The sequence below is a fragment of the Larus michahellis genome, chromosome 1, assembly GCF_964199755.1.
Source record: "Larus michahellis chromosome 1, bLarMic1.1, whole genome shotgun sequence".
NCBI classification, from domain to species: Eukaryota; Metazoa; Chordata; class Aves; order Charadriiformes; family Laridae; genus Larus; species Larus michahellis.
The window spans coordinates 32253279-32796552 of record NC_133896.1 but is presented as its reverse complement, the minus strand read 5'-3'; the positions used below and the strand labels follow the sequence as shown (position 1 = coordinate 32796552).

The window sequence follows — 543274 nt, the reverse complement described above, 5'->3', positions numbered from 1 at the left end:
CTGTGGGTCCACCTGCCATCCCTGGGTCCTGCTCTGTATTAGCCGATGTGATAGTGCCGTAGGCTGAAGGGCTGCGGGTCATGGCCCAGCAAAGCACTGAGCCTGACTTTTGAACACCTTGCACCCGATCAAAATATTCATAGACTCATAGAATAATTGACGTTGGAAAAAACCTTTAAGATCATCGAGTCCAACCATCAACTTAACACTGCCAAAACCATCACTAACCCATGTCCCTCAGCACCACATCTACCCGTCTTTTAAATACCTCCAGGGATGGTGACTCAACCACTTCCCTGGACAGCCTGTTCCAATGTTTGACAACCCTTTCAGTGAAGAAATTTTTCCTAATATCCAGTCTAAACCTCCCCTGGCGCAACTTGAGGCCATTTCCTCTTGTCCTATCACTTGTTACTTGAGACAAGAGACTGACTCCCACCTGGCTACAACCTCCTTTCAGGTAGTTGTAGAGAGCAATAAGGTCTCCCCTCAGCCTCCTCTTCTCCAGGCTAAACGTGCCCAGCTCCCTCAGCCACTCCTCATAAGACTTATTCTCTAGACTCTTCACCAGTTTCATGGCTCTTCTTTGGACACACTGCAGCATGTCTTTCTTGTACTGAGGGGCCCGAAACTGAACACAGTATTGCAGCTACATGATACAAAATGCTGATGGGGTATAAAGTCACTCCAAAAGGTGAAGTGTTTCCAAAAGGAGTGAGTGTTTGCTGACAGGTCTTACGACAGATCACATATTTTCTTTTGTTGCTAGGGTTTTACTGCACCTCCCATATCTATCCTCAAGTCTTTTCTTGGTCAGTTCTTTGCCTACTTATAACTGTTTTGCCCAAGAGCAAAGGTGAATCCTCGAAGCACCCATTCTCAGCCCTGTCCTTCCTTTCCCTGCAGGTACTGCAGCTGGGTCTCTACAGCCTTTACTTTGGACCTGGCCTTACACTAGAGGTCTCCACTGCTATAGTAGCCAGCAGTGGCACTGTCACTCATCAAAGGCTGTAGAAATGTCATTTGTTTTTAGTGTGTGTTTTCATTTTATTGGCTGTGATCCAATGTGGATCTGGAAAGAGACCTGCTGAGGAGCTGGAAAGGAGCTGCCGGGCAGCTGTCCCTCTCCGGCAAAATGGGCAGGGATAAGGAATATGGTGCCATTGTCTCATGTGTTCTGAAGGAGAGGCATCAAAAGGACTTAGACCAGCGAAGGATCTAATCAAGGCTCTGAAGTGGGCCTATAAAAAGTCTAAGAACACTAATATATGGTCCAGCGCTGGGGGATGTCTTGTTTGTAGCAGAATGAACTTGGCTGCAGTTGACGTGGGAGCGGGGCTGCAGTTCCTGAGTGCAGCAGGAGTTTGGTGGCACAGCCCCAGCCTCCCTTCTGTAGGAGCCACTTCACCTCCTCGGAAGAAGGGCATCCATCTACAGTGATCGGGGTATTGTGAGAGCAGCGACAGGAGGGACAGGGGATATACATGACTTCCTCAGTTCCCAGGTACCCTTGAAAAGGTACCCGACTAAAAGGGGGGCAAAATGAGGGACAACCCCATTTATGGGTGCTTTCCTTCCTTTTCATGGCAAGTCTTATCTTCTGGGCTCACTGCCAAGCAGCAGGGTTTTCCAGCAGGGTTATCCAGTCTTCTCAGTTATCCTGCACCCCAACCTTTCCGCAGCAGAGATGCTCCCTTCTCTGTACCGTCCCACCTCAGAAGCTTTGATCAAGACCGTGTCGCATCCCCATCCCTCTGTGGTTGGGCAACTACTTCTGAGCACTTAGTTCTTGCTTGCTCTCTCTGTCTCAAAACCTTTCCTAATCAACAGGCATAGACACAATTTTTAAAGTGATGGCAGACACATTCACACATCTCACGCAAACCCAGAGCTGTTTATTACCACCAGAAAGCGTTTTGGCAATGGACGGACATAGAACCAACCCAGCTGTCCACCCTTTGCCAGCTTTCAATGATCCTGTGTATTTGACTGAAGTGATACCAGAAATTAGATGATTGGGTTTTGGTGAAAACTAGGCAGACTGAGGCACCTTTGTGACCAAGATGTTTTCTTGCGAATTACTTCTTTTATTTATGTGTTTACTCCCACCCAGAACATAGTTTAGTTACCTAATAGGTTTGATTATTTAAGTTTAGGCTTAGGTCTGATTATTAACTCAAAAGTAAGAACTGCACAGTTTACTTCTTACAGAGCTACCAAGCTCCTTACAGAGCTACCAGTTCCTTTTAATTTCACAGTAGGAAACATTTTATTTTCCAAATATTGACCTCAGTTTAGAATCAGCCAGGCCTTTTCAAGATACTAAGTGAGTACACCCAGACAAAGCAGATAGATAGATAGAATAATTGCCCACAGGAAGATCAGGGCAATCGAGGCAAAAATGCTGCCTCCCAGGTCATGTTGCTCTTCTCCCTAACCTCCTAGGAGAGAGCGAGAGAGATGAAGAGATACTGCAATTTCGCCCACATATCCTGCTCCACACCTGATATTACCCATGACAACAAAAAATACCAGGGGGAAAACGCTGAATATGCACTTCTAAGAGACGGATGCCCTGGAGCAACAGAAACACAAAGCAGCTCCCACAGGAGAAGAGTAGGATTAACGATCTTGATTGTTTTATAATGGCCGCTGGTATGTTTTTCCTGTTATGAGGCAAAAAAGCTATTTGCTACACAAAAAAAAAATATGTAGAGCTTACCTGGTGCTAAAAGGCAAGGGCGTGAAGTATAAATAACTTAGAAAGTGAGAGAATGAGTATGGAAAGAGTCCTGCATGGATTCATCCAGGCATGTGTTTGTGATAGTTTAAGAGAAAAAAAAAATTTAGTTTGAAGGAATTTTTACATGTATCTCGTTTCTGAAGTGCATAAGCTGTGACTCCAGCTTCAGAGAGGGGCAAGCCAACGAAAGCCAGACTGAAAAAGCCCAAAGAAGTGGGACGTAGCTTATGTTGCTTATAATATTGTATTTTCCCCAGTAGAGAGATTGTGGTCAACGTGTTCCTCTCTGAGAGTGGTCCCCGCTGCACTTAATCTGGTACAACTGTGGGCTGCCACCAAAGATGGCAGTCTTTCTGTCTTCATGTCCCCACGCCCACGTGTGTCCCTGTTCTCTTCCTTGCATCACATCGAGGGATTATGCAACTTCAGGGTGAATCAGTTCCCCTGATCCAACAGAAAATAAACAGGTTTTTGGTGGGGTAGTTTGCTTTGGGCTGACTCAAGAGAAATGAGCTGGAGGTGGATGGGAGAAGGATGAAGAAGAAACTGGTGAGTGTGTGGGGCAGTGACCTCTCTACCTCCATCAGCTTTAGCCAGGGCAACGTTTCTGACTGCAGCCTTAGGCAGCTTCAAAACTGGAAAAGCACACAGGGAGAGCCGTTCTCTGTCAATATGCTGCTGGACCAACAGCAAAGATCTGGGGGAGGAGGAGGTGGCAATAAATGTGATGGAAAAGACAGAATTCTGAGGGGTTTGAATGCTAAAGCATATGGGGTATTTGGAGAATGGGAAACCACCATCTCAGCTCATTTTGGAGAAGAGAAGGAGCCGGACTCATGCATCTTCCATAACCTAGTGACTGAGGAGATTTTTTTACTGAGGAAGTTAAAATCTCACTTAGCTTCAACCAAGAAATACTATTTGTGTTCTCATTTGGTGTTGTTCAGATATTTGCTGCTGATCACAACCTAGCAGATGATGTGCTGTGAAAGGTGGAGGCAGCATAAAACGCCTTGCTGAATAATTGATCACCACCCCTCCAGGCTACGTCCATGGATGAATGCATATGCCAGTTAGGATGACTGTGTCCCCAGTTAATGCTCTTAATTGACAAACACTTGATCTGAATTAAAATAGTATCTTTAAAGATGTCTTATTTATGTCAGAAGGGTTTTCATATTTTACAATTTTTCTTTTTTTGTGTGTTTTTCTGATTAAATGCAGTCACCTTTTGGCCTTTTTATTGCATGGACATTTAGAAATTAATGTATTTTTAAAAAACAGTGTTGTAAATCTTGATCACACCAAATCAATAGGAAACCTCCTGTTCACCTTCCTGCTGTACTTTTTCATCCAATGTGTGTTGCTACCAACATGTTATAATTCCCCTGTTTTCTTAATAGGAGTTAGGGGGCCAAATAAAAGCCAATATATCAGGTCCCTGTATCTGATCCACAAAGGCAACACAAAGCAGTAAAGGGCCAGAGGGCTGGACAACAGGGTTGCTGAACTCAGTAAATGGCAGAGATTTCCCACCTTTAAGGCCATTCTACAGATTTCTTGGCCCTTCACAAGAATCACAGGAGGATAAGAAATTTTACCCCAAAATAGCCCTGATTCCTAAGCATCTAAAATTTTTAACGTTACTGGTGTTGTGCACGTATTGTATTCTGCAGTTTACTTCAGACTCCGGAAGGAGGAAAGAAAAAAAAAAAGGAAAATTATAAAAAAAGCTGAAGGAATTAAGAGAGATGGAAAAAAGGCAGCATTAGTACCAAATGGTGCTACTGTGCCAGTGCTGTCCTCTCAGCTCTCTGCTTCATCCCAGCTTCCTCAGTGTTCCTTCTCCTGAAATGCATGGAGTCTGGCTCTTAGAGGCCCTAGGCCATTCTCTTGTCTGTTTGCCTTTGGGAGGATTAATGGTTTTTTGGAGGCAGCTGCCTGGATTTTCTCCCCATGTGACTGTTCACACGGTCGCATCCAGACACGGTCATACTTGGTTTACATTTGCTGTGATAAGCTGATTTACTATTTCCTATATACATGGTTCAACATGATGTTGTAAGTCCAAAGTTAACACGAATTATAAAGGAGATAAAATCAAACTTCATCATTAATAATTTTATTTTTCAGTCTTTTTCAGGGCATTTTTACTCTTCTTTCAGGTGAGAACCTGGTCCAAAGTATGTACAGGTGTGTCTATGCACATCATGCATACTGTATGGAACCCTCTACATTACAGGAATATTAATTGGGATATGAGGTCCAAGGTGAAGCTTTTGAACGTTAGGAAGTGGCAAGTTTAAGATCCCCTTATTGCTCCTTTTTCATCTGTATTCTGCACTGAACCAGACAGAGATCCCATGGAGGAACACTACGTGCTGATACTGCATAATGCACTTTGCGCAGGGCACCAAGTTGAGGTCGTACAGTCAGCTGGCATCTTCTGACTTTTGGGTAGCTGACTTTGCTACCCACAGAACTTTCTTCTTAAGTAGCTTCCTTGCTTCTTTTTTACGAAAAACCTCAAGTTTATTTTAAAGAAGAAAATACAGCTGTGTCACGTGTGTCCTAGGCTATGGGCAGATGCCCTTTCCCAGATCCAGCTGTGCCGGGCTGAAGAGTTATCCTCCCTGCAGTTCGTAGTGACTCACCCCTTTCCCCAGGAAAAGGTCCTGTGCCCTGGTACCCGCTGGCTGAGTCCGCCATCCCCCTCCAAGGTTGGAATGAAACCACTCCGGGTTAAACAGGGGGAGTAGGAGGCTTCACTCATGTGCCTCATTCGGACTGAAATGGTTAGCGGAAAGTCATGGGTCCCAGGGTGGGCCTAAGGAATGGTACCCCAGACCTGGTGCCTCCCGCCAGACGAAGGTCTGAGCGTGCCAGCGCGCTGTTTGCACGGAGACATTTGCAGAGTCGTCTTCTGCCTACACCTGAGCAGGCCAAACAGGAGAAGGACATTTGGTGTTTTTTATAGTTTTGTTCTCTGCTAAAGCTGCAGAGGTGTTTGTGTGACAGAGGAAAGGCATTTCCCCTGGAAAATATCACAAACTTTATATAAACCGTGCAACTTCTCAAATAAAGAGAATGATTGTTCAAGGCAAGAAAGGACAAAGCCCTGAGCAACCCAGCCTGACTTCAAAGCTGACCCTGCTTTGAGCAGGAGATTGGACTAGAAACCTCCTGAGATCCCTTCCAACCTGAATTACCCTGTGATCCTTTGATTCTTTAAAGTGAAAAATAACAAGCTACAGGTTTGCTGTTGCTAGTGCTACAAACCGGGGAGGGTTCCCATTACAGCTGAGACAATGAGATGCCTGGCTGTCCCCAGAAGGATGGTTTCATAGAATCATAGAATGGTTCAGGTTAGAAGGGACTTCTAGTTCCACCCCCCTGCCATGGGCAGGGACACCTCCCACCAGACCAAGCTGCTCAAAGCCCCATCCAGCCTGGTCTTGAACACCTCCAGGGATGGGGCATCCACAGCTTCTCTGGGCAACCTGTTCCAGTGCCTCACCACCCTCACAGTAAAGAATTTCTTCCAGGTATCTAATCTAAATCTACCCTCTTCCAGTTTAAAACTGTTACCCCTCATTCTATTGCTCCACTCCCTGATAAAGAGTCCCTCCCCATCTTTCCTGTAGGCCCCCTTTAGGCACTGGAAGGCCGCTGTAAGGTCTCCCTGGAGCCCAACTCCCTCAGCCTGTCCTCACAGGAGAGATGCTCCAGCTCTTTTATCATCTTTGTGGCCCTCCACTGGACCCGTTCCAACAGGTCCGTGTCCTTCTTGTGTTGAGGACTCCAGAGCTGGATGCAGTACTCCAGGTGGGGCCTCACTCTGCCGGTCTTTCTGCTTTCTTGTTGCTGCTCACACAGCCCCACAGTTTGTCGGATCCCCTGGCTGAGCTGGCAGAGAGCTAGTTTAGTGAGCTGACCTGGCTCACCCATGGGTCAGACAGTGCCAGAGGGAAGAAAATGGGAAAAGGTGGGGCCACATGGCCAGGATTAACCCTGGGAAAGCAGGGCCTGAGCTGCTCACGTCAGCAAGCTGCGAGATAGTACAGTTTTATTCTTGTAAACGTGAACGTGTCTAGTCACTGTCTGGGTCAGTTCTCCCACTGTCGTGTTTAATTATTTAATATAGGGCCTGATCGGTCAGGACCGCAACCCCAGATGCGGGCTGGTCTCTGTGCCTCCCTCTTGCAATGCATGTTTAGACCGTGAGTGCCAGGAAACAAGTCCTGTATCTGTGAAGTACCACTTACACGTCTGCTGTTAAATAAGTGATCATCTACAAAGAGCTTTTTGCTTCCCAGTAAGCCGCCTGTTTGGTGGCTTTTCTGTCTTTTGATCGTAGGTCAGATTCATGTCCTTTTTGACGTTAGGACAATTTCTTTTTTGAGTGATTGTCGGTGCAGCCTTATTGCTCGGGTTACCTATTTTTCCATTGCTGCCTTGTGATGTGTACAATGAAGCCCGGCTCGCCGCAGCCGCGGAAAGAACGGTCCAGCTCTCTCCTCCTCGCCTCTGGTTACAGGCTCCCGCTGCTCCCAATCAAACAGCCGTGGGCTGAGCCGGACTTGCTCACAGATCGGAGCAGAGAAAACCAACTCTGCAGAAAACCCAGCAGAGCGGTTGCTATCAGCCTGGCAAGCTGATGCAGCCCCCCCGTGCCCTGCTCTGCCCCAACAGCAGCCGAGGCGGGGGGAGGCCGGGATGCAGCCCTGGGCAGAGAAGGGGAGCGCTCCCCCGGGGGTGCAGCCTACAATTAGCGTGTATAAAGTGATGGTGAAGCCGCAAGCTCAGTCATCTTTTGCTCTTCAGAAGCATTCAAGTTTTTCTTCAGGTGATTTTTACGCTGGGAGTTCCAGGAGAAATTCCCTGTGAGGCTGCAGAATCAGTAAAAGGCACCCAACCGTATTTTTTTTCCTTTTCCTCAAACGAATGTAGCAGAAAAGAATGATTGTGTAAAAATTATTATTTCTTCTGCCATAGAACAAGGGCAAGCTGGAGAATATTTCGTACTTCATGAGTTAAATATTTACAACAGTAAAGCAAAGTGGTGGTTTTCTTTTTAGCTTTCGGCAACAAATGCAAAACTGCGATGATTAGCTTTACATGAAGTCAGTGTGAAAGAACAACAGTATTTTTAAGAAGCTGACAGTGGCTTATCTCACAGCTGGCACCTATTAATACAGTGAGTAATTTCTGCAAACCCAGATAGGCTCCAAAATTAACACTATCCATTAAGAAAGACCATGGAGTGCTATAATTATGTCAGAATACTTTGGCTGGCAATAAACAAATCATTCTTAATGTCGTATTCACATCCATTAACACAGGTTTCTAACCGGCAAAGCTGTAAATTTATTCATTTTTAATACAACTTAATCCATAAATAGTTTAGCATCATCACGAAAAATAACAATTTTTCTATTATTTCCACATCAGCAATTTTTGTGGGAACTAGCCAGTTTGACATCACACTTTTTTCCAGTAACGTTCCCATGTTAATGTGTGCTTTCACCCAGCCTTCTCCGGCTGCTCAGAAGTGACACAATTACTTCAGACTCAGCAGCGCAGCAATAAATTACAAATTGTCCTCTAGCTTGTTTTTGCACACCCACGGAAAAATTCTTCCCTGCGGTTGCTCTCAAAAGACTTGAGATTCCATCTGCTTATTTTATTTCCCAGGTGGAAAAGAAAGGGGAAAAAAAAGCCCAAACAAGATAAAACTGAAGAGTCTGCGTCCATTTAAACCTGTTCAAAATCCAGAGTGAATGCTTGGATTTAAGCAGAGTCACTGAAGATTTACAGTGACAGACAGACAAGAACTCAAAACCTTAGTCCAAGGCTGAGTTAGGAACACATGTAAACAACCTGGAAGCAGGTTTAAACAAGAAAGCACTTGTGCCCGTTGTTTATTTCTGTGTAAACACATAATGCTATCTTGAAATAAAGTCTGCAAGTCAATTCAGGCAGTAAATTTGACCCTCTTAACTACCAAAAGAGGGTTCCTCAGCTGGGACACTGGAGGAGTATTGAATACTAAGCTCCAGTGCTCAGCTGCTTGTTAAGCGGGAAGCCAGGCTGGAGTAAAGGAGAATATTGCCATGATTCTGGGGATTTAGGTGTTGCAAGGGCAGCCTCGGAAAAGAAAAAAAAAAAAAAAAAAGCTCGAAGAACTTATCGAACTTAGCTCATTTGCTGAAAGCACCAAGAGGCTACTACAACTGCAAGTTACTGGACACATAAAAGCTGGTAGCAATAACTTTTTCTGAAAACATAATTTAATCTTTCTATGGGGACCTTAATGCAAGCATTTGCGGAGGTTACTGGTCTCCTGGAGTAACGTATCTGAGCTTTCCAGATGAATAATGTTGGGTTTTTTTTTTTCCAATACAGCAATGCAGTTATCCTAATACTGCTGAAAAACTTGGTGTATCACTAGTTTTTACAAATGCTGTGACTCTTCCCATCTCTATTTGATTTCAAACACAAAGAAAGTGACCATGTAGTCACATTTGCCTGTGCAAAACATTTCATGTGCAGTAGAAAAAAAAAGAAAAAGCAAACAGCTATTGCATAGTTGTTATCCTCTGTATAACGTTCAGTTGCCTCTTAAAATAAATGTGCATGTAATAAAGCAGATTAGTAGCTGATATTTTTTCCAAGAAAATAAAAAAAAACCACTCTGATGACTTACTTTTGTATATGACATTTCTTGACTTTTGGAAGACTCCTGGTATCAGGATATGACCCCTCTTCCTCGCCAATTAAAAATGAAATAAACCAGCAGACAGTAAAAGAAAAAATTCTCCCAGACCATCTTCTGGAACTGACTGTCTCTTTCTTTTTAACTCCCTGGCTTTCCCACCGTCCAGGTACAGCTGCAGCACACTCATATGATCACTGATGTTCCTGCTGTTCAGCTTTATATGGGTAACGTTAGCCTTACAATACTTCCCATCTTTGATAGCACTGGAAACAGACATTTCAAGGTTGCTTCTGAACTTGGAGGTTTTGTATAGCAACACCATTCATCGGCACATCTAAGACACTATGATTGGACCGGCCAGAAATAATTCTTCCAAGCTTTTTACTGAGGACTTCAAACTGAAGTGGCAGCATGCTGTGAGAGATCATCCTGACCATGCCTACTACGCCAACCCTTTCTACACCCTCTGAACATCAGAGAAAGCTTATATAATCTGTAATATCATCACTGTAGGTGATTTTTTGTTGTTGTTGTTGCATTTCCAGAGCTTGAATATACTGTAAGGAACACAGAGTACTGACGTGTTTGCGGTATGTGTCTTCTTCTAGAGATCTGAGTCAGTGGTTCAATACTCAAAACTTCTTTGCTTTGTACACATCAAAGTTCAAGATCCTTTCAAGTGGATTGTAGAATGCATCACCGAGGACATGGATTTCATAGGATGCATCACCTATGCATTGGATATAGCACCTTTTGTGACAATTTACAGATAAAATGTTTCAATTCATTTTTAGCTTAAAAATTAAAACAAAAACCCAAAACCCCAGCCACTTTGGAAATTTGCCACTTGCCAGTCTTTTATCCCACATCTCTGTGCAATAATGCGAAAACATCGCAGCATTCAAACTTTCTGTAGAGTCAAAGCTCCTGAAATCTCCCGTGCAGGCTTCAGCTGGAGGACATACATGGACAGTGTGTTATTAACGACTGGTATAGAAACTGCTGTAGGCGATAAGCAGGTGCAGATCTATACCTCGACGTATAACACTGGAGATAACAAAGCCAAGCATCATCCTTCCTCACTCCCTGATTTGCATGATTCGGTTTAATTGGGCAAAATCAGTCGGGGACACCGGCCTCATCTGTTAGTAGCTCTCCCTGACAGCGCGCACAATTACCGCCCAGTCCCCAGTGTCACTCTTGTAAAGGATCTCTGTGCCTGACTGCTAGTCAATTAATGATCAGGCTTATGAGGTCTCTTTGGCTGGTGTTAGTTCCCCCAGTCACACAAAGCAGCTGTAGACCTGGCCTGGCTTATGGCTATATTTTGTTTGCTTTGCGTTGCCATGTAGCAGCACAAAGCAACTAGTGCCTACTGATGAATCTGTCTCTAAACTTCAGATAACGTTTTCAGCTGAGCCAAGATTCCTCTATGTATCTCTAATTTGTGGCAGGTATCACGCTACCATTCTTGTGTCTTCTTATTGGGTTTCTTCCTGAGTTTTCTTGTTAAATGTTTGTATGCAAAAACCTTTTAAAGGAATTCTCAGACAAAGATCAACATTAAATTGGAGTCGATGCTGAGAATGTGTATCAATTTATCTGAAAGTACTCCCAGAAAAGATATTAACTGCATCTAGTGATGGCTACTCACGTCAAAATCTAGATCCTTTTTTCACAGGTTTGGTCATATCTGCAACTGATGAACTGAAAATCAGGTCCTGAATGGACACTACCAAAGAGACTAAAAGTAAATACATATTCTTGCACAGACGTCTGCTAGCTATTTTACTGTTGTAAGTTGATATCTCAAATGTAAGAATGCTTTGAATTATAAATTAAATGGTCTGTTTTATTTCTATATATTTTATCCTTTGATCCATGGATTACAACACTTGTTAAGAGAGACAAATCTGCTGTACATCTAGGCACAGAGAGAAAAAACTCTTAGATTGCATTAGTCTTTTTTATTGGTGTTGATAAAGCAGGCAGTTTGCTGTCAGTTACAAAGCATTTAGTTTACCTAACCTATGTTCAGATGACCAATTAGTCATGCATATCAAGGTAATCTGATGATTGAAGAGTTCTGTATGTCCATCCCGTGTCCCAGACAAGCCAACTAAAAAATCCCAGTGGTTGGTCCATTACCAGCATGATAAATTGAACTTCAAACTACGTCGTATTACTCTTTGAAGCTGTATCATCGTTTGACTGCTACAGCGTCTAAAATGAAAATTGGAAGGATGATACTTACTATGGTACCTAACCAATTCTATAGCTTCAAAGATAATAGATTAAGTAGATTTGTTTTGGAAGATTAGCCTATCAAAAATGCTAGCATTAATGAAAATAATGCCCTTCTACCCTATCATAGGCTTTCTTCCAGGTCTAGTCTGCCTGCCTTCTTCCTCATATCTAAGAAAAAGGTTTCAAACATCAAGAATTCCATATTCCAAATGCCATTTAAATCATTCATTATCAATGCTATTTTGAAGGCTTGGTTTTGAAGCATTCCACATTTTCCCTGCCTTGTAAGAGAGTTACAATGTCCTTTATTCTTTTAGACTAATCCAAAGAGCTCGCTCGATATACTTGAGCGTTCTGCTCTGTCAGAATGATATCTTATCCTGGCAAATGTCCAGCTGGTATTTCATTTACATTTAAACAATAGAAACCATGATGATTTTGAACTCCCTTCACTCAGTTCTCATCACACAAACCCAAGTTTGTACCCCACCGCAAATACACAACCTTCCCACAACACTGTTTGAAATTAAGGGGTAGTTAGCTTTTGGACATGCCATCAAATTATAAACTGTAATCTATCTTAAAGCTACAAGTTGAATAAGGCTCAGTTTGGCAGACCAGAGAGATTATGATTCATGCTTTAATTTTATCTGTCAGGTGCTCTTGCAGTGCTATTCTGGCTAACATCCCAGGCAAACTCCTAAGCAGACAGAACGCAGCTCTTAGAATATGTGCACTTTTTAGACTTTGAAGCTCTACGACCTCTCTTGCATTTGACCTCCTGAGGTTACCAAAGGAACACAAAGTCAATCAATCATTTCCCACCGCTGTCGTCTTGAGGTGTTTTTTTTCCCTATGTCTGCTATACAGTTTGTTATCTTCTACTTTTGATTACACAGAGACAGATTCTTATCTGGAGTTAAGTGTACAGGTCAAACAGCTTGCATAAAGGCATGCTGGTTATCCCAAGCAGAGTATCTAGCTCATTTTACTGCACATTAATGGGAGATGTGGTTAAAGAGTTTCTGCTACGTCTCCCTTCTTAACTGCGAAACAGCTTTTTTTTCAACAAATAAATCCAATTATAGGATTTCTTTTTCTTTCCAAGAATTGAACTACAGATAGAACTACAGAACTTATTTGAAATCTTCTTACATGTGCAGCTAACAAATATTCTGTTGTTACTATGTAAGCTAGGAACTCACATTATTAATTACTTTATCTGCTTAAGTACTTCCCCAAGGATAAGGGAAATGGTAAAGCCTTTACTGTATGTTCTACTAGTGTCATAAAAAAGACATTCAACACTTCATTCTTAGCATTATTTATCAATGTTTATATGAAAAGGGTAGCAGTTAAATAGACTTAGTGAGGACAAATTTGGATATTAAAGTTGTCTAGAATGCTACAGAATTTGCAATTAATTAAAAATAGAAGCTTCTAGATAGTCTTTTCATAAATCCAGTCTTCAGGAAAATGTAATTCTTCTCCGAACCATCTAATTTAATAGAGCATGTATAAAGATCTTTATTCTTCTGGGAGAGGTATATTAAGGGACTGCATGCCCTTATGTATTTTGCGAGTGGTAACTAACAAACTGAGGCAGAGATCTGTGGGTACGTTTGAAAGCATAAATCAGAAGCTGTCACGCAAAGCTGACTTAAAGCTTGTGCTTACACTGCCTTGATCCCAGGGTGTCTTTGAAGATTTCTTTGTGCGGCTGCACGAGAGCATCCTGAGGGTTAGTCAAACGTACCTGATGGCTACAGATGATGATAACTGCAATTCAGAATTAAGTAGCAAAATTTGTCATTTTTTCAAACTCCCTCGTGTGTAACTGCGTTTCCTTTTCCTTTTTAGCAGGCAGAGAGCGGCAGTTTAGCTCGAGAGCAGCGCTTTTGCATCCGCGGTGTGCTTTGGCAGCGTTAGCCCTGCAGCCTCCCCGGTTGTTTGCAGGCGAGACCCCGGTGAGACCCTGCGGTGCAGCTGCTTCGTAAAGAAGTCGCCTGACCTCAATGTTTAGCTTCCAGTGATGGTGTTTCTCATGACCATCTTGATAACGGCAATATTTTTTCCCAGGGCGCTATTTTTTTTTAAGGTTTAAATCATTGTAAAAATAGCAGCCCTGCAAGATTAGACAGCCTTTTATTTGATCAGTTCTTCTTGAAGCCTGAACAATTTGGAGAGCCTTCTACTTGAGCAATTACCTAGCAGGAGGAATCAACACCGATCCATGTTGACTGACAGGTTCCTCTGGGAGATTCCGGCTTCTCCCAGCCCCAGACCACCTGTCAGTGCGACGGGCTCGCAACAGACAGTGCTCTGAACCTACAGGCAAAGCCTGAGGGTACACTCCATGTTAATTAGAGGACTTCGTTACTCTTTCTCTCTCTCATTTATATATTTAGCTGTTCTGAAAAAAAAAAAAAGCAGCACTGTAAAGAGCTCCTACCAAACATTTTGTCTCTGCAGCTACACAAGTCCAGCCAAAAGGACGGGGAGAGAGACGGAGGGCTGGTAAGAGGCAGTGCCTGGTTATTCAGGGATGCTGGCACTGCAATAACCTGAGCACAGCAGCAGGGAAATGGTCCTCTCCTCAGGGGAGAGGCTTCCTCGCCTGGCCTTGATTCTGAACCCACAGGGTGATGTGTTCTATTAGCTGGATCAGATCCCTGTGCTTTTTTTGTTCCTTTTTGTTGTTTAGGTGCTATATTTTATATTCATTTCATTAAAAGGAGAAAAAAAAAGGGGGGGAAATGGAAAGCATAACACTGGGGCTGGAGGCGGAGGATACTGACATGGATTATGTCACGAAGGATACAATCTGTTGCCAAACTGAGACAAAGCCAGTGATTCCAAGCCAAAAAAAAATTGTGAGATCTCTTACCAGCACTCCTGCATGCTGCACCTTTATTAAATCCATCTTTCTCTCCCTTACCTAGAATAGCGTGGAAATTGGGAAAAGGGGACACGAGAGGTTTCTCATGGAGATTTCTTACCTCAGAGTATTGAAAATGTAGTGAGCTGATGGTAGAATACCCTTTAAGACAAATTTGCAAATGTTTTGAATATTTATGTACCCATGTCTCTGTGTGTGTGTGTATGTGTGTATATATAGCTATGAGCAGTGAAATATACTTTTTATCATACACAGAGAAGGCATTCTTCTTAAGGACTCATCATCTTTGTGTGGTTTTTTTCTGACAGAAGGTTGGTTTGTTCATTCCCTACTCCTACTACATCTGAAAAAAAAGCAGTACATCTGCAATATCCTTTTTTTTTCCTCCTGATGCCACGGTGCTACACATTCACCCTTTCCCCTTCGTTCGTCAGAGATAATGCCTGTAAGTCAAATTCTGATCTCAAAGCAAATCTGGAGGAATTTATAAAAGAGATTTGCAGTGAGGGGAAAAAAAAAAAAGAATGGCACTTTTGATCCAAAGGTGGCTTATGGCACTTGTGAATCCAGCTGCTGCAGTAGGTGTTTGCGTGCTGACTGACACGGCGTTGGAGCACTGAACTGAAGCTGGAACTTGCTTAGGGGCTTTAGTTCCAGTATTTCATTTTTTGCTCTGACAGCTTTTAAAAAATGCCATGTAGGACCAGGAAGCTATGTGACTTTCAGCCATATCCCCTAATCAGATTCAGAATGCTTTAAATATTGCTGTAAAGTGTGAAATCTCCTCTGGGCTGCTGTTCCTCCTTTGGCACTGTTTCCACTGGAAGCCTGCCACCTGCACGACACAAAAATAGGAAACTCAACCTCTGGCCAGATTTTAATGCTTTAAAACAACTCCTAAAAGAGAGAGCATCAGTGAAGGTGAAAAGCAAGCAAGAGAAGAGGGAAACATGACAGAAACTGGAGGATGAAGCGGGCAGAATGAGCAGTACAAAAGACCAACTAGAAAGATACATCTCAGATGTAAAGAGAAGGAGGAAAAGAAAAGAGGAAGCAGGGTGAAGGAACACATCCAGAGAAACAAGAAAAGGGAAAGAAAAGCAACAAGGAAGACGTCAATAGCAGAGAGGGAAAGAGGGAGCAAAGTAGGAGGGATAAAGGCAGATGATGAAATTGAGGAGCAGACCTGAGCAGATAGCATTGAGAGTGGGATTTTTTTTTCTCTCCTGTAGCCCCGAGGGAGCTTGGCTTGCTAATCAAGGTACGTATGTGCTCACCCCTGTAACCAGCTAGATTTTATGCTGATGTCAGCAAGAGCTGGCAGCTGAAGACAGAGATTGTTTCTGTTTAAAGGAGCCTCTGCAATGCATACCCATTCGTCCTCGGGGGACTCTGGCTTTGCCTGAATGAATCCCCCTTGGCAGAGGATGTACTGGATGCTACCTCCATTCACCTTGACGGGAGCAGCCAGGGAAAGATTTAGCCCCAAATTTAAATAGTTGCTAATGGCAGCTTCCCTCCTGTTCCTTTAACCCCAGAGATCCAAATTCCCGGAAACCAGTGAGCCCTGCCTCCCTCTGCTCCCTTTATAGATGCTTCAAAGCAAGACCCCAGCTTTGCCACTTTGAACCATTTGCCCTGGAGAAGCCAATCTTTCACCATTTGGTAGGAGGGAAACTTCCAGTGGCTCCTCAAGTCCAGACACAGGGTGTGTGAACACCTTTCCAGCGTCTGAAGCCATTGCCTGGCATACCTTCAATCAAGCATTCACAGGCAGTTTTTAGCAGACCTCTCCTGGGGGAGGTGTGATAGAAGAATTAAGTACCAGTATTATTTATTAACATTCTTTAGTGACCTACCCAAAATGAATTATCATCTTCAGTCTAAAAGACTGTCATCTGTGCCACTGTGCCTGGGAATCTCAGCAAAAGGACCAGAAATATTTAATGAGTGTTGAGAATGTTCTTTTATTCCTGGCAGTGATCCTTCACACCTCAGATTACCTCCGAGAAAGGCTGAATGGGAAAAGTAGGGAAGCTTCTACTTTAAGAGTTTTCTGTGATGAAGCAGAGGATGTACAGAGACTTTAGAGTTGAACATTTGTCATCTTTTAAATTCACTGCAAAATCTGCAAGGATAAAGGCTGGGCCGAAACCAGGAGAGCGAATGAGAAGTAGGCAGTAACTGAAATGATTATTCGATAATTACCAAGCGTCTGAAATTTAGTGGTTTGGTAATTTCATTCCAGTCCATAGAGGCCAAATATAAAAAATGACCACTGTGCTCAAATTTTTTTTTGATCCTACACACAAAACTACTGCTGCTGCACTATAACCTGTGAGTGTTCTGTGTACAATCCTCTGTCTTACGTGTTTGGAGCCAAATTCGCACAAACATACAGTCAAATTACGGCCCAAGAAAGACTCCTGGATTTATTCACCGTTGTGTTACTCCAGGTTCACGGCAGCATATCTCTGCTGATGTCAGGGACATTCTACCTGTGTGAAACCTGAAGGATACGATGGTGAACCAATCTCATGAATGCAGTAGTTCCCTAAAAAGTATATAACATGTTTAGGTGAGGCTTGTACACTCAAGTTAAGTGCAAACTCTCTGATGTTATGATGTACCAGCTTTTTCAGTGGTGCCCAGTGACAGGACAAGAGGTAACGGGTACAGACTTGAGCATAGGAAGTTCCACCTAAACATAAGGAGGAACTTCTTTACTTTGAGGGTTGCAGAGCACTGGCACAGGCTGCCCAGAGAGGTGGTGGAGTTTCCGTCTCTGGAGACATTCAAAACCCGCCTGGACACGTTCCCGTACAACCTGCTCTAGGTGACCCTGCGCTGGCAGGGGGTTGGACTAGATGATCTCCAGAGGTCCCTTCCAACCCCTACCATTCTCTGATTCTGTGTGATTCTGTAGTCTAGGTGTGATCCCTCTCTGCCCCAGCCCTTTCTAAAGCAGAGTTTCACTCTCCAGCCTCCACACACCAAAAAGAGCAGCGTGGATGGCGAGGAGCCGCCGATACTTTTTTGATAGCTTGGGCTGACCCCGAGGCCGAGCAAACACATGCTGGAGGGGCAGTTCTCACTGTCACCGCTCATACTGCCTTTATTATAGGGTCTGCAAGTGTCTTTCACTCTTCAAAAGCTCTGTGCAGTAGCATATAGAAGCCCAGACAGGATTCGGGCCTCATTACACCACACATGTTAAAAAACCTCACCAGACAAATTCCCATGAATTGACTTAATTGTGTTGATTTTATTAAATCAGTGCAACCCAAGCAAAACAGATACACTGTGCTAGAATAACCTGCATTTGTTCCAGTGCAATTTTATACTTAAGTAGTTTTCCTTTTTATAAATAGGTATTAAAAGGTGGTTTATCTACAATGTAATGATAATAGTCTTTATGGAGAGTTTTTTACACTCAAGCAGTGACAAAGTGCTTACTTAATTGCTCAAGATGCTGGTAATGCAGCAACTGGCATAGGTTTGATGTGTGCAACAATGGTTCAAGTATTGACTAAATGGCAAGTCTTCACATGGATTTACAAAGCAACAGCCTATTGTTAAATAACCTCATATGTGAACACTTTTTTTCAGGAACAACTGTAATTTTCTCTGCAGCAAGAATTTTCACACAAAAAGATCCTTAGAAATTGCTACCATCCCCTTTCTCATCCTCTTTAATATGAATAAACTTTTAACTGGGAAGTCATGCATGCCAGAACATTTATACTGTAAGATATTGAAAATATTATTAGATCTTTAACTTCCACAAAGCTATCAGCATATCATCTTCAATACCATAATCATTCTGTGAGCATTTCCCTAGTACAATGCCATAAAAAAGTCAATTTTAAGATAAGAGACCAAACACTAGCTAGAGAGTGACTGCTTGATGTACAAAGAGACAATTGTATTGCCTAGCCCTTGTGTCTTAAAGATGTGTTTACTTTAGCTCAATTAAAATAGGGTGCAAATAACTATTCCAGAATAATTGTACTTCTAGAGGAAATCAAACTTAAGACTAGGGGAATTCAAAATGAAGGTTCATTCATCCCCTTTCTTTCTCTGAAACATTTTTTTAAATTTTGCTGTTTTTTAAATGTAGCAAATACTGCTAATACTGATGCCATCAATTTTGTTATTCAAACTATCTAGATCATGTGCCATACAAATATTTAACAGACAGATGAGTTTTCTGGGTTCACATGGGTATCACTGGATAACAAAATGTCTGGCTATGGAATTCTTAATTTTGTCAGTTTGTAGCAAAGTCCTCCTAAATCTCTCCATTAAGCATTTGGCTATTATGCATAGGCTTTCCTGCATTGCTGCTAGAAGATGCTTTCCACCACCGTTTCAGTTGCAGAGGTGACATGGGATAGCTCAGTGCTTTCACTGGTGCTCTCTTGTGCTCCTATCTGAGGGCACAATAAGGTGTGAGGAAAACGGCCTTTTTTTCCTCTCCAGTGTTACTTAAGACTGAAACGCATCCTTGCACAGACCCCTAGGTAGCACCATGTGACGGGCACCACGACCCATACACCTGAACTTTTAAATGCACCATCCCAATCACCTTTCAGCTCCCAAAATAGGGATTAGTTGGGAGTTCAGTGGGAAAAAGTCCCAATGCTGCTGGGAAAACATCACGATCTTTAAGCGCAGTGGTTTGGGTGATGGCCATACAGCAGAAGGTCTGGAACACAACAACCAGAAAGATTACTCGGCTGTTAGGGATAACATTTGTGGCTGGCAGTTGCAATTCCCCCTGCTGATTAGAAACAGTTCTCTCCAAAAGCGGTTCCTGGGGGATTACAACATATCCCAGCGTTTTGTAACCATCAGTGGAAGTTCTGTTTTGTTTCTCACAATTGGTATGGAAAAAGAAGTAAGCTGCGACAGAGGAAAGGTCAAGAGAAAGAGGTTGTTTCAAAATAATTGCTTTCTGAAAGTGGAGAAAGAATATATTTATTTATACAGCAGAGAGAGCGCACTGTGGAAAAGGGCACATGAGGGACAGGTTTCTCCACTGCTTCCTGTCCAGAGATTTCTACGTAGCGTGAGGTTCAAGCACAAGTGAGTCACCTCATGTAATTCTGTAAGTTTAAAGAGTAGAAGTCCAGTTCTGGACTACTGGTGCAAAGCTCTCTTTATAGTCAATGGAGAGAAACGGCCCCTGCAGGACAGAAAATCATATGCCTGTCTTAGCATTGGATCAACCACCTTCAGCAGGAGCTTGTTCCTCCCCACTGGGGGTTGGGTCTGGGCACCTCCTTCATGTAGATGTCTAACTAAATACCAGCAAACCCAGGTCAGCTGTCTCTGCCTGGCATGGCCTATACTCAGATGTGCAATCCATACATTTTATCCGTCATTTACAGAGGCTCTATGAGAAGCATAAGAGGAGAAGAAAAAGAAATTGCAATAGAGGAAGAAAGGAAAAGGCAAGGCAAATATGGAAAAAAAAACCAGGAGGCAGGGAAAATTACAATGCTAGAAGCAGGATGTGACTGCAGAAGGAAATTAGGATAAATGGCCAATCACAAGTAGGAAATACTACACAGGCTTCAAATTGCTGGTGTACAAGATTGCTAGAGAGACACAGAAAACTGTGAATCTTTTAAAAGTATTAGTGCTTTTACATAAATGTAACATCCCAGCTAATGAGTCTTTCATTGCTTCCCTAAGACAACACCAAGCACTTTACCTACATTTTCCTTTTCTTTCTCATACCCCAGAATTTCTATCTGAAATTCTTTTTGACAACCTTGCCTTCAGAGTCAGAAAGTTTCTCCTTTGTTCACTTGTTTAATTTTCAAAGAAGTCTACATCTTCAGTTATGCTTTTTCACACCCTTGTGTAAAGCTCCCCTTGTGCATATTTCTTTCTGGAAATCCCACCATTTCTTGACAAAGACAGCGCAGCAAAAATAGCTGTGACCACTACAATGCTGACCGGTATCATCTCACTGTCTGCTTGCACTCTGCCATCTACCTGCCTCTAACCGCCGCCTTTTGTTACGGACCTGGGACATGTGCTCTTTGTTCTGTTTGCACAGCATCTTGCAAAATGGCATCCTGGCCTGTGACCGGGGCTCCGGTGCACTGAGATGATACAGGTAATAAAACACCGGCGTTTTGCTTCACGTTGCTATGCTGTATGTGAACCACGGTGTAGCTGTAAGCGTTTAAGCACAAAAGCACATGAGTACTGGGTAACACCGCTCCCCCCTGGTTCTCTAGGGGTACCCATCATCTTCTCCACCCGCCTCAGGACAACGGGCTGGTTTAGAACAAGGTTTTCCTCATGTTTAGTTACCCCCACCCGTTTCTTACTGTAAAGCAAGGCCTGGAGCACTTTCTTTGGGAGAGAGAACAAGGCAATCTAGACGCTATACAAGCCATACCCCGTTACACAGAAAAGCCAGGGGAGAGCCGTGCAGGCCGCTTTAAATCGCTGCATCTTCCGCTCAGCCCGTTTTGCCCAGCACCCCCTCACCCTTCCAGCCCCTCTGCCGCTTCCCCGGCTCCAACATCACCCCGCCGGCTCCCCGCGGCCTTCCCTCGGCCGCGGCCTCCGAGAGACGGGTCCCAGAGAGCCGCGAGGCAGCTCCTCCCCGCCAGGCCCGGCGCAACCCCCACCTCCCCCGGCCGCTCAGCCTACCCCGGCGGGGGGAAGGCCGCCGTGTCCCCCCCGCTCCGGGGCGGCTCGTCCCCGCTCCCCGGTGGGACAATGGCCGCGGGGCTCCCACAGGCCAAACCTCCGCCGGGGCCGCCCCTCGCCGCCGGCCCCCTCCCTCCCTTCCTTCCTTCCCCCGCCCCCAGCAGCCCCCGCGGCGCCCCGGCCCCGCCGCCGCCAGCGCCGCCGCCGCCCGGCTCGCAGCGCCCGAGCCGCCGCCGGCGGTTGCGAACCTGCCGCCGTGCGCGGCCCGCCGGGCGCCGCGGCCTGCGGGCGGCCGCTGGTTGGCGGCGGGGGGACACGTGAGGGAGGAGGGGGCAGCGGCGGCGGCAGGAGTTTCCCCGACAGCTGGAGGTTGCGGCGGCGGCTCCTCCTCCCCGGGTCCCCGTTAGAGCCCAGAGAGACCCCCCGCGCTCCTCCTTATTGACAAACACACAAAGGGCCGCGCCGGGGCCGCGTCTGGAGCCGGCATGGGAGACAAGAAGAGCCCGACCAGGTAGGGGCAGGCGGCGGCGGCGCCTCCTCCTTCTCCTTTCCCCGGGCCCTCTCGGGTGCGCGGAGCCGGCGGCGATGGCGGCCGCCGGGGGGGGGTGGTGGGGGATGGAGGGGAGGCGGTGGCGTGAGGGCGTTCGCGCCCGGTGTTGCCCCTTGTGTGTCTCCCCCGCAGGCCGAAGCGGCAGCCGAAACCCTCCTCGGACGAGGGCTACTGGGACTGCAGCGTCTGCACCTTCCGCAACAGCGCCGAGGCCTTCAAGTGCATGATGTGCGACGTGAGGAAGGGCACCTCCACACGGTGGGTCGCCCGGCGGCGGCTGAGGGAAGGCGGCGGGGGTGGGGGGAAGGAGCCGTTGGGCGGCCTCCCGCCGCCCCGGGGTGTGAGGGAAGGCGGCTGTGACAGGAATCGGGTCACGTTTCCCCCGGGAGCCCCTGGCCGGGGGGGTGTGGGGGTGTCCCCTGGAGCGATTCCTGTCACAGCCGCCTTCCCTCACCACATCGGGGCGGCGGGAGGCCGCCCAACGGGTCCCCGGCTTGGGGCACGTCTACTTGGGGCTCCCCGGTAGACGTGCCCCAAGCTGGGGAGCGATGTGTGTGTGCTGCTAATTTTTCTTTTAAACTCATTTTTTTTTTTCCTACGAGTTTAACTTTACCTCATAAATACCACCCCCCCCCTTTTCTTTTTAAAATATTATTATTATGTTTTCCTAATTTGCTTTTCGTCACAGAGCATCGCCGTGCAGGTTTCTGGGGGCTGTAGAGGGCGGCTAATTCCTCCCCTGGCCGTTTAGGGGAGGAATTTGTTGATGAGCTGAATGGTGTGGAAGTGCCACCCTGCGCATCCGTGACTTCCCAGGAGGACCTTGTCTCTCCTGCGCCCAGCGGAAAGCTTGCGGTGGATTACCTGGTTCCTGCCTCTGCCGGGTTTTTTTTTCAGTATCGTGGCCTAAATGTACGTGCTTGGGAGATGGAGGCTTTTTATAGAACCAACAGGAGTGCACTTGTAGCCGCGGCATGCTAACCAAAGAGAATATTGCTGAAGCATCCTTTGTTATGGTTGTCATACCTATGGGTTAGTCCCCTCAGCAAGAGAAGTTTTGAAGTGGTGATAAAAGTTGCAGTCCTATCAAAAGCAGCAATTACATTTGAGATATCCACCAAAGCAGTGCTGAATGTGACTTGCAACAAATGTTACATGCGTGAAATCCGAAGTGCAAGGTTGGGTCCAATTACTTGACAAAAAAGATTTCATCTTTATTTCTACAGTTTATTTCCTAGACTTCTGAAAATCAGAATGAATGTTGAAAAGACTTCTTATTCAGTTTTGAATACTAGTTGATTTATATATATTTTTTTTTATCTATTTATTTATTTATTTATTTATTTTTACCCAAAAAAATCAGTGACGTAAATGCGCATAGAGGAATTGTATCTGTCACATATAGTGTGACTTCCAGTTATAAGAATGGGATTGTGTTTATATCACAGATAGATGCGTACACATTGGTAACGTTGAGCAAAATAAGACTGCTGAAATAATGAATGCAAAAATCTTTAAAACAGCGTGAGTAAAGCCCCTTTAACCTCCAGTCAGTTTGATAAGCAAAGTCAGTTGAAAATTATGTTTTGCTGCACAGGAAACTCAGTTGGATAAAAGCACTAAACTTTAAAAAAAAAAAGTATGAAAAAAAAAAATAGTCTTGAGAAACCAGTATTATTATTGCCTTCTTTTTTTCCCTGCTTGAATATTTCATAATTTCTTAATATTTTAGCAACAAAATGTCTTTTTTCGTGGTGGTTTTTTTTTGTTTCCTCTTTCTCCCCTGCAGTGATCTAGTATGCAGAGCTTTAGTTGATACATTGATTTTTGTTTCTCTGTTTAAACTCAGAAACAGTGTGTAGCTCAGTAGGTTTATGGGTTTCTTTTTCCCATGAGGTTTAAATGGGCTGCATTTTCACATGTTTGCAAAGTCCAGGATTTACACATGGTATGAGATAATCACAGGTTGAGGTTTTAGGCCAGGCCGTTTTGGGCCCCAATTCTGAAATTAGGTTTGAGCTAGTAAGTAGACTTTTGTGTCTATGGAGAGAATCATTAGGGTGCCAAAGAGACACAAAAGGCCATTTGGGTGGATTTTTTTTTTTTTTTTTAAAGGAGCTGGAGTCCAAAAGACCAAAGTGGGGCCTTGTTAAAACATTTGCTGGTGCTGCCTATACAACAGCATGTTTTTCATCAGTGTTCATCAGAATAATGATACTATGGTGTTTCAATGACATTCTGAATGCATTATTTATTTATTTATTTATTAGTCTTCCATTTTGAAGCTTCATGTTGGATTACGTTGATGCCTCATCACGGTTCTTAGCATGTAATGCTTAGCTAAAATTTGTACTGCGTTATTTAACTGATGAGAGTTTTGTCTACAAGACACTGTAAAGCACTGGTTTTTTTAGTTCAGAGAAATGTGCTTCTTTGTGGTGAATGGTTTAATGTCTGCTTCTGCATGTTAAAATTCACTAAATGCAACCAGATTTGCAGATGGAAAAACAGGCAATCATAGTCAAGAAGGCCACTGGAAATTAGGTGCAAAGTTGATTAAAACAGTTGTATTTTTTTTTATACTAATCATGTATAATTAACTTTACAGATATATTTTCAGGTGTGGGGTAGGGGTTGTGGATGTTTTCACTGTTGAATAATTTCTTCTGTCTGAAAGAATTATCTTTTATGCCAGAGGCTAGACATGGATTATGATCTTTAACAACTGGTGAAATTGTTAAGATTAGTGGAAGTAATTCTTACGTCTTCTTGATTATATTTTAATATGCTTATAGACTGAATTTTCAAAGCATATTGTATCATGGAGTTAAGTTAACTTTGTCCATGGCAGTATCACCGTGAATGGTGGGCTATGCTTGGGTGGTGGATGCCCAAGAGAAATCCTGAACGCTGCTGGAAGTGCTGTAGCTGATTCCCAAGGTAGCACTCTTCTCTTTGGGTTAGTATTAAAGCAGTGCCCCAGTGTGGTACCAGTTAGATGTACCATGAGTCAGAAGTAAAACTAAGCTCCTATCTGCCAGTTGGAAATCCCTGTACCTTTTACTGTAGAACCGTTGCCAGACTTCAATTTGGTTAACGTTGCTGAGGATCTAAATTCCCCCTGTAGACATGGCTTTCTTATTTACTTTCTAACCTAAATTGTTCTGTATTGTTGCTTGGGTACTGAGAAATTACTATGTTCCTCTTGATAGGAGACTGTACTGAATATAGTAATTTTCTATATGTGACCTTTAAAACATTTTTAAATCTTTCTAGATGAAAGATGTTGTATAAATGTAAGGAACCTAGAGCTGTAATAATCATTCCTTACTTGGACAAATCTGCTGAAGTTCATTAGATGCATAAGTAAGAAATGCTGAATAGAACCCTAATGTACTGTGTTATAGAGGGTACTGGTAACGAACTCTATATTTAGGTTGCCTAATAGTTTCCATTATAAAGAATTTGTATGATCTCTTTGAGAAGCTCTATTGTTTGCAAAAGCCATTGAAGTTTGGCAAGAGGAAGAGTCCTTAGGCTAAATAAGTGGTTTGATTTCCTTGCCCCATGAAATTGTTTTAAGTTTTGCTGAGACGTAAACACTTGAAAATCATCTTTCCCCCTCTGTCACTCATGTTGTATGGAAATGTAAAGTAATTGCTAGAACACTGAAAAAACCCAGGCTGGCATCATTGTAAAAGGAACAGTGGCAATTATAATAATATTGAAAACCCAGAACAGAATTGGTTGGCTCCTGGGGAGGTTATAGTCGGGTTGCTGAATTTGGTCTGACTCACAATTACTGCTTTGCCAAAAGACAGTTGCCTCCATGGGCGCGCTACCATTTCTTTTCTTTCTTTCCTTCTGCTCTTCATGGTACTGTCGGAATCAGCAGTACACACACCAATACTAGTTGACCTTCAATAATTGGGATGGATCCTTGGGCAGACCTTGTTGCAGCATGTATTTCCTCACCGTTTGTCTGTCCTTCAGTAGGTGTTTGGTTTGGTGTTTTTTTCCTTGCCAACTAACACAGTTAGTCGGTGTAGTTTAGACGTGTTGTAAAGCTGCAGTTTCAGAGTCACAGTCTTGCTGGGAAGAAATACGTAAGAGGACTGGCATTCTCTATAAAGGGATGCACATTTGCTACTCTCTTCTGTCTTCTAGGAGGCTGCATTACTGCTCCATCACTTCTCTGCTCCATCTTCCCCAGATCATATTAATGCTCTTGTTATTTGGTTGGTGACGGCATCCAGATTTGAAATTACCTGTCGCTTTGCTTTTCTTAATGTGGTTTTTATGCATGCATATTGTAGTCTGGTCTCTAGTTGCAGGATCCCATTCTTTTTCCCATGCTATGACAAACCACTTCTCCATTTGGTGCGAAGGATGAGCATCCAGGGGAGTGTAGTGAGAGCTACAGGAGGAACTGCAAATCCAGCTTTTTAAACTTAATGCTTGGTGTGATACTCTGCTGTGTAAATAAAAGGGAAAAAAGGGGGGCAGGGGTACGTGATCAATTTCCCCTTTCCAGAGTACAGAGCATTCTGTGATTTTTCACATTAGGAAAGAAGGGCAGAATTCCAAAGGATATTTTCACTAATAATATTCTCTTAGCTAATAATAGGAGAAGGATTGTGGTACAAAGATGTAACTACTTCATGCTTGTTATGGTTTTATTTTTTAGAACTACTTTTATTGCTTTCTTTGAATTCAGTAAAAACTTAATCTTACCTATGAATCTGTGAGACTTAGACTATTCAAGCCTAAATTATTTTTTTTTTTTTCAGGGGGGGAAGAAGGAGGGAAAATAAGGAGGTAAAACTAGTACAAGTGACTTCTATGAAGTTATTGTTTGTTTGGTTGGGTTTTTTTTTAGATATTTGTCTCTGATACACATGTTGGCGAGCTGCTATGTACAGTATCATTTACATAAAATAGCCCCTGACATTTGTAGGCAGAGTGAGAAAGTCATCTCAAGTCAGGATTAATTTCTGTGGATTTGGGATGTATACCTCTGAACATCCTGTACTGCTGAAGTAGAGACATATATAACCAGCTGAATGGGGGCATGGCTTCTGTGTCCTATGCTCTATTGATCTCCATTACTGAATCATTCCTTTTCTCCCAGCCTAAGGTATGAAAAGCCAATTTTAAATCATACCAGATTGAAGAGTCTGAGGTATAAGGAACCGGGAAGCCATCTTCCTGTGTTTACTTGATATTTGGTCTGTGCTCCTTGATTGTGACTGAGAGTGTGGCCATTCAATATGTGCATGTATTTTATAAGCATGTCTGACAATCTCCTAAATATGAGATACAGGTCTCTACTTGAAGCTGTCATGAGTTTGTTTTATGCTTTGAGAGGCATAAATAAAATGTTTAATTTTTTAACTTGGATATCAAGGTCATTTCTCTTCAGAAAATATGTGCAATTTGTTTAGTCATGTACCATCTGGATGTTTATAAGCACAAATCAGTTACATTTAACCAAATCTGCTATTTGTATTTCTGTTGAAATGCAGTACTGCTCAGGACAGAGAGAGTTGGTACTTATCTTGTATATCTGGTTTAACATGTCTGGTTTACAACTGCTTGTTAAGGACTCTCTCTTCTGCTTTCCAGTATGCAGCCTCTGTGTGCGCACATGCGCATGTGTGTGTCAGGGGGAAGGTTGTGAAGGAGAAAAAGAGGAAGAACGGCCTGTCATGCTGATTTTACAAACACATGACTGAATCAAGCTTAACAGACTGAAGAGCTGTTCATAACTTGTGGTAGTTTGGAGAAGGCAATATTTGCAGGAATGAAGTGAGTGGAAAAGTCATATATAATCCATATTTTATCAAGCTCTCTGTGACAAATTTTATGCTTTAGCTTAAATATTAAATTATGAAGAGGAGCATGAATAAATAGTTCTCTTCTGCTCTGTAGATAGCCATTAGGTAACCTAGTCATTCTGGACTTGTTTTAAAAGAGTTTTTAAAAGTAACCTCTGGAATTATTTAGGAATTTATTTAGGAATTATTTTCCCTGAAAAATATCGTGAAACTTAAGAATTTTGCACGTGTCAAGTTAAATGAGGTTTTGTTTTTCCATATAAAACAAGGAAGTAATTTTTATTGCTTGGGGCAGCTCTGTTGAATGCTGTTGATAGGTGTAGCTTCTGTAGGCAATAGAGAATGCAATGGTCAGCCAATCAAGACAAGATAAAGATTATATTTCAGAAAGACTACATAAGTAGTTGGGTTTGTTTTGTTTTTTTTTTTGCAGGGGGGGTGGGGTGGGTGGGTGTTGTTTGGTTGGTTTTTTTGTCCTGTTTTTAACCTGACAGATATTATAATCCATTACTCTAAGCAGCTCATGAAAAAATGTGCTTTTTTGTTTTAAGCATGTGCTTGGTATTTTTGGTTTGATGTTTATTTGGGTGTTTTTCTGTAACTCTTTGCTGATGTCTGTTATAGCTTGGGCTTTTTTTTTTTTTTCCTTTCTCTTTTTTAATGAGGTCTTCCCAGAACAAAATGAACCGCATTTCATTCGATACTGGGCTAAGACCCAGTAGGGCCTGTTTGATCTAACTTCGATAGCTGATTTAAACCTAGCTTAGTTTTTCTTTTTGCATCATATTGAAAATAGTAGTTATATCAGCAGTCATCTTTGGCCAGAAATTTAGGTAGTTGTCATTGTGACTTGGCCTTCTATTTGTATATACCTTATGTAGTCAAAGAAACAAACATGGAGCAGAAAGAAACCTATTGCTTTCTATAAACTTTCTCTCTTCCCCTCCTGTGATAACTAATGATGTCTGAGCTGCTGAACAGGAAGAAAAACTTCTTACCCTTCTCTTTCCAAGATCTCGAATCTGATCATGGATTTAGGAGATTTGCTCTCTAGAAGGCCAACTTTGTTAATGGGCACTGCAAGGGTCAGAGGTAGGTTCTGCCAGTTAAAAATGCCTTGTTTAACTGAATTGTAGCAAATCCACGCAAAATAGCTTGGCGTTTGTTTTCCACAATTACTAAAGTAGTAAAAGCTTTGAATACATTTGGGTTCATTACAGGGATGGTTCTACGAAGGCTAATGTGTCTCATTTGGCTTATCCGTGTTGCCCTAGGAACTCAGGATGGAATAGGTCTTCCAGTGGGTTAGACCCTCTCTGTATTGAAAGAGGATCAGTAAACCTGAGTAACTTCTAATATCATCTTTGTCCTGACAAGTTTCCAGTGAAGGAGACTCTAAGTCCTTTAGACAGTTTATTTATAGTGCTTTTTGCCCTTGATGTTTTTCGAGATATCCAGCCTTTCTGGTTGGTAAGATAAGTTGGTTTATACTCCCCTATCCTCAGTGAATTGCCCACTATATTTGTAGTTCTTTGGTTATTGGATTATGGTTTCCATGTTCACCCATTTTCTCTCTCTAAGTCTTTTTTACAGAAACAAAACTGCATCATCCCTTTCTTATATGTGACAGTTTTCTTTGGTTTATGTCATGATTCTTTATTCTTTACCCTTCAGTTGACACTCCTGTTTCTTACAGTAGTAGCCCAGAATGAGGACAGACCTTCATCTGAGTCACTTCTAGTGTAAGGTGTAGTGGGACTGTGCCTTTCCAGAATCCTGCTAAATTATGATATATGATGTTGGTACTTCCCAGAATGAGGATTTTTCTTTTGTTCAATAGTATCCTGATGTTGGCTTCTCTGTGCCTTGCGATCTACTTGATCCAGTACAGTCTGGTGTCCTTTTGTGTCCCATTGTTACTTAAGTAGGATTTTTCTTTATGCAGTCATGGGGCCTGTGGTGCTTTATGCTGTCTTTCTTGGATTTCATCGTTTTGATTTTTGAGTCGTCTTAACTCAGGATGGTCTTTGCAGATAGCTCTCACCGCCTTTCAGCTTGGTGCTGTTTGCTTGTTCTATTCCTTATTCCTTTGTCGAAAGCATGATTAAAAATATTAAATAGTATACCTGTAGAACCTCACTATAAATGCTATCATACATCTACAGCCGGTGGTTGAGAACTTTAAAAAACAAACAAGCAAACAAACTGACCCTAATTTTGAACTTCATTCCACACAACTTTGTCCCAGTCATAGTCTAGCTTGAGTGGGAGAATGTATTTTTTTTATTGTGTCCCAAGTCTTGTATTGCTTTTCTCCTAGTCACTAGGACAATTAGCCCATTAAAGAGAGAAACTAGACTCTGTCAAGCCAATTGGCTTTATCCTTTAATGCTCCCAATTGTTAAATAATTTTGTTCTAGTATCTTGCTGAAACTTGAGTCAGGCTGAGTCATCTACTACTTCCTGCATTTTTATTTACCCATCTTGTGATTTCTCTTTTACTTTTCTTTTTTCTTTTTCTCTTCTGCAGTACTTGATGACTTCTTCCATCTTCCTGTAGTTCTCTAAACAATTTGTTTCCAAGGGTGAATTTCATTAGATGCTCTTAACTGCCAAATATAACATTCAGTAGCCCAGTCTGTTTTTTATTCTAACTTGTACTCGTATCCCCTTGTTTAATTTGGTTGTATGGAATTAAACTTTTGTGTGGAGACTGAAGCAAAGAAGCCTTTATGCCATCTGGTATTTGCTTTCTTTCTATGTCTGATAACGGATATACTTCTTTCTTTCTGTTTCCATGATTAAGTGCTTTCCTTTGGGGCATAAGTAGTACATGTTTCAATGTGTTTAGGGTTTTTTTTCTTCTTTTTTTTTTCTTCTTTCTGTAGTAGAAATGTCATCTTTGTTTTTAGTGCCACCAGTAGTATTGTTGCTCACTGAATCTTTTCTAGGGAAAAGGATTAGCTCTCCTGGTCTAAAAGCTACTGGGATTTGAATAAACACCTACAATAAGATTGAGTATGTTAAAAGAGAAGTCTAGCTGGGAAGAAGAAAGCTCTTGTATCACCTGTAAAGTGATGAGAAGTTGCATTTTCTTCCCTGTGACTTTTTATAACAATTTTTCCTTTACTGTTGTGACAGCCCACTATGCCTGTTCCTGTTTAAAACTTGATACAAGTATCTGTACTTTTCATCTTGAAAATCAGGTTAGGACAGTATGCTTTGCAGAAAATTTTCTCAGAGTATCAAATGATGCCTTGTCTTGTTGGATGATGCAGTCAGCTACAAAATACTTTCAAAGTAGGCTAGTGGAACAAAATATTAAGTGTTCATTTTTTATGCTTTCATGCAGTAGCTTACCCTGGTTTAAGTAGGACAGAGAGATCCTGAGGATTGTCTGTTCTCTCTGAAGTGCATTCCACTGGTATGTGGTACGTTGATGTAGAGCAGGCTTGAACTTGGAGAGTTCAGCTGCAGAATGTTGTTGGTAGGCTTTTGGCTGGCAAACCTTCCATCAGAAGTCAGATTGAAAAGCACAAGATACGACCTTGACATCTGCTACAAGTTTTTTCTTGTTTTCTTAGGAGTTGGGGGGTGGTAAGGAAATTAATGATTGAAAAAAAAAAAAAATAAAATTCCCATTCTAGTTTACTGGAAGTTTGGGACTTATCTTTAAACATTTCCATAATGCCTGAATATACTTTATCTGAACTGCACAGTTCAAATGACAGTAGGAAAAAATGTGTGAATGAGTGGGGGTTTTAAAATTTACTTTAAAAATAGAGTTCCTAAATCGAAAAGCTGAAAAAAGTTGGTTTGACGCATTCAGTGAAAGGAAAGTTGTTCCTTACAGATAACACTGAATTCTGTGATTAGGGTCATAAGCTAGAAGTTCTGTAATTGACTAAGAAGGGAAAAATAAAAGGTGAGGGCTGATGATTATGTGGCATCCTTTTCTATTAATACACATTTTCTCTGGAGAGCATTATGGAGACTTGATTTTTTAGGGAAAGAGTGTAGTCTTTTCCCCTACTCAAGGTGGACGTCTTTGTGGGGCCGGCTCTGAATGGAGGAAGTTTCTGGAATGCTGCAACCTTCTGGGAAGATCACACCTGCAGTGTAGAACAAATAAGATGGGTCAGAAGCAAGCTCCTTCCTGTTTGGTTGCAAAACTAGCTGTGCCAAGCGTTCACCCTGTTTTGTGCAACAATACCTGTGCTCCTGCATCAGTATGAACCTCATGTTTTGCGTGTGTTTTTTTGCATAGGTGCAAGAAGCATCCCAGCTTCTACAGGAAGGGGACAGAGGAGCAGCCTGGAGGATCCAATCCTTTGTGGGATTGGAAGTTGGGAGAGGTCACTTCCCCATGAATCCCAAGGATCTAGGGGTCTAAAAGACTGTAACCACTGCCTTCTCTGCAGACTCCCAAATACTGCCTCTTCAGGGGATGTTGTTAAGGAAATTGAGCTTCCTGACCCCTGCTCATGTGTAGCACATTGTCATCTAGGAAACATAAATTTGTTGATAGCCATATGTTTCTCAAATAGGATATTTTCAATATAGCTGTTATGCTGCGCGTCAGTGAACCATAGTTTGTGGCATATGAGGAAGAATTTCTAACAACAGTGTGTCAGAGGTTGAAGCCTTAAAACTGGTTGTTGGAAAAATAACATTTGATGGCTGCTTTAAAAACTATCCGTGGAGATGAATTTGGGCTTCCTAAAGGTCCTGATAAGAATATTTCTTCTTAGGGCAGGCTGTTGTGCAGTGTACCAGTTGTCTTCAGGAGACTTGCTGGCCTCATCTGTTAAATGTCATTTGGAAAATAGGGCATTCCCTTTAAGGGAATGATTAAATAGGGACACTGCCTCAAGGGGTAGTTTTCTGCACATTTATACAGTGACTGATAAAACCATATGGGTCTTGTAAGTCTATTCTATTTGAATCAGCTTTTATTGAAAGACAGAATTGCTAGAAATGCACTGAATGGGTGAATTCCAAATAAGTGATTCACGCTGTAAAACAGCTAGGAATATGAAAGCACTGGAAATCAGAGCTGAGTGAAAGTTAGAATTCAAATATACATAGGATGTGTAAAAATTGCATTGTTACTCTGCAATATGCATATGGACTATGTTATGTTTTCCCATACAGACCACTAGCTCCATTGTTTGCACTGTCATAATTATTCAGTTGTATTATTTGCAGAGGCAGTGTAATATACTGTTGACACTCTAGGATATGACAGAAGTGATGGTGATGAGAAAAAATAATTTTGGATAACAACGTAAATTATCAATGCTGAAGATGCATTTATTTAATCATGAACTGCTTCAGTGTAGAAATAAAGACTAGTTTCTCACAAGATGGCTTTGTGTGGTGATTAGCAGGAGCATATTCATGTGACACGGCAAGCTAAACGTAGTTTAATCTGATAGTTTTTATTCTATGAATAGCTTAATAGAGTACTGATGACTGAGGGAGGGTGAGCTGATCTGTGTCAGAATCTAAAGACTGCTTCTCCTGCTAGTGATTTAATTTAATTGCTAGCAGCTATTGTACTTGTATAACAAGATCTGGTAATAGGAAATGTTTTTTTGCTTTTCATAATGTGACTTTAACTGCTAAAAATCAGGAGTGGCCTTGTAACGTGAACTGCCAGCTTCTGTGTAGACCACAGTTCTCAAGATCTAATTGGCCACAATGTTTGCAATACTACTTGGTATACACAGTGTTTCTGATGATTTCCCGTTTGCTTTAAATAATGTCACTGATGTACTTATGCAGAAATCAATCTTTTTTTTTTTTTTTTTCTTTTTCTTCCTTTGGTATTAGGAGGTAAGTCGTGGTTTGGTTGTGCTTGATCTCAAAAATCAGTGATGGTAATGGAGCAAATGTTTGTGCTGGGTTTTTAGTGAAGTTGACAAAGCAGTTTCCTTTGTTCTGGAATATTGTTTCCTTGGCATTCTGGCAGAACCTAGAAGCTCTTGTTGCACAAGGTGCTGCACAAAGCTTGTGGAGTAGATGTGATAGTCCATTTAAAGATAAATGTGATTAAAAAAAGTAAATTTAGCTTATGTATCGAATCTAGACAAAATAAAATGTTGTTAGTTGAAAAATTGCCTGATGGAAGAAATCAAGTCTCAAAACATATGTAGCTACTAATCTGCAAATATGTGGAAGGATGTATTAAAAGCTGGTGTGTGTTTTCTGTATAGAAATGCATGACAATTCTCTCTAATTATTTGGGAATGGGTGTTTTGCATTTGACAAAAATAGTCCTCCTGTTGAACTTTGAAAAATACTTCATGCTTTAAGTGTTTACTGCTAAACTAGCACTTGAAAAATTCATTGTCTTCTTGAGGCACAAGGAAAGATCAGTAAAAAGATAGGGAAATTGACAGGGTAAAGATAGGGAATTTTTTTCTTTGCTTTTGTACAGCCAGATTGCACTAATTTACACTTCGGTGATACGGATTTGTGCAGAAACTGGAATGAATGGCCTAAAATGTAAGACCTGAACTTTTGCCTTCTCACTTGAAGTTTATTAAGATTCTGTCATTCACTATGTGTCAAACTGACTGTTGACTGTCTACATTATTACATGAGGACAGTTACTGCAATGATTTAAATCACGCATGTGTGTCTTGGTTCTATTGATTTCTCTATATATTATAAATAATTTAAGTAAAAATTTCCTGAATCTTTGGAAATTATTCACCTGTGCATTTGTAAGATATGATAACAAGATTATGATGCTAAATTTAATTTGGTCCCATTTATTTTATTTAAAGCTGTCAACACCATTGCAATGTCTGTATAAATATAGGACTCGGCCCTCCAAAGTTTTTCATGGATTCCTAGTCTTAAAAAAAAAAAAAAAATCTCTTTGAAGTTAAGCTCTTTGTAGGCAGAGGTCAGGTCAAAACGAGGAAGACTGGGGAAGCTGTGATACGTTTAATTTTTCCCTCTGCTTAGGTGAAGTTGCTTACATTTGCTATTATTAAAACGAGTTTCGGGGTGGGGGGGAGACTCTGGGGCATAGATGCAAAAATCACTAGCTTTATTGTAACCTGTTTTGCAGAAAGACTTTTGAAAAAGAGAAAAAACATGCCCGAGGAAGTGGAAATGTTAATTACTTGATATTTGTAAAGTAACTCATTATCAGTGTATGGGGTGTGTGGGGGGCTATAATTGTGTTAAAAAGAATTAATGGGGGAACTTTATTTGCTTCTTAGTATCTTCTACTTCAAAGTACTGTATTACTTGTTACAGAAACTGAATTTTGAAAAAAAAAATTGTATTTCATTCTGGAGCCATTTAGACCTTCTGGCGTCTAAATCTACATCATCAGTCCATCATGAAAAAGTCACATTCCAAAGCTGCTGGTTGTAACCTGTCCTGTGATATGCAGGGTAAAAAATCTGCCTAAGCTCTATTACAAAGTTACAGTTAGAACTTTGCATAATGAATGTATTTTTGAAAACATGCAGGAAGAATACTGTACTATAATATTGCTACAATATTTAACTATAGCTGTACCCTGTAAAAGTTACTGAAATAAATGCCATAAGAATCGCTCAAAACATTTCATACCTAAGTGAAGATATTCTCCTAATAATCTCTGTTACAGATGTAGTCTTTCGCTTACAAAATCTTCTACCTAAAGCCACCTTTTCAAATCCTTCTTTTTGTCTATTTCTTTAAAAAGCTATTTACTGTAAAATCACACATCTTTCCGCTGACTCCCTGTATGCATTTACTTGCTTTGGAGATTAGGAACAACTTTTTATTTTTAAATTAATTGCTCTAGTTACTGTGTTAAGGTATATTTGAGAATGTGGACCTTAGTAGTTAGAGAAATGAGGACATGAGTTGAAGGAGATTTGAGCAGGGACTAGCAAGAATATGATGATTAAGTAGAAAGTATGCAAAGATAAGCTTTTCTTGAGATTTCAGTAATGACTGTGAACGAGAAGAATGGAGATTAGAGTATTACTATGGATATCAGATTTCTATTAGCTTCTTGAGACATTAATATTTAGGATAGACCTGAGTGGAAAAGGATCCTCAAATAAATTATGAGATATTTAAAGCCTGTACATTTGTATTGGGAAATGGTCCGGTCTAGTAATGAAAGAACAGAGTGGGGTGTGAATGATTTGACTTTGTTCTCAGTAAGATTTTAATGCATTTAATTGTATCCTGTTTAGACTTTTAAAAGACGTGTATGATATAAACATCAGCAAAACAAGATTTTTATTAGGGTTTGGTTAAACCTAATCTTATTTCTTCCAATAGTTTTGTTTAGTTCACAATGACGTATTGTTAATTGAGTTACTTAAAGTGGAAAAAACAATACATTTGAGTTTTCTTTCTTCCTCAAGGAGATTAATTATTTAAGAAAAAACTAACAAGTACTTACTGTAATATTAGCTTTACAGGAGTTTGTCTTTTTGGTTTTAGTGACAGTTCCAAGAAGTGTTGAGCAGGGTGGTCCGTAGGCTTATTAGATGCATGGCTCTGTAGAATGAGCATGTGTGGTTTTTCTTGGTGAGACGATAGACCAGGTCTTGTACTGTCTTGCAAATGCTTTCTGAAAACTCTTAGTGGAAGTGTTTTAAACTGTGTCAATTGTTTTTTATGTAGTTTTGCAGAATTTTAGGCTAGCCAATATATGAGAGTCTTTAACAGCTTTGTGAAATTATCCAGTCAAGTGATATTTATGAAAGGATAGTTACAAAATTATTTGATTAGGTATCTAAGGGTAAGATTTGATATGATTTAGATGAAGAGACAGTCATAATCATCATGAGGTTGGCTTTGTGTTGTCTGGAGATGAGGAATATATGATAAGATGTAAAAATAAAGAAGCAACAGTGTGATACAGAATATTGAGTAACACAACAGTGTGCATTTCTATGTACAAATACCTGAAATACAGCCCTGTATTCAAGATGCAGTACTAAAATTATGCTATGAATTTTCCAAGAATGTATTGACTTGTCTGAAGTAAAATACATGTTTGCTGCTAGCAAATGGGTTCCACACTTTAAAAAATGGTCATTGGAAATGGCCCCCATCCTGTTATTTTCTGCATAAAGGCTGCAGCTATAAGGAGGAGATGACTAAATTTAATTAATTCCAAGGTCTGTCCTCCTTTATCAGGGCTTACTCTTATTTTCAATGGCAATGCACTACAAAATACAGACAACTAAAGATTTTCAGTCTACCTCCTGTCACAAGAATTAAATTTACTACCAAATTCTAAAAAAATTGAAGGTTGGAAAAGTGCAGGCATGTTAACAAGGCATTTCTGAAATCCTCGCTAGATGAGGAAATAGCAAAAGCTGGTGGTGGAGAAGTACTATTGAAAAAATACTGAGTATCTTAACGAAGTCTGCTCAGTCCGACAGCTCAGAAACACAGAAGCCCCACAGTAGCAGATGGAAAGGAGATAGGCAAGTCTGCAGGGCACTAGAGAAAGAGAGAGGGGAATACCATTTTTTTCATTTGATGTAAATCTATGGTAATTTAACCTCTAGGTGAATAAAATACACACAACTTCTGTAGGTTTGCTATGAAGTGAGAAAGTTTAAAATTTGGTGCAGAGTAAGCTTAGAAGAGTTTGATAGCAGCTTCTAAAAGCTTGCATTTCAAAAGAAGACGGACTCCCCAAAAAGAGGTAAATTGGAGGGAGGACAACAAGCTACAATTAATGTAGAAATTAATTGTCATGGTAACGGTGTTTTTATAACATGATATATATTACTGTAAGTTATACGTTGTTTTCAGATATCCAACAATTTGATCAGTCTTGCAGGCAGTGTAAATGTAGATTTGATGTGTCTGAACCTTTTAGCATTGTTGAATACCTTGAAAATCAGATGTTTAACATATTGGGGATAGCATAGAAGAGTGTATCACTTTGGGCAAAACTAACAAGATTTTAAGTGTGAATACTGGTGGATATCATGGGTTCCTGAAAAACATAGGAAGGGTGATTTATCTTTGAAGTATCATATAATTACTTGATTAGCAGGTCAACCTTTGGGGAAGGTGCTAGTTTTGAGTTTGAGAAGGATGTCTTAAATGCTTTCCTTGCATTTGGCAGCAACTTTGAAAAGTGTTTTGAAATTTTAATGCTGTTTGAATTGTTACAATAGCATAACATTTCCTGTGCCTCACCTTGTTGTCAGAACTACCTGCAGGAAGGTTCCATAGTAAAGTTGTTTTTTGTCCAAGGTAACTGAGCATTTGCAGTGGCTTAAGATTGCACGTAGTTAGCCATGATACTTTATTTATATTTCTATAGATCCATGGGACACATTTTATATGGAAGTCAGGGGACAACAGAGCTGTCAAACGAAGAAGCAAGCAGAGTAATTGTAGGTAAATGAAAGAAAAAATTCTGTAATTAAAGTAAGGATGGGTGCTTGAACAAAAATGTCTAACTTTCAAAATAGAAACAAGATGAATTTCAGCATAACTTAAAGGAGAAGTTGCATGAGCTTGTATATAGGGTAAGATGGAAGGAAAAATCAAAGGGGTATTGTATTAATTAGACAAAAAGCAGAGGCATTGTCATGATGATACTGTAGTATCATATTTCTTTGTGACTGTCAGAAATGCGTGACTTTGGGAAGGTTGCTTTTTAAGCAGTTGTCCTTCATAAGTAGTAAACAAAGAAGAAGGTGGGATACAGGAAATCTTGCAATGGTTTGCAGACTTGACTGTCTCTGGTGCCTAGTGATTAGTTCTACGTGGTTTTTCCTGGAAGCTGACTGAGCTTGTTCTGTTATGCTTTGCCTGAAGATACTTAATTTGGAACATCTGACTTTGATTTTAGAGTTTCTACTACCTTAGTCAGAAGTGTGACAAGCATATATATTCTGGGTTTAGTCCATAGTGCAGCACCATACCCTGCGTTTATAATGCAGCTTTTGGAATAAACTCCAAGCCTTTCCCAAGAAGACATCATAAAAAAACCTGTGTGTGGAGTTTGTAAAGGCCAAAGCATTTTTTTTTTTTTTTTGGTACTGATCCTATTCTTTAGCAATCAGCTTCACAAGTTTGACAAAAGATGACTTGTATAAATGGATTAGTTACTGCTTGTAAGGCCTTTTGGCAATAGTGAGTTTGGTAATTTTTGAAAAACACCAGAGACTGAAATTCAGGGCACTGATTGACTAGATTACTGGTTTCAAACGAATGAGTTGTGCCATGCCTTGCTGGTGGGACAGAACAGATTGCAGAAGTATCAATGAAGCTGGTCTTCAAAAATATGCTGGACTCATTACTTGAGTGCTGTGCAGTGAGGGCCTTAAAGCAATGTGAAGTAGAGTAGAAGATTGGGAACTTCCATTAACTTGAAAGCATTTTTTCAGTCCTCCTGAATCACATAAAAGTGAAGTATACTTTGTATTTAAAGAATGATGCGGATTTTTCATTTTTGAGGAAAGTATTCCATGACAAGGGCAAGACAAAATCAGTGAGGTTTCTGTTTCAGATATTTCTAACCTCTCTTTCTTGAGGGATGAATCTGCTGTCTTGAACAAAAGGTCAGTGTCTCCCTGCAGGGAAGAGAAGTTCAGATAAATGGTGCTTCTTAAGGATTAGGGGTGCCTTTGAATAAAACCTCTTTAAGTCTCTGAAACCTGTGGGTTGTTTTGTTTGGTTTGTTTTTTGTTTTTTTTTTTTTTAAGAAGTGATGATCTTTTACAGTGGAGGAAAGGAAAAAAATTGTGTGCAAAGTTGAAATCATCGAATGTATGGGATATGGTGTAGAGACTCTACATAAAAGCAGGTGAAGAATTTTGAAGAAATGCCATAGGCTTATTTGCTTAGGAGCTGGACTTTTCTGGGAATGAACATATGATAGGAGATAAGATATTGCTGATCAACCTGAAAGCTCAAACTGTTCTGATAAATAAATGATTCCTGGTATACTATAGTTACCTGTTCTGTTTGATAGTGTGAATGTCTTATCTGTTTCATTGAATCCTTCTGTCATTCAAAGGGTAGTATCTGGAAGAAAAACTTGAGTCCCTGAACCAAAAATAGATCAATACCACATTGGACAGCTATGACGTAGCATCCTTCTGTAGGAATAGTGTTTCACAGGCAATTTCTTCCTGATTTCTAGGATGGGGCAAGATGTGTATAATTTCATAGGAAATCAGGGAATAAGATGAATTTGGAAACAGAATTGTATCGGCTCATTGATAGGTAAGTAAAACTGGACTAGAACATTGCTCTAGTTATTGGAGGAAAAGTGTGGCAAATAAAGTCACTAGAGCTCAATAGCTGACATAAATATCTGGCTTAACATGTAGTATTCTAAAAGTCTTTAGGTATGCTGCATGTGGCACTTGCTTTACAAAATATATAATTTGCCACTCCAGGCAGGATAAGCCTCCAGCAAGGGTTTTTTGTCTGAATTTGAAGCCAGGAGGTGGATGGACTTGAGAAGAAGGAAGGGAAAGAAAGGATCGTGTTTGAATGAAAGATCTGATTGGCAGATACTATTCTGGATCCAGGTCATCTGTTGAAGAGCATCTTTCAGCCTGATTGAAAGCTGAGGTGACAGCATTTCCTTAATTTAGATCCATTCTGTTAAGACTGGGAAATTGCAATTTTAGTACTTTATCTGTAGGAAAATACACAAAGCAGAGGAGATTTAGCTTCAAGGAAAAGTGTGCCTTTGAGTATGTCTCCTATTCTTCAGAATATCTGAACTCTGTCATCTATAACGTGCAGTTTACAATACACTTTTCCCGCAACAGGCTGAAAAGGTGTATGTATTCAACACTGAGATTTAATTATACCATTTAGCTTTCTGTATAGAAAAGCATAAGATATGGTCTGAGATCTATGGATACTGGGAGGATATAGACACTGGTTCTGTGTGGACCAGTCCAAGTCCAGCATGGCTCACGCTGAATCAAAGCTAAGGTGTTGGCTGCTCTGTTGGACTGTTGATGTCTCTGTGCTGTGCTTCTCAGCACTCATCTTTGCTTGGCTGCACTGTGCCGCTTGGCAGTCTCACTTGGTTGGCTCTGTGTGTTCAGGATATGCAGCACCAAATGGATTCATCTTCCTTGAACCCTGCACACAGGGGTGCATCATGCTGACGCAGGACTCACTTGAGATGTAGGTAGATTTGGGGCTGGTTCATGGAAAAACCGTCACAGTTGTCCACATTATGCTCTTTGTTTCCAGACTGTAGCAGATGGACCTTAGAGCTGGTTTGACAGATAAGTGGCTCAGGTCTGTCAGAATTTGAGCTTATGATCTGAGTAGTGCAGGAGACATTAGATTGCTCTATGGACTCATGATGGCTGTAGAAGCAGCGCTGTGCAAGTGTAGTTGTGCTCTGTATAAATTAAATTCAGCCAGACCCCAAGCTGCCTCTGCATTAAGCCAGTTCAGTTGTCTGCATGTTAGATGCACAACTTGGGCAACTGAGAATTTACTGTACTTCTGCTGCATATGTTGATTATTAGTATTGTACAAAGATTTTTGTTTGTTTATTCCTGTTTTCAAAATGGCCCCACTTTGTTGTAATGAGACCAAGTTATTCACCATATCAAATTGGTCAAAATTCTTTTTATGTATATTGTTGGTGAATACCAGGTGAGAGAAACTAAGGAAGCATGCACTACTGTGAGATGTTCAAAATGACTTTTGAGCAGGAAGGTATTGTGTTGAGCTCTGGGAGAGGGAAATGACTTGGGGCAAAAGTTCCAGATATCATTTGGTCTAGTGCACTGCGTTGTATTCTTGAATGAGTATTTTTCATCTCTATGCATGTAAATTGCTATGTTATAAGGCTTTTTTTTTTTTTTTTAAGAATGCCAACAACGAAAACTAGTCCATTCTCAGTATTAAATATTTGTTCCCTTTGAGAGTATCAGTGTTGAATGAGTTTCTGCACACAAAACCTAAATAGACAAGTCTCTGCAGCCTCTGTAAATATACCCTCTAAACCAGCAGCTAGATCAAATCCTGTAAGATAAAATGTAGTCACATCCTCTAACAACAAGAATAGAGTTAAAATGATGGCATCCTTGTTGTTTAGCATTAATGGGAATTGTAGCAAAGACAAAAAATGTATCCTTGAGTGTTTATATGAGTTTCTGTTGGCTTTTTTAAAAACCAAAAATGTTAGTTTTCCATATTTTTTTAAAGGAGATTATGAAGGGTGTGAGTATTGATATGCAGAACCTTGAAAGCAATATTGGAATTAGATAATTAATAAAACTATAAAGGATCAGGTTGGAAAAAAAATGTAGGTAAAAGTATGGCTGATGTAAACTTAGAGGAAAAATAACACTGGCTGAAAAGGAAAACTAAGTGATAGAGAAGGAGAGACATAATATTTGGAGCTGTGATGTTTCGTGGTCTCTTAGAAGCTCAATGAATCAGTCTGTTGGTACAGCTGCAGTGCTTAGGGCCTAAACCATAAAGTTCGCCTCTGTTGGAAAGAATTGATAGCTCCTATCTTTTGTAACAGTGTATGCCTCTCTTGATTAGTGTTCCACTTAAAATGACTAAAGTGAAATTATTAGATAAAAATGCAAAGTTTTGAGGCTGACTAAGCAACATGTATCATATTTATGAACGTTTCTGCCTGTAGTTCTGGATTGTTCAGTTGTAAAGTCACTCCCAGTGGTAGAGGCAAAAATGCTTGTAATCATCATGAAGAAGTTTATAGAATTTCTTTCTAAACGCCAGTTAGCTCAGATGCTCTTGGATATGCTCAAAAAGCAAATTACCGTAAATATATTGATGAAATAAAAGGTGGTGTTAACATTGTCTGTCTCTACTTAATCTGTAGCAGCCTATTACAAGAAATCTTTAACTAACTGGTTTTGAAAACCTGTAATTTAAAATGTCATATTTTGGCAAATCATCAAAATCAATTTCCTGTTACAGGAATAGTTTTTCTTACATTTATCTTTTCTGTGAGAAAGCCTTCTCTGTATGAATTCCTTCATGCTTGAATGACATGATTCAGCTACCGCTAAATCATGAACAATTCTATCAGGTTAAAGCTTCATGAGTGGTAAAGTTATCTGCTGAAGCCTGCATGGCTTGCAAAGTGCTTGGTTGCAGTTCAGTAGCCCCTTTTGAGTACCTGGGGAAAAAAAAAAATTGAACGCTTGGAAGACACTCTTGAGTGCTGAGAGATGTGAATTTATTTTTTTTCCTCAATTTTTTAAATATAAAAACGTTGAATGCCTCATTTAAGAAATCTCGAAGTGACAAAGCAGGTAATAAATTTCAGAACATAGATATAACTGATAGACAGCTATAGAAATAATTGAGAACAAAAAGATGGATGTTTAATTGGGAAGAATGAAATAACTGAGTGGAATTCCTTGTCACAGAAAAACCACATAGAACCTCTTGATTAATTTTTAGTGTGTCTTCCCAAATATGATTTTCTCTGTGTTTTTTTGGTCTTAACTGACTTCTGTTCCGTGTAGTGAAGATCTTTTTGTCAGTCTCATTTGTTTTATGGTACTAGAAAAAGAAGTTACAAACCTAGGACTTAGTTCTAAACTTAATTTCCCATCAGTACTCTGATAGAAATTATCCATTTTGCCCTCAGGAACTGAAATTGTTGGAAATTGAGAACTCCTAATATAGTTGGCTAAGAATTCTTTTTTTCCCGCTCTATCCCTTTTTAACAAATTTCCATGATCGTGGTGTTGTCCACGGCCCTAGGCAATAATTAATTCTGTGTCGAGAAGTTCACTGCTGTCTTACTTTATAAGTAACATGTCAGATTATTCTCTCAGGTCACTATGTAGTAATGACGGGATTGTCACTTGTCCGTCACTAGGAATATGAACTCCCTGTATCTCATGAAGCGATCTTCAATTCCAGACAGATGATCAGTTTTGTTTATATATATAGTCAGAGGTGTTTTCCACCTGAAATAATAAGCTTGTGCATCAATTACACCTCGGTTCTTCTTGCTATTATGACAAATGGTTGAAACAGTTCTGAGGCAAGTTTTCTTAAAAATGTCCTAATATAATCCATTGAGTCACTTCAGTGTTTTTTGGACTCTACTGTGTGTTTTCCAAGGTCTCAGTATGAATGCTCTCCTGAAAAGCATGTAGTCATACATTTGCCAGTTGATACAAGCTGGGAAGTGTTCGCTAATTGCTGATCTTCATCTCTCCATGAGTTAGCATGAGTCCATGAGTCCAGTTTTTACCCCAAAGTTGTATCGTGTTGACATTTTTAATAGTCTTTATTTTTAGTCTTTAATTCATTAAGAATTTGCTGTGAAGACTCATGAAGTATCAGCTGTTTTATATTAACTGCCTTTCCCACACTTCATCGATCCTTGTAACTTGGCTTTCACTCTGTAACATGGACTATTGCAATCATTACTGAAAATATAACTTGCTAATGGGAGCTGCCTTGATTTTCTGCTTTTGTTATTTTACTTGTCACTTCACCTAAGCAAGAAGTGCCAGTAGTGTGATCCTGTGGGTTGGGATAAATAAATATGCGTAAGAGCTGATAGATTCTATTGCTTTAATAACGGCTTTATATTTTCAGAGTATCACGGTGCATATAATTTGTGCTTTTTCTGTTTAAAAAGCCCCAACAGCATAACCCAACTAACAAAACCCAAGAGCTTGGCAGGGTAAACATTCTTTTGGAGAAGAAATTTGCATCCTCAAAGTCGTAATAGAATCAGAGAACCTTCCTCTTTATATGTCATGATTTGAAACTTCTTAATTCCAAAATCTCAAAATAAAGAAATACCCTTGCATTGGAAAGAGTGAAATGTTTTATTTCACGTCAGAATCCTTGTATTCCAATATAAAATAAAATTAAAGTGATGCAATTTCAAAATAATATTTCACAAAATGTGAAAATAATAAACTGTTGAAATTCTTTTGCCTGCTGTGCCTCTTCTCATCCCGATTTTTAGTTTGGATCAACTGATGGAATGTGGTCGGAAGTTTCTGTGGCCAGCTTTTAAAATGTATATATGTTCTGACAGCTATATTCTACTGTTATTAATGCAGTGTATTTTTTTCCAGTGAACAACTTGGTAGATACACAACAGGATTTGTCATTGCTTTCAATTAACCTGTTTGAGCTGAAAACACTTAAGTTTTACTCCATAAGGCCAGCAGTGGCTTTAACTCTGATACCTAAATGGTCAGCTTTTTCCCTTTTGTGATATACATTGTATACTTCAGTATTGCAGTACACTCAGAACAGACCCCTTCATCATTTGAGGGCGCTGGGATTGGGTGGTGAAGTATTCCCTCTGGAAGCTTCATTCTTCTGGAGTTCACTCCGTGTGAGTCTCTGACTGGACATGGCAACTGGGAGAAGAGAGGACATGGCAGTCTTGTCTCTAAATCCTTAAGAAAAAAAAAAATCTCATGTTGATAATGTCGATAATGCAAGTAAGTGAAACAAAAGGCTGTAACGGGTTTAAATTTGATATGCTATTTTAATGAAGTATTAGCAGCAAGATAAGTTTTAGCAGGACTTCTTTTTATAGTGGTTGTTGTTGTTAATAACTGAAGTAAAGAGAGTTTGAGAGTTGTTGTAAAGTCTAAGCATTATGCGTGTCTATATATATGTGCACACAGGAAACCTCGACCTGTCTCTCAGCTGGTTGCACAACAGGTTCCTCAGCAATTCGTGCCCCCTACACAATCAAAGAAAGAGAAAAAAGACAAAGTAGAAAAGGAAAAAAGTGAAAAGGAAACAACAAGCAAAAAGAACAGTCATAAGAAAACCAGGTAAAAATTTTAGAAACTTCTGTGGTATTGGTAAAACATAATTTAAAAAAGAAAATAAGAAAACGTTCTGTGATTTTTACTGCTTTATAAGTGGAGTGGCTAACTCTTTCAACAACAAGGCTAAATATTTGTGTGTGAAGTTTTATTGGTTTAGGATGCCTATTAAATGTGAAGAAAACCTGCAGTTTGTAATTTTGACCAGAAGATGGAGACCAGCTGAATACAGAGAGAAAGACTTGGGTATTTTTGTTAAGGGTTACAGATATATTTCTCACACCATACAAAACTATAGATAGGCAAACGGATGATACTAATCTCTGGAAAAGAGAGGGGACAGGAGTAACTAGTTTTCATGCAAAATAATAACGAGAGAGAGAACCAATACCAGTCTGCAGAAGAGTGGGAAAGTAACATGGTTATTGCCATCCTTGCAGAACTGCAACAACCTTTGCAGGGCTGGACTAGGGTATAAATTAATGTGACAGGATAAGGTATGTGTATTACCTAGCAATAAAAATCTCTATGCTACATCTGGGATGCTGAAGGAAACCTTGGACTCTTAGAACTGAGAACATGAAATATTACAGGACAGACAAGTAGTTGTAAAAGCCTTGATCTTTCTGTAAGACCAGGTGGAAGGAAGGCGCAAACTGCAAAACTAAAGCAGCAAGTTTAACCCCTAAATCATCGCAGTCTAGCAAAAAGTTATTGTGGCAAGAATGCTGTGCAAAAAGCCCAGAATATACAAGACGTAGTCTAATCAAACGTGGGAGGAACTATTGATATTTGTTTTTTGCTTCTCTTGTGCCTGGAGTAAGATTGTGAGGATCAGAACCAGGGAGCGACTGAGTCAAGAGATAACAGTTGTTAAGAAAGTCATGGTTAGGATTAAGGACACTGAGATGTTTCTTCGTTTTCTTTTTTTCTAGTACTCAAATTTATTAGCTTACCTCATGCAGCTGAAGTACTTCAGTTATGAAGCATTTGACGTTAAAGGGGGTTGGAACTAGATGATCTTTAAGGTTCCTTCCAACTCTAACCATTGTACGATTCTATGAACATAGTGAGTTTTAATTAAGCTAATTAAATATTTATAAATTGAAATATTGATGGTTGAATTGCAATAGTACATTAAAAATGCAAAAGCGAGGTAGGGAAAAAGGGAGAACGTTTTAAAAATAAATAAAATAAAAGTGTTGGACTGAAATACCTGTATGGAGATTTGCATTAAGAATTGCTATTTGAAATAACCAGGCTACTTTTTTTTTTTTTTTTAAATGCTTCAAACAGTTCAATTTTTCACAGGATTGAGTCACTGGGTCGGGAAGCAAGTTAAGAATGCTTGATTAATTTAAGCAGACTTCTTCAGTCCTCTGGGAAAAGGATATCCTTTTCTCTCTGCCTGAAAACTTGTATATTATTGCTGGAAACGATCATAAAAATCTGCATACGCACTCAATATGATTAATAAGCTCCAGGCACAGCACTTACGCGGGTTGATAATGCTGAATTTTTCTCTTCATTCCTATGTTACAAAGCAGCAGATTTTCAGTTTTCTCTTAAATTCTTCAGTCACGCTCCTTTAGCCTCAGGGGAACGAGATGTCAAAGCCTATCTCTATTCTAGCAGAGGAAAGGCATGAGGTGTTTCAGCTGAAGTGACTGGGAAGCAATTCCCAATTCTACTTCAAACAAAGTCAGATGATAGGGTAAAGGTTAGGGCTTTGCTGTTAGCGCACCTGCTAACATGTGATGTCATATTAATTTATTTTATTGCAGCTGAGCTAGTGAAAGCTGGGGAGTCAGTTAAATGCATAAAGCTCTGCTTTTCATAGTCGATTGTATAAATTCGGCTGTCTGGTGACAGTTTTTCATGGTAGTCAAAGGAAACTAGTAAATAGAAAGTACTTCACGCTTGTCACTAGGAAAAATATGATGGCAGAATATAAGTCAAAGTATTCTTCTCTGGTCTGAATGTTGTGAAAATCAAGCAGTTGAAAAATTAGATGAAGAGACTTACCCTCTCAACACTGTGTGTAATACTTGGCTCTGTGCGTAATTTAAATCCCAGCATATGCCAGGAATACCAGAGGTATACTGCGAACACAAAGTCCAATTCAAATAGCGTACTAGTAGTCCTAGTGAGGTTTGGAAATGAAGTAATACCTACTGCAAGTTAATGCTGTCTGTGCTGTTAAATTCAAAAGACAGACACCAGTATCTTCGTTATGGAATATCATTCTCTACTTAAAATTGTTGCTTAAGGCTGCTGCAGAGATGGGTGCTTCTCTGGATCAAATTCATAACTTTCTATAGCCACAGTAAAGAAAGACTTAATTTTTAAAAGTAAAGATCTTCACATGTGCGACACATCCATATTCCTGAGGTTACACTATTCATAAGGTTAACTTTTAAATAATCTTAGGAGAAGGTAATGTGTTATGTTGAGCTACTCTAGCGTAAAACATACTAGCAAACACTCTACCATAAATATTTGCAGTATGTTGTTTTCCTGTGTATTACACGTTGCACATAGCAGTCTTATGTACACACGTATGTTCTCCGGAGATCCTAAAAAGTAGGAGGAAGACAATAAGATGGTGTGTGTGCTTTTAATATGATTATTTGCTTTATTTAGGCCAAGGTTGAAAAATGTGGATCGAAGTAGCGCTCAGCATTTGGAAGTTACCGTTGGAGATCTGACAGTCATAATTACAGACTTTAAGGAGAAAACTAAGTCACCACCTGCTTCCAGTGCTGCTTCTGCAGATCAACACAGTCAGAGCGGTTCTAGCTCTGACAACACAGAGAGGGGAATGTCCAGGTCATCCTCACCCAGAGGAGAAGCGTCATCACTGAATGGGGAATCTCATTAAAGTTTATTTCCTCCGGTTTCTTTAGTCTCTTCTCTTCAAAACATGCAAATACATAACTTCTGTCACCCGTTACCACATTTTCATGACAGATTATCCATGCACAATTGGTATGTTGACTGGAACTTAATTTATGCAGTTTTAAAAAAAGAAAAAAGTGCAGTGGTAGAAACAATAATTTAAATGCAATCTACAAATGCTTACAAAGCATTTTCCGACCAACTTTTTAATCTTCATGTGTAAAGGTGCCATGAAAATGTGGTTTGAATGTTCATTATGCAGTGTTATTGGTAAGTCCATTTTCACTTTTAGTTTAGTGAATTCTAACACAACTCTTGGAGTCTCTACTATTGGCATGTACTGAATTTAAATTTTTATAACATAGTTCAAGCTGCCTAAATATGTATTATTTGAGAATTGTGAAACATAGTTATATGTATGCAAGTCAGAGATCAACTTAATCAACTATTGCTGCAACAGAATTTTCATAATAATTATCTTCTTAAAAACACCTGCTGGTACTTGGTGTGGTTAAATAGGAAAAATGTTATTAAATAAAACATTTGTATGAATTTTTGCCAATGTTTGACACATTTTACTAGATTACTGTTACTGAATTATGTTTTACCAATATTTTTTCACACTTAAAACACTTATTGTAATGTTTACAAGCAAAATAGAAAATACATTTTAAGCATTGATTGGTTAACCTTACAATTCAGGTAAAGTACTACATTGTCACTGTACACTGGTATTCTATGTTGTGTAACAAATATGGAACCTCAGACGACTATGCATTTGGCAAAACCTAACATTTGGAGATATGAAAATTTGGAAAAGCTTTAAAAATTACAGAAGTGCAGTTCTCATTTCTGCTTAGTGCTGTTTCCTTGCCCCAGATTCATCTAGTGTCATATAGCCACTTATCATTTCATTACAGGAATATCAGATGTTGCACAAGAATAAGGAAATAACAGTACTACTAATTTTTTGTTCCTGAATCAATTTCTTTAATTTTGATTTGGCTATTAGAATATATTATGTCATAAATCATATCAAAAAAGCTAGTACCCTACTTTATGGCATAAACTGTCAACATTTATGCACTTAGCAATATACTGATACAGAGCAGAACTATTTACAATCCCATCTGGTATTGTGTAAAATTACCAATAAAATATTTTTGTGAATACAGATTTTGCATTTTTGTTTACAACCAATAAGTGTTTTGATGCACACATACAATCCATGTATAGATTTTAAATTATAGATTCAGGTTCAGTACAAAAGTCCATTTAGCTCTTTTTAGTGAGGTAGTCCACTTACACTCTTGCGATTCTTTTCTCTTTCATTCAAAAGAAATATATTTTTAAGCCCATGTAAAAGTTGGATGGACCTTCCTGGTAGTGAATCCAGCCCCAAATTATTACCAACATATGATAGGTCTTCTTAACAGCTAAAGCAATGGATTTTTGTAGCCCCTGACAATTGTGATGTTTGGTGGTTTCTTGTAGTAATGTATTTTTTCTGTTTTTAATGCAGTACTTCTACAGGCACAATGGTACTGTTCTATTTTGTAAGATGCTAGTTGTGAAATACAGTTAGTTGCATAAAATGAAAGTCTGATGTGATATCTGAAACCATACATACCTCATTCCTTGGTGTTGCTGTTTAAACTTTTTAGGCATCAAATGTTAATTATAGGCTATTTCAGATGGGTAACTACTGACCTGTTTATTATGTATTCTACTTTATCTTACTAAATAGGATGTCTGTTCATTGCCGTTACCTGGCCAAATCTTACTATCTGTAAAACAATGCATTTTAAGGTTCTTAAATGTTTTTGGGGCTGGGCTGGTGTTCAGAATAACATACACTAGTTTTTAAAAGAGAAATACATGCTTCTCAACTTTATTTTTTTATATTTTATTTTTAGGTGGGACTATTTGCAGAATATACTGATGTAATGGATTACAAGAGAGCCGAAACTGTTTAAAGTAAGCAGTTTAATGATAGCAAATCTCATCGCAAGATGTTTTATGAAATGTGTTTCTAATTTAAAATGTAATGAATGCCAACACATTTCAGAATTCCTTGCAAACAAATAATAATCTATTACCAGTAGCTCACTAAATGGGAAACGTATTTTCATTTAACTTTATGTGAATAAAACACCCAGCACTGCCAACAAGAGGTCTCTTTGTATCTTCAGAAATAAGTAGTGATTTGGTTTGAAAGGAAGGGAGGATGGAGTGGATTTTACTATGATTCAACTGTCTCTAGAGAATAATCTCAAAAATGTGGTACAAGTATGGTTATAATCAAAAGGAATGCAGAAAAGTCTCACTGTTCTTTGTGGAATAAGACATAGAAAAGCAATTTCTAACCACAGATACAACAAAAATCAGCTAGGATCTAAAAACTGAGCTGTGGTGGTTTTAGCTGAACTATTATGTTGCCAGTGTTTACATTGCAATGATGCCTGTTTTGGCATTAAACAAAGTTAAGAATTTTTGCCTGTTTGTTATTAAAGGGATGTGACAATACTGACAGCAGAGTAGACAAATTCTAAGTAGAATATTGGATTTGACTCTGTTCATGATGTTATAATTTAAATGAACTTCACTTTCATAATTTCTAAATAATTTTGGCTTGTAGTAATCCTAAGTCCTTTTTCTAACTGTAAATATATTTAAAAGCATCTTTACTCCCATTTATAAAGAGTGAAAATTTAATGTTGTAATGTGTTTTGATTAGCTATTTTTCTCTGTGACTGCTTTCAGCATAAGAACTGTTATTTGGTAAATTCTATATATGCACCAGTCTTCAACAGCCATAGATCCTGGGTTGTTCATGAAACGGTGACCCGACAAAGACAAGCGTAATAGTGTTCCATATAAATGAGTTCCTTTATGTGCTGATTGATTGTCTGGTTTCAGAAAGGAAAAGGGGGGAGAAATGTGGAAAAATGAAGTATAATTAGTTCATTGATAAAGACTACAATAACTCAGTCTCTTATTTTCCTAAATTTGCCAATAATTATAGGTGGTATAAGGAAAAGAACAAATATACAGCTGTAGACTATGATCCTCTTTTTTTTAAACCTGAAATTAAGTATGTATATTGGAAATCAAAACGGTTGTTCTACTTAGTAGCAGGATAAATTATGCCATATAAAATCTTGATTCTAACAGATGTGTTAGTAAAAATAAAATAAATAAAACCATAAAAATTATTGATATTAAAAGTCTTGAAATTAAGACTACGACTGAATTTTTAACCTATTACGTGTTTCTCTAGATATTTGATGGTTTGGGGCATAGATTGTAAAATCTAAAATTTTTTTTAGATTTTATAATTTGTGCGCTTTACTTTTTTTTTTTTTTTAATATTATGGATAGCACGTTTTTAGGTAGCCATGTAAGATAGAATACTTTTTATAATTTGTTTTCACCAGTTCACTGTAGTGTTCAGGCAGGTCTTCTAAACTTGACACAAATGTATGACTCTGCCTCTGAAATTCTTTAATTTTTCTCTCTCCTGGCTCAAAAGCCTGACACTTTCCCACATTATGCTAATTGATTATACTTTGTCATACAGGATGGATTTGGCACGGAGCAGTCTATTCTGTATTTCTTATATACATGCAGGGTTCTGTATCTGCTTGGTTTTTCCTGTCACATGCCTTTATTTCATTCTGCTCCCTACTACGGAGTCTGGGTGTGCTTCCTTTCAAATATCAGAAACTATATGGAAATAGAAATGCAATTAAATTTAACTTCTCCAAAGGCAACAGCAAGTGCTATACTTGTAGTAAATTTTGCCTGTGCTTACTCAGGAATAGGATAGGTAAGATAAAAAGTTAATGCTGGTTTTGGCTATGATAATTTGCAAATGCATACTTCTGTGAATGTTAAGATTTGGGTGTGCTGGAAACACTGTTTGAGCTTTCAAAGGTTTTTCTTACCTGAAATTATCCCCCGACTTATGTCAAAGCAGACTCAATTTGAAAGGGTGTAACACCACAAACTAGCAAAAGCTGTACACTAAAATCAGTCAAACTGAGGAAGGTCAGTTGGTTTTCTTTTGTACTGTCAACGTTTTAACAAGAGGAGAAACTTTCTCCTCTTGTTAAACTTAAGGGGTTTGCCTAAGACAACATCAGATACTGAGCTTAGTTTGACATCTAAAGAAGAACCCACATTTTAATAAGAATTAACAGGATTTAACTACCAAATTAAAATTGGAGAAGTACTCCACAAGTTAATTACAAATCAATGTGTTAAAGAAATTATTGTAACTTCCTGTCTAGATGGATATGAATGGAGTAAATGGAGCAACAGCAGTGGATAGCTGTACACTTGCTAGTAAATGGTATTATCCAACAGCAAGTGATGTTTAAGTAACTTTCCTAAGACATTACACAAGACGACTGTGATATGTGTGTGAACAAGGCCTAGGAGTCCCGGTGTCCCCCCTGCCCGCCCCTGCCTAAACTATGCCATTGGATTCAAGCACCGAAGGAAAAGGCAGCGAACAAAAATTCATTTCAGATCGTAGAGTCTTAGTAATGCAGGAGCTGCTTACAGCTTCTGTTTGACTGTATTGGTGAAAATTAATTAAAATGAACCACCACTGTATATTTAATCCCTCAGAAGATGTTTTCGGTCCGAATCGTGCCCCTTTTATTATGGAAAACAGATAAAAATCACATGAAAGAACTTGCTCTGTCCACTGACAGGGGATTTTAAGAGAAGGCATTTTGAGGTGCACAGGAAGTTTTAGCTGTACTTTTAAGGAGTTAAACATGGAAGATGAAGGGCAAAAGCATATTCCATAGCTCAAATGACTATTAATAAAAAAGATCACAAGAGATTGCTGTACCATTGGGGCATTGTAAAAGACAAGATGGTAACGCTCTCTAATCATTCCTTGTGCCATATGTTTATAAAGAAAATTACTACCTGAAAAAATATTGTTCCTGTAACAATAATTTAAAGAATAGTCCCAAAATGTTAATTATTTTGGGGAAAGTATGGCATATCTTGACAGAGGTAGGGATACCTGAGCAAAAAGCCCTTCAGGACTAAATTTTCAGGACCTACGCAGCATGGAAAAGTGTAATCTTTAATTACGCTGTTGTCTGTGTATAAATATTGATCTTACTCAAAGTGCTTGCAAAGTGAACAAGCTCCCTTAAACATTAAGATTTTAAGAAATGTAGCTTTAGACCAATGGAGCTGTAACTTACAATGGAGTTCTTGAGAAGACAACTGAGGGAAAAAGACTTAATCTGTTTTTTGATAACCTGCTAATCATGTGCTCATGATTTTCCTTTTCTGTATGAAGACGCAAAAGTATACAGAAGAAGGAAATATATGTAACCAGGGCTAATGGAATTTGGCTCTTTACCCCCTTCCCAAGCTCGCTAGATTCTACAAATTCTGTTTGTTCAAAGGCAGTTGCGGGTACTGTGTCACTAGAAAAGGATGGAGTTGTTCAGTCACTTAGCATCTGCTAGTTAAGGCGAGTTGTCAGGCCCATTCTACTTTCTGAATACCCACTTTGGGAATACAGAGATCTAATTTGCTATTTATATGCATCTAATATATAACTACCATCCATGAATAATCTATTTCAAGCTGATCCTTCTTTGCACAGAATAAATCCACATGCTTCAATGCCAAGCCCAGTTCCTGCCTGCACAGGTCTCTGAGCAAGGAAATCTGCCATCTGACTGATCATCTCTTACTGTAACAGCCTTCAGCTATGAATTAATCTCAGCAAGGGAAATCTCTTAAGATTACGTGTATTTGTTGAGTATTGCTACTCCCACCTCTGAAGGAAACACATTTTGATTCCTCCTTCTCTCTTTTCCGCCTTTTTTTTTTAAAAAAAAATTACATCTCTAGTATAAGTGGATGCAGTGAGTTTGAAATAATTTATTGTGCCTGCTTTTGCAAGTGGGGAATTTGACTGCTATTCCTGGTTCTTCAACTATATCTTGGCTTCTGTAAGACCAACAACAGTTTGTGGAGCTTAGAGGTCATCTATCAGTTTTGTCACCATTGTCCTTGTTTCTATATAATTGACTTACTGAACGGATTCTTGCTGAGCAAACTTATTTACACCAGTCCTGTACCATTCCAGCATTCTGGCTGCGGTAGCTGGCATTCTGGGATGACAGCTATTACTGGCAGATGCCGGCTATTACTGGTCTTCATATCTGCATTTCTGCAAATGGTCTGATTCTATTGCTGGGAGGCTTCCAAACATGGAAAAATAAGCAAAATGCTTTCCAACTGATGGAGGTGTAATGTTGCCAAGTAACTCGCAGTACCTGGAGGCTTTTTGAAAGGTGCAAGAAAACACTTTTGGTGCCAGCTGGAGAAAGAGATCTGAGGAGCATGCACAGATAGCGAGCGCTTTCTCAGTTTTCCCACAGAAATTCTGAGTAGCTTCTGTTTCTAAAATGTCAAGCACCTTCAAAAACTGTCAGTCCAACAAAAAGACAGAGGATAAGGGGGTAAAAGAACAAAGAAAATATTTTTTCTGAATAATACCTAGAAAAGCCACTATACAATGGCTTCTTTGTGTGTTTAGTATTCCTTTCTCTGTGTACTGTATTGGAAATAGGCAGCATCCCACACTTGAAGGTGTGTGTTGCTTTATAATTCTTGATATGTCTTGGTTCAGTGACTTTTAGCCTAAAGATAGATGTAGTTTTTTGTGAGTTTCATAGTAAATATCATTAACGTTTCTCTCTTGGGTACAGGTCATTTATTGAAAGGGCAGTAGTTTTGATTAAAGAGCTAGTCAGAAACAAAGTAGATTCCTCTTGTCCATTTAGACACTACCCAATTTTAAAGATCCTGATTCCTGGACTACTAGAAAGAGGGTAACTTTATGTTGAAAGGCTAATAAGAACCAGACTGGAACGGATGTGGCTTCTGAAGAGTTTTGTGGCCAGTAGTTCGTATGGCTGTTTTCAGTGATTATTCCACACCTTAGCCCATTAATCTTGAAGCGTTGGTAGAGCATCCTCACAGACAAATCACAACTACCAACAGCACCGTCAGATGCTCTTAAAATTTACTAAGTGCCTTATACAGAGCATCACTGAGGCAACGGTTCGATTGAAAGGAAGTTGGATAAAAGATTTACTCCTCTGGATGGAGTCACAGGTTATCAGTTGTAACCAAGGTGATGTTCCTGGTTATAACACGCTAGAATCTTATATTTTATTGCTGATACAAGTACCTAATAAGAAACAGTCCAGAAATTACTGTGGCTTTCAGTTTATAAAACATACATGCTTTGGAGGAGACTTTTTCTTCTAGTCGGCTGTGATAGCCTACTGGAATATCACAGAAGCAAATAAAACTTCAGAGTATTTCTGGATGCTTTCACACTTCTTGGTTTCTCAATCAAGGACAGTATTACCTTTCTTGGGAAGAGATACGTAAGTTGGTTTTATTCGTAGGGTTTTATGTTTATCCAACAGTAACTTTTAAGGATTTTATTGTCAGAAAAAGGGCTTGTTATTTTGAAAATAAAAATCTTACCTGCCAGGTGTCTTCCCCAAAATGAGTAAGTGCCTTTTCTGTTCTGACTCTTAGAAGTATTTACTTTGCCAGATTGAATCTGAATGTCCTGGATAAACCAACTATTAAGTACTGAGTGTTACCAATGGCTTTGGAAATCCTTTCACTGAGAGAACAAGAGACAGAATGTAAGCCACTTGAATTATTTTGAGACCTGACATTATCAGAAGTTTTATAACTGCTATGAGTAGTATACTTCTAAGAACAATGTAACTTTTCAGGAACTTGATATTGATAGGAAATAAATATTTATTGAAAGAAGTATATTAAATAAATATTTATTTACCAGTTTAAGTAAGAGAAAATGTTACACCGTGGGGGCAACAGTCTTGCTGTTAGCAGTCCTGACGACTTAATGGAAAGTAAAAGGGAGGCCCTGAACTCTGGCTGTAAAAGAATGCATGGTATTTGAGGAGAGATTGGGACTGTGAATCTTAGGTCCACGTTCTAATGAAGTAATTCTTCCTACCTAAGTTTTTACCAATTCTCAAGCAGAAAAGCAAGCGTGAGGTATCAGTAAGAGGCCCTCTGGTTTTATTGGTGCTGCTTCCTATCTCTAGAGGATTTTTTTTTATTTTTTTTCAAACTTTGCTCAGGACTGGTACAGCTGAAAGTATATTTTCCCTTCATTCTTAAGCCTGGACTTTGAATGGAGTTTCTCTGAGACACTTTTGTAGTGAAATCGTATTCCCTACAAACATTGAAGAGAAAAATAAACATCTCCGTGAACAAAAGATTGTGTGTGGTTGTAATTTTTTAATATATGCAATTTTGTTATAAAAATTCTAAAGGTACTCTAAAAAACCCGTAACCAGTATATTGGCCTACACTTAAAAGGTCTCATAGTAGCAGTCAGAAAATACAGTTTGCTTCATGACATGCTACAAATTTTCTGTCTGATAAACTATATTCAATTCCAATTAAGCACTCCTTTAAAGAAAGATGACAATACATTGCATTTAGCCAAGTGTATAGTAGTAACTCATTAGGACACTGCCTTAAACTGAGCTCTTCCTGACCTCAATTCAAAGACATTATTAAGCAATTTAATCACAGTGCAAAGGTATTTTTTCCAGAATAAATGCCACACAATTAACGATAATGGAATTGTTTTAAAATTATCAACTCTAGTTATTTCACATTGTTTGATAAACATACAGTTGATTTCAGATGAACGTAAATAAAGGTGTTTGAAGCCCAGAATAGTGACGTGTATTGAAATGCTTTCTCCAGGAATAAATTAATACTTCTTGCCTGTGAAGAATCGACAAGAAAGTATTTTTGGTGAAAACTGTTGTTGGTGTACTATATTCAATCTTGACTGGCAGTGGTGATGCTTAGGGTGTTTTATGATAAATGAAATGGTAAATAAAATTATTAAATTGTTCAGAACCATTCTCTGAATGTGTTATTTGTACTGGCTAGGAAAAAGTGCAAGAACTTGAGTGATTTGGGCATAAACAGCAGACTTAGGGAATTTGATCTCAAAATGCCAACAGGCCTCTGCTAATTTACTGGCACAGGTGATTCATTACTCCTTTTGGCTATGATGTAAGTTGAGTTACTCCTGAGAGTACTGCTTCCGAGGCAAGAAACTTGCATCTGTGCAAGTTTCCATGCTTGCAAATTAAAGTAACAACTGAGGTAAGAAGCTTGAGAAGAAGGCTTAGTCTAAGGCTTCATCTCATTGTATATGCAACTATTTTTTGTCACTAAGGCAGGTTCTAAAAAATGGTCTATGTGGGTTGTCTCAGGTGTTATCTTCAAGTTACATGCAGTTCCAGTGTTCAGTTCTCTCTGAATTGTTTGTGTTGCTTTGCAGTGTGAGGCTGAAATCCTACAAGGCATTCTTGAAAGAAGCTGGTTCCCTTGCAAAGACAAGAGTTCCCCAGCTGTGTAGAAGGTGGCTGAAGTGTTGGCCATGAGTACGTAACTCATCCTCTCTCCAAGGTGGCAATGTGTGAGCCTCAAACATCCTTGGGCACAGAATGCTTTTAATGCCACCCTGTAAGTGTTGGGCATACATCCCAAAGTGCAGGCAGCAAGTGGTAGCAAACTGTTGACATAACTATCAGGCTTGGTACTAGCAGAAACACTGACTTGTACAAGACTAAATTGGCATCAGAGACCAGAATGGGACTATTGTCACTAATTAAGGGAGTCTACTTTAGTCTACTTACTCATCTATTTTAGAAGAACAGAAGGAATTCAAGAGAGGAGAGCAAGCTGTAAAGCCCTTCTATCACCCTTCTGTTGATTTCTTTCCTCTGCTGACTGTTTGGTAAGTCTGCTACACAATTATGGGTCTGAAGATCAAAACAAATTTCTGAAATTCCACACAAATATTTTGGCAGCCATGGGAGATCACAGCATTCCACTATGTGCCTGGTGCCTGGAGATAGTTTAGGACAGTGTCCAATTTTATTTTACCCTTTCTTTACCTGAAAGAAAATAAAAGTGAAAAAAAAAATATCTAAAGTTACAGATAAAGGACGGGTGAAGGAAAGCTGAGTCATGTATTAGTGCCATCATGAAACAGCAGCACTGGGAGGTATCTTAGATGTTTCAGGCTTTAAGTTCCATGCAACACAATATCCCAACTACTCACCAACTCTGCGGCCACTTGGGCAATGAAATAGTTTGAGAACACAATTTAATGACAAATCAGATAAATCAGTATAATGTCTGCACACCAGGGAGTGGCACAGGACTGCAAGCTGAGCTGACTGATCACCATAACTACCTCTGTGACCTTCAGATGTGATTAAGACTCGCCTGAATATGAGGACACTGGGTACCTAAGCCTGTTAGGTACCTTGGGCATTTGTCTGTTATGTGGCCGTTCTGTTCAGTTTTTAAAGGGGCAGTCAGTACTAAAGAAAGTATTAATGCCTTACCTCTTCTTCCTGATAATTCAAGCACTAAATGCTTTAAACAGCTACCGCTTCTGACTGCTCTAATCTAATTTTTGAATTAGTAATTATGGAAATAAAGCAACCCCTAGAGAAAAGGATGTGGAGAGATGAACGTTAGGGCTTCCTTTCTGTATCCTTGACGTGTCTCTACATTGGTTTACAACGTTAAACCCTACTTGAGGAGGATCAGGGAGTGACCACAGGGTACAGATAAACAAAATAAAAAGGTAAAATAGCTAGAAGTTGATAAAGTAAATCAACTCTTTGCCTGGTTTGACTGACTGACTGCTTTCCAAAGCCTCTCCTTACTGAATGACAGTCTGTCATCTTTTCCGTTCCAGGCTATGCTAGTGTTTTGAAATAGGGGCAACTGGCTCCCTGGCTCGCTGCCTGCAGTGCATCATCTGGCTCTGGCTTGCACTGCTGAATGGCTCTCACAGCCCCTGACAACGCTCCTAAACCTCTGTTTCCTCTTGTAAGGGCAGCTGGCAGTTGTCGCCTAACATTTTGGGGTTTTCATTTTAGCTGTTTGCTAGATGCAGTTTCACTCTCCTAGCCATGCAGCCTTTTTGCACTTGGAAACAATAAATACAGAATATGTATAAAATTTTAAATCAAATATGAAAAAATAAACTAAAAAAAAAAGCAGTAGCTTTCAGTCTGTGGTCTGAGGGTCTCATGAGCTAATGCATTCCTTGTAAGAGTCTTCACAAAAGTGACTGGGATGAGCATACTTATTACGAGGAGCATTAAATTCACTGCGTAGAGTCTGCACTGTTACCGTGAAGTGGAAAAGGTAGAAAATACCTTACAGGATTAGTTTCAGATTAGTTAATGTCCTTCATCTTAAAAATCAAACTTTCAAGCCATAATGCAAAGTCGCTACTGTGTATGATTACTGTTAGTAAATATTTATTCTATTCAAAGAAAAAAATTATGTTGTATTGTAGAAACTTAAGAGACCCTGACCTGGGTGTCAAGAGGACTCAGAGCAGACAACAGCAGGACAAGACAAGGACTTTTATACCTGAGTATAGTTATATATGAACAAACAAACAAACAAAAAGCCAGGCCTGTTTGCTTTATTTCTGTATTTTTGTACATGGTACATATTTGCGTAAAGTTGTTTTCACTCCTTCCAGGAGTACTTTAAACACAAATAGCTGTGCCAAACACGGTCCTTGGAGAGTTTTACATGAGGCCAAGAAACAGAAGCCCAACACTGAGAACCCCTTTGGACTGACATTGTGGAGCTCCATATTTAGAAATCTTTACAGAGAAAAATAAAAAGGAAAAGATTTTGATGCAAAAATACAGAAAAAGAGATAAAAAGAAAATTCTCTTTGTGCTTCTAAAAAGTATTCTTTTTGCTTTTTTAATGTAGTAAAGCACTAAAAATTGTGCAAGTCTACATATATAGATGCCTATTTATTTATTTAGGACACAGAAGTTGAACTTTCTTGAACAATAGAAATATTTTGACTCTCTACTGTTTAATAATTGTTCCCAGAGGATCCATTAAATAAATCTTGAAGTAAATTGTACTATTGATGAAGAAATAATTCAAATTAGAAAAAAACAGGAATTTTGCAAAGCATCACACCACTTCCTGAACTACTGAGAATGCAACTTATTGACTGCTGTTGTCCTTGGGTGTGTATATTGCTGATGTATTGTTTCCTCGGGTGTGTATATTGCTGATACCAAGAGTAATTGCAAAATATTGTAAGCTCTTGCTTATAGTCTAAATGGATTAAACGCACACTACAGTGCAAAACAATGAGAGCTAAAAGGGGAAAAAATGGGGGAAGGCAATAATATTTTGGTCATCGATAAAAATCGGTTTTGAGAATTTTCATCAACAGTTCTAACATTGGGGGCTGGTGTAGGGTGATTTGAAGAGTAGATGCCGTAAGAGTAGAAAGCAGCTGTAACAAACTAAATGCTTGTCTTAAAAATGAATTGGAAGGAATGAAAAATGATGTCTGGCAGCAACAGAAAAGGGACGTTGCACCAAGAAGTCTGACGATACCATATGCACAACACATGGTAGCAGAGCAGTCTCCCCTGCTTCCCCAGCCTTGCCATCTATCATAGCAAAGTGTTGACACCCCAGGTTGTACGAAAGGGCACGAGAACATCAAAGAAAGTGTCTTTGCCTTTGAAAAAGCCTTAAGTGGCCTGCACACGGGGGCAACATTGACACAAATCTGTCAGCGCAAAATCTTATTGCTTTGCCAACTTAACTAATGGCTTAACTTCCTGAAAGAACAAAACCAGAAGGAATCATACAAACACATCTGATTGGGACTGGGGCTTTTAATTAGCAGAAAGCTGAAGTGGAAATTGATTTCCCTCTTTGTTCTCTCTGTTGCATCAGATAATCCCCTTCCATAAATGTGAGTAATTTTTTTTTTTTATCTGAGTCATCTCTTGATTTAATGAGTTGTTGTACTTTGGTTTCATTTTCTGGCATACAGTAACTGCATTTATGACCCTTGAACACACTTGCAGAAGTATAAAATGCTGATTCTCTTAAATAATCAGTTGTCCCAGCTACTTATTTAACATCTGCAGTTCACTAAGGTTACTGTTTTCTGGATTTCAGCTATTTTCTGGACATAGTAAATAGAACTGAATCCTAAAGATACAAAAGTTACCATGACTAAGTAACTAATTTTCAGCCAAGACAAAGATTTCAAGATTTAAAATTGGTAATAAATGGAGAGAGCCTTGCATCTAATTGTACCTCTTTGTGTTTTAAGTTTACTAAAGACTAGCAAACCTTATAGCATAAAATGTTGTATATTGATCATTAACTGTTTAGGGTGAGTAATAAAGATACATAATTATTTCTCTTTAAAGAATTTTAAAAGCTGAATTAGCTAATTGCATACTGTCCAATAGTGTTTTTTCCTCAGTGATAGGACCTAGGTATGACATTTCAGTCACTTTTGCTTATCTTTGTTATTCACAAGGCCAAGTTTCTAGTGAGAAGCATTTTATCTTTTATCAGACCAACTGATAGTTAGATTAAGTGGACAGATTTTGCAGTCTGAAAAAAGGCTCATGTGTGTGTAAGTTTATCTGTTGTTTTTTTTTTCTCCCCAGTAGCATCAGATATCTTAACAAAAGATACTAACTTTCTCTCTGACCTTGCCTCAGTCATATTTTTAGATCATTGCAGGTACATTCTCACTCCAGGCATTATTGAACAGCGCTGAAAGAAGAGAACCCTGTAAATTCCTATTTGGGAAATGGTATGATTGATAATAATAATAATAATAAAAAAAATTCTCCCTATGTCATCTCTCTTTAGCACTCCTGATTTCTTCTTTTCTCATCTAAGAATATACTTTCTTCTTCTAAAGCATGAAAGCATTACTGCTGCCCAGCTGCCACATTCATTCGTGGTCCCTCTACAACACCCTTCAGACCTCGTTTGCCCTGACTGGAACAATCTTCAATACAAAAGACAAGCGTCACACCTCAGTAGGGACTAACTGGTCTGCGCTTTTATGCTCCCTGTCAGAAAATACCAGAAAATACAAAAATGTCTCTCCACTCCGACTCTCATATTGCTATGTTACTTATTCCCTGCCATATGGACTTGATAGTGTACGTCAGGAGCTGTGAAATGGGACAGTGAGCAAATCCATGACACAGGTCTGCAGGCAGATAGGCAACGAGAGCAATAAACCGGGTTCTGAATGCAAACACAAGTTCAGGAAAGCTGGCAGGATGGCGGGTTCATCCGTTGTGGCAGAAAGCATGGAGGGACGGGAAACAGAGGGGCAGGAAGCCCAGCTAAGACTTGGAGTGGCATTTTCGGCGCTGTTTCTTTCAGTGGTGCGTGCCAGTGATGATCATGCCAGTGATGCGTGCACGTGGATCTCGCTAACATAAATTTCCCTTACCTCATTAAGCAAATCCTTTCTAGAGAGTCCTTTTTACAAATCTCCCCCATTTTATCTATGAATCATCCCATCATCACCCTGCCATCATTGGCCCTGAATTCATTGCTCCTTATCCTCTTTAGTTCCTTACTTGTCTTGGATTCTACTACTTCTTATCTCAGTCCAAATTTCCCTGCTTGTATCTCTTAGTAATCATCTTGGGATGTGCACTGCAAACGTAGCTGAGTATCCAGTATTTCGGAGGGCCACCTTTTTTCCCTCACTTCTACTTTTGTTTTGAGGAAGAGCCGATGAACGATTTTGGCAGGACAATTTTGTCATTACTTCTCTTCCAGCCACTAGAGTTGCCAGCTGGCGTTGTGCTTTCCCCCTTCTTTTAAACACAGCCAAGAGCAGCAGTAAGCTACGGCTCAGGTTTTATGGGCATTCACATATGACATATACCCTCAGGCCCCAGAATCTACGATAGAACTATTTTTTTAAGCTCTATTGTAAATCCTGTTGGCGTTTCTCTTAAAATGCAGGGGCCTGAATTCATGTGATTAAGTGGGGATGTCACCGCTTGTTTTAAAAAAGAGAAAAGTCTGTAGGGAAAAAAAGTCCAGCCTGTAGAGAAAATGCGAGCCAAATGCACCGTAAGGATGAAAAAGCAAGCAGAATTATTTAAAAAAATGGTTTTTTTAAACCAATGTCAGGAGCTGAGGGAGAAGCACTGATTGATGGCTTTAAAACACTTGCCTTGGCAACAGCGGGGTAGGCTGTTAGGCTTTTGCTCAGCAGACCCGGATGGGGAGAGGGGATGCGATACTGTACTGGATTCAGCTGAAACACAACCAGCATTCCCCCTGTCTAGCAAGACCCACACCTATTCCTTCTTCTCCCCAGTGCCCAGACCTACTTCTTGTTCTCCAGAAGCATGACTTGGTGAGCCAAGAGAACCCTCACTTTGCTACTGACCACAAACGAATCCTTCAGGCACGTTTCACCAAGCTTCTCCGGCTCCCCGGGCCAGGGTGGGCCAAGGCCGGAGGAGGGAAGGGGACTGGAGTCCACAGCAAGTGGCACACTCAGGTTGCGTCTCCACAAGGAGAAAGGACACCAGTGTAACCCCAGCTGCCTAACAAATGTGAGGGAATATCCTTGTGAAGAAGAGACAGTTATAAGCTTTTACACAAGGAAGTCGAAGATGCCACAACAGAAACCTTGAGTAAGGGGACTCAAGGTTTCTGGGGACTTTTCAGGGGACTTTAACCTCACTTCTACCCTTAACAAAGATGGGAGCCCATGCGCTGAGCCTGTGGACTTCTAGTTTGTAAAGACTGGTCAGTGCCTCTGCCTGGGACATTTCTTCTCTCAACTTCTTCCCAGGGACGCATTTTCCAGAGGTCTGAGCAGGTAGCGAGACCAGGCTGACCCCGGTGGAGGCAAGCAGCTTCTCCGGGGCCCTTCTGTCATGGATGGAGTGACACACTTCACTCATAGAGAGAAGCGGCGATACATTTATTGATATAAAACAGGGATTTAACAAAGTTTGATAGTAAATGTGATAGTAAATGTGACAGTGTTTTAACAAGATTCAATGGCGAGGCACACTTGGTTAATTACTGCATAGATGACAGGGTCAGAGCTGTCAGGGAGACCCTCCCATTGAGTCAAGAGGTTCAGAAAGGACGCCCTTGCTTTCTAAACTTCTCAGAGAGGAGTCTAGGTTTGGATGGGTCTAATCCTAGTCCCAGATTTGGTCATTTATAGAATCATAGAATAGTTTAGGGTGGAAGAGACCTTAAAGATCATCTAGTTCTGACCCCTCTGCCATGGGCAGGGACACCTCCCACTCGACCAGGCTGCTCAAAGCCCCATCCAGCCTGGCCTTGAACACTTCCAGGGACAGGACATCCACAACTTCTCTGGGCAACCTGTTCCAGTGCCTCACCACCCTCACAGTAAAGAACTTCTTCCTGATATTCAATCTAAATCTCCCCTCTACTAGTTTGAAGCCATTACCCCTTGTCCTATCACTACATGCCCTTGTGAAAAGTCCCTCTCCAGCTTTCTTGAAGGCCCCTTTCAGATACTGGAAGCCTGCTATTAGGTCTTCCTAGAGCCTACCCTTCACCAGGCTGAACAACCCCAACTCTCTTAGCCCGTCTTCATAGGAGAGGTGTCCCATCCCTCTGATCATTTTTTTGGCCTTCCTCTGGACCCACTCCAGCAGGTCCCTGTCCTTCTTATGCTGAGGACTCCAAAACTGGACGCACTACTCCAGGCGGGGTCTCACAAGAGCAGAGTAGAGGGGCAGAATCATGTCCCTTGACCTGCTGTCCACGCTTCTTTAGATGCAGCACAGGATATGGTTGGCCTTCTGGGCTGCAAGTGCGCATTGCCAGCTCATGTTGAGCTTCTTACCCCCTAACACACCCAAGTCCTTTTCCTTGGAGCTGCTCTCAATCCATTCTCTGCCCAGCCTCTATTTGTGCTTCGGATTGCCGTGACCCTGGTGCACTTGGCCTAGTTGAACTTCATGAGGTTTGCACTGGCTTATCATGCCACTTACTGAGGATCCGTTGTGGCGAGGAATCTCTGAATCTCGAGAGGTAACCTTGAGCAGGCGTCCCTGCTCAAAGGGAGATCCTGGCCAGTAGCCCGCTGCCATGCAGGAGAGCTCGTAGGGCTCTTGTGCTGTTCAGTATTTGTGGGGATCAGATGACTGACCTGTAGTCAGATTTGCATATCAACCATGGCACTGTGGTGAGGCGGGCGCATTGCTCAAGGTAGCCCTTGGCTATTGGGGCTACAGGATTGGGGCAGAGTGGCTCGAAAGCAGCCTGGCAGAAAAGGACCTGGGGGTGTTGGTTGACAGCCGGCTGAATATGAGCCAGCAGTGTGCCCAGGTGGCCAAGAAGGCCAACAGCATCCTAGCCTGTATCAGGAACAGTGTGGTGAGCCGGACTGGGGAAGTGATCATCCCCCTGTACTCGGCCCTGGTGAGGCCCCACCTCGAGTACTGCGTTCAGTTTTGGGCCCCTCGCTACAAGAGGGACATTGAGGTGTTGGAGCGTGTCCAGAGAAGGGCTACAAAGCTGGTGAGGGGTCTGGAGGACAAACCTTATGAAGAACGACTGAGGGAGCTGGGGTTGTTTAGCCTGGAGAAGAGGAGGCTGAGGGGAGACCTTATCACCCTCTACAACTACCTGAAAGGAGGTTGTAGAGAGATGGGGGCTGACCTCTTCTCCCTGGTGACAAGTGATAGGACGAGAGGAAACAGGCTCAAGTTACGTCAGGGGAGGTTTAGATTGGATATTAGGAAACATTTTTTCACTGAAAGGGTTATTAAACATTGGAATAGGCTGCCCAGGGAGGTGGTGGATTCACCATCCCTGGAGGTGTTTAAAAAAAGGGTAGACGGGGCACTTAGGGACATGGTTTAGAAGTGGCTTTTGTCAGGGTAGGTTAAAGGTTGGACTGGATGATCTTAAAGGTCCCTTCCAACCTCAGCAATTCTATGATTCTATGATTCTATTGTGTCCTTATTGGTCTCCCTGAAACCACATTGAGGCCCGGATGGAGCCATCACGACCAGATGTACCCATTGTGACCACCACGGGCAGTCATCGCTTGGGCCGGGCTATGAGATGAAGGTCAGGTTGGTGGTGGAGCACACTGTCACACCTCCCCGGGGAACTGGGACCGGGACCGGGACCAGCCCCAGCCGGCGTCCCCCGGGCTCCCTGCCTACCGTCCCCCGGGCTGGCTGGCTGGCTGCCCGCCCGGCCGGCCTCCCCCGGCCTGCCTCCCCCGGCCTATTTGCAGCCGTGAAAGGAGAATTTCCAGCATTTTTTCACGTTCCGGGCACTGAAAGGGCGATTTGTAGCCGCCCCGCCGCTGTCTCCCCGCCCCTGAGGCCCGCCCCGCCGCCGGCACCTGCCTCCCCCGGCCCGCCTCAGGGCTCGCCCCGCCCCCCCCCCGCCCGACCCCGCCCCTCGCATGCCGGGGCTCGCGCTGCCGCCGCCGCCCCGTCCGTTAGTGCTCGCGCTGCCGGTTGGGCCCCGGCCGCCGCCTGGCGCCGCTGCCGGGGCCAGGGCGGGAGGATGCGGCGGTTCGCGCGGGTGGCGCTGCTGTGCTTGGGCTGCGGCCTCTGCTCGCTGCTCTACGGCTTCAGCCAGCTGGCCCTCTCCCTGGAGCAGCAGCCCGGCGGCGGCCGGGAGCGGCAGGCCCCAGATCCCGGCGCCCGGCAGCAGGCAGGCGGCGGCCGGGCGGGCGCTAGGAGCGCGGGCCGAGGCGAGGCGGGGGCCGGCAGGTACGAGGCCGCGGGGGCCGGGGCAGGGCCTCAAGGCGGGGGGAGGCGGGCGGTGGTTCCCCCCACCCCGCATTCCTGCGGGGAGGGCCGGGAGCGCGCTGGCCGCTCTCCCGCGGGCGGAGCGGGGCCCGGAGCCCGCCCTCGCCCCCCGCGGCGGCCGCGGTCGCCCCCGGATGGTGGGTGCCGGGGCCGGGGCGAGGCGGCCGGTGGGAAGGCGGTTTTGGGGGTCGGGGGGAGCGGCGGTGTCGCGGCGCGCTCACTCCCGCGGGCCGGTTGCTGGGGAACAGAGGTTGAAAAAGCCTTAAAAACAAACAAAGGAAACTTTAAAAAAAGTGGGTGTTGCGGGGCAGCCGGTGGCCGGAGCCGGTCCCCGCCGCGGGAGAGGCTGCGCTGCCCGCAGGCTGGGGCGGTGTCGGGACGTGGCGGGGGGGGGACCGGGCTGCTGCCTGGGGAACGGGGCTCTGTGGTACGGGCGTCCCGTCCCAAAATCAGCCAGGCTGCTTCTTAATTGCAACCCGGGTAGATGAAGCGAGGAGGGCGCGTTTACTTCTTTCAGGCTAAGGAACTTTCAGGGTGTTACTCGGTTCTGAAACTCCGTAACTTTATGGTTATCAAATCTAACTTTATTCAAGCCAAAATGCTTATTATGGGATACTTTGGTAAAGACAGTCTTCTCACAGGGAACTGCGAGTTTAGGTCTGCAGTTAAAAGTGGTGTAAATCTGGGCGGCTCGCACTCTGCATTGGCTGCATATTTATGTTGCCTGCCTCCTGCCAGCAGAAGCTTTTAATTGGCCAAGTGGTGAGTGATATTATGGGATGAAAAAATGCTAGTTTTCCTCTAGATTAGTTTCATGGTCCCGTTCACCTGTGTTTACCAGAACTCTAATGTCAGGAAAAAAAGTAGTGACAAGAAATCTGTTACTAAAGCAGGAGGAGAAATCAGGACCAGGCCTTTCAGGGCCAGCCAACCTCCAACTCGCCTTAGATTCCACAGCAGTTTAAAGCAACGTAAGTTTGATGTTTAGTGACTATCCCTCCTTCCCAGTGCTGCACACGCTCTGGCACCCCCCCACCTTACACTGCTTGTGCTCCTCTGATCACACAAGTTGATCTCGCACGATGACCTGCCTAAAAACTACCTCGGTTTTGGGCCAGCTCAGCACTCCGAATTGCCTCATTGTGTAATTACAAAAGTGTTGGTGCTTGTGCAAAGGAGTTATGGAGGATGGCACGATGACAAGCTCTGACTTAATCATCTTAAAACATCATGAAACAGCATTCTGAGTTGCTAGGGGCGGAGTCAGCTGAAATGTGAAACCCAGTTTTTGACTGGTTTAACTACTTCAGAGAATGTTTTTTCTCATGCTTGTGCTTTAGTTCGGATTAATACAGATTAGGACTTGAAAAAATGTGAGGATGCTTGTTTTTCACTTCTAGTTCATGATTAAAAACTCCTGAGAAGTTGAAATCTTCTAGTTCTAAAGAACATGGTAACTGGAATAAAAGTTAACTTTAACAGTTTTATGTAAGATTTCATTGGTTTAATATATCAGTTTTAAATAGAAATGTGAGGAAAAAAATTATGTATGATACTTCTTTACTAAAGACAATATGCACTTTACATGAAGAAAACTTTAGTTGAGTAAAAGATGATAATGTAAATAATTTGTATTAGTAAACATTGAAATTACTTTCAGGTGCATCATGCTCCTGGTTAGCAAAAGAAGAACCAAGTTTATTTTAAAAGCTGTATTTTTTTCTTTTTTAGTGTTTGTACTAAAGTGTAGTTTTAAAATCAACTGGTGGGGGAGAACCCCAACAAGGTGCAAGAGGCTTCTTGCTTGCTGCACTGAGGTGAAATGGGATATAAATCTGCCCTGTGTTGCAATGTGGAAAAGCTTTACAAACTGAGAAAGTTATTTTTCCAAAGGTCTTAACTGCTGCAAATAATTCATGTGCATACAGTTTCATGGGAGCATATCTCCTTGCAAAATCCGTGTCCGTTGACACTTGTGTGGCACTTCTTTACCTATAAACTACTGTCAAATTGGAGGCTCAGGATGAATGTCATCCTCTTGTAAATTACTAAAGTTTTATATGCTGTTTGTGCAAAGAACGTATGCAAAAATCATGTGTGTCAGTCCCTTAGAACAGTCCCTAAAAGGCTTTTGTTTAGGGAAAAAAGCTGGCAGTTAAGAAATGCCCTACTGAATGTTCCTTTAGACGTATGTTTCAATTATTCTCAAGTATTAAATCATGTTGCATTATTTTGTGTAATTGATACATACATCTTGGTGAGTGTATTGGTGTTTTCCAGTTTTTATGCTTCAGCTGTTTCTTTAGTGGAGACTGAGCATGACAGCCACATGGCTGTTTTATGCCTGCTTCTATCTATCTTGTGATCATGTAGTATCCTACAGCGTTCATAACCTTATAGAGTAAACTGTGTTCAGATAACCTTCTAATCCTTTTTGAAGTTTAACATTTCGTATGCATTGATAGTAACTTTCAGTAATGGTTTGCTTCAGCTGTTTTAATGGGTAGCTTTAAAATACAGTTTGGCAAAGCAAATGTAGCTGCCATCTGAAGGCATTTACGCACTCAGCAGTGATTTCCTCTTCTCTTTAGCCAAGAAGCTTCTTCCTTGCCTGGATAATCTAGTTTAGTATATGATATAAGGGCAGACAGAGCTCAATCATACTTGTGTGATGGGGGGAGGGAAGGGGGGAAGTTGGAGATTTTTGGTAGTTTTCAGAAGCATATGAATGTGAAAACTGCAAGCTTTGGATAAAGCTTAAGTATACCACACCTGGAGGAATTTTGCAATAGTGATGATGCTTTTAAATAGAAAATCTTTAATTAAAAAGGAAGTACCATATTGAAACTAGAATTACAGGTTGAGGCAAGATTCTCCAATAAACATAATAATTTAGGGCAGCTTGTTGGGTAATCACTTTGCTAAGGAGTTGTTTGTTTCAAAGGCTACAGTAGCCTGAGGAACAAGGTGACTAGAAACTAAAGGCTTGCATCTTGAAACTTGATATAAATAGCTGAAAAACATTTCAAGAATTTATTAGCTAAATCTTAAGGTTGAGTTCTAGCTGTGAAGAAAGATTAATGTTGAAGGTAAATTGTCCTCCTGATTATTCATTCCAGAGGCAGGTAGTAATGAATAGTCAGTACTGTCACATATGAGCTAAATGAACAATAGATCTGAACTTGAAAAAAAGAAAATATTGACATGTCTACTTCCAGAAGATACAAAATCAGTCAAAAGCCAGTATATATAGTCAGTCTTTTTTCCTTTGCTAGTATGATTTATGGATGAGTAAGAAGTCTGTGAAAAAATGTAAAAAAAACCCAGAGTGAATAAATGCATATTTGCTGTGTGTATGTCATTTAATAGTACTATAATCTACTGTCTGGGGGGTAGCCTTTCAAGTCAGTCTTTCTCCACATGCTTTCAGACCAGTTAATTAGCAGACTGTGCGTATGAGAAGTGAATCTTCAGTTAATTTTCTCAATATTGCCACTTCAATTATAGTGGCAGATATCAGGCAAGTCAAGTTTTAACGATAATGCAGATAGTGTTCATCTTTCTATTCAGGTCCAAAAAAGTGCTGTCCTAATAACAAGTTTGAGAAGTAGAGCATGAATCAGTCTGTCCTCAGTTCTGTGAATTCATTGAGGCCAATGAATTTGACCCTATTAAAATTAAGCATTTTTCCATTATGTTGTAGTTCATCATTTTCATGCAGCCAGCCATACTGTTTTGTTATATGTGACACTGGTATCTGACTGATATCTGTCTCTTGCTCTTGAACTATCCTGGCAAAGGGAGAGAGTTCAGTGGATTTATAGTGCATGGAAAAGTGTAGGAAGTACACCCTCAAGCTTAGATGGCAGAGGAGGGTTGTTGTGATAGGTAGTTCATTCTTTCCTTGCACTGTACACAGCTGTTTCTGTCTGTGTCAGAACTTAATCAGCAGTTTCACAAGAATGCTTCTCGGCTACTCTCATGCCTTAAATAATTGGTCTAGAAACTGTTTGCACATTTCAAAAGATGAGTAAAACTTTTTAAAGGATGCAATATTGAACAATTTGAAGTTGAAACTTCATTTAAAAATAAATATGCTGATTTTGTCAAGCAGTTAAGTTGACTAGCAAATGTTATTTTACATGGAAATATAAATTAATGAAACATGAAGATTTTTTACAGTTAAAATGCTTGTCCCATGTCAGATGTTTAACATTACATCTGCTGTCTCCTATCTAATAAAGCCATTGCTTCTCTGACAAAAAATTTGTGATGCTGCTGCGAGTGTTCAGGAAAAGCTATTCAGAAGAACCAGAAATTCTCAGTGCATTTGGGAGTTTAACTGAGCATCTTTTTATCTTCCTAAATTTTTACTCCTGTGATTAGGAGCAGGAAGGAACTGAAGAGTGCATCCTTCCTGTTTTGCCACATGTTGTGGGTTGTGCTGTAAGGAGAGAGACTAGTCTGGCTCTGTTAGTTGATTCTTGCAGTTGGTTAGACTTAGGTTGTCAGTGCAGTACTGACAGGCAGGCAATAGCCGAGCCTCAAGCTAGTTGACTGCAACCCTCACCATTTGGACATACTGCTGAATTTCCTGTGAAGTTACAGTAGTATAAAAGATGCTATGTGGACTGAAAAGTGTACTTGAACTTGAAAGCTATGATCTCCATTAACAGTAAGTCCACCAGTGCGCTTAACAAAAGGACTTTTCTTTTTTTTTTTTTTTTTTTTTTACAACTGATTGTTGGGGGATTCCTTATTGTTAAAACTTGACTTGCCTGAGCACAGGGCCTCAGTCTTTGTGAATGTGACTTGTACATTGCTATGTATTTTGCACACAAATTTAAAATTGTCCTTTAATTCTGAAAATAATTCTTCTTTTCAGGTCACAATATAGGCACTTTTGCTATGTCTGCAAGACTAAAGTTTTTACTATCCAGTTGCGTTGAAGCTAAATTACCTGGTAAATGTAATTATTAAATGGCTGGTTGCCTAAGGGAGAGATACCTTGAACTGGCAAACAGACCTTTGAGAATGCTCGTCTCTATGATTTTTAAAACTTTCTATTTCTTTGTTTTTTTTTATTTTTGACAGTGGTTGGTGTTAGTAGTTTTCCAACCCGGTAGTGTTATGGAGGCTGCTGCAGCTCCATGTCCCTGGGTGTCCAGCCAGTAGCAAAGCTAAGCATTTATTCCCAATGGACACACATGCCCACAGTGCATATGTATGTGGCTGGCCACAGAGAAAACAGCGCTTGCACAACCACAGACAAGACGAGCGGCCTGATCCTGTTCCCTTGTCTGGCTGGTGAAAGACTTTTCGTGAAAAATATATGAAAGTATACAGCGTGGATCCTTTCAGTAACTGGCCTTAGACGCTTAGTCTGTCCATGGCTCCTGATCCTCTGGTCTCCCCTGTTGCTGGCCTGGGCCTGCAAGCCCACAAGGCTTGCAGCCCCACTTCAGTTGCTGGTACTCAGACCATCTTAGACATGCACACACGTGCACAGATGGATCCTTCCAGCCTTGCATCCTTCCAGCCTGTGTGGCAGCTGGCCACAGGATTGCCTCATGCAAATGGGTCTTTTGGCTAGCACGTCCAGACCTATGGACTTAACATTAGCCAAACCTCAAACCCCAGGGGCATCTCTGGTGGCTGGCTTTGACCTCTGGCCCCTCCAGCAGCCGTCCCGCAGACCCTAGTCTCTTGTGGCTAGGATAAGAGGGAGGTTCTTTCAGTAGTTCAGACCCTCTGGTCTCTGCAGAGTTTGTCCCAGCCTTACGGCCTCTCTGATACCTGGCTCCCAAGTGACTTGCTCTGCTTGCAAGCTAGTCTGGCTTGATACTTGCTAGTGATAATGTGCACCAATGTGCACACCCACACAGTGTGTGCACACACATATCTCCGGTTTCTGGCACTGCAGGCTCATGGGCCTCTATGATCTGTGGCCACCTTTTCATTTGCTGGCACTTGGACCTCTGTGCATACATTTGCACACAGAATGGAGTCCCCCTTCACTCAGGAAAATAGAAACTGAGTTTAATAAGGAGATTGGTGATCTGGCACACAACATGGCCAGTCATACTGACTGGTAATCTATTTACATGTGACTGGACCCTCTTATCATGTCTCCGTTTTCACATTCTCATTCCTCACCAGTCCGCCTTGATCCCACAGTGAGCTCCACGCCCCTGCAGGCAGTAGCCCCTGTAGTCAGTCAGTAAGGTGATCTGGAGAACCTCTCCTGTTGTCTCATCTGGTGGATCTTCTGCCTGGCCCATGAGCAGACAGCTGTTCTGCATTGGGGCTGGGTCAGGGTGCTCCATGTCCCTGGGTTAGATTGCTGCTGTGTTTCCTTCACCTGACATTATTTTCTGCTTTCTATTTATGGAGACTGGCCTTTAATCACATAACCTATAATAGTTGTGAGCAAAATACCCCTCCCTAATGTTGAAGGTGACTATTCCTGTCTGACTAGTAACCTCACTCAGGTAATAATGACTGTGCCTGTTTGATGAACAGATACAGTGCATCTCCCTAGCTTTGTAAAGCACTTGTGGCACTTAGTTGTAGTCTAAGCTTTTCTCAAGTTTTATTTCAAGTAAAAAAAGAAAGTATCTTAATGAGTGGCATTTTGAATGGTGTAATTTTGAATAATAAGAAACAAATAATGTCCAATGATTTCAGTCTCTTAAACCTTTGTATGCAAAAGCTTTATGGATATATGGTGGCATATGGTCAGTTGAGAGAGACTTCTTTTGGCAAGAAAAAAGTCTTAGTCTAATACTAGGTAAATTACATACGTATGTATCCTAGTAACATTTTTGTTTCAGACATGAAATTTATGAATCAAATCTGTGGCTGACAACCTTGTCATCATGCTAAATGGGATGTTGGAAAGGCTAATGTGTCAGAGAGATTACTTAGGCATGAATTCAAGCTTGCCTTTTGCCTTGGTAGTCTGGATGGGATAGTAGCTCAAGGCAGCTAAGAGAAACACAGCTCTTGACAGCTGGAAGAGGAATCCCCTGTAATAATAATAATGAGATAATAATATTCCAAACCAGAAAACTGTTTTAGAGAGATAGCTTATTAATTTATCCTAAAAGTAATGGAAGACAGTTACTTCAAAAACGTACACAGTGGATATTGTAAAGATTGTTCTTCAGATAAGCTCAAGGTCTTAGAAACTTCAAAAGCCACAAAGGCTAACGTAAGAAAGAATCTGGCAGAGAGAACTTGTGGTTTTATGGCATTTAGTTCCCCCAGAGGAGTGCAGATATCCCAGTCACAATCTACATTATCCTTTTTTTTTTGTACCTGAATATTTATTTGTGGAAACCATTCCTAAGTCATGAGACAGAATTACTTGACTAATTCTTGCAAACACACGTATCTACAGGATACGAGGATTTCCTGCAATCTTTACCAAAGAACTGCTCCACCCGACCAACACTTAATGAGGCTTTGTGAAAACAAGGTGTGTTTGTCAGGTCACTTTTCTCAAATGTTGAAAAAAGAAGAAATTTTACAGGTTGCCATTTAATCTATTAAATCTGGGATTTGCAAAACGTTGGCCTTTCCAGATATCTGATAACCCTACCAAGATGATGCTGATTAATTTCAAACTTGCAAAGCCAACTTCAAGTAGAGTTCTGAGCCGTAGTCCTTAAATACCTTTTCATCATCAAGCTTTTGTGTGGCTTTTCTTTTTGCACGTCTTTCATTCACAGATACCAACTTTCAAAGGAGGATAAATACTATTCACATTGCATCACCAGGGCAGGAAGAGGGAACACAGGAAGTCACTCAAGAGTTTACCCCTTGCTTTGCAATATTCTATTTGCTGATTTAAGATTTTAAGTCTTGATGTTGATTTCCTTACCAGAACCTTTGAAAATATACTTCTGTTGCACTTCTTAAGTATTTCCTATATTACTGTTGCATAAAATGTAGTGGTGGACTAGTAGAACCTGTTTTTTTAGTTGTTAGTGTAGCACAAGTCAATAAATTATTAGTCTTGTCATTAGCATGGAGAAGGAAAACTTGCCAGATGTGGTGGTTATTTCTGTATTGCATTAACCTTTTGTTATGAAACAATGGAATTTGCTGGTGCTGAAAAGCCCTGTTTTTTGTTAAAAATCAGCCTTGCAGGTGGATGAATAGGGATGGTGTTTAAATGGACAATGTAACTTTGAAAGCGAAATGTTCTAATCGTTCCTCTGCTTCAAGTAGACAAAGGCATTGCAAAGATGGAGTTCTTCCCAGCAATAAGTGTTGCCATTCACTTTATTACCTATGGACTTACATTAAGCCAAGAACATAGAATGATCCTCAAAAATCCCAGCCCCTCTGTTTTTCTCAGTCTGAAAATATATGGAGAGGAAAGGCTCAAGGGTGGGGACCATTCTTCCTTATAAAGAATCCTGCTGGTTAGCACCTAGTACCTTCTCTTTTGTATTATCCAAGTTCCATTATATACCCAGTGTTCTGCCAGGTAATTAACTATTCAAGTTATGTTTGAGTTAGAAAGTGTAATCCATTTAACTTTGCCATAAAATCAGTAACATTTATATAGGCTATTTTTGTCTTATCCTGTTAGGTGTAAGAATTTGTCTGTATCTTTCTGGAATTCCTATTGGATGCTGCCCTCTGATGTTTGTGGAATGAACTGCTTTTGGGAAGCTGCTTTTAGGTAGGATCTATTATTAAATAGTACTTTATTATTTGATTGCAGACAGGTGTAGCTGATGAGTATTTTTTGCTATTTAGCAAGGTGAAAAAGCAAAATATTTTGATTACTTCACATGCATTTCACCTGCTTATATTATGGTTGCCTTTAGCTGGGCTTTCTCCTGTTCTATGACGATTTTAAAATTATAGACTCAAATGTTATTACAAAGTGTAGAGTTTTTTCAGTTACGTTGCTTCATTAAATAGAGACTTGCTAACATTGGTATAAAGTTTAACTGAATATAGTCTGAAAAGTTACTGATTAATTAATTATTTTTGATAAATAAAACTTGCTGCACGGTAATGCCTATAATGCAACTTGTAATAAAAACTGGCAGATATGCTTAGTAGTTAAGCTTGAATGTTTTTTTTATTCAAGTTACATGTTTTATAGAATTTGAGGTGGATACTTCATCCAAAAGCACTGAAACAGTGTTTAGAATGTGCTTTAAAATACAGTACATTAAAGCATAGACTGTGTCCTTGAAGTCGCATCTTTAACAATAAGTTTAAATGTTTTGATGTGGTAGTTCAGATGCTTTAGGCTGTCTGATTATGGAAGTAGCTTGAAAAGAAATGGAAGTAGCCTTAGGCTACTTGCCAGATACGTTCTCTAACCTACATAGTTCTCTTCAGTATACAACTAAGGTTGTAATTTAATTTTTCTTATATTTAAAATTTTACTGATCATCCTCTGATATGGTCATCTCTTAATCTGAAACTTGAATATTTCTAGGGAAGCAAAGGAAAAAAAATAAAGTTTAGCTTCACAATACACTTCATATATTTTTGGAAATTATGCTTGCGGGAAAGATTTTTGATCTGTCCCATATTCCCCTCTGCTTTTTTGCTGTCAGTGCCTTTTAAGCTCGTCAGTTGCCAAGGAGTTAACTTGAAGAGATGGCTTAGATTGATTCTTAGTCTGTTAGTGAACCAAATCTGTAATTTGAGACTGCTGCATCTTTCTCCCTGCTCCTGGTAGCTGATGTGTCATCCTCTTCTGGCACAGGGATTCATCTGACTTTCCCTTTGGCAGATCTAGCTGTCTGAATGGACTCAATTCACTTTTTTTCCTTAAAGGTTAGCTTTTGGAAGTTCAGCTTTATGAAGTTTATCCCAGGGGGGTAAACCAAATGTCAGTGCTGTTGTGGTGGGGGGCACTGGTGCTTAGCCTATGTTTAGTGGAGGGGCAGGATGTGGTTGTAAGCTCCGTTTACCCATGGACGTTTGAGCCAGTCTAATGGTAGTGTAGTGCTGACAGAGGGTCTCACAGTCTTCTGACCCCATTGCCTGTGATGGTGTCCATGAACTCTCCACAATATGATGTAATGCACTGAAATAGCAGAAAACTTCCTCTCTGGATTTTCTGCCAGGCTTAAGGCAAGTGGGAACTTGGAACCAGAAGTAGAGAAACCCCATGCAGTTCCTTCGTGCATAATTTAAGCTCTAACTGGTATTATTCTATTAAGAATGCTGTATGTGGCTGTGAAGACGAGTCTGTTAAGTACGCATTGATAATGGCATTACTGGGCGAAAGTGCAGTTTCTTTCACGGTGAAACAATTGTCATGGTGAACCCCTAATACTTGCGAAATTTCTTGTTTATACATTTTGAAACTAGAAGAAAAAGGCTCCTTAAATGCGTAAAGGGAATGTGGTATTCCGATTAATAATTTCCTATTGAGCTTGATTATTTCATCAGTATGCTACTATAAATTAATCCTTGTATGTTGTGCTGACTCTGGTGCTTGTTGAATTCCTCAGTGAGCTTCTTTAACTTCAGAGGGGGCGTCCTTGTCTCCCCCAAACTTTATGTATTTCTTGCTGTGTTCAGTTGGTTACAGAGAGGTGCAGTGAGTTTGTGTAAGAGAAGAGGTGGGGAAGATGGCAGAGAGGAGGAGAAAGTGCACCCTCTTTGGATAGCAGCAAGCAATTACAGCGGCTCAGCATCTGAACCTGCTTCCAAAGCCTTATTTCCTTGTATGTGCTGGAGTAACAGGAAAAGATAGTTGCAGTTTGGTTTCAGCTTTGGATATGAGTTATAATTTTATTTAACTCTCTCTCAAAAAAAAAAAAAGGTGCATTGTACTAGGGACACTGAGAAGTTGAAGGATTTAAACCTTTGATCTCATCTTATGCTTTGAACGTGATGCTTAGTAGTTGTTCTGAAGTCTGCAAGTCAGATTTTTTGGAGGAAGAGGAATGGACTTAGTCCCATGCAAATTTATTAACCACAGGAAATGAAGTCTAGCATTCTTGTTTTCTGAGATTGTATGTGTAGGGCTACTTCAATATTCTTCATGAAAATAAATGCTCTTGAAAGCTTTTTATGTAAAAAAGCAACATTGTGATTCTAAATTGGGTATCTTTTGAAATAGAAAGTAGTGAGACTTCTATCGTAGTGTCTTATTCCGAATAATTTGATCCCAGGTTGACTAAGCCTTTGTGTTCTTGGTAAGTGCAGTTGTTGTAATGAGGTGGGGAATGAAGCTGGACTCTGAAGAGACTGGGATAGCGAGAGGAATGTGAGAAAAACCCAGGAGCTACATATCTAATTGAAGTCTTAGCATAGCTAACTCCTCTGCCTATAGATGGGCCAACAAAATAACAGGCATTCCAGTGGGTTTGCTTTTAGTAGAATTGTCAGTCTGGTCATTGAACTGCACTAATGCTTATCTTGAGTCTTCTATTTGGCCTGGTTTAATGAATAAAACAAAAGAACAACAGTATTTATCCGGATCATAAATCAGTTTTTGAATGGATATTCTGGTGTTCTTTTCTTGCTGTTTCAATAAACTAAACATATGAGTTTGTTCAGAGGAGCAGATAATATAGCCGAAGTTTTTTTGTGAATAGTAGATTAATAAAATTTATTTCAATGTTAGAATGTCTCCTTTTTCTTTACCAGTGAAGTTTTCCAAACATTGGAAGTTACTCCTCCAGCTTTTGGATTTTTAAGTCTTTTCTTTGAAAAAACTTAGCTTGTTTTCTATCTGTTTCTAACTTGAAATTCCAGTTGGCTTTTTTTTTCCTCCTGAGTATCAGAATCACAGGGATTTGTTTATCCATGAGAGGAAGAAAGGCATTTTTGAAATGCAGCTTGCTACGTCATTTCCTCTGAGTAGCTGTAAGTGTATAAAGCATGAAGTGACAACTAATGTTCTGTGGATTTGTAAGACTCAAGTTAGCATAACAGAAGTGTTGGAGACACATAGAGGAATGTGGAAACTTTTTAGGAGAGAGGTGTTTTATATAGACTTCAGTATGACTCATGTGATAGCTAATTCAACATCATTCGAAATTGATGAGCTCTATTCTGGTAATGGATAATAAGAAACTTGTCTCTTCAAGTAAATTGGTGGAAGATCTCTATCCTGTGCTGTTGTAGGAAGGATTTTTGAGCTATTCTGCCCCCATATTTTTTATCACCATTCTGATATCAGTATTATCGAGACAGAATGTCTTGTGTTGTGCTTTTGGTACAGAATATTTTTTGTTAGCTTTCACAGTGATAGAGGAAGCATGAGATTTTACTGCTATATTTACATACAGTGGTATAGATTTTATCAAAAATTTAAAAAATGTTGCTAAAGATAACATGAGGCTCAGGTTTCATGTGATCTAGATGATGTGTTTCTTTTCTGGTACATCTTTCAAGGTGCCCAGTGTCATCTAGCTGGTATGGCTGCTTATGACCTCTTGAGACTGATTAGGAAGAAATTCGTAGGGATCATTACTGTGGCTATCTGACCTGCCTGACTTCAGTTGTTGGATGTTTCTTCTAAGTGGGTTTTAACTTGTGTTTCCTATTAAAGAATTAAATGGCACTATTTTTTTTTTATTATGTTGAGGTCCTGGTGGTGTGGATATATTGAGATAAATTGTGATAGTCCTGAAAAACAGGACTTCGCCTCTAAATTAGTTAGTTCCTTGGAGGGTAGGGCTTTTATAGCAGATTTTAAAATGACTAATATATTGTAACTTCATACCTAACCTACTAATTGAGTTTGTAGTTGAATAGATGACATTTGGTCATCATATGCACTGGTATCATTAGCATACTTTTACAAGATAAGCTCTGATTATGAACTATTTTTTAATTCAGTGTCATAGTAGAAAGTTAAAAAGCTGAGTAAAAACTAGAATTTTCATCACTTTCAAATCCAGATAAATTATTCCCACATTTATAAGAAATAGAATCAAGGCAGATAGAGAAAGTAACAGTTGTGTTTGAATCAGTATCAGCTTTGCCTTCTCACTCTGCCTATTTGCTTTTCTTTTGCTGATGACAGAAGGCTGCTGGGTTAATCTCCTTAACGATCGATTGATTTAGATCAAACACTAAGTATTAAAATAAAAAAGGATGCGATAAGTAAGCATGTATTTACATATCTACCATTTGTTTTTCTGAGGCATATCATGGTGCCAGGTTTGAAATAATACAGGTTGATTGTATGAAAATATTTTCCCTGCCTGTTCTATGCTAATTGTCAGACAACTTGTATGGGTAAAATATTTGCACTGATAATGTAGTTAGCTTTTTATACTGAAGAAGAAAACACATTTGCAAGAGGCTTCTGTTTGTTCTTTTTGTAAGTGTAAACAACTTTAACAACGCTGAAGCTGGAAACCTAGTCCATTTGGTTATAATATCAAAGAAAGTTAGTTTAATGATGTTGTGGAAGGACTGAAAGACTTTATTAAGTAACCTTGTTTAGGAAGCTGAATGTTGCATGCTTTGTGTGCATTACAGACCATATAGAGAAAAGATCAAAGGCTGTAGCTCTGTCAGAACCAGGGTAGGAAAACTTGTTTTGACGTAGAATAATTTTTAAATGTTTTTCTTGTAACCTACAAAATAATTCTTACATCCTTGTATTATTACCACTATGTAATATAGTGGTGACTGTACATTAAAACTAGCAGTGCAAGTTAGGATGATGGCAATTTTCTCAGAAAATGACAAATATTTTTACATTGTTCAAAACTCATGCAATTATATTAAAAATGGCAAATCCCCAATGGGCCAGAGGAGTTTAAATTTGACAGGACTAATGAGGTGAATTAATTGTCTCAGTTATTCATACCACTTTGCTCTCAGTACCTGGATGCTAATCTTTCCTTCCTTGGCTTCACCAGCTGTGTTAAGTGAACAGGAGAGGACAGCTTGATTGCCAGTGAAGTAGGGCAGGGAACTTCCTGGTGATCCGTAGGCATGTTCTTAGTAGTACATCAATGGATGGGAAAAAGGAGCTCTGGTGCGCAAAGTCTGTGACACAGAATTGAAGCTGACTGTGGTTCTTTTGTGGCTTTCTGTAGTAAGTGCCACTATACTTGAATGTGCTTTAAAAACAGGAGAAAAATAAAATTGCCCTCAGTCACATTGACAGGTCTTTGAGCGGTACCCAGGTCACATTAGATGCTGCAACACTGCCGCTGCTCTGGAAGATTTGGAGCTTGGAAGGCGGCAGTGTGTGCGTATAGCAGAAGAAGCTGTTGTACTGTGACCTCAGTAAAGCAGGCTAGGATTGGGACAGGCTTAATGATCACAAATTAGATGGAACTGTATACAGGATTCCTTATGTCTGCCTGGGTGTTCTTGAGGGTTTGGTACCCTCACCTGTGCTCTTAATGTGTTACGATGCAAGAATAAGGAGAACCCTACCTTAAATGTATGCAGGAGACCCCCCCCACTGTGGTACATTTTGTCAAGTCTAGAGGGCAGAGCTAAGATCTTCACTGGTGAGTATTTTAGCAAGATGCCATTTGGTGTTTGGGTTTCTTCCAAGAAGTTCAACTGGGATGCAGTGAAGGCTCTAGAAGAGTACAACCCATCAAAACATACCTCTGTAGCTTACTAGCAAATTATTACTCATAATTTTAAATGACCTAGAAATGCTAATATAATATACAGTGTGTCATGATATACATGTTTAAACATGAGGCAGTGTCTCGATAGACAGGCTCTGGAAAATCTTGTTTCTTGAATCATTGCGGATTCATTGAGTATATCCAGCTCAGTTCCTCTGTTGGAGGTTATTAACCCCACAGCAGAAGTAATCAGTACAGAATGAAGGTCTGCACTTGAATACAGGAATACTTCAGGGCAAGGCTTGTACCTGGCCTTACACTGCTGCTGAGCAGCATGTTTTAAAGTATATGTTTTTGTTCTCTCAGTGTGAAAGTGGATTGTTTTTTAATGTGTTTTCTAAACTCATGGGAGTATGCATGGTGCTCTTGTTCAAGGGATTGATTTCATTTATTTGTAATTTTATGTGTAATTAGTATCCACGCACAAATTGAGTTCTCTTATTTGTCCCTAAACACTCAAATCCTGTCATGGCTTCTTGTTCAGTATCTTCTGTTGGACTACAGGTGCATTCTTTGCTCTTCCATTTTAATTACCAGAGGGTTTTTTACCTCCTGCAGGAGCTAGGACTCCCATGTTTTGGAGATTTTTTTTCTTTAGAAATTAGGCTTTCAAGTTTTCCTTATTAGTCTTATCTAAAAGCCTTACTATAAAATACACTGTTTGTATTTCGCTCTATTCTTGCTTTTCACAGCTTCTCCACTAAGTACCAAAACATCAGGCTACTTGTAATTAGAAAAGTGAGTATAAAAATCTGCATTTTTATTTTTTCCACGTTGCCTCTGAACATTTTTTTGAAAGTATCTACTCGCTTTTGAAAGTGTCTTAACACTTTCAAACCCTGGATTTGAAGTTCAGTAAGGGTTATTGCTCCGATTCCAGGGCTGTGATACTCTGATACCAAGCTTGCACGCATTCAGACAAGTTACAGGTCTTGTAAAATACATTTTATTTTACTCATGCTCAACTCGGCTACTGAACTGCTAAAAAACATCTATATTGCTGAAAAAGTTTGTGTCATTAAGTCATACCAGACCCAGGGCTGTCTAAATGAACAAGGTTTTCCTTCCACCATCTTCTGGTGAGGTAGTTGCATGACTAACTGCAGTGGAGAGCAATGGAGGGAAGATGTGGAAAAGGGTTACAAGAGGATGGAAAATTCAGGAAGTAGAGAAGAGAGAGGTTGGGAGCAGATAATTTTGAAAGGCCTGAAACCCAAATGGTATCGTTGCTAAAATACTCACCAGCTCCATGAAGGACCAAAGTCAATGTAGACATAATACTGAAGAAGGGAGCGAGATGAGAGTCACAGTGTAGATAACTGGCTCTATGCATGGCAGCATGTTAATATTGAAGGTGAGACTGCTCAAGCTGATAAGCTCAGCTGGACAATTTAAACTTTATGCTGCTTCTAGTGGTGGGAGGAAGAAGTGATGAAAGGTGCTGGCAGCGGAGGATTAGCTCAAGAGGTATAAGTAGGTATATTAGCTCAAGAGGTATAAGCCCCTGGATGAAGATGGGTCAATGATTTCCCACTGCAAGTGGGGAGCGATGTGAGTATACAGAGAAGAGCAACACTGAGGCCTGGTTATTAAAAAGGAGGCTGTGATTGCCAGTGGTCTCTATGCAGGGAAGTCAAATGCAGCTTACAGTCACTGAAGGATGTCTCTTCACAGAGCCTGGAGTAAGGACCACGATTCTGGAGTCTCATAACTTCTCCTACCTAGTGTGTCTTATCCGTCCCCTTCTTAGCAGATAGTCCCCAGAGGGAACGGTGGCCAGTTCTTTCCGATAGCTTCTTGCTCCATCTGCTTCAGGGATAAAGCTTTCTGTTGTGCACTTAAGGATTTGAGTCCAGCTGTTCCCCATATCGTGCAAGCTGAAATTCAGTTGTTACTAGTTTTTTCTAAATACTTTTTTAAAAATTTTTTTTAAGCACAGATTTAAAAAAAATTGAACTCATGAAGTCAGAAACTCATAGAACAGAGATTGTGTGAACAAAGTGACTAAAAGCATTATAATATCAGTCTGGTTTTTCATGTGTGGCTTGAAGTGTTCTTTTATTCATGGATGTCTCTAAATGTAGAAATAATACAGTCTTTGAATCTTAATGCATTTTAGAGTTGCTTTGGCGTAATTTTTATCATAGTTTATTCATGGAAAGCTGTGTGCTACGGCTTTCCGTATGGTTCAGGAACTTGGCTTTCAGCTATGCAGTTTGTGTAGGTTTTGCTGTTATTTATCACATGACCTTGCAATATCACTGTAGGCTCTCATGACTTCAGGGCTTAATTATTGTAATTCCCTTTTCAGTGGATTAGTGATGAGTCTAATCTCCTGCTTGCAGCTTGTTCAGACGGCAGCAGTGCACTTATTTGTGGGTTTCGGCTACCCTCATCATATTCAGCTTGCTTTGTTTTTTTTACATTAGCTACTTACTACATGGTGTAATGTTAAATTAGCTTTATGTATAAAGGTTTAATGGGCATGCCTTGGTTACACTTTAAGATTGCATTTTACTCCCCTCCCCCCATTAAGCTGAACTGATTTTTCAGCTTTTGCTGCAAGATTTATAAAAGGTTTCAGTCTGTGGATTAAATCATCTGAATATAGATGTCTGCATATAGGTATCTACGTCAAGTAGGTCTTAAGCAGTCATTAAAATTGAAAGAGCATAGAGAATGATCCAGGTGACCAGTCATTAAGTTGCTGAGAAGTAAATGGCCGGTGTTAATTGAGAAGCACTTAGGTATCCTAGATGTCTCCTTAGGACTAGATGATGTTTGAGACACCCTGTCCTTTTGGACTGGCACCTGGAGGTCAGGCGGGATATTCTAGAGCATGTTAAATGTCATGTTATACGTACGTTAAAAAATTGAATTAAGCCCTAGGTATTTACTTTGAAATAAGGTGAATCGCTGTCTGTGTTCCATGTCCTGCTCGCTAGATCTCCATTGGCTTTAGTGAGACTTTGGACACAATCTCATATGTCAGCATCTTCACTTAGGTGTCCTATTTTGCATCTGAACCCTACCTATGAGGTTTTTCCCTTATGATTTTTAATAACGCCCCAAACCTTGACTTAAGACTGACTGCATGTTCTAATTAGGATTTTATTAATCTTAAATCCCTGGGATGCTGGAGTTTTTTAGTTCAGGGCATTAAACTCTCCCAAAATTCCGAATATCTTTTTAAATATAGCCATTGTTTATGGCATCAAACTTCAGCAGTCTTACAGTGATATCTTTGCTTGTATTTTGCTCATGAAACTCAAAATAATGTGTGTTGCTCTTCTGTGCCTTAAAGAAAAAAAGGCATATTTGCATAGTATCTTTTGTCAATTTAAAGGAAAACATATGCACCTAAATATGTTTTAGTTACATAAATTGGGTGGAGATTATGTGCTAAGAGTCGTGTCTGTTAATTTCTGTTTTGAAATGTCTCTCTCTTTGGCAAGTTTCTAAGAATGGGTGGTATGTTTGCCAAGCGTTTTTCTACTGTAACTAGTTTGGGAAAGTCTTTTCCAATTTCAGAATTGTTTTTTGGTCTGCGTTACTTGGAATTAAACTTGTAATTTATACCTTCAGATACTCTTAGTTGTGTTAGCCGCCCCCCCCCAGTCTGTGCAAATAGCTCAAGCACGGAATATTGTTTTGAAGATTGTCTTTGAGTTGACATATATTTAAAACCCATGAAAGCTTTTCTGACTAATTAAAAATATGAAATCCAGGAGAACATGGTTCTAGGTTTAGTATGCCCACTGTGTTTGCTACCAAGCTAATGGTATTTATCTGAGAATAATTTTAGCTTATGGTATTAAAATGATGAAATTACTTTTAAATGCACCCTGTATAATGCATACCAGGCACTTCTCACTGTAACTGTGAGAGGACTGTCTTCAGGGTGGAATGAAGTCCCAGTCCCCACACCTTGCGGTGATTTAGCCCCAAGGACACAGGCAATGCATGTGGTCACCGTACCTGAGGGATTTTCCAGAACCACTGGGAGCACCAGGACATCCCACAGAGCCATTTAAGCTGTTGGTTTGCCCTCCTTCCAAGACAAGTCCTATTCCTGCGGGATGGAAGGAGAGGAGAAATCTTTTTGTGTTTTGCCAGTGCTTAGGAGAAGCCCTGAAACATGGGTTTGATAAAATAACTTAACTGGAGCACAAAATGGACAAAACACCTAGATCACTCAAGAATAACAGAACGTCTTGAAAGTAGGGGTTATCTCACTTTTACTGTTGAGTTTAACTCTGCTATTTATATCATGTTTATCTATCTCTGTACTGAGTCCAGGGAAAGAGGACTCATGCAGAGACTTCATGGCCTGTGTGTCAGCCTTTTGCATTTCAATGTAACTTCATGTGATCTTTCTCTTAATGAAGCAGTTTTGATGGAATTCCTTGCTAGTAATGGATAGTAAGATTACTAAGAAAGTAAATGTTTATTTGTTTAGTTTCTGTATGGCTCTTACATACCTTGTTTCTCCCTCATAGGCTGGGATGGTGGGAGAGAATATGAGAATTGTTCAAGTTAAATGTAAACCTACGTATGAGGTATAATGCTGTAGTTTGTTCTGTTTGAGTTATCCTGGTTTAAATACGATAAAGGATATTTTGTTAAATTACATGTTGCAGTAAATAGTAAGCTTTTCTTTAAGCCTGTGCTAGAAATAATGTCAAATGAAAAAATATTTTTTTTATCAGGTATGATTACATGAAAACACGTCCTTCTGAGAAAATGCATCTTGCAGTGGTTGCCTGTGGTGAAAGACTGGAGGAGACTGTTACTATGTTGAGATCAGCTGTTATTTTCAGCATCAAACCTCTCCAGTTTCATATTTTTGCTGAGGACCAATTGCATGAGAGTTTCAAAGACATAGTAAGTACCCAAATTATTTAATCAATTTGTAGTACAATTTGAGTAATATGTAGCAATTTCTCTGTTTCTTGGGTAGTAGTTGTTGGATATAGTGGCGGAAAGGCAGGGGTCTAAAAATAAGGCAATATGCAAGTCTTTTGTAATGTTGGGTGGAGATTTTTGATTTGTTTTTTTCTTCACTGTGGAAAAAATGCCAGTTGCTGATATCAAAGCTTTTCATAGAGGCAGACCAAAGCTTTCTGATTTGTCACCTTGAATCTGTTAAATGCAAACGTGATATTCTAAACACAAAACAGTTATCTTGCGTGATCTTATTTAAAGTCGGTTTTACAAGAGAGATCTGTCCTTTTTTGTCCCTGTGCTTATGGTGTGAGTCAGCCTTACATTGTCTAACAAAAGTGAAACATCAATCTTTGAAATGGTAGATACGGTTATGTCTAATTTTAGTAAATTCCAGTTAATGAATATAACATTATGACTAGAGTGGCAGTATTAGAAGCTGACTAGTATATAGCTGTGGAGGGCCATACTATTTTTGTAATTAAAATGTCATACTAATTATGACATTGGTATGTTACACATACTGATATATATATATATATACACACACACTAATGTCATGCAAAGAGTAATTGTGGCAAAAATTGGGTAAGGTTATTTTAAACTGAGAAAGACTTTATTGGTATTTCTTCTGTGGAAACTAGTGAAGAAGGGAAAAAGTTTTATTTGATATATTTACTTTTTGTAAATTTATTTTACTTGCTCTTACTTTTGTATATGATCAGATACGACATGTTTTCTTCATAGTGGCCTTCAGGTGCCACTTTTTCTTCAAGTATTTTGAATAGCTGACAGATTCTTGTCGTTACAGAAGCATTTCTGTTATGGAAGAGAGGTGTTGCCATTGTGTTCAATTATCAATTTGAATTGGGGATTAATTTCTTTTTTGTAATAGAATTGAACTGAAGTAATTTTTGTGGTCTTTTCTTTTCACATAGCTTGATGACTTGCCCTATGAAGGAAAAGTTAATTACACATTATATCCAATAACATTTCCAACTGAGAGTGCAGCAGAATGGAAGAAATTGTTTAAACCGTGTGCTTCACAAAGGCTGTTCTTGCCAGTAAGTTATTCTGTAACAAGACAATACAGAAGTCTGTTTTTTGAAGCATCAAGCTGTCCTTGTTAATCTAATTTGTAATTAGTTTTAAATTAAGAACTATTACTACTCCTAAAATCTACTTTTGCGACATCCTAGAAAACCCTCTGAATTTAACCTTCTTCTGTGGCACTAATGAATTATGGAATAAAAGTCCTTTTCTCACTTGCTGCATTTTCACACAGTATCCTCAGAGGTACAGGTCATGTCATCCTCTCAGACGTAAGAAGGATTTATCACACCTTATCTCTTTTAGTTGAAAAGTTTGCTGCATGCGTGAGTCTGAGAAGTGTTAGAGAAAATGAAACAAGAAATGAGCTATTGTGGCCAGAGTGTTTTGTGCAGCCTTTCCATTGCCTATCTAAGACACTGATAGAATCATAGAATGGTTTGGGTTGGAAGGGACCTTAAAGATCATCTTGTTCTAAGCCCCCTGCCCTGGGCAGGGACACCTCCCACCAGACCAAGCTGCTCAAAGGCCCATCCAGCCTGGCCTTGAACACTTCCAGGGATGGGGCATCCGCAGCCTCCCTGGGCAACCTGTTCCAGTGCCTCGCCATCCTCACAGTAAAGAGGATCCTAGTATCTAATCTAAATCTACCCTCTTTCAGTTTAAAACTGTTAACCCCTTGTCCTATTGCTCCACTCCCTGATAAAGAGTCCCTCCCCATCTTTCCTGTAGGTCCCCTTTAGATACTGGAAGGCTGCTATAAGGTCTCCCTGGAGCCTTCTCTTCTCCAGGCTGAAAAACCCCAACTCTCTCAGCCTGTCCTCATAGCAGAGGTGCTCCATCCCTCTGATCATTTTTGTGGCCCTCCTCTGGACCCGCTGCAACGGGTCCATGTCCCTCCTGTGCTGCAGTCATACTTTGGGCTTGGTGAATTACAGCAGTGGCAGCTATCTCCCAAACGCTGTCCCTTCTGGGGCTCCTTTACACGTCTTCCTTGTTTGATTAGATGCATAGGAAAGTAAGGGAAGAGGAGGAAGACAGGAGCTCCTGTTACAGGAATGTTTCACCTGGCCTGCAACCTACTCTTGAGCAGCCCAGGGATATAAAATGTAAACTGAGTGCCTTTGTATTACTATTCTATAGAAAAGCTCGGTTTTGCTCTACAAAAATTCTCGAAATGAGAGAAGAGGGAACAACGACAAAGTTATTGTCTGCAAACTGTCAGTCTGAAGTGAATTTATTTGCATATGACAAATATAGATATGATATATAATAGATTTATTATAAAAATAAATATATTGTAAAATTATTGTATCTTATATATTATAATATATAATAAATATAGTATATTTATTATGTAATGGCACCAACTTCCGTTTTGTGAAGAGAAGCTCAATAAAACTTAATGGTTTGGTTTTAAATTTCTTTCCCTCACAGTTAATCCTCAAAGATGTGGATTCGCTACTGTATGTCGATACTGACATCCTGTTTTTGAGACCTGTTGATGATATTTGGTCTTTTCTGGGAAAGTTCAACTCCACACAAATTGCTGCAATGGCACCAGAACATGAAGAGCCTCGTATCGGGTGGTATAATCGCTTTGCTAGACATCCCTATTATGGAGTAACTGGAATAAATTCTGGAGTCATGTTAATGAATATGACACGTATCAGAAGAAAGTATTTCAAGGTATGTGTGTTGTCTTTATTGCATTTTCTGTGGCTTTACGTATTTTAATTCTAATCCTGTTTCAAATTCATGGGGGACAGTTATTTTTCAAAATATTTTTATTGTAAATGGAATAGTGCTGTAAAAATACGCTGTGTTTAAAATGGTATCCAACTTGGTTTTTTAAATGTCATTCACTGTAAGACTTGGAATTCCTGAATTTCAAGCATGCTTATTTGTTTTAATTTTTCTTAGTTCTGAGAGCTCCTGTGACATGATACAGTCTGCTGTATGTTAGTAGATATTCTGGTATTTTTTTCTTCATTGTAGAGATCCCTGAAAAAAGTTAGTGTATGCTGTAAACTAACTTTAAAAATGTGTGTAGTGGTTTGACCAGGAGGTGGTGCTAAAACATTTAGTAAGTTTTTTTTAACTGTAGTGTTTTCAAATTTTGATCTTTTAAATTGTAACCAAGTGATTATCACCTTAATTATCTTTTGATTTACTTCAAAGTCATAGTTTTTGTAGAAAAATGAGTTTGTGATGAAAGTACTTACTAAAGCACTGCATTCAGCAGCATAAATGGTTATTGCTTCATGGATGGGAAGTTTTTCTTATGTACTTGAAGCACAAGTACAAAAGCAGTGCTATGTGGTTTATGCTAAGGGAAAAAGTACTTCTCTGTTTAAGAGAAGTTCAATTAGCGAAAAATAATCATGCAGTCAAAAAGTATTGGAAGATGCACCCATAAGAGGAGCAGTATAAACTTGAAATAGACATTACTACTTCTCCCCTGTTTCCAATTTAAGAAAGATGTAGTTTTCATCTTAACATTCTTGCTATGTATTTTTGTGATGGCAATACAGAGAATTTAAGAAAAACAGAGAATGGATTATCTTGGTTGTAGTTAAATTAGAAAATTATAGTAGTTATAGTATATAGCCATAATTCCCCCAAGAAGAAAACTTCTGTATATATATCATCAGTGGACTCTTGCATTGTCTACTTTGTTATTTTTTTATTTTTCCCCGATTACAGCATCTGGAAAAATGAAAATATTGAAAAGTATAACAAGAAAAATATGTGACTGAAAACTGCATGTTTCTTAACCTCTGACAATGCATTTCTGTGTAGTGAATTATTTTTAGTGTGTAAACTCTGAGATAAAGTTGGTCTTTTAGTCATACTGTGACAGAATTCTGGTTGGGCTTCTCAGTACAACTTAGATTATCAATTTATTGAAAACTTTATGCATTTTTACTAAAATCGGAGTTAAGATTTTCAAAAGTACACAGGTTATGTAGGATACTAAAACTATTTTTCAAATTAACTGTGGTTTTCTAGAGGACAATATAAAGTCCTTTCTCCTTGACACCTAAAACTGGTGGTTTCTTGAAATTTAAGTCTATATATACAGATTTAAGTAGGTGAAATCATTAATGAATATTTTGAAATTCAAAATGGAATATTGCCATTTTCCCTTGGTACTAGAGGGCTGGAGTATTTTCCAGGTCCTGAAAATGTCTGCTGCGTATTCCTGCTGTGGCCATGTTGTATATTTATTATGCAATGAAACATGTCAGATTGCTAAACCAAACCAGCCTTGGAGGAAGTGATTTTTTTTTTTTTTGTAATTGCTCTTATGATGGGGGTGAATACCTGTGATTTATAAGACCTCAGCTGTAAGGCAAGGCACAAATCCATATGCTTTTCTCATGATCCTGCTGACAAACTTCAGTATATCTAACCTGATGTACAGTTTCTGGCTAAGTGGGCCACTGAACTTCTTTCTGCAGTGAGGAAGATTGTGTGTCATAACTGTTATGGGAAATCAGAACAAAAAAAGAGTCTTGAATTGTGCTGTAAACATTCATCTTAATGCTTTTTCTCAAATTGTTAGTATGTACTGTACTAAGCAGATCTGCTTGATGAGTTGCAGGCTTAGCATTCATAAAATTAAGGGAAAGGAACTGAGGCTGGAGTGAGCTACTCAGTGCTGTGCAAATATACCAAATATTCAGAATTATGAAAGGGGACTTGAGAAAGGGAGGCAGAAACAGAGAAAACCTTCCCAATAGCAAAGCACACGATTCAAAGCCCTTTTTTATGGCTTTAGTTAACAAAAAATTGAAAAAAAAAGCAATTAACCCATTCCTTTACTCCAGTTGTTTTAAATTTTTTAAATTTTCTGCCCTTAATCATTAGTCATCATTCTTTGGCATCCTTCCCAGAGCTATACTGTCACTTCAAACTTAAGCTTCCCCTTCCGTGTCTGGTGCATATATACTTCTGGCCCTTGCTTTCACATGTCTTCTGAACTTCATACTTGTGCAGGAATGCTTGTGTGTGCACTGTGGCTCTTCCTCAAATATTTGAGACTGGTGGTGCACATAAAGAAATATTCTTTCGCTGTTGCTTGATAGTAAGAATTAATAAAGAAATAAGATAGATGGTGTATTCTGTATACGGGGGGTTTTGGTGTTGGATTTTGTCTGTTTTTGATTTTGCATGCAGCTTTTAACATGGTTGCTGAGAACTTTTTTGCATGAAATTCATCTTTTTCCTTCCACTGCTATATCCTTTTCCCCTCCTTGCTTTCATCATTCTGTACATCGTTCCTGGAGTCTTAGTCTAGATTACCTTGAGCAAGAAACACAGATAAAATGTTTGGATGCATGGTGTTTTGACATATGGATTTTCTGGTTCAGCTGAAGCATTTTGAAATGCCCTATTTGGATACTCTTCTTGATTTTTAAAATCTTTCCCCAGTATCTCTCAGGTTCTTGTATAACAAATGCTGAGTATGTAGCTGTGGGCATTCATTCCACCTCATTTTGCTTTTGTCTTTGTATGTTTCTGGCAAGTGTAATGTTTGCTATTTGTTCAAACTTTGAATTTGTAGAGAGAGATACTTTCTCCAGCGTGACTGGTTTGCTAAGACTCTGCGTCAGGCCTTATTGTCAGTGACCAACATACTTACCAGTGGAGACTTTCTGGTATTGGAAGGCTCAGAATTGTTTCTGACCTCATAATTTCTAACCCATGCTGCTGACTTAGTCCTTCCGCCAGTTGGACACACTGGAGAAATGTCCTATAGTATCAGGCTTTGTGGTAACATGCTCAGCCCCGTCAGAATAGTATGAGGATGTCTAACCAGAGATCTACTAGGTTAGTACTGGGACTGGTGCTGTTTAACGTTTTTGTTGGTGACATGGACAGTGGGATTGAGTGCACCCTTAGCAAGTTTGCTGACGACACCAAGCTGTGTGGTGTGGTCAACACGCTCGAGGGAAGGGATGCCATCCAGAGGGACCTTGACAGGCTTGAGAGGTAGGCCTATGTGAACCTCATGAAATTCAACAAGGCCAAGTGCAAGGTCCTGCACATGGGTCGGAGAAATCCCAAGCACAAATACAGGCTGGGCAGAGAATGTATTGAGAGCAGCCCTTAGGAGAAGGACTTGGGGGTGCTGGTGGACAAGAAACTCAACATGAGCCGGCAATGCACACTTGCAGCCCAGAAAACCAACTGCATCCTGGGCCGCATCAAAAGAAGCATGGCCAGCAGGTCGAGGGAGGTGATTCTGCCCCTCTACTTTGCTCTGGTGAGACCCCACCTGGAGTACTGTGTCCAGCTCTGGGGCCCCTAACATAAGGAGGATATGGACCTGCTGGAGTGAGTCCAGAGAAGGGCCACAAAAAAGATCAGAGGGCTGGAGCACCTCTTCTGTAAGGACAGGCAGAGAGAGTTGGAGTTTGTTCATCTTGGAGAAGGGAAGGCTCTGGGGACACCTTATAGCAGCCTTCCAGTACCTAAAGGGGGCCTACAGGAGAGATGTCGATGGACTCTTTTATCAGGGGGCGTAGTGATAGGATGAGGGGTAAGGGGTTTATACTGAAAGAGGGGAGATTCAGATTATATACTAGGAAGAAATTCTTTACTGTGAGGGTGGTGAGACATTGGACCAGGGTGTTCAGAGAAGTTGCGGATGCTCCATCCCTGGAAGTGTTCGAGGCCATGTTGGCTGGGGCTTTTAAAAACCAGGTCTAGAGGAAGGTGTCCCTGCCCATAGCAGGGGGGTTGGAACAAGGTGGTCCTTAAGGTCCCTTCCAACCCACACCATTCTATGACCTGAAACTTAGCAATACTAGTGCTTGGTCATTTTCCTCTCATATCATAGCTAGATAGTTCAGCCTGGGTAGTGATTAAGCAGGAACTGAGTTTCTCTTACCAAATATTGATTATTGAGGTGTTGGCTTAGAGAGCACTCAGCAGGGGTGCCATTTAGTTTATGTTCTCCTAGTGCCTTGAGTGTGGTCCCACAAGCTTGTGGGGCATGACGGGCCCCTAAGATGCACAAGCTTTAGTACAAAAATGCTGCTGTTCTTGGAGACTTGCGGAGACTTTGTTTTCATCTTCAGGTTCCTGGAGTATCTTAAAGGGAGGATTGGTCGATACAAAAAATTGTAAGCCTCACAGCAACACTTCAAAAGGGCTTAGTGTAGTTGAGACTATATGTGGTAGGCCTGAGAGTGTGTTGCTTCCCTTCTTACTGGTAGCAAAGAAGCTACTAGTCTCAAGCCTTTAGAAGAGAAGTAAACCAAATTCAGGGTAGGGTCTCTCCTCGTACCCCTTGCCAGCAACACTGCAGATGATTTTGGACCTTACAGTACTGCCCCATGTCGTGTCCCATTAACTATTCCAGTCAGATCTAGTAGAACTAGAAAATACCTCATTGTCTTATAGGAAGGTCCGAATTTGTTTATATTCATTCAGGAGACTCAACAAATTCCTCAAGGAGTATATAAGTTATGGGAATTTTTGTATCTTTAAAAAGCTGCCTATAGACCTTTGCATATGGCTGTCTAGTGGCCAGAGCACTTGTCTAAACAGTGGAAGTTTTGGATCAGTATCATTATATTCCTCCAATACAATGGATTTAAAACTGTGGATTATTTGTCAGATTCTTTGTCTATTGTAGTTTCTTCAGCCCGAAATTCCAGACTGAGCTGCTTGAGGCCTTTAAGCACCTTCCCTCTGTTGTCACATTGGGTTGTAAGAGTCAGGAGGAATCAGAAGACAAATAAATAAAAAGAACGGGAGGCTTTAGCCAGTGGTTGTAGTGCACACCTGGGTAGCAGAAAACCTGTAGTTCCGTGTATTGCTCCAGGATTAAGTCATCTTTTATCCACTTATTCATTCAAGCGTCAGTCTCCTCAGGACTGTCAGGTCTATTCATTTCAGTCAGACATCTTAGCTACTTGGCTATCTGTGGTGCCTAATGGAAGTTGTCGCTCCTGATCCTACCTACCTTATTTGTCTTGTGTGTTTTGAGACTCCATGTATATATACAGTACAAATATGTGCACTGTATAGATGCATATATATGCACACATTTGTATACATATATATAGATATGCATGTACATATATGTTATTGAATATAGTGTGGTCAAACAGTGCATAATTGCATGTAGGACTAGAATTGGTAATGAAGCTTCTGATGGATGGTGCCTGCCTCTTGTCTTTGCTAAGCAGCAATTAGAAAACGGGAATGTAAAACACACGAGAGTATTTAGAAGATAGAAGAAGTAATAGTGGGTGACTTTTTTTATATTTGTATACATATAGGTACTTTCAAACTCGAAAAGATGTAGAAAATACTGCAGATATGGTGTTTTAGCAAAAAGTCCTAGACCAGTGAGGCTTGTGAATAAAGAACAAAGACTTTTATCAAACTTATTGAGAAACTTAGTTGTTGCGATGCTGGAGATGTGGGCAGTTGTGGAAAGGAATGAACTCTTGAAAATCAAACAAGCCCCAAACAAAATAACTCTGGATAGCGTGTGCAAAGGAGAGGTTCATGAGTATGCTTTAGACAAAAAAAAAAAAAAGAATGTTCAGAGAGTTTCTGTGACTTAAGCCATTATACACTTTTACCATTGAGTATTGCTTAAGGCTATAGTTCCAAGGAGTATGGTAAGCCTGTGCAAAAGCTAATTGCTTCTAAAAGGAAGGTTCCCATCTCTTACCAGCTGCTTTTCTTATTTACTTTGTCCTAGCCTCTGGTGTTTGTTGGTCCCTTCTATGATTCAATTACATTTGGTAACAGTAGAAAAAAGAAATCCTGCTGAATTAATGAAGTAAATCAGCTCACAAAAACATCTAGTGTTAGCACTACACTGTTAATGCAAGAGCAGGATAGAGTCATATACCCAGAAGGAAGAGGGCTTGCTCTCATCTGGCATTTAGGAAATTTCAGTTGGTCAACTGTTTGTGGGACACAGCTGCAGTTTGTTTAGATACTGCTGTATGATTTGACTATTTATCCTCAACTTTATATTTTCTTACTAGAATTAGGAGAAAGGTAATACTAGGTTGCTACAGGATAAATGTGACAGCTCTTTTAAGTCTGACTTCAGCCTTGTCCAGGGAGAAGTCTTCTGTGACAGAAATCAGTAATGCCCAAACTAATTAAAGCACAGCATCTGAAACAAAACAAAAAAAACACGTGTAGGAGAACATCTTAACATCCTTATGTATATTTGGTTCTTACACATTTTCTTCCGTTCAAAAAAACACTAGAATTTTGGGCGTTCGTAAGAGCCTGTCTGTATCAGCTTGATGGTATCACAGAAATTCCCACTACTGTTGGGTTGTTTTGTGGTTTTGGTGTTTGTTTTTTTTTTTTTTTTTCCTTGAACCTCTTTAACCTTCTTTGCAACTTGTTGAATGCTGGAGAGGAGGTTTATATTTTGTAAATACTTATGTTATCATAGAGTTATTTTTCTCGTATTTACATGAGTAAATTTTGAAAAGCAATTCTATCATCAATTTTGATTGAATGTGAGCATTCTACTTCTCAAGCTGCTTGACCTCATTACAAGTTACGGTAGTAGAAGGAGGTTGTATAGCTGTGCAAATAGTTTCTCTTGCTCGGTGATACCTATACTGGTTTTGTTATGCATCGATGTTAATAAATTAATATATCTCTTTTCTATTCATGCAAATGTTGTTGAAATATTACAATTTCCAATTCTTAAATTTGATAGCACTATTTGTCAAGTGGTATTGCTTCTAGACATCTGGCAACATGATATATGCTGTTGTTACCAAAGACAGGCCTCTGCTTTGTTTCTAAAATAGTTGTTTCTTACTAACCTTCTTATTGTGTGAGAAAATAGCTAATTACTGGCTTTCTTACTGTGTAAAAATAGTTAGTCACTGAGTTGATGTTACAGATGGTAATAATGAGGAGACAACCAGAAGAAGTTAATCACTTCAGGGTTCTTGTATATGTCAAGTATGTACTCCTATATCAATTAGGATGGAGTTATGGCTACTTCAAAGAACGTCCTTATTATCTTCAAGAAGTTGGCAAACTTACAGCGGACTTTTACTGTCCTGAGATGACTCGGTACCTTAAAAGGATAATGTGAGAAAGGGTCTCCTTACCCAAAAGACCACTGCAGCAAAATTTGATATGCATGGGCAAAAAGACTATTCAGTCATCCTAATGAATATGTAAGCCTTGGTGAAGTTATGTATTAGGTAGGCAGAATAATGAGAATATTTTGTGTATAAATAATGGGTGAATATCCCCGGTAAGGTGTGCTAGATTTGTGGGTTTTTTCCCCCTAACACCTGACGTCAAATAAAGCAATATCTCCTCTCTAAACTACTTTTGGTTTTGAGGGCTTTTATTTCAGGTAACACTGTTACCTGCTTTCCATCTCCTTGGGATATACTCTAGATTTCATTGCTATTAAAACCATACAAGTTAAATGAAAATTATATGAAACAATGACCTTAAAAATTTAATATTTCTATGGGATGTTCTAAAACTTTATTTACTACTGTGTACTCTCTTATAATTATCCTGGTATCAGTGAGCTAATTTCATTGTGTTTATAATTCTTAGCATTGCATCTAAATTTAAACCTTTGGTCAGTATTATATGGATAGCAGAGGTCAGGTGAGGGAGTAATCTTTACTCTGCATGATTCTGTCCTATTGATTTGGTTTTTGGAAGGTTTTGGTGTTAAGCCTTTGTTTTCTTTTGTTTAATCACATTGCCCTGAGCCTAATGATAGCTCTTGCTAGAGAAGAATTCTCTTGTGCATTTCTTATGGCTGCTTTCATCTAATACTTGCACGCAATCACAGTCATAAATTTTTTAGGACAGAAGGGACTGTAATATGCCGTTTGGCTTCTTACATAATATAAGCTATAGATCTTTTTTGTATTAATTCTCGTCTGAAATCTGATAGTATTTCTTTTTGTAGTCTTCAATTCTGAAAGCCCTTCATGTTTGATGGCTGAAATGATTTGAGGAAAGACTGAAAAATGAACTGCTAATTTCTGCGCTTTCTAGTTTGTCACTGGAAAGTTTGGAGAAAAAAGTATTTGACACTATAATTCTAAAACTGAATATTCTGCTGCTGGCAGTGTTTTCTGTTTCTTAACATGGTGTTTCTGTATACAGATCCCAAACCATACTGGAGTTCTAATTTTATTTTTTTTTTGGCAATTTGGTTAAAAAGAATTAAGGTTAAAAAGAATCCTGTACTTGTTCAGGAATTTTCTCTCTTTGGGACTTACTGTTACTCCACCCTCACTCTCCCAACTGAGGCAGAAGCTATAGAGTGAGCAGCCTTGTTCCTTTTCTGTTCCAGCTGAGCTTAAATGTGGTGTAAAGATAAGAAATTAGCTTTAGAATATGTAACCTATTACACTGCAGATGGTAACCGCTTTGGTAATGTGAAGTTCAGCGTAGGCCAGATTACTCCAAATAGCATCTCCTCCACCAAAACCTTAGAAGAACTCTTCCTCCTTTTCCTTTGAAGTGATTTTGCTAAATCAATAATTTGGGAATTAAGTAACAGCTGTTGGTGTAGAGTCTTACTGCCTTTTGCTAGTGAGAAGTTGTGCCTTTGCTGTGGAAGTTCAAGTTCAGTAACAGAAAAAGTTAGTTCAACTCAATGAAAATTCTTTTGAAAACCTTTAAGGATTTCTATATTTTTGTACACTGCTTTGTAGCCAATATTTTTTAGCTGTATGTGTTTGGAACTATTTAATAATTAATTTTATATTGATCTGTTTTGAATTTTTGAAGTTAACTTTAAAACCTATGCATGTTGTCACTCTGTGATAAAGGCAGAGAAATTGCATGAAGTGTAGTTTAGCGAAGTGTAGCGTGTGTAGTGAAGAGTAGTAGTATAGTGCCCATCTACTTGCATGCATCGCTTCAATGCAGTTTTTATGTTGGATTCTATTGCTGTATAAAGGAACCTTGCTATTTTTTAGAACTCTTGCTTAAGATATTTGAGGGAAATCTTGAAGACAAAAATTTAATGTGGCAGTTAAATAGATGAGATGCATATAATTTCCTTATAAGATAATAATTGAGAAATAAAGCGTATTGAAAATGTCCATAACTGTTTTCCTTAGATGTGCTCATTTGTTTAAAGGAAGAAATCATCTATGCGTTTGAGATTTGTAACTTTGAATAGCAAATTACTGTGATTCTGTAGGGCATTTCCTTCGTTATAGGTATAATTGTTCTGAATGTGTGGGTTTTTTGCTTTGTTTTGCTTAATAGAATGATATGACACCCGTCCGATTACAGTGGGGAGAAATTCTTATGCCGCTGCTGAAGAAGTACAAGTTGAACATAACATGGGGTGATCAGGATCTATTGAACATTATGTTTTTTCATAATCCAGGTAAATCCATGTTGATTCTAAGGCTAGCATGACAAAGTTTATCTTTTCTATGATGTTCAAAAATCGAGGAAAATACTCTTTTAGCAGGCTTTTCAGTGAAAATATTCAAGGGACTTTTCGCTTTCACTTCTTTCATTTTCTGAAAGTGTTTACTTTGAGAGACAGCATTGGGTCTTCCTAGAGTGTAATTAGCTGTTAAGTTTCAAAACAACTGTACGGCAATTTATGAAGCAGTGTTAAGAAAAAAAGATAAGATTAGTGTATTTCCTGAAACAGTTTTGATACTTAATCCAGAGTTCTCATTTTTCTGCACAGAAAGTCTTTATGTCTTTCCATGCCAATGGAATTATCGTCCTGACCACTGCATCTATGGAAGTAATTGTAAGGAAGCTGAAGAAGAAGGTATATTTATTCTTCATGGAAACAGAGGTGTTTACCATGATGATAAACAACCAACTTTTAGGGCTGTCTATGAAGCAATAAAAAATGTAAGTGTTTTCAACATTGTACTTCTGTAAAAAAAAAAAAAAAATACCTTTGCATATAATTATCTACAGTGCTGCAAGTATTTTGTAGGTTTTGTTGATGCTTACCGTGATTGCAGCAAAGTAATTCTTTTCCCTTTTAGGTGATGTTAAGTGTTTCACCAATTTTTCATTTACTGCTTGAATAGAATTCCAGTGTATTCCTCTTGTGATGAGCATCTTTTGAAACATGGTGTTGACTGTGTCTAGGTTAGGATTCTAAAACATTGCCTGTAGTTGTCAGTGTGTATTTAAAAGGCTTTATTCCCATTCCTTTAATAAATCATCTAGTAAACTGTATGAGCATTTGGAGATCACCAGAAGCTTCATTTTTCTGGAGATTTTAAAATGCAGAAAAAAATGTTCTTCACAAAGTTTGTGTTGTATTTCCTGCAACATTTTAACATTTAATTGTAGCTAATTTGGATTGTAGAATATCTTTTTTTATGCTGTGTTTTGACCTTTTCTAGAGAGTCAGTGTGTTAATATGTTGCTGTTCCTTTAAATACTAAGCACAGTGACTTTTCATTCTGCAAATAAGTCATCTAATAAACTATTTATCACTACATCAGTATACTCACTGAAGAGCTGTAAAATTTAGCACTGATGCACATTTTAATGTGGCAGGCTATTGTGTGTGTATAACCTTCAAAAATCAATAGTATATTTTAATGGTGCTTTATTACATGTTGTCATATGGATATAAAAATGAAGAAAAGTACTTTTGGGGGTCTGAGAATACATTGCAGGGAAAGTGAATGTGTTTCCATAAAAATACGCTTTCTTTGTTTCCTTTGAGCATTGTCAAAAACAGAAGGAAAAAGTTCTTTCTTTTTATTTATGATCCCATTTGGTTTATGAATGTGTCAGAGAAAGTATGTAAAACACTGCTGTTTCAGTGGTAATAAGATGAACAAAATTATGTTACTTTGAAATGCTGTTTTAGCTTATCATTTGTTTATAAAAATTATTGCACTGTTGAATTAATGACTGCTTTATTTCATGTCCGTGCTAAACGTAGCATGTATTTGACCATCATTCAGTTTAATGAAACTTCAGTAGTAACACTTTTCATACTGTTGTTTCATTATAATTTGATAAGAATTGTATTCCTTGAAAGTTATATGTCATTCAAGAAAGTTACTGTTCAACAAACAACCAGAAATAATTTTAGATCTGTAAATTTTTAATTTAATAAGGTAATTTTAAATTTCCTCCTTGCTTGTCTGGATATGTTAATTTGCTTACCTTTTTTTTTTTTTAAATCTTGCTTGGTAGGCTTATTTATTTCTGTAAAATAGAGATGTTTTTCAATACTGCATTCAGAAGCTCTCAGAGTTCTTGAAAACATTTAATAAACTTATAGAAAGCAAATACAACGTTCAAAGGTAAAACTCTTTAATAACTCTGAATAATGACTCTTTTCCATATTGGTCTTAAATTTTCTTTTCTTAACCTCTTTCCAGTATTCATTTGGAGACGATCTGGTTCATTCCCTGTTGCAGCCCCTGGAGCTGGAATTACGGAAAACCATGCATACATACTGTGGCAAAGTATACAAAGTGTTCATAAAGCAGCTAACAAAAAGCATAAGAGACTTGTACGCCAGAAGATCAAAGGGAAGGTGATTTTTACTCTAAGCTGTTAAATCAAGAGACTGAATTAACATACTGGTCAAAAGATGCAAAAATTCTAATATGGCTTGAATTGGCTCTTAATGTGCCCAGATAAAAGTTTACTAGCATACATAAAAATGAAGAAAATATACATGTAATGAAGAACGGGAACTTTTTTCTGCAAAGGTGACTTTTTACTCTTTTGAAGTTTAATCACTGCTAATGTTCATCTTGGATCCGATGATTTGGGTATTACTGGCTTCTATGGTCAGTACTTCTAGTCTGCACAATTCAGTTATCCAATGATCAAATGAACAAGGAAGAAATGAAGATGTTTCTATTTGGGAGTGTACCTCATATATTGTCTAAAATTCTGATAAACTGTGAATGTAGCAATAACTGAGTCAGCAGCACTAACCTCACTTTAAAGGTGTGAGCCTTTATGTAAACAAAGTTGTTTACAACTGCAGAAAAAACTGTTTTCAAAGAAATGTGATATAATCATTGACAATCTGTATGTGCCTTTATATGTTCATCTCTTACATGTTGAAGTACTGTTTTGACAATCTTGTTTCGCTCATCTTGGATGTAAACTGCACACTATAAATACGATTTTCTGAGAAATTAATAACTAGTATGTGATACTAGTTTTCTCTGTAGATACAGAGACTTTTTAATATACAGCATTTGTTTCAACATCGTTGAGCCATCATGGCCAAAAGATAGCACAGAGTTGAGGTGTTTTTTAGCAAAAATTCAGTCTGGAGTTGTCTGTCTTACAATAATTCTTTTAAAAATTACATGGTTTTGCAGCTTTATAGGGCATTTTGGAAGTAGAAAAAAAAAAAACCCAACAGTGTAAAGATGTTGCTGTTGTATTTCCTTACTAAGAATAATTACCTAATGATTATTATAGAGTATTTAGTACCGAAAAGTGAAGAGCTGTAATAAGAGTTCTGATGCTTCATCAGACTGTATATTTGATGGGTTTCTTAGAGAATATATCCTGTTACCGTATTTTTTTAATAACATGGCTTTAAAGTAGTTTTGGGGCAGACCCTCAACTACATGAATGCATTACTGTCAGTAGGGTGGTAGTGATTTACAACAGGTAAGGATTAGCATTTCTTTAGTTATCTTAGTAAAAAAAAATGTTGTGTTTATGTAATACAAACTTTTTTTCAGAGAAAAACATGAAGAAAAAGGTTGAGTTCTAGTGTTACAGTAAAATGTTATTTAAACTTGCATGGTATGAAATGTATTTGTAGAGTATATTTGAACTCGGATAACCTGTGTAACTGAGATGAAGTCTTCATAAAGTGAGTTGTTGGATTCCAGAAAAGTTCATGTGTGTTGAACATGGAGGATCCACTCACTGACTTGCACCTTCATCCCAACCCCATTTTAGAAGCTTAATTTCTGTGGCTGTTTCTTTGTCAAAGGCAGGCTGGCTCTGACTCCCACATCCATGTGAGCTGGATGAATGGTTTAGCAATAGAAAAACACACTCCACTGTAAGCAGAGTTTATATTCTGTCCTTAATCTCCCTGCTGGCTCAGGGTGTAAATTTCTGGGATGGAAATTAGAATGCAGTCTGCCTCACATGTATTTACAGTCTGTTTTCCTTGCTACGTAACCATTTGAAGTCTGAAAATCTAGAAATCTGTGTGAAGGTGATTACTGTTATTGACTGATTTTTACAATATGCAATGTGTTATTTTTTTACATAAATACTGATTTTTATATCAATTTGTCGTCAGCTTTTTTTTTACTTGTACTCTGTGTTTGTATTTAAAAATTCTTTTTTTTGGCCTGTTTTTTGTGTTTGTCTTTGCAGAAACTCTCAGTTTTGAATTGATTTTTAGTATGCTGTATGCACGCGAAGATACTGCTAAAAACCCAATGAGCCATTTTAGAAAAAGTGGAATGTGAACATTAGCAGCAACCTTTCCACTTAAATTTCAGGTTTTGTGGGGGATTAGAACAAAAAGGGTTAATATTGAAGCTTATCATAGGATAAAATCTATTTTAAGAGATGTTTACTTAGCATATTGCAAATAGCAGAATATACTGCCTTATCCTATTTTTCTTCTTTAATTTTTATGGATATAGACTTAAACTGCTCACTTCAACTATCCATTCCAATGTAACACTCATGAGCACTTTAGAAAACTTAAAAACCAGCAGGTGCTTAGTAGCTTCCATTAAGTAACTCTCCAAAGTATGTCTGTTTTGAATAAATTTTTTCTTCTGCAATCTCTACGTCTTTAAATTTAGAAAGATGACCTACCTTTAAAGAAATCTGACTTACAAAGAAAACATTTGGAGGCAGTAAGAAGACTGTTAAACCAAGTAGCGTGATAGAAACCAGTTATACTCCCAAACATTTCAATACTTGATTTGTAAGGTTGTATGCGTATAAGTGCAGAAACTTATATCTACCCTATATATATCTATCTATACATTTGAGAAGAATAACTTAAATTCCTACCAAGTTTTGCACAAATAACAGCCAAGTTATTTGCTCAAGTTGCCCAAGTGGGCAAAGCATGAACTGAGAAAGTAAAATTTTAAAAAATTAAACAGTGGTGTGCTGAAACTTAAACCTTAAGGTGCCTTAGAAAAAAGAAAAATGTTGTTTGGTCCCAGTTAATCTCTACAGAGAAACACTTCGAACTTGCTTTCTGTATTTAACTGCCAATCTTAAATAATGCTGGATAATTTTCTATAGAAATGCAGATTGCCTCACAGGTGCTTTGTAGTCCTAGTAGACTACTAGAAGGTGTTACTCAGGTTTAAAAACAGAAGACGTTTGCAGAGGTAATAGTGAATTTTCCACTTCAGGAAGCGAGGAGAAAAATCTCATTTTAAAGTAGTTCTCAAAATATCTCTCCTGTAACCACTTTAGTGGATCTATATAAGAACAGCTTGTCCTCCAAGGTTGTCATAATACTTAAGATTTGTGGTTCTCCCATGCATTTTTAAGCCTTTGTGGGCCTATTAAAATTTTAAGTTTCTTGAAGGAATATTAAGTAATTGGAAATTCTTGTGTTAAAGAAGTTCAGTTGTGTCTCTTCAGTTTTGCAGTTGCTTTATGCGCAGCTGCATTCAGTTCTTTAGAGAGTCCTCGTTTAAACTTATGAATGTGCATCTTCCTGTATATTTGCTAGCAAATTTCTACAAGGCTTCTCTCTTCTCCCCTCGCCCTTTTCCCTGCACTGCTTTTAAAAGGTAATCACTGAGCTCTTCTTTCATTTGAATGCTTATAAAAATTATGGGAGATATTACAGGTCTCTTTGCAGAGACCTGTAATTAAAGGAGGACCTGTAGTCCTACTGTGGTTGGATTTCTTTTTTTATTTTTTTTTTCCCTTCAGATTGCTATTTGAGGATGTTCAGGTAGGAGGAATTTTTGAGCATTTAGTAAAGTCATTATGTTCCTTCAGTGATCATCTGGTAGTTTCTTCCCTGAATCAGTTAATATTATCCCTGTCCTCTCTTATGATGGATGCTTGGCTGCTGTCTGGCTGCTTGATCTATATGATTGCAAGTTCCTTTAATCAAAGCAGTGACTGTCCTTTCTAGATCTGGATTTTAAATGCTCATTCCATATCTGGGTGCCACTTGAGTTGGACCAGCCAGGCACCTAGTCTGTTTCTACTTTTAGATGTCCATCCTTGATTTCATTTCCCTGTTTTAGTTTCAGGGACTGGACCTCTAGAGGTAAAATACTGATATAACAAGGAACACAGAATTTTTCACAACAGCTTAGAGAATGTTAGAGCTTAGAGAACCTGCAGATTTCTGAAAAATAATTAAGAATTTTGAAATAGTATGCTGTCCTTGAGCCTAATTTCTGATTTGGTAGATGTAAGGGTTAGCATCCTTGGTTCAGTCAAATCACTTGACTATTCCTGTGTCAGCCCCTTTTGTGGAGGGACGGCCAGGTATCTCTTAAAAGACTGGTTCCTTGATTCCTTTGAACTCCAAGGAAAGGAACAGCTCTTTAACTGTAAGTTATTGCTGTAGATCCTGTCTCTCCCATTAGCTAAACTCTTTGAAACCAGTAATAAATAACTGCCCCCTTGCTACTATTTAGTGATACTGTTTTTAATGGGTTTTTTAATGGTCATGCTGGAAGGGGAGGAGAAAAGATGCAGTTATTCAGATCTCCTTGGTAGTTCCTGCCCTGGTGTCTCTAGAATTCCACATGATGCTTAAAAAAACCCCCAGCCAACCAAAACACAACTTTCTGCATCTGGGTCAAAGCCAGAGAAGAATAAATTTGATGGCTTCTCCTGATGCATTAACAACTTCATTTGGGAACGTGCCTTCGCTGGTCATGGACCTTACTCATAGATTGAAAGTCAAGACAGTTTCCTTGTACTTTTTATCAAAACAGGTCTGCAAGAGCAGGACTCACCGAGTTTGGTATAGTTTATTGCTGCTTTAAGAGTGCCAAACTAACTCTGTTAGAAGCCTGTAAGGATATAATCAGTCTTGAGTCTACAGTCTTTAAGACTTGTGACTACTTTTCAAGGTACCTGTTGAACTAATATTCTCACTCAAAATTCCCCTTTCTTCCCTCTGTGTATTTTCCACAGATAACTTGTTGATTTGTTTCTCTTTTTAGAGCAAAGAAAAAATTTGGGAGTTTGCTTTAATAAATGTCCCCTTGAAACAAAACAGAATTTTGCTAGGGAAGGAAAGGAACTGTGAAGTTTGTTTGCTAGCGATCGTTTCTGTGCTTCAGACTTTATAAGGTCATGGAGCGTAAACATGGAGCTTAGCTGTGGCTTCCTCATCACTTGGAGAAGTGATGCTTGATTGTGCTGTCTTTTAATTTCCTCACTTATTCCTAGCATTAAACACTGATTTTTAAAAATGCTTTTTGTGTATTCCTTTTTGTCTTATCTCGTTCATGTTAAATTATTAAGCCAACTGAGATGAACAATTTATTAGAATAGCCTTATGCGTTTTCTACTACCTTCATATTCTGGGAGGTCACTTTCTCTCCTATTCTCCCCTTGGGTCATTTAATATATCCTCATTCTCAGAATTATAATCTGGGTACAACAGGTTCAGTTTTTTGTTTATGTCTATGTCTTAACGAATCTTAAGGTTCTGCCAGTCATTTGTGTAGACACTTTACTAGAGCAATTCACATTAAATCAGTCTGTAATATTTATATGTATGAAATATGAAAGTAGATGTAGAAGTTATCCTGAACTGCACATCTTTGTGGTTGAATTAATAAGTATTTAGGGCATGTTTTCTTAAGGCTTCGAAGAAAATGAAAGCAATATAATCAGTTTTAACTTCTGATTTAAGACTAGGAATTTAAATTTAATTAAAGCTGATGTTTCAGCCATATAATGCTAATCTGCTGTGTCTCGCTGAGCAGCTGGTGCCTAGGAGAAGCTCTGCTTGCCTGTTGGATAGCCTAGAACAGTTTAGGTTGGAAGGGATCTTGAAGATCATCCAGTTCCACCCCCCCTGCCATGGGCAGGGACACCTCCCACTAGACCAGGCTGCTCAAAGCCCCATCCAGCCTGGCCTGGAACACTTCCAGGGATGGGGCATCCACAGCTTCTCTGGGCAACTTGTTCCAGTGCTTCAGCACCCCCACAGTAAAGAATTTCTTCCTAATATCAAATCTAAATCTCCCCTCCTTCAGTTTGAATCCGTTACCGCTCATCCTATGCCTTTGTAAAAAGTCCCTCTCCAGCTTTCTTGTAGGCTCCCTTCAGATACTGGAAGGCTGCTATAAGGTCTCCTCTGGAGCCTACCTTTCACCAGGCTGAACAACCCCAACGCTCTCAGCCTGTCCTTGTAGGAGAGGTGCCCCAGCCCTCTCATTGTTTTTATGGCCCTTCTCTGGACTCGTGCCAACAGGTCCATGTCCTTCTTATGTTGGGGGTTCCAGGGCTGGACACAGTACTCCAGGTGGGGTCTCATGAGAGCAGAGGGGGAGAACATTGTGAAACTTCAGGCGTATGATGTCGTGCGGTTTCTGACTAGTCACTGGTACTCTTTTTTTTTTTTTTTTTCATTTTATAACATTCCACTATGTTTTATTTTATTGTTTTGTTTTACATTTTTATGCCATGGATAGTGTTAGCTGAAGTGAATCGGGATTGCAGATATAAAGCCAAGAAATAAAACCCACTTTTGCTACGCAGCGTGTGTTTTATTTGTCTTTTGATTGGATATTTTTTACTAGTCTAGTAGGCAGTATTGGGGGTTTACTGCCGTCATGGGCACTCATCCTTCCTGCTTGCTGTTCCTGGATTGCCTCTGGTCTCTACTACCCCTCCAGTCTCCTTGCTGCCAGTCTCTTCCAGGAGTTGGTGTCACTCCATCAGTTCTCATGATGCTCTTTCTGGATCTCCTTGGCTGGTACGCCCATTAGCCAGTATTGCTTCTGCCACCAGGTGCCTGCTTTCAGAACTGGTCTGTTTGCTGTGATAAGGTAACTTGAAGACCATTTGAAGCCAAAAGGGTACCCTGGAGTGGGCATGCTGCTTTCTCCACAGTGCTAATGGATCAGCACAGGTTTGGGCACGTAAGCATGTTATTGACCCAAAGTAGATCTTTAGGAGTGCCGTGTGTTTCTTGGTTGTAGCTCAGGGAGTAACTTAGTTTTCCTTTCAGCTTTGTGTAGACTATTACAAAATTTTAATCTTCTTTATCTTTCTGTAGAGATAAAGGCTTTTTGATAGTGGTGTGCTTTCAGGAAGAAGGCTTGGGCGATGAAGCCGTTAAAATTAAACAGAGGTGATCTGAGGCGTTCTGCTTGCCTGAGGCAGACGGGCTCAGCGGTGCTTTGGAGAACGGCGTGAACAGAAGACAAATGCCAGGGCACCTGGTGTGCAGTGAAGGGCTTGGTCTCTGCCCTCTTCCTGTAGGTGCTGCACAACCTCCGAGGGAAAAGCCATCTTCAGTTGACTCTTCTGTGCATGTACAAAGAGCAGAAATTGACTTAGGACTTCAAAAAGCCCAAAAAAAGTTTTAGAGGGATTACCGAATGCAATAGAGAGCGCACAGTCCGTAAAATTGTTCTAGCTGAAAAATTAACAGCAGCAAATAGCCTATTGAAACACAGGGTTTTGAGAAGTACCTTCTTCACTCGTCCATAAAAACAATGAATAAAACAGCAAAAATAAGTAATGGTAGGATATTGCTTAAAAAAATAGATCAATATCTTATTTTTGCAGTAATCCTGTTTGCCTAGCTTGATCTTTCTTTGGCCAGAAGGATAGAATGTAATTAATGAAAATTGATGTAGCTTGAAGAATAAAATTTAACAGTTTGCAATTGTAAGGAAAGTGAAACATCTAGAGAATTTGCTCTATTTTTGGTATTTTAGACATCAAGCATTGTCTGAATTAATTAGAAGTTGCTTTGTTAATGTACATTTGCCAAATAGTACATTGGGAAGAACTTTTGTACAAAAAATACTTTTGCATTTTTTTCATTTTTAGAGTTGAAGATTGGATTAATACCTTTTTGCAAAATACATGTATTTTGAAGGCACCACATCCTATAAGTCTATAATAACTGTTCAACAGAAAAATCCAATTACTTTGGAATGAGAATTGTTGTAGAACAGACACATATTATCCTCTTAGTGGTATGTTGTCTTTGAAAATACGTAATTTTTAAGGACGAGATTATATGGCGCATTGGGCCTGTACTACTCTTCCTTTTCATCTAAATTATGATATTTTGAGGATGCAAACGTTTTTTCTTGTTATCAGCAAAGCAAGTGTTCATTATTCTAAACAACACTGAAAAGCTGAGCTCTCAGGCAGTTCTGTTGTGATACCCATTGGCATGTTTGCAAATGTTAGAGGAGACAAACATAACTGGGGTAACAGTTTCAAACTGAAGGAGGGGAGATTTAGATTTGATATTAGGAAGAAATTCTTTACTGTGAGGGTGCTGAAGCACTGGAACAAGTTGCCCGGAGAAGCTGTGGATGCCCCATCCCTGGAAGTGTTCCAGGCCAGGCTGGATGGGGCTTTGAGCAGCCTGGTCTAGTGGGAGGTGTCCCTGCCCATGGCAGGGGGTTGGAACTGGATGATCTTTAAGGTCCCTTCCAACCCAAACCATTCTGTGATTCTATGAACTGTGTTTCTTAAACAGAACCATTTAGCAGTACTGAAATCACTAGCTCACTGCTTCAAAATACTATAGAAGCATAAATGAAATATAGTAATATACAGTCTATTGCGAGAAGGATAAATACAGACCTTCTGACCTCCTCTAGAAAACCTCAAAAATCCTCCCCTAATTAGTTTTACTCCTAAAAACAAAAGTTCCAGAAGCTCCTTGAAGTCCAGGAGGGATTTCGCTATTGCTATTGATTTAATATGAAAGTGCTCAGACACTGTAGCAATGGATGGCAGCATAAAACACCAATAAATCGATTAATAGAGTTTAGCCTTGGGGTGTGTGTTAGTTCATCTAGTCTCATCTGTCATATATCACAAGCCATTAAATTTATTCCTGTTACCTCTGTGCTGAACCCAATAATTTGTTTGACTAGAGCATAACTTGTGTCCGGCTAAATCATACTTTTCAGAAAAATGCCCAGTCCTGGTTTGAAGGCACGAAGAGAGAAAATACTTCCCTCTGCCAGTTTGTTGTGATGGTTCATCGTTCTCATGGTGTTGAGTGTGTGCCTCGCGTCTCATTTGAATTTTTCTGGCCTTAGCTTTCAGCCACTGATTCTTTTTATGCCTCTTTCCACTACGGTAAAAACCTCCTTAATATCCTGCAGTTTCTCCTCATGGAAGTACTTAGATGTTGTAATCAAATCACTTCTCAGTTTCCTTTTGGGTAAGCCAAACAAATAGAGCTCATGAACTAACTCTCTCTCTCTCTCTCTCTCTCACGTAAAACATGTGTGTCATTCAAGTTTTGTGGCTCTTTTTTTTTCTGCCTTCGTCAATTTTCCAGACTCCTCCTTGAAATGTGGGCACCAGGCCCGTATACAAGATTTCATTATAGTTAAGGAGTTGCTAATTTTAATACACAGGTAAAATTTTCCTACTCCTTTCTGAGTTCGTAAGTTGAATGCTCGTGTTAGCTTACTTTCCATTTCTAGGATAAGATCTACATTCCTCAATGTGGTGACATTTGTCTTTGTTAAAATGAGCTCCGACTGGTGCCATTTCACCACAGTAACGCAGAGTCGTCTGTGCAACTGATGCTATCACTTTTTATCATCTTGCCAGGTATTGTCATCTGCGAACTTCATCAGCCATGATTTTTGTATTTACTTCCAGATCACCAAGGAAAGCTTTTAATAATATTGTGTCTTTTATAACATCACTGGAAACAGCTCTTTGATAACACTTTGCTATAAAAGCTTATTTGCTGAAAATGGCCAGTTAATCTTGGAAGATTTTGATGTTTCTGTTTTTTTCTCCGCGTAGCATAATTTCAGCTTCACGGAACAAAAAAATATATTCAGGAATTTTTCAGCAGATTTGTTTGACAACCTTTATTCTGGGAATCGCATTGGTTACTTCTGAATGTAGTATTTTCTTGTAATTCTCTTCCAGTTACTTGTGTTGCCACTTCTGTAGTTAGTTTTATGGGGAATAGTCTTGTCGTAGTTTGACTACAAGTAACTTAGTATTTTGAATGATGCTAAAATGATTTAGGTTATCTTCTGGAATTTTCTGGGAATGCTCAGATTTATTGGAACTAGTAACAGCAGCATTCTTCAGGAAATTCTTTCATGGTTTCCTACTGTAAATTGTCTAGATCTGCTCATTTTGAAATATTTATACGTGGTCGGTCAATGTTTGTATAACTTTCTTCTGGTTTGCTAATGGACGAGAAAGTATTTGAACATCCTCATGTGACGCAAATGTGTATTTCTGAATGCAGAAGACTTAATTGAATGAATGTTTTTGCATTATCAACAACATTACCATGAGTAGTGAAACCAGTTTTGTTTCTTTTGTTCTTAATTTGTTCCAAAAATTAGTGTTGTATTCTTAGTCCTTCATTCTGTCAGCTGCAGAGATTCCCCCCCCCCAGATGTAATACTTCTCAATTTTGCAACATGAATGTTATGATAATTCCTAGATAATTTATTAATTTCTAATTTTTACCTTTTGTTGTTTTTATCATGCTGAAACTTCACTCGGCACCATCTTCTTTGTGTCACTCTGTGAGATGCTTGTCTGCCAGAGGGAGTATGGGACAAAGCTGGCCTATCTGCAGTTACTCTCTGCATCTTTTCACCTCCAGGTTTGGCAAAACTTTCATGAACTGTTCCAGAAGATAAAGCCTTTGCTTCCAGTCTTTGACCTTGTGTGTTCACACTGAGAATATGAAGCAGGCTAACCAGCTCGGTATAGGAGATTTCCTCCAGGAAAATCCACAGATTTCAGGCCTGCTACAGTCAGTGGGCAGGAGGAAGGGAGATGTGAAGGGGGGTTTGGAAAGAAGCTTGCCTGGTAGATGGTCCTTTCAAGTCAGCTCACGTTGGTAAGTGCGGATGCCATAGTATCATTTTAGTGTTGGAGTCTGACATGTTGTCAAAAAGAAGAGGTACCCCAGTCCTTTGTTCTCTTTCGGTTCATGCAACAAGGTTGAGAGAGGCTGTGATATAGTATTAGATCAGACAAAAAATGAACACCCCCTACTGTCTTCATTTTGTGCAAAAAGTTGCCTGTACATGTGTAGGATGATCAGTACAAAACCACGAGGAAGAACACCACTCCCTCCCCCAGCTTCCATTTTAATATCCTGATTGAACATAGGCGTGACAGAGTAACTTCTGAAACTTGAATGACTGATCTTGGCAAACGCTACACCCACTTTTCATGGATGTAAAATGACTGGTAATCCGAATAAGAAGAAATACATCTTCGAGCCTAAGCAGCAGAGTTAGGAATAATAACAAGCAAAGCAGCTCCTACAACTTCTTAAAATTCACAGAATCGCAGAAGAGCTGAGGTTGGAAGGGACCTCTGGAGGTCATCTGGTCCAACCCCTGTGCTCAGGCAGGGCCACCTAGAGCTGGTTGCCCAGGACCATGTCCAGATGGCTTTTGAATATCTCCAAAGGATGGAGACACCACAACCTCCATGGGCAGCCTGTGCCAGTGCTCAGACACCCTCACAGTAAAAAAAGTGTTTCCTGATGTTCAGAGGGAACCGCCTGAGTTTCAGTTTGTGCCTGTTGTCTCTTATTAAAGTTGTTGAAAACCAAACCGTCAGAGAGTGTATGTGCTGCCTATTCCCTTCAGACTGCAACAAGGAGAAACCTTGCTGGCCAGGCTACTACCTGCTTCAGAACACAGTCTGTGTCTTGCAGTTTATTTTCTCTTTAAAGTTAACAGTCTAATTATGGTATCTCGGGAAATTACTAGGAAATAAACAGATGATAAACTTTGGAGGAATAGACATGTTCTTTCCATGCAAAGATTATTAGGAAAAAATCCTAATAATGGTACAAAGTTATTTCCATCAGAGTGCCTTAGCTTTTGTCTGATGTCCTTGAACTGGCCTCTAGAAGATTACATTTTACATGGCAATCCGTTAAGTTACAACCTTGTATTGATACAGAAATATATTAATTATTCCTAATGGTCTTATGTGTAGTTATATTGGAAAACCTGTTCTGAAGTAGCCTGTAGTTATTTCTTTTCTTTCCGTGTAAAATTCAGCTATCGCTCCATTCTTTTTTTCTCACTTCAGTAATATTGACACTCATAACTTTGTAATGGAAGAGAAGTTTTTTTGGCTGTTATTTCTACAATATTCTGGGTACTGCTTTTCAAATATTCTTTGGTGCTACATAACAAAGGAGTCCATGCATGAGGAAATGTTACAGTTCCTTTACTGGAGACATACGTTGGATTCATAGCATCAAACTTCTCTGAACTAAGGATGGCAGACCACCATTTATTAAATGAAAGGAGGAAAATAGGGATTTCCAGAATTCTGCAGCACGGTTCATCTCATCCTAAGGTAGACATATAAAGTAAATCAAATAAATTGTACTCTAAAAGTAGTTATTCTTTCCCCCTACTGATAGACACTGTAAAGTTAACATAGAAGCACGTGCCATAATGCAGACTCTTAATGTGAGATGAAGTGAATCCCAACCAAAGCTAGATCCATTTACGATTTATTCCTTGCAATTCCAACTACTTGTGAATAGGTCCAGGAAAGCATATTGGTTTTTCTGAAATGTACTACTTCACTTTGAAATTACGGCTTGAATAATTTAATCGCTAAGTGTTGGTCTGTAGTTAGTCTAAGAGAAATCACTCGATAGTGAGTGATACGTGTTCTGTTTCCTGACTGAGCAGGCAAACATCCTGTAATAGGGTTTCTGATGCAAATAAAAATGTAATTCTAAATATTTATTTTTTTTTCCTGGCTAATTTATCTTAAAAATCCAGTCTTGTGTTAGTTACTCTTGTTAGATGATGTAACAACGATCAAAGAAATTCAAATTGGACATTAGGAAAAGGTTCTTCACTGAGAGGGTGGTCGGTCACTGCAACAGGCTCCCAGGGAAGTGGTCACAGCACCAAACCTGGCAGACTTCAAGGAGCCTCTGGACAACGCTCTTAGGCATATGGTTTAGCATTAGATAGTCCCGTGAGGAGCAGGGAGTCGGACTCGATGATACTTATTGGGTCCTGTCCAACTCAAGATATTCTACGATTTTAAAGCAAATTAACTTCAGTCAGCTGACTGTTACAGATCTGCACATTGCATGTGTAGGGTATTGTTGATCTGAAAGTTTTGGCTGATAAGTGAATTATGGTTACCTCTACTTCTGCTCCTCGGTCAGTGTTTCTAATTCTGGCTGCCAGTTTCAGTTTGCCAATATTCTTTTGATCAGAAAAGAAGGCCTTTATGTAGGTATTGCACGATTAAAACAGAAAGTTTGAACTTCAAAGACTGGTATATGGCTCTTCTGTCTTTCATTTCTGGGAAGGAATCCATCTAGCCCCACAAAACTGATTAGGAAGTTTCCAAAAGTTACTTTCTTTTCGTGTGTGCTCTGTGGGTGCTCGTAAATACTGTCAGACAGCAGCTTGAACAACTCTCTGCCAAATTGTCGTATTCAAGATCTGCATTCGTTGTCAGCATTGTGGAAAGAGTATTCACTGCTTCCCACCTACTGTCTTGTGATCCAGGGCTGAGTAGAAGCTTGTGTCAATAAGCTGAGGAAATAAACGTTGTCTCTCTTTCTCAGCTTGTTGAAAGAGAGTAAATGTCAAGACCATGTAAGGGATTTATTGAGTAAGTGCTTGAAAGAACTTTAAAAGAAAAACAGGAAGACAACAATGAAGTTAATGACTTGAAGTCATCCTTATCCTGAAAATTCTTGATGATGCAATAATCAGTAAAAATAGTGCCATTTCACTTATTAGTCATGCTCTTCTGATCAACCGAGCTGTTTAAAATTAACCCTAAAAGCCCAGCATGTTTGATTGCTCATACATCAATGTTTGCGTATAAATGTCCTCGCACAAGCAGAGTGGAATATTGTCCCTTGTGCTTATGGCAAATCCAACTCAGCTGTGACTCTCTGGGGCAGTGAACCTCTGGACGCCACGTGGCTGGATCCAAGCCCTCCTGTCAGTCATTACCTTCTGGGCAGCCTTATGTGTTACGCTGTCAGATCATCAAGGGGTAATGACACAATAGTCTAAAGATGATTTCCCACACGGGGATAGCCTCGTATCAATTTCTCTGCAAGCTAGGAGGTTCGGGTCTTCTTGCCTGCGCTTATCTTTGAGGCCTCTCAGACACTTTCCTGATTTCCCGGAAAGACTACCTGGCAGGAGCCTCCACCCCGTTCCTCTCAGCCTGAGGGCACTGCAGAAGGTGAGGAATTAATCATCCTAATTACCTACAACATTCTCTTTCCTCTACCTCCTTCATTCCTGCACACAGTCACCACAATTTCTGGCTTTTGACAGCGATCTCTAAGGTCTTGTCCCTGAAACTCAAACATCTTCATATTGCAGAAAGGTAACAGGATGGTCCAGGTAATTAGAGTGGGTTTGTTCGCTCACAGTGAGAAATATCTATGTCAATAGCAAGAAAGACACTGTTGGGTGTACATATGTAAAAAAAAAAAGTGGTGTAAGTTTTGGGGATAGTGTGTGGGCAGGGATCTATTGTCCCCGGGGAAACCTTCATGGTGTCAATTTAGGATATATGGAAAATATAAAAAATGGTAATATTTTCATTTACTTTGTAAAACAGTCATTTTTGTCTTTATGCCTGCTAGTAGAAACAGTTTTGGTTTTCTTCTGTGCTTCTGTAGTACATTTGCTTAAAGGCATCTGCTCTTGTACTTAAAAATCCGGTACCACTGATTTTGGAGTCAGAGTTAAAAAGCTTAAAGGGAGTCCTGTGGCTAATCTCTTGTATGCCAGATTTTTCTAGGATAAGGTTTCAGGATAAAGTCTCCACCCGTGATTGTGTGAGTACTGCTTGTCCTGAAGGATGATCCTTCTGTGTTTCCTCCCAAACCCTATTAATCCCCAGCAAAGGACGCTACATGCACTAAATATTAGAAGTCTTTTGGTTAGGACTCTTCTCCTGTAAGGTGAGTTGTCATTGCTTCTGCCACAGAGAAAGGGCTTTGAGTTTAGCAGGTTGTGTCTAAGGCCATCCTCCTAAATCACTCATGGCATGAAGACTTGCAGTGATACAGAAGAGGTGGAACCTGCTTGTGTAGTTCATGTTTATAACCTGGAACAGGCTCTGTACATATAATTACTTCCAGATTTGTAAAGCTGCTAGATGCAGTGCTGTTTGGGCACAGTCTTTCAGCTGAAATTTTTTAGAAAGGAGCTTGGTCCATTCTCGCTTTCCCATTTTCTGGGAGAGGGCTCTCTTGGCCACAGGGCCACCATTCTCAGCATGAACCTGCATGTGGACAGTCCTTGTAGGGCAGGAGGAAGATTTCTTAGAAGCAACTGTATAATCTTCATAGCACACTTTGCATAATTACCTTCAACATCTGCCCACTCCCTTCTCTGACCTTGCTGTCAGCGTTGTTTATGTTTGGGCCAATGTTGACGGGTTCTCCCAGTTCGTACCGCGTGGGAGAGAATTACGCCTCGTGTGGGGAGAATGAGGTGTTTAAAGGTCTCTGAGTTTAAGCACGGCTGTACTCTTGGCACAGTGTGAATGTGAATGGAAACAGCAAATAGACTGGGAAGAACATCCATTTAGGGATAAGCTACCTTCCTTTTCCATCATTTAAAGGACTTTACTGAAATAGATGGAAATGCCTGTGAGGTTGCTGTACTTGAATGAAAGCACTTTTTGACAAGAGATTGCTGCTCTACCACTGCCTGCTTTTCTTCTGGTCATTTTTCTTCTCATCACAGATTCCCTTTGCGGCTGACATCCGGAACTTCTTCCTCACGTCAGAATGTGCATAAAGAAGGAAAATGTTGACAAAAGCAAGACTTGCTAATACCGAACGAGCAGATGCCTGTGTTAAAGGGTAACACAAGGTCTGGTTATGGTAGCCCTCCCTCACTATTCCCAGTCCTGAGTTTTATAAGGCGATTGTGTAAGTAGTTTATGGGTGGATTAAATGTTGTTTTCCCTTTGGTACCGTCAGGGATTTTGTTTTCCCCGGGGCTGGCTCTGGCGAGCGCAGAGCCCTGTGCCGGCCCCCGGTGCCTGCCCCAGCAGAGCGGCTGCCTGCTGGCCGTCCCCTGCCATGTTGCCACGCGTCCCTGTGTGGCTCCGCACACCCAACACGCCTCGTACCCCCGCTTCTCTCTCCCTCACGCGTGGGATGACCCCACAGCATCCCTCAGCCAGCCCGGCTCTGTCGGCTGGGCCAGCGTGGGCCAGCGGTGCCAGGCAGGGTACCAGCACCAGCCCGGGATTTAGGGGCTTGGTGTGGAACCCCAGCAAATGCCGGCTGTGGGCACTGAGGGTCCCTGACTCCTAGCGACTGTGGGAGGAGGCAGTGGTGCCCGCCAGATTGCAGCCTCTTGGTCCTATATTTATCTGGTGTATCATACGCCTGAAGACATCCTTGTGGGATCTCACGTCACGACAAAGTTTTATTCTGTGCCGCTCCTTTTTCATCTGGAGGTGACAATAAAACACTGTTGGGATTTTTTTTTTGACATTGGAAGGTGTATCGTTTATATGGAATCGCTAAAACAGCTGCCAGCAATACCTGTTTGGGTCTCTTTCTATTGGTCTGTTGTGTGCCACATTGACTTGCTTTGGAACAGCTTCTGCATTGGTTTCTTGCTGCTTTGGATAGCAGGGTTTATTTGCTTTGCATTTTTCAATAATGAAGGAGCCAAAAGTCACCTTTAGTACTTTCCTTAAAAGTAACTAATCTTTCGATACCCTAGGGCTTTGAATCAATGGTTTTAAATCAATATTTTCTATATAAAGTTATTGTTTATCTTCACCCTGCGCTCTGCAGACTGAAAATCAATGGGGTACGTTTGTGAATTGTACAGAACGTGGGATAGGCAAAGAATTAGATGTTATGCTCTTTTGGGAAATGCACAAAATTAAGGAAATTAAGCAGCACTCTTCTCAATAAAACCTCTCATAACTATCGCTGTTTTCATGCAGTTTTGTTCTTAAATCTCTCTTGGGCACTAATTGAAAAGGAAACAGGATTTTACTTTTCAGGACGCAGTGAAATCTTGAACAGCAATTAAAATACTGACTGTTTTGGCAGTCTTTAATAATGTAATTGGTTTCGCGGACAGGAAGAGTTCATGAACTGCTTTGCATTTCTTTCCCATTTAGTCTTAATTTTAAGAGACCATTACTGCTTACAGTCACCCAGGAGCCCCAGATTCAGCAGAATCTCAGGGGAAAGAGAGCGCAACAGTGCAACTTTAATAGCGTCGGTTGTGTGTTTACCTAAGGCTTTTTGTTTTGCTTTCTAAATTTGTTGTATTAAGAGTACTACTACAAGCTGTGTTCTCTGAACTCTTTTTCCATCAGAGAGGGTACTTGGTCCGAAACTGAGTTTTCTAAGAAAACACGTAGTAATTTTACATAACATCAGTTTCTTTTATTTCACGAAATTAACACATTCCTGTAGTCTGGAGTAAAACAGAAGCAGCATGGGCATGTTTTTGATGCCCATAGCCTTCATTTTGTTTAAGAAGATTTTCACAGTGGGTTTTTTTTTTTCTGAAAACATTTGGTAAAATGGTGTGCAGTTTCAGCTGGTCAGTCACACCAGTGAAGTGATACCAGCAAAGAAAAATGAAAACAATGGCAATTCAACAGCTATAAGAAATGAGAAGTTGCACGCCCTCTACAGCTTCTGTAGCTGCAGAGTGAACTGAATGGTAATCTTTTGTTTTCGTTACCTGAACGAAAGAAAAAAGAAGTTTTCATCCAGATGTTTTTATCCCAGACTGGTGTGAAGGGCCACAAGGCTGCACTTCCCGAGGGAAGGAGAGTATTCCCTCTTGGACTTAACGCATGCCGTGAAGGTGCCCTATGGCGGGGGAGAGACAGAAGGGTGCTGAAATGTTATACTTCCTTCGTATGTTGGGGTTTCAGTTTTGGGGTGAAATCTGCCTGCTTTTGGTGGTTTTCTTTTTGTCTACCTTCGCTATAACCTTGTCTACCTTTTGTGTACCTTCGCTACAACCACCGACAGCTTAACTCGTAAAGTAAAATCCAGCTGCCAGTCTCCCCTTGGCTGTGTATTGGAGGCTGCTGTTCTTTTTAATCTCCCCTCTGGATTTAACTGCGTGTTCCCTTGTCCCCACTGACCGACCTGGGCTACTGCTGACCGGGCACTTCCATGGGGGTGCTGCTCCTCTTGGGACTTCCAGAGGTTGTCCCCCCGCTGTCGGCATGCTCAGTGCTCTCCGCCTGCCTGACCCCTTCGCCCCACACCCGTGGCTTCCCCAGTGTGGTCTGTGTGTGGCTGCAGCCCCAGCAGGACCCCCAGGCTCTCTGTCCCATCCCTTGGGTTGCCCTGATGGGAACATTTCTGCTGTGACCCAACCTGCTCGCTCAGAGGGTGGGAGGCTGCGATGGAAGCTGCAAACCCTCCTGGCCGCTGCCATCCCCTCTACTCCTCATTTGTTTCAGCCTCTCCTCGTGCGTTGCTGTCAGCCTCGCTTGCCAATTCTTCATGGCAAAAGAAAGTTCTTTAACGCTTTATGTAAATTCATCTGCTGGGCACCAACTCTGAGTAAAACCAACCATCATTTAAATAGTATCTTGACAGAGCAGCAGCCCACGCAGTCCAAATGAAGCGGCAGTGACACAAAAGCAGCTCCATCCAAACTGGGATGGTGATGGCAGCTCCATCCTGTGAAGGGTTCCCTCCAGACCAGACTGCGGCTACCTTTTCATTCTGGGGCCTTATCCAGATGCTTTTGTAAACTGGACCAAACGGTGGGTTGTAGATCTCTCTGGTCTATTACTGGAGCTGCCTGACTTGGTAATGATTGATATGAAATAAGTTATGTGAGGAACTCTAATTTCTTATTTAGAGAGGCCTGTAGAAGGACACAGGCAGTGACAAAGTACAGCTTTTCCCTCTGAGAGAAGGAGTCCGAAATGCCTTGTATTTCTTCTGGCTGGTCAATGCAATAAACTACCCTTACCCATCAAGGATGTGATTTAGTACTCAGTGAAAACAATCTACTGCTCTTAAGAGTTGGGACAGGTTGAATCAGCCTTTCTCATAGGATCACTGAAACCTCGCTAAGTGAGCTGCAGGGCTGAAGTGAGCAGAACATTGCCCGTCTTTTCCACCAGGTCACGGAGATGTGGAAAAAAGCGGAGGAGTGCTGCTATGAAACTTATATACGAGCTTGTGTATTGGCTTGTATGTAAAAGCTCCCGCGTTCACCGGTCCTGCAACCCGGGTGAAAACGGGGTGAAAACGGGCAGCACGTCTGGCTGCCGGCAGCCTGGCGGCATGTTTGTTGCAGCTCTGGGAAGCAGAGGGCTGGAAATTTCCCACCGCCATGAAATTTAGTACAAGGCAGAATGTTTGCAATGGGTTTCTTCAGCTTTTTGCAGGCAATTTCATTTTTTTAATCCTAACAGCAAAATAGTAATAGTTAGGCAAATTGACTTGGTGTAGGCTGTCTTTTCAGGGAGGTTCTGCGTCTGCCCTTGGTGTTGCACTTTCTGCTCTGCCGGATGATGAAGACAGGCAAGTGCAGGGCTGGATGATGCCAGGGGTGCTGGACATCAGTCCAGATGTATTGTACATCAGCTTCTTGTACAGGGTGGGTAAACAAATGTCATTTCATATCAGGTCTGTAGTGCTGGTTCTGGAGCTTTCTTCACTCCAATTGATGGGTCACTGATTGCTCAGAGCTAATACTCTAGATGCACATCTGATTAGCTTGTGCATTCATGATTTATCTCTGCATTCATCTGCTAATAAAGGACTTGTAACTTTTGGCCTTACTGTTTCTTTATCTTTCTAGAAGTGTAACGCTCTTCTGGCTCATTTTTTGAAAGTGTGACGTGCCTGGTCCAGCCACAAGCTGTGGGTACCACTACGGCAGTGTTGCTCTTCTAGCCAGAAGGTCCTGAGCTGCTGCCAGCAAGTAAGACTCATCTGAAGTTCCCTGGTGAAACTAAAGTTCCTGCCTGTGCACTAGTAGCAAGACCTTCCCCTGCTTCAGGCAGAAGAAATGAACCACTGCTGGCTACTGTCTTCTCTTTAAAGCTTCATAAGCTCCCTCCCATGGTCCCCAAGGGAATTTCAGCTCAGTGTTCTAAGAGCTCCGACAATGTGCTCTGATAATTTTGCATGCATCTGTGCTAATGTCAGCCCTACCCAGTATCACTGGTACTGTTGTGTACGGTTTTTTTGGTGGACCAGTGCTAAATTAGAAAGCAGTTAGACAAGCGTGTATGAGAGACTGAGATTCACTGTAATAATTCCCCAGGAAATCGGAATTTAAAATCTGATCCCAAACTGTAAAAGTCTTGGACTGGAGTCTGCGCCCCTCTGGCTGCAGCTGTACTGGCTGTACATCTACACAAATTAAAGAGGATTTGATTAGCGAGCCTGTGAACACCCACACAGGCTCGCTGTCAGCATCCCCCTGCTTGTTTTGAGCTGGTTCCCACAGCGCGTCCCTGGGTGGCACGCAGCGGAGCGGGCTTCGCCTGTGCCATTGCAGTTACTCCCAGGAACAGAGGAAGGGTCTGGTCCTTTTCATTTTTTAGTACAGATGTAAACTCTGATGGAGTTAACTGACTTGCTGCAATTAAGCTTTCCCTTAAGGCCAGGATCCCAAAGGTTCAGTCAACTAAAAGGCAAAATGGTAAAATGATGAGTCATTAAGAAAAGACAGAACATTTTGTGCCGTGTTGTGAGTACTGGTTATTTACAGTTTTATGCTCGACTTTACAAGTAGAGTTGTTCTTGGCTTGTGCTGGGATAAAACAGAGGAGTCCGGTCTCTGGTACCTGTTAGAGCACCAGGAGAACCAGCTCACTAACCCGGACGGAGGGACGGCTGTGCAGACACCCATTGTCACCCCCCGTGCACACCACCAATAACCCTTGCCACGGTGAGAGAGAAAAGGGGTTTATTTCTTTTGTTTTAAACCAGAAGGATCGTGTTCAGCTGCCCTGGTACAGTTTTGAGCCATAATTGTGTGAGAACAAGTTGGCTGTGAGTTTGGCAGCTGAACTCGACCTGCGAGCTCTTTGGCACTCGTGTTAGTTGTGTCACCTGGGTGACCTTTTATGTGAAGAGTGAAGCAAAAAGAAGTGCTAGATATTCATCCTTTCTCAGCACCGCCTATTAGCCTTTCTTCTTCCCTTCTGGCTGAGGTATTTGTATAGACAGCTTTCTTGTTTATAATCCTTCTTGTTTTGTGACTGTATCATTTTCTAATTCAGTTGTTACATTTCTGTTGTTTTCTTTCACATTCTTTTATTCCTAATAATTTGACCTGGTTTCCACTGTCTGTGAATTTATTTGTGTTTGAGATCATTGAGGAAGGCATGATTTGTCCAAAATGACTCTTATGCTTCATGTCTTTACTTTACATCAGGATATTTCGTACTTGTGTGTAATATCCTGACCTTCTTCTGCAATTTATTTCCCAAGTGACCTTCTTGGTTGGTCACTGACTTTTTTCTGTGCCTTCTCAAAATTCACTCAATTTATTGTGGGCTGCCTAACACAGAACCATGGAGAAAAAAGTCCATTTCCCCTTTTGCTGTCTGGAGAGAGTGACCAGGGCAGAAGGGGGAGTGTGTGTGGCAAAATCAGGATGTGTGGTTGCTCTGCTTTCAGCTTCTGCTTACGCTACTTATTTAATTCATTAGTATCCGTACACCTGAGAGGCTCCTCAGATTGTCCTCTTCTCTTCATTCTTGCTCCTCTTGTGATGCTATGATGAATAATTAGTCCCCATTTATTCAAATCACACTGCCGGGTTGGTTTATTTTTGCGCAGATCATTGCAACAGCCCCTGATAATCCCAGTCCTGTTCCCTAAGCAAGCCTTCACTCATAGTTGTCTCATCTTTGTAGTAGCCTTCTCCTCCCACAAGAAAGAACCAAAGCCCCTTTGGTAATACTGAGTGCTCAACCGTGTGCTGATCCCCGGGATGCTCCTGTTCCCATAAGGGCCTTTTCTTGCCCATGTGAGAGCTGCAACACCTGCTAAGCTCATGACTCAGTTCCATTACCAATTCTTGGTCCTGGAGCTGTTGTGGATAGCATCATTAGTGCTCATTTGGATCATCCGATATTTAGTGGATGAGCATCAGTGGCTCTCCTGAGTGACAGATAAAGGAAGATGGTGCGTGTCTTGAGATGCCAGGCTTACGGACAGTCCCTCATCCTCTTCTGGACCGAGAAGGTGCTACTCCACTCCTTATCTGCTCTTTGGATTCGTGGCTTTGAACTCTGCAGTCCTTAGAAGGAGTAGCTTTTTCTCATCCACTAGGGGTGATGGTCTTGATTTTGATTTGGGCAGCTGGTAGTCTGAAAAGTGGATTTTCTTTTCTACTCATAGGAGAGAAATCAATCACTTTCCATCACTCTTGTGCTCATCAACGGCTTGTGTTGGATGTGTTGGATGGCAGGTTACCCTCAGGCTTGCTGGGTGTTTCTGGAGTCACTGTCATCCCTTTTCCTAACTCTTGCATCCTCTGCAGAGCGTGACGGGCATGCCCAAGCCTGATCTGCTTTTTGAGATCCCCGCAAAGAACTTCAAGTTTCCCAAATAAAAGCCCCCCAGAAGGCTCATCTTTAAATGGCTACCAGCCCCTTATAAATGATGAGAAACTGGACAAAGGTGCTGGCAGTCGTCCCTGAGCACAGTAATTTTCCTTCTTCCTGAGGTGTAGGCATACTAACACAACTTCTGGGCATTTTTCCCCAACAGTGCTTTAGCCCCAGCAAGTGAGTCTGCCAAACGGGGTGTCAGTATAGTAGCATGTATATAGGTATAGGCAGTCAAATTCTGTACTTTTAAAAATCACAGCCATGCCTATCCCTCCAAAGAGACAACGCTCCCTACTTTGCCGAACCCTGGCTCTTCATGTCTTTCTCTACTTTTAGTCTGTGTCCATCTCGAGGTCATGGTCATGCAAGGTTGGCTGATGATGGTCTTCCATATGTCTGAACTATTTGTAAAGCTTAAGGTAAGACTGGTGTTTTTGCAGTTTTTTTTCTGAAACGTTTGCGTGGATGTACAGCAGATGGTGCTCTGCTTCCCTTTCTTCTCGCGCAGACTACTGTCATTAACCAAACTTTTCAAACCAAGACTAGGAATTATTAATAATCTTTTCTGCACTGGCTGAGCAATTGGAGCTACATATTTTCAGAGATGGTTTACTTAGCCATGCACTGATTTTGTTTTAAGGAGCAAGAAAGCATAAAGTCTGTTTGTGGGTTAATTTACAACACTAAACTGTCTTCCCTGTGCAGTTAGAGCAGAACAGTGACTTACGTTTATTAAAGGATTCTTTTCATGTGTGCAAAACCGGTATTTGTTTCAAATGGGTAATTCTTTACTAAAATGAATGAATCACAAAAGAAAGTACAGGTCGAGTTTAAGGAATGAACTCAGTGAAAACTATCATAACCTCTAAATCAAGGAAACAGTTTCACAGCTTAATTAACTGAAATGTTTACCCAGCTACCTGGAGCTGGATGAAACAAAAAAAGTGTTCTCTGTTTCTATACTGGGTAGTTGAAGTTCTGCTTTAGCTCTTTTGGGAGGCTAAATGGTGTTTTCTGACACTTAGCACAGTTAGCCCCAGCTTTTAGGGGCTTGTTTCACAAGTGGTAGCTCTTAGACAACTAGAAGTGGTGTTGAAAAAGTCAAATCCATTTCAAGGATTTGGTGAGAAACAGTGCTGTAAGCCTTGAAATATTGCAGACTGCAGTAATACCGTAGTAATCTTCAACAGTATTAACAGCTTAAACAGACAGGCCTATATAAATTGGCTTAAAACCAACCAGGTAGGAGAACTTCACTAATTCAAACTAATAACTCTGTGGGCTGTATTGTGGATTATCAGCTGTTGCAAATTAGGAAGTAAAAGCATGATGCAAAGCTCATGGAAATCAAAGTAAAGACTTCCATTGACGTTACTGTGCTTGCATTATCCCCTTACACGGATTTCCGTAACAAAGATACCAAGGATAATGAAGCACAATAGGTAACTTATTTATTTGGGCAATTTTACCCTGTTTGCTGTCATTTATGATACTACCCATTTCACTCTGTGGCATTGTGATTGGTAAAAATATATTGCTATTTGTGTGATAGTAGATCTAAGAACGTCAGCCATTGATCTGAGGCCATGGTAGATGCTGTACAAACACAAACCGAAAGGACAGTCCCTGACCTTAGTGCTCGGCATTTTGCCAGTGTGAGGCTGTTTTATGAACAGTCTGTCGATGGTGAGTTTTTCTCTGAAGTGCTCTGAGACTATGTTTAGTATTTCAGATAGGTATCTCCACGTTTGTAATTCAAACTGAAAAAAGCCCTACAAAATTAATTAACGGCTTTCTTCATTCTGAATCATGGAGTCAGTCTACCTATGAAAAGGTGAAGGAAAATACTGTTTCTGTGAGTTGATATCTTCTCTTTAGCAGACTACATATGTCTTTTAAATAGACACAAAGTGACTATTTCCCATAGAAGATTTTATTTTCAAAAAATAAATGGATGCTTTTTGTTCTTTTAAGGTGGGGGCATTATGAAGATCATCAGTGAGAAAGGGATCAAAATCTATTTTATATTTTCAAGACTATGAAAAAAATTAATACATTTGTTTTTCTGGCCTGGAAAGCATTTTTCCCAAGCTATTACCTAAGGAATGTATCTTCGGATTGATGGAAAGTGAACAATTAAATATCATAGAATAGTTGGGATTGGAAGGGAACTTTAAAGGTCATCTAGTCCAACCCCCCTGCAATGAGCAGGGACATCTCCAACTAGATCAGGTTGCTCAGAGCCCCGTCCAACCTGACCTTGAATGTTTCCAGGGATGAGGCACCTACACATATATATGTATGGGGCGTAAATACATTTTGCACCATGTGTTTTGTCCCTGAATTAAAGCTACAAGGAGAAAACCATATGGAACAAAAAAAAAAAAAAAAAAAAAGGGAAAAAAATCTCTTCTGAATTTTCTCATGGTTTCATGTGTAGACTAATGACGAGGTGGCGTGTTACACCAGTGTATAATTTCCATGCTCTGGGGAGTCTGAACAGCTGACTTGGGCAACTCGGGTTAAGGTAAAATCAATCTGGATTGGCAACAGAGGGAACATGGGGAAAGAAATGTTGCATTTCAGAGTGAGGGAGGTGGCAGAAATGAATCAGGCATCGGGTTCACTGCATGGGGTTCAAAACTGGGACTGCAGGGGCCCGGGCTCTCCCTGCTGCTTGGCCTTCAGTGAAACCGGCTGAAATACAGTAAATGTTACATATCGCATATACAAGGTGTACCGTTGCCCTCGAAGAAAATCCTAAATGGATGGATTGCCTCTGTCACACACAAAAGTAATTTTCAGGACACGGGGAAGAGAAGTCTGACTCCCTTTGAGGCCCCACTGAATCCAGTGCCGATACATTTTAATCCAGTGCAAAGTGCTGATAACTCTATTCCTCCTTCCTCAGTTGATTTGATGAAAATTAACTTTCAACATTCACATCTGATCAAATCACAAGCTAGAATTATGTGCAAGCATGAAAAAAATGACACCTTATTCTATAAATACACACTTGGTAGTAACTTTCAAATTACGTTAACAGAGTTCACACAGTATTAGTCAAATCCCTGTCATTAAGAAATGGTATTTCATAAGAAAGCTGATAATAGGATACAAAGATCCTAATATGATTAGATGATGACTTGTTAATGGGAATTCCTTTTTGTCATAACCAGTGATTTTCAGTTTACTCTAACAAAGATGATCTCTCTGATGGGAGATGGTAATACAACAAAAATCTGTGAATGTGGTGTAAAAAAATCAAACTGAAGATTCAACTGTACGGTCAATAATTTTGTAGATCCAGGATGATTAAATTTTAAACACATTGTTGGGGAAAAAAAGGCAATTCTAGGGCAGAGCCAATACCAGTGTGCACCGCCTACGTGCTAAAGCCCCACTCCTATGCTCCTATGGGCATATAATGCCTCTCCTTCAAAGCACAGCTAAAATCAAAACAGGGCTTTATATGGGAAGCTTTCTGCCCCCTGGAGCAAGAGCTGTGGCTGGTGGTCTGACCACACTTCAGGCAAAGACGAAGTTCTCAGAAACTTAACAGGTGGGAGTTTTACAATTGATAAGAAAAATACTGAACTCTTAAGATTTTTTTCTGGTGATTGGAAGACCATTTTTCACCAAATTCAATTATTTGAGCTGACCAATGTATCAGCATACCCCTCTCATCAACATTTTCACCTTAACTTTGTGAGAGTAGCTCAAAATAAGGCCAATAAGCCAGACATCGTGGTGGGAGTTTGTTACAGACCCCCCAACTAGGATGTAGAGGCCAATGAAATATTCTATAAGCAGCTGGCAGAGGTTTCATGATCGCTCGCCCTTGTTCTTGTGGGGGACATTAAATTCCCGGATGCCTGGTGGTAATATAACACAGCAGAGAGGGAACAGTCCCAGAGGTTCCTGGAGTGTGTGGAAGACAACTTCCTAACACAGCTGGTGATGGAGCCAACTAGGGAAAGTGCCCTACTGGACCTGCTGCTTGTTAACAGAGAAGGTCTTGTAGGGGTTGTAAAGATTGGAGGTCATCTTGGGCAGAGTGATCATGAAATGATAGAATTTTCAATTCTTGGTGAAGCAAGGCGGGGAGCCAGCAGAACTGCCACCTTGGATTTCCGAAGGGCGAACTTTGGCCTGCTTAGGAGCATGGTCGAGAGTGTCCCTTGGGGGACAGTCCTGAAAGGCAAAGATGCCCAGGAAGGCTGGTCTTAATTCAAGGGGGAACTCCTAAAAGCACAGGAGAAGGTCATCCCCAAGTCCCAAAAAACGAGCAGACAGGGAAGAAGACCAGCTTGTCTAAATAGAGAGCTTTGGCTGGAACTCAAGAAAAAAAGGAAAGTTTATGATCTTTGGAAAAGGGGGTTGGCTACTTGTGAAAAATACCAAGATGTAGTGAAGCTATGCAGGGTGAAAATTAGAAGGGCCAAAGCTCAAGCAGAACTTTTCTTGTCCACCACGGTTAAAGATAACAAGAAGAGGTTATTTCAGTATATCAAAAGGAAAAGGAAGACTAGGGAAAATGTAGGCCCACTAACGAATGAGATGGGCGCCCTAGCGGTGGAAGACACAGAGAAGGCAGAACTACTGAATGCCGCTTTTGTTTCAGTCATCACTGCTAAAGCTGTCCCTTATGAATCCCAGGCCCTGGAGGCAAGGAGAAAGTTCTGGAGAGAGGAAGAGTTTTCCCCAGTGGAGGAAGATCAGGTTAGAGACCACTTGGCCAAACTGGACATCCATAAGTCCATGGGCCCTGACAAGATGCACCCGCGATGCTGAGAGACCTGGCAGATGTTATTGCTTGGCCACTCTCCATCATCTTTGAAAGGTCATGGAGAACAGGAGAGGTGCCTGAGGACTGGAGGAAGGCCAATATCACTCCAGTCTTCAAATAGGGCAAGAAGGAGGACCCAAGGAACTACAGACCGGTTAGTCTCACCTCCGTCCCTGGGAAGGTAATGGAGCGACTCATTATGGATGTCATATCCAAGCACGTTCAGGAGCAGGAAATTATTGGAAGTGGTCAACATGGATTTACCATGGTGTTATAACTGGTTGGCTGGATGAGGGCAGAACAGCAGATGTCATCTATCTTGACTTCATCAAGGCTTTTGACACTGTCTCTCATAACATCCTCCTTAGGAAACTGAGGAGGTGTGGACTAGACGAGGGGACAGTGAGGTGGATTGAGAGCTGGCTGTGTGACAGGACTCAGAGGGTTGTGATTAATCGAGCAGGGTCGAGTTGGGGGCCTGTAACCAGTGGTGTCCCTCAGGGGTCAATACTTGGACCAGTATTGTTTAACATATTCATCAATGACCTGGATGAGGGGACAGAGTGTATCCTCAGCAAGTTCACTGATGATACCAAACTGGGTGGGGTGGCTGACACCCCAGAGGGCCGTGCTGCCATCCAGTGTGACCTGGACAGGTTGGAGAGCTGGGCAGAGAAGAACCTAATGAGGTTCAACAAGGACAAGTGTAGGGTCCTGCACCTGGGGAGGAAGAGTGTCAGGCACAAATATAGGTTAGGGGTGGACCTGCTGGAAAGCAGCTCTGAAGAAAAGGATCTGGGGGTCTTGGTAGACAGTAAATTATCCATGAGCAAGCAATGTGCCCTCATTGCCAAGAAGGCCAATGGAATTCTGGGCTGCATAGGGAAGAGTGTGGCCAGCAGGTAAAGGGAGGTCATTCTCTCCCTCTACTCTGCACTGGTGAGGCCACAACTGGAATACTGTGTCCAGTTCTGGGCTCCCCAGTTCAAGAGAGACAGGGAACTACTGGAGAGAGTCCAGTGGAGGGCAACAAAGATGATTGAGGGATTGGAGCGTCTCCCTTATGAGGAAAGGCTGAGAGAGCTGGGACTCTTTAGCCTGGAGAAGAGAACGCTGAGGGGAGACCTTAGTAATGTTTACAAATATCTAAAGGGTGGGTTTAAGGAGGATGGAGGATGGACTCTTTTCAGTGGTTCCCAGTAACAGGACGAGGGGTAATGGGCACAAGCTGGAACGTATGAAGTTCTGTTCAAATAGACGGAAAAACTTCTTTACAGTGAGGGTGACAGAGCACTGGAACAGGCTGCCCAGGGAGGTTGTGGAGTCCCCTTCTCTGGAGATTTTCAAGACCCGCCTGGATGCAGCCCTGAGGGATGTGCTCTAGGCAATCCTGCTCTAGCAGGGGAGTTGGACTAGATGATCTCTAGAGGTCCCTTCCAACTCTGAAAATTCCGTGATTCTGTGAAAATTTCTGGGTCTTGCCTATCTTTTGTTTTGCTAGCAATTTTCATGTATATTTGTGCACTGGTAGTATAACATAATGTTTGTGAGAGTGAAGGAAACGTACCTTCAAATTGCCATAGGAATGCTTAGCAGTCTCTCTCAAGTCCCTTTGCAGCACCAACTAGGGCTCAAGCTATGTGTTAAAAAGGGACTTTTTCTTTACAGACTGCACACACAAATAATCTTGGTACATCAGCCTTCATCAATGGATGTTAGCTGTGCTAAGGATCCTCCTTTCATTAATTGATTTTAATGTAGCAGAAGGAATGTCACCTAAATAATTTGGGCTCCTGAGGAAAGACCTATAAGATTTTTAAAAGAAAAACACTGTAGTCACTGAATGTCAAAGCTGTGATTAAAAAGCAAAAAGCTGACATGGATACCACTGTAATAGGGTATGTCTCAGTGGGAACCCACTGCCACCATCAGCTTTTTACGGTTTTTGTATTGCTAATATGATGCGAAATGCACCACTAGGAATACTGTTGCATATCAGGCTCTCTTATTTCATAAATTATTACTATATTACCCTCTAAATATCCCAATGAGTATAACAGCATCAAAACACGATGTAAAAACAATAAAACCATGCAAACAGCAATTATTGAACTGTTAGATGTGTACAACAATTTTTCCTTCCTTTTTCCTCATTTTTATCCTGAATAAATAAACAGTTTGCAACTGCTAGGGTCATTCAGCCACCTCTGAGATGCCGTTGCTTCTGAATTGGAACAGGGTAGCTAATTAGTGCTGTGAATGTGATGTGACAGGTTTTAAGAGTGGGTAAACCGGAGAATGACTTTTGATATTCAAATTTGCTCTCATCTTGTTTCCATATTCTGCTGCTGGCACTAACGAAGGAAGATGTGAAATGTGTCTCATCGTGCACTTGGAAGGGCTGAGAACTCACACATCTCCTTCCTTCTCAGCGCTCCACCTATGAGCCAGTTGGAACAAACAGAATTTTGCCCAAGAAAGATGGAAAAAATATATGCGGGAGGTCGTATTCTCTCGGGTTTTCAGGAAATCGTGGAGGACAGCACTAGAGAAGCCATCACCTCTATGGGTGAGAGAAGGTTCGTCAGTCAATGCTTGTGTCCTTAGCCTGCCTGGCTGAGCCTGTGGCCTCATAAAAACTGCCTATCCTGTTTCATGGGAAACTCTGCTATTTAAAACAAATTCCTATTCTGAGCGAATATATCAAGAAGTGAAGGGTTTTCAGATTTCAGTAATGTGAAATGAAATTAAAACAAAAATTCTGGATAATGTGTTTTGGAATTGTTTTTCCCATAGTTTTCCTTTATGTTGTGTTAATAATTCGCTTTCAATATTTTGAAAGAAATTCTTTTTAAAAAAAAATTTAAATAGTCCCCTCAAAAAATTTAAAGTGTTCTGTTGTTCCTTATCAGAAAATATTTGTCAAGGGAAATTAGAGTGAGGTATTGTTGAAATAAGCAATTTCACTATTGGCCAACCAGCATTTTCCAAGGGAGAAATAATTTATAGTAAAATTTATGACTGTATCATTCATTCAGAATAATTTTAATAAAAACAGGAAGGTTAAGATTTATATGATTTGTCTGAAGGTGAGAAGTTCTACTTAAAACTGTGTCAAAGTTCATTTGGGAGATACTGACTCATCTTTACAGATAGCCCAGAATATAAATAATGTCCTGGCAAACAGTATTAATAATGTCTTTCACAGAGATAACATTAATAATTATAGTTTATATGGCGACAACTCCAAAAAAAGGTTCTCATGGTGCAATAAACCAGAGAAGTAAGCTCAACTAGTTTATGACTTCATTAAAATGGTGAGCTATAATTGCAACCTTGCAATCAGCAAATGCAAATGCTCTATTTGTAGTGCTGCCTTTTTTTTTCTTTTTTAATGTGTAGCTTTCTCTTCAGAGAAGGAGAGCTTATCCCATTTTTCTTGGATTTCTGTGCATTGAAAGTGTATTCTTTGGAAATACATTAATAGCACAGAAATGGAATTGGGATTATGAAGTATCTGATGCCCTTTTCGCACATTTATGATGTGCCTTAAGCAATAGCACTGGTTGTAAAATACAAAAGGGCTAAAAAGAATGTAGTTGTCATGAGAGTATATGTGTCCAGATTGCAAGCCAGAAAACTGTCACTGATAGTTGGGGTATAATTGACCACAGTGTATGATAAGCACATTATTGATTGATTAATATGACCTAGTTGTATTTGAAATGTCAAAGAGGAAAATTGAGTTGTCATTTTATATCATGTTCCTTTTCAAGTAACAGATAAATATTATAATTAATGACTTTTCACTAAGGTTATCTAAAAAATTTAGGGAATATTAAACATCACATTATTCACAGTCATCATAGGTGAATATATTATTGATGAATATTGATAAATCTTTGCTTATATGAAACAGGCCCCAAAAGAAGTTTATATGCTTAAATAATGCTTTTTAATATGATATCTCTTCTGATTACATTTTTTTTTATCATTTAACTTAGGTGAATTGACCAAATTAACTAAATTCCTTTTACAATTTAGTAAGGTTTTATTTGTACTCAGTCCATGGCAAACTGGGATATTGATTTAGAAGGTTTAAATTTGCTTCTGTTGAAGTCGATCATAAAATTCCTGTTGACTAGAAGAGGATTGAGAATTGACCCATGCAATGCTTTGCTACTGTTTTCCGTTCTATACACAAAAGAACCTTGAATTTTCTTTGGTAGTTGACAAAATGTGCTTTAGCAAATGAATTTCCAAAAAATGCTTTCAACCTTGGAGTAAATCTCAAAGAATCCTCCAAGCTATTATGGATAAAACAAAGCCAAGAAGCATCTGCTGCAAGATACTGAAATGTTATCACTCACCCTTTCTCTGCAGTGTACCTGCGAAGGGGGCTGCCTGTCAGCAGACTTTTCCACCAGAAAATGCAGCTTCATCTAAGTCTCTAGCATTTTGTAGGAAAAAGAAATGTTCTGGCAAAATTTTCAATAGTAAAAAAGTTTAACTAAAATGTTTGGACTTGCGTATTTAATTTTGGCAAATTTTGAACTTGTGTCATGTCCTTCAGATCAGGCACCATTTGGGCTTCATTAAGTTGATGGCAATATCTTACAATGTCCTATGAAGTCCCTGAACGTCCAAAGTTATTTCAACGTTTTGATCTCTTGAGGTCAATTTATCTGCATGAATGCAGGATTCTCATGCTACTTAAAGTGCCCCAGACATGGACATGGGGTTACAGTTGTGATACATGGCCCCTGGGAGGCACGCACCCACCAGGATCAACACCCAAAAGCCATTTGGGATCCCTCAGAGCCACTCAGATAGCAGCGAGTGCCCACCTTTGGGTACAGGGCTGAGCCCTAAAGCATTTATGTTAGAGTGGGCTGAATCCTCCTTATGCACATTTGAGAGTATTGATCAAAACTGCAGGGATGTGGTGGCAGCTTGGCCACCTAGTTCATGGGTGCATACGTATACATAGGCATCCAGGTTCTCATGTTTTAATCTGGGGCCGAATCCTACCCTTTGTTACATGACCAACATTTTTCAGACTTGTATGAATCAGTGGAAGAATATTCTGATTTACCTGTGATCATTTAAAAAATACGGTTGAATTTTTAGCATCGTCCCTTGTGAAAAACTATGCATAGGCTGCCTTTCCTGAAGAGAAAAGTACCCCAGAAGAAAGATGCGGAGAGCTTGAGTGGTTGGAAAAAAAAACCACAAAAAATGCTGGTAATCAGATCCACCTGCTCTCTCAGGTGCTCATTTTTTGAGTGGAAGGCAAAACCTGCATGTGATAATATCCATTTTGCATGGGAAGTGGTTCCAGCAACAGAGCAGAATGTGACTGGGAGCAAATGTCTTCCTGAAAGCTAACAAAAGACAGTGCAAATGATGAGATCAGATGCTCTCACAGTTCTGCCTTTAATTTAGTCCAGGAAAATTATTGCCATTTCAAGCAACCACATTTGTGCTGAAGCTGACCAGCTCCGCTTTCCCAGCAGAGCAGGGGCTCGTCTCCCTCAGCACTAGCCTTTGGAGAGGGATGGGATTCTCCAGAGGGTGGGGCCTTCAGACAACGAGGTAAATTTACCACAATACCTTTTAAACGTTCATAGATTATCCATTTTCCAAAGTGAAAAATACCAAGTAGAGACTCACTCGCTTGCTCTCTAAAAAACAAAGCCCAAGCAGTCTGCCTGCTCAAATCCTTCATAAGTTTTCACATGCTAGGTCACACTCCAGCCTCAAAGCCCAATATTAGGCAATTAGCATAGTCTTGAGTCTGGGAGAAACTTCTTTTTTTTTCCCTAAGACTAAGCGAGGAAGGACTGAGCACAACTTCGTGCTCTCTCAACCAGTCAGTGCAGCAACCATGGGATGCAGGGGACAGTCAGCAGGCAGGAGTCAGTGGTCAATTGATTAATGGCTCTTCTTATCCCCCTGTCCCCCACTGGGCCAGGGGGTAAGTAAGGACGGCATCATTATGGTCCAGGAATTATGTTGTCTGGTAGGATAAGGCAACACACCTTTCCTTAATCAAAGTGATGCCTAGAATACAGCCTAGCCCACAGGGCATGGTGAAGATTGCCAGGATCACAGATACTGCTGCGCTGGAGTAGTGGTGCCACCGACAGAAAACGGGGAAAAGCACAAAGGCCTGGACTCTTAACCCTGAATCAGCTCATTGTCACCCTTTAATCATTTTCGGCAAAGTCAAAGGAGCTGCCCCAGGATATTCTCCAAAATACCTGACTGCATTTTTACTTCTCTGTTTTTCCTGGGAATGGGATGTTTGCAAGCAAGCACACGTGCGCAGGGGTGGTCAACAAATGGAGCATTGGATCCCTCAGGTGGGAGGGGGCATCAGGAGGACACCTCACACAGCCTCCTCCCGCTTGGGCTGGTGAAATGACCGGTGGGAGCAAAGAGACGCTGACCCTGCCTCTGAACTCGGTCACCAGGAGCCCACCTTCCATAAAGCTTCTTCATCTTCCGAAGAGCTGGAAAACAAAATCGTATCTTTCTAAATAAAGGGCAACCAGTTGTTTGACACAGTTGTGCACTCTGGGTAATGTTTTGAGCAAATGTTTAATTACAAAAGGATGGTGCCTAAATTGTCATAATTAATCTGAACCTGTGCTAGAGTTCACAGCAGCCAAGACTTTTTACACTGGTGAATCACTCTCATTGAAATACTCTGTGCTTAAATAGCAGGAAAAGCTGCTATTAGAAATCTCTGTAATAGCTTTCATGAAAGCTCTGGCTAATTTAGAGCCCAATTAAACCCAGAAATCCAATTATTTCTGAATAACATAATTGCAAGAAAGTAACTAGCATTGTAAGTATGCACTAGCCATTATGGAAGATGCTTTAATAAAAGAAAATCAGTTCTGAGCTGCTGAAAAGATGTGTTCCTAGTTATCATAAGGATGGTCTGCAAATTTCAGAATTTTTCTGTTTTCACTGCTCTGCATCAGGAGAGAGTAAATCCTCTTCTTGGTGCTCTGTAACTGTTATTACATGCATTTCATGGGTCCAACTGCAGAGCAGGTAAAAGATGTTAGAGCAGAGCCATTTATAGAGGTGCTTGAATAATCTCCGTTGAATGAGACCCCTACCAGGCAGTAAACCCCAAATCCCTCTGGTCTCCTTCCCTTTCCACCACAAAAAAGCTCCACCAAAATAAGATTGCTACAAGAAAGCTGGTCAGGGACTTTTTGGGACGTCGGGTAATGGTAGGACTAGAGGGAATGGATTAAAACTAGAGATGGGATGATTCAGACTGGACGTTAGGAAGAAGTTCTTCACCATGAGGGTGGTGAGACACTGGAACAGGTTGCCCAGAGGAGCTGTGGATGCCCCATCCCTGGAAGTGTTCAAGGCCAGGCTGGATGGGGCTTTGAGCAGCCCGGTCTAGTGGGAGGTGTCGCTGCTCATGGCAGGGGGGTTGGAACTACATGGCTTTAAGGTCCCTTCCAACCCTAACAATTCTATGATTCTATGATTCTGTGACTTTAACATTAAAAAAGATGAACTACGATAGAAAACTGACCTGATAGTTTTGGATGTAAACTAACAATCAAGATGATGCTGGAAATGGAAAACATCAATGTGAATAAGCAGCAGTTTGATAATATGAGTTTGAGCAGTCAGGGATGGGGAACCACATTCAGCTGGTAGCTACAAAGACTGGTGTTCAGTAATTATTAATTAACTGTGGGTGTAATTGTGAGCTTGGCTACCTAGCTGCACAAAAAGGTTAGATAAAATAAGGCAGACCAGGCTCCTACTACAGAGTGACAATTTTGCCGCTGGTGGGAAGGGGAATCACTTCTAAGCTGCCCATGGCTTCGCTCTTGTCCTGGTGGAAACCCAGCAGCAAACGGCTGCCCCTGGAGCTCAGTGGCTGCAGTCAGTGAACTCAAGGGACCAATAACCTCGTAGCACGTTTGCCTCAGCTCTGCAGTGCCTTAGCGAGGGCAGCACTGTAACAGCCTGCTGCTGGAAAACTGTCTTCTAAAACACTGGTAGTAAGGCAGAACGGAGAATTTCTGCTCATCTTTCTCAACGTTGCAGGAGACACAACCTACAGTTTTGTGCATTAGGGGCTTTGCATGGCTGTAAGTATGGCTGAGTGAGGAGGAATTATGGTGGTGGTGTAAAATACTTCATCATCGAAAACATCATCATTCCCACAGAAGGAAGTGAAGTGGAGCTAGAAACTTCACTTAACCCAGTTATTTGCTGCAACTGTACACTTTTTTACCCACAAACCCACAGTTCAATTTCAATTCCTATTTAGCATAAATTTCCCTCTTGCATCAAACAGAGTTTTGCTTGAGTGAAGATTTGCTGTGTTAAAATTTAGCTTAGTGATTTTGTCACAATCTGTGTCCCGGAAGAAAGGATGAGTAAAGCACTGACCCTAAGGGAAGGTGAGAGGATGAGAAAGAATGCCCAACTGAAGGGGTAAGGATTTTTAATTTGTTATATATGTTAATCATCTCATCTGCTCACCCATATGCAAATCAAAAAATATTTCGTAGAATAGTTGGTTTCCACTACATGAATACTTGCTAAACAAACAAATCCCTTCAAACTGGTGGGGTGCTGGTGCTATAAGGTTATCAGCTCAACACATCTCTACTGCATATACAGCTTTGCGCACAGTATCTCCCAATTTTATGAAGGCCGAGGTCATTCAAGCAAAAGACTCTGTGTTTTGGGGTTTTTTGTTGTTTTTTTTTAAAGGCATCTGAATTATGAGCACTTAAAAAGCTATCCGTACAGAGTTGACAGAAGGAATTTATTATTTCAATTCTGGAAACTTGATAAAAGAAAGGAAATAAAGGCTAACTCCGAAGTGTAAATTGAGAAAAGAAAGTGCTCATCTTCTGGTAGCATATAAGCTCCTGTCTATTTGGCATGCTTAGACACAGTAACTTTGTTTAATATCTGTTGGGACATAATTGCCCTGAAGGGAATCAGATACATAAAATGCAAGGCACTAATTTTACATTTTTATTCGAGAAGGTTAGTAGACCTTTAGGATTTGCAAGAATTCCTTACTATGTACTGTTTAGGAACAGAACTCATGATCCCCATTCGAGACCATGTCAGTGCTAGAAAAAAATTTGTTAATGATGCTTTTAGCATGAGCAAATCTTTGAAAACTGCATCTGCAGATATCAAGGCTGGATGAAGGATTTCTCCAAGGATGATCAAATCAATGATCAGGAAAAGGTTACACAAATAGAGTGCATTAGCATTGTCTCCTCGGTAAAACAAACGAAAGAAATTATCTCAGAGAAATCGAATGATTTTACTAGTGCAAAGCATAATGCTTTGTGTGGTCGGAGGAACTCAGCCAGAATCCAGTTTCAGTGAATTATAGGTCTTTATAACCAAGTACTTTGTTGAATTTTTTTTTTAAATATGATGTTGGCATCACGTCAAATTTACATGTTTGAGGTATAATTAACCAGTCTGATTACAAAAAAAAATCCGACTATAATTTAAAAATATAAATTAACATAAAATGACAAGCATTAAAAGTTAATATCAACTCAATGTTCATTCTTTTGCATTCAAATGAATCTTATTAAGTTATTAAGTCCATCTAAATATCGGTATAATTTTCAACTAATACACAATGAGTTCCATAATCTGCCTCTCTCCCTAACCCTCCATTAGCTCTATTGTGTCTCTACAATTTGTTACTCCAATAAACCATTTTAGAATTGCATTATTTCATTTTTCATGTAAAGCGCATAACTTGAGTTTAGAAATAAAATTTTGATGCAAACTAGACCTTTGGTGACCATGTGCTGTGTTGATTCTAAATACGCTGTTACAGCTCATGGCCTTTCTTTGAAATGCACAGGAAGAAGCAATATCTGAATTTAAACAAGCAAATCAAGCCAATTGGCTTAGAATTATGATGCTTGGTTTTCTAATGCATATTCAGAGTGGTAGAAAAGAAAGTATGAAATTTAATTGTACCATAAAGCTGTCAGGAGAAAATATATACTGAATATCAAGCAGGATCACATTTCCTCAGTAGTGATAATCTGTGGAAAACTTTTTATTTAAAGAACTGCTACATTTTTTACTGCTGTGTTTCTGGACAGAGAGCAGTTCTAAGAACCTCATCACTGAAAAAAAGTGACAAAATATGATACATTTTGTTCATTCTCTAGAGTAGGACGCAGACTGTTTCTGCACGCGCTCTGTGTTACTGATGTCTGTTTGGTACAAAAGACGAAATATCGAAAAGGGTAAAGCGGCTCATGTAGTGTTTTCTGTTTTTACAACAGTAGGGCGAAACCAATAGCAGCTTGCAAGCCACAAAAACACAGAAGTATCAGCTGATATCTGCAAGGGCCCTTTGGAGAATTTGTATTATTTATGTGCCAGAGAGCATAATCATAAAATTTACACTATACCCCATTACACGTGGAAACACACCTTATCATAATTTCTATTACACTGCCAGCAATTCGTTTTATGCACACACATGAACTCAGCCACTGAAACTATTTTTTATCTTCATACCCCTTTAAGAAAGTAAAATTAATGGCTGATACATACAAAATATAATTCTTGTGTATATGCTATGGCACGTGTACACAGATGTATCCACAAAGACACCTCTGAGAAATGAGTTTTCATTTTTTAGTAAAATGTTTTTACATCTGAGAATGGACACGCTACATGGATCTGACTCAATTTTCTCGCAGACCAAGGAAACAATCCTGAGCTGACTTCGATGGGCTTTGAACCGGGTCCTGCCTGTTACTACTGATTTCATCAAGCTGAAGACATAAATGAACCCATCAGGGAATCAGTAAGTTAAATTTACTGATCATGCTTCCAGTCACATATATTTAAGTGCATAGCTAGTTACTGTAATCAACTGTGATGACAACTAATGATCCAAAACCATTAAAGGGAAATAATATTAATGATATTGTATCTTGTCACTGCACCAGCACTAAGTTTAAAGGAAAGACACTGTAGTCCTCACTGTTTCCTTAGGCATTTTTTTCCAAACAAGAGACCTTCTTGTGGAGTCAATATTTATATATTACTTGCATTTTTTTTCTTAAGAGACAGGCATCACTCCTGTACCATTTTTGTGGATGGTGGTGTTGAGAAGAGGTTCTTTACTGCCAGTGCCTTAGTCTCAAAAGCACAGGATTCAGTTTGAATATCTCGGTTGTCATTATGTGACACGTTCCTCCTCTTTCTGATACAGAGATGGGGCTATGGAGAAGTTGCGTTCGTTATGTTCGTATCTGCTTCCAGGGCTGATTGAAAATGGGAGCTGCAGAAGTGCATGAAAGCATCCTCCGTGCTGTGGTCACAAAGTGAAAAAACCTGAGTGGAAGTCTTTGGTCCAGGTGGTGGGGACATGGTGCAGTTTTCCTCAAGTGTAAACAAAAATCCCTCATGAAAAATTCGGTGCCTGAATTTGGAGGAATAGACTTATGAGGAACTCTGGCATCTGTCTCCAGCTGCCTTTCTCCTGGATGAGAAGTCTTCCCCGTCACCTGCCAGTGACCTTGTGGATGTCAGCTGTGGGAGATGTAGTGAATATACCTGAAGAAGCAAAACCTGCTGACAAAACAAAAAGAACAACTTAATCAGTGCTGATGCTGATGTGGAACTGCCTGACAGAGATCGTTATCTTCATAATAAGAGACTTACTAGTTTGCATAACTTTCTCCTTGCAATGTTTTGTATTATTCAAGCTCACTTGCAAGCCCTACCTAATCAAGTGCCTTGGGTCTTTAGACCCCTGTGGGATGCATTCAAGGGTTAAACTTTCAGCGCAGTCTTTGCTTTTCAGTATGCCAGCATAGAGAGTGGTCTCCCTGTCAAATCAGTGAGAAATAATACCTAATACTAGGTCGCAGAGGTTCTTCTACCCTCAGGCCACTGGTTAATATCCATCACAGCATCCAGCCCTACTCTGCTCCGAAGGCTCTTACTGAGTGACAGGTGTCTGGTGGCCTGGATTTAACGAGCCAGTTGTATCATCCCTTTTCTAGTGGAAAGGTGCTCACGTGTCTGCTAACTGATCCCCGTCTCATAGCAGAAATACAGAGTACCTAAATGCCTCTGGAGGGTAAATTGCCATTTCAACCCCAAAGGAAGTCCTTCCATAGTACCATTTCTTCGAGGCACAGCTCTTTTTGCCCAAACCTTGGTTTGGATTCTCAACTGTTGAGACCACTGTTTATATTTTGAAAGCAAATATTTGCATTTTTCCAAAACATACTAAGGAAATAACACCTTATTTTCTTTATGCAGCTCATCTTTTATGTTTGTGATATCTTTTTGCTGATAAGCAGTCTCGGGGGTTTTGAGAGGACCTATGGTCATATGTTTGTCCACTAAAGCCACTTACTCCTCCAAGGAGGTGAGAATCTGAGAGAAGCAAAAGGCACCGTGAGAGAGATGAGGAGAGACAAGAGCTGAGGCAAGACCAAAGTGAAATAATAAAGTCATGGTGAATTCTCTTTTGATCATATATCGTGTTTCCTATTGCACGCATGACTTTGAGGGATTATTCCTAAAATACACAGACCATTAGCCAAAGTGTCCCTCATCTGACAGGTGGAGGCCGAAGCAAGGAGATCAGGGAAAGGTGTATATATAGATGAAAAGCTGCCATTGCGTTGTGTGATGTACGAACCACAGAGCATTTGTGCTAATGGGGGAGTTTGAGAACCTGCTTAGTACCTCCCCAAAGAAATCCATTCTTGCACACTGTTTCCAGACAGTCCTCTACTACCCCCATCTGTGAGAGTGGACACACAAGTACTGGTTTTCCTTCCCGTGGTTGGAGCCGGATGCACTGTTTCAGAGCTAACCTGCCCCACGAGTTTCCGCAGACCCGGGACAATGTGATACACTAGTGAACCAACAGCCTTGTTAGCTGGGAAAAGACTCCCCTTAGCTTCCTTAAGAGCAAACCACAGATCATTCCCAGCACAATAGAGATACAGAAACTGCCTTATTTATTAAAAGTGTGGTAGCGTGCTTGATTACATTTACATTCATAGTTAATTCCTGGCACTGCTGAACATATGAAAAGATAATTATGACAATGGTGCCAGTTATTTTTAAATGGCTATATGAATATACATTTTTTAAATGACAACGTTAAGTGCATGTCTTTATCAAATGAAAAATGTATGTCTGCTATTCATTCATTAGCAAAAAATCTGCATCCCCAGTAAAATATTTGGCTTTGAATAAAAGAAGGTTCATTACACCTCCAAAGCAAAAGTGCAGAATGAAGTGGAAATATTCTCTGAGTTTTTGTTGGCAGTGTGCTAAAGCTGTGAGTAACGCAGCTGGGAGTGCTGAGGACTCTGAAGATTCCTAATACCTACGTCCCAGATGTTGTTCATGCCTCCGCTACTCCCATTAGCAGAAGGTAAACGTGTTTGTGTAAGGAAAGGGCAAACAGACCACTCCATGTGTATTGAATTTTTAAAAATATATAATTGAAAATGTACGCTGAGATCCGTTTCAAAGCATACTAGCAGGGCACGGAAAGTTATGGTCTGAGACTCTAGTTAAGCTTCTTACTTCTTAATCTGCTGTCAAAAAGATTGCTGACTGTCCTTTTGATGCAATGCAAGAGTTAGAGGGATGAGTGATAAGATTTCTGACCTCTCTGTAACACGTGAGGACACTCACCCAGAGGGAAAAGGCTTGTGTGTACTTAACTTAGGAAGAGCGCTTCACAGTCCAGCAAGAAGAAATGAAGAAATCTGAATATGGAAATGTTTCAAAAGAGCATAACTGAAATTTTTTGACTCTCCGGCTGGCAGCCAAATTAGCAAAAGAGAAGAGATGAGCCGTGTGGAGGGTGGGGGAACATCATGCTGAAAGGCATGGTGGAAAGGATCTCCATCAGTGTAGTCTCTATTTGCAATGCTGGTTTCCTACTCTGGAGCCTCTGAGCAGCAGTAACTTAAAAAATGTTCTTCAAAAATCTCTTTCTTCATGCACACTGAACTGACACGGGGCAGGGGGAGTCACAAAACAGTCGCCCTGACATACTGGCTGCCAGCATGCAATGCACCGGCACCATTGCCCAAGAACACGTGCCTTCAAACCTTCAGTAATTTATTGGTTTTGAGTGATTCTATAAAAGATTTTAATGCTGGGAGATTTTTTTGCAAGTTCCAATTGAACATTTTTCTTTACAATTTCCCCCCCCCACCCCAGACAGTCCTATGATGTACTTGGTGCTGCAGCAAGACCCTAAGATTGCAAATGTAAGTTCAATTAGTAAGGGTGAACTTCTCCTACATGCTGTCACTAAGCTGTCTTTGTGGTGTTTTATTGGCGTAGGACTGCTTTTATCACCAGAAGGGTACGCACAAAGCACACTGAAGTCAGGGAGTATTAATAGGTGCACTGAAGGCAAAAATGATGTCCGTTAAAACGGGAGCTAGTAAGACACTTCTGAAGCTGTCTTTCTGTGTTTTGCTGAAAGCCGGACCTTCTTCAGGTTAGGTGACAGTACAGGGAGAACACATGTTTTTCAAGAAGTTCTTCAGAATTCATTTCTATATAGTGTAATAGTAACAATAATAACCTTCCAGTGTATTCTGGCTTACAAGTCACTCGCAGTTTTGCTAACGATACTCAATGGCAGTTGGATCAGCCTCACACTGAAGGAAACCTTTACAACAGCAGCTAAGGAAAACGAGAGGAATGAACCATTCTGGTCCCTAAAGACTTTAAATCCTCCAAACATTTGCTTTATCCTTGTTCTCTTTTGGGGGTGAGTGGAATTCATCCTTGTTCCTGGACTTGCAGTAGAGCTCGGCTGCCTGGGTGATTGCACAAGGGATTTGGAGATCAATCAGGATGCAAACCCAAGCCTCAGCATCTCAGTCCCTCTCTGCAGTAAGTGATTCTTTTATATGAAAAGGCAGAAAGCTATACCATTGAAATCAATGAAAAAACTCCTGCTGCCTTCAGAGAGGCTGAATTTCATTCTAAAAAGAGCTGGTATGTTTAAAGCTGCTGAAACGAAGAGTTTCAGTAGGAATCTCCTAGTAAACTGCATTTTGACTGATCCTGCACAGCACCTCGAATAAAAACTGATTTCTTGATTGAGGCCACAGAGAAAATGAGATGGGCTTAAAAATTCCAGGAGCTATAAAAGTAAAGAAATACATGCCTTAAAAGCAGTCACCTTCTGGCACTGGAGCTGCTCAGACCCACGTGGTTGGTGACCTGCTCAGAATCACCCCCTTCATCCAAGAGCACTATAAACTTGCTTATCATACAGAAGTAACAAGTTGTTTTGGTCAGTGGCTTGAAGAATTAGGATTTTAAACCTAGTGATAAAGTCACGATGGCTGGCAGGTCACGGATCTATAAATAAACCACTTAATATGTCCTTTCAGTTGTGTTCCTGGGCAGAGGAAGGGGAGCAGGAGCATTGCCTCTCTGCACCCAGTGCTGATGCTCGGCTTTGGGGAGGAAAAGGACTATGAGAAAAGGACTACGGGGTAGGACGGTGTGAACCAGGTCCTGGGGCCAGGCACCTGGGCACGCAGGGCATGCATATGAGATCCTGAGGGGTGATTAGGAAGAAGGGCAAGGAAAACAGTGAACAAGGATAAGCTAGGGCACGTAGATGATAGTAGGGCGATCACATGCTTGTCAGGGTTTGGGGAAGCAGGGGCTGGAAGTAGTTAAGTGGCCCATGACCCTGCTCCGGGTACTACAGGACAATGAACACATAGATGCCAAACTCACCAGTTAAATGTGTGCATCAGTAAACACAAGGGTGGGTGGGTGATGAAGGTGGCAATCTAGCTGTTAAAGCAAGTACAAGTCTGGGCTGATGATGGCAGATTCAAACCAACCCGGAGTGTGAGAAATAAGGTTACTGACACAAGCTGTGTTGCCCCCGTCAGCACACTGCCTGCGCACACCTGGTATGAGTTGTGGGCTGACCCTGGCCAGCAGCGAAGCACCCCCACAGCTGGTCTCTCACCACCCTCTCCCAGCAGGGCAGGGGACAGGATAGGAAGAGCAAAAGCAAGAAAACTCAAGGGTCAAGATAAACACAGCTTAATAAGTGAAAAGAAGAGGAAAAGCCAAGTGATGCAAAGGCAATCACTCATCACCTCCCACCAGCAGATGGATGCCCAGCCAGCCTTCTGGGCAACATCTGCCTTGGAAGCCAAAGCCGCTCCACCTCCTTCTCCCTCTAACCCAACTTTATTGCTGAGCTTGACACTACATGGTATGGAGTATCCCTTTGGCCAGTTTGGGTCAGCTGTCCCAGCTGTGTCCCCTCTCAGCTTCTTGCCCATCCCTAGCCTACTTTCTGCGGGATGACAGGAGGGCAGAGGGGGAAAGAGAGAAAGCCTTGATGCTGTGCTAGCACAGCTCAGCAATAACCAAACCATCGGTGCGTTATGGACACTTTTTTAGCCACAAATCCAAAATGCAGCACCATACGGGCTGCTATGAAGACAGTTAACTTCATTCAGGGGAGACCTATTACAGTATGACATGACGTTGAATTCTATTATGCTGGGAGTAAGCAAAAACTCACTGAAAACTTATTAATTCAGAATAAATAGAAAAATTGATCCTGTTTCTTTGTGGAATAAACAGAGGAGACAATATTTTTGTACCAAATAGCCCAACACTACCTTCAAACCTGGCACAGACATTGAGCCATGGGATCTCGGGTGAGGCTGCTGTATGTCTGTGGGATTTCATGGACTAAATCTGGGCATAGCTCCTCTGACACTTCCAGTTCACATCATGCCTACTGCATGTGCCTGAACCATCTGTGTACCGCACGTGTCGTTCGTTAATCTGGCAGACCCCGGGGTTGCCAGATTTCTGGCTAGTCAGATGAAACTACCGTGTAGGTGTTCCTATAAGTTGCCACGTGTCTGGAAGTCCAGCAATTGTAACAATTTCTTTCCTCCCTCAAATTCTTCCCAGATAAAATTTCCAGAAAATAACCACCATCTACAGCAGACAGTCTGATGTACGATGGCTGTACTTTCAAGAGCATTTTCAGTTTTAGTTTATGGTGTCAGGGAGATGGGTGTATGAGAGAAGGGGAAAAAAACATGTATGGTTTATACATGGAAACAGTGGTTACTCCAGTGTTTTCTAGTTGATGTGCCTAGTTTTCTCAACAGAAAATTTTGTAGCAGACGTCTGTGAATGTGTCTGTGCGTGTAACGAAGGCTTGAGAGAACAATACAAGAACAGTACAGATTACTCATTGCAAAGATAATACTAAGAAGATGAGACTATTTAGTTGTTGTATGTTCAAAAACAGAACAAACGTCCATTACGTTGTAAAAAGCCTTCCAATTTTCTGTTGTGTGCTGCTTTGCAGGTTCTCTATGGCGATCTCTGTGAGCTTAGGTAGCTACCGAAACCTCCCCTGGGGTATACTGCACAGACACGCAAGTGCACAACGGCCCTGTAACACATTTACTTAACTTGTTGATCGATGTGAAAGAGCTGCTTCTTTCAGCTTTATCGTGGTGGGAGGGTGGGAGCACACAATGGCACAACGAATTCCCACCGCTCGCTTCACCGGCACAAGCACAGGGCAGCCAAGGCTTTGGGACTTTCTCATTTTCTCCCAGGCACTGCTTTTCCTGCCTGAGTTGCCTCACGCATAAGTAACTCTGTGAACAGCAGGAAAGTCCTGCTGGAGACTGATATGGACATACCATGTATTTCCAGCTCCCGTGGGCTGCGGCGAGGGCTGTCCCTGCTCAGTGCAAGGGCAAGTGAGTCACAGAAAGAGTTTACAAACATTTGCAAGGCTGTGGCAAGGATGGATGGACTCCACTATACCCAACGTAAGAAATGCGGCTGCGTAGAAAAAAAATACAAGTTAGAGCCGGCTGGTAAAACACTACATGACCCTGGTACAAAAGTAACAGTGATATTTAGGGGACACATTGCAGAGTGGAAAGAGAGCTGGAACAGATATTTGATCCTGCGTGCTTTCACAGAAACAGGACAATGTTATTGTTTTTTCCCGCTAAAGAGATTTAGACCAGACAAATAGCTGTTTCCTGCTTTAATTTCTTCCCATTCTAACAGAAACAAACCCCCAAACCCTTGAAAAATGGCTAACTGCTTAGGGTAACAATGACACAGTCAGAGGCAGATTTTTTTCCAGAGGACTCTGGGTCCATGCGGTGCAGAGAATAATAGTGAATCAAGGCAAGAAAGAATGTACAGCTTGCCTTACAGGGATGTAGTTCATTTGTTAGTCCGGGCATGCGAGACATCCTGTGATGCAGGTATGATCCTTGCCATCAGGTTCAACACCTCGTCTGCACCCACAGGTTGATTGGTCTGTAAAACCCCTTCCTCTTGGCTGCCAGAAGTTGTAGTGGTTTTGTGAAGAATTGAAGTGGGGTCTTGCAATGGAAGCCTGTGTCACGAGGCACAGGCAGGACTGAGGAGAAACTGAGTTTGCACAGAAGTACCATAAATCTCCTATTTTCTAATTTTTAAAATTATTTTTTTCAGCATTTTTGTAATGTTTTCATAGAATCATAGAATCGTAGGGTTGGAAGGGACCTCTGGAGATCATCTAGTCCAACCGCCCTGCCAGAGCAGGCTCACCTAGAGCAGGTTGCACAGGAACGTGTCCAGGCGGGTTTTGAATGTCTCCAGAGACGGAGACTCCACCACCTCTCTGGGCAGCCTGTGCCAGTGCTCTGCCACCCTCAAAGTAAAGAAGTTCCTCCTCATGTTTAGGTGGAACTTCCTATGCTCAAGTTTGTGCCCGTCACCTCTTGTCCTGTCACTGGGCACCACTGAAAAGAGCCTGTCCCCATCCTCCTGACACCCGCCCTTTAAGTATTTGTAAGTGTTGATAAGGTCCCCCCTCAGCCGTCTTTTTTCCAGACTGAAGAGACCCAAATCCCCCAGCCTTTCTTCATAAGAGACATGTTCCAATTCCCTAATCATCTTGATAGCCCTTTGCTGCACCCTCCTCAGCAGTTCCCTGTCCTTCTTGAACTGGGGAGCCCAGATGGTGTTTTAACACCATTAAGGGGATGGCAGAGAAAGGGAGAAATGGTAGGCTAAGAGGATCCGAAAGTTTGGAAAGGCCAGTTAGGAAAACTTTTCCAAACAGAGTTTAACATCTTTGGGAGTGGGTTGAGGAGCAGCAGGAGATAGCATTTTTCCTTGTGGGTGGAAGTGAATAAATACTGCTCATGCAGAAACCCAGTGCTTTAGTAGCTGCGCTGTACCTTCGTTTGTTTGCATGTATTTTTCATACTGCTCATGAAAGTCCCATCTGAAAGCACTTTTCAAAAGGATTAAAGCTCATGGCCATGGATTACTACTGTTTCATACCCAGAGAGAGCGAGTTATTGATTCAGAAAAATAGAGCTTTTGATTTCATTGAATCTGGATGTGTGTTTATTAATATTTATACACTCCTCTGGAGGTGCACGGTGCTGTGCAGACCACTGAGATGACAAGGTCCCTGCCCTAGGACGCTTACAAGACAGACAACACAACTGAATTACGACATCGGCTAAGAAGGGTCACAGAGGGGGTGAAAGAGGAAAGGAAACAACAGAAAGCAAAAGAAAGGGAATTTGTGTCATGAAAGAGCTGTTATTTACAAAGCATGGACATCAGGTAATTTGATTCCCTTTGGCTTTTATTTTGGATTTGTTTTTCACTTTGTTTTATTATGTTTAATAATCAGGCATGGGTGAGATAGTGCATAACACTAGAGCTGAGATTAATGATGAAAGGCTAAGAGAAAGCTGTGGCTCTCGAGGAGGGATTTGAGGAAGAAAAGCATTTGGTTTTTCACTCATTAGAAGCAGGCAGGCTCAGGCACAGAAGAGTTTCACACTTGCGTTAAACTTTAAATTAACCACATGTGTAAGTCTTTATGGGAATAGGGGACTAATTGGGTAGATTAGAATACAATTAACTGTGAAGTCTGGCTAGCACTAACTGACAATGTTTAAAGAGTGGAAAAGCTGATAAAATCCTGCCTAGTTAAAAAAATAGCTATGAAGACATGTGGGGAGGGAAGGGACCCTTTGCCATCACAGGGTGAATGCCAGCAAAAGAAGTACGGGTGAACTTGGTGCTCTGTATTGTTGCTATACCCTCAGCTATGCTGATTTTTCTTCCAAGATCCATTTCAAGTATCTTCTCTCAACTAAGCCCATTGCTGACCCGCAGAAACCTTCATCATCCGCAGACTTCACAAACAGGACGATGCTGTGCTGCCCCAGAGATGGTAGGGCAGGGTCAGCGAACGAGCACCTTCTCCAAAATTTAGGACTGCTTCGTCACAATGTCTCCTGAAAGGTCCTAAATGCTTTTAACTACTTTGGGGAATGACCACAGTTATTCAAGCATCAGAGCTTTACGGGCATATTTCCTGAGCGCTCAGCCATCTAATGAAACGTAGCTAAAAAGTTATGCCAGAACTTTCTAAGAGATACCAACAGTTTATTCTATACATACATAAAATTTAATAATACTTTAAAAAGCAGCCTCTTGCCGAGGTGCATTATCTTCCACCTGTCAGAGATGTAAAAAACCCTCTTCTTCGTATTTTTGGAGTTGTCTCAAATTTTATGAATTTTTAAAAGAATGCTTGGCTTTCCTAAGAATACCACCAGAGAAGGCAATTTATAAAAAGAGGTTTTATGCCTGCTATCTGCAGAAAGGGGAACTTGGTGTTGCTAAATCTTACACCATTTGCAAAACAGTTAATGGTGAAAAGCGTCTAACCATTTTCTATTTTGGAGGGATGACATGGAAGAGTCGGACTCCCTGTTTGAATCTGTTTGACCTTCGTCGGTTCACTGCCCTTCACAATGCAGTGTGGAAAGCCCTCTGTGTCTAAAGAAGATCTCTGACTGAAGGAGGAAAAGCATATGCTGAAACGTCTCCAATGATAGGACTGCTTGGAATAAGAAACTCATTAATAGTGTGTGTGTAAGCTACTTTGAGGACTGTATATAAATGTCAATTTTGGTTTTATTCCCAAGATAATAAAAAGAAAGTAGCGCATTTAAGTGCTCAAGCAATACAACTCGTGCTCTTCTTATAGAAAAATAATTATGCCTGATCTCTGTTTTGCCTTTTTTCATAAACATGCATTCGGTTGCATATATGACTATACAGATAGTCACATACACAGGTGTGTATATAGGCATAATCAAAGACCATCATCTTCCCTTCTTACACCCCAAGTTAAGGTCATAACTACCATGAACCTGAAGAGAGGATGATATTCACCTGCACAGAATACAAATAATGTTGAAAACAATACTTACATCATGCCCTATGTAACGGAGAGAAGACTTCACTGAGAGGTTCAAATTAACAATTTATTCGGACTTCACTCACAGGTCCGATAGGCCACTATTACAAGTTCTTATGGATACAATGGAAGAGTGCACTATTGCAATTTAAGGGGGAAAGAACAAAACAATTCACAGAATATGCTATTGCCACCTAACAAGCTACCCCGAAAAGTAACAACACAAACCACCAGCGGGCTAGATATGAATACCTTAAAGGAGTGCACAAGTCACGATCTTAAAGCATGCTAGACATCATACGTACGTTACGTACGTTATTAAATCACTTACCCTCTTTCTCTCAGGAAAGGCCACTCAATCCCGGGAAGTTACCTTGCACAGCGTCCTGGACAAGGGGGGGCAGAATCTCCTACAGGCCAGCTGTATCTTTGGAAGATTCCCCCTCTTTTCTCCCCAAAACTTTGGACTTAAATATCCTTCTTTGGGACTGCGCTTGAATGGATTACACTATCTGGGATGGTTATCTCCGGTGGTTTGATGGCCCCTCAGATAGCAATGTTTATTTTGTGATGTCTAGTCTCACACTCAGTGAACATTGGTGGGACTTGACTCAGGGCATTTTTTTTGTTAAAGGCACCATTCGGGTTTCAATCCTGGTTTCGGTTCTCATTGTAATGCACTGTTGAGACCACCCCGGGCTGAGCCATCTCCACAGCTCCCCCCAAGTTATCTTTGCATAGATAGGGATCGATAAGCGTCTGCCGAGGCGAGATGGAGCTGAGTTGAATGGCAACTCCCTGCATCTCACCTTTTGTGTTCTGAAACCGGTTTAGCCAGATGCTCCGATTCACTCTAATAAAGCACAAATATTACATAACCTGAGTGAAAGAGTCAAAATTGCTTCTGTTTTCTCCTCTGCCCTCACGGACGTGCCTTGTCACTGGAAAACTGACCAATCTGAACAGGCTATTAGCCACTGAAGTTTCATGGTGATTTTAGGAAAATTAATTTAAAAAAAAAAAGGTATTTCCAACAGAGTTTCCATTGTTTTTGCAGATTTTTGACAGGCTGTTAAAAATTTGGCTTTGTCAAACTCCCCATTTGACAATATAATCTTTTGTAAAAGTGGAGCCCTGAGAGACGTGTGTTAATGGTGCTCCACACTTACTTTACTGCATATTGTCAGATGAGGAGCCATTTTCAAGAACATCTTTGCCCTGTCAAGTACTCACCCATCTAAGATGTACCAGTGAAACCAAGGCGTCTCCTGCTTCAGTACAGGCTGAGCAATAAAGGTGAGGGCTCCACTGCCTCCTCCTGAGGTCCAGTTAATAAACGGAGAGGAAGTAAAGTCTCCAGTTATATTTTTCTTATGTATTATCTGGATTTTATGATAGCTAAAATTCATTTAAGAAAAGTCACCTCTGATTTTTATCTACAAGATACAAAGAAATCCAGCAGCATGATTATGTTAGTACAACACGATCTCAACACGTTCCTGAACACAATGTCCATAAATGTAAGCTGTTATTGCAGTGAATGCTCTGATTTTAGTGTACTTGGGTTGCTGAGTGCATCGTGTTCTATTACTCCCATTTGTGCTTGCCAGTCTCAACCCTCTATACTTTCCAAATTAACATAACTTCTCCCTCTTGCCAGAATCTCTATTAACTACTTTCATTAGTCTCCTTTGTATTGTATTGCTTTAAAAAATCTCATGCAAAAGATTAATCTGATATGACTTTGAATTATACTAATGGCAACGAAAGGCCTGAACATAACAAATTGTGTATGCTATAGAATATAAATGCCTATGTGCCAAGTGCTGCATCACTGGATTCAGCTATAGTAGGTGAAGTCTTGTTATACACAACCTGGATGTGTTCTCATTTTGAGCAGGGCATTTCCATTGCTGTCAACAAAGGACAAGACATTTACAGATAAAGCAAGAGTAAAATTATGGTCCCTCAATTTTTCAGTGATTTGAAGTACAGTGAAATCTTTTCTAAAAAGATGCCTCTTCACAATAGGCATTAAAGAAAACCCCAACCTCTGGCAGTCTTAAGTAGGACTTTTTTTTGCTGACATAAACATCAGTTCTTAATGTGGATTCAAGCATTTGGCTAATTTAAAATTTATTTTTAAACTGCTGAGAGGTTTATATTTGGAAACAGCTGCTGAGCATGGCCCTGTAGCTACCTTTAGCAATGTTTTATTATCTTGACTAAGCTCATAATGGTGATTCTCTGCTCTACCACTGACATCTTAATGGCTGCCTCACCAATACTGATGTTGTAGGAAGTATATGGGACTGACTTTTACATCTATAATGATATGGTAATGTGAGCCATTACAATGTCAGTGGTGGTTTATTGGCATTATGGTTTAAGATTATGAGGGTATTACAATGCCATTGCAAACAAATACTGCTGTTTTTAAAATAAGCGGATGAAACACAGAGAAATGCCAAAATAGTTGTAATATTAAACTCACAATAGCAAGATAGTGTTTGCTTAAGGCAGCTACTACCCTAAAATTCATCTGTTATCTGCATAATTCAGCAACGCATACTGTGCAGTCATCTGCTGGAGATTCCACAGCATCAGGCAGAAATAACAAATGACCCAGGGTAAATACATTTGCCCGTTCTGCGCTTTATAGGATTCAGCCTAATTTTAGACCCTATCAGCTGGAGGATCAGAGCCTGCAGTCAGAAACTGTCTGATATTGGGGAGGATATCTCGGAATTTCCAAAGCCAACAGTATATAAAACAGAATGGTCTTTTTTTTTTTTTTTTCTTTCTCTCCTGGTTTTCCAGTTCCAAGAGGAGGACAGTTACAAGCAGAAATAGGAAACAGCAGAAATCAGACAACATTTTCTGGTAAGAGCTTTCGTAGATCAAACCAGCAGATCTGGGAATGGGAACTCAGGGTAGACTGCAAACTGACCTGAAATTCACATGCGACCTTGAGGTTTCCAGAGGAGGATTTGCAAAAGCATTGGAGGAAAGTCTGTTCCCATGCAGTCCCTCTTTACGTGCTGCATCGGTCTTTCTTATCTAAACTCTTCCCAGGAAAAAAAAACGAAAAAGAACAATTTTCAATTGTCTTGATACTAAGTACTTTGATTAACACTTCGCAGGAAATTTGGAGCAGGTATAGAGCAGAGCTCCTAAGAAAAGACCAAAGAAATAAGCTTTATATTGATTCCATGTGTTTTGAGGGACATGGTCATTTCTGTCTCATAAGAATATAGCGGCTTCATCTACATAAGCAAGTACTATGGCACAACAAGAATCAATCTATAAATCAGTTGGTGCTGCAGAACCAGCATCCACACTATTCATGTTTTGGAGCTTTTCTGCAGATTAGTTGGGATCAGACTCTTTTGGTCTCGAGGACTGAACACTGGTTAGTGGTTGGAGAGCATCACGCGTACTTCTGGAGTGCATCCTCCGGTTTAGTTTTGTCTGAAATAAATCCAGTTCATGCTTGTGCGTGTGTGGTAGCTCTGCACAAAGTCAAGCACATTTAAGTGGAGACAATTGGGGGATTCACCTAAAAAATATGTTTCTGATCTGAGCTGTATATTAAGAGAGATGCACCGAGTGAGTTCCATGCTCCTGATCCAGTCCTACAAAAGCTCATTTTTTTGGTGGCTCTGACTCTTCTCTCTCAGTGGCTTCATATCTCTGGTGGAACATAGCTGTTGTGGGAAATCAGAGATGAGGAAACTATCTCAGCCCTGAATTTGAGGACAGGTTAGTTCTGCAGAGTGCTCCCACTGCAACAGGAGTGAAGGCAGCAGGACACAATCATTATCAAGTACCGTGATGTATAGAACAAGGGGCAGAAGATTCAGGTGAATATTTGGTGTTGAGCCTAACCACCTGTTACTGACCTTACAAAGCTCTGAATAATCCTGCTGCAGAAAATCCTTTACTTTTAGTCAGAGATGATAACAGAGATCCACTCCTCTCGTACTTAGAAGCCTTTTAGTTTCTGTATGAAGTTTATTCAGGCCAGCATACACCCATTGTCCCTGGGTCAGCCTTGCATCCGTGGACGTAATCTTGTTTCTCTCAGAAGGATTTACAGAGAAGAGTCATATCACCGTGACTGCCATGGCCAGGCTTCTTCACAACCTATCAGAAGATGGGCTTTCTGTCCTTCGATCACCTCTGCCCTGGTGAGCCCATCAGGATGAATTTCCCTTCCTGGAACTTGACCCTGCTGGAAATACTGATATATCCTCAGATTCCTCCAGTGTCTTTTTATTGCCATAATATACTGGCACTTCACAGTCACCATGCCTAGTATAGCCAGGTCTTTCTCCTTCTCTCTGATTTCTAATAGGGTTGCTCCCAGCTTTTAACAGAAACTTTTTCTGTAATAGAATATCTTTACAGGCATGACCTTTCATGTCTGTTATTAAATTCCCTCTATTACTTAAGTCTTCAAGGTTACACAGCCCCTGCAGTATGGCACTGCACTCTGGACCTTTTCTGCAAAGGATGCCTCAGCAAATTTTAGCAGTCTCCACTTCTTTTTTTCTGTGCCTTGCTCATGCATAAAATTCCCTCCAGCTCAGGAGTTCATTTTCCTTTACAAACATTATAATCTCTCCTTCAGCTAGTTAGGTATGCGATATAGAGATCTCTTATTAACGTCTGTCTTTTACTCTTTAATAAATAATTTTCCCTTTGACATTGTAGCTTATACCTTTCTGAAGACTTTGTTAACTGTGTCTAATCTGTCTGGAAAATAACATACAATATCTCAGAGTTTAACATGTAAACTGCTAAGCAGATGATATTAACAAGTTGAACTATTTTCAGCCAAGCAAAGGGAAGTGCCATATGGAAACGCGAGGCCCATGCATGGATCACCAGCTCTAGCCATGTATCTCTTAGGAAATACATAGTCTTCTAGTTAATCAAGGCAGCAGTGAACATTTTACCACTGAAATGTTTTGGGTATCCAGAAAGTTTGAAGAATCTGGAGGCCCCAAAAATCAGAAGCACTTTGTAGGTAACCTGGTCTGAGGATGAAGAAGGTGGTGAAGAAGCTTTTTGTGTCATTCACCTGTGCTGTCAGGGTCATCTCAGGTTCTGCTTATCTTTTAAATTTGATATGCTTTTTCCAGTTTTTGGTTTGGGATATTGAAGGTATTTCCAAAGGACTTATTATAGGGAAAGTAACACCACTACCAACAAAACCCCCAAAGAATACATACTTTTATAGTAAGCTCACCCTGATTATATTAAAAGTGTAACTGTTCCTCCAAGGTCCAGTATGGCAAATAACCACAGAATTAATAACCTATTCTGTTTCAGGCTGAACAGGTCAGCAGCTGTTCGTTGATCGCTGTTAATGCACTCAGCTGTTGACTATTTGCAGGTAACAGTCTTCATAAGTAGTTTACTACCATCAGAAAGGTTTTGTTAGTAGCAAAGAAACAGTAGCGTTCGTTGCAGGCTTTGCCCAAAGGAGAGTTAACTGTGTGTATTGACTGAATCCCGGCAGAGAAGACTGACCTGGGCAAAAGGATGTTCCACCCAAAGCACACAGTGGCTTGAGTGAGATCTGAGGGTGGTGGCTGCAGGATTGCTCTGGAGATTTTCTGCTTGGGTCTTTGCAGTCTTGTTTAAAAAGGAGTTAAATCCTAGGTGGGAGTTTGCGAGATGGCACCGAGTAGTTAATTTTCATTATTAAATCCTGGATGGACTATGGTATGATTGGAAATTAATCCTCAGCACAGGAGATATCGAAAATATCTGTGAGCAGGCATCGCTCTTCCTTTCTGTGTCATGTTTTTCTCTTTGTCTCTTGCAGTGGTTTTCAGTTCTTTAGAGGAGTGGATCTTTGTAGACATTTCACATATACAGTTCCTTCTACAGCCTGTAGAAATTAGTTTTTCTTGATCACCTTTTGCAAACTCCTCAGAAGCTGTGCACAGAATCCTAGGGGGTCTTTTAGTCACCGGTTGAGCTGTGATTGGTAATGCAGGCCATTTAAATTATGGGATGCTGTTTTTATGTGTTGATGGACACCATCCCATCACAGGCTGCATATTTCTGTAATGCAAATAAGAATGAGGACTGTGGTAGGAAAGGAAGACTCTTCATTTATACCTCCCCAAAAATTGGACCTGATACCTGCTTTCTGAGGACGTACAAGCTTTTTTCAGACCGATAGGGGCAGAAGTGCTGTTACTGTTGCCACAAATCTAAGAAAGAAAGTTCAGGACAACAATTTCTGAAAAATGGAAATTGTAGTTATTGGGAGGAATTAGGCTAAAGGAGCACGGTGGAGAGGAGCAAAAGGAGAATGTGCATCCTTGTTCAGAATCTGAGGGTCTTTGCGGTCAAGAGGTGGAAAATACACATTCAACAAAATGCCCGTTGCCGCTTTGTAGTGTTAGATTAGCAATTGTAACGTTTCTAACAACACATTTGTGAAAACAAAAAACATCTATGCAAAAAACCTCCAGGCAAGATGTACGGAAAAGACAGAGGGGGATGCCAGCAAAACCGAAAAAAGAGGCTCAGAGGCTAGAAGAGGAAACCTACTGAGTGGCATAATATGCCTGGCATGTAGATACATATGCATAGCTCCTCATCAGAACTCTCTCCTTTCCTCCATCTCAGCAAGGGGTAGGTAGTTATCTCACCCACTGACCTGTGTCTGTCAGCAGGCTGCTCGGCACAGGCAGCTGGGAAACTAATTCTTCTCTGCAATGGGAGAGGTGGAAACGCTGTGAGGGACTGCATGACACAATCAAATAAAATGCAAGAGCAGAGGTAAGAGCCTGCCTGCAATGCCTAGAAAAAGCTTCACTGGTTTCTTCAGTCCTTGCATCCAGCTGAGAGCTAACAGCCTGAGCTCTGTCAGCTCAGCCGGGGGCAGCAATCAACAGAAATTGCCAAACAAAGAGTGAGGGGCATGATGGAGGGCACCAGCGGGCCCTAACGTGGCATGTGCTTCTGGGGTGCCAGAACCCTGCCATCCTACTCGTTTCTCAGTGAAATAAAACTCTGAGCTTGGGTGCTTACAATCTCCTTTCAAATCCCCAAGCTGTCACTAGCACGCAACCGCATTTTCACAAGCATCATTTACATTTGGAAGAGTTGCTAGATTGCTCTGCAAACCCATTGACGAGATATTGCAGCTAGCTTTTTCAAGAAAACTAAATTTCCTCGCAAGAGCCAGCCAGCATGTCTCTCTTTCCAGACTGAGCTGGAGAGGGAGAAGTTCGGTCATTTCAAACCTCTACTGTTTTAGCAGGTCTGCTCAGACTGCCGACGGCAAAGCTACTTCCAGGGCTCCACAAGCCCTGCCAACTGGGAAACCATCAGCTCATACATATCACATACCAGCAGGCCACAGGAAAGCCATTGGATACTAATAATTTTCAGTAACTACCAGATTGGATTAAATTCCAACTAGAGGTCAAATGCCTCAGCACTCCTCAGGAGCACTCTTGTTCTTATTACTCCAGTGGAGACCGTGTGCTTAACCGTATTCTCACATGGATAAGCATGCACAAATGAATCAAGAGCTACAAGTACAGGGTCAGCATCCTGCTTCATCCATGAGGGGTGGGATGACCTGAGTTAGCCCACTGGTGCAGCAGACAAAGCCAGAGGTATGCCTCCAGCACCTGCGCAACTCAAACAGAGTCTGTTATTGCCACTGAAAGAAAAAAAATTGTCCTCTGGGACTTGGTAAGTTCAAATAGAAGATTATTCCACCAACAAAAAGGGTCTTTTTATTCAGAAATATTGTATTAATTGAAATGAAAAATCCTCCAGATTCTGTAAAATGTGGAGGACTACATAAAGAATATGAAGTGTGTTGTTTGCTTTTGTTGTTAGTATTGTTTAGAAAATAATGGTTTTGACAAAACAAAACTGAGGGTGGTGGCATTTTCCAAAGTGCCTGAATGATTACGCTGGGGTATTTCTGAAAGATTGCAGTCAGAAAATGTAATATAAGAGAGGCAAGAAACTTTCCGTTAAAGTTACTGCCTCTGTCCTATCTGCTTCTTCTGAGAGATGGTTTCAGAAAGAAGTATAGACAAACCACAAGATTTCCGAAGAGAAACCTGGAGCCAGGTCCAAAAGAGAACTGGTGGTATTCAGACGTCTGACGGTGTCACCTAGGGTGAGCTTGGCAGTTAGCACGGCGTCTTAGGAAGGGCAACGAGCAATTCGGGCAGCCTGCTACATGGGGCTGCCAGACTCTAACCCAACCAAAGGAGAGACGCAGAGGTCAGGCTGTGTCTGTAGGTACTTGGCTTGGGCACAGAAGTTATCTCTCTCCATTGACTTAATGGGGAGCTGAGGATTTTCAGTGTGGGCCTTTCAAAGCCTTCCAGAGGGTAGGATACCTAATTCCATATAATTCTAATATGGGTTGACTTTCCAAATCCCTCAGGATTAGCAGTGCTGCTAATCTTCAAAGGAAAATCCCTTTATATTTGACTCCCGAAAGATTTTCAGAGTATTTTCAGGTGGAGTTGTTGTTATATTTGGAGTATTAATAAAAAACTTATCAGCTTGATTGAGATAGCTAAGCATTTTGTCTCGCTTCTGTTTTGCATGCTCTTCTACTCATCAGCTGCAGTCTACTTCATAGGATTATTAGCGACCTTCATTTGGGACTTCAGATATTTCTTGTATCAGTGATCTCTCCTTGTATTTACCTTTGGTGCATTCAGACACCTCTTGTCTTTTAGTCTTTAGTTTGATACAGAGTGCTGAAAATAATTTGTTGTCACTGGTGAGCAGGGCTTTGGGCGACAGATGTTCCAGGAACAGCAGACCTAGAAGGACCCAAGCTTTCTATAGTCCTATGCATTTTTTAAGGATCATACAGTTATTCCATATTGTCTTTGATTGCTGGGGACTTGACTCAATAGTCTGTGTGATCCCTTGCAGACCTATCCTCCAATATTCACAGAAACGCACAACGCTTTTAAATATCTGCTTCATGCCTGAAACAGCAAGTACTTCCTGTCCCTCTCATTTTAACCTATTAATTATGAGTTTATCAAATACACCAGTCCCATAAGTCAAATGGCTAAAAATTCAAGTTCCGCATTTCAGTAACAATATTAACCATGAAGCTGGTGGTTACTCTGGATAATGGCTGGATAGCGAGAGCATTAACAGGCTGTGGCAAATCTTGTTAGCTCTAAATACCTTGAGAAAAGACACTAGACTGCTGATAATGACTGCTTTGTCAAGAATTATTGATAAAAGGATTTTTAAGGAATAAGAAAATCACTCATGTGAAGGAAGAAGGTTGTTTTATTTTTCTCCTTAGGGCTTTCAGGATGGTTGGAGATGATACTGAAAACTCAGGAAGTGGGAAACTGACACTGACAACCGTTTAGTTGTAAGGATACTGAGTAGGGCAGCTGGTGTGTAATCGGGATGGAAGGTGGTCTGCGCTGTGTCAAAATTCGTAGCTACGTGATCCTCATCCTTTCTTCCAAGAGAAGAATAAGTACGACAAATTATTGAAATGAGAAGTTCAAATATTGCATGTGTTGAATTGCTTGAAGGGTTATGTTTCTCTTCATTGTGGTTACATATATCAAGAAGATGTGTTAGCAGGGACCATCCATGCTGACACCCAAGGAAGTCTGGTTGCTGATACACAGCAATGTTTCTGTTCCCTGGAAATTTCAGGAAGAATAATTATCCCAGTAAACCTCTGTACCTAGAATACAGCTGAAGGGAGCAGATTAGGCAGCGGGTCCAGACCTTTATCTTACAGGTGCTTTCCAACACTTTCTATGTATTTCACTCTTTTAGACAGCTATAATGAAGTGGTTTTCACACAGAAACAAATAAGATGCTGTCAGGAACAGCACCACACTGTGCCCCAGAACCCATATGAATCCTTTATCCCTCAAGCTGGAGGTGGTGGGAGCTTTTGACAGAAACTTTCTGGAGAGGGAAAAGGAGAAGAAGAGCAAAACTCCTTCATTTGAAAGCTGCTTTTGATGACCCAAGGATTACATGGACAGACAGTTGCAGGAAGCCGTAAGCAGCCCTCTGCTGCCAGCACAGTGGCCCAACACACCACAGAGCAGGGAAATGCTAGGGTTTGGCAAAATACTTTTTCCAAGGAATCAAAGCAGAGAGACCTCTTCTGTTTGATCTCTGTAGTTTTTCTCCACCATTGAGTTTTCACATAGGCTGTGGGTCAGGTTGCATTGCAGAAAAATCAGATTATGTTGCAAAAATCGAGGTTGCCTAAATCCATAGTTAGGTTTTGTATTGAGGTGAAATTGTTAAAGATTGTTTAAACCTATCAAAGGCCTAAGAAGTGGAGTTTTGCAGCTGCTATTCACCGTGGCAAGTTCTTGCCACTTGAGAAATTAAGTTTGCATCCCTAATTTTATTTCTCCTTTGATGAGACACTCTCACTGACTGGACAGCAGTACCGGTAGAGATGCTTCTGTCAAGACATTTGTTCCAGATCTGGCAGCTGTAACAAGCAAGTCCAGTGATTGAGTGGGGCAGGGGAGCTGTGCTAAATGGTTAAACCTTTTTCATGTCTGAATGACACTTGGCAAACACTGCCACATTCTCTTACTGATGAGCTTACTAACTTCCTTGGATGTTATTGGAAAAGATACGGGCTCACTGAGGAATAAAAGGAGACATATCTCATTTAAAGTAGATCTCTTGTTCTTGCTGCATGTGTTGTAATGTTTCTTCTTGCAGCCAAGAGCCACAGGCTGGACCATGACTTCTGTACCATTGACTGTGACAGGGTTTCTCAAGTAATACGATGCTTAAAGTTGTATCTTACTGTTTTTCCTTGCTTTTTCTTTTCCTGCACCATAGTTTAAACATTATAACTTTTGCTTGGCTTCAGTGCTATTTCTTTTCATGAGGGGGGCAGGAATTTCTGTGTAATGTTCTTTAGCAGTATGCATGAGCAGGGACTGACTGGACTGGCTATGTAGCACAGAGGAATTGGAAGGGAAACGGGAAGGCTTTCTTTGCTTTCAAAATGTTTAATTGTAGCCATGCTCTTTTAAATTAACTTTAATTTTGCTGCTAATGGCTTTCTATGCTGAGACACCAGGCTATGTTATAAAATGACAACTCATTCATGGGAGGCCCACCTTTGCCCACCATCACATAGTCCCTGTTTTCTCATAGACAGCCTGTGAGCTCTCTCCCACTCTCTGATAAGCCAAATGGCCGTGTCCATTGATACCATGGTTTGTGGAGCATCTATGATTTGTGAGCCCAGTCGGCTCAGGTAAGTTGCGGGATGTGAAATGAGCCTCCTCTCTGGCAGTGGTGGTGCCTGTGGTCCTGGGGTCTGCCCTCTCACCTCCCACAGCTGGCAGGCAGGAGGAAAGCATCTGCAGCTTCAACTCTGCTGCCTGAGGTGGCAGGGGGATGCGAGGACTGCCATCATTTGCTGCCATTGCCACATAGACAAGGGACAGAGGGGTGGAGAGGTTGGGCAAGCTGGTGTCATGCTGGGGGTTGTGGTGTCTCCCCAGGTAGGGCAGCTTTGGGAACCAAAGCTTGCTCCAAGCTGTGCAGAGATCTCAGTTTATCCTCGGAGGTTGTGTGCAGCATGGAAGAGGCACATTCCCAAGCTCTAAGTGCTTGAATGCAAATTTTCATCCTAGAAATGGTCTCAAATGAGGTTGATAGAAATAAAGAGAATGAGTACACAGGTGAGCATGGTGTTAGACTATCATTGGGAACCTGTGTTCCTGCAGAGCTAATTCCTTTTTCTAATATTAAGGGTCCCAAATCTTGTCCGTATATTGACTTATTCATTAATAGTTTGTGTGTATGAATAATTCACCATCTACGTACTATATCTCTACTTTAAATGCATTACAAAGCATATATTAGACAGAGATTGACCTCCACTGTGGTTAACATCAAGATTTATTGTTCCAGGAAGCTCCAGATATATTGACTTGAATCAAAGCCTGGAGGTTCAATTAAAGTTGATACTGTATTAACAAAAGGCCACAAGTCACATTTCTTCTGTACTCTTGCTTTGTGAAGGATGTCAATTCTCTTTCTTTAATTTTTTTTCCACTGAGGCTGGAGTGTAACTGTAATCATAAGCCGCTTGCCTAGCTCAGTCTAGCCTTCCTGTTTTATTTAGGTGCCTCTGGGATCCTTGTTAAATCATTATTAATGGGATGCCTCGCTCTAGCCTGAAAATAATATTCGTGTTTTCACCTACACTAATAAATGTTTTTTCTTTTAAAATCCATTATTTTGGTGTAATGTGGCAGATTCTTTGCCTTTTTCCCTTTAACTCAGGAGCAAGCAAACCTACTATGAAAAAAAACCAAACCAGATCCTATTCCAGTGTGCTAAAATGGAACGGGATTGCTAACAGTAAGGCAGGAGTGGGGACAAAACCACTTTGAATTTGCCTCCTCTTTTGTCCCTCAGTGTTTAAAATAAATGAGGAAAGAAGATTTCACAGACAGGCTGGGGGAGTACAACCTCCTCTTTAGCTGCTGCATCTGATAATGTTCCCATTTCTCCAGTGATTATTAGTGTGACCTTCTTATCTTTTTTCTTTTTCCTTAAAAAAAAAAAAAAAGCTCTGGTATCTTTGCACCATCGCCATGTGCTGCACATTTCATTGCTAAGCAACAATCAGCAGTGCACAGCCTGGGCACCACGTACAGACTTTCACTTTCATCTCCAAAGCAGAACAACTTTCACTCCCTATCGCTGAAGCTGTTCCTTGAAGGATGCGGCCCTGAAGTGGGGGAGTGTGTGTGTGTGCACTCCAGCTCCGCAGTGGTGCTTTCACGAGGAAGCCTTCCTTAATTACACACACACGCACACGCCCCCACCCATGCACCAACGTGGAAGGAACATTAAGGACTAGAATCGTACCCAAAGAACCAAGACAATCCTGGTTTGAGGTTGGGAACTGTCATGGAAAGAGTAATTATGAAAACTAAGGAAGAGAGGAAAGTAAAGGCTGCTCCATTTCTTTCAATCCAAAGCCCTCCTAAATATACCAACTTGGAGTTCCCATGAGACCTTCCTGTACTTCCAGCAGCACACAGCTGAAACAGGAAGTAAAACCAAGGAATGTTCAATAGGAAATGGACTGAGCAGGATCTTTTAATTCTGGCTGGTAGCAGGGAGTTTATCACGAAATTTACAGTTGCTAAGGAAAACAGATGTTTCTTAGTGCATGAATATAAATCTCATCAGAGAGAATTTAGTCCTAGCCATGAATCACAGACAAGCTGGTGTAAGGAGTAGTATTTTCATCGCAAGTAGATGTTTTTCTTCTTGAAGAATCTACAGAAAAAGCCCCCAAACTACAGGTCACTCAATATCTTGAACCTTCACAAGTTTAGTCTTGGTACAATAGTATTTCCTCTGATTTAGATTCTGAATCTTTACACTTATTACAACACAGAAAAGTCACAGAGAAGAAAATCAGACTAACTCTCCAGAAAGATTGTCACCACCTCAAAATCCGCCACGTGATTTCGGTCAGAGACTCCGACATAAAGGTGGAGAGAGTGCTGCATCAGAGGCAGTGCGGGAGACCAAAGTAAAGCAAAACATGATACAAATATCTCTTTGACCACACTGGTGGCTTCTTATACTGCTTTGAAGCCAAAGATATGCTGTTAACAATATTGCCTGGGTAAAAGGTAACCAGAAGTTAATACTAGCTAACAGAAATGGGAGAGTTGCTGTAAGCAGTAGTTCATTATCCCCATGAGGTCACTCACCGTTACACTTAGCTAGAGTGCCTGAACCTATATTCATCTTACTCAAAGTTCAGATTCTGGTCTCTCGACACATGCTTATGACTCTCAGTGGGAACTGGTGTAAGATCCTTTGTATGGGACTACAGGGAAAAATTCAGCGTCTTGCCCAATATAAAGCAAGCGGGGGAGATTCCAGTACTGCGGGACAGATTCCTGATAATGAAGGGTGTCTGATATATTGCTTGTTGTAATGGATGGCTCTAAGCAAAATATACTCAGACTGCTTTTAAGGATCTGGTTTAATTGCTTCATCTTGCACTCAGCTTGTGGTATATGTGGCATTCCCCTGGTTGTAAAGAACTAGGAGTAGATAACTGCAAACCACAGGCCATTATCTATAGCTTTTCTTCACGATCAGACTCTGCTGGGCAGATGGGGACTTTCAAACCCATTCCTTCTCTTCTGGCCATGACGAGTCCTCGGGGAGCATGTGCTTGCCCTGTCTCAGCTAAGATTTAAAGGTGCGCTATGGTTCTTGCTAACTACACCTAACTAACGTGTTCTAAAAACCTGCCCTTCAGAAGGCAACGTCGCTTAACACAGGTGAAACTGGTGCATAATAGAAGAGGCTGCACAGTAACTGTCCTGCTCCTGTCCTTCTCTTGAAAAATGTGGACGCTTTAGTATTTGGCTCATCCTTTAAAATATGGGTTCCCATAATTTAATTGGATGCGACAGTGCTTTAGATCTGATCATAAATATCCCAGAAAGCATGTCTTTTGAGCAGCATGATGCTGGATCTGCAGGAACAGTGTATCTGGTTTTACTTTTAAGGCAAGAGTCCATTTTACAAACCACTGTTCCATTAGTAGAACGATGATATTGTTTCTATTTCTAGTAATATTTTGGGTTAAGGTTTCAGGGGAAAGCAGGAAGGTCAATAATAAAATCCTGATTAGCTCCTTCAAACACGCAGATGCCACAGCAGTTTCAAAGTCATCACCACAGTCATGTCGGGTAGAACTGCACTGTGAGGCTCTTCTGTGTTCAGTTTTTAGACAAAAATAACAGTTTACCCCTGCTGAAATCAAAACACAAGTATAATCTCAAGTACCTGTTACCTTTGGTGCGAGAAGCACACACCAAAAATCATTCTTTTATCATGAACGAATACTTGTGCTTTATGAATCCTTCTTCAAACAGGCCTTTGTCGCAGCACACAGCAGAGGCTGTCTAACAAGTTGCTGCCATCGCTCCGCACTGCCATACAGATCTCCAGCTGGGTTGCTGACCCCAGCGCAGGGTCTGATGTCCTGGGGTGGGTCTGAGGCCATGGTGGCTCACGCAGGGCGTGCTGTTTTTATTAGAAGCACCCAAGGACATTAATATTCATTTGCCCATGGCTGGGTGGACTTGCTATGGCGCTCGACAATCTCAGTTTAAAATGAGGTTGATCGGGAGGTGGCTTGCTGACCTGTGAAGGCAAAATAATGTTTGTCTAGCAGGATGGGTCTAGCAGGTGTATTAACCTTTGCCAGTCCCTTTACAGAAAGCATGAGCCATAACCCCCTGCTCTAAGTGTGCTGCTGTGCTTTGTGATTCCTGCATAGGAAGAGAACCCCAAGGGCAGAGATCGTAATGATGCCTCAACCGTGCATGGGTCAAATCCACAGATGAAAAAAAAAGTGCACTACCTCCAGAACTGCTGGCAAACTAAAAGCTTTAAAAAACAATATTACAGGCTATTTTTTTTCCCAGGCTCTGGAAAAATTGGGGTTGGAAGATCTCTGAACTAAAATTGTCTGATAGCATTTTTCGTCAGACTTTTCTCTACACATTTTTTTTGCAATTCTTTACTGAGACTTTTGAAACATGCAAGCTATTAGAGCCTTAACTTCTTTGTTTATAATGGAAATGCTCACTGACCCTTGACTATAGAGGTGCTCTTGCACCATTGTAATAAATGCCAGGCACATCTAACATATGTGTGATCCAGGAATGCTCTGGCTCCTTGCCAGCACACTACTTTATGCCTGGTATCTAATCCTGCTGTGGCAAAAACAGTTGGGGAATTAGATATATTGTGAGCCGTTTTTCTTTTTAGTACCTATGCGTGTATCTGAAACGTTACTTGTCTCTATATTTTAATTGTTCCAAAGAACGGAGAGTAGTATTGTTACTTAGCTCTTTTTTTTCTATTTGTCTTTCTAAAGCTTTTTAGTACTCTTCAGTTCCCCACCAGAAATTAGCAGGAAATCTTGTGCAAGACGTGGCAAAGAACGTCTGTGAGCTCTTGTCTCCAGTGACACCGGTGGAAATTTTGCCACTGTCTTTCAGACAAGCCAGACTTCTCTGTGGGATACTTCTGCCCTGTTTGATAAGCTTTTCAAATCACCGTAGCTTAGTACTTCTTTCTGGCTGTGGGAAATGGCGTATCACTTAGGGTAAACCAATCTAAATGGCTGGTGTCCCTCCATCCCCATTTCTTTGTTGCAGGCCGTGCTCTCCCACTCACTCCCAAACAAACAGACAAGAAAAGGGACAAACCCCCTGCCCTCCAGGTTTCTGCCAGTTTATGGAGCCGGATGGGCTTACCGAGGTGTCAAGAAGGGCCAGGGCCCATGAAGACAGAAGGTGGAGGAAAAGCAAGTGGGGGAGCAGGGCCACTCTCTGAGAGGCATCTAGCCATTACAGCAGCTCCATTGCTATGTGAAACAGCATCCTTGGGTACTTCCTACAAGTCAAGGCATTTTCACCTCCCTTAACTCCTTTATTGGTGTAAGGAGTATCTGGTGCTTTAGCTCTGTGGCCTTTTTGCACTGGGTGCTCAGGGTGCCCCGCTCCCCTCGTGTCTCCTCTGAGCTGTAACACCCCATGAGTTGGGCAACCCAACCCCCAGGATGGTGTCACTGCTGCCCCACGGCAGCACACCGAGTCCTGGTCTTTTCTCTGACATGTGTGGCAAAGCTGCGCACCGCCAGAAATGCGGAGACTGTGTAAACTAGGTATCTGTGCAGAAGCTGAGAGGAGGCCTGTGGATTCAGTGCCATCAAGGTTCACCTGGGACTTCAAGAGGAGCCATATCTTGGATCTGGGTGAATTTCACGCTTATTGCTGTCTATATCCATCTCAACTTCCTTCCCCCACCTTGTACCTGGGCTTATACGTATCAGGGTCTGTGGCCCTAAGGGAACCCCCTAAGGATTCTCAGGGGGTTATTTTATGAAATTTTTCGGAACTACCTGGCTGCTTCTGTGAATGTTTTACAAATGCTGAAAATGTTTCCGACCTGGCTGGGAATTTTCTGATGTGTTGGTATTTATGGTCTTTTCCATTGAGATGAAGAAGTGTTGACAGTTGTTACCACCATCTAGAGATCTATAGTTTCTTTAGCCTATCTGTAGCTTTGATCTACAACGGTACAGACGAAATAGCGTTAAATCAACACATATAAATATACCTTCCCCCCTAGAATTCATAACTGTCATAATGACCTCAGCCTTGGACCTCTCCTGAAGTTTAATGGCCAGTTGGGGTTAATGGCCCGAAGTTCCACCTCAGGCTATTAACACTCTCAGGGAGTCATTAATTCTCACAAAATGCTCAGGGTCTTTATTGCTGTTGCTTAAGTGATGCTCTAATGCCTGTGAATATTTACACCCCTGCTGTGGATGTAAGAAATGGGACCAGTGCACAGCATTTCAGATGTCTCACTGTTCAAAAAGCTCTGAGTACCTGGTAGTAATCACTTCCACGTCTGAGGTTAATAAAGTAACTTCAACTGGCCGCCACCAGCAGTAATCTAAAATTGTGGTTACTTGTATAGATGTGTACTTTGCTTTAAAAATAATGAGTGTAGAGGCAGACTCCCTGCCCTGAGAAGCTTACAGCCTGAAGTCCTTGTAAGCATATGCTTATCTTTATTTAGAATAGTTGCTAATAGTTTAGGCATGTGCTTGCTGTTATACAGATAATTCTAAGTAGAAGTAAATGTTGCTTACAAACTTTTTTCATCATAACACCTGTTTAATGCTTTCTGTGAGATGCATTGCAGGACTGAGCTACTCAAGCTCCCCGCCAGAGCATATCCTCTTCCAACAAGACATCATAGTGTTGGTTGATAGGTTACTTAAGCAGTCTGGTTTTGAAGAGACAATGTTGTTTAATTACTAGGTATTATTATTTAGGAAGGAACACAGGACTGGGACTGGCCTTGTGGGGCACTGAGTCAAGTTTCTGTTCTCTTGAGCAGTGTCGTTAGATCAACGTTAATAAACCAACCAATCTCAGCTTGAAGAGACTTAAGAGGTTTTCATCCCAACAGCCTTCGCAGTGGTTGTTTCAGAACCTCACTGCCCCGGGGACTGGAAACCTTCTTCTAATTCTCAGTGTAAATGTATTCATGGTCAGTTTGGGTATATTTGTACTTGTGCCAGCATTGGCTTTTAGACTAAATAGCTCTTCCTTTCTCTGGTGCTTGCTCATTGGACATGTTTACAGAGAGGTATGATATCCTCTCTCAGCTTTTATTTCCCTAGGCTTACCAGACACACTCTTGGCTCTCTGTTCTCCTGATTATGATCTGCACCTGCTCCTGCCTGAGAGCCCCAAAACAGCACACCACACGCTGGGTAGTGAAGCTCACTCTGCTTTGTCTCTACTGAGATATTCACCTGGTCTATCTAGAACTGCATTTCTTTTCCCACAGTGTCAGCTCTTTCTCATTCTCTGATAAACTTGGACTTTCTTCTGAGTTGTTTCTGGCTTGTATGTTCATGTTATTACTGTAATTCATCTTATTAGCCATTATATACATCAGTTATACGCGCTATCTTGAACTTAATGCTATGAGGCATCATCCCATTTCCATTACCCTGCAAGGTCCTTTAATTCTTAGAACAAAACTGTATGCTGCATACTGCAGATGGGATGGGTGCTACTGAACGTCCCCTCGACAAAACATGAGAAGCTGGAGAGATGTTTAAACTGGCACATATCTAGGCCAGGGCCTTTCTCCTGTTATCCTGCGTATCCCCTCTGCTGCTCACAGGGGCCTTTGTTTGCCATTCTGCTTCCACAAGGAAGCATGTGGTTACACATCATGTTTGGAGATGGCATCTGGGTGTGTATCTGTGTTCCTTCGTTCTTTCCTTTTTGTTCTGTTCATACTCTTGAATTAATAATCTGTAGTAAGTCATGTTTCTTCTCGGTTTTGTTCTTTACAGGTATCATTAATAGTGTCATCAAGAATGACACATATTTTAGGCCCAGATCACTCGATTCTGGTTCTGAATCTACTACAGAGGCTTTCTTGTGACTCAGTCAAGTCACTTAAACAATACATTTAAGAGGAGGATAGTATTTCTTTACCTTCAATGGCCACTAGACACTAAGATCTATTAACATTTTTAACAGTTCAGAAACCAAGTGACCCTAAGGTATGCCTTCATGCTGAAAAGCTGGATTAATTTTCCCAACTGTACTAGTTGGCGTAATAAAAATATTATCTCAACCTGCAAACTTCTCCTGCCTGTGTCCCCAGCTACAGCAAAGTACCTGTATCTATAGTGTAACTGAAACAGGCATTTATTATGGGAAATATAGAGACATACACCATAAAGAAATCACACAGAAAATGCACTTTATCTTTTTGTGAGATGAGGGCCATGTAGAAAAGCATTTTGGAGTGCTATTAATGTTCTAATAAAACATTCTAGTTGCCTAAATAAAGCCAGATCCTAAGGTGATGAGCATGGTATAAATACTTAGCTAGAAAGATGAGAAAGAAAAAATAGAGTTTTTAATGTACTATCAAAGTTTTGGAGGAAAAAACCCACCCCAAGATAGAAAAGAGAACAATAGTAGCAGAAACAGTAATCTACTGCCAAGGAGCAAAATGAATATTACAGAAAAGGGCCTTCCAATGAAGAAGGGTATTTTCTAGGGATTTGTTCCTTCTGAATCCTTGGATCATGGCTCTCCTAGGACAAAGTCAGCCATGATAGATAGGAAGGGCTTTAAATTGCAGAAGACAGTGCATGGGAAGAAGGGAAATGGGGGAGATGGCTATACCACCATCACCTTCTATTAATACAAAGGAAGTGAAATCAAGTCAGTGAGGATATACCAAAGATAAAGGAATATCAGATAGCAGGAAACACAGGGGGAAAAACACCCCTCAAACCCCAATGACTGGATAGGCAATAAATCAGTGCAAATACTGTACTTAACCTAGCTAGGAAACCAGGTGAAGTGAGGTGTCAATAACAGATGCAACAAAGCAACCTGCACACGAAGATGGAAGAATTAGGCTTATTGGTGCATGACGCGAAACAAGATATTAGAGGGATAACAGAAACATGATAGAATACTAATTGCAACTGGAGTGCAAGTACTGCAGGGTGCACACTGTGAAAGGAATGCAGAAAGAATTGTTAAGAAAGAATTGTGGTAGCTTTATATATTAAGAATGTGGCTGGCTGTAAAAAATGTTAATTAATAGTATGGATAAGAGAGGATCAGTTTGTGTCAGAATGTGTTAGGAAAGAACTCTAGCGGGAAAGGGATTGGGGTCTACAATGAACATTGGACTTGAGATTGCTTTAGTATCATGAGAAAGAGAAGCTAACCAGGTGATTTTATCATTATGGGAGACTAAATCTCACAGTCTTAGACTAGAGAACAGATGCTACATCCACAGTTCAATCCAGTAATTTTTCAGAGTGCAAGTTGGAAAAACCTCCTTTCCCAAGGAGCTGTGTAACTGCTAAGAGATTATAGTATTTTAGTTGGTGATGGACAAGTAGCAAAGATATTATAGAGAAAGTAGTAGAGAAAATATCATGCTATCAAGTGATGACAGTACTGACCAAATTGCAATTTAAATGAAATGGCAGTATATACAAAGACAAGTTGGTAGTTAAGGCTTTTATCTGTAAAAGGGCAGACTAGATGATAACGAATCAGTCTGAAGAGCAAAGGCACTGAATCGTGGTAGAGCGTTGGTCTGAAATTCCTATTCTTAGGCAAGAGAACTCCAGGCCTCACTGGACAAATAATTCTACTAAGCTGTTGAGATTTGCCAAAGAGTCTTCAACAATCAGAACAGATTTGCTCAGAAAAAGAAACCAGAACTTGGAGGATTGAAAGTGAAAGATCAGAATATGAATTGTGAACACTTGGGATGATTTAGACCTTGAGAAATCAGAAGAGTGAAAGATTCTCCAGCCATGATGAATAAAGAATTAAAATAAAAGGAGGGATGCTATGTAAAGGTACTTAAGGGATGACCTCGAAAATAATTAATACTTTGTCTCTGCCTGTGAAGACAAGCAGGTGGAATACAAATGTGATAGCAGGACTGTTTACGGGGAACAGGATAATGGAAAGTGGAAATGGCCCCGCAAATGTTGGATCAGAACTTATCAAGATGATATGCCCATCTTAATGGAGGCTAGTAAATGTCGGTTACAGAAAGGTGTTAAAGGGCAAAGCTAGCAACCACGGACCAGCTATTCTGATGTGCAAGATTTTTGGGAAAATGAAAGACATGGGGAGTAATAGTTGTCCTAAAATACATTATCAACTTACTAAAGAGGACCAAGTTTCAGGCTTCTTCAATAACTGATTTTATTTTTATCCAAGGAAAACATAGTAACACAGTAACTGTAGCCTCTCCGTTCTTTAGTAATATATTTCACATAATTGTTAGGTATTCTGTGAGATGAGAATTAGTACAAGGAACCGTCCAAAGGGCAGACAGTGATGGATTATGCTGAAAGGGAAACTAGCACTCTAGAGCGAGATTCCAAATTATGTTCCTTAAATACTTTTATTAGTGATCAAGAAGTGGATGTGCACTAATTAAATTTGTCGAAGGTACAAAATTGGGAAGCACGCACCCATATCAACAGGGTAAATTCAGTAGGAATCCGGTTAACTTGATGCCTGCAATAATAGGGCGGGATAAGATGAACTAGAACAAAATCCAAGGTGATGCTTTTAAAGAACCAAGAACAAGAATGGTTGCTACCCATCGAAAAAAAGAAAAAAGGGGAAAAAAAAGATGTATTTGTATTTGTCAGTCACAGGATGTCTCTGAGCCATTGGTGTGAAAAAAAAAGAAAAAAAAGAAATCACATACTAGGCAGTAGCAAGAGAAGTATTTCCAGTAGAGAGGGGGAAGCACTGACACACTGTAATATGTTACTTGGAATCACTATGCACATTTTTGGTCACCTACATTCAAGAAAGAGAAATTCGTACAAAGAAGTGCAGAAAAGTGCTGCATCACAACACAACAGGAAAAGAGAGCTTACCATACAGGAGCAAGGGGGCTTTGCTGGGTTTGGTTAGTCAAACAAAACACAGACTTAGAGGAGAGAGGATTACTGCCAAGAAATGCATTGAGGTGGTAAAACCAAAGAGGAAAAACCTGCTTAGCTGAAAGGACAATGTTGACACACACACAAAAGCCCAGGAATAAATTTACGCTAGAAATTAAAAGAGGGCTACTATTTACCAGTGCAGTTTGTAGTGGACAAAATCCTGTCTTTTTTGAAGATGGAGCTTGATAAATGTAAGAAGAGGATTATGTAGGTGGCCAGAAATATGAAAGGACTCTGCACGTATGACACAGGAAGTCCCCCCATCTTATCCCTGGCTTTCCTAAATTTCTAAAATGAGTAAATTCCACACTTGGAACACGGTCATTGAACCTGGGGGGAAAAAAAAGTTATTAAAAGCTCAGTTTAGCTGAGCTTAGTTTAAGCCACAATATATGCACATAGGAGTAAAACTTGCTTATGCTTTGCTGGAGAAGCCACGCGCTGAAATTTCTCTGTGCAGGGTTGAAGTCAGAAGAATTACTCCATTAGAAACCACACTTTCTGGCTGCACATCCCCTCGTGTGCAGATGGAGTGCAGAGCACTGTTTCCTAGCAACTACTAAGGACCACTGGCTTTATAAATCAATCTCTGCCAGGATATCACAGAAACCACGATAAATGGGAAACATTTAATAGTCAGAAGGCTTTCTACTTCCTCCACTTTCTGGTCTGCACAGAAAAGTCTTTTCAAGAAGTAGATAATATCAGCATTGCTTCATAAGTGAACTGAATTCAAATCCTTGTTCAGGTGGCTTGTTTTTCAGCTCCCCTGGGGTACATGTCCTCATGTCCATGAATAGTCCTTCTTTAAGATGTCAGTTACCGGGCTTTCTCAAAGACAAAATTATTTGGAACTTCATTCAAAAAAAAAAGAGGAACATTAAATGCAGATAAAGAACAAATGAATAGCACGTGAAAAAACTCCAAAGAGCCCTGGGAAAAAAGGGGGTGATAACAGTCAGTCAAAGCTTAGAGATGCAACTCTTTCCTTGTATGCAGTAAATTAGCTTCCAGTGTCATGTTCACCTATAAAATTTGAATAATATCTGATTGACAGCAACTTTCAGAGTTTTTTTTTTCTCCCCTTTCAAAATTTCTTCTCATTTCTCTGTATGTTCATCCTCCCCATTTTGAAAGCTTCCAGCATCTTCTGATGCAACTAACAGGCTGAACTGGGAGCTTCCATGTTGTTAGTGTGCTGGAAAATCCCATTTTCCTCTTGTGTAAAACACAGAATAGCCACTCTCCTTGTCCAGCAGTGTTTTCATCAGGGTTTTGTTTCAGAAATACACCAGAGGTTTTGTCACTCTTGTAACACCAGGGCTACAAAATGAAAGTGCTAAGAAGCTGCCAGTAATGTCTGAGGGGAGCAAAAGGCTCTCCTAGTGCATTTAACAATAAATATTACTGGAGGGCTCATTAAATAAGCAATTAATATTTTAGCCTATATTGTGACTGTTACATGTTTCAACAGCCTGGTGGGACAATCTAACTTCTGTCTTTGGGAACAGTATTGATTATTTGATTTCTGGCGCCGAGTGGTGTCTGTCGTGAAATCACAGCACCAGTCTGAGAATGCGCCGTGTGGCATTTTTTTCATGACCACTAGCAGAACAGGAGCAGTAGGTGAGTTAAAGGTTAGTTTCAGAAAGGGAGTACTCAGGATACTAAACTTTGTGACTGATGGTAGCATTGGAGAGATCTGATGCGTAGACTGTGAGCTCTTCAAAGCGGGAAGTTGCTTATATATCACAGAAAAGAAGCCATGCACGTTTGTGGTGCCATATAAATAGTAAGCAGTCATTCTGCTTCTGAGCTGGAAGTAAAATTAGGAAGGGCTAACATTTTGCTTTTCAATTTTTTCCTCTCATTTTAGAAACGCTTTAGAAGGTTCTTTTTCATGGAACTAATTCTGTTTTGTTGTAATTAGTAATGCATTGTTGTAGACTCACAAGATATTTCCTCTTTTACTTGTACTGTTTATAATTTCAGCTGAATCAGTCTATTCAGAGATGGGTTTGTGCTACGCTGGCATCTCAGATTATTCTTTGCCTTTTTTGTTGTTGAGTTGTTTTGAAGAAGATGTGTTTATATCCCCATTGTTCAATCAACAAAGTATGCAATTACAAATCTTTGGTCTTCTGGTGTGTTTAGCAAATCTTTTCAGTGTATGATTTACCACCTGTAGCTTTTCTTCATCTCCAAAAACTGCTATTATCTTAAATAGCCTATTTCTAATTGCAGTGGGTTTAATTGCTTGGATTACACAGGGGTCTGTGTTGGCTACTGTTGTTTTCTGGACATATTCAGAAAAAATGGGTATCTGTGTACAGATGTCTCTAGAAGGGGCAGGAATTTTACTGCATGTTTCTCCTTAATAGCTATGAATGCCAGCAGGTTTACGATAACGTTCCTGGAATTATTGTCCTCCTGAGAAGAATTTCCATTCCAGACCATCTCTATGGGAGATGTCTATAAAGATGCTGCCCTGCCACATCTCTCCTGCTTGGTACTCAGTTTGAAATGTGTGGTGTCACTGGAAAACTCTGTCTTGAGCCAAGTGTGCTGCCGCTGGTTTCAGAAAAGTGTTTGACAGTGGCGTATGTGCCAATATTTCTTTATTTTAAGAAGGGAGATGAAAAAATCATTCAAAGGGGAGGAGGTCTTGTAAACAGAATGCACCTGGAAGCAAGCTCAGTTGAACGCTCTGTTTATATATTCTAATTTTTTTCCAGCAAATGTATAGTGTCACTGTTATTTGTAGAGTCATGTTACTAATTTGCAAACATTTGGAGAACTGTCAAATGTTTGCGTGAATATTTATGAGTCCTCAGTGTTCCACCGCTTTTAGCACAGGTGGTCATTTGCCCAAAAATTCCTCTAGGAAATGTACTATTTACTGTTCACCATTCATCTTTCAATTGCTTAAAAAGTTTGTCATCTAGTTAGGGAATAAAATAAGTAGGCTGTGATGCAGGACACAGAGCAACCCTTGCAGTGGAGAGCTGAAATGAACAGCTTCAAATAAGCCACGTGCAGAAAATTATTTCTCTAAGCAACTAAGCAAATATTTATCAACTGTAAGGCCTCCAGGGCACACATTATCTTTTTTTCTATTTATTCGTCATCTAGTACAATGGACTGTAAACCTTGTAAAAGTCTTTAGGCATTAGTATAATAAAAATATACAACAACAGAGAATAATACTGTTTAAGAAATCTTTGCAGGATAGCAGACGACTCACAAATAGAAATAAAGCTACATTAGAAACAAATTTCCCACAAGTAGTTTTACTTCAAAATAAAAACATTGCCAAATCCTTCTTGCTTTACTCACATGAGTCCTCGAGCTGAAGAAAAGCTTCTAAGGCAGATTATAAGATTTCACTCCATAGACTGGGAATTTGTATTTTAACAAAACAGAATGGAGTCTGTAGAACTGTGAGCTGTGTGAAATGAGCTCCAGGAAGTATTTTTAATGATCATGAAGAAGAGAAAATATTTCAGAGCTCAGACCTAAAACCTTTGATATGTATTTTGGTTTTAGATTTTAATTCTAAGTTTTGATTTTCACACAGCCATTAATGATCAATGATTGTAAAGTTAAAGAGGAGCAGAAAACTATTTTAAAATATTTTTTTCTGGATAAATCTCCTAACACACTATGCCTGCTGCATAATTTGGGCTTGCATTGTAGCTACTCACATACCGTATGTTGACCGCCAGAGATTACATATGCATGCATGTTACATCCTGCGGTTACAAATGTTAATAGTTAGCAATATTTAATGAATTGGGTATCTCCTATAGTTTATGAGCTGTCATAGTTCTATTAGATTTATTCACATGTCTTTGCAGCAAGGTAAAAAATTAATTTTATTTTACGGTTTTCTAGTAAACTTCCAAGCCCTTGTTACCCCAGGTTGATTTAAAACTGTGGAGAGATTTGTAATCAGAGATGGCAAGAGCAATCAATCAGGCTTTTATGAGTCTTCTAGAGAGCCAGAACCCCCAAACAAAGACATTTAAATATAATCACTTAAAAGATGATTAAGTTCAACCTTTGCCTTGGCAATCCCCCATCCATCCAAAGGAACCTATGGTATGTCAGCCTTGTCCTAACTCCATTCTGTGGAGCTAATGTCCAGGGATCTTTGTTTCCATTCTTTCAGATGTTTGACTGGAAGACAGATAGCACCTGTGGTAGGGAACATTAAGGTCAAGATCTTGAGGCCTCCTGGGTCTGGCAGATGTCTGGTTTTCAGGCTTTCCCCACTCCATCCAATTGTGAGGTGAAGTCCCAAGGGATTTCATTGAGACAGTTTTTGTAAATGACCTGGGTTTGTGCTCTTACTGCTGCTGCTCCTACAGACAATGTTAGCTGCACAAGGTCCTTTTCTGGTACGTACCTATACAAAATGCTTCTTCTGTGTCTTTTTTTTTTTTTTTTCCCCAGGAGTTCAGTTTCTAAAACATGAGTCAATCGAATTGCCTAATCACAGACAGCTACATGAGATGCCCCGGGGCTACCACAGGCATCAGGCAGGGTGGCATCTGTGACACAGTGCCTACTAAGGGGACCCACACTTCTGGAGAGCAGGGACAACCCAGGGCATCTCAGGCGCCACCAGACATCATGTAGAGGTAACTGAGAGAGTCCTGGTCAACACAAGGACGGGTCTTAGAGAGGCTCTGTTGGGTTGGGTTCCTGTCATGTGGCCCAGGAACCAAGCTTGGGATGTCTGCCTTGGGGCAGACTGAATTGCTCTTTTGGGCTCCCAGGCTCTCCTGGCTAGATCTCCAGGGACCTCAAAGGGAGTTTACATGCCCAGGGCACAACCAAACTCTGCTTTGGCTCTCTCTGGCTTTTCCCTGGAACCTGTTCTTTGTTCATTTGGCTTAGGGTACTTGTAGGATACTTTTCTGAGATACTTAGAAAGGGCACAGTGTTCCCCCAGAAGTATGTTATTTCTGCATTCAGTTTAGGTGTACACATCAGCCCATCAATATCTGCTTTGGGTGCAAATGTTCCGTAAGACAATTTGTCCTGCCCTGTGGCTTCGGTTCTTCCACATCCAGTCCACTGTACAGTGACACCGAGACATTCGTATGAGCATCAACACCAGCGGTAACCTCACTATTATTTGAGTTGCTTAACTCTGTTCTCCCCCCTGTTCCAGCACCCAGAAGGTGAAGTCTGTCTTAGGCTGAGGACAATTGCAGAGGCTGTGGGAGCACATTGGGTACGAGGAATATGCACATGGAACGTGTAGGTTCCTCACACGACAATGCTGTTGTTTACTATGAGAAAAGGCATTGTCTGACGGTGGGGCAGCTCAGTGATGGCATCCTTAGGTGTGCTGATCTAACTGCGCTGTACGCTGTCAGGAGATGCACATCAGCTGTGAGAGATACTGCGTCACTCCCAGAATAGCTGCTGCTTCTGTACAGCCTGGGGAAAAATGTCACCTTTCTCACTAGCTTCCTCACACTTCAACATACAGAGCCAGCATGAGTTATTTTCGTAGGAGCTTCTAAATCCCGCTTTGGTTTCAAGCAGCCAGACGGAGAGTAGGACCCGTTCCTGTTTTACCCACACTTCTTAACAGCTTCAGAGACATCTTTTTTACTGCATACCGCTTCTCGTTTTTTACATAGAAGTGGTAAAATTCAAATCTATCCCTTTTTTGAGGGCAAGGGGTGAAAAAACAAATAAAAGAACGGTTTGGAGCAGACTTCAAATTCACTCGAATGCTGCAGAAAGGCGGGGCTGGAAAGAGGAAAGATGTAGGGTTTTTCTCACATCTCCAGTGCAATCTCAATCCCACTGAAACGGATGGAAATCTGACTGGCTTCAAGACTGGTTGAACCTGGGCATACTGAAGAGCAATTAAAACTCAGTATGTTTTGCAGAAGATGATCCTGCCCTGAAGCCAGCAAACAAACCAAACGGAGGCTAGTAAATCCTCTCCTGGATAACAATGGCTCTCTGCTTATCAGCCCTTCAGAATTCCTGTTTATCAGCACCAGGTTGCTGCTGAACTCTTTTGATTCTGCTTGTTAGTGTCTGATCAGAAGCTGCCTTTGTCCAGCTTTAATTATGCATGAAACCTGAACAAGCAGACAATAATGGATAGAATTTCTTCCATTGTTTTAAAAAAAGGTTGTATAATTTCATGGGAGAACAAGGGAAAGCACAATTACTGCCTTACTGCCAAACATAAGAAATACAACCAGGTTTGGCCATAAAAATAGGTCTCTCTCCATCTTTTTTTACTTTTTTTCTTGTTGCTGCAGCTTCTGTTTTTAACAATCTCCTGGTGAGGCAGATAAGCTGCTAATTCTATTAATGTTGTTATCAAAATCTGTAAGGTAACTGAAGCTTCCAATTTAGTGATTTATTATCCTGAGCAAGGTAAGTAGAGTGTGTCTTTCATGTTCCGTAATCAGCACCAGACTCCCGAGGAGGAAACTTTCTGCTTACCATTTCTACTTTCGTAAAACTCTTGATCGAAAAAAGGTCTTTTTCTTTGACTGAGACCACTTTTAAATAATAAAGAATCCGAATAACAAATTTATATAAGGATGGACTCTGCTGATGTCTGCTTGTGTTGATGCAAGAGCCTATATATTTCAAAATACATTAGATCTGGAAAATACTGCTAACTCTTAAAAATGGATCACATCACTTTCTCAGGCTCCCCAGTCTGAAGCAGGATTAGCAGAACCAAATCTCCTTTGTACATACTATTCAATCCTCTCACATCAGGCAAGGCATTTGCTAATATAACACCACTGATTTTACAAATGTACATCAGTATTATCATAGGAAACAAGGGAGCGTACTTAACCGATAGCTCCACTGGGCACATCCTGAGGGAAGACACAAACTCCAAGAGCTTTGAAAATCTTTTTTTTAAACTTCGGTTCTATGGAGAGAATGTGCACAGGTCTAAAGATTCTGCCAGATCTTGCTGTATATGCATCACAGTCTACAAGAAAGGCCTTTGGTTTGAATATTTCAGTTATGCGTGGACAGGCATGTGATCGCGTCAGAACTACTTCAGCACAGTCATGTGGAGATTAGTCAGATACAACTGTTATTTGTAAATGATATGCGGTGCCCACCAGATTGCAGGAAACAAACACTGATGGCAAATGCTAAAGTCATAAATTGGATGTTATCGATGCTTGGCATTTCCTCTGGGATTGGGGAAAAGTTTAGGAATATTTGTTGAGATCCTCGTGCAATTGCAAATACAATCACTGACATCCCCCCAGATATTGATTAGCTGCAGAACCATCCTTTTTTTGTGCTTTTATTGTATGATGAAACTGCACAAAATCCAGCCAAACTTGTGCTGGTACTCCCCGTGCTTGTTGGTACACATGTTGGTTGACCAACCAAGTTGCTTAAAATGCACACGGGCACACGAAATCTTTCTTTGTCAGCAAGGAGTAGATTAAAAAGTCAGATTTTATAGGGTTAATTCTCCGGATAGAAGGATGTTATTGACTGATTTTATTTATGTCTATAATTCATACAAGGGATGCCTCAGGCTTTGGATATTCTGTATATACATGAATCCAATCTATGTCAATTGGAGGCGATGTAAAATATGATCCCCACTATTTGTGGTCACTAAAGGACCACTTTTTATAAATCTGCTGACGTATGTTTCTCCTTGGCTTTACAAGTGGCCTGCCTAAACACTACCTTTCATAATCACAATTTCCTAAATTTGTTCCCAATATTCTCTTTAAAAAGACTCTGTGGCAGTATTTTGCAAATATAGTAATATAGTAATCACAGCTGTATTTTAATACTGGGGAAATTATTTCTGTACATGTACTAGCTTGGGACCTGTCAGATGGGAGGGACTCTGATAATGGAAGGCGGTATTTTTACTCCTGGTAATGTTTTTTAGAGGGTGTTATTACCATTTCATGAAGTTTTGATTTTTGACATGTAATGTGACCATCTTCTGTTGGCATCTTACATTAAATAAAAACACTTTCAAATCTATAATGCATTCTCTTTTAAATGTGATCCACATCAAAATAGAAAATGAACACTTTAAGAACTGAGAGGAGGTAATAGTATGGATGAAATTGTTTTCATAATTCTTAAGGTATTTTTTTCTCAAGTCTCAGTGAGGTGAATGCAAAGATGAAATTATCTTTTACAATCAGCATTACTTAGAATCTTAAGTTCTGTGCTGTATTTATCCCACTGTATCACCAATATATGATGATTTAGACATTTGTTTTGGCTTTTAATCTTTGCTCGTATATATACACCTCCAAAATAAAAACCAGTGGAGTATGCACACCCATAAATCTGCCCAGACTTCCACTCTTCTGAGATATTTCAGAAAAGGCTTGACGCTTGTAATCAGAACTAGGTTTGGATGCTACCTGCAATTCATTCAAGAAACACCCTTCCCCCACACACCTCCTCCCCTTCCCTTCTTCCTCTTTAGTTAATTTTTAAGCGTGAAGGTTGCAGGGAGAGGAGAACTTGTTTGAAGGTGCCTCTGGAAGAAGCCTGGCAGCAGTAGAAGGTGCATTGTTAGATTAAATATGTTATTTTCTTTTGAACCAAAAGCACGCCGATTTAATATATTTAATGTACTTGTGCTGTAGCGAAGATTGCATATTTTCCAATCCTCAGACCTTCCCATCTCCAAACCCTAAGAGGCACTTACTCCACCTTTTCAGCTACTGCCATCTCATGGTGCCTTCTTAGCTCTGTCCTGGGGAGGCTTTGCTGGGCTTATCGTCTGGTGAGAAGAGGCCTTGGGACAACCCAACAGCTGCCTGCAACTACTGAACGCCAGTTTCAGAGATGATGGATCCAAACTTTCCTCATGACAAAGCTAATGATATAACACGGGGCAGTGGCCACAAATCACAGCGCACAAGGTTCAGTCTGGCCATTAGAAAAACCATCAGAAGGACATTGCAGCACAGAACACGTTACTCAGAGAGGCTGTGAAATTTCTACAATTTGCCCCTTAATCCTGTGAGAGCAGGAGAAGTATGAAACAGTACCTTAGCATAGCACCCATCACCGTAGGCAGGAGGAGACCACCACCAACACCTAGGTCAGCTGGAAGCACGTTTCCATGCCAGGACGGCATGGTTGGTGGTAGAAATGGTGGCGGTGGACTTATGGTGATCATTCAGATCAGGTGGGGTTTTGAAGGCTATTGGATGATTCAGAGATTTATCTGCCGGGGAAGGATGGGATCTCTTGCACAGAGTTTGTCTTTTCACAGGATTCTTCCTTGCAGTCTCACGTCTTTGTATTTAAACAGCATTGAAACCAAAGAAAGGAAAAAAAATATCTGTCTGCTACACGAAGAACGGCAGCATTTAAAACAGTATTGCAATAGGTCTGGCTAGGCAAATTCTCAGCTAAGTCAATGTTATGTGGTGCATTCAGTATAGAGAGTTCATGCTTTGAAACACAAAAATTACCTCTGTGTAATCTATTTGTGCAGTTCCATTGGTCAATAAGTCCTATTTAACCCAGAGAAAATGTCCCACTTGAAAGGAATGATTTCAGTTTAGTTACTCTGGATTTGAACAGTGTATCTGAGATCAGAACCTGGCCCAGAGGCTATAGGAATAAATGGGACTGGGAAAATATATTGTTTTGAAAAGGAAAAGGTAATTTGATATACTGGGCAGCAGGAGAACTATTACTGTGATTGAAGACTTTTTTTCTTCTAAGTTTGTGTTTGCTGGATGTATTATTTATTGCTGGGAGATGGTAGATTATTAGATTTTTCAAAATCATTTTGATATTTGATTATGAAGCCAAGTTGCCCTTTTGAGACTTTCCTGGATATAGTGCCTTTTTGTTCAGCACAGAAATTTCATTGGTTTGTGTTCTGTAGAAACATAAACACATTGTTATTATTACCAATACTGAAAAATGGAAGTTATATTGTATTAGGAAATGTTTTCTTCTTCTACAATGACGTGTTCTTACTCTTTGAAAGGTAAAGGTGAAAAGTATGCACAGATGCTGTTTTTTCTAATTTGGGAAAATTTGAAGCTCTAATTAAATAACTGACTAAGTATTCAGAGCTTTCTTCCTGTTCTGGGCTTTTCAAAGTCGTAATTTTCTTGCCACCTGGCTATTTTTTCAGGGTGCTTATTCCAAATCTGGTATTTTTCTTTGTATTTGGTCATATGGCAAGAGGTTCTGCTGTAATGGCCTAATTTTAAATGACAACTTAAGAATATCACTAGGTATTATTTGCGATCACACAATAAGCTTTTTAAGTTCTTGCCAGATGGAGCAAACAAATCATTAGAAGTTATCCAGCAGACACCGGTGTCAGAGCGCCATAGATTTATCTCTTTCATTTGCCTTTGGGTAAAAAAACCACAGAACGTTTTCTGTCAAAACCTGTTTTGACAGAACTGGCCAAAACCATGTTGATGAACAGTCTTCTCTCACAGACCAGTTTCATTTCCACCGAAAGAGTATGTGATATCCCATACATTTCTCGAGTTTCTTTTTCCGTGGGAAAATTTTGAAATGATGAGGTTTGACTTTCCCATTTCATTATGTGGTGATTTTAAGTTTGTGCTTTTTACTTTGCAGCTGAAGTGACCGACCTAAGAGTGTGCATCTAGTCGTATATCATTGCTCAGCGGACATGCAGCATCTGGCTAAGCCATAGGAACTTGATTGTGTGTAATGAGCTCAGAGCCTTTGTCCATGGTTTTGGAGGACAAGGGCTTGAACTGGTCTCTTCACAGCTAGCCAGTACTGACTGCCCATTGGCGTTCAGGACTTGAAATGCTCTCATTTCAAAGAGGTGAGATGAGCAGGTCCTGCTTGCTTGGGAAAGGGACATGGCCCTTCGCATTGCTTTCCATCGTACTACTGCTTGGTGTTGGAGCCAACCTCTTCCCTGCTTTGAGGTAAGTCTTACCCATGTGTGTTCCTCAGTTTTAGGTGAAATTGCCAGGAGGCAATTGGGAACTTGCAATTGGGAACTTGCCGCTCCAGCCTTATTTGGGAGGTTACACACCACGCCTTCAGTGAAAATCAAACAGTTCTCCAAAGCCAGTAAATGAAACAGTTCCCCTAACATGAGATTGCATTCAGATGAGGGTCTGGAAACTTTACATTTCTTTCTACTTAACAGAAAAACTGCTAAACCCCGCTGTTCGAAGGGGAGAGGTAAAAGCTGATTCTGAATTAGTCACACTAGCCCCGAGCAGTCTGCCTGCACCGGGGGAGGCAGGAGAGTGATGCTGGCAAGCTGTCCTGAGCAGCGAGACGGCGGCAGAGTGAGACCACGGGGACAGCTGGCAACAAGCGGGCCTGAAGGCATGCCGCATGTTGGACTCTGGAGAGCCCTCATGGTGCTCCTGTCACTAGATGCAATGGGCTGAGGTGCTCCTGTGGGCAGGCACAGCCCTGAGCAAAGTCCCTAAGTACCTCTCAAGGCCAGGGGGCCTCTAACTAGACTGTTTTCTCCCCAAAAGCAGACTTTGCAATCTGTTCCATCTTCTGTGCGCGCGTGTTTGGAGAGGAATCAGAGTGACCATAATTAAAAAAAGGCAATTAGAATGGGCTAAGGTGCTACTTGCATACAATATTAAAGAGTCCTGCCACCTCTTTATCCATTTCTAACCACACGTGAATTCATTTAATATTTAAAGAAGAACTCCTAACCTTTGACACTGACAATGATTTAATTTTTCAAATATATTTATAATGAAAGTTTCAACTGCTAATAAATCTTTTCCAAGAGGCAGAAGGCACAGGAGAGAAAAGGAGAGATAAAGGCATTGGTGAAAGATCAAAGGGTCGATAACGGAAAGACCTGCAGTCAAACTTACGTGTTTACACACTAAGAAAAGCAGGAGTGGCATTTGTTCCCAAAGCTTCACAAATCTTCATCGGTTCTTTGTCATTTCAGAAAAGAAGTCTGTGCTGCTTCTCCCAAGGCATGTCTGCAATCAGCCATTTCACTGCAGAACGTGAAATCGCACCATCACAGAGCAAAAGAGAGAAAGGAAGGTGAAAACTTGGGAAGAAAACGTGGGAGGGGTGAACTGAGAGAACAGCAGCTTCGGTCTTTCTGTGTCTCTCTCTGATCTGCTGTCATCTGCTCATCCAACCCCCAAAACAGGCCTAACCCCAATTAACTTATGGTGCTTAAACACATTTTGCCTTTTTTTTTTTTAATTTATTTAATTTATTGCTCCCAGAAGGCTACCCTCTTGGGTGCTAATCTAGTTGCTATTGCTAATGGTGTGTCAGGGTGCTGCCTGGGGAGGCAGGGCAGGGCTGTGTCTGTATCTGTGTCTGTATCAGTATCACCTGTATCTGTGTCTGTGTCTGTATCTCTGTCTATGTACACCTGTTCCTATACCTATACCTGTATCTGTATTCATGTCTATGTCTATATCACCTATATCTATATCTATATCTATATCTATATCTATATCTATATCTATATCTATATCTATATCATCTATATCTACACCTGTATCTATATCCATATGAGATTAACCCTGCCCGTAAGTAAAATAACAAAAAGAGATATTTGTGGCTGACGTGGAGAGCAAATGATGAAGGCAGGATCTGCTTTTGGTCACCTACTAGGCAGAAGGTTTTCCATTCTCCTCTCTCAGTACCTGGTGGTGGTCCTGCACTCGCTACGGCTTCCCTAACCCAGGGCTCAGTTCTCATCTGAGTGTGGCACCAGTATGGAACTAATTAGACTCATTGCCTTTCATGCACACAGATTAATTGCTTTGCCTTCCTCTCCCACCCTTGCCTCCCCTAGTTACGATCGCCTGTACCACTCCTACCTTCTTATTCTGCTGATCCCACTGATAGTGACAGAAATTCATTAAAGTGACTTCCCATTTAATTCCACCTTCCCGGCTGTCAAGCCAAAACTGGGGCGCAGTTGAGTGACCCCTTCCTGATTTTGCCTTGGAGTCAGAATAATATGTGACAAAACGATTTCTGGTAATAGATAATCTGTCTGTCTAGAGTTACAACATATTGCCTGGTGACACATCCTTAGGCCTGGATGTCTGTGCAAAAGAGGCTTCTTTAGGCGTTGGGTACCCATTTTACTTGTCTTTTCTCTCAGGTGTTGATTGACTGGCTGAGTTACCACTCTCTGTCACTATGCAAGGACTGGTGGTTTCTTACAGTGCAACTAAGAATTGTCCATTTGTTTAGATCCATGTGTCTGAGGCCCACCACAATGGACATTTACTATTCCAGACCATGCAAGATGACCGACTGCTTTGCAGAAATATCCCTGCTTTCTGTGGGGGACAGATGTGGGGTCTATAAAATCATAGGCAGGGGAGTCCATACCAAAAACAACTTGGGAGAAACTGAGGTAGTTACGGCTACGTGGTTACAGCCCCCAAATCTACAGAACACTCAGTAAAGTAAATGTTGAACATCTCTTTCTTGTTAAAGAGAATGATGCGGAGTGATTTTCCAGAACTGTATTCATTAAGAATGAGGAGCAAACTGTGAGGATGTGAGGATTAGGGGCTTCAGTTTATCTTTGCACTTGGAGTGACACGTGTCAGGTGCAAGAACTATTTGCTGAGGCGGGGAGCAAACCTCCTCGCCGTGGAAGTGGCGAGCACCTCAGCCTGACACGTTAGCCAAAGGCAGGCACAGATTTACTGGACCTGCACAGAGGATGAGCATGAGACGAGCGGCCTTCCACAGGGTTGGTGCTATGACCAGGAGGCTGGACAATCCACCCCATTGCAAACACAAGTTGTTTTTTAGGTAAGAGAAATAAAGCACTCCTCCAGCCCCTCTTTGGAGAAGCAAATACTCATCCGCTATTACTGGCAGGGTTAATGAAGCCAGGATACTGTCACTGCAAATGATTTTTTCACGTGTGTCAGCACTGCCACACAAAAACATAAATGTCTGTGACACCGTGTCTGCCTCTGAGATAGGTTTTTTGCCTCTGGCAAGGCAGCCTTTGCCTTCGCCGTGCCACCAGCCGCAGAGAGGGTGTTTGCTGGCAACAGCAGATCCCGATGGCGTGCATTCCCTACCGCAGGAGCTCCTCTCTAGCCCCTCCGGAGCTGGATCAGTCAGAGTTTAAAAGCATTTCCAGGGGGTGGAACTAGAGAGAAGACACAGGCATTAAGTTCAACTTGCCTTAAAATTATGCATTATGTTTTTCTCCTCTAACTCTGAGTATGTTTTGGATTAAACTTCGGAGGATGACATGAATTCTGGAGTGGCAGTCACTCCCCCTCCCAACTCCGCATGTGTCAGGGAGGACACAGTGGCTCTTCAAATTTAATTATCCAGTATTGTTCCAGGCTTTTTGTAAATTAAATTATTGTTCTGGAAAGCTGGAGTGTGACAGAGACATTGCAGCCTGAAATATATGGGGGGAAAAAAGAAAATCAAACTGATTTCTCTATCTTCCTCCCAGCTCTGAGTCCTGTGCAGCGTCTAACTAAATGTTGGAGTCAAGGATGGAACACCAACACCGTTTTAAATCCTTTAAAGCCTTCTTCTGAAGCAAGTGTAGAGTTATATGTAGCACACGTTCCAAGAGCTTCCACTGTACAGGAGAGCATTACTGTTTCCCTCAGTATGTTCACTCAGTGTTCTACCTCAGCGTAGAAACACTCTGCGCTGGTACCAGATGTATGTACATGGGGAGGCATGGGCTTTCTGGTGGGCAGTGAGGAGATCTGGTGGTTGAGCGGTAGTTGATCTGGAGATCTGGAAAGGAAAGTGCTGGTCTGTGGTGTCAGTTTTTAATTTCATAATTATACAAACAAAGCTTTCTTAATTCGACTTCTCTTACCATTGCACAAGGGCAAGAGATTCAACCCCTTCCCAAATAGCAGATGCGTCAAAAGAAACTTACAGCAGAGTCAGACAGCCAATGTATCCAGGAGAGTGAGGGGAGGATTTGTTGTATTGGCACAACATTACATTAAGCCCTTATTTTACCCTATATGGAAAAAAAATATTCCACATAGACGAGACCATGGTTATTGACCTGCAAAAGCACATTTTTATAGAATATTCCACTACACATCTCCACAGAAACAAGTGTTTCCCTTTCCCATGATTAGGCTTTTCTCCACATTGAAAGAAGACCCAGATGGAAATGTTATTCTTTATTACTTTTATTTTGCATTAAATAAGTATAGTAGTGCCCAGAAACTCTCCTGGTAGTATCAGTGCAGTATCAGTGATTTTGTATTGAGTAGTATTGACTAACCTGTGACCTGTTTTGCACCTGGTGTTCTGGAACAGGATAGGATTTGCAAATTATGTTTACCAACAAGCACATTTCATAACCATACGATAACCTAAAGTGCTTCAAAATGGTAATATCACCACTTCCATGACTACACAGGCAAAGCTACAATATCTGCTTTGCAGTGATCCATAGGTAGCCAAAGGAATTGAAAAATTGATTGAGACGATGGTTAGCGGATTAACCCCTGCGAGTACATTCACTCTTTTCCAAAAAATGCTGAGTACTTTTTAATTAAAGCGTGTAGAGTTTAAAGATTCCTACATGAGTTCTGCATTCAAGGAAGAAGTGGGATCTTCACTGTAGAAGAGCAATGCCGGTGTCAAAGCAGCCTCTGCTTGCTTTTGAACTGTGGGCGCTGGGTGAGACCTCTCCTTCGTGTACGGGCGATCTGTACAGCAACTGCTCCCAAAGCATCAAAATCCTCTGATGAAAGGCCAGGTAATGGATGAATAATTCAGGTGTACATGATGTACAGGATTGAGTACTTCTGTCTAGGCTGTGAAGACTACATTTCTTATAAGTCTTATACCATTTATATGACATTAGTAATTTCATATTTAATTTTTAGAAGGAAAATCACTTACATAAAAAGCAACCAAATTGTGCATTTTTCCCCCAGTGAAAACATTTCGTGCCTCTGTATACTTTCAGTTACATGGGTCAGCACTGCAGAAAAAACTGTAGCTGTTCAGGAAAATATTGCCGACTCTTTTACAAACACCTTTTTTGACTTGAGTTTTATCTCTGTGGTCCTGTGTCTGTGTCCTATTGACCATACTCTTAACACACGGAAAGATTTCTTCAGAAAAAACACATTTTTGCAAAGAATGTATTGTATCAATCAGTCCTGCTTTTTACAGTTTTTAAAGCTCCATACCAATCCATGCAGGGAGAGAGGAAGAGGGAAGGGAAGGCAAGGCAAGGCAAGGCAAGGCAAGGCAAGGCAAGGCAAGGCAAGGCAAGGCAGAAGGAACCTTCCAGAAAGCCAGAGCTCTTTTGAAATCGTGTTTCCTGCTTCGGACAAGCGCTTCCTCCACTCTCCTGGACCAGAACAAAGCAGCTGGTTTTTGGGAAAAAAAACACAACAGTTTTGTATTTCCCCAATCCCTAGAGCCTGATAAAACTTTTATATCTAAAATTAGCTGAACAGAGGAGGAAAAACACCCTCCTCTTCTTTCTGCCAGTCCGTAGATCTATTAACAATAAAGCGCTTTGGTACAATATTACATTCTGACCCACACTGGCCTGAGAAGTGGTACGTTGCTTCATGAATCATTTGACTTACATAAATATTAGCCAACTTTATTCCATATATAAAAGAAGACCGATGACAAAGACTGTGTATTATGCAAACAGTGCACTACATTTGATCACTTTTAAACTCCATTAAAACAAGCTGTGTTTTTCCAGTATATAGAATAATTCTCTCAGAAGACTCTATTTTATTCATTGTTTTTGGCAGTCACAGCCACATAGTAAATGATTACAGTATATGCAGCATCCTAAAGTGCAGAATATAAATGCTGAGGAGGATAATGAATAGGGCAATTGGAGAACAAAATACATTTCCTACTCGAAGCTCTGATCAGCCCTAGTTAGCACGGTCATGAGTAAAGGCTTAGTTATGGGAAGGTAGTTGGTGATTAAGTGAGTGAAGAAACAGATTCGTTTTGACCAGCAGAAGACTGGTAAATAGATGGGTTTGTTAGAGCTCCCAGGGGGTGGGATGCACAGGTGAACGCCATGTAGAAAGGGAGCTGTGTTTTTAATAGAGCGTATCGAATAGATGTAGTTCACTGAAAGGTCTTTCCTGTTGTCAGAGCAGTTTCTGCATGCCCCTTAGTATCTTTCTTCCTATGCGTCTCCAACAGAACTAAAATCTCCCACTCGACATCCACACAAATTTGCCTTAAGAGTCTTCATTTGATCAGATTTTCTTGAGATATTTAACTTCTGAGGCAATGTGGAGAATCAAGAAGTGCCAATGCTGTTCAGGGAGACAAAACTAAACTGACTCCGTGCTATTTTGGTATCGTTATCTCCAAAATGACCCTCCCACTTGTCATTAAGAAACAGCTACTGACTTGTACCTGCAACGCCTTTTCCATGCTTTTTTTTTTTCTTTTTTAATAAAATATTAGATCTCAGTACATCATCTTTGCAAGTTCTTCCACACTTCTGAGTTCTCTCTCTTCACATTTTTGGCCAAGAACTAACAACTGCATGACTCAGACAGAAGGTAAAGCTTTGAAAGGGGATGAGAGGCATAATTCCTGAGTCAGCTTCATGTACTCCTTAACAGCTACTGTGCTGCTACAGCAACAAATTGCCCATCCTCTCAGATGTGAGGGACTTTGGACAACCAGAAGTTGCCTTTGGGTGGGTGGGACGAGGGGAGGGAATTGAAAAAACAACTGAAGATGTCACTGGTTTTCATCCCCGCTCCAGCAACCACAGATAGCTGTGGCACTGTGATGAGCGTGACAGCAGGCTTTTACTACGTGGTAACCTCCTGCATCAATTTATTCCTCTCAGATACAAAAGAACTGCTTTGGAGATGCAATGAAATATGTATTGTAGCTGTGTAACGCTGGAGCAGCTGCATGTGCACTACTCCCCTGAACAGTTTTGTACTTAGTCACCCCCCCTATGCCTGCCCTGGTGGCATTGAGTCTAAACCCTGTTTTCATGACGTAGTGTTTCCTGAGAGCTCTGCTGTGTGGGAACAGCTAGAAAAGTACATCTGAATGAACTAATAGTGTTGGTTAAAATGGATTTGTTAAACTGCATTGATCCCCATTATAGACATTCTTATTGAGCATTAGAACAGCCCTAATTCAATTCAGTTGGATTCATTTTGGCAGTGGAGTAGAGAGAACTGACTTGCATTGGTTAAGAGCCCAGACCCTGCTGAATTCAGGCCCTGAGCCTGTGCAGACCTCTTAGACCATACTGCACAGATCTAAACACCTGAATATCCCTTAGATCACCTCGGGCCATTCCTATATTTGGCATGTCTACTGGGATTTTACCTGAGAATGTCTTTGATGATTGCATGTTTACATCAAAAAAGATTAACTGTTGAACTGCTATGGCTGTTATTTTTCTTAAAGACCTTGTTTTGCCACTGTGTATTCGTCCTGTGAAATATGCAGCATTGCTAATGGACACATACAACAAATATTTTCTTCATTATTATAAGGACATTAGAGTATTCCTATAGATGTTGATACTTAAATGAATATAAAATAAGCAGATGATTCTGGCAGAATTTGAGAAATGGACAGACATCAAGAAGGACCATGAAGCCTTCAATTATCTTAACCCTGTTAGGACACTTTGGACCGCTGTGGGGTATTTCTACCCCTTTACAAACACACTTATGTGAAAGAGCTTGTCTCATGGAGTGGAGGATGCTGTGCCAGGACATTCAGATCACCCCTCCTGGGATCACCACTTGTCCCAGCACTGGTTGTTCTCATCCATTTTTCTTAGACCTGTAGCTCACATGGATCACATCTGGGTGGTAGTGCTGCTCTTCTCCCTATATTCTTGGAAAGGAAAAAGAGTTCCCTTGGCTGGAGGAAATAACCGCAGAAAATCAGGCACAATCTGCTTTCAGCCCCTTCCTTTCCCCAGTGGTGGAGTGCAGAAATGTAACATCCGTACAACTGAAAGAGGTTCTGGGATAGAATAGAGGCAAAGTCACAGGTAAAGGAAGGCCAAGAGAAGTGGAGTGCGATGGATTAGGTTATAGAAAATAATGTAGAATGGGGTATGAAACTAACAGTTTTGATGCTGCAGTGGTATTGATGTTCATTAGTTCAGGTATTGTTGGGATTCTAGAGATTCAGAACAGCTGCTACTACAGAAATGCTATATAACCGTAGGAATAAAAATACCTAGTTTCTCTTTCTGAAATATGTAAACAAAAAAAATCCAACTCCAACAAGCATGAAGAGATGGTACATTTCAACTGAAACTAACAGCTCTGAAGCAAGTTGCTTTTACTGTTAAATTAGTAGTTGCTAATGTGAAAATTCTTACAGTCTCCAATCCTTTTAATGTTTTGTAACAATAATTGCACTGCAGATGACAGCTAATGCCAAGATGTTAGCCACTTGTTCCTTCTTCTTCCGATTTGGGTAAATTAAATTAGGCACATAGATTTATATTAGTATTTCTGCAAAAATCTTTCCTCTTTCTAAAGTGCAGAGGCTGTACTAATTTTTATTACTGAGACCTGACAGCTACCCCTTGCACGGTGCCTTTGGATTAATGTTTCATGGAGACGAATATATTCTCCAGTGAGTGTGGGGTGCTACCATTAGATTGTCCAGACTAATAGAGACTGCACTCGCGCTTCAACAGAGAATTTTCTGTATTATCATAATTTCTCAGCTAACCAAATAAGAAATGGGAGATAATCTAATGAACTGCAAAAATAGTTGCACATTTCATACAACATTCCCTTAAAGGAACACAAGAAGATTAAACATCACAGGCCTGATCCTGCCTCCAGTAAAGTCAACAGAGAGTTCCTGGTGATTTTGAATGTAAATTGACTCAAACTCCCGATCTTTGTTTCATCTATCCTTTCTCCCTGTGACACATTGAGATGTAAGAACTCATTTCACTATAGTTATGCTCCTCTTCTGACTGGAAAGAGACACTATCAGGCTTTCAAACCTCCTGTGTCTGCAACAGCTCCCTTCAGGCTGAGTCCTGTCAGAGAGCATCCAAAAATCACCTTTCAGGCTTCCCTCTTAAACTTGCTGATGAGACTTTAAATCACTAAAGGGACAAGGGCAAGGAAACGATTAACAGTACCATTTTTATATTTCTCTGTCTTTGTAAACACAACATTGTCCCATTTTCCAAGTAATTTTCAAGTGAGTGTGTATGCCTTCTCTTTTAGGGTTTCTTGTACTAAAGTGATGAAGTAAATAATCTTGGAAACCATTTCTGAATGTATGAAGGACAAGAAGGTGATTTGGAATAATCAGCATGAATTTATGAAGGGGAAGTCATGCCTGACCAACCTGATAGCTTTCTGTGATGAGGTGACTGGCTTGGTGGATGAGTGGAGAGCAGCGCGTGTTGTTTATCTTGACTTTAGTAAAGCTTTCAGCACTGTCTGCCATAACATCCTCATAGACAATCTGAAGAAGTACTGACAGGATGAGTGGACAGTGAGGTGGGCTGAAATCTGGCTGAGCTGCCATGCTCAAAGAGTTGTGATCAGCTGCGTGTTTCCAGTTGGAGGCCAGTCATTAGTTGTGAAATCCTAGGGTGGGTATTGGAGTCAGTACTGTTCGACGTATTCATTAATGCCGGGCAGAGCGCACCTGCAGCAATACAAAGCTGAGAGGAGTGGCTGATAGACCAGATGATTGTACTGTCATTCAGAGAGACATAGATGGGTTGGAGAAATGGGCCAACAGGAATGACCTGAAGTTCAGAAAAGAGAAATGCAAAGTCCTGCACCTGGGGAGGAATAATCCCAGTCATCAGTACAGAGTGAGGGCAGACTGGCTGGAAAGTAGCTTGACCAAAAAGCACCTGGGGGGTCTGGTAGACACCAAATTGGACATAAGCCAGCAATATACTCTTGCAGCAAGGAAGGATGAGGGTATCCTGGGCTGCATGAGGAGGAGTGTGGCCAACAGATCGAGGAAGGTGATCCTTCCCCTCTACTCAACACTGGTGAGGCCACACCCACAGTGCTGGGTCCAGTTCTAAGTTCTCCAGTGCAAGAGAGACATGGACTTATTGGAGAGAGTCAAGCAAAGGACCATGAAGAAGATTAAGGGACTGGAACATCTCTTCTACGAGGAAAGACTGTGAGAGTTGGGACTGTTCGGCCTGGAGAAGAGAGGGGTGAGGGGGAATTCTATTTAGTGAATAATTTGCATGATGGAAGTGTGTAAATACATGAAGCCAGACTTCTCGGTTGTGCTCAGTTAATGGACAAGGGGCAACGGGCACAAATTGAAATACAAGAAATTACATTTCAACATAAGAAGGAGCTTTTTTACAGTGAGCGTGGTCGAAAACTGGAAGAGGTTGCCTACAGAGGTTATGGAGGTACATCATCTTTGGAGGCACAGAACACTGGTTAGACTAGATGATCTCCAGAAATCCCTTCCAACCTCAACTGTTCTGTGATGCTGTGATTCTGTAATGATGGAAATTTCTTCATCTATCTTCAGTGTATTTCACTTGAAGAAGTATTTCTTGTGATATAAATTTTTGTGCTGTCCAGGTCTGATAATCCTAAATTGCCCATGGTAATCATATGACAAGATATTTTTTTTTCCCAGACAGCAATATAACCATTGTTGCCTAGTCATTAGACATATGGTGAATTATTTTGAATAAAAATGACTAAATGAACATATGAATCATGGCACCAAATACCTAATTTACATCATGATCAATACCATAAAACTTCATTTTCTAGTATTGCATGAGTCTCTGATAGAATGCAGAATGTTTTACAGAAACGTGAGATGAATATTACATATGCTTGTGATAGGCTGGCTATAGAAGACAGCAGTATATTTACCAGTATTATTCCATTTTAAATAAGTACCTTCCTATATCTGAATGTTAGGATTCTCAGCTCACAAGTTGGACAATCTCAGCTCTCAGTGATTAGTCTTTCATCTTCTCACTGTATAACCGAATTTCTTCTGAAGATTTTCTCCATTCAGTCCAGGAAATATCTCTTACTCATTCATGCTTTAGCATCCTTTGTCTACACATGGAGACCTTCTAGATGTGCCAAAGACATCCTGCCTGCAGTCATCCTTTGCTGACTCTCCTAGAATATCCTGTGACAGCTCAGAGGGAAAGCTGTTTCTTAGTTCAGCATCTCTTGCTTGACTTACTGAAGGTTACTCTCCCTGATCAGGGAGCTCTGAAACCTGATGAGAACAACTTGCTCCACTGAGCCAAGTTACTGCACCATTAAGATTTGAACGATTATTTGTGGGGGACTCCCAAAGATGAGCTGGAGAGGAGCTGTTGTGTTGGAGTTGACTAAGCTGATAGCCAGGAATGAAATAAGGTTGAATAAGTAACTGTCAGTAAAGACTCCTTCTCACTACACTAACTGAATTAAATTATATTGTCAATTTATTTGTCTGCTGGTTGCTCGTCTGATCCAATTAAAGCTCTTCTCATGAATTAAAAAGACAGGATCAGCTTATTGAATTGTGGGAGACATGTTGTTTTACCTGAGTTATTAATAACAGCTTATATTATTAAACCTGGATAAATTTTTGTAAGCTTATTCACTATCACCACGGATGCTGCAGTTCGTCAGCTTTAGCAGTAAATGAAAACAACTAATTTTTTCTTGAGCTTCATTCTCTCTTGAACTGCTCTTTTTGGGTCCAATCCTTTTGATATAGAAATCAGAGTAAAAATTCTATTGTTCTGAATGAGATCTGGATCAGGTGTATGGGACTATTTGAGCCAATATGTAGTTGCAGGATTAGGCCCTTTCTGGTTCACATCCATTAGTGCAACACTGCTGTTTCTTCAGCAAATGCTGAAGTACATCCTCATGCCCCTATTTTCTGTGTAATTTATTTTTCTTCCCAAGAAACTGAGAAAAGGTTTCATAAAAATTTATTTTTCCCCAAACTAAATTTCCAGAAGTAAATAGCGCTGTCAAAATCCTTTTAGCTGTGGTTTTAACAATATCTTTTGCCTTCTTCCGAACTGTTTTTTTCCTTTTCCTGTATCTCCATTTGGTTTTAAAGGACAACACAGGCAATTTTTAAAAGATGTGTGAAATGTATATGAGCTTAAGGTTATTCAAAGAAAATCTGAAATTAAAAAAGGAACTTTAAAGAATAACCCCAATAAACCAGGCATTAATCTAGGGGAAAAAACATTAATAAGCCTTTATGAAGAATTTAGTCCTTTTGTTTCCAAGCTAAATCACAGGTCTACCTAGTTGAAAGGTGAAGGTGGCTCATCTGTTAAATAGCTATTGGAGCTAGATGATATATGATGATTAATTGTAATATGCAAAGTCTGTCCCAGGCGTACAGACCTCATAAAGCCGAAGATGACACAAGTGGGTTATTAGCTCCCATCATAGTGGTAAAATAAGCCAACTTGTGATCTAATTATAATTTTTCATATATATATATATGATTATATTGAGTGTTCTGACAGTATGTAAAGACAAAATTTAAGTATTCATGTTTTTACCTGTAGTCTTTCATTTAGTTTAATTTGAAATGTAATGCTTGATTTGCCAGCAAATCTAGAAAATATGGTTCCAGACGCTGTACAATTTTTACTGTATTACATGCCGAAGCTGCCCCTGGGAAGGTATTTATTTCTCTCCTCCTTGTCAATAATGAATGACCCTACATAGCAGAAACCTTATTAGAGTCTATGTTTAATGATTGCCCTAGTGATATGAGTGGCCTGATAACAAATTGAAATGTCAGACACTCTATGACCCTCAAATAATATTGAAATCTGCCAGCCCCTATTAAAATGCCTTCAAACTATATTATCCTGTGGTAATAGATCAGTTACTTACCCCAACTAATATAGTTATCACGTGGGACACTGCAGCATGATCCTTTTAATCAAAGGAGTCAAAAAAGCAGTGGAACAGCGGGTAAAAATGAGGTATTGTCATAGCAAGTCATGATGAACCCGCTTCATTAAGGTGGAAAACTGCCCGGGAAGAAAGAAGGCTGTGATTGATATTCATTCTATGTGTCATATAGTAAAAAGAAAGAAGTAACTTTCAAATTTGAATGAACAGGATTTTCTCGCCCTCTCTCACCCGGTCCCTTCCGCTGTCTCTGTTTTAATGGATTATCTTGTTGCATAAGCCATAAGATACTTTTATAGGTCCAAGTGCCATCCAATGTGTTCTAGTGTTGCTAGAGGAAAAATACCGCCCAAGAAACAAAAAGGCTTTTTTCATCAGTATTTCCAACAGCCCCTCTGTCTGTTTTACATGGAGACCATGGCAGGAATTTTTTCCTGCTTCCAAATATACAAAAAAGGAGTATCAATTAAAAAAAGTAGTATTCATCATTATAATTATAACAAGGAAAGCAAAAGTAACAGCAGTTATAATAGTTGAAAAAACAGTATTATGTCCTGCTTCCTTAGGACTTGCCTCTCACTGAGTTATGTTAATGTGTAGAGGTCATATTTGCATGGCATCAATAATTGCACTTGAATTGGAGCATTGTGCATAGATATACCCACAAGATTAGAACGATAAAGAGAACTCGTGGTAATCTCAAACTATCTCAAAGCACTTGATCCTCTTGAAACTAATGGGAACCTGTCTTTCTGCTGTGGAAGATGCTGAATTGTGCTTGCCTGTGGGGTTGCTTTCCTTACTATGGAAAAGAAGATGGGGTTAGGTAGAGAGTCAGCCAAGTTATAGCTTCCAGGTCCTCCACTTTTTAAAGGGACGCCAAGGAAATTGTGACCCTCTGAGCCAGGGCATAGCTCTGGACTAGCACTTAGTATTTTTACATATATACATTGAGAATCCCAAGGCCAGACTTCAGACCTTATGACTTTCCAGCTGAAATACCTCTGGAATGCACTCTACAGCTACCTTGCTGAAATGCCTAGGAGCATCTAAAGGTTGTACTTCATAGGATTTCCAAGGGCACACTTTCTTGACAAGTGGACTGCTCCTGGGACCTTGAGCCTTTCTCCTCCTCACTTTCAAATACCATATCAGCCCTTCTGGTAAAGGACTTGTTGCTGATGTCAGGCAAAGCAACTAGTTCAGTGTCCTTCGTAGGTGAGTCCTGGGCAGAGTAACGTGTAGGAGGTCTGTGCTGAGCCTGAGTCCAGGTTTGCACACAGCTCAGTATGGGGGCCCTCTGGGCTTCAATAGTGTAGGATTTGAGCTTAAGGTCCCTATACCATAACCCCCTAGATGAAAAATCAAGATGGTAGTATCTACTAAGGATATATTCATGAACACGTACCACTGGTGTGGAGAGGAACATCAGCCTGCTTCTATGCTTTCTTCCCTGCCCTGCAGCAACCTCCTCTAGCAGGGCCTTCTCCTACATGCTTTACACCCTGCCCCAGTGCCTCATCATATACCTCTATGCTAATTTTTTGTATGACTCCCTAATCAAACTACTGAATCATAACTCCCAGTTATCTTTTCTCCATAAACCATTTAAAACTACATCCCAGTGCAGGAGCAGTGGGGTCTCTAAAGCCCACACAGTTATAACTGACCCTGACTTATGGCTATAAGCAGAAGGATGAAAGTTACAACCTGGCTTTAGAAGGATCTTCTGCAGGAGCTGAAAACTGTGAGAAGATTTTGGCAGGAGTTTTGTATGAGGTGTAGTTAAATTCAGCTCTGCTTTGAAAAAAAAAAAGACTTTGTGAAAATAGATCCATATTTATTGTCTTTTTATCAAACTGACCTAGCTTACAAATAAAAAGATAGAAAAGATCATATCTGGCATTCCTACAAACTCACTGTGGATTTTTACTGTCAGCCTTAGCTTCTCTTCATTTCACCTATCATCAGCAGCAACGAAGACCTGCAGGCCAAATTAGCCCCCTTGAGATGACTGTGTAACGCACTGGCTTCAAATTGTGCTCTCATTGACACCCCTGCAGCCTCCTTCATGTTTTCCACAGGTAAAGTCGGCTGAGCTTAGCGAATATTTCACTCAGGATGTGCAGAAGGCATCAGGCCCTGTAGCTTACAGCTCTTTGCTGCCTTACTCTGTAGAAAGAATGATAGGGAAAAATAAGTAAGCTCTAGAAATCAGTTATATCTTCATTGTCATATATTGTATTCATATTTGATGAATTCTACAGAAATTCTTTCAGTTGTTTAACAGGCTTGAATTGCTTCTGACTATCTGAAGAATACATAAAAGCTTGATTTGTCTTCCCCCAGGGTCAGCTTTTGATTGTGAGCTGCATTTGGAAGGGCCCTACCCTACAGTGAAATCTGCCTGAGGACAGACAGCGCGAGTGCCGTCTCACTGCCAGGCTGGCACCTACGCTGATCCCACAGAGGTGCATCCCTCAGCTCAGTTTCACACACCTCCAGGAGCTCCAGGAGCCTTTGGAGCTGAAAGCAATGGGACCACTTGCTGGGCGTAAAGTTAAGCACGTGCATAATATAGAGTAGGCCTTGAGATTTCTGTATTTATTCCACTGAGTCCATAAATAATAATGGTTTGGTTTTTCAAATTAAAATTTCAATTCTACTATACAAGAATATTTGACCCAAAATACTCATGATAAATTTTTCCATCTGAGATTTTCTTGGGGACAATTTTCTGCAACATGGGATATATTTCTATGTACTTCTGAATGCAGAAATAGTTACAGAAGGCATAAATAGTGTCAGACAAATCAAGAACACGCTCATTCATGAATGCAATTTTTTTCACACAATTTGTCTATCTTCACTCAAACTCTTGACTTGAGTATATTTGAAAGTCCAGGAAAAAATGTCTTGCTCTCTTGTTGACATGTACCCGATTAGCTTGGTTGAAACCAAAGGATGTTCATAAACATTCCTGTCTATTTTTCTATTCAACATTCTGTATTAACCCATGTTGTTGACCTGAACATTTATTATGTATCCTCTAGATCTGGTCATGTACTTCTTTATATAGGCTAAATTATACTTCCAAATGGCCTCCTGTTTTGGTAATTTTCTTTTCATCCCTGGTGGCCATTCTCATTCTTGCCATATCTACTGTGAGATGGCGTATGTAACCTTTGGGCATGTAGAATATTAATCCATCTTTGATCACATTCCCTTGTGCAACCTTCCCCACAGCTTTCTGATTTTCCTTCAAAATAAACTCTGAAGCAATTCAACTTATTTATTTTTATTATAGTGATCAGTTCACCGTAGTTTTAGTTAACACTGGCTTTATTATGTTTTTGGGGGGTTGTTTTTTTTTTTCCCCAGTGTTTCTCCTGTGCCTGGTTGCTGATCCTTTAGAAGTTTATTTTTTTACTGCTTTTTGTTTTTATTTCCCTGAATCCCTGTTTGCTGCACAGAAGTAAATACCCGAATACACAGCTGTAACACAGATCTTCTAAACTTAGTATAACACATATCAAGGGAAGAAAAGGCTTTTTCCATCATCGCTTCCCTGTCAGTGCAGGACTGCTTCTCCTGAGTGATTTTGCTAGCCATCTCTACTCAAAAAGCATCCCACAAGTAAGATCTTCCACTCTTTCAGAGGCTACTACTACTGTACTGTAGTAAATAATGGTATTTTATTCCTGCATCTTAATCAAGACAACAACAGGACTTCTGTGATTCCTTTTGCAGGATGCAATTTCTCCGGTTCCAGGCATTTGTAGGACTTTCCTTCACTGTATCATACGGTGTTAGCTCACGTAACTGTCCTTTGTTTGTCACTTTCTACCATCCTTGAATCGCTGTTGTTCTCTGAGCTCGCTCCTTCTTGCCAGCTTTTGGATTCTGTATCCCAAACACCAGAGACAATTTACACACCAGAAGCTATTTGTAGAAATTTCCCCTCACAAATACATCTGAGTTAGGGGAATGTCACGTATATTTGTCTTGAAGCTAAATTGGTATCCTGAATAAAACCCGATGGCTTGAATCTCTCTGTCCATGAGCCAGTGCCTCTGCGTACGCAGCCCACAATTGTGTTACCCTTTTGCACCCATCGTGTAGGGAATGCTCCTGTGTAATTTGTTGCCCACTGTCGCCTTGAGGTTTTTGCCTTCTATTGAATTTGTGGCTTCCCCCAGCCCAAGTTATTCTTCCCCTGTGGCATGCATTAGCTTGCATTTTTACAAGCCGAATCTCATTTTGCTCTTCCTAGCCTGTATTTCTCTGAGCTGCTTTATATTGCATTTCTTGATCCTGACTCGTGTAATATCTCCCAATTTAGCATCATCTGCAAATTTAATGAATGTGGTTTTATTCTGCCATCTTCATGATTATTAATAAAGGTGGTAAGTAAATATCAGTCCGACTGTAGGGCTCCGTGGCTCTGCACATCCCCCTTCACATCCATACCCCATTCCCCTGCACCCCAAGCTCTCGGCATTGCACTGGCTGGCAGTACTTGCTCCCTCCTTTCAGGAGCTCCAGTTCCATCCTTCGTGTGCTTCTACGTAAATCTAGTATGCTTGTTAACTTGCTATATAACTGGTTTACCAAAATCCACATCTGTGATGTAGACCCTACCTCAAACACCCAGAAGTTAAGGAAATACGGCAAAATGTAGTGATGAGTTAAATCTCGTAGGTCTGTTACCCAGCTCTAATGTAATGCTTGCCTTAGGTCACAGCACTGCAGCTCTGGTCTGGAAGTCAGTGACAGTTTAGCAGTTTAATGGGTTTTATCCCCTCATTGGTTTTGTTATGTGTGTGATTCCCCAACTCTCCCTCAGAGGACATTTTTTGGTGTGGATTCAGTCAGACTGTGTTGAGGGTACCTTACACCCTCTGTACACTAATTTTTCCAGAATGAGCATCTTAATACTGCTCCACAGCAGGAGGTGATCAGCGTGGCACAAATTCTTAGTCTGTGTGTGACTTTGCTTATATTTACAAGTTTTGCTAGTGTGGCAACACGTGGCTGAAAAGTCACTTCACTAAATGGCACCGAATCCAAGCATCCATGGGTCTTTCTTTACCGGCAGAACAAACTTTTCCTGCTGATATTCTCCTTAGAGAGTTCTTAGAGGCTGTGGCAAAAAAACGTGTCTTTTTTTTGCATAAGATATGTTTTTCCGAGAAGGCTTTATGCAAGGTTAATAGGTACTTAGCAACCTCTTCTTTCAAAAAATGTACCACCACATATTTAGGCCAATAATTGATAGGAAGAAAGAGTAAATAATAATTATAAAATAACATAAGGATAAGAAGATGAGTGCTGTTTCTGCTCCAGCATTAGGATCAGGAGATTTCAAAGCTGTGGAAACAACAAAAGAAGGAAGAAAGTGGGATGGAAACAACAAAAAGGCCAGGTGATCTGGTAGATGGATCATTAGTTCACATTTTTAGCAAAATGCATTCATTTTTTCTGTTAAGGCCCAGCCTACTCACATGCCCTCAGCAAATTACATAATCTCTCTATAAAATGGATCTATGTCATAAAATGTAGAGAATTATTTCAGGCCTGTAGATAGTGTCATGGACAGGCAGTGATTTTAACATGAAACAATCTGCTAGCTCTTGCAAAGTAAACATAGCTCAAGTTCCTCTTGAGTAAGTAATCTCTTCCCTTTTTTAGTAAGGGAAGTTTTTACAAAAGGCAATTTAGTTACAGATTACATTCAAATCATGTTCAAGCAGAACATGATTTCTAGGTACCGTCTCCAAAATATTCAGTCCCACAGTCACCCTCCAGCTGTGGTGCAGACTGCCACATCAACCAGATGCTCATGACTGATGGAAAGTGTAACAAGTCTGCATAGTCTTATGCCTACGTAGCTCTTCAGGTTTCCTATCTGTTATTCTGTTGTGAAAAATAGATTAAAACCCAACAGTATATTTCAGTCTCTCAGGAAATTTTTGTGCCTGGTTATTTTTAAGACATCTTTTTCTTGCTTGCTTTCTTCCCTAATTTTTTTTTTCATTGATATATTTATAAGCGTGCTTCTTTTTTTCTCTATACATGTAGCTGGCATTTACCCTTACTTTTTCCTCTCTCAGCTGTGGTTGAATATTCTTGCTTCATTGCCTCCTTCCTTTTTCATTTCCAGTTGACAGCATCATTGTAAAGGTGAACTAAAAAGAAAATTGGAAATCCTGTTTACTTCACCACTATGCACTGAATGCCCCACCTATGCAGTCTAACAGAGAAACTCATAATGAGAATACACTGCACCAACAGACATGTCTTTTCTCTGCAGATCTCAACACATCTTGCAGGGACGGTTGGTGTTTAGCATTGCTGTTGTGTTGCTGCGCAAAGATGGCCTTGGGCAGATTGGTGTAGGACAAGATTCGTTGGTGCTACTATGTCATGTATGCATTTCAAATCTTATTTCCTATTTATCCTTACTTATCACCCTTTTTATTCTTGAGGTGAATCCTGATCCCTTCCCATCAAGTGTGTAATGCTTTTTCTGACTAAACTTAATGTATATGGTGAGGTGAAAAAGACTTCCCAAGGCTAGACTTCAGAGTGGGTTGCAAATATCTGTTCTAGAGTTATGTCCTGTTTCCAGGGATCTGTGCATGGGAGGAAGCAAATTTAGGTGCATGTCTGATAGAGCTCAGGTGTGAATCATAACAAAATATCTTCCTTTTTGAAGTCCCGCTTCTGTTTTGGGAGTATTTCTGAAGGGGGTAAACAATAGAAGGAATGACTTCATTTTTGCCCGATCTATAAGATCTATATCTTTCTGAGCCAGTGAGAGTTATTTTTAGTGAGTTGCATCACTGGTTCCTGGCAGCCATGGCAACTAAGATCTTCTTCTACACAGCAAAAACAGAGAAAGGAGAGAAGCCAAACTTCACTGTTACCCTGGCCTCTCTTTCTGTCCCCCCATGGAAGCAAGTTTAGGTTTAGTACAATCACTTTCGGAGCCTCACTCGTTTTCCCCTCCATGTTCCTAACTCCAGCATAACACAAAGGATCAAACTTTAGCAGTGAGACTCCCCCATCCTGAATTTCATTACGTTTGCTGAATTGCCACCTGTATTTCCTCTTTATGACGATGGCGCTCTCAGTCTCGGATGAGAATATCAATGAGACGTACACAGGACCACGGAGTGAAACCACGGACAGTCCTATGACAAATGCCAAGAACAGCCTTCTGCTTATTGACCCAGAACCCATAGCTCCTTCTTCTTCAGTTTCTAGGAACCCTGAAAACAAGGGTTTTTTTTCCCATAAATTAGTTCCTTTTTGTAAAGCAGAAACCCAGATGCACACGAATGAGATGAGCTTTGGTATTTCCTAGCAGAAAAGCAAAGAATGAAGAAATTATTCTGTGTTTCTTCCACTTCTAAATGTGTAAGTCTGTCACTGACTTTGTCTGTCAACACTTTAGCACAAACCACCAAACAGCTTGTCTAATCAGGGAAAAGGTAATGTCCTTTGGTCACCATTGACTTGGCAGAAAATTGTAACTAATGGTTTAGAAGCGAGATTCCTTGTCATATTCCCGGTCTCTTAAATCACCCTTTTCCCCCATTGTAATAACTGCTGGATAGCTGTACTGACTGTTATCTGTTAATTTATAAACCTCTCATACATCGTCTGTTACCTATGAATGTGCTGATTTGTTTCTGCATGAAAATGCAGCTATTACCTTTGCAAAAAAAAAGCTTAAAAAGGACAGCTGGAGAAGAACACTATGATCATTGGGATTAAGGAACAAATGGGGAGAAGCGGGGAACAGACTTGGGTTACTGTGGTGCCTTTAGGAAGAAGTGAAGCATCAAAGACTGAACACAATGAATAAAGTTGTGGATTTTCTGGATATTACCTGGGCTTCTGAGGAAGCATGAAAAGGATGAGTAGGGATATTTGCATTGTTTGTGTTAATTGTCAATTCTATTTCAAAAGATCCAATATACCGGTTAATTCATACTTTTTTTCTTGGAAAGTACATTCATAATGCAGAAAACCAGTTTTTTGGGGAACAGATTATGCCAATTTATTGTATATTCAATATTTGTGGAAGAGACCACATGCATTCTCACATTTTTGAGTGAAATTACCCACTATGAGATGCTGAAGTGACTGAGACTACTCAACTGACTCCTCAGCAGAGTCCCACCCATGGTGCTGTTGGGTTGTATTTGGCAGCAATTCCACCCTCAGAAATTGTCAGGCCCAACACATGAGACATCTTGTATTAAAATATTGTGGGATTGGGCCTCGATAGAAAACCTGCCGACCAAAAGACTTATTGCTCTTGACAAAACAAAGTAACTGTCACATCTGAAAGGTGGCATTGTTGTATGTCTCTAGAAATGGAAGATTAAGAAGATGGAAGTTAATTCTTGCTATGAAGACTTAACTCCTGTAAATATATTTGGGAAAATGTCCTTTTAAAAATACAGAGTATAATTTGACCAGGGTGAGGAAATGAAAATATGAAAACCTGAGAAAATCTGATACACTTTGCCACGATACTATCTGCCTACTCCTGGTTCTGCCTTCTGGACAGTGTTGGACCCTGTTCCTCTGGCCTACAATACAATTACAGGTACTGAGGTCAGGATTTTGTCTGTTGCCTTTCTGATGTATTTATTGAGTCAAGGGAAGGGTTGACAACTTAAAAAGTTAGATTTCCAGTAGGGGCTTAGAGGTGGGAATTCTGGAGTGTCATAAAACAGATACCATTACCTTCCTGGCTAGCCTGATAGGATCAAAGTTAGGAAATACTGCGTCTCCTGAGGAAAAGTGATCTCTGCTTTCCAGAGGGGTAAGAGGCTCTTTATGTCTTATCTTTCTTATCTGTCTTTCCTATCTCTAGCTATATTCACGTGAACACGATATAGGCCTGGGACTATTCTCATGAAATATACATTTTTGTGTCAACTTATTTCTCCTGAGTCGTATGATTTAACCTTGTTGGGGATATATCTGTAAAATAAATTCCAGTATTTTAATAGATATAGAGGGACAGAGTCTAAATATTAGGCTTACTCAGTGTACAGGCACAAAAATAATATTGCCTGGACTAAACCATATCTCTCTGCCCCTCAGAACCTCATCTGAGAGTAATTGTACATACCTAGCTAAATCAAAAGAGAGCCACAGCTTGATGCAAGAGATGGGATTAGAGGCTATGACTGAAGTATCTCAGGTCTCCCCGATCAAGGCAAGCTATAGAGCAGTCATCAGAAAAGAAAGAAGGCTGATGAGAGAAGCCATGACTGAGAATCAACATCACAGATATAATAATACAGGCAGGGGAGACCTTTTGCCATACGCCTTGAGAGAAAATTCCATGCAAGATTGTGTTGTGTACTTGTATTTCTGTGTAAATAGAAATAGCTCTTCTTGCAGAGACATTCCAAAGGATCAAAATTTGAAGTTAAAACAGACCGAGTTTTCAGAAGTTTTAAAATAATAAAAAATAGTTTATTCAAGCAATAATCCCCTTAGAATTTGCTATTGCCACTATTAATGACTTGCTAGTTAAAATACTAATGGCCCATAACCAAAAACTGCTGGTAATGACTGATTTCAAAGGGTATTATTGCTTAATTAATGACACTTCACCTATCTGCAGTCAGTTTTGTAGGTATCCATTTTACTGTCTGTTTCAGGATAGTAAAACCAGTTATTAAATGTGAAGGAAACCTCACAAAGAGAGAAAAAATAGATGCTTATTTTCTGGTTGTTTTGCATTTTGTGGCCTGTCAGCTAACTTGTATCTGAATTAGCTTGTCTCCTATTAGTATATTGCCTCTTATTAGGAATTTTATGTGCACTGAAATTGCATGTTGAAACTGCGTATTGAAAAGCAATGCGTGCTTTTTGGAGAGACTGGTAGATGGAAATTTAAAATATGTATTTTAAATTCATTGTTTTATAGATCACCTCTTTTCCATCTCTTTGATCTGAATGACAAATTCTTTCACAATATCCCATTTTCATGCATTGGTTTGTCATGTCCTGTTTAGGGACCTTTTTGGCTTGTCGTTACCATGATTGTGTTAGCTTGTAATTTACACGTCGTGCTGATTACAAAGGGTACGTTGTAGGAAGGCAACTGGTGAAAGCGAAGTAAGCTGAAATTCTAGGTGGCAGGATGAGTACGAAGTGTGAGGGGAGTGATAAAAATTGGATATACTTACTAAAAAGTCTCAGGCTTTGATTTCCTATGAAGTGCTGGTTTTCCACTGTTCCCTGTGCTCGTAGCTGTTGTGCTCAGGAATAGGACATAATGCAAACCCTCTGTAACAGGCACTTTTAACATCAGTAGCCTAATTCCTGCTTGTCCCTGTACTGCCTCACACATTGAATAACAAAAGTGAGAAAAACCACTTTCATACAGGGACTTTCCATGAGCATAAACTGACTGTGTTTGCATGGTGAGGTCTGGACACCTTCAGTCCTTCTATGACTATGGTTTCTCAGGAGCCAGTCCTACAAACCCTTACAAGATTAATCTTATTCTCCCAAATGCTCCAAGGTCACAGTAGCAGAACAGTTCTGGGGACTGTAAAGATGATCATTCCCTTGACCATGAATCTGACTCTGAGCTTTTAGGTACCCAGTAATGCTTTCAGTGAGCCATATTCTTCTTTAAAAACTGTAGCAACTCATGGAATTATTGACAAAGTATTTCTGGTATTCATTCGTCTTTAGTGGAATATGTCAGAAAATACAAAACTTGAGTGTATACAACTTCACACTGAATAGCTCTTTAACTTTCCAGTTATTAAAATTTTGTTTTAAAGTCCATTTTGATTGATTGGTTCTGTTGAACATCTCTCCAGCCTGTCATATTTCTAGATCCCAAGTTGAGAGACTAAGAGCCCAGGGAGGAGGAGTTCAGTGCACACACAGATGGTAAAACCTCATATGAAATTAAAATAAAAAAAAATATTTAAATTAAAGATAATCTTTCATTGTCTAAGAAAATAGGGTAGCCATACAACAATACAGTTGTTCCTTGCACTCCTGTGGGCTTTATTGCTTTCATTTAAACAAATTTTGGACTACCAAAAGATGATAATTTTAATTTGAGATGAAGGCCTACCATCTGTGTACATAGTGGACTCCTCTCCCTTATGTATTATCTACACAAATAACACCCATTTTATTGTATGGGGAATGTGATGAAGATAATAAAAGTGAATAGAGGCAGGTGCTGATCAAACAGATGTTATTTTAGTCTGACTTCCTCTACCTGGCTTATCAGCGTTCTTCAATGTAGACATACATCACTCCTAATATTGTAAGTCTGAACTAACCCTACTGACTTGCATTGTGTTTTACTGGATGAACACAAAGGAATAAACGGATGTTATCAAACTCCAGTGTTTTTTCTTGCAGATGGAGGTGAAAAGCTACCACAGATTTCCAGTGGGCCACTTCACCTTTGTCTCTTGCAACAGTCAGCCTTCCACGAATCTCATCCTTTAATTTTTTGTCTATACCGACATTTTCAAATGGGTCAAGTGAGAGGAACAGCATACAGATATTGAGGAACATTTATACAAGTAACTCGGCTCTATAAAACCAGCAGAACTGCATAATCTATATCTGAACTTCTTCAGATATAGAATAAATTATCTCAATGTAACCCATGTGGAATGTAGGCTAAAGCTGATTTTAATGCTAAACTAAACCTATTTTGAATCCATTTCAGTGAGATGGTTTAATTAACTAGACCACTTCTCCTAGCCCCGTGTACTCAATGCAAATTAATGGCACTCGGAATACACACTCTCTCAGTGTCTTGCTGCTGTTTGCTGCCTGTGAATCCTATCTCCCGTCCCACACCTTGCACTTGCACAAATGATTAACTACCTCCAGAACTCATTTCCTCCTAAGTGGCTTCACAGTATTTTCCTTCCATGGAAGGAAAATACGGTGGGTGAGCCAGCACAAAACCATTTTCAAAGGTGTCTTTACTATTGTGCCAGAGCCATTGTTTCTGATAACTTATGCTATAATATAGAATACAAAAGATTTGCTATATTACCTATTTACTTCATACTCTATCACTTACCCAAAGGCAAAGATGAGGGGTCTATTGTGTATTAAAAGGATGCTGTTTGTGCTAGAAGGTGGGGGTAGGAGTTTTAGGCAGACTCAGAACTGAACATTTTTTAAAATAGCATCTAGATAAAGACAGCCCAAGAAATGACACGGTGTTTTTGCAGGACAGCAAGCAGCCCCTCTCCTAAATGTGACTGGTGTTGAGGCCATGACATGGACCGTGCCACCCTTGTGCCCTTTGTTGCCAAGAGGGAATGCAGTGTAAAAGCTGGATTTTCTGCTTCATGAGATTCCCACATGTAAACTTTTTTTTTTTTTCTTTTCTTGCCAGGGGGGAATAAGAAACAGAACAGTTAAAAATCCTTTCAAGTCAAGTTCTGACAAAATCCAGTCTTCTCAGTTCTTACCTGAAGAGCACTGCCAAAATGTCAAGTTGAGATGAAACCCTGACAGGTCACTTTGGTGCAGGCTGGAGAGAGAGACCTTTGAAAAGCTGTCTTTGTTTCCACATGAGCATCAGACACAAAATCCTATTCTTGCTTTTAAGCTCTTAGTATTCATTGAGGTCCCTAGCAGAGAGTGCACCTCTGTCAACTGGGTGCTCTATTAAATCTCTGTAACAGAGAGTTGCCACCCAACAGGACTTGACATTAGAAGGCCAGCAGGACACAGGAGGTGATGTGGGAAAATGCTGCTGTACTTACTGGGACTGAAACAAGAGCCATCCAGATCCTTTCTTCCACCATCGGCAAAGGCAGCGGCTCTGATACAAGCACATGAGGCCTCAGCAGGTTGAAAAGTGACAAGGTCTGATGCCAAAGATCTGCAAGTGCTCGGCAAGCCGAAGGCAGCCATACTTCTGGAAGGTGATAGCAAAGAGTCAGGAAAGCCACCGCATGGCTGCGCAGAGAGGTAGCATGCAGGTTCCTGCTAGAAGGAACCTCAGCCTGGCAGACACATGAGCACAAATGGGGAACTGCTGTTTCCATTGCCCTAAAAACAGGGGGAAATTCCTAAAAATAGGAGCTGCAGGTTGCTTTCCCTATGCTTCACCTCTAATGTCAGATCTGAAACATCAGAGGGGCTGGTGAAGAATGGGCAACAGTTGCTTACACAGGGAAGATGACATGAAGGGAAATACGAACCCCACTGAGCACCCATAGGGGTATTGTTTTCTGGTAATCCTGCTTGGAATTCACTACTGGAATCGGTCACTCAGTGTGGTTTGCATTTCGTAATATCTGGGTTTCTCAAATGTTTATGCCATATTAAAAAGTTACTATACAACTACAGAATTTTTCAGAAAAGTTTGGTTGACAATGTAGGAATGCTTTTTTTGTCCTTTTTTGTAGCATTTTCCAGATGTGAGCCTTGTGGAATTATTTGCCAACAAACGCAGTGTTTTGTCTTTAGGTTTGGAAATTTCCTTCTCACATATGTCACAAGTAGTCAGTACTCCTTATATCTTTGAGGCATTTATACGCAGTGTTATGTAAACTGTCTGCTACAAAGAAAAACGGTGTTTCCAACGTGGGAGTGAATCCCACGCTTGCAAAAATTAACTCCTCCAGGGTCCGGCTCATTCTAGACCCAGGCCATGGCCACCTGGGCACTTCCTCTGCCCATCTGGCTGCACTGTGGATGATGGGGCTGGTTTCGGTTCTTTCAGGAGGGGACTTGGTGCTGCTGCCTGCAAGGATGTGGTTTTGACCGAGTAGCCCCCTTTGGACCCTCATCCTAATGCCATGGGTGGGGACAAAGGCTGGGGCAGCTTTGTGAGACTCTTTTGCTTCTTCCTGACTCCTCCTCCTGCAAAAAGGTATAGCAATTTATACTGTTAGAGCTGTGAAACAGGGGAAAAAATGGGCTTTATGTGTTATAGAGCTCTACCCATTGCGCAGCCGATACACAGTCCTGTACAATACTGCTAAGCACAGAACAATCCAAGACTCATTTGCATCTGACATTTTCAAAGTACCTACTGCTGTGCATTTCACTTAAGCCCATATGGGCATACTTTTTATTATTGCTAGTTATGGCAACAAATTCAATGGTGTTTTATATATTGCCAACATAGCTGATTGGCATGAAATAAAAAACAGCCAGTGAAGACAAAGCTAGTTGAACAAAGTAGAGTTTATTAATTTTTTAATGTCTTTTCTTGAATAGGAGGGTGCGTTAACTATCTGTTGGGAAGGCAGCGTAAATCAGTTCACATCACACCTTGTAGAAGAAGAGAAAAGATGTGTCTCTAGAAGGAAAAGCAATCAACAGAAGGGGTGGAGAAAAAGTATAAATCAGGATGGTTTATGCTTTCTTCCACCTTGTTGTAGATTGCTTTTCCTTCTGTAACCTCCCTCCCTCCTTCTCCCCCTTCCTCTGTCCTTCACTACCATCTCAGCTTACCTCCGCATATACCTTCTCACAACATTTGAACGTGTTATAAAAGTAAAAGCATAGTTTATCGAATGGGCTGAGTGTTGTGTTACCTCTCTTTTCATTCTAGATGGGGGAGTGTCCAACCCACAGGAAGTTTTTGATTACTCATATTTGATCACTCACATTTTGAACAGCTCACATTGAATTTATACTTCGCTGCTGAGCTATGGACTGGAGCTAGCTGAACTTTGTTTTTAAACTGCCTGAATCCCAGTGAGTCTGTAATGCTCTGCAAGTGCAAGGCCATCTTGATGGTGTCTCATGAAGAACATTTGCTTATGAAGAACATTTGCAGTCCTTGACATGGACATCATCCTAGCCCAAGCCATAACCAGTGGGAGATCGCATTCTTGATGTAACTGCTGATGTGACTTGTTGTAGGGCCAAGAGAAAAAGTGGGGTCTTACACAAGGACAGCTTCTGCTTTTCTTGATTGTATGATTATTTGTGTGTCTGTTAGATTTAGGTGCCAAATTCCTGTTGTTTGTCTTTTTACGAAGTTTTAAAACACCTCTTTCAAAGAGACCTGCCTCTGAGATTGTACTCTCTCCTTTTCTGCAGCCTTGGTTTGAAAGGATAATCTTAGTAGGATTCCAAGTCTTAGGCTCTGTCTCTGAATGATCTTGTAACAACTTGTGACAGTTGCAATCCTTCAGTTCTAGGAACTAATTCCATTTAAATTTTGAGGAGAGAAATGCAGCATTCACCCATGCTCCTTGTGATCAAACCACAACAGAAAACTTCAGCTCTGTCTTCATAATCCTCTTAGGAAAAGTAGTGTATGATAGTGCTCATCCAGATATACCATTATCAGTCAGAAACGCATGTTGGTGTTTCTGAGAGATCACTCTGATCAAGAGTTGCATTACAATGCAAAGGTAAGGCACATGATGATGGACGTACTTGTGCTAACACGTCTGTTAGAAACAGACTTGTTTCAGAGGGATGAATGCAGTCAATGAAAATAGAAAATGCAGTGCATGAATAATTAGGAAGATGATCTCAGCTAGACTTTTCCTTTCTTGCAAATCTTGCTTAGGTGCCTTGCTTAAAGAATGCAATCAAATTTTCAATAAAATCTTATAAATTTGCAGGTGTCAGCCTAACAGATACAATATATTGCACAATAAGGTCTGAAAAGGGAATCTAAGTTTCCTTAAGACTGTTTTGTTCTTTAATTCAGATAGCAACTTTACTTTTCAGTCCTGTTTATTGAGAACATATTTCACAAAGCTGCTTAGGTGGTATCACAGTTTCATGTTGAAATGTGAACATAGCTGCTGTAATGTGGCCTGATTTACTGAACGTCCACAAGGACAAGCAAAAACAACATCACATTTCATGGATTTTTTTTTTCCTGTGGGGAAACAAATACTTTAAAGAAAATGATGTATAGTGAAGCCACACATGGGACTGGAGAGTTTGGTCTTTTGTTATAAATCCTACAGTGGCTCCTTTACTCCAAGACGAAGAGGTCTGGGTGGCTGGTGATATTGCTCCAGAATGATGTATTCATCCACGCTTTTAAAATAAGCTTCAAGAGCTCCATCACAGGAAAATCTGTTAACTGGTTGCTAGCAGCGGCAGTTATTTGTATTTCCTTTGGAGCTCAGCTTTTGGCATTGTCATCCTAATCATGTGGGATAAATCTCTGAATTTGTATAAATCAGAACCATACCATTTGTGCAACTATTTCTTCTTCCCTCCAAGTTCTTAAAACACTTGCAAGCAAGGCTGAATTTAACTAGGAAGGAGGCCAGTGTTTCTGTTCTCATTCTACAGATGGGCAAATTAGGGCATGGATAAGTTTTCTGATATATGTAATGATGGCACAAGAGGTTTTGGCAAAAACAGGGAAAGAATCCAGATGAACAGGCAAAGTTTTTCTGTTACACACACCTGGAATATTCATTTTTTGGTTCCTTTTTCACAAAAGGGCAAGATGATTAAGAGGAAAAATGGAGAAATGTGACACAAATGTCTTTTTTCCTTATGGCATCCAAAATATGCATACCATTCAACTTCTGTGTTACTTTTTAAAATTTGCTTTGAAAAAAACCACATTACTAAGATGCACTAGAAGGTAATGTTTCCTGTTAGGTATTTTTATTCTTAAAAATAAAAATTTTAATGATTCATCGTGTGTTTTTTTGAAATATTTAACCCTTCCTATCACAAGAACTATGCAGCTAAGCACAGAGAAGGAGACAATAGAGAGGAAAGGAATATTTCTTTTCTTTCTCTTTACATGCTTTCAGAGATAAGACATAAATTACAGTGAAGTTAACAAACACCGAGACCCTTTGGCATTTGACACAAGAGCCTTTTCTCTTTAATTTGGCATCCTAATAATGCTCAGAGTCCCTTCATTCGAGCAAGTCACTGGCAGATGCTTTATTGTGTCTGTTGTTTCTCCTCTGGGGCTGTACATTAGGTTAAAATATCACAAATAGCTGCTATTAAAGTGTGAGTCACAGTAGCTATAATTTTTCATGACAGCCAAAGAAAATGTGACATGTTTAGGAAACTCTGTCATTGATGCTAACACTCAGATCTTCAGGCAAATGTTTAACGACATACTCAGCATGCTGTGCAAACTCCTCTATCTACCAAACAAAAGGTTACTACTAGAGAACTATAAATATCCGGAAATGTCAGTAAACAATAGGAGCTCTTTTCTTCCTGATCACTGAAGGCAAGATAGAAATCGGACTGATATGAACTGCAAAAAAGGAGAGGCTTTTTACATATGCAGCTATTTTTGTTTGGCTCCTGTAAATACTCTGTTTTAGCATATCTACCGTCTGCGCTTAGTGCAGAACCACGGCTTTCCTCTTTTGTTTTGATTTAAGCTTTTGTCTGGCAGTGAGCATCCGGGCTTACTACCGTTCAACTTCTTTTATTCTACTATACGGGAGATAACTGACACACACATGCATACACCCTCTGAGACAGCACAGCACAAAGCAAAAAATCCTTTCTGTGAGCAGGTCCTGTCCTACCCGTAACATTCCTAGTGAGCTTTCATGGTCTCGTGGCTCCCCACCATTTACCTTCTTCAAATAGACACTACGGATTTATTAAATCTTTATGATTACTGTTAGAAATGGGGCTATTTTAAGAATACCCAAATGACAAATAATGTATCGGGAAGACCCATGACTTAGGGATTTTAACAGGAGTAATGCAAAATGCTGCATTGTGATCAAAAAGTCGTAAGGACCTGTGTAATAATGCAATGTAAGTTTATGGTCATTTAAAGTCGCTCCAAGTTATCAGCAGTATGAAGGAGAAAAAGGAAATTATTCTATTTTATCCACAAAGACCAGCAAGGCTGTGAACAGCAGAACTAGGAGGGCAGAATAAACACGGCCAGGGAGCTGGGCTATAATGCTGTAAAATGCCATGGAAACTGCCCACTTGGCTTCCTGCTGTTTCACGTGGGGGGCAATTGATTTTGCCTTCCACTTAGCGAGAGAGAGTGTCCGGTGGTGAAGCAGAGATGGGCTTCCAAACCATTCAAATGTGTGATGGGTCTTAATCACAGTATTATGACAGGTTAAGAGTTTAAGCCTGCACAGCTTGGAGATGATGAAGCTGCCTGGGGATGGGAACTCACTACAGCATATTAGCACCTAAATCAGGGTTATGAGATCATGGGCAAGGAGACAACTGAACAACAACAAAAAAAAGCAGGAGCAGAATGTACAGATATCCCTGTAGATTAAAGCAAAGGAAACAGTTTCATACATTTCTGTTCTTGCAGGGCAAGGATTGCTGATTGATTTCTTCATCTCCAGAGAAAGTGACGGAGGTTTCCACATTTTAATTTAGAGGGGAATAATATCACCTGTGCAGAATTCTGTCTTTTAGGCTGTCTCTACTGTTCCATTGATGGGGAGCGTGGGAGCTGTAGGATTCATTGCAGAACTGTTGTAAACCCAAGCTGAGAGGAAAGCAAAGGCTTTTGCAGCAAAAAACACCAGGGCTGGCATGAAACACACAGTATTTTGACCAGGGCAAAATGGGCTGCTACAGCAGACACGACTTAGATAGTTGTTTGCTTTTCTGTGTTCCTGAAGTGCGCCGTTGAGCCACCAAACCATCCAAAAAGCCATGTGAGCTGGGGCTTGAGTGTGAGTTTGGGCTCTCACTCAAAGCACGGCATGGGGTGCTCCTGAAGTTATGAGCTTCTCTGCCCTACATGGGAGCCCTCCTGGGATTTTTGCCCTTGGTGTCAGTATTGCTTCAGGACAAGAGGTAGCATTCACCAAAGGGCAAATTTATAGCAGATGACAACTGTGATGTTTTTTAGCACAGTTTCAAAAACAAGCTCTGTGGTGGGCTCTTGGAGACTGAATATCTACCTCCAGATGGGTGTTTTGGGAAGTTAATCCCCTGTGAGCTTCATGTAGTTCACAAAGGGACATGCAAAACTCAGAGGGAGATGAGATTTAGGATTTGCCTGTCTGCTTGGAATTTCCTAATTACACATTTTACATCATGTTCCCTGGGCACTGCAACACTGGATAACTACATATGTACTTTTTCAGTCTAGCCAGGGAAAACACATCAGGCGGCCTCAGCACTGGATGGGATACTTGCATTCAGTCCGGGCAGATACTGACTGTAAAAGACGCTGAGGAGAGAACAATTTCAGATTGAGTACAACTGCTTCAAGGAGCTAACGAATACTTTTGCAGTGGTAGTTAGAAGGCAGTGAAGAAAGGGCAGGGGAGGAAAAAGAAGGCATTTCCTCTACTCTGTATTAGAAACATGAGAACTAGGAGGAATGATGAAGGCACAAACCATCTTCAAAATAATGCAGAATGCAGGGCTAGGCATTTTCCATATTTATATGGCAGGAAAGGCATAAATGAGAAATAAGCTTAATTACTTTTTTGGAAAAGGAGAAGCTTAAGCCTGTAGACCTGGGACTGGGTGACCACTTTTACATGGTAAGTGGGGTTAGGACTGGTGATGCACGTTCCTCAGTAATTCTATATTATCTGCATGTAGAAGTGCCATGAAGGTGCACCCACGAGTCATGTGTCCCAAACTGGACCAGAGAGGCTGAAGTCACCCGATTAAAGCCTGAAAAGTTCAGAAATCTAAAAGAAAAAATGGATAGGAGAAGCTATTCAGAGTAACAGGTATGTCTTGAAGGCTGTAGTAGTTTTCCAAAGCAACCATTGGTATGCCATTTTTAATGATTTTTAGAGAATGCAGACCATCCCAAAGCCTCACCTAAAAATATTTGGTCATGCACGCTTGCACAAAGGTGCATTTCTGATATTACCAATGCCTTTGCAAGCGGCCAGAGAGAAGCGCTGGGACCCCAGGAGGTCCCGGAGGCCTAACGTTGTGCTGCAAACAAAGTACAACAGAGGAAGATTGGCAGACATTAGAGAATTACTGTCTGAGCTAACATCAATGGAAGCTTTGATGCAAGCCTCTTTCAGGGAATTACAATAAAAGGTAGAGTGACTGAAGTTGAGGCAGGCTTAAACAAGCATTCAGATACAGTTACTGATACAGATAAGAGACTTCAGGAGCTTGAAAGCAAGGACCTGAAAAATAGATAATTTGGAGAACTGAGAAAGAAGAAATAACACTGGATTGAAAGAAATCCCAGACCAGACTGACATAAAGAAAGAGGAACTCTTCAAAAATGTTAAATTCCTGCAAAAGGAACTCTTGAGGGAAGGAGAGAGAATTTCCTGGGCATGTGTAGGTGGGGCACCTCGTACACACTGCAGCCCTGGCTTTGCACTACGCTGTGTACCACACTGTAGTAGGGAAAAAAAAACCGAGCACTTAGCAGGAATCATTACACTGTGAAAAAGGATATATCCCATTTATTTATTTCCTATGAGAAATGAGCATGGAGTTCAGCAGAATAAGAGGGGAAATGCTGATCAGAGAGAAGGGATGCCCAGAAACGGAACCCTAAATAAGCCTAGCATTCAGCACATGGGGACTTAGGTACTCCAAAATGTCAAGCCCAAACAGCCAAGACACTGAGCTAGAAGCTTTCTCCTGAAGGTAAGGGAGCTGAGCACCATGCTGCCACACTGGGACATGTGTTCGCTACCTCTGTGCTACCTGGGAACCTGTAGCCAGCTCTTCATGACAGATTTGCACAAATTTTTTTCAATAGCACCAAGCATGGTTCATTTCTGAGCTGAGAATAGAGGAAGAGGAGGTGATCATGTCCAACTGTATCTGCCCACAAAATGAGGAGCCCTGAGGCATTTCAACCCCACTTTTCCCAATCCGGAAGCACTGTTCCAGCACTGCTTTTCAATTTTCTATTCAAAAGCCACGGTCCCAGGAGCAGTGATTAAAATGCTGTCCCCTTCGCTCCTGAAGAAGTGCAGGTGCTTTTAAGGTACAGGTGCATTCCTCCTTTCTCCTTTTCTCTAGCCCTATAAATCCTGAGATTCGAAGGAGATCTGAATCCCCTTGTGCAGGAGGAGGAGTTGGGCAGGTTTCCCTTTTCCAGTGAGAATGTGCCAGCCATTAGGTCAATACACACAAAGATCTCCTATTGCCTGTTGCTGATATAAAAGAAAGCTTGGAACATCTCTTTATTTTGTGAGACATGTAATTCTGTTAGTATGTTAGGCATGTTCTGAGAATATCTACCAAGTCATGCCTCTGAGGAGCCGGGCAGTGGGCCATGTGGCTTTTGTTCCAGCTAGTCAGTCCTGTTAGAGAAGGAAGAAGCTAAAAACTAATATAAATAAGAAAAAAAGAGTTTAGTTAATCCAAGCAACAGTAACACAGAGACTTTTAGAATTTAGGCTTTAGAATTTAATTTAGAAATTAAAGAATTTTTAGACTTTGCATTGTTTTGAACAAGTTCTCCCAAAATCTAGGAAGAACTTAGATTTTAGGAGCTTAACATCCTTTCTTGACCCTAACGGTTCCATTACCACCACTTGACTTTAGCAAAACAGAAGGAAACACCATTTCCTACATTTAGAGGGGTATTTTGAGGTGTGTTAAACTTCAGATGCGTAATCACAAAGTGTGTTTCGTTTGTAAGTGGTCAGTCCCATTTAGGCAAAACTGATAGGATGAATAAAGAGGTTTTAAAAGCTCAGACTGCACACCAAGATTAACAGCTGACATTGCAATAATTCAGATCCTGGGTGAAAAACAGCTAGCAATGCTTAACAGAAATAAATGTGAAGGAATATGTGAGAAAGTGGTAGAAGATTAAAAAGAGCAGGAAGAAAAGCCTTACCAAGGCATTAAATAGCATAAGGGTTTGGCTCACAATCCTGTTAAGTCGGTTTCCTGGAATCCCAGCAAATTTCAAAATCAATAGAACCCCTTCTTTAATTGACTTGAAACCTAACAAAGACAAATTTGATTTTGCATCTCATAGGGCTGTCTACTTGTTCTATATTGACGTTGAGATATTCACCAACTTGCTGGCTAATAGGTTGGCCTCTCTGCTGCCTGATTAGTTAGCGGACATCAGAGAAACTGTTTTCAAGGGCGCTCATTAGCACATAATATATGAAGAGATGTAAGCGTATGAAAGGCATGCCATTATTCTGTGGTGCGAAGGAAGTCTTAAAAGGAGCTGAATTAAGTGATTTAGAGAGGAGTCCTGGATTGCGTAGATAATGGGAAAATATCCCATGTATTAGATCAATAGTCATGGTTCCACTACAAAACCCCTTTGGCTGAAGTCAAAGTTAACCACAGTTCTTTATATCTTCAGCATATACCTCCTTTTTGCAATGGTCCTGTCACTTTTGCAGAAATTATCACAAAAATTCCATCTTACAGGTATAAAACATACGAGGTTGGAGAATAAAATCACACAGAATATAGATTACATTTAGTGATTATTGCTGATCCACTTCTTGCGCAGGCCATTGTAATGAAAGAAATTAGGAAAGAATTTGTGAAGTTTATAGAAGATCCAGGGCTTAGTCAATTAAACCAAACTTCCGGCATTAGTATTTCAAACAAGTCAGGCTACTCACAAATCATTACAAGACAAATGTGAACTCAGTGAGAAAAATCTTAAGCAGCTTCTGAGGAGTTTCTAGCATCTCCCTCCTGGGAGAAAGACATGATGCAAATTCGATTTCTATGGCAGAAAAAATGGGAAAAGATTCAATACAAAGAAACAAGCCAATAATACTGTGAACTGCTAGAATGGCAAAAGTGAATCTTCTCACCTTGACTGTTACTTCAGACATTTCCACTATATCTCCTTATTCACTTGGAGAGGAGCTGTATTCCTCCATTTTAGATGTCATTTAAGCAGAGGAGTAAGTCATCCTCAATTCAAAGATTTTATGTTGGACAGAACTGAAGGGAAGAACAAAAGGCGTTTGGAGTGTTAATTCTCACTGACGGTGAGTGCAGCCGGATCATAATGCATCCCTTTGGAAAAGCCCCCTGTACATGGGTACGCAGCCCAGGTGATTTATACATCTGTTCCTGGATCAGCTAATGCTCCAACAGCATAAGAGTGCTAGAAGACAGTCTGAAACAAAACAATTCTTTTTTCTATTTATGTAGTCAATGCCAGTAGAGTGTAATTAAGCTATGGATGTAGCTGGGTTCCAGATATCTCCCCAGTGGGTCCTGGAGGGCAGGCCAAAAACCAGAATGTAAATGTCTGAAGTATTTTGCATGTAATCAAGACAAAAAAGAGTGAGAGGGAGAAAAAAAAAAGCCAAATGTTTAAGATTCTTAGTAGAAGCAAAAGATCTTTAGTGCTTTATTTTGGAAACAGAGGAATGTTTTTCAAGCAGGGACATTGCGGTATCTCCAAAATGCAACATGCTCTTCTGCAATCTGCCAGGCAGACGGACACGGTGCCAAGCTGTCCAGGGAGCCAGCTTGCTGCCAGGATGGGGGCCAGCAAGGAGCCAGCCGTCTGCGAAATGGGGGTGACAGCCAGCCAGGGGTAGCCTAACATGAGACATCTGCCATGAGGTTTCTCAGGGATTCTTGTTGCCCACCAGACTTTTTGCTGGGGAACACAGTCTGCCAGGAATATGGGAGTCCACCAGCCTTCCTGGAAAACTCTAGAGACCTGGAGGGTCTGCAACCCACTTTCAGAGCAGCCTGTCAAAACACTTGTTGAGAGGCAGTACGTGGAAATGCACGTGGACTCCTATACTGGTCTGTCTTTTCAAGTGATAGTTGAGAAACTGGGGAAGTGACACACCAGTTGGGGTGAAATTCAGTGGCCTTGATATCCTCCCAACACAGGGGAAAAAAATCAACTTGAAAATGTCTAACCTGCTTTAAATTGCAAAGAGATACATGTGTTCAGAGAACTGTGCCATCTTCATGTCTGGAAGTTGTGAAATGCTCTTCTCACCTATGGATGCTATGTCTGCCACATCGTTTGAGGGATGCCCGACAGACAGTCATAGTGACAGGTCTATAAAACTTTCATTTTCAAGCTAGAACCTTATCATTGCTCTGGATCTTCGTAGTGGTACAAAAAAGCAACGAAGTCTGTCCTGTGCATCCCAGTCCCACCCAGCTCCCCTGGAGTAGAGGGCAAAGGGGAGAAGTGGTCGGGAACAGCTCGCTCTGCAGACACCAGTGAGTCACAGAGGACGTACCATGGCTGACGCTGTCATATCACAACCTTTTACCACCCGTACCAGAATAACCTGCACTTCACATAATAAATCAATAGTTTAATATCTACATCCCTGGCATTCTGTACTGCAAAATCACACTCCAGTGGCCAAATTTGTTTTCATTCAATAAACAAATTAATGCGCTCCCTCTTGCCCAGTTAAAACTGGATTGAGACACTGCTAGCCACTAGTCTGTACAGGCACAGGTTAGGATTAAAGTCAAGGTCTGAGAGAGAAACCCACAATGGGATGCCCTGAAGGCTTTTAAAGTTTCAGTCTTCAAAAATCTCAGGTGATCTGCCACCTAGCGGAAATTTTCCTCAATAAGGCAGCAAACTGCCTGGAGGGTGCTCAACAGCAAGGGACTCATCTCGTGTTCCTTTGCCCATCTGGATCCCCAAAATAAGTGCGTGTGGAGGACAGTATGTCTCACGCCTGCATTTTGACTCAGTGGGCTCATGAGCTCACCAATTAGATGGGACCCCCCAACAGAAGCAGAAAATGAAGCAGTATTGCCTTCGATTAAGAGCTCTGTAGTAGACACATTCCCTGGGCACTGCTGTTCCTATTTTCAAGCGGATCCTGGAGCAACAGCTCTCACGTGGCTCCAGAAACATTTTAGTCACCGGGGTATGCAGCCTTCTGTGCTGCTGGGGCTGATGGGCTGCACATGTGCCTGTCCTTAGCCCTCAACTAAATGAATCGAGTATTTATGGTGGGAAGAGGACAGCTGAAGCACAAGAAGCATTTCACATCATCTGGCAGCAAGGGTGTTGGGCTGCCAGTTTGAGCTACCGCTTTTCTTGATGTGGATTGAAAACAGGGAACCTCCCAGTTTCGTGATGGGAGTTGGGAGCATGTCTCCTTCGGCTACCAAGTGTTGCTACTTCGCACCAGGCACAATATTTCTTTCTTCCCCTTGCCCTGGGGCTGCCACCAGCCTGGTGACAGGAGCAGTGACTTTGGCAGAGCAGTTGAGGTGGGAACCGAAGTTCTCCAGGCAAAGGCAATCAGCTGGCCCTGGGAGTCCCACGGCTCGGGAAACATCTTGGCCCATCTCAATCCTTGTGCCAGTTTAAGAAGAAAGATCAGCTTTAAGACATACCCTCTGTTTAGTTTTGCCTCTTGACTACTTGAGACGCACCCTTCCATCCGAAAATATAGGCAGTGCAACATTTAAGGTCCTTGTACGGATCTAGCCATAAAACTGTTGCTTTCTGGCTAGCGATATTCTGCCATATATTCTTTAGCACAGCTGCAAGCAGCTCGGCACTGTTTTCCCATGTGCACACAGACTGAAATCGCACTTCTCTCATGCCATTTAACATGTTAACCAGATAGGCTTTTTACAGGCTTGTCGTTTAAGCAGAAACATTCATGCTGAGTTCTGAATCCTGAGTCTCAAATCATTTCCCAAGGCTCCTTTAGTGCCCCAAATCCCAAATGATCTTGTAGCCAGTGTAACTGCTGTTAGTTGCCCCTGATAATTTTTTGCCCTTCAGTTCTTCATTTCATGTACATTTTGGAAGCAGAGGAGAAATACAGGTGTAGGGTAAAACAAGTTTAATTTACTGTGACAAATTACGCAAGGAATTTCTTTCATGGATTATTCATTTTATATTGAATGCAATAATAATCTCTATTTTTAAAATTTACCTGAAGCTGCAGTATTTCCAGTTTGCTGCATTAGAAAGTCAGAATCCAGGGGCACTTACTGCATAATTTAGGCCCCGTTTGTCACAGATTGCGCAGGGTCTTATCCATTGGAATTATGGGGAAACAGATAATTAGCAAGATCTATGGTAACTTCAAGGTGGTTACTGGATGGGAGCTGCCTTCTAGCAGACACTAAAGACAGGGGCAGTGAAAACCTAATTAGCATTCAAAAATACTTTAAATAAGGGATGTCACAGACAGTCTGGGCAAGAAGGGGGATAGTTACACTTCCATCTAACTGTATAGCTACATAAAATACCCATATAAATGATAATGTGCTATATTCCACACAAAAGAAGTCTGCCATTGAATAAAGCAGACACTTAATTGTACAAGCATCTTTCAGCGTTAGCAAATATCTCTTGAACTAATCTGCATCCCACAAGCCTGGTTTGGGGACTGAAATTACGATGAGTTAATGGCTCAGTTTTATTCAGTGCTGGCTATTTCCAGAAGCTAGCAGACAATTAAATTTCATCCATACATGGATATAGGATAAAGCTCATGGTTAAAGAGGTAATTAATGCAACATGGTAATTAATGCAGTACCTAAAGATTACAAAGGTGAATGCTACTGATAGAGATGAGAGGACTTTTGAGGTTACCATGTGAAGAGAGAGCAGAAAAAATCCTGCAAGAATCAGCAGTAGAGACCTGGATCACTCCCTTCTTTGCTCACGGCTACCACAAAATACCATCTTTTATTTGCTTTGGTATAATATCATTATGTGAGATAGATTTAGCTGTGGTAACAATTATAGATTATTGCTCAATTTAAGACAATAATCTTCTGACATTTTGCCACAGGTAGAAAAGGGATGAAAGGTTTGACTCAAACAGTTTCACCATATGATTGACCTAAAGCTGCTGAGATTTACCGAAATATTTTCATTAATACTGTTGTATCAGCAGCTCGTTCAAGTCATACAAAAACCATGCCTGCTCTCCGCTTGTTGTAATCAGGGTCTAGTATCTATGAACAGCTGCTAAAACTACAAAGGCTGAATGGTTTTTGTTTTCCTGTTCTACAGGAATGGGATCCTGATCTCTATGCTTCCAAAGGAAGCTGTTTCTAACAACGAGCAGCACTTAAAAATGCAGGACAGGATTAAATCCAATACTGTAGCCAGATGAATCTGGAATATTTTTTTAAGCCACGGGGCTATAGGGAAAAATGGATGCACGATGTTCCCATGCCCCTACCAATACTGTCACATGCTGATTTTAACTTACATTTTATGATTTGTTTACTCACTATCATCCAAATTCTCATCCGGATGACAGTAATGCAATTTTGGACTTCAAGATCATCATGTTCCCCTGCTTCAGGCCAAAGACAAAGAAGAACATTTGGTTCCAAATCACTAATAGCTTTTGCTCAAAGGTCTGGTATAAAACAAATACATATGCCAGACTGGCATTTATTTCCTAATTATATGCAGCAAATAAACCCTCACCTGTTTCAAAGGAAACTTTATATTATCTTGACATTCGCAAGCCTTCTAAAGCTTTCTCGTGAGGCTACACAAAATGACCTCATCTAAAGGTGGACCAACCATAGATAATTGAGTTCACAGCTCTTGCAATAGATAAGGCCTCTTAATTTTTAAATGCTTTTAGGCTAATTGCATTATTTACTAATTAGGAGAGCTTGATATTTACAGAGATCATTCTGTGTGAACACATACTCACAGGGAATAATGAAGTTCCCTTCCTGGCTCCCTTCTCCAATGGTCCCTCAGAGGTGGCTCCACATCCCACTCCCCTCTCAGGACCGTGGCTGGGCAGGGAAAGGGGGCAGAGGAAAGGACACTGCATTCCTGATACAGTGGCGTTTCTCATTCCTCCATCCACACCACAGGTTTGCCACCACTGCCTGAGATTAATGTAATAATCTGAATCCTACACCTGTAGGGGAATCACTTTTTTGTGTAAAGACTAGATGGTGTAGCCAGTAGTACAAGATCATTAAAATTCCTAGAAAAATCAAAATAAAAAACATTCTAATTCAGAAGCCATTGCAAAACGAATTTATTTTCAGATTTATTATGGAAGATGAAGGTGAATTAATCACTGGACTGGAAGACTGTGCTTGCATAGGAGCCAAAATTGTGACCATTACATTTATTGTGGCCAGAAAGTAGGCCAGATCCAATCTGGAACATACACATTGAATGTTTTGGAAGGAATCAAAGAGAGCAGAACTGGAAGAAAAAACATTGCTGTAAAATGCAATTTAGGTTTCTTCAAGAAGGTTTGTTATAAGGCAAGAAAGCTGTGAGTCCACAGTCGAAAGAGAAGAAACTTTGGCCCTAGATCCTTCTATTGCAGGAGTGAAGTAAAAGAAGTTATCACAAATGGGGGGAATCCAACAAAATGTAACACAAGAGAAAAGAAAGAAATGGATAATAATCAATATAATTTGCAAAGTGAACATAATTGATATGAGAGCCTAATAACAACACAGATTTGTCTCTGGGCAACATGAAATAAGGAGCTTTGTAAAAGTATATTAGGTACAAACGAAATCCCAGCAATAATACAGAGACGATAATGCCATTAATAATGAGACAGGAAATGCAGGAGTGTACAATAGATAAATCCCTGTTCTGTTTTCAAAATGAAACTAGAGGAAGTGCTTCTTTCACATGAAGATGATGAAGTACTCAGTTAAGAGCTGAGAAAGATATTAAAAAAACCCAACCTTTGTACGGGGGATAAATCGTTTCAAATAAGCAGGCCTGGATAACTTATACCTAAAAATCCCAAAGAATTACTCCAAGAGATTTCTGCCCAGAGCACCAGCAAAATCCTGGGAAGCTGGAAGCAAGCTCATCTTAAAAGGGTTGCGAGGTTATCCAGGTGTCTCTGGCACAAATAGTCTCTAGGCAATCCATCTCAGACAAAACAGTACTAAACCAAGATGGGGTTCTGATAATTATGACAATAAATATGATTCCAAAATAATCTCAATTACATGTGTGGTAATTATCAATTTGGTTGCTACATCTATTCTGGTGAAATAGGCTTTTGTAAGGCACTTGCCTTATTACTGCCAGGCAGAACTAATGCCACTACTCGGCATAGGTGAAGTATGTATTAAACGGATTACAGTCGGGCTGATAGACAGATCTCTGAAAGTTGGCACTAATAATTGTCTGCAAAGGTAGGTGTTTCCTGAGGTGTTTTACAGAGATCAGTACAGAACCTTGTGGTATTCAATGGCACAGAAGTAAACAAAAATACCAATGCTGACAAAATGGTGACTAACATAACGATTGGGTTGACCCCCAAAACAAATTGAGGTGTAATACAACAAATATGAAGTTATGAACAAAGTATGCAAGGCAGATTTAAAGAGAGTCAGAGGTAGCTCAATAACTGTGACTTAATTCTTGAATTTAGTGTCTCCTTGATTTTCTCACATCCCAAAGTCATGTCTTCTAAGGTGTCCTGGGACCAGCACAGGTCAAAGCAGTACTCAGAATATGAGATCCTCCATCCTGTCTCCTGAAAGCATCAAACAGAGAAATCATAGAAGTGCTTACTGTGTACACCACCCCCGCCAGGTTGGACACAACAAAAAATGAAAAGGCAGCAACCTTTTTTTCTAAGGGACTTCTGCTGTGGGAGGGTACAGTGCTGCTCTTTAAACCATGCCCAGGATTCATCCTGGCAATGGAGATGAGGGATTCAGTTGTGCCATCTTCCAGCTAGGGACCCATTGACATCATTTCTCATTCAGTTTCTGAGGTACTACCCGAATGCTTATCAACAAGCTAACGTGGGTGTCCTGGTTTGAGGTAAAACAGAACCAACTTTCTGTTCAGTAATTTTACTTCTTAGCTAGGCCTCTTCTAACTCCCTGAAATTAACAGCATGTTGTGTCTGAAACGGTTTGTTCAGAGTGATAAGACAGTTTGTGCCAAGGAATGGTACGCAGAGAGGCTCTTGATTATACTCCTTGCTACAACAACCAAGCTCAGCTAATTTCGTTATTTGCCCCATTAGAGGGTCAGAAGCGGAAAAGCGTAGAGGGGTCCCACCTGTGGGGAGGAGAGGACAGGACAGGTGACCCAAAACTGACCAACAGGGGTATTCCACCCCATCTGCCCCGTGCTCAGTATAAAAGCTGAGGGATCAAAGGGTCAGCTCTCTTCCTTCAATGGCTGATGTCCGAGGAGGACCCTGTCTGTTCATCTGCCTTTGATCCCGATCCATGTGTTCCTGACTCCAACTCTGGAACCCGGTTCCCACCCGTCGCTGAGTCCAGCCTGGGACTTCCCCAGTGCCTGCTGGTGACATCATCCTGGGAGCTTAATACGCTTTTGTGTATACTGTATCTATTTCATTGTTTTCCTTTTTATTTTATTATTAATATTTCATTTAAGTAGTTCAGTTTCTTCTAAACTCGTAAATCTCTCTTTATCTCCCCTCCTCCTCTCCGTGCACGAGAGGCTGGGGGGGAGCATCTGTCGCTGGCTATTGGCCAATTTGGCCAAAACCACGACAGTGGGTTATGCAAAAGGTATATTCAAACTTTCTTGATAAAACTGTCCCATCATTCAGCAAAGAGTGCAAAAATCCCTGGGTCTGAAAGTCAGGATAGCCGCACTGTGGGGAGGCCCTTCACTTACTTGAGTGGTGAGAAGTGCAAGCTATGACCCCGCTCCAGCCATTAGAAAAAATGAATGGGCAGAAAAGACCGAGGACTGGAGCCCAGGGCTGACTGACAGATAACATATCTTGAGTCATCTTGGGTTTTTTGTCTCTCCTTTCCTTTCATATTTTGAAGTCTTCTGTTTGCAAATGGAGAAGTTTCATAAGGACTGCAGAGCAGGTCCCTACAGAGAGGGGACGTCTGTAGGCATACAGGAGCAGGGAGATGTAGGTCTAAATCAGAAACAATAGGAAGGAGTTTAACCCTGTCTCCCACATCCCGGGTTGTGCTGATTGGCAGATTGCCATGGGAAAGGGAAGGTGCGGTTGGAGGACGTGTTGTCTTTGCAGCTGTGCTGGAAGAGAAAGACAAATCTCCTGTTCGTGACGCCTACCTTCAGGAGACTATACTGGGTGATGGAATGAAATGTGGTCCTCTTCATATGTATGTGGTGTCTGAACCTCAGAGAGAGATGAAATGTAAGAGGCAGCCTGTTCTCCATGAACTAATTTAAAAGAGTGTCACCCTACCAAACTGCACATTAATTACCAACTCACTTGACTGTGCATGGGCTCTCCAGTTACCTGTGTGTGCTCTGCTCCCTTGTCACAGGCAAGACATAGTAAACAGCAACTGGTGTTGGATCTGAACAGTGGGGTTTATTTAAGAACCAGCAAGATTCATGCTTTGGTTTTACTGGTCTGTCTGACCCTTACTCGCTCCTCCCAGTGTTATGCTTACTTGGTCTCAACTTCCCTTCCCTGCAGGGCAATTACTGCCGGCCTGGGAAAGTTAGGCGGAAAGTCATCTCAGTCCCTGTTGTGCCACTGGTCATGGTTGCCAGTCTTGGGCATCACCCAGCAAGGTCTCTGGGTGCCCCTGGCATTCATCTCCATTCATCTCCCTGATCTCCAGGACCCTCACCCATGTCCAGGATCTTTCCTACAGCCAGGGTCTTCATCCCCATTCTGGGGTCGCTTCTTCTTTCCCGGAGCCAGTACAGTCTGTGTATTGCAGGATCACACAGCCCCTAGCTGGTGGTCCTGTCTCTTGTCTCTTTATGAATAGCGGTGTTCAAGACAAGCCATGTCTGTTTAATCCGGGTGTTATTAAAATATATGACTAGCCCTTACTAGTTGCAGCCAGCAAGTAGCAGGCTTCTCCTTTAGAGTTAAGAAGTTCAGTTTTGGGCATTCACTCACATGCACATATGCATGTGTTGCCTGTCCACATTCACCACTTAAGCTATTTTTTTTGCCTACAACACTACCTAGTGCAAAAGTCAAATTCTGCCCTGCATTGCTTTCAGCATTTTTCTACTGGCTGGCTCTAGGCAGCTCTGTGGACAAAAGTAACTCCTCTCGGTACTTAACCTGAGTCCACTCCATCACCTCATGGCCTAAATCAGGGGATGTTGCTATGGGACTGTAGCAAGAAAAACTCTCCTTTGGAACTTCTGCTAAACTCAAAGAAGCAGCTCTGCAGTTAGCACAGTCTGATCTAATCTTCAGACAGTACATACTCATGGGGACAGATGAAGAAGTAGGAAGTAGCTTTCCTGTTTCAGTTCCGTTATCAGCAGTTTCCTGGGGAGAAATGAACTATAATTTTGACTTTCTCAGTGTGTTGCTGTAATCCCCTTATTTCCTTTCATTATTTGTCAGTCCATCATTCAGAACATTTTTCATGATTGTATTTTTGACTCCAGTGGGATCTTTGACTAGGCTGTATGAAACATGTGCATCTATAAAATTTAGATGAGAGGTTTAATGACTACAACACTTTTGCAAGCTTCTAGTATTAAAAGTATGTTGAACAAAGATATCAGAAATTCAGAAAAGTATAGGTGATAGAATAGTGTTTCAACAAGCTTAACTTCTGTTAACAGAATAGAGTTTGTACAATAACTTTTAAAGAAACCATCTTCCACTAACTCTCTCTCTCCACTAATACATAGGACTCATCAATGGAATTAAAGTTTGGAAACTGGCCAACATGAAGGAATGTTTCACATGCAGTTACATGTATTAGACGTTTGCACAATTTTAGTCACGAACAAGCTTTAATTAAAAAGAAAAATAAAGGCGTAAGTAACACCTTCCCTAAATGTCTTCAGTGCAGATTAGCACATGTTATTGAATCAACAGGTCTCACTAACAAATGTTAGGAAAATAACTGGTAAAATGACTCATGCCAGTGAGACAGATGAGTAAGTATCAGCATCCAAATTTTGAAGAAGCGGAAAACAAAATCACAGGAAACCTAAGGATCCAATCCAGAAAAGTTTGAGTTTTCTGTAAGTTTGCAGTCATTAAAGGGAACTGAAGATGCTCATTTCTTTGCTAAAATTAATTGCCACAAAACGTAGCAGATGCCAAAATATCAATGGGTTCTAAAAGTAAATGAAGACATTAATGAAAGAAAGACTAGTAATTAACCACAGAGATGTGGTTGAGGCTCTGGAAATCTAAGAACGTGAAGAAGCATAGCTGTATTCTTTCCCTGCTCTTATATTTCCCCACTTATCCAGGATATTGGGGAATATGAACACTTGGTCTGACCCAATAGAAAGCATTCTTAAGCTATGTTCTGTGCCTCCTCAGAGAATCTATGTGATATTTCAGTGAATTTTACTTCCGGAAAAAAAAGAGAAGAAAATATGCAGATCAAGTGTCAACTGAGTTACCACGAGCTGTTTTCTGCTTTGCAAAGGGAGAGGGCTTTCTCTACAAATAATTGCACACCAAGCATGCAACAAAGTAAGCTTCTTGGGAAGTAAATGATCCAAGAACAGTTTAACTATATCAGGTTTACATACTCCAGGGATTTAGCTGAAGCAGAAGGATTTGCATGGTATGAAGCTCCTGAGAAACCTCTCAACAGAAACACGGTGTTCTTTCTTTCACATGGTGTGTGGTCCAGCAGCTGCTACTCAGTGCTTGTATTTTTTCAAGAATCCAGATTATTGAAAGACACTAAGTAGTCGAAGGACAACTACATTTTTAATAAGCTCTGAATATGTTTTTTTAAAAGTCCGATCTTGGAGGAAATGGTTATTCAGAAGGTTTAGGCAGTGCTGCTATTCTCTTGCTGAAAAGCCAGGGATTTGTAGTGCAAAGATGAGGACAAAGGTTCCGTTTTCAAAAAGTGATGAGATTTGCTGCAAATCTCGGTGCAGGATAAAATAGTGGGAGCTTTTGAAGCACACCTTTGATTCCATTTTGTTACCTATTCTGGAAACTATAGGCATGGCAAAGTTGGTCAACAGTGCTTGATGTATTGGCACTTCTTTGACAGGTCTGGATAACCAGTATAATGTGGGCATCATTCACCTCCATTTGCTTTAGGTCATGCATTATTCTCCAGTTCATGGCTTCATAAAGCTGTGCAATAGCCTTTCTCTAGGAGAACTCGTGAAAAAAGAACATAGTAAAAAGGGTTAGATGCAGCCATAAATATGATAAATGGCTTGCTGGAAACTACATTAAATAGCAGCAATATCAGCCCAGAGATGAGTTCTGCAACATTCTTATTGCAAGCCTGTGTGGATGGATGATTCACTATGTGCTTGCTTTTCATGGACATCATTTAATGGAATGTCCTATGTCACTAGTCATTTGCACTCCAAATACAGAAGACTTGTGTGTTGCTGTTTAACATTTCATCACACTTTCCTCATTCTCCAGACCTCTATTAAATGATGGGAAAGGAAATCAGATACGGTACAAATTGTGCCTCCCACTCCTTTCTGTAGTCCTTTATCCAGAATCTTTTGACTGCACCTGTCGGTTTGTTTGGTTTAGTTTTTGTTTTTTTTTTTAATTTTCTAGTCTTTGCCCGATGAAGAGGTTTTTTTCCTACTGTGCTTCTCTGCACTGAAATCCCCCAGACAGCAAGTTTGGCTACTCAGCTTAGGGCTGACTCCTGCAGCAAGACCCTGAGTACTCGAGCACAAACTGTGCCCACGTTTTGTACAGCGGGTCTGTTTTCACACTACTCTGAGAAGCCTCACTGAAAACCTACCTGTCAGGTAGGCTCATGGACAAACTGTTCCCTGAGTTATCCTGTACAGACCCAGTCCTTGTCTGGGTCAGTACAGAACTCAGCCTACCACTGCATTTAAAATGCAAAGTAAAGCGACATATAAAACTTAAAGTCAAGTTCCCATCAGGAACGCCTCCTGCTCTATTTTTCCAGAGGATGGGTTTTCTAAATAGAAAATTTAAATATTGGTATACTATAGATAAACTCACATATTTTGTTAAAGAACATTCACTTGACAGTAAAAATTTCAGAGAAGAAAGAATAAAATAGGAGAGTAAGTCTCAGTGATGAAACCATCAAATATGACTAATTCTAGACTTTTGTGGGAAAAAAAAGTTATATAGCACTTCCTTCGAGAATGACAGCAAAGATTTGAAAACGGTAACAGAAAGTCTACTGTCGGGATGACTTTATTACCATAAATGATAAGTCTGCTCTATGAGATCATAGCCTATTTGGGGATTTTTGTCTCAGAGTTGCTTGCAGCAATGCATCTCATTGAGCCCCTCAGCCTCGTGGATGCACCAAGCTTGACCCTGCGTCTTGGAAATGTACTCACTATCAGTCAAGCTTGTTCGCATTAATGTAGACCACTTTTATTTATCATAGTAATATACTCCATTTATATTTATTGCGTGCTGCCTCCTTTAGTTGAGCTTTGACCTCGGATTGACCCAGATGTTTGTATACTGTACAGGGAGGTACTGTTACTTTTGTGGCTAACATGGACTGAAGAGCAGACCTGAAAAGACACTTGGGGCCAGGCTACATGGAAAAAACCAGAACAGACATATCAAATTGCTGTTAAATCCAGCCGCATTATTTACAACCTCTCAAACAATTTTTTTTTTACGCCTCAGGGCATTTATAGCAATTATTCAATACAGAGTGTATATTATTTTAACCCCTGATTATAAAGGATTTGACAGCTTGTATTATAGCTTGGTAATCACCACTAAAGCTATCCTGGGACCTGCCTCAGTGTGTAGAGGTGACATGAGAAAGCTTCAGCCAGTAATCCCAATTTGTAAAACCAGCAGGTTTTATTTGGCTCCAATTACTCACTTAGCATACCTTCACTGATGTATAAGTGAATAACCCAGACGTGCCTCAGTGTTCATGGTGTAAAGCTACAAGAGAACCAGCCTTGTAGGTGTTGGCTGACCCCTCCTGCTTGGGGTGTGATGCAGGTCCTCACGTGAGAGCGCTGTGCTGGGAAGATGCGTCAGAGGAAAGAGAAAGAGGAAGAAATGCTCCATGCCCTCTTTTTCGGAAAGTTTCATAGCACTCAGTCTGCGGGAAGCCAGCCTCCTGCTCCTTCCAAACTATGGATATAAGAGGACAGTTGCTAGCAACCAAATTACTGAGGCGTACGGTGTTACCAGCTGGCAGATAAGCTATGCTACTTAATAGGATGAATGCTCCTTGTCTGTTACAAATGAGAATTAAAATATGTTAGCTGAAATTATGAAGGTGGTTTGTATTAGAAATAAATATTTTATTTTACTGAGCCTCATCTCAATGCTACTTACACAAAATGGCAAATGTGACCTTTGCAATGATTTAAGCTAATGCTCTTTTGTTCCACCTATGTATGAGGTGACATACATAGACACGGCCAGCCACCGCAGCTCAATGACAAATGGCAAACTATGGAAACTAGCTATGGAAACTCAATTGCCTGTCGTCATCTGCCCATGTCTAGTATTCAGTTCAGCTTGTGTCCAAAACCATAAGAAAGAGGTACACTTTCTTTAGAAGAGTTGAAGGCTCTGATAAGTTTGAATAGGATGTCCATATCCACAACCTGAATTCTGTAGGGATTCAGGGACATGGGCAATGTAGCAGACACTGGAGAACACAGACATGATACCATTTATTGAGCTCAATGCACTCAGCATATGGGCTACATTGTTAAGCATCAGCCTTTTTTGGGTTTTTTTTTGAGGTTTTATCTTGGCCATCACAGGAGGATTGCTACTCTAGGCCAGGAGATGGCTATTAATAGATCTAAAGTGGTTTTTCTATTTGAGTTTCCACTCCAGTATGTTTATAGCTTTTATTTATCAGTTTGCAAAGTCATTGAAGAAATCAGTGCTATGCCCTTGGAAATACCTTAGTCTACTCAGGCTCAAGTCCTTTCTCCCTTTGCACAATGGCCAATGTGAAGCATGACAACAGCTCCTGCAAGGGCTTTAGACTTCACAGATGGGCAAGAGCTACAACAGAAGTAAAAAAAATCAAAAAATGGAGACATTTAACTATTAGAGCACTTTTCTTAAGTGAAACCCTAGGGGCCAGATTCTATGTCACACTGCATAGTGTCCACTTAAAGTTACACCAGTGGAAATTGTAAAACAGAGGTAATTTGCTTCCTGCTCTCAGTACAACAGCGCTTTACATTACCAGACTCTGCTGTTAGGGACTATTGAAGAATTGTGCAAGAGGGTTTCCCCCCCACCCCGCCTTAAAGATGAGAAAAGGTCTCCTGAAAGAAATGGTGCAAGTGTCATTGCCTGGACTTTCTCTCATTATGTGAGCACTGGGAAAAGCTTGAAAATGTGTAGCAGTTTGGTGACCTAGGAGTCTTCTCGAGCTCTAATTTCTGTGATCAAGGAGACGAGGGATATAGATGGTATTGAATTATGCCCGAGGCACAAGCATTCCTGGAGCTGATCGCCTCTCCCAGGAAAATGTCAGTCTAAAAGGTTTTCCAATACTTCTCACTAGCAATTTTGACATGTGAAATTCAGGTCTTTCCCTGAACTCTAGCTGATGTTGTTGATAATATTTATTATCACAAATGTCAAGGTACTGTCCCAGTTGCTTTATTATTGAACTTTTCTTACATGACCTTCCACAAGATTGTTAGTCTGCAGTGGTTTGTGATACTTCAGAAGGTCCAGCATGAGCTTCCTGTGGTGACAGGACAGTAAATGATTAGAAATCCTCTATCTCCACAAGCCATATGGTAGGCAATACGAGGACCCTTAATATGACTCCTTTCTGGAGTTGCTTTTGCCCTGCTTTTTCTCTTTAATCTTTGACCTAAGCAGCTCAGGCTGAATGCTTGGGATGCCTTTCTGATAGGTTTTTAGGAGTTATATTCAAGCGCTTGCAACCTGGGGAGCTCAGGTACAAAAGGTTATAAACCTGCTTCTGGAAATATTGGACACATTCAGACAGTCCTTTCAAATCAAATGAGAAATAGGATCTCTTTCGTTGCCCACTTGTCTCCAGACAATGTTGCTGATTTACTGGTTGATTCTGCTTTACAAAGATTCAGATACCCCTTGAACGCAGCAAAGGGGGAAGCAAAATGCTTCTTTGACACGCATGTCTTAAAATACTATTTACCAGTGTGGTGAAGAACTTGAGAATCTGCTACCTTTCGGCTTTTCTCTGAGGTGGCCACGTACACCTCTGCAAAGCTGGTGCTGAACCCACTGTCCACCTTGGCAGTATTTTAACTTAGATTTGCTTCACTTGGGTTTCCATAACAAGGCAAAGCAGCAGTCTTGGGGGACAAGCATACATATTTTTGAAAAACAGCCTCAGTAACTGGGAAATTTTGTCATCTAGATTTGCTTTCCTCATGACCCAGCAACAGGGCAGCCTGCTCTCCCACTGCTGACACCGACTGGCTATAACAGATGGCTTCACCTGCCTTTTATGGGGCCTTCTCAGATCCGACAAATATCTTAGAATCAGGAAAAGCACAAGAGACATCTATTAATTTATAATGCTTCCTTAATTCTAACCGTTATCAAAGCTTCAGCAACTGTGTCTATACCTTTTTTGACAAGCTAATACAATCCACCCCGTTCCTTCAGCTCACCTACTATCAGTATTCTATGGGAATATTATGTTCCGATGAAATTGTTGAACACACTAATAAGCACAGTGTTGAAATATTAACCCATTTTTTCTCCCTAGGGCATTATAATCAACAGATCGAGTAGGACTTAAAATGTACGTGTGGAGATTGCCACCGTACATAGCACACCAAACTAGGACTTAAAACACTCTGAAGAGACCTGGTCTTTTCATATACAATATGTAATTGGAATGAGAATTAGAGACAGAGTGTTTAGCTATCTTTCACAGGAAGATGTAAAAAAGATATCTACTGCTGCACCAATTGTTTTATCCTGCTATCCTGCAAGAGGATACCATAATGAACTTCCCACGTACATGAGCTAATTTGGAAAAGATCTCCCACCAGTGTGCATTATGCAAATCTGCTTATTCACATCTCTCGTACGCTTCTACACAAAGACCAATCTTCTTGCCCTCGACTGTCTTGCCATTTGCTTCTTTAGTCAGGAAAAGAAATTCTAGTGTGAAGCACAAACCTTCAATGAGCTTCCACATTTCACCAAAACATTACATTAGCAGCTCTAGAAAAGTCTTTTGTCAAGAAAACCACAACACTCTTCCAACAGGTGAAAGGTGCTAGTTATATCTCCAGTATTGCATGTCTGCCATTAACTTTCTCTCTGGGAGGCCCCCATGAGGTATAGGCCAAAATCAGAATACTTGGTGTGTTAGCTGTGTCGTTTCGTTGTTCGCTTTTGTTTTGTTTTGGAGGACAGTGGCTAATAATACATAGTTTCAGCAATCTGTATATACCTCCAGGCTACTTTTTGTCTGATTCCTTGTAAAATGTGGATGAGATGAGCATCCTAGGGATGAGAAACCGGAGATATGAAAAGACTCTATCTTGCTTGCCAGCTTCCATCTGTGCAAAGAACTGGGTTAGCTAGATAATCCTGCAAAAAAATGAGGTAAATCATAAGGAAGATCACAGTTTGAATGTTTTTTGTCTTTCATTTACCTGACTTTAGATGTGTTCAGATACCGTTATTTCTGGAATGTCCGTGGCACATGGCTCTGATAATTAAAAGAGATATCTTGCCCTTAACCTCTCATTTTCACAGTGAGTGTGTTAACATGAAGCATTACCCAATTGTTAAGTCTAGGTATTGATTATTTCAAGCTGTACATGGGCTAATATTGTTTTCCTTGTGGACAGACTAATGTATTTGTCCACAACAAAGGACAAACGGATGTACATCTTTTCTTCAGACCTTAGAGATTAATTTTCAAAAGGAAACTGGACAAAATGACTTGTACTGCTGTTAAGCAGTTTCTTTCTTCCTTTTCTTTCTTCTCCCACTGAGGGGACCAGTTATAACACAATACTTCCATTCTTGCCACACGAAAGGTAGGGAGCAGCTGCTTCCACGGAGGAGGAAAAACATGCTTTGTAGAATAAAGAAAGCTTGTGCACTTTTTATTAAAAACTGCATTTTACAACTGAAACATAATCTGCGGATGGAACAGCTGATATGGCTATTTTGCTGGTTGTTAAAGAGTTTATACTACATTAAATTGACTCCCATGGGTTTAATTTTTCAGTGCTGTTACAACCACCAACCTTTCTTATTGAGAAGGTCAATAGGCACAATGTGAAGTCTTGTAAATCATTGCCTTGCTATTTTTGTAATATATAATGTGACCCTTTTCACACACCTTAAAAATTATAAACCAGAGCACACACTCTATATCAAACAAATAAATCAGCTGCTATAAATACAGTCTTCCTTTTGGTTCCGGACAGATTAATTCTACTGCATTTCATATGTTTTAAATTGTTTTTGGCTTCACAGGCAAGATCTGCTTTTGTATTCAGAAAGCAGAGACCCTGGATTTAATCTATTTAAAAAGCTTAATAGAGCTGAAATGACCCCGAAAGCATATTTTTAAGTGATTCCACTAAAAGCCTTAATGACTATAAACATTAAATAAATTAAGTGATTATACTGAAAAAAAATATATCCGGTCAGCTGATAGAAACTTTTAAAGTGAAATTTTGAGAAGGAGAAAAAACAAGTGTGAATTAGAGTAATGGTGACCTGATAGCCTGCTTAGTGCTCCAGGGATGCGTTTTTCCTCAGGTGTATTTACTAGCCATGTTTCACGTGCAAACTGAAAGTCTTGGTATGACATCTGGGGAAACTGAGTCACTGAGAAATTCGGTTTATAATGGAAAACTGTAGTGCTGTAAGAAGAAATTTGCTTTAATCAGGAGACTGTTTACTCAGCTGTGCAGCAAAGCAGCATATTTATACCTCATATTCTTGCATGGTTTCCTTCATGCTTATTACCATCTGCATTAAAGTATATCACAGAATGTATATCTCAGGCCCATGTTTACAATCCTCTTGCATCAGCCTCCCAACAAAGTCAATAGTGAGAAATAGATGTCCTTGGTCATGCTTAGTATCACAGCACTTTTCCTGATCCTCAGGGGTTCTGCCTCCTTTGTTGGAGGAGAGGAACATTGATCAGGAGCATTTGAAGGGGAACATATATAAGAAAGGGAAATGATCAGAATTAAGGGAACTTAGCTTTTTAAAAGAAAAAGCTGCCAAATCTCTGAGACCTTTGAGACTTTGTGTTTCTGCTGTCTCAACTCCAGCCTGCATAAGACATTTCTCAAGCATCTCTCAGACGTGGTCTGCAGAGAAGTGACTTTGGCCTTGGACACTCACAATTAGGGTGGAATATAGGAGGTGTGTACGTGCATGAGCGTGTGTGTACAGTGTCTATCTTGCAGGTGCCTTTCACAATGCTAGCAAAATCCATGTTGTGGAGCTGAACCAATGCTGAGATGTCCCTCGAATTTCATCTGAGTGGTGTCCTACAAAGGCTTTGTTAGCTGTGTTCCTGTGATAAGATCATCCTGATACTGATTTTGTTGAAAAAGTTTAAGGTGAGAATTTGCTTGTTTTCTATTTACATGTTTTTATCTATGTTATTGTGTCTTCATCACCTTATTGTTCTGATGATTCTTTTGTTCTTCCTTCCTCTATCTCCCCTACCCCAGATTTTTACAGTAAGTAAAAACAGAGCAAGTGTTTTTTTCATTGATTAAAATAAAAATTCATGCTTCGTGCTTACTTCAGTTTTCTAGGACTTGGAGAAATGCTGCTCTAACTGAAAGTCCAGCAAGAATCTGGTGCAAAACAAAATCGACGTTAACGTCAGACCAGTAACCATAGAATCATAGAATGGTTTGCTTTGGAAGGGACCTTAAAGATCATCTTGTTCCAACGCCTCTGCCATGGGCAGGGACACCTCACACTAGACCAGGCTGCTCAAAGCCCCATCCAGCCTGGCCTTGAACACTTCAGGGATGAGGCCTTCACAGATTCTCTGGGAAAGCTGTTTCAGCGCCTCACCACCCTCACAGTAAAGAATTTCTTCCTAATATCCAATCTAAATCTCCCCTCTTTCAGTTTGAATCCGTTACCCCTCATCCTATCATTACACTCCCTGATAAAGAGTCCATCGACATCTCTCCTGTAGGCCCCCTTTAAGTACTGGAAGGTCCCTACAAGGTGTCCCTGGTACCTGCCCTTCTCCAGGCTGAACAACCCCAACTCTCTCAACCTGTCCTCATAGTAGAGGTGCTCCAGCCCTCTGATCATCTTCATGGCCCTCCTCTGGACTTGCTCCAACAGGTCCATGTCCTTCCTATGTTGGGGGCTCCAGAGCTGAACGTAGTACTCCAGGTAGGGAGAGTGCCATAAAGGGGCAGAATCACCTCCCTCGACCTGCTGGCCATGCTTCTTTTGATGCAGCCCAGGATGTGGTTGGCTTTCTGGGATGCAAGTGCACGTTGATGGGTCACGTTGAGCTTCTCATTGACTAACACTCCCAAGTCCTTCTCCTCAGGGCTGCTCTCAATCCATTGTCCACCCAGCCTGTATTTGTGCTCGGGATTGCCCCAACCCATGTGCAGGACCTTGCACTTGGCCTTGTTGAATTTCATGAGGTTCGCATGGGCCCACCTCTCCAGCCTGTCAAGGTCCCTCTGGATGGCATCCCTTCCCTCCAGAGTGTTGCCCGGTCCACACAACTTGGTGTTGGCAAACTTGCTGAGGGTGCACTCAATCCCACTGTCCATGTTGCCAACAAAGATGTTAAACAGCACCAGTCCCAATATTGACCCCTAAGGAATGCCACCTGTCACTGGTCTCCACTGGGACATCGAGCCATTGACTGCAAATCTTTGAGTGTGACCATCCACACAATTCCTCATCCACTGAGTCGTCCATCCATCAAATCCTTGTCTCTCCAATTTAGAGAAAAGGGTATCATGAAGGACAGTATCAAATGCTTTGCACAAGCCCAGGTAGATGATGTTAGTTGCGGTTCCCTTATCCACCAACGCTGTAACCCCATTGTAGAAGGCCACCGACTTTATCAGATGTGATTTTCCTTGAGTGAAGCCATGTTGGATGTCACTGATCACCTCCTTATTTTCCATGTGCCTTAGTATACTTTCCAGGAGGATCTGCTCCATGATCTTGCCAGGCACAGTGGTGAGACTGACAAGCCTGTAGTTCCCCGGATCTTCCTTTTTTCCCTTTTTAAAAATGGGTTTTTTTTCCCTTTTGCAGTTGGTGGTAACTTCACCAGAATGTCATGACTTCTCAAATATGATGGATAGTGGCTTAGCAGCTTCAGCTGCCAGTTCCCTCAGGACCCACAGATGTATCTCATCAGGTCCCATGGATTTCTGCACCTTCAAGTTCCTCAGATGGTCTCAAACCTGATCTTCTCCTACAGTGGGCAGTACCTCATTCTCACAGTCCCTGCCTTTGCTTTCTGTGACTTGGGCAATGTGGCTAGAGCGCTCACTAGTACTGAAGCAAAAAAATTATTGAGTACCTCGGCCTGTCCTGGATGACCAGGTGTCCTGTTTTCTTCCAGAGGCGGCCCACATTTTCCCTAGTCTTCCTTTTATCACTGACATACTTATAGAAGTTTTTCTTGTTGCCCTTGATGTCCCTGGCCAGATTTAATTCTATTAGGGCTTTAGCTTTCCTAACTTGATCCCTGGCTGCTTGGACAATTTCTCTGTATTCCTCCCAGGCTACCTGTCCTTTCTTACACCCCCTGTAGGCCTCCTTTCTATGTTTGAATTTGTCCAGGAGATCCTCATTCATCCACGCAGGCATCCTAGCTTTTTTGCCCAACTTTCTCTTTGTTGGGAGGCATCACTCCTGAGTTTGATCCAAGGATCAAGGTGATCCTTGAATATTAACCAGCTTTCTTAGGCCCCTGTTCCCTCCAGTGCTTTATCCCATGGTACTCTGCCAAGGACATCCCTGATGAGGCCAAGGTCTGCTCTCCTGAGGTCCAGGGAGATTACTGTGAGCCCTCCTAGCCTCCCTAAGGATCTGGAACTCTGCCACTTCATGTTCACTGCATCCAAGGCTACCCTTGAGCTTCACATTCCCCACCAGCCCCTCCTTGTTGGTGAGAATAAGGTCCAGCATAGGTCCTCTCCTCGTTGCCCCCTCTGTCAGTTAGAGAAGGAAGTTATCATCAATGCATTCCAGGAACCTCCTGGATTGCTTATGGTTCTATAATGGCCCAAGCCAGCTGGGAAGTACAGTTTATTGGGGAATTAGTCTTTGCCCTGGCTCAGTGAAAGAAATGAGATTTGAAGTACAGTGCTTTCTGCGTTGTACTTCTATCCTTGTACGAGGCCAGCCAAAATGTGACACGACATAAAATACTTTCCCATGAGAAGCATTGGATATATCTATAGATTCTGTCTAGGCTGACAATTCCTTGAGACAGACTTGCATTATATTTTTAGAGAATACCTGTTTGGGTTTTTTTTGTGTGGTAAGTTATAACTGACACTGTCCTACAAAAAATTGCGATCAAGTTGTGATGCAACTGTAATTAGGGAAAAGGGACTGCTTCATCTCTGTGGTTCAGTTGATATAAAGGCCAAAAAGTTTGAATTCAGTGATCTCATGATCAAGTCAGGTCTGCTTGCATTGGATATTCTAGTCATTTTAATTCATGAAATTAATCTGTATGCTCACATTTACTTTTTCAAGCTGCAAAATCCCTTTGATTTAAACATCTAAGAGTTTTCCTCTTCCTTTTCCTCCACCTTTTCAGGGAGCTTCCCCAAAAGATTTGTCAGTTCGGCCCTTCATTTCCTAGCATTTTCTCTACAGTTCTTCCAAATATGTAAAGTAGACCTGGATCCCAATCTGATTTATGTCCTGTATTTCATCTCAGAACATATTTAGAGGCTGAAGCTGTAATACAAAATGCTGGGAGTCCATGAGTTACACCTTGTAATACAGATGTGGAAAATATTTTCTTTTTTTTTTTTTGTTACATTCCAAAATATAAATTTTACAAAACAGAGAAATAAAACATTTTACTGAATGCACACAGCTGAAAAGTAAAACATAGCACCAAATATTCCTGGTTCTCAACCTCACCTGAAAAGTTCCTGAGATTTAAATACAGATATTATAATTTTGGGATAAAAGTACTTTTTTTTTTCTTCCTGTGGCAGTCTCATTAGCTATCAGCATAATACATACAACGCATTTGTTGTATGAATCTACGATAAGAAGGGTTAGACACTTAAAAATAATAACACCATTTTATTTTGCATTTGAGACAGTAAGATTTTTTGTTGCATTCATGGGAGCTCCTTGAATGTGTTTTTATAAGAAATAGGAATTATAATGCATGCTTGAAAGAAGTAGTGAACAGTTAGCAGCTGCTAGTGAACATGAGGCAGGTGGCTATGATGGATGGAAAAGGGATCAGGAGGAAACAGTGACACAATATAAATACTGTGATGGGAAACAGCCTTCCTATGCCCATACCCACTGCACCTGCAAAACTGGGCTCAGCTTCATTACCTTCTCTCTGTTCGTTTTCCTTTTCTAAGGACAACCCCCCCACACCCCCCAAAAAAAAAAAACCAACCCCAAAACCCAAAACTCAGTCCCATAACCCTGAGATCTTTTACACTTTCACTCCAAAAAAGCTAGTCCCAAATATTTCAGTTTGGTAGAAAAACAGTCAACCTCAGTCAATGACATAACCTACTAGCTTCAAAGCTGAGATTAGTTGTGGGGGGCTTGGAGTAAAATGCATTTGTAAATATAACTACAGTAAGCTACAATAAAAAAAGTATTTCGCTTATCAAAGTTTTGCATGAGACTTTTTGTGGAATTTTCACAGTGTTCTACCAGTACAATATCTAATACATTCCAGCACGGCAGGACATTTTAATTGTCATATAAGGAATAAAAATATTAAATATGCGAGCAGTTAGTACAGAAATAAAACCCCAGGTAAGCTTTTTTTGTAATATAAGCAAGGAAAATCAAGAGTGGATCATTTATTAATTAATTTGCCTTCATCAAATTTCCTTCAGAAATGTATTCTATATAATGAAATATATGTGTTTTGTATCATAAAAAATATTTTACTGACAATGAAATATCCACGATCCAGCAGTAAGTAGTCATGTAAGTAGTTATGCTTTTGACTGTCTTAAATTGAAGATTTTTAGATGTCAGCACTAATTATATGGTATATTCATTTATTTTTCTATGTTAAAGAATATGCAGTTGACTTTGAATGATGTTAACAAGCCTGAAAGCCTGTTCAAGCTTTCAAAATATTTCAAAATATTACAATACTTAGTTCTTACAGTTTTTAACATAGAAATTCAAGAACATTGTGGTTTTCCATTGAAAAGAGATGCTCTAATATATACAGTGATGTTACTAGATAATTATGTAATTTAAAATGTAGTTCAGAATCTGAACTAACCTGCCCTCTCTAATCCGTGATTCAAAGGATGTTGGATGTTAAAAGAATTTCGTTAGCTGAAGCAATGTCATATTGATTGAGCGTAATAGTCTTTTGGGAAATTTCTCAGATGTTTAATCAAAACGGGAGCTCCCAAGGGCGCAGGAAGTTCCCGTTCAGCCCTGTTGGTTGTAGAGACCATGGTGAGATCTCCTCACTGATCCAGGCAATGATTCACAGCATGCATTTTAGGTGGGTGTCTGAAATGGTACACTGCTGAAAAAAATCCTTATTACTCATCCTTTGATTTCCATTCCAGGGTTTTACAGGTATCAACGGTGTGAGGCACGGAGCAGCTGTGGCAAGGGATGGGGGCAAGGGTATTGCAGAGACGGGTCTCTACTTCTTCACACTCGTATCCCTCTTTTTTTTTTTCCTTTCTCTGGCTTTCTGCTGCTTGCACTCCTGAAGACATACATTACACACTGAAATAATGCTTGGGAAGTTTTGTCACATTGTATTTTGTCATCCTGCAAGGAAATTGGCTTTCCCGTGGACATCCGTCTTCCATGTGTAGCTGGATAAACAGGAGCTCGAGAGCAGTGGAGTGAGGGCTCCTCTCTACCCTATAGCAGAGCCAAATGTTAGGTGGCTGGTGGGTCTTTCTCCGGCAGAACCTTTTGCTTCATTGAATTCTGCACTGCAGAATTCTGGACCTGCAGGTCCTTCACACAGGACCACGTGTTATGGTGAGGTGGGGTACAGCAGCAGGGTTTGCAGCAGCCCTCAGCAGGGAGTGTGGGGAGGAGAGCCCAGCAGACCCTTCCTGGGGACAGCCTGGTTACACCGGGCTGCAGGAGGAGTGTGGTGCATTAAGATGGTCTCCCTCACTCACGTCTGAGAAGATTCAAATCAGCGCTGCATAACTTCATGCCAGGTATTGTTTAGGGCCAGATCTATGCATGGACGGAGTTCTGATAGCTTTCTCTAAAAACAATTTTTATTTTATTTGTTCCTAGATTCACAAAGGACGCCCTGTTGACTTATCCCAGTGCAGTTTAACAAAACATGCACAGATCTGCCTCTTTTCAAAGGAAAAAGATGGAATGATGATTGGAATGGAGATCCCTGCCAGCTCCCCCTCCCCATCTTGGAGAAAGGAAACATCCTACATCCCACCCGCTGGAAAGGCGCCTGAATTCAGGTTGTCTCCAAACGCACGGGGGCCTCCTGCTGCAGAAGTCACTGAAATATGAGAATCGCTAGTGCCAGCACTCCGCATGACCCCAGTTGCCATGGAAGATCATGAGGTGGAAGGTGGGATCCCAGGCAGCCAGGCCCCAAGCTACATTTGCCTTTGTCATGAATAGGAGAAACACTTCCCACGGCAGCGAAGTCTAAATAGGAAACCAAAGTGTGTGGTGAAAAATTGACTTCATACGTTCAGCTGGATGGTGGCATCTACCAGCAGGACAGTGTCATTACAATCTAGGTCGCTGGAAGTCAAAGGCAGCCCGTGGGAAAACGCCAGCGAGGGAGCCTCGGCTTGGAGGCTGGACTGTCCGCCCTCTGGTCGGCAGCTAAAGCAGTGGGCTTGCTGTTCCTGACTCGTTCAGCCATCCCCACCACCAACTAAATTTTAAGAGTCTAATTTAAAACAAGAGGCTTGAATTCAATTGCCTAAAGGGTGGATTGGGAAATTTTGATTTTCAGAGATGCCGAACAGCTGCAGCCTCCGCTGACTCTCAAAGGGCGGCAGGCACATGTGGAGCTGGGGGAGTGCATTACCCTTGAAACCCAGCTCCCTGCTAATTGCACTGGGCTTGGATTTTGATGCTTCATTCAGGGTATCAGAGTTAAATTGACACGGCCTTTGACCTTGAACTCTGTGTTTCAGTTTTGCCTTCCATGAGGCAATAACAACACTTACCTATGGTATTTCAAATATAATCAGGAAAAAGCTCTGAAACGCATCGCAAACTGCATCATTGCATAATAGTACATTTTTATTGTGTCTATATTATCAACAACAGTGTAACATGCCATTAAAGAGACTTACTGTTTTAAATCCCTATGCTACTGATTTCTTTCCTTTTTTGTGGGTGAGCTATGCATTGACAGTGTATGCATATGTTTATCAAAATGCCCTTGAGAAATAAAATAACATGTGAAACTCATTTTTTATTTTCCTGTAAACTTCATAACACTTTCTCAGATTCCATCCTTTGGATGGATTTCCAGTTTATCTTACGTGTGAGAAATGACCTTATAACCTGCGTGTGACAGTTGTTTGGGTTTTATTAAGTGCCCTGCTCACTGGTAGCATTGGGGCATTACTCACAGATATTTGTGTGCTACTACAGAAAGCCAAGGAAAATTATGATTCTTCTATATTTAACTATGTTGTCTTCCTTTTGCCCCACGTCACTTAGAAGTATCTCGCACCAGGATAGGTTTGCTTTTAAATTGGGAAAAGAAAATTGGTAGGTTTTTTCTCTGTAGCTGGCTCCAGCGTTCAGTGCTTTGTAACGGGCAGCTTTCATTTCTGAAAACAGTTTGCCAGCGCTTTAATTGGCTTCTGTTTAAAGGAATATTTCTATGTAGAAGCTGCCGCCTGCACGAAGAATGAGGAGGTAAATTGATTTCCGTGTAGAGTTCAAGGAAAGCTGTCAGAAGAGAAGGAAACACATAGCTGGCATTAGCCCTCTAAAGAATTCGTCTGCTGGGAATCATGGAAAGAGCTAAATCTAGATGAGTTTACTAATAAGGTTAATTTAAAAATTATTCTAAAGGATTATTATTACTATTATTATGAGAGAGGTTTAATATAACTTTTCCTGTTTTCAATCTCAAATGCCAGCAGTAATGACACTTTCCATGAGAATGATATTCATTATAGTGCCCTGGGGCTGTGCACTCTCCTCACCTTTTTTATCTCTGACTCTCTCTGCTGGGTTTAATTCAGCATTAGGTACAATATGATTGTCCTTGCACAGGACACAAGCCGCTGCACACACGCCGGCTTTGCTGAAAGAAGTTGGGAGTCTGCATCTGAAAACGCGCCTTTGGTTAAGACGGTGTCCACAGCAATGAAACTGCCAGATGTTTCACAAGCACCGCTGATGTAAGAATATTGGAAAGGATAATGCTCTAAATCACAACTGGGAGCTTTGGCTGAAGACAAAATGAGGTGAACAATTAGTATTCCTGGCATAATGGGGTAAAACTACAAACGCTGCAATAGATGCTCCATGTTATTAAAAGGTATTGTGATAAGGTTTCTTCTGCAAACACAAAGGCAGTATTATGCAGAGCAGGGTTTTAATCTAATTTATTTTCCGTGCCTTCTATTGACAAATAGCTAATGAGAATTACTCACATTTCCACTGCATCTTATCAAGCATTGCTAATAAAAAGCCCCACTGTTTTGCATGTATGTTGCATCACTTCATAAAATTTTCAGCAGCCTATGACTTACTAAATAAAGTTGTCACTCAAGCCTCATTTCCCATCTGACTGCAACGAATCAAAATGGACACTGAATTAATGCTGAATATTGTCTGTGTTTGATGAGGTCTCTGCCAGATCTCTGTTCTGTCACCTTTAATGCACTCTGCTTGAGGGACTTATCTGATTTCTTATTGTTTCCGGGAAAGGATGAGATATTACAAATCTGTCCCTGGCCTCATCTAATTCATGCCTTTGAAATGTTTTTTCAGGAGTGAAGAGAAATTAAAAAATGGGGAGATCCATCATTACTTTCCAAGAATCCGAGCCAGAAGGGCCTGCAAAAACAGAAGTGGTACTATGTTTTATTTGTTTTGTGTCTAAAATAGTGTAACTGAAGTGTTATTTTTCTTGGTATTGTAAGTAGTTGTCATAAGCTCAGGAAACAAAATAAAATTCAACCTAAAAGCACTGAGGTCTTTTCATGAGATCTGGTAGTGCAGAAACACATAGCAACTGCAGTACAATATTTACAGCTTCGTAGATTCATATCTGCATTTCCATTTTGCATTTGTTAGAGAGCTGTATAATATAGTGAGACAGCAGTAACCCTGTATTTAGTTCCTTAAACCTTTTCTTTATAAATGATTCATGGAATTTGTGTGTGCAGAACCTCTTGCACCTTTGCTACTAATGCTGTGAGTTTTTCTTGGTCCACAGATGAAATGCCTGCTGTTGGTTTTGGGGCTGTTCTTTTGGTGTGGCACACTCAGCCGTGTGCTGGCGGCAGAGGCAGAAGGGCCAGATCACCTGCCTTCCGTGGGCTGCTCCTCAGACAGTGGATACAAGGTCTTGCAACGTCCTTCAGGCATTGACCTGAAGCTCAGGTGTCCTTCTCCCTGAGATGGGGTACCCTGGCCACATCTGCCACTGCAGGTGATTAGCACATGGCTTGGGAGGTGGGAAAATTTCAGCAGCAGAGAGATCGCAATCCAATCTCACCCTTTTCCTCTGGGCGGATCCAAGAACCGAGCTATTGCATAAGGAAAGGTGACCACATCCTTCACCTGGGTTTTGTAGAACAAGGCTGGCACAGGTGCACGTTCATGGAGAAGGCTCAGCAGAGCACAGAGGCATTTCCCCAATGTCTACTGCAATGTACCTACACCTCAGAGAAGGTCAGGGTTAAGAGGCACCTTGTCTTTGCTCACCTATTGGCTAAATTAGGGAAGTCTCGGCGCAGTGTTTTAGACTTCATGAATGCCAGTAAGACTCAGCCAAATGTTGCTGGTCGCCTGTGGGTCAGTGAGACCTGTCAGCAGCACATGGCAACGTACCTTGGAGGCCGGCACTCGGCATGCTGTCTCTCCTAAGTCTTTTTGGGGCTGTACCCTTCTGTGTCCAATTTTTTTTGTCTTCCTGCACCACCCAACACCAAATGCCACAGGCAGTTTTCAGACTATTTAATCATGTGCTACTTTTTTTTATAGCTTTATCCTTCTCCAACACTGCGACTTTCTTGAATAACATCTGCCCTGGGTGTTTGGGTAGGTGAATTTCTTCTGCCCTATCTCCTTCCCGTTTACCACACAGAGTGACAAAGCTGACTGTTACTGGGGTCTCAAAACTACCCAAACCTGAACAAGAAACCATTAACATTCTTCAAGGACAAGTTACTTGTGGGAAGCCAGGATGCTCTGCTCTGTTTCAGTAAAATGAGCTGTCATCAATGAGATGGCTATAAACTATAGCACTATATTTTATGCTGTTGCATCCTGAAATGGCTCTGCACTATTGATGTTTATTTATTTATTTGATGATTAGCAATGCAAGGACATTTAACAAAAAATACAGTGAAACCCTTCCAGCTCACGGTGCCGTGCCACCTTTGTAGCATTGTGCCTGCTACTTACAAATTATTCCCATCTCTCCTGAATGCTCATGATGAAGTACAAGGTCTATTCCAGGCCCCATCATTTTCAAACATGTTAAAAGCATAGTGAAGTAAGCAGAGAATTCATATTGCTGTGCATGGCTGGGATGAGCTATAACTGTAGTATTAGATCTGTCAGGTTTATGATTTACTCTATCAAAAATGCTGCTTTGTTTTAGGCTTTTGTTTTATTTGGCGAGCTTGCTATAGGAATCATAACTGGAGCTCTCATTTACAGCTGCATTCTAGAGCATAGGCAATCTCAGCTAATAATAAAAATATTTGATGACACAGGTCTTCTTGTTGGATAATACACACAAGGGGGTTCGTTAACCATCCTGAGTGTTGCCTCAAGCTGTGTAAGTGCCTTGCAGAAGATATTAATTTTGTATGTTAATGTTTGTGTCATAAGATGTTCTTATTTACACATTGGGACCCTACTAATTTCCACACTATGCTTAGAAGCACAGTTTCTATGTGTTTCTTGCATTTAACATATAACCCTTTTACTTTCATTGGTGAAGCCATCTTCATAAGTCGTGTTCGGTCACATTTATTCAGACAAAGTTCAGAACTAGCCACTGCGTTTTTGGGGAAATGTGTTTGTGTTCAACACACCATGACATTGATGAGTCCTGTGGCACCAGTGGAGGTAAAGTGAGCCATCTGCTCACTTCAGGTGAATGTCCTCCCCAAAGAGCCTCGAGGGAACAAGGCCAGGATGCCGCAGGACTCAATAGATGAGAGGAGCTCTGCCTAGGCTGCAGGTCTGCATGTGTGCATACAATGTGAAAGGATGCCAACAATGTGGTAACACGTCTTTCAAAAGGAGCCTTTTGCAAGAAGCTAAAGAAGCTTTGGTCTACATGGATCCAGTGGGGTGGGTCTTAACAAAGCAATCTGTGCAGCCAAACTGGAAATAACTATCTAGTGGTCCACGTAGCTGCTTAATAAAATATGTAAGGACCAAGCATGAAGCTCTTCTGATCCACGGTTAGCTATTGCATTAAACTTTTCAAGTGGTGCTTATTCATTGCTTCTAATACAACTACCTGTATAAGAAACAGTGACTTGTAATAAGGTTCTTACCTTGATTTGTACTTCTTCTGCCACATCCCCTTGAAGCTCTAAACATGGTCTGGAAATATCTGCTCTCAGCAAACAAAACAACATCCACACGCGATTCGATTTTCACGCAGTCTCTGAGGTAGAACTCGATCTGTGTTTGATGTGGTTCTCACAAAAGAGAGAATTAGTATGCAGCAAAACGCAGGCACACAGAGAGCTGGACACTGTTCAGATTTAATGTTTCCCTGTTTCTGATTTATTAACCCAGTACAAATGCACCTGTTTCTTTTCAGCAAAGTCCTATTCTCTCCCCAGTTTTCCATTTGCACTGCCAGAGGCACAACAAGAATAGCTGGCTTGCTAAAATGTACAGAGTACCCACTGGTTGGGGAAGGATTAGAACCTAAAGCAGTCACAACCTCATTTAAACACAGGTATTTTACTGAACCCTATAGCAGTGTCTGAAAAATCACACTGTATTTCTACATAGTGTGTCAGCAGAAGAGTGGACAAAAAGTTGTGTTATTGATGGAGAGGACAAGAAATCATATGACACTTCATGGTTTTCCCATGGTTCTTCCATGTGTAACCTCCAAGAAATCACTTGGACCATGGTTTTCAACCATGGACTTATGAAGATTTCCCCAAACCACCACCAGCTCTGCTCTACACCTACTTGACCCTACAATGGGTCTTAAGCATCCAACATGTGCAGCTCAGCACTCCCCAGCCTTACTGTTGGAGTATGGATAGGCCAGCACATCCCCCACCCCATCCCATCATCCGTACAAACATGTCCTACTGCTGAGGGCTACTTGGAAAGAGAATTAAAGACTATTTCTTCTGGCAAGGAGCAATACGGCAGCTGACTTAACAGAGCAAATTTTGTTTGTGTGGTTACTAATCACCAGATCAGGGATCTCTCCTTTGCATCTACCTACTGTTTGCTCACTGAAACCCAACAAGCTAAAATCAAACTCTTTTGAGATTATACTTTAGTGAACCCCCACACCGCAGTGTGACTGAAATTCAGCTGAAATTGCCACCTTCCCCAGTTTCAAGCCTGAATAACAAGGTTTGACATGGCTTATCACCCATACACAATCAGAAAATGCTTTTCTGCTTTAAAGTGTTGCACGGCTTGTGAAGAGACTTTCTATCTGTCTGGAGATGGGCTGTATTCCCTGATACTCTGCCTGAGGATGAAGGAACTTGTGAGGAAAGCAAACCAGAGGCACTAAACCTTTCAAGAGATTTCATCCAGTTAGTGTCCTCCCGAGGTTTCAAACAGCAGCAAGAACCTCTGTGGGCTGGCCAGGGTCTTGGAGGGCAGAGGCAATCCCATGGCCACCTTTCCTCCGGGGCGACAAGGGCCCCTGGACCCCCATCCACCACCACCCTTCTAAGTCCCTCTGCTTTTCCCAGGTTTGTGAGCAGAATCCGCCTCCTGCACCAAATAAACCCACTTGAAGGTATCTCAACCGACGCCAACGGGGAGCAATGCGAGGCAACAGTGCAGAACACATGCTTTATGTTTTACTGTTCATCAGCTACTGCTCGTGCTAATGAAATTGCAATTCACTCTGAGTTGGGATATGATCAGTAAGCAAACTTACTGTGAAAATCAGTTTAAATATTTAGTTACTTTGGTTATTGAAATAAGAACTCTGAACAATCAGTGAACCTACATAATGTACTTGGGGGAGAAAATATTCAGTCTCTGGAATATATGGGTGTTCTGGACTGTTGTGGAATAAATACAACTTTGCTCTAATATTGTAACTAAAGAGTTTCTGAAAAATAACAGAATAAACCATATTAAGAAAACCTTTACCCCAGGCTATTATAATGAAGAAAAAGTGTTCCAAATGTGAACTAATGAAGTACAAAGTAATGAATATTTAATTTGTATAATTTACTGAAGTGCAGTTAGGAATCCAAGCGACATTCTTCATAAACACACCGTTCATTAGGCCTTTACTGTGGCTTGCATGCGATCATTACATTTTTTTCCTGTATTACTATTACTGTGGTATTACACAAAGGTGAATGAACATCTCATGAGACCATCTAGAAGGTTCAAGGGAAAAAAGGAAAAGACGAAGGCAGTAGTGTCTATTAAATTTAAATAAGCTACCTGTTTACAGTGAAAAAGATAAAAGACTAAGCACAGCAGAAGAGCAACTGAGAAAAGGAATAGAAAAGGTAATTGAGTTTTACCTTATGGGCTTCTTCACTTGGCAGTGTGAATATTATTGAATTAGCCCTATTACTATAAAGATTACACAAAAGCAGAACAGTGTGAAGGCTTGGTATGAAACTTTAACAATATCAATGGAGGTGAGATAAGTGCTACCAAAACTGCGCACGGGAATGTATCAGATAAAGAATATCGTGGGATTTTAATTTTTTTTTCAATAGAACCGAACTCTGGTGTGATGTGAATTTTAATAGGAGCACACAGAAAAATGAAAATGTGAACAGCAAAAAAGGCCCATGCACAAAGGGAAGGATTTCACAGACACAGCCTGCATAATAAAATATCAAGAGCTGAAATATTTGTATTAAAGTGAATGTCCTTCATACCATAGCTTTAGCAGACTATCCCTTGCCACATCCTCTCAACCTCTAGCTTACCAAGTTGACTATGGCACAAGGTCACATATTTACCTGAAATATGGATTTCACATTGTTTTATAGATCCAAAGTGAGAATTAAACGTCAGCAGATTTAAGTTACCGAATGTGGATCTAAAAACTGTGCTTTTGTTTGACTGAAGAAGATCGAACCAGAGTGGTTTCACTTTGCCTCATCCTCTTTTCCAATTCTTCCTTCCTCACACTCTGACACAAATTTATATCTGCTCCCTATACATTATTTACTTAGTTACTGAGACAGATTTTTCTGTAAGGTGTCTCCCTAGGATCGTCTCTCAAAATCATAGTATAAACCACACACACTCAGTATTTCACACTTTTCCTCCAGAAGGCAGGCAGGGATATCCTATAAAAATAACTGATGTAAAATCAGGCTGCTTTTTCCACTCCATATTTAAGTGGGAGAGCAGGGCTGCCGGACAGGAGAAGTTACTCTGGCACCAGGGGTCCCAATTACCATAAGAACTCCAAGAATCCAGTGCCTCAGGCTGGCAAGGAAACCTCATCGGGTATTAAAAAGAACGTGATTTTGATAAATTATATATTCTAGGAGTGTAAATACGCACCATGCTGCGTTCTGCATTTTGTCTTCCCCATCCCCCCCCCCACCCCGCCCCCGAATGAAAGAGTGAGTTGCCCTTGCCGTGGGTCACCCCCGTCTATTCCCACGCCTTGTTCAGCGCTGGAAGTTAGCAACGCAGCACAACTGGAAGGAGTTTTGGACAGCTGGCAAGCACAGTCCAGGGGGATCTCCTGCCTGTTTGATGTAACTCCTGCCCACTCGAAGGCAGAGCGGGCAGGTAGTTGCAGAGCCTCCCAGGAGCTCAGCCCTGGCAACTTCAGGTGTCGGCGTTGGAAGAGCCCAGCAGGGTGCTGAACCCATACCCCTCCCTTTAGTGAGCTATTTGCAGAATGGAGGAATGCAGCACGGAAATGTGCAGATGATGAGCTGTGAGAGACTGATGACAAAGGGTGAAGCAATTAAAAAAGTGAGATTAGAGGAGAGATGCAAACTGCCATCTCAACATAACCAGTCCTGAACATAACTGCATATGAATGGACAATTTTCAGGTTTCAGCACAGATATTTCTCTTGCTATCTTAGGGTAATTTAACAGAAAAATGAGTAATTCTCATCCTTTTGTTCCTTGAAGAGACCAACAATGACATAACACTAAGGAAGGTGAAGTGAGGCACTAGGATACGGAAAGCAGAGGTGAGCTGAGTGTGTAGGAGCTGCAAGAGCAGGGAGATACGTCAGAGACCTCACTGCTCGGGAGCATATTAGCCTGATGCCAAAAGAGCAATTTAACTTATTACCTTAATTTGCAGTGGCCTCCATTTCCACATACCTTAGTTGGGCATATCGATACCTGCCTTGTGAGGATGTGCAGTGTTTCTTGGGTAGCCAGCTGTGGAGGACAGTCCCATGTTTAGAATTGGATGCCACGCCAGAGGCATCGGTATAATTTCCTGGGAGCCAAACAACATTTTGTTTTATTATGACATAATCCCGTAAAACATTGTCCTCTGGGGCATTCCAGATTTCCTTTGTGTCATAGAAGAATTTTTGTAAAGATGGAGGCTGGTAGGTGACCTCCATGTAGCTCCATGGACCAGGTTTACCTGAGGGGAGAGTTGCCCTGTCATCACCCGCAGACATGCAATGGGAGGAGTGGCTGTGACGCCCTACAGCCTCCCAACTGCCTTATAAACTGCACCAAACCCAACTGCAACCCTGTAATCTTCTCTTCCTCATCCTTCATTCCTGTCGCCAGCTCTTCCTTTTTCTGTTGGTTTTTTTTTTTTTTTTCCCCTTCTTCCCTGTGGTAACACCTGCTCCCCTACATGGGTTTGTCTCCATCCCAACCCAGCTTTGTGTGTGCATTGGTGAGGAAATAACAGCTCTGATGATCAGGTTAACAGTCCGTGGGCTTATGGGGGGACCTGTGATGATGTCAATTGCTTCATGCTCTTGGCAATGTCAGGAACCCAACATACAAACACAATAAAGATTGTGAAAACACGGATTAAGCAGTTTCCCAATATGCCAGATAAGACCCAGCAAGACCAGGTTTTGCATATGCCCCGGCTGTTATCATAGAAAAGACGTAACAAAGAACAGTTGGTGGGATAGAGAAGGAGCTGGGTTTGTATGGACAACTGCACTGAACAGGCATGAAAAGAGGAGGAGGTAGAGCCAGGCCAACTGGTGCCAGGGCAAAAGTGGCTCCTTCTCCTGCACATTTGCCTTCCAGTCAGCACTAAAATGTTTTTCCGTCAAAACCAAATGACAAAATTGGAGCAGAACTGTGGTCAAATGTCTACAGGTAGTCCTTTCCTACTGAAATAACAATTGTGTGTCAATGAGAGGAACAGCAGATGAACATTTGGGAGGAAAAGTTACTGCAAAAAGACAAATTTCTGTGCTGGCTACAGAGGGGGGTAGGGATTATTGAACCATCAGCATCTGAAGTAGTTGCAGAAGAGAGGTGAATGGCTATGATGTGAGCTGTGGATCCAGAACATCCAACCTCTTCTTACACGTTTGCTGCAGTGCTCCACTAGTCCTAACTGTGGACTGGATCACTTTGCAGTGAACTAAATGCTTCTGGCTTCCCAAAAATAACCCAACAGCAGCGATGCTGGTATTGAAACAACTGGTGCCTGGTTCTGCTTGACAGGCAGTGGGATATCATTCTTTATTGTTAAACCATGGATGAAATGTAAATCTTTTCATTGTGTCTAGTGGCTCTTCAGCGTGGTTGTGCAACACTCCTCAGGTAAGAAATTACCTGAGAGCGGCATTTGCTGTTTGGCCCGTAGGACTCTTCAGGATCATGCTGGCAGGATGTGGCTCTCCCTTAAAGCAGGATTTTTATAAGAAATGCTTCCCTACTGTAGCTCCAGAAATACAATGAATTAGACTGGGTAGTACGTCATTTGTATTGATGCCTTTCCAGCCACGAGGCAGGGAGAGCCCCTAATTCCCTGCCTTCTCCCCCGCCTGCAGAAACTGGGAGGAGGTCCCACAAAAGAAATAGGGTCAGAGCGCAGACTTGAAGGTAAGCCGGGCTCAGATGAGAAGATTAAAGGCAATTTGTTATTCACATCAAAATGACTTTGGAGAAATGTTCTATAAATGTTAGAAATTTCATCAGTTTAGTTTTATCATATGTAAGCATATTCCTTCTCCTTCCTGAACATAAATGAACTGGCTTAATCCTACTCTTTTTCATTTAATAGTATTATTATTCCTTTTGCATCTCCCCTGCTGCTTCATATCACTGCTGAGTATTTATTAAGAACTAGTAAAATTCATGGATTTTGCTTGCTTGCCAGGTACAGGAAAATACAGAAAGCAGGCAAATGGCGAAGTTTTGTGCTTACTCAACAGGGAATGCTATGGCTCTAACACACTATTAGATTATATAAAAAAACAGTAAAATTGTTAAAATGAAGCAACAATTTTCACATCTCATGACCCAATCTTGCAAAGTGCTGATGCTGCAGTTTTCACCAAAAAAAAAGAAGGGATGATAAGTATGAAGACGATGGCAGTTTCCATTGCACAATACCACATTATGGGAAACATTCAGGACCAGAAAACACAATTTTTCGATCTGTTTGAATATGGGGATAAGTCTAATAAATTTTCTCTGGAAACACAGACTTTGCATTGCAAATTGAAGCCGCTAGTCAACAGGCTCTCCTTAATCTGCCCCACGCCCAACACCAGTTTCCTTTTCTGTTTTTTTTCCCCCTATTTTTCTTTTTCCCCCCTTTTCTCATGATTCCTCCAAAATTTTTCCCTGTCCCCAAGAACCTACTTTTTAAAACCTTGTTCTCCAAAAGAGAATACGGAGACCCCAGCTTCCTAAAGAAATCCGTACGTTTAATTCTCATTGAAAAGGTGTAGGCTCATGTCTGATATTTGTAACTTCAAAATTTATATTGCAAAACTGTTCTGAAAAGGAATTATATTCATTGTGCATGGCAAATTCTCAGCTCATATTATTAGTAAACACTTCTTACAAACTAGTAAATTATTTTGATAATTTTGTTTCAGTTTTATGACTACATCTCAATTATAATAAGTAAGTACCTATATAAAACCTTTAACATATTACAAAAAAATTCTATTTTGATTTTTTTCAAGTATTTGATGACATGTAGGAGTCATTCAAATTGTGAAAAATGTGCAGGGAGGCCTTCCATTTCAGAAATAATTAAGCATGTTTTATTTAGGTGTTAGTAACATAAGTGAGTCAAAAGGTGTAAATTGCTTGTTCAGTTTGGCTTGGTACTGAGATTACACCCTCAGCCCTAGTCTCAGGCTCCAGAAAAAGGCTATCTTTGTCTCTCACAAAAATGTTGAATTGCCACATCAGGAAAGATAATGCCTACATAGATTACTTGAAGGATTTCTCATTGCTTACAAAAATGCTAAGCTTCACGGTGTGCACTGTGAGCGTTTTCTAAAAAGAAAGGCACAGGGTTCTTTATTATACCTGATTCCAGCAGAAATAAAACTGCAAAAATAAATACAGGGAACTTCATGATCGAGGAAAGATATTACTGTATCATTAAGAAATTATATCCTGCTGGCTCAGGAGAAAGCCTCCAAAATTACAGAAACAACAAAAGCAGAGTTAAACTCTCTAATAATAGGATTTACGGCTCCGTGTTTTATTTCACATGAGTACTTTACAAGTATAAACAAGTAAACTGGCATTTTGTGTCTCAAAGTGCCACTTTGCACCCATAATATAGAGTTGTTTAAAGATTCCTGTGTATATGCTTGGTCTGTGGGTTTGTGTGTGTGTGTATGTGTATGTACACACACAGAGATATATATGTGTTATAAATATACACGCTATATACACACACACTGTATGTATGCTGTATGCATAGGTATATATATCCATAGCATCATGGTTTAACCTCAGCCAGCAACTAGGGTCATGTTACTGCTCGCTCACTCCCCCACCCCCCATAGGGTAGGAAGAAGAGGAAGAAAAGGAGGGAAAAGGGAGAAAAACCTCATGGATTGAGTTTAAGACAGTTTAATAGAACAGTAACACAAAAAGGAAAATAATGATAATAAGAAGAATGGTAAAAGATTATACAAAATAAAGTAATACAACACAAGTCGCTCTCACCACCTGAAGATTGGATGCCCAGCCCATCCGAAGCAGTGATTGCGGATCCCTGTCCCCCAGCCAACCCCCATTTATATACTGAGCGTGACACCTCTGGTATGGAATATTCCATTGGACAGCTCGTTCTGTCTGTGCTCCCTCTCAGCTTCTATGGGAAGCTGAAAAAAGTCCTTGACTAATATAACCATCGCTTGACAACAACTAAAACAATACACATTATCGACATTCCTTTCATACTAAATCTGAAACACAGCAGCCGCTAGAAAGAAAATTAACTTTATCCCAGCTGCAACCAGGACACAGAGATATCTAAGTTTTCCCCATCCCTGGTTTTGTGGAAAGAGAGTATTTTTTTCTCCCTCTCTCTCTCTCTTTTTTTAAATAAAAGGTAGCTAGAAAGCTATGTGTAAGTTCAGCCACCATATACAACATTGTACTTAAAATGGTGATCAGTCACAAAAAGCGGGAGAGTGTGCATATGCACAAAGTGTGTCTCGTAAATTAAAACTTATTCTGTGCCCTCGTTATTTCCATCAATGATATATAGAAGGCAGTAGGATTTGTGGTCTGGTGCTTGTAAAGACTGATTCAAGATATTTAATAACTTGGGACCATCAAGTAAATTCTTTTGACCAGCCACACAGAGAAATTATAGGCACCACCATGCTGACAGCCTGGGAAGACCTTGTAGATCTGCAGCACTCACAGAACATGGGAGGACACCCAGGAAGGGAGAGGAACAACCCACATTACAGAAGGGTTTAGTTTAAGCCAACTGGTAGTACAGAAGTTTAGCCTTCTGTTAACAGTGAATACATACTTTCAGTATTTACCACTCCAGATGTAAACTTTTAGGAATAACCTGAGTAGGATGAATGTGAAGGCCTCAGGAATCAATTCTGCAAAGATGATAAAAAAATGAATTGTGGAGGAAAATAACAAGAGGGACTTGTGACGTGACCCTCAATTACTTACCACCTGCACAGGTTATATGCAAACGTATAGCGGGACATATGGACCCCAGCTTATGACCTTCTGGAAGGGTAGAGCCTCAGCACGTGTGGATTTCTCAGTCGTAAACCAAATCTGTCTCACTACTCTTGCTAGTCACACTATGGATGATTTGAGTTGGAGCAGCATCTGAAATATTATTTCACCAGGAAAAGAAAAGGTTGAAGGTCATGGGTGGTGCTGTGTTTGTGCCCACCTTACTCTTCACCCCAACGAACAGTCATGGCCATTGGTGAGCATCAGGAAAGAAAATAAATTGTAGAAGACCTAGTCTATGCCCTCCCGCTAAGCAGTTTCAATTATACTTTAAATGAATTATCTCATTGAGAGATATCACTGGAAGGAGGAAAGGGATAGTAAAAAGTGTTTATGGGCAACTATAAAAACTGGAACTTTATATAGGGACTTGAAAACAAGGATTTTGAATTTGATATGTTCTTGGGACCCAAGGAAGATACCCAGAGGTGAGGCACCAAAAAGTCATGACAGTGACATTTTGGCTGATCTGGAAGAACAGATATCAGAGAGGCTAATAATTCATCTCCCAGAGAGGAGAGAGAAAGAGATGTCTCTGACAATGCTGGAGGTCTTCAGGGGCAGCCTTGGAAATTCAGTTCTGGAGATCCTGAGTTTGATACGGGGGTTACGATGGGAGCCAACTCAAGGTTAAATTCCAAAGAGAAGGAGCTATGAGCCTGAGGGCATGCAGATGGCAGTGGACTGAGAAGTAAATTTGAGAGCTGTTAACACAGTCAAATGGATGAAGCCACTCAGAAATAAGGAGTAGATTAGAGGAACATGGCAACCACAGACTTGCACTACTACTTTGTATTTGGATATGTCTTTACATTCCATAGATCAACACCTTATTTACCCAATGTGCAGGTTCCTGGGCCATTAACAAAATGAGAAGTATCACAGAAATTACAAAACAGAGTAGTGAACATACGTCTTTACAGAGGAGACACAGGCAGCTTGTTGAAATGACCTTCACTGTCCCAAACACTATAAAAATGAGGCCATTCTCACTTGATGAGCTTAGAAAGCTGACTGCAAACTTGCATGCAGGAAGAGATGACATTTGTTTAGAAAACGCACGTGGGAGCATGCTTGGCCCTACCCAAATCTTGATGCTGAATTAACTGCTTTTCTGATTTTCTCAGGACTGATTCTTTGAAGCACTGGCATTTTATTATACTTCAACCAGGCATTTAATAGTAAACAATTCACCACATGATGTCTGGTGAATATCAAAGTCTCATTTGTAATGAAATAAATGAAAACTGCCAAAAGTTAAAAAAGCAAATGTGTAAAGCATACCTTTGCCTTTGAAATTAACTAGTTTCAAAACATCTCTTACACCAAATTGGAGCGAAGCAAACAAGGAACCTGGAGAGACGCAAGAAGATGGAACCAGACCAAATGACAGATCACAAACCTGGGGAATCAAGTGCAATATGCAAATGGTGGTAATCAACAAGGATAACAAGAAAAGCATGATCAAAGCTAAACTCTTCTGATATGAATGACTCCTATGGCATGCTAGAAGTGCATTAGCACCCTGTAACCACAATAAAAGAGCCCAACAAAGTAATTCGTATCAAAGAGTAGCGTGCAGAAAGAAAGAATACATAATAAAGTAACACATGGTAAGCAGGTTCCACCTCCTGCCTACAATTAACTCAAGAAAGTGAAAAATAGTCTCACTGAGATGCACGACATTAAAGCAAAAAAAACCCCAAACCAGCAGCCGAGATTCTGCGTAAAAGAGCTGAAAATAATTGAAGAACCGAAAACATGATGAAGCATAGCAGACCTCTCAGGAGCTGTGGAACTAATCAAGCCACGTTTCCTAGGGATCCTCTATATTCCTTATCTTCTCTGGTAATAAACCCAGCTCCCCAGGTTCACATGAATCCCACTGCCAACATCTGTTATGTCCCCTTTGCAGTATTTCAAGTCCCATGCACACTGCAGTCCCCGTGTCACTCTTATCGTCCTTCCACTTCACTTACAGCCCCGCAATACCCTAACAACCCCCTGACAACAGCCTCAACATTTTCACGGCCCCTTCCATGTCTCTTACACCCTTCAGCAATACCCTCCAGCATGTCCCATGTTCCCGGTGTCCCCACTTGAATAAGTTCTGCTTGCTCCCATGTCCCTGATGCTTCACAGAGTCACAGAACTACAGAGATTGGAAGGATCTCTGGATGCCTTAAATTCAACCCCCTGGCTCAAGCAAGGTCAACTAGAACAGGTTGTTCAGAGCCATGTCCACTTGGGTTTTGAATGCCTCCAGGGATGGAGACTCCACAGCCTCTCTGGGCAGCCCTCATAGAAACCCTGTTTGACCACCGTCATAGAAAATATTTTTTTTTCCTTACTTTTAAAGTGGAATTAACTGTACAATACCTAGCTTTGTCCTGTGACCCCAATATGTCTCCCAGTGTGTCCAGCTCTGAGCCCTACCACATTTACCTGCTCAGAGTGCCTTGAACCCCAGATCTACATGCCTCGCACCAGCATGCAGAGGCTGACATCTCCCATGTCTTCTACCAGATGTGCTTTGCTTGCTGGCCAGGCAGAGGCTGGGACACACTGCGCCCTGCTCCAGGGTGTGACTGGGACAGCAGGCAGCCTTTTGGCTGCTAGACGGACCAAATACAACCATCAGGGCTGAACTGTCTCTGCCTTCCCTCAGTCATTAGCTAAAAAAGTTCCTTTCCTCTATGCAGCCATCCATTCAGATCTCTCTCTGGCATAAAATTGTCCCTTGACTTGGCTCAAAACTGGCAGTGGCTTCAAAAACTTTTGTCAGGAGCTAACAAAGAAATCCCAAACTTAAATGAGGGTGTTTATCCCTTCACATTGACAATGCTTTTAAATTAGAATCCGAAGCTACTTATATTTTTCTAAAATCAGGTGGGAGGAATCAGTCCTACAAGTAACATAAACATCTGTCTGTAGACTGTATTGAGAATAAAGAGATGAGGCTGGAGATTGGTCTGGCAACCCAAAGACACGTTTCAGGTGTTCACAACGGACATTATCACTGTTTCTCTTCAGCCAGGGAAAATACTTCAGAGCCAATAATAAGATCATTTCTGAAAAAAGAAAAAGAACATACTTCAAGAGTCTTTAACCATGCAATGTAATCCGTAAAGAATACAGCTGCCAAAATCCCTGGGCATTGGTCTTTTTAATGAAGCTTTCAGGGAGCAACATGAGATTTGAGCAAGAGAAAAAAAGCATGATGCCAAATTCACTTGATAAATCAGTGAATGGCACCGAGCACCCCTTAAGCTCAGAGACCGTTTTTCCTCCTTCCAAGGAATCTGCAGAACAAGAGTCATATAAAAATAGCTCATAATAAAAAACAGGTTGCCTGGGGAAAAGAGTAAAACTGTTCTAAAATAGCATCTGAATCTATGAATGGAATGAACTAATTTAATAACACTGAAAAATATTGCAGAAACCAGCTTCCAGCTGAGACAAGTTTAGTAAAGCTCTTCCTGGCTTAGTATTTTGGGTCACCTGGTGGAAATGCGGTGAGGGTATCAGCTGGAGCCTCAGCTGTGCTAATGTGCAGGACATACATTGGAAGTCCAGATACCAGATGGGGGATTTTGCTAACTGCTTAAATCGGCTCTCATGGCTGGCCACCAGTTGGCAAGTGCAGGAGCGTTTCTAGGTTTCTATTATGCTAAAAAGCGTGATAGCAACGGGGGGAAATGAAGAGCAGGACAACAAAGCTAACCCTCTTCCCAAGCAAACATAGAGGTGGTTGGTGTCTGTGTGATTGTAGGAGACTTGTATTTGTCATTGAAATCTGGCATGTAATGATTCTCATTTTAAAGACAAAATAAATAAAAATATACAGTATACTTACTACATGCACACACAGATATATACACAGACTTTTAGCAAAAAGGCTGTAATGCAGGAAAATCTATCGATATTTAAGTGTGTTGGAATCCTGAGTCTGAGATAGCTACATACTGAAGTTATGTCTTTTGCTGTTTTAGCATTTTGAACCTGTTTTCAAAGCTACTTTTCATTGATTTAGGAGCCAGGCATCTATCTTTGAGAAGCTTCAATTTTTTTTAGCTTAAATTTTCTGCAAACCTGAATGCATATTTTTTAAGGATACCGCTGTATAGCCTGATGAAAACAACTGCACAGCTAAGACTGTCTCTACTCGAAGATCCATTATTTCAAATACAGTCCTATGTTCATTATCAAAACAATTCCCAAACCTGACCCAGAAACCTGAGAAACTCAGAGTGCAAGTAGGGTCAGTCCATGATATTACATATCCAAATGTCAATTCAGTTGGCTGGTAAATTGGTACTTTAGGCTACTAAATCCAACCTCAGTGGTAATACAATAATTTCTATTGCACTTGGCACAATGTCGCAGAAAGCCCTCCAGTTCTTCTGCAGTCTCTGGAGGGAAGACAGATTTTAATGATTGTGAGGGCTTCTGAATCTTCCTCGGAGGACCTCACGGACACTTCAGGTCGTCACACACGGAAACTAAGACAAATCTGGTAATTCCAATCAGTTTATACACTCCATAGCCAGATGACGCATATTAACTTATTATCAAAAAGTAGAAAACATGATAATACATTAGAAAACTATGTTATAGTAGGAAAACATAAAAAAAGAAAGCTATTTCCACATCTTCCCCTTTACTGTATCTCTCCGTATCACTGTACTTTGCTATCTTTGCTATCTTTAGCTTACTTCTACTTGCTTACTACTTCACTATCACTTTATTGTATAGCTACCCTTTCCAACTCAAGCACCCCAAAAGTTCATAATGCACGTTAGGAGAATTTGGGTCAGGATCCAATACAGCTGACATCCTACTCCCTTTGTGACCATTGGAATAAGAATGATGAATGTCAGTGCCTGAGGCTATGGTGGCATGTGGATTGCAGCTGATACCAAATGTGAACATCAAGTTTAAGATTTTTAGAGCTACGTGGGGACATCTATCTCACTTCCAACTTTTGGCTTTTAGCTAAACAGGGACCTCTTATATTCTTAGAAGCAAGTTACCTTTCCTGAGAAAGGAAGGGATTTTTAATTTTTAAATTTAAGAATTTTTTTGTGCCTCTGAAATGGATGAAACCCTTAACCTGTGGTAAGCAATACATGAATTGGGTACATTTGAGACTTACACCAGCCATCTTCTCTAAATTATAAAGTTAATCAAGACTCGTATCTCAGCACAAGAACTCAAAAGAAAACTCTCTCTTTAAAAGAAATTAGTAACTTTTGCTGATAACTAGTTTTGATTTGTGAGCCAAAAGGATATAATCATGTGGAGAAGAGGCAAATAATCCTCAAGTGGAACAATTAAATTCTGATCAATTGAGGCATAATGACAGAGCAATCTTCTAAAGCTCTGGAGGTGTCTAACCTTTCTCTTTATTAAGTAAAGATAATCTACAATTACTGTGTTTAATTATTTGCAAAGGTTCTTTGTATTTTCTGTCCTTGTAAAAACTGCTATTCTAAACTGATTTACTTTTTAGCATGGTTATTTTTCAAACCTCAAAAGTAAATCTTTTCATATTTCCTCATTTTTATATGGTGTTGAGCACTTCAGTTACTTTTCCCCATAACCCCTAGTTTTGAGCATGATTTTGTAGCTTGGGTTGGAACACCCTCATGGCCATATCCAGTGCTTTTAGTCTAGGGTGTTGTTCAAGTTTGTCTTTCTACTCACTAAGCCGCTGTGCAAGGGACAAATGCCACCACCACTTCATTTTGCCTGAACAGCGATGGGACCCGTCTCCTGCGCAGGTGTCAATGCAAGGTTCTCATAGTTCCATGTCCTGAGGTCTTTATGGTGATGCTTTGCAAATGGATCTGCTGGTAAGGGTAAGTAGATGGGTCAGGCATGGATCTGGAGCTGAAAAAAGTTTTAGGTACCCTTACTCTGATTTAAACAAACTGCGTCCCACCACTTAATCTTCAGTCTGGGTCTACCTGGCAGTACAGATGAGCTTTGTGGTGCACCTCACAATTCACACAAGCTCTCTGGGAACATAGTGTAGCTCTCTTCCTTCTCATGCATCCAAGATTTCCTCCAGAGAAAGCCAGGACTTGAGGGGAGACCCTATTTATTCACCCTGGTCTCTTCTCAGCTGCCTGTGGGGATCTAGCCCAGCTGCACCACGAGGGACCGGGATCCCAGCATAGACCATGCAGTCGATGGAGAGGACCTGACTCACCCTTGGGAGAAGCTCTTCTCTCTCCTCTGAGAATACAGGGACCTTTGGGTAAGCAGGCTCCTATCCTAAACCCTTACAGTTAGGTGAGATGAATTCAGGCAATCTTTAACTGAAGCCAGCTGAGGAGTGCTGCTTACCACCCTTTAGTGGGGCTCATACAGAATACGATCAGATTTAACTCAGCCTTATCAGAGTAACAAAGCCCATTTAAATAAAATCAGGCATTCATTAAGAAACACAGTGAGATTTTATTTAAAATGCTGATGTTTTGCAACCTTTTTACACCTCAGGTACACATCCTGCACTTAGGAAAACTGCAGTGAACATTGCCGTCTTGTTTGGCAGGCTTTAAACTGTTAGGACTTATTTATTTATTTATGCAGATTGGGAGGTTTCCCTCTGTTAATGCGCATATTTTTCCTTGTTTTAGTACAGATGTTTTCATATGCAGCTGCAAGATAAACGTCAGTCATATCATAAAAAATCCTCTGTATGATGCATGTGTTTCCAAAAGTGCCCAGAAATGAATTTTAATGTATAGAATATTTGCATTTCTTCTTCCACTAAAGAGGGGCAGGGGTATAATCTCAGCCTTACCCTGATTTATACTTCATGGCAAAGTACGTAAAAGAACATAAATACTATTACTTCAATTTTCTATCATATTTCATGCATATTTTTTTTGCTTCTTCTTAGTAGTGCTTTCCAGCTTCATCTGTTTACTGCTTTCCTCATGAAAGAAATGAGCATGTTGATATAAAATATTACATCAAATACACCTGTGAACATGCAGGCCTGTTTCCTGGATTTTAGAAAATAAAGAGATGTTTCCAAGCTTCTGCTTTGCTACAGAGAAAGGGGACAAACAGCTTTGGTTAATATCTTTAAAAGTGCTGATAGACATAAAAATGTGAGCTGCATTCCTACTTCATTCATACATTAAAAGGGGCTGAAGGGTACTCAGGAACAGAAGGAAATGGAATTAGAGGAATAGGGTTGCTTGGCAGGGTAACTGGAAAAGTCTTGGGCTTTGGGGTTGGGAATGATACTAGAATTAATGTAACTAACCATATTGCTATAGTCTGCAACTGTGAAAAGGGTACTGGGAAAAAGGGAAGGGTTATGTATGTTTTTTACATATAGTGGCAGTTTATTTCCTAAGATTGCTGTTGGAGCAGAAACCATATTTCACATTAATATCACTTAATATGTTATTCATTGCCCTGGGCTCCAGAAACGAGCAGTGAATTAGGTCATGGTGAATAAATACCTATCAGTGTCCATCAAATGACATTCCTCATCTCTTTTCCCTCTTTCTTCTTTTCATGTGGTATCAAAATCTCATTCTGTTGTTTATCAGGCAATACATGACAGAGCAAACCTTTTTGGGGGCGGCTATAAATATATAGCTCCCATTACAGCTCGAGTCAATCTCAATACAAATGGTAAGGCTGATGTAAATCCCCCTCATTTTGATGAGGTATGTGCTGCATTTGGTCAAATGAACACATTTTAAATGACCCTGAACTAATTACCTCTCAATGACATGGCGCAGGGCCAAACCAGGGGCCAGCGCGAGCTGCTGGAGCTGAGGGGTCTCCGTGCTGCACCCAGGTCCGTCACCCCCTTCCCTCCCTCCCCTGGCCTACGGGGTGACCAGGGCTGATTTTAGCAAATGCCGGCTAACAAAAAATGGCTTCTGAAGCTGCTCATCAGCAACTTGATAGCTGCCCTATCCTTATTTTTTTTTTTCTTTTTAGAAAATGATCCCATTTTCTTTTTGATCTCACGTCCTTCGCCTCAGACAGTTGTTGATATATAGCTATTTTGATATACATTGACATGTGGCTCCTGAAGTACTAAATAACTGATTCAGGCTGCTGTAACAGTTAATTTATAGCCTGCAGACACAACCTTAGCTCCCAATGACGCCCAGGCTGTGTGGAGGTGACATCCTCCATCACACAAGAGGCAGTTCCTCAGACCTCGGTACTACCTGATAATGGAGGCTTAGCAATCTACCTAATCAAAATCTGATCAGAGCATTAAAATGAATGGGATAGTGGAGGGTTTTAATGATAATTAGGGGCTTGTAGCATTGTCCAGGTTTTTAAATCATATTTACAGCAATTCTTCTAATAAATGCCTATTACAATCACCAGGGCAAGCTTGGTGGCCTGCATTTAGCCATGCAATAGCATTATACTACTTTATCGACCACTGACGCCTGTCCCAGGCTCACCACTGGCCCCATGGCTGCTGGGTTGCGTTCAGTGAAAGCATGGCATGTGCCCTGCACTGACCGTCAGAAATAAAGCTCACCAGGCACTGCCAAGGAAAGAAGTGAACAGAAGTCTCTATGGAAAGTTTTCTGGGAAAGCAGAGATTTATGCTTGCAACCTGGATTAAAAAACAAAAATTGGCTGCTCTTCTGATACTTTCAATCAGTTGCTGAGGGGTACTGCCCTTTTGTTGTCTGGTTGGAATGAGAACTAGTTTGGGCTATATGGTTTCCCAATAGGGGAAAATTCACTTTAAATACCTAGTTAGAGACCTGTTACTATTTTAGGGGAATGCCCTGGAGGCCTCCACCTTGTCCCTTCTATTTATGCATTTATACTGCTTTAGTTAAGACTGTGACAGCACTTCTGTCATAGCTACTGTATTTTTCAGAGGTCATAGGATCTTTTCTAACACTGTAATGTGGTCATAAAAAAATTGCTTTGGGCTGCAACCTATATTACAAGTTTTGAGCCCAGAGCAGACTCATTTGATGAAATCAAGTCTTCCCCAAATAGCTGGGTGTTTTTTTGAAGCTCTAAAAGTGCAAAACATGGACTGGTTTTACTGACGGGGATAAAATTTTGCTGGACTACCTTTGTACAAGAGTTCACAGCAATGCAGGGGAATAAAGAATTAAAACAGAGCTAAAAATCAGCATTGTGCTGACAATATAGGGTCACTGAGCACTAGACTAAAAAGCTGAACCACCACGAACCCGGCCCAAGGCTGACTGGAAGAATGTTAATGTTGGTGGTATATTTAAACAGGTGGGATCATGGTCTTCCTGATATGTCTGTTTTGTGAGACATCAGAGAAATGGGCTGTGCTCATGCCTTTATTTCATTCATTTGGTGGGGACAGTTTCTAGCTGTCCTTCGTGGGGTGCACTTAGAAGAATGTTCCTGCCTGAAACATAGAGTAAATCTCTGTATTATTTAAGCAGGAATTTCACTTTTGCCATGGCAAGGGTTTTAATGAAGAAAGACAAAATCCTCTTTCACCTCAGCCACAAGGCCCTATTTTTTAAGAACATAAAGTCAAAGTGAATCAATGAGAGGTGTGAAGTCAACATGAGTAAGCTACAGCACATTAAACCACAACGTGTCTGCTTTCACACAGAAATGAAACGTCTGTAACTGGCTGTGGCTTAGTCCTAGAAGATACTGTCTGAATGCTGACTTTACAAATTTAATTCATCCACCCAACCTTCTCTGGGTGTCCTTGTGTAGATGAGCCCTAGTGAATACAGTGAGTGACTCTTGTACGTTAAACTGGATCTCTGCAGATGCTTCTGCTAGTTGACGCTTCTTTTCATTTAAACTATACTCAGATAAAGACTCAAACTTTATACCCAGGCAAAGTTTCCATTGAATTTTAAGGAAGACTGATCCAGACTTCAGATCCCAGTCTCCAGAATGAGAGGGGGTATTTTTGAGAGGGTAGGAGTCCTAGAGTCTCTGGGTCAGTAGCTGTAAGAATTATTAGAAGTAGGAAATGAGATTACAGACTCAAATAAAGGGGTTGATAACGGTACCTGGTAAATAAATTCAATAGAAAAAGCCGGAATGTTGCATTGTGAAAAAGCAAGATAAGTGTTCAATGAAAGATGAAGATTTACGTCCCCTTTCAGTAAACAAACTAGGTTTATTCAGAATTTGCAGATACTGGACAAGACTCGGGGCTGTTTTGGAGGAAGAAGTTTAAGTTATGGTTAGGACAGGCTAAAATAGTTGGATGTTTCCAAAGAACTCTCTCTTTCTTGAACACGGGCAAGCACGGTATTAGCCAGCAATTACAGCTCCAAAGGGGTGTGCAGGAGAGAGCCACAGCACCTAAGCCACCTCTGAAAAAACACAGTTACCCTTCAAGCCCACGTCCTGACAGAAGAAGGATGCATGCCCTGAAGGGCTGGAGCAGCCCAAGGTCAAAACAGGGCAGGGAGTAAGTGGCAAAGTTGGCCACGAAGCAGAGCAGTAAATGAAGGGCCAGTCGGTTTAGGGTTCACGTTTACTCAATACCAGTTAACGCTGGGTTGCACTATTTAATGTGACACACTGTATAACCACAGGGAGCCTCCCTTTTATTCTGAAAGGGACGCTGGAAATACCCAGGTTTATATTTACAATAATTTATGCTAGGATATGGCATCTCGCAGTCTTTTCTACATAACGTCTGAGGGTCTGAACAATTTTTTACTGTCCATGCAATTATCTAGGGAGCACAAAAAATGCAAGGGGACGGTGATTAAAGCTGGGGTAGCTCTAGCTGACAAATACATTAAAGATAAATTGGTATTACTGTCCGTTGTTTAAAGCCACTGGACACTAGGTTTGGCAGACTGATTTGACTGTGTTCTTTTGTCTTTTCCCATGGATAATTTTATCTCCTCTTGCTTCAAAAGCTAACTCGCTTCCTTTGAAGGACAGTAAGCCTGACAGGGTTCAAGCTAAGCTTCTTGAACTTAAATCCAGCATGGCTATTCCCTGACTGAATCGGCTTTAACTTGAATTGTGTGTCTCTAATATTTCACACTGTTTCAATTACACTCCACAGCAGCTGAGGACTCCGTGAATTCTAGTGCTAAATTTAATCAAGTGCTCCTCCAAGGTGGAAGAGAACATATCTTTGGAATTAATGGAAAGAGACAAATGAAATCAATCCCTGGGATCTTGGTTCTGTCCACTCTGCACCAGAGGACGTCCCAGAGAAAAGACCTTCAGTACCAATTGAAGCCTGAAGGCTGATAATGCGAGAACTTAAAACTGCAAGGTATGAAACCCATGAAGAATGGTACACTTCATCTGGACTGTAGAATCAACAAGAATCTAATAAGTTAATCAGATCATCACCATTCGACTGCGCATAAATTTGAATTGTTTCTCCATTATGAAGTGCTTGTCTGTAAATTATTGCAGAGAAAGCCATTTTCAAATTAACGTTTGAGCTATTAGAAAATACAAAGGGCATTTTCATTAATTGGAGGCAGCTTTTCTTCCTCTCTCTTTATCATTACCTTTGTTACCCAGAATCAGTTTAGCGCTCAAATTTATTGATGTGTATGATTCAGTGGCATTATTTGTTTAGAATTTGTCCTATACCTGGTGGAATAAACTCATTAAGTGTAAATGAATAGTTATGTAGTCATCATCTGAAATGAGTCACTGCAGTTCTCTGAAGTCATTACAGTGCCTTTGAACACAGCTGGAAAGAAAGCCTCTGTGAAGGTTACAGCTTCCCTCTCAGAGTTTAACCACCATTAATTTTCAGCCCTTCCTTGCAATGGCTTCTTGTTTACCAACAGTGAGACTCATTCTTCAGCAGGAGACCGGGACTCCCCATTCTACCTGAGGATGTACCAAAACCGCTGGCAAAACGTTCCATATTTCTGCTGCCACAATGCATTTGTTTTCACAGCGTATAGAAGCTGGGATTCAGAAAGAAGGACTTTATTTGGGAAAACATCTGCTTTAAAATCACTGTTTTTGGAGATAATTATAAGGTACGGCTTCTCCTACAGCTGACAAACTGCCACTGAAGGTTGAAGGAAGAGGGGAGCTTGCAGATTGCAGGACGCATTGTGTAGGATCTCTGTTTCACTAAAACTTCCCACAAGGACAGGAATTCTTCATTTCAGGTTAGAATTCCTGCAAGGGAACATACTGTATGAAATTAGTTAAGGCTAACTTGGGCATGGCCCTCTCTTTCTTGAGAAATAAATGCCTCCATAAGCTTTGCCTACCTGTTTGGACTCTTCATGATATGGATAAACTGATCTATGTTTTGAAAATACTCCTATCATCCTAAGCACCTACTCTGATGTCCAGTATGAGGGAGACTTGGAAGGTGTTTGCAGTAGCACAATACACCACAAGAGAACAGACAGAGGATTCCTACTCACTTTTTACTCACAATTGGAATATCTCATTGCACCAAAGGCAAATCTGTATAAACTAATACAACCTGTTTCAAAGTCAAAACGTATCACGTTGCATCCAGCATAAGCCTTTTGAAAATCCTATTGCACGAGAGCCATTTCACTGAGAATACTGCGTGCTAGAAAAAACGTAAGAAAAAATTCTTGCTAAAACTGACATTATCTAACCATCTTGCTCACAGCTATGAACAGCTCAGTTATTTGAGTTTTTCATCCAAATAGCCTTAATATATTTTGTAAGCATGCTGCCTATGTTTCTTCTCCCTGCTTGCTCAAAGGCTGAGTTCGTTTGTCACGAGGCCAGAGACATCTATGAAGGGTATATCAGATGTTTATGGCATTTGTAATATTGCCCTCAGGCCAATGAGTTCCAAAATACGTTAGACTCCCTCCACCTGTTTTTACAATGCTTGTGGAGTGCAGGTATGGTTGCAACAGTTTTTACATGAGATGTGAGCCAATGCCCACTGAACTCAGCAGGATTTTTTCTTTCAAGTTCTGGGGATTTCAGATCATGCCTATGGTTGTTGTTATTTCACTTTAGACAACTTAACAGGAATTAGTTCTAATTTCTTTTCCTCTTTTTTTTTCTTTTTTTTTTTTTTTTTCCCTGGCACAGGAATGTAATTAAAGACTTGGGGAGACATTTGAAATGTAACCAATGAGACATTTGATATAGTGCAAATAAAGTTTGCTTCAATTAGGAATGCAGAATTGTGTTACACAGCACATTAAATGGCACATTAACAGATGTAAATGCTACCATCAAATTAAAAACGGCTAGTTCGCTTGTTAGATTATTTTTTGTTACAGTAATTGTGCAGTTTTCTGGTTTTCAACAGCACACGGAGAACCAATCCAACTTTTCTTCTTTACTTGTGGGTTTCTAGAAGTGGACAGATGTAACTTGTCTCCCAGGAAATACTGGACTACTGCATGCAAAACAACACATTAAAGCAGCAGAGATAGGAAACGTTCTTTTAAATCGCACAAGTCCTTCACAGAAAAAAATATTTTAGCATCAAAAAGTCTAATTCATTTTGCAAACTGCTTCAAATATTACTTCTATACAGAGCATCCCTATTTTAAGAATTCACCATCTCTTGGAAGTAAGAAAACGAAAATCAGAGTAGTTGAAAAGGTATTTACGGAAGAAAGGCAGCAATGCAAAATGGGTAACCTCAACTTGGTTGAAAAATGCTTAGTTGTTCCCCAAAAGGTTTTCTGGGGGAAAAACATTCCTGTAGAAAGGCAGCTCCCCGGTGCAGGAGACCAAAGCAGGACCCAGGAAAACAAAGCAGCAGGTACTGCTGGACCAGGAAGGGCTTGTTGCTGTGCCTCCATCTGCAGCAAGTTCTCTCGCTGCAAAGGGTGGGAGATTTGTTTGTAGCAAAGCTGCACCTCAGGCAAACTGACCTCCCAGAGCCTTTTTGGCCTCCACTGATGTCAGTGTGAGAGTACAGGAGCACAAAACACAAGAGGTCACTGAGTTATACTGGTCTGTTCTCTGCCCCATAATGGCATCTGGGACACTTTTCCTAACCTCACACCCCAGTTCCCCTATTGAACCTCAGTCAGAGTATTTGAACTTAACTCTTCATGGGGTAGAAGCTCAAAACCTGCCAATATGTCAGGTGATACCATTGCACCGTGAGTCATCCGAGTTGATTAGCTAGAATTCTTTGGCCTCTGAAGGACAAGGAGGGCATCCTCTTGCTGACCTGGTCCTGGCAAAGCTTTCCTTGTTCTTGGAGGTGCAGTTAATTATTGCAATTACTCAGAGGCCCCAGCTGAGATCACAGGCTGTGGCAAAACACTGTGTAGCAGGGGCTCTGGGGTGCCTGTGGGCCTTGGGAAGGCTCCACCACCAGTGTTACTAGTGCATCTCCTGCAGCAGTGCAGCTCCTTGCCCACAGGGCAGGCTCACCTGGGGAAACATCTCAGGTATCTCAGCACGTGCAGAGCATAAAAGCCAAGGCACAGCTTTCTGAAGCCACATGGATGGGTCAGACACACAAGCCCTCTCTCTTGAACGGGGTGAGTTGTATGGTGACATGGTTCATGGTGTCCGGGACACTGGGTGACACTCAGTGCATCACTGGGAAACACTGAGGCAGCCTCTCTGCAAACACCGACCCCCTGAAATGTCAATGCTGTCTTATACACCTAAGTTAGATGTCTGAGACAGAGACTTGCAGCCCGGAGCCACCCCCTGCCATCCAAGCTCTGCCACAAAGCAGTGCAGCTCTGGCGTTACGAAGGACAAGTGGGATTGAGTGAGGCCTCTGCTTGCTTGCTCCTTCTCTGGCCCTTCTGCTCTTGCACGGCCACCCATACTGCAGCCAGCCTCAAGGGGAGACAGAGACAGGGCCATCCTACCAGTCTGTGTGAAACAGTCGTGACTCCTCTCAGTGTTTCCATTTACTTTTGCCTTCACAGTCCTCCGAGGTTCCTCACACGGCCAGGAAATATTTTCTTTCTAAGTTATTCACTCATCCAGCTTTGAACGAACTCACTGCACAAAGCGTCTCAGTAATATTCTCCCATTTTCTGGCAACTTTTATGTTCATTTGCCTCGTAGCTAAGTCACTCAGAAATGAGAAATGAAGAGTAAACTCATCTTTTCAGAAGAATCATAAGAGAGTTTTCATTTCCTTATTTGAAGACTTCTGATCTTAAGCAGAGGAAAAGCCCCAGCAAAACCATACCTTTGCTCATACATCTACTTCATCTCAGTGTGCAAAATTAGATCATTACAAGCTGCAGCAGCTTAATCAAGCAGCCTTTGAAACACAAAGGCCTCTGACTCTAATGGAGTTAACAGAGGCTTTTTTTTTTAACCACTGTTCCCATAATGTTTAAAGTCATTCACGTTTCCACAGAGTGCTTGCTGATGATTATGAGCAATGAAGCTTTGGACCCAGTTATACCTGTGCTTCCATCTGTTGTTGCAGAAACCAATTCTATCATTGCTACTTTCTTGTTAATGACCTACTTCTTGAACTCATTTAAGATACCTGTTCCCCTGCGCTCTTCTTCATCTGTGGTGTCAGTGGAATAGTTGCTTTTATATTCAAATGTCCTGAGCACAAAAATTGCCAGTTGAATTATGTCTGTCCTGGGTGTTGAGCTGGAGAAGAGAAAACACATTCATTTTCTACAGCTTGTAACGAACTGATTCTCCAGTTGTTGAGGCACATCACCTGACAGCAGCTCCTGGTTTGGGAGGGTGCTTTTATATCCACTGGCATGTCATTAATGACAAACTTGCTTATCTGTGGATATCTGGGAAAGGATCCCGCAATCAGCCAGTTCTTGCTTCACTTGCATATTCCCAGTGAAAATTTAATTTGTTCCAACAATACAACACCCATCAGGAGACTGTTCAATGCTATCTTTCTACTTTTTCACGGATTTTACAAACTGCAGTTGAGGACTATTCAAGACGATGCTTCCATCTTTCCTGCTGTTTGAAGGTTATTTTCAGGTTACTTCGGACATTTTCATGGGAGCCATAGTGATGCTTCACATTACCCTATTGCCCAGAGCATCACTGCATGACATTTGAAACTCAGAAGCTTGTCTTCACCCATCAGCAGCAAAATTCATGACCCCATCCTCTCTGAAAGTACAATTCTTTCTCTTTTTTTCCCCCAATACTCTAGCTAAATTACCAATCTCTGCATTTTTAACCTCTGTTACTCAGCCTTGGGGTTTGTCTGACCTACCATCTCTTTTCTCCTTTGTCCACAGCAGATGAGGTTTTTTACTTTCTCCTCTGGGTGCTGCATGGCTATAAGACAGGTCCTCCATTACATCTTCTCACCCCTCTGCCTGGACCATGTTTCCAAAAGGGACAGAGCCAGACAGGCACAGGAACCACAGCAAATATAAATCTGCAGTAGACTCTGGTGGAGAAGGTGACTTGATGACATTCCTAGTTGGTCAAAAGAGCCCATAGAAGCGTTAGGCAACTGCCCCCTCCCTCCACCTTATGGTGGATGAACATGGTGGAACACAGATCTCACTGTCCATCACTGCTTCTGCCTGGAGCTGAGCACTGCAGATCACCACCCTCCATTACATGATGAAAGCTGTAGAAAGTTGGCAGGTGTAGGGAGGAAGATCAGCAGCGCTCACCAACCTCTTCAAACCGAAAAGCAGTCTGTTACTTTTACTCCCCCCTCCCTTCCTACCACTCCCCCCGCTCCCCGCCCCCCCTTCATGAATCTATTTCTACAAAAGCAGAAGGGCAATACAGTGAGAGAAGAGAGCTGGTGACCTGTTTTATGTGGTGAGGGGACTACTGTTATATCCCAATTTACTTTTTGGACATGTTGATTTGCAGTGCATGAGTAGACAGGAGCTGTCAATACTTTAACATCTGATGGGGAAACTGGAGTGAGCCTTGCTGACTGGAATACCGTAATTGGGTAGCTGACGGCATTTCTCCTTTCCAGGCAGTAATGACAGAAGCATTTTATGTGATCTCTCCTCTCTTTGCTTCCTTCAAAGCAAAGAAGATGGTTGAAAGAAATACGTGTGTGTGACAGATTATAGTAATGTGGCTAAGGCTTGTAATCAGTTTATATATGCAGTGATATGCTACTTGCAGTTGGGTGCAAGTAGTCGTAATGGTGAAGTTTTTTATGGACATTTCGTAAAACATTTTGAAATAATAGAATGAAAAAGCTATTAATGACTCATTCATTTAGTACTGTCATTGCACACAAAGTAACGGCTATTACTGCAGTGTTTTTATTTTTGCATTTGAAAGCAGATTTTCAATAACAAAGCTGGAATCAGTCCAAGTCAGATCATACGTGCAGTTAAAAAGCTACATAATAAAAGGCAGAGATAAGACCTTTCACTACAGATGTGCCATAGAAAGTCCTAAGGAAAAAAGAAAAAATAATTTGATGTCTCTTCCGACCACCTTAATCCCCTTGTGGAGATTGTGCTTGTTTGACCTGATCTACCTAGGTTTAGCTCACTTTGTTGTTCCTGGAATGTATTACTCCAAATGCTAATACCACTACCTTCACTTTATTGACACAACCTGCACCACGGTGACAAGAATACCCAGCTCTCACATCCTGCAGGTCATTTTTCTGTTTCTTATCCTTCTATGTAGGCCTACTGCTTTCTGTTTTATTATTGTACACTTGGACTTCACAAATAGTATGAGAAAAGTGATAAAAAAGAGTACGTTGAAATTTCAGTATTAAGCCAATAAACACTGAATACGTGATGACTTTTTCCTTGTGGTGTTATTATTTCAAAGAAGCTATAGTAAACACAAATGAAAAGTGTCTTTAATCTCACCTAGTCCTGTTCTTGTAAACCTAATAATTTCCTATTCCAAAGATGAGTTGGGTATGGGTTTTCTGCATACCATAGGGCCTGGATGATCTGGTAATAGCCTAGCAGCCAAGGTTCCCACTCCCTGGGGAGGAGCCCTGGCTGCTGACCCCACCTGCAGAGGGTAAGCGGCAAGGCTGTGCTTTCTTTCCCAGTGGCCATCTTTTTCAAACACTGTTTGGGCAATCTGTAAAACCCATCTGCCCCTGTGGTGGGTGAGGTTGGTGCATTTCTTGAAAAGACTTTCTGAGATGGTCTTGTCTGCCTGAAGTCAACCACTTGCTGGATCAACAAAAAGTGGTCCACAGGCTGCTCCAGAAACGAAGACTTGTGGGTGGGAGATAAATCTAAACCTTTGGCATGGCCCTGGTGCTGCTCTGGCACATCAGGTTGGACACGAGGAGCCAGCAGGTCCATATATAGCGGTCCCATGGGGTGCAGTGTGCTCCAGCCTAGCTCTGAACTGTCTAGCTCAGCACAGAAAGCTAAAAAGCCAAAATTGGTTGGAGTGGGGTTTGGGCAGACAGTTTGCCTGTACGATTCCCAAGGAGCTAAATTGCTTCAAGAAACTGGGTGAAAACCTTCAAATTTTGGACTGGGTAAGCATGCTGAATTGAATCAAAGGAGCAACTAGCACAGACAGATATTGGCATCCATGAGCTTGCAGAAATACCCCATATTAATCTTTGTTACTTTTCCAAGGAGAAAATTCATATCTGTGATGATATGAAGCACCTTCAGGTTCAAAATTAAACTATTGAGAGAAAAAAAGCGCATGGAGAAACAGAAAGGATTAACTCTAGATTTATATTACTTTTTGATTATGAAATGGCACAGTAGGTATAAGTCTACTGCACCTTTGAAGTTACCAAAAACAGAGAGCTTTTGGAAGATTTTTCTGCTCAGAAGTTGAAGATGTTTTAAAACACTGGCCTTACACTGTTTCCCCATACCAGTATTCAGAGTTTGAAAGACTTTGCTTAAGCTATCGACCATCTTCATAAAGTTAATGACTATTAAAAAGACCAAACAGCTGCATTTATTATATTTGGTCAGGTTGTAAATACGTACATCCAAGAAGGATGACAGGCAATTTAGTAAATTAATGGTGATCGGTTTTAATTTTGCAGTGTTTACATTTTTTCAGTTCATCATACTGCTGTACAGCGTAATTCCCTGTGGAAGGTACCAATCTCTTATACTCCATTTCTTTACCCATTCTTAGTTGTAGACATTTAGTGAAAATAATAATAATAAAAAACCCAGCAATATCCTTCACCACCCCAGTGAACACAAAAATTAATAATCTCAGAAAGTCTATATTCAACCTGACACAGCGAGCAATGCAAATATGGTACAAAGTCTATCTTTACATTTATTTGCAAATGTGTATAGATATGCTTCATATAAATTAATCCTCTATTTCATTATAAGGAAGGAATTATGTCTGTGGTCAAAAGGGTGGGGTACAGTTAATCTGATTTAGCACAGCATGTGAAAAATTAATTGAAAGTCAGAACTCCATAGTGTTTATTATAAAGTAATTTCACACCAGCTCAGGATTAGCATGGTAACAGGTGACAATAGGTCATTACTATGTTAATTGAAAGACAGCATGCTTTTGTAAAAAGAAAAAAAAAAAAAAGAAGAAAAAAGGGATGGAGACAAAACAAAATGAAAAGGAAAAAAAAATATTAAAATGCAGTATTTTATCTGGGATTGGGCTGTAGTTCTGTGGGACATGTCCTAGGGAGAAGATATCTTCTGAAAAGAACTCGTTGGCTTTTTGGTGATAACCTTGCTTTGTTCACCGTGCTGTGAAGCACGGCAGATATTTGTGTGTGTCCTCTCCCCCGCATGAGTTAAGCTGGCTGTCTCTCTTTCCACAAGAGTAGGCTTGCATCTCCAAAACAGTTGCCCGACATTTTTTGGCTTGCTGGCGCTGCGCACGGGCGCAGGCCTGCGGGGGCGAAGGCTGGCACAAGGGAAGCGGAGCTCATGCATTTACCTGGCTTTCCCAGGGGCAGAGCGGGCCCAAACAGAGCCACTGGGAGCCGTGAGATTCTGCAGCAGTGTTTAACAGAAGAGAAAACTCGGGTTTTTGTTCCTTGACAAGGGGATTAATAAAATAAAAAGACTTTCAAACCACCAATGGAAAATAGCCTGTCACTTCAATAGCACGCTGAAGCATGAAGCCGGGGCAAGCTCATCCTTCCACTTGAGCTGCAATGCCATTACCCCGGCTGTGAACGGCGACGGGTGCCACAGAGCTCGGCTGCTCTCCTATTGTGCGGCTTGACAGACACCGATGTGTAGGCATTTCCCATTATACACTGCGGCCTGAGTAAGCAGTCCTGAGCCGCCAGCTTCAGCCCATCGAAAGAGATCGGGAAACTATTTTTCCCCATTTTATTTGCATAATAGCGAAAGGTGTTAAATCAGTTTTGGGGGCAGAAAATCATTCTACAGGTCCCCCAGTTGACAGAATACAAAGGGCACAATAAGCACTTGTGTGCAGGTGAGCAAGACGGGAAGAACTCTGTATTAACTACAGTCACCACAAAAGGACCTCTGTTAATGGCATGTTATAATTTAAACAAGGATCCTCTCCGAAACCAAAATTATATGCCTATGTAACGTAGCTAGCTGCCTTGCTCAAAGTAAACGGAAATTCAGAGGCACGGCTGGGACTTGAAAATGGGAAACTCTGATTTTATTTCCTGGAAGAAGAATTTAACCTGTTCGGATACCCTCATGCTGCCTGATATATGAGCTGATGAGGAATGTGACCTTTCTGCTCACCCTGCTTCAGAAAAGTTTGCAATCCAGCCTGACACAATCTGTTGTAATATGTTAATTCCAATGCAGTTCTGCCACAAATACTACGGGTGATCTCTGAGACCTTTACATCCCAGAATAAAATCCTTCCAGACTTTGCTCTCATCTCAAAACATCCCAATTAAGGTGCCTACTTATCTAATAAAGGTCAAAAGAAAGGAAGGCATAAATGTTCTTTGATTACTTACTACAAAGGAAAGAGCTCAGAGAGAAGGCGGTGTCATTGCATTCAGTGCACGGCACGGTGTGATGTGGTCTGCTGAGATTGACAGCAAAAGAGAAACGCTGATCCTGAACAGATCACAGACCATCATCTGCAAACCGAAACTACTGCAGAGCTAAGGTAATAACACAATACAAGTAACCCTGCGGGTAGATGGGATAGGAACCTGCTCACCAGGCATACAATACAACATAATAGAAATATTCACACATCCCCAGCAGGAATATCTCTCAGGATAGTTAGGGCAAGACGTGGCCTCAGGTCTGACTATGGCCAGGAGATATGATTTTCCTGATGATAAGACACAGTAGTGAAGTGCAAGAGTAAATGATCGGGTTCACCTGTACAAATACAACATTAAGAAAAGGATGTTAGGGATGGTGGTTCCTTTTGTGACCATGACATAATTATTGCTCAATAGCAGCAGCCAAGCTAGTTTTTAGTGGTTGGTCATGTCTTTGCAGCTCAGTTATAGTAAGTAAAAATTCTGAGCAGCCCACTCAGGCATTTGCAAAATGCACCTCTGCTTTCTGGCCAACATGCAGAAAACACGCAATAGCTACAGGCAAGACTGGAGCCAAGGGACTTTGAGACAACATCGGCACCGCTGCTGCTTCAAAGTGCCACCGATTCCCTTTCCGACATGTTCTCCTTTTTGCTCTCCATTTAGTTAAAATAAAAAAAGAGAAAAGAGAAAAGAGAAAAGAGGAAAAAAAGAGAAAAGAGAAAAGAGAAAAGAGGAAAAAAAGAAAAAAGACAATGCCCAAACTCTCAAGAAAGAAAGACAGAGTAGCAGGAAGAGCATATTATAAATGTGCTGGCAAATCTGAAGCGACAAAATAGGGAAAACCTGAGTACGAAGCTGCAGCAAATGTAATCTCAAAATGTTTCCAAAAGTAATTTTTCCCTATTCATTTGTTCTCGGCTGTCTCTGTTGTTTACTCTGCTGTTCTGTGATCTTTAGCAGTAACAGTTCAATTTAAACTCTGTACAGAAAGGACTCTGTCTTCTCACCTTTCTGCACAGCTCAAGGATAGCTTACACAGCCTGTGTTATGGCTTTGCCCTTTCTACATGAGGAGTATGTTGATTTGGTTTCAGCTCATTAACTCCCTAAGGAATCTCTTCCAGCTTAGCTGTCTGCGAGGCTGGAGTCACCCAGACTTCAGGATCAGGGCTTTTCTTCCTCTTTGCATTTCTGAAAGGGTGTCCCAAAAGGCGCAGACACCACAAGGGAGCCCAAGGAGCTGCAGGGTTTACTTCATGGGAGATGCGCATCCTCTCTTAGGATAATGAAATTTTGTGTGTTGCACTTGGTGTTCTGGGATTCATAAAGGTTATCAGACAGGCATTTATAATAAAAGTTCTTCCTGCTTTCCCTGGCATGCATGGGGAAGATGGGAGTGTTATCAGCCTGACATTTCTGTCAGAACTGGTATTTGAACCACTGGATGATTCTGACAAATGCCACCGCTGTCATCTGCTGCTCAGTTTTAATTATATCTGACTGAGGCTTTCAATGGCAGCAAGCAGAAAACTTAATTAGTTGGTTTAAAGGCTGATCTTCAGAGTCTGAAGAATCCAAACGGCTTTGCAGCATTTCTGCAGAGGGGCTGCCATTTTCAGTCTGATGATGCAACTCAGCAGAATTAATGGTCCCACTCATAGGAAGGAAAACCAGAGAAAGACGTACAGGAATATATCTCAACAAAACCCACCATTTTTGTACGTGACATGTCAGCCAGGCAACCTTGTGTCTAAGAAACTGCTGTGCTGGCTCACAGGTGGGTCTCAGACAAATGGTAACAGAATGCAGGCAAAAGATTGGGCGCTCATGGGAACGTACAGCAAATGAACATCTGTTACCTTAAACAGAATGTATACATTTATTCTGCAGTGGACTGCAAGCGCTGCACTATTTGGAAGGACTGAAAGGCTGGCATTTTTCTCACACACCAATGCACTGTTCAAACAAGCTGCTTAAAAGAAGATTGCATTAACAATTTATACCACTTCTGTGTTTGCTTTCAGAGTGTTAATATGATTATATTTCTACACTAGACCCTGGAAAAACAAGCATTAGTAAGATGCAATGTCAAACTGCTAATATGATGCAATTAGAAGTTAACATTACATTCACATGCTGGTTGCAGGTTGCCTGTGGGGGAAAAAAAACACAACTGAAAATACCTTGTTTTGTTCCAGAAACCTCAGGGTTGTGTGTTTGGGCACCTAATCCTACCGCCCTGATGGAGATGCGAGCTGGTAGAAGATGGGCTTTGCTTGTTGGTGAGGTCACATGCTCTGGAATGGTGCTGCTGATATCCTTTAGGATACTGCTGAATTTTATCCTTTGGAAGGAACGGGCTGGATTTCATACATAAAATGTGCCAAGAGCTCTGTGTCTGCGAGCTGCAGTCAGGAGCCAAAGCACTTGCTGACTTACACAGCCCACAGGACTGATCTGCTCTCATTGGCTTCCCCTGCACTTGCAAGCTTTGTGCTTGTAATTTATCATTGATCACAGAATGGCTGAGGCTGGAAGGCACCTCTGGAGACCACCTCGTCCAACTTCCTGCTCAAAGCGGGGTCAGCTTAAAGCAGGTTGCTCAAGGATGTGTTCAGTCAGGTTTTGAATACCTCCAAGGTTGGAGACTCCCCAGCCTCCCTGGGCAACCTGTGCCAGTGTTTGACCACCCACATCATAAAAAGTTCGGGTTGTTTTTTTCCTGTTTAAACATATTTTCATGTATTTCAATTTTGGGTTACTGCCTGTTATTCTATTGCTGAGCCTCACTGAAAGAAATCTGGCTCCAACTTCTTTACTCCCCCCAGCAGGTATTTATACACATTGATTAGATCCCCCTAAGCCTTCTCTTCCCAGGCTAAATTGTCCCAGCTGCCTTAGCCTCTCCTCTTATCACAGGTGCTCCAGCCCTTCATCATGTTTGTGGCCCTTCAGTAGACCCAGTCCAGTATGTCAATGTCTGTCTTGTGTGTGGGAGCCCAGGACTGGACGCAGCACTCTCCACTGATGTGATCAGGGCACATTGCTGGCTCATGTTGAACTTGGTGTCCACCAGGAAACCCAGGTGCTTTTCAGCAGAGCTGTGTTCCAGCCACTTGGCCCCCAATGTATACTGGTGCATGGGGTTACTCCTTCCAGGTGCAGGGCTTGGCATTTCCCTTTGTTGACCTTCAGGAGATGCCTCTTTGCCCATTTCTCCAACCCGTCCACATCCCTCTGAATGGCAGCACAACCTTTTCGAACTTGCTGAGGGTCCACTCTGACACATTGGCCAGGTCATGAATGAACAGGTTAAACAGAGAAGGGGTGGAGAGGGCAGGTGGGGAATGTCTTAGGAAATTATATGGCTCCTATCACTGTATTCTCAGAGAGTCACAAATCTAGTTGATCTCTCCCTGCCTGGATGTTGACTATGCTGCTCTGTTGAGTCCCAATCCGCTGGACCTACAGGTCCGTGCATCCATGTAGGTGCACAAAAATTCTTGACCCAGCTTCACTGGTCTTCCTCTGCAAGCAGAGAGGACATTTTGTCCATATCTCTGCTGCACTGACAATGGGCTAATGAAAGGATCTTCCTGCTATGAGGGCAGCCTCTTCGCTATTCTTTCCTGGATTATTGTGTCCTTGATGGTTAACCCATCAAGGTGATTATAAATAAATACAATAACATCCCTATGCATATTTTACAGGGGTTTGTTTAAAGAAGCTCAATTTGCCTTGGATAATATTTTTGCCAATGGCCATAAAGGTAGGGTATTTATAGGATATGTGATAGGTTTTGTTACTCTTTGACATTTTGTATCTTAACATTTTCTAGACCATTCACAATCATAGAATCATAGAATGGTTTGGGTTGGAAGGGACCTTAAAGATCATCTAGTTTCAACCCCCCTGCCATGGGCAGGGACACCTCCCACTAGACCAGGCTGCTCAAAGCCCCATCCAGCCTGGCCTTGAACACTTCCAGGGATGGGGCATCCACAGCTTCCCTGGGCAACCTGTTCCAGTGCCTCAGCACCCTCACAGTAAAGAATTTCTTCCTAATATCCAATCTAAATCTCCCCTCTTTCAGTTTGAATCCGTTACCCCTCATCCTATCATTACACTCCCTGATAAAGAGTCCCTCCCCATCCTTCCTGTAGGCCCCCTTTAGGTACTGGAAGGCTGCTGTAAGGTCTCCCCGGAGCCTTCTCTTCTCCAGGCTGAACAACCCCAAGTCTCTCAGCCTGTCCTCATAGCAGAGGTGCTCCAGCCCTCTGATCATCTTCACGGCCCTCCACTGGACCCGTTCCAACAGGTCCATGTCCTTCTTGTGTTGAGGACTCCAGAGCTGGACGCAGAACTCCAGGTGGGGTCTCACCAGAGCAGAGGGGCAGAATCACCTCCCTCGACCTGCTGGCCAATAAGCAAGCTCACATTTTTACTTTCCATTAGTGGTTGAAAAGTCAGATTACGCTACTTTTAATTTTTTCCCTTGAATACTTTTAATAAGGTAACAACATTCTGTACTTGTTTAAGCATGGGTTTGGATCCACACAGCAGGCACCCATTTTGTCAGAAGCAAGTGGTTTGCACAGCCTGAGGGAGTAACACTCTAAAAGCTGTCAGGCCCCAGAGTGTTAGGCCGGAACTGAAACAATTTCATCAATATGTTGCTGCGCCTAATGAAGTCCACAACATTAACCAGGCACAGAACATCTTATATGAGCTATCAGCCTCCTCAGTGCAAGCGTCATGGGGACTTCACTGTGCACTCATATTCCCCAGCATTTTCCTATCACCAGAAGCATTTTCTCACCAGCAGAAAACTGTACAGAAAACTGTGCACTTAGAGTAGGTCCCCCTGTGGCGTGGTGAGGAGCTGATGTGGTTGTGAGTCTATGCTATCTATCATTATGCTCGTAATGATAGCAGTGCTGCTTCTTACAAGTACAACCTCCTGAGACCTGGCATTTTGATACTAAGCTGTGCAGGCCAACTTCATGGCAGAGGACACAAGAAATCACCTTCTTCATGCACAAGTACTGGAATTACTGCTTCCATCCTCCAGTTGCAAGACAGTGCACCAAGTTTACCCTTCAGCATCACTGTGAGGGACAGAGGCCACCACAGCACCCACTGCCCCTCCACATCCATGTGTCTCCGTCTTACTCCTCATGCCCTGACCTTAGCAGTTCATGGAGGGCTTTCCCTACCTCTCCCCAGCCTCCCTGGCTGTCACACATCAAAAGCTCTTAGGCCATGTTCATAAGGAATTTTGTGTTTCAGTTCTGTTTCACTACCGTGTTCACAACTGAGCAGCTCTGTGCTGTGGCATCCTGCTGAAGGAGAGGATGTGGCTGGAGAGCAGCCCTGCAGAAAGGCACCTGGGGGTGCTGGTCGACAGGAGGCTCAATATGAGTCAGCAGTGAGCCCTGGCAGCCAAGAGGGCAAAGTGCCTCCTGGAGTGCATAGAACACAGTATAACCAGCTGGTCAAAAGAGGTCATTATCCCACTGTATTCAGCATTTGTGTGGCCTCACCTGGAGTATTGTGTGCAGTTCTGGGCACCACAATTTAAGAAGGATGTGAAGGTCCTTGAATGTGTCCAGAGGAGGGCAAAAAAGGTGGTGAAAAGGCTGGAAGGCATGTCCTATGACGAGCAGCTAAGCACTTTGGGCTTTTCTAGTTTGGAGAAAAGAAGGCTGAGGGGCGACCTTGTTGTTCTCTACAGCTTCCTGAGGAGGGGAAGGGGAGAAGGAGGTGCTGAGCTCTTCTCGCTGGTATCCAGTGATAGGACGGGTGGGAATGGTTCAAAACTGTTCCAAGGAGGGGGGTTTGACTGGACATTAGGAAGCATTTCCTTACCGAGAGGGTGGTCAAACACTGGAACAGGCTTCCTAAAGAGGTGATGGATGCCCCAAGCCTATCAGTGTTTAAGAGGCATTTGTACATGCTTTAATTTTTGGTCAGCCCTGAAGTGGCCAGGCAGTTGGACTAGATGATTGTTGTAGATCCCTTCCAACTGAAAATTTCTATTCTATCCTATTCTATTCTATTCTATTCTATTCTATTCTATTCTATTCTATTCTATTCTATTCTATTCTATTCTATTCTATTCTAAATTACTTCTGCCTCACAGTTCTCAAAAGCTTCTGGCCCACCACAGACCAGCTCCTTGCAAGGCCCTTCCATGGGTGCTATCAACCTGAGGGATGTCCACAAAAATCCCAGTAGCATACATGCATATCACCGCATACAGCATGGACATGCTGAGGGGAGACCTCATCATGGCTGAGGGAAGACCTCATCACTCTCTACAACTACTTGAAAGGACATTGTAGAGAGGTTGGTGCTGGTCTCCTCTCACTGGAGAGAGTGGTAATCTCCTCCCCTGGTAATTAGTGATAGAACAAGAGGGAATGGGTTCAAGCTGCAGCAGGGTAGGTTTAGGCTGGACGTTAGGAAAAAATCCTTCACAGAAAGAGTGGTCAGACACTGGAATAGGCTGCCCAGGGAGGTGGTGGAGTCACCACCCCTGAATGTGTTTAAGACTCATTTAGATGTGGTGTTAAGGGATTTTGTGTAAGGGAGAACTTTGTAAAGTGGAGTTGATGGTTGGACTCGATGATCCCCAGATTCTATGACATGAATAATCGAGACTTGCTATGCATTATACAAAGCAATATGGGAAATGTGTTTTTGGACAGGCTGCAAAAAAGGGATTATGGACCTATCTCGAGCTTCCTAAATTTGCCACATCAGAGATTACTCCTCTTGCTTGTTTAACATGATATTTGAACACAAGCTTTGGTGTTTAGACAGAAGGCATCTTCAAGAAAGCAGGCCCCTGCAGCACCAGCTGCCAGAGGCATTAATGATTTTAAATATATACCCTAGCTTAAACACCTCTTCCTCCAGACCTTCAGATGCGTAACCAGACTGTGCAAAGCATGAACTCTTTAGCAGCATGTGGTGAGCAACCTACAAACACTCTGTAGAGGGGTTTAGATTTTTACAGCTTTTTACTTGAAAAAGCGCATGTGCAGAACACAGTGCCCTAAGCTTTAGCACACCCTCAGCCTGGTCATCGGTGGATAAGCAGAAAAGCAGGAACTGCTTCACTTGGCCTCTGTAATGCCCTCTTCCTGAGATTACAACCCCACCCCAGACACACACACTGCCCTTCAGGAGAGGAAACCCAGCCCTTTTTCTACTTTCCAGTTCCTTTTGTCATAAAATTTTCTGAAGCACCTCAAGAGGACATGACAGGCTCCTACCAGATGATTTGGTAATGAGGACTTCAGGTCACTTTCAGCTTTCAGCTTATTATTTAGAGCACATAGATCTCAGTGGAGGAACATTTAATTTCACAACTCATTTGAGGTTTTCTGCTCACCTTTATACTACTAATCCTTAGAGTCCTTGTGGGGATGTGAAGAAAACAACAGAAAATTCAAATAAGCTGTATATTCAAGCTAGGTTTCGCAGTTTTTAATGACAAATGCAGGAAACTCCTCACACCAAATTCACAGATTGCCCTGAGACAAGATCCCCAACTCCTCAGGGCCTCACAAGCTTTGGTGGTTTTTCTCATAAATCTCCTGCAAGTCAAGCAGCATCATCCTCTCTTTCTCAAGGAAGCAGAGCTGGAATTTGTTGAGATTAACCATGATAAATCCACATCCTAAAGTGCATCACAGCTTCCTGAGGAGCTGGGGAGTGAAATGGCCGCGTAGGTGTGTGAGTGTCTTGCTGAGGTTCCCAGGATGCAGTGAGTCTCCTTTCCTTCTAAACACGCTCATGTAAATGGTAGTATCCTATTTCTGCAAAAGCGTCTCATAGACTTGTCCCACTGCTTGATGATGGCTGCAGAGTTTGCCAGTGCAGACTCAGCCTTTTGCCTGAGCTGTCATTCTCCATCATCCAGCTAACACAGCTATTTCTGTATTATAGACCCATTATTTGACACTGAAGATACCTGGTTAATATATTAGCTAAAGGGATGCTGAGAATAGTCTGCCGCCTTTAGCAGGCAATATTGGATGCTTTTGTCTTTGAGAAGTCCCACTGGTGTTTCCTTTGTGAATGGCTGTAAATTGCTTACTGGAACTAAAATGCCACTTTTCGTCCAATTCTTTCTTGATTTTACCCAGGAGGTACATAGCAGAGGTTGATTAAATTGCTTGGTGTTGCTCTCTGTCTAAAAGAGACACATAACTCTCTCAGCATATGCATTCAGGAGTCTTTAAAAACAGGGGGAAATCAAGATACCAGTTACCTGTTGCCCATCCCTTTTTTTGAGCTAAAGCTATGTAAAAGTTTGAGGCCCAGTCTGAATTAGGTGGACAAGTGTCCCCGACAGGACATCTTTCCTAAAGAGGAAAATCATCTGTCTTTTGGAGGTCTCTCCTCTCTAATCCTGAAGTTAATTTAAACTCTTAACCTAGAAGACTGATTTAACTGGTATCCCAGCTTTAAGGTCATTAAAGTTAGGTGAGATGATGCCTGCTGAAGCATGCAAAAGCCTTCAATGATTTTCTCCTTTTAGGCAAAACCTTCTTTTAATTTTGGAGGACAGGCAAATCCCAAGGATCATCTTCTTGGTGTCAGAGAATCCAGCGATGATGATAGTGCTAAAGCAAGATAAAAGTAAAGGAGATTAACTGTGATTTCCTTTAGAAATTTCCTTTCCAAGGCTCCCAGTGAACATCCACTTGTTTGGCAGTGGGATCCACTTTGGATCCACTTCCATTCCTCAGTTAAGAGGAGTGCAAAATCTAGAGTGGACATTATTCCTTTTCACACCAGCAAAAATGGTGACACATTCAACCTTGCCCTGAAAACTGAGACGAGGTAAAATATGAGGCATTCTGTAAATATAAACCCTTTAAAATAAAACGATACAGATGACATAGAAGTATAAAAATTGTTACTGACATGAATAATTCACTAACTATTGCATGGTATAAGTCACCAACTAATGTGTATTACGTGCCATTTAATAGTGGATCTATCTGAAGAAATATGGAAATTGGAATACTTTAATAACTTTCTATATGAAAGATGATGAGACTGCCTAAATGATTAAGAGGAAGATATGTTATAATGAACTAAAGCCACTCGAGTGTAAGGTAATTTTAATTCAAATCTCCATCTGCTTATGTATAATTAAGACTCATTTAACAAGTTAATGCCTAACAGAGAGAACTGATAAGTTTGGTATTAAAGAGCTTAAGAGAAGTAAATTAAACTGTCGAGTTTGAGGAGCTTTCATTTGAATTCCCTGTACCCGAACCAAAATACAGTCTTTCAGAGGCATTTCTTCACCCCGACCATACAGCCAGGTGCCAAACTTGGGGAGAAAAAAGAAAACAGAATATCCTTTTTATATTTTAATTTTTGATATCGCGTTAAGTCAGGAATTTGACAGCATCTTTGCTGACATGAATATTTATACTGTTCAACCTGCTCACTCTATAGTGTCTATACACCATTAAGAAGACACTTTGCATGCCATCAAAAATATTTATGCATTGCAGAGATTGCCAGTGGGGTTAAATAACCTATGAAAATAAGAGGGATGCCTTTGAAGTGCGAAAAAAGTAATATTTTGATCTGTGGTAAATTTTATGTGATATTCGCCCGCTTAACTTTCTATTTCTTTCTTTCTTCAAATATCTTCCCTGCAAGGTCCAGTAGTCAAAACAGTGACTTCAACCTTTTCATCTTTCATCATGCAATTTTAATTTTCTTCTTTTGGCTTCTTATCCACTGTCAAGATGAGAGTTTCCTATATTCACTTCATACTTAAAATTCTCTGTGCTTTCGATTTTTTGTCACTGGAGCCAGACGTCAGCTTTGATTTGCTCCTAGTGCTCAGCAATAAGTTAAACACTTTTGGGAATGTATTGGAAGAACGAATACCACAGTATGTCTAATGCTTATTGCAGTGCAGATGTTTCCAAGTGAAGTTAGACAAAGAATTAAAGCTATGAGGTTTGATGACCAACACCCCGTCTCAATAAATGACTGACATAAGACTGTTGCAATGTTTGAATCTTACCATTTTGTTCCAAGGCCAAACCAGACTTTCCTAATCTGCTAGAGCACCAGTCTCAGAGCAGAAAAATTAGGGACTGAATTGTTTAAAATATATAAAAGAGTAGAACCAATGTCTTACTTCTCAAATTCAGTCTTGGGCAACAGATGTCCTTGAAATACAACAGGAAGTGAGCTGTTCCTTTGAGTGGACATTCACAGATTAACACAATTTACTGTTTGTAGCAAGTCTCTTCATTATAAAAGCATTTGGGCTAATACGCACTTTGTATGTTACTGTGTGTCTCATGAACAAGGGAATGTATGTTTTAAAAGGTCTTCCTTTCCTCCAAGGCTTAAAAATGCACTCTGTACAGAGATGTCACCAAAGACATTTGCAACACTTCAGCAGAATGAGCTTCAAGTGGAATTGGAAATGTACCAAATGAACCAAATCACCTGAAATTGACTAGAGATGGAAACCTACAGTTACAGCAGACAAAGGTTTCCATTTGTGCCGATAAGCTGATCTGTGAGAAAAAAAATGCTTCTTTGAGTGAAATCCCCCTCTAATATTTATTACCTTTCAACTTCAGGGAAGTCTTGCTTCTAAAAGAGAAAGGAAGGAAGGAAGGAAGGAAGGAAGGAAGGAAGGAAGGAAGGAAGGAAGGAAGGAAGGAAGGAAGGAAGGAAGGAAGGAAGGAAGGAAGGAAGGAAGGAAGGAAGGAAGGAGGGAAGGAGGGAGGGAAGGAGGGAGGGAAGGAGGGAGGGAAGGAGAAAAAAAGAGCAAAGAAAGAAAAAGAGCAAAGAAAAAGGAAAAGAAAAAGGAAAAGAAAAAGGAAAAGAAAAAGGAAAAGAAAAAGGAAAAGAAAGAAGGCAGGAAGGAGACTTAAAAGTGCAAGATGAGCCTACAGAGTCAAGAAATTCAGGTTTTAAACCTAATTTCAAATCCAAACACAAAAAAGAAAAGTTAGAAGCGCATACCTACACCATGAACTAGTCTGGAGTGGGAGGAGGCATACATTTTCCCTGTGAAACATTGCGGGTGGACCTCCTCTGGTCCCTGAGTATATCCCAGAACACATCGTCCTGGGACACTCCTGATCTCCTGGATGACACTGTCACTTACAGATTTTGGGATGCAAAAGGATACTGTTTTGGGACATCTTTGTACCTTTACTGAAGAAAGAAGCTTTCATCAGGGAATACTGGCATGAGACTGACGAATTAGTTGGTGAGGACTGGGTCCTGTGGTCTGCCTGTCCCCGTGTTCTAGTGAGCGTGAAAAGCAGCACATGCATTGGGATGTAACTCAACTGTTCAGTTTTACTTTACAGTTCGCATCAGTAGTCAACACCATGCCTGTGGCTCAGCCCCACTCCCACATCTATCACACCAAGGATGGTATATGAGACAATCCCTTCCTTTGACCTAGTTGATCTTGTTTGTTAAAAACAAACAAACAAAAAAGTACTGTATTTCTAAATATTTGTCTAACGTGGCTCACTGGACAGTTTTTGTTCCACAAGTAGTCTTTACCATCTAAGCAATCTTCACAACAGAGTAATTCCACTTCTTAACCTCACTGGTATCAATTTTTTGAACTGCTACACATATGCCATTTTTTCCTGGCTCAAAACCAGATGAGTTGGGCCAGGGAAGTCAAGATCCTTAATTGCCAGGAGCAGGAAAAGCTGCACATAGCTGAAGGCTCTTGCAGCAAGACCTGGACCCTTGTCCCAGGAAGACAGCAACCTGCTCACTCCCAAGAAGGGCCCAGGGACTATGTTCGGGCTGGCTGCCTTGCCACGTGCATCCCAAATCCCCAGGTTGTGCTGCATCTCAGAGGTGCTATCCAAAGCCAGTCAGCTGTCTGTGTAGGAGCTGACATTAGGGTAAGATTAATGACATCTGAAAACATGGGCAAAATCTATACAGGATGCAGTTATCTATAACTACAAAGTGAAGCAAAGCGCTTAGCCTCACAAATGCAGCAATAGCCATCCAAGGGGAATGCTCTTCTTTAAACAAAGAAACATGCTTCAGATCAAAGGCATTTAAAGAAAAAAACAACCTGCTTATGATCCCTCTGCAACATCCTTTCTCCTCCATCAGGCATTAGGCAACTGGTCTCTCTCAGAGAGTAACACCAAGTTTATGACAACTGCTCTGTTTTGCTTTAGCCAAATGCCAGTTCCCATCACGTTAATTTTATCCTGTCTCCTCAAGAGCATTTAAAGCTCTGAAAAAACAGTAGGTCCATAAAATGGATATTAATAGAACACTTAGCCCATACATGTTTGTGACTAGCAGCTTAAAGGTTAAAACCAAAGTAAAACAAAACCTGGAGTAATTCCAGCCTTGAGTCAGGAAGTATTTTAGCACTGAAGCCATGTCATGCACCGACGGCGCTGTTCTATAATTTGTGCCAAGAAATGAGTGTTGGAAGTGAACATTAGTTAAATTGAAAAAAAAAAAAAAAGGAAAAAGTCAGGCATCATGATATTAGTGAATAATTCAACCCCCACAAGTCCAGAAAGCATTACGCTAAAGTTGCTGTATCATCTCTTCTGAGATCCGTGTAGCCCCCTTACAGGGCAATGCATCAAGCACAGACTAGATTTCATCTCTCATTGCTCTCGTTCCATTCAGATAGCGTTATCAGTTTCTTTCTTTTGAAAAACATAATATTCTGATGTAGGTTTAGTTTATTGTCATGATCATACCAAAAAATACAATTTTCCCTTTAAGGATACTTACCTTGGAGAGGAACATCCAGGGATCCCACAGATTTTAACCTTGCTTACGGTGAGCAATGCTCCTAAATCAGCTGGCAATACAGCTGTCAAGTGACACAAGATAACTCTTTTTACAAGGCCATATTGCTGGCTTCATAGGAAAAATTACCTCCCACTGGTCTCAGCTGGGTACCAGGGTTGGGGGAAGGACAAGTGGGACATTAACTCCTTCCCGAGCAGTGATGTGGCCATGATAACACACCTGTGCAGCTCCTCTTCCCTGCCTTTTGCTCTTTATTTCAGAGCTGCAAGTGACCCTCTTCAGCAAGATCTGGTCTTATTCCAGTTGGAAAGCATTTTTATTTTTATGTTCCTTCATGAAAAAAAATAGTTCTCACAACAGACAAGTCATTTTTCTTTAAAGATTTATGACAACATGAAATGTATCCTGTTTCTTCTCTTTTAATTTGCCTTGGTGCTAAAATGTTATTTTCCTCGTTAAAAATTATGATATTTGGAAAAAAAGTATATGCAGGAGTAAACAGCATGTGGGATATCAGCCTTGAATTTCACTGATAAGGAACTGCCATGATGAGGGAGCATAATGCCGAGTCCTGCTCTGCAGAGAAACCAGCTGTGAGCAGTGAAACGCTCTCCTGCCATTCAGCCCCTCTGCGTGCCCGCCCCAGGGTGGGCTCACAGCCCCGCTCTGGGGTCGCGTGTTTATTTTCCGTGCTAGCAGAAATGATCAAGGCATTTCATCGGGGCAAAACACAACGCTTCTTCTCCCAAAAACTGCTTAAGGAAAGAAAGGAAATGTCACTTAATAACCGTAGTTACGAAGAAAGGAGAGAAAACCGTGGGCTTGTGGAAAACCCCCAGATTAGGGATTGGGCAGGGACGTGCCGAGTCCAGCAGGTGAAGAGGGAGGGAGAAGGTGGCTGGGCTCTGGCAGGCACATGCCAAGCTAGAAACCACGCCACAGTGTGCCACCAGCAGTACTGCTGTATCACCTCTCTGCCTTCTCCTTTTCTCTCACTAGATTTTGACAGAGCTCCTCAGAGTTGGATGCATTTCCATTTACAGCCTATTAATATATCATCTCTGTAAATATTGTTTATTTGTTTCTCTAATTATTCTCTATTACTTAACAGACATACACCCCTCCATTCAGTTAGGTCTTTTATCTAATTAGACATGGGTTTTCCTAATTCTATTTCTCAGTGAGAAATAATGATATTACCTTTTCTGAAGATTCAGGTTGTTCTCTGAATTTGGACGTCATAACAGTTAGTTTGAGAGGAGCTCTGAGTCATGATTTAATAATGGGAAGAAAATAGTATGTACTGTGTCTAAGGGAAAGGCATAACAGTAGCCATTATCTGTAGCTGATGGCAGCTGAACTCTGATTGAGACCTGTTTTTACGAATGTGATCACTGGAATTCAATGAGGGAAACAGCCAAATCTCTGTGCTTTGGTGTCTCCAGAAGAAGAATGTGTATCTTCTTAGATGACTTAGGCTGGTCCCTGGCTCTGTTGGAGGGACAATCTGTTAATGGCCCCTTGAAGCAGTACTGTATCAACTCGTGATCCTCGCTGGCCTTGGACTCCACACTCTTTCTAATTTAATGGGAAACAGTGGAAGCATTCTTCATTGTGCGTGAACAGCTGTTGTTTAAGTGAGGATTTAGCATGATCTTTCCCTGAGTCTGGTGGGGAGAATTTTCTGATTATCAAACTGTGAACTGTCAGAGGCAGAATTTTCCTAAGCACGCAGGGAGTAGTGTTCTTAACGCTATTTACACGCCTGGAGATGCAGAGAACACTGCCAATGCCTACTGGTGCCAAAAGTGGTTAGAAAACAAATGACTGATTTCCAGGACTGGATAATTTGGAAATACCATAATGTGCCTTTCTGCGTCTTCAAGCATATCTTTTAAAGCCCAATGCCAAGTGACTCCAGCACCTAATTCTGTTGTCAAAAGCACTTCAATCAGTTAGGAACTGCCGCGAGTCATGCGCAGGAACAACAAAAATGGGGCTAGGAGGCAAAGTCTTCAACCCTGCTGACTGCCCAGGACTAGTCATTTCAGCTTTCCATAACTCACTGGGCTGTCAGGAGCAGCTCAGAAGATGCTCCAGTGGCAGCCGAGGTGCCTCTGCTGCAGGGAGAGACAAAGACAGACAAATGCCCTATTCCATCAGGCACCCGGGCTGCCAGTTGCCCTTGCTCCTGAGCCCCAGACAGCTCCCACTTCTGAAAGACTTGGATACTTCTCAACAATAAAATTAAAACCTTAACTCATTTAGTTGCCTTTCCTTCTCTATTTTTCCTTAACTCATCTTCTATGAAAATGTCAGTGACAGCCGCTGTTAGCTTTTCTTGCACGAGATTTGGCTTAAAATTGGGCATACGCTCTGTTTATGTTTTGTATATGTAGAACAAATAGCAAGCTCAGCCAGGGAAAGGACCCACAGCATACACCACAGCAATATATCAATGAATCATTCAATTGACTAATAATAGCAGGTAAGAGAAAGCCAGAAAGACCCACTCACTCTTGTGTGTTCTGCAAAACGAAAAGCTAATTCATAAGAACTAGTCTACGGAATTGTCCCGTGATCTTGAAACCTCTACATGCTGTAAATATCATGCATAGTGAAATGACTCACCCTTTAAAGGCAAATGCTCAATTTAAATCAAAGAACTCTTGACTTTTTTTTTCTTAAAGATAAGCAATAATTTATTTCTCTTTCATCTTCACAATTATCACATACTGCCCAGCTACATGACCAATGCCACTACATAACACAGGAGAATTGCCCACCTACACTTTACTTGGACAAATACAATTGCAATTTAGAGATTAAATGTACTGTACAATGTGTAGTTGGAAAAATGTCATTCTTATCTATACGATGGGATGTGGCATATGATTTACAAACAGATGCAATCTAAGATGTAAAACTTTAAAACTTGTTAAGCCAAGGACACAGTATAAAGCATTTTGTTTTGGTATTGTACTGTTACTAAAGTAGAAAAAAGAAAACTAGAGAAATAATTCCAGATCTTAACTTACAGGATATGTATTAGGTTAAGAAATTAATCGGCTTCTCCACTTTTTTTTTGTTTTGCTTTTCTTTTTCTTTTTTTTTTTCTACAAATGAATAATATGAATATATTGCAGGATAAAGAAAGACTGCCAGATAAAGAAGGTACCGTTATATGAAAAACAAATGAAAAATTACCAGGTCATTTTGCTTACAAAAAAGGTCAAACTATAAACAGTCACAAAATATATAAAAATGCCACATTGAACGAGGCAATCGTACTCTACCTAAACTGGTAGTATACTCTGAAAGAAGTTGCGTTCATACAGTAGTAACTGATAAAAAGGCATTGTGCACTCTTGTGCCATCTGGAGATTTTGCACCGTGTGTCATCAGTTCTTGGATTGTCATCCAGTTGTCCAAGATTTTCTTGTTTCTCTTTTTCATCATCTTTTTGTGACTCAGTTCAATAATGTTAATTTCCTTTTTGCCCTCGCTGCCACTCTGTGGACTTTCCTTAAGACACTCCAGCCTGCTCCTCATCATGAACTCCCGCCGCCTCCTCTGCTCCTTAGCTCGCACCAAATGCTGCTTCCGTTCTTCTTTGCTCCAGTAGCGACCCATCTTCATCTCACTCATCGTGTCATCATCTGTCGTCATTCCACTGCGCTCCTCTTTAATTTTTAAGGCACGTTCCTTCAGGATTCTGTCTCGAACTGGTCTCTTTGTGATGTACCTCGTCCCATCACTCCTTATTTTCACTTTCCATTCCATCTTGGGCTCTGCACACTTCTGCGAGTCTTTGCACATGCTCACCAGGCTGAGCTGGCTTTGGGCGTACTCCACAGCAGACTTCTGCTGGATCAGTTGCATATAACTTTGATAATGCTTTGCATGAGCAGGTATATTCCCATACCTGTAAGAAGAGCTGTGATATGGAGACAGGTAGGGAATGTGCTCGCTGCTCTGCTTTTCCTGGTCTGTGAATTTGCCACTTTCTGATGCCAGCACTGCATCCTCAGCAGCACTGTTTTGCTCAGTGGGTTTGGTTTTGGCTGAGGTTGTCTCCCTGTTACTTTGTCCTGAGGGTGGCTGATTAGCCACTATTGTGCTCCTCAGATTTTTCCTGTTGGTTATGCTGATCATCCTCTGGAGAGAGTTATCAGGGGATCGCTCCACAGTCAGCGGAGTGCTCCTGCAACTTTCGGCCGTGTTGTATGCACTGGAGCTGTCCTTGTCAGATTTCTCAGGGTGCTCCATGATGTCATCCAGTTTGCCTCTTTGTACGTCTATGCTGGTGTTGTAATTCCTGAACCCTTCGTCATGTAAAGCCCAAATGTCTCCATACTGATCCCTCACCTTTTGGAGCCGGTGAGCTTGCATAATATTCTGACATTCAAGTTCAATGTTCCTCAGTTCCTCATTCAGTAGCTGCAGCTCATGCTCCACTCCATCTTGGTCTCTTCTGTTGCACTCTATCGTGCTGCTCGAGTAATACAGGTCGTACTCCCCGTGGTTTCGAATCTTGCACTTCAGTTCCAACAGCTGTCGAAACCTTTCACATTCCTCCTCTGGGTTTCCTATGAAATCAGACTCAATGTATTCCCCAGACACAAAGCTTTCATTGCACTGGAGCTCAACACTTCCTAATGTGTCTTGGCTGTGGCCCAGCTCCCGTTTGCTCTGCAGGGTTGCGCTGTTCTGCTCCTCGGGTGCATTTTCTTGCTCCGAGCTCTCGTCATTACGCAAACTTTCATCTGTAGGTCCCACCCCACTGTCCTTCTCATGATTGTTGGATGATGAGGTCGCAGTGTCTGTAGTGCCGTCCTCCTCTTCATGTTTCTTTGGCTAAAAAAATGAGCAAACCAAAATAATTATCAAATGCTTATCAAATGCAGACCATACTACATGAGAATATTTTCCAGCTCTGCTTTGCTTAAACAGCTGGGATCTGATTTAAGCCAAGTTAAAACAGATCACTAAACAGCAGTCCTACTGCTCATAGCTTTTAAACGTTTCAGAGAGTCATGCTGTGGTGGCCATACTGAATGAAGTAGATGAATTACAGTACAAGTGACATATCTTCTAAAGTCCGGAAAGAAATATTTCCCTCTCTAGCTAAGCCATCTCTTTGCAGTGCTTAAAGATAATGATCACCAGATGGTGATGGTTTTTGATCCTGGATTATGGCCAGAGACTGGTGGAGCTGAAATCTTCTCAAACTTGGGAAAAAGCTTCAGTTCTGGTATCCCTTCAAAAAAATAGAGCAAGCAGCCAATCAAACAATGACTAGTACAATCTAAGAGGGTGCAAAAAGACTACTTTCACCAGTGGGGCTTTTGTTTTTTTAAGCAGTGAACTCCTTGTTTGCTCCGTGGAGACAGGCAGGGTTGAAGCCTGCAGAGGGCTAGCCTGTTCCACTACATCCTCCATGGCCCTCTGTCACACTTCTTGTTTTCAGTAGTCTTTTTCCGGAAGACTGTTAATTTTGAATTCTAGGATTTTGCTCAAGTAGACCTCTCTCTGTTGCATCCCTGGAGACCTCTTTTTGTTCCCTAGTTAGAGTTTATGCTCCTTAGAAATAAAAACAGCCTTTTACCATTATGCATAGAACAACAACGAGTGCTTGCCATGGGCATAATGTCAAGCTTTTAGGCTGTTGTTTTTTAATTCACACTCCACTCATTGTACCTCACCTATTTATATTCTCAGAGAATGTGAGATAATGCCTCTCTGAAGAGACAGATACTTTTTATTTTCCAAACTAGATAAGCAAAGAATTCCCCCCTATTCCCCGTCCAGAGCAATCATGCAGAGTGCAATTTATATGGCCTGTTCATCAACTAAGTGTACATAGTACCAACCAAACGCCGTTTCTCTTTTAGGAGGTATAATTGCATAATTATGTATAATGGTAGTAATAATCAAGGAAGAAAAAAGGTACAGTGCACCCAGTGAAAGGAAACAAACTCAGAGGCCACTGTCATAATTCCCTTTTTCTCTGCTTTGACAGACAGTAAACCAGGATGAAAATGCGTCTCCTGTCTCGTCCTTTCTCCTCTCTTCATGTGCACCTCATAATCACACACCCTTCATCTGGTTTCCTTTTTTCAGTTCTTCAGAAAAAATAATGGCCTAGCCTCAGAAAAACAAAAATAACCTCCACCCCCCAAATACAATGTAATAGTGGAATAAAATAAATATTGAAAAAAACCACACCACCAGGAGAATTCAGTGTCTGTGACAGGCCAGTTAAAAATTTCTGAAAAGATATTTTAGCAATTTGTTGTCAGACAAGACCTGCAAAGAAAGACTTCTCTTTAAAATCATAGCATACATTTTACACTCATCCTCTTGCACATACAACGTGCACAATAAATGTGTAATTTTTATGTACCTTTGTCAGCCATGCTGGCAATGTGCCAATTACTCTCTCTCTCTCTCTCCTGAAATGGGAAGAAACTCTCCTTTGAATTTAAATGTCATGGGACAGAATGTATTCAGTGTTATTCAAGGGATCATGCAAAGGTTCAAGGTTTCTCAATGTTGTAGGGTCAGAATTTTCTAGAATTTTCTAGAAACTAGATTTTAAAACTGCACGGGCCAAAGGCAAACTTTCATGAAAATTCTTCACGTTTTAAAAATTCAATGGTACTTATTTTCCCCACCTGAAATCCTTTCAGATCTTTCTACTTAGCCGCTTAAATAACAAGGGTATCTTGTCACAGGAAGAAGCAATATGAGTAGTACCAATAACACTCTAAATTACTCACTATTGTAGAATTGTTCTAGAATTATCATTTATCTATTATTTCTTTCCTCAGCTTACGCATTGCTGTGAAGGTGTATAAAGTATATGGGAAGATTTTTTATTACGGGTCATGTTATTTTTTTCCAAAGTGGCTGCAACACTTCAGTTCAGCAGTAGCTAGAGAAGTGGTGGGAATGTAATGTCTTCCCATATCACTTGTTTTTCAAGAGTTCCAAAGTGTCATATTTAACACAGAGAAAAAAACCCATGTCTAGAGAATTCTATGTGAAAACCAAGAGTAACCAGAAAGGAGAGTACCCCAACCAGCCAAGCGGCCAGGGCATTCACCAAGAATGCTGGAGATTTAAGTTTAATTTTGTACTTTTCTAGTTCACCTCCTCCAGGTGAGTGCCACTACATAAGCTATCCTGGCCCCTTCTTTCACCTGCTTTGGAGCTGCTCTGGCTTGTATTGACCTCCTCTGCCCCTAAACCTTTCAGTAGGGAAGTGACTCCAGTCTGGGTCACCTACACCGCACCCCGGCCACTGCACTGCGTAACCCATATTTCTCACTGCTCTGGAAAACATGTAACTACCAACAGGAGGGAGAACAGCTTCACCAGACCGTGGGAGGGCTGTGCTGCACAACAGCCAGCAATTGGGGGGCGCCTGCCCCAAATGCAGAGCTGCGTCCACACTAGCAAATGAGGAAGGTCAGGACCTGCTCACTGACCCTGAGCGTGGGTGATGTAGCACAACTTGCATCTATATGACTAAACCCATCTTACCCCCTAGAAAGGGCTTATCCATACTGCGTTAGCACTGTCATACAGCTCATGGGAGCTGAGCTCCGCGACGCTTCCTCTGATGTCTTCAGCATGGTGCGACACCACCAAAGCATATATTTGAGCACTTCTGAAAAATCCCTTAATATATTTATTTGTATAGGTGTTGAAACAGACTTTACAGTTTGGGCCCACATAATTAACACTTTCAGAATTAGCGACTCTTGTTTTCCACACCACATTTATCAACAATTTTAACTTTGCTCCTTCAACTTCCACTTGGTTTAGACTGAGTGAATGTAATACACTGCCATCTACTCAAGTTACACTATCCATAACAGAGAAGGGACAGGCATTCAAAGGATGTAACCAAAGCAGACTTTCCATCTTTCCGATCTAACAGAAATCAGATGGGTGGAACTGATTTCACCAAATGTTAAGTGTCTATAGTACAGGCACCTGAATGTCAGGTAGTCACTTTGGGTTCCCCTCCCTGTCAGGAAGAAACAAGTGCCTGTACAATCAGATTCTTCTCAACCTAAAGCAGGCATCCATATCACATTAAATCTTTACCCAGTATGTGGATACTTGCAGCTAGTTCAATTAAGAAAATGGAAAGTAATACAGATATTTATTGTACCGCATGTTTTTGACATATATTTTTTAAATAATCCACTGTGATTCAAGTAAGGTAGCCCCTGGCATTTCTGTCCTGCACTTGTCATCCTTGCCAGAGCTCCTAAACATATACAGACTGAGCAGTCTTTTACAACATAAGATTATTTTAATTTTATTTTGAAAGGTAGCAAGCCTAATTCCAAGTTATGTCCCTTCAGAAAAACAAGAGAGAGTCTCCAATTGTCAGTGCTTTGCTTTTGTCAGTGTTATCTATTATCTATTCCAAACAAAGTGTTTGTTTTCAAACAAAAGTTGTCACTCTCTTCTACAATTACTTCTGTTTGAAATACCAAAAGGCTCCTTAGGCCTCATCTTTGCAGTGAGAACTCAGATAATGAGAAGGCAAACCTGGTGATGCATACAATCAAGCAATAAATGAACCTCAAAAGATCCTGCATTTCAGCTCCAGCAAGCATTCATGCCTATAAAATGGCTAATCTTGCAGGAATCCAGGCACTGTTCTATTCTCATTTTACAACTTATGATGTATATTGGGACTCAAAACCCATGATGCTACTAAAGTTTGAAGGCAGTGAGATTCAGTTGAAGGTTTTAATAAACGTAGCAGCCGGGCTCTCTGGTCAGTCTCTGACAGTGAGAAGGAGACTGACCACAGTGAGAGGAATCCCCGGTGGCAGACTAACCGCGAGGTACTCCAGCCATGAGGGAAGACTGGGATTGATTTCAGTGGTGCACTAGGAGGGAAAACGCTCTTCTGCAAACAACGCTCTTCTTTTAAAGCAGGCCTCTCTCAAAAAAGAATTTCCCCCTAGATATTTTCTCTGTATCTCAGCTTTGAATGAACTAGAATGATTTTTTTTTATCCAATTCTTTCTCTTCTTAATAGGTTTTGATATATTCCATGATACCGATAAGAATTTCTGCATGGCAAATGTATGGTATTCTTCTGAAAGTTATCTCTGCTGCACAATGAACTGTGATGTTGTAAAGGGGAAGGAATACAATGAGTTATAAAAAAAAGGAGAATTACATCTTTCCTCGAGGTTTATTGGACTATTCTAAACAGAGAAGATACAATTCTTGATTGAATTCTATACAGCGGCTCAAAAACATACAGAAAAAGACACCACTATCTACTTGATTCTTCTATTACAAACTCTACCAAATTTCTCTGTGACAGCTCACACTAAATGTTAAAATGGCATTCTGTAAAACAGACTCGTATTTGGAAGGATATTCTGCTACAGTGTGCGTTCATTCCTGCAGCTCGCAAGATTCGTAATGACAGACAATTCTGAAGCCAGAAGACTGTGTTTTGGTTCACAAAAATCAAGGCTGGCGTTAGAGCGAAATCTCCATGGCCAACTGTGGAGCTTGAAGATACTGAGCTTGGCCACTGGCAGCTGCAACGAGAGCGGTTTCATTGCTCCAATGGATTATGTGATTCACCTCAGGAAACTGCTAGGTTTCCCAGCCTAACAAGGAGTAAAGAACCAGTTTTCTGACTTGCCGAGTCACTACAGAGAGTCTAGAGAGACAGCAGCTGTCACAAATTACTGACGCCCCATTACACGCCAAGCTGCATTTGGTTGATTCGATTACTCATCAGAAGGGCAAAGAAATGTCTGGCTGTCCTAGAATTACTTCAAGCAACCCAACGTCAGACACCGACACAGCACAAGTGACCATAATTTATTCAAGTGTAGCTCTCTTCTACAGTAATATAAAATCTCAATAGAGGAAAAAAACCCCCTGTCTTTAGCATAAGATCCCAATGGGGAATAAGCGATCTCAGTGGCTTCTGTGAAACCACTTCACAGAACACCATTGTTCAATAATTAACGCTATTCGCAACTCAAATTCAGTGAAAAAGCCAAAGCTTGACAAGAACTTGGGAGTGGAAGGTCACAATTGTCAAGTGATTTCAGAGTCCCCAACGCATCATGTGAGGGGCTAATAGGAATTTGTAGATAGACCTGCTCAAGAATTTCCTCCAGAAGCGGGGGTTTGTATGAAGATGTCATTGTGCAAAGGAAATTGCTTTGTGAAGAACAAGTGTTCTTTCTGACAAGAAATCCTTTGCTAGTCGAGATAAAATTTGTGGTTAAAAAAAACCAAACATGATGCCAAATATAATTTCAAAGTAGGTAGTTAGCAGTGCAGCAGTTAGCACATTTAACCTGAGAAACTGAGGCTTGGCTCACTGCCTGGAAAAGAGGGTCATAACTAAAGGGCCACTATAAATCCTGTTGCAAGGCTCTTCGCCTCTGACCCCAGAGTTATTCCACTTTGTGTAAATAATTAAATGCTTGTAAAATCAAGGATTTGTAATCTGATCTATCATATTTCAGATAATTGACTTAATTATTCTGTCAGTGTCTCTGTCCCAATGAATATTTAATTTATGTACAGTGAATAGCTTTAATAGGAGCTATCACCTACTCAATAGCCCAGCATCAAGGCTGGAGGGGAGGTGAGGAGGAAAAAGGCTAGATGCATGTTCAGGCCCCCAGTGTGGACCAGGCGGTGGGGTATTTGAAGCCAGGTCTCCCATTGGACAAAGAAGCTCCCTGATTTCCCAAAGAAGGAAGGCTCTCACAGTCTTTCTCCCTCTCTTCTCTTCAAAGAGAAATGCCTCAGGGTCTGCTTTCGAGCTATTCAGAATGGGGAAAAAACTGTAAGTCATAAATTTCTGTGGGTGGAAAAACAGTTTCTCCCCAGCTGCGCGTACACAGAAGCCAGCAGATGAAGTTGGATTTTATTTCCTTGGCTCCACACCGGTGTGCTTGCTGACAGATCATCTGATTCAGGTGTGGATAAGGTCACTTATGCCTTCCACAGTAAAGTACAACTGAGAAGACCCATCCTTTGATGAAGCTGGATGGCTGGGGGTGCACATGCATCTTTGCCACAGTCACGCTGCTTACAGCACATATGGGCAGATAGAAGTCGGGACAGCAGCAAGCTGAGACTACACTAACAATATGCTTATTTGTCTCCATTAACAAAACAAATGCTGAGCTGTGTGCTGTCGGTGTAAGAAAAATACACTTGTATTACCAAAACACCTGTTGTTTATTTTAAACACCTCTTCCATCTTGTTTTGCAAGCTCCCTGGTGCAAGGCCTGGCTCATACCTCACATGCATGCAAGAAGAGGGACGTCTGTCTCAACTTGGAGCTTTAGGTGCCACACCGATACAATTCATTATAAAAAAAAAAAGACATAAAATATAAGAATATAACCCCCAAACACTTCAGAATTGAAGAAGGAAAGCAATATTATTCAGAGAAAACAAGAAATCTGCACTTATTACAGCCTCCTAAATTGTTTGCTAACTTGTGATACTGGGCCTAAGCATCTATTGTTCTCCTTTTCTTTACCTACAGTGTGACACAGTTCACAGCATTTTAGAGACAGAATTCTATCAAAGCCTTTGACTCCATTTTACGGCATACCATTTCATTCCCTATTAATAAAAAAGTATGCCTAGCAAAATTTCAAATTATACGTTTAGTAGCAGTCCTACCTGCTCCACCTCGTTGGCTGTGTACTGCATCGCTTCATTATGCTGCTCTTCCAACATTTCCAAGTTTAACTCCTCTAAGAATTCATTCCTTTCATCATCCAGCCACCCTTCTTCCAGCTGCAAAGAATACATTAGTACATTATATTATGTTAGCAAGGACACATGCTAAAACAGGGTAAACCCAAATGGCAATGCTTGACTAGTTCTTTTTATCCTAATGATTCTCTTCAGAAAGCCAGGCGGTAGGAGTTCACATCTCAAAAAAAGAAGAAGAAAAAGAAGGATAAAAAAAATTGGACTCTTATGCCTTTTATCCTTTCTTGAAACAGTATGACTGATTTTCTCTCATAATGAAGGAGACGGCACAGCACAGACATTATTTCCTTTCAAAAGGTATGAAAGGCGCAGCGCATAATCCTGAAGCTGTCATGTTCATTACTGCCGAGAGCCCCCGCGCTGAAAGAGCGGCAACGTTACTAATAGGGCCAGGAGGCAACCGGGCTCTTTCCTCTAACAACCTCCGTCCCAGCGCTGTGCCCTGCTGCCGCCACCTCAATAGAAACCTTATGTTGCGTTTCTGTCACCCTTTTCTCATTGATCTTCCAGTAAACAAACAAACAGAAGAGGGTGACAGGAAGATGCGGTGATTTGAAGGGAGGTTATTTTTGTTCTCGCGGTGTGCCTGGAAGCAAGGCTTATCTGTTTGTTCGTTTTTTTTTCCCCAAGTGTAAAATAATACTTTGACATTTGGTGAAGACAGTGTTGCAGGAGGACAGGAGGGGATGCTATGTTTTCTGTCAAGTGAGTATATCCTCTTCCCACACCCACTTTGCACCCTTCACATCTTTCTAAACTGTTAAAATAGGCACCCCTGGCCTAAAATGCTATTTTTCCCATTTTGTTCATTGTGCACATACGTGCACGTGGCACACATCCATTTGTACCTGTAATCCCTTCCCGCATGGCACACTGCATCAAAAAGGAAAATACAGGTCAGTGGCGCTCCTGGCTATAAGGATGAGATCGTAGCAGGAAGAAACACTTATTGTTTTGTCACTGGTGAAGTAACCAGAGGAAGAAAGTGACAAAAAGATGCTAAAAGTCTCAGCATTAGAGAATTACAAGAGTACCCACTATTCATGTCCCAAGACAGCAAGAGCAATGTAACACAGGCCAACGTGTACAGCAGCAGAAGTACCACTGCCTCAAAGCTCTGGCCACAGATGCCAGTCAGGAAAGTTACACCAAATCAGCAAGTAGTAAGTTCAAAGCTACACAGGGAGTGACTGATGTTGTGTGATACTTCTAGCTGAATACCGGCAGGAAACCACTGTTTCCTTCACAAACTCTCATGTTTTTGCCCATGCCAAGGAACTCTTTACTTTTAGAAAGAACATAAGCCTTTCACCATTTCCCTTGGTGAAGCCAGCATCTAACGCATCTAACGGTTTGGGATTAGGGAGCCTTTTTTTCTTGAGGACATGTAATTTTTATGTTTGTCCTTAATGGGACTTTCAAACCATTCTCTGAAACATCTGGTACCGGCCACTAGTTTTGCTTACTTGTCTTGTTTGCTTTTTTTTTCCCCACAAGGAAAGCGTGAACACAGCTGCCTTCTACCATAAAGGACACCATTAATTTCTCTCATTTGAGGAATCTGCAGAGATGAACAAATCTGGCGGACAAAAAATGAATCTCACTTGGGCAAATTTGCTGGTTTGATTGTGGCAAACCCAGTACCGAACTAATGGGAATGCTTATGTTATGTTACAGTTTTTAGAATAAAAATAATATATGGCTTGGTATACATGTGCACCACATACACTGTGAGCACATACACGCGTGTGAATGCACACGCCTGTGCCATTTGTTTACATATTAAACAGGTTGTGCACTCCTCCAGCGCTCTGTTTCAAAACTTAATTATTCATTGGTATTCACTGCACAAATAAATGGTCAGAGAAGGTTTTTTTCCCTGTTACTGAATGAATGTGCTCAGCAGTCACCCTTCAAGACAGCAATACTGCTATTACCATTTTCTATCTAGAGATAAAAGCCTGCTTAATCCTGCTGTCTTTTACCAGAGTCAAAGCGACACAAATAGCAGAAATCAGTTTGAGGACAGCCTGATTTCTGACAGTATGCCTTTTCTTTAGTTTTGTATAAATATATTCTTAAAACACATAAATTAAACAAAAAAAAACCCCAACACCAAAGCCCCAAACCCAAACCAAAACACACTTTTATAATTTGAAAGGAGCACCCATATGGGAAGCTATATTGGTACAGCTAAGTAATTCCTTATCTCATATTGATATAACTTTTTCATGTTGCCCAGTCTAAACAAATACAGAGAATGAACTTTCCCCAGGCATGTATTTTGTAAGTGGGTGGGTTTCTGTTCCCTACTGAAAAACAAAATCTTAGAGAAAAATAGTAAGAAGACTATTGAAACAACTCTTTAAAAACTTCTACAACTTCTAGTGAGGGATACAATTTTGCAATATAAACTGACGTGTGGCATTTTTTGCTGTACTGTGTCACTAGTTTTATGGGAATTGTTTAGATTCCTGAAAAACATAAAGGAAATGAACGCTGAAATTGTGCATCTTTTATAACTACTGTACTCAAGTAGAGATTCCAAGTGGCACTGAATTACACTTACTCAATTTAATTTATACAGTGTATGCAGCTAGTGAGACTGAGAATATCAGATCAACAGCATGAGAGACAAATGGCAACATAACCAACTCTGAATTGTTGGCAGATGGAGAGAACAGTGACAATATAATGTCTTTTTGCTTTGCAATGGCCAATAAACAGAATATAAAGGGAAGTACTAACAGTACTCTTCTTCCTCTCTACCACTCTTTTAGTCTGATGATCAACCTAACATCTGCCCCCTGCAATGATATAAAAAATTCCTGTCAGGGCAAGATTCTTGGCATTGGCATAATTTTGTTTTTAAAGCCACAGAAATGTTTCTAAAAGCTTTTGAAAATGTACCTCCCAAGATACAATTTGTAATGTACAAGCAGGTTTTTGTGACCAGGTTGCTTTGAAAACAATTAGATCCAGGTCTGCTGAATGGTATTGTAGTGGAAGTTCCATAATTGGTACATAAATGAACAATTTACATGCCTACTTATAAGTGCATAAGATAAAAAGAGCCATCACCAATGACCAACCACAGCTTTGTGTAAGTTCATATATATGACTGAGATAAGCATGGGAAATTTATCCCCAGAACAAATAAGAATCACCTAGTGAGCAATACATAGTTTTCAAGTTCTACTTCATATTTTACTAATATGATATTAGTGCTGTCACCTTTATTTGTATACCTGCTTACTCTGTTTGACGGAAAGGAATTGCTCAGTTTGGGGAAAACAAACCCTAGTAATATCATGTTAATTTCTTTGTTGGCTAAACAGGGGCAAAGCTCTGCAATTATCTGTTTCCTCCTTTCGTCAGGAACTTGGGCATTCCTATTTCTCAGCAGTTCATTAGTTACAGTGACAATGAATGTATGGTATAACCCGGGTTCTGGCTCAGTGCACCTATTTAGTCTAACCTGCATCTCCGGTCTTGCGACCAGCAACACAATTTTCTTGCATTCTTCGCTGGAGAGCAATGCCACTGCCTCTTCCCGATTCTGGACATCTTGGCCATTTATCTAGAAAACAAATGAAAGTGGCACATTAGTTTCTACTTCCACAAAGCAACACACAATAAAGGGCAGATATCAGCTCATTTGTGCTGAATGTATGGACAATGAAACTCGCGCAACGGGCTCATCTTCAGCCCCTCAGTGGTAAGTGCCTTCACTCAATTACGCGCTTACTGTAAGAGCTGTATCGATCGTTGAAGGATGGCGGACATCAGAGGAAGCAGTTATGTTCATAAATGTCCAACCTGCGCCCTGGTAACATACATCTAGCAACACAATTAACCAGCCCCTGACAGGTGACGTTCATCTTTCTCCGTTCAGAGTAATGGAAGTGTCACTCTGAGATAATAGTGCTGGTGGAAGCAAGACTAGTAATGCTACAGCTGAAATCAGTCACACTGTATGCTGGTAGAGAGCCAATTAGAGAGCTACAGTATTATCTCTCACCAGGCAATACTTACAGGCCACCGCTTATTGCTGCTCCATTTAATCATTTCATATTTGTGTGGACAGCTTAGTATCCAGAACCACACAAAACATATGTATCCCCCTTACAAGGGGATAATCAAAATAAAAGCTGTTCTCTGTCGAGAACGTGCTTTTCTCGCTACCTTTCTTCTATTCTGCCACCTCATTAAAACAGCCACGTCCATGACTACACGGTAACAAACGCATTTTGCATTGCCCAAAACCCTTTATTGAAGGAATCAAATAGAAATCTTATTTTCCATGCATATTTGCTTTTGTCCAATTCACAGCACAAGAGCTGGATTATTCTCATTGTGGCAACAAAAAAACCAACCAACTTGGTCTATTTGAAAATGCGTGAAAACAAAACTGGAAGAGAGAAGGATCTGAATATTTGGGGGAAATAAAATCTCTTAAGGGTTTGAATTCAAAGCAGCAGAAACTTCCTGGTCGAAAAGTAAAGAGAAAGTTGCATTTCTGCACGTAAGTTTGGCCTGAAGGCCTTGGCTCAAAAAGACAGCTTTAATTCAGATTAAAGAAAAACCCAGTGTACCCTGATCACCTGACTGGCAATGCGTAAAATGCTGGACACCCTTCAAAGCTTACACGAAGGGATAGCTGTGGTCTGAGGCAGACCAGGCAACCACGTGGTAACACAGAGCTTCCCTAACCCAAAAAGTAGAGATGCAGACACAGCGGTTCAGGAGCAGATCTCCAGCTTGTGGAAAACACCCCCGGCCACAGTGGCTACTCCGGTGATTCCTTTCAGCCCAACAACGGCCCCTCGCAGCCCTGCTGGCCCCGCACAGCCTGGAGGTGCCCACCCCACAGCGGCTGCACCATCGTGGGGGACGAGCAGGACTTCAGCCTGCCCCACGGCACCTCACGTACACGGACAGCACTTGTCTGCCTGGAGGCTCCCAGCTAAAACTAGTAGAAGTTTAGGCAAGTCTTACGAGGACTGTCCTTATAAAACCTTTCCCTTGACTTCGTAACATTTCATGTAAAATACTCAGGCTGTTCTCAGATGCTTATGGAGACTGTAAAGGTGACAGGAGAGGTGTGAGGTTTGTGAGAATGTGAAGGGGACAGTTTCAGCCTCAAAAACATGAGGAAATCTGATGTAGTTTTGGGAGAAATACACAAAACAGAGGGTCCCTCCCAGCCTTAATGAATGCCATCCACTGCCCACAGAAAAACGTGCCCATGCTCAAGGATCCAGCTCTCTCCCAGCCTCACTGTAATCCCCCTGTAATGGCACTGTCACCTTCTATTTCTCTGAGTTATCTCATCAATAAGAGTAGATAGAGGGTCAATGTGTTTTCAGATATTAAAGTAAACCCCACATAACTCTCTGGGTGTTAACTTTAATGATCAAACTCATAGCCATATATCAGCACTGACATTAAAGTAATGCTTCAGTCTACAAGACGATGGCAGAATTACCTATGCTTTTCTCTCTCCCACAGAGTCTTTACTCACAATTGAAATTAATTTCATTAGGAACTGGAGAACGTTTGCTTGAATTGCTGTTGGCTCTCCACCCAGAAATTTTAGAAAGCAAGGAAAGGAGCAGAAAATGAATCTACCCTCTATTTCTGTATTTTGAAAGGCACACAGTAGAAATTAAAGTTGTTTCAACTTGGTCAAAGATTTTTTTCCCCCTGATTTTTGAAAGTTAAAAAACCCCATTATATCCTGTTTGCTTTCTTCAGTAGGCATTTTGTAGAAACATGCAGAAGACAGTGCACTGACTTTTCCACTTGTAGCTGTACCCCGTGATGTGGTCCCATCACCCCAGGTCCCACCAAGGAGCTCACTGCCCCTGCACTGTGGTGTCTGTGTCTTCTTCGGGGGAGGATACCATCCGTCCTCTGAATGTTTTCACATTCCCAACCACAAAGAGAATAAATTAGAAGCCCCTGAGTGAGCCCTGACATTAAAATGTAACTTATAATTTCCGCTCCAAAAAATGGGCCACTTTGGTAAGCCAGCTCACAGACTTTGTTGTGTCGGCTAGACTCCAAAGCTGATACCAGGGTAAGAGAGATACAGTGACAGGTTTCAGCAACAACATTTTCGGCAGAAATGAAAACACTGGAGGGAAGGAACAGCCTGATCTTGTGATAACATGAAAGCTCACTTGCCTAAATTAATGAAGGGTAATTAGGGAACTGGTTACAGAAAAGTGACTTGTCATCACCAGGAGCTACTTCTGGGGCTTCAGTAAAAAAAAAGGTGAAAATACAAGGCAAATCAACTGGGATCCAGAACTAAAATGCTCCAGTACAGCAAAGAGTTTCCAGCCTACTGGCACTACTGCCAGTTGAAAATGGAAACCCACTGCCATTCTAGCTACTTCCCTCCCTGCACAGGTACACTGCCCTCCTCCACAGCCAGCAGCCGGCCACCCTTGCCTATCACTGGGGCAGCTCCTTAAATGAGCAGATCAACAGAAATGAAGTGGGAAAAAAAAAAGCCAAGATGGTGGATTAGAAAAGAACTCAGAAAATCGATGTTTTATTGGTGGAGGAAAGAAAATAGTAACAAAAGCCTAATGAATCCCTCCCTCAAGTACATTCAGGATCATCCTTCACTAACAGCACATCTTTTGTATGAAAACTCTTACCATCTACGCTCAGCACAAGTGAGTTTTACCCAAATTTATGTGATCGCTGAATGAGCATCAAGTCTCTGACACCCATATTTATGTCTGCAGGATCCCTGTTTAGAAAGTGACACCGAGATGAACATAGGGGAAATGAGATTTGCTAATAAATATGGCAAAAAAAGACATGGGACATAAGGGCATGAGCCAGAACGAGTTTGTCATTCTCATTTTTCAGTACACAGACTCTAGCTCCCAGCTATTGTGTTAAAAAACCGACAGACATGGATTTTCTCATCGATCACTGTAACAAAGAGAACTACCTTCCCTCATTAATAGTCCACAGAGAAGACAGCACCATGCGTTTGTCTGAAGAAAGAGTTTAAGGAAGAGTCTATTGTCACATACTTGCAAAATGCGGTCTCCTTCACGGATCCGGCCATCTCTGGCAGCGATGCTGTTTGGATCCACCTGCACAGGACAATATCCAGTAACTGAACATGGAAAGATTTTTACCGGAAATGCTAACAGCTGCACAATTTGAAAAAGTGGTATTTTTACTCTGTACAGAGGCAATCTGAAGTTTCCTTTACAGTCATATGAACTCAACAGTTCTATAAATAATCGTATAAGCTTCTTTCAGATAAAAGCCTACAGACAGAAAGGGTTGGGAGCATATGATTTTCAGATAATAATTTCCTATGCCATCGTCAGGCATTAACCTTCAGCTGTCAGAGCGCTAAGAGTTAATGACAAAGTCCCTCTTCTCTGGAAGTTCTCCACGGACTGAGGTGCTTCTGCAGCAGTTGATACCTTCATACAAATGGGCCAGTCTTTGGGAAAAGAGCAGGTTTATTTTTCTTTCATGGAAACCTTTACTATTAAATGATTACCTCAGTTATCAATCTGTTATTTCTGCTGGAATTTTGCAGCTCATGAGGAAACAGCAAAAATCCCCAAAGGATCTATATTGTATAGATCACTCACAGATTCTGTATATCGTTCCTGATCTGAGTCAGTTAATTTTAAGTTATTTTAACCTAAACAGATGTTTAGGGCTCCATTAACTGTTTATCAAAGTCACTATAGCTCATCCCTGAGCAATGACCTACTGTTCATTGCAGGGCAATTCAATCTATCACCTTTCACTTGATGGTTATCTTAAATCATTTATTCTGCCTCGTCATGCCATAAGCTATTTTTTCAAACCAAACATCTGAGTTGAGCATTTGGTTTCCAAGTTACATCCTCCACAGCTGTTAGATATTACTTTCTTCTTGTGCATTGTCGTAGAAAAAAAATGAATCTGAAGTGCTTAATCAAGTACAAAAGACAATATAATTACATTCACTTTAAAAGGTCTGAGAAATGTATACCATGTAGGAAAAATAGCACATTTCAGATATAATCCTAGAGTGTATTAAGAGATTCCTGCACTTTTTTTTTTTATCCTCACAGGGTCAAACAGACTTTAACAGCAGTGCTTATACAACTGGTGGAAGACTTATTCTTGGGTAGTTTTATATTAATTCCTCATTCTTGTTTCAAGGCTGTGCTTTTCAGCTTGTTTGACATTGCTGCTGGCCTGTGAATGTGCCACCTTGCCTTCATCCTTGTTCACTCATATGTAAGAGAATTCTCTGTACTCATCCTCTCTGCCCAGGAGCTTCACTCAGAATTTAGAATGACAGAATCATAGGATACCTCGAGTTGGAAGGGACCCATAAGGATCATCGAGTCCAACTCCCTGCTCCTCGCAGGACTACCTAAAACTACTCTATGACTAAGAGCGTCGTCCAGACACTCCCTGAACTCTGCCAGACTTGGTGCCGTGACCTCTTCCCTGGGGAGCCTGTTCCCGTGACTGACCACCCACTCAGTGAGGAACCTTTTCCTAATGTCCAAATTTGGTTCAACATGTCACAAAAGCGACAAATTGGGAACACAGTTCATGCAGGACATTCACCAGTGAGCCCGCACTCACCAGTGACCTTGGCCTCACAAGAGCTCTGGTTTATCTAGAAAAACAACCCTCTTTGAATGGCTGGAGACTCAAAGGGGGCTTGTGTGCCTGGAAGTCTTGTGGACTGACCCCGTGAAACACTAACATCCTGGATATGTGCTGGATGCTGTGTTTTCCTGGTGAAGCCAATGAAAACCTGAGGGTTCATCCCATCTCAGCATTCAGTATTCTATTTTTTGTCTGGCAAAAAAAAATACTATTAGTCTTTCCAACATATTTCTTTCCCAAACTACTCTCTCCACCCACCTGTGGTATTTCTGTGTGTACCAAAATTGTAACCAACCCACAAATAATAAAATAATGATTATCCACTGCCATGGCTACCAAGGCTGTGGCAGGAGAAGAACGCAAGCAGGGTGTGGAGCACACGCTTTTCTCCTTAAGAACCCTGCTTGATTTCCACCATAGGGGAAGATTTATTTCAAAATTCAGACCATGCTCAGACTGCTTTGTACCTCTCTAACTATGATGTTGTAGTTAAAAGCATTCACATTAAAGAAACTCACTAGTCATAATTACACTACTTGAGCAACATAATTTAAACTGATAATCTAAATGAATTGGAAGTGACAACGTGCTGGCTGATGCCCGACACTTCTGCACTCTGGTCTCGGAGCACTTGCTCTTAACATTCCCTGGTACGTTCAGTCCTCCACCACCAGTATCTCCCACGCTCCTCCCCGCTGCCATGTCCTTACCTCGCTGACATAGATCCCCGTGTCCTCTTCATCATCGGTTCTGTAACAGACAGTCAGCCCCAGCTTCTCCTGGCTGCTAATGCGGCACAGCTCCACCTCCTACAAGAAAACACACAGGCTCAAGTGGTGGCTTTTGATAAGGGTGGAAAAAATGGTGTAGCGCAAGGGAGCACCAAGCCGCTGACAAACTCGTACTGTAGGACATACTCACATTCATACTGTATGACCTGCTCATACTGCCCAGGCTCAAGACAGTATTTTGTGTGCATCTTTAAGGGGGAAAATATTTTGTGAATTAAGATGGAAATCCCAATATATTGCAGGTTGAAGCTATACAGAAACAGTTCAGTAGGACATGCTGAACTTTGAGAAATACAGCTGTACATCAATTTTGCAGTTTTTTTGCTTTTGGATAATAGAAGCTGACTTACAGTATATTACATAGTCATTTTAGTCCCATCACACCAACTACTGATTTATAGGATATCAGACTGGCTACACATCAATCAGTCCATCACGCAAGTGCCACTCCCTTCTAACAGCAATCCAAGCCATAAAGCAAAAAACCAGCCTTCCATTAATAGCATAATTCATTCCCTGGCCAGTTTAGTGCCATAGCTTCACTGCAGAAGCTGTTAGATAACAGAAAGATGCTTCAAGGAATCTCCTGTGGAGCTGAACAGCCGTGGCATCCTCCTCAATTGTGAGATGATGCAGAAAACATATTTTTAGTGCCAGATGTCCCGGCAGTGGCATCTCATGAAAAGTGCAAGTTTTAGGGCAGATGGCACAGTGATAACTACTACATACACCCATCTGAGTTAAACATCTTTAGGGTTTCACAGGGGAATCATTCACAAAAATGCAAAGCTGCACTTGGTTTGGACAATGTGAAACAAATAATTGTAATAAAGCACGATGAATCCAATAGCACAGAGTATTAGTCTGGTTGCATATGGGAAACTTTAGTTGATATATGTATTTAAAGACAATCTGCAGGTGCCATTTGGAGCTTTACAGCTTCTGCTTCTCATGGCTGTGCAAAAACGAAGAGACAAACCCATGCTTCAGTTCGCAGTCTGTGATACAGAGCTTGTTCCTCCCCATCCCCAGAGACGTCACGCAGATTAATCCATAAACAGGCGCAGGGCACACAGCAGTGAGGACTCACTGCTGAGTCCGATCGAGTTGTGGGGACCAGGTGTCAAAATACCACAACTTACAGAAGAACCCGCAGTTCACACACATGGGTTAGCAGATGAACCCCATGCTGTTTTCATTTCAGCTGAAAATCTTTGCTGAAGTGCACTGCTATGGCTCGCTCCCCTGCTCTCTCACCAACATACACAACTACATGGGTTCAGTTCCTGCATGAATCCTATAACGTCTTCCCTGGACTTTGGACACTCAATGTTTTAATGAAAACTATGAAAATGTAGAAAATACCACGAAACCTATAGTACTCTTTAGTTTTTCCTAAATATGGCAGGAGTTTTAAATAGGGTGGTAAGAAGTGGAAATAGTCACCAGTATATGTTATCCATAGGGCTTGAAAGAAGAAACACAGGACTGTGGTTTGTTAGGGAAGAGAACTGCAGTGACCTGATTGTGGCATCGGGAGTGAAAGTATGTACTGGAGGGAGGCCTATTCAAAACCCATAATAATTGATGCCTCCAGAGGGAAAGAACACTTGACTAGAACTGTAATATTAGGGAGAAATTACAGTAACAAAACGGCTTCAATTACAGCAACAAGGTATACTTTTAAGGAATAAAGGAGCTTGCAGTCCCTTGGAGGCCTATAAGGAAGCCTAAATACACCATAAAGGACTGAGACTGGGACCTCTAAATCAAGGCAAATGAGGAGCTGTGCACAAGCTGAAATCCATTGACTTTCATTGTCCTGCCAGCACAACCCCCTGTCTCCCCGCGCTGAGCCTGGACAGGGGCCCCAAGGACTGCTCTGAACATAATTTCTTCAGTTGGGAATGACCTTGAAGTTCTTGTGGATGATTTGTCTCAAAACGTTTGTTACACCAAAGCTGCAGGAATGTTTCAGGCTGAAACAAACTGAATCCTTCCAGTGTGCACTGGCTGATTGAGCAGAATAACTTAACCATTTAGGGCATGAAAGAGCAAAGGAAAATGAGGACGTCCACACAGGCTCCATCCTGGGAGTGCAAGAGGATTGCTAAAGCCATCTCTGGGAACCAGCTGGTCACAAATATCAGTGACAAATATCCACTGACTGGGATGCACCAGCCCTGGCTGTGCACAGTGCTTGAGTTGCCACAGCTTTTGTTTCTCCACCCAGTAACAGAGCTTAGAGCCGAGATCTGTACTTGGTACTCTTGGGACTACTACCTCTTTCTGAAATGACTAAGGGGCATGGTCTGACTACTGTGTAGTCTGATGACTGTGCATGGCTGTGGCCACTTAGAAGCTGTAGATACCGACAACTGAAATACTAGTACTTAAAGGCCCAATAAACATTCCAAGTTTTTCAGTCTAAACTGAAGTACATACTCAAGTAGCACCTCATTCAGCGTGAGGCAGAAGTTGGATGACGTCTTGCTTTGCATGGATCTCATTCCAGATAACTGCCTTTTTCCCACTGCACATCTGCACTATTAACATCTTTTTTGCAGCAAACATGACACATCCTGGTCACATGCAAACAAATCAGGGTTGACAAAACATCTTTGGAAAACTTAAAAATGCTTTGCATAAAATATTAAATCATCTCTGAGGGCAAAAGCCCACAAGTCCAATATTTAGCTGTATATAACAAGCAGATCTGAAACAACTTCAACAGAAGAGCAGCAACTGAGACGACAGAGAACCTGGACCACCACGGTCAGAAGCATTTGACCCTGCATTTTGTGACAGATGCTTTTGAGTGTTTTTTTTCCCAACTGGTCTTTAACAGAAGAAACAATAGGTTTGGCAGCAGTAATGAATTTGTAAGGATGTAATTTCCTTCTTGAAAATCCCTTTAGATACATACAAACACACACACACACACATATAGTTGCCTTCTCTTTGGGTTTTGTGTGTAGGGACTGAACTGACAGTCTTAAAAATTCAGCAGTTTAAAAATCCGTGAGAAACAATATTTGGGGATTCATGAAATGTGCTGACAGACAGATGGTGGAAGGAGAGGGACTGAGGAGAGAGCTCGGGAGATGACAGCCTCCCCCTCTTTTGGGCACTCTGGGGGCAGCCGCCTCTCAACACGAAGAGTATTGTGCTGCCAAGTGACAGAAATCAATGCCAAATTGCTAAATCTTTGACTTGCTGATTCTTTTCTCTGTGTGGGCAGAACAAAAATTCAGTGCAATACCACAGTGAAGACAATACTTCAAACTGTTTCGCCATAAATTATTTGGTTAAAATATAGACATGGAAATTAGAATAAGGATTATCCTGTTTTGAAAAGACTGGGGTGCAAATTTCCAAGGTAGCTCATTTCTTCAGGCATAGAAAAGACAGCAAAGAGGTGGATGTCATGCTCTTGAAGGACTGAAAACTGGTTATACTGGTCATCCTCTAAAGTGATGAAGTAGTGGCTGTAGCCTCTGGCTCCCAGTTAAAGGCCGTCACTCGCTTCCATGATGGAAAACCAGTTTACAGGCTGTCAGCCTCAGGAGACATAACACCAAAAAAGGAGCTGTCACCAGTTTGGGGAGGGAAGGCTCAGTTAATACTGTCGTTTTTCTCAAGTGGTAAAGAAGTAGATTATAAATGTCATCAACTGGGCTGTTGGCTTTCTAGAATTGTTGAAATGAGGTTAAGGGCTGTTAAAGGCGACCTTGTAAAAAAGTTTGCACCAGTTTGCAGTTTTAGTGGGTCTTCCTATTGAAAGCTAGGTTACAAGGAGTAAAGTTGATGGTCTGCTAGTAAACAGATCAGGAACCCTTCAGTGCTCATCCTTAAACAGTCTTTTGTGGACAAAAAAGAGCCCTGAACTCCTTACGTTTTCCCTCCACACACTGGAAAACAGATTACAGCCTAAGAGGGAAGTTGGTAAAGTTTCTTCTCGCTGCACCCAGGAGATGTTGACAAGAGTTATTCATCCGATGACCCTGTACTAGAATAACTGCACACATAGAAAGCTTACTCTGCCCCGTTTTATTTGCTGCCCGTTCTTCCAGTGGTCTCTACTAAGGCCTGCACACCTTTGAATCCTTTCCCCACTTTCTATCAGGATTAGATACTCCCTTTTCAAAACTATTCAACCCATTTACACTGTGGCTGAGCTCTGCTCCTGCCTCATCATTGCACGCCACCCTGTCTCATCTCCGTTTGGACCATCCCATCCTGAAACGTCTCTGCACAAACACAATCCGTCTGTCCTCGCCTTCAACGCCCTTCTCAGTTTACTCTTCCCCAAAGCGACCTCTCACCTGCATTCACAGTAAGTGCTGCCCATGTCCACACAGCCCCTGCATCACCTTCCTTTTACTCTCACCTTATAACCCATCCTATTATCTTCCCTATTGAAATTTGTGAAGGAATTACTGCCTGGTAAGCAGGAAGTCCCATCCACTAAAATGACCACTTCACTTTGTATGAACCATGCATACAGCCAGGCACTACCAAAATAACCTATTATTACTGCCACTTTGTTCTCCTTCCTCTCTCTCATCATCTGATCATCTGAAATTAGAGCTCAATATAAATTAGTTGCAATGAACAACAAGGTACCTCCTTCCCCTGGTAGGAGACTCGCAAAGTCCATACAAGAATTTCCAGTGTTTGGAGGTAACTGGGTGGCTTTGAAACTCAGAATAAACTTGAGAACTGATCTGTCCCTTGCCCAGGAACTGCTGGGGAACAAGATGTTCAAGGAATCCCTGATGCTCTCTATGATAATATTATTTTTGTTGAATTTGACCTACTATATTCACAGAATTAGCAAAGACATTGAATTCTTTCCATGGAACTGTAACTCTTGGGTTGCTCTAGTGCAATGCAGGTTTAAGGAGAAAAACACTGCCTCTGTTCTAAAGGCTTTAGGGTCCAATTGCTGGACACTATAATATTGCCTCATTTCATTCTATGTCTATTTTTCATTTTTGTCCACTCATGACTTACTGGCTGTTAAATGCAGTAAGACTAGTTTACTGTTTATACTGTACGCCAGTATAACTAACAGAGGTTAATCGATTATTCAACATTATTCTATACTATGACAAAGGTAAACTCTACACTTGGCTGCCTCGTGTCCAAACATGATGTCCTAGGACTGGGAGTCTCCTGAGACTATGCTGACAAGGAAACTTGCCGATCCCCTTTGCAATTTATTAGTGTAGGGAAACACGCTGACTCATTTCCAGAATGGAAACCCTTAACAAGTAAACCTTAAAAAAAGGTTACCATTGCAAATGACAGAGGATGAACTTACAGATGCAAGTAACTGGTTGCAAGATTGAGAAATGCAAATTTTCTGAAAAATCACTGGGTATATTTTAGATTACTGGGCATATGTTTGAGATTCTTCCCTGGATGATGCTCTATGGTGAGGAAGGAATATTTCCCTACCTTCTCAAATTTGTCATGATTTTGAAAAAAATCAGTAGGATCTTGCCTCATAAGACAATTTTTTAGCAGGTTTCCAGAATTTTTCTGCCTTTAAGTCCCTATTCCCTGTTCAATAGTAATTGCTTTGGTGCAATCACCTCATGTGACTTTTTGTGACTTGTTTTCCTTATCTATAAGAAGAAAACAATGCAAACACCACCAGAGTAGCAGGACATAAAAGAATGAATGATTACAGAGTGTTTGAAAGGCACTGTAGAAATATTATAAACACCCTACATCGTTCCAATATTCCCCATCTGCTTTTATAGCAACTGTTGCACACTGCTAAAAGAACCAAGAGAGACTATCAAAATCGTAATAGCTATTGAGTTCCCTTCACCTGTACAGTATATCAGAGTAATGGCTCCCATGAACTCTGGTAACACCATTAGAAGGGACAGCATGGAATGAAAACACAACAGTATTTTTCCTAAATGGACCGCATGTGATCGTTTCAGTTAACATTTAAGTCCTTATTACAATGAGAAAATCATCTCAGTTGAGACATTGTCAAATATCAAATTAATTTTCATTAGTGTTACTGTCCAGGGTAACACAACCTGTGATTCACAGTTCAAGGTTTGTACTTTTGTGACATGGCAAGACAGAGGATCCTAAACATGTTCTGTTTGTGATACAGTCAACTATTTCTTTTCTTAGCATTAAATAGCATCTACCTTGTCCCATTTGACTCCACTACCTTTAGAGGAAAAGAATGTTAGCTTTTCATGTTGGTTATATAGCAGTGTAGTCCAGCCTGTAAAACTCTGCTTTCTTCCCTCTCCCCTTCAAACAACTCTCCTGAATGAGTAAAAAAAAAAATAATAAAAAAAAAGACAGAAAGGAGAAGGGAAGTTTTGCTATTTACAAGTATGAAATTGACAGGTTTTAAATTAGGAGCCACATATAGCTTGTAAAAAAGGAATTTATCATAGTGTACTGGAGAAGGATTCCTACTTCACCAGAAGAAAGACAAAAAGCTCCAGTCTGGAAAAGTCCTTGTGTGGTGAAACAAAGAATGCAATTCAGATACGCTTTATCTTCATCCTAAAATATATGAAAGAGCTGTATCTTGGCTCAAGTCTCTAAGGTGGCTGACAAATGCTATCTACAAAGCACCCAGTAATGTAAAATTTCCTAAGGCAAAAGAATTCAGAGAGGCAGTCTAGGGAGGCCTCCTTGGGTTCAGCAATTATTCTGTACAATAGGATGATTATTAGTACCTCTTAGATCAAAACCAGATTATGAATAGTTACTAGCTGCTGATATTGCAACATTAAGGAAAAAAAAATACAAAAAATAAAAAGGTTATCTTCGTAGCCACCCAGAACAATGCCGTTATCACCAATTAGTGAATTACTGCCCATGACTAAATCAGTGGCTATATGCATAATCTGAAACAGCCCCAGGTGTGAGCTGAAACACCTTTATGTTCTACCCCTTAAGGGACCATTATCAGGCAGAGCTCTGAATGCTTTACACAATGTACCTCATAGCTGGGATGACCTAAGAGTTTGCAAATGCTAAAATACACCAAGGTTTAGCTGACAGGTTTATGATCATGTCCTTGCTTTCCTGTTTCTTTCACAAGCACTTGTAAAGCAGTGTCTTTGTACCAGGCTAGTTATTCTGTGTTTTAGCCCTGACTGCGCTTTCAGAAGAAATCAAGGCTTATTGAATGCAAATGGGTGGACCCAATACCCGATGATCCAAGGTGGAGGCGTGTAGTATTTACCATAAATTTTAAGAAAAAGAGAAAAAAAAACCCCAACAAAATAATAAAGCGAAATAAGAAAACTTTTATCTCCGCTTTTCCTTTTTACCTGTAGTAATAGCTGAGAAGCTGTTTTAATGTTCATCTTGCTAATGGCATAATTGACAGAATGATTAACTGAATGAATGAAGCACAAAAGGCCAAGAACAGAGTACTTACAGAATAGCTCAATGAAGAATTAACTGAGAAGGTACATTAAGGTCTGACTTATTTTAATAAACTGTTATACTGAAAAAACCCCACCTCATCCATCTGATCTAGTGTCACCCTTTTGAAGCATCAAACAGAAGTGCGCAGGGACTACAAGGAATAAATACACCTTAAAACTAAGATTCATTCTTCAGTATCATCCTGTGTCTGTATCTTTATGGGTGAGATCAACCTCCAGTTTATACGCGTAGCTGAATCTTGGCTTCTTTTCACACTTTCTGTCAGGGTTACTAAAAAAGGTTGTCCTGCAAAGTCAGATCTATTTTATCGGCTTCTTGCTAGTAGTTTCTGTAAACTATGGAAACCAAGGAAAGCTCGCTCTCAACCTCATAATTGTGTTTAGTAGTCCCAGCTCTGCAGTTCTTATCTCATCACTGGGAAGGATGTAAGCACCTGGATTATTATCAGGCAGAGCTCCAAACGACTGAGTATCCTGGCAGCATCTCACTGATCACATTCATTTTCTCGGTCTCTTCCTCCACGTGACTGGAAGGATATACCTTTTCCAGGCTGCCAAATCACAGATCATTTACATTGCTACCTTCTATAATATTTAATCTTCACAATGCTGCATACTCTTCCATCATTGGCAAGTAATTCTGCTCATGAAATAAAAATAAATAAAACAAACAGAACCAGAGCTGTCCCTTCACTTTTCTTACAGGAACAGATCAATCTAATGAAGTCCTAGGAGGGCAGAGAGATAACAGTGGAGCTACTAAAAAGAAAAATTAATCTCAGTTTCAGAAATGATGAGAATGGTTACATGTTACTTAAAAGCATACATTGCAAATGAGCATGAGTGTAAAACAGAGGAAACAACAGCCTGGGTTTCCAACAAAAAACCATCAGCAGCAGAATAAATGGTGTACTTTAGACTTCCTGTTACAACACCATTTATTTCCCCTCTGAACTTGTACCATGCAGTAGGAGTTGTGATTGTCACATACAAATGATCAGGTACATACAGCGGGTAAGACCACACATTTAAAACAGACACTTGGTGTTTCAAACAAGTATCACATTTCACCATACCCAAATCATGTTTCCAACTCTCTTAGCTAGGCTTTTTTTAGCTGTTATGTCTTTAACAACGACCAGAAGTAATTTGAGGAAACTCAGAAAAAAGATGTGTAAATCCCACTGTCAGTAGAAATCATCCTAGCAATCTATTGTAAATATGATAAATTAATTTTCTCCTATGGACTACCTGTCTCTCTTTAGATGAAGAGAGTTTGTGATGCCTCCAATGTACACTTAACAAAGTCATTTCATTTTAAGGTAGATATTTTGTTTTCAGGCTTGGGGTGGGTGTTAAGTATTTGTTTAGTTGTGTGTGCATGTGTCTGCATGAGCAGAGAGGAGGTAGTATGTGTTTCTAAATTTATGCATATGTGTATATAGGTACATACAATGTGTACATATCCTTGTCTAAGTGTGTGCCAGGCAAGTCAGTTACACTGCGGAAAGTCTCCCTCGGCAATCACCTAACAATGCATTTAAGAGCACGATTGCAACTCTTGAAAACACAGTGATAGGATATACACTTATAATGAGAAAGCAAAAGTGTCAGATGACCCCACAATTCACAGAACTAGAGCACTGACATTTACAGCTGTCTCTGGACTCTACCTTTTAATGACAAACCATGTAGAAGACTAATTATTTATTAATAACTGCAAAAAGAGTGTCCTGGTTTGAAAGACACAGGGCTAATTTCTCTTCTAGTGCTTGGGAAAACTGCACTTTTAGAAGACTCTAGTGTCTGAATTTGTGAAAATATTTACTTTACAGCCAGCTATGGTATGTGGGTTTCAAGATCTTGGTGTTTTCGAGCTCGCCAGGTGCGGGGATGACGAGGAGCGAGACCCAGGCACTTGACCCATGCTGGCCAACAGGATTATTTCATACCATAAATGCCACATTCAACATAAATTAGGAAGTTTGCTGAGAAGTTCGCTCTCTCCCCTGATGGCTGTGATTCTGAGAACTTCTTGCCTTGCTGCCGGACCCCTGAGCCCTTCCCTTCCTCCCAAAGCCGCAGCACTCGCAGTGTCCGACATTTGCTGTCCCCCGCTGGGAGTGCACAGCTTCCTGCTGATAGAATGGGCTGAGTATAATCCTTGTATATTTTGTGTTTGAAATAGGAACAATATTGGTCTTTAGTGTTATTAATGTTAATTCTTTAGTATTATTCTATTAAATCTGTTTATATTTCAACCCACAGGTTTCCTTGTTTTTTCCGATTCCCCTTCCCGGGAGGGGTCATTGGGTGACAGAGTAACTGTCTAAATGACAAGAAATTGTTGTGGGTTTCTCAAACCATAACAAAGAGAAATGGCAAAAGGAGTCTGGCAAAATGTCAGTTTGCTAGAAAAGTTCCTCTGTCATAAGCTAGATCCCTCAAACATAAAACCCTTCTCTTACTTTACCTCCACGATAACTGTATGTTTAGGGTGGGCTACTGTAAAGAAACAGATCACAGAAGAGACTATACAGAGGAAACACCCACCACTGCAGCTTTCCTAAGCGTACCAATAAAAAAAGATCAAAACCACTCAGGATTCTGGGACTGCCAGACCAAAGGCAAGTAATACCACAGGCAAACAAAGGCTTCCTAGACCTGAGAACTATCCTAACGCCATCAAGAGTTATGTTCTCTCATCAAAAGGATTTTCCAGGAAATATGTTAATGTCTGCGTAACACAGGCAAATTCTAGGCTATGTAGCACAAGTATTCAGCATGAAGCAGAGTGTAATGAAACCGCCCTCCCCTTCACAGGTCACTGCGGGGTCCTATTGCATTCTTTCCACAACGAATAAACTTGTATTTTAATGTTTATAGTGGATTTAATTTACAAACGTTGGCCACTTCCACTGGAAAAAGAATGCTTTCATCAGAAAAACAAAGCTCTTAACTCCTCTGGTACCTTCACCATGGAATGTAACAAGCATCACAGGACTTTAGCAGATTATAATTTAGTTTTAGAACCCATCCTGTAAATGCCTATGGAGATTTCGTAGAGTTCAAGATTTCGCTTTTAAAGCAACTGACATTCTTAAGTTGTGAAAATAACCTAAAGAAATAAGTTCTTTTTTTTTTTCCCCTCTCTAACACTCCCAGTATGTTCTCTTATGCAGATTTTACATAGACAGGCACATCCACAATGTACTCGGGGGCTATTTGGATGGAAATAGAAAAGCTCTGGAGCAAGACAGAGCCAGCCTAGATGTAAACAACCTGGAACTGCTGGCAGCTGTGCTGTTACAAATAAAATTGCATTCCCCACTGCCTTCTCACTTATCAATTTTGACAGAAGACTGTCCTGACTTCTCATAAACAGCATCGAAAAGGACAAATCACATTGGGTGTCAGATTTGCCAGAATGGATTTGGTTGGTAGCTTACCACAAAGAAACAGAGGGTTATCTCCATTTCACATGGTGGGGAAAAACAATGCTCTGTCCAAGGGGTGGGGGCTCTACCTTATAGGATAAAGTCTCATTTAATCCTCATTTTTTTAAAAGTCTGGTTAGATTTAAGAATCTCTGACACAAGATCCATCTACATCAAAGCAGAAAGGAAAAATATCAGCAAACATTTCTCAAATGGATAATCCAAAAGCAAATACAACATAGAATAGGAAATAATTTTTTTTAAAAAAACCACTTTCCTGCTGATCCCTGCTTTATAGCTACACTTAGAGCCACATGCTGCTTTGTGTCCAGACAAAGAATGCTCTGGGACAGCAGGATGCTGTAGACAATGATACCAGTGTTAAAATGAAAGAAAGGAAAAGAAAAAAAAGTAGTAGCAGAAAAAAACAGAATTAATATGCTGACATATAGGCACCTATTAATAAAATATCATCTTGCAACTGTGGGAGCAGAATTTGGTCCTATAGCTGGTGAATCCTTTGATAATAAAGAAGCTCCACTGGATACGGGAATTCACTCTCTGCCTGCAGCTCTGGAGAGAAAATCTTTGGTGCGCGCTACAATTCTATGTAGGAAATCAAACAATGGAGTAAGTTAAGGCATGGCAAGTCTGCCCGTGCATATTCAGCAGTGTGGTGTGTGATGATCAGTAACAGTCTGATGGCCGTGAGTGGGAGGAGGAAGACACGAAGTGTCAGCTGAGACTCCCAACGGGTGAGGACGGGGGATGGACAGGAGTCACGGAGCAGATGGGGGAATGGATTGGGCTGGATCAACGATGGAGCTGGACTGTGAATGCGAGAAACCTTTGATCACTGCGCTATGAACAAATTTAGCGTTGCAGTGGGAGGACGGGGATGCAGGAGGACGGGATCTAAGCATATGGGGATGAGATAAACACAAGTTTTAATTCTGCAGGCCTCACAGTCTTGGTGTGGCCTTTGTGACTTGCTTTTAAAGGATATTTTAAGCCTTGAGCTTAAAGACACACGGTGGACTTTAGTGAGTGTATCTCATAAGGAAGTCAAAGAGGGGGGAAAAAAATCCTTTACAGATTACAGGTTTCCTGGCTCAAAAGGCTCAGCAACTGTCAGTATATCCTCCAAGAAGTCACAAACATCCACTTGAACCTGAGTTTTCCCCCTTAGCTAGCATGCATAATACCAAATCTTCAGACCTCTGTCAAAAAGATCAATCCAAAAATCAACCCTTATGGGAAGTAAACATAAAGTACCCTAAATGCTATCAAAAAAAATATTTTTTTCCTATCGTCTGGATGATCACACTTACTGGAAAGTAGAATGCCCTCAGCATACTTTGTTATTTCAAACAAGCCACGGACTTAGTTTTTTCCCTAATTTTAGCACCTCTCTATTTGTTCTCTTTATTTCTGTTCTTTCCCCATGCTGCAGTATGAATGCTAATTTCTTAGAAGTACTTAACTATACACATATATTTTCCTATGTTATATATGCATATATGTTTTCCTCTGCTTGAGACCCAACACCCCTTCTGGTATGTTCTGCACTTGAGAAAACCATGAATTCTTGCTTTCTGAGCAGAGAGAACCATGATGAACCGCTTATATATAGTATTTCTCAGCAGTCAGCTTTGGTCCTCACTTTCGGTCTTTCACTCAATATAAGTGTGAAGTTGCAAGGATAAGAGAAGAGTGTAAAGTATAATTAACTAGCTGATGATATGCAGCTAAGGGTTTCCTTTTCACTAATCTTGGAGTCTACATTCTCACTTTCTTCTCATGGAACGAAGTAGGTGGGAAGAGCACAGACAAGACAGAAACTGAACCTTATGGTAAAATGAGATAAGCAGACTGGAGTAGTAACTATGCCATTGTGCAGTGTGTGTGAATATACTAAACTGTCACATTGGCTCACAGCCTCTAGATCCCAAAGGAGCTCTTTGCTTTTGGACAATTTTGACAAAAATAAAAGAAAGAGATTTATTATTACATGTATTTGAAGAAAAAAATTCTGACTTTTCATTAAAGCTCTTAACCTGCCCCTCCATGTTGAAACTCTTTGGGCTTCAACATTGAAAAATAAGATGTACAGCTATGGAATCACTAGTCTGAGCCATTTAAGTAGGACATGAGGGGGAAAGAAACCCTTTAAACTTTACCAGTCAATAATTTTTGGTCTTGGGGCGTTTCATAATTTGCTCCCCAATCTGTTTTCCAATGAAAATGGCTTTGACATAAAATGCTGGAATGGACCTTGGTTATCAGGTAGAAATGCAGCACCCCACATCTGGCTAGAAGTCCATTAATGAATTAGGGGGCTGGAGCACACCTCCTATGAGGGGAGGCTGGGAGAACTGCATTTGGTTAGCCTTTTGAAGAGAAGTACCTTCTTAATAAGGAGATCTTATTGCTTCCTTCAAGTACCAGACTCTTCCTGCAGGTGCACAGTGACAGCCACACGAGACAATAGATGCAAGTTGCTACTCGGGAAATTCCAATTAGCTATCAGCAAAGTGCTTCTTACTATGAGGGTAGTCAAACAGTGGAAGAGTTGTCCAGAGATGTTGTAGGCTATATATTATATATTACCAACTACATCAGCTATATAATCAGCATCCAGTTCTTTGCCCCGCTATGAGAGGCTCTCTCTGCAATTTCTGGACTCACCTCAAAGAAAGCAACTTGGAAAATTCAGTGATGACATCTACTGAAGGGAATGAGACAATATTAGCACATGACAGCAGTACTAAAATCTTTACAGTGATTTCTTCTACGTTTCTGTTTGCCATTCATTGTGCTGGAGATTAAGGTGTGGAAGGGATCCAATACCTGCAAAAGCTCTATGTACTTGGAAACCAGACTCTTGGCTTGAGACTGTCAGATACATCCTTCTCTGTCCATGAATGCTCTTTTTGATATATCATGGACCTTCTCAGGAGAAGACCCCAATATCTGGAGTTTTCGTGACTCTAACAGTATGAAAGCAATCAAATCTGATAGGTTGCAAAAGGCAGAAGAAAACCTGTTGAAAGTAACAATTATGGTAAGATCAGGAACTTCAATGTAGATAGCTCTTCCCCTTCCAAAAAACACTTACATTGCAGGTGATTCTAAACCTGATCCCCAACTCTCCTGTTTATTAAAGAGCCCTTTCATAGCTCAGACCTCTTTCTAAACTGTAGCTGGTACCTTTTTCTAGCCATCAAACCTTAGATACACAAAGTCCAGAGATTTATGGGTTGTCATAGCTGCAGTTCAAATCAGCTGAGAATCACTTGGCATAATTAGCTTTTACTTTTTACAATACATTTCACCTATTGCAGGTAAAATCATACTTTATTTTTATTGCATTTCAAAATGTTTCTGCCCAGCACTTGGCTCTGTAAACATCATTATTACTGCTGCCTGCCTGCTTTGGGCCTGAAACGTGTCAGAAGATTTATCTGCCTCATCAGCACTTTCTAAACACCCAGGCAGCCAATCCAAATGGGGAGGCATAACAGATGTGCCAACATCTGCTGCAGCGAGCATTTATCTGGACAGCAGAACGTGTAGCTGTAGATTCAAACTCCTAACCAGTTACCATTCCACATGTTTGGACAGCCTTGATCTACAACTGCGTGAAGGCTATTTTGGAATATTAATTAAAATCAACTTGAAAACACAATTTTTCAGTTTTAGACAGCTGTGAGAACTACACCTTCCTGTAATTCAGCTTATGACTTTCAGACACAGCAAAGGCAAAATACTACAAAAAAACAAAATTTAAAGTTGAGCTTACAAAATTAGAAATTCTTAGAAAGCACTAAGCTAAAATCCCATCCCATCCATGCTCGTTTACTTTGAGATACATACATATTAGAATATGTATAGTTGAAATATGCAAATTTTAATCACATACGTGTGCCTATAAATCAAGCACATGAAGTGATAGGCAATGACTTTTAAACCACGTTTTTATTTTGCTGGCATCAAAATGAGGTCTATGGGCACCATAGCCACGCTGAGTTTCAGCTGTTCAAACTTCTGTCGCACATGGAAATGTCCTCCACCCCCAAACGCATAGTTGTATAGATTGACAAAACCATGAGATGAAATACAAAGCAAACTCATCATCTGCTTTTTGATGCACAATACAGTTTCACCTGTATTCCTGCTCACCAAACCATGCCCTCCAGGAATGACTATCACATTCTCTTTGAAGAGCTGCCTCATTAAATAAAAAAGCAAACTTCCAGAGAAAAGACCTCTCCTGCTTTTTTGATTTCTCCTCTGAAGGCCCAGCATGCATAATATCGAAACCTTGTTTAAAGTCCATTTTCTTGTAAAAGGTTCCCTCTTGCTAGGGGGACTCAGCCCTTGCTTCTTGAGCTCTTGAATTTCCTAGGATACCATGCTTTAAAATAGTGACATTACAATAAGCTGGTTAACATGACTTAGGTTATTTTTAAAAGAATGTGTAAACCAAATTATTTTCTCCCATCTTTTGTCTGTATAGCTAGATTCCATGTCTCCAAGACATATTACACAAACTTTCAAGCGGAAGGCATATGAAAAATAGTATTAATAAAACCCTTGGAAACATTTTCACTGTAAAGCATATTTGTAGGTAAGTGGTATAATAGTATACAAACTGTCTAAACAAAGCATTTTTCCAAAACAGAAGATTTATAATCCACAGATTTCCATAAATATGAAAATATTGCCAGCACCTTTCTCTTCCTTCGCTAAGTGAAAAACACATACCATATGTTGTAATGTTGCCCAACAATAAAGTGCTGCTGAAGTAAGCTCACTTTTCTTCATTTTCCTGGTAAAACATAAGCTCTGACAACAAGGAAAAATTTTCATTAGCTTTCAGGTGAAGTGAGAAGTAACCCTCTGTTTCTTTTATGAAATCATGAAACAACATGAATATCACTGACCTGATATATTTTCCTCCTGTTTTGAAACATAATAAATGGTAATAACTTTGATAAATTTGCCCATGGCAGTTTTGTGTCTTTTCCTCCCCACTCTCTCGTGATCCTCTGTAGTTGTGGACACAATTCGAATCCCTAAATTGGGATATTCATTACTAAGGGGAAGTGAGATGACAGCAACTTCATCTGCTTTGAATGTCAGAATTTTGTGATGACATACAGTAACACACTCAAAATTAAAAAAACAACTGCGGCAGAAACTACCCTGACATCCTCTTCCATCTAAATGATCCAATCACTAGTAAAGAAGAAGAGCGATTCAACGGCGAAAAAAGAGACATATTACAAGTAAAGGCTCCTGGGTTTTACTGCCAGTTCTGTCACTGACTGACTTGGCAACTCTCTCAATATGACTGTCCTTAGTTCACCTGCCTGTGAATTCCTGCAGCAAGGCAGGACATAGTAACACTGAAGAACCTCAGTGGAATGGTTTTAAGTTTAATTAATTTGTATTCGAAAAGTGACTGCAATTCTTAAAAGACAGATGACAAAATAAAAGGAAAGGACTGCTCATTTTTTACCACTATTTTGCTCATTTACAGTGTACAATTGGCCACTGTTGGGGAGAAATGACATATTTATTATTGTCCATGTGTAAATTATAGAATCACAGAATGGCTAGAGTTGGAAGGGACCTTAAAGATCACCTAGTTCCAACCCCCCAGCCAAGGGCAGGGACACCTCCCACTAGACCTGGTTTTTCAAAGCCCCATCCAGCCTGGCCTTGAACACTTCCAGGGATGGGGCATCCACAGCTTCTCTGGGCAACCTGTTCCAGTGCCTCACCACCGTCACAGTAAATTATGCCGACTTAAACTCCCAGGCATTTTAAAAATAAAAATGCCAGTGAAAGACATAATCTTATGTTGTAGTACACCAAATGCATACTGAAAGAGTCTCATTTTAATTATTACACAGTGTTATTCAAAGTATTACAGGAGAAAATATTCCAATGCCTCTTCTTCATTTTAACTGTGACCTTTTCCATTTTTAGTCTGTAGTGACAGTCAGCTGGATCACAGGCCAGGTGTTAGCAGCTCAGAACTCCTTTTGAGTTCAAAGGAAAAAATCTCAAGGAAGGGTTTCAGAAGCCTCGATCATTGTATTGTTTTGTCAGGTCCAACTGAAACAACTCTTAGTACAGGAGACTTCCTCACAAGCTTTTCAATTAATAAATAGCTTTAAAATACAGTCCATCTTTTTCTCTGGATTTGTTTGATATGACAGGTAGGAATGGAAAAACTCCCCACTTCAAGACCCCCCAAACCAGAAAGACTCTCCTAAGCAACCAAGACCACCGATCACAGGCACACACATAGCTGTTCACTTCCTTCATGATACTTCTTAACAGCAGATGCTATATAATATTAAGAATTGCCACAAAAATTCAGAATAATGGTGTCAGTAAAATGTCTGTATACCATGGGGCATCCATGATTCAGCCATAACTACCAGGCAGTTATGAACTGATGGTCAGAAAACAAACATAATACAGTAAGTCCCAGTTTATCTAAGTCCACTCTGAGCTGTCAGACCAGTCCCTCCACCACAACAGCAGCTGCATAACGTAAGGCACGAATCTGCTCACATATAAGGTGAAAAGTGTCTGCTTTTCCATTAAAAATCTACACCACATTTACCAACAAGCATTTTCACAATCCCCTTACCACACCAGCAAGGTCTGATGACAATGGAAAGACACAACCTTGTCCCCCATTTCATCTCTACTACACTGTTATACCCATGTCTCTTATTAGGAACCTTACTTCTTGAAGCCTTCTCCTTTAAATTACATCTGGTGGTTGCTGCATTCAAAATCTGCCTTTTATTTGCTAAAGGCTCTTTTTTGATTCATCCCAAGTTTTAAGAAGTTCACAAAAAAAAGAATCCAGTCGCAGTAGGAAATACAGAAGAAACAAGGACAACCTGACAGCAAGTCACAGAGGGATTATAGTGGTTCTGCTCCTTCACATCACTGTCATCCTCCCTGAACATGGCTGCAACTTGGCTTGGGCGATCCCTGCCCAAGACAGGATTTCTCTCTCTTTCTCTGACCCCTTTATATTATTAAATAAAAACCCATGACTTAATAGCTGTACAGAGAAATTGCATGCTACGTGTAACGAAATTCTGGAAAACTCTTATCTCGGAACTGCTTCCCGTTTAGATGGTTACACATCCATCTTCTGGGTCAGCCTCCTTGTACAGACACACTCATCAGGTAACGAAACAAAAGAGCCTGACTGCAGCGATCAGAAGCGCTGGCAGTGTGTGCACAGAAGCTGTTTCCATAAAAACTGTTTATTCAGGTGTTAGCAATTGAAGCAGGAGCTCCAATTGCCTTGCTGCAAGTGCCTGTAATGCTTGTACAGGGGTGTTTGCAGCCTATCACAGCTCTGAAGGGAGCTGTTACAGGCTATCAGCTCAGTAATCCTCATGCTAAAAAGACCCTAAATATGTATTTACAAGATAGGCAGATCTGTTTGGTTTACTGGTTAAATAATCCATGTGTTGAAAAGGCCTTAAACATAAATTCATAGGGCACGCAGGTCTCTCTTGGTCTATAACAGCAGTGGTGGGCCTTTCAGAAAGTCACCGGAGACCTTACTTTAGGGGCCCACAAGGGCCTCAACCCACAAATACTCGTATGTTTGAGCAACTTTATTTAGATAAACAGCCTCACTCAGATTGCTAATCTGAACAGAACTACTCCTTCTTCTGTTCTGAACAGAAAAAATACCAATAAAATTGATCACTTCAAAAGTGTCATATGACAGAAACAGGAAATTCAAATTTGCACCTGAAATACCAATCTTCCCTCACCACGATGGGATGAGTGTTACTGGAAGAGTAAACCAACGCATGAGTGCTGCGTTGCATCCGCAGCAATGCTGAGATATGGTAAGAGAAACGAACAGGATAAAATTCTCCCCTATGGGAGTTTTAAGTGTTCAGTGAGAAGAGGTCTACACAAAACCATACTCACGGCCAACTCCCAAAGTTTTCTAGCTTTTCTCTCTTCAAGGCCCTTTTTTACTGATTTGTGAAAACAGCTGACAGCATCTGATCCGGAAATGCTCAAGTCAATACAAAACATTAGCAATTTCAGTGGGTTTGGATCGGGTCAGTGGTAAACTTAAAGGACTAATCTACATTTACAGTTAAGAGATTTATGAGTGCAAATACTTACCAAAACATTTAAATGAACGGCTGTGCATTACCATAAATTAGCACTTACATTCAACACACATACACACACACACACACATATATATCCTCATTCTGACCTAGAATCTGTCCCTTGGGTGTACAAAGCAGAACATGAACTGAAGAGTATTAATCAAACCTTTTGCTCTGCTTAGTAGAGATATTGATGGTGGAGTCAAGTTTCTTTCATATGAATCTTCTCATTTCCAGAAGTCCTATTTTCCAGAGCATAGGAGGAATCAAAACAGCAGATGTGTAGTTTCTAGCTCACCCTCCAAGTTTCACAGAAGCATCAGGTAGGGAAAGTCTCATCAGGCTTTTCCCCAAGATCCTGTTACTACACTCTTCTGTGGCTGATGTTTCTTGCAGGACCTCTGACCATTTCATTGTCTGGACACAGAGGGCTTCATAAAAGCTGACCACAGAAAGATTTCGTGTGCATATGCCTCATGTGGTTGTCTGTTGATTTAGTGACATGCACTAACCTTTTGAGCAAAAATGTAAAATAAACAAGTTCAATGGTTTCTAACACCTTAAGTGAAGAGCATCAGAGTACCTCATAATTTCATATAGAGTCAACTCAACCCTTAGCAACTTCTCCCAGGTGCTAGTATTCGTATTGCCTCAATCTGTCAGCACTTGCATGCATTAAAACTGGAGTCATCAGACACAGTCAGGCTAACACAATGGCTGCCATTGTGCCTTTTGCACTCTGAAAATCCCAATCCTGGCACGGAAGACCGTTGATGTGTCTTTTCAGGCTCCTGCAACTATATCTTTGTACTGAAGCAATCACTTGTACCTTTGCCTAAAATAGAGAACAATCAGAGCTGGAAGGTCTTTTAGGCAATTATGCTGGTCTTCTTCATGCATCTACATCGACTAACACCCAACATCCCTCCAAAAAAATCCTCTCAATTCTGAGAGCAAGCTTCAGCCTACACTTCCTCATATATGCGACAACAACAGTTACCTCGATAAGGATCTGTTAACTAAATGACACGACCTGCTCGTTCTTGCTTGTAACATCTTATTTTCTTCTGCCCTTGCTTGTAACATCTTATTTTCTTCTGTCCCTCTTATTGAAAGGCAGTCTCCTCAGACTGAATATGTGGGACCAGACATCAGTGATGCTTTCTTTTGTCCAGCTTTGTCTTTACAACATTCTTTGGGGAGTTTTTTTGACCAATTTTTTCACTGTTCCACCACTGTGAAGTGTTTGTCCCCTTAATTTCTGTATACCCGGTCAACATTCCAAACCAAATATGCACTGTTTCTCCCTCCTAGATAGTAGGTTCAGAAATGTTATTAAAGAAGTGCACATCCATTAGCTTGTTTACTCCTCTCTAGCACCAGTATCCTCTGCTCTTCTTACAAGGACAAATCTGTGGGACAAATTTTAGAGCCATGTTTAACACAGATTTACTGGGGGCTGTGATGGCTTTAGTCCCTTCACCTCGTCAGTAACTAGACAGCGTGACATATACTCTAATACCACATGATGTAATTCCAGCAGCACAGCAGCCATCCACGGTCAGACTGGGTGGGTTTGTCCTGAATTTCTTTGGCTCTCTTTCAGTGATATTGACTGCAAGTCCAACTGACCATTTACAAATTGGTCAATTCCTGCTTTATCTTAAAAGTCCACATGGGTATCTGGCTATGCCAGAATTGCAAATCTTTTGATCTCTTTCTGCCAACACTGACTGATGCTGGCTCTGACCCCTGTCTCAAGATCTACCAACAATTCGGATTCCTTTTAGGACAAGTTTTGCAGCAGCAACATAAGGATGCTCAAGTTGGCTATCAGCAATCCCCCAGCTTCGTCAGCTTCCCAGCCATTTGTTTAAAGTATGGTACTGTTTGGAGCCTAATGAGCCTCCCAGGGAGTTCATCCTTCCAAGACAATTGGCTCATACTTGAGTTTACTGCACTGTGACAATCTGAGCACAACCCACTGGATTTTTCTAGCTTACAATTGGAGTAGAAGAGTCTTGTAAGTGTCTAATCCTACCAAATCCACTGGCAAGCATAGGTCCATATCTCCAGTGCTGGCTATCGTATGTGATCCTGCTGTTTGTTTCTTATGGTAGTAACTCAGGTACTTAAATGCCAGCATATATCTGTAAGCAAGTTCCAAGCTGATCAAAGCTTTCCAGGACATTCCTTTTCTTGGAAAACATTCTTGTTTATAGCACCTCAGTTGCTAGTCATTTCCTTACTTCCTAATTTGGCTGAGTATTTTGCATTTGTATCTCAGAACTAATGCATTCTTCACTTACAAACCATTTCTAGGAAACAAGAAGATGTTGCTCTAGTTCTCTCCCTGCTCACTACCTTAGAATCACAGAATCCTTTTGGTTGGAAAAGATCTTTAAGATCATCAAGTCCAACAGTTAACCTAGCACTGCCAAGTTACCACTAAACCATGTCCCTTAGCACTATATCTAGATGACTTTTAGATACCTCCAGGGATGGTGACTCAACCACTTCCCTGGGCAGCCCGTTCCAATACTTAACAACCCTTTCAGTTCCTAATACCCAACCTAAACCTCCCCTGGTGCAACTTGAGGCCATTTCCTCTTGTCCTATCACCTGTTACTTGGGTGAAGAGACAAACATCCACCTCACTACAACATGTTTTCAGGTGATTGTAGAGAGCGATAAGGTCTTCCCTCAGCCTCCTTTTCTCCAGGTTAAACAACGCCAATTCCTTCAGCTGCTCTTCATAAGACTTTTGTCTAGACCCTTCACCAGCTTTGTTGCCCTTCTTTGCACACACTCCAGCACCTCAACGTCTTTCTTGTAGTGAGGAGCCCAAAACTGAATACAATATTCCAAGGTGCAACCTCACCAGTGCTGAGTACAGGGGGATGATCACTTCCCTAGCCCTGCTGGTCACCCTATTTCTAATACAAGCCAGGATGCTACTGACCTTCTTGGTCAATAACAACCAATCTTGTTTCAATCCCTTTCTGAAATCTCCAGGTTTGGCTTTGAATCCATTTAAAAATTGGAGACCTGTGAGCTGCTATCTGTATCCTTTTAGGACAGTGGGAACACTAATGTGCAGTTTGGAAACTGGGCCATGGTCCTGACACCAGGTAGGTTTTTTGCTGTGTCTGATTAGCTAAGGTTCACACCAGAAAGTTGTTACAAAGAAAAAAACAATGATAAAATCAGGGAGCACTGATACAATTCTCCTTCTCCAGAAAGCACAGTAATAACAATAAACCTCTTTCCCCTGCGCACAGAAGAATTTGCATGGTGGGAGACAGAGAAAGCTCTGTGCTTCTTCTACCCAGCCTGCAGCTCTCAGTGTCATAAGCAGAGCTCCTGCACCCTCTCGCTGTTTTCACCCTTAGATGGTAGATGGACAATGGTGACTTTAAAAGTTGTCTTCCCGAGTGCTTGAGCATTTTTTCCTTTCCTGATGCTGCTGCCACAGCACAGCAGCTTGTGGAGCTATGCTGGAAATTAGACTAGGCAGCTGGGCTAGGTTAAAAACAACCCTTCTAAAAATCTATTAAAAAAAAAATAATAATTACTTCTTGCATCTGTTTCACAAAAAGTAACACTGTCATAACCGAGGGGCCAGAAAACCTCATGGCAAGGGTAGGACTGAGTGGTCACAGCAGGGCACATCTAAGCCAATGCTGTTGTAGAGAACTTGACAGCATTGGACCACAGCGTCTGCTCTGCTCACTGTCCTGCTGCTTCCGCCCTGGATCAGCAACAACAGCTAGTAAATCCCTTTTGACTCTGTCCTCTGTGAGCCTTTCTTTTGGATGGAGATATGTATCTCTGTGAATAATGCTCTCAGTTGTTCCAGCTATCTAGTTATGGCAAGGAAGCTTAATAATGCCTTATAAGGACCTTAAATAACAGGTAATACAACAAATGAGTTACCTAAATCATAACATTACCATATGGGCTTAAATTTTTGGAATATCTTTCACATTTAGAGCTCTGCTAGTGAAAGGCTCCAAGATAGTCCTGTTTCTCCTTCAAAACTGTCTTATTTAGTAGAAAGCGTTCTTCTCAAAAGAAGCTAGACAGTTCCTACCCTATTTAAATTTCATATGAAACACTTTATTTTAGTCAGTGAATTTGCCTCAGGCAACTGCATAACAGCTGACAGTAAATTAATGATTACGGTGGTGTGATTAGTAGCGATTACAGGCAACTGAGAACCTGCCCAAGCATTTGCCGTTGTCACAATACTTATGCCAGCTATTATTAGGGATTAATAACGGTCATAAAGAAGACTTGATTCCACCAGGTAGACTCTTTACAAATTTGAAATCTGTTAATATTTTAATATGTCACTAATATTCTCATCAAATGGTGAAAACTATTTTTATCTAACCATTATTTTTTAACATTCTTTCTAGGTGCTTACATTTCTAATTTATTTAAATATTACTAGAAAAATAGTTTCTATTACCTTTAAGGAGCAAGTACCATAAACAAACACACTTGACAGAGAGATTTAATATCACATTACACATGGGGAGTCAAAACAGAACTTAAGATCTGAGACTCTTGTGTTGTGAGACATCACATCAAAACCCAACTGGGAAGAAGTGACGATTTCCCTAATCCCTAGCAATGATTTTTTGAGGCGTTCAAATAAAAGTTTGCTTGTTCTGAGTGAGATTCACTAAGTAGATGCTATTTGATTGTTCTGCTTCCCAGGGGAAGAATTTCAGATTCCCCAGTCTGCTAGAAGAAAAGTACAATGGGCTGAATTTGCAATAGAGCATCTTAGCTGCTAAAGACACGATAAAAGTGAACGCACTGCATATTTGCCAAAGCTTTCACCATTCATTTCATTTCCAAATGTCAACCAGTTATATGAAACCCTTAAAAAGGTTTCTTAAGGTAGAACAAACAGGAGGAGAGGGTATTTTTAATCTTGTATTAAAGACATTTAATTATTTATAATCACTCTTATTTAAAATACAGTAACTTGAACTTACACAAAGACTCGGCACTGTTTAATAATAAAAAGAACCATCTGCTTCATATGCCTGCCCCTACAAATATTTTGTTACTGGATGATAGTGGAAAACATGAAACGCTAATGACTGGCAGGCAAGATGACTATTTAGAATAATGAAATGAAAATCTAATGAAGAGAAACATCGACAATCGCATGTTATCATTTTGGGAAGCCTCACATAATGATTTTCCAGTGACTCAGAAACACATCCACCCTTGTCACTGGAGAGTACAATGCATTACAGCAAAGGGAGATTTGTGGTACAGAACACAATTTCTTGTAATTGCAATACTTACAATGTCAAATATCGAAGAGAAAGTAATAGAAATTATATTAATTTTCAAAGTCGTAGCCTGATCTTACAAACACTCAAGCACACACCCAAGTACCTGGAAGACTGATCCCTAAGGCATGAGATACAAGGCCAATTAATTCTTAAAATTAGGGGGAAAAAAAAGCAATTAAGCTTCCAGTTACCATTTTTAATTTTGGAAAGGCTTGCTTTAAAGTGTTAAAAGTGCAAAAGCAAAGCATCTGAGTTACAGCCTGCACTGCACAATAAGCCTCCTGGACTTGTATGTAGCCACCCACTGCAAAATTCTGCTTTCACATTTCATGTGTGCAGCCTAACCCCAGTAACGCCTGTGACATTACACAGGTATAAAGTAAAATAGTCTTTGATGCTGATTTTTTTAAGTACCCCCACTCTTATTTTTCTTAGAGGAGCCTGCTATCAGCTGTGCAAATACCGTATCTGTAATAACAGAAAGAGGGGCTGCAGTGTGCCAGTGATCTTACCTCATACTCAAAGTCCTCTGCTCTATCTGCATCAGCAGGCAGGCTGGAAAGATACTCATTACCTTCATAAAATTCATGCTCCACTGGGTGAAGAGAATGGCAGCTATGTGGAACAAAACAGTACAACAACAGTAGATGAGACAATAGGTTTTTTTAAATTAAAAAGTGATACCCACCCCCCCACCCCCGACACACACACACACACACTGCTCTGTAGTTTTCTCATCTCTGGAACAATACTCTGAATGGCCTGACAGCCTGAAATGAACTGCACCAAGAAGTAGCATGGGCTGTTTTCGTTTCAGAAGCTCTTACTCCAGCTGAGTTTTGCTGGGTTCATCTTTTGTCAGATTTACCCAGGGTGATTTCTTAAAAGGGTCTGTTTTGAGCCAAACTACTTAACTGTGACAATTTGGGATTCCTTATGCTCATAAATGTACCTAACTCCAGATTCATGTGCTGCCTCATGGCTGGGGGCAACTCACTGATTATATGGTTGTAACATCTTGAATGTCCACAATCTACAATCCACACCATGCTCACAAATTGTTCAAGAACTTGCATAAAACAACTTGCGTTATCCTCTTCTGTTAAAGTGATAACAGGGTGGCAAAGTGCATTTGAGTAACTGCACACTTAAAAACTTCGCTAAACTGCACTGTTAAATGGGTTTGGAGCACAAAAAAATGCGGTCCTTACAACACGCACTCGGGTACGGCCTTGGACCTGGATCCCAGCCATGCAGCACCCAGTGTGGATCTATCTTATCAGAGATAGGAAACTTTTCCCCATGCTGAGGGCATGGGAACTTCAATCACAGTACCACGCGGTTTAGTAATATCCAGTATCAACTCAAAAATATACACGTATCATTTTCCTAGCTGTGGAGCAGTAAGTGGTAGGCTCCGTCCAGCATTTGGCTTGCAAGTTCTCTCTGAGACAAACACCTACCCAGTTTACCTAGAACTTCTAAAAATGGAGCTACATCAAAGTCAGAAGTTCTCCATTAGCATCAATTCTGCAGAGACGCACAACATGCCAGGAAGTCAGTGGGAAAGCTCTAGTGCTATCATATTTTTTCATGCTACAGACAGAAGGTGAGGGTCAACCACTAGACGATGTTACTTGTGAGGTGGAGTCTGAAGAAGTCCACACCCTATTTTTGTATAAGCACCACCTGCTGGTGTTTGCATTCCATTCAGTTACAAAGAATTCAACTGAGGGTAATTTAATTCATATCATTTGCCATGTGACAGGTGAAATTGTACTTTTGATCTCCACATTTTTGGAATTGTTTTGCTTTTGATAAGGGGACTTTTAAATTAAATAATTGGTTTTCATGATTTGTTGGTAAGAAATTTGGAAGAACAGAAAGCAACAAGACAGCTCTTTCTAGGTTTGAAGAAGGTACTTAGGAACACAGAAGTGTTTTTCTTCTTGACTCGGGCTTAGCTTTGGATGAACAAACACATGAACACAAAGTAAACATGGCCAAGATCCCTTCCCATACTCTAATTCATGAGCAGAGTTTAGGAAAACCATCACTAAAGCCCGAATGGGACAACAGTTATCAACAACATTTATAGTTTATTTAAAGTGTTCCTTAGACTTTTTCAAGAGAAGGCTACAAGTCTATCACTGCAACGCCTCAATCCCACAGGTAAAACAGCAGGAGTAGATAAACCATACCTGTCTGAAAGTAGAAAAGGGCAGATATCAGGAACTGGTGGTGTGGAAGGCCTCAGTTTGGCCAGAGCCATGATGTGCTCGAAAGTGATGTCAGTCTGAGTGCTGGCATCCACAAGCCGAACATCCTGAGAGCTACCATGAGCTTTGCTAATTGGGGCTCGTCGTAAAACCTGAACCACGATTGGCTCCTTGGCATTGCGAAAAGCTTCCACTGCCTCTTCGTGAGTGGCCTTGGAGAGGTCCTTCCCATTGACCTAGAGAAAAAGAGAAAAATATATCAAAGATTGCTCACAAGAGAAAAGGCAGTGTAAAAATATGGGTGTAAAATATAGGGGGACGAACTATTTGTGTAGTACATCAAGCCATGTGCTGACATTGAGTGGGCCTTATTTTGGCATCCATGCAAGAGGGAAGATAAGGCTGAGAGAAGAAATAAATCTTTAATCTCTGCTAGAAATTAGAAATTATTTGAACTCTTCCATAACTGTCCCAATGGAATCTGAATACTGCAAAGAAACTACAGCATTTAAAAAGGACATTTAAAATTATTTCTCTCATGCTATTTTATTCACCTCACAAAATACAAATAAAAAAGGAGGGGTGCCTTTAATTTTCAATTTCAGCATTTTCTATGGCATGCAACTGCTTTACAGGATTTCTGGCACAGCATTGTTATTAATGCAGATGTCAATAAACATGTCTCTGATGTCTAAAAAGAAACAAGGCAAATTTTCAATGTTCTGTCACTTATCTGCTGTGGCCATTATACAATCATTAACACCAAAGATAGGAAGATTTGACTAACACAGTCAGCTGCTGCTCTTTTAAGGAAAGAGAAATCTAAATCAAACAAACTGAAGAAATAATTTGCTACAAACAGACGAATAATAAACCAGAGAAAATTATGCTGCAAATGCAGCATAGCTTGGCAAAACTGAAAGACTGTGGCAAGGTTTCTCTCTGCTACAGGCAAAGCAGGAAATTCCTCCCAGTCTAGATGAGGCTGTCTGGTATTAAAAAAGGTAACTGCAAGGCTGGGTGATGCTAAATGCATATGAATTCAGGTGTTTAGGGCAAAATTCTCAAGCATTAGCCCACTACAACATGTGAGGGCTAATTTGTCAATGGCAGTCAGTAGCTAAGCCCTTGGACGCAGGGACTGTGCAACATCCTTACACAGAAAGTAGCATTCTGCTGTTTCCAGAGCAATGGGACTGCTGTTGACTGCTGCACAGGACCTAACTGTTGTGAGCTACTGTGGAGATGAGGTGGTCCTGTGGCAGGGTAGAAAGGCAGGGTTTTCTAGCAAGAAATGTGAATATCTAAGGGTACCAAAGCCTCATTAAAATGCATATCCCTGGGAAAATCTCTACACTGGCAGGAAATTACCTTTGTTGTATAGACATTGAAGTCATAAAACTTCTGCTTAATGAACTAAGTCTAATCCCTCCCCAGAAATGGGACAGACCTCCTAACTGACTTTTCCCCAATGTCTGCAAATCCTGGTTGAAAATAAACTTGCTTTGCCCTAGCACTCTTTCATTCAAGAAATTCTTGAACTTTCTTGTAAAAAAAGAAAAACACACAAACAAGAACACCAGTGAACTCAAAAGAGCCATTCAGCAGCCTTCAGTAATATTTTTAAGCCTGCCAAAAGAAGCATTTGCCATTAATTGCCATATCAACTCAATACGTTTCTGGAGTTCATGCTCAAATACCAGGTAGAACCAGGTTTCTTCTGAAACAACTTCCAAAGAAGCAGCGCTTTCACAGCCATGTTACTCATGAGGACATGCAAAATAACTACACCGTAGTGCAGCCACTAATGCAAAGGTCAAGTGATCTTTCTAGCTAGCCCTGATGCTGTATGTGGTGATGTGAAGGCTAGAAATTATCTGAACAGATTTCTATACATAATAAAGCTCAAAACTCCCTGTGCAGAATGCCTGGGATCCCCAGAAGTACCATACCCCTGTAGCCTAAACTGTGACCAAGTAATGTGAACAGCAGCTAGCTTGGTCACCTAAGTTTAGTGCATATGTACAGTTTCTCTGATGATTGAGGCCAAAAATGTTAAGATTTTATGTTAAGAATTAATCGTTTAAATTATCATCCATCAAATTATAACCTTGGGTTACATTAATCTAAGTTACATGGAAAAATATCATTGGGATATAAGAAGAAGGGCCACAACAGTCAAAGAACGAGTTATGTTATAAGAAAATAAAAAAAATTTCCCCAAGGAGGGAGCTTCTGCAAACCCTCTCTGATAGCACAAGTTATGCTGCCAGGGCGTTCAGGCTCAGCCCCATCTAATAGAGGCAATTACAGATAAAGCTTCAAGCCTGGGTCTTCTAGTCACTCCTGAGTTCCAGCCCCTGCTTCATTCTTGTTTCTGACTCAGATCCTATCAAGGACACAATTTTCCACAGTTTCTGCAGTTTTTGTAACAAGAGCATCCCATAGGCCCTCTGAGTAACTCTCATTCCTAAGGCCCTAGGAACAGAAAAATTACTTTCCTGCCTCCCAAAACCCTTTTAATACTTTTAAAGCTTTGGATAACTATATGGTGTTTCTCCTGAAAGCAAATGCTTGGGAATAAATACCACATAGCACCCTATCAATTTGTCCCCCTATTCAAGTATAAAACACACAATCCTTCTGTATCTCATCTGGTTTTTTTGCACAAGCTGACCATTTTGTCACAGATCCACATTAGGAAAGCAAAAAGATATTTGGATAGCATATAAAATATATTATTAGATCTTTTTTGGTAAACCAGAAGCTCTGTTTATTCACGTCAGTCAATACTTAGCACTTTTTCTGAGGAAACAGACATAAATTCACAACAATGCCATTTACATGCAAATTTTATTTCCAAAGAATAATAATATTTTAAAATCACATGAGTGTGAAAAATCACAAAAGATACACATTTTCATTTATCCTGGGAACCTATGGCTGACCTCTATTTTCATTTAAATGGCTATTTAATTTAAAGACTTTAAAAACAATCCATCCTTTGTGCTGGTTTCTTACAAAATACAAGCACTTTGAACACCCAATACTTGTTTAAATTGTCACTTGAAGTTCATCAACACACTTTGTCAATCTGCATAAAGGTCACCTAATTTATGAATGCTGCCTTTCTCAGAAGAAAATCTATAGCTGAATTACTCTATGCTGGCAGCTGTCCTGCCCACTTGGGGCTGGGAAGAGAGAATTTATTTTAAAACCTAAAGCCAATACTACAGATGGGGTTGGAAGCTCTCTTTACGTAGCTTCTTTAAGGGTTTTCTGCCTCCTGCATTATCCCCCAACTTAGCACTCACATATAGTTACCCTGGGAGCCATAGACAGCCGAGCACTTATTTACAGCAAGCCACTTACAGGTTCTTAGTGGATGATTAAATAAATTCCTTGCCTCGGAAAGGTTACTTTCAGTGGAATCCCGGGTACTATTTTAAGTGGATAGAGAAATCAGTCACTTTTAACAGTCAACACAAAGACATGGGAATACATTTGTTGTAGCAGATGGGCTAATTAATCCACAAGCAAGTTGTGAATGTTAAGTAAAGAATATATCTTTTCTCATGTAAACCATCCTCCTGCCCTGTTAGATTAAGCTTCTGTTTAATGAACACTCTCCCCCTCGGTTTGGACACACTGCAAAGTCTGGGCCACTTGTCAACATCTCCCCCAGAGTGACTGGTGGCCACTGCCTGGATCCCGGCCATCCTCTTTGGATTCTTGCTCTAAATCCAGCCACATGCAAAACTGCATTAGCGTCAGAAAATAAACAAGCAAACAGGCTTTGTCTTTCATACACAAGTCAACTGACATTGGCCAACTTCTAATGCCAGCACCTCTGCACATAGGTTTATTCCTGCTCACACAGAGGTGGACAGCAGAGAAGGACAGGACTAAATAACATAACAGTGACTATAAAAAAATGTAGGCAAATGGTTATTATGTTATCCTTATCCTTCGATATCTAATAATAATAATTAAAAAAAAAATTAGTCCTTCAATGAAGACTTCTTCCAGAATTTAAGTGCCTGTGACCATGAAATTAAATAGCCTCGTGAAATGAAATAGCCTTGTCTTCTAGCACTTTTCTGCTCTTGATAATTCTTTTAACACTGGCCAGAATTTTTGAATCAAGAGGGCCAGAAATGTTGATACGTTTCCTGTAGTCTTTTACTTCTCCCATATTAAGAGAAAAAGGAAAAAACGGAAAAGGGAAAGAAAGGAAAAAACATACGCAGTCATGCGAATGCAACCATCACAAAAGGTGTCACATTAGCAGCTCATGAGATAACCTCCTATCCTCAGCAAATACCCAGCATATGCAAGTTGAAATTTAAGATCAGCTCTGCTGAAGCAAAATCCTTGGAGACCCTCCGTTTAATCAGTAAGGGCAAAGGGAAGAATAACCTGAGTGTTCTGCTAGAGCAGAGATGTCCAGACACACGGGTTTCCCAGAAAAATGACAGAGATGCTGTCTGACATGATGATGGAGTTCACACAAGGCTCACTGTCCTAGGAGATTTCAACACCCATGCAGAAGATGCCTCTGACCTGACAGGTGCTAAACCTGCTCTCATCACAGCAGTCTCTTCACCTCCAATCCCTCGCCCTAAATAGATCCAGGCTACCACATCCTGGGTGCATCCTTGGATGGCAGACTGGCACAAAGGATGGAACACTGTCCCTTAGTTTGACCAGTCCTTCTTCATGACAGGAATTTGAGCCCACCCTAACTTCAAGCCACAGAAAAAGAACAAAAACATACCACCTTCCTCCCAGACTTGCACCTTTTGCCACATACAGACTGTAGAAAACTTCCATCGCTGAGGGCCGCCAGCTGTGAGGCTCTCCAGGAAGTACAGGGGGGCACAGGACATGTGAGCTACCAGTAACACGTGTCCTGGAGAGGACACTGCAACTCTTCTGCTAACACAAATGTGATAGCTCATATACAGAAAGGGCATTCAACACACTGACCTTTCAGGTTACAGTTCAGTACTAAGCTGCATTTGCTTGAGCAAGTTCATCTAAAAGGTAGCGAATTCAGTCATTACCAATACCACTATCTCAGTCAGGGTTCAGGCAAGTTCAGTAAGGGGACAACTTTTATTATGCTGGTTAATGACATTTGCTCTTCTTTAGCCGGATGAGTTAAGCCATGCTTGTTCCCATTTGCTCCTTTGTTGCCCTGACCACCAAATCCTGTCATCCCTCCTAAAAGCTACATAAGCAGCTGAACATGCAGGCTCTGGCTGCTTTCCTCAGTCTGAACCACAGTCTCTTGTAATGAGAATTACATCTCCATTACTTGTAGAGCTGAGGCTTGTCCTGTTTGATAGGCTGTGTAGCTGGTTTGACAATACTGAACAGACCCAGGCAATGCCCAGTACTGCAGCCTTCTGTGTATCTTCCTGTGCGTAACCAGCACCACTTCATTTTCCCAGTATTTAGCAGAAATCTACTGTGGCTGAAAAGCCTACGGCTTAAAAGCCATAAACTAAGCAAGACAAAATAAATGTTACAAAAAGTGGGAGAACGTAGAAATATACCTGTTTCCACTCTGTACAGCTTCCTTCCAGATGGAAACAACCCAGTGACTTCCCAGAAATTTTGATTATCTAAACAGCAGCTGTCAGAAAAAAGCACCCTTCTCTCAACTGACCTCAAGATGATACTTTATTTTGTCAGGGTTGTCCATCACAATCAGTGCGTCTGTGGGCAGGTCTGGCAGCTGCAACTCATCTTGATGAAGCACATGTCACAACCCCAAAAGATGCCAGCGAAGAGCTGGACACTGCCTGGAAGTATTGTCTAATGAGCTATCCTAGGGAATTCCAAAGATTTTTAAATTGGATTGGAAAAGAAGTGACCCAGGTAGGTGTACAGAGAACGGCGAAATAGTTCTCATCCCAATGGCAAACAAGTGAGCAAGGTAACTAATACAGAAGTGCTTGTACAACTTTTGTTCTCCAACAAACACAAACTCTAGTTTAATATCTTTTTCTCCTTCTCTACCCAGTCATCTCTAACTAAAATGAAACCACTACCACAAGAAGTGTCTCCCAGAACTTTGTGTGCAGAATCATGCTTCGCATTTTGAAAGAAAAGGCAAGTCCATTGTAAGAAAAGAAAGCACTGAAGATCCCAACACCTCCACCTTTAGGAGGAGGTTTGGGGTTTTAAATCTCAAATTTACTGACTTACTAATTACAATTAAGATATATAGTATAGTAAAAGGAAAAGCATGCCTATAGCCTGCTTACAGCTGACTGGGTTAGGCACAACCATCATTCACCACAAATGCCTTTCAGCATTTCAATCTCCTCTAACGGTGTATGGAAAAGTCCACCCTGGGAGTCACCTGATATTTCCATGCCTAAAGTCTCCTTGTGGAACTGGGCCCTCAACTTGAGACATATTTCAGAAAAGCACTTGCATGCTATAATTCACACCTCCAGGATAACTGTGCCTGCTCCAACAAGTTTAAAAGCACTACTGAGCTATCAGTTTTAATCTGTGGCCAAAATGTGACCTGAATTTCTGCACTTCATAACATGAAGCTTGTCAGTCTGCGTAACCGGAGAATACCCCCTCCACCTCCTCACTGTGTGTTAGAGCAATGCACTTGCAAGTCCTTTTCAAGTTCAACAACATCAGAACAGCTCAGAAAGCTCAGCTCAGAAAGTACAGCAACAGCTCAGAAAAGGTTCACTTGAGTTTTGAAAGAGAGAACATGCTATTATCTGCAATTCCCTTGCTTTGTGTTATCTGCAATTCTCTTGGTTTGTGAGTGAAATGAAACAACCAAATTAAATCTAAGAATCACTGCATTAGTTTCATAGTGAGCTGCCCAGAGACAAGTGCTTGTAGACATGCATTTGTGAGCAGCTGCTATTCTTTTCTGACCCCCTCAATTTGCCCGGCAGACATGTGACTAGTTGCCATGGCCATCTTTCTTGCATCCTCTTCCAGCTGGTATTCAAGTGTCATTCTTGTCTCCCTTGCTTTCCTACCTCTGTTCTCTCTCTTCTCTCTCTTAGGCTGTTTGCTTTTCTTACTTCTGCCTTTTCCTTTCAGTGCGGACCCTTCTTTGCTCCCCAGGGTCTCCTTTATCTTGTGCCTCTTGATTCCAGCACCCTCCATCTTTCCTTTCATGAACTCTTCTCCACGAAGACCTCCCGCTGCCACCTCACTGAACCTGTCCCCTTCCCGCAGGGTGGGAACGCTGGCACTTGTCATCCTCCCACAGTGACAGCTGGATAGTTGGAACACTTGTGAGGGTCTGCCTTCACCGGCACCTCCTGGTACCAACACGAACGCTCAACTAGTCCAGATGGTGATGTAACAAGGCTGGAGTGTATTTACTATGTAAATTGCTTTTAATATTGACAAACAGTTTTTCTGATGATATTAGGATTCTGCCTGAGGGCAATAAAGACTAAACTAGCTGTCGCATGCATAAAATACGTTGAGTTACTTCTTGATATAATTAGATCAACATTTATTACATTAATCATCGCAAACTTTTTCTATTTGTGTATAGGACATTATATAAAACTCTCACGAGATCTACCACATACAGCAACCCTTTGATGGTGGGGAAAAATACAATCAAAGGCCAGTGTGTATGCTCAGAACAAATCATTTTTATCTCTAAGCCCCTGCACTGAACGCTGTATTCTCCTGTGAACTTCACGGTGTCTCTGCTCTACCACAAGCTCACTCTCTAATTTCTCTTCCAGCGTATGCATTTTTCTCAGGGAAGAGGCACTTCAAAAGGTAGCTGCCATTAAAGTTTTAGGAGATCAAATTCAAGACATTCTTTAATCATCTGTAATTCCCGGAGAATAATGGAATGGCTGAACGGCAGATTCCAGTACTCCGCAAATAATGTGTAGTCACTTTTCTCCTTTTCGGGGAATCATATTCTACACTTCACTAACAAAAAAAGTCAGTCTTTCACTTCTAAAAAAAACATCTCAGCCTTCCATGAACTCAGCCATGGCTGGCATCGCCACATGAATGTTACACTTATCACTGTCATAACAATTCTTCCACGTACAGACGCCTGAAACTCCTGGTCTCCTCCGAACCGAGTACTTTAAAAAGATAGATGGCTGCCTTCCGGCTAATTGTGGGAGTTCTTTCATTACTATAAAAAGACTTTTTATATCTCAAGTGACTTTATAAGCAGTGAATAATGAGACTTAAAGTCTTTTTAAAAGAGTCCACTGATCAAATGCTAGGATAACTTATGGGCACGGTGACCTTTTCCTCAGTAAGATACTCCAAACTGCTGCTGTTGGCACATTATTAAAATTCCCCATTTAAGGCATGCGGTTAAGCACAAGGCAGATTTTTTTGATTTTTTTTATTTTTAAATTCAGTTTAAGGTAGCACAGCAAGAGCTAGAGCTCTCCCAGGGCAGAGGACTAACTCCCTCCCGCTCCAGCTGTGCAGGAGCAGGATGGACGGCGGCAGCAGCGCAGGCAGATGGGTCTCACCGTCCTGCTCCCGCCTGTGGTGCTGGCACCGGGAGCCTGCTTCCTCCACGCACAACAATCCTCACCCCAGCAAGGGAGCACCTTTCTGCCAGCACATCCACCAGCAAGCACCAAGGCACTGGGCTGGCTCTTAAAAGCTGCAGAGAAGAGCAGCTGACAGCTTGTTACCTCCAGTCTCTCTCATACGTAGAGTTTTGCCTCGGCCAAGAGGGTGCTCCATATGCTAGTGTTTCACGCTGCAAAACAGCAGGAATGTTAAACCCAACGTCAGCGCTGAGCCTGGTCCCATCCCTGACTGAAACGCTGGCCAGCCCCAGGTGCTGCCACACATCTAAACCAACCTCATGTCCACTGCCGACGACACGGAAGTGCTAAGGTTAGAGTGCTCCCTAAAACATCTGCACTTGCTTTTCTTTAATGAACGTACAACAGACTTCCTCTATTTTAGCATGCATTTCTCACTGTGTATTGTCATCTTGAAAGAATACAATAGGCTCCTCCTCTCTTGAAATAAAACTCGGAGGGCCCCTTTCCTTATTTTCCCATTCTTCTCTCATGCAGCCTCGACACTGATTTGACACTGTTGTTCTCCATTGATTTTCATGGCTTTACTCCAGAAGAAGCATATTGGCATTTTTTTTTTTTGGTGCATAACAGTACTTGCAAAAATTCCTTCCAATTTTTTACGGGACTAAATGTTTTAAAAATACTTTTCATGAGCTCATAGGTATTTACAGTGGCTCAGCAATGAGGGCTGACACAGCAATAGAGTTCAATAAAGTTTATCATCATCCTGCTTCTGGAACATGGCATATGGTAACTTCCTTGATCTCTTTATCAAAGAAGAAAATGTGAATTCAGAGGAGCCACTCATTTGATATAATTAAGTAAGTGACTGAGCTTCATCTGCTATTCAAAAGTCCATCAGATGCTTTTGTACCAGAAAGTTCCCAGTAGCTCTTAGGAAAGCTTAACAACAATTTTCATTTGATCAAGACAGCAGGTATTATTAACATCCATGAGAGCAGGTAATATTAATGACAGTATGCTTGTACACGTTTAGTTACACACAATGAACACAAAAGAAACTACATGTAGATGTATATATAGAGAGATCTCTTATAAAACATATTTTTGTCTGTTTCTTCCCATTTGCTTCTCTCTCTCCTACTTTGATACTCCTTTAAAGACTATTTAGTCTTGTAGAATTTCTTTACCTTTCTACTGAGTGATGGCTTACTGCTTTGTCATAGAAATATTTTAAGTTGTTAGTTTCTAAAGTTTAATTTCCACATTCCTTCTTAGCAGGAAAAACGGAAAGAGATGTGGACATTCCGACCAGCCTAATACTACATTATTTATACAGCACCACGGCTGTGCACACATCCTCGGTAGTAAGAGCTTGCAGCTCCTTCCTGGCTGGAAAGCAATTACAGCTGCTATTTCTGTCCCAGTGTTTCTATGTCTGTTCCTCCTTCTGGAGCGTCTCTCTCCTTCCTCTCTCCATATCTCTGCCTTCCCTCACCATTTTCCTCCACTGTTTTACTTTGTTTGCCTCTTTGGCTTCCCTCCCTTATCTTTCTCTTGCTCCTTTTCCTTCCTTTATCTTCTTGGGCTTGGTCTCTGCAGTGTCAGCAGCAGCTGCCACTCCTGTACAGCTTTAGCACTTACTTAACAGGAATCTTCCCCTGCATGAAGTCTACTCGTGAAGCCCTTCCATACTGGCTTCAGGAGAGAATGAAGAAGCTGGTTTGTTTCTGCAACAGGCTCTCCAAACACCGGGAAAGGGTAATTACCGAGGAAGTTCACACAACGTTCATCAGTTTCCTTTTTCCAGGCAGTTCTGAGTGTCTGGCAGGACCGTGTCAGAGCTGCTGTTCCAGCTCTCCGAGGCACGGCAAGGCTGTTAAGGACCAAATGGCTGAAAAATATGTCAGGGAGCTTACACATGGCTTGTAGCCAAGGCTGTGCAGTCGACTGGCCACTGAATACGCCGCGTGAATCAGATTTGTACCACTGCCTTGTAATACTACAAATACCAGAGAAATCCAAGCAGATTTTGATGAATCTCTGTGTTAACTGTTCAGAGAAAAACCCTGCCTTTGGATACATGTGGGCAATTCTTGCTGCTTTCAATTGCCATGCGAGGACATCAGATGGTGCAGTTTAGCACACGGAGCAGAAAAGACCTTTCAACAACGACACAGAGTAATTCTTTCTGTTCTAAGCAACAGAGTTATCCTTTAACATGCAATGAGATTATTTGGCAGCCTTTTGATTATCTTATGTAAACCCAGCATGAACAGTTTAATTAGAACACTGAAAAAAAATACTGAAATGCACACTTTATACCTCCTATACTTACCTATTTTGAAAAAAACACCTAGGTGCAAGGACTGTGTCTTTTTGGTTATACAGTATCAAGCACCACACAGCCCCAAAGTAAGTAGGGCCTTCTGGATATTGCTGCAGTAAAAACAGTGATTATTATACATCCGTGCTGAGAATTTAGACAACGAATTATAAAGGGACATGAATTAAAATAGACACACTTGAAAATAAAGTTTATGGCCTAGACAAAGAAAATACTGCAACTATGGCACACTGTGGGATATCAAGACAAGGGCAATGTCATCTTTGTTTTCTCTCAGGAAAGAAGTCCTTTTAAGAAGTGTTTTTCTTTTTTTTAATTTATATGACATTTCATAAAATAAAAAGGTAGATAAGAGATAGAAGAAATAAGGTGCTTTTTGTTTGGTTTTTTTTTAACATTATATATTAAAGGAGAAGTGCTAGGTGCATGTAAATTCCTCCTGGCAATATACAAATTACTGTACAGGATTATTTTATAAAGGGAGAAAAAAGCTCTATGTCTGCTTATAAAAGAATGATCAAGTAACAGCTGACTATCTAGAAATGCTTTTAATAAGCTTCAAAAACAGGATAGTGTCTGTAAAAGCAAAGTTCCTGATCAAATGAAGTCCTTTCACCAAAACCAGCAACACTGAAAGGTAACGCTTCTCAACTGAACTCCTTAATTAAAGCTCACAGCCAGCTTTTAAGATGTCATATGTGCCATCTAACCATGACTGTCGCCTTGTAGTGCTTATTCACAATAACTTCTGCAGCTTTCTTCAGCAGGTGGCAAGAAACTGTTGCAAAACATAAAATTTCTACTTAAAGAAACCAAAATACGATGTTGCAATGTCACAGCTTGTAGAATCTTTATTTGTACTTTAAAGAATAAGACCTGTTCAGGGAGGAGCAGCATAGACCTGCATCTGGATGGGTATATAGTAGTCAAGTGCAAATTTCAACCAAGTCCTAATTCTACATGCTCTTACAGTTCAGATGTACCTGGATTCAAGGGTTTCTTCCCACCTTACTTGTTGGAAAGGTTATGTTTTAGAAAGGCTCAGTTGGAGAAAAGAATATTTTCCCCCTTAAATTTAAAATCAAATAGACTCCTGTTTCAAACCCCACATCACGTAGGATTTGAGAACAGCTTTCATGTTACTGCAGATAAATATATTCTTTAAGAAAACCAGGTTCCTTTAAACTTTCACGGTAAGCTGGCTTTACAAGCTAGTCAAGTAAAATGTCATAGCGTAAAGCTATTGGTGAAAAGAACTGCCGCTGAAAAGCAGAGACTTCCAATAAATTCAGAAATGTCTGAAGCCAGTTCAAAATGGCAGGGCAAAATTTAAACAAACCTTCCCCACCCAAGGAGAGGCAGACAGGCATAAATCATGCCCAGCAATCAATTCTGCTATTTGAATTCGTCCTGACACTTGTTGGGCTCAGTCGCTGACATGGAACCGTGGCGGAAAGGCCAGGCCACTGGGGAAATTTGGCCAGCTTCCACATCTGAGAGTGAACCACCCGGCCGCAGGTCTCCAACCCTCATAGCATCGCTCTTTGTTACGAGCATAAACCATTTTGTCCGCTGTGTTTCAGGTCTGCCTCCAAGATATCACAATAAAGAAAATTCTTTGATTACTATTCGTATAAGAGATGGGAATACCAGGTGAGATTCCAGCCAGGAATGGCACAGGTAGCTTTTCAGGCAGACAATTAAAAAATAAACCTGCCAAGTTAATATTCATGGTTTTGTTTCTCACTGTGACTACTTTGCAGTTAATTATTGATAATCTGTCAGACAACAAGCAAAATGCTCAGAAAAGGGACTGCAGGTTTGAATTCTGTGAAAATTCAATATTTACATACATAGGAGACAAATCTGCTCTTGATGGAGATTCTCAGAGAAGAAGATTTTTGTGGGAAAGAATTGGCATACTGGCCTCGAGTACTTTCATTAATAGCAAATGGAAATACCATCACACTCAACTGTCAGTGCAGAAGTCTCACTAAAACACAGTTAAGGTAGCCAGTGCTATCTCACACACATTCAGAACATGCCTTTTTTTTCACACCTCACCCTCCAAAACTCAGCCTTAGGAAAACCCAGAAACGGTGAGGTCAGGTACCCAGCCGTGCCATCTTAACCTTCCGCTTCCCCCTGATGCCTGCTGCAGTCAGCCGAAACGAGCTGCAGGCAAGCCATCACATCCAGTACATCGCCCGGCTCCATCGAGCGAGAGAGGGATTACTTTGAGCAGCTTGTGGCACTGTGATCTCAGAGATAGCAACGCTGTCCCATCTGACATCCTCATGCATGATCAGCAGACGAGGTGCATGAGTACCAGAAGGGATTCAGTATCCTCATTTCACCCTCTGTTGTCTGGGTAGGAGGAGGCACGGAGCCCCTCAGAGGCTGTCAGGCAGGAGATGCACGAGGTGTACGGGGCAAGCAAAGAGCCATCAGGCACAAAAGGCTGGCAGCAAACTCAAAAGGGACTTCTGGAGCTGTCACTTCACTGCCAGGGCAGTTATGCAGCCATTTCTACCCAGCAGATCTTCCCTTTTACTCCAGGCCCAGGCTAGTCAGCCGGACTTCTTTAAAAGTAAGAAAACCAATGGAACACAAGACTTTTCCTCAAAAAATGAGGACAGCAAGGATTGGGGGCAGCAGCAGCTGCATATTCACACAGCAGCCTAATGAGTAAGTCATTTGCTTAGAAATCGGAAAAGCTGAACTTAGCATAAGTGAGTATGAAATCATGTCTTTCACTCTGCAAGAGTCTTTCCATCAGGTTACTGGACATTTTGGAACGCAAGAAATTATACACCACTTTCCGAAGCTATATTTTGAAGTAATTAAGTATCATCTAACCAGTTATTAAGCAGGGTTAGAGTTAAGGAGCTAGCATGGGTAGATGAAGGCTACTCTTCTGAAATGCACCCTCCATCCCACTCAGATGGTCACAACAGCCGTGTTTGGAAAACTCCTGGTAGTAGAGCAAATAAGATTACTGTACTTTCCTAAACCATGACTTATTACAGCATTTATCTTTTTTTCCTCCACCTTCTTCCCTCAATATTTAGCCTTCTCCCCTCCTGCCCTCCTCCTTCTTCCCCCCAGGGTTCCCAGGTAAACCTCCCAGTACTGCTGAAGCCTTTGGTATTTTAAAAGACATTAGACATGTCATTAGGAATTGGCAGGTGAAATTTGCTGAAATTTCTGCAAAGGTCACTAATAAAAGTATTAAACAAGATCACTGCAAAGACAAACCCTTCTGGAACTCCAGCAATAACCTCTCTCCAGCCTTTCACTTTCCTTTTTAACACTATATGTAGATAGATATTCCTCCAGAGCCAACTCCATATCCTCCTTATGACTGCTTATCTAACCATTTCTGTTCCACTTTAGCTAGTATTTTCCCTTAAAATACCACATCAGATATTTTTGTTTATCTGAAGTCCAGATAAAGAGGAGCTACTACATACTCTTTGTCAAGATAAAGCATTTGCTAATCAAAAAGTCTATCAGGTTAGCCTGACTTTGTAACCACCTATCCCTGCTTAGTCTGCAATTCATTATATCCCACTTACCCTTTGCCTTCCCTGTGTCTGATCATCCTTTTCTTCAAATTCTACTTTAACACCTTCCATAATGTGCATACTGAACTTGAAGTCTAGCAAATCCTACAATGATCCAAAGCATAGGTACAGCATTTAATTTTATTCCCTCATCTCCTGCATTCTGAACTAGTTTAACAAATCTCCCTGTTCATCCTGCTACTACTTCTCTCAACATTGGTGTCCCTTGCCTCACAGTTATGCCAGTATAACTGCTTCTGGGGGCTGTGCTAAAAATTAGATCACTGAAAAACCCCATTTCAAAAATCACCTTTATTAAAATGTTAGGGTTATTCACCTTACAGGCAATTGCTTTCTTCCTCCATCTTGCCCGTGTTCCACTCAAAGCCCACCTTCTACCCCTTCGCTCTTCAGGTGCTTTCCCCCCTCCACTCAAAACACGTACCTGTGCAAATCCTTCTGAGAGTTTTTTTAAACTCTTCTGCTTGACGCAGATTGTATCTTCCCCAAAAGGAAGAAAATCTTCTTTAAAAGGGGCAGACTGTGATAAAATGAGGCTGTACTTCATGCAGCTACCTGGACACAAGGCACACACGGTGTACAGTAGAGCCAACCAGGTCTTCAGGTTGAAGAGGAAGACAGCAATCGCTCTTTACTATTAAACACCCTGCATTTGCAGTTAAAATTCTCTGATGCAGATCTACATTAGGGTCATGTTTATACTGAAAGAATAACTATTTATGTTGTTTTCAATTTTCCCACCAAGTAGTAGACATGTCCTGCATAAGATATGCAACACAATCAAAACTGAGCTCTGATTCCTGAACACACACAGAAATGTGATGTGACCATTCAGTTTTAAGAAAATTTACCTTTCCAGGGGAATACACCTCAGAAGCCTCAAGTGACCTCAAATTTGGGACAATAACCCTCAAATGATCTTCTGTGAGGCACATCAACTATCAAGAAAATTCAAACTGAATTTCAGAGTCCTTAAGATTTTCCCATTTAACTGTGCTCAACCTTAAAAATAGAGAGACTTCTGCTTCACTATAGCAAAATCAACATGGACTACACTTTGGACATCCTTTGGTATCAGAAAGTATTGGCGGCATGAGAATAAGAAGCAAATCTCCAGCACTCACTTCCACCTTAGTTTCATCTACACTACTGCCAGTAATGTGCTTGAGCAGTTCACCAGATTCTACAATCAACGCTTGGCACAAGCTGAAGAAAAATCTGTGTCATCTATGTCACCCTTGTGTCATTTCACTTTCACACAAAACCCATAGCTACCTATTCTGACCATTAATTTTCTGCATATCCATCTGAAGACATGGACGAGCTGCCGGTCAAAGGGTGAAAGTTACCAGTTCTATCAACCTAACAGTGGTTTTTGTAAGCGTTAGGGAAGACCAGCCTTCCAGTAACTTAGGTGGTATCAGCTAGACCAAATTACAGAGCAACCAGACAAACTGCCTGCCCAGCCAACTGCTGCCTGTGTTGACTTTCCATTTGGGACACCAATCTCACCCACTCGCACTTAAATCCAAAACAAGTGTCTAGAAGAAAAGTGAAGCACTGGTACATCTGCCTCTTCACAAATGCCAGAAAACACAAAAACTGGGGAGATATGGGGGAAAAAACCCACAACAAAACAAAACAGAGAGACATAGAAACAAAGCTTCCACCCGAGTGTTGGTAGGGTGATCTACATGCATAGCTGGAAATACTTATCCAAGCCAAAATATACAGGTCTTGAGCTGTTGCACAAGTACAATTACTCACATAATTTATTCAGGAAAATACCTGTTAGTTTTAATTTGAAATATACAGCATGGCAGAAGATACTCAGACCACCACAGTCAGACACCTAATTTAACTGACAATTCTTCTATAGTCAAAGACATGAGAGGTGAGGAGAGAGTGTCAGAGATGTAAACTAGCTGTAAGTTGAATCACACTCTGGAAATGGCCACCTCTCTCCAATGACAACAAGGAGTTTACCGAACTGAGCTGGTTAGAAATTTCAGCGCCTCGGATGGTGTGTGAATATCCTTTCCATTTACCAAATGGCATGACCTCAGTTTTGGAGAATTTAGAGACAAAAAAATCAGGCATTAAAATAAAATGGGTGAAGACAGGAAAAAGAACAGATTTTTTAAATGCTGAAAAATTATAAATATGTTTTATTATGGCTTTTGGTAATCCAGGGAGAACATCTCTATTAATAGATAGCAGTATTCAAGGGTGTTGTAAACATATTTCCCAGGATGAGGTCTGATTTATAGTCTTGGACAGAAATTACTCTTCCCATGTCTTATAAAAGTAGAAAAAAGCGTTCACTCAGCGTGGTTTCAAGTTACACAAGTACAACACAGCGGAGACTCCACTGCTGCTTGATGCCTTCTGTGTTGCCATAAGTTAGCTCAAAGATGGTTTTATTTTTTTTAGAGCAATATTTTACAGGCTGTTAATCCAGAAAGTGGATTATTGCCTTTGGGTATTTTGTGAAAAAATAAAACAGAAAACAACTAAGGTATTTCATTTAGTATAGCTGTTGCTGTGCATGGGCAATCATTTCTTTTTCTCCCATAATATATTAGGCTTCTCAGCTCTCGGACTTCCTCAAGCAGCTTCACTAACATAGTTGGCTGTAAGCCCCTCAGAGCCCCTCTTGTCCATTATCTGTGAATTTAGAAGGATTTACACAAAAGACTGTAATGAGCTGGGTTTGAAAGCGGCTGTAAAGGTGTGAGGTATTTATCCTGAAGCCCAGAACAGCTATGATGGAAATACATATTGTGCCAGCTCTTGCACTCAGATAATGAGTGTTTTTCCATTTAAAAGTTATGTTACACAAAAAGGAAGCAGAGCTGTGAACTGGACAGTGCAGGACTGAGAATGTCCAAGGTCTGCCTTTATCACTGCCTTGGCCCTGTCATCTGTGCACAGTCACTTAACTTGACTATATTTTGACTTTTTCCCTGGCTCTTGTTACGCTGAAGGTAAAACAGTAGAGTTCTACTCTGACTTAAATAGTAAACGCTTGTGGTTATTTTACATAGAACATAGGATTTTTTTTTTTTTTTGCCATATACGCAGAGCACCACCTCCAAGCATGATGCGTGCTTGTTGCAGTACACCTCAGAAACACCGTGTGGCTGAGCTCTTGTTTGCAAAGCACTCTGAATCTCAAAAAAGAGCAGTCGCAAAGCAAATTGGAATAAGGACAGATGTTGAAGTTTGATAAAAGCTGCAGCAACAGCACAAAGCAATAACAGGTGAAAGTTATGACTGACATTTGACCCTTGTTCATGTACCTCCAAATGTCACCAATGTTTAAGACTGGTATTGGACGTGTTACCAAGAGGGGAAATGCAGAACAGTGTTAGCAGAAACAGGCCAGTTCTTGTGCCAGAGAATCTGCATTTCCAATCTATCTGACATCTGAAGGACTCCATTTAAGGTCTGGACACCAGTTGGCAGATAAAGATGTAAATGGCTCGCAGGTACAGCTCCTGGAAAATACGACGGCTGCAAAGAACATCTCCCAGCTGGGAGTGCTTCACGTGGCTCCGTCCAGCTCTGCTGCTGGCACGTTCCCTTTGCAGCAGGCTGGCACACTGCTGGCACCAGAAACGGCTCTGCCCTCAGGTTTCTAACTCTCGGCTTCAGTAACACAGCGGATATGGGCAGAGTTAACCATAAAACTGGGCTCTCTGTGCACTTAACTTGCACAGTGTAGCACATGGATACAGCTGGGTCAGGACACTACTATGCTGGTTTGCTTTTAAGTTGTGATGTGTAGCATATGCCTGTTCTTTGTCACATTGCAGGAGAAAGGCTTTTAAACGACCATTCACAGGACGTTTGACACATTCAGAAACTCCCTTCTGTGTCAAAAGAATGGACGGAGAGTCCTCAGGATGAAAAGGCTAGAATACATGTTGCTATATAAACTAACTAGCCCTCTGGAACATGCATGAAAAACAATGCTTGAGACATGTAAAATTAATTGTAATTAAAAAAAAAAAAGTTTTTTGAAAAAAGTTAGAGGCGTATTTGATTGGAGGCCAGAATATTGTTGCCTGAAGTATAAAGATACTTATAGAACAAGATGTGCAAAACTGGAACATAATTTTTGCCAAGTACAAATTAAGCTAATGTACCATTAAAAGCTGGCGGCTCATATACATAAAAAACATGAGATTAGGACACGTACTGTGCTATGACAAACTATCTGTGCAGAGACATAATAGGGGTGATCCAACATCCAGCTAGGAACTCGAACATCAACTTGGTACTTCTCCTGTGGCATATTTAGGATGAGCTTTCTGAATACTAATATCAATCCGAACAAAGGTAGGTTTTCTTTTTGGCAAAAGACATTAACAACAGGTGAAAAAGAACAAAAAGGTATGAAGTTGTATGAAACGTAAGGCAGTACTTCTGGAGACAGTATATATTGTTTTGTTATGATGAACAGCTCTTCCTTATGTTGGACCTTATCTTCCTCACCCTGCAGGAAATTCATCGAAGCTATCCAGCAGACTTTTGCTGCCTTTAGGAGGAGAAGGAAAAAGAGGGAACAAGACAGAAGAGCACCTTATAATCCAGAATAGTGTAATTGTAAACTAAAGTTCAACCACAGGACACTGGAGATTATCATTGACCCTACCTTCAGCTAAAAAAACAAATTTCCTTCCATGCTGCCTCTACCTCCCTCCCCTGTACGCTCTCACTGGCCTCTTTGTTGATAAATATTTTTACCATTAAAAATCACTTGCAACTTTGGCATTCCCCTCTTGTTCATGGGGAATCACACAGAAAACAAAGACTAAAGGCAACAAATGAGAATTAAAAAAACATCAACAAAGCAACAGAATGTTACCGTGTGATCACACACCTTGTGGCAAGTGACCACACCGCTTGAGGCTCATGGGTCTGATTGATAGAACAATAGTCTCATGGATGGAGTGTCCACCAGGAAACAGATGATCTTAATCCAAGGCCACGGTCTGGAGGGCTCAAACCTTGATAGGACTTTGCTTTAACCACAGGGCCATAAGCTGTGTGCACTGGGTAGCTCTGCCACCACTAGAGGAAAAGGACAAATGCAGAAGTGGCTGGTGAGGGACACAAAGACGAAGCAACTGTCTGAGCGAAGTGTACTTGGACATATCTGCTCTAATCCCCTCCTTGCTCATCACCGTGACCTGTAGGGCTGCCCTTCCAGCGTCTGGAACAACATGTGCTCCAGCCAGTGATCCAGTCTTTATTTCTTTAATTTTTCACTAGTGTGACAAAAAGGGCCCGCTGCCCCATGCACACCCACACACATGCGTGGAGCTGCCAAAAATTCCAGGCAATCCCAGAAGACAAACACCCTGTCCCCTTTAAGCATAGTTTTCAATATCTACAAACTGATTTCTCAGAGATCTCCGCTAAAAATAGTTCAGCAGTAATGAGAGAGAGAGATTTCAAGAGTACTGCTGGCACACAGAAAAACAAAACCTGTGGATTTTTGTAGGAGCTCTTCGATTTATTGGTCCCACTGGAAAACTCAACCCTACCTTTATTCATAAATCATGAAGGAAAACATAGCTCTAAGCCACCTCCCAGCCATGCAGCCGTCAGTTCATCAAAACAGGAGTGAGATGCAAACTGCCAGACAGCACAGAGGAATTTAGGTGAGATTCCCAAACTTTGAGGACAGACGACAAGGAGCCTGCACCTCCAGAAACAAAGACAAGCTGCATGCTGAAAAGCAAACACCTCCATCTCTGTAAGTAAATCTCTGTTGCTGCTTTTTTTGCTGTGTCTGGTTGGTAGGCCGTCTTCCATATTTGCTTCATCAAAACACTTATCATCTGCAGCCTTTCAAAATTATTTTTCAAAGATAAAACAATCATGCCAAGGACTAGTAAAAGCTCTCCACTGCTCCATATCTGCACAAATTACCTTGTATTTCAGCTGATTTTATGTGCATTTAATCACTACACATTAATTAGATGGCATACAGAAACCAGCAAAACACTGAAGAGCTAACTTTAGTTTAAGTGCACACGCAGCTAACTTGTGGCTTTTTAGAACAATTTTAATTAAAAGTACTAGAAAAACCATCCAGCTGAAAATATTGGGAGCTTTGGGATAGGCTTAGCATAGCTAATTAATTGTATATTTAATCAAAGCAGCCTTTGGCTGTAATTAATAATCTATTTTCCTCTGGTAATAAATACAGTCATTCTGTGAAACAGAATATATAATTTGCAGAATGCCATATATACAGAAGATCCATACTGAAAGGAGATCATTGCAATCCCAACCTTCAGAGAGCAGGTTGTTTTCCTTTTAAATATGTAGGACTATTTTGAAATCAGTTTAAATGTCATGTCATAACAACAATTTCTGAAAAAGATGCCCCAAAGTGCCTTGGATTCCTCCAAAAGAAGAATAATAATCCAAAGTGACAGTATGTTTGAATGAGCCTGACTTTTCCAGTGAACCACAGAGAGAATGCAAGAAACATCCCACTGGCTCAGACCAACCACTTCCACCTAGGTAGCCTGATTCCAACGATGGCAATAGGAAGTGCTATTAGGAGTGGGTATGTGAGGCAGCTACTTTTGGCAATCCATGCCCACGTACCCTCCCAGGAGCTCAGAGAATTTTACAGATCATCTTTTAGAAATGTCAGGTGCACAGCGAACCTGAAAAAAATAAAAAAGCCTTTTTCACTTTGTTTCTAAATAGTAGTGTATAATAGCTGGCAGATTTCCAGCTCTAGCCATCCTGGCCAAACGTTGGATTTGATCCATGCTACCAGATGAAAACACTCCCATTAACGCAGCATAAACCTTCCAGCTTCAGGAGTCACTGAAACACTCATCCATCTACTCACACAGTGAAAGCCAAGAGCTGCTACAGCATCTTTTCTACTAGAGATTTCCTTTCATTTATATGACACAAATTCCCAGTTGTGCTGCTGTAACATGTTTTTCATGTGGTCCTGCACTGAATTATCTCCACTCCTTTACTGGATAGATGCAAATTTAAATAAAATAGCTACATTAATCTAACACAATGCATCTTCCACTCCTAAAATATCTAATGTTCTAATATAAATAACAGCTTTGGCTCTCTGCTTGCTTAGTTAGATCAGAATGCAAAGCATTTTAACTGCTTTGAAATATTTCATTCATTTGTAACAGTAAAAATACTTTCTTACCCTTTTTTTCAGTTAACACAAGAGACTGACTAGAAAATTATCAATCTGATGCACCCTCCTGCTACAGTTAAATTGGCAAACAGATTAGATATTGATCTGCTAGCAAACATATATTGATGAATTCCAGCTTATTGGGAATTAGAGTTGAAATGGAAATGGATGCTTCATTTATAATATATATTACACGTATATACACACACTGCAACCTCTGGTCATTATGACTGGACTACAGTAAATTTATAGATCTTTGCTTTTCTTTAAAGACGTGCAAGTACAGCTGATCTGCACAGATTTCATAGCATTACAGGGAAGACTGGCTGTAAGCACTTTTCCTGTAGGAAAATGTAATGCTGCAGTTCTCTTTAGCTGTCTTTTCTTCTACTTTCTGTGCACCTATTACAGATATATTCTCTTCTTTTCATATGTAGGAATCAAAATCTGCTCTTTCTTCTACTCACGCAAATACTACCTTCTATAGCATGTTGCACAGATTCAAAGGTGCAAGTTGGCAGTGGACCAATTTCTGGAAGCCTTTCCCAAGTACCTTGTTTTTATGGCCTGCTCTTTCAACAGGACATGAAAAAACTTAAACACTGTAGTCAAAGAGCTGGAACATGTCTCTGAAATCATCTTTGTGCCTCAGTTGTACCTTGTCTGGCAAACGTATAGCCTTTAAAAGATTTTTGGAAAAAAGTGAGAATGGCATTTAACTATAAAACTCTCTCTCATTGCCTTCCAAGAGTAACAGTTAGGCCTTTCTCCATAGCAAACAGGTCCTAATCATACTCAGCTAGTCCATCAGCCGCCTTCTTACCCATCAAAAAACATCTCTGGAACAGGATTCTGCAAACTACTCTAATTACAAGTGAAACACTAAAGGGGCTTACTCTGCATATTTACTCCGTAACTAGCATTCCCTAATAGCAAACCATTCTCAGTATTCAGCCACACGCTCCTTCATTCTGTTGGATCTCACTTTTGCTAGTGGCATTTCATTTGGCACACTTTCCATTGCCCAGCCTATCATCACTATTTTTCAAGACGTGCTCAAATTATATGATAGTGGATACCTTTGGAATAAAGACATAAATATGTATGTTGGTTAAGTGCACCAAGAATATGCAGAAAAAAGCACAAGTCAACAGTTTTTATTTGGGCTCCATCTTGACGACAGGCTTTCCTAGTACTTTCCGCACAGCCCTCTCTTTAGAAGATGTCAGGCTATGTATGTGTTAGCCTTACTCAGGCAGTTTGTCCTATAAACAGTAAAGAGCAGAAACTGCTTTGTAGTTGACAGATGTTGGAGGAGAATCAATCAAACCGTAACCACAGAATTTGAGATATAAAACCCTTCATTTCCACCTGTGAACCTTCCACAGCGAGCCACTTGCTACCAAGGCGTAATACCTTAGACAGCACCGATAAGATGATAAAGGTGATATTTTAAAGTAGTCAAAACTAGCTGTGTTGATCAACAACTGTGAATGTAAGGAGAGCAATAAAGATAGATGAGGCAGTATGCTCACCTACACACGGTATCAATAACATTTCATATTCCATATCCTGAAATGGTAAAAATCTTCACATCTATAACATTTAACTATGCATGTCCTTGAGCTTTGCCTTCTATTCTCTTACACAATTGCTTCCCACTGCATATTTCATGGGGAAGGAGACTGGAAAGAGGTCTGCTTAACAAATGGAGCCATTAAAAATTTCGGATTGCTCTTGTTTTCACAGGCATTATCACAGCAGAAATCAGTCATCTATTCTGCCCTGAGTAGATGCTCTACCTCAAACTTAGTGAAAAAAAAAGTGCATCAAAATAGTAAAAATGGCAACCTGATTGATGAGCAAAAATGATCAAAATGCTGTTCCTATGTCCTAGTGCTGCTGCATACCTTCAAGATCTGCTTCAAGAAGGTACCAGTGCAATTGTACATTGAAAAAAAAAAATTGAAACAAAACAGGTAGCTTTGAAAATATCAGAATATGTAATAGGTCTCATTTCTGCTGTAAGAGATGGACTTGATCTCATCTCCATTGTTTTTAATAAATGATCTAATAACAGAGCATTTCTCTGTTTCAATGACACACGACACAGAGTTAGTCATGGTGTTATTGCTACTATTATCTAAAGACATCAGAGTAAAGTACATAGGACATGATAATATATCTCATGCAAGAAAAGGTCATGCAGCGGTTCCACAATTTGCTGATCCTAAATATATGTACAGTTGTATCACCCTGGATTATAATCACATTTCTGATGTATTGCCAGAATGCATGATAGCGAGTTTATGGTACAATGCCAATTACATGACACTGTGGGAGAACAGACAACTGTTGAACCAGCATAAAGTTAGAATGGTGCAGACAGATGATATCTGATTTGGTATTAAGCATAAGCCTGCTGGTAGGAAATTGGCCAATCAACATTTTTTCCACAAAACCAGAAGATGAATTTTAACTCAATCAATGATAAGTGCAATGCAGTCACAGAACTTGGTCTCTTGTATTTATGAACCGTAGAGCTGCATTTACTGCATCACTGAATGACAGCCCATGAGAGCTGGGGAATACACATGGAATTTAGCCAGGCAAGCCTTTCTTCTCATCCAAAACAGACACAGCAACTTTAAATGAAATGAGGACTGCAGCAGTTGCTCTGAATTGAACTGAACTCTATTAATTATACAAAGGCTAACAAAGAGTAGTTAGCACATGTAGAGCAAGAGGTGGTGTAAGCAAGGAGTAAGAACCCAGAAAGAGAGAAGAACAAGGAATGAGCAGGTTGGAACAGTGAAGGGTTAACTTAGGCATAGATTGTGGGAAAATAAAATAAGATACCAAAATGTCTTTATCTAGTTCATGATGATCAGAGGGCTGGAGCACCTACGCTGTAAGGACAGGCTGAGAGAGTTGGGGTTATTCAGCCTGGAGAAGAGAAGGCTCCGAGGAGACCTTATAGTGGCCTTCCAGTACCTAAAGGGGGCCTACAGGAAGGATGGGGAGGGACTCTTTATCAAGGAGTGTAATGATAGGACACGGGGTAATGGTTTCAAATTGAAAGAGGGGAGATTTAGATTGGATATCAGGAAGAAATTCTTTACTGTGAGGGTGGTGAGGCACTGGAACAGCTTGCCCAGGGAAGCTGTGGATGCCGCATCCCTGGAAGTGTTCAAGACGAGGCTGGATGAAGCTTTGAGCAACCTAATCTAGTGGGAGGTGTCCCTGCCCATGGCAGGGGGGGTTGGAACTACATGATCTTTAAGGTCCCTTCCAACCTAAACCATTCTATGGTTCTATGATTCTATGATTTTGGGTATGAGTGGCATTTGCCTGTCTCTAAGGCAGAACTTCCTGTTTTGCAGGTCCAGTTATACAGCAGATTTTATTTCCTTTGCAGAAGAAGTTACCACAGTAAATGTTTCTTATTGATTGATGGAGATAGGATCCATCATTAAAATGGATCAAACATTAGATATTGTTTGTCTTAAGACTCCAAAAGTGGAGCCACTGGGAAAAAGAAATGGGGGGGGGTGGGGACGACTGTTGCCATTACAGAACAATACCAATTAAAGCTGGATTTAACTAATTCTAAAATATTATTGACTACACTGGCACAAGGTAATGTCAAACCACATCACCAATCAAGAATGGGGAAAATAACTGCAAGACTTGAATGAAGTACATAGAGATAATTAATCCTCTAATTAGGATGCTAAAATTGGTTCAGGAATTGAAGGGTGAAATGCTTTCATCTGCACTTATCTGTACAAAAGAGTGTCCATCTTTTACTTTTTAAGAAATGATTCATCTTTTCCATTCTGGTGTATGAATGCATTTTTTCCACTGGTGTATGCTTTAGGATCCTAAACCATATGTGAAAGCCTGCTTCGGAGAAACTTCCTGTCTTAGTTTAGGAATTTACCTACTCAGATAAATTGGACAAGCAGACACATCGCAAAGGTGCCTTGGATCTTCTGGATTTAGCACTGAACTGAGCTTCCTGAGCTCATGAGAAATGTAAAGCTTTTTAGGATATGTCTGAAGGTCAAACCCTTTACAGATTTTCTATTCAGGAAGTGTTAGCTTTCAGAAGCAGCTATTATGCATAAGTCTTGCACATGAAAGCTTGTCCATCAAACACAACATCGTCTGCCAAAGACAGAAGCTCACTATTGGCACTACTGGGCATAATCAATCTTTTGCCACCCTTGGAAAAAAAAAAAAAAAGGAATCCGGGCCTTGAAAGCCTCCAGAATTAATCAGTAGTAGATCCAGCAATGTGAGTGAGTTGAGGCTAGAAGTACCATCATGTTGCTGGAGAAGGTTGAGGGTGAAGACAAAACAAAAGGGAAAGAGATTAAAACAACCAGAGTATCTGCTCTGACTTCATGACAGTTGTGTACTGGGGAAAGAGGTTTTGACCAGATTTTACCTGCCTTCTCTCAGGTCCACAGTGAGCCCATTTGTCAGTCAAGGAGAAGAGACAAGGGATTTGCTGCATCTTTTTTTTTTTTAAAGGAATCACTCTTAGGGAAACCACTCTAACCATCCCAAATTTCAAACCTGCCATGACAGGGCTTTGATCTAGACAAAGGAATACTAGAAATGCAGGGCACACCACACATTAGAGTAAGATCTACTTCCAGCCCCTGCCACCACCCATGCTGGTGGCAATGACCTGGCTAATATATTGTATTGAATTGGTTTTCCATGGCTCAGTGTTGCCTGGCTAGAAGACTGAGTGGTGTGAACTGGTCTAGATGGTAACATTTAGATAGAAAATGGTAACATTTAGACCACTAGCTAAAATGGAGGAAAAGTAAACTTCATAGAAAAATGACAAGCCGCTTACGTGACAGAGTGATGGAGAACACGGGGAAACAAACTGCTAGCTTTGCTTTTTCAAACCAAGTCCAGGAATAAATGCATCTCAGCTCTTAAGTCTCCCAAGTTTCAAGCTCATCTATAGTTATTCTCTAAACTAGATAAGGCACCAGGATCAGATACAGTACATTCAAAAAGAAACCTGTAGAGAAAGGCAAAGCTTGTGCATTCTTGTTACAGACCACTTATAAGTTCTTTTTTGCTGCTCACATCATTGTTAAGAGTTACTTTACTTTATTTTTTTTTAAAGTTGAACGACACTTATTGGTGAGTAAAACAAGAACAGCAGGATCCAACTCCTATCTCCATAACTCTTTCATCTGCTTAGCTGACTGTATTAGCCACTTTCTCTGAATGGAGAATGGGGGAAAGTTCAACAGCAGGCTGACATAATAATGAGGACACAAAATATAGATGAAAAGAGTACACGTCTAAATGTCTGATGAACTGATATTAGCATATAAATGCAATATATGTACAACAGCAGCCTTTGAATTAAACCACAAAGAACACTGTCTACTTGATTAGTTGTTTATTTTTTCTTTTGAGGGGACACATCAGAGCCACAGATTGATGCTTTAATAAGGAACCCGAAAACCTTTAGTGGAGATTAAAAGGGCTAGTGGCTAGATGTCATAATTCATGGATACTGATTGCACAGGACTTTGACAAGAACCATTAATTGTCACTGTGTAGCTACCTTCTGAAGTCACATACTCAATTTAGTTCTAGTTCTTACAAGATGTGGTGGGATCATTAAAGGAAGCTTGAGGCTAAGCACTGATAATGGGAGTATTTTAATATTCTTGGTACTTTTACAAAGGAACAGCATGTCATACATCAGTTCTATGTATCGTACCTAAACTCTCAAAAGAAAAAAAAAACAGCTTGTTGTTGCCTCTACTGTTATCCAAGAAAGTGAGGTGTTAGGGTCTCTGCACTCTTTTGCAAGCCCTAGGCACAGCAGCAATCTGAGAAAAAAAAAAAAAAAAAAACACACAAAAAAACCCCACAAAAAACCCAACCCACAGAGAGCTTTCATATTTTCTTTGTTTGAGGTCTGGCTCACCTTTTGGACTAGTCTTATGGATTGCCTACTGTTCCACGGTAAAAATCACTGTTCATTTAAAATAAAAGGAAAACAATTAAAAGCAAAGAGTGCCTTCTTTCTTCCTCTGAAGACTTCAGGTGTTCTAGGAGGCAAGATCATTTTTTTGCTCTGGTGACAGTCAGGATGGATAACCCCCCAGATGATTAATATAAAATACAACAGAAACTTTCCCTTTCTCCCTTCTTTCTTCTCTGCAGTTGCTTCAGAGCAGCAAAACAGAAACACAGCAAAATAAACAGAGGCCAAATGTGCCCGTGCAGGCAGAAAAGCAGATGAACATTTCAACGTGAGGCCAGGTCTCAGTGCTCGTAATTAAGGCAGTAGCAGGGTTTAGGTCAAATAAATAAGCATAGGAGAGGCACGGAGGGGAAGGAGGTTCCCTCAGGCCACTGTGTCCATCCTGCTTGGGAGGATTGGCAGGTTGGTTCTACCACAGGTTTATACTACCATACAAACACGAGGAAGATTCCAACCTCGCTTGCCTTTTAGGTATCCAAAGCTATACGTCTAGCAGCTGCAGGTTTCCTTTGAAGTCAAAGTGGGAAAGAGGCATCTTCAAGGCAGTGCATCTGATCTGTTTTATCTCTGTTAAGGTAGAGATCAGCTGCCCTCTGATGGTGCCTGTTTCTTACCCTGTTTTTCGCAAGTCCAGGCGCATGGCTGAAATAGGGCAGGTGAATGCCATTCAAGCCTCATTCATTACTTGACAGCTTGGCTGCTGACCGCAATGAGCTGGTATTTCGCCTAGCGGGTAACTGGGCATCAGCCCCCATGGAGAGGAAAATATACAATAAAAACATCCAGCAAGAGTATAATAAAATAAAAGTAGCTTCAGTAACAAGCCACCAGAAGTTTTCATTCAGGTAGTAATACTTTCACTTGTATTTTGCTAACTAGATGCAGACGTTTGCTAATTAAGATCTCCTTCCAGTGCTTTAATAGCTTAATTTGAATACTGTCACTGTTCACACAGGACGGCTTCCAGACTCACTTCAGACTGATACTGAGCTCAGGATCTGGCTTTATGCCTTTAACAGCCACAGCGTGTTTGTTTTTTTTCTTGTCTTTTTTTTTTCCCCTTTTCTTTTTTGAGAGAGAGGGTGAGCTATTTCTCAAAGTGAGACAGCAAAACTGGTAATATTTCAGGAAGCTTCAAAACTGAAACTAATTCACTGTTCATAAAAAAGGAAACAAAGCCCATGAAGAAGGTTCATCACTACAATTTCCCCTGAGGTTGGCCAATTAATTTTGGTTGTGGTATATTTGGAAGATTCAAACCCTGCTTTGTTTACAACTCATTCTATATTATTTAACACATTATCGCTGTTGACATCACATTAATTAAATAAGCACAGAGACAGATTGTTCCAGCTCTTGAAAGCAGAGTGAATAAAAGACCCCACAAGAACAGATTTCTCTCCCTCACACATTGCAGACACAAGATCAGAGCTAGAAGTATTTCCTGTCACTATTTCATCAGGTACCAATCCTTCAGCGTCTGAGCAATTTCTGTTTTGATTATACGCAGCACATGACGAATTAAAAACTGCCATAAGTCTCACAAAGGCGTTCATGGAGTGGGTAACCCGCTTTCCCAGTCTCTCTCTGAGATAGCTTGCACCACAAGGGGAATTTACTGGACTGAGAGGTCGCGGGAAACCCGTGTGTGAAGAGGGAGTTTGCTCTCAGCAGCCCCTGAGCAGCACCGATTCCAGACTGGAGTCATGTCCTGCTTCCTGCACCTTGAGGAACTGATTTAGAGCAGTAAGGGAGACATATATCTGGGAGAAAACCGCTGCTAAAGCACTTTCTAGATAGTGAAAAACATCCCATTTAAATATTTACACATTGATACCCTGACAGGGTCTTCTAGGACAGCTAATCTTTTAGCTACCGTGGCTTCTCACTCATCAATATATTGTTATTGCCACCGATGGAAAAACAAGTATTTCCTTTGGTTCCTGCAGATCATGAAGGCTGCTGCTGAAAGAACAGCCTGCTTGGAAAGATTTGATCAACAGCCAAGCCAAAGCAAGCACGTTGCTGGGCCACACTATCCTCCCTCTCTCCCACTCAGCACAGTCCAACCAGAGCAGGATTGCTAATGTTGTATCTCCTGCTGCAAAAATACAATTTCTCTCCTCAGTTCTCTTAATGAAGATTTCCCCTTCCACATACCGATTCCAAGAATTAGAATAACTGCAGCTATTTCTGTTTCACACCTTTTTCATATTTCCTTTGCCCAAGGAACTCCCTCCATGACCTCCGTATCTCCAGATGTTCGATCGTAACAGATGTACTACCCAGAGTTAATTTGTTTCATATAAATAGCCTACAGGAGCACCTTGGAATGACCACACATCTTTCAGGTGTGCTATTAATATAAAATAAACTATTTTAACACATCCTTAATCTTTCTTTAATAATCCATGCTAAGTAAATTATCTTGAAGCAATGCTGGACTATGATTGATGGCGCTCCCTATAAAATCTCACTCTGGCTCAGTACAAAAGAAATACCCTACTAATAATATAGAAAGCTCACCCTGGGTATTCAAAGCGGCTTCTGGAAGAAACAACAGGACGGAAAACAGTACTGTTATTTCTGAAACTAGTTCAGCAAGTCTCGTGTTCTGTATGAAACAAGACGGATGCCTTCCTCTGCCTGCTCCCAGCGCTAACAACTCGCCCCGTGTATGCATCACCGGAGTTATCGCTAAGTGCAGCATCACTGTCCATGAAGTACTAGCACTCCCATGCAAACAGTGCTTATCAGCGTTGTATTTGCACATCTATACAAGATGACTGTTGTAAAGGCATGGACACTTCCTGGAACAGCCTGCGCCCTATGCTACTTGAATTATTGATCAATTATAAACAGATTACTAACAACTATGAATCGTTAAATCCTTATTATAAATCACGTAGACAAATAAAACATGCCTAGGGTGAATAATCTTTCTCTCTTCCTCTTCCTGAATTCACTACCAGAAGTGTGGCACTAACGTACTTGTAGTAAGGCTACCTTCTAAAACCAAATGGGCAATATATTCAAAGAGTTGGTGGTCTTTTGAAGTAAAAAAGAACACCTCCTCATGCATTGTTATCTCATCTGCCAAAATAGAGACTGCTAATAAGTTTATCCTCCAAAATACATCTCTGAAGAAGTTCATCATAAAAAATTGCCAAGTATGATAACGGATTGCCAATTTGTTCCTTTTAAAGCATTCTACTCCAGCAACGTTGATAAACGCAGAATCCTTGAAAAATGCAGTGATGTTATCTAGTAATACACATCACAGTGCCCTAATTCAGCTAAGACAAGTGAATAATAAAAAGAAATAAATTTTATTGACCAGGTAAGGTAGACCACACCGTACCTGAGAAACTATACCTTTGCTAAGCTGTATTTCGACATTAACCCGCTGCTGATTTCACAGGGACTTCCTGCATTTCATGGTAGTTTATTTAGCAAACAGATTCTATTCCTTCCCCAGAAGGAAAACACTTGTATTCTGGTTCAAAGGCTCCCAGTTCCTTAAAGAAATGGAAAATGCAAAGTTTGAAAAGGACTTAAGATCCTAAATAGTTTGCTGGATCTACACCATACACCTCATGCCATAGGGCATTATTTCTCCATGTATTAGAGAAGAGTTTTCTTTGCTTGATGCTTTACTTTGCTATACGAAAGAGTAAGCTGACTTTTAACCAAATTTAGGGTAGACCTAGATGGCCCCTAAGGTTTTTACCAGAACCGTCATCCGTATATAGAAAAGGGAACGTGTAGGACATTGAACAAAAAGGCTAATTCCCCAGGCTACGCAGCTGTCTTTCTAATCCCCAGTTATAAAGACAAATCTCTAACCTGGTTGACTAGGAGTAAGTTGGCGAGTACCTGAAATATAAACTTTGACATGAACTCACATGGGCTAGGCCCAAATCACATCACATTTCAGTCTGTGAAGACCAGCATTAACCAAATGTAGCAGAAGTCACAAGTCTTTTATCTCTCTAGCATACAATGTTGATTGCTTAGAAAGTCATCACAGTACTTCCATTTGCATTTTACTGTTTATTTTATTTTCTCCAGAGCATAACTCAGGATCAGTGTGCTTCACATTCTTTCAACTCACATACCAGCCTCTTCAATGCAGGACACACTTCTATTCTATATTACCTCTGAGTCTTCAAATAAGTGCTAGTGTGGATCCCATTACAGAGATGGGGTCCTTATGGTCGCGTGCATTGCAATGGAGGCTTCTACAGTTTACAATAGAAGAGCAGTCCCTACACACCTCTGCCACAAAAATTGCTCTAATTTCATGATCTTCCTAAATGCTCCAGGGCTTTGTCCTGACAGAAATGACATTGTTCCTCCAGGACTTTCAAGCATTTTAAAACTCAGAATAAATATGCTGTAGACCCAGTAAAGACATAGGCAAACATGAACATTTTGCTACTTGTTCTGCTCTAGTGCATGGGCAAGAGTCAAACTCACTGGTGTCAGAGCGGTCAATACTGGGACTACCAGTGCCAAGAAAAGACCACACCAAGGCTGCTGAGAATATCAAAATACAAGAAGGCTTGAATTCAAGCCTTCACCAGAACAAGTAAAAGCATAACAGCATCTTTCCCCAGCACTGAGGCAGACATCCTCCTCTCTGCTGACAAAGTCCTCCTTGCCTGATCTTGGAAAGGTTTTGGGGAAGCACTGGGTAGTACTAATTTGTCTTGCCTTATCCTAGTCATGATCATCACCTCTGTATCCAAGCTGATCTGTATGGGCTGGTGAAGCAGATGCAGCTTGAGGAAAGTGGCCCTTTTGGCTCTTGAAAAGGAAGGATTTGTAGAGTGGAGCATCCTGCACGCAGGAGCAGCCCAGTCTGCTAAGAGCAGGATGAGTGGGAGGTCTGCCAACAAGGCATGTGCCTGGGCGGGCAGGCAGGGGCTCGGTAAGCAGATCCCTACCAAAAACTGTGAAATGGGTTAAAGAAGGAATGAAACATCCTTCTCTCTTGATGCTACAGGTAATAAGATAACAGTGGGTGGCTGCAACCACCTTGGGGTGTATGCTATTTTCAGGGAACACATCAAAACATAAGTGCTCGCATTGCCACTCAGACACTACTGCCCAAAAGTATCTGCTTTCTCGTACACATACAGGGACATGTACATGTGCAGGTAGATTTCCACTGTCATGGTCAGAAAGAAACACAGATTAGCATTATTAATTATATTATCATGTTAGCAGCTCTAAAATGTGGTGGGTTTCTCAGGAAACTCCTGTCCTGTCTTTGTGTGAATACGTAACCAATAGACTATGCCTAGAAGAGTTTGCATACCAGTATATAAGCAAAGAAACAAACAGTAAAAAAATAAACCAAAAGGAGGAACACAGATTGACAATAAGACTGTGAAATTTGCTTAATCAGCATATCACTTATGTCACCATCTCATTCTGTAATTTACTACTGATGATAAATCATATCTCTGTTTTTGAGACTATAATTAGTGCCCCTTTAATGGGTTGTAGAAATAAGTGCAACTTCAAGGATGCAACAAAAGGCAAAAAAGCTGCTAAAGACTGGAGCAAACTGGACGTTATTTTTAAACAAACACTCCTGACACTTCAACTAATGGAAAACAAACAAAACCCAAAACCCTGAGCATCTTTAAAGATGTTGCCACTTTTATTCTAATTACACTGAAAGTCTGGCAAGCTGAGTCAAACCCACTTCAGTAATCCCCAAATGGATTCCTTCGGTTACATTTCAGTAACCTCCAAGCGGATTCCTTTAGTTACTTGAAAAAAAAAAAAAGGAAATATTTTATCATAATATATTGCTTTTTCATAAGAAGAACAATTTTAACGTTAAGATTGCTAGTTAGTCTCAAAATAGCATCAATTACACTGAAAATTCTATTTACACAGAAGAAATAGGAGGTTTTATCACTCAAAATTAGTGGCTACTGCTAAGATTTCCGAAAGCTATGCTGTTTTAACCAAATTGAGCTGCAATCATTTGTAACTTCGGTGCTTTGTTCTGTGCCCAGAAACCTTAAACTCAGCCCCATCTCACAAGACAGGTTCCAGCATTGTGAGGAGGCTAAGGGAGACCTCACTGATGCCACCGAGAGCCCGGTGGGGAGGTACAGAGAGGACAGAGCCAGGCTCTTCCCAGCGATGCACAGCAGTAGGACGGGATGCAGTGGACACAAGTCAAGACGGGGGAAATCCCAGCCAGACATCAGGAAAAATGCTTTGCCACGAGGATGGTGAGACTCTGGGACAGGTTCCTGCAATCTCCATCCTTGGAGAAGGCCCTGAGCAACCTGCAGAGAACTGGCCCTGCTCTGGGAGGGGGCTGGACCAGATGGCCTCCAGCCGTCCCCTCTGATCTGAATAGTCTATTATTCTGTTCACAGCACGTCACACAAGGGAAAAGAAATGAAGAGAAATAAACAACTTACCAACCACCTGGGCATTTTAAGGAAAATAAAAGGGCCCTTACCTGAAAAACATTAAAGAAAGCAAAACCTTAATAATTCATCAAAATCACCAGGCTAATGAATTGTAGTAACTCCTGGTACATAAATAACATACACAACTATGCATTCATGACATTGTAAACATTTCTCCCAATATGCTCATACTCTGTAAAAGACAAGCCATAGCTATGCTGGAATGCATACCGGGCGTCTCTCCGTGTCTGCACCTCCTGCAGCTTACACCCGCAACTCAGAGAAAAGAAGTTTGTCATCTATAGGCTCCGTGACCTGAACATTTTTATACTCCCTTACTATTTCAATTTCGTCGGACATGGGCCAACATTTCTTGTAGACAATTTCACCTTCAGTCCCTGCTGAGGATCTGTCCACTAATGACCATAATGAAACATGCTTTGTGTGAGAGCCTGTTCATTTATTTTCATTCCCGTGAGTGCCTTCAGAGACCAGTGTTGCAATCACGGCTACTTACTATTTAATTCCCAGCCAAATTTATGGCCAAATTGAAAAATGGATGCAGGCTGCCTGATGCAGGATGCTTTTGTCTGAAGTGTCCTCATGGAATCATTATACTTGCATTAATCTTTAATCTGCAATTAAACAATCAGTTCTATGTAAAAGATAGCTGCAAACAGATCTCCTGAATGCGTACTAGACAATATATCTTAATGGGCGTATGCGGGCCGTGGAGGGTCTGAGGGAAGAAAAGTCAGCAATTAGGACAGCATCCATCACTGGGCCCCAGGTCAGGGAAAGGTTAGGGGAGAACCAAACCTCCCCCAGGTGCGGAGCATCCATCCACTAACTGCCCTGCTCCAGGGCTGTGCCTGCAGCGGTGGGGAACACGGAAAGAAAAGCCAGGTGGGGGTGGGAAAAGAGATACAATGGATTAAGGCATGGCTTCGCTGATAAATCTGTCTTGGCAGAAAATGCAACCTGCTTTGAATCTGTTTCTTTCCAATTAAGAGCCCTGCTTCCAGCTCCGGCAGATGCTTAATTGGAGACTGAGGCTGCCAGGCAGGCACCAGCGCCACGATCATTAACAGGTAGTTTGAAGCCATTAAGGTGCTCCTGCTTGTCAATTCCCCTCTCATATACCACTGACACAAACAAATGTATCTTCTTCCTCATGGCAGCCAGCTCACCTCGCAGGGAGAGGTGCACACACGTGTGCTGAAAACTCGCCTTTGGGTCCTGGGAGTGGGAAGTTATTAAATTAGCACCCAAGGCACCTGAGTCATCGGGGAATACTAAGGGTCTTCCTGCCTGGTGTCAGTGTAATATTAGACTGGTACCAAATGGCTTCAACAATAGGTAAGCAGAAGGGCATCTGTTTCAGATTTGACTAAAATTGCATAATTAGATCTTGGTAAGAGATCCGTCTGCTCACGTGTGCTTTTATCAAGTGCTTTTGCCTGATCCAAATAAGGAACCAGCTCTCAGACCTCTGTGGACATCATTTCGGATGCACACATGGGTGCTACCTTAAGAAACTCTACACCTGTGCAGAGCCTTCTGTATGAATAGATGACTGCGCCAATACACCAGGTTTTTAATTACAGACACGGAGAAACAAAACTACAATGATACCCATGAACCCTGCTTTATTACCAGCCATTTCTCCCTTGCAAGTTTTAGTCTTCATAATTCACTCACTGGTTTAGCAAGAAAAGAAAAAGTCACTGGATTAGTGTCAAGCAATGAGATTCATTTTGTTGTCTTACAAGGGTATCCTGACAAAAATTCACAACTGTCCCGTTTAATGATGTAAAGAATTCACTACCGTGTACCGTTTGTGGCTTACAAATCAGCCAATCTTGACAAACATACACTAATTAAGGGCAAGGAAGTAAAAGGCATTTATTGATTGCAAGGTCTGAAGCACCAGAAAACTGATTAAATATATGTTGTTAAGGAGTTAATAAATGATTTAACTCTGCTATGCCATGCTCTGTGTACACCCAGGGCTATGGTAGGTAAATGGCAATTCAATGCTATGGTCCTCCATTATTTCCAGTGGGCTAATAAGACAAGCAATTAGACTGTTGTTCTTCCCTTCAAACCGCAGCATTAATGCACTTGGCTGTGCAAAGGAAGAAATGATACCCAGCAGGTGGGGAAAAAAACTACCATATATAAAATATTTTGCAAAAGGACGACCCATTCACTTAAAACTGTTGCAAGAGAAGGCTCAGTCGGCTGCTACATAAACCCAGTATTTTACAGCTGCACAGTGATCATAGGAACTTCATACTTAATGGTCCACCGGCAGGGAGAAGAGTCCTACACAAATGTGCAACCTTTTTTAATGGATTCTATCCCTATGGTAATACAGACCGCTGATGGACTACGGCGGCTGTGAAACGATTAACCGAGATCCCTCTTTTCTGACAAACTGCCTCTTTAACAATGTGCTGCTGATGGTTCAAAGAGCAGGGTCATCCTGACACGGAAAACCTAGGGCCAGGTGCCCTTAGCCAAGTTTCAGATGGGAAATGTATGGAAGTGTCTTCTGCAAGGTCATGTGGACCGTAATGTGTGTGCTCCCTGCCCCGGACGCCTCCCGGGCAAGCAGGAGGGGGGCAGCCATAGCACCCTGCGCCCACACACCCAGGGCCGGGCAGCAGTCCCTGCCTGAGGAGCTTGCTGCAGCTGGACAGGAGATCACAGGGCTTCCTATGAGCCATGGGATGGGACTGTCTGGGGCTCGGTCGGCCCCTGCCTATCACTGGCTCTAGGCCATGAGGAGTTTGGTCAGACAAAAGCCAGAGTCCTCAAGTTCTGCCCTATCAGAAGAATTTGCTGCTCAGGTTGAATAAGCGTAATCATATAAACGGAGCCATGTATTTACTACTTTTCAGTTCCCTTTCTACCTCCAAGTGATGCTACACTGCACTTTTCCTCATCACGCTTCTATGCTGCTTTACAGAATACCAAATGAAGATATAGCTTTCACTAAAATTTAAAAAACTGTCTATTTTTTTCCTTTGCTCCTATAACATATGCAATTGCAGAAAGGGATCAGAGACTTTTTGCAAGTTCCCTATGAAGTAAAAAATCATCCTCTCTCCTCTTCTTTTTCTTCTTCCTCACACATACACATGAGCACGGCACACACACACGATGTAAAATCATTGAAAAATAGGCCTAGACAGAGCTCAGATGATCACCTAATCCACCCCTGTCTCAAGGATTTACCTGAGAGGAGTTTATTTCATCTGTTCTCAAAACCTGCTACTAACAGATGCCCACTAGCAACGCCAAGCTATCCTTCTTAGTCTTGTAAGGTTTTTCTTGGACTCAAACCCAAACTTATATTGTTGCAGCTTAAGAATGTTATTTATTGTTTCACCCTTCACAGGCATGAAGAAGAGATACTCCTATATGTACCTTTAAAAAACAGACCTTTCCCATCCCCAAGGATAATAAACCTCTTGAGCTTCGCTTTCATGCCAGCCCTTAGGTTTGACTTCAGCCCTATAATTCTCAGTTACTTGCATATTTATTCTTCCTCCCTCCCCTGTTTACCCCCTCACATAAATGATGAAGCTTTACACACTGAGCCGCGCTGCATATCCTTAGCAATAATGGGCTTGCTCCAAGAGTACTTCACTATTTTGACAATGCCAAATTTACAGCAGAGCATGTGCTGCTTTGCATCTGTCAGTCACACAACACTCTCCTTCGAAGCCTATCACGAAGCACGAAGTGACGGGTGGTCATCCGAACAACGCTTTGTGCCTCCACATTCAGCCCAGCAGTCTACGCAATTTTAACCAGGGAGCTGCAAGGATAAGGAGAGAAGAGATTTTTTTCCAATCACGTTAAAATGTTTCAAGTGGCCCATTTTCGCTTTCTGTACGCTTCTGGAAGGTGACTGGGAGTCAATGTGAGAGATTAAGCTCTGTTGGCGGTGCAGTGTATTCATAATATATTAATAAGCAAGAATGCCTCAGCTTTGGGTTTGACACCGGCAATAGACTAAACTACAAAAGGACATTCACACAGAGGTGAGAATGAAAACTGAAGGTAGTGACAACGGATTACCCTCCAGTAGTAAAGGACCTTGGGAAATGGGTAAGAATGATGTTTTATTTGCAAAAATACTGTAAAACAGTTATCACTCAACAAATCGCCAAAAGCAAAAACTGCCTCGATGCATTTAGCATTTTAAGCTCTAGGAGAGTGCCAGTGGAGAGTGCCAGTAAAGCTTGTGAGTAAGTTACAGAAACGGAAAGAAAGAGGTGACGTGCTGTTCAGATATAATCTCACAGCTTTGTTACGTTCTTATAGTTATATTCGCATTTTGGTGACAGCAGGAGGCCCTATCAGGAATCGTAGCCCCACTGCACTGAACTATTGTAGAACTGGAATTTCCCCCCCAGCCAGCTTACCAGCAGGTTAAGCCTCTTCAGATAAATGAGTTGATCCTATCTAGCCATTAATACTTTAAGTAAATACTCCTTCCTCTTTGAGGGCAAACTTTCTACCTCTGAACACACTTTCAGAAATCATGCATTCTTGTATTTATTTAACTGGAAATAAATCTACACACGCTACGGGCTTTTAAAGGCAGAACACATACCCCATGACACAGCTCACATGAATAATGGCAACTGGAAGTCAGGCTCCTCAGATTCCAGCCAATAACCCTCTGACACTGCAATGGATTGGAAAGTCTGTATCTCAGTAGGGAAAATGTTTTGTCAATTAAGAATTTCCTTTTATTGCTTCTGGAAACAGAAATTGTGAAGTCAGGTTTTTCACTGTAATGCTTCCTACTAATGAATGAACTTTTTGCTGAGCTATGTCAAAGCCAAAAGGTTTTTTTAAAGGATTGGGACAGCTCAGATTTTTCTGGTTGCTGTATTATTATTTCCTTACTGTGCTCTCAGTTGGGATTGGGAAACTCACTGGAATGAAAGTATACGCAAGATGCACTTGCAAAAATCTGAAGACGTAACAGTATTACAAAACAGTGGCTTAAAGCATATTCTGTTTTCTGGTAGAGGCTTCCGATTTCCTCTACAAGATACTGAAATTCTACAGCCATAACCTTCTTTAAGTATTTCTATGGGCTGATCAAATACCTACCAAACTTCAAAACTGATTTAGCTTTGATTCGGATCACATCTTATACACATTATCTGAACATCCAAAACATAATCTGCATGCTCACTGACAAAAAAAAACCCAAACAAAAAAACCAACCCCCCAAACCCCCTTGCTCTTCTGTATCTTTATTTCACAACCACAAGAGGAGACAATTATTAACTCACTTTTATAGCAGCAATAACAAAACGTGATCACACAACAGTAAAACCTGAAGCAGAAAATGCTATGATGACGTTGATCCCCAAGTCAGCGAAGGACTGGTCATTGCTTTGAGGTTGTCCACACAGTGATGGAGCCCTTGCCAATGCAAAGCTTGGCCGTTTCATCAGGCTGTGCAAATATGTTCCTGTCTTACACACTGCCGGGAGTTGTCCACAACCACTGTATTTCTTAGAAATGACGACAACCCCAAACTTCTTAGGTCTGAGGCTCTCAAGTCTTTTTAGGTCTTCAAGTGTGCTTCACTTGTCTCTCAACTTCCATTGACTTTCTTTGTAATTTCTCAGAAATATTCCAGCAAGGAAGTACCCCAAACAGGACACAAGATTAAAGCCCTCTTAGAAGGGTGACACAGGTGCTTCGCTAATCTTTACCACCTTTCTACCTTCTGACACTTAGCACATACATTTTCTATATTGCCACTAGCTATTATTGGCTAGTGGAAATACAGAGCATATAAACATATATGAACCACAGACACATAAAAAGTGCTAAACACATGAGTTCAGGCCACTTAATGTCGAGGAGAAATGAACAGAGAAATAAATACGAGGAAGGAAAATGGAGACTAAAGGAGGCAAAGGTTATTTATTAAATCAAGGATGTTCTTGGCTTCTATGTGTGGGTTCAAGACCATGCATTGTAAATGGATGCTAATTCTGCAACTAACATTGAGATATATTGTACAAGTCCTGTGTGTTTTTAGCATTGCAAAAGCAGATGATACAGGTCAGGAATCTGGTGGTAAATCATAACATGAGTTGAAGCCCGCAGTTGTCTCTGGGTCATGGATTTTTATATTCTTTGCTTGTGCTAGGCTAAAGATAGAAATATGCTTTACCTGTGTGATCTCTCTCTGTCATTAAAAGTAAGAGATTTTTTTTCCCTGGGGAATGAGGTATGAAGAAAAAAACATAGCACAAAATGCCTCCATTTATATTTCACCGGGAAACATTGTGAATTAAAGGGAAAACAAAGCCAAAGAAAGACACAAGGAAATCTCTGATTGGCGCTAACGTTTTATACTGCATCTTCCAGAAAGTCACCTACAGGCACTACCTATGCATAGAAGCTACCACTAATTACCACACTTTTTCTTTGGCATTTGTATGAAATAGTCACAAAATGCAAACAAGAAGGCACGGTATACACCGTGATGTCGGCTCTGTCCTGTATTTTTTTCTTTACTTCTATATACTCTCCAGAACTCAAAGAAACCTATTTTAGCAATCCTGCCATAACTTCCCTCAAGCAAACAAAAGTGAAGGATGCTTAGCTTTCTTTTCTTCTGCAAAATTCTAAACTTCCTAACAACCTTTCCCCCCTTCCAGTCTACTGTCACCCTTAGATGTCATTGAAACAATACTATTAATATTTGTAGCTGACTATGACTCTCAGCCACCAGGAGCAAAGCTATTTGGCACTGTAATGCAAATGACTGCATTCATCAAATGAGCTTTGTTAGTTATTCATTGTGTTCCTTATCGTTCCTTCCCCAAACCCCGGTGCCTCCGCAGTGCGCACGGAGGTGTGTCCGCGGCAGCATCCCCTCCGCAAAACCCACCCTTATCAGGCAGAGCAGGGCGCCGCGGGAGTGACCTGCCAAGTCACCGCGTCCCCTCTCCTCTCCCTCCTCCTTTTGTGCCCAGCGCCGCTCTTTGTCCTCATCCACGGGATCTGTCTCCCCCCTGCTCTGCCCACCGCGCGAGACCCTCTCCCCACAGCTGGAAGAATGATTTGCAATGAAAGGGACTCTCAAGAGGTCTGTAATTCCCTCCTCCTTCTACCCCAATTCTCTTCATTTTCCTCTGAAATCGACTGCTCCGACCAACCTTATACAGGGACTGGCTTTTAAAAATGACTATGGCAACAAAACAACCCAAGCCATCGTGCGTATCTCAGCAGCCCAGCAGGCCTGCACAAACAGAAAGCGGTATTGACAAGTTTCGAAAGGGACGGACGCCGACTCTGATGCAGTCAGGCACTTGGGGCTTTTTTTTTTTTTTTCTTCATTAAATCTTTCACTGCTTAGCACAGTTCAACATATCATTCTGCACCTCTGGAGAAAGGCTTTTGGGGGCTAGAGCCAGAGATTAATCCCTCTGTAATTTCTACTGCTGCTGGCGGTACTAACTGCCAAGGGATTTTGGTGAGAGATAATGGCACTGTTAGCTTGTAACCTAGGTGTAAAAATGGTCTTAATAAAACCAGGAGGGTTGAGGCCCCATCGATAACTGCCACACACCAATTTTATTGGATGCAATGGATGCAATCCATTTGATGTGATACAGGAGGCTCAATCCCAATATGGTAATTAATAGAGGTTGAGGAGCTACTCAAAAAATTGTCTACCACAACGGTGAAGCATCCAGGACAATCCAGTCTGTTTAACCTCTAAAGCAAATGTCAAGATGTAAAAAGAGCTTTAGTAAGAGGACTGGTCTGGATCTTTCTTCAGTGAAAAGGCAACTAAACAGGGTGTAAAAACTGTGTATAATTAAACCAATTTGGAATGATTCTGTCAGATATTCCATAATTAATGTTTGTATAAGAACAGATTTTCTGTTTTGCAGGAATCAGCAGATAATCAGCAGTTGATTGTTAACCTGCAAATATGCTGATCCAAGCATAATTACTTTTACACATGTACCTACCCTTCCATGAAAACATAAGCAAAAGACATTTCCTCTACCTGAAGAACTGCTGTGACATCATGAGGCATAATCCCCAAACAACCCCAACTGTATTTTTTCTGTTTATCTTCAGCAGAGTTGTTACTCTTCTTTTTTTTTTTTTGGGGGGGGGAGGAGGGGAAGAGTTGAATAGGGTGGAAGCCCTAATTTCAGGTTCTTGGCACCCTATGTGGCCTTGGGCAAAACTTTTTTTTATACCTTTTCTTCCCATACTTCCTTGTCTCAGATCAAGATTATTCTATTAGACTGATAGGTACTTTGATACTATGGTTAGGGTAATAGACCTAGAACAGTACTATCACATACCCTGTGCAATGTACCTATAGATATTTTACGAATTAAGTGCAAGGTTCCCATAAATCCTTTTCAGAAAAAGGAGAATAAGTAAAGATTTGTGAAAGTCAAAGGCTAAAAGAGGAAGGGAATACTAGGAATTCATCAGTGTGACAAAGAAAATAGCAGATATTTAACACCATAAGACAGACAGTTTTCATTGGAAACTCTCATACTTCTGGTCATCTGTTCTCTCCAATTTTCAAGAGCCCACTCACCTTCCTGATCTTCAGTTTGTTTTGCATTAATGGAGCAAGAGTGCTCATCAATAGGCAATTAAAATTATTAACATATTCATGGTCTATAGTGACTTCTAGTAAACTTACCTGTGAATTTTCTGTATTTCAAGTGAAGATTTTAGAAATACAATAGGTCAGAAATAATGAGCTGATTGTGGGGCTTGTTATGCACCTTTAAAAAGAAGCCTTGAAATAGTAACAGTCAAAATAAATTTCTCCCTGCATATGAGAATTTCCAATCAACTCTGTTGCTTACTTCCTTAAACCTCACTGCTCATCCCATCCTGTGAAAGTGGTCAGACTGATGAACAAGCCATGGGGGCTTGCTTGGCCAAGTTGATGAAGAATTCTGCTACATCAGAAGAAAAATTTAGATGCAGCTCTTCGTCTCTCATTCTTCACATGGTGGAGCCATCAATAGTAAGGAATAAGTAACCAGTTTCCAAAAGCTGTTCCTAGACGTTGACCTCTGCTGCTCCTAGACTTCTCACCTCACCTCTGTGCCTGGGAAGATCATGGAACAGATCCTCCTAGAAGCTATGCTAAGGCACATGGAGGACAGGGAGGTAATTCGACACAGCCGACATGGCTTCACCAAGGGCAAGTCCTGCCTGACCAACCGAGTGGCCTTCTCTGACGGACTGACTACATGAGTGGACAAGGGAAGAGCAATGGATGTCGTCTATCTGGACTTCTGTAAGGCCTTTGACATCATGCCCCACGACATCCTTCTCTCTAAATCATAGAGATAGGCATTTGATGGGTAGACTGCTTGGTGGATGAGAAATTGGTTGGATGGTCACATCCAGAGGGTAGTGGTCAATGGCTCAATGTCCAGATGGAGATCGGTAACAAGTTGTATCACTCAGGGGTCCATATTGGGGCCAGTACTGTTCAATATTTTCATCAATGACATGAATAACCATCAATGGCATTTCAGTACTTAAAGGGGGTTTATAAGAAAGATGGGTAAATAGTTTTTAGCAGGGTCTGTACCGATAGGATTTTAAACTAAAAGAGGGAAGATTCAGACTAGATAGATAGAAGAAAGAAATTTTCTACAATGAGGGTGGTGAGACAGTGGCACAGGTTGCCCAGAGAGGTGGTAGATGCCCCATCCCTGGAAACACTGAAGGGCAGGCTGGACGGGGCTCTGAGCAACTTGATCTAGTTGAAGATGTCCCTGCTTATTGCAGGGCAGTTGGACTAGATGACCTTTAAAGGTCCCTTCCAACTCAAACTATTCTACAATTCTATGACAGTATCTGTTGTTACCATCAAGTTTGTTCCCATTTATTATCTTATCTTATTTTGGTTAGGAGAGCAGTTCTAACGTAGCAGAGAATCCAGGTGTTTGCAATAATAATAAAAGAAGATAGCCCTTAAGTCGTGCCTGTGTTAGCTTTGCTATGTATTTTTAGTAACTGTCACTTACAAAATTTCTGTCCTCTCTCTCCCTCATCTTATTCCAATCATGTAAAATTCACCACTGAGTATAAAGCCATCCACAGCTCAGACAATGTTTCATGCTTTATGCTCTAGGACTGATAGACTATTATCAGAAAAAAGTGCCAAATGCCTGCTGGCACCTTCAGTCAGCTGCCAGGAGCCGGAGATGTAACATGCTTCATCCCTACAGGTGGTTGTGCTGTGATAGGGCTGGCAGAGCATTTTGGGAAAGCTTGCTCAGGTGTATCTCAAAGATACCACTTTCCACTTAGACTTGGTTGGCTCCATCTAACAGGGTTTAAGACTGAAGAGTCTACAGAACACTAAGAATGTTGCTGAAACTGCATGAAACTCAGTTGTGACAAATACCTAACTCTTGATTGGGCCTTTGAAAATCCTGGACCAAAAAAATTGAAAGCAGGAAAATCAACGACATAGAGAGTAGAGGACCACATGGAACGTACTCTATCCAAGACCAACAACATGATTTGCATCTCTATTAAAGACTGAGTAGAACAAAATATTCATCAACCTATACAATATTCATCACGTCTGTAGTATGTCTAGTGGCTTAGCTAACAGCACCCTCTACACAAAACATCACTGCTGGTGAAATACCTAGAAAAATGGATGTGTTGTTTACATCCCTGGCATGCTGAATTAGTGAATGACACAGAAAACATAACCTAGCTGCACAATTCTTACCCTTAAAAGGAGATATAAATGTATCATAATGCAGAAAAATCTAAAGGCGTACTTACAGAAATGGGAAGTAAAAAGCTGAAGCATTAGATATTCTATTAGCAGAGGGAAAAATCTTTCAATTGGCCACAAACTCCATAGCACAGAAGATTAAATTTTAGTAGAAAATTATCAAATCAGCAGAAAATAAAATTGATCATTCCCATGCATACTGCAGAAGCAATATTTTACTGAGAAGACTGAATACCTCAAATACAACATAAAAGCTTGCCATAATGACAGATAGTTCTATTACACAAGGTACTGAGTGCATAATTAACCACTGCTAATACCTATCTGAATATTTGAAAAGAAGAAAAATTTATTCAAGTGGGATATAAACTATTCATCAAAGCTGCAAAAAATATATAAATGAAATTGCTGCAGTGAAAACATGCACTAGTCAGGCTATGTTTATGATCCCCTGACAGAAGATGTATAAATAGGAAAAATTTACCACTCATTCACTAGGGGCTAATGAAGCAGAACTAAGATCACACACACACCATCATTCAAGTGCAGGACATTTGCAACTTCTCAATTTTATACGGAACTGCCTGTTCAAGTCACATATTCTGTAATAAAGGTCTTTTTTTTTTTTTTTTTCAGTCTAAACAGTAAACTGTAATTGGCTTGGAAGTTTCATTTTTCTTAAGCTGATGTTAATGTAATGAGTATTCTCTCCACATTCCTGGACATAGGTGATGAAGGACTTTGCTCTCTCAGTTCCCCAGTATCAATCAGTTACATATAGCAAGGCATAAAAAGTAATATTTAATTGAAGTTTCCCGCTCTGTAAAATTATTTATACTCTTGGATAAACAGACACAACTGTAAGCTTTGGGTTTTTTCATAACAGTTCACAAAAATGAATAGTATTGATAGCACTTCCATACTATCCAAGCTATTGCAACTACTACACTGCAAATGTGGAAACAGCTAAGTATCTGTAATTTAAGAAAATGCTTCTTAGAGCTAAAACATTTGTAAAGGATAATCAGAAGTTTATACTCTGTAGACAGGTGCAAGTAAGGTCTAAATTCTCAAACAACGGCAAGTTTCCAATGTCTGAATGTTCATTTAGAGTAACGCAAGCTGCATTACTTTGTCAGCCAATAGAGGCATATGGACAATATTCCTGAATATACTCTCAGCTCTGAAAGCTGTAACATTTGCCACTTGCAAGTGTAAACATATTTATGAATTTTTAGCATCATCTTATTCTGACAACTTTATTTATCTGCGTCACGTATTTTCTAGAAGCTGTTTGTGAATGAAATATAAATTAACGCTTTTCTCACAGAGAGATTTCAAGTATTTCCCATGAATTTACTTTCACAGAGGTCCTAGCAAAAACGCTGTCCTGTAATTTTGGTTAGTGGATTATCCCTAATACATTATTTTCTTCCTAATTTATTTACACAGCCTATAATGCACTTAACAAAGATCTTGTGTGTCAGGTGCTCTGTGAATGCTAAATAGATTAAAAACTACAGGCCTGTTTCTAAGAATAGGAAGCAAATTGTACCTTGTGCTTCCAGCAGCATACTAGGAAAATCATCTCACCGGAGATGAATTCTGCCTCTCTTCTCCAAATGGGCCAACGTAATGCCAATCTATAGGAAGCATGACCTTTTCCTACTGTAAATACAAATCTCCACTTCACTTAAAGTATAGAAGTGTCCTTACTGAAAGGTTTAATTCTGCGTATTGTTTTCCGTAAGCACAATTCTATAGATGCCTGAAATAACAAAGGGAAAAATATCTTACAGCACCTGAAACTTTGGCCAAGCATCTTTACCTTCACTCTGTCTACAGTTACTTACCTGGACAGGGATGACCAACAGAGCCCTATTCTACAAATGCGACCATGAGACCAGCTTGCTTATGGATCGCCCGCAGATCCCATGAGAAAAGCTGAGAGAGACCTGTGTTGTTACTGCAAGTGGTGGCACGTCCTGCTCAGCAGAGGCCAGGGCGATCCTCCCTTCCCTCTACAGAGGCTGAACAAAGCCCATGCCAGCACGGGCAGGCAAGGCAAAGCTCCCTGGTGCAACGCTGTATTCGCTTCTTTAATAGCAAGGTAAAAGACATAACCACCCACTGGAAAAAAACCAGCCTACCACAGAAACAAAATTCACGGTATTTTAACTGCAGACAGTCAAGTTTCACTCCACATTGCTGTACATATTAGTAATGCCAGTGCAATCTGTATTATTCAAGTGACTATACATGTGCTGTGGAGCGGAAAGAAAGCTAGTCAATCAGAATTCAATACTTACTAGTCTTGAACACATCCATACCATACATATAAAATCTCTCACTAGAGGAAGAAAAAAAGGAACCATAAAAGATCTTTTGGTTGAAATGGCTTGAAGAGCCATCTCACTACACTTTGTACACCTGGTGCATTTCATTGTGGATGAATTTGTAAATATATCTTCTAGAATGGCACAAATCTTTCATTCTTTCCTGTCTTTTAGTTGTTGCTGAGGTACAAGCAGCAACACCTAAAATACTTTTTAATTTTGTTTCACCAATGAACAAAGATTGATATGGTAGTCAGAGAATCAAATTAGAAGAAAGAGACAGGAGTAAATATTCTGTCAGTGTAGTACAGTGTTCCTGTGCAATAAAAGGAAATCCAATTTTCTCATCCCTTCTCTTGCATTCAGATTTTCCTCACTACAATAAAAAGCTAAGCATTGCTCAGTGTCTTCCAAATCAAAAACAGGGAAACAATAGCTTTTCTGAAAATCTGTAACCCAAAGCTTAGACTAGCTTCCAACTAAAGCCTCCTGAGGTATGCAGAAGTGGGAGGCTGAGACCTATCGCTTCCCAAGTCACGCTAGAAATTAACAGTACTATTATTTGAATGATGACCTTTCTGCATAGTGCTAAGAAGTGGTTTTGCTTGGCAAGAGAATTTATTCATTGGGACCCATTCCCAGCAGCTGCTGCAGTCATTGCAATCCAGAAGGGTAAGCTGAGATTTCTATCCCACTTCCCACCTTTTTCATATCCCATGAAGACATATGCATGGAAAAGAGTTACCATTATAGGGGTGCAAATTTCACAGCATCAGCTATCTGTTGCATACTTTTGTCCTAAATAAAAGCAAGGGTGCGTTCTACCACCAGTCCCTTTTCCCCAAGTCATCTTAGCACAGAGTGAAAAAGTGGCAATATACCCCCGCGGCATAAAGTTTATGGCCCTGTGTTTACCTTGGGGTTACTTGGTCAAGTGCCTCTAATGTTAAGGGTGACAATGTGCTTGAATAGTCCAGAGCAGTCCTGTGTAAGCAGGACCTGACCAAAGATGCATTGCATTTTTGCATCACTTTCACTCATTTAATTATCTGTAAGAATGTTCCTTTAAAATAATGAATCCACTCTCAGCTGGAGGTCAAGTAAGCAACTAAAGAGAGCAGGGAAGCTCATAAAGAAATTACAAAATTAAGGTTCTTAAAGTCTTATTTGCCTATTTTAATCTTAATCAAGCTCTTCTTTACAAATTATAGATGTGAACAATTGTCTTTAAAATACGGATAAATAATAACACAAGTGAATGGCTGCCAACATGAGAATATTATCCACTTCATAATACACCATTCTCCAGTCTGAAAAAAATGCTGGACAAAGCAACAGGCTTTGATGTCTATCAAAAATCTCAAATAATTCTAGGTAATGTTGTAAGAAACAATCTCTCAAGACTCAGCTCTCTGCAGCATTTCCCAGCCCCCAGGCCAAACACACTTTGGGAACTTCAGATAGAGCACCAATTAAGCCTAAATTGCCAAGACAAAACATTAATTTCAGGGCAAAATCTAAGAAACTCAAATTCCTGACCCAAAGATTTACAAAACCAAAACATATTTGAGCTTTGCATGGAAATAAGCTTTAATGCGTACTAGTACCACTAGGGAAGCAAACAGCTGCATTCAGCACTTGCTTACATATCTGCAAGAACATCAGAGTGCCTAAAGGGGCCCAATAAGTTTGCATTTTTGGGGCATGTAGATGTCCATGGTGAAAGTCCAAATTTGAAAAAAAATTACAGTCTCATTACTACACACAAATGTGAAAGAATGGTTGGCTGCTGTATCAAGAAGGCTGTCATATAAGCTATAAATAATCAGACATACTGATCACTCAGGAGCCTTCACTTTTGCTTTTCCTCTGTGTTTTGTCTTTGGTTGTCAGTAAATATGACATCTATCCTCTCCATTCAGCTGGCTAATGGCCCTCGTCTAACTCTGAAACATTGGACTAGCACTTTGGGAAACCATCTGTATCCGTAAAATAAAGACAAAGCCAATACTACAAAGGCTCTTTTATTTCTAGTCTCCCATTAATTTCCCTGAAGACCTTAGCCTAAGGTGAGCAAGCACATATTACCAAGCAGAACCTTGTGACATCCCACACAAGCGCTCTTCCAGGGCGCAGGAGCTGTGGATGAGCAAAGCCGTGTGGGTCCTTCCTCAGAGGAAAGGCCTGGGCTTGTCAAACATGCCTCCATCCTTCCCTGAGAGGGTATTTAGGCATGCTAGCAATATCTCATGGGCAAGATTACCAGAGGCAGCCGATACATCTAAAAGAGTCTGTATGTTCACTTATTGTCACAAAATTAAAGGAGAAAATATTGACACAAACTTACTGCTCTCGATATAATATCAAAATAAGGGATCTACTGCTAATAAGGATTAATAAAAGTTAAGTAATATAGTTAAAAACAGAAATAACTATTCAATTTACTCTAGACAGCAGTAGAGTCTCATTTGCTCTTTCAAAGGCATAATCAGTTGAAGGGCACATTTTTCTTCTCTTTGTTCTTTCCCATCAATTTTAATGGGTGCAGAACATCAGTCACATGAAATGTAATGGGACAAGAAGATGGATGAGTACATTTGAAGCTACTAGTCACAGGACAGAAAACATCCTGACAAAGTGACACTGGCAGCATTGGGTTCAACAATAGAGCCCAGACAATATTTAGTAAGTGAAACTACAGTGCTACATGATTTGGTATTCTCACTGGGCAAAAATCCCTCCCCTGTCGCTATTCATCATGTTCCCACAGGTCAGACTTTCAAAGACATTCTCCTACTGAACATGACCAAATGACATTTTTAATTCAAGGAAATACGTAAATCTGGGGACAAAGAGGTCATTTGGAGATAAATGGGAACAACCTCCTGTATTAGGAACTTAAAACTACTTCATCAAGAAGATATTAAATGCTTTAGTAAGATACACATATAAGATTTGAAATATATTACGCCCACAGGATTAAGGAGACTTTCAATCTATGCTGAACTTATTAACACCAACAGGTCTCCACTACTGATGAACAAGTAGCAAACTCCTCCTATTTTTATTAGTACCTGAAGAAAGCAATACCGAAAAATTCATATTTATAATTGTTCCATATTAAAAAACCTCTAACTTGCACAATAAAATAAAATATGTGAATAAAAAAGCAACTTGCCCCATTCGTTATCTGAGAAGAGGTACTGGGGAAATTGCAAAGAAAATTCCAATCAGAACTGGCCTTTAGCGTACAGCAAAGGAAAAAAACGAGTCTTCCAGACCCTTTCTGGACTTTGAGGAAGCATAGGACTCCAGAGCTGTTGGGAAATGCAGGCAGATCAACACTCTACTGTAACGATCCACTTTACCAATAATTGTTAAGTGGATCGATCTAGCATTTTACGATGCTTATTGTGATCACCATCATCATTATTAGATAACACTATTCCGGTTTCTTCATTAGCCATTAGACGAGATGTCTACAGTTAATCTTTAAAGCTTTAAATAATACAGAACTTTATACCAGAAAGGGAAAAAAGAAACCAGGACCTCTTCAAATATACCAAGAATATGCGAGAGCAGAAATTAGAGCCAGACCTCCAAGTCCTGCTGCTGCGCTAAATAGTCCCCATCTCTCAATACGCCACAGTCACCCATCCCGTGGCGTGTGATGTCCAGAAGGCAAAAAGCCAGCTTTTGGCACACTCTCTTCAACAGGGCATCACCTTCTCCGGCATCACAACATACACCGTGCGGGTGATGGTGTATTCTTTTTCTAACAAGCGCCTTGTTGGAAGCTGTTTACACAAACGCTTCTTGCTGTATATGCTTTCCTTCTCTCCCACAAGATATGAGACTGCTCTCTAACAAAATCTCTACAAGAAGCGTATACTGGTAAAGATGATTATACATAGGGAGGACTCTCACACCGTAAGCCACATATCTCAGAATGGGAAATCCGGAGAGGACAGGAATTCCACATCAGGAGAAGGTTTGAGGTTTCACAAACAGTACCCACAACTCTGGAAAGAACAAAACATTTTAAGATAAAAGGACACTTGACTCACTTTTGGCTTCCGAATTTCATTCTATATGAAGTAACACACCATTTAAAAAACTACTGAATGTAAGATATATCAAAAGTTAATAAAATTAAATATTTCACTATGACGGTATATAAATAATATTCAGACATTTCTGGAAATTTCTTTACTATGTTTTTTCTCTAAGAGCACGTTTTGTTGAAATATTTGATTTTTCTATTAAGCATTTTGATTTTGATTTAATTATATTCCTCAGTGAAAAACAATCTAGACACCACACACACTTTCTGGAATTCCCCGTTTATAAACTAATGGGTCTGTGTCTTTCCTGACTGTAAAAGCAGACTACATGACAAATTAAATTAAAAAAATGCATAAAACCATACTGCTATGAGAGATGCCACTCCCACTTTTAGTAACCCTGACCTCCGAGAAAGCATTCCAAACGCTGAGCTTTAACTAATAATTGACCCTTTCTTCCATCTTTTCTTGCCATTAAAATTTGTTTTGAGCTGGCAGTTCATATGCCCACGGATATCGTGAGGAATCTGAATACTTCACATTCTAGCCATGAGGAAGGCGAAGGCCTGAATAATGATTATTCCCTCAGCAGCTTTCCCTGAAAATCCATCACTATAATATGCAAAAAGCACATTACAAATATGATCAAACATATTAACTAGGTCAGTCAATTGTTCTGTTATAGCGCAGGTAACTGAAGATAATCCTTTTCTCTGATTTTTTCAGTTGCTCACTCCTCATAAGCGAAGTTCACCCATTCCCATGCTCCTCTTGGTCCTCAGGACAGGGGTCCTGGCACTGCAGTTAATTATCTTTCTGACATTACAGAGCAAGTGAACACCTAATAAGTGTGGGGATCTTTCCCAGGAGCCTCACCAGTGGACACAGAAGCTGCGCTGACATTTGCAAGCAAGATGGTCCCTGAAGGCATGTCTGCGGATGTAGGGGAAGAACCTGTGATCCTAGCTAGAAACCAGCCAGGGTCTCAAGTGTGCCGTGATGTGCTGACACAGCCACGTCTGGCTCCTGGTGGCACTGACGTCTGTGGACAAGCCCTGAAAGCCCAGAACCGAGCACCTTCCTCCTCCGTTGGGCCATGCACAGCTGCTAACCCCACATGGGTGGGTCTCAGCCTCACCTCTCGAGCAATGACACCTACTCTAGACATGCAGAAGAATACCAAACCCTCAGGAATTTAGGCTGTTTCTAAACGTTACATTTCAAGTTCATCCCAATTCCTTTCAAATTTCCTAAGGTCTAAACTAAACCTGCTAGATATTTGCAAACTTTTCTCACTGATCATGTTAGGCTACTTTTAATGAGAAGTGTTTTCTTCAAAACAGTGTGATTCCAGGAGCTAGGAAATATACCCAACCAACCACCCTCCCAAATACTAAGAGATATGAAACCAAACAGAAAAAATTCTCCAGCTGGACGAGTAAAACAAAGCCTAAGTAGTATGTATCTAGACAAATTAAAGATGCTCATAGACTTTTGCAGATGGGGTCCTCTCAGGTTCAACTCTGATATTAACACACACGAAGCACAGGAACTCTACATATGAGTTGGTAGTTTGGAAGATCACTCGTTCCACTGTGCTTATGTTGTTTCAGAGGTCAAACTTCATAGACAAAAACCTCTAGGGAATAAACTGCTACTGTACACAATCAGCCCACAAAACAAAGGAAAACGAATGTTTGCTTTGCTTCACTTTGCTGATTATCAGGATTTGCTTCTGTTGGTTTAAACAAAAAAAAAAAACCAACACAAAAAACCAGCAAACCAAAACAAAACCTTCCTCCTGGAGGAAAAGGAATGAATTATTTTTTCCACCTGAGAGAAGAAGGATATCTGGAATTTCCTAATTTCCTCAAAGTGAAACAATAAAAACCCACCAAGAGTGAATGTCATGCAAGTTTACATCATCCTATTATGTATCAATGGCCAAACAGCCACACCGTCCTCTGTGTGTCCACACCAATATTTTAAACTTAAATACAAACAACTATAAGAGGTGGTTTTCAGTGTGTTATATGAAGACACAGCAATTCCATCTCTAGGTTCAGGCCATGGCATAGAAATATTTGTAAAATTCACTTTCTGAACCTCTGTTTGTTATCAAAAAAATGATAGATAACCTGTTAACAGTTACTGATCTAATATCCTCTCTTAACAGACCAAGTTTTGTTACAATTATTGAGCGAAGTAAAACATATTACAAGCTTGTTACGCATAAGATAGCAAGTAACTACCTTCACTGCAACCACAAAGTAATCGTATAAAGAATAATCTGCATCTAAATTTTTAAATTCTTTCATGTCTTGATATTTTGAGGTGATGTTTGCCAGCTAGGAAATCCTCTTGCTCTTGAAAAAAATGATCTAGCTAGCAGTATCATCAAACTAATTTGCATGAAACTAGAAGATCAGGAAAGCCTTGTGGCTGAAATTAGCCAGTGGGTTCAAAGTTATAGGGTGGAAAAAAAAAATCAGGTACTATTATAAAAAGCTCGTTTCTTTTGAATTAACAGGTCACATACACTCTGAAGTTAAACAGCCTCAAAGGAAAAGAACCAAGAATTTCTTAGTTTCTTTCTTATCTTATTTTTATGAGACCTCACCAAATCCCCAGGGGTAGAAGAACCGTTGGTTCTCACCAAGCCCTGCCATACACGTCTCCCTTAAGCTCTTAGCTCTTGAGAGAAAACTGGTGAAACAACCTACTGTTAATTAATTCTTAACATACACTTGGCCCAGTGTCTGTCTGACATTTTAATGTCCCTCCCCTTCAACGAACTACAAAACAAAGATACTGAACCCCTAAAATACGCTTCTTTGGCGGTTATCAGTCTGCGAATGCTCAAGGTAGCAAGATTAGTTTCATCACATCACTGATGTATAAGACTCACATAAAGACACGTTTTGCCTTAGGCCTGAGGATTATACCCATACAGCACACCAGGAAGCAAGCCTCAAGAAAGGATAGCTCTTTAAAAAATGTATAAAAATCTGATCATTAGAAGAATCCTTAATCCCCATTGTTAAATTCAAGATGCAAGGAACAGCAAAACGATGGAGAAAATCATGCTATTCAGTACCTCAGCCACTTTTTTTGTTTTTCATGGCATTGCATATCCCTGCAGATTACTGATATAATCTTGGTATGGCTTTTTATAGCTGCCTCTGTTGTACCCATCCCCTGAATTCTTATCTCACATACTATTGTCTGCTTTCTTATCTCCTGACTCTTTCTTTATCCTTCCTCTTGAGGTATGCCCAGGAACTATATGCCTTTTACAAGACTGTAAACAAGGACAGAAGATGAAAGCCTGGCCCCAGTAAAGTCAGCGGCATCACTTCAGAGTTTCCTGGATTTTATCAGAAAAAAAAAGTATTTTACCACAGGCAGTTGGCGTGAGATCCAAAATAACACTTAGGTACTTGGCATATAATTCATGTGTCACATTCAAAAGAAGGATCCCAAAAAATCCTGCTAACAGGCTTAGGTTTTTAGGAAATGACATGATGACTTCCTTAAATGCCTAGTTGTATGCATGGGTGTCTTTGCTACAGCCACCATCCATTTGGGCGGCCAGAGCTGGTTATTTTAAGCAGCCGACATGTCCCCAGACCCAAATTCCCATGGCACAATCCTCCAGGACTCCTCAGGGAGCCTTCACACCTAAACATAGCTCTTGTGCTAAGAGCCTAAATCCAGACAAGAGGTGGCCTTTCAGATGTATCTTCTCTTTTAAGCAACTGGCATGCGGTGTCTCAAAGCACAGAGCCAAGGCATGGGTGCCCGGGCCTCTTGGGACGGTACACGATGCTCCCCTGGGCCATGGACTGGCACCCAGCATGGGACCATGAGCTCCTCCACCAGGAGCAAGAGCTCAGTTGTTAGCAATGCCACAACACCGGCTTCTCTTTTTGAGTACAGCCTTCAGAAATGCTGTGGCAATGGGACGAGTTATTTAGATGAAGGCTGCTCAATTATCAGTGTAAAGTAAATAAGCAAGGAAACAGAAGAGCCGGGAAATCTGTGCCTGCTGACCACATAGACCATTTCTTATCTGTAGGAGAAGTCAACTTTTATGAACTTGGTTTTTAAAGTCTTCAGTTCAGCAGAGGCTCTTTGAGGAAATTCCAAGGAAGTTTCTAGGACATGGCTAGAAACGTAAGACGAGCTTTACTTGATTATATTTTATACCATAGATACTAATACTACTTATATTCTACTAATACTACTTATACTAATACTAATACTACTTATATTCTACTAATATAAGACAGTGCAGCTTTGAGGGCAGCAGAGCTCTAAAATTGTTCAGTTAAACTGAGAGGAAACTGTACTCCTACAAGTTTGTTCACTCCTTCAGCACCTCAAAATTTATTTTTGAACTTTTCAAACAGATAAATCAGTAAATAGAAAAAATAAGCATCAGTGGGTTCTCAATTGTTTTGTTTAAAAATTTAGAGAGGTGCAAGAAGAAAATGCTAGGAAAATGCAGTCAGATCAAACCAGATCTACTTTTGCTACTGATTTAATTCAACTCAGATAATTCAACTGATTTCCAGACAATTAAATTTAGCACTTTCTCCTCTTATATTCTCCAGAGGTAAAAGTGTCTTTCCAAAGAATTTCTGTTAAAAACAGAACTTAGGTATAAATGGACCCAAAAATGTGTTTGTGCTGATGCAGCACAAGATAGTACTTTCCATTGCTAGTGAAATTCATGAGGAGTGTTTGGAGGTGTCACTGATACACGGCAAACAAAGGTGACACAACAGCTGCCAGCAGGTATCTCCAGAAAAGAATGGGAGCTAACGACAAACACTACACTGAGGAGCTGTCATGTAAATACTTCACATGGCATAAGTACCAAAAATAAATACTAGTGGCTGGAGGTTGGTTCAGAAAGAAAATAAGGATCACGTCATCTAGTCTATTTAATCCTCTGTATAAAACCAAACTTCATCAAGACCAGAGAAGGCAGGACCCAGTGACAAGGAACACTGCTTGGCCTCCAGTCTTCTTTCCTTATTCCAATGCCAGCTATAAGCAGCATCTCCTGAAAAACACAGAAGTGCCTCTGATGTTTCAGTGGGCATGCCTGATGTCTCTCTTGTGAACACCTTTGAATTTGAAGAGATGTACCACTAAAACTCAGTGCTTCAAGTAGCCCAGGGGATACCAAAATGAACATAAAATCAGAACTCTAAACTGGTGAAAATTTGAGCTTTATGCTAATTATGGAAACCAACATGAGAAGCAAACTGCATAATCAGTCTTCAGAGGATTTAAAAATGCTGCAAGCAGGCTCTACTAACATCACAGGTCAAATATAAAATATAAATGTGCAACCTTCTAGTTTTAATCCCAGCTCCACCACTGACTTTGTGAACCATCCCAGATTGCCTCTGTTTTCCCTTCTAGTTTTTCTCCTTTCTCCCTTTCAATTCTAAGCTCACCTGAGCCAGGACTGCTTCTTAAAATGTAACTCAAAAAAGAAGTTCACACTGGTCTTTGGTTGACCTCCAAAAGTACTGTGTTCTTTCTCTCCATACCCTCTTTTCCTCTGGGTTAACTGCACGTTTTGAAAACAAAGCATAAAAATTCCAGCAAACAGAAATTATTTCCATATGAAATACTGCAGAATTCTGTGAAAAATTTGCATTTCCTTGGGTCTCACACAACCCTATTAAAGACCACTGATGATGATTGATCAGATGGTCCTCCAGTTTCATTCTCTCCACTCACCATATTTCTCTGATTCTTTCCCCTAAAGGATAATAGTCCTCATCAAGCAGCTAACAAATGACTTGAACTCACTTCTTTCATGCCAGCAGTGCAAGAAAAAAATCAGCTGTGAATGGCAGAGATCTCCTCCTAATGGACACGAGCATACACCAGGTCCCACCTTCTCTAAGTGACTTGCTGTAGACTTCCCGGCTGCACTTTCATTAGCTGAATCCTGCTTATACAGCACACAGGAAATAATTACAAAGTGCTCCATGAAGTAGCATGTAGGGGCCATAAATTTCAAATTGAGACATCTTCCATTTCTCCACCAGTAGGTGTATGGAGAAGAGGACTTGGGGGGGGTGCTATGCCTGATACCCTCTCACAGTGAAGTCAAGAAGCAAAGTGGAGCCGTCCTTGCATCCTGAGGACAGGCGAAGAGGCACTCTGAAGCACAAGGGTGCTTCACCAATGCGTAGTGGTATCTCAAAAGCTTTCATTCTTAAAACATGACTCTTCTGACATTTTGTTTTAATCCCAGTCTGCACATGCAAGACAAAGTTATCAAAATAAAAGTCTCCATCATGCGAGCAAATGCTGGTTTTGGAGAGGGCCACCATGGTCTGCTATCTCAGGGAAAGGCAAACGAGCCTGGAGGAAGGGGGTGGGGGAAAGAGCAAGGAATTATACATATTCTAATGATGTCTTCATTTCCCAGCAGCTCCACAACAAAAAAGCTCTCCGGTGCTGAGTCTGACCTCACTACAAACAGTAGCAAAATACATGCCTCCCTCTAAGCGCCTGCATGGTTTTCCTCTGCAAACACATTTTCCTTTGTTTATTGTATTTTTTAAGCACATGAGGGCACAGACCACACACAGTATCAGGTAGCCCAGCATGGGAAAGGTGAGAGATGAGGCTAGGATTGCTTCTTTATATGAATATAAATTAATCTATCTCATCCACATATGCTAGTGAGCCACAGCTCATCCTCAGTCAGTTCATGTCCCTCACAGGCCAACTTCTCCCTAGCTCTCCAGAAATCATGCAGATGAAAGAGCCAAGGCTGTGGTATAGGAATTACAGGACTGGAGAGTTAAAAAGGGATTTGCAAATCAAGTAGTAACGCCTGCCTTGGCTTAATTTAATGTATCGTATTCTGCTGCTGCTCCCACCCATAGCAGCAGGTCCGTATTGTACACAGAAGCAGTTATGGTGCGAGACACTACCCCGTCTCTACTGTAGCACCTGGTTAAAAATATGCTCGGTATCCTTTGGGCTCTGACCTGTATACACTGAAACAAAGATAGGGATGAGTTTACAGATGAACACAGGATCTGGCAGCGAGCACACTAAGTCATTTCTCTGCTCTCCTTCTGCACCTTATCAGTGACATTTCCCTAACAGCACAAGATGCAGCACCAGGCTCACTCACTGCGTTTCAGCTCCCCAAGGAAACCTGCTCAGATCCTCCCAGGGATTACACTTTATCTGGCAAGCACCAGAGTAAAAAGCGAAAGCATTCGTTCATTTTGTACCTTGGTTGTTCGCATCCACAGACACTCCAACTCAACAGCAGAGAAGGTAACAGATAAAGTGTAGGATTTCTCTAGAATCTCTTTAAAAACCCCACCTTTGGGTTTGCTGATCATTTCAACAGCATTTATTACTAGGCAACATTACTGCAAGGAATATTTTGAAAAAGCAGTCGCTCTAAACCAGGCACAGCCTCTTTTTTCCTTACACACGTGCAGCCCTTTAAGAAACGTCTAATTCCCTTCATAGCACAACCTGCATTTCTTATTCCCTGGCACAGAATTCCATTTTACACTTTCAGATCAGTTTGGCAATCCGGAGCTGGGGAGGGGGAAGGGAGGAGAGGGAAACGTGCTGCTACGCTTTTCCCTGTGCTATTGCTGTAAGGAAACATGATGATGGGATTACAACTAACTACTGAACTAAAGGGAAGTGTTCCACCTAGAGACCGTCTTCACCAGGGAAAGCAACGGGCAGGTTACCTGCAAACGGACACTCTTTCAGGACTGAATACGCCTGCTGGTTCCGTGGTAAAAAATGATGCAGAGGCATTGCCCCCAGTAGTAATTAACAATGTTAATCTTCTTCTTCCTCTCTATGGTGATAAAAAGAGTCATTTTTATATTTAATTAATGCAGAGGATCATTTTGGAAACTGGCTAATGAGGCTCTGATCACATTACCATGAAAATGTGCATTAACACCGCAACTGAGGAGGCTGCTTCATGTGCAGAGAATCCACTTTGTAATTAGCCCACTGTGAAATGAATCACGTCAGGAGGAACTCGGAGGGAACCGGTCGGCAACGGGCACTTAGCTGCTGCTGTGCCAATAGACCACCAACACCGTACGCTGTTTTTTCTCCTCCGCGCTGCCTGTCAGCAGCAGCGCGGTCCAAAACTGCAAGCGCTCAGCCTCCGTCAACGGCAATGTGTCAAAGCCAGGACAAATTACAGAGAGGGAGAGAACAGATGCTGAAAGGCACTAAACTTTAGTATGCGGGGGTCCGCTGCGCCAAGAGGAAAAACCAAACAAAAAGCTGCAAATCAAATACTGATTCAATCCGAGCAAAAATTATGGGCTATTATGGTAAGTGCTTATTTCGTCTTATCTTATTCTGAAGGAGCTGGGGACAGGTTAGCAGCACACTGCTACTCACACTGCTATGACGCTGAAAGAGACACCAAAATATCTAGATGGGATTAAGATCTTTGTCTAGTAGTAAACAGAAATAACACACACACAATGAATGAACAAGCAGCACACCTCACTCATGGAAACCCTGTTGTACTCAGTACCTGTCTAAAGGTGACAAGCACGTTTCAGAATCATTTCAATTTTAATTAATTAATCTGAAAATTTAACATACTTAAACGTACGGCACGGACATGCCATAAAAAACTTTGTTCCTTAACTTGGAAATAACCTGAGATCACAGACCTACCACTTGCAAAGGCAGCAGTGCAACTTATCTGAAATCAGCCTTATTACCAAAGCCAAGGGCTCCCTTAAAACATCACCGATACGGTTCAGTGAGACTGCTGCTATATGACTGACATCTTGGCAGAAGATGCACAAAAATGTTAAAAGAATCCCACAGGAAGTCATCTGAAGGGGGAGTGGCAAACGAGCAGAAAACAACAGGCACCCAAAATACTAATAATTACCAACACCAATACCACCCCCCCCCCCCAACAACTCGGCTAGCAATTTTGCAAAGGGAAAAAAAAAAAGGCAAAGCAAAACAAAAGCATCTCTACTTACTCTCTGTAAAGAACACACATTTTTACTCTGGAGATGCTGGTAATATCCTCTGCACTCACCTGTGAAACTTCATAGAGCAGTTTGTAGTGCTCCTCTCTCTTCTGAAAAGTGCACAGATTGCAGCCCATCCTAATAAGCAAGACAAGAGCACAGCCTCCAATTTCTCCAGCACTGAAAGGCAAATGCACTGACAGGGAATCACCCTCCAGACTTGAGTACTGTTTTTCATCAGTCACTCCAGCCCCGAAACACAGGCACACCACTGTACGCTGGAAGCGCGAGGCAGGGCAGTGTGTAGCAGCATGCTCTTCTTCCCTTTCCCTAACTATCTTACACTCACGTATACACACACACAGAGTTTCGACTCAGTTCATGGCAACACTCCCCCTGTCTCTGCATCAGTGCACATGACTACACAGATTCTCACTCATGAATATTAATAGCCTCTCATTGATTATTTATGACAGAACGTGTTAGCGGGGAGGGGTGTCATAGCTGCTGCTGATGACAGATGAATATTCACTAATTAAGAAGCAAATGTACTGTGGTTAAACAAAATTCACTTGTGTCAATACCATCTCTGTTTATTAAGGTTAGAGGGACTAAGCCTCATGTATTTCAGCCACACTCGCCTTAATTTTTACAGTAATTGTGAGACTAATTCATGAATGGGGGTGGGAAAGGCACAAGCCAAGTCTTATGTTAGGTCTCCACCTTGTGCAACAGGGATCACGGAATACATTTACAGTATTTGCAAGCATTTTAGGAGAGTGCTTGTGAAACCTGAGCTGATGTTGCTAAAAATTTAAAGCAAAGAAGGAAGGAGAGAAAATTAACCCACATGGCTATACTGCTAGCTTCACCTTTGACACTGCCAAATTTAGGCAAAATTCCACTGTACTCATAAAAGGCATGAGTCTACAACAACTCATCATACATATCCAGTATATGCGGAAACGCAGGTGTGCCTGATCTGGTGCTTTTTACATACATACACACATTGTACTGTTTATTAAATAATCTCACATGCAAGTCTCTCCTGGCATGTAAAAGTTTAATAGTAGTCATAGCCCTAATCTCTAAGAAACTCAACAGATATACCCTCTTATACTCCTAGATATCACAGCTTTTATCGTAACATGCCATTATATCTAATTTTACCATTTGTAAATTAGATTTTAATGGCTCCACAATTCTCACTGTGTGTATAAAGGCAAGGATGCATTTAAAATTAAACCCACATGTTAAATGGTAAGGCCAATGGAAATCACACTCAATTCCAGGCTGACATTAATTCCTATATTGTATATCATGTAATCCCTTGGTAGTTGTGTAAGATAAAAAAGTCCAAGCCATGACAAACCAGGACAGAAAATAAAAAAAAGTTGCTTTTGTTTTATCACTCCTTTCTCAGCAACTCTGCTAATCGAGAACTACGTCCTTCTTCCAAAGCATCTTTAATCTGGAAGGGTTAGCAGGTGGGATCCAAAGCAGAAATAATTACTTGGAAACCAATGAAACCAGTTAGTTAAGATTGACACTGGGCCCTAAAGAGTTGTAATTACTAAGCACTGATGTACAGCTACCATTTTTTTTTTTTGGGTGCAGTTTCCTAAAAGTGCTTTGTCAAACATTTAAAATCGATAACAGGAAATGATTCTAATGAGCACTAATTGTTAACAAATTGGCTTTGCATCTAGCAGCACCTCAAACACCACCAACGTCGGGTAGCAAGCAGATCAACAATCATGTGCTGCTTATCAGTCCTGCCCCTTGGGATGCAATAATCCGATTTTCTGGGCCTTAATTTTACCTAACAGCCGGGATGAAAGCCAAGCAGAGAAACCTACAGGAAAAAACAGACCATTACCGCGAACTCTGCATATTAGTAAAGTTTGCTAGAACCTCTATGTAAATTACAGATAGGTTGAGATGAAATCTTAATTAAATTTCATCTCCTTTAATAAATGAGCAGAGTCAGAAGGAATCAAATAATGACCATTAACAGAGCAAGCTCTTCTCGTATCAGCTTCCAGCACTGTTCTGAAGCATAACATTAAGACTAATTTTTATTTGGTGGAAGAACCTGAGCAGGCAGGTTTGGCTCTGCACTTTCCCAAAGTCCAAGAGTTTCCAAGCTGAACCACAGAGGTGGGTTCATCGTTGTTAGAAAGAATCAGCCTGTGTTCTCCTCCACACGCCCATGAGATGCTGTTTATGCTGAGAGGTTTAAACCCATGAAGGAAACATCAACTCAGTCTTTGAAGGTTTCTATATTGTGAGGTGCAGAAGGATTCTCAGATGTGTAAATTTTGAACTTAAGAAAGTCAGACCAATGAACTAGACAACAGTCCTGCACGGACAACCATGCCCTCTTTCGATAACAGTGTTCTCCCCTTCTACTGACACAACTTCTTCCTCTGACACATACGCAGTCTGAAAGCTGAACTACACTCATAAAAGGAGACATGATTTGCCCTGATGTATTTTTGATGGTGCCTTAAAATTAGTTCTGAAGAAAAAGGGGGGGGAAAGGATATATTACTACAGGAATCCAGTTGTATAGGTACAAGAAACAAACAACAACAAAGAAAAACCCAGACAAAATAAGCAACGGAAAACTGCAGTTAATCTTTCAGCAGTTTCCCCTGACAGTCTCTTTTTTCATTGCTCTTCCTCTGGTTCTTTTGTTTCCTTCTCTGAAGCTGACATAGGCTTCTCCATTCATTTATCAAGTGCCTGCTCTCTGCCCATACAGAGAGTAAAAAGGTTCTGTCTTCAGTGTCTGCGGCCACTAATGCGCACAGTCCGCAGGGCTGAAGAGATTTATTTGAGAAGGAAAGGTGCACTTCCAGGTTCTTGAGCTCCATCTAAACATGCTGCTTTGATTTTACATGTGGTCAAAATACCAAACTTTGTGCAGTACAGAATGACATTCAAGGCAAAACTTGACTGAACCGATGACTAAAATGAAATACATGATGTGCTTTGGTCAAGTTGAATTTGATGTTGGTGAGAAAATAAGCTCGCTCTTTCCTTCCTTCTCTCCCTTCTCTTAATCCCCCTCTAACATAAAATTTGTAGCAAAAGGGACCAAAAAGGTACTAAAACATAATCAAGTAATTCTTATTCTACATGTAATTCAAAGATATTTGAATAATTCAATGCTTTTCTTGATTGTGGAGTTCTCCATGTTCATCACCTACAATTTAATGTTACCGTAAAGACTAAAATCATAATTTATAGTCAAACCAGGAATGTAGTAATGCAAAGGGATGGAGTTTAATTTTAAGAGAGTTACAGCAAAATTTCTGTTAACTTTTTCAAACAAGGTGCCCTTGTTTAGGTCCCTTAATTCACTTTAAGTATCTAGGAGATGACTTACACTTCTGGTATATGGTTTCCTCACTGAAGTATAGAAGTGTCTAACTATAAGCACCCATGATTGAAAGTTTATCATAGCAAAAAATTCAAGGCAACGACACTGCAAATTAAAGGCCACTCACTCCTTTGTATCGTCTTTATCACACAGCTAAAAGACGTGTAATAAAATATAACGTTCATTTTAAGTGAGGATAGTGAGGTTGTTGGACCAAATTCAGTGGTAAAACCCAATGAGGCAAACATGGAATTCCAAATTTCCTTTGCATGCCCTTGAATTCACACTCTCCTCCTGAATTTACCAACCCCATTGCATTTACTCCACATAAATTTTGAAGAATTCCCAAAAATTGAGCTCACAGAATAGATGGCAATGCAATTTATAGGCTGCATACCTGTAAAACAAAAACATCGTAAGAAAAAGAGAGTTGGAGAAACCCTTTGCTTATCCCCACTGTCCCAAACAAAGGCTCAAACTCATAAGACTTGACCTCAGTCTGGCCAGATGTTTTAGTTCATGGTGATAATTAGTGTTTTCCGTAAAGTCTCAGCTGCTGGAATCAGGTGACCATGTATGTCCATCAGTTTGCATATTAGAAAACCAAGGAATTTTCCAGCCCTATGATTGCAGAGAAAAACTTAAAAACCTTCAGTAAACGTAACTCAAGGACTCAGAATTTGCGTACAAACTAACCAGCTTGAACTCTAAAATAACATAATGTATATTACCCAGTAGGCTAAGTGAAGGTGCAAACCATGGAAGTATAGAGTCATTGAAATAGGCTTAGGCTCCAATAAAATGGATTTTTCCAAATACAAAACACTGGAAAACTCAACTGCACTCCCTACAAAAGATACATGAACATCTAATTCAAGGTAAAAATGCACTATATGTTTTACACAAACACCAGAACACACTTACAAAATGCATGATTAAAAAAAGTAAGAATGTGTACCTACAGTAAAATGCAATATTCGCAGGAACAATAATTTATGTCCATAGGAAAGACACTTGTTTAAACTCATACCCTTTAGCACAGACATTGAGACTTCATGCACTGCTCAAAGTCACAGCAAGAATAAGGGTGGTAGGAGGAAAGTCAGGACGTGGAATTCCCATGTTCTGTACTTTCCAGGAGGATTGTAATTTATCTGAAGACTATTTAGGTCTACCTGATTGCAAATCAAATGAAGTCCACAAGTGGAATCTTCCATTAGGCTCGGATACCTCCTGGAAGGTACAGAGTACCTACAACATCATATGAAACAAGTCCAACAAGTCCAGTCTATTGATTTTTATTTTTTTTCCATCCATGGTTAAATTGACACAGATCTATGGGATTCCTAGTCCAAAATGTAAATACATGTCTAGAGAGAAATGGAAAGCAAGCACATGAGGAACCTTCTCTGCCATGATTGCTTACAACACAAGAGCTACTTATCCCTTTTGTTCTACACAGAAAATTAAAATAAAAAACAAATGAAGCACTGTTTATTCACCACTCCCATACGAATGGGCTTGCTAGCTTTCTTTGTGAAAAGTACCATTCCTTTACCAGGTCTACAGGACAAACTTCAGACTTCTCAGATACCTTTTTTTCTCGTTTCTTTCTCAAAGTTTTATCCAGGATATTCTTTTTGTAGGTTTTTACTCTGAGTGGCTTCCTTATAGTTTCTTAAACTGCTGCTATAATCAATTACAGAAGTGTTGCAGAACACCAAATGATGCCTATACTGAATTTTAAGGCATTTGAAATACATAAAGACAAGTGACGTGTGTCAGTTAAATCAAGAAATCGGTCAATGCTGTCCATAAGAGTCCCCTCTAAACTAAAGACTTCGTTAACAAATTCTAAGAGAAACCGGACTTCTCTTGACTTTGTTTACCTCATCAGTTAATTAAAATGAAACTATCTGACGCATGTTTAATTTTTTTTAACTATGTGATCACGTGAAACCAGACTGATAATTCTTTACTGCACTATAGAATTTGAACACTATGGAGTGTACAGAGTAGAATTACTCATAAATAAGCTTGAAAGGATTTAAAGGAAAAGACAAAATTTTATTCAGGATAGACAAATGTAAAGCGGCAGAATAGAGTTGTAGAAAAAACCTCGGATTATAGATAAATTGGGATATTAAGTCCTGTGTCAATAAACATTAAATAATGCACTTAGGGAACATTGCTAAAATATCTAGATTTGTGGTCTCTAAAGCAGTTATTTCTACTCAGAAAATAGATCTGGACTTGTGGATAGTTTCCTTGAACTACAGGTTCAATGCTTATCCACAGTAAGAAGTCAAGCAGAATGTGAGGAATTTTAGGAAAAGGCTGACAACAGAGCAGCAACTATCATCATGAAACTGCACAGACCCCAGCAATATCCACATTTGAATACAGCCAGCAGTCCTGGTCTTTCCATCTCTAAATCATTTAATGGAAATGGAAGAGCTATGAAGAATAGACGAGAAACACAGATGTGTAATAGTTCGCTTTCCCTGCATCTTTCATCTTAATCTATAATTTTTCCCCTCGTACGGAAGCCATTCCTTCTCACATTACACAATGAAATAATCAGACAATACATTTAAAGCAACAAAAGGAAGTCTGGATTTTTTTTTTTCCAAGTAATTTGACTGTGGAACTCATTACCAAAACTCGCTGGAATCAAAAAGCAGAAAAGGGTTCAAAAAGGTATTAGACAACTTTACGACAGATAACTGTCAGTAGTCATCTGCCTGCTTAGGAAGCCCGTAATTCACCCACTCCTGGGAGCTATGAGAGCAAGTACAGCAGCGAGGTTTCTCTCCATGCATCCCGCTGCTGATAGCTTGCCTGCGTTTTATTGTTGGCCTCTTAGAAATCTAATATTGGCAATACGATCCCTTTACTAATTCAATTCTAAAGCTCCAAATTTACCAGTTCTTGCACAAAAAAGCTAGAATAGGTATTAAAGTTTCCTTGCTAATGTTAGCTGGCAATACACTATGTAGTCCAAGTGCGTTACAAGGCTTTATTAATGATCACATAATGACTCTGGACTTCAGACATGTTTATAAAAGTACATTTTCTTATTGTCCTCACTAGTTTCAAAGCTTTTTAAGCTATGTCCATTAAAAGAAAAAAAATAAATCAGAATTTTTTGCGATACTTGAAGATTAAATCTGAGCTTTTTTTTTTAACATCTGCGTGGTAAAGAAAGACTGTATAGAACTGAGATATTACACACCAAGTTCAGGCCCAGACCAAACAAAGGCAAATATCAATGAAACGCCTCAATGAGAAACCGAGCCCACAGTACAAAACTCTAATTCAAATGCTGAAGCAGCAAGAACTGGTTCAGAGGATGACAGCAGCGGTGAGGACTCCTTGGCTCTGTTCTTTCCTCTGATACCTGCATCATTAGAAAAGCTCTTCCTTTCTACATTCTTATAAAATAAGTAACACCTGTCTTGCAAAAGCATTAATTCAATGAACCTTTTGAGTTTTCAGAGCTTTTCAAAGAACGTATTGTGGAGGGCTGTTAACACCCATCCAAGTTCTTCTGCTGAGGCCACCCTCGCAGTTTCCAGCACTCGAATGTAATTAAAATGTCTTGTGTAGTTTCTTAATTAAAAGTTTCAAGTAATACTCATGGAGTGCTAATCAGTATAAAAGTACAAAAGAAAACATTACTCATGACTTGAGAAAGTCCCTTGTTAAAAATGACAATCACAGCAATTTGAGGGATTAGAAAAACTAAACAAGAGATATATCTAGGCCAGGGTGATGGCTGAACATGTCTTCATCCCAGAGTGGCTAAAATATACTAGCTAGAGGTAGATTGGACCATTTCCTTTTTGGTTGCCTTCTAATTTAAGTACCATTAGTTGGATAAATCTACAAGAGTAGTTTTGGCACATCCGAGTATTTCAGAAGTGAGATGGAGCTGCTGAGAAAAGTAGCCTGTCATGAATAATGCCATTATGGACACATATTTACCAACACAGACACTTCACTGTTCACTTTCAAAGCTCATACAATTGACAATCTGGAAGAACTATTGAGGGATACGTGCAATATAATAGATTATTCTGTCTTCCCCCATAAAAATGGACTACTGTGCCCTAGAAAAAAAACCTGGGGATTAGGGAAGTTTTCACGGCCTTGAACGGATTTCCATGGTATTGAAGCTCAAAAGGAGACTTGCACCGAATCAGGCCATAAAAGCAGCTGCTTTCCTCCTTTGCCAAAGCATAAAGATGTAACATAGCTGTCAGAAGTTCACGTTACTATAGTAAAAAATGATTTTGCAACATAGAAATGACCTAAGTCTTTAAAGGAGCAGTGAGGCAGAGGGGAGATGGTTGTTTTTGTGCAACTGATCATGACTGCATCACCCTAAAATTAGTATTAGGTGGTGTATGTGATCAAATCTCAAATCTGGCTCCCAACACACACCTGATAGAATGATGGATGCAGGAGTGGCACCACAGGATGCTGCAGGAAGAACCGTCCACACCGCTCCCACGTCTGACAGCTGGCTAGTTTGATTTAAAATTACAATTTGAACTGAAATCAACTCTGTTTGTTGACAGTCATTAACTGACTACCATAAAAGTGCCGTTAATTCTGTTGTAGTCATCAAATGCTTTGTAATGATCTAAACCTAATGCGGCTGCCCCTCCTATAAAATCCCCACAGCGTCAAAGGTTTACTTTGTACACTGTTTGGGCTTTCTAAAGCTTAAAATCACTGCCAGTGCACCTGCTTTCTAGAAGATCATTAGGTAAAAATCCCAACGAAGCCCAATCAACCTGGCTTTAGTTACCTTACCGTCTGCTCTAGAAGAAAACTAATGTTATTAGATGCGTCTTGCTCTGAAAACTGCTGGTGTTTGGTTACCGTGCCAGCTGTCTGGGAGGTGCGAGGGTCTGCTGGATGCTGACCCAGCTGGCTGCCTGGGCAGAGCCTGGTCCCGGTCCCCACGCCGGCTGCTCCAAGCCCCGCCCCGCCGCCCGGTGCAGCAGACCTCAGCCTTGCCAGCATCCCCCAAAAACCCCGCTCCCTGCAACGCTCACTCAGGCCATCGCGAAACAGCAACGCCAGGTCTGAACTCAGCTATAAGAAGTTAGGAAGAAAAACAATAGAAAGAGTGAAAAAACTCCTGCAGAGGCACACGGATGGAGACAAATGAAATCAAATTGACGATGCCACTTTTTCTTCTATTTTGGTGTCCCGTGTAAAAGAAATTAGCATAGCAAATCCCACTTTAACTCTGAATGAAATTTCAAACCCTTAGTCTGAAATCTGCTCTTTCCTCTTGGAACATGAAGTCAAACCCCAGAGCTTGACAACTTCAGAGGGGAGATTCGTCACAGGCCAGTGGTTTCAGGGGGTGTTTGCCCGCCTGGCCTTCACTGCCCCGCCGCAGGGACACCTCTGCCACACAGCCACCGCTCGGCTGCTGCCTCCCCTGTGCTCCCCTTCAGCGTTACTGCAGCATGCCACGACTTGTGGCTCGTCTGAGCCCTCTGGACAGGGGCATTAAAAACACTTCTTGAATATAGCTTCCTAAAACAGCCAAAGGACAACACACAGTAGACGAAAAGCATTCACTCACATCACAGTCAAAGAATGGTGCCAATTAAAGTGCTCAACTAGTATTTGGCACAGAAACCATCTGAAACCCTGTAAACACCAGAATCACTTAAAAGAAACCTTCAGGTGGGAAGCGGGAATTTGAGAGGCATGGGTCTCATTGACTGTACCAAGACTGAAGCAGTTAAAAAACCCCCAGTGTGTTCTGAAGATGAAGCCCTTAGTGCCCTGCTTCACCAGTAAGTATTAATAGACAAAACAGTAGCAACACCAGTGCAATTCATCTGGGATGAAAATCCTTCCCAGTTAAACTTTCACACAGTGAAAACACAATCTCCCTGAAGTTTTGCATTTTGGATTTCAAAATACGCTCCTCTTGAAACACACACCCAAGCTCCCTAGTGTATTTCGCTTGTCAGTATCAGTCATAAATAAAGGTAAGGTAGAGTCTAGAACAGAGAAACATGGTGAGAAATGAAACAGAAATCTCCTGCTCAAAGAATCTCTGCTTTGTAATTCTCCACTGATGTTCTTTCCAGTCCTAGGCCTGGGAAAAGGATGATCTTTAAAGGTCCCTTCCAACCCAAACCATTCTGTGATTTATCTGAACGTATTCACTTGCTAGGAGATGTCCACCCTGCTTTGTCCAACAGTGCGGTGAGTGCCCCAGGGACCCTTATACTTTACCAAAAGCAAACACTGCTATTTCTTAAAAAGAATAATAAAATAAAATTATATCCTTGCAGGATAGATATTTTAGGAGATATTGTTCGGAGTCCTCTGCCTCAAAAAGTTCAAGGCCACTTGTGCAACCTTTGTCAGCTCCCCAGTAACCCAGATCATGTACTTATATTTCTAAGAGTTTAAAGATGCTCACAGGCAGACACACACCTTCCCTGTGCCCCCGCATCTACCTATCCGCTTGCCCACTCAGATTCTGCTGTAATACAAAAATGGATAAACCTGATCTCATATACTCCAGAGACAATTTCAGCACTACTGAATCATTTAACCTCAAAAGGAAAACAACGGGCTTCAGGCCAGGTAGGCATCTCCTGGGGCTAAATCTGTCCATGTTTCTACTTGTCTGTAAGAAGTCAGCCCCCACGTTTTCAACTCGTCGTCTTCAGAGAGGAGAGAAAGATGCTCTCATTTACCACAGGGGAGGAAGTGACATCTGTGAAAAATGAATTTACTTATCAGGCTTCAAACTACAGGCGGTGTGTATGCGAGCGTGTACACTGGAGGGAAAAGCAGCACATTTCCAGAACTCACTTGTGTTTCATTTTTACAGAATTACACTTCTCACCTTATAAAACAGAATGATCTTTTAATAGAAGGGGAAATATTTAACCTTCTCAAAGTCAATGCTTATTCTCTTCTCTGTGATTGCTTCTGTAGAGATATGAAACAAATCACACAGTGAAAAAAATAAAAAAAAATAATCAAGGAGAATAATGGATTGGGGGTGGTGGTGGTGTTTTTTCTGCAAGACCTTCACATCTAGTCTGAATCTCTTTCATTTCTATTCAGTTCTTGTGCAGGACACTCGGATTATATGTATCAACTTAATTCAGTGATAAGAAAATCCTTACTATAAATCCTACCATGTGGGACAAATCTGTCAAGATCTTGATTATCAAAACAAATGAACAGACAGTAAAATGTGACATACGTAGCGTACACTTTACATGATAAATTAGCCGTCGCACAACTGACAGACATACTGTAACGGGATGTTAAGGTTGCTATGGCAAACAATGCCTTTCCTCCCCCAGCTCCTGAATCACAAGTTTTCTGAAAAGAGTCATTGACTTCTAGCAAAAGACAACAAATTTTCTAGGATTAAACACTACCTGTGTGTAACAACATATATTTCTCTGTCCCACTGTGGTCTTCTTCAAAAGTTACTGCCTTCAAGAGTGACCTCGCCGTGTCACTGGAGTGACTAGCCAGAAGCTGTAAGGTTGTTCTCGTCCCCTTCGGCAGATGCATTAGGGATTTACTGTAATGCTTCGGGGATCCAAATAGTGATGGTCAAATAAATTAGGAAACATACTTTATCATGCAGTGAGCAACAACATTGTCAGCTCAGGGAAAACGAGAGAGTCCTGTCTCAAGCTAGAAAGGTGAACTAAAAATTCAAGTATTTTAGCTACCCAAAAGTTTGGATGCTACGCATCCCTCAGAACGCGGTTACCATGTAAGAACAGTTTTTTTAGGCAACGTTCCCACTTTTGGTTGGAATGAAAATCGTGGGAAAATGATTTCAGCATACGTCTTAGCCAAAATGGTGTTTGGAACTGTGAAGACAGAAAATCAGTGATATAGTTAAAGAAACAGAGAAAACCCCAATGAGAATTTAGTACAGCATCCTTAACAGCTATTTCTGTCAACAAGACATAAGCATGCGCCCAGGAGCTCTCCTGCACAAAGACCAAATCTAGAGAGAGTAAAAGGTGTGGACACATTCCTGATGCAAGGTATTCAGAACCTAAATCAGGATGGGCTCATCCTCGCTGAAAAAAATTACACAAGTCTTGTACAGTAATCCTGACACTTCACTGATTACTCCTCCTGGAAACCTGTCAGAAATTCAAATTAAATTAGCTTCTCATGGCTTTCTTATCAAAACTCATGAACATAGCTGCATTCTTATTGACCTTAACAGAAAAGGACCACAAACTCTTGTTTAGCTGCTAATTTCCCTGATTACAGGGTGTCTTCTTTCTATTAAGTTATGAGACATATGCATATTGATCACCAGCCGACTGGGAACGGACACAACTATGACCACATCAAAATCACCACGTAAAATGATCAGGTTTCTGTACATCTACGAAGGAATGCAGAAGGCACTTGTGCCATCTTTCTGCTTCCTACTGTAGTTCATCATATAGACGTTTCACAAAAGGTCACAATTCAACTGATAAAATGAATCATTTAGGTGCTGTTGTGGACACATGCTACCCTAATATCAAGTTAAGTGATAAAGTAAGGATGAAAAGCAAAGATCTTAAAAACCTGCCGTCCTCGGATGGTTTGTCTAAACCCTCTTTGTACTGTTGGCAGAGAGAACAATTTATATAAAGGTCTATTTTCTGTTTGAAAATACTTTTTATTCCTTCAGGCACAAGCAGAAGAGCAAACAATTCTGAGCAGGTAAAACAGATTATTTAAAATCATTAAATTTAACTTGTACAAAAAAAAAATAAAATCCAAATGTCAGTAAACTATTTACCTAACAACAGAAGTCAAGTTTCATACAGAATTTTTCATACAGAGATATCAAAGTACCTCACAAAGTCAGGTAATGTTATCACCATTTTACAAATGTGTGAATAACACAGAAACATAGCAAAGCATAATACTGAAATATGACAAATAATTTTCAAAATTCAGTACCAGCATAGAAAGCACCAAGAAACTCCATGGTGAGGGAGATACCCAGCCCCCAGCGGGTGACGGCAGAGCGGTAACACACCAGAGGATGGCAACTAATGAATTTCAGCAATTGTTTGGGATAACAAAAAGATTTTCGAGATCTTTGTATACCTTGCAAAGAAACAAAAATAGTACAACTGTAAACCCAATTTTAAACAAAAAACTCTTTAAAGGTAGCTCTTACAATAAACTACAGAGAACACACATAAAATTGGCACTATTTTCCAGCTGGCAACGCAAACCAATGCTGCAGTTCTATCTCATTCTCTCCTGTCCTTCCTTTACTGTATGGTGAGATTTTACTTTTGCATATCCTGCTCCATATTTTCTTGTTTGCAATGTCCAGCTTAAATTCTTTGCCCCACCACAACTCTGCATTTGTTTCTCCATTCATCCATTGATGACTCCAAACAGGCCACTGCGGCTGTGCACTGCCTTTGTCCATCACATCTTGCTCCTTCCCAGCTCTTCTCTACCTTACATCCCTTCACCTTTGGCTTCAAAATTTCTCCAGCGTTCTCCCCCCCATGCATCCTCCCAGAAGCTGAACTCTACCATAATCCCTCTGGCTGGGCACAAGGCCATGAAGAAGACCTCCTCAGACTTCAGAGGGCTGGAGCACCTCTCCTATGAAGACATGCTGAAAAGAGCTGGGGTTGTTCAGCGTGGAGAAGAGAAGGCTCCAGGGAGACCTTGTAGCAGCTTTTCAGTATCTGAAGGGGGCCAACAAGAAAGCTGGAGAGGGACTTTTACAGGGACATGTAGTGATAGGATGAGGAGTCAACAGCTACAAACTGAAAGAGGATAGATTTAGATTGGATATCAGGAAGAAATTTTTCACTACATGGGTGATGAGATACTGGAACAGGCTGCCCAGAGAAGCTGTGGATGCCCCATCCCTGGAAGTGTTCAAGGCCAGGCTGGATGGGGCTTTGAGCAGCCTGGTCTAGTGGGAGGTGTCCCTGCCCATGGCAGGGGGGCTGGAAATAGATGATCTTTAAGGTCCCTTCCCACCCAAACCATTCTGTGACTCTATGACTGTGCCCAGTGGCTGGCAGATGGGAGAACCTGCCAAAGCCTCCGAAGCAGGCTGGGCTGAGCCAGGCTCACCGAGGCTGCTCCCCAGGACAGCCCCAGCTCGGGTGTTACAGCAAGCAACAGCTGCTGCACGCCTGCTTTCCTGCATGCAGCAAAATAAACCAGGATGCCTGGGTTGCAGGTTTAATTGATTTTTTTTGTCTTTCACCCTGCTTCAGAAGTCAGCCTGATCAATGCTATTTCACACTCTCCAGCGCAAGCTTTACTGATCTAACCCCTGACTAAAAACAGATTCATCAAAGCAGCACCACGGGAGGCAATATTTATCGCCTGCAACACACAGGGAATGTCACGTTACAACTTCCTCCTGGCTTTCCTCTTCTATTAGGAGCGGCAGGGAAGGAGGACCCGCACGGCTGAAGCGAGCGCTCGCACTGGAAACTGATGTTGTGTATTTATCCACTCGCATTAAGTATGGAAGAGGCAGTCACAGTTCGTGCTCCCTCGGCGCTCTTGCAAATTCTTATCCTTTCCATCTTCCAGTGGGTGACAGAAAATAGCAGTTACTGACAAATGCTGGGGGAAAGCACAAGACCTAACCAATAAATAATAAATGCATCCATATCTCTATAACTCCTTCCTTCAAGTCCACACAAAGTAAATATGAGAATCCCCGTAGGAAGTCACGGAAGCTGCCGATTCCATTCATAAAGGTAAATAAATGAACTTTCATATTGCTTCTCTGCATTTCTTTAATAATCTGAATAAAAGTTGCCAACTAATAAGACAGCAGAACATGTTCACTCGCCCACACAAGACAGTCTGTCCCTTGCCAAATGCCCCGGTGTGAAGGGAGGTGACCAGAGAGGCTGTGGGAGCATTGGCAAGAAGCTGTGGCAGTGCACGCACAGGAGGTACCCAGCAGCTGTGCACATGAAGAAATAAGGCTTTGTCATTTTGTCACACAGGTGAGAGGATTACTTCCTATACAAAACCGACAGCAACAAGGATTGCTACATGGACGCAGTGTGAAAAGTTACCTGTGCCACTTCAAGCACCTACTTGTTTCCTCTCCAGCCATCTGCTCTTATGCCTTCTTAGCTTGTTATTTTGATGTGCTTTTCTTGAGAATAGTTTCTCATTTCTTTTCAACGGTGAGTCTGTTGCTAACCCCTTTGGTGCCTTCTCCAAATTGTATGGACTGGTTTTCCATATGGAATCAAAAAATCCCCCTGAAAGGCTGAGCCACATCACAGCTTCACTATTGTCAATCCTGCCTGCTGTTGATTGAATATTTCCATTTTGCATAGTTTTGCTGAGATAACGTATTTTTAATCACTTCCCATTCAAGGTGCACACCTTCATCACCAGAGACTCAGGCATTAAAAGCTCATCTGTCACTCTCTCCTATCATTGCCCCTGCTCCCACAGCCCTCTCTTAACATGTCCAACTTAATTCTTCCCCTTGGACGTCTCTATTGATATTTATGAAGCTCTGTAATTTGGGGATAACTATTCTATTTCTTCTATGCCAAACTTCTTCTGGTATCTCATTCATACATCTCCTTAAGTCTGTTTCCTTCAGGGAGTCCTTCTTCAATGGGTCCCTCGCAATGAAATCTCGACTCCTCCTCTGCCTGAACTGAGTTCTGGGTCTCACCACAGCTGGGCTTTGACATCTTTAACAACAGCACCCTCCTAAACCTCTGTCTTCTTCTCTGAACCCAGAATGTTGGAGAACATTAAAAGAACAGGTTTCTTCTCACACTTTTGAACAGATCTATTCCAGGCAATTATTTTTCCAAACCTGACATAATACAGAAATCCAAACCACTCCAAACTTAAACTGCACGTGGACAAATGAAATACACCCTGCTTCTGAGACTTAACACAATTTAGAGCCAGGAATTAGGACCTGCAAGTATTTTTGCTGATTTGAACAGCTGAAAACATTTCAGTCAGAAAGCACACACTGAGCCTGTAATTGGATGTGCTGTAATCAAACAAGTTTTCAGAAGCTGCAGAAGCAATTGCTTACCTCAAGAAACCACAGCAGGGCATCGAATAATGAAGAGCTTGAAGTCATCACCCTGGACGCTCTCAGTTTTACCTCTGGGTACAAAAAGAGAAGGACTGCGGATGCCCTCCCATTTCCCATGCTAATGCCTAAGGTATCACTGCACGTGACTACTGACTACTACATTTGCAGAGTGAACCACAAATTTCCCTTCGAAAGGCATGTCCTCTTCACAGAAAACCATAAAAGCTGACCTGAGTATTCACCACGTTCCCCAGCACAAACAAGAAGTCTGTTTCCAAAGCTCTGGCCAGTGGCCCTGTGTGCGTCTGCCCTGAGCTGTCTGCTAATTGGACCCAAAATGTGCTGAAACAGTCAGCGGGGAAAAAAGCCACCTTATCTTTGTGCTCCAAAAGAATCTTTAAAAGGAAAAAGAAACTCCTGTTGTGAATTATGAGAATAAGCATCTTTCAAATACTGTTAATAGAGTGATAAGAATTACCTTCTCTTCATGTCTATAATACCCTAATCAGCAAGGATTCCTCCTCTCTCCCCAAGCCTCAAATTTAACATGTTTTTTATTTATAGTATTACTTTCCAGAGATGTATATTAGCGCATTTTTTCAAAACAGATAAACATTACCAAAGTAATTACTAAACACATCTTTTCCTGCATAGCCAACCAGGGGCTCAGTTCTGAAAACTTGTGCTATTAATAAATGACACACTGCAGTAAACTAATTGTATGTAAAGTCAATGGGTGCATGTTTAGGAATTTTAATTACCGTTCCGTGATTGCTTTATATTCAATACATAACATGCAGGTAACACAGCCTTTATGATGATAAGCAGTTTAATTAGAAAGCCAAGATAAGAAAAAAATGCCTTTAAGTTACTGAATTTGTTCATGCCATCCATGTGATAACTTGAGCACACAGTTTCCCTCGGTATTTTAAAATACAAAATGCTAATTCTACCCAAACCTTTGTTTCCTCACACTATAACAACCGCTTTATATGCCATTTGCTTCTCTCTCTTACGGGTGTCAACAGCACAGTTTAATTAGATCACGAACCTCAACCTGTCTTAAACATCCAAGCGGGTCCACGCGAGCGAGTGATAGCCCACGTCCCGTGGCCAGCGCAAGCCTCCCGGCAAGCCAAGAGAAGCCTGGGCTGCGCGCTGGCAGCAGCACGCTTACCCTCTCAGCAAACTGTCTCGGAGGATGGCCATTGATTTCCTAGTTATTATGAACATGAAATTATTGAATGACAGATGATAGAGTGTTAGGTCCGACAAGTATTTTCCCAAATGGGTTATCTAGCCGGTGTTGCCGTAGCAACGAGGCTGTTTGACAGCGCTTATGACAAAGAAGTCTTTGCTCAGAATTCAACTATAAAATAGCTCCTTGCTTCCTACCTTATCCTCCCCGGCCCTATCCAGCAACTCCTCAATGCCTCCCTGGCCCGTGCCTCCAGCCGGCTGCTCCAACACCAACCAGGGTATGGCACCACCGCCAGCCATCAAGCCCTCCAGGAGACAACCCTGCCCACAATGGGGCATGACACTTTTGCCCAAGATAATGTTGATCCCCATAAGAAAAAGTAATAGGTCTGACAGTGCTGAATCCATGGGGAACGCGAGTTCTGCATCAGCACACACGACTGACAGCCTGGAAGTAACCACGCTCACAAATCAGCCATCGCCTTGCACTGCTAAAGGTTAAATAATTTCTTGCCAACAAGTGACCTCTGTTGCAGGGATGCAGCGAACTTCTCCCTTATGTCTTTTTTTTGGTAATAAATTAGGGTTTAGTACAGAATGGTTTCTCCATTCACAGGTAGCTTCACAGCCCAAAGCACGGTTATGCTCACTCCTCCTTTCCCCAGAGCAGCACGCATGCCCCTGCACCGCGGTGTCCTCCTTGCCAGGGAGGAATTCACAAGCAATGCTCTCTAAGGAGCACAGAACCACCACTCCACATCAAAACAACACAGCAGGGATGTTGCAAAGGCTTAGATCAAACAAAAAGCAAAGCACAGAAGAGAGTTACACCTCTGGAACACCTGCTTAAGCTTTTCTTTCAATTATAGTCCTTCTTCACCTTCAAGTCATGACTCTTGCTTTTTTGTAAGCCCTTTTTCTACCAGCAGGACATAGCCTGAATAGCCTAAAATGAAACTCAGCTATCCACCTTCTCCTATTGCTGTCACATTTGCTCAACTTTTCTGATCATTCTATAAAATACCTCTCTTTTGAGCTTCTGACTCCTAAAGACAGCTGCTTCAATCAAAACCAGAATTATATGTGCAAGAATATTATATGTGCAGAATTACATGGGCAATAATAGGTTATTTCATTTAAACTGACTCACCCACATTTTAATTCACTGGTCAGTTTTCCAGAGAGATAATGACAGGAGAGGGAATTACTGAAGGACAGCCTGAGAAGCCCTGTCCGGTTGCAGTGAGGTACCACAAAGCTGCAGCCAGGAAGGCCCATGTGCTTGAGTTTTGCTGCCCAGGTTGGTAATTGCTCTTCACCGTACACAGTTACCACCTTTTTTCACCCTGCACAGGTCATGACGAATTTTGCTGTACTTTGGTCTCACACCGAGTGGAGATGAGCAGCATCTCAGTTGCTATCGTTTGAGTTGTGATACGTGGGTGGTAAAAGGGTTATAAAATCATAGAATCATAGAATGTTTTGGGTTGGAAGGGATCTTAAAGATCATCTAGTTCCAACCTCCCTGCCCTGGGCAGGGACACCTCCCACCAGACCGGGCTGCTCAAAGCCCCATCCAGCCTGGCCTTGAACACTTCCAGGGATGGGGCATCCACAGCTTCTCTGGGCAACCTGTTCCAGTGCCTCACCACCCTTAAATCTACCCTCTTCCAGTTTGAAGCCATCACCCCTCATCCTATCACTACATGCCCTTGTAAAATGTCCCTCTCCAGCTTTCAAATGTGCCTATATTTTCAACAGGCATCAAGTTATCATGGCTGAAGGTGGAAACGTACACCTGGGAAAGCTGGAAGAAGGCCCCATTGTGAATATGTAAGTTAAAAATGTGCCTAAATATTCCCTGATATGTTTACCAAGTGAGAGACTTTTTTCCTCCAATCTCCAATAAAAATCTATCCCAAAAGGTGTGGTTTATGTCAAGATGGAAAAGCACACCAAATAAAACTTTTTAAAGCACACAGCATTAATGGGGCCAAGTAATGATCAGATCCCCAGGAGAAACTGAAGACTAGGAATGGCGTGAGAAAATTGAGATAAGTTTCCGCGATGAAGCTTAAATGCTCGTTCTGTGCCAAGTATCTTGTTTCTGGCCAGAAATATTTTAGGTCTTAAAATATTTTTAAGTTCATTAAAAAAAAATATTCCTGGTACAGCCACATCTGCTCATAACAGCACTTTTATTGGACAGCTTCAATTAGAGTTGGCTCTTGATGAGCCTCATCTAGGCTGTGCTGCACGAAGCAATAAACAAGGCACTGAAAGCACATGGAGAGCGGCAGCTTCACGCTGCCACCAGCCCCCACTGTCATATTTCCTCTCCTCTCATCCTCTCCTTCTAGTGTAAGCAAAGCTGTAAATGTTTCAGGGCTGTGTGATAGTCCCTGAGAAAAACAGGGAGCATATGTAGTGTATTTTCACATGGAAAAAAAAAAAAAGGAGATCCTAATTTCTAAAGTGTGCCTTCTGTCCAAAGTACACCCTTGACGCTAACTCGGCTGTGATGCAAATCACTTTACACAGATTACTCAGCCATAGACGATACGAAGGTACCATCAGAAGGGTATTAGTCAACAATTTCTCATGAAGTCCAATTACATGTTTTCTATATAATTCCCTGACTACCCACTAAAATTTTGCTGATATTAGCCCATCCAAAAGGCATTTCAGGGACCAGGAGCACGGATAATATCCATTACAAAACCATTCTGTGGTTTCTGTCAAATCTGAGTTAAATGCACAATAGGGACTGGAAAGCTGCTACAAAACTGCAGATTCAGGATCTATATGAAACAAAGACACTATGTCAATACGCAATTCTTTTTAAATGGAGAGACAAATATGTGAAGGCCGAGCTGAAAAGGATGCATCTAATGGCATAATACCACATCACCTCTGACCACCACCGTGACGTAACTGTGAGGACCTGCCTGGCCCATAGACATAATTGATATAATCTAGCTTTTCTCAAACTTCTTATGCAAATAAAAAACCAGTATAAAATGCACAGAATTTTTAATTGGAAGAAATGGCGACAAGTTTTTTGGCAAAATCCTCTCCCCTTCTCTCTTCCCAATGAGATTTTCAAAATGCGTCCCTTCTGAAGAGTTTTAAATGGCTAGATGGTTCAAGGCACAGGTAATGGCTACAAAGCCCTTCACCTGCAGGTCACAAGTTTGAATTCAACCCCAGTTGGTAGTGACTGAACGTTATTACGATGAGACAGCTGTTCAATGGTCTATCTGAAACAAGCTGGTAGTTCCAGTCCAGTTCCTACTGGGCAGGTGTTTGCATCGTTAAAATCACACCACTTCATTCAATAACCTTGTTGGCAGTGTCAGCAAAGAGGCCAAAGTCAGAGTAGACGTGGGGACTGGGTACATTCTCCTGAATGAGAATCAGAAGAGCTTTGGCTACTTTAGGATTGATGTATAGCGATGAGTAACAGAGAGAAACATAAGCTATCACTGACTTCACTGAACTTGTTTCTAGACATAAAATAGGGGTTCTACACCTTACCACAAACATTTCAGCCAACTATTTCTCAAAGATTTCAATTCTTCTTAAGAATTTCTTATTTCATATGAATTCTCATATAATGAAAAATATCTGAAAGACTTCAAGGTGGAAGCAAGTCCCTATAAAGAGTTGAAAAGACCAATTTTTTTTTTTTGGGGGGGGGGGAGGGGGCAGTTTGTTTTGGTTTTCGTACTGTTTTTATACATTGACAAAAGAAAGGACTCAAACTGTGGTTAAAAGAAAAAAAAATTGGAAAAGAGCAAAAACTGTGAAGCCTTGGTATAAGCAGATGCCTTTTTTGTGGGATCTCCAGCGAAACAGCCATTGCTTTATGCTACAAAAAATGTCTAAGAGAGTAGAGCATTAAAACAAAACTTAATGCAATGAACTGACCTAACTGCTAGCTTTAACTGCAATCAGTGCAGGCGCTTCGTAGTCAGTGTCCCACAAAGCAGGGGATCAGCTACAGTATTTTTAGCTACAATTAAACAGAACTGTGCCAACCTGCTCATCAGGGTATCCTGATGGAAAACCCTTCCAAGTATTTGTAGACTCTGTGACATTTGCCCTTTGGGTTCATGTAGCAGGGAGTATGCTGCTTCTGTCTTCATGAGCACTTCTGGATTCAGCCATTCATGGGCCAAAGGCAGCATGAAGGATGTTACTGGAGCTGGCTCTATACACACCAACTATCCCCGCTTGGCAAAGTTTTTAGGAGTAAGATTTTCAAGGATGCAAAAGAAAATGCTAATTTGATTATGTTCATCCAAGTTAGTAGAGAAAAAAGGTATAGAGAACAGATTCAAAAGACAGATTCAATGTGTTCCAGAAGCCATAAGTGGAAAAAAAAATTACACGGCTCTGTTGGGAAAATGAGTGCTAAAGTCCCTTTTTCGCTTCACTGAAAGTCACTTAAAGTGATCTCATTTGATGATGATGCTGAAAAGCGAATGAAGAAAGTGAAAGGCTACTTCCCCAAACCCTTCTGGTTTAAAATCCTGATTTCAGTCTCAGTTCAGTGCAATACTGTACAAACACACTTGTTTAAAGATAACACTAGTTAAGCTTATTTTGCTATGGGCAATCCCAGCAAGCTTTAAAAACAAAAAGAATACATTTGCTCACCAGGCAGAATTTTCCTATAACACAAATAGCAAATTCAATCTGCTGTTAAAAAAATTACTCCATTCTAAAAGCAATTAAGAAGGGCATTTTCCCCCCAGCTTGACTTGTCAATCCTATTAGACCAAATTCTAATTAAGGCTGGAAAAGTGGCTATTTTATCTGCCAAATTAAAATAATTTAGTGCAAGTTAATGAGGACTGGCTTATAACTGATTAGTCATTTTGATTCTGGCTTGTTACAGTGGTAGAAATTACCTTCAAAAGATACAGTAGGATCAGCAGTCATTTTCCTACATCTGATAAACAAACAGAGCTTTCCTTTGTGACTGAATTAGACATGAAAATATCTGAAAACAGGAACAAGATAGGTGCAACAGCTTACAGCTAGCTTGGAAAATATAAACTACTTTGAATAATAATAATATCTAAACTATTAAGACTTGGCAATCTTTTCTCCACATCATGCTTGCAACAAGTAGACTCTGACTAATGAAGGCCAAATATTGCTATGAGAGAGGGGAGACCAATCTCACGAATCGTTACTCACATAAGCAGCTTTCCCTCACCGTCCTATGGTGCCACACAAGAGTGCTGACATGAATATTTTCAAAATCAGGTTTATACCTGTCATCAGGTACATTTTTTGGAACTAAGCTTATTACAATGCAGAATGGCAAATGCTACACAAGAATAACAAGTCCTGCTAGTCCTCCACAAGCGGATAAGGATCCACTCAGATGGTTCAGAAGGCACCAGGGCAGTTTGCGATCAGCATGCCAGGACATGGGAGAGCACACAACAAAAATACATTAGAATAAATCATCTACATCATTTCTTACATTCTGGATGACTATACATTTGTGTAGGCGTTTGCATTTCTCAGTAATCACTTAAAAGCATTCAATACTTCCGTAACAATTGATATGTTCTACTTCTGTGGCACCTCACCTGGCCTTGACAGCCATACACAAACTGAGTGATGACATTTCATTTTCAACATTTTGTGTAAAGATAAAAATAATGTCAAACAGAATCCTAGAGTCAGCTCATTGGATGCCTGAAAGCTCATCTCATTTTCTCATATGGACACAAGTACCCAAATGATTAACTGGTGTAAGAAAAATAAAACATTTAAGTCAAGATTGAACTGGTCATCTCACTACCTCAAGAAACCAGATTTATGACCAGCTTCATTCATATGAAGCAGATGGGTCTTTTCACATACTTGACACCATTGCAACAGAATTATATAAAGTAGCTCTTCTGCTTTGGCTGGAAAAGCCCCCAAAACAGCAGCATGATTTATCGTTAACACCAACCGCTAATGAGATGTTACTTGGCTGATATTCTTCATGCTTAAATAATTTGATCTTGGTATTGTGACTTTAAGTAGATGACCTCCTCCAGAATCCGAAACAAAACCTGGATAATAGAGGCATGAAAAAAGAATCTCCCTTTAGATACCAGAAAGCTAATCTTTGCAAGAAGTTCAGGCACTTAAAGGTTCATAAACATACTCTAAGTTTCCTAAGTACCTGACCAGTTCCTCCTGAACTTTAAACTTAACTCCAAGCACCTAAATGACTTTGAAATCAGACCACAACAATTAGTTGCTTAAAAAATACAATGGTAACTCAGTAAACAACATTCCAATACTTCTTTAAACTGACAATTTATATTCTACCTGAAACAAATCAGTGTTCACTGTTGTCCCCTTCTCTGCAATGATTTAAGGCAGCTGCTGCATCGGTATTTTATAATATTTAGACTTGACATTGAAAAACACACAGTCTGCACTTATTGATGTACTGTGGCACATGACACCTAATTTAAAGCAAGTCACATTGACAAAAGGAGTTTGCTGGGCTCTGCATTGTACATTTTTATATTCACCTGCATTTCTAGTTTACAAGAGAGCCTCAGTCATCAGAGAAAATTAATGAGGAGTTAAGAGAACCATAAAAAACTCTGGGTGTCTCTTGTAGCCTATTTACATGCAAGTTTCCCAATGATTTAAAAAAAAAAAGGATCTAGATCCTTACATATGATTCTTCTGGGATTTGGGACTGTAGTTACATATAGTGTTGTTACGAGCTTTTTTTGTTAGATATTTGTCCACAACCACCATGATAAGATGTTCATCGTGCCATTCGCATCCAGTTCACTGTGATCGGAGCGAGGGGCGGACAGCCACGGTGGCACTCCACTGTCCCCCAGTGCAGAGTGACAAGCAGGGGAGTGCCACATGCCCTCCTACCTCTCAGAAACCTCCCACCCCACCTGCTCTAGGACACTCACACACAAAGGAGAAATTAATTTTGCCACCTCAGTCAGGACATTTCCTAAGCGCCAGCTTTCAACTTCAGTAGAGGAAACAGATATTTCTGGTTTAATACTGCACAGCAACTTCATTGCTCTTTAATTTTGCATAGTCCCCCTGAAGCACTTTGCTACGAACAGCCTTTAATATGATTTGAAGCAGATACCACTCCAGGGCTTTCTCATCTTCATCACTTGTTTGTTTTGACCTTGACATTTACTCGATTAGAACTGATTTGCCAATCATGCACAATCCTTCTTAAAGTCCATTTCCATACACCAGTGAGTAGGCCCATCCAGTTAGCAATGATCCTTCCACACACCCAAAGTGAAAACGTACAAAACAGAGGAGCATACAAAATAGCCAAGGTGCCTGTCACAAGGCATCTGCTATTTTCTTTCCTATCATTGCTCTCAGTAAATGGAAACGGAGAGGATCTATAAAACACCTTTTGGCAAATAATCAGCTGCAACCAGGCCTAACTCTGTCAGATTAATCAGTTCCTTGAAATTCGCTTCAGTGGAGGAATGCCTCGAGTTCGGGAAAGCAGAATTCATCCCCTGATTATCACGTCAGCTCCTCCACCGCTGGAGAAGAGAGGAGAGCGCACAGTCCCTACCGCCTCTCTGTCACACACAGCGCTGGGAGAGGAGGACTTGTTAAGATTGTCAAGTACCATTCACGAATTTATGCCTGTGGAGTTGTTCCTCCTGGAAGAGAACCAAATAACTCATACTTTTTGAAAATTGCTTATGACAGCTTTTCAGTCTGCTTCAGGCTGGCTCTCAGTGATGATTTGTATTTTCATATACTCCTCATACATTAAGAAATTTACACCTGTCAGGTCCTGACAAAGTGTCTCCATCTTCAACCTTTTCAGGGAAAATTCTTTGCTTGCAGACATTATCCAAATAAGTTTCTATCAGAAGTCTGGGTGACATAACAGGTGGAGGTATAAGAAATATGCAGCAGACAAGCAGAGAATTTTAATGAGAGACAGGGACTTCTGCACTAGCATAAAAGGGATGGAAATTACAATACTGATCCCTGACACTTTAAACTGCACATGAAGCCCATGGGTAATTGTTAGGCGAAGACATAAATGACAGTTACAAAACTTTCTTTACTACCCAGGTTGACATCAGAATTTTCTTTTCTATTTAAGGAATCGTGCTTGGGGTCAAACAAAGCAGCTCAGTGAACAAGAGTCCTTGTAAATAAGCAGGAGGATGGTCGCTCCTGCTGGTATGCTTGTTGATATCAAAACAAATGTTTGTTCCCCCAAGCCACAGCGGTTGGAGGAGAGGCTGCAGTGTGCCGGGGGTGCCGGGGGACCTTTGGGAGCAGGACTCCCTGTGTGTTCAGCCAAGCCCTGACCCGAAGCTCCTCCCGTAAGAAAGCTGATACCCCTAAGCAAAGATGTTTACTGCTCATCACAAAAATACTATGCTTTTGAGAAGGTTTCAGGAAAAATGTGAGCTTTGTGGCTCAAGTTCAGTGCTATGTAAAGTAACAGAATGCTAAACCCAGATATTACAGTGACAAGACACAGTAGTCGTGTTGCCAGCTCAGACAACGCATGCTCACCACATGGCCAGCAGCATCCTGGCATGGCGGCTCTTTCCACAGGCTCACATGTGCCCGCAAATCCTTCCCTTCACCTCCCCCTTCCTCCAGCTCCGGGAGGTTTCACTGTGTGACTGTGTCCCAAATACTTCATTTTCACAAGGGAGACTGAAATTGTAGGAAGGCAGGGCAACACACTGGCAGGAGGTCACATCATTGCTTATTTAAGAAAAGTAGTGTGGGACACCTGGGTGAGGCCATGCCTCCACGGCTGGGAATGCTGCATGTCAGGGGCCAACATAATTTGGTGTGGGGAAGGGAAGCGAGTGTCCCTCGGGGTCTGTTTCCACCCTCGTCAAGGCCAAGTTGGATGGGGCTTTGAACAACGTGGTCTAGTGGGAGGGGTACCTACCCATGGCAAGGGGGTTGGAACTAGATGATCTTTAAGGTTCCTTCCAACGCAAACCAGTCTGTGATTCCTTTGAGTGCTGGCTGAACGAAGACCCAAGGCAGATCGACCAGAGGAGCCTCCCTGCTTCCCTCACCCTTTGGCAGCAGAGAGATGAAGGGGAGTCAGTAGCGTTGCCAGTTTTGTTATGCTCCGTTCAGCAGCAGGCAAAAGACAGAGCACCCACCCTGTTCCCCTGTCCTCCCCCCACCCCTCTCTCACTACACTGCAAAAGGATTCAGTGGGTAAAAGAAAGGAAGAAGATGCTGCAGCTGGCAAGGACCACGGGGCAGCAGCGTGCCTCTCCTGGCTCCCTCTCTAGGGGAGAAAACATTTGTATTCTCCCTGACGTCGTAAGGCAAGCTATTCCACACCCGCCCCCACTGTAACTAACCATAGGAGCATTCCTGGGCAGTAATACTTAATTACCATTGCTTTTACAGTTTAATAAATGGTTGGATTACCAACGCTAAAAAGACACAATTTGTCAACTGTAAATTAATGCTATTCAAATTAACTTTGGACCATAAAGAGGGCTTTTAATGTCACTCATCCATTCAGCGTTTACTGCCCCTATTTTGTAACTAATGTGCAAACTGCTGAATTATTGGATTTCTTTAATCTTTTTTAATTCTTTATTACTCAGTACCTTCTGTTGTACTTCAATGATCTATCATGCCCAGCATTTCCAAATAAAGGGCTCTGTTAAAAGAAAAGACCTGGTTAACCACTCCACAGATTAATTTTCCTCCTTGTGCAACTCTTCCTGCAAACCTCTCTTCTCCCTTTGATTGCAGAAGGAACCAAACCTCTGATATGTATATTAGCTCTTGAACCATCTTCTTTTGCTTAGGCAAGATGTGCAAGATTGCTAGTTTCCAGCAAGTTTTAAAGGTAAAGGTAACTGTAACATACATACCCGCGCTGCTGGAGTTAGAGGAGGCACTCAGACACTTGCTTGAAAGTTTCCGAAAAGGTCACTTCAGTCCTAAAGGCACTCAAACCAACCCCATTAATGGTGCAGTCAGCTGTTGTCGGCATTATCTTTTCCAAAAGGCCACTTTTAGGTTCAGGCTACTGAACGCAGACTTCAGCTTTATTGCAGGCAGAAATGCTTAACAAATTTAAATTTTTGTGTGTGCGAAAATTTCCCAAGCTAATTGCCACATTTAGACAGTCTTTCTATGAAAACACTGCTTTAGCTAACTGAGACAGTATTTCATCACGTGCAAAAGGAAGCATTTCCTTCAGGTTTAATTTTTCTTTGAAAAACCTCATAGAAGAGCACTTTTCTCCTTAAAAGATGGCAGTTGCCAAGTACTGACGTAAAGGGCAGTAGATATCCGAATGCATACACAAACAAATACAAAATTATATCATCCTGTATCAAGTGACTGTCTGCAATTAATTTAATTAAAAATTAACAAATATTTGTAAGTGGAGACAGACTTTCTATTCAAAGATACAGCAGTCTGTCAGCCATGGCACAGCTGACGAACACCTGCTCTAATTCTATATACAGCATAAAGCCTAATCGTTGTGTCATTCTTGCTTACCTAGGGGAGCCTCATCGCAGGATTTGAGGACATGCCGACATAAAGGCTGGAAGGAAGAGGAGAAAATCATCTGCCTGGACTATTTGTGCTGGGCCAGGAGGAACTGGACCCACACACACCTTCTTCACATCTGACACTGGTGTGAAAAAACTCTGGAAAAATATTTTGAAATCGGCCTGGACACCATGGAATCTCAGCAATGAGATTTCTTTTAAGTGACGTCTTTATTTGTGTTGGGAAGTGGAATGAAACTCCCTGTTACTGTTGTAAGTAAACATTACTACACTGGGGAAAGTCCAAAACACCACAGAAGATAAAAATACACACCTCCCCACAAATATGCAAAGGAACGGAGTGAAATGAAAATATGGACAAAATACAGAATGAGGGTAAATGCAGCTAGAGGCAAACTAATGTGGCTGAACGAGCCAAATGAACAGAAATGCGTGACACACTTCTGACACAGAAATTAAAAATGAGTGTTGCAAATGAAGTGATGGTGAGTGAGAGCAGCTAATTGCACACACTTGGTATATAGGAGCGCAAAAATCCGCATTTGTCACCATTAGTAAATGGCTGGTACACATTCACATCATAGCAACATTCGCTTCTTTTTATTAAACTATCTTTCTATTACAAACATTGAAAACTTGCCTCTGAATTTTGGATAAAGGAGATGAGCTTCCTTTCTCCTCCCAAAATATTAAAACCCAAACCCCTAGAACAGCTAAAGTGCAGTAGTTTGAGAGTGATCAGTTTACCTACACAGACTGAAAGGCAGTTTGTAAGTCATCAGCTTGATAGTCAAGATATAAATATAGCTTGTATATTTTGACTCAGTCTACACAGATTTAGATCAATCAACAGATTTAAAGTAACATTTTTTTTGGCAAGGACTAAATCCTCTTGTCCTCCATTCAGATATCTCCACCACTTTGTTATGTGCTCAACCGCTTCATTACATCATGTCTGGAACAAGACTGTAAAATTCACAAGCACTAACAGTTTTTTTTCAGGTTACTTTTTTTCTGTTTTTCAATTTATAATGCATGGTGCTCCTTAAGCTTTTGGTAGCTTAAAAATAATTAAGGCAGGCAGCAGTTTAACAGTTGTTGATCATCCTAAATTATTACTCCTGCTTCTATTCAACTGATTCCATCAACCTACTGTGGTAGCTGAAAATTATCTCAGCACAAGAAATGCACTGCTAAAAGGGGAAATGAGAAATAATAATTTATTTCAGCATAGTATCATTAATTACCATAAACTAACTCAAAATGTTGGGATTTGGGTTTTGGGTTTGTTTTCTTTTTTTTAACCAGCCTACCAGGCAGCTGAAGTAGGTTTGAACAGAATATTGCCCCAATGCCAAAAATCATGAACAACATCTTTCATTAGCGAGCTTATTAGGTGAATCACTGGAAAGCAAGAGCAATCCAAATCAGTGTTGTAAGCATCCCAATTTAAATCCTTTTCCCTGATGAAAAGCAACTTGTTTTCTCCCAAAGTCACAAAGGCTCTTCAGGTTGTAGACGGAATAGATGCAAGAGTCTGGTGGCACAGCTGCCTCCCCAGCGGCAGAGGTAACCACGTGCCCTCGTGACTGCTGGGTCTCCGGTGCAACCCAAGCAAAGCATCTTGTGCTCCACACTTTTGCTCTCTCCATTTGTTTGCAGAAATGCCCTTGACCCACAGGCTGTACTAGAGCCTTACAACTGGATGCTTGAAATCAAGAGACGCTGGCCTGTTAATGGGCTCTACGGTGCCTGCAAGGGGCAAACCCCAAGTGACAGGCTCATTCCTTGAAAACACAGTGTGCCAAAGGACCACCCTCCAGCAAGACCGGGAGTCAGCACCGGCGTTGCAGCAGGGAGCTTCCCCCAAAGGCACCACCATACTCAGCCTCCGAGCGAGCCTGGCCCTGGGAGACACCGCATCGCCCTGCCCAGGCTTCCTTGCAAAGAAATGTCTTCCAGCAGTGGAAAGAAAAGTTGTCTCATGCTGTGTTCCTGTAAACCATCAGCATACTATTTCTTCACACTTAAGTGGTTGCTTCTTGTTAATGAGCCACTGTGGTGCTACACTAACAGAAGGCAGGGGACAAGATGACAGTCCAGGTGCAACGTGCATGAGATGCGTGTACTCACAATGGATAACCTACAAAATAAGGGGGATACTTGTGTGGTCAATTCATGTGTTGAAAAAGAGAAGTCTGATTTGCCATTTTGCAACTCCCCGTGTTGTGCCGATAAGAACTACTGGGAAGTTCTCCCAGACCACACTGCCTAAACTCCACTGCAATGCCGCAGTTTCACAGGTTACAAAATAAAATGTACAGTTTTGGTGAATGATGAAGAAATAAGGGTACAATGATGACATATCTGCTTCCACCTTTTGTGATATTTTCATCTGTTAGGTAGATTTCTCTGACGCAAGTCGAGCCAAAGTTGGATGAAATGTATAAAAACCCAGGAAAGGGAAGAGAGAAAATACTATAATATGGCAGGGGAAACCAGCACAGGACTACCAGTACTACTTCAAGATTAAGTCTTTAAAGGCACATAAATGCACAACTCAGGATATTCCACATTTATCCATGTCTAATAGTTTCAGTGTCCATCGTCGTCCTCAGATCAAAAATGCCCAGGGGACTTCTCAGCCTTTTACCTGCAGGATTGGTTGCAGCATTTTGTCTGTTCCTCACAATTTCCTCAAATAGATTTATAGCAGAACTCGCTCCCTGACAGACATAAAAGTCTTTTCATTGAAGGTGACACGGAGTTTTACCAGGAAAAAGTAACTGCCTCTGCTTTGTCATACCTGGACATTCATTTGAGGGGTACACAGACCATTTTTCTTGCCTTTGTTAAGAAGCTGAAAAAATGAAAACTAATTATATGGTCCTCAACAAAAAGATCTCAAGCAGCTGGAACAATTCTTGAGATCCTCTCTCTCCACCCTTAACACCAAACAGGACTATTAACACGGATCAGCCCTTATTTCCTTCTTTGAATGTCTTGCCATTGACACTGAACTGACACACGGTTTTAACAAACGGAGAAGCAGAAGGATATATAGCAAAAGCCCTTAAATCCCCAGAGTACTTGAACTACCCATTTGCCAGAGGAGAATAGGAAGCTCTTCTTGCTGAGAGCCAGGCCATCAATTCCTGAGGAATAGATGCCCTCAGTGACAGCAAGCTCTGCTCTCATGGCTGAGTAGACAACCTTCCCAATGTGAGCCTCTATTCACCACTGGATCCGCAGCCAGGCAAGCATGATACCTCCGCTCCTCCTCATAACTTCTCAGAGAAGCAACAGAGAGGAGTTAACAAACCGGGGAATGGCAGAAGAATTGCTCTGATTTGGAGATATCAGCCTTGCTCAATAAAACAGCACTCAGCAGGCATAGTTACTAGGGAAGGACAAATGATTTGGGGTATAATACCAGACTCTTTCTCCTCCCAGGGCAGCCAAGTATTTGGAAAGCAAAATATTAGGACCCTCTAGGGTTGAAGAAAGAGAGGAAGGAGAAAGTAACAACATTTTCCTTCTTTCCCAGGAGCCAGGGTGGGGCTAACTGTCCCAAGTCTGCTAAAGTATACAAAATCTTTAGCTACGCACAGGGGTCCACAAATGAAAACTTAATAGAAAGCCCTTCTTTTTCCTTGAAATGGAAACAAACTATTCAGTTTTGGTTTTCCTTTGCAAGTTTTTTCACTGCTCTGGTCATTAGAAACTTTATTTTCCTGCCTAGCACACGCCTAGCAATTTTTTTTGCAAGCCTCAGGACGGTACAAATGCCTCTGGTGGAAATCTTCACAAGGTGAGTTATATCTGCTATCTTTTCAGGAGATAAGCAGAGAGGCTCTCTTCCTCACGCAGGGCGCCACACAAAGAGGGCTGCACAATCAGATATTCTCGGGAGGAAAGACGGTGTGAAAAATACAAATGGATAATAGTCTTCCCCTCTGAGTTTTAAGTACAGAGTAAAAAAATGCCGTGTATTTAAAGGTAATAAAGCAATCATGATCAAAATGCCTGTGTTTTTAGCCCATGCATTTTTTTTTTTTTCATACTTTGCCCTGATTGAAATGATAATCTTATTTTTGAGGCTGATCCTTGTTTAATATCAAATGAATCAATCTTCTACTCTTTCAATCTAAAATGGACTTCGTAATTGTTAATAGGAGATTCAAAGCAAACTGCAAGATGTCATTTGTCATTTCTCTTTTCAGCACCAAACAAGTGACTGGCAACTGAAAAAATGGATTATACAGAGCGCTGGCACTGGCTTCATTCACACTTCTGGCCTTTACACAATGGTTGCCTTCCGATTACAGAATCGTAGACTGCATAAAATAAATTGCCAAGCACTTTTAAAATTCTTCCTCCAAAGCTACTTTACACCTGCCACCTTCCTTTCTAAGATATTTTGAATTAAACAAGCCAGGTTCTTAATACGATTTAAAATTATGAATCATATCTTTTTGCTAAGAAAGCTAAGAAGCACATGCCTAAAAGTTACCAATAAGCATTCCTATCCTGGCAAAAAGAAGACATACTATTTACATTAAGCTAACTACTGACAGCAGACGTTTTCACGACAATCAGCTAAGATTCCCCCCCACCCCCCCACGGCAAGTTTCTGTGGTCACAGAATCTTTCCTTCATGAGACTAATATTTAAGCTTCTACCTTTCTTTGTCTGCTATTTCTGCTCTGTCAAACCTAGTAATATACATTTTATTGCTAAAGTCTTATAAAAAGAAACAGGTTACCCAAAAAGGAAACATTATGGTCTATCCCATTAAACACAGTAAAACTTTAAATCTCACATAAAAATAGGTCATCCAATTACATGGTAAAAGGGACATTTTTTCATTGTCCAGTACACAATATATTTACAGGAAAATTACCAGAAACCCCTCAGCTGTATCAGATCTGAACCTTATATTTAGATGCAGTCATATATTACTGCTGATAATGTGATGTCAGTGAATAGATTGGAATTTTTCACTGTCCTTTATCAAGATAAATTGTTCTGTCAATAGCAAATGGCTGGCAAGTATTAACACTCTGCACACTATATGACTTTTCATTCCAAGCAAAAATTGTATTTAATGCTTTTGCACAAAATCTATGGCCGTGACTATCCCTATTACCTATTTAACTACCTTTTAAAAGGAGGATTTATTTCTGCAAATTAGGACCTGGGTAACAAGACGGTATCATGCATCATAAACTTTAAGTCAATACAAGGCAGGACACTTGCAGTTCGAATGGGGAAATACCTTCCTCTCATCACTTGGTCATCCAATAGCATCACCAAGCTGTGGTGGGAGCAGCTGCTCGGAGCAGAACTTTATCTTGGCACTCTTCCACCTACACCGCCGCCACGTCCCACAGTAGCAATTTGCTCATTGGCCTATTACTTTCAATAGGTATCCCAGTAATTGGCTATTTCACACTTGTAAGGCTTGAACCGGCAGAGTGCAAAGGGCAGGCAACCAGCCTGTCAGGGTCCTGCAAGCCGGTCGTCCATCAATTATCATCAGCTTTTACAAGAATGAGCAAATGCTCTGAAACCTTGTTGGCTGGGATCAGCTTTGCTATGAGCGCAATTTATCCCCAAACCATGTTAAGTTCTATCTGAAGAACGAGAGGGTTGCTATGGAGTGAGTAACATGTTTGTTGGTTGGCACGTGCTGGGGCGGGAGGCAGCAGTGGGGGGGGGCGTTGTTGATTATCTGGAGGATTGTAGCTTCTGCTGGGTTCTGCGGCCACCTGCTGTCCTACGCCCGCTCCCTTTGCCAAGAAATACTCAAAGCAGACAAATGTAGTTTGTTTTGGAAATGATGACTTCAAAGGAAAAAAGGTCCTGCCTACAGCAGCCTGGAAAGGCTGGGCACACCTGAGCCACGGGTATTTGAGGCAAATTGTTCTACGTCTGCATTTTTGACAGAGAGAAACACCTGAAAAAACCCCAGGGTTAAAGCATTCAGATAGGTTAGAAAGTTATAGCGACCGTAACACTAATCACTTTTCTGCTTTAACCCAACAGTCTCCATCTGCAACAAAGTCAGATCTGAGCTCTCATGTTTCCTGCAGCATTTTACTCTGCCTCCTTCCATGCCGGGCTTTTTCGTTACCACCATTTAAAAAGCAGAGAGGCATGCAACATTTTTGCTAATCTTACTTCCTATTCCTTAGAAGTCCCAATTCTAGGTAATACCATTTAGTATAAGGTGGCTGGGGCTTCTAACTACCAGCTTCTTGTACGAACAATCCAGACAAATTCTTCCCAAAGGCTGATTTGATCTGGTGACCTGCTAATTGACAAAGTGGTCTCTCATCTAGCAACTACCTGCCTTGAGCAGAGTAAACAAACCACAGATTTTAAAAAAAATAAACAAATTCATCTATTATATGTGCTAATAAAATCCCAAGTAGTTAAAAAAGATGAGAAAAAAATATCACTTACATGTTAACTGTAAAGTGATTTAGAAAGCTGCTAAGGATGTTCAAAAATCAATTCCAAACTTCGAGAGGACATGACTAAGGCTCTTAATAAATCCACCTCCAAATGGATCTAAGAGTTACGCACCCTTACTAGTTGAATAAATGAAGTGACACTGAAGCATATCTAATTGTAATACATCACAAGATAATCTGTCAAGCCCCAAGTGTTCAGGTCCTGTCACCTTTCTTCATCCATTATTTATACACAACCTTCATTGCCAGTGAAATCCCTATGAAGTATAGCTTGGTATAGCTGTTTTAGCCACTCAGCAGATATAGTCAGGAATCAAACCTGTACAAACTTTCCAAAATAGCTGTTACTCTGCTGGAGAGAGAGTTCAGAAAGGAACAAACACGCAGAAGCCACAACCATTTTCTACTTTGCTTAATGGCCTGAAGAGCTCCCCACCCCCGCGTCTTTGCAGTGGACACTGGGTATGCCCTGCTGCCAAAGCTTGCTTTATACCCATTTCAAGATGCTATCTGGGGCCCCTCAAGCCTTTATTTCTTTATCCTATTTTAGACGAGAAGGCTCGCCTAGAAACACATCTCAGTGCTCTTAACAGCATCTGCTGTGGTAATAGACAAGCAAACTAATGGAGCAGTGCGATATTTTTTACTCCAAACTTGCCAAAGATGTGTGAAGGGCAAACAGTTGGACATATTTACATACATTCATGATCCAGAAAGTCTCAGTTCAGCAGCTGCTGCAGCAAAAGGCAATCCTTCCCTGTTAGCCCGCTCAGCGAGCACAGCTCTGCTCCGCATCCTGCTGAGAGCGATGGGCTGTTTGCAGGGGAAGCCTCCGGAGCGATAGCCGGGGCTGGGGATTTTTTGCTGACTCTCATTTTAGTAACTGAAGTCGCAAATTCTTAATCACCACGTTATTGCAGAAGAAGCGGGGGTTCCTCCCCTTATTCCTCTTCTTCCCCCAAGACACACACGAACACCTTTTAAATGCGAGAATAAAGAAGCACATTTCATGGTACTTCAGTGGTTCAGCCAGGACACTCACGAGGCTGTGATAACAACCCCAATCTGCTTCAGGCATGCGGCACGAGAAAAATTAAAGGCATTATAAATTACACAGCTATATTCCTCCCACAGGTCAATTAAAGGCTTTATTATTTGTCAATAAAGTACCAAATAAAAAAGGTATCCTCCAGATAAGGCAGCTGTTGCCATTTGGCTCTGGTGAGCCTTTATTTACGTCCCATAAGTTTGCAGTATGAAAGTTGCCGATAGGCCATGTGCATCATTACCAGATGCCCCATGAAAACTGCCTGTGTCCCCAGGGCCAAGTCCTCAATAGCACATGTCTTTTCCAGTAGGCAAGCGGTCTATTCACACACGGCGTGATTCCTGTTATCGCTTGCTGCCTTTGTACCTTGGAAACAGTAGTCGCTGCCTCCCCATTAACAAGGCATCCTCCAGCAGCCACGGACCTCGGTCCTGAGCCGGTACCTGCTCTGGCTGCCTCTCGGTGTGATGGCTGGTATGTCCAGGGATGGCCAGAGATATCAGTGAGATTTTTCCTTGTATACTCAAAAGGAAACTGGACCAGGCCTCTGAGCAATACCTTCATCCTGCTGAGAGTCGCTATCACCTACTCCTAGGCTAAAAAGGTTGGCTGCTCTTGTGCAGGGGTGCTCATATTCCCTCCTGGCTGCCCAGCAGTAACTGCACAGAGCTGAAGCCTCTCTCTTTTTCCTCATCACCCATTTGCATTGACTTAATTAAAACATAATTTCTTTTTTTTTTTTTTCCAGTGTAAAGAACAATGGCTTATGAGCTCTTACTACGGCTGTATGTTTTCATCTCTAGGAATGGTAACAGCCCTCAGGAAGCGAGGCATTAAGACATCAACACAGCACTCCCACGGCTTGATGTGCGCGATTCTCTCCCCTTCCCCAGCTTTTTTAATTTCAGGCACTTCCTATTTGGGCTTCTTAGTGATACCAGTGTGTAATTAGTGAAAAAAGACATTAACACCTACAAGGCACTCTTCAGACATCAAAAAAAAAAATCAAGCTATGCAGTTCTGCTCGCTGTTTCTTGTAATTACAACATTAATTTCTTACTTTTAGGGAAAAATAAAATTCCTGTATTTCACAGATGATGGCAGAGCTAAAAATTAATTTAAGATGATAATGTTACATGAAAATAAAAACCTCTTCTGATTGAATTTCAAGGACTCTTCTGTTTAACTAGCTTCAAGAGTCCTTTTTTTGATCATAATAAAATTATTTGCCATATGGTTCAGATGCTTGTGATCCTCTCTCAATGAGAGGATTATGCATGAGATATAATGCCTACTGTAGCTGCAGCCAAGCACACAGCTGGCTCTGATAATGCCAACAAATGGCTTCATCTATCTCAATGTCACGTAGGAGCTGGTGCGATGAGAATCAGCCCAGAGTACAATTAAAATCTACATCATCTGTGAGAAAGGTGATGGAGGTTCTGACATCAGAGCTGTGCCAGATTCATCCTCTTTCCATTGCAACAGAAGAAACATGTTGCCCCTTTCACCCTGTCACACTAATGATGTGCTTTGCACATCCCTTCCTGTGCACATTAAAGGTAGTAAATCAGGGAGACTCCTATTTAAAAGCTTCACCTTTATCTGACATTCAGTAACGAGAACAATTTCTAAATTTAAGTTAAGTGTATTCCTTGCTCCCCTCTCTGTGATGAGATAATGCCATTTGAAGTCTGCAAATGAAATATGTGTAGAGGAGTTTATGATCCATATGGCCCCAAATTGTGACAGTATGCAAGAATTTCCTTGTTTTAGTTCCACAATATTTAGTCACACTAATAAAACCAGGCTTGCACGTCCATTTCTTCCACCAAAACAAATTTTATTGCAAAAATGGCCATAATTCACAACAAACAAGCTTGGTATCAAGACACTGATGAACCTCCTCTTTTAGGTTTTTAAAGCTAGTGGGGGACTTGTGCAATGATTTTGGTTTATTGTTATATTCATTAAAGGCAAAACCCGCAAATATGTTTTATTAGCATTTTCAACGATTTAACATAAATATAAGACATAATTACTTATGCCTGGCTCTCAAATTTTATTACGAGCCAGGGTTCTATTAAAATATTTTAAGCCTTTGGACGTCAGAAATGCAAAAGCTTGTCTGGCGGAACATGGCAAGCCACTAGCTAATGCTGTTTTCTCCTTTCTGTCAATTTAGCTGCATCAGTTTGTGTGGCACATTGCAAATGGTATTGCTAATCAATGCAATGTAGGCACTGGAAAATGAAGATATGCAGGTTTACACTCACTCTTGATCTTTACTGGGTTTGAGATGTAATGAAAGTCTATTTAAAAATCTTTAATCACACAATATACATGCAGACCGTTTTCAACTGTCTCCTGGTTAGGACTTAAGTCAAAGTCCTAGTGCATGCCCCTTAATTACACTGATAAATGTATCTTTAAACGCACATGTTTTGTACTAAATAAGACAAAATACATCGCATTTGACTCTCCACTGCATTACCCTAGCTTAATGCCATTTGTCTCAATAGTGCTACACTATGATAAAGCTGATGATATGCAAGTGTTAAAGTATTATGTTATGCACCAACACCAACAATCTAAATACAGGAACATGATGCTGAGCCTCTCTCCGTGTGAAAATGAGCACCTTGTTGCTTTCAGTTAAGCAGTCAATGATAATAGAAAGCTTTGCCTACAGCCCAGCCTGGACATCTGTAACAACATTGCTCTATTAAGTTGATTTAGACAAAATGACAGCAACATCCTCTTCCACAAGAGCTTAGGTGGTACAAGCTTTGGAGAAACATCCAGGTGACATAAATATCTACTGTTTCATACAGCAAAAATTACAAAACTTTGATTTTAAAGAACTAAATCAACTCAGACTTTCAAAGGAATACTGAAGAAAGCAGGTGCCTCTAAACTGAGCAATGTAGTCCTTGCAGTTCATGTAAAATGTCATTGCTCCCAGAGTAAAAAAAAAAAAAAAAAAAAGGAAGAAAATCCCAGCAAAATTTTTACTGCAGTTGCTGTGTCTGGCCCATATCTAAACTTCGCAAACTACAGATAAATGAAACAAAAAGCTGGGGCGCCAAGTCTTCATACCTCATTGAGTGAATGTTTTTTCTCTCAGCCTTTGAGTGAACGTTTTTTCTCTCAGCCTTTACTCTTAGGTTTTTTTCCTCCCCAGATAATAACGGCTGGTAACCGCATACCAATGCGCCCATTTATAATTCAGGTGTGGGCTCTTCACAACTCCATAGCAAAGAAACTCTGCCTTTGAAGATAAGACACCTGCAATTGTGTCCGAGTTCAGCTTCCCTCCTTTACCTGAGTAAACACACAGCAGCCTATGTCCAAGTTTGAAAATGAATTGCAAAAGCTCATAAAAGCAGCCACTCCAAATGAAAAACCGTCATTTTCTGTGCATCTTTCAATACCTCTGAAACAAATACATCAAAACACAGAAAAGGTAAGAAATGTAGAGCAAGATTTCATAATACCAAGTAAAGGTGACAGATATCCTGCAAAACCCTATGAGGTGAAAATGCCATTGGAAACTATGCACACGCTCCCTCTACCATCCCAAAAATTGTACTACAGCTACCCCAACTCAGCCTAAGAGTGATCTACACACTTACATGTACACCTCTGCAGAGCTTCCACAAATCCAAGAGTTTAAGAAAATATTACATATATCGAGATATAAAATCCTGATACACAATCTGGAAAAACAAGTATTCAGGTATTGTACTTTAAGAGACACTCTTAAGAACCAGAAATAACAGTTTTAGAAAACTAAATCTGGGCGCTTTCTTACAGCAGCAGAAAATCATTTTGGCTAAACGAGGCACTCTAAAGAAGACACCAAAGTTGTAATGCAAGTAGAAGTGCAACAGAGGCACAGGAAGACAGACCACCATCCTCCCATATTGAGAGTTTGGAGATGAAAAAGCCATGGATTTAATGACTCAGTTTATAATATTGATAAAATATTAATTTGAAATCACACTGCACAATTTCTACAAGCAAGACTTCAAAAATTTCCTTATCTCTGGTAACCTGGAAGTTCTTGATGAGGCGTGACTTGGCTTAAGTCATCAATATATTTTTAGTATAGAAAATTTAATAGTACCCAATGGTACAATAACACTTCAAAGAAAATTAAGACAGAACTAATCTCAGCACTACCTACAGGAAAAGAGAGAAAGAAATGAAGAAAAAAGGAGATGCAACTGATTGAGGGAAGAAATGTTATGGTAATCTCATCCTTTAAGACTTGCACATGCTTGTACCTTGTCAATGTGCACAACAAAATTAAATTCTGCAAGTTATCATACATACTGTCAGATCCCTGAACTTCCACTGTTTCAAATAACCAGTCTCAGGAAAAGCCACATAAAAGAAGTTTGCTTCTGTCCAGAACAAAAAACAAAGATAACTTTGTTACACTCTCCCATCCCCAACGGACACACATATACCAAAGAACAAAACCTAGCTTTAATTCTTGAATTATTTTGTGAAAATAGCAGAAGTTACAGTGAAAACTTTTAAAGGCACACAGGCATACCAATATCAGATGTGAAATAGCAAAAACCCATTCTTTAGAAAACAGATGGAGATGACTGACTCAATGAGGACCTTGTAGAGCCCAAATCCAAAATGTGGTAAAGTACAAATGTGGTAAAGTACCTCCAAGTCATGACAAACTAGACCACTAGTGAAGCACTGAGACTGGAGAGGAGAAAAAAGGAGAATCACAAAAAGCTATCTATCACATATGAGTTTCTTTTTATTTCTCTCACACTTAGCAAATCTCTCCACCTGTGATGTTCTCTGAACTTACTGTTCTAGGTAATTTAGAAGCAATAAATTGTACGGAGACCGCTTCTTATCTTAGCATGCCGAGTAGTCCAATTCAGTTTCTGGTTAACTCGCTTTCAAACACCCAAAATGTTCTGTTGTAAGGTTTTAACAGTGCTTGCCACCATTGATATAATCCACTTCTGCACACTGCTGAGGTCCTCACCACCTGCTGAGCACCTAGATGCAGACAGCAGTAAGAGCTACTACAAAACAAACTTTTATCCATTGAATAAAATGTGGTATTTCAGGTTTTTTGTTGTTTAAGATAAGAGCAGGATTCTCTTCAGGATGTGAAGTATTTCTTCACAGTTATTTAAATCAAAATATCTACAGGTCTGGTTCCTTCAAAGGTGCAAGAGGTTGTGATAGAAGAACGGGTATATGTGTTTAGGTTATTGCTCATCGCCAAACAGTACTGCTCCCTGTTTTAAAGATCCTATCAGAATCTCAAAGAGGATGAGAAAAGAGAAAGAAGATGGGGGGAAAAAAAAAAAAGGAAGTTTATTTTTGAGCTAGCTCCAGTGCACCTTGGAGCTTTGATATTTTCTGTTCACCTTCTTCTGTTTCCACTTCTCATTTTCCTAGAACCAGCTGTCTATTCATAAAGCCAGAAAGATATTGCTTAATATAGTATCAGTATTCCTGGTATAGCACCAACAGATTAGGAAAGGTTGTTGAAAAGCAAATGCATATATGCAAATGTTTTTTTATATTAAATGGAAACATTCCAAAAACTCAAATGATCCATGTGAAATTTTAATTATAACTTAACAGCTGTTTGAGCTAATTGAAGGATATCAGAAAGGTGATTTCCTTCTCATTGTAATTAAAGAGTTAAGCCTAATTTACTGTTGTCAGAACAAGACTAAATACCAATCTGGTCTGCCTAATTACATAAAAAGGTAAACAGGAGAACTCCAAGACAGACATCAGAATGCTTCCTCCTGTCCTCACATACACACTGCCCCGGTAAAAGAAAAGTAAAACAGAGAAGTTTCGCAGTGATCACTTCTGCCCTATATCTTCGCTGGCAAGAAGATGGGCAATGACCTTTAAAGCCAGTGAGCAACTCACTCTAATTCTGCTTTGCCACCCTTTTATTAATTTTGCCTGGAAGCTATTTTCATTTCCATTCCCTTGGCTTCACAGCCTTATTGTTTAATACTGTGGCTATGCATAAAGGTAAACATATGTTTTGCATTCACTAATGTGGTATTATCTAGTTTCCACCAAGGAAAGAATAATGTAATACAGAAGTTAACGCTAAAATACTTGTTGGTCTATGACAATATAACAGTTTTTTTTCCTGTAACTTTGAAGAAAAATAGAGACAACAAAAAATGGGTTTGATCTCTGTCGTAAATACATATAGTAATATGCATATTTTTTTAATGATGCATTAAATACAATGGTCTTCATAAGAAATACAATCCTTCCAAATGTACCTGAACTAAAATTAAAAACTATTTCTATAACATTAAAAGGTCAAAGATTTTGTTTTCTAAGCAATCCACTGATTAATAGGCAACCTGTACTGATCACAGGAACTTTTCTATTCCATCTTTTTCCACCTCCCTTGCAACACAACTGCCATTACTGAAAAGAAGCACAAAAGATTTATGAAAGACACAAACTCGGGCTACAAGCGTCAATGTTATTCAGTGTAAAGTTAATTACTAAAGTATGAATTCTGTCAATATTTTTATATATAATGTATATATAAAAAATACTAAAGTAGATTACCTCCCATGCATTATACTAACCAGCAAAGAATTCCAAAGTGATGTATTCAGGCACAGGGGCAGAAGTGGTGAGAGATGAGTGAAAGAGTGTAACCTGTGAACGATACGCTCCTGAAGAGAAGTGCATGTATATATTTAATTCACATTTGCACCACACCTGAAGCTCCACATGGCTCATGTGCAATCAGCATCAGACCCTAGGGAAATTGAGCAGCAGGATTCCAGAAGAATGAGAAGCAGCTCCACTATGTGGGATGTCAGCGATAGATCGGGAAGCCAACTGAAAAATGTGGAAAAGTTTATAGGTGTTTGGACTATGTCGATCAAGGAAGTGCTGATGTAATACAGAAGACATTTCGGATGTCTTTAACAAAGGCCAGTGCTGGTGGGAATGAAGAGAGGCCAAGCAGTCCTAGATCTGTGGAGCACCTAAGCTAACAGTAAGGCATCTTGCACTGAACGTGATCTGTGGCTAGACAGCTGTAGTTTTCAGTTCAGTTCATTAAGGCTGTTTTAAACAGACACAAGCAAAATATAGAAGGAGAATCAAATATTGAAAGTATGAGAGACAAGTTTGCAGTAAGCACACTTTCTGCATTTTGCTGTACAAGAATCCTTACCTCAACTCAAATCACACTCTAAGCACTAAACACTCTGCTTTTATGCTCAATTAGGGTGACTTAATCCAGCCATAAGCAGAATTTTTCAGACAACTAGATTGTGCTGGGATTCCCCTGCCTCCTTGTGCTCTAGTAGTTCTCCTGACCTTGACAAATCTCTTGGTTATCCTCCATACAACATAATTTTCTCCATCTTTCTAAAGAGCCAAAAAGAGACAGCAAAAACTTAATGAGGAGTTATAAAAGCACACTTGAAAATCATCTCTGACTAATTAACTTCAAAGCAGATAATAAAAAAAAATAGCAGTTTTATTCTCTACATATTACCAACATAAATTGTACACACTCTATTTCAGCTGCCGTGCCCTCTGTACAAAGCAGGGCTTAATTCCCAGGTCAGTAGGAACATCTAAAGATGTTCCTTCACCTTTCTTCTGCTGCTTTCTCACTCATTCATTTGTGCTTCACCCTACGTCCAGATGTTGTGAAAAATCTTAACGCAGATTTATCTCTGGAACACTTACAGAAATATTTACCTTTACAGGTATCATCCCATTGGTTTGCTTTCCCAGATAAGAAGCTCCTAGAATCAAATTATTTTACTACTCATCTTTCTCTGTTCTGTCAAAAGTACGTTTAATGCAATCTACATGATGAATGTGTCCCCGTGAAAAGTGGGAGGGAAAATTAATTTTGGGGGGTCTGACAATGAAAAGATCATTTGTCATTACTGTGCTGAGCTGTGCCAGCAAACGACCAGAGCTCTGCAATGTATTGTTAGACCCCAGCGGCTGCTGCCCATTTTCTGCCCCTTCCTTTAGCAAACTCCTCCTTCCTAATGCTTGGCTTCACTCTGAATGAAGGTTATTAGCAATACTAACCAGCCAGAGTGGCGTGCATAGATGCAGCGGGGGTGGGACGTGAATTTGTAAGAACTAATTTGTCTAATGTTCGGTAACAAAGGCAAAGCGTCTGTGCTGTGAATTAATATAGCATCAATCACTGACTAACTGCTTCAGCACATGTAATGAGAATATTCTCTGGCCAACCCCATGGTCTGCACAGACAGCTGGGGAGATAATAACCCGAATGGAATTTTTATTTTAATGCCACTCTCATCTTCAAAGCAAGAACCTAGGGAGACTATCCTTGGTGTGTATGTATGTGCGTATACATGTATTTTATATATCTGTATATGCATGCACACATAACAGCCTTTCAGAAAAAGCTTAGAATAAAAGTATTTATTTTGAAAAGTAATACTTGATACTTAGAAATACGTTGACTGTAACGTTCCTGGTTGGATAACCCTTTTCTTTTAATTCTCTGAGTTGTTTTACCTTCTCTCCAGTAGATGTTTTTAATGATGTAGCTAGCTCACTTTATTACAATTTTAGTTTGTATAAAAATAAAGAATGCTTGAAAGCAGTTTAATATCCAGAAGAGGGTTTTTTGTCTCCCCTTCATTTGCTGATCACATTAAGAGCAGACACAAAAACATGTATTTTAACACTTTTACATTAAATGTAGTCACAACTTGAAAAACACTTCCACTCACATTTCTTTAACAAGGACATTCACTGTTTACATAGTAACAATCTCCCATTGTTTTCAAAACAGAAAAAAAAAGCAAATACATTTTTTGACATTAAAAATATTTAAACGCCATCGCCAATCAAATATTCATCTAGTCTAGGATCATCTGGAACGATTAGTGGGTGTACTGGGCAATCTACTGCACTGCTACCACTGGAAAGAATGAATTCTCTGTATAAAAAGATTTATCAGGGAGAATAATTTAGGCATGGCAGAGAAGCACAAAGGATAACCCCAAAAAATAATAAAATTAAGGAGAAGTAAAAGACAGACCTTTATTACAAAAGTGAAAATGAATATGTCGTTTACAACTCTGCATACTGATTACACGCTCCAGAACAACACACTCAGACTACTTGGTCTTCATCACTCCCAACTTGAGCAGGCTGCAGTGAAGCAATGAGGATATTTTATCTGGTATTGATAGCGAGGAGGAAGACAGCCCTTCTCAAGACAGACATGGCAAAGAATGAGAAGCTGTTGCAGGTCATTACCAAAGCACTCTCGTCATCCCCCCCACCAGTGCAAATTTATGTTATTACTCTGCTAAATATTTTGCTGCCTTCAGCAGTGTATGATAGCCTTAGAGACATCCAGAAAGCCTCCTAGATCAAGCCGTAGGCTTTCAAGGGTGAAGGGCACGCTGCCATCCAGTCTAAACAGCCTGGTATTTCACCCATCTTATACTGCATACATTGTTAGGCAAAGGTCTCAAATAACACACACAAAAAAAAGTTAAAAACTGTGAGTTCAAGGCAAGTTTAAGATCATTTGACAGACAAGCCCTGCAATGACACAATCCTGTCTCTAACCCATCGTGACCCCAGGTAAACAACAGCAGGGAGCAAACCATGGCTTAGTGTTTCTGATCAGAACAGTTTTGTGGAAATATTACGATGTGACAATTTGAAAAAAATGTGCTAGAATGTAACACTGGGAGATATAGTACTATAAGCGGCCTAAAAGAAAACAGAATTCTAGCTGCCTTTGTCAAAGCAACAGAGGAGCTGAGGGAGAGCCATGGCTACTCAAAGTAACGTACAAAGAAAACACCTCTTTGTTTTTTAGCAAAGAAAGGATGAGCTGCAGCTATCCTCCCCCAACAGGCTCCGGTGTAACCCCTGAAAAAGGCTGAGGTTTGTGCTCCCATGAGCAAGACACACCGTAACTAATTGCAAGTGCAATTTCATTTAAACTGCTGTTTAAAAAAAAAAACAACTCCTGGAAAAAAAAAAAAAGAAAAAAGAAGAAAGTATGTATAGGAATAGCCACACAGTATTCTGACCGAGCAGGACACCACTGTACTGGTTAAATTAAACACTGGTTAAATTGAACACAGAGACGAAAAAAAAATGAATTGATATTGTTTAGCTGTGCAGCATTTACTTACCTGACAAGATCAATGGGGAGCTATTAAACATGTACCTGAAATGCCCCTTTAGCATTTGCATGCCACATAAAAAACATTTTTAATCATTTTTATACATATGAAGTATGAAGCCTTTACTTAGATAATGTACCGGCACACTATTTTTATTGCTGGAGGAAGTAGGTCCTACAGCTCCAACCTGAATTAATGGAGAACATAAGCCTCTTTTACTCAAGACATAGAATAAGCAGTCCACAGCATCAGTCTAGGATGAGTCCTAGGAAGGAACTGTGATTCAAATACAGAATTCTTTCCATTACTGTGACAGAGGAAGGAAGTAATTTACTGCAACTAAATAGAGACTGCAGTGTATTTCCCTTTTCTTCTAATAGCTGGTAGGTTGAGGCAGGTGCAGGGAATAAAGGCTGCATATCACAACAACCCCTCTTCTTTTGCCCAGCTGGAAGGAGAGCTACATGCAGCCTCTTCTCAGCCCACACTTCAATTCTCAAGACAAGAAAGAGGACTGGGAAGATTCTGTCTCCCTGGTCTTACAAAATGGTGTCCCTGGAGCTCTTTTGCAATTTGGTTCCTGATGAAAAAAAATTAAATAAATAGCAATGACTCAGAGGGGAAGCTCCGAATCACATACTGAAGGACTTCCTCTCCTCAAATGTCCTACATTGTTTCAATCCTTCTATAGAAAAAAAAAAAAAGTTTCTAAGTGAATATGATTGATTATTTATTTAAATGTATAAACAAGAAAAAGAGCCCATTATTCACTTTAAGTGTATCTTTCATCAGTTAAGCAACAACAATTCAAAAAATTATGATGGTGATTGAATGGCAGCTATTACTGTCAGTATAATTTTCGCTGTCAGTATCCTATAAAGCATGTTGTACTGTTGACACCACCTTCAGACTATTTCTACAGGCCTACTCATGAAAAATCACAAACCATTAAATACCATGCGCTATTGGCAGTGAATACATACATGTATTTTGTCAATTTATGGCATGTTTCACACATACCAGGGAATAAAATCAGGAATAATTATTTAATGTTAATAAAAAATAATCACTGGAAGTGCATACAGATTGTGGGTTTGTATGCTGCTTGCTTCTGGGAAAATTACAGATAAGATTACATTGTCATAATTTTTAAGGGGAGCCAGTATTTAACAGCCTTATTCAAAAGTAGGTATGCTAATACTCCCATTGACAATCGATGTGTAAACGGAAGTTACGCATTCAGACAGCCTAAATCATCAATGATTTATTTTCTGCTCTTGTTGGATTTTTTGTTTTGCTTGGGCAGGTTGGGTGGTTTGGGGGTCAGCTGAGTGTGTGGAATTAAATCCAACTCCTAATCTGGTGAGTTATCTATGGTGTGCAAGGCATACACCATCCATTATGTAGCATCGGTGAGTGACAGTATGAATAGCAGTCTTTGCCAGTTAAAGCCGTGATAAGACCTGGATTCTGAGAGAAGTTCCTGCTCCAGAGCGAACTCTATTGTTCCAGCCATCAGTTTTGGCAGCAAGACTGATTCAAAGATAAGACAGCAATGATGCCGGAGTCTTACATAGAAAAATATCAGCAAATAATCAGTTCATCTGCATTTAGAAAGACATCTATCAAGTCGATTTTAATTTTAATAAGACCCAGTGCCATGTTTTTTAAATTAATAACTTAAACATACAGAATTTCTTTGAGTCAGAATCTGATCCAAGGCAGAATTAGTCTACATTCAGTATCTGCATCCCCACGAGTGACTATTTCCACGAGTAAGTGTCTGGTAACAGCCCTCATCTCAACCTCACCTTGTTTGTAACTTCACTGCTGCCCATGGGCACGTTCACCTGAACTTCAAAAGCAGCACTCTGCTATTAGCCCAACTTTTTGCCAGCCTGAATACTAAGAGTATTTCTCACCAGTAAGTCTGCAGGAAACCTGGACCCGGACTGCAGAACGCTCGGCGGGACCACAACGCCACGCAAGCTCTCGGGATAGGCCGGTGGCAGGTTCCCGCCCGAGCACGGGCGGAGCGCGGCCGTTCAGCACCACGGACAGCGCCGGGCGCCCCGCCGGGGCCGGGCCGGGGACAGCCCAGCGCGGTGGCTCGGCCGAGGTCACACGTTGGCCACCAGCCCAAGGTGCACACCAGGTCTGAGCTACGCAAACCTGAGATTAAGATTTGTGGCGCACGGTGTTACCAGAGTTATTTTCAGAATGTCCTCAACAACAACAAAAGGATAGCCTTCCTGAACTCTTTTAGAAGCAGTTGCTGAAACAGTAGGTTAAACGACCCAAGGTATTTAATTTCCATAAGTTTTCAATAAGCTTTCCATAAGTTTCCTCCATCACAGACTATTAAGGTAAATAAATAACTGTGGGGCAAGGGACAGAGTCCTGGAATTGATTCAAAAATTGTTAAGTGATAGGAAACAATGAGTAATGGCAAATGGCTGCCCCTCAAAATGAAGAAAATATAAGAGGGAATGCTCCTGGGGCTGCTATTGAGATGAGCACTATTTATTAATGACTTGGAAATGGAACTGCACAGCAAGTTAGGAACTGTGGCAGTGCAGGTTTATTTATTTATTTTATTTTTTAAAAGTAAATACTGGTAAGTTCTACAATTACTATCTTCAAATAGCTGAAGAACTACAACGATACTACAAGTAGCAAAATGGAAGTTCATCATAGAAAAATGAGGCTAACTACGAGGAAACCGATCTCAGTGTACACTGTGGAACTGTGAAGTAGTTTTTTCAAAGGAAAAAAAAAAAGAAAAGTGGGCAAGTTTTTCACAGATATGCTCTATAGCAAGCCGTCATTGCATTTGCCTCTGGATATACCAAGTATAGCAACTAGCCTTTTTTTTCTTTTCTAGTAAATATGTAAGAGAAAGCATATGTCACAATGACCGACTAAATTTAGTTTAAACAGACACAAGGTGATGCAAATTAGAAAAAAGTCAACAAGCAGTCTATATAATTCCAACAGTGTATGACATACTGATTACCAGAGAGAAAAGATCTGTTCGAAAGATTGAAAGACCATCAGTTTCAGTTGTTTTAAATTTATAATTATTCTGCAGTCATTAATTTAAAAATAAAATTCTTCAGAAGACAGACTACATATTATTTTTCTTTCACTAAATTTCTTCACACCATGAAGAAAAATGGCAAAAGAATTTTGGCCAGGAAAACAAGTAGAGGGATATAAATTAAAAAAATATAGGCCTCAGACCATACAACACGTAAATTTTAATGTGTGTAAATTTTAATTTTTAGTGTGTCCAGTTAAAAAATATAACAGGAAAAAAAAATCACAGAAAAAGAATTGTTTGGTTCTGAGGCTGAACCAATTAATACAACAGAATAGAAGAAATAAGAAAGTTCGGAAGTTTATAGCACCCAAAATGATATGCTACTTAAAGGGACTTCCATACAGGTATTCATAATTAGGTAGGATATATTAAAATCTGATCAGGTTCCTCTCTTTTCTCTATCACATAAAATAAAAGCAGTTCTAAATGAAAGAATGGTAAATGCAGAAACAACATAAAGAAATTTTTCTTTTACATAGTCAATGGAACTAGCTGCTAGATTAGGTCATTGAGATAAAAACCATAGCTACATTTCTAATTTTATGACTGCAAATAACATTTGTAGCTATGCAAGCTAAGATAATAAGGGTAATCAAATCTCACGCTTCAGGGTGTAAGACAATGAACTGCAAGGTTTAGAAAGAAATGTGCAGTGTCACACAAATGGATAAGATGCATTAGCAATTTGGGAAGAGATTTACCTTCTTTTAAAATATCAAGAAATAGCCACTGCCAGAGGCATGGCACCAGACTACAGGGACATGAGGTCTGATCTGCTGTGACAAATCCTTTGTTATTATGAGTTTGGCTTTGATAGACAATAGATTCTCCTGAGTTTTACGGAGCTGAATTCAAATTAAAAGCACATGCTCTATGAAAGCATAGCTTGGAGGAAGGATCTGAAGGACAGAACTGTTAGCCAGTAATTAAGAGTTCTGCACTGTGCTTTCTGGCAGCAATTATTTTAACATAATTCTTAACAGAGTCTATTAAAGAGGAAATGCCAATTAGCAATAGCTTATTGCACAACAAAACAATGACTACCGACATAATTTACTACCATAAACTACACAGAGAATTGACTGCTGAAAACAAGATTGGATGTTTAATTAAAAATGGAGGAGAGGGAGGAGAAGCTACATGCACTTAACATGCACAAGTCTGATGAAACTTCAGTTTCACCACAGGAAGCTCAAGTCAGAATCATGTTAAACATGATATTAAGCTATGCATGTTATTTGAAGATACTTTTCAAATTAGAGTGAAACAATGAGGTTTTGCCTAAGTTTTTTCAGGTTACCTGTTCATTCTTGACAACCAGGCAGTTACCCATTTGGAGAGACACAAATCTGTGGGCACGCTGTTAGTCCCACACTTCACATCAACACGAAGGAGACCAAAAGAAGAGGCAAGAAGGAGCCCTGATCCCAGCAAAACAACGCAGATAATCTGGGTCCATATACAGAAGACAATTTGCCTTTCTAGAGTTTTCTAGCAATGCTTCAAATGACGTCCCTGAATTACTGACCTTGCTTTTCCAGTCCAGTCTGAGTCCTGTTTTTTTTCCTCATTCAGTCATTCCATCAAAATGGAATATGGATAACACGCAGACAGTGTTGTGTAAAGAAAATCTACAGTCAGGAAGGCCTTCTTGTGCAATAAAAGCCTCCAAAAGAGTATAACAGTGTGCTTTTTTTTAAGCTTCTAGAAGTGAAATAAGAACTTCATGTTTAGCATGCTAGTTGTCTCTGCTTCTTAGTTCTGACAAATAAGCAGCAACCTCTGTATATTCTTACCTTACAGAAAAGCATGGCAGCAGGAGGAAGAAAATTACTTTAGGCCGGAGATTTAGAGGGCCTGCACTGCAATCTATCCCATTAAGCTGATAAAACATACCATCACAGAAACCTGGTATGCAATGGCATTGATGCACTCAAAAAGACAGATGAAAAGAGAAACGTGAGGTTCACAGTCATAAGAGCTGCACTGTTCTGCAGTCAAGATCTTCAGCTATGTGGAAACACAGCCTGGCAGTACCGTTGACTAGAAGACTGCAGTTCCCCATAAGAAGACTGAAAGGAAGTAAGAAAAAGAAAAATGATGCTCCTGCTTTCCCCCTAGAGGGTGGAACAAAATTGGAAGTAGATATTTTTTTGGTGTTTAACTTTTTTGGTAACATGAGCATTAGAGACTATCTGCAGACAGATGTCTTCATGAACTTTTGGGTGTAAGTCTGAATTTAGTTTTACTTTGTTATATACCCTCTGTGCTTTCTCAACTTCTAGTTTTAACCATATTTCGTGATGGAAACATGGAATCTAATTCTTTGGCTCCCTGTAATGAATCTGAGAATTAATTATCTCTTGCCTCAATAAATTAGAGGATAATCTTTGCCTTTAAAATGAGAATATAACTCAACTGTGCTTTGTCTGTCTATCTCAGAGTGAGCTCATGCTTCCCAAAGCCTCAGGTCACATGTAGCACTGCAGAAGATGGTATATATTTATTGATGAACCACCCCGTTGATCTGTTTTCAGTTTTAGATAGGGTTTAGCCTTCCTCTGGAGAAAAATTGCCTTTTTTTTCCCCCCCTTTAGACACATTGGCAGTGGATCTTTAGCATAGTTAACTGCCATAAATAAAAGTGAAAAATCATCAAACCTGAACAGGGAACTAAATAATAGTTATAAAGTACCTTATGTACATGATTTGATCGCTACAGAAATCAAATAAGTACATACTTGACCTCAGCTTCTCAGATCACATATCAATCCCTTTCTCGTACATTATTATTGTACCTAGTAGGTTAAATAACATATTACTGAAAAAAAAGCACAGCTGAAAGATTCTTTAGATTTTTCACTTTTAAAATAGGACTAAAAATCTTCCCTATATTTCAAAGTAATTATTGGCAATATGTATAATGAATAAGTGAAAATCCTCGGAGTTTCTTCCAAATCTAAGGTTTTCTGACGTTTTTTTCTTATTAGAGTCTGTTTCCAGATACTTAGGATTTTGTAAAACTGTTCTTTCCAAAAGGGTTGTCTGACTCAGTTTCTGGTTCAAAACCTATTATTTTTACTGAGAAGACGCATTTCTGGAATGTAATGTAATCAACATAACCAGTATTCAGGGACTCAGCTATTAGACTTGCTCCAGAACTCTCTGTTAAGCATATATATACATATATATATTTTGAGTCCGCAAACCCTAACCTGGGAAATACAGTTCTCCACAAGACAAAGACTAATGGAAATCTGGCAGTTTAGTCTGAGTGCTTACAGGATGCATCTGACTAAGCAATTAAAATAGCACTGGGCTATTCAGAAAAAGGGCATACTGACCAGAGATATTACAACTCAAAAATAAGTTTCTCAAGAACATTCTTAGAGATTTATGTGCTGTATTTGAGGAAATGCTTCTTTGGAGCTTCAGTTAACAAATATATTACTCTTAGGCACCAAACCTTTCACTCCTCCTGCATGAGCTCATCCTTCTTGGACTGTAAAAAGCATCAGAAGATGCTGTGTATTCAAAAGCCAGTTTTTAATCTCTAAAAACCCATTGTATGCTTCTTTCTAAAAAGAAGTTCCTCCTACTTCATTGTTTTGCTTTTAAATACGTAACTATGTCCATTATGTCCACAAAATGCTACTCGAACTATTCTGGCTATAGGTACAGGCTGACAAAGCTCTTTCTTTTCTCAAGTGTCCACTGTCCATCTTCTAATTACATATCATAGTATTTGCTTGATAGTAGCATAGGAGATGCAAGCATAGAGATGATCTATTGAACATTTTCCATTTCATTAAACTTCACCAACAAACTGCTTTTTGTCTACAGCAAACGACTTTCCGCTCATGTCACAGTGCTGAGGAATCACACGTCCCTTTCCTTCACTCAGACACTGGACTTTCCAAGACATGAAGACCCCAAGAATTAGGAATATTTTCGCGAGGGGTGCCTTCAAGTAGGCATTTTGTACGGGCTCACTTACTCCATCCAGCCAGCTTGGAAGCAGATAGAGAAATGAGATATTTTGAGATACCCCCAATGAAAACAAAAGATTAGACTTGAAATCAGGCAATTAAACTCAGTTACTCTAAAAAACATAATATGTATGTTTTTATATTTTTCCTTAAAATCAGTTCTTACAATTGAACCTTAAAAGATACATGCTCTCATTTAAACTCGTACAGGAAAACAGCGCATGTTACTCTTACCCAGCAAATTTCCACATTTTGTCCTACTGTGTTTTTTTTTTTTTTAATTACCAAATTAAATGCAAATATTATCACTGCCATATACTAGGATAAAACATTTCTTTATCCTGACCAGAAAGCTGTGGTCAAGGGTTGGCAGAATGCTCCACCACCAAGCCTTGCACTCCTGCTTCCAAAATAGAAATGTAGACAGCGCTGAGTTTCACAGATCTGATACAGAAGTTCTGTTCAGGCTGTATCTCTATCCTTGTATATATGATGACATCATAATGGCTACATCAGCTGTAATAAAAAATGAATTCCCTTGACATATATTACCCGTAAGTGCAGCGTAGTAAATAAATGATTCATGCAAGTTCAATTACAAGGGTATGATGTCTATAAATGCTAAGTACCTGCAAGACAGCAACAGTAAAGGAAACGAACCCGCGCAGTGTTAAAAATGCCTTCCAGCTAAAATTTCTGACCACACCTTTCATCTCTTTTTACGTGCTCTTTACATGTGTTTTACTAAACACATTCATGCTAACAATCCTCTAGAAGTTTACATACAGGCTTTCTATCCTTACTATGGATAAATCTAAAAATAGAACTAGATTGCTCTTTTCTACAGAGGTGGTAAGAAAATCTTTTTAAGGATTGGAAGTCTCACTGCATTTAAGACTCCACCTCTGCCCTCCTGTAAGTTAAATTACTAAGCCTTCAAAAGAAAAATCTCTATCCATGATTAACGATATACACAGAGTCTAAAAATAGTGTATTTTACATTAAAGTAGTTTGGGTTTTAAGTGTAAATAAGATAACATGACAAACACAGTTCCTTATCTTTTGAAACTGGCTCAGAGAACTACAAGTCTTTATGTAGGTAGGTCGTCATACTCAACTCTAAATCATGTACAGTTGATAATCTTTAGCAAATTAGTTTCTAAGTCTACACACATCCTACAATACAACCATTCACGGTAGCAATTTTGTTGACATTATTAGCAAAAGCTGATTTCTGAATCGATTTGGAGTAACACACTTACTGCCTTATGCAGGTTTGCCATTGCCCATTCACCTACAAATGAGATGAGGACTCTCATGCGGAGCAAACTCATCATCCTCCTGAATTTGCTCCCTGCCTCTACTAACGAACAGCACTAGATGTTTTAGAGAGGTCGTCCAAGAGCATCAGAGTATGGCTGATAAGTCATTGCCACATCTGGTCTTATTCCAATATATGTTGAAAGTTCGAGTAAAGAACACCGCACATAGTTTAAATATACTTTCCACAGGGGTATATTGTCATAATTAGTAGCAACCTTGGATATTTTGGATGGTGACTTAAATAGGAAATGAAGCATGCAATTTTGTTAAACTCTGTTTTTTTCCACATTTTCCTAAGAAACAGGTTCCAGAGCTAAAACACACACTGCATGGAAAAAAAAAAAAATTAAAAAAATCTACCTTCATCTTGAACTTCCTGCTTTCTGATGCTCCTCTGCTTTTATACTATTAGATAGGAAAACCCAAATTCCCTGGCCTACCTTCTCCAACTCATTCATTATTCTTTTCATCTGCCTGGGTTTTAACTCATGCAAAATTCCTCACAACAGTCACCCAGTACTGACAACGCAGCCATAGAGACTTTTGCGCCATGGATGAAGGTGAATTTCTATTTATTAAGATTCCACTTTGCAATAAACAACATATTTTAATATGTTTTTTATTATTGTGTATAATTGCATTTTCAATACAATTCAAAAAAACTGACAATAAATTGCAAAACTCCCTGTCTTCCAGACAGGGCACTGAAACCTCTATGTTTCATTGAGGGAGTCTCGTAAGTCTATTTTTTATGACAGATTCTTGAAATGTATTTAGCCCAACCCAAAGTCAGATGCCTGCAGAGTGGCTCAAAACTTTATAATGCAGCAAATTAGTAATGCAAATGTCACTTTGTTTATTTCACTGTTACGGACATGTAAGTAGAAGAAATAATATCTGCAAGTTGTCTAGCAGAGGACTCTCCCATTGTCATAAAATAAATGTGTGAGAACAAGGACAGAGAGAGTTCAAAATGACACTCTACAAGGAAATAATATACATATTTACATTCAGAGCATTTGACTCCACAAAGGTGGAGACTGACATTCCTAGGACATTTTTACCATAAGCAATAATGAGGGAAAACACCTCTTCTAGGTTTGAGCCTTATTTTATATTAAAACACTATGAGACAGCTGCTGAACATGAACAGAAAGTTGCAGTACATTTTGTTCACTTCTTTACCATATGGCTGTAAACTATTAGAACTTATAGCATCTGCTACAAAAAAATCTTAGAACAACAAATCTTTAAGCCGTTACAAGTGGAGGCTGCTAAACCTCTTGCTTAAAAATAAAATGCTTGAGTATGCAATTCCCCTATACAGTACTGAAAATTTACTGGGAAGGATTATTCATAAAATATCAATTCACCGTTATTTATTAATGAATTTAAAAGTGACACCATCCCCCCCCCAAACCCTCTTTTCACACACGCACATCTTGATTCTAACCAAAGACGCAAATAAAATATAGAGAACGTAAATGATCCAAATTCCTCCTTATTTTACAAGCACTTTGTATACAACAGCCAAATGATCCGAACTGCATGGCAGCGAACTGTTTTTATACAAGAAACATGCATCAGGATCTCTGCCAAATTGTATGTAGTAGTAACAACAATGTTGTCTGATATGCGTTTTTCTCCACAACTCCTAAATGGATTTAAAGGTTGATTCTTATACTTACCTTCCCTGAAAATTGCACCATATTGCAGCATTTATCTTTACGGATTCCAGCAGCGATTTTTAATTTCAGGGGGTTTTAGTTTCTTTTTAAAGCAGCAAACACTACTGTAGAGCTGTATTAAAAATAGATATACACAAATAATTTAGAGCACCTGTGTAAACAAAAAGCTACCACCATCAATACTGATGTTTTGTTGGGGCTTTTTAAATGATGAAAAAAGTGTAGTAGATTTTATGTGGGCTTCATTTTTAGTTTAGTACTGTGATTAATTTGGTATTTGCCTAAGAATATGAAGCCCCTAAATATCCTTGCAAGGATACCTGGAGGGATAACACAATTGGCTTTTATTCATTCAGCGTTCTCCATGCAAGTTCCAGCACATGCTCTCTATCTACTTGCTGTAGAGAGAAACTACGATGAGCAATCTCACTTGGTGAACATCCAACGTAAATATGTATTATGAGTAGATGTTACTGTAGCTTGGACAGACCGTGGAATGAGTTGGCTCAAAGAATCTTGGCAGGTCAAGGCCACAGAAATCTTCACCTCCTGCATCCCCTTGTTCCATTAAGTACTGTCTGCTAGCAAGTGTAGCTTAGGGTCTCCCAGAAGAATGCATCTAATCAAATAAAAAGTTAGCATTATCTTAAAGTTTTTCTATCAGCCAGAATATCAAATATTCTAAATAGTATCCCTTTAAGATTTTTCTTTGTCCATTATTTTATTTCCTGATCCCTTTTACTCACACTTGGCTAGATCTTTCAGTGTACGCTGTACTTGTGTAGACGAATTAAAACAGCAATAGTAGGCCTAATATATTTACCAGGTATTTCTGCTGCCTTAAGATTCAATGATCAAGTTCTTTACAAAAGAATACTTTAAAATTTCTATTAAGAACTCCTGAAATTAAGATTTACCAGACAGACTGAAAAACCAAGTTTCCAAACAGCACGTCTGGCAATATTAATGCCAGAAATACTTCAGGGGAAATAAAATGGCTCCAGATTGGATTTTTCACATGTTGGCATCAGCGTTCCAATTGCCCAACAATTCAACTAATCTTTTTAATGACACCTTGCAACCGGCAATTGTAAAGGTGATCCGGCTGTTGCTGTAATAGTCAATCTGACTCCTGTCTGATATGGCGGCTATTTTCCGAACCATCATTATATCCGTAAGGGTATCAGTTTTGAAACTAGCAGTTTATTGCTACAGATGACCTGTTTCAAATGTGATAGATATCATTCTCTCATGCCCATCAGATTTGCATCTCTATTTTCTTCTTATCCATTTTTCTTTCGCATCTCGAAGTGACCTTGTACATTAGCGCTATTCAGTATGGCAGAGTTTCACATTTAAACATCAATATTGTAAGTGTGGATTTGCCATGCAGTTCCATCTCTGAATAAAATATGCCAGTATTTTACTAAAATAAGTTCCACCACTGGAAATAAACACCAAAAGCAATACTTTTCCATGCAGCATTCCTTTTATTTTTCAGAACCCGACTTCTTAAGACCAGCAATTGACTGATTACTTAGCACCCTCACCGAGTCTGATAGAGTCACACTGTGATAATGGAACTATCAATGCAGTTATAATGTACTTACACTCTGTAGACAGCTGTTTCAAATGGAGCAACATTCCCTTCCAGCCCAATGCTTCTCTGCAAGGCTGGAAGGCCTGGTAAAGATTGAATACATACCTTTAAAAAGCGCAAGTTACAAAGAGGTTTCACTGACCACTAATCTTCTGTGCTACATTAAATATTGCCGATACCACGTTTCTGTTCCATTTTCTTTCTTCTCATTTAAAAATAATTTTAAAAAATATTTTTCATGGATAAACACAAAGTAATACGCATTTTAAATGTATCTTCCTTCTTTGTATTACTTTGCAGTAACAATATAGCTAGTAATTAGTAAATGACCATGTTCCGTGCTATTAGCATGTTATGCAGGTCAAGATTTTTAAACAGAGATATTTCACACAACAGACCAGCCAGGCTGTATCATAAGGATATAATTTTTATCACAAAGGTACTTATTTAGTCCTACAACATTGTGACAAAGGGTGGCATTTATAGAAGTGCATGAACATCAGAGAGATCTAGGATCCAACCTCACTGGCTTTATCTGAAACACTCTCAAAAAAACCTAACCCGAAACAAAACCACACAAAAAAACACCACCAAAAAAAAACCCACAAAAAACCTAAAAAAACCCAAAACACAACAACTACAACCAGACCCACTTCCCCTCCTTAGTGCAAGGGGCACAGATGGCTCAGCTCAATCCAAACAACTGTGCACTCTTTTCACCCCCAAAACAGTGGCTCTGTTCATAGAATCTCAGAATGATAGGGACCTCTGGAGATCATCTAGTCCAACCGCCCTGCCAGAGCAGGGTCACCTAGAGCAGGTTGCACAGGAACGCGTCCAGGCGGGTTTTGAATGTCTCCAGAGATGGAGACTCCACCATCTCTCTGGGCAGCCTGTGCCAGTGCTCTGCCACCCTCAAAGTAAAGAAGTTCCTCCTTATGTTTAGGTGGAACTTCCTATGCTCAAGTTTGTGCCCATTACCTCTTGTCCTGTTGCCGGGCACCACTGAAAAGAGCCTGGCCTCATCCTCCTGACACCCACCCTTTAAGTATTTATAAGTGTTGATAAGATCCCCCCCTCAGCCGTCTTTTTTCCAGACTGAAAAGACCCAAATCCCTCAGCCTTTCTTCGTAAGAGAGATCTTTTGGTCCCCTAATCATCTTCATAGCCCTTTGCTGTACCCTCTCCAGCAGTTCCCTGTCCTTCTTGAGCAGTTCACCACGCCCACATGGAGCAAACTATTTCATGAGTGAGATGGTCTGCAAGAATACTAGCTGGCATAGGCCAAAACTGTGCCATGTAACAGTGAAGTAGTAGCCACCAAATAAATGGCATACACAATCATGGCACAGTGCTCAGGCCACAGAGTTATTTTCTTCACTAATACAATCATAGTGGGGCTCACAGAAATATAACAGACAGCTTTAAAGTCTTCTGGCACGCAAAGAAATAAACAGGCATTGCAGATGCATCTGTCTGCACCTCTCAGTACCCAAAATGTCATTAAACACCTGTCCTAAACAGCTCCATTCCTCCAGTCTAACCTTTATCATTCAGATACCTAAATAAGCAATATACTCACCTAGACTTCACAGCTAGCCTGTGGAGAAAGACAGGCGTCTCTAGAGATTATTGTGTGTTTACCTCAACTACAGTGCTCTAGCAGAGATGGCTGTTGCCTTAGAGACTTTACAGGGAGCCTTAGTTGAAACACATTTCAAAACAAGAATGCCTCGATTCGGCTCGTCAAGCCATGCAAAAGGAACCATGGCTCAACAGAACTTAAACTTCTTTGAAAGCTTGATTTACAGTCAATTTTATTTTTATCTCAGTAGCAATTCACAGTGCATCCAAGTAAAGCATCTTCAGTGTAACTGTTCTAACAGACCATAACGCAATCTCTTTTTAAAACACACACACTCCCTTTCAAAACAGAAAGTAGATCACTGGCACAAAAGAAGGAAAAAAAATAACATATTGTATGGATTCTGTATTGCCATGGGGGGGGGGGGGGGGGGGGGGGGGAGAAGTCAAAGAACACGTTAGTAAGTTAGATGTTCTCAGGTTGGCCAGGCCTGGTAGTGGCCACTATACAACAAACTAACTGAAATTCATTGAGAATTTATGGAGAATGAAGAGCTTTGAGACAGGACAGCAAACACAGCACCTGTCCTTGCAAATGGAAAAACCAGTCAGAAAGGAGTGAAAAGCAATCACTCTACTTTCAATAACTGGAAAGATACTGAAACAAATTATTAAACAATCAATTTTTAAAGACCTTAAGGAAAATAATGTGATAAGGAACAGACAACATGGATTTTCCAAGAAGAAATCACTCAGGCCAATCTCATTTCCTTCCCTGACAGACCAACTGGTCTAGTGGATAAGGGACAGGCAATAGATGTGATACAGCCTGACTTCACTAAACCCGTTGATGCTGTCACACATGACATTCCCAGAAGCAGAAGAGGGAAATATGGTCAAGATTGAATTGCACACAATTTAAAGGATTGTTATCAGTTGTTCTCCATCAAGCTCAGAAAAGATATCAAGGAGATCTATGAGGATTTGTCTCAGGTCCTGGAAAATCTGCCATTTCCCTGAGTGGCTTGGATGACAGAATACTTTGTATGTGTATAAAACCCACAGATGTTACTGACTCGACAAAATTTTATGCAATTTTAAGAACAACTTTAAAAATCAGAACTACCTTGATGAACTGAACAAATGAACATGCACACAAATATATTGGGAAAAACTGGCCAGACACCAATGCTACAGAAAGTCTGGGTGGATAGCATTTTACCGGAAAAAGAGACAGTAATAGCCTTCCAGTATGAGAAATTTTTACAGACAGGTGACAATTAATTGTTTTCTGTGTTCACTGATCACAGAACAAGTTGCAATCAGCTAAATCTGCAGTCTCTGAGAGGGGACTGGGGAAAAAAAAAAACACTACAAAGCCATAATTATAACAACAACTCTTTCCAATGCTTTTTTGTCTAGCGAGACTGAGAAAATCTCATCACAGGAGGTTTTCCAGATTGGTTAGTATCTGTCAAGGATGGTGATGTGTCTCATACTACCTTGTAAGAGAGAGACCTGAATGAGACAGACTGTTGAGGACTCTTCTGGGCTTTCATACCCTAATGTCTCACAAAAGTAAGAACCGTATCACATATCTATAGCTGTTCTTAGACAGGGCTTTCATTTATGTTGAATACGTGGCATCATCATCTAAATTTCTTTCTTTTCCCCTCCCTTGCAAGCCAGTGAAAAACAAGCAAGATAACAGATGTCACATTTGTATGTGCATCTTTGAATTACCGCTAATTCAGTATTCCATTTTACCTGCAAAGCGGCACTGTCTAGGCACAAGAGCATACCAGAAAGCACAGCGGCAACTTCTTAAATCTGACTGGAAGATGAAGTGAGTTGTGGGTTTGGTCTGCGTTAAGAATTACACTTGACTGCAGGATCAAAAAAAAAAAAAATATACAAAAATCCTTCAACAGTGAATAAGTATAAAGTCAGCAAGGAAATTAAATGAAGCTTGCAGCATTTCTCTATTCACCTTACACTTAAACAAAGGGCTTTCATTTTATGAGTATCAGACTGGAGCTTCTAGAAGGAACTCTTCCGTAAAATTTATGTGAAAGCTTATGGCAAAATTGTCATGCATTGCACTGTTGTTTGGTTTTCTTTTCAGATGAAAATATCTATGTTAAATTCCTGCATTCAGACAACAAATATGTTGATAGCGAAACATTATAGTGTTTATCTGTTCTGTAAAGGATAAAAACATACCCTGAACAAACAGCTCAGAAGACTGACCTTGTGCTAGGCACATGAGAAGAGCAGCAGCCCACCTGCCAGAAGAAAGTTCTTTTTTACAGCAAAAGGGGGAGAGGGATTTTCCCCATCGGGGTAGTTCTAAAATAGAATATTGATACATACCGAAGAACAAGGAACTGAGGGAAAGGACTTCATGCATTTATGACAGCTGCCACAATATCCCACTATTTCCGACTTAGTTGAAATTGGACAATATATCAAAAAAGCTCTAGCTGATTGTTACCTTCAGTGAAAAATGATGAAACATAATTCAAAAGGTGATTTTTAAGGGTAATTCTCTGAAGCTTTTATGATACACATTTGAGGTTTATTTTCTTTTTCCCCATGAAAAATGTTTCATATCTGTGTGTAAAATTGGGAAAGTTTTCATCCAAACCTGCCTCTGTCTGTCTCTTCAGATGCTTCTGTTTTCAGTGATATCAATGTTATTTTGGGGCACTGTTTTTGGGTTTAAACTCTCCAGTGAAAGTCAGTATGACTTCATAGTACAGAAATTAATGCCGTTCATACATGCAGCTCAGCTAGGTCCTGCCTTCAACATGCTTTTTATAAGCAGACCTCTGCCCCCACATGCTTCAGCCATGAGACACTTCATATTCTGAAATTGAGGTTGTAGCAAAAAAACCCCGACCTTCTTTACTACAGAAGTAAAAAAAATATACGGTATTTTAAAAGTGCAGCACATTCTCTTTCAGTGTTTTAAGTGGTTTTGTCATATAATTTCATGGGCTGGCTGCTGGAGAGCTGCTTGGGTTAACATTTTAAATATGGCTACTCAAAGCGAGCCTATGCAGTTCTGCTGTCCCCCTGCCTCCTTCAGTGACATAAGCAGATGGGTAAACTTCAGATTTACATTTGAAATCTGTCCCGTAGTATTCCAACATTACATTCCAAGCTCAATATCAAGTAACATTATCTTCATAAAGAGTTAAATGCAGCTTAAAAATGAGAATATAGGTCAGCAGACAGACAGTTCGTGTACTTAAAATCCGAGTCCTCTGCCACATTCACATATACCCTTAAGTATGCGCATTTACAGTGTAATGCTGTCTACGCTTTATTTTTTTGTTAAACTTTGAATATGACTTGGCTTGATCTAATGCCATAGCATACTTGATGATACCCCCAAAAGATAATCTAGATCTAGTAAAGATTTATGATTTTGCTTCGTGCATAGTTACAGTCAACAAGAGATTATCTTGATCTTTCAGTCCCATACGTTCTCAGGAATACAATTTGACTTATCAAGCAATCTCTAGATTGACTTGGTTAAGTACTTAGCAAGGTATTAGCAAAAGATGGAGTAATTCAAGCTTCTATTGCTTTAACCAATACAGAGTTTGAAAGTTTTCATTCAAGGTGATAGTTAAGAGGAGAGCAGAAGCAGAGAGCTGACGAAAACAACAATCAGCTGTCCACTGTCTTAGTAGTGAATATTAAAGAATATTAAAGGAAGTAAAAGAGTGGCAAGCAAAATTAATGACTTAGAAAACCAACCCTGATTAACAAACGAAGGTTCTCCTGTAAGTGTATCAGCAGGTGTGATGCGGGTAATTCACTAACTGTAAGACATGAAGGAATAATTACATTGGTAATTTTGATCATTCTCTGCAATGCACCATGGCTTTATAATATTTGAAAATCCCACATGTATACCACTACAGACAGATGTAACAAAGTCAAACCCTTAAAAATTAATCCCAGCCTTAAAAGAGAGCAAATTTACTATTAAGCCACCAATCTGAATCTACAGTAATCCACAGCCACATTCCAGAGAAAAGGCAGCCAACATTTCCATGGACATGAGTAACTTCTGAACTTCAGATTAAAGTGAGCACAACTGAAGAAATGCAGACAGGGTGTAACAGTGAAGTGACACACAAACCAATGTCAAACAAGCTGATGATCTTCAGAAGGCTGCTCTGATGCTGAGACAATTTGCTTCACAAGCCCAATACTCGCTGGCTGCCTTTGTTCTAGGTTATCAGACAGAATTTGCAGAGTAAAGACGTGGGTCAATCCACAAGGTCAGATTTACTTTATGAAAAAATTCACAGGAGAGGATAATTGCACTTCTGCATTCTCTTCACACTTACCATCCTGATTGCTTTAATGTTTTATGAAGAAATTGTAAGAGGCTATTAACATTCTTCTGTATGTAACATTATGCCAATTTAGCCAAAAGGTGTGACTTTAATGATTGTGGAGTTTTAAAACAGTCTAGTTAAACAAGGGCAAGATTTGGGGGTTTTCATATTTTGGTTTAAACCGGGCTTATATTTAGTGTTTTATACACCACAGTAGTTTTACTACTGCAACAGCGTTAATACTAATAAGGAACTCCAATAAGCACAGAAATAAATTGAAAGAACAGAAGAAAAGAACTGAAGCTGCACTGTCCTTCACCATGTAACAGTGAGTTTGGCCCCATAGCAGCCACTAAGTTGCAAAGAGATCCTACTTTTCATGAAAACATGAGCAACCTCCCTTTAGTTAGTTGTGAATTTCTCGGTGCAAAAATTTGCATAGTACACAGAAGTGAAAACGTCCATCTAGCCAACCACCAGCATGCAGAGGGAAAAAGAAAAGTGTCGGTTTTATCTGCTTAATGTCAGAATCAGTAAAACTGAAAGTATAAACTGACGGCACATAATCACATCATGATTTCTCAATGCACCCAGGGACCAGTGTTCAAATTAAACAGGCGCAGACAGAAAGGCAAACTCCTCCAGATCTGAAGTAAAAAGTTCCATTTTAGGAAGGCTTCACCTACCCACATTTTTTTTACCTGTTTAAATAAACTACTTCAGCTAAACCACTGTAAATCCAAATTCAGCATCCTCTGTTTTACTTCTCACTGTGAATATGACTGCCTTTTGGATCTTGGGGGAAAAGGGGGTGTTATTTTGTCGATAGTTTTGACAGTCTGTTGGGGGGCAGTTTTCCCCATTCTGCCCACCAAATCCTGCTTGGGCAGGTACAGCCGAGAACCTTGTGAAAACAAAATCCAGACACAATCAGCTGGCTGTAGAGACCAGAAAGGAAAAAATGGCATTCCTTACACCAAACCAGACAAAAAACAAGTGACAGGACACACTACAAACGTGTCAACAACATGGATGTATTCCAGCATGCAGGACCCCTGATGAGCAGACTACCAAACTCGTAACAATAGACAAGGAGAAGGCTGAAGTACTCAACAACTTTTTTGCCTCACAGTCTTCACTGGCAACCTCTCTCCCCACACCTCTTAAAGTGGATGGACTGTAAGGAAGGGACTGGAGGAACAAAGTCCCTCCCACTGTAAGAGAAAATCAGGTTTGTGACCACCTGAGGAACCTGAACATACAGAAGTCTATGGGACCTGAACAGATGCATCCCGGAGTCTTGACGAAATGGGCTGATGTAGTTGCCAACCCACTCTCCATGATATTTGAAAAGTCATGTCAGTCAAGTGAAGTCCCGGGTGACTGGAAAAAGGGAAACATTGCACCCATTTTTAAAATGGGTAGAAAGAAGGACCTTGTGAATGATCAACCTGTCAGCCTCACCTCTGTGCCTGCGAAGATCATAGAACAGATCCTCCTTGAAGCTATGCTAAGGCACATGGAGGACAGGGGGGTGGATTTGAGACAGCCAGCGTGGCGATTCTGCCTCTCTACTCTGCTCTCATGAGACCCCACCTGGAGTACTGCATCCCAGCACAGGAAAGACACGGACCTGCTGGAGCGGGTCCAGAGGAGGGCCATAAAAATGATCAGAGGGATGGAACACATCTCCTATGAGGATGGGCTGAGAGAGTTGGGGTTTTTCAGCCTGGAGAAGAGAAGGTTCCAGGGAGACCTTATTGTGGCCTCTCAGTTCTTAAAGGAGGCTTATAAGAAAGATGGGGACAAACTTTTTTAGTAGAGCCTGTTGCAATAGGACAAGGGGTGATGGTCTTAATCTAAAAGAGGCAAGATTTAGACTAGACATCAGGAAGACATTTTTTGTAGTAAGATTGAGGAAACACTGGAACAGGTTGCCCGGAGAGATGGTAGATGCCCATGCCTGGAAACACTCAAGGTCAGGTTGGACGGGGCTCTGAGCAACCTGATCTAGTTGAAGATGTCCCTGCTCATTGCAGGGGGTTAGTCTAAATGATCTTTTAAGGTCCCTTCCAACCTAAACTATTTTATGATTCTATGATTCTAAAGAATGATCTATTCCCAAAGAAATATGAATAGTAACAAACTTAGCTGTAGCACCACCTTTCCTATATGTGTGTGGCTTTGTCATCCCTCTTCCTGATCTATGGAAATACTGATACTGAAGCAGAAGGAGATGAATGTGTAAGACATCTTCCTTCAAGTGGGATGTTAATGCAGATGGGAGCCCTTTTTCCCCCAGCTTTCACAGGGGGTTTCAGAACAGGAAACATCACAACAGCACAGAAAGCCAGAGTTTAAAAGCGGGCACAAAACAGCGCCAAATAAACTGCAGGCCTTCAGGCGCTTCAAGGTATTAAAAATTAGTTTTCACCAAACCTTCCCTTCTCAATACAAAGTAAAGCAGACTGTGTCTGGTAACGTCCATAACTCATCTCTCACCATTTTGAAAGTTTTGTCTGGAACAAGGTATTTCCATTCTTCTTTGAGATTTTCTAAGAATGGCTACGGAAGATTACGGAAAACAATGGTTCAAAATGGCATCAGTTTGGACAAAAATCAAGTCAATAGGACTACTAATGTGGACGGCTAGAATTTGACAGAGTATCTGAGACATAACATATTCAATATAATCTTTTTAATGGCCACTAGCTGAGAAATTATAGAGATGTCTGAAAATATCTTCTGAAATTAAGGTATGGGCTCATGGGGACTCTTCACAGGTTCTAGGGGTTTTTTCCCCTCCCCTCCCCCATATTCTTAATATGGCACCTGGCTGAAGGAATCTTCCTATGGTGGTCGTTTTCAAAGAAACGATCACTGTGAAAACCGGAAACCTATTGGTGTCTTCCCCAAGGCAAATGCTGCATGTAATAAGGTGTGTATAATAGATTTTTATTTTAATTAGAGGTTTTCTAGAGCTCTTATTCCAGTTACAGAACTATTTCAATTGTAAAACATCACTAAAAACTGATTGCTGTTTTTGGAAACTAGCGAAACAGGTCAAGGCACAATTCATTGATCTGCCTGACATGGCCACTGCCTACACGCAGCATAATTACCTAGGAAAAGTATTAGGCCAGCTAACTGTATGTATATGAAAAGGAAATTGTTCTTAAAGAGGTCAGCAGTGGGTCACAACAAACAGCTCAACGATTAAAGGAAGATACACATCCAGTCATTACACTTACTAACATGGTATCAACCCATTGTTCTGCACTGCTTCCCCATTCAGTACATCATTAGAAACCAATACTACCTATTACATTGTGTTATTACTACCTGGAGATGGAAAATATAAATTATGCAGGATATCAATAAATACGAGCTCCTAAATGGTCTTTAACATTAAAAACTGCTTACCTTATGCATGGTTGAGTTGCAAATTCAACAGAACAACAAATAATCAGATAAATATAGCTAATAGATATAGTTAAAAAAAATAAAATAAAAATGCCAGAGACCATGACCTTCAAGATTATGCATTCTTTTTATTTGTTACATTCCCAGAAATCATCTAGGAGGTTATCTGATTTAGCCATTTGGAGCTGAAACTTGGGAGGAGAAGATCTGCACACCCAAGATCTTTCAAGAGAAAGAACGTGGCCCCATCTCTGCACAGAGAAGGTGAGCACTTAAGGCTGTGGCTACTTTGTAGACCTGAACCATTTGAACTGAACTGGTTGTGCTGGACCAGGCTAAGCAGAAGTGTCCACATTGGCCATGTGGGCATTATTAGAAATGGATCCACTGAAAAACTGCTCCCTGTCCATGCTGAGCACTGTTAGAAGAGACTTCTTTTTTGTTAGAGAACTAATTCTCCAAGTTTGAACTCCTGCTGTTACAAGTCCAACTTCAACAGCTGCAGGCCTGGCAGATACTGAAATGTCATGATGGCACAAATGAGCTCCTAACAGGAGAATAGGTTGGAAAATAGGACAATAGGGAAGTTTAAACAGAAAAGCCAGTAAAACCCTTTCAGCAGCCTACTCCACATTGGTGCTATGACCAGATAGGACCAAATGATTTAGAGTGAATGGTTCTTGCACGCACAGTAAGTACCGTGGTATGAAGTCTTTTTTTCACATGAAAACATAAAATGTATTAAAGTCTTAAGTGAAAAGGTACTTTACAGAACAGTGCATTTCCCTAATATAAACAATAGTTAAGAGATAGATCGTGTTTGGATGGGGATAGGAAATGAAAACGAGTCCAGTCCATACTTGCCACATGTCTTAAGTGGAAAATTGTCCTTTTTGTAACAATGCTTTCTGCCATTCTTCATTTACAAATCTCCACACTGTGTAAACTACAAAGAATGAATCCCTTGGGCACAGAGTTGCTTAAACATACTTGCACAGAAATATAGGTCAAAATACTCTTCTTTTAGCCAAAGAAAGTTCTGTTATCAAAACACAAAATAAACAATAATGCTCCCTCGCTAAGGATATCACATTATGAAAAGCTTTAAGAAATCCCTGTTACCCCCTATGTACACACAATACTAGCTGCGACTCTGCTGGGTCACTGTGTTTTCACAAAGGCAGTGCTGTGGGAGTTTGGAGAATTCAGAGCAGGAGAATGCAGAGAAATCGGAACTAGGAGAAAGAAAGCAACAGAACAGCTGGCTGCAGAAATTAATTACAAAGCTACAGGGTAAGCTTTTTCTGGTGATACAACAAATTTACACATCTTGAAATAATTCTGAAGACTTTAAAAGTGGCTTTACCAAAAGAAATGGAAGAATAGAGGTTTTTAACTCATGCATTTGAAAGGAGGACAGGGGGCAATTAATGACTCTTTAACAAGAGCCGTTAAGGAACACGTAAAGAATGAGCTATAGTAGAGAGCACATAAAGATACCGTTATTTTTTTTCCCCACAAAGCTCCTTCTGCATGGGAATCCAGAAAATTCAAAGCCAAAATTGACTTTAAAGTTTTTCCCTGTAGGTTTCCCTTCTTTTACCTGTCAGCTAAGAAACCATCAGGTGTTGCAAGTCTCTTCAGAGTAAAATCCAAGTATACACTTCAGTTGGGTAACAATGCAATTCACTCACCTTTGTAAATACGTTGGATACAATAGTGAGAAAAGAAGGAAGTGGTAAACTAACAGCAGAGGGAATACAACATTTTTAAAGACTAATCAAGTTTGTTGTTCATATTCAGAGTTTGGAATGAAAACACCGTAACAATCGTAACAAGAATTTCAAGAACTATCTTTGATCTGGTGGAGCTGTGTCTCTGTACCACCATCACCCCTTGGAACAGACTCACGGTCTATAAGCTATCAATTAGTTTGCAGATAAAAGAGGCTAAGTGTTTCAGTATTGGTATATTTGCATGTAGAAGAGGTTAAACCTTTAAGTAGCTATTTGCAAATACCATTGAAAGAATATCCCCAAATGCAGTCTTGCAACCATATGTGTAATTTGGGAAGTAGTCCATGGACTTACTATTTAAAAAGTTTGACTTTAACTATATGTTGCAATACGGAATATTTTCCAAGGGCCTGCTGAAGATTTAGAGGTGTTCAGGGATTTGGAAATATTTCTTTTACTCATATAATATATGATTCCTCTCACCCTACTCCGGTGCAAAGCAAGTGTTTATGCAAGAGCACTGCTGTGACACATTGTGCTGTGTATCTTTATTTCTGCATTTGTGTTTTACAGTTTGAGGTACTTTTCCTCATGCAAATAGTCATATCAGGTAATTTGTATGGAAATCTTAAGCATAAAATTTCAAGGTGGAAAAGAAAAAGGAGTCATAAAACAAACAAGCTGACCAAAGGAAAATAAATAGCAGTAAGTCAGAAGTGGGGATTTGTCATTGTCAGAGCCCAAACTTAGATCTAAACTGAGAGAAAGGTAAGTTGTGAGGCACATTTTGTAGCATTAAAGTTCTGTATTCATCATTCTTGTTATGCTCTGAAATTACTTTGAAACTATTTTAAATAGTGTCTATAGATAGACTTATTTCCATAAAATTACTCTGAAATCAAGTTTAAATAGTAAATATTTACTAAATAACAGCCACATGGAGAAGAAACTTCTCCTAGAGCCCCAGACAGGGAGGAAGCCCTGAGAAGCCATGCCATGTGGAAGATGGGAAGCATTTTCACCTCCAAAAATCCAAACGTGACATCAGCATCAGGGGATGATGTCAGACTGTCCTGCATGCTGGGGGAATGCAGCTCTGCTGTGGCAGTAGGCCATGGAGGAAAAAAGGGCACATAGAGAACCCAAATTCAGCTCTTGTGAGCTGGTACACAGGGTTGCTAATGGAATTCTTCTCATTAGGGTCAAGAAGTTTAGATTGCATCTTCTGAATTGCTGTTAGCCTCCGAAAAAGTCAAAATTATCCACTGTTATTACACAGGCCTTAACTCCTGCTCAGTGCCCTTCTCCAGAGGGGACACAATGCTCATGCAGGGACCCTGTCTCTGCTCTGTACTGCTGGCCGCTGGGGAGAGTTTTCTTCTCTTTTCTCTCTTGCTATTTTTGCCTAAAGTAACTTTTATTGCTACGAGCTAGTGTGTCGCACTGGCTATGGGTCCTGTAAAGAAAGCTCTATGTGTGTGAACCTGTCTCATCACCCTTTGTGCACCGGGCAGGAGAGCGCAGCAGCCTCTGGTGTAACAGGGCTCAGCCCAGGTCCCACATCTCACCTGTGTGCTGCACCCTCCTCAGTTCCCTCTTGTTTCTTACTACTCCTTATTACCTTTATGTATCTCCACTTGGTCTTCTTTCTTCCTCACTTTGACTTAAAACCTGTCCTTTTCTTTCACCTCACACCATCTAGTCTAGCTCCCTGTCTCCAGCCCCCCTGACTGATGCCTCTTCCTTCTCCCCTCACCCACAAAAAATAAACAAAAACCTTCAGTGAGTACAATTTTAGTTATTTCTTCCATTTACATCAGACCATATACTCATAAAAGCTTAGCATGTATTCGATGTCTTGCTGTGAACCCCCCTCCTCAACTTTCCACTAGGCAGCACTTATCCTGATGCTATGATACTGTTAAATTTGAGGAGGTGTTATTTCTTCTGCTTTCAAGGGAGCTTCTGCAGCTTAATGCATCAATGCAGTTCCTGGAATCAAAAGTCTTATCAGCGAGAGCAAATACACTTGATGTCTTAGGGAGACGTACAGAAAGACCCTGTTTTCATTATTTCTTCCCTCTTACATTGCGTTTTAGCGCTAAGACTACATATAGAAAGTAGAGTATTTACGGTCTGACAAAGACAAGCTGAAATGGCATACAGGCATCAGGAAAAAACAAATGCATCCAAGCGGCAAACTCTTCAAACTCTGATCTGAAGATTCCAGGTGTTTTAGTCTCCGTAACAGCTTTACGGAGCACCTGTAAGAACAGACCTGTCTGTGATAAAGCTGTTCAGCTGTGATAATGCTCTGCAGCTTCAGTTTTCAGCATTAAAACTTACGTTACTGGCTTCATTTTTGCAGCACTGCATTACTCTGTACAACACTCAAAATGAACAGACATGAAACACTTGAGAAATGAGTTTTAAGAGGACAAATGAGAGCAAAGAACAGAGTCTACATCACGTTTTGTTGAAAGCACATTCAGCCATTAGATCAAATAGTCTATGTCACATTCTCCTGTAACTTCCAAAGCAACTTCTTTCTGGCAGGGATGAAGCTTTTCTGTCACTTTGTGATGTGTTATGATAAAGTCAGCCCGATTTAAAAGATCAATTCTTGCTTCACCAAAAGCCCACAGCCGTAACTAAAGACTTCAAAATGTGTTAGCTATACAGAAAGCATTAAAAGGTATTCTGAAAAGGAAAATCAGAAACTGTCAAGCAAGATATTATGGCAAAAGTTTCTAAGGAAGGGAATGAATGCTTCAAAGCCAGCAGCAATGTTGTGATCGTGCAGCAAACCAGCAGGTGAAGGTAAGACCTCAGTATTGCCATCAGACACATGGGCTCTGCCAAAAAGCGTCTTTGCACCCTGGACTGAGCACACCGGATTGCCGCATGGAAGAGACAGAGACTTGGCCCCAAGAGTTCTTTTAACCAACCAAAATACAGCTTTCTTTTATCAATTCCCATTTCCAGTAACAAGGAAACTGTGTTTATTTGGATTGAAGACAAATCAAAATAAGAGAAGATCGTTCAGAGAGTCTTGGGGCTTTAGGGATATTTTCCCAAGTAAAGGGAAATGATGATTGACAGTGATATAATCACTAAGATTTGCAGTGTCATTTAGTTTTTCTGTGCATCAGCTTCCCTTTATTTTCAGAGGAAGCCCCACACGTCAAGGACTAACAAAGCTTGTTCTGCAAATTCTTCTTTTCCCATTATGAGTCAAGACAGACTACAACATTTCATTGATTCCGTCAGATTCTCCTCTGAAAATTACACCGAACATTTGGACTAAGAACTTCAGTTTACATGGCTCCTAAAAACCAAATAAAATTGCAATATAGGACTGTGGTGAATAACCAGTGACTGTAGGGTAAGTTGAGAAAAATACATGAATAAGAACACCCTGCCAGAAGTAAAAAGGGTGAAAGGCAAAGTAAAGGTTACAACACACCACTGCTTTAAAACAAACAAAAAACCCTATTTTTGTTTGCTTTTCTGTAAGACAAAGTACACTGACATTTGTTAAATACACTAATGGAACTGCTTATTATCATTTAACTTCTAAACAAGATAAAGACCGTTAGCCACAACATTGAGCCATCACATTAAAACTTCAATTTGCAAAAGAATCTTTTAAAAGATATTGCTGTTCTTTACAGTACACAATACTTCTATGAACAATTCCAGAGTAAAATATCACTAAATTATTTGAAGCTGGAAGGTTTACAGATCAGCTACCATAAATATGAGACTAATTACACCATCCAGAGCTCTGTAAGAACAGAACAATTGTTCTAAAGGGATGTAGCTCAAGAGCCAACCCACAGAAAGAAAATGGAGATGCTGTTCTTCATGGAGTACAGAGTAGAGCTGCTCCTAGGCACTCAGTTGCACAGGTTACATATGTTGAGGAACACACTGAGTACACAGATGGATCCTAGATCAGGGAAGCACCTGGGGTATGATGGGCAAGGCAAAAGGGGTCACCAAGTCTCCAAGTAAACACAGGGAGCTCCCTCCCCCTCTACAGACAGAGGAGAGAGCTGATGTTCTGGTGCAGTCCGTGCAGAAGCTCCCTGGTGGTTCCATTGACAATTGAGCAGTGACGGTGCCTGGGTGGCACCAGGCACAGTGCCAAGCAAACAACCGGGTCCCCCTGAAGTCCAAGATATTATGGCAAAAGTTTGTAAGGAAGGGAATGAATGCTTCAAAGCCAGCAGCGATGTTGTGATCATGCAGCAAACCAGCAGGTGAAGGTAAGACCTCAGTATTGCCATCAGACACATGGGCTCTGCCAAAAAGCATCTTTGCACCACGCAGGTACCAGTCGTCCCCCCCCAGCAGCATCCCAGGCACGCAGCAGCAGCGATGGCGAGTAAAACCATTCTTTGGGCTCGTTAACAATGTCTCCCAAGCAAACTATGCAATGGAGAATCATATTCCATGAAAGGACACATACAAGGGCGAGGAAAAATGGAACAGGCAACGCTGGAAACCCAGCGCTGACATTGCCAAAGCACGCTACAGTTCGCAGATGGAAGATCTCGCTCCCTCTCGCCAAAAGACAAGGAAAGGGAAAGGAGGTTGGGGTCAGAGAGTGCCAATGGCAAAAGTGAGCACCTGTGACAGCTGGTGGGCTGTTGCTACACCATGTGAGCTTTATTCGGGGTGTCTCAAAATCCTTACATGTATCAACCCCTATGAAAACACTGCAAGGTACATCCAGAACTAGAGGACTGGTCTTCTAATCACTTGGGATATTGAAGTCCATTAAAACTTTGTAAATACAACAAAAAATAATAGTCAGTAATTCATAAAGGTTTCTTCAAGTAGGAAGCATACAAAAATAAAAGAGAGGCTACAGTAACAGTCCCCATAATATCAGGCAATTTAGATAAATCTAGTTTAATTTTTTCTGATAAAACCTCATAACATGCTGTATATATACCATAGCATATTTTGTACAGATGATAAAATTTATTAATGATATTTCACTGCACTTTCTGATGTTAAATCTTGAGTAGAAAGTGGAAAGACTCCACCTTTTTAAATCTAAATAATGAGTTGTGCAAATTAGGAAAGCATGGATTAGAAAGACTCAACTATGTTTCCTAAGAACATCACAACACATAATGCTCTGAAAATTAAACTGAAATTAATGAACTTGAGATAACTCGCATATTTTAGTGAAGATTACACGAGTAGATTTTTCTCTAATCTTGCCTCATCAGCCCAGGTCTGCTTCTACCTACTCTGTGTTGCCATCATCTGGGCTGTTTGCAGCAATGATCAGCTGATATGCACAGAAGCTTAGGGAAAGGTAGCTTTTACATCAACTGCCTAAACCAGTGCTTAGGCATGTAAAATCAGAACAAAAGTGTAAATGAATTCTTTGCCCCCTCCGAAAGATGCCCAAGCAGCAGAGCAGCTTGTCTCTCAGCACTCTCACAGAGCTCTTCAGAGAGACAGGGAGCCATATTGCAAATAGAGACACAAAACATCAGAGAAGAGCTACAGTTCCAATTAGGATGAAATCAGCCACTCTAGGCAATAAAACAACGGGAGACATCACAACATCGATACCTGAGAAATACTGCCACTTGTTATCTAACCATATCGCTCACTCAAAACATTACCCAGGAGATTCAGAGCCAGCCTAAACACTTCAGAAACCATCCAGAGCCGTATGGCACGGCATTCTTTCATACCTCAGGAGTAAAAGTTAGCTAGAGCCTTCTGACAAACTAAAATGATTTATTATCACAAAGCAGAACTAATGCATTCTGCTTTACAACTCTCCTGGTAGTCTAGGAGAGACGTTGCATTTATTACCTACAGTACATAATGCCCGCTGCAGAGCTCTGTATTATTCATAAGACTGGCTTTTTTGTGCCATCATAATGCTGATAAATTATGAAAAAACGCATATTTTATTTCAATTTCTAACATATTTTGGTACACATATCAATCCATCACGTTGCTGTAAGAGGAATAAGCATTATTGCTGACAGCTGTTGACACGTTCACCTCAACAGAGACAAAACAAAAGGGCTGCAGAGATCGTCCCCACTCACGGCTATCATTCCACTTCCATAGCTTAATTTTTCACGGTTTAATATTTGGAGGAGGCTATGGAAAGAGTCAGTGCTACCAGAATCGGGGCGGGCCGAGGGATGAAACAGCACAAAGGATTAAAAAAAAAACAAACAAAACAAAACCACCACAAACCTATCAAAGGTAGAAAGTGGTATCCACAGTTTTCTCTTCAAAGGTAGATTTCTGCTAACAGAGTAGCTCCCTAAGATGAATTTAATTTCCTAGATCTAGGTGAGGTTACTTTCTACAGGAGCTGCTGAGTAACACGACTACAGATGCAGGTGGGGCTAAAAGGAAGCGAGGGTTATTTCAGCTTCTCTGTCTGGCCATGGTCCATTTCTTCCTCTCTCAGCTGGAGGTAACAACATGAGCATATAGCACAGAGGCCCCACCCCCCGCTCATCAGTCCTGATTAAAACCATCTTGCTAAAAATACTACAAAAACTGAAAATACAACACCCTGCCCTCAAACCCATTCAGTCATTCACAAAAACATCATCTATATTGATAGACATATATAAGCTGAACTATTTGCCTATTATTAAATTGTTTTACGTGAGTTGTGACCAGATGTTAGCACTTCCAGTGCCTTCCACAGAACCTGTGCAGTTAACAGGGATAGCCCTATAGAAACAAGGATATCATGACAGTTGTGAGTTTCTTCTTCCACTATTGGTTAATACCATAACACACAGAACAGATTAACACAATCACCTAAACTATTACCTTAAAAACAATATACCATCTCTTACAAACCCCGAAACTCTGCATAAACTATGCACTCTTTTGGAAGGCTTAAATCTTACTATTCTCTATACTTTACACTACTCTGTTTTATTTTTAACTTGAAACAACTACTATCAATACAAAATGCTAGTCAGTTTTCTGCTACTTCATTTTTATTCTTAAGATCGGTTACTAATATTTACTGCAAGATCACAGCACAAACCCAAGAGAAAGTGTGCTACTTTAATCCGTGGTGTGCACGTAATGTACATAAGGTGCCCTTTCATCTGCACACAGATACTCTGTGCGAGAGGCCTATGCCTGACGTAAGGCCACGGCTTTTAGATCTATGAGACCATTAACATAATTGGCTCTAGAGCAGATGAAGGGTTGTTTGCCTTAAAATCCTAGCAGCAGGCTAAGATATCTAACTAATATCCACCATTTGCTCCACGGTCTTTCTAAAAATAACGTGCTCTCTCCCCATATGAAGAAGAGTTTGTACCTCACACTCAGCGAGTTGCTTAAATCGTTAAATTGATTTCCTTTAACGAGCGCTGCCTGCCCAGCGTTGAGCGTGGCCACAGCCCTCTGCCACAGCCTGAGCCGCGGAATTACCTTAGTTTCTTTGAAAGTCCCAGCAGCACCATGAGCAGCGGGATCTCCTCCACCTCACCACCATCCCGTGCCATTTGGCACAGCCGAGACGGGCCTGGCAAGCCCACCCACCGGCACAGAGTACCCTTCCTCCTCCGAAGGGACCTGGGCACCATCTGCTCCCAAATGCCTCACCCAAAGGTTTCTGACTCAGAATATTCTCAAGTATGGTCAATCCTCATAAAAGTTTCATAAAAGCAACATACGGGAGTACTCCATAGCCTTAAAGGCGCCTGCCCACGTTGGAAGTATACCGCATTAATCAACTAATATATCAAAAGCGTAAACGCACACCAGGCAGCCTGGGCTGCACCCAATACGTGGCTGGATGGGATAGACTAGGATATCCTGCCATCTGCTGGGAACCGGTGGCTTGCTGCATCTCTATAATCCATTTATCATCACATACACAATTACATACTTCTAAAATCCAAGGACACCAAATGAAGTTATGAAAAAATGCACAAATCATTCTGCGCATCACATAGGTAATTTCTGAAATACGTAGTATTGTATATACTTTGAAGGCATATTTGCTTGCCAGGATCTCCTCTGGTGTACACATCATTTTCTGTAACACCATAATAATTTCTTCTAATAATATCAACACTGTGATTCCTGCATCAGCATGTTAATTCCCGCATAATTGAGTTTTTTTAGTTATTTGAATAATAAAAGAAACTTCTCAATATGTCAGTAATCCAGAAAGATTTGGTGATGAACTGTCACTTCATAACTTTCCACAGTTTCCTTATTTTTAGAATCTTTTTCCAAGTGTTTTGGTATTTTGGGGGGTTAGTGGGTGGGTTTTCTTTCACTCAAAATCACAGCTGCTGGATTCAGGAGATTTCACAAGAATCCGAATCTTTTCATTCTTGTGAAGCAAATCTCAAGTAAACAAGTTTGAGAAAACTTTACAGAAAAGAAAGGAGGGAAAAAAAAAAAAAGAAGAGAAGCTTAGAAACAGAACTCAGAAATACCCTTAATGTCTTTGAAGACAGTGAATTTGGATCACCTGTATTGTCAGAAGTGAGGAAACTCCACTACAGCTACCTAACTCCATACCAGCCAGGTTGCAAGATTCTTTAGCACCACTGTAATAACCTCAAACAGCTTGGTTTCTAGCTTGTGACCCTCCAAAGCCAACACAGACAGCAGAAGGCCACTGTAGCATACTCCAACCAGATGCCCAGCTAGAAGTGTGCAGTCCCAGATGGCTGAGGCATCCATCCAGCACTGCACATCTGCAAGCCAATTCACAATAGATGCTTCCAGGCTGCACTGAAGACAGCTATAACTTTTAGCTGGCAAGATGACACACATGCCACCCTAAGATAACCTGATAGAGAAGACTCTGGGATGTCCATGGGTGTTACAGCACCGCGGTCCCTGCCGTGGGGTGGTTAGAGGTCCTCCTCCATGTAGGCAAGCCCACCTTGCTGCCTTGAGAGGTGATGAAGATGAGGAGCAAGGTGGGTGAACCAGAGAGGAAACAGCACACCAACATACAAAATACTTGACCAAGAGCATGCTGCAATCACAAAGCTGGCTGGGTGAGGCAGAGGGGAGCAAAAAGCAAAGGTAAGCAATTTTGTTTAACAAACTCTTACTAAAACCGCAATATGGAAAAAAAAACCACTATCTGTACATGCTGATCTGTTAAGAACTGTTGGCTTAGCACTTTTCTCATCACAAAAATAGTTCGAAGATAAAAAAAACCAAACAAAAAACAAACACAAACTTTTCCCCATTGCAGCAGCAACAACACAAGTTATAATCAATGAAGAATACAACATGTCATTTAAACAAGGTGACACCAGAGTCCTCAGTTGACTGACTGAGAGTACGTAGGTTCTTTATAACTTAATAAAAACCTCTAAAGGGCACATAAATCTTTCTGCCTACGTCAGTGAAGGCATGATGTCACAATAGTCCTGTTATTTCTAACACTTCTTAAAACACTAGAGTCTACTCAGAAAAATGCACCATTAAATATTATGGGCCATGCCTGTAAATACGCACGCTACTATCTAATCCTACAAGTGGAAATAATATGAATACACATAGTATGTTACAAATAACCTGACACCAAGAAACCTCAGCCACTTAACAAATCTGTTATAAACACATTTATTCATAGTGATTACTTCATATCCCCTCAGGAAGGCTGCCAACTAAACTTAAAAAAAAAAAAAAAAAAAAAAAAAAGAAAAGCTGTTACTCCCCAGTGCAGCAAAACGCAACAAGAGTTAAAAGGCAAAGGAGACTCAAATATTGGAGCTGGTGGAAATAAGCTGTTGAGCACAGTGCAACTGCTGGAATCCGGGGTCAGTACTGGGCCCAGCCCTGTTCAATATATTCATCAATGACCTGGATGAGGGGATAGAGCGCACCCTCAGCAAGTTTGCTGATGACACAAAGCTGGGGGGGGGTGGCTGACACACCGGAAGGCTGTGCCACCATACAGAGAGACCTGGACAGGCTGGAGAGTTGGGCAGAGAGGAACCGTATGAAATTCAGTAAGGGCAAGTGTAGGGTGCTGCACCTGGGGAGGAATAACCCCATGCACCAGTACAGGTTGGGGGCTGACCTGCTGGAGAGCAGCTCAGCTGAAAGAGACCTGGGAGCCCTGGTGGACAACAGGATGGCCATGAGCCAGCAATGTGCCCTTGTGGCCAAGAAGGCCAATGGCATCCTGGGGTGCATCAAGAAGAGTGTGGCCAGCAGGTCGAGGGAGGTCATCCTCCCCCTCTACTCTGCCTTGGTGAGGCCGCATCTGGAGTACTGTGTCCAGTTCTGGGCTCCCCGGTTCAAGAAGGACAGGGAACTGCTGGAGAGGGTGCAGCAAAGGGCTATGAAGATGATTAGGGGACCAAAAGACCTCTCTTCATAAGAGAAAGGCTGAGAGATTTGGGTCTCTTCAGTCTGGAAAAAAGACGGCTGAGGGGGGACCTTATCAACACTTATAAATACTTAAAGGGTGGGTGTCAGGAAGATGGGGCCAGGCTCTTTTCAGCGGTGCCCAGCGACAGGACAAGAGGTAATGGGCACAAACTTGACCATAGGAAGTTCCACCTAAACATGAGGAGGAACTTCTTTACTTTGAGGGTGGCAGAGCACTGGCACAGGCTGCCCAGAGAGGTGGTGGAGTCTCCAACTCTGGAGACATTCAAAACCCGCCTGGACGCGTTCCTGTGCAACCTGCTCTAGGTGACCCTGCTCTGGCAGGGGGTTGGACTAGATGATCTCCAGAGGTCCCTTCCAACCCCTGTGATTCTGTGACATGGGGGATGATGCCTCTGGTCCAGAGAAAGCTGGTGATCTAATCATCACTGAGTCCTCTGTCCAGTTTTACATTTAATGTGAGAGGTGACACATCTAACTGTAGAGTGCCTCCCTCTCACTTGCTGGCTGAAAGCAAACAGGCTGCTGAAACGCCAAGCTTAAATATTATACAAAACGCTGAGTGCAAGACAGAAGTTTAAACGTATTTCAAAATATGCTGAAGTTGTGCAAGTCCCAAGCTCCTGCATTTGTGTCAGCATTAATTCAAACCACACTTCAAAGCGCCGCCAGCAAGTAGGCAACAACATTACCAAAAAAAAAAACCCAAACAAAAAAAAAAAACCAGAAACAAAAACAAGAGGCACCTACACAGAAACACATTATAGGGAAAAAAGAGCAACTTTACAGATAAAGCTCAAAGCAATGAAGAAATGCAGTTTGCAACTATGTTCAGTATAAAAACAGACCAGGAAATGATTGTAACTTTTCTCACTTGGGTGGCTCATGCCACTCAAGACAAACTGATCACATTCATTCTTGAAACTTAAAAAAAAAAAAAGTGTATCATACTTCCACTGAGTGACTGATGTGAAATTATTGAATTTCCTGCCCTTTGAACTGCAAGCAGGACCCTTTATGATAAGTCAGAAATAATCAAAACAAGAACCACCATGCACAACATATTTCCCACAGAGACTTTTTAATGCGTCGGATATACATGAGCCTCCAGCGTACAAGATTAATCCCCAGGGCTAACAGGCAGTAAGGGTATCTCTGCACAGGTACCACTGGCTCCACTTATGTACGTGCCCCGAGGGCACCAGGGGGTCTGACCAGCCCTGACACCCATCCTGGCCATGGCCCAGGACCCCATTTCAGCCCACCCTGGGGTGTCAGTCCTTGCCCACCCTTTGGGCAGGCCCCTCTGCCCCCAGCTGTTTCAGATGACACCAAATTCATTAACCCTCCCAGCAGCGGGGTTTCTGAGTGGGCAAAGCACAGACCATCATCGTAGAAACAACTACGTAAATACTATTTCAGTACACTAGAAGAAATGCAATTTGTAGAAACACCTCATCTAAGATTAATGTAAAATAGAAACTTTTTTTTTTGGTATCAAATGAATTTTCAATATTGGAAGTGATGAAATAATTATTTCCAAGAGCACGGTGCTCTTGGAAACCTAGTGATAATTTCCTGGTTTTATGACTGACATATGCTTTCTTCTACACTTGCTCTTATTCCATGTGTTATACCAGTTCCTTTATACGTTTACAGATGTGCATATATGTGATAAGGAGATGCATAGATTTTTGTAAGTGATCTGCTTTAAGAGGCACTTAGAGCAGTGACCCCTTAAAGCAATTTCAAATAGTCACCAAGATTTAACACTTCTTTTGCTAGACAAATAGCCTATTATTGGCAAGTTGGTTATTCTTCTAGTACGTCAATCAGGTCAGGCTTAAAATCAATACATGGCATTTGTCAATTGTGTTTCATGTGTCTTCAGCCTGATTATATTCATTAAGAAAGAACAGACTCCTAATAGCATTCATTGTAAATCAGGTTATAGTGTCAGGAAGCAAACAATCTTGCTGCAAAATAATGAGCTTAAATTCTTAGCTAGAAGAGCCATACAGACAAAGCTCAGCTGTAAAAATCATAATGCATGTAGTCTTTAGTCTAAGATGACCTTCAGCCTACAAAACCCTGGAACAATGTTGCCGTAAGTATGCCGTCAATCCATGTTTAATATCAGTCACGAGAGGAAAAGTAAGCCCAGTGGAGCCCTTCTTAAAAAGAAATCAGATTACATCCCATAGCCTATGGGTTTGTCCCACCATTATATACCTTAACATTTGAACAGAACTCATTTCACCCTCAACCTTCCACAGTCCCCTGCAAAAACGGAAGAACCGCTGATCAAATTCCTAAAATAACCTTTCAAATATACTTCTGTTTCTTCTTAGCTATACAAACTTCACATACACTCATCTGAGATATTAGCCTGCAAAAACTGGCTCAGAGGACGTGCTTTATCTCCATTTGTTTCCAACGCAACTGGAGAGGAGACAGCAAAGCCCACCCAGCCTACCCTTACACATCTTCAGCCACAACCTGCATTCCAGCTGCAACCACAAGTGTGTTGCCCCTGATTTATGCTCGTTTAATCACAACAGCAAACGCAGGTGAGCACAGATCTGGGTTCCAGGCTGCAGACTGTAAACTGGATCAATCACAGCTGATTGGCGTTTGGAGTCAACTAGGGGAATCTGAAAAAACAGATGCTGGTTCTGAATGAGAAAAAGGAGGCAAAGGGCCAAAAGGGTAGGGCTCTAATTGGCATAGCATAAATACAAAAAAAAAAAAAACAAAAACAAAAAAAGACAGGTCAAAAAACCTTTACATTTTTGCAAAAGGAGAAACCAATTATTTAGAAGCACAGTGAAGTCATTTACAATGTTCCAGCTGTTTTAGCGGCAGCTGTACCCAAGAGCCAATTAAGTAAACGTTACTGCAGGATTGCCAGAGTTCCCATTTTTTAAATTGAATTAGTATTGAATTGTAACCACTGTCTGAAGCAAAGGCTTAAAAGACTCAGTATAGTTTCTATTTGTTACCATGGAAGCAGGGGATGAGTGACATTCAACATACTTCAGAAAAAAGGTCTTTAATGCTATTCATTAATGGTAATTATTAACTTCTACAGACTTGCGTATCACAAACATTCACTGTGGCTCTGTAAGATATCACATACATGCCAAACAGGATGACAGAAGTACATTTGAGAAAAAGACTGACCACCCGTGAATTTATTCAACTGAAAAAGCTAAAACACAAGCCCCAGTGTAAACTGCCTAGAAGCTTGGCGATTTTCCTATCACCACTGAGAAAGGACCAGTTATATATTACCATCTTTTTCATATACTCTGTGCCCCACTGGCTTGATCTGTCTAAATATTATACACTTTCCTCTGCGGTACCAGAGGATAGGGTGACCTAGAATTTCATCGGAAATGGCAAAGTACTGTTGGGTAACCTCCATCAGTACTGCTGCATTGCTCTTAATAATGCAGTTAATAGCTTGTGTCAACACAGACTATAATATATGTTTGGAATCCTTCTTTTTAATCTGCATCTTGCCATCCTTTGGATATGCGGATGCAAATGATATAGGAATTAGCATATTGCTGTATACAGCTGAATGTTAACATGAATGAATTATTTATAAGAAAAGCTAATAACTAAATGATACTGACTTGAGAAACAGTAAAAAGTCCATTTTAAACAAGTCTTTATGTCATTACATCTTACCAAGCAAATTTCTTGAAACACAAACAGATTTCTCAAAGAAAAAAAAAATAGAAGCTCCAAACAGTGAAACAACTGGAAATATTTTAAGCCATTCAAGGAAAAGAAAAAAAAAAACCCACACAAAAGAGGACAAAAATCTCTCCTAGAATCTTGGTATTCAGTTATCTAGTCAGATATTTAGACATGCTTATGTAGTTTTTTTTCCTCTGCCCTGCTTACTGTTCACTGGCAGTACATTACAATCACTGAGCAACTGGCTTTAAAAAAAACAAAACAAAACAAAAAACCCCCAAAAACAATGCGCACAAGATGCCAGCTCATGATGAGTTGCACTCATTCCACTCACACACCTGCCCAGATACAGGAAAGCAGGGGCAACACAGACCTACAGAAACAAGAACGAAGAGCCTGAACTGAGTAGGTTTCAAAACAAGAAGGAAAAGACATTCAAGTCATTCTCTTTCTTCCTTCAGTTGGCAAAGATACAGCTCACTTTAGAACCAAAGGTTTTATGATGTGCATTACCTAGCTCTGAGGTTTCATGGGAGCAGACGTGCACTACATAGCCCAGGCTTCCAGGTGGCGTGCAGAACATCACATACGTCCAGCTAGCAGGACATGCAGAAGAGCGAGCATGTTCAGGAGCAAAGACTGGGCCGTCAACAAGCTGCAATTGCCACCAACCTCTGCTGCAGGTCCTTCAAGAAACCCTTTAAGTGGCACTTCCCCCCACGAAGACGTTCTCAAAAGGCAAAAAGCACTTTCTTTGTTTTGTCTTTCAGCTCCACTGGAAATGCTAATGAAACTTACTTGACATAGAGAAAGACCACATGGACTGCATTAACATTATTAATTTCTGTAGTCCTTGAATTGTACAATTTTCAGATGATCTCCAAGAGTTGGACCCCTTGATCTCACAACTGCAATCTGTCTTGCAGAAGGCAGCAACGTATAGCAACAAATTTTGGTAGTCAGAGCCTCCCTTCACTGTTGTAGGTGGTGAGTATGCAGTAGCTCTGCTTCAAACGTCAATGCATTGGTTGTAACCACTTTAAAATTTAGATTAAGTATCCACCTCACCAATGTGACCAGGGAGGTAAGTTTTCACATCAACAAATTACCAAAGGGGTCTAATCATTAACCAGTCAGGAGCCTAAAGGCATTACCCTGAGTCATTTTAATGACGCTCAACCATCAAAAAGAAGGAAAAAAGCACCCTGTGAAATTGGTGTCTCTGTAGCTAGAGAAGCACAGTGTTTTCTGCCTCCTACTACATTGACAAAATCTCTACAGTGGACTGTCAAAGTAGTGACTTATCTTTTAGCTAGACTGTCACCATTTGTTGCACACTTAATTTGGTTTATTGTAGACCAGGAACCCGAACAGCTGTACCCTTCCCCATGCATTTTCCAGTTTTGGCATCAGTGGAGACCTCCAAGCAAAGCAATAGTGTAAACAGGGAACTCTTTATAGAAACTACTCAATTGTCAAATTCGCATTTTCCCACTCCATAACCCCTAGGAGCGGGGAAGGGGTGGAAAATCAGGCTTGCTAAACTTAGCAAGCATGAGAGCATTTCACAAGAATTGCCTTTTCTCCCCTCACCCTTAGTTGTTTCGAGGAAAAAGGGTGGGGAAGAACTGAATGAAAAAAGTCTGATGTATTACACTTTTTTTTTTTTTTTTTTTACTTTAAATAGTAAGCTGGAGGTGTTCTCCTGTGAGAACTTGGCTGTTTCCTGTATGATGTAGCTTTGATTTTATAATTACTTTTTTTTCCAAGACTTGTAAGCAACAATTACCACTGCAGCTATCTAAAACAATTAAACATGATAACCATCTATGCCAGCACAATCAATCCAGTCGGCGCCCGAGCCAGTCATTCACCCACAGATTTCCCCTCCCCACCTCCAGTTCCTCATCGGCTGGGAAAGTCACTTTTTCAGAAAACCATTCCCAGGGGTGGCCCCAGTAGCACGCCAAGGAGGCCACCCACTTTGAATTATTTCAGACCAGAACATATGGCACAGGTAACATGATACGCCATGAATATATAGTTCCTTCTTGATATCTCACGATATTATCGCTCTCACAGAGTAATCACCAACTACTGAATTACAGTGAAATAGCTGAGCAAACTCCAGCTTCTGGGTTCTGAGTTTACTCTACCTGTGCTCCTCTCCCGTTCCCATCAGAAGAAAGTGCTGGAGCCTCACTCAAGGCAGGCAGTTCTCCGCCAAGTTCAGTGTCACCAGCAGCCTTTAAATACTGCTCACAACTAAGTATTACCTGGGCTCATGAAAATGAAAAGGGGTCATAAAAAAAAAAAAAAAAAAAAAAAGGACTGACATGCTTTGCAAAGTAGATTTTTAACTTTCAGTTACTTAAACCTGGCTCATCAATTATATTACAAACCCCTGACAGCTGACCAACAGCAGCATTTTCCACTGTAAAAGCCAAGTAGGTTATTAATGTTCTTTATCTTGTTAAGATGAGATTCTGGGCATCACATAAAAAACAGCTAGTCACACCTTGTGAAAAGCCTCTAGGTAAATAAAAATCTAAGGCAAAGTTCTGTTACATGGATCATTTGTCAACAGTCAACTGAATGCTCAAAACAGATTTTTTTTTTCCCCCCACTGTGCTCCATCTATTATAAAAAAAAAAAAAACGGCACCAAAAAAACCCTGCTCTCTGCAGGGGACCCTCCACCCTGAGAATCAGGGCTCTGCTCTCCCACGTGTGCTCAGAACTCCCAAGGAACCGGTCCCTCTCCCAAACCTCAAGGAAGCAAAGGTGTGTGATGCTGTCGGACATAGCAGGTCCATCTGCAGTTTAGAGCACTTTGCTAGATGAGAGAAAACACTCCTGTGCATCAGTCCTGCAAAGGAAGGGGCTGGGGAGTTGGGGGGATTACGAAAAAGAAAAGCACCTTTTACCTTTAGGTATGATATTTGCCATATTTACAAGGCAACACTAGAGCTGCGTGTTCCTCTCCAGAGTGTGTAGACCCTCTGGGAAACACATGCAAACATTTTCCAAATGGAACGAGCACTAACCAGAGGCCACTGGTAAAAATAGCACCGATGAGAGACTGAATAGCTTTAGGACTATTTATATATGCTGGCTCTGAGCAGTTCTTGAAGAAAAGAAAAAAAAAAAAAAGAGAGAGAGAGAGACTCTAAAAAAGAAAAAAAAGGAAAGCCAGAGTTCCTCATCTGTGTACAATTAATAAAAGACTGGATCATTCAAGCATGGGTTTTGGATGGATGCCCCAGCTCCATTTCAGTACTTCAGAGTAAAATAAAGCAGCTCCGCAGTCTCACTCCACAGGGAATAAGCACCGCTTGTTACAGAAACGAACGTATTATACTGCGTTTCATCTTACAGTAATATTGATTAGTACTACCAGCTTGTTTCATATTTGCAAAGGAAAATTTAATAATAAAAATGGTTTAAATCTGTAGACATAGTTAAGATTATTTTTGCTGAATTTCCAAATGGAAAACGATGCATTTAAGCATAATGCTTAAGTTGACTATCTTTGTATTACTGTACAATATAAAAGATTTTCTTGATATATGAAATGATACAATTATCATTGATCGGTACACCACTGTGAGTGCCATACTTTCTCCATGGCCTGCTCCATTGTAACAGATGCCTTGCATATCACTTTATACATTCACACTTAGGAAACTTATCAACCTAAAACTTCTCCAGAACTGCCTTTGAAGTCTGTTAATCACACCTGCACTTTTGAACCCTATATAGGAATCTTCCCAATCCACTGACTTCAATTAAGTAAATCACTTTCCTATCTGTCAGGGAACAAAAATATAGGTCCCTAATAAAATATGAAATATAAAGTCTGTTTAGCCCATCTCAGCATAAGAGGCACCATATCATGTCAACCCAAAAGCTGAGCCAAGTCAGTGTTCTCTTTTCAGCCGTGGTTGCTAACACGTGCTTAAGAAACAGAGAAAACACAAAGCAGTGTTTTTGCTGGCACACCTTCTCACGCTTCCAGCGGTTATCAGGAGATTGCAGAAAGATCAAGACGTATGAAGTTCACAAACTTATTTCCTTCCACAGTGCAGGCAGTGACACTACATCTATACCAGTATGTTTATGGGATAATATTTTAAGTGTTAAAATTGGAAACATCACTCTGAGGCTTTATGATTTATTACCTTTCTAAAATCTGAGAGAATAAAGGTATCAAGTGTCTGAGTTCTTAAAAACATATATTAAGCGCTCTGAATTCAATTGACTTTTTGCCTTAAGTTACTTCTTTAAAGAGAATTTACATGCTTAGCTTTTCCTCAAAAAGGTTACAAAATCCTTGACCGAGCAATTTGGCCATAACCAGATGGTAAATAAGCTATAGAACAAGGAGATGGAATTTGCTCTCCCAAACCCTTTTGCCACTTCTCTAAACTAGGCAGATTTTAGGGGGGTTCTGTTATAATATGCAAATACATTATATTTACTCAAATGTCGTGAGAAGAACAAATAATTGTCCTTGTTCTACTACTGAGCTAACAAACATTCTGCAATTAAAATAGCTTAATTTCAAACAGGAAACTAAGTTCAACCTTATCAAACTCGTACCTGTTGTCTATCCACTCCTCTGCCTCCTCATCGGTGCTTTCCTTCCAGACAGAGCAATATTAGATTGCCCTCTAACGGATTACTTGCACAATTGCACAATCATGTTTTTGCTGTTAGAAGTGTTTAAGACGTAAACAAGGTTGCACTAGAAATGGGAAAGTCAATGCTGTTTTGTTTCTGCTTTTCTTCAAGGATCTTTTCAGATTCGAATTGCAATTTGAAAAAGTTTAATGGTCAGCCTATTCATTTTACTGTATTCAGTTGCAAAATGAAGTAACATGTGCTGCACGTTCAGGTTTTAAAATAGCCTGAGACTGCAAATTGCATTTGAAATCTAGAGGCAGAAAGCTGCTTACAAAAATACTGAAGTAGAAGCTGAGACAGCAAAGGATTTCTCAAGAAAAATTTCCATCAAGAGACTCCAATTCGATTTTTGCACTCAATTACCTACACAGAACCGGACGCTAAATTTGCCAACTCCACCACTGTCCTCCTTTGTCAGCAAGATGACAGCCAGCACGACTGCCTGCCTTTCTGTCCTTTTCCTTTTTCTCCCCTGAATTGAAAGTGCTTATCTCTTCCAGATTGGAAACAACTACATTTGAAAAAAAAAAAAAAAAAAAAAAAAAAAAAAAGAAAAAAGACGACCGTAGAAGAGATCTGAGCATATCTAAAACTGACATCCAAAGTAGACAAAGGACATAGGGATTTACACTACATAGCTACTTGAAGATACTCTATTCTCAAGGTTTATAAAATAATTTAACTGAAGATTTCACTATTTCCAGCATACAGTTTAAAATACTGTAGCATGGCTCAAAGAAAAAAATATCTTGATGCATTTTAATGAGGAAACCCACATGTACGTCCCTAAGCCCAAGTGCAGCCTTCTTGGTTTGAAGCGAGAAGAAACTGACCACTTTGGAGGCATCCCATCCTACAGAGCAGCAAGAGGCTTGTGTTACACAAATATAAGCCAAAGATTTCCTTCACGAAGCACTTTCCTCACTCCGCATTATCCACAGACCTTCCGGCAGATGTGGATGGGGCAGCCGTCCTGAGCACGGAGGAGTGGCAGAGCTTCAGGCAGTTCAGGTAAGTGGAGATGGGCAACCTCACTCCCTGGAGCTCGGCAAGTCCACATCTGTGCCGAGGACCGATTTGGTACCTTTAGAGACACAGCCCACCCTGGCAGAAGTCAGCCCTTGGAGTAAGTAAGAGGCGAGGGTGGTTTCTGTGTTGCTGTTTGCTTTTCAGACTTTTTAGTGCTGCTCCAATGATAATTTTTAATTATCTTCATTTTCAAAATGCTAAATATCCATTGTGTATTTCACCAATTAAAAAAAACAACACAATAAACAGTGAATAAATTTCAATTTAATGCAATATTTAACATACTAAAAGAGCAACAGTGCACAAGTTTAAGCACAACCTCCATCATGCTGTAGTTGCCCAGCTTTACCCTTAAAATCACCAGAATCAACATCTGTAAATTAAAACCATTTATCTTTAAAGCATGAGGAATAAGATATGGTGAACTTGAAGAAAATGGAGACTGGAATCTTTAAACATTACTGCACAATCGCAGCTCTTCTTCCTGGGAGTAGCGGGATAAAGGGGGTTCAAGGGAAAAAAAAGAAAAAGAGACAAAAGGCATTTCTGGATTGCTAAATTCATTAAGTATAAGCAAAATACAGACAAGTGTCAGCATCCAACAGTGGAAGAACAAGAGACCATCTCAGATCTACATCATAAAGCTAAAACAAGTCATAGCAAAAACTGTGGATTAAAGACATTTGAGTAATCACGTTTCATTTGCTGCAAGAGCTATTTGATTTTGATGATATCAAAGAAAATTACGTTTTCTTCTTTTGTTCTTATAATGAGGTGTAAGTTAATTAAGTCTGAACACACATATATGTACAAACAAAACAAAACAAATAAGCCTTTCTGATAATATCCAACCAGTGTACCATGGAACAGAGGTTTCTAGCTAAAGCCCTAACCACTCCGGGATTTTTTTTTCCAAAGCTCTCCAGAAAAGCTATGTAATTTCAAGTAACAATTTCTGTCCTGTTCTGGTTGAACTGAGATTTGAGCTATTATACTTAAAGCAAACCAAAACGAAAGAGAAACACTAAACTGCCTATGACATTTTCCCCCCTGAAACCGGGTCTAACCTATGCGCCTGAATGTAATGACTTCTGGCACTTGCCTTCAGAAACAGAAGCGATTTCTACACCCAGACCACCCAGCATCTGACTATCTGATTTAGGGCAGAAACAAAGACTTAAGTACTGGAGATGATATATATTTCCATATTCAAGTGCTCAAAAATATGCTTACCCAAAGAAAAGCGCATTTCAGGAAGGTTACTTCTTCCTTTGTCCTTCTTTTCAAGTTGTAACGCAGACTAAAACTAAAGGAAGAGTTTCTAAATGACTAAGGTTAACTAAATAAGCTAGTAGCTAAGTAACAAAACAGGTTATGGTGAAAAGTATTAAAAAAAAAGTCTGAAAAAAGCAACATGAAGAAAACAGCGGTAAAAATTACTATTCTTCTTAAGAAAAATGAGGATTGAAAATGAATTAATGAACTTTACTAGGCAACAGGTATCTATTTAGGAATATTCAAAGGCTGAAAGAAAACATTGTCAAGCACAGAAGAACAATTTGTGTGAAGGAAAGATTATGAACTGGAAGTCAGCATTTCTAAAGTTATCTTCAAAGTATGTTTGAGACTGAGAACAGCAAACTCCTTAAGGAAGAGGGAACTCTAAAACATAGAAGCATGACACTCAATCAGCTTTTAAGGAAAAATATTTGAAATCCTGCCTCAAACCTCAAAACAGACTGTTCGCTATCAACTGGAAATATAAAGGGAGAGACACCAATATCAAACAAAGGTATTATCTGGTACAAATTCCAAAGAGGGTGGGGAAGTGCAAAGAAGAGGAGGCAGAAGCATAGCAATGCTAACCAATGTGACAATCCCGTGGCTGTGAAACACAAAGTGGGGAAGGTTCGATGTCCTGCTAGAAAGGCTGTAGAAGAGTCTCTGACAACAGCCATTGTATGGTATTAGGGAGGTTTGAAAACAATTTAGAAATATCTATAGCTCTGATATTTTTTTTTTTTTAACTTGTTACACAAGTCTCAGAGTAAGTGTGATCTTTGTCTTAAAGCATTAGTAATCGAGAAGGATTCTGCAGGGGCTTCTGTGTCAAGTGGCTTCAGATGATGCTTCTGTCTCTCAGCCTTCTTGTTATTCTTTAAAAAAAAAAAAAGAAAAAAGAAAAAAGAAAGAAAAGAGTGATTGCATAGGTCTTTTACAGATCAATAGGAAGCAGAAATGTTTATTCTGCAAGCAGTAGAGGAAGCTGTCTGACTCCCAGGGAAATGGTGAAACACATGACAAGAGAAGTAATGGCAAATAAAGTAAATGGATCAAGACAGTATTTTTCCTCTGAGCTCTTTTTGGCTATAGCACCTTTTGTCTTTACTTCTAAGCAGCAGACCGTTCTTCTCCTAATGACACTTTAAGTTTCTTTCAAACTGAAGGGAGGACTTTTGAAACCGTTATGGATTACTATGGAATCTCGCCCAGGTTTGGGATGACCCAAGTCCCATGTCTGGGATGGTTCACCTGAACAGTTGGCTCCAGTGGAACCAGAAAATCCCAAAGGGTCATTGATTCACACTGAAGATGAGTAGTAGTACTTCACCTCCACACCTCTGTGAAGACAACCAAGACAATTAAATGACCCGTACCCTTAAAGCGGCAGCTGCCACTTTCAGCGAGGGCCCACCACACCATCATGTGTGTGTTTTATAGACCCCACATCTATATACTACTGCTCACACAAATCCACCTCCGAATGTATCCAGTTAACCTAAAGGAACTAAGCCCACTGAAAGCTCTTGCTGTACACCAGGTACTGATTTGAAGTTACTGCATGCTTAGTGTTTGCTGACACTAGTAAAAAAAAAAAAATTCCTGTAAGTTTACAGTTAATTTCAGTTTAAAGCAAGGTGAACAGATTTCCCAAGTACTAACAAGAAGAACAGGGAAGGACTGGATGTTTTATCACAAGCGCTCTAATGCCTTAAGGATGGAAACTGTAACTCAGCAAAAAAACCCCAAACCCCCCAAGGTTAATTTGATCGCATGACTAGCGATTCACACTTCTCCTCACCGACCTCTATCAGAAAAAGCAATTACTCTGCAGAATAACTAGGTGCTCAAATAGACTGCTAATTGTACCATATGTGGGTGGGAGATACCATCTCTGAGATTTTGTTCAGGTTGCATTCTTTTCCTCCTGTTAGAAATGCATTCCTCCACTTCTTCCACCCCATTTCTAGATCCATATCTAATGGTGCTACTAAGAAAAAAAAACAAAAAAACACACACCAACAAAAACCCAACCAGCCTGACCTCATGGATTGCTTCAGCTTCCCTGTATGTAATCCTGGTGATGAAATAAGATGGTTCTTCAGAACAAACGCTTACTCCGGTTGGGAGAAAGCCTCCACCTCGGCCACCATCTCCTGACTGGAGAAGGGAAAAGACTATTTGTTCAATCACGTGATGAGCCTGGAGAGTCTTTACAGGACAGGTGAACGTTAGACATCACGAATTATATTCCAGTCATGCAATTCCAAGGAGCTAGAAGAAATCCTTTAAACAGATCCGAACAGGAAGGAGCAACGTGATTCTGGCAACGATTCTTGCAAGTCTCAAACAGTCAAAGATGCAAAGCTACATCATCAGGTGATGAAAGATAAATGATAGGAAAAGACAGCCAAGAGAAGTTCTGTACCTGTAAAGAGTTGCCAGGTAATAAAAAATTAAAAATTCAAATCTGTGCATATTTGTGAGGTGGGGAGAAGTGGTAGAAGCAGTTGGTGGTAATGTAGCTTTGAAGGATTTCTAGGCAGATCTCCGTTTTTAAAAACTCTTCGTTTTGAAGCTGTAAAGTTTTAAAAACTTATTACACCTTCTGGACTTCAATATTTAGAAGTATAAGCAAAAAGGTTTTGTTGCCTCAAAGCCAGTTTGCAAAAGCACAAGTTCTTACAACTCTGGAAGTGTCAACAAGTATATGCCAAAACGAGCACAGACTCTTCTCCTATGGGGGCTCCGGCCCCACTCTCACCCTTTTCATATGAAACTCAAGGCACTCACTCTCTCACCTGCTTTCTTCCATTTACAGCACATTTCCATATACTATTCCAGCCTTTCACTTACAGCACACATACGTGAAGTGCCTTGACTCTTTTCTCTATTTTTCACGCATGACTCCCCCCCCCCCCCAAATAATTGTAACGAGTTTTTCACTACCTTTCTTCACTTTTTATTTAACATGTTCTCCTCCCTTCCCATCCCTCTGTGTCCTTTTTCTCTTTCATTACCATTCATCCTCTTTCAGCCAAAACCCACCTCCAGTGTGCTGCCAAAGGCCAGGGCAGGGAGGGGGGAAGAGACAACGACAGAGCAGTAATTTCAGCCTTTCCCTGTTTATGACCCCTCAGAATGTGGCTAAACATAAAACTTTCCAAGCTTGTTCCTTTGGCTTTGTGAAATACGTTTTTTGCAAAGATTTGTTTTGCATCAAAGAATATGTTTCTAACTAACATGACATCAGTCTCATTTCCCTGTGTGCTGTATTTCCAAATAGATGACGTGCTTATCTTTTTGCATCAGAAGAGTTTCTTCAATCCCACTGCAGTTGGGTTTTTTCTTTAAATCCCTCTTTAAAACTCTCCTTTGCAACAGTAGACCAGCTTTTAAAAAAAAAAAATCCAAAAGAATTTAGATATCTAGCCTATGTTGATGACCTATTTCATTGTGCTCCAACCTTTTTTCCCCCCTGTAATTTGGCTTATACCTGAATTGCAAGCTACAGCTGAAACCACCTTTTTGCTCTTCATTTGAACGCTACCCAGCCCAACAGCGTTAGCTATGACTTCAGTTCCAATAAATCACAGTAAGTAGTAAGAGCTTTTCCTTTGTTTTAAGTATGTAAGGCTACTTTTTTTCCCCAGCAATTCAGTCTTAGTTAATGAAAGTCAGACAACCTTAATTATTAAGAAAAATATTCCTAATTTCCCAAACTATTACAGCTGCTTCTTATAGAAAGGCACTGACTACTCTGAAGTTCAGCAACTCCTCCACAGACATAAAAAGAAGATGCAAATTCACTTCCACCAAGTTACACTATCATGAAAAACCATGATAAACTTGCATTCAGACAGTTCTCAGACATTTTAATAAGTAACCCAAACACGCACAGCTTTCCTATGTGGGAAATCTTGTTTCAGTAGATTCATTCACATGAAGCAGATATACATGACAACAGTGAAGAAGCTTTTGAAAGCTTTTTGCAGAGAGGAGTTGTTGGGTTTTTAGTACCTTAAGTTTCCTCAAATTTTTGATAACATTTTTTTGGTCTTTATCCCAATGAAATACGAAGGAAGAAAGAGAAAGCAGACACACATATTTGATGGAAAAAATAGTGACTACCAATCTAAGCGTCTCCACACTCAATGTACTTAATCCTCCAGGAAAGGTGCTCCAGGGCTCACAGGCTGCGATGTGCCTGAGCAGGTATGTTTTGTTATCGACAATGAAAAAGTGTTAATATATTTATTATCCCTGAAAGTGCTAACATTATTAAAGGTCTGTACGCTCCAGTGTTTCCTACAGTAAGAACATCAGCTTTCTATTAATGTTTTCTTCTGGTAAAAGCTGAAGTTGACACGATAGATTGAGTCTGTCCTTTTTGAGAAGAGAAGTTGCTCAGTATTCTCATGAGATAAAGACGCACAGGTTCAATGATTACCTGAGCAACCACAAGCAAGGAAATTTTATTTTATTTTTTTTTTTTAAATGTGGGCTGCATGTTCTGAAGGCATTGCAAAGAAGGGGAGAAAAGTGTAGCTGCAGGCAGGTTTTGACCCTGTGTTTCAAAGAGCTAATCAGCTAGAGATCTGGGGAGAAACCTGTAAAATCTCTAGTCAAACCCCTTATACCTTTACTGAATCAGAAGACAGGAAAAAAAGGCTTTCAGATTCCCTCTGATGCAATTAACGTTCTCTCAAGTTTTTGATTGAGTTATAAAGTTTATAGAAAATATTCTTCACAACAGAGGAAGGACTGCTTTTCTCAACAACGCATCATATCAGCAACACAAATTTGAATCTTTAGCAACTTACGCTATCTCAGGTTAACCTTGAGAGCAGGTAGCCACAGCAGAAGATAAACTCCCTCTGTCACCCTGAGGAACACACCCTCAACCTCCTCCAAAAGATCTGTCTACTAACAATTTCCCAGCATAGGTAGAAAACTTTCAAGTTCAGAGGACCACAGCGACTTGAAAGCCAATGGCAGTAGCACCAGAAAATCCGTTCTGCTTAAACACTGAGGGATTCACTTAATAAACCAAGTTGTTTTTCTCCAAGCATCAACGAACATATTAAATTATTAAATTTATTATTTAATTATTAAATTTATTAAATTATTTAATTTATATAATAATAAATATAAAATTAAATTATTTAAATTAAATATTAAATTAACCCAGATACATCTACAGGTGATGGTGTTCCTGGCTATACCAGAATTACAATAATTCTGACAATATTAAGAAAAATATTAGTGAACAAAATTGACGTACTAAAAAATAAAACAAAAAACAAAAAACCACCACACACCAACATTCAAAACCTGCTAATACATGCCAACAAAAGCAACCTTACACCAAGTATGTCTCATTGCGAAAGAGGAGCCAGAAGATCAGGTGGACTGTTGCTGAGTTCCAACAGCACTGTACTCATTGCAGCTTCTTAATATAGGTTATCTCCTGCGTGCAGTAATGACTTCAAATGACTTGGCTGTGAATTCCTATCATTAGGCTTTTCCATGATGCAATCAGTTAGCAGAACAGCCATAATTAGTCCCACCTTCAGACACTCTTGGAAATAACTCTTTCTAGACACACCCATTGAACGCAAGTACTGAGACACAGCAGTCACTTTATCATTTCGGTTTTGTCAGCACTTTTAGAACACCTCCAAATTACATATGAAAAGACTTGACTGTCTTGACTGTCTAGAGCACTTTCATTCAACAACTTTGTTTTCCTCAGCAGCTTGCCCCAAGGATACAAATTCCCAGTGATGTGTCAGTTCATCAAGATTATGTGGTGCAATGCAGCAAACAGTCGTTTATCATACATGTCACCAGGCTGCAAAATATTTCTTTCAAATGCAGTATTGACAAATACAGCAAATTATAGTGGCTTATCCTGGTTTGTGTTGCTGCTTCTTTACAAACTCTGTCAGCTTCAATTTCTGGTCATGAATATCAGCCCTTGTTCTGGCAACATACGCTATAAAGAGCAAGTGAGTTCAGATAGCAGATAAGACAACTGACAAAATGACTTACAGCCATGAGACTGAAGAGGCAGCATGTTTGTTTATGTGGGCCACGGCTTAACCCTCCAATCACTCCAGGAATTTCAGATGTGCTGTTATGCATATGTGGAATGACACGTTAGACGTAAATTCAGAAGAAAGACTGAATCAGAAGTTCCTGAGCACAGAGCCTTTAGTCCAGAGAGGAAGGTACACGTGAATAAAACCAGTAAAAATAATACTGCAAACACAGGGGACAGATTTTTGAATCAGAAAAAAACCCCTGTTTTATGTATGCTTATTTGAGTATTATATTTTTGAGCTCAGTAACAGTTTTTAAAAGTGCTCATGTTGGATTTTGCACCATTTTATAACTAAGAATCTTCTATAATACTTAAGATAGAACTGAAAATAGAGAGGGAGTCTATCATTTAAATCTAGCCTGACAGCTAAATCCTGTTCCTGTATCTCAACCACGGGGCCACAACCCTTAATGCCCAAGATGGCACTGACTTCTGGCTTCTTAAACCGCTTTGCCTGTATCTACAAAACCATGACCATGAATGTCTCAATAAAAAGTTATACGAGACAAATACCATAATTAAGGTTATAAAATAAGGTATAATTAATTCAATGTATTCTTGCAAGCTCCAATTCCAGTGAGAGAAACTCCTTCCCTTATTTGTTTTCACAATTTAGGGTGCACAAGGGAAAGCTCATCTGCTGACCTTCACGGGCATTGTGGTTACTGAATACTGGGGAAATACGCAATGGCTGTAAGAAACACTATGCCACTGAAATGACACAACCATGAATACTGATGGAAATCAAACACAGCAGATCTAAGACAGGGGTCTGGGGTTTGATTAACTGCACTTTCCTTTGAACTTCAGAGATACAAAACTATGGTGACAAACAGGGCCCCTTGATGTGGATAGACTCCCAGAAGATACAGAAGACAAATGTGTTATTTCTTTCATACAGTTGGAAAAAAATTGCTACCATAGGCTCCAATCGCATCTAAGAATTAAGAGCAAGTCTCATCTGAAAGTGTGTAAAGAAAAAGAAAAAACTCAAACAACAACAACAAAAAATCCAACCCAACCACACATTTCAGCTGAGAAAGGACCTTGATGAATTCAGACCACTTAACAATTATGGACTAACAATACTGTTTAAATTGCTCATAACGTATTTGGACCACAATATTTTTCCTGCAGTAAATGCATAAAATTAATAAAATGAATAGCTAATAAGAGTAAATTGTAAGCTAACAAAGCTTCATTGCTGTCTTCATAGCATAGTTCTACAGGGCTCGTAAAAGAGAAAACTTACTATTATGGTTTCTGAGTTAAAGCCACACAGGATCCATTTCCTCAAACTATGTAACAGGACGTATCTATAGCTAATCGACTGCCATTATTCTGAAAATACACAGTGTAGGGAAGAGCGCTGACAATAAGCCAAGCTCTGGCAGCTGCCACCATGGTGCGCAGATTTGACCTCATGGGGCCCTATGTCTAGGGAAACAAATTAAATTCAGGAACAAAGGCCCAGCAACAACAACAAAAAAACCCACTAACTGGGACACACAGCTAGTGATCAGATAGACACTCCTCAACCAAGTGAAGCCCCGCAGCAGGAGCAAGCAGCATGTGAGGTTGTCTAGAAAAGCACTGACTGAAGTCTGTGAGCACCCATAAAGCTGGTACAGAGAGCGTGGCCGACTGCTGAGGGTACATTTGCTTAATCTATTAACACATAACTTGTTTACTTTGGATTACTGAAGAGGCATAGAACTTGCTACCTGCTTGACAGGAAATCAGCTAGTTAGCCTTCTCATTTTGAAAATTAGTATTCTGAACTTCTGAATATATTTTTAAATAGGAATTTTAACTGAGATCGCATCTCTCTTCTGCAAGAAAAAAAAAAAAGGAAAACAAAATTGATATGACAATTGTACAGCTAGTTCAGCTTAAATGCTGCAACGTGAGAGAACGTGAAAGGATCGCACTGAAGACTGTGTCAGACCAGCAAACTCAGCAAATCTGTCGGTTAAAGCAACTGACATTGCTTTATGGACTCCACGTGAGATGAAAGTTTTTTGTGCCCTTGATTCTCCTGCTACTAGTAGCTTTTCTTATTAGCAAACTATTGACGAACGAAGGTAAGATGGCCCTCTGCTGCATTCTAAATATGACAGTGACAGAGGTTCTACCATCTCATCCAGTCTTGGAGCAGATCACTTCTACTGGTGTCAAGTGATCAACGGAAGATTCTCCATCCAAGATGTAAATGCAAAACAGTAAAAAAGCCTACAGCAAAACACCATTTTTATTTCAACATGACTTAAAACAAATGTTTCAAAACATTCACAGAAAGTGCAGAAGTTAAACACATCTTTTGTATTTAAACTCTGACATAGAAATACTTCCTGACCATTACCCAATGAACATCAGTATGAAATAGAGGTTAGGGTTACCTCTGACGTGATATAAATCACATTGCAGAGGATCATTTTATAGTACATTAATCACTTATGCTAAAATTCCCAAAATTATTTTACTCTGAGTGGAGACACACACTTCCCTTGCAGTAACATGGTGGTCTCCGCTTTGTTTATGCTCTGCCTTTCTGTCAGAATACTGACCTTCTTCCATCTGTTGGCAGCTTTAGTTAATCATTGCTTATCAAGTGTGTTATAGCCCACTTCAATCATCAGAAAAGTGCACATTGCACTCATTAACACAACTTACCTCCACCACCTCTAGGTATTTGACAGTATAAAATAACAAATAAGAATGTCTGAAGTGGTAGTGATTAATTTAATATTGGATCTACCCTTGCTTAAGACTGTTTTGACCCATTTTATATAAATTGCTACACATACAAATTGTATTTTTGCTGTTCCATCCTGAAGCATTTACATATGGAAGAGTATTTTCAGAGTTTGTAAAAGTTGTTCAAGTCTAGTCAAAGGCTAGTAGTATCACAGTGCAACTTTCCCTGCACCATGAGTATAACACGATACATGCAGACGTATCGCATCTCTGTCTCTGCAGAAAGACTTCTGTATCATCAAAAGGCTATGATATCGCCCAGCCTTTCTTAGCCAGCTTAAAGTTACACTTATGACAACTTTTGAAAGGTTTTAGCAAGAATTCAGCTGTATCGTATGCAAACGCCAGATGTGATGATCTGCTAAACTTGAACGATACAAGGTTAACTTTCAGAACGACATCCCTCCAGCCGTCCCGGAGAACTCCATCTCACTCGCATCTTTCTTCGTTAACCGCCTGCTCCATACAGGTCATTTCCTGCTTCACACTGGCTGCCTAGAACAACAGTCCTGCCCCGCTCACATCTGTAAAAATCTTTCAGCAGATGGATCGGTGCCAGCCCCTCATGCGGATGAAATATCCAGTGACTGTACAAGGCATCTAACCTTGTGAGCTGCAGCCTGCCTTCTGCCCTGCGTTGCAAGCCAAGCACTTTCCCAGTCAGTTTCTGCAAGCCCAAGAGTTACTGTTTCTCCCTCTAAAGGATCCATGCTTCTTTTCATTTCCTTAACACTGGTTGTGGCACTTTTCTCCTTCATTTAACCTGCACTTATATAGAGGTCAATGCTATTAATTGCAAAATTACTTTGGATTCAAAAAACCAACAGTACCTTTTAATTACAGGAAGATTAACTCTGAGTTAATCATGTTGAAATTACATTTTCAGTGAGCAAAACTTTAATTACGCATTGTTCGCTTAAAAAAAGAAAAGTAAAGCCACAAGAGCCCCACTTTACTGGAAATAGCCCCTGATCCTTCAAGACTTCTATTAAATAAAGCAGTAGCAAGTATTACTTTATTCTTCATCAGGTCTTATTGTAATAATACTATTGTAATAACTGTAACACTTGTGAATTGGCAATGAGGGAAAGAACCAGAACTTCACAAAACATGCAGGTTCGATTACTTCAAAAGATACCCAGGCAGAAGCTACAGTGCTGCAAGCAAGCCAAGGGTGAGAGAGGACAAGATGGAGAAGACACATTCCTGAACCTGCTGTTTTCCAAAGGCTTTCACCTGTGCCCAGACAACCACTATCCTAGAGTTAGTACAGGATTGTTCTGGAGTTACTGTGGGGAGCAGCATTATACCGCGTATAGGACTCAGCACATATGTGGAGGATTCGGGCACATTGCTCAATACATGATTAAAAACATATCTAGTTGTAGCAGCAAGGATAACCGTTTAAGCTTTAAGATGACTGTAGCAAGAGCCTCAAAGACTCTACAAGGCCATTGATTCACACTCACAGGGGATCATAAAGTTATTAAAATTGAGCTAGAAATACTGCAACAGGGAATTAAGCTACAGATTTGGCCAGTAATGAAAGGAACGGTGATGAAGAGCGATTAAAGTGCAGGACTGAGTTGCAGAAAACCTGAATGCTCAGCTGTTTACTTGCCAGATGACGCGACCCAGGTTACACAAAGCCCAACACGCACCCTTATTTATTCCAAGTACACACAGGCTGAGCGGAGCAGCTCTTGCCTGCCTGACACCTAAAAGGAGGGGCATTTCTGCCCTACAGTGCATCATTTTGTCTCCTTCCCCTTGTCCTGACCAGCAAGGCTCATGGAGGCCAACCAGTGACCCTTTGCAGGTGAAGAGAAATGGCCATTTTGGTTAGAGATGTGGAACTCAATGGAGGTGCTTCCCAGCCACAGCCTGGAGCTGCAGTCCCTCCATATACCCAGCTCAAACCAACAATGCTCCTCAGAAGGTTGCCGGGGAAGAAGAAAACTTGTGAGACAGCCTTTGCTCTCATGAGCAGCCCAACAGCTTCATTTTGCATCACTGAAGAAAGTGAGCCCCTGCGTCCTGTTTGCCTGTCTCCAGACTCTGTCAGGAGAAAAAACACCGACCTGCCACGCAGGGACCTTTTGTTATTTTGTTCAAGTACAATGAGATTTTCGCCTGGTAGCTGCTGAAGTCAGAGATTTATTGCTGCTATATTGTTCTGGGGAATAGTGTTTGAGCAGTTCAGTGAGGTTTGGGAAAAAGTAGGTCACTGCAAGTAAAGAGAACTTCTTCGTACGATCACCTCTATCATGGCAAAAGGCTTTAAAGGAGAGAAAAAAAAAAGAAGAGATAAAGTCACGAGATAAAAACTGGATAGAATTATCAGAGTGTTTAAGAAATTGTCTTTTCCACAATTCCTTAAACTGTTTGTGAGAGCATGAGAAGGAAGGTAGGTAGGGAGCAGGATCAGCACCAAGTGGTAGACAATAACAGGAGTGGCTGAGGAAACCCTCAGAAGACAGAGGACTAGTTCAAGATGAAATAACCTGAAAGCTCACAAAGGCCATAAGAAGAGTCAGAGATTTCAACGTAGGATTTCCTTCTAAAGTATCCAAGCAGTATTAGACCAAAGGACTAGTCTGAAAATCCCTATGGAGAACAGGCAGAAAGCAAGTGCAGAAGAGGCTCCAACACTCCACATCTCAGGCCACTGCATGTGTTTAATTACCCACAGTGAAAACGTGCACCTCCAGAGACCAGCTCCTGCTCTTCCCGCTCAACTGGCAGCGGCTCCATCATCCACGGTCACAGAAGAAAGCATCCCCTCCGTGGTGTGACACCTGCCTGACAGTCACCCTGACCTCGGTCTCACGGGGGAGGGGGCTGTCACCATGACTGGATCTCACACACACTAACCAATACAGTGCCTACCCATACCCACCTCTATGAAGTGTTTTATTAACCACCACTTGAGGTTGCCCCTGCACACAGAGCCAAACACAGCTGAAAATGCATAGAAAAAACCCTCACGTCTTAACCACAGGTGGCATACCGTACACCAAGAAAGCCTTTCCTTTGCCGTGTCCCTCTCTGACACCAAAAATGCTGTACTCCGCCCAAAGCAACTGGCATTAGTTGAGCATCTTCCTGTTAAAAAAAACACACACATACAACAAACCAACAAAAAGCAGAAAGCCCCAACAAGTGGCTGGAAGACAGGCACATCCCAGCTCCCACAAACAGAAGAGAGAAGGAAAAACACGATCAGCTATTTCTGTGCCAGGAGGGTACCATGAGCAGACACATCCCAGCTGGCATCACGTGCTGGGTTCCACCAGCGCACACAGCCAAACTGCAGACCTTAAAGAGGGTAAGACAGTGAAAGCGTTCCCGGACTCCAGGAACTCCTCTTCCTTTGTCCGCATCTTGGGGGACTCTTTCATTACTCCCATGCAACAGTCAGTAAAAGTCTACCTGTTTAATTACTGTGTGTTGAAAAACTGCCAGGAAGATCTTGTAAGAATATAGAAAGATAAAGGCTCCTTGATGATGAACTGGCAGAAACACTGCTTTATGCACCCAGCCGTGGAATCCCCATCACGTCGGAGGTGCTGCCGCATATCACAGCGGAAACTGAATCACAAAATCAACACAGAAGCACCACACGGACTACAGATGGTCTACAGATTGCCAAGTGTTAGCTTCCAATTTAAGAGTAGCAATTGTTCTTTTTAAAAAGTCAAAACATACCTATGCTACTAGCAATAAGAGTAACAAGGAGGATTGATGACAGGCCGCTCAAATAGGGAGGAGCGGGAAAGAAGCCAGCACCTTTAGAAGAAGTGGTCAACAACAAGACAAAGAGTCCAGAGGGAGTACAAAGCAGCAGGGTTTAGCAATATCCTAAATTGCAGTGAGTTAGCAGCTGGCAGGGCATAATAATAACCAGGAGATTAACAGATTTTTCCAGTATGAGGTCAGAAAGCTACATAAAATAACATTATAGCGCTGGCATTTTAGAAGAGAGAGTGAAGTTAACAGGTATTAAATGAAGCCGCAGCAGCAGGGGGTGGGTGCAGGGCAGGGTCAAAGTCCTGGTGGATACTTTGCTAAAGCTTCTCCTGCAGCAGACTCTTCAAGCCCGTACCAATATCTCTTCATTTTCAAAAGCAATGGCAAGTCATGGATAACAACTTTTGTCTCAAGTTGGAAAGTACTTTCTGGGGCTGTAGAGGGACAACATGCTGCTGTCTTTACCTGGAAATTCTTACAGCACAGAAAAATTCAAAGCAAGGATGAAAAATGAGCAGGCTGCCATTACACATTTAGCAAATGTCACTAGCAGGAGTAGGTAAGAAAAACCTAACCTAGGAATTTCTGCAACAAGAACACAGCAAACAGAAGAAAATGTACTCCCTGACCTTAAGACAGGATTAGTACCAGTGCTACATCACTGCTGGCTCCATGGATTCCTGTACGCTCCCTAGTACTTTTATTAAAATTCTTTTTGTATTCAGATCTTTACTCCTCTGCACTGTAGTACCTAAAAGCTGAGCTGTAAGCTCCTTCGACCACAGTGCAGAAACTCTTCCCTTGACTGCTACGCTTCATGTCTGAGATTTTGAATTTCACTTCCTTTTTTGATCAGCAATACGGCAAGAAATTTTCTTTGAACCCCAAAAAATTCAATGAAAAGTAAGAATGAAAAGATAAGATTGGGTCTTATTTTTAATAACTGATAATATTTTTCACATCATTACTTCGGGAGCTGAAAACAAATCCATAGATTCACAACTGCATAATACTGATATAATTCCTTGTTGCAACTCATGTTGCGTTATTGGTCATGTTGGAGCAGAGATACAGATGTGTAAGTTCCTTCTTTTCTTTACACAGAAATCTTTTGTTTGCTTCTCATCTTATTCGTGGCAGAATATCCAGGCAATATAGGAAAAACAGCACCGGAGGCTGTAGAGAACGGGACTGCAAAATCTCTACAATGTTGAAGTAAATATTTGTACATTAATATTGTTATGTTTACAATGCTACAAACCCCCTCACATTTCTGGACAGGTTTTGGTAGTAACTATGCTACTGTATTATCAATGTCTTAGTGTCCTTTTGCAGCTTGTACATTATTTATGCCAAATATGCATGTTCAGAGTGCCGCAATAAGGTGGAGAGGCAGGATGCGCATTAGTAGGAATTAATTGCTAGGATGCTTCTAACTTTTTCATGACTAATAAAGATAGGCATACTTGCTGTTGCAAGTAAAGAACACAGGGTGTTATGAGAAATTGGCACAAGGAGTGCCTAAAACATCCTCTGGCAACTCATTAAAGAGATGGATTAGTCCTAAGGGAAAAAAAAAAAAAAAAAGGATCAGCGATCAACTCCAAAAGATATAAACTCAGCCTTTTCTATGGGTGTATCAAGAAACTGATTCCCCATACAAGCACAGCTGAAAAGGAATTAGCCACCAAGTTATGAGAAAGTTGCAAAAGTCGCAAAATACCTTGAAAGCATGCTAATGAGAAGCAAATTTATGAAAAGAGACAAGACATAGCAGGACATCTCTTCCCCCTTATGGCAAAGGGCACACAAATAGTCAGCAGTGAAAAAACAGGAAAAGGCAGCTCACTTTCAGGCTAAGATCCCAGGATCCCTCAAATTATTGCCACAGCCATGAATTTTCTAGTAGAAAGAGCAGGTAGAGCCCATGGAGATTTTAGCACCTCATCAGCACGTTGCTTCTATGTCAACTAACCCATACCTGTGCCCCCTCCCTCCCCTTGCAATCAGAAATGTGTTCTCCCCAGCTCTTACTCCCACACCCAATTTATTAGTGGTGTATTTATGTAGTGGTGTGCGTGCCACAACAGTACCCAAGGGATTTGTCTGTTGGTTGCAATTATGGTTTGTATTGTGTTTGCACTGCCCAGATTAATGGAAGCTCTATGAAAGTGCCCTCTACAGCATGTTGGAAGCACCTGGGGAAGGTGCTCTCCCTTCCTGGGCACCCGCTACTCAGCACGACTATGGCTCTATTGCGTGCACAAGGGTTCTGATTCAGCTACCACACATCCCACTCCCCCACCAAAAAAAAAAAAAAAAAAAAAAAAAAAAAAAAAAAAAAGGCAGCTGTAGGAAGTAAAAATTTAGTGTCAGGAGGGAAAGTTGTTCTTGCAAGTCTCTGGGAAATGAGAATGACAGAATCTCTATGACAAAAAGACAAGACAAAAAAAGCACTTCATTTCACTTTCAGGAAGAATTCCTCAGACACAGCTGTGGCAGCAACTGACTTAAAGATCCGTGAATGCAATATCCAGGATTCCCTGACAGCGTACTCTTTATTACAAGGGCAGAGCTTCAGAAGAGGTAGTAGTGTTTCAGAAATTTATATTCTCCTGACTTTTTTGTGCTGCTAAAGCTATTGAAGCTCTATGAGCCCAGGATGCTTTTTTTCTCCCCTCACAGTTACTAAATGTGAAATAAATACATATTAGTAGGGACTGCAACACTAGACTGTCTGAATGTTTGTCAAAGCACCCTCGGACACTGCAAGACACAGGGCCTCTCTCCTCTTTGAGGGCAGATCCACAGGGCTAATCCATGTCAGGATCTCAAAGGAGATCTCTTCCAACACTGGAAAAAAATAATTCAAACACAGTCTTGTAGGACCAGAATAACATTGATGGTTTTACCTGCATCTCAGAGAAGCTCCATTGGAGCCCCTCTATTTAACAACAAGTCTGGCCTTCAAGATTATCATAAAAGAGGATTGTAGAAGGTGCAAGTAAGAGGGGAAAGAAAAAAAAAAAAGTGAGATTGGTGTTACAATAGGCAATTAAACCTGCCAGGTAACAGCTGAAGATATGCCTGCACTGTCCACAGCAAGCTAAAGGGCTTTAAAATCACTCATACTGGATTTATTCATGCCCTTCCTACGGTACAGTAAGGTAACTGCAAGCTATCACAGCAGAGTGGCTGGTCTCCCCAGCTGAGATGCAAAAACTGTCTGCTGGGTTGAAACATTAAGTAGCATTAGTTAATTTGGTCCATCTTTAGTCTTACTTTACAAGATCTCAGCTGAGTAGAGGTTGTATCCAGCTGAGGTGGTGGGAAATGTTTAGAGTTCAAATACCATCCATACCCTTAAACCTGAACATGTCTTTGCGTGCTTGCCTTCTATCAGTGTATCCCCATGTGAGTTATTAGTTCTTTAAATTCGAAAGGTGTGGTCTCACCTGATCCTTAGAAGCCAGATATCGTATCTCCTTTTCATGAAAAACCTCGATTTTTTTGTAGTGGTTAGCTGTGATAAAATCCATTTAACAGAGATAAAGAAATGATCTTGAAAGGGGCAATAGTTAAACATACACCAGACAGTAGCAAATCACTTCAAGAGTACATTTCCTTTATGAGTACTTACAGCTTTTTAAGCAGTTCAGCACAGTTACGTGTTATTTGATGGGTCTTAATATATTTTTTGCTTTCCCTGACATTTTGATCCTTTGAGAGATGCATGAAATGGAAATTATATCATGAATGAGGTTAAACAGATGCTGCTACTTACTCTTTAGTGGTCAAAAACTCTTATTTTAAACTGAAATAAAATGGAATAAATTCAGCAGCTACACTGAACACCAAAAAGCAAGAAGTGGCTTATGGCATGGCACGGATAGAGGAAAACTCATTAGAAGAGTTCAGTAGTGCTACTGCTGTCATGCAGAAACACACGTTGTTAGCTTAAGTATTACTTGGCTGGATTTTTAGCCTTTTGCAAAACATTACTGTGGGTAAAAGACCAAAAAACTTTGCACACAATTTAAAAGATACACTAGATATTTCCTAATAAATCTTCCAATTCAGATGGTAATGAATTCAATAGCCAGGTCCTCACTTCACTGCTTTTCTGGCAGTCAAACCTTCTCACTTATTTCATTTCTATAAACCTATGATGATTAATGGAAGTTTACATGGCAATAAATCTTTCTGTGAAATAACTATACTCATACAGACATGCACAAAAAAACAAGAAAAGTTTATATCCCCCTTCAGTTTCCTCACTCAAAACAGTAGATATAATATATGGCAGCTGGTCCTGTATTCTGAGCGTTGTTTTCAAATACATTTTTCTTCTGTGAAAAAAATTGCAAATTATTTTTTCAAGCACAAGTAATGAATAGCTAATTGCTTTTTTGCTTTGTTTTTAACTTCCAGAATTGACCTGGGGCACTCTGTTTCTTTGACAAAAAGAGGAAGATAGATAATGGGCATTTCTTAAGGGTCTCTCACATCTATCACTGTTATCAGGACAGGAATGGAGATTTTTCATACTGCCCTGCTGATAATTCAAAGAAGTTCACGATGTGAAGTGGCCTCGAGTTCAATATGTTTGTTTAGTACAGGAGTTTTCAAGTTCTACAAGAAAAATAAACACATTCTTTCAGGCTAACTTTAAAAGGTTCAAGACTGACAGCTGAAAAGAAAAATAAAACCCTCAAGCCCTACCTTAAGGCAAACTTTTTTCATCTCATCATGAGCAAAGCTTATCTATATGAAGGTCATGTAGCTCAGCCAAGCCTTCTAGCTGATTTCCCCCCCCCCCTTTTACTCACTAGCTCTGGAATCAGTAATCAGCTTTAATTAAACATGGAAGCTGTGATTTTAGGCAACGTTCACCTGCTAGTCAAGATATTGTTAGCAGCAGTCAAAGCCCCTCTAGGCCTCAAACCAGGAGGGCACAGGCCTGGGAGGGAACCCATTTTCCTAAATGCATGTTTATACTGGGAGGGACCGAGGATGTGGACAGGGGGACAGCATACAGTCACTGCATGTTTTTAACATACCAGGATAGGGAGGGAAAAAAACCTTTCCCTTAGGTAGCATTTCCAGGTAGCCTAACCTCTCATCTGCTCCCTGAATCTTCCTCCTCCCTTACCAGATCTTTTTAGGCAATTTGCCTACTCCTTCTCTACAAACATAGCCATTTATTCACACAGCTCTTGTACACAAAGGCAGGCGAGCCAGCTAGCTTGCTGTAGCAGAAAAGGTGCAGCCAACTCTAAAGCATGGCTCCAGGAGGCTGTCTGGCACCTGCTGATGGTGTACACCACACCTTCAACGCTACAACGCATTCCACAGATCCCCTCTTCTTTCCAAAGCAACATTAAAACAATTCCCCCAACAACAAACTGAAGGTGATGCCTGGAAGCAGACAAAAAAAAAACCCTGAGAAACTAGAAAGCCAGGTTAATACGCACTGCATGAAATACCAGCTTTGGTAATTTGATTAAGTAATGTCAAATACCCTCTTATGCTTCTCAAGTTCTATTTTATGCCATCTCAAGATGTGGTACAAACTTGCAAGCAAATATCCAATAGGACAAACACAGACCACCACCCCCTCAAAAAAAAAAAATCCAATTCAGTAGTCCTCTAATATCAGTTTTTTTCCCCAAAAGAAAATGAACTCTTAGCATATTCTGTCCAACTCTGCAAACCACTGCCATTCAGAAGAGAGAAAAAAAAAACAGACACAACCCCTTCCATCTCAAATCCCACAGCTGTAGTCCTATAACTGAAGGCCAAATTATGCTGTATGTCATGTCCATGCACCAAACTTAATTCTTATGTCTCCTTAACTCCTGGCCACTTGAGTTTTCAACTTCCCCCAAAAAAGAAACTGAAGCCTAATCAACTCCAAACTCCACCATCTGGTATCGCATACGTCACAGGGACCATCAACAGTGATTTTTAGATTCATTGGACAAATCTTTTGCACTAAGCCTAACTGGACAATTGGAGGTTGAGCTCCACAGAAGCAGAAGAAGGGAAAGAGAAACACATTTCCACCAGGAGGCTTCACGGATAGTTACTGACTGAGGGTTAAAAAAACACTTAGCCACAACAAACCCTAGAAAGACAAGAGTCATTTAACCTACAAGATAACGCTGACATAACAGCTATAAAATCACCCATTCTGGAAATTGAAACCATCCAAGACTACCACACAAGCAAGGTTCTGGCACAGCTTTGCAACAGGAGTATTATAGACTAGGTAGGTAATTTTAAGCTTCATCGTCAGTAGTTAGAAGTACATTATAACCTGACAGCCTGACTCCAGTCTGTTGCTGTCTTAACTGCCCCATGTTTCCAATAATGACTAACATTCAGCATTTGAAAGATGCAGAACATACATATTTCATCATGACTCTTTTTTTCGAACCAGCCGACTGTACTTACTAACAGAAACAGAGTAAACACTCAAAGTATATTGAAAACTCCAGCTATCAACCAAGGTCAAGCTGCAAAATACCTTCAGAAATAAAGACAAATTCAGATCATCTAGTTCATCCTCTGCAAGGAGCACATCTGCCCTGTCATCATGCAGAACACTCTGGATAGGTGTCCTGAAAGGTTTATATAGAGCTGTGCGTTTATATAACCCCCTAACCTCTTTCAGCTTAGGCTGGAGAGGTCACTTACACAGACCAGTAGCTGGCTTCAAAGCTGACGGCTGAAAAAAGAGTGACAGCAATGTATCCTTCCTTACCCTCTCAGCATGCCCGCTCCAATTACTCTCATATTTACTGACTTCTGTGCGCACTCACATTTCATTTTTCCTCTCTTTGATGATACAGACATGCTGGCTCCATCTGTCATAGGGTTAAATAACCATCTCTGATTTCAGTAGATTCTATGAACTGCAAAATAGAGCCCTGAACCAATCAAGATTTTCAAGGGGTTGTCTTTTAAAAAAAAAAAAAAAAAAAAAAAAAAAAAAAGACAGAAAACCCAAAAGACCAACTGGTCCCTTCTGAGCTGACAGCAAGTAGAGTTTAGCCTGAGTTTCAATGGAGGTAGAAGCAGACTTATATTTATCTTCATGACAGTACCATAGAGTAAGTGTTCTCTTCTGTTTTAAACACATGTAATCGTGAAATTTTATTTTAGGAAAAGAAAGCAAAAGAACACTACCTTATGCAGACTATTATTCATTATTGCTTAGAATACAACAATATGTTGGTTTATAACTTCGGGAAACAGAAATCTGATAATGTGTTTTGGCTACTAAGCCATTCTAAAAGTCTACAGAAGGCAATGCTCTCTAATAGATGTTCACCATAACAGTCTGGTGAGCTAGGATATGCACCCCTAAAACCATCCACTTGCCTGTCTCTTCTTAAATATATTTTACTATTTCTACACACTATGTACTTTCCCATCAGTCCAACTTTTCACACATTAATTGACGTGACATTACAGCTCAGATATCCCAGCACAGACAATGATGCTCTTAGTTCTTTAATAAAGATGTGCCGCCATCCATCCAGATCTTGATACTCACATTTCACTGAAGTGTATACATACCATCTTTAGCCATGAACTGGGAGAATAATATATAATAAACACTTATGGGTTTTGGAGTAGAGAAAGATCATATTTTCAGTGAATCTGAGGGCATAAATTATAACAGCTTTCCAGGATGTCTTTGAATTTAAAGACAAATTACACTCCTGCCCAAGACACTAGGTAACATCAGCCTCATCGCTAATCAGTGCCATTTCTCTTTTGCTCTCGCTCCCCATAAGCGAGTCAGGAGGAGGCTGGCTATGCAGGCAAAATGCACTGCTTGTGCAGATGCTGGTGTTCACAAACTCTCCCAGTGCATCCTTCACAACGGTAGTGCTGCAGGATGGCAGCCCCTTTGGCTTTTCTCCTCCTCCTATCGTTTTTGCCAATGGTATCAGTGAAGCATCAGCCTTAATGAGAGTGCTAAAGTCCACAAACATGGGGGGGGGGGGGGGGGGATAAAAAAATCCATCAGGGTTCTTTCAGAGTTCGCTTCCAAACTCAACAAGTGTTTTATTATATAAAAGTCTTTGCCACTGCTTATCATTCTCCAGTTATCACCAGGCAAAATTCCCTTACATATTGACCAGTCTACTTTAATACCAGTACCTGCAGTCAAGTTTTTAGCAGTAAGTTAAAGAGCGATTACATTTTAAGAGGTTTTGTACAGGCACATTGGGCTCAGCAGAACATAAAGTATAATCTGTGTGCAGCCTTCCCAACTGCAGGAAGTCACTGTGCCTGGTTTATCTGAAATAGGCTTTGGACACTACTAAAACATAACGCAAGACAGACACCACACAACACAGGAACCTCAACCAGAAAAAAGAAAACAAAACAAAGCCATCAGAAGAGGATGATGATATCTTCATCAGCAAGTCTTAAAAAGCAGTCTTTATCAAACATGCCAGATAAGGAAAGAACACAAAAACATTTTTTAATACTTTCAGTAACACCCCAATAGAGAAAATGGTGGGGGTTTTTTTTTTTGGTTTTAACCCAACCTAAAACAAAAAAGCCACCCGCCTAGACATCCTGTGAGGTTAGCTAGGAAAATTTAATTCTTTGGCACTGGAAACAGTGGCCTACAGAAAAACCATTTGTTTCAAGGTTATCATAGGGTTACAAAATAAAAACAGACATTTGGGGTTGAATACGCTCACAGAATCGAGGCAGAACTGGAGCAGGAAGCCCGGCTGTTGCAGTAGGATGTCGGGCTCTTGCGCAGATACACCCTGGGCAGCAGTGGGACGTGACTGCTAATGAGTGTGATTTGACCAAAACCCAAACGCAAGATGTTCCCATAAGAACTGCGCTGACTGAAGCCAAAGGTCCATCAAGGACCTTTCCGCAGCTGAAGAGTATCCAGAGCCAAGGGAAGGCGGTCAGAGCAGAGCAAACACATACCTTCCCCAGTACGCTCTTCCCAGCTTCTACTGGGAAGAGGCTCCCAGTGGGGTTTACAGTCTTTGAGGGTGTTTTACTCCATTAATCTGTTGATTTCTTTTTCATTTTTATCTAGTGGAATTAAATGTCCTAAGTCATTTATAATGATGGTTTTGAAGAATACTGGCATGAAATTTTGGCTATGTTCTAGTCAAAGCCTTTGGTGTTAGCACGTTAAAATTTTTCAGTTTGGCGTAGAACTTCAAAATCTTCATTGAACAACCCATTATATAGCTCAACAAAACAATGTAGGTGTGGGGTAACGGGGAAGAATTCAGCACCCTAGGGAAAAATGCAGGCAAAAAGAAATGGGTTTGGAAAATATTGTGCTGTCCAGACTCGAATTTAGATCCAATTGTGACCACTCCATATATTTATGAGTTATTTAGGTTTCATCTATACAGGGTGATTTCCAAGACTATGTTTCCCTGACCCTAGAAGCACCAGTTTAATACTGCCTTTGAAGAAAATCTTTATTTCTAGGCTACCCCAAAATGCTCCACTAAAGCCACTGATCAAAGGCAAAGTAAAGGAACAGAGGAAATACCACCACCATCTCCAACACAAGTAGACTCTGGCAGAGACATCATTCTATTTATAGGCAGACAATTTTAAAACCCTTTCTGTTCATTTATGACATAGCTGTCTTGGGACAGGCAGGGGTGCTCACAGCAGCCTCCTTTCTCCAGAAATGCTGTAGGTGAAAAATAGGAAGTAGACAGTGACAAGGAGAGATTCTGATTTGGAACTTCAGGCCCAGAAAATGCCAGCTGTAGCTTCCCAGGTAATGTTTGCATTTCAAAACATGAATCACTGATATAAACAGAAGTAACCCACACATTCCTTGCAGACTGGTTACAGTCACATCTGTCAATTTAAATGTAACGGTCTGGAAATTGCTGAAAGTTGTTTGTGTGCCTTTTTTTCCTCAAGCAAATTAACTGTCAAATAATATTTTTAGTGCATCTTTAGGTCCTTTGTCCATTCCACTATGACAAAACAAACTCTGAGATATCAACTCCAGTAGCAATTATTTCAGTCTGAAATATGTCACTAACTACTCCAAAGTTTCAACGGATGCACAGCAAAAGAGTATTTTCTTTGACTTGAGGCTGAGAAACACTTTAATAGAAGCAAAGTTTTTAGGCTTCCCTGCTGACTACAAGGGCTTATCCTTAAAAACTAAGTCATGAAATGGAAACTTTCATGTAACAGATAAAGGCAGCCCACACACGTATTTGGATGAAACCAAAGATATTTCAGGAGGAAAAATAAATAACTTCTTTTTCGTGTTAATTAGGAACTTAACTCAAACCACATTCCTATGTGCAGGCAGCTACAAGATGTCACTTCACAGAAAAGATTCCAGCATATTCCCTTTGTTGCATTATCAGAAAGTTTATCAAGCTATTCAGATAATGCCATTCTGATCTTTTTTTTGTGTTATCTTAGGTTTTCAAAATGTTGATTATAAAAAGCATGCAGTCAGTCAGTCAAACTTTTGACCCAGCAATCTGGCACAGTTAATTAAAGTTAACCTAAAAGCAAAAGCATCAAACTCTGAATTTCCTTACTGTATTGCAAGATCATTATTGTGACAAGTAAATGGCAAGATCCTGATGAATGGCTGCCCCTGTTCAACAGATTGAAGAGAGCTTGAAAATGCCTTATCTGTGCTCTCTGGTACAGGAAGATTAAGGAAAGGGTGGATAATAACCTTTCGTATTACCCTCACACACAGGATTCAGTCTGTCTGGCTCCATGCTCTATTATTGCTTCGGTCCAGGCTATTGTCTATTCTCACGACATTTATAAAAAAAGAAAACAAGTTTCAGACATATGATTTTTGGCTCATTTTACAAGACAAAAGCGCCATTAATAGCCTTCTGAATGGTTCACAACATTATAAATCATTTAACTAAGTTGCAATTATAAAAGTCAACAAACATGTTATGAATGGCACCTACACATAATAGGTTCGTACCAGCTTGTTTTTAAAATATTTTGATAAAAATAATTTCACTCTAATGGTTAATATAGAGGGGTGGGGCTTAATCACAATAGGTTATCAAAATTAATTACAATTCAAATTTGTAAAAATCACATTAAAAATAAATAATTGCGTTTTTTTTTCTTGGTGATCTGTAAAGAGAATATGAAGAAATTTTTCTATGTACTATTATTTTCTGTGTTTCTTTACCTTAAATATAACGGCTCTTTTCTGCCCTGTTTTGCTGAATGACTTTTAGAAACGTCTGTGAAGATATAAAGTATTCAAACGCATTTATTGAAGAGATAGTTTGGTTTTTTTGTTTGTTTGTGGGGTTTTTTTCTGAACTTTCACAAATTTTTAATATTTTTATTAATATCCACTTAGCTCAAATTCTGGATAAGCTGACCAAGAAGAAAAGGTACAGGTTATAAAAATGTACTTGAAGTGAAAATTGCGGAAAGTCTACAACACTTCAAATCTTCCAATACTCAGGAGAAAAGATTAGATATTGCTGTTTCCAAATGGAAAGAACAGACATACATGCTCGCCTGTGAATGGGAGCTTTTACTTCATCATAAATCTCCTAAAGAGCAACAAAAAGCAACAAAAAGACCAATCCTATTTTTTTTTTCTTTCTTCTTAACCTTCATCCTTCTACCTTTAAGATTGTATATCTTTATAAGATCATTTGTAAAGAAGTTTGGGGCCCTGATTTTGCAAAAAAAAAAAAAAAAAACAAAAAAAAAAACCCCCAACTTATGGAAATATTTAACACTGAGATTGTTCATGTCCTAATACTGTAATTATACTTCCTTAGTTTTAAAAGCTATGTATGTGTACATACAAGATTGGAGGTACACCAACATAGGCATATAGAGTGAAGTCTCAGAGCAGCTACAATCAGTGTCAAAACTCTTGTTCTCATTGACATGCTAGAATTCAACCAATAAATAATGACACGGTTTATGTTGCATGGTTTTCACAGCGATTTTACATGAGAGATCCATGAATGCAAATACGTACAGACACATTTTATAACATACTGTATGTACATAGCATACACATGTATATATGCATATTGAGTATTTTCCTACAGAACTGAAGACTGGAACAATAACGTTGTCAGATTAGCTGGTGAATTAGCAAATAATTACTCAGGCCTAAACAGTCTTTCTTCACACGTGGGAGCCGTGAAAATTGGGAAGCATATCTGTTAAGCTATTTACGTTTAATGTTGTGATAGCTGTATTGCAGAGCATACAGGCAACACACCTGTACCCATTATAGCTAGGATAAGCGAGTCAATCTGGATGCAACTCTACCTCTTGCTTTGCAGCACTAGTAGTGAAATATACAGATGGACTCCAAGAAGCTTTGGTTTGCTTTCTAAACATGGAAAGAGAAACCAAAAAAAATCATTCAAGACATCTTCCATTTGTGGCTAAGCACTGACGTGGATCATGGGAATTGCTACAGCATTTGTCCAAGTCCAAAACCACTGTGTGCCTCTGCCCCAGGTAAGGCTGAGGGCAGCAGCAGACTCACAGCCGTGGAGATGAGCGCTCTAGGGCCTCCTCTGAAAAGCGACAGCAACTATTTAAGTGGGATAAATCGCATAGTCCCAACAACTGACAGCCCTTTCCAGGAGCAACAGACAACCCACCAGCCAGTGGGACTCTTCTGTGTCGCACAACATAAATGTAAATGAGGAGTAATTGCAGGCAAACCATATAGGTTGCAGGTACTGCCCCAGGAAACCCTACAACAGGTTCAGACATGGCAGCTGATGGAGCAGGAGGGGAGGCAGCTGAGGTCAACGGGGAATTGGTCTTGCCTCACCAGCATTAGTTCTCCCACCGTGCTCTCCAAAAAGTTATTTTTGTTAAAGCACATTCATTAACCCGTTTCTTATCAGCAGGTAAATCTGATTCACTGAGTGACTGAACAGCACAGCTTTGCCTCCCAGATTTTTGGATGTCCACATACAGAGAAGTCAACTGTTTCATAATTTTCAAAGGATCCCTAGGACCTGAAACTAACCTTTGTCACTGCCAATCAGTACTGGCCTACATTAGCTTTTCAGATAATATATGTAACGAAAATTCTCAGCTTGATTAAGCATTAAAACTATTATTAAGTGTTATTATCTGGATTTGCCATGCTCTTAGAATATTTTCAAAATTCTAATCAGCCATGAGCCAATATTAAATGGTTGGATTATAAATGTCTGCACCAGCCCAAGGAAACTTCCTGACAGAATCAACAAACAGTAATTAAACGTCATTAAACATCACCGGCAGCTAGCATTACTGAATAAACTAAATCAAAAAAGAGGAGGTAAGGAGGCATGTCTGCATTATGGGCAAGTCGTGATCTTGATGAATTAGTCATGCACCATGGTCTGTAGAGATCTTGCTGGCTGTACTCTTTAAGGACAAAATACATGGAGCAAAAGCCCTGATCTGATATGAAGATCAGCAATACTTAATCAGTAGCACAGTCATAGGACGGCATAAGTTATATATGCCGTTATATGCTTCCTGAGCAGTTTCAGCATTTCCCTGAGTAGATTCAGCAGGTTAGCTGTACTCCACACCTGGGCAGGGGAGGCCAGGGGAAAGTGGTCATTTGGTTATCACAGCTGCTGCACAGCACATGAAATTAGAGGACACTATTTATGAGGTTACTACGATTTAAACAGTATTTCATTGTGCATTAGCCGAGTTTCTCCTGTTTTTACATCCTTTTTATCAGTCTCACATCTGCTGTCAGACTAGTTTCGTCATGTTGTTCCTCACCCTTCCTTTTATTGGCATCGTTACTTATGTAAAACCATGGTTCTGTACACGTCGATTTTCTCTCTCCATACATGCGAGTCCCTCGAGAGCAACCACAGAGGGACTCTAATGGCAACAGTGCTGATGGCACTGGGTGCTGCCCCAGGGCACGGAGGCAGCCGTTCTTGGAAGCTTTTCACACCACCACAACCACTCCATGGGTTATTTCACACCTACAGGTAATTCCTACAGGTCAGTCACCTGCAATGCTCAGCACCGAGCTGAAACCACACAGACCGCAGCAGACTTCCCACTGCGCAGGCTAGTCTACCCGAAAGTCCAGTAAAAAAGACTAAGGTACAGGATAGATCTTGCATGTATATATAAATATGTGCATTTAAGTAATTATGCACATTATTTTTCTGAAGGAGAATGTAATTACGTTTTTTCCACATTTGTCATTTTCAAAACAAGTCTCCGAATGCACCAAAGCTTCTACAATAAAAAAACCCAAACATATACTTACAATGCATGTGTTTCATATTTTTTTTCTAAAAAATAAAAATCAACAATAACATCTGTAGAAATACTACTTTGGAATTTTCTAATGGCAATAAAATTATTCATGGTACCAATACCTTCTACTGAAAGGGCAAACTCATTTATCAATAAAGCACTTAATCATTCAGAGGGAGGAAACAGAATGAATAAAATGTAATACTATGACCATTTAGCATTCTATCGCAAGGCCAACTAATGCTTCATGTAATAATCACTCTAGAGTTAAATTACTTTTTTATTAGAAGTAAGGAGAGGACAGTCTTTTTGATTTTTAAAAATCACTTTTACAAGTCTAGCATAGCAGAAAGTTTACATGTAAAATATACTTACTCACTGTACAAGGTCACAGTATGAAGGCACTAAACTGCAAAATTATTCAGAAGCACTCTTACTCTCCATAAAATGGTTCATCTCCATATTTAAATTTATTTCCTACCCTTGGACTTTAAGCTACGCACTACTAGTTCCAGACTGTGCTCTTCCAACTCTCTGCTGTGAGACCCATTATAATCTCCATATTGCAGAGCTGTTTCTCAATTATTGGAACTACAAGGAAGATGACAAAACTACACATTAGCCTCATCTTTCACAAGCAGAATCAGTCCCACCCAACACGCTCTCAAGCCTACCCCAGCAAAAGCACTATTGCAAGCTCAAATGTAGATTGTAGAAGATTGGCCCCTTGCCACAGAAAAGACATTGAGGTGCTGGAGCGGGTCCAGAGAAGGGCAACAAAGCTGGTGAGGGGTCTGGAGGAGCAGCTGAGGGAGCTGGGGTTGTGTAGCCTGGAGAAGAGGAGGCTGAGGGGAGACCTTATCACTCTCTACAACTACCTAACAGGAGGGTGTAGCGAGGTGGGGGTCAGTCTCTTCTCTCAAGTAACAAGTGATAGGACAAGAGGAAACAGCCTCAAATCGCACCAGGGAAGGTTTAGACTGGATATTAGGAAAAATGTTTACACTGAAAGGGTTATGAAGCATTGGATCAGGCTGCCGGGGGAAGTGGCTGTGGCACCATCCCTGGAGGCATTGAAAAGACAGGTAGACATAGTGCTTAGAGATATAGTTTAGTTTAGTGATGGTTTTTGTCAGTTAGGTCTATGGTTGGACTAGATGATCTGAAAGGTCCCTTCCAACCTAGGCAATTCTACGATTCTGTGATTCTAAGTCTCCAACCTGCCAAGAATTTTTCCTAGAATAATCTCAATCATTATTACAATATTTGCATAAACATAAGCCATAGCCTCTGAGCATACAATACACTGTTGCTTCAATTAGCAGTGCGTAACACAGCACCAAGGAAAGTCGAGGCAGAGCATGCACCTAACCAACAGTCCTTATCTTGTTGAAGTCCTCTATTTTTTAATGCATCTGTTCAGGTATAAAAAGGTTGTGCGACTGTTTTCAACAACTAGCATTCTGTGGATAGAATCACTAATAAAATAGCCAGCTTGTCAGTGGGGGTTAGCTGTGCCTCTTCTCTGCTTGGGAGTGTTAAGTCATTATCCATTGATCCTGCCCAGTAAGAAAATCAAGGGAAGTCTTGCTGTAAGGCAAGGCTCCTACTCGGGGAGCCAGTGCAAACTACTTGGCTGTGGTCTGAGTTGGCCTCTAACGCTGTGATAGTTTTTCCTGGCTGACTGACGAACCTAGACACAGTAGCAAACCTCCTCTCCTTATTCCTGAACAAGCTGGACATTTACTATTTCAAAGTCAGAATGAAAAAAAACGCATCACCTTTCAGCTCCAGCTGCTTGGGCACAGAACCCTGTCAGTTGGGTTTCCTTCAGAAGGGATCATCTCTGAATTAGTTTGCAGGACACAGGCTCTACCAGGCCCTCTCCAACCTGCCTCTATACTAACTGTGAGACTCAAACATTGTCAGGAACTAACCCAGATCAGATCCCTGCACCTGGCATTGCTGCAAAGCCCTTTTCACTTCTTGTGCTTCGACTTAGCTTATGAGACCAGGGAGAAAACAATGATGTAAAATATTAGTAAGTGTCACATTCTTAATGCAAAACCCCGATAGCAGCTAATACACAGTAAAACAAAGTCTTTCCCAAGCAATTAAGCTCACAGAAAATAAGCAGATGACAAGAATTAAACTCATTAATTAACTACATAAAAGCTGTAGGTAACAAGAGTGGGAAGCGCCCAACTCTTCTGCAATCTGTGCAGCACAGTCCCTGCCACTATCTCCTTCCCCGCTCTTCGCACAGGAGCACGACCACCTGCCTCTTCTTACTGACCTTACCGACAGCAGCTCATGGCTTCAGTCACCTGGCCCTTGACGTTTAACATTGTCTTGAACAGCGTTATCAAACAGCAGCAAGACATACATTAAAAAAAAAAAGAAGAGAGAAGACTGACTGCTTTCAGATGACTGCAGCCATTAACTCAGAGCTGAAAGCTTCTGCACCAAGAACATGAGAAGAGATGCAAGAAGCATGAACAGGGTAGCAGAGGAATACATAATTTACAGGAGATAAGGGGAGATACAATGAAAGCGTCACTATTTCTTTAGTTCAACTAACTGCCATTAACATGTACTGTTCTGAGCATTTTGTGAAAAACAGAAGTGATTACAGATGCGCAAGAAGGAAACAAGGTTTTCAAAATATTTTCATCAGGATTTTGCAGGGAAATACTGAAACCATTTTCTCTATTCTCAAAATCAAGTGAGAAATATTGCCTAAAGTAAGATTTCAAATAAAAATATGAATTAAGAAGAAAAGGTGTTCTGTCCAGAGTTTCAGCCTATTCACTTAAGTTCTCGCTGACTTGAACGGTTCACTGGTTTTGCCGACCAAGGAACCAAGATGCTCAGTCTGACAAGACCTGCAGAGCCAAAGTGAGTATTACTAGTTACAGAACCACAGAATGGTAGGGTTGGAAGGGACCTCTGGAGATCATCTAGTGCAACCCCCTGCCAGAGCAGGTTCTCTTTTCACTACAACTGTAGGCAATGAACTGAGTTCACAGAAACTACTCCTCATGCAGTATACTGTGCTCAAGTCACTTTCCTGAAACTGAAGCCGTTGATTTATCTCATGTATGAGTTCATTTGCACCTTATGATGATGAACTAAAACCACTAAGCAAGCACATTTTTGCCGGGTTAAAATACAGACAGACAAAGAAGAAGAGACACATACATTCCTACAACATTTTTTATATTGCAGTACCCAAAAGATCTTCCAAAAAAAACTTACCTCCTTACAATACCTTCCCTGTCTGACAAACAGGGAAGCCTGAATCTTTTTTCCTCCTGCAAACGGTGAGCATGTGGAAAGGGACAAAATATGCAATGTGCTTCTCTGCAAAGACAGCCAAATGTGACCCTACAGAGGGGTAGTTCTATTTTATATATTATTATATAATATATAATCATATTAATATTTATTATATTACATATATATTTATATTATAAAAAAGAAAATAAAACACTTTCAGGCAAAAACAAAACATGTTCATTCAACAAAAAAAAGTACAACTTCAGAATATCAAACAATGTGCCTCTAATTCAGGTATTAACTGTCTAACTTATGGTTGTGAAAGATGGAAACTCACCAATGTACATAAATGCATCAAAACGCGTTTGAAAGCGAGCCTCAAAAATATGTTTAACACAATAAATTAAAAAAAAAGTTGTTTTCAGAAGCTATTTCAATGCCCCATGTTCTTCTGTCCCAGTTTTCCCAATCATCCCCTGATTATGAAGTTCCCTTCACCCTAAAATCCATCCCCTCCAAAATACCCCAGCTTCTCCCATTTCAAAACCCTATTTCTCCCATCACTTCCCCACTATTGCCCACTGCCCGTATTAAAGCCCCCATACCTACTGCAACAGTGCAGCACCTCAGGCTCATCTTGCTCCCGCCTTGCCCCCCTCCGCCACCTTCCCCTTAGCTGCCGAGCCCAGGGAGTGTTTCACTGTCCAGAAGCTACCCCAGCTCTCCACTGGAGCAGGAGGTAGAGAGAGAGCCAAACGTGGCCTCTAATGAATAAATACAATTCTAAGGGCAGAAAAAGTTTGTATCTATACTAGTCTATACTATACGATAGTCTTGAGCTACATTTGGCACAGTAAAGATGCAACATCCTGAAACAACATGGTTTTTATCTGGTTTACAAGTGCTATACCAGTGTGTAGAGCGATGATTATTGGTCTGGCAGGGAAAACAATATATTTTTGACACTTAACTATTTTGAAAGATAATTAAATCTTGAAAAAAATAAAAATCATTCATCTAAGCGGAATTTCTTGGATAAACACCACTAAAATCAGTAGGACACGCAAGTATTTCTTTTTTGCTTTGTTTTCAAAAACATTTCGAGCAAGACGACATGAAATTTTGATTTACCAGAATTCTACAAATCAGTTTAAAAAGCTCACAGCTTCTTGAAGTGCTGCTGGAGGAAGGAATGAGTAGGTGCATGCAAGTCTGTCTTCTCCTCCACACACACCCCCCCCACACACACCCCATTCCTTAACAGTATTGCTCTGAACTGCGTGACACAGAAGGAAGGAAAAAACAGTCATCATTCACTTTCTTCACCTTGATGAATGATCTTTCTTACTGCAAACATACTTTACAGTGCCTTGGTTGGAGACTGCAAGCTGTATTGTAGTATTCACACGAACAATTTGCGTTTGTAAAAATATTCCCTCTGAAGTGATTACAGTTTCAGACCATGAGAAAAGAGACTCTAGTTTGTTACTCACAGCAGCTTTTATAGCTTAATCACTTCCAAATCCTCACATGTAAAGCAGTAGTTTGAGAAACTATAGTAGCTGCCTTCTGAACACAGGAAGGCACAGCTCACAAATTATAAAAAGAAATTTTAAGTCTCATCCCAAAAGCACAGCTTTATGGTCATATAATAGCTGAAGTTGGAAAACTGTTGCAAGGGAAAGTTAAATGATATCCAGAATGCACGGTTCAAAAATCACATATGAAAAAAGCCCCAGACTGGAAAAATCTGTTTAATAGATAAAACTTCAGATGCTCCTTTTATACTATCCCTTTGCGCCTTACATCCTCGCCCATTAATATCTTCGCTGGATCGAATAAAATGTTACAAACCTTTCCACTAAAGAGTATTTTAAGAAATCCAGGATTTAAAAGGCTTTTGAAAACGACCATACTGAACATTAAATGTTTGTCACTTTCTTTTAGTCTGACTCATTTATTTAGATTGTTAATTCATGAGCCAAGGATTATACTTTACACTGGTGTTTGTGCATCTGCTGCAATAGCATTCCCTGCATTCTCTGTAGCCTTTCAATGCCACTTCACTACTGCTAGCAAGAATAACTTACTCACTACAGAACTACATAGCAGGGACACAGGACCATTCTATTTCCTTTTTAAAAGTCTGTATTTATATTTTCATATACAGACTACACATATATAAAGTATACTTGGAAAGGAGCGAGGTTTTTAGGTTGGGGTTGGGTTTGATTTTGGTTTTTGGGTTGGTATTTTGTTTGGTTTTGTTGGGGTTTTTTTTTCTCATTTTGTTTTTGGGGGTTTTGGTTTGTTTTTTGGGTTTTTTTGGGGTTTTTTTGGTTTCTTTTGGGTTTTTTTTTGTTTGTTTTTTTTTTGTTTGTTTGTTTGTTGTTTTTTTTTTTGAAAAAAGCACTTCTCTACATTCATCTGATGTAGGAAAAAGCACAACAGCTTTCCAAAAGCTAGCCAACTACTTACCTACAAAACTTTGAAAGAGTCCCCCTGTTAGCATTTAAACAACAGTCCGTCTCCCAAATCTCACCAAATTCAGAACGAGACACAAGTGTGCCACAAACCAATAAACACTAAACAGACTGAAAAACAAATCTTAAAAAAAAACAAACAAAACAAAACAACCAAAAAAAACACCAAACCAACCCCACCACACAACCAAAACCCCAAAACCTTTCAAGGCATTTCCACAGCCAACATATCCTTCCAACTGTAGCTTTTAATGCCTCCCCACAGAGGCATCCTCAGAATCAACACATCTCACATGTGCATCGTAGGAGCTGATATGCTCATCCACTGCACAAATATGCTTGTTCAAATTAAGTGGAAACACCCAACCATGAAGCACCAGAATAAACTCATAGACATATCAATAAAAATGACCAAGAACAGGGAGAAAAAACAAACAAAACCATTTTGTAGAAAACAACCCCCACATCTCTTAATTTCTCAGTCCTGGTTTAAAAAAAAAAAAGAAACACAACAAAAAAAACCCCAAAACTTATATTAGAGATATATATAATAAATCCTTTTATGCTTTCTATGAAAGCACCTTTTGCCCAAAAGCCTGCCCAGCTTTTACAACTGTCTTTGTTTGATAAAAGACTGCCTGCCTTCTCTTGTGTACCTTAAATCTCCATACAAAACACTAAACCCAAAAGCAACAAAAGCACAAATTAAAATTTCTTACTTTGAGCAATGAGACAATTCATATTGTTCTCTTGCCAAAAGAACGTCACCAGTCTCTCAATCTTTGTACGGTCTGTTTCTCTGAACGAACTCCATCTCTCTGAAGATTGCCAAAAAATGAAGCATCGCTCCGCCGCTCGGATGGCTGGTGCTCTGTACCATTTCAAACACACATCTGCATCTTCCCTCGCTAAAACCCACCACCAAGGTTCCAAGAACAGCTACTCAGATTCCTCCCGAAACTGCCAAAAAAAAAAATATAAATAAATAAAAAAATCAGAGTTCACTGACTTCTAAAAAGGCCCAGAGAACAGTCAAAGCTGAGGTCTAGGAAGCGCTCTCCGCTGACACAGCTGTTCGCATCATTCCCTCCACTACAGCAGAGTCAGCTAAACCAGCGGTACACTGACCATCCTCTCGGGGGATACAGATTGCCTCCTAACACTTGGGTTTACTCTATTCCAATCACAAAGATAGAAAGATTAACGAGACTGGATGTGACATGAAACCACATGTCAAATGATTTCAAAGCTAGTCTCTAAATAGGCAGGGATTACTGGAGCATTTTTGAGTTGCATCTTTTCTCATGCTAATTCCTGCCAGGCTTTGAGTAACAACGTTCAGAATTTAGCAATCGAGATATCTGGAACATGCAATAAGGCTTGATCTTCTCGTTGCATGCCTATTTTGTTTACTTAATGAAAAATAAAACATGGAGAGAGTCATTAAGACTATGGAGTTGGAACAGGACATCTCACATAAGAGTACCATAGCACAAGGTAGGTGGATTCCAAGCCCAGTTTCACACCTGATTTTCTCTTTTCGTACATAAGCTGGCATTTTACATATTATCAACATGGAAACTGATTCCTTCTACATTAAGCTCTGATTTAAATCAGTGAAATACACAATTCCCAGAGAATGGAATATCAGACCTATCTGAATCATAAGGTAAGAAGGTGAATGAAACAAGTTACATTCTTTCCTCTTAAACTTCATTCATTCTTGGATGACACAAGATTCAGTAAGCTTCGTTCTGGCTTTACAGTGAAGAACTCTGTACAAAGAGGCCTTTTATCCCAATCATCTAACCTCAAAAGCACTAAAAAGCAACAAAAAGAAGTTGGTTCATATGAAAATTCCTAAGAGTTTAAGACGCATCGCTACCACTATCTTCTTTGAGGCGGTCAGATGAATCTCATCCTAACTCAGATGTCACAAAGTTAAATATTTCAGGCTGAACTAATCACTTTTGCTAAATATAGGTGCCTAACTCATCTTCAAACTTACAGAATGAGAAAAGGTTAAGACATTTGGTATTAGGCAAGATGAATCTCATCTTAAATATCCTGTGTTCTTTACGTTCTCTGACAGTATTTTTAGACTGACACTTCTTTTGTCAGGGCTTTGTACGCTGTTGAACACAAGATCAGTACTCAAAAAAGTAAACATCAGGCAGATGGCTTGGCACAGGCTGGGTAGCATTACATATTATTGTTCTCCCACTTAATAACACGGGTTCATCATGGTTTGGCCAGACACTTATTGATAAAATGTACAATATATGGACTTGAGGAAAACTCAGCTCACTTAAAATCAGAAACAACACCAATGACAGTGCATGTGGTTTATAAATTGGACTCCACTATTGTGTGGTAGTCTAGCACACATTTCTCTACCTACTCCATTAGCCTCTAAAGTCTCGTATGTTTAAGTGGCCAAATCGAAGAAAAAAACTTGGCAACTGGGTATGGAGTTTAGACTTCTCCTCCCAGAACAAATATTTAATAACTCGAGGTAGCATAGCCAGGCGACAGGTACGTTAAGGTGACAGCTGGTACTTGTACACTATGCAGCAATTCTGGATAAGCAAGCAGGAGGGGACATTTTTTCTTTTACAAGTATATAAATGAAAACGGACAGGAAACTTCAGATGAAAAGGCATCTTGTACATAGTGGCTAAAATAACTCAAAATGCCCTCTGCCTGGGTCTCTGTCCCCATTGATTAAGAGACTAGGGCAACCAGATGAAGCAGAGGCCTTTAACATTTTTATTTGTCTATGTTTGGAAAACAATGGATTGAACTAACTTTTTTTCTTCTATAAAAAATTACAGTTAAAATATAAAGGACTTTCCAACTAACCTAATGGCTTACATTTCATCAGCGTTTATCTCATTGAAAATACTCTCTAACACTGTCAATTCAATTTTTTCCTCCTGTTTCTTCAACTGCAGAAGTAATTGTAAATCTCTACTGCAAGAAAACCTGAAAGCTACCATTCTAACAACCTCATTGGGAAGGACTGCAACGCTGCTGCAAAGCCAGTCAGGAGGAAACAGTGGCCCAAGGGCTCTAAGTGGAACTGAGGTCACCTGAGCCGAGCCAAACCACTCTTCCCCAAAATTTTTTAAATTAAAAAGGAAACTGATAACTATGGCCAAGTAGATTTGAGAATTCAAAGCACAGTAGTTAAACTAACCATGCTACCAAGTAACATGCCAGCTTTCAAATTAATAACTTGAATGGCTAGTATAAACTGTTTCCTTTATGATACCTGCTTCGTTATATGATGATATATGTTTCCTGTATGATACCATATGATACCTTCATGGAGGTAGATCCTTGAACTTCAGAACTGAAAAACGACAGCAATCTAACACAAAAGAGAAAGACTAATGCAAAGCAATACACATAGAAAGGAGTCACTGGTGTACACACGCAGTTCTTCATTTTATGCTGGAACTCCCCAAAGTACTTGTTAATGACATCAGCAGAATGGCTGTAATGGACTGTGGGACTGACTAACGTAAGACACAAGTTGAAGCAATCAGATTAAAACCTTGTTCTGAAGTCGCTCTGCTAAATTAAGACACTAACAGCACTTTCTGAACAGTTCACTCTCTGAATTGTGTACTGAAATGTCAATGTGTTCTTTAATCTTTGTAATATTGTCCATGGTTTGTGTTAATTTAAGAGATAAAACCTCTGGATTAAGTGACGAATACTGATTATTTAGGTTTTCATTACCTCATAGCAGGGAGGAGGGAAAAAGATACAGAAACCCCACACTTAGTACAAGGGTACAGTACTTAAGTGACTCAGAAAAGAAGGCTGAAAACAGTGGTCTACTTTTATTTAATTCTTTACAAAAAAGTTGTATGAATCATTTTTGTTTCTTAAAGGTTCTTTTTATATCGAAAAACTAGAAACATTCTTCCTAGTTCCTCACACTCTGCCTACTCTTTTTTTAAATAAAAATTAAAAAAAAAAAATGGAGAAATCATTAAAAATATTAGACACATTTAAAAAAATAAATTTTAAAGTATTTTGAATATTTGAAAACAAGAAAGAATCCCTACCTTTTCAGAAAATATCATACTTATTCTCATAAGGAAAGGTTCCTGCTCACCACTCAAAAAAAAAAAAAAAAGACATAAAAGATACGTTAACAACTGCATGATGACTTTAACACCATTCTTTCAGTCACTGGAAAGTAAGTTTCTATTAAGAAACTTCCCAAAGCAGTCAGTTTTCCATTTCGCCACATGTCTAGAGCATGCTAAAAACCGGTTGTGCTGAGCACTTAAGAGATTTCATGGAGATATTAAGAAAGCGAGACACAAGGGACACAAAGTGCAAGTCAGAAAGTGCTGCTGCACAGCTGGCACTAGCACAAGGTGCCCAATTTGGATGGGGGCTCTGAGCGCTGCAGGGATTTGGCTTTCTGCTCCAGACTGCTGGATGTTGTACCACTCAAAAATGCCATTAATCCTTTCAAGAAGAAGGGCACAACAGCTTGAAAGCTCCTGGAACATTTATCTTTCAGGCCGCAGTAGCAGCTACCATTCAGGGGGGCTGGGGGTAGGCAAAGGTATGTGCTGAAAAGGCTTGCTGACAGCATGGAGACCATATGGCTCCCTCCTTGCCATGTGCCAAAGACTAGCCCAGCTCAATCAAACTGTAACAGAGAAGTGTACGGATCCAGATGTTTTAATTCATGCAAGACAGCAAAATCCCTTCCGTTTAAAATAGCATGCCTTCTTCCTGCGAGCTGCTGGAAGGACTTCAGATATTAACCCGCTTGATCAGCATGCTTAAAGAAACAAATGCAAGATTGAAAGACTGTACTCGGAAACAAATGGGCAAGCTCTGACCCACTGGGTTCCTTAAATATTGTTGCTACAAATGGTCAGGAAAAGACGGATGAAGGGAAAAAAAACACCTCATGTTCTATATCAACCTATTTCGGACCTTCTCCTCTATTAGATGACCACTTCTAGACACACAGATTCATAATTAGTCCAGTTATAAAGAAGCTAAGCTATTTGATAGGTGTGTGGAATATCGTCATGTTAAAATGTGTTTTTCATACTTAAAAACTAAGAAGAAAAAAGCAGGATGTCAACAGTGTGAATTAAGTTTTTCCATAGTCTCCCCCTTCCCCCTACTCTATTTGCCAGTCTTGCTACTTGAAAAGAAAAACAAATTCCTCAAAGAAAATATTATGTAAATCACATCCTGTAAATAACATATGTAAACTTACTATGTAAATAAACATAGCAGCCATGACTTATTTTGTCAACAATATTTCATAAAGAAAATGCTTTCCAAAATTATTTGAATGAAGAAACAATGTTGAGTCATTCTGCGCTCCTTTCCTGCAGCAGCAGTGATTCAATCTAGTTGGGTCTACACACAAAGTTGTAAAATTACATTAGATTTGCAATTCCAAACAAGACATACATTTACTAAAATGTCTGTGTATTAGGAACAAATGTATTTAGCTTACTATATTTAATTTTACTTAGCATAGTCTTTGATGGTGGTTTGAAGAGACCACATCTGCTCTTGCCAATTTGAAAATGAGTTTTTCCATTACTGTATGATTTTAAATGCTGCAAGATTTTGCATTCTGGAGAGAAGTTGTTCCCAAACAACAACCTTTTTTACATTATCACTTCAATTTTCAAAGCATTTGGAAAGCACAGTGCTGTACACGCTTCTGACTACTCCTATTCACAAGTTCTAAGGAGGAACATTTTCCCGTTCAACACACTGCTGCATTTCACAGCTCCTTAAAAATTAGGTTATTAATTTCTTAAGTGAAGCTATGAATAATGACTTCATTTTGAGCGTTTCTGCACTGGCAGACACTAATGGCTTTCTTCAGTCAGCCTCCAATTATAGAGAACAGTGATTAGCTACTCCTTACAAATATAATTAGCCGATTAAAAAAAAAAAAAAGGCAGAAGAGATCAAAGCTCTTGGAGCATATACCCTTGGATTGCAACAATCAATTCAGTGACTTAAGAGGATAAAGCACAGCATTCACACAACATATGTAAGCTGTCATCTCCTCTAACTGTGAAGTTGTCTCAACCACAATAAAGAACAACCTTCATGAAAGGCTGAAGAAGGCTCTTTTCACTTTCTGAAAATGCCAAGAGCTTCTGGGGTGCCAGCAGCATGTGCTGTGGGAGGCACAGCTTCCTCACAAGTCCTTCAGTTCTAAGCAACAAACTCAGCATGGTCTCAGACTTTATCAGAGCTTTTCATAGCTGGGCTTACCATCAATTATTCCCACTACTCATCTTCATATAAGCCTCAAAGGGTTAGCGCCCTCTGATCCATCCTGAAGTGTTCTCTGAAGCTTCTGACTTTTCTGTTCACTACATAGTTACGAAGTTAATGAAAGTTACCAGAAAATGCCTTTTCTTCTCTCAAAACTTCCAGAGTTCACCAGGTTAGGGTACTTCAGCTCCATACCGACCATCAAGTCCACCATATCCATGACAGACTTGGCCCAAGACCAAGGCAATAATCCACAATCACACCTACAGCCCAGCCATCATGAAGATTCAGCTTGTCAATAGAAGAGAAAGCACTTTCTTCAAGGCTGACCCAAGATCATGCCCAGAGCAAAGACCAAAGAGCAAGGGTCTTCATCACGGCACCGCGCCACCTTCAGCAACATGTATAAAGATACATTTCTATGACCTTGTCTTCCCTAATATAAACAGACACCAATATGTAAATATGTGTGTATGTAATTATTTGAAAAATTCCTAAACAAAACACTCCCCTGCACATGCCCTTCTCTTCCTGGGAAGGGGATGAAAGCAGAAACATTTGACAGATGTTAGTCAAGTTGTTTAATGCATTCCTGAAAGTGCTTGTGAACACCTCTAAAACCTCATATAAACAAAAATTTCCTCCAAACCTACTACCTCAACTGCATATAAAACTGCACTGCTCCTGCTGCATGTTAAAGCTCCACTGTTTTGCAATGTTTACCTTAAAAAAAAAAAAAAATCATGGGAAGAAAGAGAAAGATGACAGGCAGCAAAGACAAGCTCAAACAGGGCATCTAGGAAGATGCTGAGTCTCAACTTGCCAACTTTCTGACACGTTATCCCTCAGGGGTGAGATTAGATGCTTTATGAAGGAGATGGGTGTGTTTAGGCCTTCACACGGTGCCTAGGGATCTAGCGTGCATGGTAGCAACGCCGTTTATGGGATCTTGCAGGTTCTTATGTTAGTCAGCTCTTCCACAGGTTAACCAGAATCCTTCCTACCTAACAGCACCACTGACTTGCCAATTTGGCTACTGCCCCACTCCACAGACACAGTACAGTTACCACCGTTCTGCTTATGGCCAAGCACTGGAAAACACTCCAGTGGAAACATAAGGTTGGTACTTCGTACTCTCTAATTGTAAAGCTCAGTTTCCCCCGTTTTTCTTCTTCCTTGCGTACTCCTTCACTCTTCCCCTTCTATACTTTCAGTGATCCAGCTGCTGTAGAGATCCACCACAGTCCATCTCATTGGAGAGAGAGGGTTATGCACACTCACATGCATGCAAGACCCCAAAGCCTCTTCTACCATTCCTAATTTAAGCCACCTAGACAAAGGCCCAACACGGTAGGAGTAGCATAAAAATCCATTTTAAGAGGTGATTTTCACCACTTCCACTTAGCTTGCTCTCTTGACTCCAGCATGAGGCTAGGTTACATTTCAGAAATACTCCCACGCTGCTCCTTCTGCCACAGCTGCCCTGTTCTAGCCAGCCTAGTATCTCCTCCACTTACTGGGAGCCCCTTGCAGAGAAGCATCCAAGCACATACAAAGGTGCAGCACACCAGGTAACTGCATCTCAAAAGCGCTATGACTCACAAGCTGAAGAGGCTTGATGAAAAGGATGATATTGCCTTATCTCTTGAACATACTAATTCTGCAAATAAACTAGTTGGAGGGGTCATCTGGTGGTCATATTCCAACCACATGTCTAGCGTTTCCACTTTTTTTTAGATAAAAGCACTGTGAGCACGCATATTTCCACAAAACCAACGTAGCATTACACTTGCACACATGCCTGGTTTGTCTGAGAGAACAAGCCCCAATGAACACAGCTGGGAAACCCTCCTACAGACTTGCGCCTCTCTAGAACTGGGTCCACAGCAAGTTCTCAGTAGATAGAAACTCGTAACATTATACCTCAGATAAAAATAAATAAATAAATCACCTCTTAAAACCCAAGGCATTTTAGAATTTTTCATGCTGCTGCTTTACATAAGTATCACGATATTTTGCCTTTTTATGAACGTAAGACTCCGTTCAATCAGCTAGCGGATCAAATACTGAATTTCTAATCACAAAACCTTAAGTCATGTTTCACTATTACCCTATTAGCACCACGTTCTCCACTTCTTAAATATTGCTTTGTTTTATTTCTCCCTTTTCTCTAGGACAGAAAGTATTTTGTGAAGTCTTATTAAGCTTTTCAAGAAAACGTTGTATATGGAAGTGCAATTATTTCAGTACTCCATTCTCTAACATATTTCACCACAAAAAATACAGGTATTTTACGTCGCATATACACAAAAGTCTCATGTTCTTTTTCTAAAACACAGTAAATTCCTGAAATTTTAAGTGCTTTTTAGCGGCAACATAACCTGTTTCCCTAAACACCACATTTGCATTTTAGTTCAGTGGATAAAGAGGAACGCAGGCACCTCTAAAGGCCTATAGCAAGTCCAGTCAAATTTACGCTACTGGTATTTGGGAACTCAGGCAACAAAGTACAAAATTCAGGCACCGCAGGATGCCCACAGCAAGATGTCAACTTCTAGCACAGACAGTACATTGAACACTAATTTCCTCCACCTACGTAAGATCCAGCCTGCACAGCCTTCTGAGAGCAGGCATCAGCAGCAGTAACCACCTTTTAGATAAAACAGCAGCTAGAACAAAGACCAGGAGGAGGAAAACCGCAGCTACGGGTATTTATTCAGTCAGGGAACCCCATTTTTCACACCCAGGGAAGAGCCCTAGCTAGAGGGTATCCTAGTTGACAGCGTTTGCTATCTCCCCATAGTCAAGACACTATGAAGCCAGAAATGCAAGCAGCATTCAAGAAAACATCACATACAACACAAAACTGTACAAGAAAGAGAGAAACTTGTATTGGTACAAGCACTTACCTAGAAAAGCGCAGGACCAGTATTTCAGATACAGCTCCCTGGAACCAGCATCTGTTTCACAGCAGATGGTCACTGGATAATCCTGACTTTCAAACACCTGCTGGCACCTAGCTCCATTTGAAGATGATGGGTGGATGAAGATGATGGTCTCACACAGGATAGCCTCTGCCCTAGTAACGAGGGCAATTACCTGGGTAGATAAGCTCAATTCTCTGCAGGCAGGGCAGAGACCACAGCCCAGGTCCCTCGCTTCTTGAAGAAGCACACTAAAACTTTCTGTTAAGTAAAAAAGCCAGTGGGGGAAGCAGCTCCTATTCCAATGAAGTTATGTACTGACCTGGTCACACTTGACATTTTAAAAGTTTCTTCCGACAGCTGAAAGAATTCAGGTACCCAAAACCCTGTATCTCAACAGGTGAGGGAGAGGTGAAAAGAGGCCACAGGCATTTCTAAGCTTATGGTATAACTAATTTACTATGCCAGGGATCTCTCAGGTTAATTACGAGTTATCTAATGAACGCAGGTGCCAGACATGGTTACCTGCAACATAACATTATGAATTTGTTGAGGATTTAAGAGAACTTAACGTACCTGCGGCTACTTCAGGTACACTGAAATCCACACCACTCAAATTAGCTGTATAAAAGTTTCCTCATCTACCACCCAGATCTTACTGGCCACATCATGTGCAGCTTTGGTTCAAAGCCATACCAAATCCACTAGCTCTGATCCCAGCAAGACAGTTTTTAAGCTCGCTACTTCTACAGACATAATCTGACAGTGGAGATTCTTAGCCAAATAAACATAACTAGTATCAAAGATTTTGCTTGAGCAACATAGTGAGCGTAATGACAGAAACACGCAGAAGATAAAACATCACAAGGCTGACACATAGCACAGTCAGCAGTCTGGCAAGAGTTAAAAAAGTTTCTGTGTAGGCGCTTTGCAGATGTAAGTTACTTCTGCCAGGATAAGCCTCAAGACTTCATCTTTATTGAAACTGGCTTTGCTGACATGCGCTTGAAAGCCATTGTGTGTGCACTCTCCAAAAAAGTGAAATGAACAAAGAGAAACATGGAATAAGGGATGAAGCCTTATTTATTACATACTTAGGGAGCTCAGGCTGCATAAACAAAATACAGTCATGGTACGTATGCATCCATCTCATTTTTCAAAGAGACTTAAAAATACGAGACGAAAAATGTTTTTCTTTCCCCTCTTCTCCATCATGCCTGCTTCTCAGCCATCAAACTGATGAGAGTCAACTGACTAAAATGCAAAAGGGCCGATATTCGCATTTCACTTGAGAGGCAAAGAACAGAAGCCTTTGCCTTGCAGTGGGAGGAACAGAAAAACACTTGAGCCTTCCAGACGATGATGTGATTACAGTTCCTCGTATGAATATTTTGGTCTTCAGCCTAAGCCCCTTTTACTTGCACACAAGGTTTTTCACTGCTGTTTTGTTCTTTGCCAAACCTACTACAGAAGGTTCAGCCGTGACTATAGGGCTTTGTCGCCTGGGCAATGTGAATTCACAGTAGCTCTTTTTCCTCAAATTGATGAAATACCACTCTTTTAAATAAAAAAAAAATAAAAATAACGAATTCCATCTGGATTGCACATTTTGTCCCGGTCATGTATTTTATGTACAGCACTGAAGTGAAAAGATAAAATCAGCATATCCCACTTGAGTAATACAATGGTATTTTGCAAGACACTGTGACTTACAGAATGAAAGGGGGCTCAGGAAAATCAGTCACTGTTTTTTTCCAAAGTTGGGCTCAAACCCAGAGGGGATGACATGCCAATTTCTGTAAAATTTAATATTATACAAAGAAAAAAAAACAACAGAAAACGAGTATAAAGAACTAGTTTTGAATGGCTTGTTAACAAGGCATTAACTAGTGCACTTGGGGCACTGGCCAACGTGGTACCATTCTTATGTGAAGTCGAACTGGCTGCAAACCGAGAGAGTAAAATTTTCCTCCATACGGAAAGAGCTAATTCTAGTGTTACTGCTCAGTACTATAAATATGTACAAAAAGAAGCAGTAGGTAAAACACCTCCGTGTATCAGCAACATTGCCAAGGTTGATAGCTGTTTTATGCTGCCTTGAGGAGGATAGTAGCATTAGCAAAGACGAGCAGTGAACTTACTCGGTAGGAATGATTTGCATGAAGTGAGGGGGAGATGAAATGATGCGTAGCTGTGTAACCGTGATCCATTCTAAACATACTTTGTATTTTCTCCCAGCAGCAACCAGAATTCTTTGAACAAGCACAGACTAATAGTCCTTTGCATGGCTTGCTGTTTCTCTCCTCCTCTCGGGATTCACAGGCAGGGTGGAAAGGAAGAAGACAAGAGATCCAAAAGTTAGAGGTCTGGTGGCTTTAGATCACTGCTCATATCCAAGGCTTTCATGTTGGGAGCCGCAGATATCAATGCTGCATCCAGTTTTATGAGATACTTTTTATAGCATGCGATCAATGTTTCATCCTGGAACACATACTGCACTGTGTTAATTTAGGGAGCTAGATTTTTGGATAAAAACTTTTGAAAGCAGCAGAAGACCGTGACATCTGGAGGAACCTGCTACATAGATGTAATTAATGAGGAAGAGTTTCTCCTTGATGAAGAAATAATTATCATTTTTGGCTTGTAGTCAGATTCCTCAAAGTACACATCACCAAAGTGATGCTTGTGCACATCACCGTCCCAGGCCAGCTTTACACTGCATAAACAAGTCTTCTCTCACAGAGGAGTGAACCTTGAATAAAGAGGGTAAAGCTGTGCCTGAAATCAGAACAGTGAAAAGGATCGGTGAGGGTCCCGTGGCCGTACCCTGTGAAGAGCTGCAGCCCCCTGACACAGGGTGCCTGGGACTGTCGCCCTTCACCTCTCCCTGTAACCCTCACCCACCACCACCCTGCCAGCCCACAGCTTCTGTTCCAGTTTTCAGGGCCTCAAGCACAGAATATGCTCACCTGAGAGTAAAGCCCACATAAACACCAACATTTTTCGGATGAAAGAGGCTCTACTCCCCATATTCTGGGCACAATGATCTCAAAAACCTCCAAGAACTCAAGTCATTTGTGTGGCATTTTACATAAATACCTTAATACAGAAATCTGATTTCTCCCCTTGGCACCCTTTCAAATACCATAACAATTATTTGGCAAAGTTGCTGCCATAGATAATGACGTATATAAAGTAAAAGGCAGCAGTACTTATGTCTGCCAGCCTTGGCTCACAGTTCCAGCTGCCAATGCCACAGGACTGTGAAATCCATTTGCTACACGAGGTTACCCACGAGATGGTCATCTGAAATGTGCACAACTCACTGTCGTCAACCACGTGCAACTAACATTTGTTAAACATCTGATAAAGCACTGAAACAAATTACCTTCTTTATTTAGCAACATGCCTTGAGAACAGATTTTCTCCTGATTTAATGGGATAGTTCTGTCCATTATCCCATTAGCTACGCATTGCTAGAAACACCCTGGGCATCACATTGCCAAACAACTGACTGAAGCCATTAAAGGCTCTTCAAACAACATCAGTTCCTTCTGCTCTTGATTATTGAAAAATGGTCTCATAAAATATCACCCGTTAGATCAGATCACCAAATGAGTGAAAAGCAAGCAATACTAAGAAGTCCCACTTCCTATCAGCTTTTCACCAAAGCTCGTATTCTGTGTATCTGCCAACATTTTTGAAACAGCTACACCATCCGACTTATTTCCTCACAGCAAAAGCTTTCACATTGATCCTTCACAACAAGCCACAGCAGTGCTGGCAGGGTGTCCTCGTGCAAGAAGACATCGATAGCGATGTATGGGCAAGGAAAAATTCAACTTTTTGACTCCAGACGCTTCCTAGATGTAGCAGGGAGGAATAATTACTTATTTGCATTTCATTTAGAAAATGTTAATGTTACCATTTCTCCTCTTCATTTTATTCTAACAAATTTTGAAATATGGAAACATTTAGTAGAATATTTGGCCTAGCCCTGAATATTTTTAAACGCTTGCCTGAATACAAAAAAATATATATACAAAGCTGTTGTATATTAATATGGTGAAAATGATGCTCCATTCAGAGCTGTATGAATACTTATGACAGACTGGATCTATAGTTTCACACAGAACTGAAATCTGTATGTTCTCAGCAGCAATTTAAGTATCCGTATGATTTTATGCAGCCAGAATCCTTCAACAAATAAAAATCAAGCATCAATTACGGTGTAATTTTGAGAAATGACCTCGCTTTTAATAAATCCTCGTTTGTGACTTTATTCTTCCTTCCTCCCAAATCCCTCCATTTTGTCCTAAAAATCAAGGCGCTATAAAAGAACAGCAAAGCAAAGCAGGAAGTGTTGAGTAAAAGCATAAAACTATATAGCTGGTCAGTCTGCAGAAAATAAAATGTGGTAAGTGAAATGGTAACGTCAGAAGAAAATAGATGTTTTTAGCATAGGGCTTCTGTTAAAAAAAAAAAAAGCTTTCTGTATATCTCAGGGAGACTTACATTGCAAGTTCAGTTCTGCTCAGCCAACTTGGTTTCTACTAGAGATGCAGGTATCCGCCAGCTAAGAGCAGGAGTTTTCTTTTTCCAAGAAAATACAATAATTTGGTTCTGTGCATTGCTCTAGGCTCCCAACGTTAAGAGCAACGCCAGCATTCAAACACTCTTGGCTTACGTTTCTAGCCCTTAACAGCAAAATAACGCAAGAAGCCAGCAGCAGCACTCCGCATTTGTCTCCCAATCCACTTGTTTCACGCGTCTTTGTTCGAAGCCCCGTCCAACTGGCAAGTTCACACAATGCTTCTAAGCCTCCCCTAAACCCAGGGCTGGAGTGATGCATCCTAAACAAACCCAGCAGCTACTGGTACGTGCCGTCGTTCAGAGAGTTGTCTCAGAGCTGTGATGTGAAATGCTGTTTTGACAGCGCCCTAAGGACTCTGTCCCGGTGACTGTTTGAAACTGTTCCTTTGAGGCCTCTTAGAGGACTAATTACAGTTACGCATGTAGGCTAGGCAGCACCCTATTCTTCAGATTGAATTATTGATTATTTTTTTTAAACTACAGTTACTTTATAGGAAAAAACCTGCATAAAACGCAGGAATAAACTTCAAAATTTCCATTCTAGCAAATTACACGACTGGGACAGTGATATATTGGTCCTGGTGAGAACAGGTTATTTACTTCTGATCATGTAGCAGAAAGTACCTTCTCTAATTGCTTAAGAAGTTTCACAGTACTGCTTACCAGCACAGCTTCTCTGCAGTGTCCCAGAGTCGCAACAGTAATACCTCCTTCACAAGACAAAACCACTCTCACTAAACCTGTGAATTTCCGTAGAGTCACTTGCCGCCTTCCTCAAGCTAACGAAAAGAAACACAAAATGCCCCTCTTCTTGTTATTTGAGTGTCTACACCTTTGCCTTGCTTACATCAGCTTAATCCCGAGACCAATACGTTTATTAGTTGTTGGAAAAATCCATCATGCGTCTTCACATCTCAGAAATGTTCGAGCAGTTCAGTGTACAAGAATCATGTTTAGGCACAGCAAAAAAGAGGAAAATTACAATATGTACTTTGTGTAAAACCCATCAAATCCTCGATTAATCTGATAATATAACAGACTAATCCACTGGTGGGTTTTGGTGGTGGTTTGTTGTTTGTTTTTTTTTTCTTACCTCAATAATCTTGTCATGAATTTGCAGGCCTTCTGCTTTGTCTGCAGGTCCATTTTCCAAAATCTTTGACACATAAATTCCCTCAGCAGATTCCTCCTGATTGTTCTGTACCAGGCAATAGGGAAGTTGCAAAAAGGGCCTCATTAGTACAAGAAATGAGATGGTCCTAAAATCAGCAGCAATGAAAAATGCAAATCCACCTGAAATATGCAGCTCGCTTTTCTAGCTAAGAAGTAAGCTTCTTGGGATTTTTATTAAAGCTTGCTTAACGCAAACTAGTCATTAATCAAAAGGGCAGAATTAATGAACTATTCCAGCATTTTTTATAAGACTAACCATTTACTTCTGGTTATTTTAGTCTAAATGAGAGACGGGGTGCAATGGTAATCGGATCCCAGCTAAAATATTTAAAGCAGACCTCAAACTTCACAGCAGACAGTGGCTAGTACCTAAATGCTCAGAGGAAAACACTCATAAAAATGGATGCACAACTCTCTCTCTCAAAGAGGGAAAGGGCTCCTGCAGTACTGCTGCTTGTAAACTTTTATTTCTGCATTTGAAAATAAAGCTCCAAGGAACAAAGTGACATTAGTTAGCTGGCATGTAACAGGGATAGGATTTGGTTGGAACTGGTTAACCTCATAAATCCTATTCACATGGGAGATTGAGAACTTGCTCAACTGTGAAATCCATCCAGATCCGCTGTGGACAAAAAGAAAACCCACTTCCAGTTGATCTCTACACATTGCTAAGTACAGCACGCATGAAGGTCAAATTTAAAGCAGATAAGTTATCTGCCACAGCTGGAACGACATACCTGATGTTATTGCACGTGCTGAAATTACTTCATTTCATCACATGATAGTTTAAAATAGTTTTAAATCATTATTAATAAAGAAATGATGCCAAGAAGACACTGCCTACTTAAAGTGTTTTTAAGTATTCCTACAAATAATAATCTACATAGCAATAAATGAAGGAATCTTTTTCCAGATGATTTATGCTTTGGGTCGTTTTTATGATGCTTATTTTCCTTCTGTTACTGGTTAATCCCTAACCAACAGCATGATTCATATCTGTATAAGTTTCTCTGTTTAGATCCTATACACTCATGGGGAAAATGTTTTATAATTTTTCTATTAAAAAAATGATAAGAGCATAACGAAAAATGGAGCCACTATAAAACATGCTTTACAGTATGTGGCAACTGTCCTGTGGAGACTCAACCCAGGTAGATTTCAGGTTAACAAATATTTGTTCAACACAGTGTTCATCAGAGTATGATTTCATCAACTCTTTTTTTTTTTCCCCCCTTGTCACAGAGATTCAAAGGTGTCAGGTAAGAAGCAAAGGGCAAACTTATTAGCAGTTCCAGCAATATTTTGAAACGATGATCAAACAGACCTCTGCTGAGTTCCCATCTAAGCAGTGAGAAATAAAACTCTGATAAAAGCAGCATAATAGCCATTAATGAAAATGCAGGAGGAACAGTTTGGTTTTTTCCTTAAGAAAATGAAAAGCTAGATTACACTACCTTCACCCACATATAATGATATTTTTTTTCCACTGGAAATTTTACTGGCTTTTTCAAGAGTAATGTATGAGCTGGTAAGAAAAAGGATATTTCATCCTTGTGGTCCCCATTGGTGGCACGTGCTGATATCCACCATCCTGACACCAGAAAGTGGGTGACTGCAGGAGCCCCGAGCCCGCACCTCCCTCCAGCCTGGCTTTGCTGTGGTGTCCTTGGGGAGGGACAACCTCCACAGCCTGCTCTGTGGGACAGTCCTCCCAGCCAGCCAGAGCTGGGGCCCAGCACAAAAGTGGGGATCAAAGCAGCCTTGCTCCATTGAAATAATGAATCACCTCCCAGAAACACACACTTATGTGAAATGAGTCCTTTCCTGACAAAATAAAAGACAAGCTTGTGGTGAGTCGTTCCTTTCCTCTCCTCCTCCCTTCAGGTAGAAGGTGGACAGTGGGGAAGCCTATTATGGGCTGAAATGAAACACGGTCAACGGAAAGTATGTATGTACATTCCCCAAGTCACCAAGAGTCAACTGCTTTCCAATGGGAAAAACCTGCATTGTACTTAGAAAAACACCAGTAACGCATGGTGAAGGAACACATTCCCACGTCGGTGACTAATATAATGACAGCACTCTCCTGCTCTTCCGCTGCAAGAGCCAAGGCTTCACCCAAGGGCACTTTTTACCTGAACAACCTGAATGTACAGATCACCTTCATGAACTCTTTTTGTCTTGTTACCAAACAACTCTGGTTCCAGTATTTAAATTTTTGAGCAGAGTTTTTTATTTTCATTATTTGAGTCAACTCCATCATTTTTTTCCTGTTATATCCTTTGGCTCCAGATATGTTGAGCGAGACTTTACACTGATATCTGTGAACTGCCAATCAAACATCTGTGGTATTCACATTTATCATAATGAGAACAAAACAAAACAGAATTTCCAAATTAAACTTCAAAGACACAAAATCCCCTGAGACCCAGCTCTGCCTCACAGCTCCTCCAACTCCTCCATCTCCAATGATCAGTGTTAATGGAAGACCATGACCATTTCCTTCTCTCCAGCCAACAGTTCTCTCCACGAACAGTGCTATGAACCTTCATATATTTATCATTTACTCCTTAAACTTCCAGAATATTCATTCGAAAACGCCTAACAGTTTGTAATATAAAAAATGGCTCCAGTACGCGCTGTCAGCATGTAAGTACTTCAGAGGAGCTCAGCTGCCATCCCAAGAAAGCTGAACACCATGCTCCCTTTTCCCTGCAGTTTTCCTACAGCTGTAAATAACAGAAGTCACACTGCAATCCAAACTCAAGATTGTCTGGACTTTGTTACTGGTATACTCAAAATATGGATATAATCAAAATGCGTGTATTTTATCTTATAGCCACCTGTTGTCTCATCCTTCCACTAGAAAATCTAAGGAATTCTTGCTTTGGATTTACAGCACCAACATTTGATAACTGCTGGTCTTCATAATTACCCACAGGGAACAGTAATTCTGCAGTACAGACAGTGAACTTCTTAGGCTAATGGGAACAGACTTTTTGGCACCGCTAAATATAGCTTTAGAGCAGAAGATTGCCAAACTAATATACAGGGTCCCATTCCCCTCCTCAATAATAGCAGGAGGTTACAATTCTCCCATTTAACAAGAACCTGATCAGTGCATAATTATTTCCAAGTCTTTTTAATCAACTATTAATTTTCCAGTTTAACAGGTTTCTTTACCCTTCATATGTAATGATAGTCCTGATTAATGCTTTCGGAAGGATGAAGTAAAAAAAAAAAAAAAAGCATATTATTATGCATATTCTAGGGGGGGTTAGTGATCCTTATGCATATTCTAGGGTTTGCAATGAACTTTCTAAAACTAGATTGATTTAAGATATGAGATCGATGAAAACTCTGTTTCAGTTCACAAAGAAAGAAAAATTGAAAGCAGGCACGTGAGAGCAGGACATGTGCTTAAACTATATGAGCTACAGAAGCACGTTTTCATCTCTCCTTTAAATGAAAAAAAAAAAAAAAAAGAAAAAAAAAGCAAGTTGTTTCCAAAAATTCCAATGGCTTAATCCTGCAACAATGACTCTTATAAGTAGTCCCAGAGATTTCCATTGAACAGTTTGCATGAATACGTACTACTCACATGGGACCTGAGTGCAGATCAGCATATGGTTTTAAAGCAAAAACAAAGGGAAAATCTTTCCTGAAAATGAGAATAATCCAATTCTCACAAGATTATGTCTTCAAAACAGTGACTCAAACTGATAATATACAGTTCTTCTATCTATGGAGCTGATTCCCTACCTACTGTCCTCAAAGGTAACTCTTTTATTACTAACAGTGTATATATTAACAGAAAGTACGGTCAAAATAACCTACAGTAACTTTCCTCATTACCTGATTGGGTCGTCCTCCTATAATATTGAATCCCAAAGTATCATTTTCTCGGTGCAGCATGATCGTTAATGGTTTGGGTTCTCCTCCCTAAGAAACAAGAAGTGAAATATTGTTAAAGAATACAGCCTCAAAAAGATGATCTTAAGTGAAAACGCTAATGTACAAAAGGTTCTTGGCTGGAAAATATGTAAGATAAGGCTTAAAGGAAAATTACGCTGAAAAGATAACAAAAGACTTTGCACTGGGAAAAAAAAAAGGAAAAGTCATGTGCCACTGAAAAGTAACAGGTAACACCTGATTGTCTTCAGTACTGAACAGAAAAAAGTGCAGGCTTTTGGTGGGAGGAATGCTCAGCATCACTGAAAAAAGTCAGAGCTCCAAATGTCCAGAAGTCTCTAAAAAAATAAAATCCCTTCATGTGTCAACATTTCAAGACATTGAACATATAGGTTAAAAGACACATTATAATTTTCAGACACCAAAGCCATATCATTACATGTTTCATAGCAACTTTCAGGGAAGATACACACAGAAAATGAAACCCAAGTCTTCCTCCCAACTTTTCACTTCTCTCCCGAAAAGAATCCAAAACCATGTCTGTAAAAAAGCAGTTTTTTCTAAACAAGGTTTAAAATACAAAGCAAATGTTCAAAAACAGTGATGGCGTCAAAGTTAAAAATTAAAAAGAGAAAGAAATCTTTTCCTTCAGTGGAACAAGTAAATATTTTTTTGGGGAAAAAAAAAAAAAACAAGTAAAAAAAGATTTGGAAGCTTTAGCACAGCAAGGTAGCTTATTTTACCTTGTTCACGTAAGATAATAGTTACATTTCAGGAGCCATATTCCCCACAAAAAAAAATAAATGTATTCATCCACCACTGCTAGCCGTTTGTGTTCACCAGTCTCTGTAAATGAGTTGATTAATGTACATTTGACACCTAAATGAGGTATACCTTTCTAAGCATTTAAAATACAACACTTAATGCTGAAACCCGTATTTTAACAACTGTGACAGTGAAATGTTTTATTGCCGCACGATACATTTGAATTTAATGAAGTACATTTTTACTTTATTGATAGTTTTTCCTCCACATGCCTGTTTTCTGCATTACCCTGGTCTCATCTGTAAAAGAGATTTCTGAGCGGCAGTACATACAGCAACACCTACTGGCACTGCTCAGAAACGGCAGATGCTCCGCTGCTGCCCAGGGACAGCGATGCCTGTCCCCACACCTCCTGCCAGCTCCTCACTGAAAATCCAAATCTCTCTCCTCCCTTCCACAGACACTGCTTTTCTCGCACACCCCTCACTCCTCAACAGTCGCTGCTGCCCCCCCTTCATGTGACCGTATCCCATCTGCCAAGAGATGAAGCAGACGTATGAGCCCACCTCCCAGCACCAGTAACCTAAACCTCATGCATTAGCTAACCAAAGGAAATTCAAAAAAAAAAAAAAAAAAAAAGAGAGAGAAAAAGATTAACTATCCAAGTCTCCAAACACAACGTTTGTCAATGCCACAAAGACCTATGTTTCTAGGCACGCAGGTATCCTGAAAACGACATCCCGTGTCCCGTTTCCCATGCAGCAGCCAGACACCCAGCACACCACATTGCTTCAGGAGTGAGTTTCGTTGCTCAGACCTTTTCCATCTGCGATTCTGCCTCCCAAGAGTTTGTGAAGATTTGGGTAAAAAGAAAAAGTCTCTGCATTAAGACTCCTCACGGCTGCAACCAGCAGTGCCAGAGCCTGCACAGCGATCTTCCAGGCAGGAGGTAACACTCAAAAAAATAATAAAAATCAACTCCCTTACAGCGAGTTAAGCCAGGTCACCAGTACCCTCGGATGGTTTATTTAGCCTAAAGGAAGCGAGTCACTATCCCAGCAATGTCATCAGCCCCGAGATGAGAGCGAAGCACTGCACCGCTCTCTGCTATCAACAGCGTCCACTGTTACTCCATCCTACCAAACAAGAGAGACTTTGCGGTCCTTTCACCATCGTTTCCAAAGTTTACAATAATTTTATGCTCCAGGGTTGGGTTTTTTTAAGACAACTTCTCCGCTGCTCAAATAAAAGTCAAAAGCGAGCTCCCTGCCCCTGAGCTTCTGCCAGCCCCAGCTGGGGCAAACCGAGTAGCCACAGCAGCCGGGTCCCTGCCAGGCGGTGGGGGGCTGATGCCGACACCCTGCCCGGAGGAACCGGGACCCGTTTGCCGGCTGCCGGCCGAGGAGCGAAACCCTCTCCCCTCCCGCCCGCCTCCCATCCCCTCCGGCCGAGAAAGACGCGCTCGGTCACCGCCGCTACCGGCCACCACTGGTGTCACCACCGCCCGCGGCTTTCGGCCACCGAAGGGAGCCGAAACGGGGGTGTTTCGGCACACAAGAAGAAGAGTGTCCCCGGTCGGGGCTGGTGGCTCCATCTCCCCGGGGGCGGCCAGGGACGGGAAGAAGCGGCTGGCACCGCCCGGGATGGGTCCCGGCGCGGACTTGGGGGTGCCTGCCCGGTCCCCCCGGGGGTGGACACCGCTCGCACCGTCACCTCGGCCGGTCCCTCACGAGTCGGGCAAAGCGACAGCAGGTCCGGCGGACGAGGACGCGCCGCCCCGCTGGTCTCACCTTGCCGGGCTGGCTGCCCGCCAGGTCCCGGGTGATGCTGCTGATGTGGCTCATGTACTGCCCGAACTTCGCCTGGTACCGCCGCGCCGTCAGCTGCACCTCGCTCTGCAGCGCCGAGAGCTGCGCCAGCAGCGACTTCTCCCTCCTGCTCCAGCGCAGGGCCTCCCTCTTCAGCTCCGCACCGGCCCCCGCGCCGCCGCCGCCGCTGCCGCCCCGCAGCGCCCGCAGGCAGCGCTGACCCCACTCCGCCCGCGGCCGCGGCTGCCCGGCGGAGCCGCCCCCCGAGCGCCCGGGGGTCCGCCCGCCCCGCGGCTCCGGCTCGGCGGTGCCGGTGGCCGCCGGCCCGTAGCGGCACGCCGCGAGGTGTGCGGGCAGCTCCCGCAGCCGCACGGTGCGTCCGCAGCCCCGCGGGCTGTAGTCGCACTTGACCTCCAGCTTCTGCACCAGGCTGCGGAGGGGCAGGACGGGCCGCAGCTCGGCGGCCGCCAGCGGCCGGCAGCTCAGCGGGCAGCGCCGCCGCCGCGCCGCCCAGGGCAGCAGGCAGCCGGCGCAGAAGACGTGTCCGCACGGGGTGGACAGCGGCTCCTCCAGCACCCGCCGGCACAGCTGGCACTGCAGCTCCGCCGCCACCGGCGCCGCGAAGCGCGACGGGTCGAAGCCCATGGCGCGGCCGGCCACCGCCAAACTTTCGGCCCCGGCGGCGCTGGAGCCGCTCCCGGCGGGCGGGCGGCGGCGAGGGGCGGGCGGAGGAGCGGGGCCGCGCCGGGGGAGGCGGGCGGCAGCGCCCAGATGGAGCTCCCGGCGGCTCCCACCCCCCTCTCCCGCCGCATTAACTCCCTCTCCCCGGCGCTACCGCCCCACGCCCGGCCCCGCTACCGCCTCCGCCCTCCCCGGGCATCCTCGCTCCCCGGCGGGGGTCCGCCGCCGCCGCCACCCCCCCGAAGCTTGCGCCCACCGCCCTCCCCCGAGCGGGCACCGTCCCGGCCGTGACCCCGGCGGGTCAGTCGAGGCCGGGCTGTGGTCCTGGGGGTGGGAGGTTGACAGGCTGCAAAGCAGCGAGTTGTTTGGGCTCTTTTACTGCTGTGCATAAGTG

General features: G+C 40.8%; 3 protein-coding genes and 1 long non-coding RNA gene across 6 annotated transcripts; 2 read left to right on the top strand and 2 right to left on the bottom strand.

Moving 5' to 3' along the window:
• Positions 1 to 11416: 11416 nt before the first annotated feature.
• Positions 11417 to 21412, bottom strand: LOC141733683 (uncharacterized). Its single transcript, XR_012584371.1, has 3 exons — positions 21283 to 21412; positions 20645 to 20796; positions 11417 to 15442 (listed from the first exon to the last, which is right to left on the bottom strand). It is a non-coding gene; the product is annotated as an uncharacterized LOC141733683 (long non-coding RNA).
• A 44-nt stretch (positions 21413 to 21456) lies between these two features.
• On the top strand, positions 21457 to 49526 carry YAF2 (YY1 associated factor 2). Its single transcript, XM_074564303.1, has 4 exons — positions 21457 to 21793; positions 21965 to 22090; positions 45306 to 45458; positions 48096 to 49526. Exons 1-4 carry the CDS (start codon positions 21768 to 21770, stop codon positions 48331 to 48333), a joined length of 543 nt encoding a protein of 180 aa, XP_074420404.1. The 5' UTR covers positions 21457 to 21767; the 3' UTR covers positions 48334 to 49526.
• A 17286-nt stretch (positions 49527 to 66812) lies between these two features.
• Positions 66813 to 102978, top strand: GXYLT1 (glucoside xylosyltransferase 1). 2 transcript variants are annotated; one of them, XM_074564082.1, is made up of 8 exons: positions 66813 to 67063; positions 75705 to 75797; positions 86415 to 86589; positions 87588 to 87713; positions 89137 to 89388; positions 98968 to 99091; positions 99407 to 99579; positions 101082 to 102978. In XM_074564082.1, the coding sequence occupies exons 1-8, from the start codon at positions 66855 to 66857 to the stop codon at positions 101241 to 101243; spliced, it is 1314 nt and encodes a 437-aa protein (XP_074420183.1). In that variant the 5' UTR covers positions 66813 to 66854; the 3' UTR covers positions 101244 to 102978. The 2 variants fall into 2 exon arrangements, with proteins under 2 accessions (XP_074420183.1, XP_074420272.1); XM_074564171.1 differs by lacking the exon at positions 75705 to 75797.
• A 191048-nt stretch (positions 102979 to 294026) lies between these two features.
• PDZRN4 (PDZ domain containing ring finger 4) lies at positions 294027 to 542844 on the bottom strand. 2 transcript variants are annotated; one of them, XM_074563864.1, is made up of 10 exons: positions 542182 to 542844; positions 539570 to 539656; positions 535635 to 535739; positions 338756 to 339009; positions 337067 to 337169; positions 312091 to 312189; positions 309778 to 309840; positions 306198 to 306299; positions 302624 to 302740; positions 294027 to 295767 (listed from the first exon to the last, which is right to left on the bottom strand). In XM_074563864.1, the coding sequence occupies exons 1-10, from the start codon at positions 542842 to 542844 to the stop codon at positions 294241 to 294243; spliced, it is 3120 nt and encodes a 1039-aa protein (XP_074419965.1). In that variant the 3' UTR covers positions 294027 to 294240. The 2 variants fall into 2 exon arrangements, with proteins under 2 accessions (XP_074419965.1, XP_074420051.1); XM_074563950.1 differs by lacking the exons at positions 535635 to 535739; positions 539570 to 539656; positions 542182 to 542844 and adding an exon at positions 399236 to 399589.
• Positions 542845 to 543274: the final 430 nt, after the last annotated feature.

Coding starts and splice junctions, on each gene's coding strand:
- PDZRN4 (XM_074563864.1), bottom strand. CDS start 542,844: ATGGGCTTCGACCCGTCGCGCTTCGCGGCGCCGGTGGCGGCGGAGCTG. Junction 312,190..337,066: donor CAGAGGACTTTGAGTATGAG/GTAAGATCACTG, acceptor GTTTTCTTGTAG/GAGGTGGAGCTGTGCCGCAT. Junction 302,741..306,197: donor TCGCAAGACCGGAGATGCAG/GTTAGACTAAAT, acceptor TATTCTTTGCAG/CTGGAAGAAGGGTGGCTGGA.
- GXYLT1 (XM_074564082.1), top strand. CDS start 66,855: ATGCGGCGGTTCGCGCGGGTGGCGCTGCTGTGCTTGGGCTGCGGCCTC. Junction 86,590..87,587: donor ATGAGAGTTTCAAAGACATA/GTAAGTACCCAA, acceptor CTTTTCACATAG/CTTGATGACTTGCCCTATGA. Junction 99,580..101,081: donor TCTATGAAGCAATAAAAAAT/GTAAGTGTTTTC, acceptor ACCTCTTTCCAG/TATTCATTTGGAGACGATCT.
- YAF2 (XM_074564303.1), top strand. CDS start 21,768: ATGGGAGACAAGAAGAGCCCGACCAG. Junction 21,794..21,964: donor GACAAGAAGAGCCCGACCAG/GTAGGGGCAGGC, acceptor TCTCCCCCGCAG/GCCGAAGCGGCAGCCGAAAC. Junction 45,459..48,095: donor AACAGTCATAAGAAAACCAG/GTAAAAATTTTA, acceptor TGCTTTATTTAG/GCCAAGGTTGAAAAATGTGG.